The 481,498-nt window shown below is 38.9% G+C and overlaps 7 protein-coding genes, 1 long non-coding RNA gene and 1 other non-coding gene across 13 annotated transcripts; 7 read left to right on the plus strand and 2 right to left on the minus strand.

The window, feature by feature from the left end:
- Positions 1-7,882: 7,882 nt before the first annotated feature.
- On the plus strand, positions 7,883-7,999 carry LOC134492606 (small nucleolar RNA SNORA14). Its single transcript, XR_010067482.1, has one exon. It is a non-coding gene; the product is annotated as a small nucleolar RNA SNORA14 (small nucleolar RNA).
- A 42,075-nt stretch (positions 8,000-50,074) lies between these two features.
- On the plus strand, positions 50,075-123,387 carry PIP5K1B (phosphatidylinositol-4-phosphate 5-kinase type 1 beta). 2 transcript variants are annotated; one of them, XM_063295111.1, is made up of 16 exons: positions 50,075-50,217; positions 50,475-50,578; positions 70,931-71,012; positions 77,568-77,636; positions 84,954-85,084; positions 88,350-88,467; positions 91,195-91,347; positions 93,180-93,479; positions 104,290-104,501; positions 105,185-105,268; positions 105,384-105,432; positions 105,841-105,925; positions 107,837-107,992; positions 108,679-108,823; positions 117,899-118,016; positions 122,724-123,387. In XM_063295111.1, the coding sequence occupies exons 4-16, from the start codon at positions 77,568-77,570 to the stop codon at positions 122,724-122,726; spliced, it is 1,623 nt and encodes a 540-aa protein (XP_063151181.1). In that variant the 5' UTR covers positions 50,075-50,217; positions 50,475-50,578; positions 70,931-71,012; the 3' UTR covers positions 122,727-123,387. The 2 variants fall into 2 exon arrangements, with proteins under 2 accessions (XP_063151181.1, XP_063151183.1); XM_063295113.1 differs by lacking the exon at positions 50,475-50,578.
- A 5,866-nt stretch (positions 123,388-129,253) lies between these two features.
- Positions 129,254-136,687, plus strand: FXN (frataxin). The gene is made up of 5 exons (XM_063295118.1): positions 129,254-129,610; positions 132,700-132,797; positions 133,525-133,645; positions 134,923-135,020; positions 136,369-136,687. Exons 1-5 carry the CDS (start codon positions 129,281-129,283, stop codon positions 136,523-136,525), a joined length of 804 nt encoding a protein of 267 aa, XP_063151188.1. The 5' UTR covers positions 129,254-129,280; the 3' UTR covers positions 136,526-136,687.
- A 9,853-nt stretch (positions 136,688-146,540) lies between these two features.
- Positions 146,541-239,019, plus strand: TJP2 (tight junction protein 2). 3 transcript variants are annotated; one of them, XM_063295116.1, is made up of 24 exons: positions 146,541-146,941; positions 168,033-168,147; positions 202,391-202,444; positions 214,930-215,054; positions 215,937-216,039; positions 216,508-217,084; positions 218,457-218,560; positions 218,732-218,885; positions 220,359-220,470; positions 220,557-220,690; positions 222,015-222,081; positions 223,742-223,892; positions 224,496-224,604; positions 225,265-225,475; positions 226,480-226,667; positions 227,968-228,063; positions 228,771-228,850; positions 228,971-229,181; positions 231,284-231,384; positions 233,450-233,662; positions 233,925-234,035; positions 234,629-234,958; positions 235,545-235,630; positions 238,219-239,019. In XM_063295116.1, exons 3-24 carry the CDS (start codon positions 202,400-202,402, stop codon positions 238,382-238,384), a joined length of 3,474 nt encoding a protein of 1,157 aa, XP_063151186.1. In that variant the 5' UTR covers positions 146,541-146,941; positions 168,033-168,147; positions 202,391-202,399; the 3' UTR covers positions 238,385-239,019. The 3 variants fall into 3 exon arrangements, with proteins under 3 accessions (XP_063151186.1, XP_063151184.1, XP_063151185.1); XM_063295114.1 differs by lacking the exons at positions 146,541-146,941; positions 168,033-168,147 and adding an exon at positions 181,279-181,457; XM_063295115.1 differs by lacking the exons at positions 146,541-146,941; positions 168,033-168,147 and adding an exon at positions 181,559-181,990.
- A 10,575-nt stretch (positions 239,020-249,594) lies between these two features.
- Positions 249,595-286,848, plus strand: ENTREP1 (endosomal transmembrane epsin interactor 1). Its single transcript, XM_063295117.1, has 11 exons — positions 249,595-250,715; positions 256,177-256,233; positions 260,250-260,360; positions 263,489-263,617; positions 267,113-267,220; positions 267,335-267,465; positions 271,609-271,738; positions 274,643-274,721; positions 277,849-277,986; positions 283,495-283,784; positions 284,931-286,848. Exons 1-11 carry the CDS (start codon positions 250,320-250,322, stop codon positions 285,132-285,134), a joined length of 1,773 nt encoding a protein of 590 aa, XP_063151187.1. The 5' UTR covers positions 249,595-250,319; the 3' UTR covers positions 285,135-286,848.
- Positions 286,849-291,335: 4,487 nt separating this feature from the next.
- Positions 291,336-341,612, minus strand: APBA1 (amyloid beta precursor protein binding family A member 1). 2 transcript variants are annotated; one of them, XM_063295122.1, is made up of 12 exons: positions 340,421-341,612; positions 325,934-326,035; positions 315,569-315,608; positions 307,594-307,739; positions 300,233-300,265; positions 298,618-298,704; positions 297,899-298,084; positions 296,801-296,980; positions 295,904-296,116; positions 295,482-295,601; positions 294,904-295,044; positions 291,336-293,528 (listed from the first exon to the last, which is right to left on the minus strand). In XM_063295122.1, exons 1-12 carry the CDS (start codon positions 341,570-341,572, stop codon positions 293,457-293,459), a joined length of 2,472 nt encoding a protein of 823 aa, XP_063151192.1. In that variant the 5' UTR covers positions 341,573-341,612; the 3' UTR covers positions 291,336-293,456. The 2 variants fall into 2 exon arrangements, with proteins under 2 accessions (XP_063151192.1, XP_063151193.1); XM_063295123.1 differs by lacking the exon at positions 300,233-300,265.
- Positions 341,613-380,434: 38,822 nt separating this feature from the next.
- On the plus strand, positions 380,435-383,395 carry LOC134492548 (uncharacterized). The gene is made up of 2 exons (XR_010067463.1): positions 380,435-380,631; positions 382,769-383,395. It is a non-coding gene; the product is annotated as an uncharacterized LOC134492548 (long non-coding RNA).
- Positions 383,396-398,312: 14,917 nt separating this feature from the next.
- PTAR1 (protein prenyltransferase alpha subunit repeat containing 1) lies at positions 398,313-439,866 on the minus strand. The gene is made up of 7 exons (XM_063295119.1): positions 439,741-439,866; positions 428,852-429,021; positions 423,540-423,606; positions 415,402-415,506; positions 414,092-414,305; positions 407,192-407,508; positions 398,313-406,758 (listed from the first exon to the last, which is right to left on the minus strand). Exons 1-7 carry the CDS (start codon positions 439,824-439,826, stop codon positions 406,413-406,415), a joined length of 1,305 nt encoding a protein of 434 aa, XP_063151189.1. The 5' UTR covers positions 439,827-439,866; the 3' UTR covers positions 398,313-406,412.
- A 5,537-nt stretch (positions 439,867-445,403) lies between these two features.
- Positions 445,404-456,925, plus strand: CFAP95 (cilia and flagella associated protein 95). The gene is made up of 6 exons (XM_063295121.1): positions 445,404-446,133; positions 446,524-446,632; positions 447,525-447,646; positions 448,708-448,776; positions 451,442-451,499; positions 456,096-456,925. The coding sequence occupies exons 1-6, from the start codon at positions 446,036-446,038 to the stop codon at positions 456,291-456,293; spliced, it is 654 nt and encodes a 217-aa protein (XP_063151191.1). The 5' UTR covers positions 445,404-446,035; the 3' UTR covers positions 456,294-456,925.
- The last annotated feature ends 24,573 nt before the right edge of the window (positions 456,926-481,498 follow it).

Below are 481,498 nucleotides of genomic sequence, written 5' to 3' on the forward strand. Positions count from 1 at the left end.
GAACGCCGTTACCTTCCCGCCGAAGCGGTACCTATTGATCTATTCACATTTGCATGTTTTCGAACTGCTAGGTGAGCAGGAGCTGGGACTAGCAACGGGAGCTCACCCCGCTGCACGGTTTCGAACCGCCGACCTTCCGATCAGCAGCTCAGCGGTTTAACCCGCAGCGCCACCACGTCCCTATTATTATTATTATTATTATGATGATGATGATGATGATGATGATGATGATGATGATGATGATGTAATTAAGAACTCTTTACCAGGGTAACTAAATTCACATCTGAGTAACAGGTACAGGGAACAAATTACAGGGAGTGGTTTTTGCAATGCACTGATTGATTGATGTACTTTGTCCTCTAAGAAGGTCAAGGATTACATATAGCTCTTCACCCCATTTGAATCTCAAAACATACACACCTGGATTGGCTGAGTTCACATACGCATTTAAATCATTGTGTGATTTGTTTGGGTTGGCTTAGCCTGCTGTGTGAATCCAATTTTCTGCTTTATTCAGTAACCTGTGATCCAACCCAAAAGCCATCTCTCTACAGTACTCTCCTCTTTCAAAAAAAAAGTGTCAAAAGACTTTTTGTTCAAAGAAGGATTTGGATGGTTTGATGTCAAACCTTGTGGGCTTTATCTTGCTCAGTATTTCAACCAGCACGATGTATAACACCACAAAAAAGGGAGCAGTGGCCATTTCTTTCGGCTTTGCCATATGCAGTAAAACTGAAGTAATTCCTCTGAAGATATATTCAGTTGTTAATGTAAGAACCTGGTTTTCCTAATGAGGACATTGAACTCTTGCCAGGGACTGGCTGTTCTTCCATCAGGTAATGAAATTACTTGGAGATTAGTTTATGAGTGTTGCCTGACCAATGAGACACTTTGACAGTACTTTCCCCCTTATTAGTCAGCAGCAATATGGCTGGAACTATTACTGATGTCACTTGTTTTGGATTTTGGTATTTATACATTAACACAAGCCTGTGGTAGAGCTATACATGCTTGAGAAGTGATTCAGAAGTGCTTTGAGCCCCATGAAACTCTCCCTTTCATAAAAGCAGCCTGTCCTGCAAGGCTGAAAGGAAGATGCTGTATCCGAGCCTGGAAATGGCTGGGCTGTCTGCAGGGAGTGGTGATTCTTCCACCCAAGGCAAACCCTCTTCTTTTCATACGGTTTTAACATGCATTTCAGTCTTTTCTCCTAATACATGTATAATACCTGTTGTGTTGTTTCAGCAAGCCATCTGGAAGTCTGAAACATAGCAACTGAATAGTTGAACATAAATTAAATAGTTGCTAGAAGGTATGCAATCATTTAGGCCCAAAGAAGGAATTCAGCTTTAGCTGAATTTAAGCATCTTGGGAAAATTGAGGTCTTTGTTCTGGGTATAACAGCAGGAATCAAAGAATTTTATGAGTGGACATTAAAAGTCAAGGCAATTGCCGTTCTAAATACAATTCAGTTTTTAAAAGTTGCTAAAGGTGCACAGTCACATTTTTCATATGTTAATTTCTGCATATATATAAGTAAAAGGATGGTTTCACATCGGCACTTATACCCCTTCCCCAACATAGTATTGTTCTGAAACAATAATTCAATTTTGTTCCATACTCCTGCATTTTATAAAGCCTGCAGCAACAAAGTGAGCCATACCAACTGATCTCCAACACTGGAGCCATTTGGAGTTCTTCCCTTTGCAAATAAGAGCTGTACTTCCAATTCATGCCCATGCAAAACAGCAAATTCGAAGACGCTGGCAATACAGCATTTCTCCATACAGCCATGTAATAAATATTGCACAGCTTTCCCTCATTAAGGCCATCTCAAACTTTCCCTTTCCCTTATTTTGTCTTCCCCTGTTAGTTTTGCCCTTCCCAGCCTTTTGTACCATGCACATTTGCTGACAGAGATCCCTGGGTAAATGTGGACATTAGAGACTGTAATAAAGATTACCGCCAGATGATCTGCAGAGTTTATTGACCTCTACACACAAGACCTATAGCAATAATGGAGGTGCTGAGCACACCCTGCACTCATTGACATCGGGGGAAATATCACCATTGCACTTACTGACATCTTTTATTTGCCAGCAATAAGATCTTGCAGAAAACACAGCCCAATGGGCCATTTGGAGATTAGATAGAAATATAATCTGGTGACATGGAAGGCATCTAGGGTTGCATGGCAACCTGCTGAGTTCCATGTGAGTGTGATGGGGGTGTGATCTTTGAGGGTTAAGGTACAGTCCTTTAAAAAAAAGGTTGGTCCTTGTAGTGAACCGTCTAGCTAAAATAGATGCCAGTGCCGAATAGTAGTAATAGTTTCATAGGAAATGTCTAGCAAGCATCCTGTTATAAGAAATGACCCTATTTTGCTAGGGGTGGTGGTGGAAAGGGAATTGGTCCTATCAAAGCATAATCTAGTAGTTTCAAAACACAGGCATAATCAAAGTCAAACAAGAGAATCAAGAGGTTTGGTCATTATGCTAATTAAAATGCAGATTAGCTGCTGCTGGACATTAAAAGAGTAACGTAAGTATTTTATTGTGTTTTTAGTCAGCCCTTTTCTCAGAGGCTCAGGGTGGCCGACAATCCCCTTCCCCGTCTTCTCTCCAGCTCTGTCACTTGGATCATACTGAATACATATGATTGGTCTGCAGTTGAGCCTGGCAGTACAACTTTCCCTTCCCTGGTGCCTTTCCAGTGACTTGTATTGGTAAATTTAAGAAACTTAAAAATAATACTGTATTATTTTAAGAAACAGATACTGAACATAAAATTAGGTTGCAGAAATTTTGGGTGGGGGAGCTTTCTATTAGTGGGTGCTTTTAAACTCAATTGTATAATATTGAGTCAAATGGTCAGAGAAAGAAATTAATCAATGTTATATTGATTATATATATAATTATTTATAATTATATATAATTCTATATATAATGGCAAACCACTTCAAAAAAATCTTGCCAAGAAAACTGCATGGACTTGTCCAGGCAGTCTCTGAGAATTGGACACAATTGAATGGATACACACACACACACACACACACACACACACTGTATATACTATACACACACACACACATACAGTATATACACACATACACTATATATATATATATATATATATAATAAACCTTGTAAAAATGAAGATTATATCATAGTGATATATTTATTAAGAGGTATTCTAATATTAATATATTTAAGCTATTTTAACCAGATTGATAAGGTTTTGTTTTTAATGGGAAGGACAAACCCCTGGATTTTGATAATTTTGATTCTTATTTCCATGAAAAATGTACATGCTGGGATAATCCCAGTATGCAAATATTTATGAATGGAATCATGGAATTTAGATCATCTTTTTGCCAATCACGTTTTAAGCCTTTTGAGTTTTGCATAAAATGGTAGTATGAAATTGAATGTTTCAATTGAGATCTTTCAACGTTTCCTCTGTTTTTGATTTTTTTCTTTTTTCTCTTTCCTCTTTTTCTTTTCTTTATACATTAAAGCAACACAATTATTTTTTAAAAATAATTAAAAATAGTTTTACGAAAAATAAAAGAGAAAGCTGTATTCATACATAAAGATGATTTGCTTTCTGTTATTGCAAATAATAACAAAGAATGTCATTTCAGACTGATGTGGGTCTGCTCTTTCAAGTCCAGTCCCTGTTTCTTCTTCTTTGTTTCAGATTGTAACAAATACCACATACCTACTATCACAATAACTGATTGTTTCCTAGTTAGGGTTTTCTTGTAACTATGGCATTCTTGTAAATGTTTGAATGCATTCTTTCCCAATGACAATAATTTAAAAAAGCCAATACTTTCAGCATTACTTTAATACAAATGCAGATTCAGCATCCTGTTTGACCAGATGTCAGCTGGGTTTGAATGTTTAATGGCTGATTTTTACTTTGGATTACCTGCTACATAATTGTTTATTATTTATTTAAATCCATGCATTAATTGAGTAAATTTATTCAGAGGCAGACTTTGCTTTAACATTTACCTTAGAGATCTGAATAATCCAAAAAATGTTAACATGTTAAATGTAAATTTTAACATGCTGATTGAAGTAGCAATAAACGTTGTGTTTTAGACTACTGTAACACAAATGTAGCACTGTAGCGCTTCAGGTCTGAAGCCAGAAAGGGGTTTTGGAGCAGGGATGGGCTGTATATCACACCTGCTGGCAGCTCCTTGAAGAAGCTGGGTCTGTTCCCATAGTCACCCAGCACCTATGCTACCCCAGCAAAATATAGTTTTGAGTTAAGGAGCTGCCCACACCCATTCTGGAGCATTTTGTTGCCCCCCGTCAGCGACTCTTGACTCAAATGCATGTTTTCCTGGGATTGTGTGGCCGCTTTGCAAGCAAGGAAAAGATACCGTTTTTTTTCTGAGAAGCATGGACTAACAGCTGTAGCCTGTAGGACCACACATGCTCCAAAGCGCTTTTTCAACTTCTGATCTAACGGGCAGCCCATCCTTACTGAGGAGATGCTGCTTCTACATGATGACAATATTAGGCTATTTCACAGAAGTCAAAGCCCTTAAATGCTCAAGGTTCAGCCCTAACCATATTTTGCATTTCTAACATTATTTCTGCACTGTTTATATTATTATGCCATCTTTCCACCAGGGAGCTCAAAATGGTATGTATGTCCTGATACATTTCTCACAAAAATCCTGTTGGTCTTCAACCAAAGGATTTGTTCCTACATGGAGGATAAGATTAGCTCCACAGAAAATATATCTTTAAAACAAAGCTAAGAAATGAGTGTCAGGCCCATATCAGACTATATCAGGGTTAAAGTAGATCCTGAGCCTATAATGTTTGTAAGCTTCAATCTTCTGCTGTGTCCATATTTATTATTAATAAATATTATTAAAGCTAATATTAACATTTGAAGTATTAAACCCTCCAGGATACAGCAGTGCCTTCAAATCTCCCATTTACATCTGGTCTGAATTCCACAACAAGCGGAGCAGGGCCAGTGAGTTCCCTTTATGGAAGTTTTAATAAATGAAGTTCTAACTTGGCTGAAAGATAATCAGTTAGATGTTCTAGCTTTTTTTTTTTTTTTGTCCAGCTGGTAGGCCTTAGCTACTTTGCCAGGAAAAAATGATTTTTTTCAGACAATGCTTACATGAAGGAGGGAAAATATCAGTCCTGTATGATGTTCTTTCCAAATTACAGTAAGGAAGTCCCAAAAAATAAAAAGAGGAACTGCTTTTCTGAAGCAAGAAGCCCTGGGTCATGAGAGGAATCTTCAAAGTTTAACAGATTTCCTCCTATTTTTGTTATCGAGCCCACTGGTGATATCTGCATACCTGCCATGGAAATTTCTCTCACTCCTCTGAGGTTTATCACTAAAGATTCTCTGAAAGTTTGACAATCTTCCATATTTTGTGACTGCAGTTGGTTTCATCTGGAGGCTGCTAACGTCTTTCTCTCTAGATCCTAATTAAACATCTGCTTGTTTTACATATTTGGCCCTGAAATTACATTTTGTATTAATGAAAAGCTAAAATAGCTGTAATCTGTAGCCCTCTTTCAGTCATGTTCCTTGTGGGACAATAGTCTAGTCTGACTATTCCTTGCTCTTGCAAGGCCTTCACTACGTGATACTTAACATCAATGTGTTTAGTTCTCCCATTAATCTTTTCTGACTGTGAGAGTCTAATACAACTTTGGTTGTCTTCGTAGACCTGAATAGGGGTAGATTCCTCCATTCCCATGTCTTCAAGCAGTAGCTTGAGCCATGAAACCTCTTTGCATGCTTCTGCTGCTGACAAATACTCCGCCTCTGTGGAGGAATGTGCAACTGTAGCTTGCTTATGGCTTCCCCAGCTTACTGCTCCACCCCCATAGAGAAATACATACCCACTAGTGGATTTATGGTCAGTAATGTCTTCTGCCCAATATGCATCTGTAAATCCCACTAGTCTAGGATTATCAGTGGCTGGTAGCTTCAGTTTCAGGTATATAGTGCCCTTTAGGTACCTTCCTACCCGCTTAACACCAGTCCAGTCTCTCTGTGTGGGTGTGCTAGTTTTTCTGCATAGAACATTTACTGAGGCTGGTATGTCTGGCCTAGTGGTAGCGGCTAGATACAATAGCTTACCTATGGTACTTTTATAGCCATTGTTCCCAGGTAAAAGTTCACTAGGTTCCTGTTGCTTATGGAACCCTGTTTCCATTGGTGTTGGCATAGGATTGGCATTTTGCAGTTCTAAACTCTCCCAAAAGTTCTAGGATCTTTTGCCTCTGGATCAGAAGAAAGCTTCCATCTTCTTCTTTTCCAATCTGTATCCCTAAGTAGTAGCTGGCATTGCCCAGATGCTTGACTTCTACTCCTTTGTTCAGGTTGGACACGATTTCATCAAAGTCTCTTTTGTTATTGTGGCAAATCATCAAATCATCCACGTAACAAAGAATGTACACCTCTCTGCCATTTCTGTGTCTTGTGTAGAGACAGGGATCAGCTTTGCCTTGAACGAAACCTTGCTTAAGAAGTACTTGGGTCAACTTCTTATTCCATGCTCTTGCTGCTTGCTTCAGGCCAAAAATCCCCTTCTGAAGTTTGCAAACGAGTTGCTGTGTCTTGGGATTGGCGAAGCCTGGAGGTTGCACCATGTACAGTTCTTCCTCTATCTTCCCATGCAGAAATGCAGTCTTTACATCTAGGTGTTCAACCCTCATGTTCCTGGAAGCTGCTAGACTTAGGAGCGTTCTGATTGTGGTGTGTTTCATAACGGGAGCAAAACATTCAGCATAATCAAGGCCATACTTTTGTGAATAGCCTTTTGCAACTAGTCTAGCTTTGTACCTTTGTACTTCTCCATTTTCATCTTGTTCGGCTTTGAAAACCCATTTGCATCCTATGTGTCAGGCTCTGCCTGCTAACCAGTAAAGACACAGACGCTAGCGTAGGCTTAGGTTCTGGCTTTATTGAGAAAACAGAGTGCATGCCTTTAAAAAGCTGAGAGTGAGGGGAGCGCGCCAGAACGGGATTTAAATAGCCCGCGCCGGTCAGTGCTCCACCCCACCTTATTCCAGGTGCGTCCCACGAGTCCCACCGGTTTTGTCCTTGTCAGGTGAGAGGTCGTTCAGCCCTCCTGTGCCCCGGGCGTCACCTTGATCGCCTTCCTGAATGGTAATGATTCATTGCTGGGTGATCAGGCTCTTAATCCCTTTTGACAGCTTGGGCACGCCTCTCCTGTTGTCTTGTCAATTACCTTTTGGCGACTTTGTATCTTTGTCTTCCGTGCCGCCGGCTTTGGTTGTTACTTAGTTTCCAGCACCTGTTGCTTTCTTTTTGTTTCATGGTTGCCTTTTGCCTTAATCCGCCAGGGACCCATTTCCCTGTATTGTCATGCGAGCCGTTGCGATGTCACAAGCATCGCAACGGTGATCATGACACTATGGCTTTCTTGCCTTTTGGTAGTTTTGTCAAAGTCCATGTTTTGTTCTTGTGTAGCACCTCTAGCTCTTCTTGTGCTGCTTTCTTCCACTTGCTTGCTTCATCTGGTGGCATTTGCTGCACTTTGTTCCACGATGCAGGTTCTTTTTGGTAATGATGACCTTGCAAGGTAGGTGAGTCTCTTGGCTGGAACTCCTTTGTTGGGTCGTGATGAGTGTCTTGGAGCAGGTTGGCACTTGGCAGTTCAACCTCTTCTGCATCCTCAACCTCATCACCTGACTCTGGTGGAGTTTCTGCCTGGGCTTCTATCTCTCTCTGGCTCAGTGTGGTTGTGTCTTTGAACTTTGGGCTAAACGTCTCAAGCTGGTAACTGCCACTGTTGGTTTCTGTGCAGGCATCATCAGCATGACTATGGTAGCCTCTCTCTCGTTCATCAAAGTACACCACTCTGCATGTGCTTACTTTTCTTTTCTTTTCTTTTCATGATTGGGTATGCTCCAGGAAGCAAAGGATACAGAATCCTGAACCTGTCTTCAGGTTCAGGATTCTGTATCCTTTGCTTCCTGGAGCATACCCAATCATGATGCCTTCTTCAGCTCTGGGGTCTAGTTTGGATCTCTTCTCCTTATGTACATAAGCCTTGGATCCAAATACTCTCAGATGCTTTACACTTGGTTTGCGTTCATGCCATAGCTCAAAAGATGTTACCTTGTTGGCTTTGGTTGGCCATCTATTCTGTAAGTACATAGCTGTTAAAACAGCATCTGCCCAGTATTTGTCAGGAAGATCTGCTTCTAAAAGCATACATCTTACCATGTCCATTAGTGAGTGATTTTTCCTTTCTGCAACTCCATTTTGTTCAGGTGTGTATGGAGTGGTTAGTCTGTGTTCTATACCTAGTTATGTTAGGTATGTTTGCATGGTTTTCTAAATAAACTCTCCTCCGCAGTTGCTTTGGAGGGCTTGAGGGGTTCTGTTGAACTTGTGGGTTGGTCATCATGGCTACATATGCTTTCAGCATGTCCGCTGTTTGGGATTTCTCCTTCATTAGGTAGGTCACACAGTATCTGGAAAAATCATCTATAAAGCATAAAACATTTATTTCCACCTGCTGATGCTTGAAGAGGTCCACACAAATCAGCGTGGATAAGTTTGAATGGCTTGGTTGCCCGCCTTTCCCTTTGTTTGGGTATGGCTGGTCTTGTTGCTTTTCCTTTGATGCATATCACACATTTTGATTGGCATTTATCATGGTTGCTTATTTCAAAGTCTCTTACCATGCCTTCAGTTTTCATTCTAAAAATTGTGTTAAAATCACGATGCGCAAGACATCTGTGCCAGATGGCGGCGCTGTTGTCATCCTTTTGCTGCTGACAGGCGAGGCTGACATCTGGTGGCAGTTGTTCGCAGTGCACCTGGTAGACACCATCCTTTTGAAAGCCTGTAACATAAATCTTTTCTCCACTGGTGACTTTACATTCCCCATTAGCATTAAAAATCACATCAAAGCCTTTGTTATTCAATGTTGAGACACTTAGTAAATTAACTTCTAAGTTTGGCACACAGAAAACATCTTCTGCTATGAGATCTTTGTATTCACTTCCATTGATACATTGCAATGGCACCCTTCCTTTTCCTTGAATCAAAGTTGAATTGCCATCTGCTAGTGTAATGCTTCCTTCTGTGGTTTCACTTAGCTCACAAAAGTCATGTTTATTCCCACATAGATGCCTGCTGTCCCCCATATCGATTACCCATTGTCTAGGACATTTATTGGTATCAGCTCTATAAACTGTGTGTAAAGCCTTTTCACCTTTAAAAGATTTTTCCTTGGATTTATCCTTGGAAAAAACTTTCTTGTCCTTATTTTTGCAGAACTTTGCAATATGCCCTTGCTTTTTACATGAATTGCACACAATGGCTCTTTTTTCTGTTCCTCTGTTCTTCTGATGTGTCACTGATTGCGCTGGTTCACGTTTACCCTTCGTTGCTAGGTAACTTATGTCTTTGCCAGCCTCTCTATTGTTATGCATATTTTGTCTTCGAGATTCTGATCTTATCATTCCAAAAATTTCCCTTCCTTTATTCAGACAGCAACAAATGGAAAAAATGTATTGGTAAGATACTCAGCATGAAAGACATCTTAAGTTTTTCGTTCATGAGATTTTGGACTGTGCTCATCTGATCAAAGATTGCCTGTAGCCTGATCAGGTGGTCATTTACATTTCCATTGTCTTCCAAATTGCATGCATGCAGTTCTCGTAACAAAGAGATCACTTTCTGATCATCAGCTTCTGAGTATAGGGTGCATAAATTCTCAATCAATTCCTTAGCAATAGCAATATTTTTAATCTCTGTTAATCTGGACTCTGGGAGGGATCTGGCAATAAGAAGTTTAGCTCTCTTATCCTTTTTCTTCCATTGGTTTTTTGCTTCTTCCCCATCCTCTGGTTTAGGTTCAGGTAAATCCAGAGCATCTAAACAATCTTCAAAATCTAGCTGCATCCTCAATCTGAATAGCCATGCTGAGTAACTATACTCAGTCAATCCTGGTATGGGGGAACTCCCTTCTCTCTCTCCACTGTTCAAAGAGAAGAAAAACAAACTTTCTGAACTTTGCCTTTTTAAACATGCAAGAGGCTTTCTTTTTGGGTGTGAGGCGAAAGCCTTTTCAAATCAGTTCTTGGTCAGTATACTGGACTCTGCTGGGCTGCACTGGGCTGCACTGGGCCCATACCCTTGATGGAGTTTTTAAAGGTTAATAAAAGAACTCCAAGCAGCTAACAGCAATCTTGCAGAGTAGAAACGTGAACCAAAAAATAGAACTTGCACATTACACTTACTTACATTCATAAAAAAAAAAATCAGTCTTCACACAGTACTTAGATGAAGAAAAAAAGAAATAGCTTACTTTTATTCAATAGATCTGGATACAGGTAGGTTCATAGTAGAAAACACTTAATCATCACTGGTTCTTTGTAGACACTTTCTATGAGGAATAGAAAGTCTGGGTGCAAGCGAGATGTTAGAGGACAAGACCTGCATTATGCAGCCCTCCTGCTTGCATGTCTGCACATGAGGTAATAGAGATTGTTAATCCCCAAGCCCAAGAAGGAGGAGAAAGAGGAAATCAGGTGACCCATGTGACATCCCACAAGCACAATAGAGACAAGTCTACCAAAGAAACCCACTTACTATGCTTGTGAGACAATGCTGAGTTGACCCCTGATAATTCCAACACCTTTGTGGTTGTGACTTTTGTATTTAGTTTTTATTTTCACTTGGCTTCTGCAGAAGCATTTGCCTTTAGAATGGCTGGCCAATGTTTTCAAAAGTGTTGGGCACACATTATGTGGGCACACATTATTATATTTCTTATAACCCTGTTCTGAAAGCGCTCTAGGCCTATTTTTAAAGCAGGGGTTTAGCATACTTTTGAATGAGCGCTAGATTTGTGTTTGAAAATGCAACTAGCCTTTAAAATGCAACTCTTGGGAGAGTGCTTGTCCTGGGCTGCATGGAGTTGATTAAACCATAGAAGAACCATGTTCTTCCAGTTGTATGTTGTTGGTTCTGTCCTACATAAGTGCACTATAGGTTTTCCACTGCTGCTACCAGAGAGAGATTCCACATGGCTGTATTTTTAGATTTAAACAACTAAGTAATGTAATAATGTTTTTTTTAATTCATGAAACCTCTGTAAATATATATACTGATTCTAAATCTGTTAATAGTTTTCTGAATTTTATTGCATAGTTTCAGTTTCTCATCAACAGATGATGAGACAGATTATTTTTTACAACATGTAAAATTACAGCTATGTCAGGAAGAGTTTACTAACCTAATCTAATTACCTTTTTCTATTTAAGAAATTGTAGCTAAAATTAAATCTATGGAATTGGAACAAACTGTTGGTGGGAATAATAAATACTGTGGCTTCTTATCTCCAATTTTATTGGATATATATGATGAAGCTTTTTTAAAATACTGTTGAGTCTTATCCCCTATTTTCAATTAGTGTATATTATGGTCTTTCCTATGCTAGGCAATGATCCTATCACATTCTTCAATTACAGACCAATCTCCTTGATAAATGTAGGTACCAATAATTAAAAGCCTACTTTGGCCCATAGATTACAGCTTATATTTCTATTCATGGCACATTCAGCTCAAGTTGGATTTATATGAGACCATTAAGGTTCTAATAAGATTAGATTTCTAATTGATATAATAGCTTTAACTCAGAATAGGTGAAATCCAGCAGCCTAGATTACTGTGATGGAACGCCTAACAGACCTTGAGAACACAGAGGAGGCATCAAGACAGTTAGGATAAGAAACAGAAAAGATTTTTGAGTCCAGGGGTGGGGGAAAAGTATGAGGAACAGACTCAGAGTAACTCCACCTTAGTTACACTAGGTATAAGCTGTATGGGAAAATTACTTTGGTCAACTTTCAAGATTCTGTTATATTACCCTGCCAACAATAAGATCTTTCCAAGAATCCAAGTGGTTCTAGTTTCCTGTGCTTGGCAGCCTTTGCAAGCCCAACATTTACTTTGAGACTTATAATCCTTTTAATATGGTTTATTGGTGGTTTCTCAAGTGTTGTTATTGGTATAGCAGCAGCACTGAGACCATAGGGCTAAAGGCTAGAGGTCAGACCTCCTCTCTGAGAAGCACTCTGGGTTTACACACCCTTGTTCGAACTCCTGTCTCAGTGTAGTAACTGGCTCTCACTACTACTATTTATTTATTTATTTATTTATTTATTTATTTATTTATGTATTTATCAAATTTCTATCACCGCCCATCTCTCCCAAAAAGGGGACTCACTACCTATCCTGCAGGGAATGCATTAACTGGCATTCTCCCCTTTAACTCTGGCATGGGACAGAGAAAGGGTCTCCAGCTCCCACATTTGATGCTTTCTGGCAATTTATTTATTTATTTATTTATCTAATTTATCCCTGCCCATCTCCTCCCATCGGGGGACTCTGGGAGGTTTACAACAATCAATTAAAACCATAACCATAAATACAGAGAGTAAAATACAATAATAAATAATATAAAGAGAGGTAAAAATAAAGAGAGAGAGAAAGAGAGAGAGAAATAATGACATAAATTCTATAGTACCACCTCCTGGGCCTGTAACATTGAGGCATGAGACTAGGGAAATCAGCCTCTCTTCCTTTTTAATAGAAGAGAATATCTGCTGCTCAGGGTTGAACTGTGGAGTCCTTGGTGCTCCCTGAGCTTGGTTGTTTGTTTGCAGACATTTCATGACCCAACTAGGAAACATCAACAGTGTAAGATGATGATCAGATCACACTGATGATGTTACCTAGTTGGGTCATGAAATGTCTGCAAGCTCAGAGAGCACCAAGGACTCCACAGTCTCTTCCTTTTGTCCTTGGTGGGGAAGTAGACCAATCTCCCAAGGTATTAATAGAATCAAAGGTTATTAAAAAAGAAAACAAAAGGAAAAAACAGAGACTGTAAATATTCTTTTTCAGCTTTGTATAAAACATCTAGGGGCAAAGGAAGTAAAAATATAGAGCTACTCAAAATACAAACAGCATCTGAAAAGAAACTCGAATAAGAAAATATACAGGCCAGTGTAAGGCTTTGAGCAAATCAAACTCTGTGACAGATCGGCTATTGTCAGCCCTTCTAGGTAGGCCACATCAGGAAACAGATGCCACAGGAATTCCGGTGATGCTAGTTTATTGCTATAGGGCATAATAACAGAACCTTGAACGGCTCTCAGAGTTTCTTTCTGTCCCCTCTTATACCAAACAGACTCAATGTGGGGTTATTTTGAATTTCTTTCTCATAAACGTGGAAGTTTATTCAACTCATCAGGAATAATTTACTTGATTTTTGATAGATGCCTTAGAAGAATTAACTATAGTTCCTAAGCCAGTAATCTGTTTTTATAAGGAGCTGAAGTGAGTAAATGGCATTTATGTTAATTATTTATGTGATCTTTGGAATAATTAGTTTGAATGTCCTCTTCTTGCAAATCAGTGGAAGGCTACTTTAAAAATGGGAAACTAGTTTCTTTTGATCTTAAAATAAAGTTAATACAACAGGAATGACTGTTTCCTGTTTAGTGGCCACCTCAGAGAATGTTTAATAAGAGTTGGTTGCTGATGGTACAATTTAGGCATTGGAACATTAACTCATATTATATGGGTCCTATTAGTGCCAAACCATCATTTCAACTTTTGAATAATCATTGCTTTTTAGGAATGTATATGATTTTCTTGGGTCTGTATGAAGACCTTGGAATCTATCCAGAATGAAGAAATCTTTGTATTTGGGAGATGGCCAAAATGTTTGTTTGTTTATAAAGAAATGTTAGTGCCCCAATTGATCAACTCCGGGTGGCTAACAATAAAACATAAAAGAAATCTTACATGAAAACTCCACCTCCTCAAACCAGCATAACCTATTAAAAAAAAAAAGTTATCCATTCAACATCAACTCAAATCTTAAAACAGGGAGTATTCCAAAGCTTTCCAAAATTCCAAGAATAAATGGCCAGCCAATATTATACAACAGTGAAAGCAGGGACATCTGCAAGGATGACAAAAAAAATAAAGATGTTAGGTATGACCATGTGTCCAAAGCCACCATCTTGACTTTTTTTAACACTCCCTGCAGACACCCCTGAATGGAAGATCAAATCTATCCCTGATTTATAGTAGTAGGTTTTTGATTATATTAAATATCAAAAATTGAATGAGGTTTATTTGAGAGAAGCGGACATGAGGACTTCCAAGAAAATTTTTAGGGTGTTTTTTTTTAGTTATTTTGTATACAAAATTCAAGGTGCCCCCCCCCTTTTCTGTTTTTAGTTTTATACTGGTATCACTCTGACTCTAATGCAAATTTTAAAGGCTCTGAACTTCTTACAGCTAATCAAAGAACCCTAGAGCGGGAACTGCAAGAACAGCTGATTGGGGGTGAGCAAGAGGAAGAGTCGCTGGCGCCAATCAGTGCAGTGGAAGAAAAAGCACGCCCAGCAGAAAAGAAGCCGATTGGCTCTCAGGCCAAAACGGCAGGAAGAAAATAAAATAAAAGGGTGCGCCAGACAGGAACAGGTTGTCGGGGACAACCGTTCACTAGAATCCTCCATTCCTGTTCTTCTGCCCCAGCTAGCCACTGCCTTCTCCAGCCTGCTGCCGCCTTCGTTCCTGTCTTCCCGTCCCAGCTCGCCGCTGCCCTCAGTCCTCCTGCAATCTCTCCATCCAATGCCACCCCTGCACCAGCCTCTCCGGACCCAACTTATGCCGCACCCCCCCACACACACACACCTTCCCAGCAAGGACCAGCAAATGGATCTTAAAAACTCTTTAAAACTTTTATCGTCTTACTTTTTCATGAATACGGAATATTACATAATATTACATAAGTTTAACCCCATCCCATTTTGCCATCCCAATGGCCACTTTTTGTCTCAAGGAAATATGGTCAGCCTATGTAAAAGGACTCATTTTGTCATGAGTACTGATGGTGAGCAGGAGGGGGCCCCTATCCAGGGGGGAAAACGCATGCGTAGTACTGAGGAGTTAAGCAGCCATTCAAAGAGACACAGATCAGACCTGCCTTAACTTTTTGGGTTTATCTGTCTGGGTTTTTCCCACGCTTCTTCAGTTTGTTAGGATTTTCTGTCTAAGGTAGCAGTAATAAAACACTAGAGACCTATTCCTTGTCTCAGCATGGTTCCTGACTGTTAGGACATCAATCCTAACAAACTCTACTACTCCCATTGAAAGAGGGAGGAACAAAAAAAAAAAAAAAGGAAGAGACTTTTGGGAAAATGTCTTCAGAAAACCAGGAAATTTGGCAAGCCATCCAACAACTGGCAGAAGCATTGAAACAACATCAACAACAAGTAGATCTCCTCCAGATCAACACATTACAAGCAGCCATGCTACAGCAGTTACAACAACCAGCTCCGATTAACCCACAACGGGTGCCAGCAGCAGCAGCAGCAGCTCTGCCAGTAGTCTTGAGATCCCAGGGCAGTCTACCAGAGAAGTTTGGAGGAGAAGCAGGACAGTTGAGAACCTTTCTCACACAGTGCACAATGTTTTTCGACAGCAGACAGGCAGAGTTTCCCACAGACAGAACCAGAGTCACCTTCATTTTAAGTCTGCTAAAGGGCCCAGCAGCCAAATGGGCTATTTCCATGGTGGAGAACAACGACTCAATTCTCAACGACTACCAGAATTTTCTGGCAGGGTTCCGAGAATACTTTGACGACCCGATCAGAGAGGTCACTGCCAGCCGGGAAATTTGGAAGCTCAAGCAAGGCAACAAGAGGGTGGGAATTTACATTGCTGATTTCAAGCTGTTAGCAGGAGATCTGGACTGGAATGAGAGTGCCTTGAAAGACCAATTCAAACAGGGGCTGGATGAAGAAATTAAAAAATGAATTAGTGCGCCAGGGAACACCAGCTACCCTAGAAGGTTTATATCAACTGTCTGTGGTCATAGACGCCAGGCTAGAAGAGCTCAGACAGATGCAGCTGGGGAGAAACAGGGGCCTCAGGGCGCTTCCAGGATTTCCAGCTCTCTCCGCAGCCTCTCTTTACTCAGGACCAGAGGAGCCAATGCAGATTGGGGCGAGCAGGAGGCTTATTTCCGAGGCTGAGAGACAGAGAAGGAGAGAGAGAGCCCTCTGTTTCTACTGCAGAGTCCAGGGGCACATGGTGAGAGCTTGCCCAGCAAGAAGCCAAGCAAATTCCATAAGAGCCCCAGGGCAAGCAGCAGAACCAAGAGCCACCTCCACCTCGACTTCCAACCAGGGAAACTCCATCGGTCTCCCTCCACAGAGCTCAGCAGGGAGACCATCAATCAATTAAGAAGGGCTCACTCCGAGGATTCCAGGCAATCCTTTTACTACTTACCAGTCATAATGCATGTAAACCCAGAGCACCAGGTCAAGCTAGAGGCCCTCGTGGATTCCGGAGCTTCCACCAATTTTATTGATGTACAGACTGTACAAGACCTCAACATCCTGAGCATAGAATTGCCACGTCCCATAGAAGTTGAGACCATTGATGGCCAGCCCCTCAAGGCAGGGCCGATTAGAATTTTCACAGAACCTTTGCAACTAACAACAGGAGACCACACTGAGTAGATCCAACTTTATGTTACTGCATCACTTAATGTACCTATAATCCTGGGCACACCTTGGCTGAAGCTCCACAACCCATTGTTGGACTGGGCTATGGGAACAATCTCCTTCCCAGCTAAGGAATGCCAGCACCACAAGATTCAAGCCGCTCTTCTCTCTCCAGCAACCAACGCAGTCACGGAAGCAGGGAGGGTCCAGTTGCCAGCCAAGTATGCAGATTTCACAGATGTTTTCAGCGAACAAGAGGCCACAGCACTACCCCCCCATAGGGACTGTGATTGCACCATTGAGTTGATACCAGGAGCCAAGATTCCAGCAAGGAAACAATATCCCATGTCCCCCAAGGAACTAGCCACCTTAAAGGATTACTTGGATTCTAATCTCCAAAAGGGTTTCATCCAACCATCTACTTCCCCAGCGTCTGCTCCTACCTTCTTCGTACCAAAGAAGCCTGACCCATTGGTACTGGCAAACCAGGAGGCACCCATGAGAGTGGTGCATGATTTCAGTTCCCTCAATAAAGTCACGGTCAAGGAAAATTACCCACTCCCCCTAATATCTGATCTGCTGGATCGCTTACAGAAAGCACGCATTTTTACTAGGTTGGACGTCAGGAATGCGTACAATCTGATCCGGATGAAAGAGGGGCATGAATATCTGACTGCCTTCGATACCAGGTTTCGTAAATTTGAGTACCTTGTTTTGCCCTTTGGCTTGTCTAATGCAGGAGCCATATTTTCCCAATTTATGAATCAAATTTTCTCTGATTTACTAGATAAGTATCTGGTCATTTATCTAGATGACATATTAATATTCTCTGAGGATGCTACTACTCATGTAACCCATGTACGTAATGTCTTACAAAGACTGAGAGAGAACAAGCTGTTCACCAAGCTAGAGAAGTGTGCCTTCAATTTAACTGAATTACATTTCCTGGGCTATAAAATATCAACAGAAGGCATATCCATGGATCCTTCTAAGGTCCAGGCAATTCTCTCTTGGCAACCCCCCGAAATGTGAAAGAGGTACAAAAATTTCTAGGGTTCTGCAATTTTTACAGGAGATTCATAAATAAATTTAGTGACAGGGCTAAACCCCTCACACAGCTTTTGAAGAAAGAATCAAAATTCATTTGGGGGGAGAGGGAGCAAGCAGCCTTCCAAGAATTTAAGCAGCTCTTTGCATCCCAGCCGCTTTTGAAGCATCCTGATCCCACAAAGCAATTCATAATGCATTCAGATGCTTCAGATTTTGCTACCGCTGCTGCTTTATTGCAATATACTAACAAAACAGAGAATACATTGCTACCTTGTGCATTTTTCTCCTGCACGCTCTCACCAGCAGAGAGAAACTATGATGTTTTTAACAAGGAGTTGCTAGCAATTAAAGCAGCATTTCAAGAGTGGAGGCACTGGCTAGAAGGTGCAACCTTTCCTGTGAAAGTTTGCACCGATCACAAGAATTTACAGCTTCTACAAAACACCAGATCCCTCACTCCATGCCAAATCAGATGGAGCCAGTTTTTCTCCCGTTTTAATTTTGTTATTTCTTATGTTCCTGGGGTGCAGAACTGTTTGGCAGATGCCCTGTCTCGATCCATTCAGGCAACCCCCGCCACTCACCAGGAGGTACAGGCTACTATATTACAACCTCACAACTTTCAGCAGTCTATGAGGGGGAACCAGACAGAGATTTTAGCAGCAGGCAGACAAGCAGAGGACCTATTTACAAGAGTCAGAGCTCAGCAGCAACAGGACCCGTATGCCAGGGCCAGGATGGATGACCTCCAGAGGTGCCTGCAAGACACTGCCTCCCCATTAATGTGGAGACAGGAATCCTCTGGCATAGTGGGCGATTATACATTCCCCCCTCATTGAGGGAAGAAGTACTGAGACTTTGCCATGACCATCAAACAGCAGGCCACGGAGGTGTTTTCAAAACTCTCCATAGAGTGAGAGACTACTGGTGGCCTAAGATGACTGCAGACATAAAGGGTTACGTTGCTTCTTGTCATACCTGTAGATGAGCCAAGCCTCTCCCAGGGAAGCCCACAGGACTCTTGCAACCCCTACCCACCCCCAGTAGGCCTTGGGATACAATTTCATCACTGATTTACCCCCGGTCCAGGGGCTGACTTCCATACTAGTGGTGGTGGACCTTTTCACTAAAATGGCGCATTTTATTTCTTGCAAGGGCCTCCCATCTGCGCAAGCCACAGCGCAGTTGTTTATGGACCATGTTTTTAGGTATAGAGGCATGATAAATCACTTGGTGAGTGACAGAGGCCCTCAGTTCACTTCCAGATTCTGGAGGGCCCTTTTCCAGTCATTAGGGGTCCAGATACACCTATCATCATCACATCATCCAGCTAGTAATGGGCAAGCTGAGAAAATTAACCAATGGTTACAGCAGTATCTCAGGTGTTACACCACTTATCAGCAAGACAATTGGCCAGCCCTGCTCCCCATGGCAGAATTTACTTATAACAACTCTGTACAATCCTCTACCAAGATGTCTCCTTTCCAAGTACTCTATGGGGTTAACCCTCGGGTGTTGCCCACCTCCTCCCAGCAGGGAACTGTTCCAGCCGTGGCTGATTTTCTTAAAGAGCATCAAGCCGCATAGGAGTTGTTAAAGGAGCAGCTGAACAGGGCAAAGAGTGCTTACAAGAAAGCCGCAGATGCTCACAGACAAGAGGGGCCAGCGATTGCGGTAGGAGACAAAGTGTGGCTCTCTACCAAGTTTTTGACCTCTACCAGGCCCTCCAAGAAGTTGGACTCTAAGTTTGTGGGCCCTTTCACTGTGCTACAGCAGATAAATCCAGTGGCTTATCGCTTAAAACTGCCAGCATCCATGAAAATCCATCCAGTCTTTCACAGAGCCTTGCTAGCCAAAGACCCTCCCCCAAGTACCTTACAATCGCAAATGCCCCCCCGCACCTCCAGTAATTGTGGAGGGGGAGGAGGAATACAAAGTTGAGGAAATTCTGGATTCTAGGAGGAGGGGAAGGGGCATCCAATATTTAATACACTGGAAAGGGTACCCTGAGGAAGAGCACACATGGGAAAATGCCAGAGATGTGCATGGACCAATGCTAGTTCAATGATTCCATCAGCTTTTCCCTCACAAACCCAAGCCTCGCACTCTACCAGAGATTCCTCACTTGACTGAGCAAGCAGAGGAATCCCAAGCAGAGGAGTTCGTAAGTTGGCAACCTCCACCCCCGCCAGAGGCTCTGAGGTCAGAGAGAGAGGAGGAGGGGGAGCTGCAGCCCTCCACCTCCGGCTTGCATTTCCCAAGGGGGAGGGGGGAAGAATCTTCTAATTATCTAGCTATCTTCCAGCAGCAGCCACCTGGGCCAGAAGCGTTATCAGACCTGGAGAGCAGCACTGATTCGTCCTTGGAGGAGTTTTCCTTTGAAGAATTTCCATCGTTGCCCAGTTCCCATGGGAGCTTGGAGGGGGAGATGGACTCTCATGAGACCCTGGAGGGAGGAAGGAACTCTGGAAGGGAGGGGGCTGAAATGGAATGTGAATCTGGAGGGGAGGGTGATGTCATGAGTACTGATGGTGAGCAAGAGGGGGGCCCTATCCAGGGGGGAAAACGTATGCATAGTACTGAGGAGTTAAGCAGCCATTCAAAGAGACACAGATCAGACCCGCCTTAACTTTTTGGATTTATCTGTCTGGGTTTTTCCCATGCTTCTTCAGTTTGTTAGGATTTTCTGTCTAAGGTAGCAGTAATAAAACACTAGAGACCTATTCCTTGTCTCATCGTGGTTCCTGACTGTTAGGACATATTTATTTATAATATTTATAGCCGGTCTCTTGACTGGAAAGCTAATAAAGGTACAGTATAAGGTTCCTCTTCAAGTGCACAAAAATCAGATATTTAAATGGGCATTTACACAAATACATTAAAAGAGACTCAAACGTATTTTAAAGGCATCATAGTGAAGCACCTAAAGGCATTATCCATCTGTACTGTGGTTCCACCTGGTGTTTCAAATGCTGAATTTTCCTCCAACTTGGAGGAAGTTGGGGATTAACTTATGGAGTTATTCGAGTAGCTTTTCCAGACCTTGGATCTACTTTTAACATATTATCTTATACATGATATTTACTATATTAATATTGTTAACAGATTTGTCTCTTCTTCTTTTTTCTCTTTAGCCTTATCTCTCAACCATTCATTTGCTTTCAATCTCTCTCAAAATGATCAGTGGCATTTTGCAATCCAACATTGGCTTTAAGAGCAACGTGCTCTTAAATCTAATGGTTCTGGATTCAAGACTCATTCCCTATAGATTTAACTGAAAACGAGGCTAAACAAATGTTTAAAGGAAACATGAAAAGAAACAACACTTATTAGTATGATTATCTATTTTAAAACAGGTAGCTACCAAATCTACTAATGTACTGTAGTAATGAAATAGTGTTAATTCATAATGTGATTTGTTTGACTGTGGCTTAATGCATTGTATGAAATCAACCATAATTTGTTAAAAAGTTTATGGCTTAGCACTATGTGTAAACCCAGCCAACTGTGGCTTTTTCAACAAACATGGTTAAATAAACCATTTGGTATATGATCAAGGTGGCTGTGCTTTCGTGGAAGAGAAGCGCAAAGGATAAGCTCCCACTTAAAACTGTTGACCATCAGCCATCCAGACCACATGATGCAAAGGTATTTTTCAGCATGAGTGAGCAGATTGCATTCTCATGTTGAAAACCAGGAAAAGAATTATCCTTAATGAGAATCAAAGGGAGGAAATTGGTTAACTAATAATGAGTTACAGTTGCAGAATGGTCTTGCCAAGGAGATGCAACTATGTAAAAATTGCTTTAGAAAGCAATTCTTTCTCAGAAGCCCAGCTTGGAACAGCTAACATGTTGTTCTACTCCACTGGGTTTGACGTTCATAATAATTGTACAACTGCTGACGTACTCCAGGTTCAGTGAGTGAAAGGCACCCCTTTAAGTTCTGCCTGATCCCTTTGAAAAACAATCTTGTTTACCTCAAGGGGGGGCTAGCTGCCAGAACATAATTTTTAAAACTGTATCTCTAGCATGCCTGGAAATAACATCTACCACTATTAAAGGCCCTGCCTCTTATGGAAGAAGAATTATATTCCTGTGGGCAATAATTTGTTGGGACGCTCCCTTCTTATTCCTTCCACAGACAGCCAGGAGTAACAGACTGGCACAGCTCTGAGTCAGATAAAATTGAATCACAATGCTTACTCTACCCTAAGTCATTTGTCTTGATCTCCAAAATCTAGGTTTCCAAGATAAAACTGCTTTTTAAATCTCTCTCCTGCAGAATCAGAATCCAGTTTACAGTAGTCCGTAAGCAAACCATCAACAACTTAGTAACGCCTTATCTGTTTTGTTAAAATAACTTTCTTCTTGGGACTACAGCCACATTTTCATTCCCAATCCATTATAATTTGTTTGGGAAAAGCAATACACAGACTTCATGTAACTATAAGGGCCAGAAAAGAAGCAACTGGAAAGATAAGTTCTGATCCTAATTGTTTAAGGATTAAGGAAACAAGGTACTGTAGATAAGTTGGTTTCAATTGGTGTCAAGGTTTGGCCAGGATTTTGGCCTATATATCTGTTGGCAGACATGCCTAGATAGCACAAAAAGTTTCTGAGAAGTTCAGGAACTTCTTGTTAAATATTATAGAGTGGTTAAACTATTAAACTAGCCTTGTGTGTATCTTCGTTCTCAATAGGCAGGTCAGTTATGAACAGTGATAACAGCTGATTAATTGGTACAGAAAAGCAGTCATATTTTAGCTTCTGAAGATATTGTAACTAACAGTGAAATGGCCAATTACAATCATTTGTCATATCAAAGCTGCCATGTGGCAAATGAAAATCAAAGCTGCTTACTGGGTTTACAGGACACACAGAGCCACAGCTTGGCAGCCACATTTTAGCCTAGCATGCTGTAAAAATCAAGATTACATGAGGCTGTTTTTATGGTTGATGGGGATCTTTTTTGTCTTTAACTTGTTAGCCACCTAGAGTCACTTGGTGAGTGGGCAGCCATATAAATAGAGTCAATAATTAAATTTACAATGCAGTGTTGTGCATACCCAGAAACTGACTCTTCTAAGTTTAATCCCACAAGGTTAAGTTTTCCTAATGCAACATTTAAGAAGACCCAGTGCAACATTTGTCAAGAAGTGTTGGACTGCAAATTCTATCACATCCAGCCAACGTAACTGGGGATAATAGTGAGGCTGAGTTTACACATACTAAGCGGACTATGAAATGGTTTGATTTGGTATGTTATTGGAACCCAACCAATTGTGGTTTATTAAACAAACTGATTAAAAAATAATGGCTGAAGATGGTGCCCAAAACATGCCTGTATATGCTCAGTTAATTCTTTTTGACTGATATACTGTATGTCACTGCTAAACAACCAGTTGACATTTACAGATATTGGATTTATTGCTGAACACTGCTGAGCTCCCTTAGATTAAGTCTTGTCACCATCTGCTAACTTTTATTTCTTTTCATAGGCTAGCCAGAGAGATTCTACTATATTTATACTTTTGCCTCCTGAATTGACAAATGCACTTTATTTAGCAATGTGGCAAGATGTGGAAGCATACATAATTTATTTCAAATGGGTGCTAGAGATGCCCAAATGCTGTTCCTTACATTGAGAAATCATGAAAAAGGAGTTCTTGGTTTGCACTAGTAATTTTTTGTCTGAAATTTTCAAACTTCCTACATCAGGTAAATAGCTAACAGTAATATGGAATTACTGAGTGTCCCATTAGCTAAAAAAGGTTGAAGGCTGCTAAGAAAAATGTGGTAAGCTAAATGATCTGGAGGAATACTGTTAAAATAAATACAAATAAACTGTGTAGATACCTCACCCTGAAGACTTTGAACCCTTTCTTCTTGTTACTTTTCTGCAGTGACCAGTATCTGTATAGCAATAATACCATCTAGTGGCAGTTATGAGCTATATGATTTTTTTGTATATCTCCAAACTTTTGAGGCAATGAATTCTCCAACTCAGTTTGAAGTTACTAGGAACACTATTGAGTTTTAAACTATTACAATGGTTAATTGATAAGGTACTTGTAATCTGTTTCACATGTAATCCGATCTGCATAACCAACTTGTCTTCTGTGTTCCCCCTTTTCTCCCTGCCTCATCCCAGTTTAAATCCTACATCTGTCTAGTCCAGCTGGCTGGGGAATTCTGGGAGTTGAAGTCCACACATCTGCAAGTTGCCTAGGTTGAGAAACTCTGGTCTAGCCCTTCCATTGCATCTGATGAAGTGAGCTATAGCTCACAAAGCTTATGCCTTTAATAAAATGTGTTAGTCTGAAAGGGGCTTCCAGACTACAGTTTTTTAAAATGTATCAAGAGAATCACCTGAGAAATGCATTAATTTTAAAATTAACTCTCAGTTCAAAAGGCCAGGACAGTTATTACTTTTACAGTAGTCTCCATTCTTCTAAAGGCTTTGGATCCAGGTAGAGCAATCAAACAATAAGCTGTTCCTGCATGATCCTCCTTGTTTGCTAAGCTTTCATTGCTTTTTGATCTACAGCCACTATACAAGTCTTTAAAGTGTGATACATGGATCATGTGGTCTAAACACTCATTTAGGTTGTCTGTAAAAAGATGTGGAACATCTGAGAATTTCTGTACCCAGATCCTGAGATTTTCTCCCATCAGAGACTCACCTAACCCCTTCCTTCCATATTTTTTGTACATTAATGAGTCCTATTAAGAAAGAAGGTTTTCAGATTGAAATAATTATTATGGTCACCATACCACCACCAAATAATAGTTTCATTTTTATCAGCTCTAGCTAACAGATGACTATTATTTATATGAATTTATATGAATTGTTTTTTGAAGACACCATTTTAAAAACATGTGATGAACATGTATATATTTCAGAAATTTCTGACAGATCATAATAATACATGATCTTTTCACCCACAATGAAGGCAGCCAGGTGTTCTTCTCATCTGAGAAAGGTAATTCTTTATCTATTAGAACTCAAGCAACTGGACCATCAATCAACTTTCTTGCAGAAACATGGCTGCATAGCCTTGGATAAGGCAACACAAAACAGAAGTTCAGGAGGAAGATGGAGGGGGTTTGTAACTTGGTGATGGACTATATGATGGAATATAAACTTTGTATGGCCCAGATTTGACTCCCAACATTGCCCATTAAAAAATATAAGATAATGGGAGGGTTTGTGCCTGCAACAGTGAGGAGCTGCTGCTGATCAGAGAAGATAGTACTGAACCCTAAATAGACAGTCTGAATCAGTGGGGATACCTCTGCAAGGAAGATACTTTTATGAACAGGTACCATGGCCTCTTGGTTGAGTACTTGGCTGAGAAGGCAAAAAACAGGAAAAGGGACAAAAAAAACTAGCAATCCTTAGGTTATCCTATCCTATCCCATCCTATCCCTAACACCTTCCAGATGTGTTGTGACAACAATGCCCAGACTCAGAAAATTGCAAACTCAGCAAACGTAGTCTGGGGAGGAGGGGAGGCAAGTCTATTCCAGTCTACTACTGAGTACTCAGTTCTACAGATTATAACCTATTTTCTTAGAGCCTTTCCCCACTTGCATCCTACCCTGGCAACCTCTTGATTCTGCCATGTCCCCATGTGTCAGCCCAACAAGGTAGACCGGACTAAGAAACCAATGCCATATAGGTCAGGACTACTTTTATTGTAAGAACTATAGTAACAGACTTCAGCAAAGGATCGTTACCTTGTTGTGGTGCTGGAGCTTGAGCACCTCAATGATGCCATGAGCTAAACCGTGAAGGGCCACCCAAGACAGGAAGGACATGACAGAGAGGTCAGACTAAATGCAATCCCTGGGGGAGGTAATGGCAACCCACCCCAGTATTCTTGCCGTGAAAACTAAATGGATCGGTACAACCAGAGATATGTCGGTATACCATCGGAAGATGAGACCCCCAGGTCGGAAGATGGTCAAAATGCTACTGGGGAGGAACAGAGGATGAGTTCAACTAGCCCCAGACGTGATGACGCAGCTAGCTCAAAGCCGAAAGGACGGCTAGCGGCCGACGGTGCTGGTGGTGAACGGTGAATCTGATGTTCTAAGGATCAACACACCACTGGAACCTGGAATGTAAGATCTATGAGCCAGGGCAAATTGGATGTGGTTATTGGTGAGATGTCAAGATTAAAGATAGATATTTTGGGCGTCAGTGAACTGAAATGAACTGGAATGGGCCACTTCACATCAAAGGACCACCAGATCTACTACTGTGGACAAGAGGACCACAGAAGAAATGGAGTAGCCTTCATAATTAATAGTAAAGTGGCTAAAGCAGTGCTTGGATACAATCAAAAAAACGATAGAATGATCTCAATTCGAATTCAGGGCAAGCCATCTAACATCACAGTGATCCAAATATACGCCCCAACCACAGATGCTGAAGAAGCTGACGTAGAGCAGTTCTATGAGGATCTGCAGCACCTACTGGACAACACACCTAAAAGAGATGTTATTTTCATCACGGGAGACTGGAATGCTAAGGTGGGCAGTCAAATGACACCATGGCCTGGGAGAACAAAACGAAGCAGGACGTAGGCTGATAGAATTTTGCCAAGACAACTCACTCTGCATAACAAACACTCTCTTCCAACAACCTAAGAGACAGCTTTATACATGGACTTCACCAGATGGACAACACCGAAATGAGATTGACTACATCCTTTGCAGCCAAAGGTGGCGGACATCTATAGTCAGTAAAAACAAGACCTGGAGCTGACTGTAGTTCAGATCATGAACTTCTTATTGCACAATTTAGGATCAGACTAAAGAGATTAGGGAAGACCCACAGATCAGCTAGATATGAGCTCACTAATATCCCTAAGGAATATGCAGTGGAGGTGAAGAATAGATTTAAGGGACTGGACTTAGTAGATAGGGTCCCAGAAGAACTATGGACAGAAGTTCGCAACATTGTTCAGGAGGTGGCAACAAAATACATCCCGAAGAAAGAGAAAACCAAGAAGGCAAAATGGCTGTCTGCTGAGACACTAGAAGTAGCCCAAGAAAGAAGGAAAGCAAAAGGCAACAGCGATAGGGGGAGATATGCCCAATTAAATGCAAAATTCCAGAGGTTAGCCAGAAGAGATAAGGAATTATTTTTAAACAAGCAATGCGCGGAAGTGGAAGAAGACAATAGAATAGGAAGGACAAGAGACCTCTTCCAGAAAATTAGAACCAACAGAGGTAAATTCCAGGCCAAAATGGGTATGATCAAAAACAAAGATGGCAAGGACCTAACAGAAGAAGAAGAGATCAAGAAAAGGTGGCAAGAATATACGGAAGACCTGTATAGGAAGGATAACAATATCGGGGATAGCTTTGACGGTGTGGTCAGTGAGCTAGAGCCAGACATCCTGAAGAGTGAGGTTGAATGGGCCTTAAGAAGCATTGCTAATAACAAGGCAGCAGGAGATGACGGCATCCCAGCTGAACTGTTCAAAATCTTGCGAGATGATGCTGTCAAGGTAATGCATGCTATATGCCAGCAAATTTGGAAAACACAAGAATGGCCATCAGATTGGAAAAAATCAACTTATATCCCCATACCAAAAAAGGGAAACACTAAAGAATGTTCAAACTATCGAACAGTGGCACTCATTTCACATGCCAGTAAGGTAATGCTCAAGATCCTGCAAGGTAGGCTTCAGCAATTCATGGAGTGAGAATTGCCAGATGTACAAGCTGGGTTTAGAAAAGGCAGAGGAACTAGGGACCAAATGGCCAATATCCGCTGGATAATGGAAAAAGCCAGGGAGTTTCAGAAAAACATCTATTTCTGTTCTATTAACTATTCTAAAGCCTTTGACTGTGTGGACCATAACAAATTGTGGCAATTTCTTAGTGGTATGGGGATACCAAGTCATCTTGTATGCCTCCTGAAGAATCTGTATAATGACCAAGTAGCAACAGTAAGAACAGACCACGGAACAATGGACTGGTTTAAGATTGGGAAAGGAGTACGGCAGGGCTGTATACTCTCACCCTACCTATTCAACTTGTATGCAGAACACATCATGCGACATGCTGGGCTTGAGGAATCCAAGGCTGGAGTTAAAATCGCTGGAAGAAACATTAACAATCTCAGATATGCAGATGATACCACTTTGATGGCTGAAAGCAAAGAGGAACTGAGGAGCCTTATGATGAAGGTGAAAGAAGAAAGTGCAAAAGCTGGCTTGCAGCTAAACCTCAAAAAAACCAAGGTTATGGCAACTAGCTTGATTGATAACTGGCAAATAGAGGGAGAAAATGTAGAAGCAGTGAAAGACTTTGTATTTCTAGGTGTGAGGATTACTGCAGATGCTGACTGCAGTCAGGAAATCAGAAGACGCTTAATCCTTGGGAGAAGAGCAATGACAAATCTCGATAAAATAGTTACGAGCAGAGACATCACACTGACAACAAAGGTCCGCATAGTTAAAGCAATGGTGTTCCCCGTAGTAACATATGGCTGCGAGAGCTGGACCATAAGGAAGGCTGAGAGAAGGAAGATAGATGCTTTTGAACTGTGGTGTTGGAGGAAAATTCTGAGAGTGCCTTGGACTGCAAGAAGATCAAACCAGTCCATACTCCAGGAAATAAAGCCAGACTGCTCACTTGAGGGAATATTAAAGGCAAAACTGAAATACTTTGGCCACATAATGAGAAGACAGGACACCCTGGAGAAGATGCTGATGCTGGGGAGAGTGGAAGGCAAAAGGAAGAGGGGCCGACCAAGGGCAAGGTGGATGGATGATATTCTAGAGGTGACAGACTCGTCCCTGGGGGAGCTGGGGGTGTTGACGACCGACAGGAAGCTCTGGCATGGGCTGGTCCATGAAGTCATGAAGAGTCGGAAGCGACTAAATGAATAAACAACAACATAGTAACAGAATCTGGCAAGTCTGAATGTCTCAGACAAGCCCCTCCCTCATTTTATCTTCATGTGAAATCGGGAGGGGCTTGTCTGAGATCTCAAGTTACTTTCTTGGCTGGGGCTCAAGCCCCTCTTATATAATCCTTGCCTTGATAGCGGCTCTTCCTCCTGTCCTTCAAGGCCGTTCCCTATGCTCCCAATACCACAATATCACCTTCAGCTCATCCTCTGCCCAGGATTGAGAGAGGCTTTAATTATCTTTCTTGTTCCAGTCTTCCCCCTAAACCTTCAGCAATCCAGATCAGTTTCAAAGTGTGCAAAATTGGGGGCTTCACTGACTATTCTGTTGGTGATGTTGTCAGGGATTCAGGAGACGGTAGGAACAGCCATGTGCCCATTGACCACTTCTAGGCAGTGCAGTCCTCTGGTACTGGGCATGCTCCCCTGCAGCCATTTTTTTTTCTCCCCAGCAGGAAGTGCTAGACACAGCTGCTGGCCATCATTGCACCCAGCAGCAATCTGCAACCTACCAAACAGCTGTTTGGTAGACAGGGGAACTGTGCAGTAAAGCAGGAGAGCCAACTTTTTCAAAATCTGGGAAGACTCACAGCTGTTTGGTAGATTGTGGGAAGCTGCAAGCTTTTGACCATGGGCTTAGCACTCTTTCAAAACACCTCACCCCCAGAGGCAGGGTTTGAAAGAACAAGCCGTATCCCTACCACATCACAATAAAGTGGGAAGGCTGTCTGCGTCATACCCAGAGCTCTCAGAGCACAGCTGTAGATTTTTAAGAAACCCAGGTCTCCCACTTTACCACACAGCTGGATCCTTCCCCTCTGGAATAAGTTTATTGTTTAATGGTATTGAGAAGCTACAGGAACTCACTTACATGTGACATATCAAAGAAAAATAGCCCGCGTGGGCTATTTTTGGCGCCCCTAGAAGGGCGCACATAACATCTTTGCTACCTGAGCTGCATTGGATACCAGTTTGCTTCCGGGTCCAATTCAAGGTGTTGGTTATCACCTTTAAAGCCCTATATGGCATGGGGCCAGGTTACCTGAGGGACCGCCTCTTCCCCGTATCATCAGCCCGTTCCACCCGCTCATGCAGAGAGAGCATGCTGCAGACCCCGTCAATAAGAGAATTCCATCTGGTGGGGTTCAGGAGGCGGGCCTTCCCGGCAGTAGTGCCCATCCTTTGGAACATCTTACCCCCGGAGATTAGCCCCATCGCTCCTAGTTTTCCGGAGGAAGTTGAAGACCTGGCTCTGCCACCGGGCTTGGGGCAGGGAGGAGAATCGACATACTTGGGGTTGACTGGTGCCTTGAAGTGCCTCTCCTACATGATGGTTGAAGAGATCATAGCCATCTGGATTTTATGAACTGGGGTAGTTAAGAAATTGTTTTGGTTTTAATGGGATTTTATTGGAATTTTATTGTGTATTTATTTGAGTTTTTATTGTATATGTATTCTGTGTTGTAAACCGCTCAGAGTCCCTTTGGTCGGAGGAGATGGGTGGTGACAAATCTGATAATTAAATAAATAAATCCAAATGATCCTTTTCATTCAAAACAGATGCTGGTTGCAGTTTGAAATAAAAATGGCAAAGATGCTGAAGAAGTGCAAGGAAAAATGAGTTGTAATATTCAGCTGGTCTAATACCCTGCTGGTGCCTGGTGTTGGTATCTTCTAATGGAGGATTCCATGGAAATGTACTCTCTGAAAGGAACTCTGGGATCGCTTTAGAGTGGCTTGCAGCAGGCTTGGCTAAGTGACAGAGAATTTTAGGATTTAAATGGCTGTGGAGGGAATGCCTATGACTATTAACATGAATAGGGAAATCAATGCTATGCATGGGAAGATAAATCAAGGGCAATTATGCACAGCAACCTAAGCTGCTTCTCTCCAACACTGCTTCCAGTTGTTCCTGAAGCTGGCTTTAAAAAATCCAGTTCAGATTAACAGTCGGTTCATAACAGGGCTGTTTGATGCTCAGTCTGGACTGCAACCACCACAGATCCTGGTTGGTCATTCTCCGCTTATTGCCCTTCTCATCCACGCAGGCCAGGGCAGGCTTGCTGACTGGCCCCTATTCAGGTCTCCCAGTGCCTGCCTTCTCCTTTCAGGGATTGTTCCTTTCTCACTAGTTCCCATTCTTTTCCTTTGCTTTCCCAGATGTTTGTACACATGGATACCTTCATACTCTCTTCACACACTCTCTCCTTTGACATTAAATGCAGGCCCTTTCTTTTTCCCCTTATTGTACCACTGTTGCTCTGAAGCTACAATGATCAAAGCAAAGGGAACAGGATGTTCTTTCATCCCTATGTTCCACAGTAGATCCATAGAAAATTTGCAGTAAGATTAACTGATGGTTCAGCTTCATAGAAGCAAAGTACCATTCACTGATACTTTATAACTTCATTCCAACATGCTTATGCTGCAACTTAAGTATGGGGGAGGGGTGCGAAAAGCATTGCAATATTGTGGGCAAGGGGTGGGAAAGCAAGGGGAGTAGGCTTCACCTGGCCTAGGCAGAAACTAAAAGGATACCTACTGGGAGATGGAAGGGTTCAATGGAGCAATGAATTTCTAGAGGGAATGGGAATACTGTGTTGCTGCTGGGGCTGAGAATATGTTTATGCACAATCTCACATACTATGGGATATCAGTCACCCCCACCCTCTGGGAATCCCTTTTCCAAATATCCTGTGTTAGGTGTGGATTTGTTCTGGGAACATCTGTCCACATTTTATGACTTTAACCTGTCAGCAGGTCACACTCTGAGATGTCTTCCCACATTAACTGTTCTAACCTCTCAGTAGGTTATATTCTTGATTTACCTCTTGGGTTACTCGCATTTACTATTGATGTCTATCAGTAGATCACACTCTCAAGATCACCCTTTTAGGCTACTCATATTTAACAGCTGACTTCAGTCAATCCTCAATTCCAGGAATATCTCTTCCTTTCAGGTATATCACATTTATTTGGTATTTTTCTCACACAATCATCCATTTCATTTTCTCAAGCATGGCCATGCTACCAATATGCAAAACATACCCTTTTCCCCATCCTTTCATGTTCATTTGAGAAACCTGTGAGCATAAAACTTAAGAATCAGACCAAGTTAAACTGTTTTCCTTTTTTCCTTGGTTAATTAAAATATTACAATTAAGCATCAGAATCTGACTTCTGATTACAAAATTTATCCTAATCAAAAGCCGGGAAGGAAAGAAGAAGGCATGGATTAGGGAAAGTCCTTAGTGATCTTCCTAGGAGACTTTAGGTACAAGGATTGCTTATCTCTCACCATCTTTGATAGTCTTGATCTTTGTCTTCTTCAGGACATGCCTGGAACCAATGGGCTAACCAGGCTTCAAGAGGCTACCAACATTTTCCTGGGAATATATCTCCATAAAAGTTTAATAAATTATTATTATTATTATTATTATTATTATTATTATTATTTCTAAGATATGCTTCTGTCCTCATACCTGAGTCCATCCTTCTTATTTGCTCTTCACCACACATCCCCATACATTTTCTGTTGTTCTTCCTTTACCCTCTCCTTCAACTTTTCTTCTGGCTTACATATGTGATGCTTCTTTTCCCTACCAGCCACAATTTCCTCTTCAGCACTACTTCTCAAGTCTAATACAATCTTTCTACGTCTATTATCACTCGTCATTAGCTATCTACTTCCTGAACAACCTTATTTCTCCTGAAAATCTGAAAAAGGGTCATAGTAGAAATTACCTTCAAGGGGTGAAGAGATTTCTGCTCTCTGAGAAGGATCTTAAAACAGGATACTCAGTGGTTCATGGTCAAATGGAAAGCGTTAGCACAAGGAAAACTTTGGCATATTATAGGAAAACATGGGGTAAGGAAGGCTTATTGTGCTAATGGGCCATTGTTGTATCAATGGCAACAGGTGGCTGCTGCTGCTGATAATTGGCAGCTGCTGGTAAGTGGACAACAGTGGCTAGGCAGCCACTGCAGTGGCGGAGATGTGCCAGGCACTGCAGCCAGTCACAGCTGAGGCTGTCACTAGATTGGAAGCAAGCACTGCAGACCACCCACTCAAAAGGCATAAGATGTGTTAGGACAGAAAACATGGATGAGGAGTACATTTGTAATTGACTGAGAGTCATGGAGGACAACATCATCTGTTCCTGGAGTTAGGAAGTGGTGGATGATTTATATGGGCAACGAGGCAAGCAGAAAGTATGGATCTGCCCTAAGAGGGCTGAAATGAAATGCAGAATAAGACAAGGCACTTGGGGCAGAATAGTATAACTCACTCAAACTTCAGAACACGGTTATTGGATTCTACTGATACGATATCCCAGGCTGTGTTATGCTAGAAGTGGGCAGCAGCAGCAGCAACAAAAAACTGAAGTGTCCAGCTAAAAAAACGGATTAACTAATATAGATTAGGTTCAAGCACGTAAGTACTTTAGCTTTCATCAACTGAGTATCCTCCAGCTGCTGATGTGTAGAACTACAATTCTCATATTTCCGGCTTCTAGAGCTCTAATCCAACACACCAGGAAAGTGCCAGTTTGAAGAAGCTGTCTTCTGGCTAATAGTCAAGTGGATGAAACCAGCAATGGGTAGGAGTATCTGAGTCCTACGACATTGGAGTGATCCTGCTCTTGCATTTAGGGGATTAGGCTGTATTTTTCCTCTTCTGATTAGAAACAGCATCAACCAGTCAAGTTTATATCCCAAATTTTGGGTAGGACTTGTTTGGTCAAAACATAAGATAAGTGACTTGATTTTTTTTTTGACAGTTCTGTCTTAGCTTTACGGAGATCATAGGAGTCTCAGTGTGTTTTCTTGATAGAAGGTTTATGGGCACACACATACATATGTAAGTGGGACATAAAAGAGTTCAGTGCATCAGCATATCAACATCAGATTTCTAGAGTGATTTATATTGCCACAGGATTTCCTATAGACAGGATTTCCTATAATCAGGCGTGTCCTTCCACCAGGAAAGCTAATATTAATTGCTTTCCTTCCTGTGGGAGGATCTTCCTGGAGGGAGGGAGGGAGGGAGGCAGGTAGGTAGGTAGATATCGTAAGTATAAAAATACATCTATATTAAATTAAATGTATGTGTCATGAGCACTGATGGTGAACAGGAGGGGGCCCCTATCCAGGGGGGAAAACGCATGTGTAGTAGCGAGAATTTGAGCTGTCATTCAGAGAGACCCAGAACAGACCTGCCTTGACTTTGGGGGTTTATCTGTATGGGTTTTCTCACGCTTCTTCAGTTTGTTAGGAGTGATGTCCTGACAAGCAGGAACCACACCGAGATGAGGAATAAGTCTCTAGTGTTTTATTACTGCTACAATAGACAGAAAATCCTAACAAACTGAAGAAGCGTGAGAAAACCCAGACAGATAAACACCAAAAGTCAAGGTGGGTCTGTTCTGGGTCTCTTTGAATGACAGCTCAAAGTCTCGCTACTACGCATGTGTTTTCCCCCCTGGATAGGGGCCCCCTCCTGCTCACCATCAGTGCTCATGACAGTATGTATATAAAACTTTGGCCACATAATGAGAAGACAGGACACCCTGGAGAAGATGCTAATGCTAGGGAAAGTGGAAGGCAAAAGGAAGAGGGGCTGACCAAGGGCAAGGTGGATGGATGATATTCTAGAAGTGACGGACTCATCCCTGGGGGAGCTGGGGGTGTTGACAACTGACAGGAAGCTCTGGTGTGGGCTGGTCCATGAAGTCATGAAGAGTTGGAAGCAACTGAACGAATAAACAACAAAAACAACAACAGTATAAAACTAAAGGATAAAAATATGCATATATGCAGTCACATACAACAACTTCCTTTAAAATAAACATTCTTTTATTGTCAACCCTCTTGCATGCTGATAATTTCTAAATCTTTCCTTTAGTGTTAATGCTAAAATAGCACAGTGACTAAGAGCTTCACGCTGTAACTATGAGGTTGCTGGTTCATAAATCGGAAAAAAAGGGAATTGTCCAAGGGGAGAACATGGCAGCCTTCTGTCTGGACTTTGCCAGCTGTTGCCAAAGAGTCTCAGTCCAGAACAATTTCCTTAAACCAGCTAAGAATCAAGCTGTCACAGGAGCAGCTCCAATAGCAAGTGTGGATATGTCTTAAAATGGAGAACCCTGTCCTGTCTGTTCCATCTGAGAGATGACAGCAATCATTTTCCTTTATTTTTCTATTAAGTTCTGTCCCTGCCAGGAAATGTCTTTCTTCTGATTCATTGAGGTCAATCTTGTTTTTCTTTTTTGTATTTTTTTTCTTTTTATCAGGTTTGCCTTTCAGCTGTAGACATTTTGTGGGCAGGGCTGTATTAATTATTTAGCAGTCACATTGATTGTAAAGAGTTATGGTATACACCTATGTTCTATATATGATTGCTCACTATGGAGGGATTGTGATATCCTATTACCAAGGCTTAGTCATGCCTGGAATAGTGATGCTAATTAGGGTATCCACAATTCCCTTTGTATTGCTAAGCATCAGGAATCTGTTGGCAATCTTTTAAGCATTTCTTTTTGCCACTCAGTGCTACCCAAATCACTTAGACTGTACTCTAGCATTAAAATTTAGCTCAATGAATCCCAAAGGGTGACAGATACAGTATGTTTTAAATGCCAATGTAATTTGAAAGCCGAAGATGTGGAAAAGGCTATAGAATCCAGTTGATTATGGTAAAATTTATTATTTATAGCATCCTGGCTGGGAAATTCTGGGAGCTGAAGTCCACCCATCTTAAAATTGCCAAGGTTGAGAAACATTGATTTATAGAAATGCTCTTCTTTTTGTTCCTGACACCTCTAAAACAGAAGACATATGGACTCTGGAGCCTGGTGCCCACCCATTTCATTTTGTAGTGGAAATATGTTGATGTGATATTTCCTGCCCCCAATACTGCAGAGGTGTGATGGAGAAAGACACAGAATGTAAATGGCATCTCCTGCATTACCATTTCTAAACATTAAGGGGAAATGGATGTAGGGCTAATTGTTTTCAGCAGCTCCCATGTGGTTTGTGGTCTCAAAGTCTAGTCTATCATAGTGATCTGTCTCAATTACAGAATATCTCCTCAGGAAGTAGATCCTTGTTTTCTTATCAGACACAGTAAATAAAGACAACTTTATAATTTTTTTTGTTTTACTGAGTATACTCTTCTAAACTTCTTTTATTTCCAGAGTTGTTCAATAATGGGAGCAGGGATTTTACTTAAAGCTTGTGCCTCAACCTTTGGGTAATAATTCCTCAGGGCTGCAAGAAAGGTTTGGTACAGTATGATTTAGCAGAATAATCTCTACTCATAACTCTTTAGTCACCAGCCAGCTTTTCATAAATGTGATTTTTTTTCTTACTTGTGTATCAGGGAGCAACCCAGGGACAGCACTAAATCTCTCTCTAGAAACTCAACAGCTGGCAGCAGAGGAGTCGTGGACAAGGTTCTTAAAACTAAAATGGTTTTATTGCAGACGGGAAGCCCACAGAAGATCAGTTACTACAGAACCTAGCCATCCAGCTGGCTACGTATGTACCATGCCCAGGAATCAACTTTAATGTCTCTTTCTCAGCCTTACATGGTAAAGGATTTCTTGCTACTCACTTCTCAGCTTTGGAAGGGGAAGGCATCTGCACTATGTTTTGGTAAAGGTCCTGACACCCAACAAGTGTCAGACTGTTTGCTTCCAGCCTTGGCAGTTCAGCCCTCCCATCATGGTGAAGAAAACTTTTCTACTTATTGAAAACAAATATTGAGCTCATAGCCTCAGCCCATTGTGATTTTCCTAGGCAGTGCTTGTGCTGAAAGGGCCCTGCACACTGACACAGAAAAGGTAAATATCTGCATGACATACCTGTGAAGCCTGTGAAAGGGTGTGCTTGGACTGGAAGTTTTTGTTTCTTTTCATTTAAATGTTTCACTAGCACAGTGTGAGTAAGTTTACCATGGACAATGACAGTGTACGAGTAAACCAAAGCATTGTTCACCATTCACAGCCTTTGTGAAGATTTCCCCCATTTGTTCCTTTTTATTCCCCATGAAGATAATCAAGATGTAGAAGATGCATTTGATATATAAGAGGCATCCTATGTGCAAGTGCCAAGCATGAGACACAGAAGCTTTCCAGCTGGGACACAATTTCCCTCCCTGAATCAGAAAGAGTCTGTGGTCAAGTGGAGGCTGGTCTCCACTCAAGTATGGAGAAGCAAAGGGAACTGAGCAACTCAGCTGTGTTTTTCCTGGAGTCCTAGGCTGGAACAGCTTTTTCAAAGGTTTGGGCTTCAGAGCCAAAATAAAATAACGTTTTACACTAGTTAGCTTTCTTTCTCTCCCTCATTTTTTGGATGATGTTCTTCCTTTGAGCAAAGGGGAAGCTGCTTTCATAGCAGCAAATTCTCTTTCAGCCCAGGAGTGTCTATAGGAGAGGATCAAAGAAGTCAAGATGTTAGTCATGACTGCATGATAGAAGCCCTCATGCACAACACAGTTTAAAAGGGGGCAGGGCTTTTATCCTGTGGTTATGGCTGCCATTTTGACTCCTTTGACCTTCCTGCAAATGACCCTCTTTCAGCCTATTAACTCTCATCTATTATTTTACAATTAGAGCAGTGGAAATCATCAATAGTATGATTGCAATATTTTGTATTGTTAAAACCTATAATTGATAAAGGTAGTCATAGAATGCCTGTCAGTGCTCTGCCTTTCAGAGCCAGCAGGCCTTTATTTTTATTTTCATGGAACCCAGATATTATATATCTGCTATGCTGGGTGCTCAAATACTTTGAAGAGGCTCCTTTTAGTGATCAAACCTGAATGCTGCACAGCCCTAACTGCTACAGTTGATTGGGGTTCTCCTGCATACTACATTTCCTGGAGCTCTGCCCATCTTATGTTTTCTGATTGTGGGAATATGCCTAACTATTTACAAACACATCATCATGGGGAGTTGTAAGCTTACGATAAGGAGGAAGTTTGCTTTGCACGATACATGAAACAAGTTTTTTCCTCCTAATACTCTGCAAATTTCCTTCTGTTATGGAAGCATATAAATAAAATGTTAAACATGACATGGCCAACATACAGCAGAACATAATTTGTAAACATAATAGAGATGAATATGCATGGTCACAAGATGTACAGGTGTGACTGTGCCCAAAACATAATTTGAACTCTCTAATTATATGTCTGAAATGTATGTATGTATGCACATGCCAGTAATTATCTCTCTTGCAGTATTTATATCTGATCTTCTGCATAATAAGGAAGATAAATACATGTTTCTTACCCCACCTTTGGTTTTCTTCCTATTCATGGACAGCTTTAGGTTCTGAAGTCCTGAATTCAGGTTTCTAAACAAAGAGTTGATAAAAGCTTTCAGAAATAATGTAGTTCATCCTTCGGGTTAAAGAGAACAGCCCCATGAAACAGGTCACTCCTACTCAAATCAAGGAGAATTCTGAATTTGTAAGCTGTGTGGGTAAAATTCTCAAACAGATGGTGAAAGGAAATCCATCTGGCCTTTCTGGCTTTTTCTCATTGTAACTTTTCCCCTCCCCTCCCCTCCCCTCCCCTCCCCTCCCTCCCTAGGTTAATCTCACCTATTCTGATTTCCTTAATTGCTTATATATTTAGGTCAATGCTTGGGGTAGATGAGAAATAGAATCCAACATATCTGAAAAAAGGTATCTGATTAAAGAAGGATGCTGTTCCTCTTCTGTCATTCTAACTGCTTCTATTTATACATATGCAAAGTTAGTTGGTTTCCTTGAGTCTTAATCCTCTTTAATATGTTCAGAATGAATCCAGGATTCTATTCTGTGAATAAACTCATTTTTTTAACTTCATTGATTCTATCCTTTTTAATTCCTTGCATGGGAGTCCCACAAGATTAATTTTACTAATACTTTAGCAGCAAATGCCATTATTGTATTATACTGACACCAAGCGAAGCAACTACAGTCATGCACTGCAATACTTCGTTGTTGTTGCCATTGCTCCCCATTTCTACCAATATATTGGCTAAAGGGGCCTAGTATGGTGGCAGTGATAATATTTCCATTCTATCCAGTTATAAGCAATTATCTGTGCAATTCACAAAAGTAAAAACAGTACACTGAACATAAAATAGACATAAACACTTTAACTATTAAAACAATATCAGAATAAAAGCAACAAAAGACAATTGTCTAAAGAATGATACAAGCCTGGGGAAAGGATCATCTGATGTTAAACCACAGTCTAACACAGAGAGAAGTTGTACAAGCATGTTTTTAGGAGTAAACTTGATGTTAAATAGAAGAGGAAAGGTTCAGGTGCTACTGTATAACCTAACATAATTAAATGAATGTCCTACCCATCAATTATATAGCAAGGCAACTTTAGAAGCTTAACAGATTGAAAAAAAAAACACCACTATTTAGCCTCAAAAGCAAAGCATACTTGTTCCACAGCGTTTTTCCTTTGTTGTCAATGAATATTACTCTGTTAGATTACCACATTTAAAGCCTTGTCTTCCAGATACACAGATTTGCCTACATACTGCATTTTACCATTCTGATATTGTTTCAGATAATACAGTTTCTCTCCAATTTGTTTCCTCCAAAAAAATAAAGTGGCATATTACTCAGACACAATTCTGCTCTAAAGGTTGTAGGCCTTAGAAACTCAAAAAGGCAGCAACAGCCTACTTTAAATAAGAAACCTAGAATATGACTCTAAGGAGAAAATTTAGTTGTTATGCTCTGTTACAGGGAGAACATGATAAATGGGACAGCTCTTTGGAGCTAGAACTAAGAATTAAATTTTAGAGAAGAATATGACGCTAAAAGAAAATAAAGAGAGACTTTAGGGTGTACTCATAGAATGAGTCTAGAAATCTTGTATTTTTTTAAGAACCCCATTTTGATAGGAAGATCCATCTTTTTTCCCAAAGAAATTTGGCTTAGACTTGTTGGGGGCAACAAAAGAGATAATTAAATTTGCTATATGACGAAAGATAATTATAGGCCTGTTTTTTGTTGAAATGGCCTCTCTAATCAACTGGATTTCTGGAAGAAGAAAACAGTTATTCAACAAGAATGTCCAACATATAACCAAACAGGAGAAAGAAAAATGTTTCAATTACTAAGAAAACAAATTGAGTTTTTCTGTCAGATATGTATATATTTGTATGCCATGGTATCGTGTGTTTCCTCCCATAGATCCAGAGGCTTGTGAACTTGGTTGAGATGTGCCATTGAAGATGAAGTTCCATTCTTTTTCCAATGTTCTTCTCCCACAAAGACAATCACAATAATTGCACTAGAATATACTGGGTATGAGCAGAAGCTTAGCTTAAAAACAACGACCAACCCTGTGCTTTCTTCAGTTCCTGGAAACAGGCCTAGTAACAGTTTGTAGTTATTAAGCAAGCTATAGTTGGAACTAATGATGTCTCCTCAAAAGTGGTGTACTTAGCATAATTGATACCCAGAGTGGAATATTTTTTAATGTCCCTCCCCCACTTCATTGCTGAGAGCCAGTTTGGTGTAAGTGGTGATTAAGGCACCACGCTAGAAACCAGGAGACTGTGAGTTGTAGTCCTGCCTTATCTATAAAACCAGCTGGGTGTCTTTGAGCCAGTCATTCTCTCTCAGCCCTAGGAAGAAGGCAATATCAAACCACTTCTAAAAAATGCTGCCAAGAAAACTTCAGGAGGTAGTCACCAGGAGTCTCCCCATGTCTTCGGCACACACCCCTTATTGCTTGCACTTGGGATGGACCCACCCTCATCCCCCTGGTATGCCACTGCTCCTCAACCTGGGAGAGAAAATACTGGAACAAAGATTGAAATTATATTGCATGAAGGGCTTATCCACTCTACTCTGCTGTCCTATCACCAGAAGGTGCCAGCAACCATTTCTGAAATGTAGGAACAGATGATATCGCTCTGCATTCAGCTCCCTCCCATCAGAAATGTGACATAAGAGTGCATTTTCCTGCTACTGTTTTAAAGTTCTTTTTTCCCTCGTGTGTTACCTCAAGCTCTACAGTCCGTTTTGGCTGATGTGCTTTTCTTTATCTATAAGCGAACTCCAGCAGTTCACTGGGTAGTTCAGAGAGCACATCCTCTCAGTGTCCCCTCAGTTGAGTCACTGATTACTATGGTCTCCAATATCTTCTAAAACTATTTTTATCAGAAATGCTTTAATAGGGTAATGATTATAATACTTACTTTGTAAATAAAAGTTTGCCCATCTGAAATCCAGCAGAATTTTTTTTAATTATTACTTTTCTTTCTCTGACCTATGCACCGACAAGCTTGTATTTACAAAGCAAGTATTATAACCATTACAAAACAAAACAAAAGCTCAGGGAAACATAAACAGGTCAGGCAAAGAAATATAGCAATTTAAAAATCAATTCAAAAAATCAAAATCAAGCAAACACTCTTTCTATTTTCAAAGCAAGTGTTGTAACCATTATGCTATTATAGCATTACAAGAAACGGTAGCTCTAGAGATATTAGAGACAAGCCAGTAATGAAGGAATTTTTATTTTAAAGCTGCATGTTTTGCCCTTAGGTATGTGCATTTTGATGCTTTAGTTTGGTATATATAAAATCAATTTAACTTCGTATGCATTTGTAAATCTGTTTATGATGGATGTACCAAAAATCAGGCCCCATAGGCAAACACAATATGTTTAATTAATTAATTAATTTTGAGAGAAAATGTAACTGTATTTAGGAATGTTTAAAGGTCATTGTCAAATGAGTAACAAGTGTTTAGAAGAAAATGACGACCAATTCAAACATGTAATTTATATAATTACATGGCTATGGGGCCTGACTTTTGGTGCACCCTGAGTGTGTGTATGCGTGCACATATATGTATATGTGCATAAACATATAGAAGAATATATGTCCAGTAAGGCCACACATAGGAAGGAAATCAATTGCCAGTTGCTTTTCTGGAAGAGAATGGGTGGAAGGCTCAGTCGCAGGGGATATATCCAGTGGGAGGTCAGACTGAATACCTTTTGCAAACAGTTGCCAAAATGTCTCAGTCCAGATTTTTTTAAAGCTGACTTAGAGTCACATGGGCATGAACACACAATAGGAGCAATTTAAAGGTGCAGACAAAATGTGTTTCGGTTCAGTTTGATTAAGCATGCAGTATGTGAACCAAGTCCATGTAATTTATAAACTCTAGTGTATTGAGTACATTAGGTGAATCCACTCAGTTATAGTTCATCCAATAAACCATAGTTGAGCAAATCATAGCTTAGTGTGAACCAGGTCTGTGTTTAGAGAGGAAATTATTCCTTCTTACAATAGTCATCTTTTCTTACTATAATTTTCATTTTGGATTCACAACTCATTGATTTATATACTGAGTATATTCAGCCAAAACACTTGTCTACAGTAAACATAGTTTGCTGATTTTCTGAATTCATACAGCATTAAACTACAAGGGCTGAGTTTGCATATTAAAATGTACTTGGCTAGTATGGTTCAGTATATCATGCAAAAACAGCCCCTCTCAGGCAGGACAAAGCAAAACCTATTGGTGCCTTAGGTGAACTACAATATGCCACAGGGACAATTATAGAAGCCAGTTGGATTGGTACCTGAATTTTATTTCACCTTGGTGATAAAATAGCATTTTTAAAAAATGGTAAAATCACTTTTAAGGTGAAGTCTCTTTCAGATCAAGCTAGGCTCCTGGTGATTTCATGGATACCCCTATAGATTTCTTGGCAACATGCAAAAGGGGGTTATTACTGTGTTCCTATAGGATTTGGGGTTTTGTTTTTAACTTCCAAGCCTATCCTATTGCCCCGCGATTTCCAGATGGTCTCAACTAGGTCTACTCCTGCTTGATTTTTTGAGATCAGCCAAGATCAGCTAGATGCTGCTATTCAATTCACCCAATTTGATGCCTACCAACTTAATCTGTCCATTCGCTTAACATTGCTTGGCTCTTCAAAGAAGTTGGACATGAAGTGTTTTGCAGGCATCCCCTTTGTATTATTAAAATGTTTTGTGTTTCTACAAAGTTTGGAGCTGAACATACTCTTGCTCCTTTTTTGTGCAGATCAATTGGCACTGATCCCACTCTGGTTGCTATTAGATGAAATGATTCAAGGTGAAGAGCAACTGACCTCTGGAAAGGAGAACATAAAGGATCTTTTCCAATTAGCCTCCCTCTGCCCATCCTACAATGTCATGTTGTTCACTTAACTGAACTGCTGTGAATTAGTGCTAGAAGTACCTTCTTCACTGTGAATTTGTTTTATATAGTGTTATTTTACCATGGATATTTTATTGTATTCTATGTTGTTGAAAGCCACCATGACTCTTCCAGATTTGGCAACATGTATATTTAATAAACAAAAATAACCTGATCTAATAACCTGTTTCTAAGGTGTTTCCATAGCAGGTACTGTTGTCAGCCCTTCAAGATAGACCAGACTAGTAAACCAAATACCCTGGAGAAGATGCTGATGCTAGGGAGAGTGGAAGGCAAAAGGAAGAGGGGCTGACCAAGGACAAGATGGATGGATGATATTCTAGAGGTGACAGATTCGACCTTGGAGGAGCTGGGGATGGCGACAACCGACAGGAAGCTCTGGCGTGGGCTGATCCATGAAGTCACGAAGAGTTGGAAGCGACTGAACGAATAAACAAGTAAACCAAAGTCATGTAGTCCAGTACTACTTTTATTGTAAAGTTATAGTAACAGAACTTTGCAAGTCTTATATGACTCTCCCCTCCTTCCCCTTATTTTTGTGAGAACTACAGAGGGGTTTATCTAAGATGCTTGCATATGTTAGAGTTCTGCCCTGGACTGAAGTTTCTTTTATTTGACCACTGCCTTGGTCAATCTCTTCCTCCTGTCCCTCAAGGCCATTCCCTCTGTCTTCTACAGCTGTGATCTACAAAGGCAGTAGAATCAGTTCCAGAAAAGGGCAATTCAAACTCCTGAATAGACAGTAGCTGTCTAGATCAAGGTTAAGCAGCTTGATGCTGGTCAGATTTCACACCAGAGCTCAGCAATCAAGAGTTTCCAAACATCTTCAGGAATTTGTTTAGCTGGCAGAAGATTCTCAATTACATCTCAACTGATTAGGCTCTTTATTTCAGACAAGAATAAAGTCTTAGCACAGAGATTATTTGCTGTCTGCAGTGCTGTGAGTTTAAAGCCTTTATATAGATCTATGTTCCAGATTATAAACTCTGAGCTTTTTCTTACTTATTTATCTAATAAATTTATATGGCCACCATCTACCAGAAAGAGCTCTGGGAGACAAACAAGAATAAAAACATAATACAATTATTATTTCTTAAATGAAATTTAAAATGAAAAATAATGTTGGGCCTTGATAAAACTCTTATCCATAAATGTCACACCATGTGAATTCCATCAATATCTTGGCCCCGATGTCTCCACTGCTTTCCTGAAGGTCAGCAGGGTCAAGGCTATTTGTATCTCCAGATAGAGGCCATTCCATGAGACAGGCACCATGACAGAGAAGGCCTGAAGCCAAGTGACACTATTTCACCAAGGGGACCAGAGCATCCTCACCCTGCCTGATCTAGTGGGACAGGCAGAAGCCATTGGGGAATAGATGATTCTGGAAGTAACCTGGCTCCATGCTATGTAGGGCTTTAAAAGTGACAACCAGCACTTTGAATTGCATCCAGAAGCCTACTGGAATCCAGTGTAGCTCCTGCAGCAGTAGTGTTACATTGGTATGTTGCTCTAGCCTGGAAATCACTGTTTGCTGCCTTGCCAAATTCAGCCTTTGCAACATATTCTTCTCTAATTTTAACTTCTTCTGCCAAAGCTGGCAGTGTCTGGTTTTTCTTCCCCTTTCTCCTTCTGGTTGTGGCAGGGCTGCAATGGGGGGGGGGGACGACAAGTGGGGCATGTGCCCCGAGCGCTGCATGGGGGAGCGCCAAAATGAGTGCTGGGGGGTGCCAAAATGGGCCTGGAATCCATGTTTGCCCCAGGTGACACAGACCCTAGTTGCGGCCCTGGGTTGTGGGGGATCTGAAGGCAAGTGCCCCTCCATTTCCATTTCTTGGTCAGGTGGAGTTGATGACATCTCCCCAGCTTCAGGTCTCTCTGCTCCACTGTTTTCTAATCAGGGACAGCAGGAAGGGGGAGGGATTTTCATACTTCATCTGAAGCTTGTGAGATCTCTCCACTTTCAGGTTCTCTTAACTGTCCCTCCTTCTGACACTACAGGAAGAGGGGAGATATTTCCCTCTTCTACTTCTTTCTCAGGAAGTTTCCCCATCCCCAAACTCTCCTTCTTATTGTTGGGTGTTTTTTTATTTGCCATGTACATGTCTCCTTCAGAGTCAGAAGTGGGGCAAGTGCCAAGGCCTGGTTGCATTGCCAGTTTAGGCTTGTGAGGATACTGTATTGCCAGTGGAACTGTCAAAGGAAATGAGGTACATGGATGTCATCTGCCACCTCCCAAGAAAGGTCAATGTTCAGGTATCTCTTCCAATAAATCAATATTCCAGACTGCCCTCCTGCCCTGAGAGTGTAAATTATGTTCCAACTTAAATGCTTCCTCACTCTTTCCAGGTGAGATGTGGGGGTGATGGGAGCAGGAGTGCACAAAGAGAACCATTTCAGGAGAGAATGGTAGAAAATTAGATGTATTTGCATTGTGGCTACAACCTGCAGGTAAAAGGCAACAGATGATCTATGCAGTTACAGGGAAGGTCCAAAAAACCCGATCTCCAGCTTCTTAGTTTTGTGGAAGGATGCTTCCTGCTTTTGCTGAGCCTGGAACTGATCAGTTATGGAAGGACTTCTGGCCCATAGGGTATCAAGGGGAGCAAAGTTTTCTGGATGTAAAATAGAGGTTGGAGGAAGTTGCAGGGTAAGAAACAGTTTGGCTTATGTGATTAGGATCAACCTGCTTGATCTTGGAACTAGAATGCAAGAGATAACAACAGTTAATATGAGATAAACTGTTTCCTTTAAGTGGGATTCCAGTGCCAAAAACCCTTCTTTAATTGAAAAAGGCATTTACTTCAGCCCCTTCTCTGTCATTTTGATCCTACTGCCCCACTGTGTGCTGATGTTATCTTGAAAGCTGTGCTTTGACAATCTTCTCCAGAGCTTGAGGGCAGCCTCCTCTCCTGCTCTTTCCTTTTCAGGAAGCTGTTTCCAGCTGCAGGGAATTAGGATGTTTCTAGCAAAGAGCTTGTGGCCATTAAGGGAGCTTTTCAGCTTAAGCACCATCTCCTTGAACATGTAGAATACCCTACAAACATCTGAACTGACCATAAGAATTTGGAATACTTACAAATGTTTCACAAGGTCCAGAGTTTAAATTCTTTTTAAATTCCATCTATCCTAATTAATGGACACTTGGCATTTCACTTTGTGACCTTGGGTGGCTCAGATATGTTTATATAATGGTCCTTTCAAGCTTGGGAACCCTAGAGTGTCCTCCAGATATTTTTGCCTATAATCCTTAGATAAAGAGAACAACAGATTTGGAAAATATCACTCAGCTACACCTTCATGATGTAAATGTATAATTTCTGTAATTTATGTTCCATATTCTATTGATGTCTTTATGCTATTGAGAAATTAATTGCATTCATTAGTAAAAAAATTATCCAGTTGTTACTGTGGCAGCAATATTTAATATTGACTTAAAAGTAGAGGAGGATACTACTTTCTTTGTACTATACTTAGTAAGTCACATTGATGGTGAAAGGTCCCCTGTGCAAGCACCGAGTCATGTCTGACTCTTTGGGGGGATGCTGCTTTCGCGACGTTTTCTTGGCAGACTGTAGCGGGGTGGTTTGCCATTGCCTTACCCAGTCATCACCTTCCCCAGCAAGCTGGGTGCTCATTTTACTGACCTCAGAAGGATGGAAGGCTGAGTCGACTTGAGCCGGCTACCCGAGAATCCAGCTTCCACTGGGATAGGATCATTCAAATGTTCACTAGAGACATTATTTGGCTCCACACTGGGGCTGTGCTGACATAATACACTTACCCATACCTGAACTGTGGCTCACTCAACCCAATTTTCCAGCTTTATACAACACACAACACCATAATGGTAGCTTAAACTGTGATTGTTAGGTTAACATTAGGCCCAGAGGTAGGATATTGCTATTGTGTGAGCTCTGCATTATACATGATCACCTACCTTCTACACCGAAAAGTAAAATGATTTATCCAGTATAACAATCCAGCTATATCAGATTCTTCCCACTTGCCTTATTTTGGTGTTACAGTTTCCTCAGTTTGAATAATGCCTTTTTCATAGACTGGCTTTTTAAATCTGACCCTGTCAAGATGTGTTGGGACAACAGATGGAGGCATAGATTAGGGAAGACTGCTAATGTATTGACTGCATATTGTAAAAAGAATCTGCTGCAAGTTCTTTTCCTGGTTTACGTTATTATCCTCATGTGGTTCACCAAGGTAGCAAAACATTTATAACCAAAAGAAGAATAATGCCACTATGTTAATTTATTGAACACACCCATTCCATAAATGGCCACTACTCTCCTATCTACTATGTATCTTGGAGATATAAAAATGAGCTTCCTGGTTGAAAGTCCATTGATGCCAGGAATTGCTTTGATGAAATAAGCAAAAATATTGCAAACAGTATTTTGGCTCCAGTCCACAAATTGTTTCTTTCCAAAGTTGTCTCATCAAAACAAGTGGCTCTGCTTCAAAGAAGGAGTGTTATTGATCAAAGCTCTAGTTTTACAGGCTGCATTTTCAAATGCCTTTTGTAATCAACTGAACTAAGAAAAAATGTTGGAAAGATGCAGAGCACTTGTCTCAATCTTTTAAAAAAGGCTGTTGTCTTCCTAACAACTAATGTAACAAATGGCTATGGATGAAAGTGTATAGAACTGTGTCAAAAAGAGGGTTTATCTTCTACAATGGTATGTTTTGTCCGTAAAACTGTGTATTTATTTCTAAAAATGCATATACATAAGGCAAGGAGCTTCTTGGGGTCGAAGTGGGTAAAAGAAACTAAACTAAAAAGAACAATTTCTATTCTATCTAGAACTTCCCCTTGTACTTATCTTTAATTGCTTTGCCTCAGCTCTATGACAGCAAGAACAAAGTCCAATTATGATAAGAAGCACAAACATATTGAGTGAAGTTTATTAGAATTACTAGAGTCTGATCACTAGAAATAATTACTAAACAACAAATACCCTTGTGGAAGCAGTTTTAATGCAAGCTTCCAGAGGTATCTCAAGAAGCAGACATGGCATTTAAATCCAAACATGCACACTTATTTAGTACAAATCCACTACTGTTACTTCATAGATCTCAGGTTCTATTCTTCTGGTGCAGCAGAATCCACAAATGCTGCATAAAATGGCTCTATTTGTATTTTGTGCTAAAATCATGTTTCTTAATATTTTACTCCAAAGCAAGATCGGTAGGAGCAGGACTATCTGCATGTTTAGGGACAGCCCTTTGCCAATATTCTCTAAAAGGCCCGTCTTCTACTTTTCTGGGGCTACCTTATATATATGTTTACTTGGTACCAGGATTTCCCAGAATACTTTGGAATTATGCTATACTCCAGTCATTATGGTGAATTTTAAATGGCAGCTGGTATCTGGCTAGTAGCCAATGTACAGGGTTCATAGTAGACCCCAGCCCAAATTGCCACATGCAGAGGGGTACTGCACGAAACCTTACACAGCTCTTTACAATGCATTTATTGCTGCTTGGAATTGAAATTCAGAATAACCATCCATAAGTAAGGATCTCTCACTTTAACACAACCTATTCGGAAAGTATCACTTCTGAATATTTATAAAAATTGTTTTCAAAATGATTAAATACTGGAGATTCACAATCCAAACCATATAGATTATGCAAAAGGAAAAAAGGTACAAGTTTCAATCTCCTAGTATTTTACATTTTGGGGGGCTTTTGGGGGTGTTTAAGGTACCCATTTTGCATCTTTTGGCAGCAAAATTTCAACAGATTGCCACCAAATTTTTGCAGCAGAAACTGGGTGCTCTAAAGACTACAAAATAGGTCATGGGCTGTGGTTTACCTGTTCAGGTGCAAAACCAAAAACTAAACAAACCATATGACCAAGTTGGTACATCATACATCCTGTATTCTAGATTATAGTTGTGTCTTGTTTTTCACTACCGCCTTTAAGATAGTTATGACCTTATCCTTCCACTGCAATACCAAAATCCAAATTGCTCACAAGAAGTTTAAGTTGTGAGCAAGCCATCACTAAAACATTAAAAAAATGTTGCAGATAGAAATATATTACATAAAAGACCACAAACATTGTTTACCTTTTGGCATGGCTCTTTAAGATTTTCAAGATTTGATGTTGTTCACCTCCTCCAAATCCTAGCTGAAGTGTGGGGATGAAGAAAAACAACTATTTTCCATGGGCTCATGTCAGATCAAGGTTGCTTACTGCTTTTGAGAATTCATTTGAAGGTTTACAATGGCATCCTGCACCCCAAGGACCTCCATGCAGAGTACTAAAATGTCAGTCTCCTGGGTTATCTTAGGAGAAGTGGAATTGTGAAGAATAAACCCAAGTCGGTAAATTAAAAACTGCGCCAATTAAGCTGTTCTGATCCTCAAAAGGAAAGGTTATGAAAATGGCTGGGAAAGACCAAACTTGGCTGTAGATCAAGCCCTTGGAGGTTAGTACATGATTCTCTTTCTCTCTCACACACACACAGAAGAACAGATGTGTCAAAAGATACATTGGAGGAAGTGGACTAAAGGTTGTGGGATCATAAATTTTGCTTGGCTTCAAGATACCACTGGAGTCCTTGGTGGATTTTACAGGTAAGCAATAATCGGAGAGCGCATAGTCCACCTCGGAAACTGAGCGGCCTGGCCAGAAAGCAGAAATCAAGTTGGACACAACAATTTCCTTCACCCGCAGCCTAATCAAACCGACAAGCCACGGTTTGAGGACCCCGGTGGGACCTCCCAGGTAAACCCCCTGCGCCTCAGACAGCGGGGTCTGAGGGGGGCGCGCGAAAGAGGGGGAGCGACGGCGGGCAAGCCGAGAGAACGAGAACTGAAGGCGGCGTCCAGGCGACGCGAAGAAAGTGGGGGGAGGAACGGGGAAGAGCCTCGGTGCTGCTGCCGGGCGACGGGAGGGGCCTAAGCAGACCGCGCAGTTTTGGGTCGCTGGCTCTCTTGCTTTCCCTTTCTTCCTCCCCCCGCCCAGACCTGGAGCTGGAAGGAGGAAGAGAACACGAGGCCCGCAGAGGCTTTTGCGCTGAGCGTCGGGGCGGGTGGCTGGCTGGCTGGCAGGCAACTCTAGCCTCTACGAGGAGGAGATCTCTCTCCATAGCAGGGCCGGAGAAAAAAAAGGAAAGCCCAGCTTGGGACTTGGCGACAGGAGGAGAGGAGGAAGCGGCGAGTGCTGCAACCTGGCGACCAAACCGGTCGCGTGCCCGTCGGGAGGCGCTGCTGCCCTGCGGCGCAGAGGCGCAACTGGGGCAGGAGCGCGGACGCCCCGGGCTGAGCTGAGCTGAGCTGGAGAGCGCGAGGCAATTGGCCGCCGCCGTTCCCGGCCGCGCCGGCTTGCCTGGAGTTCGGCTTGGTTTCTGGAACCGCGTCGCCTGCGGCAAGCTCGGTCTTTCAATTGCTGGAGGTGGGTGTGCGGGAGAATCGGCGCGGCTGCCGCTGCTGCTGGAAGAGGCCTTTCTCTGCTCTGCCCACAAAACCTGAGACTGGCCTGCTGGGGAGCTGCGTGGTGAGGAGGGGGACGCGTTGGCGCCAAGGAGAAGCGGGGAGGCTCATTGGTGAAGGTGCAGGCTGCGTGGCGAAAGGGAGACATGGCTTCATTCGCGGCGTCCGGAAGGGCTGTAGTACCCTTCCCCGCCTCCACCCCTTGATCTTGCTTTTCAGAACGTACTGAACAGGTGGAGGGATGTTGTCGTCTTTAACCCACAGCGTCTCAATCTTTGCCAAATAATGCACCCCCCCTTCACGCAACTACCGTCCAATAAGAGGTAGGAAATGGGGTGGGGGGCGGTGATCGAGATTCTTCTCACTCACCGTTTCAGGATGGTGGGGCTGGTCGTCTTATCCATCGCCGCGCTTTTCAAAGTGGGCAGTTTGGGAGGTGCTGTTTCGGCTGCTGTCTGGCGTGGCCGAGGCGTTGATGATTCCACGGTTCGGGGAGGTTGTTGAGATGGGTGATTTTATATAAGAAAGTAAAAGAAATGTTCTGGAACAGTCGTTGCCCAGCTTATACACGTGCTACGATTTGTATTCCAGCACCCCTCCCCCCCCCAAAAAATCGAGAAAAAGTACTTCCTGCAAATTCTGTAGGTGTTCTTTACAGGGGAAGAACACGTCTTGACTGCCTGAAAGAATCAAAGCATTTCATGTCCTTTCACACCACACATCCAGTTTTGCCTTCTGGTAGTTAAGCATCCTGTTACGGAGAAGAGCAACAGTTAGATTTCTGTTAAGGCTAGGCCAGTGCCTTCTATTCATGAATTTGGTTCTTTCTGGTTTCTTCAGCTTGTAAGAAGGTCAGGAATCTTTCTAAAACATGTAAAGGGATTAATTACTCCACGTGTTTGTTCTATGTTCTAGTGGTAGAATGTGCTAGCTTAGAAGCAAACCCCACTGAGTTTTAAGGGAGTGCTCAAGATTGTGTGTTAGGATTTGGCTGTTAAATTTTATTAAATGCAGGGAGCAACTGCTTAAGGGCACCTATATCTAAATGGTTTAAAGTATATAAAAAATAACTGATAGAACTTTGCAGGCATTCATAAGACACTGCTTATAAAATATAATTGAAGCTGTTATCCTGATTGGGAAGAAAGATAGAAAGTATTCTACTATGTAAAGGAATTTAGGATAAAAGTATTCAGGCTTTTTTTCCCCCTGGACTAAAGGAGGGACATCAATTGCACAAGGTTGGGTTTAAATATACAGTAAAATAATGAAATGATAACATAAAAATACTTAGATATTATGCAAACATTCTGTTCTGTTCTTAAAGGAAGCTTTTTGCTCAATATATGAGGATTGTCTTGCATTATCACAAGATTGTTTACCTGAAATAGCGTTGCTTCCTGGAACCTATAGCTAGTGCGTAAATCTACGTAAGTACAGGAGAGTTTTTTGTTTTACTATATGCAAAACACACCTTTGTGTATGTGCTGTGCATATCTTTGTGTAATAAAATTTTCCCATTAAGAAGCAGAGTATGTTAGGTGAAAAAAATGACAAAGATAGATAATGTTCATTACCCCTCCCCCACTCCAACTTTTTTAGTTGTTGGATTAGATCACCTGCAGAAAATGTCTGTAGCTATGATATATTAAAATATGGAATGTTTAGAGATGAGAGATTTAATGGTTTTATCAAAGGTCCTCTGGCTACCAAGAGTGATTTGTTAGGCTAGTTCAGGTATAAGCCACAGGTTAGCATCATGAAAATGCATTTAACCTTCCCAGAACTCCAGCAATGCATAATTGTTAGCAATTCAGAGGTTTTCAGTTCTGTCTTAGGTTCACTATATTTTGGTCTTGGTATTGTTTCATGTCTCAACCTGGCCAAAAGCAAACTGATTTTAACAATGATTAGTGAAATAAACCAGCTTCAGATCATAGGAAAAACATCTTTTAGGGTTAACTTCCTACTTAAAATATATTGCTGATAGAGGCTTTTTTGGTGTCTACGGTCTAATGCTATTGTTAACAGGTGAAGGACCCTTTGTACATTGAGGCATTTTAAGAACTCTAAAGATTGACAGTGTTTGAATTTTCTTTTGTGCATATTATTTTATTGTTTCTGCTTTTTTCTTATTTATTTTGGACTGTTATGAGGGTTTCAGTCTATTCTAAGTTGGTTGACTATTAGTGCTGAATACAAATAGTAATGGATAACATGTTAAGGTATCGTTAATTTAGACTTGAAGCAAATGCATGGTTATGCACAAGCAAGGAGGGGAAATGTGTGAACCAAAGAGGACTAGACTCACTCTCATAATATAAAATCATAGCTTATATGATTATAGTTATATATAAGTTATAACCAATTACTTAAAGTGTACACAGTGAAACACAAAGTCTTCTGTAATTTCTATCCAGCTTTTTTTAAGTTATGGAAAACAAAAAACAAATACCAAAACAAAAACAAAAACAGAAGAACTGTTGACGAACTATGATGGAGGAAGCATACTCTAGATCAGTGTTTCTCAACCTTAGCAGCTTGAAGATGGGTGGATTTTAACTCCCAGAATTCTGGGAGTTGAAGTCCCCAGTGCTGGCTAGGGAACTCTGGGAGTTGAAGTCCACCCATCTTCAAGCTGCCAAGGTTGAGAAACACTGATCTAGATGGTTAGGACTTCAGTTCTCACTGTCCTAATCAGTTGCAACAGATTGTGAGAATCTAGTAGACACTCAATTCCTATATTAACTTAAGGATCTTAAGGATCTTATGCTTGCAAGACTTGTTTACCTAAGTTGGAATGTAAGATTTTTTGCAATGCATCATATGTCTGTGAATCCTTGCAGTCTGTTTTTTCTCATTAATGTTCAGTACTGAGGTTAGTGTAGTAGACTTCCCTCTTTGCGTTGCATAACTGGAAAAAAGAACCATGCCTGATTTTCTCTTGTGTAGGGATTTAACAAAAATATTAAAGGTCAGTGCAGCTATCTTTTAATCTTTTCACAAAATCAAAGTGATAGAGAGCTGTAATAAATTATTGGTACCCTCATTTCTAAGAAGTGGACAAAAATTAGCTTTTCAGTGGATTGCTTTCGTCATTTTTTTTTACTGATGTTTGAGAATGCACTTATTTCTCTACCGTTAGCAGTTCTTCCATAGATTCGGAAATTTCCTTCATGCATTCCAGTATAATCCTTTACATATTTACCCAGGAACAAGTTCCCTTAAGTGTGCATAGGATTAGAGCCTACAATTACTTCCCTACAATCACCAAAGATGTTATGAAAATACAAGCATTGCCAAAAACAATTGGTACATTTCTTCTTTGATACTCATTTTGTATCTGGTAAAGAAATGCTTTGCATTATCTATTGTGTGATGCAAATGCAAGTACTGTATAGACAATACTCATTTCAGTCAATAGCTGTGTAAAACCATTTACGTCTTGTAAAACAAAGTAGAAAAAGTATGCAGAGCATGAACTCTGGAATTCTTTCCAAACCCCTTTCTAGTGGCCATAGGAGGCACTGTATTTTATTCTGCATAATGAATAATGTGTTGCATTTCTGTATGTGTTTTTGTTTTTCCTTTGTGTTACATCTATGTGTGTACAGGGAAGCACAGCAGACTACTGTATGTGTGCTCCACTCTGGGTCACATGACCAGGAGAGTGCTTAGAATGAAGGCATCATCAACTTTCTGAGAAGCTACTCACTGCCTCTCCCAGAGGGATGTGCTGCTGGGATTTTTCAGGACTTTTTCTCTGCAGCTTCTACCAGGATCTCGTCCATTTTGAAACCTACATCTTCTTTTGGCAGCTTCTACCCCTACACCAGATTTGGTCCTGCTCTATTCAGTCTGTCTACCCATTTGTCTGTCTATCAGTATTATAACTTCTCAACCCCCTTTACATAACTCCTTTTCCATTTTGTTAGTTTGAAAGAATAATGAAGAGTTACTATATCCCCTGCAAGTTTTTAACTGGTGCAGTTTGTCAATTAAGCTTTAATAGTAGGGAATGTCAGTATAAAAAAAAATCTTCTGAGACTCAGGACTTTTGAAGGGCAATGTATGACTGCATAAGTAGTGCTACTGTCATGCTATTTGTCATATAATAAATCAGAAGATTAAAATATTTCTTTTTCTTTTCTTCTGTATTTTAAAAGTTTGGTGGGTGTTCTGGTTCTTGTAAACCAGAAATTGTCTTATCTAAAAACCTCAATATGTCATATTTTAGTACCTGAGTTGTATAAACTTAAACATGCTGAATAAGGAAATATGATGGGGTAGACTGGGACAAATCCCTAGTTGTCCAATTATGGATAGCCTTAATATGGAGCAGAATAACCGGTTCAGTTGTATAGAGCTGCTGAACTGCATCCTGTACCTGCATCACATTGGATTAATTTCCACTGCAATAATGCTGTGAATGTATTAGAGCCAAATCAGTAATACATCTTTTGGTACCTTAAAGATTAACATTTTCATTATGATACAAGATTCTACAACTAGACTGAATTACATCACCTATTTTGGGCTAAGCTAAGCCTCAAGTCATTTAGTCAGAGTACACTGTGGTGGCAATTGTGAGTTAGGGATCCTTGCCCAGAATCTGAGTGTGCTACTGTGGTAACCTGATTAAAAAAAAAAAAAAGCCTTGAAGTTACTTTATGTGGAAATGTACTCTCTTATTTTTCCCATATTATGTATCTTTTCTCTTTTTTCTGGTGTTTCTGCTGAATCTATTTTCATCTGGCTATCAAATGTGTCACTGTAGCTTGTGTGCTATGCAGCATAGCACACAAGCATGATCTCAGTGATTAACTTCTGCTTGGCTAGCTTTGAAGATAGACACAAAATCTGTTTCTGCTTTAGTCTATTAAATTGCATATGGTACAGGAAAATACTTGGTTTTTATAGATACGTTGAATTTTTGATATATGTAAGCCTTTAAATTTTGTTTATTTCCTTTAATTTATACTTTTATATTGCTCTGGCCAATAGAATAATTTTTTGTGTGTGTGTCAGAAGCACCTACCAAAGTGCTTCTGTATTGAAAGGATTTGCTGGTGAAGTCATGGTTGCCCAGGGGATGCCCGAAGGGGCTCCTTTCATGTCCCTGTTATTTTCCCACCGAAGTGGTACCTATTTATCTACTTGCATTTGCATGCTTTTGAAATGCTGGGTTAGCAGGAGCTGGGACAAGCTGACGTGGGCTCACTCCATCACGCAGCTCGCGCTCTAGGGTTTTGAACTGCCGAGCTGCTGACCTTAATGGTCCTTTGACTCAGCGTCTTAACAACTGAGCCACCGTGGCCCCTATAGAATAATGAAATAAGTATCAGAATAATGAAATAAAGCTACTGACATTTTATCATTACGAATCCAAAGGGATATTTCTAGAAGTTTTAAAGAAAGATATACACTCTAGTTATTTTATTTGCAACCTCATTTTCCAATGTTGTTAATAAAACTAGCAATTACTAAGTCTAATTAACTGATGTCTTCAATAGGATCAAAATTGATCAATTGATTATGTGCCCTCAAGTCGATGTTGACTCTTAGCGACCACATGGATATATTTTCTCCATGACAGTCTGTCCCTAATCTGGTCTTTCACGTCTTTCAATAGTGCACCCATTGCCACTGTAACTGAGTCCATCCACCTTGCTGCTGGTCATCCTGTTCTTCTCTTTCCACCTTTCCCAGCATTAGAGTCTTCCCCAGAGAGCTAGGCCTTTCCATAATGTGTTCCAAGTAGTATAATTTGAGCCTGTGGATCAAAATTAGAAGAGCTAAAACCCAAACTCTAGACAGTTAAAATGCCAGGTATGTTTATTCAGAAATAAGTCTAACTGGCTTTACTGGGACTTTTCTGAGTCAAAATGCCTGTGGCTGCAGATTGATTATATGCTGCATGCTTGAACAAATCTTTGCCCACGTCTTGAGACATCATTTTGAGTGAACATGTGTAGTTCCAGTTGCAATTGTATGTGTGCTTATTTGAGGATCAATCATATTAAACTCAGTTGCAATTATTTACATATATATGAGCATAAGATTAGAGGAAGGTTTATATTGTATATTGCTGTTGTGGGACATTTATTATTGAAGCCATTTTTTTTCTGCCATGTTGGGATAGAAATTGTCGCAGTTTTCACCATAGCTAATGAAGAGTTTGGCTTTTGTTTGTATTGGGGCTCAATTCTTTTTAATGTGTTTGAATGTATCTGTATTTTCTGAAATAATGAAGGAAAAGCAGAGGATACAAATCTTTGCAAAATCCACATTTATAGTACTTTGAAATGGCCATGAGGAATTCGTTCCAGCCTAATTTTGTACAGCTTCAAGCATCGTCTCTTTAAAAGTCAGATGTCCAGTCTTACTTTCTGGACAATAATTCTGGGAATCACATATTTTATCAATTTTGTGTGACAGAGGTAGAGAAGGGGTGGGATGCCAGAGAGAGTATGTAATCCCGTATGGCCATCAGCTCTGACTGCACCATCTACAGGTAATCCTCGAGTTACAACCATTCGTTCAGCATCTGTTCAAAGTTATGACGGCACTGAATGAATGGTAGTTACACTGGTTCCTGAAGTTGCGGCTGTTGCAGCGCCCTTGCGGTCATGTGATCAAAATTTGGGCCCTTGGCAGCCCACCTGCACTTACAACCGCAGGAGCACTTCAGCTTCCCCCCTCTGCCTATCTTCTCCCCATCTCTGCCCTTTTGGCTGCCCTGCGCTCGCTGGCCCTGCTGACCTTTGGAAGGCTTCTGAGGCTTCCAAAACCTCACAAGAAGGCTGCACGCGATTTGGACAAGGCTGTGTGTGGTTTGGACAAGGGGTGGGTGTGGCCTCAGGAAGTAGGCCTGGTGCAGCTAGCAGCTGCCTCACAAACGGCCAGGCAGGGTGTGCCTCGTCAGCAGCACTAGGAAGAAGACAGTGAAAGTCAGCTGGCGGTGACAAGTCCAGCAGGGCCAGCAAGTGCAGAGCGGCAAGGCTGGCACAAGTGGCAAGGCTGGCAGGGCAGCAGGGCCAGCGAGCACAGGGCGGCAAGACCAGCAAGGCAGGCAGGGTGACTGGAGTGCAAGGCAGCCAAAAGAGCAGAGGGGGGGGATAGGCGAGGGGGGAGTTGTAGAGGAGGTAGTCCCTTACCTTACCAAGGCTCGGGGCTGGGAGGGACCAAGCCGGGAGTGGCTTGGATTGGGGTAGGTCCCCGGCTAACGACTGGTGGGATTCGGTTAATGATGGCAACCGGGACTGCCAGGATTGCTGTCGCTAAGCGATGCAGTCATGTGACATTGAGCTTTACAGCTGCATCACTTAGCAATGGAAATTCCAGTCCTAATTATTGTTGTAACTTGATGTCTACCTGTATGGTTGACAGCTACTAATAGACGTTTTGCATAAACCAATGGCACTTCACAGGACATTTTTTTCTCTATCTCTGTTTTAAGTTTTGCTTAACTTTGTTCCCACGTATGGCAGCATCATTATTTGCCAAGGCTTGGAACCACCATATCAGCATTAGTTTTTTGTCCCTAAGATCTCCATTGTTAGCATTGGCTGTACGTATATATACCTGATCAGCTTGAGTTATATTGTGCGAATCTCATTTATTGAAGAGTAGGATAAATTCAAATAGAATGGAGGGAATGTTGTCTCCTTAAGTAATGTAGAAGTCTAATCAAACTTAGGATTCTAAGTTAAAAATAATTAAACATAGGATTCTAAGTTAAACATAATTAGGAAGAAAAATTTAAAAGGAAATGGAAAAAGGTAGCATAGCTTGCTGATTAACCCTAACTCAGCTACCATGTCACTTTTTCTTCTTTAATAAATAAAGGAAGTGTTGACTGGCCAGCCTCCAGAAAATAGAAATGATATTATTCAAAGAAGAGAGGAAATAGTGTGTCAGAAAGATGTCAAGAATGTGAAAATATACATGATCTGATGAGGTTAATGAAATGATGTCAATTTTGGCTTTAAAACCAGAATGAGCAACCCATAGTCATGGGCCCTGAGTTCTTCCAGTATGTACCAGCAACATTTAGCAAGAAAAATGATAAAGTATGATTTTTCTCAATGCTTTGCTAAAATAAGCGACAGATGGGTAAATTAAGGTTTAATGCACCTGTTCTTCTTCTGACTCTCCATGTTCTCCACCACTGCCACCCCAACAATTCGAGCTTGTCCATTCTGTGACCTCATTTTTTCACTAGCCATGAGCCTTGCTGCCCTTGGAGGCAGAAATATTTAAAAATGAAAGTGAAAAAATTGAAGCTTTAAGGATTGCCTGTCTCTTTCATAAAGCAAAAGGCCTTCTAGCTTCAAGTCTGTGTTAAATCATTGTTGTCAAATATCTGGTATGTAATTAGCAAAAGTGGAAGGATTATTGAAAGGAAACAACAGCTTTGAAAAGATGATAGGTTTCGTAAGCCAGCTGGGTGACCTTGGGCCAGTCACTCTCTCTAAGTCCTAGGAAGGAAGCAATGGCAAACCACTTCTGAAAAACCAGGCAGTCTCCGAGAATCAGACATGAATGAACGGTTAAAAAAAAAACTGTAACCAAGATACTGTAATGGATAAAACATCAGCAGTATTTGCATATCCCTGATACAGAATTGGCAATTTGACTGTAGGTAATGGTTTTTTATTCACACTTCATTAAAAAAAGTCATGACAAATAATGGTAATATTTTAAAAACCATGAGAAAAATCAGTAACATACACAATAACACACATAAAATTGTAGATAGATTATAAATATATCAGCTAAACCTAACCACTAGATGTGGCTCACTTCCCACATTGTGTTAAAACATGCTCCCACATTGTGGTTTGATTGACTTTGGCACATGTAGTCCTTGCTGGTTACCAGGTCATGAACCCTTACCAACCCTTGTTAATGAATTCTGCTTTGAGCAGTGTCAGCCAGCTGTAGAACAAGTGTAAATATCCACACTATGTTTCTGTTGACTAAATGAGTCAGGAGTCCAATCCAGCAGGGCACTGCTTATGTTCTTATTTTTGATGATATTTATTGTTTTCACACAGTAAGTTCTACACAGAGATTATCTTATGTCAGAAAATCTTCATGTGTGAAACAGCCTTGGGCCATGCTTAGACTTTTTTTTCTTATGTTAAACCTACTTTTTAAAAACAAACATACTTTGAATGATTGCTGTTTCTACAAAATAGTCCTGGGAGAAGGAAACAGGGAAGATGATTCTATTGCTGTTTAATTGTTTTATTAAAAAAAAAAAAATATATATATATATATATAACTAGGAAATAACTCGTTATGATACAGCAACTTCTACAGTGCTGTTCCTATGAAAAGAAGAACATGTAACATGTAATATATTTTTAATAAGTGCAATTCTGAGTTAAACCTAAGTCACTGACTATTGTGTGAAGCTGCTTGCTGCTAACCGCATCTCATTAGCTGCCATCTCTAGGCTAATGTTTGACATAGCTGGATTTGCTTTCTAAGACAAATGGCAGTACTCAGCAATGTTTGGGAAATCTCAAACATACTTGAGAGAATCTGTTTATTTCTTTTTAAGTAGGAGCTCCTATCTTTTGGAGGTTGATCCTGAAAAATTAATATCTCATTAATGTCATATTTCCCTCAAGATTGTAAGGAATATTCTCTCCTTAAAGCTTCCACTTGAAATGGGTGCAATTTGTTATTGTAAGTTACAAGTTTGCATTAATACCAGCTTCAGGTAAGTCCGTGTTGCTGGATATTTTTGAAAAGTTTTTGACCTGAACTTAATGGAAAATTGTATTTGTTTTGGTAGCCTGTTGGGATTTTTGTTAATGTTTTCCATAATGATACAGCTTTACTATTGTTATGGATACTTAAAGCTCTGAATATTTTTATGGGTCATTTGGACCAGTAACTTCCTGGTTATTACTCTATTTTCATTTAGGTTCTGCCTGCGAAACAGACTTAAAGGGAAATTTAAAGACAACCTTATATAAAAATGGATTTATTTCATAATTTCACAAGATGATTTCCAATGCTGTTTGTGATTCCATATTTATGAGGTTGACAGCATACAAGCACATGCTAAACTGTTATTTCAAAATAAAATTTCAGATTTTCATATTATGATTTTTTAAATTGTGTGTAAGATTGGTGCATGAGGGTGTTCCTAAGAATAGTACTTGGTGTTCATGGTATCAACTGTATGGAATTATCTACATTTTTAAACAAGTCATACTACAATCAGTATCAAATCGTATTTGAAATATCCATTCACTTCTACACTAGTCTGATTTCCTTATTTTTCTGTTAGTGTGTGTGTCAGGTGTTCAGTGTGTTCTAGGTCTAGGAGGAAAGACTTCACTGTTACACACTGCTAGAGAAGTAGAAATCTTCTACTGCCATTTTTTGAACTGCTTGAACTGAGACCTTTTCAAGTTACAATTTTCTAAAACATTGAATATATGTGGGAATAGAACAGTGTGTGCTGTCTATGTCTATTTTATAACTTGTTTCTGGCAAAGCTGTAACTAGCATTTCTAGATCCTGTTGCAGATACCAGCACAGTGAAATATGTAAATTTATTTTCTCTGTGGTTTTATGTGAACGCAGCTCATAAATATGTACTAATTGCTTTGATTTTCTTTATGTATTGCTCTAAACAAAAATAGTTTTTTATTCGTACTAACAGTTGAATAGTAACAACATGGATTGAATATGGCTTTCTGTTCTCTGAAATTACTTTTTTTTTTCCTCCCCCACATTTGAATGAGTAGTTTTCAAATGCTCAGTAAAAGGAGCAGGTCTGGTTTCAGAGTAAAAAATAGGCAACACATTTGGTTCATTGTTTTAAACTGATTATTGCTGAAGTTAGTGCAAAGCAAATAGCTGTCCATTATTATTCGAAGGATGGAAAACAAGATACATCAGTAAAATGTTAAATCCAAGGCAAAATTTTAATATCCCTATCTTTCCCTGTTGGCTTGCTGTTGAATTACCAGTCATTTAGCCTTTTCATCGGTTTGTTATTAAATTTTAACAATAGATGCACCAATTATCTGCACCCTGTATTTCACCAAGCCAGTTGTAACTTGTTTGCTTATGATTTAGTATCTTAGGTGATCATAACCAATGTTGTTTAATGCAGAGTGCACAAAATGTTGTGTAGCAGTAGGGTTGAGCCTATATGGTGAAGGTTTAAAGGTCTCAAACCCCCTGTCTGAGAAGTCCTCTGGGTCCATACACCCTAGCTCCCCCTCCTGCCTGGGTAGTTCTTGGTGCCACCATATGTCTTCTAGAAACCTCCTCACCACAACCCTGGCATGTGAGAGAGAGAGGACTCCCACAACCTGTGTGGTTCTTGCAAATTAAAAGGAAAAAAATTAACTAAATTCTATAGCATCACCTTCTGGACTTGTAGCATTGTGTTGTGTGGCTAGGAGACATCTCTTCCCTCCACTTTTGGAAGAGAGGCCAAATTTGGTGGGAAATATAAAATCAAACCTTTTTTGTTTGAAAAACAAGGAAAAAATGTGAAAATCCAATTTCAGCTTTAAGTAGTCACATATGAAAGAATACAGAGATTGCAACTCTCTGTAAAAAAAATTCCCAAGTAGTTCCATAGAAAAAAATGTAAAGGAAAGAATAATGTGAGTCTCTCAACAGATCACAATATATTAGCGTGCCAGTTACATAAAAGACACAGTTGTAGAGTTTATATGGAGAACATAAATACCAGAAACAATAAAACTTATGTAGCAATTCAAACAAGAATAAAAATTAACATTGGCTAGTGTTGTTTACTTATTGCTTAGAGCAAGTGAATTTCTGAAGCAGGTCTTCTGCTTCCCTGGACTTTTCCAGCGTCTTCTGGATACTAGCTTTTAATCCAGAGCTGAAAGATGACTATTACATTTGTCCTTTACCTGCTTCCAGTAAAGTAGTAGGTACTTTACCTAGTATTCAGCATCTCCACTTGATTCCAAAAAGGCAACATTTTTAGGAGAGGGGACCTTGGGGGGATTTACCATTTATACATGACAGAAGCAGCATTTTTCTTTGGGAATGTTGTGAATTTAAACCCAGATGCCGGTTGGCTATTTGCGAATGTGGGGTGAGGGCTTTGCAGCCCATTCAACCCTGCTGACAAATGGTAAAATAAAATAAAACTAAAGTGTATGAGAAGTAATATTAACTATATTTAATTTTTAATGTAATATAATTACATGCATTTAAATAAGGTTTTTCTCCTGGTACCCCACCCAAAGACCAGTAGTGCCCCTTGACCCTGTGCTCCACTGGCAACACAATGTGTGATACAAGACAAAATGTTAGGTTCAGCACTGCATTACTTAGTTCACTTCTTTTTATTGTTCAACCTGTTTGTGAACACTCTGCTATTTGAAGTTACGGCAAGAGGGTTAATTCTAGGCAAAATATTATTTTCAGGATCATTTCAAACATGTTATGGAAAAGATTGTGTCAACATAAATCTTTTATGGGCTCTATGTTTGTATATTTATAACTGCCCAGAGTCCCCCTTTTTGGAGGAGATGGGCAGTGATAGAAATTCGAAATATAAATAAATAAATATTTCTATCCTTATCGAAAAATTGAGTAATACAGTTTACAATGGCTTTATTTCTTATCTGTATTGAATTCATTATGTAACTCAGCTGTAAAGCAATATATCTTTCATGAAACAAGCTTGCATTTTCTCATATATGAATAGTAGTTCCTTTTGCATGCAAAGAGATTGTAATTGGAACATCTACTTCCTCTTTTGTCTAATTGAGTCTGTTTTCAGTGATGAGGGCAGGTCCAGGGTAAAAGCTTCTTATTCTCACCTTTTGTAAAAGAGAAACTAGATGGTCCCTCAGTGCATTGCCAGTCTATTATAATTAGCACAACTAATCTTTAACACAAAGAAGTGAATATTTTTTTAAAAGGTTATTCTTTCTTTACATGGCTGTACGTATTGTTTTCAGCATAGCTCAGATGTTTCTCTAACTATTTAATACCATTCTTTAAAATTACGTTATTTGAATTTTGTTCCCGAGAAAGTGCATGTAAATAGTAGCATAACCATAGGTAACATCGTAAAATAATACAATGCTGAAAAATTTGAAAAATATATTCTGACATAATCCAAGCCAAATAATGGCCAGTCATTTTGCATGATGTCCCATGGTCATATTTTATCAGTTTCAGTTATGTGTGTCCTGCCCTGTTGCAGTGCCCATAAATCCTATTAATATGGGCTAACCCTTTGCTCCTGAACCTTAGATTTATATTAGATCTCTTTTGAGCACAGGAACCTGCAGAGATTGGAAAGTGGTCTGAGCACTTTTGATGTCTATGGATTCTCTTGTGCCTGTCAATTCTCATGACAGTTCCTCTATCTAGATTAAGAAGTAACATCTATATGCCCTGATCAAAAGTGTGGAAAGTTCTTTGAAGCATCTGATAAATCTGTGAAACCCTTTTGATCATAGCAATAACATTACTAAAGATGGGCACCACAAGAAATCATAACATTAAACTCGGGAGCGGGAGGGAATGACTTGGGTCTCAAAAGCTTCCTCTTCGTACTTCTTCTGGGTGTCTCTGTTTTCCACAAAGTTGATTCTGGAAATTGTAAGGTGGGGGGAGGAGAACATGTGGAATGTGGTGCAGGCAAATATAACTGGAAGCGAGTTTGCATCCAACCCATTGCCTTATGTCATCAGGAGTGCTTCCAAGTAACATAATTACTGACATAATTTTATGGATACCATAACTTATTGGTAATCAGCCTATATTTTTCCATTTAATTCTTTTTTTCTAAATTCAAAATCATCCTCAAGTAGGAAGAAAAGATGTGGACAGAAAAATCTGGATTTCTGGCAGAGTAGGAAATATTGTTCTAAGAAAAAGAGGTGTGTGCTACTTAATGTTCTGCAAAGTCAGTTCCTTTCCATATCCTGAATTTACAAAGCGGAAGAGATTTTGTAGAACCCAGCAACATTTCCCTCTGAACCAAAATACAAAAGATCTGGTTGCAATCCTGTAGTTCCACTCTAATTATAGGAGGAAAATTTACTGAATTGTGCCCTTTTCTAGACTGATTGTGAAATTGATAAGCAAAATAAAGGGGCAGGTTATGAAATTTATTAGGAAAACAGTAAGTTTCTGATCACATTTGTGAAACTATCCTGAAAAACTTGGGATTTTTAGCCCCATGGTAATTATATATCCTCAGAAGTAAGGATGCAAGCCTTACAAACACATGTTCACAAAAGTGGATGTCCCAAGTGCTGGATGAGAATGTCAGGAGAAGGGCTATGCAATGATCTGGGGAAAATTCCATTCTCTGCTGGATCATAGCATATCTAAAAGCTCAAGCTGCCTGACTGCAGGACAGTCAATGGAAATTCCATTTGCAATAGAAGAGTGATGTTTGGAAATGCTTACTAGCCCTCCATCTGGAAGAACCAGCTCTTAAAAGATGCACACAGATACATTATCTATTCTACCTATTTGAGGCTGGTGAATTTTGCCCTAAAGGCCTAAAAGAATGACCTGTTCTTAGCAAAAGAACAGTTTTCATTCATTTAGTGTTTTCTTGTTTATTGAGATTTATGGAAAGCAAATAAGTCATTTCTTAGCTTATAATTGTACCATTGAATATTTTGCTTGTTTAATTTCATGGTGTACAAAATGCATACGATGGGGAAAAGATACTATCTGTAGCCAGTGTTTATATGTCTTGTGGTCTTGCACAGCTTTATTCATAAAGACAGATTCAGCTTATAACACCCTTCCCACCCACACACACCATTTTGTAAATATACTGGAAGAGCCAGTGTTTTTCTCAAAAGCTTCTGCATGTCAGATATATGTATAACACACATATTTTACTCAGACATAAGGTCCTTTCATTTAGCCAATAGAAATTAAGCACAGTCTCTGTGGAAATTAATTCCTTATGATTGTTTTGCGAGAATTGTCGGGCCTCTATTCAATAAGATGCATACGCTTTGCTTTTCTGAATTAAGGCTGCAAGATTGAACCGGCTTTAACTGGGCTTTCTTTGAATTAAAGCTGCAAGGCTGATAAGGTTTTAATTGATTTAAATGAAAACATGCATATTTCTAGGGCTGTATGGATTTTCATAAATATTTTCATTACAACAAGGATTGGGAGTGTGAGAGTCTGCTCCCCCAGTTTCTCTGTGAGCACAGATATTTCTCTATGTTTTGTTAAGGAGAATAACTGTTGCCTGTCATCTGTTACTGTTATTAAGCCATCTTGATATTGTGGGACAATTCTGTAGGCACAATAACCCTGACAGAGAAGCTGGAAGGAGCAGAAGCTGCTGGTAGTGTCTAGTTAAGCTGAGAGTATGATGGAAGTGAGAGCAGAAGGGGCTCCGCAGCATGTGGGAAGCAATCTACCTAGAAACTCCAAAGTAGAAAAAGGCAATGACAAACCACTTCTGTATTGTTGCCAAGCAAATTGTATGGAGAAGGCTAAAACATTTAGACAAGCTTGAATGTCAGTTGATGAGACTGCCTGAATCAAAAAGTACTTCACTAGTTACTGGGGGAGGGGGGATTGAACATTAATGAGTAGATCTGGAGCTGCTAACATGGCCAGGCCAAAGCTACAAAGAAGTCTGATATTCTTGGTGACAATATAGAAGGTAAAGGTTGCCATTTAGTCATGTCCAACACTAGGGGGCAGTGCTCATCTCTGTTTCATGACCGAAGATCCAGCGTTGTCCAAAGCCTTCCGCGGTCATGTAGCCAGCATGACAGTCACGGAACGCTGTTACCTTCCCACCAAAGCGGTACCTATTTATCTACTCGCATTTGCATGCTTTCGAATTGCTAGGTTGGCAAGAGCTGGGCAAGTGCGGGAGCTCACTCCATCACGTGGCGCTCAGGTCTCAAATAGCCGAACTTGCAACCTTCCGGTCGACAAGCCTGGCATCTTAACTGCTGAGCCACCACGCCCCCATAATACAGAAGGAGAAGCTCCTAATTTTACAAGGAGAAATGCAATTGGAACATGCAATATAAGAAATACAAACCAAGGAAAACTTGAGTCTCTCATAGCAGAAATGAACACTAAATTGGACGTTAGTGGACATAGGCAAATTGGAGTGGGTTCACCTAAGTACATAATAATAATATTCAGGCCATGAGAGTCTGCAAAATAATGGAGAGGAAAGAATATTTATGGAGGACATTGCTGACTACATGCTCAACTCCAGCCTGGGAAACAACAGGATCATATCTACAGTATTAGACTTAGTGGATATCCGGGGGGAGGGGGATTTGCATTTGATGGTAATTGGTTCTTCTTTGAATAGGACATTGATATTTAGTCTTTTCCTGTACATGGAAACTAAAATATCACTTTAATCATGTGCTGCAACATTCCATGCTGCATCATCAGGCATTTTCTCAACCTTTCCAGCCAGTTGGGGAAGGAGCATTTCCTTAATGACAGAGCACCTGTTTTGTGTTACAAAAATCCAGATTCAGTCTGAATTAGCTGTTGAATCCTTGAAGAACCATTGCTTTTTGGAACAAGTGATTTGGTTTGGACTAACAATAAGGTAGCTTTGTGAATTCACATATGTTCTAGATTGGAAGAAAGCCAGCTAAGGGAGGTGTCTGATTCCTATCTTAAAACACAGAGTGTTTTTGTGTTTAATCATATCCTATCTTGCAGTACTCAGTTTCAGTTGGTAATGCTGAGGTTAAAGCCCAAGGTTATTAGTTTTTATCTATCATTGTCTGTTGCCCTGTAGTCTTGGAGAAACACTCAGTTTTAGTACATAAAGTATAAGTATCTTTTGCATTTAATATCTTTACCCATCATAGAAATTGAGATCAGTAGGTTTACTTCCTGGCAAAAAAAGATTTTGCAGTACAGTGCTTTAGTGTTGTATGCTTGGGCGTGATTATGATTTATTTTATATAATTCTTTAAATTGTATTTTTATTCTGATATCCACTGCTATGAAATAAGCCACATAATATTAAGAGGAAAGGCGAAGTAAAATGCTGCTGTTAAAGAAGAAGCAAATCCTTATTTGTACACTGTTTATGTGAGACTTATGTTAAGTTTACAGATTTTGCACATTAAAGACTTTTTGTTGGCTGTACTCACCAATTATTCTTACTACAGATAATTATATAAAGACTTCCACTGGAAAAAAGTCTTGTTCATGAATAAACAAACAAGAATATCCTTTCTATATTTAGGTGTCATTCCTTTCTATTGGAACATGAGTTGGATTATTCATATGGATTCTTTAAACACAAAAGCTTTTTATTTATTTATTTATTTATTTTTATCTCGCCTTTATTATTTTTATAAATAACTCAAGGTGGCAAACATACCTAATGTCCTTCCTCCTCCTCCTATTTTCCCCACAACAACCCTGTGAGGTAGGTTCAGCTGAGAGAGAGCGACTGGCCCAAGGTCATCCAGCCAGCTTTTGTGCCTAAGGCAGGACTAGAACTCTCAGTCTCCTGGTTTCTAGGCCAGCACCTTAACCACTAGACCAAACTGGCTCTTTTAATGCTCTTAATAATTGCATGTGTGTAACCAAGAATGTTAGATGGCATTTAATAGGATCTCAATTTGCATGTTATTAAATGGGTATGTGTCTGAGCAATCTGGTTCATTCCTGCAATTTATGAAATGCAGAGGATACATCCGGAAGTTCTTAACATTAACAGCCTTTCTCTATAGTTCCATGCTTTTTAATAAATACTTGTCTGAATAATGTCTCAAGTAGATCTTCAATAAGTAGTTTGCCATATTCCATAACTATGAGAAATTCATTAGGGGTCTTAGTATTGCCCCCATAATATATTTTTCACAAGGTTTGTTTATGCTGAACGTTCTAAAAAGACTGGTTGGCATCATGCTCGGCAACTTAAATACTGTGGCATTCCAGGAATGTCCCTTTGCTATAATCAAAGAGGGCTGCACAAAAGTGACAAGAATTGGTGGACATGCATTCCAACAGAAAAATGTATTCTGAACATTTTTCCTGTTCTGATGAAAGTGACCCACTGTGCAGGAAAGTGACCCACTGTGCTGGAGAAGAAATTAAGGGATCAAATTTGGAGGAAATGCACAGTGAATAAATACAGAACTGCGTTGGTTTGAGGAGAGTCAGTGTATTCCATCTGTCTCAAATGATAATGAGACTTTTACACCCATTTGCTTAGAAGCACCTAGAAGTAAAATCCTTTTCAAGCGGAGCTTCATCTCTGGTGATATCCTGGACACAACCATGCTGGTTTCTTGGCAGTAGTATGCACATACTTCGCCACTTCCTCCTTGTAGTTCCTAGATTAGGCTGCAGCCTTGGTGTTTCTCCATGCTCAAATCCAAGTTCTGATCAAGCCCAATTTCGCTTAATTTTGAGCTCAGACAAGGTTTGCCAGAGTGCTGTCCCCTGCCCAGGGTAGGAATAGTACTTTTGTGTGTTATCTTTGGTTCCTGATTCTTCAGGAGATAATGGGAAGTGCAAACAACATTCATGAATACACAAGGGTTACATTAGGAAGCGCAGATGCACACACACACATGATTTTTAAAAATGGCAAGGGATGTTTCAAATCTGTCTTTTAGGCTCTCCAGTTTGATTTTCTGGGAATTGGGCATTGTCTGAGTGGTTGGGTTCACCATGGTAACCATTTTGTGATGTAAAAATCCATGACATGTTCTCAAAATTCCAAATGTGATGTTTGACCAAAAAGGTTGGAGGCCCCAGTTTCATTTAATTCAGTTTAACTTGCAAGCATAGTTGTTCTACTGAAGAAATCTCTGCCTTCTATACCATGGCAATATGACATCCACATTAAAAAAAATTGAATTTTATCCAAATAAATTGGGAACAAGCAAGCCTTTGTTACATTCCAAATATTCATGAATATTCTTGGAAGAAAATGGAAGAAAAGTTCAAGGCAATATTGTACTTGATTTGGTTTAGTTATTTCAGGACAACAGTAAATTATTTTTTCTGAAGAGGTTTCCTTTCAAGTTGGTATGCATAGGACTATGCTTTGACAACCAAGGGGAAAAATGACATATAAATTCAGCTCTATGTAGGCAGAGAGCAAGGATAGATGAGATAATCTACTTGTTGCATAAACATTCTGTCATGACGATACAAAGGCCCCCAAATATCATGCTGTCTAGAGTTTATGGAGACACAGCATGGAAAGGCTGCTTTACAGCGCTGGGGGAAGATCCATTGGAGTTTAGAAACAAGGCATTCCCTAAGTATTAGGAATTTACTAATGCTAATATTTCCCATCATGGGGTATTCTGTTGAAGAACATAGTGGCAGTGTGATGTGTTGAAAACTGCTATTCAGAATTTAACCCCCCCCCCAAGGATTTATTTAATATCCCGTGCAAATGGTTATATAAAAAGAATTTCAAGAAATCTTATAAATGCTTGGTCATAATATACTTGCTGGCTTTGCATTTAAAAATAGCTTTATTTTCTTGGGGGCAATTTCAGTAGTTAATTAATTGCCTATTACATATTCCTAATCTATTACAGTGAAAAGCAAACGGCACCATAAAGACTAGCAAGTATATTATAGTATATAAAAATTTATGTCCTAATTGGTTAAAGATACCATACAATTGTTTTGCATTGTACTAATTAAATATTAATGATCAGTATTGCATTCCAGGATTACGTAAATTAAATGTTATCATACTCAAAAATGTCCAGGTACAAGGTTATACGATAATGTGGGATAACAATTTTAAATGTTGTTAAATTTATGCTATTTATAAGGTTACCTTATAGGAAAAAAAATTGAAAATAGGATTTATTTTGGAGTAGCCCTGTAACTGAGTGCATAGTTTGTACAAAAGTTGCTTGCCACAATGAGATGCAGTTCTCAGTCATTAGATCTTTTGTTCTCATCCTGTCCATTTAGTGAGAGGTGGGTAGATTCAGAGACTGGAAGTAAGTTACTATGCCCACCCTCCTCTGGTTGAAGAAAGAGTAGTAAAACTGGCTGCATATGCGATATCCACTTCATTTTCCCAGTTAATGGAGGAGTGGATAGGAATTGAACTGTTTCTACTGTGTTTACATGCAATCCATTTTTCTGTTGGAAGCAAGATCTCAAAAGCTAGACAGGTAAAGCTAAGATTTGACAACTGATTAGAATCCTACCAGCCCCCTTTCAAAACATGCAAGTTTGTGCTGCTGTAATAATAGACTGTATGTGTGTATAGTGAGCCTTTGATATGAATGAGCTAACTAGCTTTATAGTTCCTTTCCATGTATCTTTCAGACAGCCTCACATGGGTCTACTGAAATAGATTCTCCTTCAGTATGTCTTAGTAATGTTCTGCAATGTAGCTGTGATGCATCTATTGCTTTCCATAATTGTGTTATAATTAGAATGATTGTAAATAATTTGTTAATGTTTTATTGTAAACCACCCAGGGTTGCTCTCTGAGTGAGATGGGTGGCGACTAAATGTAAAGTATAAAACAAACAAACAAACAGAATAATGTCAGAAAACAAAAATGACTATAGTTTTACACAAATGTAGGACCCTATTGATTGTTTCATTGTAATTCTGTGTAAATGTATTTTTTTTAAATAATCCTACTTAACAAAGTATTCTTTTTTTAACAGTGTCCTGGAAAACTTGACAGCATCAATGAAAGGGCTGACTCCCTCTCTCAACTGCAGACTGTTTGTAACATAGCTAAGAAAGGTATGTTCATTCTAATATTATTGGTAACAATCTGCTACTACTTGTTGCTATAATTAGGCATACAATAAGAGTGGAAAAATATATTAGTGATTACAGGTAGTCCTTGTTTAACGATGATAATTGGGACCAGAATTTGTATTGCTAAGCAATGTGGTCATGAAACGTGACATCATGTGACCTCATCTCTTAGCGATGGCAGACCCCATTGCCATCATTAAGCAAGGATCATGGGTCATTAAGTGAAGACCTCACCTGACCATGACTTGTGACGTCCTACCGGATTCCAACAAGCAAAGTCAATGGGGAGGTCGGCCGGAAGTTGCAAGTCCCACTCATGACAAGCCTTTCCATAGATGGCTTGCAAGCAGGCCAGTGGGCAGGTGGTGGGCACAGCAACACGGTGTGAGTGTGGGCAGGCAGGGGTGTGGGTGCTGTGGTATGTATGCAGGCGAGTGGGGGAGTGGGAGCCATGGTGTGAGGGCAGGCAAGGGAGTGGGAGCTGTGGAGTGGGTGTGAGCGCGGCTGGGCAGGTAGCTGCTGCCTGGGGCCCACACCTCCCCTGCCACCCGGGGGCTCCTCAGGAGAAAAAGTGGGAGCGGAAGTGATTTATGGGAGCGACTTGTGAGCTTCCCTGCCAGCTTTCCCATTGACTTTGCTTGTGGGAAGCCTGCAGGGAAGGTTGCAAATGGCAAAAGTGTGAGCCAGTTGCCAAGTGCTGAATTGCAATCACGTAACCATGGGCACACTGTGACAGCTGCAACTTCGTAAGTCCCCATCTTTCAGTGCTGTTGGTAACTTCGAAGGGTTGCTGAATGAGTGGTTGCTAAGTGAGGACTATCTGTATGCAGAGTCTGCAGTTTCTAAACAGCACCTGTGTTGTTTTAACATAGCTCTTCGGGTGACCAAAACAGTAGATCAGAAATCTAAATAAAAAGGACATGCATCTTGACTAATAACATGTTTAATGTATGTATCAATCTGTTAAGTAGCACATTTCAATTTCAAAGAAGAGTTTAGTATATCTGAATCCAAGATGGTGATTGGGAGTGGATGCTAGTCGCGGCTTTGGGGGGGGGGAAGATCCACGTCTTTGGGACCCTGCTCCCTAACCCCTTTTTTGTCAGACTGGGGGTTTGGGGAGAGTGCTGTGGGCCAATTTGGCCAGTTTCAGGGGGTTCCCCAGCCATGAATACCTCTTGCTGGTGGTGGAGACGGCTGGACCTCCCCCTGGGTGGAGCAGTGAAGCAATGGAGTGCGGCGGGCTCCGGCGGACCTCCCAAGGTTTGGGTGAGCTGGCGACCCTCTATTGCCCTCAACTGGCCCTGGTGGGACCCGGTGGACTTGGAAACACCGGCGGGCCGTCCGTGAGACAGTGAAGTGGGACAGGCCCTGCCGTGAGGCCCTGCGGAGTGTGGTGGAATGCAGCGAGGCCCAGTGGAGTGGAGCAGAGGCCCAGTGAGCGGAGTGCAGCAGGCTGAGGCGCTCAGCAGAGCGTGGCAAGCCGAGGCGCAGTAAGCCGAGGTGTAGCGAGTGGAGTGGTGGAGCTCGGAGGACTTCTGGCAGGCCTGATGGACTCGGTGGCTGGGGAAGAACCTGGAACACACACACACCCATGGTGAATTTGCCTTGCTGGAACCTCGCTGAGGCGGTGAATCCCAGTGGTGGGTCCCAGCCTTGAAGAGTAGAGCATGCTAGTGCAATGGACTTTTCAGGAAAGATCATAGTGGAGGACTGGTTGCTCCCCCAATTACTGTGGGGCGGCAGAGGGTTTTAGGATCCCCTCGATGTGAGTGGGGTGCTCCCTGTCGGGTGAGAGACATATGGGGAGCCCTTGTTTTTCATTTGTATAAGTGTATCCCCCCCAAGTGAGTGATAGAGGAGGGTAGGAATGGGTGGGATGCCCCCGTAATCAGTGAGAGAGATTGGTGGGGCGCAGTGAGTGTGTGCGTATGTGTATGGGTGGTGGCTAGGCCCAAACAGTGCCAAGAGCGAGAGCTGATTGTGTGTGGGAGGTTGGGTGTGTGGGGGAGGGGACCCTTGTTTCAATCCAGGGTTTCCAGAGGTCCGGGAGGCAACTGGGCTTGGAAACTCTGGGGGCTGTAGGGTGGGTCACTCTATTGAGGTGGTGATGGGCCAGGGATGCTATGGTGGGAACCGGAAGGTGGGCCATCTTTGGGGAAGATGCCCCCGGTATTTGTTACCGGTGACGTGTTCCAGCCCTCTGTGTTCAGACCCAGGCCCCAGTCAGCAGATAGTTGAGGCCCCTGGCTTCTGACTGCTGCTGCTTAACGCCAGGTAAGTTAACAACAAGGCCCCCCTCATATGTGATTTAATCATAGAGGAGGGGGCTGACCTGGCATGTATCACTGAGACCTGGCTGGGCCCAGAAGGGGGGGTAGCCCTTTCAGAAATGTGCCCAGCCGGGTTTCAGGTGTGGCATCAGCTGAGATGCTGGGGCAGGGGAGGAGGGGCAGCAGTTGTGTTCCGAGAGTCTCTAGTGGCCTTCAGGGCGCTGCTCCACAAGTGGCGGGTTGTGAGACCCTGTTCTTCAAGTTGGGTGCCCAAGAGCAGTTGGAAGTGTTGCTGCTGTACCAGCCTCCCTGCTGCGTGGCAACCTCCCTGCCTGAGCTGCTGGAGGCCATCTCGGGGCTGGCAGTGGAGTACCCCAGGCTTGTGGTTCTGGGGGACTTCAATCTGCCATCCCTGGGGCGTGCCTCGGAGGCAGCTTGGGCGTTCATAGCCACCATGGTGTCTGTGGGCCTGTCCCAGATTATTTGGGACCCGACTCAAGACAGTGGTATTCTTGTCAGAGCAGTGGCAATGTGATCTGAGGGGAGAGTTAGATCTGTCCCCATTGTCATGGTCAGATCACGCCCTGGTGGCCTTGAGATTCTCTGGTGCTGCCCCACTCCGCAGGCAGGCAGGACCCATTTGATTGTTCCACCACCAGCAACTGATGGACCTGGTAGGGTTTCAGAGGGAGCTGGGGGTTATACTCAAGGATCTACTGCACGGTCCAGCGGAGGCCCTAGCCACAGCCTGAAATAGGGAGGCGGCGGGGGCCTTGGACAGGATCGCGCCTGTGCGACTTCTCTTACCGCATCCGATCCGGCACTCCCCGTGGTTTACGGAGGAGCTGTGGGTTTTGAAGAGGATTAAGAGATGTCTAGAGTGCCGCTGGAGGAAGACAAGGACCAAATCTGACCAAACACAAGCTAGAGCTGCTATTAAGGCCTACCTTGTGGTGGTAAGAGTGGCGAAACGCCAATATTTCTCAGCTCTTATTGCATCCGCAGAATGCCGCCCAACGGCCCTGTTTAGGATTACCTGATCCCTCTTGGGTAAGGGGGATTGGTGATCCACTTACAGGGCCGTGCGGAGGAGTTTTCTGAGCATCTGCAGAATAAAACCGCTCAGATTCGTTCTAAGTTGGTCTCTAAGCATGAGGCACAGTCTGGGGAGATGCCAAGGGGTCATACTTACCCTCTTATCTGGGAACGGTTTGATCCTGTTGGGCCTGAGGAAGTGGACAGGATCCTCTGGACTGCAAATGCAACCACGTGCCATCTTGACCCTTGCCCCTCCTGGCTGGTAAAATCAGCCCGGGAGGTGACTTGTGGTTGGGTCCAGGCGATGGTTAATACATCCTTGAGGGAGGGGGAGTTTCTGGCTGCCTTCAAGGAGGTGCTGGTACACCCCCCCCCTCAAGAAGCCATCCCTGGACCCTACTATACTGGGCAATTTTCACCCTGTCTCCCACCTTCCCTTTTTGGGAAAGGTGGTTGAGAAAGTAGTTGCATTGCAGCTCCAGAGGATTCTGGAGGAAATGGATTATCTGGACCCCTTTCAGTCAGGTTTCAGGCCAGGATATGGGACAGAGACTACATTGGTCGCACTTATGGATGATCTCTGGCGAGAACGGGATGGAGGGAGTGCATCCATCCTGGCTCTTCTTGACCTCTCAGCGGCTTTCGATACCATTGACCATGGTATCCTTTTGGGTCAGTTCAGGGAGTTGGGGGCGGGTGGCGTAGTCTTGCGCTGGTCCACCTCCTTCCTCCAGGTCCCAGTCGGTGGTGATAGGAGAGGAGAGATCTGCCCCTCGACCCCTCCATTGCAGGGTGCCGCAGGGTTCGGTTCTCTGTCCTCTCCTATTCAACATCTACATGAAACCGCTGGGTGAGATCATCCATCACCACGGGATGATGCATCATCAATATGCCGATGATACCCAGTTATATATCTCCATCCTGGGTGAAGTAAGTGATGCGGTAGCTGCCCTCTCCAGGTGCCTGGGGGCTGTGGGGGTCTGGATGGGGAACAACAGGCTTCAACTGAACCTTGGTAAGACAGAGTGGCTGTGGGTTGATGGCTTCTCTGTATCCAGGAAGTTATCATCTTTAGTTCTGGATGGGGTTGCACTGCCCCATTCAGACCCAGTGCGTAACTTGGGGGTCCTCCTGGACTCACAACTCCTGCTCAATGAGCAGGTGGCAGTCGTGGCCAGAAGGGCCTTTGCGCAAGTTCATGTTGTGTGCCAGTTATGCCCTTTCCTGGATCGAGAGGCCCTCAAAACAGTCACTCATGCCCTGGTCATCTCCCATGTAGATTATTGCAATGCGGTCTACATGGGGCTACCCTCGAAGAATATCCAGGAGCTTCAACTGGTACAGAATGCGGCCGCGCGAGCAGTTATTGGTGCCCCAAGATCGGCACATGTGACACCACTGCTGCACGAGCTGCACTGGGTACCAGTTTGCTTCTGGGTCCAATTCAAGGTGTTGATTATCGCCTTTAAAGCCCTACATGGCATGGGACCAGGCTACCTGAGGGACCGCCTAAATAAATAAATAAATAACATAGTAAAGCGATATTTATAGCATGAACTTCCATCTTCTAGATGTTGCTTTGCAATCAGCTTGTAAAGCCAGATGAGCTATTTAATGATCCTTCTTAAATTAAAACGTTATCCGTGAGAGGATGTTATGTCCATTATATAGCAACTATATCAGCTTGCAGGACCAATCCAGCGTTTTGGAGACTGTTTTTAAAGAGCTAAACATCTTGAGTCCAAGATAAAGAAAATGCAGTCGTATTCCGTACTGGTTTATCTGTTCTCCAAGATATCCCAGAAGGCTTTTCCTTTTGTCTAGTGATGGTTGAGGCCTGGCTGGTTGGGACACTGGAGACAGACTTTTCTGTGGCCACTCTGGGATTTCACCCCCAGCACCCTACGCAGCTACAGAATGGGAATGATCCAGATATGTTTTAAGGATCACTGGGAATATTGCATACAATTTATGTATAAAAACTTATCGGATGCATAGTAGAAGCTAGATACCCATCTGTCTGGGATGGGTAGATACCCATCTGTCTGGGATGCTTTAATTTGGATTCCTGAAGAGATTGGATGGGGTGGATGCACAGAGACTGGGATGGGACTGGATGAGCTAAATGATACCCCCCACACCTCTATGATTCTGTAGTTGTCCTCTATTAGATTATAGGTAGAAACAGATAAATACACAGGTGTATGAATACTCATGTAAATTGTGAAGCCAACTGTGAAGCCAAATGGGCCTGAACCTATGATAGCCATATTGGATTAGGATTACAATTGATCCATGCAATCTAGGGGGTATTAGGGTAAGTATAGTGATCATAAATAAGGATGGCTATCAAGATAAGGTAGAGTCACTGCTATTAGTGAAAAATCTGTCAGTCCAGGTGGTGTTTGCTTTGTTTTGGGTGAGATCATGCTTCCCTGTAAACAAGTTTTTCCTATATACGAGCTAAAGGTAGCTCTTTATGTATTCCATATGGCTTCTGTTGCTGTGCAGTTGAACCCATTTGTTGGAGTGAGATGGCTTGACTGCTATTACCCATGCTTCAGTAATAACCAGATTAGGAATGCATTGTTTATAGGACTTCCCTTGAAAAGCATTTGTTCGACTCACCATACAGCAGCCACATTGTTTACTAGCATGGCTGTCCTGGGCATATTATCAGCCTGGTATTCAAAGAAGTACATTGGCTATTGATTTGTTTCTAACCTGGTTGAGGATTGATTTTAGTGTTTAAAGCCTTAAAGGGATTGGGTCTAATGGGTTTGAAGGATCACCTTTCACAACATGAATCTCCCAGCAATTAAGATCTTTATTACAGGCCCCTTTCTTGTTCCTTATTCTCTTAGTTACTATCTTTTAGGCATCAGATGAAGTCTTTCCAGGGTTGTTGTTATTGCTGTGTCTTTTGATAGCATTTAGAATATCCTGTGATGGATCCAGAGATAAAATTTGGCTTAGGAATTAAGGGCCCCAAAGACTATCCAGAGAATGGGGGAATAACAACAAAGTCAACTTGTGTCAATCCATAAAGCCCACTGTCTGAAATTTTTTAGCTGCACCACCACCTGATTATTGATTTTAAACTAGTTGTTGTTTGTACATTGATGTGTTATATTTTATGTTTTATTTAATTTGACTGTTATCTTTCTTGAAAAGGTGGGATAGAACACCACAAATAAAAGGCATTTATGTTTTTTAATCTTTTCAGATGCAGACTATAGCTGAAAATGGAGATCCCTCTTCTGGAAAACAAAATGAGGAGAAAACATATAAAAAGGTTTTTAAAGTTTCATATCACTTTAGAATTGTTCAGAATTGTTCATTTTCTAACAGCTTATATAGAGCGCTAGAATGGATACTGTTCTTTTTTGTGTTTTTGTGGTTCTTCGAACACAAGAAAATGTGTTTGGATAGATGGAAGACTAACACTATCCAGTTATAGGCAGCAATTTGCCAGCCACTACAGACAGGACCTTCTGGGGCACAAGCCTCAAATCAATGCCTTTACTCTTGTTTTCTGAAGAAAATTGATCACCACATGCTCACTTCTGAGGCTATGCCTTCTGCCTGTTGGAAAAAATTAAGGGTACTTCTGCCCTTTCTGGAACTAGCTGTTTGTGGTAGTTCTTTCTGATCCTGATTGCAGTAAAAAACAGTGCCAGACCTGAGAGACAGGACAAGGAAAGAAATAACCAAGGCAGAATTTTATTTATTTCTTATGGCCATGAAAACATTAAGGGTTCCTTATCAAAGAAATGTCTTTGTTGTAGTTTAGATCTGATCTCTGATCTAAAAAGGAACACTTATATTTGGTTTCTGGTCTCCCATCACATTCCCAAATTTGTTATGGGCCATCTGATCCAATACAGACCTTTAACTTACTACTGTAAATGTTTTGCTTAAGATATCAAGGCTATTTATTTGAAGCATTTCAGCCACTTTCTAGGGCTACACCCTCACAAAGCGATATAGAAGCAAGAGTAAGTGTACTTCAAGGAGCTATCTGCCATCTACTCTACAGAAAAATTGGCCACATGGCTGATTTTTTAGAAAGTTAAAATTTTTAAAATCACTATAGCAAACAATGGAAACAACAGTTAAATGCATTTTTGCAGCCTGCCTGGCAAAATAGCCACAGAATGAAGGCCAGCAAGAAAGAGTCAGCAAAGTTTAATTCTCTGCCTATTAGTGTGAACTTTCTTCTTAATGTTGTTCTGACAAGTGTCCAAGCAGTGATCAGGTGCTCAGACAATTGGTTCTTTTAGATCCAGAGACAGTAAGCACACCAGTGGAGAAAGAGATTTTAAGTGTTATTATTAACTTAAGCAAACAGATTTAAACAGAAACATAGTTTAGGCAGATTAAACAGAACCATAAAAAGCATAACATAAAGAAAAATCATAATATACCAAGGAAGTTGATACCCAATCTCCATAGGCTGTCAGGAGCCCCTTAACAAGGACAGTGGAGATACTCCAGGGCGGCTCCATTTCCACAGCACCCAGCGCTCAGGTCTGTGCAGAAGCTCCCCAACTCAAAAGGCAATCCTCAGGCTTTTATCAAAGTCTGGCCTTAAAGCCTTGTGACCCTGTTTCCATGGTACTGAGGCGCATGACCTGACCTTGACTAGGATGGTTCCCAGAGTCTGGAGCACCTGGGAGTTTCCAAGAGCCTGGGAGGCTACACAGATAAGCTAGTGCTTAACAAAAACAACCTTGGGGTTTTCTCTTCTCCCCCCCCCCCCACAATTCAAACATAAATAAAAAACAAGCCAGCTAAACATTAGTATAACTCAAAATAAACTCTAAGCTTCTTTGTGTAAAGGAGAAGAATCAAAATATGTCACTTAAACTCCTCGAAATAACAATGGTCTTCCACGTTGCCACTACAAATGTATACACTTTTTAATCGAGAGCCTGCCTGCAACATCAGCAAATAAAGTACTGTAAATGTTTCTGCATTTGGCAATCTGAAAGCTCAACAGCATAACACTGGTTTCTATAATGTAGTTTAAAGGTGTGCACTTTGCATACTTTTGCATTAAACAACTTGTCGGCATATGAAAACACAACACATGAGGGGTAACATTATGTTACAACCCATGTATAATGGTTCAGTTTAGCTTCTTTGTAGCAAAGGATTTAAAAACTACAGTAAACTTAACCTTGAAACAAACTGTAATAAGTGCTTAACTGGCCCTCAGTCATTCTCACTCATCTTATTATTTCAATTAAGTCCAGCCAGTCTCAGCAGGATTGGAGGACTCTTGTCTCTCTAATTTTATTAGCGAAAACACTCTCTATATCCCTGTGACATGGAATTTAAAAAAATAATAATAATCTTGGGATATTGGAATACTTGAAACAACATGGGATGAAATAATAATTTTATCCCAAGTTGAAGAATATTTTGTTGTAAGTTCAGATAACTTATAACAGTCTGTATTCCAAATCTAAAGTTCTGATCTTTTCCATAGATTTGTTCACATTTGTTCCAGATTAATAACCATTTAAAGTTCATTCTAAGCTTCTTGAATGTGTTGGCTCTCCTAATTCTATCATAGTCTTGTAGCAACAGCTCATTTCTAATGATGAACATTGTTGACCTACTGTTAATTTAATGGCTTGCCCTGAGAGCCTTTTCTAAGCTTCAGAGGATGATGTCTTCTTCTGAAGACAGCTCCCTTTTACCACTGCTAACCTTGCGCTGTTGCAGCATATCCCACATTTCAGCAAATATGATGTAATTGTGCACTCTTGTATAGAAGCTAATATTTGTTTAATCAAGTCTGTGTTTACTCTGTAAGTTTAATGTGGCAAAGGAAGAGGTAATTACTTGGAAGTTCCAGTTCTGTAAATTAAAAGTAACATACTGAGCCAGTTTGTAGATTATTTTCTTGAAAACCTGCAGGGGGGGAAAAACCGGAATAATAGGGAAAGAAACTGAATTTAATTTTTTGTTCCCTCCAGATTTTTTTCAATCTTCAAAAAGAATTTTTGGCCTAATTTTTCTGGGCTTCTGTCCCTAGAGTCATATTAATGAATATGCAGGCTTCTAAGCTTTGAAGTAAAATATGCATGAATCTGAATTTGCACTTTTAAAAATGGCTGACTAATTTTAAATGAGTTGGACAGTATTCAGAATATCAGCATGCAAACCTAAGAACAGTTGGTTCACACAAAATTCTGAGCACATGTAAATTTGTTACTTTTTCTTTTCTATGTTTTATGATTATTATAATGCTTACCATGAATTACTTGCTTACAATACACAAAATAAAAGACATTGAAGGATTAGGGTTGCTCAGTCCTCCTTTACAGAAACTAAAACATTTACCTCTATCTTAAGAATATTCCTTTTTCTTAAATGTTCCCTCCTCCAGCCTATAGCACTTCCTTGGCTGCTGCTTATGTTTTAGCATTGTTCTTTTTTATTTATATAAAATTTCTTGTTACTCATTCCATAGTTATACCACTGAGCAGTAACTGCATCATTTACAGAGGCTTTGTTCTATTTTGAGAATACTGTATGTATGAAAACGGAAAGGACTCATGGAAGCTTTTATTTTTTATTTGAAATTTAATTATCCATAAAATAAACCATAATTATACAAATATGCATGAGATTTATTAGCATTTTCCATGCACTGTACTTCAGGAACTAATAATAGCCACAGTTCATTGTGTTAAATCATGCAGTTCATTGATTTGGGCATGTAAATCCATCAAATACAAGATGGTAGTTTTAAATTAAAATTTTATTTATTTATTTGTTTGTTTGTTTAATTAAAACATTTGTATAGCTGCCTATCTTAAACCAAACTCTAGGTGGTTTACAACCCAGAATAAAATAACATATACACAACAAAATCCAGAAACAATAAACTCAGAAAAATAAACAATACAAATCAGCCTTAAACCATCTGATAAATTTAGATTGAAGATTTAAGAAAAATATCATTTGAAAATAAGTTTATCTAATGAGATATCTCAGCATTTAGAAAGCCGGCTGGGTGACCTTGGGCCGGTCGTTCTCTCTCAGCCCAGATCACCTCACAGGGTGGTGGTTGTGGGGAAAAGAGGAGGAGGAAGGAATGTTAGGTATGTTAGCCGCCTTGAGTTATTTATAAAAATAATAATGGTGGGATAGAAAATAAATAAAATAACAATTTAGGGGGAGGATCTCTCTAAAATATAAACTTAGTGTACAAGAAACTTTCTTGTCTTCTTAGGATTCTTTGTTGCCTTATGAATAATGAGAGATAAAATGTGCACTAACACTCATGACATGACTTCATATCATAAAATAATGCTTACCATCCTTGATAACCACATTGTGAAGCTCGTTAGATAAGCAATTTCATCATTGGGGCACTCCATTCTTATATATACTGGCATACAAACCCATCCATGGATAAGCTAACCCTTGAACTTTTAACCAAAATACCATGAAAAGTGTGCCACCTGTGGATAAGCTCACCTGCATTTTTCATGGTATTTTGGTTAAAAATTTGAGGGTCTGCTTATCTGTGGCTGGGCTTATACACGAGTATATGGGAAATACAGCTACTTTTAAAAAGTATTACATATATTGTCACAGATAAGACCATCCACAGATAAGCTGAACCTGGGTTTTTTTGGGTGGGTGCATTTTGGCACAAAAATTCTCGGCTTATCCATGGGTATATACGGTATTTCCAAACTGAATTAACTTCCCTGGTCTAGCACACCAAATTATGTATCTTTGGGTGAATAGTTTGCATGAAATTGTCATAATCATGAAGCCTAGTTTGCATGCATGTTTTGTTGCAGGTTGATGAAATTGCAAAGATTACTAATCTTTGGAAAACCAAGGAAGAGAGTGTGATCTGCCTATCTATATAAAGCAAATCTTTGAAGGCGAATTCTCTGCTACTACCACAGCACCATATTTTTGTGCAAATTAGAGATGCAGGGAATTCATGTAATTAGTTCAAGAGTTAATTTGTTTTGACTTCTCTTATTTGACTCTTAATTTCTTTCTTTGATTTGTAATGGGTTTCAGAGAAAGAAGCCTTAGACTCTAAGCCAGTCTGGAGTATGTGTGATGTTCAGTTTCAGTAAAGTAAGAAGAATGTGCTGACACATTTTGGCCTAGAATTTCAAGTGTTGACACACGTGTAGGTGTCATGAGTAAGGATGGCGAGCAGGGGGCTCCTTTCCAGACTGTTAAGCGCATGCGTAGCACTGAGGAATTGGTGAGCCATTCCAAGAGGCACAGATTGGGACCGTCTTGGTGAGCCATTCCAAGAGGCACAGATTGGGACCGCCTTAACCTGCGGGGTTTATATGGCTGGGTTTTTCCCACGCTTGTTCAGTTTGTTAGGATTACTGTTATGTATTAGCAATAAAACATTAGAGAACAGTTCCCTGTCTCAGAGTGTTTCCTGGAAGTCAGGACAGTAGGAAGTCCTTAACTGATATTATTTCAAAGGTCACACAATGGTTACTTATTATATTTAGGATGATAAGCAAGCATACATTTGAGGATTTATTCCTTACTTTATTTCCAGTTCTGTCTCTTCTATATTTTAAATAGAAATGGTTTGCATGTTCAGATTCTATATTCACTGACTTCTATAATTAAATGGGTAATTGCATAAAAAATCCTTTATTTCATGACAAGAAGGTGCCACTTAGTATAACTACTTTTTGTTGTACAGTAGATGAACAAAACTCTGTCCAGTTCATAAAGCAGACTACATTTTTCCACTCAGTGTGGTCTTCAGAATTTACTGTAAGAAAGAAGAGATACCTGCTTATTTCATGAAGAGTGGATCCTTTTTCTCCACTTAATACATCCATTAAATAAGAACATGTTTGAGTTGATACTGTGGTAGTTCTTACTCAAGCAGAGCAAAGCATGTTGATTTCAGCAAGATGAAGGAGCAGTATTGCATAGTCTATTTCACATAATATGCCATCCATATGCTGAGATCGTGCAATTTATAAGATTGGTTATTTGTAATTAATAACACAGTCATCTGTCAATATACAGTTTTTCAGTTTAAAATAAATTAAAATTAAGAGTATGCTCTTTTTTAAAAATAAAGCTACTACTCTGCCACTGAAACATTGAATCTCACCAGTTAAGTCTCTGCAACCAGGACATAATCAAAGCCTTAATATATTATCTTCTGTAAAGTTCCTTGAATGTGATTGTAGTTTCCCAAAAGCAGCAGCTGGTGGCTTGAAACTTCTGCCTTTTGTTTCTTATAAGAGTTCAATAAAATCAGACTAGACTATGAGAAAGAGAGACAGAGAAATGTCTGTCCTCTTAGTCCTTGCATTTGGGCTTCTGACTGTGTGTTTCTAGAGTTTTATGATGAGCTGCCAGAAGTCCTCTGCAATCTAATTAACTAAGTGTATAATTTTAATTTTGTTGGCTTTAAGTGAAGAAGACTTTGCCAGATGCTTGCCATGTTAGCTTCAAAAATTTAAAATAAAATCTGATTGACTCTGTATTAGTCTGAATAGTTAGGCTGCTAAAGAATGTATGTATTCATCTAGTAAAGAACATATTAGTTATCTGTGTCATTTAGAGCTTTCTGCAAACAGACATTTTTCAAAAGATTTGTAGGAATTCTGTCTTCTCTCTCTCTTTTAAAAAGCCATCATCACTGCATTCTTAAGTGCATCACATTATGAAAATCATCCAGACCTGAAAAGTCACCTTTTAAAAGAAAGCTGTGTATATTGATTTCCCTGCTTGACTCACAGAAACACAGTAACTGGCTGTTTTCCCTTGAGTGATTACTTGCTTGGCCAATTAACTGCATTGTTCATTGGGACCCTCAGCACAGCTTCACTGTAGCATTTTAGCCCAGGTGGTATTTACTTTCCTTGCAAGTTATCCAGCCACTATAGATGTGGTAATCATTGGCTTACACAGATGACAGTGATGCCCTGTCAGCTGATTGTTCCCACTAGAAGCTAGAGTTCATTCTTCTGCCTTGCCCATTCTTCTGTTGCCAGCATAACATTATGGCTGTGTGCATCTTCCTAAACTACAGGCTCTGAGCTCCAAGCAGTTGGTCAGGGAAGGGAAAAAGGCAGAAGAAAGGAAAGTAGAGGAAGTGGTTAGGAGTATATTCATTGGAAAAATAAGGGCCTCCTTTTTGCCTTTTTCATCACCTGCTAAAATTATATAAAGGTTTATGGGAGCTGTTAGGATTCCAGAGCACTCTGAAGATTTCCAGAGTTCTTCCTTTCTGTTATAGACCATCTGCTGTGAAAAGGGCGAGTGCAGGCAGAGGAATGCTCATTTTTTCCCCTCACTCCTAGGCAGCTTTTGAGGTATGAACTTTCTTTTTATAGAGTATGTGACCTAGTGGTTTCAAATAATGCTTTCTAATCTTTCTGGTAGACTTGTATGATGTCCTGAGACCATTTGTCTCAAGATCTGAGAAATGCTCTTGGATGAATCAACTTGTTTTATAGGTAGAGGAAGCCAGGACATTGAAATATTCTTAGAGATTATAAAAGGTGGTTTTATATTGCAAAACCATATATTGTAAGATGACAATTTTAAATATAACATATATTTGTTTTTGCAGACTGCATCCTCAGCTATCAAAGGTGCCATACAACTGGGAATAGGATACACAGTGGGTAACCTTACATCTAAACCAGACAGAGATGTACTTATGCAAGATTTCTATGTAGTCGAAAGTGTATTTCTTCCCAGGTAAGGGATGAGTTATTTTTTATTTCCCAGAATATTCTGTACCAGATTTGTTGATTAATTCCAGTGATAACCAGTCTTCCTTACAAACTGCTGAGGAGAATGGATATACATTTTTCTTGTGCCCACCTCACTTAAAAAAAAAATCAAAACAAAATCTGTGAGATTTGGCTTAAATTCCACTGATCTTTCTGGGCATGTATAGATTTTTGTGTTGTCCACTTGAACAACTTCGTTACTATTTTAGGTATTGCTCACTTCCAGAATAAATTAAAATTCATTCTTAAACATGGAATAATGTATTACATTACGCTATGTATTAATGCCAGACAAGACTGTTTTATGAATATGCCATTTATAATAATAGATGAAAGGAAGGATTTAAGTTCATGTACAATTAAAGTTTATTCTGAGAAATAAGGAGGTGGTATTTAGTTGACATGGTTATCACAGTGATGTTATATATATGCATGTAGAGTTTCATCCTTGTTTCTCTAAATAGTCAGAATCTGTTCCGAATAAGAAGAGTAACGGGGGTTATTAAATGAGAGCAGAGAATCAACAGTTTCAACGCTGCCTCATTGCATTTTAGGGAAATGACAGGATTTTTATGGTGGGAGGTACCTACATGACAAGATAGCAAAATGATCTTTTTCTTGATTAAGTCTATTTACAAAACCAAATTTGCAGTCAGTTCTTTATGCATTGAATGAAACTCTGCTCTCTGCATGTTTGTGGAGAGTATGTTATGTCACATTATTTATATTTTTGAATTAACATGTTAACCCTAGAGACTGTTGTTTAATTCCAAAGAACATATAATGTAGGTTTCAACTAAATGGCATATATAAGTGTAGATATTTAGCACATCAACTGGTGACAGAAGTGTAACTGAATAACTGCTTTGCTCTTGCTTGGTATCATGACGTTCCATCAGGGTGGTTTGTAAGTGATTGTTCTTCCTGGAGAAGTTCCATAGATTAATTTAAGAAATTCTCCTGATTGGAGAAAATAGGCAAAATCTAGCAACAGAAGAAATAAAATTAGGGATCATTGTAATAAAAGATGAAATTATACCTTGGGGGTTCAAACAACTGATACTGCATTCAGTGTTCCTCCTCCTGAAAGGCCTTTTCCAAGCAGATTTTGATAAATGTTTTTTTTTAATCAGTCACCTGCAGATATAAAAAAATTCAACAGCTCAAATGACTTAAAATAATGATTGATTAATTGGACTTGTAACTGTTGGGTTTACTGTTGAAAGGTGAGATTCCAAATGGTGTTTCTGATTGGAGTGCAAGAGCCTGCCAATACAGAGACATCTGGATTTCCTGCAGGAAAGTAACATTAAACTACAAGAGTTAATCATAAAAATATAATATGTTTCACATTTTGTCCTCTTGAGGGGATTATAGGTAGATGTTTCATTAGTCTCTTTATTTTGAAGTCAGTATGTTTTAAAACTGAACTCAGTGAATAGCTAAAAGATGCTTATTCTCTCAATCCTTTCTTCAAAGATTGCAGCCTTCCCTTTACAAATTTCTGTTGCTGGGTGAGACGATATAAGCACTGTTAACATTCTAGGAAGGTAGTATAATACAGTTCTGCAGAGTTCTTGATGCCAGAATTCAAATCTAAGTTGATCTTGTGGACTGACACTTGGATTTGCTTACTTTCTGGGTATAAGAGTTTATGATTCTAAGTGCAACTTTTGGGAAAAAAAGATAGGGTTTCAGAGCAGTTCAGGGAAGCAATTAAATCTTTTAAGGCAACTTTTAAGATGTCACATATCAAGCTAAACCAGAATGTGATTTGTTTGCTTTTGACTTTTTGGGATTTATGAGCCCATTTACTTAAAAAGAAAAATAACAAGAAGCCACACATAACATGGTGAAAGGTAAAAGGTCCCCTGTGCAAGCACCGAGTCATGTCTGACCCTTTGGGGGGATGCCGCTTTCACGACGTTTTCTTGGCAGACTGTAGCGGGGTGGTTTGCCATTGCCTTCCCCAGTCGTCACCTTCCCCAGCAAGCTGGGTGCTCATTTTACCAACCTCGGAAGGATGGAAGGCTGAGTCGACCTGAGCCGGCTACCTGAGAATCCAGCTTCCGCTGGGATCGAACTCGGGTCGTGGGGAGAGTTTCAGTTGCAATACTGCCGCCTGCCACTCTGCACCACACAGGGCTCACACATAACATAAAACAAAAATGGGACTGCATTAATAATGTAGTGTATGGAGTCTTTTGTAGAGTTTTTTTTAATGACATTTGTATCATTATGCAGATTAAATTTATGGGCTCTATTGCTAAGTTTTCCTATGAGATTTAAGCCATTAAATTATATTTGGAAAATTTGTATTGACAATCCTCGCTCAATTAAATAGTTCACACTTTCTTCAGTCAGTACAGTAAAAGCTAGAAATAGAAGTAAATAGTTTTATTCAGAAAAAATATGTTTTAAATAGAAACGTAAGAATTAGTGGGAATCAGAACTGCTGCTGCTGCATGAAGAATGGCTATGCTAGATTGCTTTGCTACCACTTGCTCAGGAGCAATACACATGACATTGAAAATTTGCCGTTTTAAAAAGTTAATTCCAACTTGGTGGCAACTTTTGGGGAGGTTTGGAAGCAACATTCCTGGCCTTGAGAGGTCATAGGTTGTGTTAGATAATACAAGCTGCAAAATCTCATCATGTTGTTCAGTTCTTTTCAGCGAGAACAGGAAAGGGAAGATAAGTTTTAAAATAAAAGACAATAATTAATCCTATTAAAAACATTCAGAAGCAATTAAAGAGAGTCAGAACCAGAACTAATGTAAAAACAGAATGAAGAATGAATTCAGCATGAATGTCAGCTTTCAAGACATTTTGATAGTTATACATAGTTGAAAAAGAGCTGATCCTCTTTTATTCTCCAAACCTCTAAACTGTATAGATTGTAATGAAGTTCAGAAAGTATTTCACTGAGAAATGTTAATGGGATGCTGATGTTAATAATCAGCATCTGATGATGATGTTAGTTGACTGGTATACAGTACAATCCTGTACATCTTAAAAGGCATTGGTTTTCTTCAAAAAGAATATTGGATGAAAATGATAAAAAAATATAATAAATCTTCATATTCTGTTCTGAAGAGTCTGAAAAAGCTCCAATTTTTAGTAAAATTAAAGTTAAAGTTATGTATATAATGTATGTGTACTGGATATGCATACAGTATGCATATGTATATGTATGATATTTTAAATTTTAAATTTCTCTTTCAACTCAGTGAAGGAAGCAATCTGACTCCTGCTCATCATTATCCAGACTTTAGATTTAAGACCTATGCTCCTCTAGCTTTCCGTTACTTCAGAGAACTTTTTGGTATTAAGCCTGATGACTACTTGGTAAGAATTTATTCCCTTTTTTCTCCCAAACTATAGAGAACGTAAGAGTTCTTTTTGCTTCTGAATCAGTGCCATCAATTACTTCGATTTGTGATTGGATTGAGCAATGTTCTTGGTGTGCACCTCACTTTACAGTGAAGGGAATTGTTTAGTATTATTTATTAGTTTTGGTTTGATTCACACACCTGTGTATCTGCTTTTTTATGGGGGTGGACAGCACTAAGAGTAATTCCTTAGTAAGTTTAGTCTATACTTACTTTCAGATTGGGTCAGGTGAAGATCCACACGTTATCAAGACTTTTTGAGGTCCATAAATTTTGTTCTTGGTTAACCATTTCCATTTTCAGCTTTTAATTGCTTGTCCTAAAATTTGATGTGTTAGTCGATAGTTCACCAGCTGAAGTGTGGCTGCTGCTCAAGTCATTATTTCTACTAGAAATACTGTAACTGAAGTTAAATACCCCTGTGGATTTTGCTAATTGAATTTTAGTAAAGAGACGTAATTCATTAGTTTCCTTATAACTGTCTAACTATGTGCTTCCTTATGGGGAAACATAACCTTCACCTAGAAAATTAAGCAACCCTCCAAACATGCATGGAGCAAGATGTAATGCAGGCTGAACCATGTGACATGCCCCCATAAGATCCCTATTGAGCAGCTTATTCTGAATAGCTACAAGAGCTGTAGTATATTTCAGTATTGCATTGTGCTTGCAGCTCAGCACTGTGTGCAGCTTTCCTCTTTTGTACTTAATATGGCACGTAATAAATAGTGTATTGCAAGATACAAAACCTGTCAAAATGATAAAAAAAAGATGTTTCATTGCCAGTGAAGTTACTGCTGGCAAAACCTCTGAATTTCATCTTTCCCAAGATATTTCATCTTTATTATATTCTTTTTATTAACATTCAAGGTTACAACAACAGAATAAAAAACAATGGAATAAAAATATGCATCACTAAGTAACAGAAATTTACTGTGTTAAGTGCATTGATAGGAAAAACAAACATCTGTTTGCAGTGCTAAAACATAATTTAATAGTATATGACAAACAGGAAAGAGGCTTCAAAGTGCTGACCTTGCATATTCCTCTCTTCCCTTTTTTCCTCCTATGTAACCAGTAGGAAGAATAAAATTGAATTAATTTTTAGCTTTACCATAGGCCTAATTTGTAATTACATGTAACTGAGAAAGTTTAGTTTAAAAGAAATTCTAGGCTGTTAAGCCAATTACAAAAGTTTATTCTTGACTTCTTTAGGAGCAGTTCGTGGTTTATTTTCCATCATGATTCTTGCTTCATATGTAATAAGAAGCTAGGAATCTGCCAAAATAAGATTCCGCTTAATTGATCTTTTAGTTGTGTAAGAGGAAGCAGTGCACCACCCTGCAATATCACATGTGCTCGTTTTGGTAGAGCACAGTGCCAAAAAAAAAGTAATATTTATTCAATCCAGAGCAATTAAAAATCAGGGCTTAAGCTACATTTGTGGCACATATTACCACATCTGAGCTGCTGTGATTCTGTTCTTAAGCAGAATTTCCCAAACCATTCAGTATGGCAGGTGCACTCTTTACATGTTGACTGTAGAATTTAATTTTTGATGACGCCTTTTGATTTTTCATTGTGCTTCCTTTTTTATCTGCTGCTTAAGAGTTCCCCTTCACTTTTCATAAAATGTGTACACCTGGAGAATATGCAGTTTATTCGAGAGAAATAATATTCATATAGAAACTTTATCTTGTGACGTTATCTTCATAGCTTCAGGGTCTATCAAACTCATACTATGAAATAAACAAATTGCTAGATAAAGGAACTATAATAACAGTTTTCAGATTTGAATACCTAAATGGCCATTTTGGCTACTGAGAACACACTTTAAAATATTTTTGGAAATATTCATAATTAGGAATACTGTTTTATTTCCAAGAATATAAATCAGCTAAAACTGAGCAAATTGGCAGTTTAGAAAGTGTTCTAACCATGATATACTCATTGTTTCTTTCTTTTATTGTTTCACATTAACCTGGATTCTTTATAATTATTTAATCTATTTATTCTTAAACTATGCCACCTCAAATATTTATATTGATTTAATCTGTGTTGAAGTATATTTATCTTTGTCTTTTACAAAACTGCAGTTGAGAAAAAATAGGATTAATCTGGGGTTTGTTTTGACCTGAGTTTTCACAGCATCACACACAGAGGATTGATTTTCTGTTCTTAACCGCAAATCAGTTTCAAAAAGGCAAACTTGAAATATAACTTAAGATAATAACCTATTTGCCCCCTAAGGTATTAGTTAACTCCAGTTTGTTTTATTGTTGGAGAGTATTTAATAGGCCAGCGCTGCATATATTCTACTGCAGAGAAAAGGAATTGTGCAAGAAAATATATATGCTCTTGCAAACTTTTTGTATATTTCAATAAATCATGCAAAAAGGTCCTAAAATAAAAAAGCCTGCTAGGGAAGCCTTTTTAGTCAGCACCAATAACACTTTAGAAGATATTTAAATGTCAGTTGTGGCAAAAGTAGCACACGAAGTCATGGAGAAGAATTTGTTACTGTTGTTTTTTTTTTAATTAGACCTTTTTTTCTGACACAGTTGAGTAGTCTGGAGTGTTTTGAAGACCTTGGTTCACAAAGGTCTCCTTGGCCTCTTTCCATAAAGTACTTTCTATATTTCTATCCCCCAGAATGGCATTAAATTTCTGTCTGTGTATTCAGTATTCAATTTGCAGTGAACCGCTAATAGAATTATCCAATCCTGGTGCCAGTGGATCCTTGTTCTTTGTCACTAGTGATGATGAATTCATAATCAAAACGGTTCAACACAAAGAAGCAGAATTCCTTCAGAAGCTGTTGCCTGGCTACTACATGGTAAATCTATTCAGGTCCTTTTTTAATTTGGTTTCTTTTTATGTATGCATTTGTGTATGTTTAATTACCTTGTTCAACTCTTGCTTGTGTTCTTTTAAAAATGGCTTTTTCTCTCTAAATTTGTGTTCCTGTCTTATTGCATATAAGAAATTGGTGAAATTAAAAAATAAAACCAGAAGTTAATAGGAAAACATTCTTTAATAAGTGGGATAATTGAACATGATACTGATAGATCACATGTTGTACAATACCCCATTGCATCTTGTTTCATTGTATTGCACTTGCATTGATAAAATACTTTGCATCATTTACTTCTAACAGAGCACATTATAAGTTTGCCTTATTAAATATAACTTTCATTTTCTCTGTTTCAAAGCTTAACACAGTTTCCTTGGTTGTTCAGTTTTTAAGTATGAAAAATCTTTTTAAATGATTTTAAAATTGATGCCACTGCAGATTGAAAGCTCAAAACTGGTCTACAGAAACCTGTGCAAAATTTGCTTAATGGCTGTCTTAGATATAGTTAAATATAACATGAACAGCTATATTAAATTGCATTCTTGTTAATTGAATTTGCCTTAAAATCAGGATTTGAAGCTAATTGGAAATTCCTGTATAAGAGGGGAGATCTGATAATTGTTCATTGTAGTTAATACAAGCAATACTTAGCCACATCTGAGATGGAATTTGTTCTTGTGAAGGGAATATATAATCCTCAGGCCCTTTCTATTCTCTTAGAATAGTCCAGTCTTCTTGGAACAGCCAAACCCTACGGAAGTAGAAACAGGTCCAACAGTCTTCAGCAGGGCATATTCCAAGGAAGAGGAGGAAACACAGGTTGTTTACTCCAGTTGTTAGTTTCTCAAGCTTTGAGAGTGTTGCCCTTGCAAATCCTTTCTGGACAGGCCTACCAATTTGATACAAGACTATGGAGACTTTTTTTTTAATGCATTTGATTTGTTTTTCAAAGAAGGAGTAATGAGGGCAGAAGGCTCCTGTGTAAAATTCTGACCTCTCTGCTCACTCTGCAGAGGGAATTAGATGGAGAGGAAGGGAGGAGAGCTACAAGGAGGAAATTATAAGATTGGGGAGAGGGATTTGCAGGCACTAGACAGGAAGGGAAAGAGAAGATGGACTGTGATTGTTATCTCAGGGTGGCTGCCTGAAGAAGGAGTGCCAGGACCAATTTACATCCAGTGTTTTGCAAGCTGTAGCATTTTAAAAGCAGTTTAAAAGAAGCTAATTTAAGGCAAAGAACTTCCTGTTTTCTTTTTTTCTCCCCCTCCCTGGGTGACTGAGAGTGGCTGTTTTCAGAATGAAACCCAGATTTCATGAATAAGCAAAAGTAAACAAGCTCATCATTCCAATTTAAAAAATAGTTTTAAATGTTATTGAGGGAGATTTTTCTGCTTATTTCCAATGGTGGTTTCATTTTATAAAGTTACAGGTTTCTATTATTGTTTGACCTGAGATAGATAGATAGATAGATAGATATGAAATTATTAAAAGGGGTATATTTATTTCTGATCTAACCCTTACGCACAATTAATCATTAATTTTATTTGAAGAGGTTGCACAAATTTAATTTATCACTTTAGTGGGGATGGTATTGCAAAGTTTGAGAAACCTGCCTTAGTTCTAAGAGTTGAAACCACCTGACTGAAGTTTAGAATGTTTGAATTAGCGTATGAAAACTTTTAAGTGGTGGGTCTAAACATAACCTGTTGAAATAGAACTGATTTGCCTGTCTATATTTACTTCCATGTAGTCTGATCTGGGATATACTGTACTGCAAATGTTCACTGATGCTTTTTGTGTTTGTTTCTTTTAAGAATCTCAACCAGAACCCAAGGACGCTGCTACCCAAATTTTATGGCCTCTATTGTGTTCAGTCGGGGGGTATTAATATCAGGATAGTTGTGATGAACAATGTTCTGCCTCGAGCACTGAAAATGCATTACAACTACGACTTGAAAGGCTCTACGTACAAAAGAAGAGCATCCAGAAAAGAACGAGAGAAGTCTAACCCCACATTTAAAGACTTGGATTTTTTACAAGATTTGCACGAAGGATTATACTTTGACTCAGAAACCTATAGCGCACTGATGAAAACACTACAAAGGGATTGTCGAGTAAGTGCAATGTTTTGAGTTCAACATCTATTACCAGGCCATAATTGTCTTGTTATCAGGGCATTATATAAACATTGCAAGAAGATGGATTGTCCTGTGGTTCGTAAAACCTGTGTTATTGAGTAACTTTTCTGCTGTTCTCAAAGTAGAATGCGCCTAGAGTGGCCTCCAAATTGAACTACAAGTTGCTGATTTTTAAGTATTTATTTTATTTGCTTCCTACACTGACGCTTTTTATTATTCTTTAAGGTTGTGCTTGGTTTGTCTTGTGCTGCAAATTAGTTCACACCAAACCAAGGTAAATCCCACTGAATTCAATAGAATGTATTTATGAGCAGAGACAGATAAAATGGCACTTCTATTTAATTTTTGGGTGTGAATTAAGATGCATGTACTAATAATTCTCAAGGTTTTAAAGCTCCATCATTTTTTTTTCCCGAGTCAATATTTTATTTTGCCAACTTTGCTATTTTTACTGAGCTATTTGGTTACTCTTTTGAGGCTAAATATTTTACAGACATTCTTTTTTGTTGTATTCCATTTTGTTATCCATTATAATACTATTTCTCTGTCTTGTCAAGATATAAAAATAATATGTCCTCACTGTATTCCTTTTGTCTTCCCCATCCCAGATGTTTCCATTAGGAATGTCCTGTTTCTTTCATCTGTCAGTCTCTTATTTCTTTTGAATCTTCTCATACCCTGCCACACTCTTCTTTGCCCCACATATAATGTCCCGTTATATTATCTTCTGCCTTAAGGCATTTATTTCCATTTTCCTGCACTCCTTTTTTTCCCCACATACAAAATTATTTCTGTTTTATATTTTGAGTACAGAATGAAAAATCAAAAGTGATATTAGTACTTAAAGCACAAGTGTTCATCTTGGGATAAAGCTGCTTATCCTGGACTTTATATAGTATTTATTGAAATCCTGCAGTGTGTGTGTGTATGTGTGTACGATAAATATTTTTATTAATATGTTTCACTATTAAAAATAATTGGGATTAATTTTAAATAAAATGATTTAAGAACTTAAGTAGAATAAATTAAACATAAAATGTGTGATGAAAGCAACAACAGTAGTTAAAAGTAAAAGAAAGATTATTTAAGAAAATTGGGGGGAAATGATCTTTGTTTAGTGACAAAAGATTAAAGCAAGACTGTTTCAAAGGCAGGATGCCACAGCTAAAAATAGAATTTTTCCTCATCTCTGAGATGGACTATGCAGAAAGATATCGCATATTATTTGGGGGCGGGGGGTGTTTGTTTTTGGAAGATAAAAACAGGCATAATTTTAAATATACAATAAACTGATCATATAAAGCATCTTTGAACAAAAAAATCTAAAGACAATTATTTTGAACCATATTTTTCATTTTTCTGTTGAACATTTCAAGTAAAATGGCAGTGTTCTATAAAAGATCTAGGTGCTTAAATATTCTCTCTCTTGCTTTTATAAATTTAGATTAGTCAGTACATTAGTGGCTATGAATTTTACTTACACTTTAGATTTTTTTTTCCAAGGGGAGAAAGAACCTGAAAAGTCTGCCAAAATATTTCGGTCTTGCCTTTCAAAGTTTGATCCATTGCTTGCCAAAAACAACTTTAGATTCACATACTACATTCTTTACAGAGAGAGCACTTCCCTAGGAATTAACATGAAGCCCATCACAACATGAATTAATTACAGATGTGTGTGTACCCATATATTTGTGTTTGTGTAGGAAACAGAAACTTGCTTATGAGTATTTGTACTTCAAAAGGAGAATGAAATTTGGCTGTGTGTGTATGCACTCACAGGTGTTATGTTTTGGATACGATTATGAATGCATGCCATACCTAAAAGCAATCTTTAGTAATGTGGAGTAATTTAAGGAAGTGATGATGGTGCACAAAGACATTTGCACTCTTGAATGTCCTCTTGTGAAACATGACAAACTTTTTGCATTTGTGATAAAATAAAAACAACATGATGGCAGCCCCTTGGATCTTAAAGAATTTAATATGGTTCTATTGGTTAAAAATGCTCTGAGAAAGTAACATGGTTGAAACGCAGTTATAGAAGCAAAAAGGCACCACTTCTGGCAAAGTTCCATGCTTACTGGCACACTGCAGTATTGTGTCAAGTCTTGTTAGTGAGCATGAAGCCACCTTTTGTTTGGAAATCAAGCGTGAAGTTGATGATCTAATAATCAGCTGCAAGCTCATCAGATGTTCTTCCTAACAAAGGACATTGTTTGTCACTGTAGTTTCTAGAAAGGAATATTCCATGAACGCAGGCAATTAGTGATTATGTGGAATGCATAGAAGTGTCTATTCTGGGAAGACATATGTCAGTACTCCCTTATAAATGTCAAAAGGTTAATTGTAGTAAAAATTATAGGAATGTTAAAAAATGCCCTACACCAGCCTTTCTAAACCTTTTGACTGTGGAGAAACCCTTGAAATATTTTTCAGGCTTCAGGGAACCCCTGCACATTCAGGCTCAAATATAAGCCAGAAGTTACAAAATTATAATATTTGTTTCATGTATAGGCCTGTATATATGCATGAACAGTGTTCTTAAACTAAAAATAAAGAATGAAACTTACCTCTTTAATGTGAAGTTGCCCGACTTTGAAATAATTTTTAAAATAAATCATGATCTCCCAGGGAACGCCTGGGGACCTCTCACGGAACCCTCATTGAGAAACGCTGCCCTACACTAAAAACAAAGTATTTTAAGTGATGTAAAATGTGAATTAAATGTGTAAAATATATTTACTCAAAAAGGGTGCACGTTACAAAATTTATTTCTAAGTGAGCTACCCATGCCTGTTAAACTGGGGTGGGATGTAAGTTATATGATGAACACTTACTCAAAATGTATTTTCTATTATCACTATTTGGATACTTTTGAGTCATTCTTCTTTAATTCCTAAAATGTTGCGAGGGTAAGCAAGTCTAATGTTTTCAAATGTAGGGGATGTGTTTTAATATATAAGTGCATCTAAGTGAGTTTAGACGCACATGCTATTGCACAGTACCTGATAGGATTTGTATCCTAAAATATATGTGGTAATGATTGTGGTAATAGTAATACATAAAGAACATTTCTTTTGTTCATTTACTCATTCATTCTTTAGTGGACCCAAAGAACTCTACTGTTCCATGTTGGAATTTAAATAGCAATAGATGGGTTTCTGGAGATGCTGCCTTAAATTAGAGGAAGTATTTATATTTTCCTGCCCAGTTCTGTTTAGGATAAAATTTGTGTAACAAAAAAGCATTGACTAATTATTTCTCTGGAGCCATAGAAATATACAAATATGGACTCAAGTATTTGCAAAGCATAATTTCCCTTTTATTAATGAGGTAATATTTGCAAATTGTAGAAATATTGACAAATCTAATTATTATTGTTGGAAATTCAGGTTGTTTGGTGAAGGGCCTTTCTAATTTTAGCTGACATCTTCTGTTGGTATTTACGATATGTTTTAGGATGGCCATGGCCATATATAAATCTACTGTATGTTTTCTGTTAATGATATTTTCCTAGCCGTCTCTTCTGCCTGCCTCTTGAAAATTCTCTCTGGACAGTTGGGATTGTTTCCAGTTAGAATGGACTACAGTATGATACTCAGAGGGCTGTGGAGAAAGCTTAAAGTAAGGTGTTATATAGCACCATGCAAAAACTGCCTTACAGATTAGTCCATAAAAGTTACTGTCTCTCAAACTTTTTGTTTGCTTGCCCACAAACACTGATTTTAATGATTTGTTTCCTAAAATAATTAAGAGCCATTTTTATAAATTGCTGATCACCAGGTAACAGTTCAGAAGAGCAGATTAAATGGCAGGATTGAAGACCACTTAAAAATGAAAATTGGCCTAGAACACAGCAGTCCACTGTTGGATTGGCATGTGTTGCCACAGTGATATTACACCACTATTGCAGGCCCTGCATTGGTGGCTGGATGCATTTCAAACTGCTGGTTTTAATTTACAAAGCTTTTTATGGCTTGGCATCTAGCGCCTTCAGGGCTGTTTTCTCCAACCAGAGTTGACCCATCCAATGCAACATTCCTGAGAGCAACTGCTAGTTGATGCCCCTATTTTCATGAGGTTGCTTTCCAGTAATAGCAGTAATGACTATAGTACTTTGGAATAGCCTCTTCTTAAGGCTAGATTATGCCCCTCTGTTGTAACCTTATGGAAGCTAGTTAACACTAAATCAGGCATCAATCTGATGGGTTCTAGGAAATTAATTGGGATGTTGTCATTGTGTGGGTGGTTTTACTTTTATTTTCTATTTTTGTATTGATTATTTACTGTGGATGTTCTTATGCTATAGACTTTATTATTCTGTTAAACCACTGGCAGTCCTTGTGATACAACAATATATCAGTCTGATAAATAGATACATAAATGAGAGAACAGATTACTTCCTCAGTGTTGTTGCTCACAATTCGGTGTTGTCATTGATAGATGTTTTTTTCTCTGTATATAGACTCTGACACAAAGAATTATGAATGTGTAGTCCAGCTCTCACATTATTGTTCCCCCTCCTCCTTCCTACCAAATTTCCAAATTTGCTCATTTCTCATTCATAACTTTTGAAAACAAAGCATTCTTTAGTTATGTCTTGTGCTTGAGATATGCAAATTGTGCAGAAAAAAAACAGGCACAGACTAGGATAGGCAGGAATGAAATTCCAGTGTTCAGATTCATTAGGAAATAGTGATAAAGTGATTATTATATAGAGTACAGAAAAAAAGTAAAGTATTATGAGGCTCCTCTTCAACCTACATTTTTCAAACCAGGACCTCCAACACTATCATCTTAGTCATTTTCCATGCTTTAAATTGGATTAAAATAATAGGAGATGCGTACATCACAAAAGAATATTACATTTATTTTCATGTGTTGCCTCTTTCATTCCACTTATATGTCATTTCTGATCCCACCCTATTGGAGAATGAGATCAAATTCTGTTTTTATTAATATTTTAAATATTAAGGGAAAGAGTAGAAGGAATTATGTATCAAACCCTGAAGCAATTATGTGTCAGCAGGAAACTCAAGTTTATGCAGATTATAGCTTCATAGCAGATTGATTGGATTATACCACCCGTCCCCCTCAAAAGAACATTGTTGAAGAAGAAATAAGATAGTGGTTCCTTTCCAAAAAAAATTCAGTTAATATCCAAACCAAATATTAATCTACATTGTAAAACAAAGTTTCTTCAGACTATTGAACTAGTATATTTATTCTGCTTTTGAAATTTAGGGGTGATTAAAAAAAAATTCCTGAAACTTAAGAGCTCAAAATATATTGCAAATAAGTATCTGAAAAAATATTGCATATATTTTCTCAGTTCCATAATAAAAACATGAAATACCTGTAACCTCCTTATAGTAAGATATTTTACAGTATAATTGTATTTATTACTGTATTATATGTTTTATATTGAATTTATGTATTTCAAATGGTGTTTGTAAATTTTACTTTCTATATATTTGCATTTTAAGTTTAAGCTTTTTTATGTTTGAACACTTGTGACATAGTTAATAAAATAAAGATCAGTTATAATCCTTTGACATGTGACCAAATGTCTTCAAGGATCATAGACTAAAAAATGATTGCTCAACTTCCTGATTCAGTATTTGCTTGAAGTAAGGAATAGTAATTGTTTTCATTTTAAAAATGTTTATGCTTGTTTGATTATAAGTATAGGATACAGGTAGTCCTCGACTTACGACAATTGGGAACGGAATTTGTTCAAATAAGCTGTTAGTCCTTTATGCTGAAATCATGTTTTGTTTCCACAGAAGGGAAAAAACAAACCGTCTGTTAATAATAAATTAGTAATAGCTCTGTCTGAAAATATAAACATGGTGTAAGTTGAAGGGAAGATGTGGGAAGATGGTTTTGGGTTGTTTTTGTTTTTGTTTCTGTTTTTGTTTTTTTTGGTAAAGAAAGAAAAATAATTTGTTTTAAGGTTGGCAGGCCATTTATACTATATCAATTTAAAAATAAATTTTCATTTTTTATGAAAATAATTCTAAAATGTGAAGATATATGGTTTGTGTCTCCTTTACCATAACATAATATCATAGTTTAGTTTGAAATTCTTTTAATCATTACATTAGGAAAATTGTTGTGTATAGAATTCTGTTCCAATCGGAGAACTATTCAATTGGAGCAACTACACATACGTAAATGGAGTTGTGGGTTCCATCATTGGGGGTTTTCAAAAAACGTTGGATAGCCATTTGTCTGGAATAGGATGAGGATTCCTGTTCTGGGCAGTGGGTTTGACTACTTTCTTCCAATTTTATGATTCTATTCTGTGGTTCTATATATCAGAACCACGCCATGAAACACAAGGTTTCTTTAGGACAATGATGGTATCATAGGTAGGCATACAGGGGCAATTGGGTGCGCCAAGGTTTTAAGCACACACAGTATTAATCTTATTCATATAATCAGTATGTAGACCAAGACATTGCTATTAAATCTTTAGAAAATCAGGAACTCTTGATGTAACTGACACATCCTTTCTCTGGAGTCAAGTTGACACAGCAAGTGAAAGAAGCAAATCAAATAACAACAGCAAAATTGTTACGTATGATGTTCATAAAATTGTAGGATCATAGAGTATAAGGATTAGAATGGGTTCTTGGAGAATACCAAGTCCAGCCCCCTGGCCAGTCCAGGAATCCAGTACAGCTTCTCAACAGATGTCATTCAGCCTCTGTTTAAACAAAGGAGAGTCTACCACCTCCCCAAGCAGTTGGGAGTTTAACCCATTGTTGAACAGCAGTTACCATTAGGAAATTCGTCCTGATGTCACACTGAAATCTACATCCTCTTAATTTAAGCCCATTATTCCTTATCCTGTCTTCTGAAACAACTCTAACAATTTTGCCCCATTTTCAACAGCTCTGTCATGTTTCTCTGCAGCATTCTCTTCCAGGCTAAACATACCCAACACATACAACAGTTCCTCTTAAGTTTTTCTTTATCCATTCCTTATCATTTTGGTTGCTCTAGACATGCTCCAGTTCATCATTGTCTTTTCTAAAATGTGACATTCAGAGCTGGATGCAGTATTCCATTCCAGGTTTGGCCCCACTATTGCAGAATGGAAAGAAACAATTACTTTTTTTCTGGACTCTATACTTGATGCAGGCCTAAAATTGCATTTTTTTCCCCACAGTTGCATCACACTGTGTCTTATGTTTAGTCTGTGATTCACTAAGACTGAATTTTCTTTCCACATACTATTGCCCAGTTCAGTTCCCCTTCTGATCCTGTACTTATTTGTCCTGGGTGAGATTTATCTTGTTGCTTCCAGCAAGCAATTCCAACTTGTCAAGATCCTCCTGAATCTTGATTGTGTCCTTTAATAATTGCTATCTTTCATTTTTTTAATATAATTTTTACTAAGGATTTTGATTACAATAGTAAAAACTAATACAAACTAAGAAAGAAAGAATAGTAAGAAAGAATAAAAAGTGCAAGAAAAAAGAGAAAGAAAAAAATATGATAAAAAGAAAGGAAATATATAAATAAGTGACTTCCAACCTTCATTACAACAAATACTGACCAATTTAGTGACTCTTCAACCCCTATAAGGTTTCAAACATGTCTCTTCATCCCATATCCCATCCCTTATCTATAAGCAAATCCATAAAACATCAACTTTTCAATCCTGGTGTCAGCAAAAAGTCTGTAAAGGGTTGCCAGAACTTTGCAAAAAAGTCTTATATTAACCTTGATAAAAAACCCAACTTAACATTCCTTCCTTTTACTAAAGTCTTACACTTTAGTTCATTCAAATGTTGTCATAGGACTTGATTTATCTTCAATTCTTCTTTATCCAATCACACAGATTCCTTCAAGGCTTTAACAAGCATCTTTTGTAGATCCAATAAGAAAACACTTTCCAGGTCATTCTCTTGGTTTATCATTTGTATTTCCCTTTTAATTCTTAAAACTTTGGCCCGTTTCTTTTGTAGATCCAATAAAGCGTTCTTTTCCAAATCATTATCTTGGCCTGTCGTTTGTAGTTCCACATTCTGTACTTTCTCTGTCTTGTCAGACAAAATTTGCTCCACATCTGTCATTCCCTCATTAGCAACTTTTGGACATAATCTATCCATAGAATCAGACATTATTACTGACACTCTTGGTATTGTAGCTACTAATCTCTGGCTCCATTCTTCAAAGATCTCCTTTAAGATGTCCCATGTTACGACATTTTGTGCAATTTTGTAAGCCCCAGTTTACCAACACCAAAAGCAGGCTTGTATTTTTTCGCCTTCTACTTAGAATCTTTAGTCCCCTCTAGTGTCCAGTTTCTAAAATCATAAAGTGACTTATCTTTGTTACGAGCCAAGAGAGCCAAATTAATTCTGGTTCCCATGAAAAGCAATTTTTTATAATTAATTCCAAAATCTTACAGTAAAAGTCAATTATTATTTCAAAATCTTTAAGTTCTTAAGCTTGTAATTAATTTTTCTTCAGAGTTGAAGCTAAGCTCACCCAGCAACTTTTCAAACTTGTCATTCTGAAGGTCTCTAATAGCTCTAAGATGGTTAATAGGCAATTTCCAAAATTGATTAGAAAGTGAGGCTTGTGAACTTAATGTCCTTTAAAAGGCTGCACGGTTGCGAGCAAGATGGCTAATTCCTTTATCTCCTGGCACTCAATCCCTGGAAGACTGCTGTCCTGCGGTCTCATTGCAAGGAGCAGCTGTCCAGAGCACATATGGGCAATCTCCTGTCCTCTTCTTATCCAGAGAGGACTCTGTACTCATCAGTTCTTCGGTCTTTGCTGCAGCCATTGGCTCCACTTTTGCAGAGACATCTTCAGTTTACCATGCCTCCCACGGAAGTCAGTATTTGCTATCTTTCCCATCTTTGTGTCATCTGTGAATTTGATCATCCTATTTTTTAACCACTTACCCAAGCCATTTTATGTTAAATAGCATAAAGCCTAGGATGGAGCCCTACAGTATGCCACTTGTCATCTACTTCCAGTTTGACACAAAGCTACTGATGTACACTTGTGAGTATGATTGTTCAGTCATCTCTGTATCTTTCTAATCTTAGTGTAGGGCACCCCACATCACCTTGCCATCTTTTCTATTAGGCCTTGTCAAAGCTGAGGTTTACAATGCACACTGTCTTTCCTGGTCAAGTGAACTGGCTCTCTATCCAAAAGGGAAATCAGGTTGACTTGTTCTTGATAAAATCATGCTGGGTCCTGCCGAGCACTACATTCTTTCCTAAGTACTAACAAACTGACCGTTTAATGATATGTTTTAGAGTTTTGCCCAGTATTAACATCAAGCTAACTAGTCTATAGTTTCCTCTCCCCCCCCCCACTATATGAAGACAGGATCAGCATATGCCAGTCTCCAATTCTCTGGTACTATGCCCATCCTCCATGATTTCTGAAAGATCACAGAAATGCTAGTTTAATCCTTTGCAAGACAATAAATACATATCTGTCACATTTGACATTACATCGTGTCCAATGCTGGCTTCTCCTTAGTATGAAGAGCTTCCATTTTATATTAGAAGAAAATTTTGGTAGTGAGCCCAGAGTTCCTTCACTGAGAATCCATCATAATGAAGTACTACCTCTCCATTGTTTTAGATTGTTAGGGAATTGCATTCCCCCTTTTCAGGTATTAAATATAGAATGAAGAATGAAATGTAATCTCAGCTGAAAATGGAAAATTACTGCTACTAATACAACTAATGCAGAGTATTTGTGATTGATTATGCAATTCAGTGAATTAAAGGAGATATGTAGATGCTTTTATACTAATGATATCTCAGTAGTTTTTTAGCAGGGTGTGAAAATGTTCAAAAGAGATGATTTACAAATATGCTAGTGTAAACAAAGCATATATCCTCAAAATATTAAAGCAGTCATGTCCTTCAAAAGGCTTGCATGGGTGCTTCTGCTAACACTACCAATATAGTGGGCGTACATGCACACGCAAGCCCAGATAGCCATGCCAAGCCTTCAAAATGATGCAGCTATTTGAATGCTTTGAATAGGGATGTTCTTTCAAATACTTTGCTTATGTCTACTTTTTAGTTTTTTAATCAAACTTTATCACTGCCCATCTCTCTCCCAAGGAGGGACTCTGGGCGATTTACAATAAAAACCAGGTATGAACCAGCTTAGACCGGGAATTCAGAGCTGAGCATAGAAAGAGGAGAAACATAGCACCCAGCAGTATTGTTCTTGTCTTTGGAGCCACAAAATGAAAAATTGGCTATTATAAGAATGAATCAATGTATTGTTTGCAATTTATTCATTAAATTCAGAACGTGTGGATTTTATTACCTAAAAGAATTTGCACTTTGCAGAGACTGTTTGGCACTTTTGATGATGAAGCAGATAGGAGGTCACAGATTAGATGTGAATATTCCAGCTGCCCAGAAAACATGATCTTCAGAATATTCATAGTCAAGTTCCTCTGGAAAAGGGAAAATTATCTTAGTGACCAAGAATAAAACCTGACTCTGACTTGTAGAGAACCTGCTACACCAGGCTCAGACCCAGGGACATGTCTGCTAAGGGTATACGAAAGCAATAAAGCTGTACTGTTCTTAGACATGGGGAAATCCTGTTTATTCTGGGCCTGGCAATTGAATGGTACTTAAATTTAGATTTGATTTTTTTTTAATTGGAATATCAAATTTCAGTAATTATTGTCTATCAATTCAATGTATTTACATTTGTCTTATAAACTCTTGTAGCATTTGCAGTGTAACAGCTTTCAATCTAAAACATCTGATCCTAGGTGCTGGAAAGCTTTAAAATCATGGATTATAGTTTGCTGCTTGGAATTCACATCTTGGACAGTGCAGCAAAAGAGAGAGAAGGCGAGTTTTCTCAAAACATGTCTGATTCTAAACGCCCAGGAGGACAAAGAGTGCTTTATTCCACTGCTATGGAGTCAATTCAAGGTCCAGGAAAATCAGTGGATTGTGTCATCACAGAAAATACCAATACGTAAGTCTCTAAAAACCTACACTTTGAAAACAAAAAGTTACTGGATGTTTTTACATTTTTCCTCTGTTCTGAATACTATATCTAAAATGGGTCAGTCTGTCCTTCAACTGATGAACAATGAAAGATAGGTTAAATTGATTTTTTTTTAAATGTTGCCTGTGAACTGCTACGAAATGCACTACAGATCAGATCACTTTCACCTCTGAAGATGCCAGGCACAATTGCTGGCGGAGTGTCAGGATACCAGATAGTTAGACCATGGCCTCTTAGCCCAGAAGCTCATCACCACTCAGTCCCTGAAAGGGTTCTGCCACAAAGCAATGGATTTATCCATGTGCTTTATATATACAAAAGCAAACAAATACATCCTTAAATCCCTAGTATTATTAGTGCTATGACACAGCTGTTTGGAAAAATATGTCAGAGAAATGCATAATCTTAATTGTCTGACATGGAGGGAAGTAAATAAAAGTGCAGGAGGGGAAGAGTCTGTTGCTTAAATCCATTTTCAACAATTGTATTGCCCCTACCATATGATACCAACCTTTTCACTGCAGATATCAAGAGGGGTTTTTTTTTAATTTAATGTGTTAAATTTAAATATGTTAACACTGTTTATTTCTATGGTTACTTTAGAAAGTAGGCCTTACAATGACTTACAATTATTTTGTTGTTTCTATCAGAATGGGAGGCATTCCAGCTAAAAGCTACAGAGGAGAAAAACTGCTGCTATTTATGGGCATTATTGATATTTTGCAGTCTTACAGGTAAATTTAAAATAATGTTTCTTGCTTTCTGTGCAGTGATTCAGTTAAAGTGATACTGTTCTAAGGTGAGTGATAATTGTTTACTAAACTCCTTTTTGTGGTATATCTTCATCAGGTTAATAAAGAAGTTGGAGCATTCTTGGAAAGCACTCGTTTATGATGGAGTAAGTCATCTTGATGGTTTTTAGAAATATGTCAGTGGTTCATGTGATGTGGAAAACTCCTCTCTTTCCCTCCTCTCTTCTGTTTAGCAATAAGATCTGCATCTATTTTGTGCTTAGGACTTTGCCATCTATTTAAACGACTATATATGGAATGTCTTTTCTTTATGGGTGTGTCAGGAACTGGAGAGTCACCTTAGTAACTCTCAAGTCATTGCTGAATATCCTTCAAAGTACTCTTGTAATTTTTTTTGATGGATGTGGTATTCCCTAAGTATTGGCATGCTGAGAATTTGCCAAGTAAAAGTCAACAGTGAAAAGAAAACAATTTTAGTTTCATGTTTGATCTGTACATTATAAATCCCCCCCCCATTTTTCTTACTGACAAAGCTTTTTTTTTTCCCCTTGTAGGACACAGTTTCAGTCCATCGACCAAGTTTTTATGCTGACAGATTTTTAAAGTTTATGAGTACCAGAGTATTCAAAAAAAATCAGAGTAGGTACCACCATATTATTAACAAACTTAAGCCACTCTTCTCATTACCTTTTTTCTAGAGGGATCACTTGAAAATAACCTCTGCATGATGACTTAATTTCTCAGGTTGGATTGTCAGTACAAAATAAAATATAATTGGTACATGCTGATGTTGTAAGCATGCTGCTAAGGCGGACAGCAAAAAGCCTCTGATGTTGGCTTCTTGGAAACTCCTAAACTGCCTGTTGCAAAACAAAATGGATCCTGGATTAGATGGAGTTTTGTTCTGATTAACAGGGGTTCATGTCTTATATACTTAAGCTCTAGACAATGGTGCTTTCTGTTGCTCAAGTTCCTAATTTCAAATTTGCAATGGAGTAGTCCTTGAGAGGACAGTTCTGGTCTATTAAAGTATTCAGGACCACTGGGTACCTCTAGGCTATGAATTTTCAGTGCTTGCAGAAAACCAGTAGCTAATTACAACTGGTCTTCTAGTCAATAGGTAAACAGAGATGTTTCAGTCAATCTTTGCCCAGCTATTGAACAGTAATACAGATCAAAGCAAAACTCAACTACTTCTGCAGTGATGCTTGATAGTTGCAAATGGAATTTCTTTATTGAAGGACATGTGACTGGAGCAAAAGGAAGCTGCACCCTGGCTTGATTGCATGCACCCAAACTGATGTCATTGACTGAATTATGTGTATATATGTTGCAGGGGAAGTCAGTTCACTCTGTGGAACAGATTGGAGCGTGGAATTCCCCCAAGGCACTGCAGATAAACGGTTTTCAATAGTTGGATTGTACACAGCCCTTTGTATCTTGATTCTAGTATTTTGTGGCTGTATTTTCTTTAGTATTCTGATTATACCATTTTGAAATTTTACGGCTAGAGCAATTAATAGTGTGTGATCTAAACACTTATTTACAAATCTAGATCTAAATGCTTATAAAATTCAGTGTAATGGGTATTATAAAACATGGAAAACATTATTGATGGGCTTTGAGATTGTTTACATACTACATTGCACACAAGACAGTATAGGAATTCCCTTTAAATTCTAACAGACCCCTGTTTTACTCCATAACTATGTGTGTGCCAGATATTATACTAGTCAGGCTGGTATGGAAAATAATCCTGTTCATGCCACCCATTTCTCTGTCCACTCTCTTTAAAGAAGAAGCATGCATTTGAACTTAGCATTTCTTGAATGAGCAGGAGATGCAGGCTGGATGGGGTATGGGAGAGCCTGGGTTCAATATCTTGTGCCCTGTGGCTATCACTTAACATTCATTGGAATGCTCTTTCTAGAGGAGCAGCACAATACAACCTTGTCACCTGGTACAGATCTTTAGATGCAGATAACATAAGTACAGATGACTATTTTATCTTATTACAAAATATGAATATTGTAGCTCATCACATTAAACTTCACACTGAAGTTCTTAAATCATTTTGGCTATCCAGAATAGTGCACTATAGTTTGAATTTTACTTTGGATCATACTTTGAATCTGTTTTGTTCCTTTATAACTTTATTTGCAAAGGAATTTTTGTCTGTAGAGCCATATAGTTATTTCTCTTGTAAAATACGTGCCAGATACAAAAATTGAACAAATGATATTCATTATTATAACCGCTACTTAGCCTCTTAGTAACTCCTTGCCATTTAAAAGTCAAGTTCAAGTTTTATTAACCAATAACTAAAAGTTATTTCTCAGATTTATTCTGGCATATATTGTGGATTTTTCTGAAGACGAATTATTGTGTCATATTTAAGAAAATGGCAGTTATTTGAGTAATCTGTTCAAGCCTCTTTGGGGACAGTCAGCAAAAGGAAGACCTATGTAAGGGTTTGCATCATAATGGAAAGTTGGCTATAAAAGCAGTCTATATTTACATTACTTTCATTATGTCTCTTTTAAAATCCAGCTTTGAAGTCTTCTCCTTCCAAGAAACGATGCAATTCCATTGCTGCTCTGAAAGCTACATCACAAGAATTTATGTCAGTAGTTAGCCAAGACTGGAAAGATGAAAAGCATGATTTACTCACGGAAGGACAAAGTTACTGTAGTCTTGATGAAGAAGGTAATTTTCAGTAGAACCTAAGATGTTCTAGATTCCATTCTTCTGCTTAAAGAAAAAAGTGATAGCTTTAGAACAGGACAGTCTGACATTCCAGAAGAACAGTGAATAATGAAGACCCCCAAACCCCTAAGTATACCCCTAAGAATCCCTTCAAACGTTGTCAAAGTAATTTTAATACTTCTGAAAAGTAATATTAATTGTATTGAATTATACGTACATTTAATCAAATTACCTTAAGTGTAGCTTTTATGCTAGACTTGCCTGCTTCTTTCAGATGAACCCCTTGCTACATCAGCCAAAGCTCAAATGCAATCCTTGACCTGAAATAGTTGTGTACCTCTCATTTAAAACAAGAGGAAAAACATTTTAAGCTCTTCTTGGAGAATAATGATAAAGAATAGCAGGTTACCTAAAAAAACCCTGAGTTAATATGCATTAAGTCTGAGTATTGTCTTAATGTACATCAAGATCTTTGTTTCAAAGGCAGAATGAAACAAGGGGTTAAAAAGAAGGAAGGCATACACAGCCACGATATTCATCCATAATTTTAAAAACCACCATTTAATGAAGCTACACAGCCTTTGTTTACCTTGTTTGTGTGTTTTCATTGCATGTAAGCCTGTAACTTTTACCTGTACTAATTTCTCCGCAGGAATGACATTTTTTCCCCCTTTTCTCCTGTACAGTATTAGCCTCCCGACATCATCCAGATTTAGTGCCAAGCACAGCATCTCTGTTTGAAGCAGCTTCTTTAGCGACCACGATTTCTTCTTCTTCTCTCTATTTAGATGACCATTATCAACATGATGGAACTAGGTTTTATTCTAACAGGTAATCTGAATATTCAGTTTGTACCATAGTATAGAAGGATGGATTAGTTTCTTCTCACCTTGCCAGGATCCCAAAATAATTAGCTGTCACACTTCCCTCCTAGCAACCTAGACTGGAAACAGTTAATCCAAAGAGTAAGTCTCTCAGAATCTGATTAGTAGTGTTTATTAAAGGCTACAATTACAGTGCGAATGTAACCAGTGAGCACTTCACTTTCAGATGAGAAACTTTTAACCAATCTATTGCTGCAAAACTGATCCGTTTTCATGTGGTTTTTAGGTGCAAATGAGATGAGACTTGTCTGTTTTGGGAAGGTGGTACAATAAGTATCTGCTTATAGTTTCGGTAAAAGCTGCTAGACTTCTTATTCTCACACTAGCTTTTTCGGCTCTGTAGCATCTCAATCAGTGCAGGGTCCTGCACTTGGGTCCTCACTAGGCTTCTGAACCTTAATGCCTTTATGTATCTGTCTATTCAAATTAAGCCCCACAGAGTTCAAGGTAATTCTTCCCAAGTAAGTGTACATATCATTGCAGCCTATGTTTTATTTTGCTCCCTGTATTGGTTAGTATCAAGTTCTCAGCTTTTTCCCCCTCCTCTAGCTATAGTACAAAGATGCTTCAGAAATCTCCTAAACTACAACTTAAATTTAGCTTTTATAGAACAGAAAATAAATTTTAAAAATAGAGTTTGTTATTTTTGTTTGTTTATTTTCTATCCCGGCTTTATTATTCTGCTTGGGAATTAAGAATATTATGCTCCATACTTTCCTGTCCTGTCATGTGGTTTGCTGGGAGTTTGAAATGTTTGAAAACCTTGGTATTTTCTCTTGAAGTAACTGAAGAATGGACTATCTCTTTTTTCCTTCTCTTCGATTTAGGTGAAGGTAATTGAAAAGTTTTGGGGTTTCATGTCAGGTTTGTCTTCAGTAACTTCAAACCTATTAAGGTGCTGGTATCCCTGTTAGGAGATGAGCTAACTTCATGTCAGTCTTTTTCTGCTTACATTAAAACTTGTTCTTCTAAATGCAGCAAGACTTTCTGGAAAGCTGCCTTTGAAAAGAGACTGCAGTGTTACTTTTGGATGAGGAAAAGTGGTCTAAATAAATGTTATATATCAAGCCTTATTTTTGCTTTTTAAAATGAAACTTTTCTATTACAGAATATATTACCAACATAAAATAAACTATATAGTTAAACGTTTCTGAAGCAGGATGAGCAAGGAGTAAAAACTATCTATTCTTCATATCTGTAACTATGTTATTGTTGTTGTTATTTTATCCCACCATATAAAAAAAAATTGGTCAATTCAAGGCAGCGAACATCACACAAACCTCTGTCTTCATTCTCCAAGTGGACTACTTGGTTGTTTCCACTATCAGAATTACCTTTCTTTTGTATAAAGAAGGTGGTGGTGGTGGTGGTGATAATAGCTATGACTTACATTCTGCCATCTGGGCAGAAACATGGAATGTAAATTGTAATAATTTTCATCTACAGTCTCTGTTAATTTGGAGCAACTGGCATTTTTAATTAAATATCCATAATTAAAATACAGAGTAGAATACATTGCTACATATAAAGAGAAAAGCCATTGTTTTGCAACTCCAGGGCTATTCTGACAATGAAAGCAAGAAAATAAATACATTAGCAGGAGGCAGGAGATGCTGGCTTGGAATTATAGGAGCTTTAGTTCCAGGCATCTGAAAAGCACCAGGATAGAGATGGCCAATATGCTAATGCAGTAATCTGGTAGATATCTACTAAAAGATTCTAACCTGTAATGAAGGAAGCATTTATGTTTGTAGTAACTACAGATACCCTATAGCAGGGGTTTCTAAACTTTTTGCTATCACACCTCCCTATAATGTAATCTTAAAGTACACACTCCCCTTAAAAATCCAAACACCAAAATGAAAACGAATGAACAATGAAAACAATACAGTGAAACTTTATTTTTAATAAAGGCATAAAAAATTAAAAATTAAAGTTTGTGCCTTCATCACCACCATGTTACTTACTTGAAACTAGTATTTTGGGAAAGGTGGATTTATTGTAACAATATACAACTAAAAGGTTCTTAACATCTCCCCTGGACCCTGTCTGCATCTCTCTAAGGGAGGTACCCCTCACAGTTTGGGAAACCCTGTCCTATAGGGTATAGGCATCAGAAGTTTATATCACTAGCCCTTTAACTTTGAAAGAGGGGCATAGATGAAATACAGCTGGATATTCACATTCCTTAAGATGGAATATTCTTCCTGACTCCACTGTCCATCAGTTTGTTGGATTACGTAGAGCATAGCTGATTCATACTGTACTTACCATAGTGGTTTTTCAGCTGTTCTGGAAAGAGCAATTGTGTTGGATAGGATAGGGCAACATACATTGTTGCATGTTACCATCATCATAGAGAAAGTAATGAGATTGCCCTGGGGAATCCCCACACCTCTTACTCCAACCTACATGACTACTTTTTACAAACATGATTGGGGGGTGGGGGTCAGCAGACATTTTATTTTATTATGATTCACTTTAATACCCAAATCATGATTACATGCAGTGTGTTTGATGAAATCTAATTGTTTAACAAGCTTTGAAATGAACATTAATACATTATAAGCATAACCTGTTTAAGCCGCTAAACAGGAAAAAGTCTAAGATTTGTTTTCTTGAACTGGTTGAGACAGAATCTCTGTAGCAGCTACTGTATGGGATTTCAGTGCTGAGAGCAGGCTGAAATGACAGCCAAGCATGATGCCCACAAAAAGAAGACACAGATTTCGGGGGGCTGGGTGCAACATTTCACCTTTGAGTGGGGCCTTGCTGCAATATCACAGTAGGTGGCAGTACCAAGTAATCTTACTTAATCTTGAAAAACTAAACAGAATTGGGCTTGTTTATTATTGGAATAGGAAGCCAACAGGAGATTCCCGGGCTGTAGACTACACTGGGAAATAAAAACAATTATTTTCATATTGTTGCCAAGAACACAACTTTGGTACATCCGTGTAATCACAAGAAGTCAAGAGTCAAGCTTGGTTTAAGGAATACTTTTTTGCATTCCAGAAAGCAAAAAAGTTCTCTTGGTGGTTAGAAAACCAGATACTAGCTTATTTCTAAGTTATCTAAGTTACAGATAATTTTTTAAAATAGGAAATTTTAGAAATTTTAGAAAATAGAATTACTAAATTTAAAAAATGAACAGCATAATGATCATATCAGAAAGTTCAAATGAAAGGATAATTACTGCAATCATTTGCTCATTCTAAATAGTTTTGTGGAGATTCTCAAAGTTGTCAACAGGGCATAAAGAGAATGCTTATGCTAACTTTCCTAGACCAGTTCTTGATACCAGGAATGCCAAAATAGCAGTGAAGAACGTGGTTCAGAGTATTATGAGCAACACAGAGAATATGGGAAGTATTCCATCTCTGGAATTCCTATGCATAAATTTACTGAACCATCATAATTAGATATATTCATTAATCAAAATAGCTGGTATGAGCTGAAAGCAAGTACTTACCAAAAAAAAAAAAAAAGCAACAAGATCAAGGTTCTTGAAATATATTTTTAAAATGTTTAAGCCATCAGAAAGATTTAAATGTAAATCAATTTGTTGATTAGGTTGAATGTTCCAACAAAAATCCCACCCTCAAAGTTTGGAACCAACTTGAAGATGGTTTTATGGTTTCTTGGAAGGGGGTGTAATTCTCTCAAATTTTCATTCTGTTCTCACTAACTAACAGCAGCTAAATACAGTGAGAGAATAAATAGATTAAGTTGTTGAACTTTAAAAAATAATATACCGTTTTTGAATAATATATTATACATGAAAGAAAATGCTATAACTTCTTTAGGTCTGTTTTCAACCTGTTGAAATACCCAGTTTTAGCATTCTGCATAGCAAATCAGAGCGGTTCAATGGCTTGTCTATACCACAGAATGCAAAACATATATAAATTATTAAATAAGCTAGGGTTTCTAAGTGAAATTTAGTTACGACACAGATCAAATGACTTAATTACTCTAATTGCCCAAGACCTGTGGACCTGGAAGCAATGTTTTTGGACACATTCTGTGAGGGAAATTTAACACATTTCCGCCCCGCCGCAATCAAAATGTTTCTTCATGGCTTATATGGAATATAAATAGAAAAAATTTAAAACATCAGTGGTCACACTTAAAACCCTACAGGAACGTAACAAATGACATCAGCAACAATCAGCCAGAAAGAACACAAAAATAAAAGTAAAAATGGCATCATATATATGCTCAGGGGAAAGCGCTCCAAAACAATTCTGTTTTCCACAATTTCTAAAAAATCAGGGAGGAGTATAGTTTGATCTCCACCAGCAGGGTGTTCCACAGTGTTTATGCTGCCACAGAAAAGCACTGCTTCCTTGGTTCAGCTCCCCGAGCCTCTTGAAAATGTGGGATTTGCAGCAGTTTCATCCCGTAGTTCTAACAGGTCAGGCTGCTGTTTGGAGTAGGCGGTATTCAGTGTCCCCCATAAATATCTATAATGTAGACATGCTTCTGCAATAAACCTAGATTTGGTAACACAAAAGAACCTCTAATTTCAATCAATTTTGCTCTAAGGCAGAAAATATATTAGAAGTATCCGTTCCACTTATTTTCTGGTAACAACTGCAGTGTTTTGCAGAAGAATGATTGTAATATAAATATAGGTTCATAGCCATAGGCTGTTCTAATGACATAGTAACCTTGTTCTGGTGATATGTTTGTGTGTAGAATTCCACATATGAGGACCCGCGATTGTATAATGCAGGATTCTGGCTCACATTTAAGCATTTGTTTCTATGTAACAGCTCCTACTGCAGACAGTTGCACTGTATTTATGAGTAGCTCACCTTTCATTGATGCCATCTGGATTTTATTTATATTTAGTAGCTTTGTTAAATTGTTTTATAGTGCATTTTATATTGGAATTTTATTATATATTTATTGTTTGTTTATTATTTTGTTGTAAACTGCCCTAAGTCCCTCCAGTGGGGGGAGATGGGCGGTGACAAATTTGATGGATGGATGGATGGATGGATGGATGGATGGATGGATGGATGGATGGATGGATGTCACAGCACAATTTTACATAGGACAGCAACTCTTCAACACTGCTTGCATGTTGAAATCTATACATAAAAGTATCAGCTTCTAGGACTTCTGTGTAGCTTTTTTGTAACTGACAATATGTCATGCTTACATAGGGATGGTTTTATCCAGTAAAGATACAGTATTCTTGTGTTAAGAAAAAACTTGTTAGACTTGAGACTTTAAGTGTTAGCAACAGTTAATCTTTCACCAGGTTATTCACAGCAACAGTTTAAGGGAAAATAGTAGTGTGTTGTATTTTGTATATACTATATGTAATCATGTATTTGAGATGGTTCTGAAAGTACATAATTGCAACAAAATATATTTCTGCATGATTTATAAATATGATTGTGGGCATAGATTATACCTGCATTTAGGTAACTTTTGCAGAAGAGCCATGGTGGATACACAAGAAGTTATTCTAAGGGGAATAGATAGATTTTTTTACCAGCTACACAACCACACTAAAATGGGTTTGCCTACAGAGCACCATCCATACTACAAAATTATATTAAGTTTATTGGAGTGCACCTTATTTTCTGCAAGAAAGCATAGGGTTATTTTCAGGGCAGTGTTATTCATCCAACTTTTTACTCTTTTATGGTTCATTCTTCTCCGCTCCTTCACTGTTGTAGCATCTGGTTTCTTTGTGGGCTCATCATGGGAACGATCAAAGCCACATGAGGGGAGAAATTAATAATATTTTGAACTTAGGTGCCAGCGTGATGCTGCCCCTGAGAACAAGTGAGATCAAAACAGGTGAATGGCTGTGCCAAAAAGTCATTTGAAAAGTGAGGTATTGTCAGCATTGTGAAAAATATTTCCAAAAAGCCTGAGTTTATTTCAGCAGAACACCAATTTTCTAAGTTCTCTGGGAAAAGAAATTATTATCAAGCTGTTCTAAGGAAGAAAAGTAAATATTCCTTTGAAATAATAACCTTGGAAGAACCGGTTGTCATTAGTACAGAGTTAGTATCTTGTCTCAACCATTTTCTGGAAATATACATGGGTATTTCATTGGTTAAACTGAACTGAATTGGATGGATTTGATAGTATTAAATGTTGTAGGAAACAGTAGTAATTCATGTCTTGTCATGATGGGCAAGATATATTTGCATGGTGTCATGGAATATACATATATTTACATGATGTAATGGTATCACATCATTTTACCATGCAAATTTAAATTCTGAAATTGATCTCTGTCAATATGTCTGCTGTAGGTAATGAAACCTAGATATTCTCCATTGGTATTTTATCTAAGCACCTACATAGGAACAAAAACATTATTTCTTGGAGATGTATTTCCAGACTTACTAAACATACTATTTAAAATAATTAACCAATAATAATTGAAATTCAAATTAAGAATAGGTATGGGTCATTTATATCTTTGACTATGTGTACTTCATGAAATAAACAAACTTGACTGTAAGAATTAGTTTTGATCAATGTATGCTCAGAAATAGTTTTTTATAGACCAGAAGGATACAGGTGCTTTAACCTTATAATACGTGTTCTCCAGCTACCTATTATAGATACCATCTACTCCTGCGCAATTGTTGCGCTCAGTGTACAGGTGAGCACAATGGAAACACTATTTTGTTGTTCACTTTCAGAATTTAAGTTATTATGGAAGACAGGTCTGATTGCTTTATTCTTATAGTTGTTGGCTAAACAAGTCACATTAAGGGGTAGCGTGTCTGTTCTCCTTTGCCTTCAAAAGACAAAGTTATTACTTTGAACAACTAAAGAAGTTGCTTGCTTTCATATATATATATATAGAGAGAGAGAGAGAGAGAGAGATAGCTTCTCATCTCCCTTAACTGTGAGATGGCTATTTAATTTATTTATAACATATTGAGCTTCTTAATGGGGCAATTTAGGAGGAAATTTACAAATGACTTTAGGATTCTTGAAATAGACATTCCTATAACAGGCAACAGAATCAAATCTGCATATCCAATTTGATCATCTAGAGAATACCTATTGAGAGTCCCCCATTCTCGTGAGGTACTTGGGATGTGTAGAAGATAAGAAATATGTGCAGCCCCCATTTGGGGTTTTACCTCAGTGGGATTTTGGCCACAACTCTTTTGATTGAAGGTATCTATCATAGTCTTTGGACTGGATTTTATTGTCAATATGATGTTTTTCTTTTTGCTTGTATTTGGTACTCCCCCATAGCCTTTGGGGATTGGGGCAAGTTATAACAACTATTAAAACAACATTTAAAAACAGGAGGTCCAGTACTCTGTAGTTCTTAAGAATTTGAATTAGAACTGTGAAGGTCTGGGTTCAAGTTCATATTCAGTGACCTAAGTGACTTTGGATGAGTCTCTAGCTCTCAGGCTAACCTATCTCAAATAAGTGTTGCATGGGAAAAATGTGGAGAAAGGAGTGCTGTGAGCTCTTTTGGGAAAAAGTGGGATACAGTTCTAACAAAGAAATGAATATAACTGCTTATGATGGTGCTATAATTAAGGTGGCACTGGTAACATTCTCCCCATCTTTTCTCAGACATGACTAAGGTGTTCGGAAGCAAACTGATAAATAACCTGAAATACAAAAAAAACAGTAATTCACAGTAAGCTTAGAAGTTAGGTCAACATTCATAGATGAGGCATCCAGTAGAGAGCAGCTCAAGAATCCACGGCTTCAGCAAACAAGGGCAAGTCAGAAACATGGGTGGTTGGAAGCCAGCAATATTTCCAGCAGTGTCTGTCCAGAAATAATGGCTTCTAAAGCCCTCTTGTGCCACAGTTGTTGGCTTTTAGCCCTGCAGAAATAAATGTTTCAGCCCTGCCCTGTATCTTTGGGCTTGAGCTTATGAACCCCTGCATTCTTAAAGCATGATGAAGCTGTGGCCTGCTCTGGTGAAGTGTCTCATACATGAATAGGAATCTTGCTCAAGCCATAGTAATTTATCTGTGAAACCAGACTAGTCTTGTGGATATAAAGATGCCTGAACTGCCTTCGTTCTCATTCAGATGTAATATGTTATAGGAGTACTTCCCTTCCTATTTTGATAGAAGGTGTCTACAGCCTTCAGCTTTTTATGGAAATGTTACTGTTTATTTTTATTTCTTTGAATTACTAATGGCTGTAAAATCTGTGTAAAACACATGAATAAACTCTTTAATGTTACAGATTATATAGTCACAGCTGTAATAATATATTTATAGCATGAGATGAATCAAACAGGAAAAGCCATGACATATCACTCACTCTGGACCCTGCCTCATTCTATGGGTGTATCAGGTTTTGCTTTTCCTGTTTCCAAATAACAATAACAACTTAACAGCTCCTAAGTTGTCTGTAGATGTCATGTGTATAAACAGACAAAGAATGCAGAAATGCCATTAGGCTGCTGACTTGGAAATCGTGATGTATAAGTACATTGAATTTATTTTTAAACAACTCTACAAACAGTAATTTATACCTGACCAGTTTTTCCCCCAAGTAATGTGGGGAGGTTGTTTGTGTAGCGTTGGAATCTAATGAAGATGTATAATTAGGCAGGGTTTTTTATTATACAAAAGAATACTCCTCTTGTTCCTGTTACATATTTTAATATAATGCATGCTAGAAATATATCATGAAATCAAAAGTCAGGAGATTGTGTTTATGGAGAAAAAGCTGGAGAACTGTTCCGCAGCACTCATATAAATCCTTCTTAATTGCCACAACTGTATTATGCTAATCTCCAAGCATTCTTCTGCCTAAACTTGTTATGATCTTTTGTCCAGGCCTCTCATAAGTTTTCTTCTGCTGCAAGTAGCAGCCAGAATACTGCAGCACTGAGGCCTGACAAGTTTCTGGATGCTGAAGGGGGCTTTGATTAAATAATCTTTTGGTACAGTTGCATGGCAACCCAGCATTAACCAGAGCTTGACAAATGTGAAGGCCAAAATGGTTCTTCATTTTATTAATGTTCATTGTATATTCTTTTTCTATCCAGTAAAGGATTGCCTTCAAGTTCAACATTCACTTTAGAAGACAGTGCGATCTGCTTGACTTCAGAACAGAGCACGGTGGAAACTGAGACTGATAATGCTTCTGTCCTGGATGTATATTTAGTAAGTTATCCAATAATGTTACTTGTATTTTTATTAATTTTTGAAGTGTTTATATTTCAACTTGACTTTGAATCATTGTGTGTTGTAATCTGCTCATGTATAGTGTAAGTATTTCATTCTTAAGTATACCTTTCCATAATATAGAAAATTTAAAGAATTTACCAATTTATCTCTTTCTATTTTTACAAAATTGATAATGCAGGATTGCTCTAATTCGGAGCACCTCCATATGTGGTGTTTACATCCTTGTTTGGTAGTGGATTTATTTTCGGTTCAGGTAAATGGTTTTCAATGGTTTGCAAAGCATGGGCAATTCTGTTCCCCCAAGTGGGAACTCTTGCTTCATCCCACCACCCAACTCTTGCCCCCCGAGCACTTCTTATTCCCTGTGCAGCTTAGGTTAGCATTAAGCTGCAGTAACAGCACCTTGCTGACTTGTCAACTCTCAGATGTTTTTAAGTGACGAGTCTTAAACATGGGGGGATGAACCACAGGTTGGAAGTCACTTTTGATGGTCTCCACTGATTGCATAATACACAGTCTTTGTGCTTCAAAGGTCCCAGCAATGAAGAAGGCCATGGGTCAGCTTGAAACTGTGTGACCATTTGGGGAGCAACATTTTCTCTTTGTAGCTTTCGTAGCTGTGATTGAATTAGCAAACTGGTTATTCTAACAGATTGTTCTGTTAGTTACCAAGACTCCTTCATTTTCATTCATATATTGATTAAAATAGATCATGTTTGGGAATACTATTATAAATAATCCTGTTTTAGGATTGTACCCAATAGTAAAATGTGTCTCGGTACTAAAGTTACTATATTTTAAGAAATAAAATACATCTTTAAAAAAAAATGGTGCAGATTCTATGCAGGGGGAACTGTTATGAATAATGTCAGAGCAGCTTCCAGCAACTGCCTATGTCAGCATTACCTCCATATTCAATATGGCAGATGTCAGGACATTTGAATCCATTTTTAATTTTTATTAACCTTAACAGTTTCCTGCAGGGGAACTGTAGAAAGATAGCATAGTACAGTGTTCTGCTCAGGAAGTACAGCTTTAATGTTCTAGATTTGGCTGATTTTAACTACAGTACTCAGAATAAATACAGCTTGTTACTTAACTGCAAATCTACTCTATCAGCTGCTTTAACTCTGGGCCTCTCTTACTGAACTTACATATATGTCTGTGTGTGTGTAGTAAAAGTGGGTAAATGCTTCTTCTGTAGCATTTCTTTTTTGTCATTTGGGGAGAGAGAGAGAAAGGTGTGGGGGGAGAGAGAGAGAGAGAGAAGGTCTAAGTATTAGTATATTTTTATGTCTGTTATGCACCACAAGCACTCTGTTGAACTTTAGTGATTCGTTTTGAGAAGTGAACTGTTTGTGAGTCTATTACTTTTGAGAATAAATACAGCAGCCTCTTCTTGAATCAATGTCTGTAGCAAAGCAACAAAAAGTGGAAATCACCAATAAACAGTCTTTGTTTTTGCTTTTTTGTCCAAGAGTTAGCATTCATATACACAGGCACCCTAGTTACTCTCAGTGAAAAGCTTGACCCAAGCAGCCAAGATTCTGTTAGAATCTCTGCTTTCATTTTAAAGTAAAACTTTATTCTAAGATGATTTAGTATCTTTTCGTTATGAGCATCTTTGTACATGAATGCAAGATAACCCACAATAAATTCAAAACATACAGGGAGGGGAAAAAAAGAACATGAAGTGAAAAGTTAAACAAAAATAAAATATTCAGTGCCATCAGATGTGGAATGCCAGAATATGGCCTAGCATAGAATCTCAGTGCCTTTTGATCACGTTCTGTGGTCACTGCCTGTGATATGTATCACTACTGGAGGTATTGATAGACTAAATAAGAATGAGCAGATTTTTAACAGAGCTTAATCCTGATGATTACTGGCTATATTCTGTGAACAGTTTCCCAGACCTGCTCCGTGTTGGGACTTCCCACACCTGATAAGGTCAAATCTTGCATGTGTTAAATCTAATAATTTTGTGCAGAGCATGGAATAATTCAATTATAATGTTACCATTAATATCTTACCAGTTATTTAGCATGATGGTATTAAAATCAGCATTGCAACTATTTTGTTACATGAATTAATGTTACTGCCAAAACTAGTATATTTAAGTCTTCAAAGAAACAGTAAACAAGTTTCATATTATCTTTTCAAAACACAATGCTGCCACCTATTGCTGATAAAATAGCATAGGAATCTTTTATTTGACTTGACTGGGCATTCATATACAGTATATGTATGTATGAAACTTCTAACTTTGTATTTGCCAGGGGAGTTCAGAACAATACAATAATGTACTGCCAATTATCACAACTATCAGCTACATAAGTTCAGTTTAAAAAATCTTTTTAGATTTGTAAATTTAACTGCACTATAGATCAACTGTGCCCATGAAGCTTTATAAACTTTTTAAATATAAAACATTTACAGTACCTGTTTTACATTTAAATGGGAAAAATTATGGGTCACAAAAATATGATTCCCAGTTTTAAAGCATGGGAATAAATCTAATACAAGAGATTCTGAAGAAAATCTTAATCACCAACATGATCTGTTAGCTATATAATAACCTACTAGCACAATTCCAGCTGTCTTTGCCTTCATGTAATTAATAGGTAATATAAAAGTGAGAATACCGGCTAATAAGGCCTTAGATTTGAACAGTAAACCCACATCTTTTTCTCTTGTATATGAAGATAGGGACAACAGATAATTCTCTCTTTGTCTAATTTCTTGCCTTGCTGAACAATATATACATTCTCACTTAGGATTTTCCAGGCTTCATCACTGCTTCCTTTACATAACACTTTAGCTTCACAATCTCCAGAAGATGCTGAGATAAAAATCTAGATTGACATGTGCTTTCTAATACGTATCTCAGCAGCCTCTCTGAAAGAGAAAGGATCTATCTCTGATATTGCACTGATTTAGAGACCTTTAAAATATTGCCATCCTACATGACTTCAGATATGTGAGTTTGGATATGTGAGTTTGGAAAAGTGTATTTTGCATTACTTGTAGGATACTGATAGCTTCTCCAATCTACTGAGTACTTCCATTGCAGATGGCTGTATAATTAACTGTATAATTAACACAATTCTACACTTTTATGGGCTTTACGCAGTGGCACAGTATCTTCAACCTTGCAGCCTCCACGTGTGTTAGGACTGCATTCCCTATGAACTGTAGTCCCAACATATCTGAAGGATGCCAGGCTGGGAAGGGTTGCTCTAATGAGTACCACAATACTGCTATTCATGTGCAGTTAGTAAATAATGTGTTGTGCACTCTCATCATCAGTATCATGTATTACCTAATTATGCTGCACAATATGTACTCTATGCCTCATGCCAGGAACCATGGATAGTTACCAACATTTTCAGTATAACTGAGTATAATCTATAGTTGCTGAGTACATTTTTTTAGCAGCATTAGGTTTTCAACATACTTCCCAACATTTATTTCTCTGTTAATATGGTTAGATTGATTATACCAGAGATATTAAGTTCATGTAAGCCTATAAAAATAGCCTGGAGGGTTGTTTCGTTTCGTTTTTGTTTTGTTTTTAGTTTATAAGATTTTTAGATAAAATGGTTTTGAGTAGCAGTTAGAATTTTTTTAAAAAACATTAGAAACCTGTGCAAAGTTTAATTTAAAACTGAATATGTTAATATAGTTCATACCAATATGACAAAATTAATGTGAAGTCATATAGTAAAACGTTTGGACCTCACAGAGTTTAAGTTTAGTATAATTTTTACAAGCTATTGTCTAAGCAGAAGAGAAACACTGATACTGCTAAAAATAGATGGAGAAGGAACAGCCTTTGAGACCAGACTTTCTAGCATCTTAATTCCGACTGTGCGTGTGATAGTATATTGTGGCTCCACAATCAGTCCTCCCATAAAATTCCCGGGGGGCGGGGGGGGCAGGACAGCCCTTCAACTCAAAGATGTTACCTTCCTGAAATACACAGACATGTTTTTCTAATAAAGTGTATCACATGAAGAGTGATACGTTATCAGTTTGATATTGAGCCACTTACGTTTTCTACCAGGAATATTCAGCAGGCATATACTGTAGGCAGCATGTTTCTTATCTTATTATTAGTTTACATTTCTGTTGCTAAAGATTGAAAATAGGGCAAGATCATTTATTTCAGGGAGCTTTTTTTTTTCAGCATCTATCCACCTGTGTACCAATTAACTTGCGATTGCAGTAGATTTGGTCATGTATAATTGAACTGGAATACCCACCTAAAAAGAGTGAGAGATAGGAAGAGAAAAGGAGAGGGGATATGGGCAGGCAAACATACATGTAACAGTTGGGAGCAGAACATAAAAATGTCCCAAATATTATTGTGCCACTGGAGATTCAGTTTTAACTGCCGAAGTATTATTCAAAAATGGGCTTCTAATGTACGATCTTGGGTTTTTAGAAGAAGAAAAATATATCACTGTAGCAGGTACAGTAGCTGTCATTAATGTATAATAAATAGGATTATTAGACCAAGGTTCTGGTTACTACAGAAAGGCTGACAGGTAACTATCCTAGGACAAAAAGCAGTATACAAAGGCAGCAAAACATTTCCAGCTTTACACATTTAAGTAAGAAAATGGACTACTGTACTAGGTTTTGTTCTTTGTAAAATGTTTTCATTTTTTTCTTTTACAGTAACAGAACATGAAAGAAAATGAGTATATTTTAACAAAAGCACTTTCTGCACTCCAGATTTATGAGGAAAATTTTGCTACGCCTGGTAAACAAAATCCTGATCAACAGAGCTCTCTAGAAATCATCAGGCAGTTCTTGAACTATAGACATAAAACCCTAGGCTCAGCAGATGAAATGGGAAACATTCCACAATTTATTATGGCGTGCTGTTGCCTGCTGAGCTGTGAAGCCTTGCATATTCCATCCTTTTAGCTGCTGCTTCGACTTTTCCTATTGTCTTTTCAGGACTCGAAGGTGATATTTTCATTTGCATGTATTCAGTGATCAAGGACAAAAATATCTAATCTGCCTTTCCTATTTAAAGAGCCATCTTCACAGTGGTGATTATTCTATAAATCAATTCTGCTTTTCTCCCCTTCCCCCAGAATTATGATTGCTCATCTGTTAATTTCATACAAGAGTTAGTATGTCTGCACATAACTTTATGGAAACTATCTTCTATAAAGAAATTTTCACTGTTTATTAGTGAATAAAAAAGCTATTTATAACAAAGCCTTATGTTGTGTACATATATTGTCTTTGAAATATTTGTGATTAGATATATTGCTTGTAAAGGATAAATTACATAATTTATTTAGTATATTCTACTGTAAACTATAGTTTTATTGACAAATAAAGTATTTTGTTCTCAAAATAAATATTGTTGGGAGTCTTTAAACTTAAATGGATGCATTATTCTGTATCAAATCCCATTTTCTAGAATGCTTGCTGTAGTACATTAGATAGGATGAGAAAGGGGAATTTCTGTAATCTGTTTTTTTACACAGAACATGATTGCAAAGCTGAATGCTAAAACCAAAATAAAACAGATTTCATGTTTTATTTCTCATGGAGAAGCAAGTGTGTAACTGACATTACATTTGAGGAAATAAAGAACTTTTGATTAATGTTAAAGAAACTAGCACAAGCTTCAGTTTTCTGAAAATGCCTTACGAATCTGGACAGTGAAATATATGGATTTTAAGAAGTTTAAAAACACCATTTCAAAATGTATGGAAACACGGAGGGTTGCTGTGTTTACAATGTGCATTCCAGAAATAGGTAGATTTTCCACAGTATGCAAACACTGCCTAGACAGGTTTTTCCTTGTAGCTACAGTATCTCAAAAGCAACATTTACAGAAGACCATTGGGAAGTATAAAATGTGAATCAGTAGAACAGATTGTGCATAACCCTTTCTCCATGGCACTTTGATCTAAGGTTTTATGACTTAGAAAATATTCTTTCATGTAAGAGGGAGAATTTCTGACTTTGCTCACTGAAATCTTGTCTTGCAGACCAGCTCTTACATTTGCTTATTTCTTCCAAACTGTATTCATGCGTAAATAAAAAGTCCATGTAAAATTCATTTAACAGTTTACAAATATTTAAGTATGTAAAGTGCTCAATTTTGCCTACTAGTCCATGTAATTTAAGTTTGTGCGTATGTATGTGCACACGCATGTATATAAAAAGTATCAGTGTAACCATACCTGATACTGCATTTCCTAAAACTGTTCTGATCTAAAAACCCTTTTGAAAAAGTATGATGGTGAGCCAGGGTATGGCACCTTTTCTGTATTTTATACTGTAGTTCTGCTTTTTCTTACAGGATTCTTACTGTAGATTGCAGAGGAATCGTAACCTGAAACTTTTTGGATTATATAACAGCTTTACTGTGGACAAAGCACTGTCACAGTTCTCTATTTTATCTCTCCAAACTTCCTCTGTCTGTCTGTACTGTCTCCTGGGATTTGTAGAACTATAGTACATCCCTCCCTTTGTTAGATAAAAACAAACAAATAGTAATAAACCAACTCTTCTAACATTATAGAATATTACCATTCCAAAGACAAAACAGACTAAACCATCTACAGAATACCTCACCTCAAACTACATACATCTGCCATGAAATCTGAATTCTGCCACTTCAGGTTCTCATCATCTGATTGAAATTCACATCAGGATTTCTGGCTTCCACTGAGCTGCTCTCTCTGATCCCAGGATCCTGAAATGCAGGAGGCTCCATGTCGGAAGGAGAAGGGATCACTACCTCACAGCATTCCAGCTGAGATAGAACTTTTCTCAAGTGCTTGTGATTAAAACGCTATCACCTTTGGCACGGTTAGTTGATTCAAAGGAAGACCTGTAACGTTTCTTGAAGACCAAAGTGCTCTTTGCTTTTGTGTTCTTTTATGGAATCTCTCAGAAACGGCTGTCAGTCTATCATAGAGATACCAACAGTGGCCACATAGACAACGACATCCATATACCAGATAGCACCCTGCAGAAGTCTGCACCCTTAGTGGCAACTAATTTAGCAAAAATCTCTGCACCTTGCATAGCATGCAAAATATTGGTCTATTGTTGGTACAGGTTGGCACTCCCTCACTGCAGTCTTTATTTACTATCCTCAGCTTGACAGACAGATTTCATTAATATCTTTATTTGGCACAATTAGTGTGTTGGCTATTCAATTTATATCTTTATCTACCTCTTCTATAACGCTATTCCAAATTTATCTAATTCAGCATCCACAGCTTTTATCATGGCATAAAGTATACATCTAAAGTTCTGTGCAAGAGGCATTATGGACTCATCCTCTCTGCCTCTGTAAGAATATTCAATATTGTCCAAGCCCATTAAAGAAGTGGTACTGTTTCACCAGCTGATGCATTTGACATTCAGAATGAGCAACTGCACCTCACAATCTCCTTTCTGAAAAAGGTAGTTTTTGCAGTGAAGAACTGGTTAAAACATGCCTGGCTAGTTTGCGGGTCAGTGCCTTGTATAAACTGAGGGATGGCAGTTTCTCTATGATTCAAAGCAACTGGCCTAATTCAGTAAACCACAGTTCAGCTTGCTATGGTTTTAGATGTTTTGTGAGCATGGGCTGTTGCAAAAACTAAGGATTGTTTTCATACTTGAACTGCGTGCATTTAGGTCAGAAGGTTGTGCAGTGCTGCAGACTTGGAAGTGAAAAAGGGGCTCCAGGGCATGCAAAGCCGCAGCAGCAGCACTTGTCTGCATTTCTGTACATCGTATATACAATATCTTTCCCTGGGATTGCACTGCAGCTGCACTCTGCTGCACGATGCCAAAAAAAAAAAATGCAGCTGCTTCAAGAAGTTGCTGACAAGAACTGTGGGAACATCCCACAGGCTCCAGAGAATTTTTTTGCCTCCCAGACTGAAGCTCTGCACTGCCCTACTTTGCTATCGTAGGCCTCTAATGCAGTCTTCATGCTTCCTGTTTTCAAATTAAGGCCAATTAGAATTAGAAAGGAGAAACTGGGTGGCTTTTCTTTTGCTCTTTTCACTCAGTGTCCCCCTCTACCCTCTTTGGTCTTCTTATCTGCTTCCCTCAAAGCACTGCCAGAACCCAAAATACAAAAACCAGGATCAGCCAACTGCTGAGTCACTTGTTCTCATAAATGCACATATTTTAACTGAGGGAAGAGAAGGATGCACCTGCTAAAAATATACAGGATAGCTGGATCCAGGAGCATAGCACCGAGGTGCGTAGAGAGGAACATGCTGTACATTTCTCTGAAACATTTCAGTGTAGAGAATGGAACATGGTGCTCTTATACTGTAACACTAGCAAATCCCACACAAAGTTGGAAATGCTTTTGCAGATGTGGAGAACAAAATAATATGTTCAGTTAAATCATAGAAATAGTTTGGTATGTGGAAACTTCCTATGTTCCTGTACCATTAGAATTCTCAACTGAACAAACCAACATGTTAATACTTTAATAGAGAGGCAGCCATTTACTGACATGTCTGTCAGCTATACAGAATTGGCAAGGACTGTCAAGATTTCGGGGGGAGGTAGGATATTAGCCCTTTGAGGTAGTCCACACAAGAAGCACAATAAATGAGTATTTAATTGTACTATCTTTATTGTAAGATTGTATGAACAGAATCTTGCAGGTGTATCTCCCCTCCTCTCCTTTTACTGGCTGGAAAACTTGGGAGGATCTCTTCTGAAATGCTTCCCATGCCTCCTTTCCTTCTGTGGGCTGAGAAATCTTTTACATTTATTTATTTTTCTATCCCACCTTTATTATTTTTATAAATAACTCAAGGTGGGGAGCATACGTAGTACTCCTTCCTCCTCCTATTTTCTCCACAACAACAACCCTGTGAGGTGAGCTGGGCTGAGAGAGCATGACTGGCCCAAGGTCACCCAGCCGGCTTTCATGCCTAAGGTGGGACTAGAACTCTCTGTCTCCTGGTTTCTAGCCTGTTGCCCTAACCACTAGACCAAACCGGTTGTCCAGTCTGCAGCTCTTCCTCCTGTCTTCCAAGGTCATTCCCACATACTGTTGGGAGGGGGGTGTCATCCTGGAGGAAAATCCCTCAGTGGAAAATTCCAGATTCCTGCCCATACACAGAGTCTGGCTGACAAAGAGCATGTGTGGAAGAGGAATGTGCAAAAGAGGACACTTTACAACTAGCTGAGTCCTAAGCTCTATTATAAATGGGTCATTATGAAAACATTATGAAAACACTGAAAGCCAGTTTGGTGTGGTGGTTAAGGCATCAGGCTGGAAACCGGGAGACCATGAGTTCTAGTCCTGCCTTGGGCACGAAGCCAGCTGGGTGACCTTGGGCCAGTCACTCTCTCTCAGCCCTAGGAGGCAGACAATGGCAAACCACTTCCAAAAGACCTTGCCAAGAAAACTGCAGGGATTTGTCCAGGCAGTCTCCAAGAATCATACACAACTGAATAGATTTAAAAAATGAACACACTATAAATACGATAAATTCAGGTGAGAACTGGGCAAGGTGCTATCTACTCACAATTTGGGAAAGTTGTGGAAAACAGGGGAAAACAGGTAGGAGTGGCCAGGAGGATATACTGAAGTACTGGTCTGGTACATGATTCTTTGGGAGACTCTGACAGGTACTTATGCCACTCAGAATATTTACATTATGACTCTTCAAAAAATAATAATCACTCATCATTTAAATTGGTTCCTCTGTACAATATTTTGTTTTAAAAAACCGATTAAAGGAGTGAAGAATTCTGCTTATCCAAAACAATATTTTATTTTTAAGACCTGTTTAAGTGCTGAATGGAAACTCTTCCTGCCCAACCCAGCATTTAAGGCTATGTAATTGGTTTGGCAGCATCTGGACAAATTTGGGTATAAAAGCAAACCAGTGTCAGGGCTGGTTAGTTTATGATTCGGAGACCACTGGGAGGTCTTAGGGCTACAGGTATGGACTCGATGGGAACGGAAAAAGCATTCTGGAAGAACAGCAAACCACTTCTGTTCTATTGATTGTAACCGTGTATTTATCAGGAGTTGAGGTTGCTCAGAGTCTTTAACTCTGCCTTTGTATGGTTCTCAGAACTTGTTCAACTTGATTTCTCCAAAGCCATAGCGCATTGTTTCTTCCAAGGTGATGTTTAAAGGGATATTTTCCATTAGGGTTGTGCAGATATCCAAAACTGGGCTTCTTTTGCTTTGACAGACGTTTGAATGAAACACCCTTGGGGCTCCTTCCCAGAGCAGGGTGACCCTCACTTCTGAGGGCTTTGCTTCACCCTCCTTTGCTCCTACAGCCTCCCTCTGCATTTGATTAGTCTGATGACCTACATATACACCCAGATCCTGAGCAAGGAGGTTTTCTGGCGTTTGCAACAACCAGAGGAGGCTAACAGGCAGCTGTGAAATGAGACAACTGCTAAGCTCTGAGTCTCCAACAAGGTAAATCACATTGCCTTTGCAGTGTGAAATGCCTCACTAAGCTACCTTTCAGAGGCCTAGTTTACTTTTCCAGTCCCTCTAAACTGAAGCAAAATCAACATGATGTAGAATGTTTATCAATGTCTGTAATTATTCTGGTCTGGCTACTTAGCATAGGAAGGCAAACAACCACCAAGCATAGCACAGGAGAAAAGAGCAGCAGCCTTCAGCCCTATTTGAACAGGATTTTTTCCTCTAGTTGAGGCTATAAGTTTAGCCACAGAACATGTAATTAAAAAGGTGGTTCTGCACTGCCACTTTTTGCACAATGCACAGAATGACAAATAAGCCAGCCACATTTTAGCCTAGCACGTTGAAAGAAGAAATGTTTACTTTATGGTTGAGTGTCTGGTGTGGACCCAGGCAACTGGGTTGAATAAACCATCAATCTATTCACCATGGGTAAACCTCTCATATAAACACAGTGACTATCTGCACATGATTAACTGCGCCACACTTAACTCAATAATCCATTTTGCTTCTGTGTTTGCACAACACAACCAAGGGTTATGCTTTCTACACCATGGCTTATAGCTTAATGTGTTTTGTAAACCCCACAAATTGTGGCTCATTCAATAAATATGGTAAACCAGTTAGACCAGGTAATCACACTCACTGAAATGGTAACTTTCTTTGTATTACGGGAAAGTTCTATTTCATGTATGTCAGCACATAGCAGTAAACGACACAGAGGCCGAGGGGGAAAAATGCGGCAGGAAGGCCCCAAAAAAGACGTCTGCCTGATTCCCAGCTGGAAATGTCAAACGCCAAAGCGCCGCGGATCCTTTTCCTGGGTGCGCTCTCGGGCACCGTAAGGGGGCAGCCGCGTGCCTTCGCGAGCTGCCAGCTACCCACCACCCTCGTTCTCGGTGGTTCGGAGGGGCCACCGCGGCAAGAAGCAAGGCCTCTTCCCGAGCGGCGGCCTTGCAACATGTGGAGCCGGGGAAGAGCCTGCGCCTTCTCCGCAGCGCTGCTCCTCGTGGCCCGCCGACTAAGCAAAGGCTTGGGCCGGCGGAAAGAGGCCGCGGCGTGGTCCTTCCAAAGAGTCGCGGCGGTGGCGGCGGCGGCTTTTCCTCTCAGCCAGCCGGTGAGTGCGCTTAGCTTGCGCGGACATGCAGAGGACGGCGAACGGAAGCCCACAGGGACTTGCCCGGACCATCTTTTTCGGGAAAAGGCGAGGGTACGTCTTGGCGTGGGCCTTAGCGGAGCATCTGAACGTATTTCTCGCCATTCTCGGCGAGACAGGCGGCGTCTCGGTCAGGAAGGGATTGCCCCTGATCTGCCCAGGAGACGGAGCGCGCTTCGCTTTACTCCTCGGCGTTTAGGGCGCGAGAGGCAAAACCCGCCCTCCTGGTTCAGGCGGCGCGGGACTTTGAGGGGCAGCTGGGGGCTCTGTAGTCTCGTCATACCTTCTCTGTGATACGGCTGGGGAATTAAGCCCTTCGCCGAGTCCAGTGCATAACTTAGAGTTTGTTGTCCGTAGATTGGTATGGAGGCCACTGATAGTCTGAAATAAAAAGACCATAATTGTTCACCTCCTTCGTCCATGCAATGCCGTGGATGGGAAGGAGGAAGAGGAAACGCAAGTTTCTCCACATGGGTGTTGAAGCTCTTGGAGGGCAAATCTGCCGCCTTTCTAAAGGCTGACGAATTCTCCTGTGCTCGAATGCTGAAACAGGTAAGGGAGGGCGTGGTTACCTAAGAGGCCAGAGGCACCCTTAAATGGATGCACAGCATCGGCTACTTGCATACAGTAATGATATGTTGCCAATCCAGTGGGTGGTTTTGAATGATGTGTGAATGCAACAGAATCATCAGATTCTGTTCTTCAAGAAATACTTTTGTATCCTGTGCAACATAGGCATTTTAATTGCTTGCACTCCATAATTTGTACTAGGAAAAAAAGTAAGCATAGTTTATTGATTTCTGTAACTTGTGCTTAAAGCCCAGATGGACATACTTAAGATTAAACTCCATTGCATAGAATGGGATTTACTCCTGAATAAATATACATAGGATTCGTTTGCTTTTATATTGGGTGAGGGGTTCTACCTTTTGCTTTTTCACTCTTAGGAATCCAAATCAGTTTCCCAGTTTGTATAAGTATTTAAATATTCATATTTAGATTTATATAAAAGAAAGTAGTTCAATAAATAACTTCCTATGCTTGGAACGTTTCCATAACCCTGGTATTTTAGTTTGTAGACAAAGCAGAATGATCTTCCTGCTGTTGTCCAAAATGCATTCACTCCCAGGAGTAGAAGCAGCAATCCCTTTAATCTATTACATGAGCACAGAGGTAGTATCTGTAATTGATGTAGGGTGTTTATGCTATAAGAAATAAAATGAGTTCCTGGATAATGAAGAGAGAACACTGATCTGAAGAGAGCCAGTGATGCATATGTAAGTAAAAGGGAAGCTTTTTATGTCCCAGAAAATGCTGAGTGTTTTAACAGCTACACAGTTTTTCAGTATGTCAGTGCCTTTATTCTGCTATTATTACTTTGTGTTCTGACTATTGTCATAGTCTCCCACAACTCAGGAAGGAAGATATCCCATAAGGCTCCAACTTCAGAGACCTCAACAACTTCTGCTTTGCCCCCCCCTCCTCTTCTGCTGTTAGAAGAATCAGCTGGCCCTAGAGAAAGTGAAGGAGGAAGGAAGGGATGGACTTGATAGACCCTCTCTCTCTGCTGCCTCTTGACTGCCCAGTTCTCTCTGTCCCTCTTCACCAGAGTGGTGACCTGGTCTAACTCAGCTTGGTCTGAATTCTGTTTGGATTTTGATAAGCAAATGGAAGAGTAGTTCTGGGACTGAATCAACTCCATGGGCTGTGATCTGTATTGTTACTGGGGGGAAAAATACTACCAGTACTTCTAGTGCAGGGTACTCATACCGTATATATCCAAAAGGTCATTCTCATGGCTTTGTAGGATAAAGACCTTTTTGTGGTCAAGATGGGGCAAGCCAAACTCAATCACATGGCTCTTTCTGCATGTACCTAAACAGGTCTTGTGGGAGATAGATCTCAATGATGTAACCAGCTTATTTTGTCCAGAGAGCACTAGTTTTACAAAATGCATTTAATGTGATTGAGATTCTTTAGGTTTCATTCAGGTGCTGTTCTGCCAACTTGCTGTACAGCACAAAAAATAACCTGTTGTCTTGTATTTTCACTTGTTATATTTTCTCTGGACACATCACTTGAGTGAAGCCCCACCCTCCCCCAAGATATTGACAGTTTGGTCTAGTAGCTAAGGCACCAGGCTAGAAACAGGAGACTGAGAGTTCTAGTCCCACCTTAGGCATGAAAGTCAGCTGGGTGACTTTGGGCCAGTCACTCTCTCAGCCCAATTCATCTCACAGGGTGGTGGTTGTGGGGAAAATAGGAGGAGGAAGGAGTACTAGGTATGTTCCCCACCTTGAGTTATTTATAAAAATAATAAAGGGGTAAAAATATTTTTTAAAAGTTAATACCTATACTTGTAAGGAATGATAAATAAGACTAAACAGACTGGTTGATGTATTTAAACAGCTGGAGATGGATTTAGAAAAACCAATTCAGATCAATTTAAAATTCCATAGACATTTAGGAGCTCAAATGAGTTTGCAAGCAGGATTAAAGAATAAAGAGCTGTCAGTATTGTTAATGATAGTAATACTTGGTATGACCATGAGGACTGAAGGATCACATCTCTAAGGTTCTGTTCATATGACAGGTAAGGAGCACATTCTGTCATTTCATATCCTTACATGCTGCAGTTTAGCCAAGCTTTTTGGTTTAACTATGGTATCTGAATCCAAAATCATTTGTTGAATTGATTATCAACAATAAATGTTTGGTGCAAATAGTCTGCATAATCCCTAAATTATGACTATTTAGGATCTGGATGACATGGTAAACTTTGAATCATGGTTAAAATGCAGTATCACCCACGGCATGAAATAGAGCCATGCTTATTTACCAAGCTGAGTTTTGTGTGTCACAAAATACAACCTTGAAATCATGGTATTTACTTCTAGCCTTCTTTAAAGCTCTAAATGTCTCAAGATACAACTCACAGAATTCTTTTTGGCCATGCTGCCTGAGAATTCTAGAAGTTGTAGCCCCAACTCATCTGCAGGTCACCCATTTGGCAAAAGCTGTAATTAAGTTGTTTGAAACTTCTTTCACAGGATGCTCATCTGCATTTTTTAGACCATGTTCTGACAAACAGAGTCAAGTGTATTCAGCTTATATTTGAAAGAAGCACAGGAACTCTCATAGACAAAAGGTATGTTGTATATACAATTGATAATGTATTGTGTGTTTTTTTTCAATGCTAAATTAGTGAACTGGGGAAAGTTGGTTCAAGGAATCCTTAAGTGAAACCACATGACCTCACTAATTTAGTATAAACTCTTACTGTATTGTAGCATTAATATTCTTAAGTGAGCTGCTCCTACCACTTAGCTGACAGGCAGGACCAAATAACCGTTTTTGTAGCCCCTAGATGGCAGAAGATAGCATCTTCCTAGTTTTCAGTCCTATGCTCTGGTCAGAAGGTTACTATAGGAGTTCCTGGCTAAAGTTTACCCTTTCCTTTCTTTTCTCTGTTCTGCTTCAGAGTAAGTCTATTATTCTGTTTTCCTACTGGTGCTGAAGGGTATACTTAACTGTTGCCCTGTTGTATATAATATTCCATTTCACCAGGAGTATCACCACCTTAGCAGCACCTCCATTAATGATCTATTGAGCAATATGTGGTCCTTTTTAAATTTTTTAATGAAACAATGCAGCTTAATTTACAAGTCTCAGCTAGAACTAAATCTCAGCTGATTTCATTCTTTATGGTCTATAAACTTTTCCCCAATCTTTATTAATGAAATATGAAATGTTTCTGGCACTAAGTAGTGACAAATATCTTCAGGTCTAGATTTTTCTCCTCTGTGTGTTCATATTCTCTTCCCCTTGTTCTCAACAAGTAAATTTGAGTGAATCTTTATTCATATGACTTACAGCTCATTAAATGAAACCACCTATGAAAAACTTGCTGAAGAAACACTGGAATCATTAACAGATTTCTTTGAGGATTTGGCAGACAAGCCGTTTACTTCTGAAGATTATGATGTCTCCTTTGGGGTATAATGTTATTATTGTTTTCTATGATATTTCTTTGTAAATTCTAACTTGTTTTCAGGTAGAACATTTAAAAACACCTTTATATGTTATTATTTATGACTGCAAATATTGGAGATTCTGCTACAGTTCCAGAATTCTAAAGCTATTATCAGAGGCAGTGTTTCTCAAGGGCAGTGAAATCACTGGTCAGCCTTTTTCAATGTGAAGCACTGCAGATATACTGCAGTCCAGTGTAATTCTGAAAACCATGCTTGCTTAGAATCAAGCAAGTTGAAGCCCAACGCATTAGTGGGCTTGAAGTTGAGAAAGGCTGCAGAAATGAACAAATGCACATCTTTAAAATTTGCTGCATCATTTGGAAACTTCACGCAGCATACTATGTAGGCAGGCATTGTCATTCCCTAATACTGTTTCTTTAACACCTCTCAGGCTCTTAGCATTAAACTTAAAAATTCAAGTTATTGCTTCATTTAGCTCCTCCTACATAACCTTCATGATTCTCTGTATCACAGAATTCCCCTGCAGAAATGTTTGTTCTTGTCACAGTTCAGGATTAGCGTTTTTCCCCCAGTTCAGTTGTTCAGTTATGGTTCTGGATTAAAGTTTTTTTGGAAAGTGTGACCAATAAGACATGTAACACTTTTGTGTGTGTGTGCACATTTCTTCTTCCCTTCCCTTCCCTGTCATACTGACTAGGTACCTCCAGATTAAAGTCTCAAACACATTATTTTATGGGGACTCCAGAAAATATTATTTTCCTTCTCCATACTTGCCTATTTTCCTATTATTTGTTCTTTTTTCTAACTGCAGAAAACCTGTTAAGGAGTGAAATGAAAAAATAATTGCACAGTGGTCATTAATAGGAGGATGTCATCTGGAAGCACCTATTTTTATCTTCTAATTTGATAATTATTTTTAGTTAATGGACTGGTTGTGTTGTGAGACCACAAGATGGCATACTTGGGAAAAATGTAACAAGTGAGATGCCATTTTATGTTTTGCAATTGGGCAAATATGAGTGCATTTACAATATGTGTGATTTGGAACTAGTGTGTATATTTTGCTAAAATTCCTGGAAGCTAATTGATACAGGCAAAGTTGATAAAAGTAGAAGAGGGAATTAAATGAAGCAAATAATTTAATTTGATTGAAGTATACCCATATAACAATGATATGAGTAATTCTTCTAATTACTAAAGTAGCCTCTACTTAATATCTGAAAAGCGCCTTGCGTAGTGAGATTGTTCAAAGGTTTTTTAAATTTTTTTATTCTGTAGAATGGAGTACTAACAATAAAACTGGGTGGAAACATGGGAACTTATGTGATCAATAAGCAGACACCAAATAAACAGATATGGCTCTCTTCTCCAATCAGGTGAGTTTAGTCTATAGGTTACAATGATTTGGAAATTTGAACTAAAACATCTTTATGCATGATATCATTCAATTTATTATATATCATTCTGAAATTTCTAAATCTAAATTGTCCAGGTTCTAGACTTTGCCATATTATAACATAAATTCCCTGCTTAGCACATAGCCTGGGATTTTCTGGTGTCTCTCATCCATATACCAACCTGAGCCTGCTTAGCTTCCAAGCCCAGGTGAAGTCAGCTAAATGCTACCACCTGCTAATGCTTTTGTTTTAGTTGAAAGGCTATTTATTGGGTGTTGTTTGATTATGGAAGAAGTAAACCATCCTTTGATTCTGTAATTTTCAGTAACAATTGTTTTTCCTGTTGTAGCCTTACAAATCAGTTAAGTAAATAAAATACTTATTAGGTATTTTAGGTAGCTAAATGTGTTATTTCTTCTGTAAGCACACAGTATCCAAATGATAAGAGAGTGTCAGAAGATAGTACTAGCTGTCAATTTCTATTCTCCTAGAACACCTTAGTTACATGTTTTTCATAGGGATGTCCTACTGGTATTAACAATGTATATTTATGCACCAATGGTTGTGGTAGTCATAAAGCATTTGTATGGATATAAAGCTGACAAACATTTTTACAAGGTAGTTACTCAGTTAAGTACATGTAAAAATAACCCAGCAAACAGATTCAATCCAGCCATACAATTAGATTACATACTAATTTTTGATACAAGGTGACTGAAAGAAATCTATCCTGTAGCTATCCTGATCTATGAAAGGAAAATTCAGCCATATTTTCTAGGGAGGGATAAACACAAGTGTTTTGCAAACTGCGCATGGACAATAATTTGTATTGAGCTAACTTTTTAAGTTCTTATTGTAGAATGAGTGAAAAAACTAAAACTTCACAATGATTTAAAAAACTATAGTAGTCTTGTTAACCAGATATTTGTTCAAACTTGGGTGCTGTTGCAGGTATTATTCAAACTGTAGATTGCCAGTTAGGACAAAATGGTAAATTTTAGTTTGATTATGCTAGAGAGATACACTAGTTGTAAAGCAAGGAAGGAAGAGGTGTGTGCCATGACTATAATACAATGGTGTAATTCCAGCGTATCCAAAGGAATGTGATGAACTTGAACTGTATAATCAAGAACTTGTCAAGTTTCCTTTCTTTTCCTTTCGGCTGTTCTACAGAATAGAGTAGTCTTCTCACGTTTTAATCAGGGTTAATGTGTGAGTTCTATGAGTTGTGTGGACCTATGCTTTTATTTTATGCATTGTTCCATCATATTTTGTAAATGTTTAAATTTTAGCTCTCTTCTAAGACTTATGTCTTAATTTTTCACAGTGGCCCAAAACGTTATGACTGGACTGGAAAAAAATGGGTTTATTCTCATGATGGCATTTCTCTTCATGATCTATTGTCAAAGGAACTTTCACTTGCATTACAAATTGAACTGGATTTATCAACTTTAACACATGCTGGAAGAGAACATAATTCTTGATATCTATCTATAAAAATCCAAAGACTTTGACCTGTTGCTTTCTTCCCCACCATATACTAGTTTTAATATGTTTGTCCAAATTTAAATTCTCAAAACATTTGTTGTTGAAACCAATTTTATTAAGCACCGATGGAAAAAATAATATATTTGTCTTTGACTTTACATGTTTTGGTTTCTTTCTCTTGTGGTGTCAACACAACAGTGCATCCTAACTCCTTAACCAGAGTTAAGAATGACACTGGAATTACTACTGAGAACTACTATTGAAGTATGCAACCATAAACCATGCTAGTTGGGATTGCTGGGACCTGTAGTCTTTAGCACATTTGGAAGATATTGCGATGGGAAAAGATGGATTAAATTATTTGGATACATTAATGCTACCAGCATTATGAAGATGGTGAAATGTTTCTGCAAGATGGTATCCAATTGTGATATTTGCATGAGGGTTGCCAGCCAAAGTGGATGCATTTGCTGCACTCCACTATCAATAACTTTTATAATAATGGAAATATTCAATGGGACTGGCATATTCAAGTGATACATCTAATATATCATATTATGCCCCAGCATAGAATGCCATTGTATACAACAATTTTTCAGTAGCCTTTTCATGAAGTTATCCAATAATTCTTATAAAAGTGAATCTAATTAGTGGGATATTTATTACTTTAAGAAACAGACTAATTGAAATAGTATGCCTGCCTATTTCATGTATAGAATTAGAAAACCTGAAGTTATTGAATTAATAGTGAGCTGCATAGAAAAACTATGGGATTAAGTGAAACATCTTCATTAATTCAATGCAAGTTTAGATTTTAAGATGGGTAAAGAAACTAGGACCTATGCAAAGCATTTGAAAGAAGTGTTTTGCAAAGCATGTTGCTGTGACCGGAAGACTTCTCAGAGTGTTAAAATAGCTATGTCCTTTGGAAGGCTGTCATGGCTGCTTCAAAAGCTATCCTCAATTCATTGTCCTAAATTACAGACTTAGAGAATATTTGTATAAGCTTTTATTCTCTAGCTCAGAGGTGAGGAACTTCAGGCTCAACCTTGGACTGACCTCCTATAATTTTCTGAGGACCAAATAATACAAAAAGCAGAGGCCAGGCTTTCTGAAACCTTATTTATATATGCTCTCAGAGAGAGACATTCTTCACACTTGGCCTTTCCTGCTGGGCAGCAGAGGAGCAAGACCTGCTTGCTTTGGGAAGCCTCCCCTTGGTGTGAGAGGCAGACACAGGCCTTGGACAAACAGCGAGGCTTTTGTGGGACCTTCTCAGGCTAGAGAAGGAAGCTTGCAAGCCAAATCCTGTCCACAGACTGGAGGCTGCTGTAGTTATGTTCAACCCAAGAATGAATGCAAATTTGAAACTGAACTCAGGCAAAACTGAAATAATGATGGTTAGCATTTGACACCTATATGAGGCTGAGATGGCTGACTTCCCAACATCCGGTTTTCTCTAATTAGTCTCAGCCTTGGTTTGCTCTCTGAGAATTGCTTCCAAGTTTTGGATAGAGCGAAGAAGATTCATGTGTTGTGAACTTTTTCTCTTAAACTCTGACCTAGTTTTTGTAGTTCCACTGTCCTTTAATCATAATGTCCTCTAACAATGAATTAGGGTGGTAGTGAGATATATAATAAGTCATTCTTCCATTAGTAGCATCATTATAATGGCTTTCCAAGTTAATACAGATTTATGCTATAGGGGTTGAAGCAAAGAGGAATTTGCGTCATCCCCCCTGAATCTAACAATTTTAATAAAAGTGAATAACTAAAAACTGTCTAAACGGGATGTCTTTTTTAATTGTTGTTATAACCCCCAGGTTTAGCTCTTTGACAAGTTTCTTCTTAAAAATATTTGCTGAAACTTGAATCATGTTCATGCTTGCCTGATATTTAAATCACTCTGAACAAGGCAAAGTTCAACAGGAGAAAGGTAAGTTGTTCCCCCTCAGCCTGCATTTTGTTGTAAAGAGTACATAGTTGAACAATGAGATAGGATCTACTGTTTCCTTGTTATAAAAATGCTGCAACGCATCTAACTTCTGGAGTTCTGCATTCTTTCAAATGTTAGAAATGTTAAATGTATCTTCTGACATAGAGCACTTTGGATTTTTATTAATAATATTTGTCAGATCTGAACATGGGTAACATGAGGGAAGTTGTAGGGAATTGGGGAGAGCCTCATGATTTGCAGAAAAAATAAAAAATGTAGATGGGAAAAAGCCTCCCAATATCCCCATTAAGAGTGTGATCATTCTCAGGGGCAGTGAATGCTGACTGACTGTCAAAGGAAAATAACCATAGCTCTATATCTCGGACTGGGAAGAAATATTTGTGTATTTATTTATTTGTTAAATGTATACACCACTTACCTCACTATAAAAGTGACTCTGGGCGACTTACAAATAAAAAGTCATTAAAAAAAACATAAAAATGAAGAAGATAAAAGAGGAAAACTAAAAGGCAGAGTGAGTGTCCTTAAGCCGCCAACCACCCCCAGGGCTGACTATCACTCTTGGATCCCCAAGTGTCATGTTCATCGTTGCAATGTTCAATGTACATCATAACGTTTTGCATGCCATGGTGCTGACGTGCGTTCCGGTTGGGAGGGAGCTGCTGGGAGACCTTGTACCAGGCTTTCTATCTCTCTTCATTGGGATGGAATGTGTTTGGGTTATTGTTTGTGTTCAAGGTCCTTTTTCCCCGTTGATTAGCAGAACTCGTTAGGAGCACCTGGGATGGTGAATTTGAAACAGTTGAACGAGGGGGAGGGATTTTATTCACGCCGAGGGTTTTTAGTTTCTATTTGGTGTGCTTTTGCTCATTCTCAGCTTTCTTTGTACTTGCATACTATTCTTAAATAAACCAGATTTTATTCAAGCTCCTGCTTGTGAGTCTGAGATTAATTTAGGACAGGCAACCCTTACATAAAGCTGAGAATCCTTTTTGTAATACCCGTTAACTCCTACCAAGTGCAATTCTTGTGAGGAAAAGAGTTAATGATGGCAGAGCTGAAACCAACGTCTGGGGTGCTGGAACCGCAAGCTGATCCAGCACCGCAGAGCCCCCTTCCCCCTGACCTTTCGTTCTATCCGAGGGGATCCAGCTCAAGCCCTGAGCTGGGGTGATCTAGTGATGAGGGAGAACCCAAGGCAGAGGCGGCCAGTACTTCCTGGAAGTACCGGTTCCCACTGACCCCAGAGGGGGAATCGACAAAAGTGGCACCAGAGAGACAGCCTGACGTCCGACGGAGGGAGGAATTGGTGACCCCAGAAAGGATGAGAAGATTGGAGGTGAGGATGGATTCGGTGGAGGACCTGTTGAGAACCCTGTCTGTCGCGATGGGGGACCAGGGAAACCGAGACGAGAGTCCTCGCTCTGCGCAACCCTCTCCCCTCCCTCCCAACGGACCACCGATAATCTGGGCCAGGAGGCGACACCAAGACTGAGCTTCACCCTGACGAGGGTCCTCTGAGGTGACCTGGGGACCTGCTGCTCAGCCCGCAGTTGATTCCCCTCCAGCAGGGAAGGTGGTGAAGGACTTTGTGGTCAAATTCGATGGGGACCCCACCAAACTATCCTTCCTAGCCAACGCAAAGACCTACATGAAACAATTCGGGTCGTATTTCACGTCAGAGGCGGCTAAGATATCGGCCATTACCCCTAAGCTGAAAGGCAGAGCAGCGGACTGGTATGTCCAACTGACGGAGGCTGGTGCTCCTGAACTCGGGTCGTTTGTCGACTTCATGTTCGCCTTGAAGCTGTTTTTTGACGAACCCCTGGCCAAGGCAAGGGCTAAGGAAGCACTCAAGGAACTTACCCAGGGACCCAGGTCAGTAGCCGACTATGCCCTAGAATTCAAAGCTTTGGCGCGCAAGGTTCCCAACTGATCCCAGTCAACGCTCATCGAGCAATTTAAGGAAGGATTTAACCGAGACGTCCTCAGATGGGCACTAGGCAGAGACGACCTGGAGTCGCTGTATGAGTGGATCTGCTTGGCCGGTAAGGCTGAGCATGCCCAGTGCACCTACATGCAGACCCGGCGAACTGAGAAACCAACAACCCTGATGCGGGGACCCCGGAGTGGAGCGACGGCTGCCTCACCAGGCTGCTGAGCAGGAGACGAGGAGAAGGATCGCCACTATGCGCATGGGCAGTGTCTCCGATGTGGAAAAGGAGGCCATCGAGCTGCAGATTGCCCGAAACTCAAGTCCGGAGATCGAGCGATGAAAGTCCCGGCCAAGTCGCCCCCGGCATCACGCCGAACAACTGCGGACAAGGGGGCTGCCGACGTCGAAGAAGACATATATCTCTTCGCAGAGGTCGAAGATACTGCAAAAGAACCGGCGGGAAACACCAGCCACCTGCCCTGAACTGTGCCCTGGGGCAGGTGAAGGAGGATGGGCGTGAGGACACTATGGTGAGTGCTGATTGCCCCACTCTAGCAGTGAAAGTGAAGCTGGGCTCCCGGACTAAAACCACGGAAGTTTGGGCACTAGTTGACTCTGGGTGTTTGAGGTGCCTCATCCACCCCAATCTAGTCACCACATTAGACCTGCCTAGTTTTCCTCTCCAGCAGCCCTTGATCTTCACCCAGCTAGACGGGTCAACGGTGGGGGGGGGGGGGTCCAGCAACTCATTTCACTGGAAATGTAGCGATGCAAATGGGCAGCCACAAAGAGGCTTTAAAATTTATCATTGCGCCTGTAGGCGATCCCATGGTAATTCTGGGAATCCCCTGGTTAACTTGGCAAAGCCCATATATAAATTGGGAGCACCGGACCCTTACATTTAGGGATGGGTTTTACCAAGCTCCTACAGTGGGGTGACCCTTGACTGGGGGGAGAGAGGGCTGCGATCGCCGTGCCGCGCCCCAGCTTGCCGCAGTTAGAAGGGCTGCCAGACCGTTATCAAGACTTTGCAGACGTCTTTGGGGAAATGGAGGTGGACCAACTGCCACCTCATCGCAAAACTGACTGTGCAATTGAGTTGCTTCCCAACGCGCAACTGCCCAAACCAAAAATTTACCCAATGTCTAAAAAAAGGGCTAGAGGCTTTGCGCGAGTTCATTGACAAAAACCTGTCACGGGGTTTCACTGAGACTGCCAATTCCCCAGTTGGAGCTCCTGTGCTCTTCTGGGAAAAGAAAGATGGGACACTCAGACTTTGTACAGACTATCGGGGGTTAAATTCAGTCTCCCTATGTAACAAATATCCTCTGCCTCTCATGAAAGACCTGTTAGCCCACCTATCAAAAGGGAAAATCTTCTCCAAGCTCGACCTTCGCGAAGCCTACTTTCGCATCCGCATACGAGCTGGAGATGAGTGGAAAACCACTTTCAATTGCCCATTAGGATCCTTCCAATACAAAGTCCTCCCGTTTGGCTTAGCAGGTGCGCCTGGAGTGTTCATGCAATTGATTAATGAAGTGTTGCATGATCACTTATTCAAAGGGGTTTTGGTCTACTTGGACGATGTTCTCATTTACTCTGAAAACAAGAAGGAGCATGAACACCTTCTTAAGCAGGTGTTGCAAAAACTTAGGAAGGCCAAGCTATATGCCAAGCTGTCCAAATGTGAATTCCACAAAACCCAGCTGGACTACTTGGGCTATCAGGTCTCCGACAAGGGAATTGAGATGGACCCTGAAAAGATTAGGGCCATCTTAAATTGGGAACGGCCCCGTACACAACGGCAACTGCAGTTTTCTGGGGTTCAGCAACTATTACCGCCAGTTCATCCAAGGGTTCGCTGAAATTGCCTTGCCCCTCACCGAATTGCTGTGCATGAAGGGGTTGGGGGAAACACGCAAGGTTAAAAATCCTGGAGCGGTGTTAGATTGGACGCCCGAATTCCAGGCTGCATTCGAGAAATTAAAGAGTCTGAGATTAATTTAGGATAGGCAACCCTTACACCAAGCTAGTTGGCAGAGCCAGGTCTTGATACTCTTCCTGAAGGCCTGAAGAGTGGAGGCCAACCTCACCTCAGGGGGCAAGATGTTCCACAGGGCGGGGGCAATGGCAGAAAAGGCTCTCGACCCCGTCAGTTGAAATTCTTTAGCTGATGGGGTCTGTAACATGCCCTTCCCGCTGGACTGGCTGTTCTCGGATCAAATGACTTTCTATTGGTGATGGTGGATACTTGTATTATAGATATCCCTAGTACCAAAATGTGAGCTCTGAGCAAGCACAATAAGAGGAAGTCTATCCAAAGGAAACTAATCTTACTAAAAACAAGCATAGGAAGGAGAAAACAATATCTTAAGGCACAGTGATTAACTGATATGACGGATACTATAGACCTGTGACAGTATCACAGTGTTCTTTGTTCCCCAATACATCCAGACATTCTAGGTGAGCGTGGAGAGATGCTCAACCATAAAGAAACAAACACACAAAGGTTTCTGTGTGTGATCTTTGTCTTACAAAATGGAAGACAGGAAGAGCATGGAGGAGATCTAATTTGTGTTAAAATATAAGCTTGTAGCTTCATGATCTAACAGTGTCAGCCCTTTGAGGTAGGCCAGGACGAGAAACACACGTGTCCTGGATTCCAGGAATGCTACTTTATTGTTGAAGGGTATGTTAACAATCTTGAAAGCCTTCCCAAGCCTTCACATTCCCCATTTTAAGATCAAGGCAGAGCTGTTCTGAGTCTCTGTCACACTTTCTACTTTCCCAGGACTGAGTAATTGTTTTACCCTTTGTAAGTACAGACTGGGAAAACAGAAGACCGCCTGTTATTCTGCATGAAGGAGGAGGTGATATGGTCAAGTCAGCCCTGGATTAACCATTAAGCAAAATAAGCATGCATTTGGGGGGGGCACCATAGTTTTTTTCCTTCTAGCTATCATTCCCTTGACTCTTTCACTGCCACACTCAACTTTAGTTTTCAGCACTTACTGAGCCTTAATGTCAGCTAAGCAATGGAAGGGCTGAGGGGCACCACTGTTGGGCTGTGCTTAGGGCATCAGTTGGCCTTAATCTGGCCCTGGTCATGGTTGATGATATGCTCAGCACCACTTGGTCTGGCAGGTCTGCTGCAGAATGGCCCTCTTGTGTTCAGTTGTTGGCCTCTGTACCTCTCCATTGCCCTTTTGGCAATGAAGGAGACCAGAAGCTGCTTCCACAGCCATTTTCAGAGAGGGATAGTTGCCTTTAAATTAGCCACTTGAGTTAAGGAGTGGGTGCTGCCATGACCAGGCACCTTCTGCAGAATAGCAGTCTGTTACATGTTCCAGTGTGTGTGGTGAGTGAGAGGGTGAAGTTGATGAGGCTCATTCACAGCATTGTTCTGGGAAGGAAGCTGACTGGCCTCATTGCCATGGCATGATTAAGGTAGACTGTGGGGCAACACTTCTCATACCAATATCCAGGGCTGCAACTAGGGGGGGCAAGTGGGGCATGTGCCCTGGGCACTGTGCTGGGGGGGTGCCAAAATGAGTGCTGGGGGGGCACCAAAATGGGTGCAGAATCTATGTTTGCCCTGGGTGACACAGACCCTAGTTGCAGCCCTGCCAATATCCTTCCCCCCATGGGAGGGGAAGGCAGATGGGAGGGGAGGAATGGGCTGTGGTGTTGCTATGTGGGTGAGCCCACGGGCAAATACGATATAAAGTTATCTTACTGTACCTGCCAAGCCCATCCAGATGATTTGGAAATTGGCTTTTTTAAAAAAAGGAATATTATATTGATTGCTTCTGATAGATCCTTAGCATCTTAAGAGGCTTGACATGATGCTAGAAATGGGCCTTGAGACCATCTATAAGCCTTAGTACCCTAGTCCATTGCTCATTTCCTCTTTGCAAGATCAAGAGAACCAGGTCAGTACCAACTACTAAGGGGAGAGTTTGTGCTGATAACACTGGCCAGTTAAATAGTTAATGAGGTAGATCCACCCAGATCATTGTGCTTCCTTCTTTAGCTTTATTCCCCTCATTGCAAGGTATCTTTGCAATGCACAGTTGCATACAGAGGCTTTGTATCAGTTGTGCTTAGCACCTGAGACATTTGGGACACCCTTGGATGTGATGCAGGTTCACTAGCAGTGTTAATGGAACTGTGAAATGTGCAAAAATGAGGAGGAGGAGGTCTGAACATTATTGGAGCTCTACAAATTAGAAACCCTCACTAAACAGGTTGAATCCTAAGGAATTCAGGTGGTTCCAATATTGCACAACTGTATGATTGTTTATGCAAGACTGTTATTAGCTGCTTGCATTTTGACTGATCTAAGAAAAGATGTGGGGCTATACTACCTAGGTGTGTCACCTAAACACGTCAAATTTAGACTCCATTAGGGGTCAAACCTGAATCTTCATGAATGTGACTGCATCAAGTAGATCAGTTAAATGGCATGAAATGGTGCCTTAAATGCCATCAGTTAAATGGCATGAAATGAAGTGCTCCTTACTCTCAGCAAAAGAAGACAAGCTACCACTGTTTATTTTGATATTTCTGTGAGGAATGACTTGGGATTAATAAAGGTCAAATTAATATCATCTTTGAAAGATTTGGGTATGATTAGAGCTATCAAGGGTAAACAATGATTCATACCATGTGCTGAACTGGATATTTTGCCTTAGTATATTATCTGAACTCAACCATTTATGTGTTGTCAACAGAAGCAGACCACTCCATCACTCAGACTGTATTCAAACACACTAAGTCAAAACATAATTTGCTTGTATCTGATGTGTCACAATGGACATCCAAATCTTTTGCCCACAAGGTTATGGAGGTATGAGATTACCCCAGATCTTCAGACACATTAGCTATGTTTGCTAGAACCACCATGTTATAAAGCAAAGTCAGCAAGTATGTGCATGGAAATCTGAAATGTGTGACACCCGGGAGATCCAAAATCCAGAGTTTGTTATCTACAAATGCATGCTCATTAACCTTACATTTTATTTAGCATGTTCTGCCTATACAGTCAGCTTACCACAAAAGTAATGGATAACTCAAGCTATTATTTGCTTTCTTGATGAGATTACACTGCAGTCACTCAACGTCAACCAAAACTTATATTTTTCTTTACTCTTTAGCTGCTATCCAGTAGTCACCTGGATTCTTGCAATCCAAATTCGGTTGCCTTCAGATAGCCATTTACAGGTTGAACCAGTCTTCGGAGTGAGTATCCAGTCTTGGAAGTCACACCTGTCCCACAAACTTGGCCAATCCTGTTCCCAATATAATTTCAACTGCGATCTGTGCTGAGCCAAGCGAAAGCTGCACAATGACGAAGCCCCGAGTGTTACCACTGACTGGACTTCCTTGCATCTTAGTTTTGCTTTGAACCGGTATTTCCTGTCCCAGAGTCAGGATCGCTGAATGGGAGAGAACCGGGGGGGGGGGCAGTGGGCTTACCGCCGGCCAGCTCGAAATGCTGGAAGCTCCTCCTTTGAAGGCTGGGGGATCAACAGACCGCGTTTTAGTTACATTTTCCCGTCACGGTTCAGAGGCTGTCTTTGCGCTACGTTGAACAGCGGGGCATTTGCTGGGACACACGCGGCTGCACTTCCGTGGGCCGTGCGAACTCAGAAAACTCGACCGAGAAGAGTATGGCTAAAACGCTCAGGGAAGCGAACAAAGCCAACGGCTAAAATAGGGTCAGCTAGTTTGTGGTTGTGTGTGTGTTGCAGGGTGGGTCGAAGTCTCTGAAAAGGCGACCAAGCAGGACTCAAGACGGTTAAGTTAGCACACCTGCTTGGCGGTGTAGTTAGGTAACCGTAGCCTCTGGGCTTTGTAGTCCTATTTCGACGCCTCCCCCTTGTAATACAAAACCCTTTGCTGGGGTTGAGGGTGCCTCCTGCGGATTTTGTTGCCGGAGCCCCAACTTCTACTCTGGAGTCCTGCTCGAACGGCGCCGCCTCAATATCCAATCATGTCCCTGGATCCGGGCAGTCCCCTCCTCTCCTCTCCTCTCCCTTTCCTTTTATTGTTTGGTTTGCCTTGATCTTCACTTGGAGATGGGAATGGCAATTGCGTTTGGGTCGTACAGCTGCGCGCGCGCCGGGAGGCAGCGGCGTTTCCTTCTCCAGGCAGGTGCCTCCCAGACAACTCCGGCTGGTGCCCGAGGCCTCATCCTTCCCTTTCGGGAGGGAGGCGAGCGGCGTAAGCGTGCTTACCTGCCTGCCGCAACTGAGCAGCCGCGCCCTGGAGAAAACACGCCTCCGAGGTTCGTTTCCCTTCCTCCTCTTGAAACAGGAAATCGCCTGACTCAGGAAAGGAAAGACTCCAGAATAGTGACTACCCTCCCTTCTCCCAGGCAGCTTCCACCTCAGACGAGAATTGAGAGGCGCGGTTTCTGCTTGGGTCGCTATTCTATCTCTCTTGGTGCGGTTACACGTTCCAGCGTCGCCTTCCAAGTGCCGGGCAATTTTCCAAACGAATAATTTTCCACTTCAGGTAACTATTTTTTCTCTTACCTGTCGGGACTGTGGGCGTATGCTCCGTTTTTTTAATTGCCATTTTCATCTCCACCGCCCGCTCCTCTTAATCAAATTTTTAGACTCGGCGAAGAGCGCGCGCGCGCGAGGTGCGAAAAATTCAGGGCTCGTATTCTAAGCTCTTTCTGCCGTCCAGGCGAGCGCGAGGGGGTCGAACTGCAGCGCAGTTACGTAATTTTAGAGTCCGGATTGACACGCCCAACGCGTCCCTCTCCCCCCGCGTAGTATTCCCGCACCTACTTCAAAAGGTGACAAGCAACTCTAGTGGGGGGAGGGTATGAATCGCTCCTATCCTCGAGGTCGGGACTCGCAACTCCCAACTGTGAGGGCTGATAAAGCGTGAATCCGGTTAGATGGAAGTTGGTCGTTTTTCTCGAGATGACCTTTCCGGGCTTGTTTGCGATGGGATGTTTTGTCTGTTTGCACCTGGAGTTCAGCCTTGAGGGGGAGCGGGGGACGAATCGGAGATAGAGTTCCGACTGAGATTTTTTTCGGCTTGGAAACGTCTGGTCCTGTAAATGCAAAATAACACTGTCCTGACTGTGATAAATCCTAGGAAGGAGTTAAATATGAATCCCGCGCTGGAATTTATACCCTCAGCGATCGATCTTTCTGCCGCTTTCCTCTGTTTGTGTTTGATTTGGGGATGGTGTTTTCCCTCCGCCTGTACTTTCAGGCTGGCTGGTTGGGGTGGTGGACTCGGTATCTTTCAGGCGGGAGGGGCGCTGTTTCCTCATTCACTACGGAGTCTTACCTAGGTAGGGAGAGAAAAGTTTCATTTGCAGATCCAGGTTTCTTTAACAGGTCTAGGGCCTGTATATTTCTGTTTCCAACTGAAGTGCTTTTAGGAAGGAAGGTGATACTCTGTAGGCGCTGGCGTTGGCTCTTTGGTGAATCACCGTTTGTTTGGAGGAGGGTTAAAGTTGAAGAGACTCATGGGAACTTTTGTTATCCTGAGGAAATTCTATGCAGGAAAAAAATATCTCTGAATTCCAGCCATGCTTGAAATGACACATCAATACCACAATCAGTACTTCAAAATTCCTGGGTTTGAGAGAGATCATTTCCTGTATTTCTTAGAGGCTGTTAGAATAAAGCTCCAGTATGTTTCACAAAGAAAATAAAACACCCTACTTGGTTGCAAGTTGGTATATTCATGTTGTTCTCTTGTATCATCTTTGCCTCACTGCCTCTACACTTCTTAAACATCCTAGTTTTTCCTTTTTTTTAAAGCAAATTTAGTCTGTATAAAGGGTAGGGCAAATTCTTTCCAGATATCATTAATTAAACTGGCAGTTTAAAAAAATGGCAACATTTTTGATACCTTGCTCTTCAAAAACTTTCTAGGGAAGCCTATGCAATCTAATATAGCAGTTATTGTGATAATAGTACTTTAAGCCTGAATAATGTAATCCAAAGGGTTCCAACATAAGGAACATGTTGTCAGACCTTAATAACATGACATGTGTCAAACCCCAAACAATACTTTATTAGAATACTGTAATGTAATTATTCCAGCAAATTGTATAGATGGCATTCAGGCTAAATTGGTTACTGGTCATTATGTTTCACTTCTATCCCATTAATCTGAATAGGACTTAATTATGATAATTAATTATTAATTATCATCTTATTGATTGGTGCTTCTCTGGAGAAACTTCATCTGAGTGCTACACTATAAGAACAAAAATAATAAATTCAGAATTTGGATAATAATGACATTGCAAACAATTTAAACAGATGGCAGTGTCATGAGTTCTCAGGATGGATCAAACAAGATACAGCACACAAAAGCTGCCTTGTGCACTAGGTCAATTTTTTTTCTTTTTTTGTAGCACCCAAAAACGTTTAGTTTCTCTGTAAGATTGACTCTTTCTGCCAGATAATTATGCAATCAGCCTTCAGCTAAGGCATACAAACAGAGCTTCCGCTCCCCCCCCCACTTGTATTTCAGAGCAATGTACAATAATGAATTGCTATAGGAACAGATAGTTAATCTTGGAATGCTAGAACAATCCTTTACCTACAATAGTATTGTTGGTGCTGATGTGACAATGCTTATCCTAAACTGTAGCTAGGAAAGTTGCTAGTGTATTACAAAGTTTGCAGTCAAAGACTTCAGTTAAAACCGGCATCGTCTCATGGCTTATGCGGTCTTGATCTTTTCTTTGGTGCCTTTGGATCTTCTGCATCTGCTGGGTAGACAGATTCCATATCATGCCATCCTCCTTGTGTAAGTGATTTCTATGCTGTATCCTGTTTAGTGATCTTGGATTACCCTGGAACTGCATTTCTTTAGCGACCCAAAACTGCTGAAATCCATATTTGCTTGCTACCCATTTTCCTTCTCCTCCTTCTCCCACTTTGAGTCCAACTTTTACTATGTCAATCCCACTAGGTAAACCAGACCAGGAAATCAACTCCACAGGTAAGCTAAAACTACTTGTATTCAGGTTGGCTATAATAACAGAATCTTGCAAATCTGATTGTTCTGGACCTCTTCCTCCTTTTTATAGTTCAGTGAATTATGTCTGCCTGAGCTGCTTCTGAATGTTATATCATTCTGGACTTAAAATATGCTTTAGCCCCTATTGCCTAGGCAACTGATCCTGCATATCTCCATCAAGGTCATCTCCCTTACTCTCTACACACTAATAACCTCCTGCCAGTTTCTTTCTTGTGTTCGTTGGACAGCCATATACATTTCTTAAATAAAATAAATAAAATAAAAATAAGATGGTAGATCTGACAGTGCAGTTTACATACATAGCGAGTAGAGAAGCCAATGCTCAAGGCCATTATCACTTTATTAATGGTCCTACCCTGTATCTTTTGTTTTGTTCTGATCTGGGAGAAAGCTTTGCAATAGAATACATTTAGTGGCTCTCATGTTACCCTTCATGTTGGTTAATTGTGTACAGACTTTGTAGTTAATTCCCAAATGTGCTGAACTTTACTGAACTTTCAGCTTTTTAAGGATAGTCAGAATAAGTACACAGGCAAAAGGATCTTAACAGGTCTTTTTCTCAGCCTTAAATGGGATGTGAGTTAAAAACTCAGAGCTGCCCTGTTACAGAATAGTATTAAAAAATATACTGCAAGACAGCATTTTATTTTGTTTGGTTTTAGGCATGGATCTTGTTCAGCTAGTTAATTTGGGGTTACATTTCTAATTTATTTTGAAGAATCCCATTTCATAGTATTTTCTCATAGTTTCTAACCCTGTCCTAATATCTCAACAGGGTTAGTGATGGAGTATACCTACTGTAATCAGAAATGGATTTGTTTCTACTTCCAACCTTCCAAGGATAGGGAGAATATATTAATCTTGTGTCTCTAAGACTATACTATGGTTTAATGCTACATATGGACATAGATCCAAATGACAATATTGGATTAGCCAGAAAAACTCGACAATTTTGGCTTGGAAGCTATTTATGAGGAGACCTACTATAACTCTGCAAGTGGAGGCAAAATAGAGTACAAATTTCACTGCTTCTGACACTTCTATGATTGCATCCTGCTAACCATGGAATATGATTATATGCTGTCTAAAAGGAGTCAGTGCAGTCTCTTATTGTGCAAAATTAGTTTGCTGTAAGCCCAAGAGGGATCAAGGAACACTGATGCTAAAGGTGGCTGTAGAACAAGGAGTAATTTTAATAAGATTAATGGGATTACATGCTTGTGCATGGGATTGTATTCAAGTAATCCATAATTCTTCAGAAGTTGAACCGCATGGATTGTTTCACACAAAGAATATTGTAAAATAAAATTAAAATAGTATTTTAGCTTTTTTTTTTTTTTGCTACATGGGTCTTTTTTTTCAGACCTTCTCTGGAGGTCTTCAGACAGAGCCTGGATGGTCAACCCTTAGAGATGCTCTCGCTCAGGGTTTGTCAAACTATGTTCTACAGAACTCTTGGGATCTGCAAGAAGTTTATGGGGTTCCACAAGAGACTAAGGGGGAAGGAGGAAATTCACTCAATGTGTAGCCAATTTTCTATCAGTAGATCTTTGCCTTTTGATGAGGGTTCAGGGATTTTTTTTTTAACTAACAGATTCTGCTGTCTGAAAAAGTTTGAAAACCCTTGCTCTACAAATCCTACACTGAGCAAAGGGTGGAACTAGACAGCCTCTAAGATCCCTTCCAATTCCATCATTCTACATCCATATCAAACTATGTGGAATATTATGTGAAGGTGAATTTCTCCTCAAGCCAAAACAGCAGTTCATTTTCTTCCAAAATAGTGATATATTAGATACTGCTAATCAGGAGAAAATATATCTCTATGGATTGGAGAAACTCACTGAAAAATTTTGGAAGATGCTACATATACAGAAAAGTGAAATTTGATCCATCCTGCATGTTTTTTCTAAACTTGTGAAGTAAACTTCAGGTTCATGTGCCTTTACCAGAAACAGAATTCATAATCTGAAGAGGAGAATATATACGAACTAAATGGTAGTCATGAAAGGATGCGCACAGATGGGACTTACTCATGAGAAAATGCATGTAAGAGCTCAATTTATACCAAGGTTCCCTTTACTCAAACCTTTGCCTCCAGGTCTGTATTCAAATCCATACAAAAACAGAGGCTTTTTTGTTCTAATGTGGTCAATGGACCTATGTGTGAACCCCACTGAAGTCCCAAAAATGTTGGTGGTATTGATTTCCAAATAACTGTTCTTGAGAGGTAACCGTGAAGGTTGTTGAGATTTCTGAGAGGTTAATCAATGATTTGTTTGGAAAAATAATACTGTGAATGCTTTTTCTGTTCAAAAGCCATATATGGGATTTCCTGAAGTTCTAATGGCTGAACTCTGATCAGACAAATGAAACCAGAACTAGAAATACCTGTCTGATCATCTGGGTTAACAACTTTTTTTATTAGAAGCTGTAAATTTTTTGCATGCTGTTTGGTACTATACTCTTGCCCCAAATCTGGGAGTGCTCATAGTAAAAGCAAAATAAATGAATAGGTTTAGAAAACTGATGAAACTTTCGTACTAGATGAGCAGTAGTTAAATGGACTGGAAAATGGGGGAAAGAGACACATTGAGATACAGTATAGAATACTGTAATGACTAGAGGCATCCTCCAAATATTTTGGATTGGAGCTCCAATAGTCTGTAGCTGTTAGTTATGCTGACTAGATGTGATGGAAATTGAAATCCGAAGCATCTAAAGGCAATCAATTTGCCTTCCCTTGAGTAAAATACAGGTAGTCCTTGACTTACAACCATTTGTTTAATGATGGTTCAAAGTTATGATGGCCTCGGGAAAAGGGCTTTACGACCTGTACTCACACTTACGACTGTAGTACCACCCCCATGGTCACGTGATTGCAATTTGGGTGCTTGGCAATTGGCTCACATTTGCGACAGTTTGCAGCGTCCTGCAGTCGTGTTCTGGCTAGACTCAGACAACCAGTAGAATTCAATTAAAAATCTTTATTTACAAGCAAACTATTTACAGTAGCAATGTCCTTTATTAAACGTTAGTTCAAACCCAAGCAGGCAGTGGTGGAGCACTGGGCAAAACGATGTTGCCAGGATCAGCTGGGAACTGCAGCAAGGCGACTGGACTGGACTTGGCCAACAATGGCAGCAAGGCTACTGGATAGGACTCGACTGGAGACAGTGGCAAGACAGCTGGAGATCGCAGCAAGACGGCAAGGCAAAACTCGGTTAAGGATTGCAATGAGGCGGCAAGACTTGGCTCGACTGGACTCCACGGCAGGGCAGCAAGACTCGGCTGGGCTTCTGGGGAAGGCAGCAAGACTCGGCTGGGCTGGGCTGGGCTCCTGGGCAAGGCGGCAGGACTCGACTCGGCTGGGCTCCTGGGCAAGGCGGTGAGACAGGACGCGATAGGGCTTCAATGCGAGGCAGCAAGGTAGAATTTGGAAGACTGGGAAGGCTCTGGTTCCGTAGTGGCTACAGGGCAAAGCTTGGAGGATGATTATGGCTTGTCTCCAAAAGAAGCTGTTAGCTCAGTGGAACATTTGTCTCCGGCAACCCGATCCACATGCTGACTCCTTTTTATCCGGTTCTTTTTGTGCCGTTCCCCTTCTGGAACCAATCGGGCTTCTTTCTGTTTGGTGCACTGTTCTGCTCGCCTTTCCCTCACGCTGATTGGTGGTTTTAAACTGGGCTCCTGTTTTCCTCCAATCAGCTGCTCGGGACTTTCCCACTCTGCTGATTCACCCTGAGTTTTGGTTTCCTCGTTTTGCTCAGCATAAGTTTCAGTTTCTCCCACCTCAACCTCAGAGTCAGACTCAAACCTTACAAGTCATGTGATTGCAATTTGCAACTTTTTTGCTGGTTTATGGCAAAAAGCATCCATTGGGGAAGCTGGATTCGCTTAACGATCATGGTGATTTGCTTAATGACTATCGTAAAATGGTCATAAAATCGGGTCTGGTCACGAGGTGACTCGACTTAGAACTGCAATGACTTATTGGAAATTCCAGTCCCAGTTGTGGTTGTAAGTCGAGGACTGCCTGTAGTATTGATAAAACTTGGTTGAGGTTCCCCACAGCCATGAAACTCTTATGCCTTATGTGGTCTCTGTACCCCTATCCTATTTCTCTGAAATCTTCTGAGAGTTAAATGTTATGAAAAGAACTGATCTGGTCTATGAAATAATAGCAGGTTAAACATTGAATAACTAGCTTATTCCTTAAAAAGAAAACCTATGCACAAATATCTTTATTGTGTTATCTATTGTACTTTTGTTTTTAATTTGCTAAATTGTTTTGCACAGATGTTTGAAAGTTATGTTTGTGAATTTAGATGGCACTTTCACTATTTCAGAACTGTTCCTCCCTTTCACTATGTGTACTTGCACAACATATTTATGTCCTGATATAATCACAGTGATACACTTCAGAGTTCAGAGAACTTCTGCTTCATTTTAATGGCCTCTCCTTGAAGCTTTCGGCTTTTGTAACGTATCACACACACACACACACAAATGTACCTCTCCCCAAACCCCCACCCTTCAGTTGCACTCATGAAAACACAGGTACCAATGGCTGCTGGTGCATAGTCACTTTTGCATTTCTTGTGGTTCTGTGAATAATGCTTTGTACCAAAAAGCTGCACTCTAAGCCCTTCAGAATTGTTAGGAGAGATTTAGCAGATGTCTAATGAGGATTTTAAACTGACGATGGAAGGTTGCTTCAAAATGCTTTGACTTTTGTTCATTCTTTAAGCCCCTGGCTGAGTAAATATAAGAGTAATTAATTCTACAGCAAACATAAATAACTTCAGCAGTAGAATACACAGTGAATACATAACCTATCATGTAGGACTGCTTGGAGATCGGCTTTTCCTTTTGTTAGGCTTCTAAAGATTTCTGTGGGCTATGCTGGTCATTTCTGGCCTGGCCTAAAACCAGGAGTTAATGGGGGGCAAGTGCAACTGTGCATGTGCCAAATGTTCTCCTTGATTTATAAACATTTTCCTGCCAAACCCACCATAGGCAATCTATTGCTGCAAAAGAGCATTTGCTGAGATAGCTTGCTTAGTTCTGAGCACATCTCTTTTGCTTACACATCTCTTCCATATTCATTACTGTAAATGTATATTTAATGTACCATTTCCTTCCTCCCTTAGCTTGGCTCATAAAGTACGGAATGTCATGGAAAGTGTAGTGAATGAATCTTCAGCAGCTCTTAACTTCATTTGAAAGATGAAATCACCTGCTTCTCCTTTAGTGCTTGGAAGATTATAAACCTTGGAGGTTTAGCTGAGGATTAGTAAATTGGAGAGTGTCTATTATCAGACCAGGCTTAGGACCATGATTGTCTCTTGCTTCATTTCCATTAGTGCTTTATTCAGAGATCACTGGGATTACATAACTGTGACGTTTTCAGAGAATCTGTCAGGAATGTTTTTACTCTTTTTCCAAATGTTGCTATGTCTCCGGCTTGAAACATGTGTAATCTATTTTGAAGAACATTGCTGTGGGTTAGTCAGTTTGCTTAGACAAGATGATTTCTGATGCAGCAGCCAAATACAGGTTGTAGCTTAATTCAACACTGCATTAAAAGAGACAGGATGAAGTATAAGAAGTACATAGCTATTCTTGAAGCTGCAGTCGGGATCACTCCTCTTAATAAGAGAGAACTGCTACCTGTGGTTCGACATGCAAACCTCTGGCAGCAACCCGGGTGAGTTCTAGGTTGGGTGAATGTGTCATTGCAAAGATAAATATTTACTCTGAATCTGTGTGCAGATTTGCACCATGCATTATGTGCAAATGGGGGAGAAATAATTTAAGTAGCTGCAGAAGCAAAATATATTTCCTCAATGGCATGTACGTAATGCTCTTGCCTGGCATATTGTTTGCTGAGATCAGCCAAGGCATGGTGGGTTATAGCATTTAAACCTCTGGATAAACGTGTGGGATGAAAATGATACAGTGAAACCATTGCAGACTCATTGGAGTGGCAAATCAAGAGGAGAATGCAATGGATTGTGCCTGGATGGCATTTCTGCTCTCATAAATTCAGGGATGGTATACACCCAGGCAGAACAGACACGCCAAATTTTCTTGGGGAAAAAAGTTTTTTATTGCAGAAGTGAATTGTGTTTATATTACGAAAGAAAAGTTAGCTATTCCTTTCTTATTTAAAATAAACCTCTATGGGATATCTTCTAAATCTGTTCTACTGTATATTCCTGATTTAGTTTTATGCTAGCCTCTGTTGCTATCCTTCTACTTTATGTTAATGTCTATTATCCTGTAGTTTTATCTAAGTTGTAAACGCTTGCATTTTGTTCTTACGTACATACTTCCTACTTTTAGCTTTCTAATATTCTTTCCTTAAGACTTGACTTTCTTTCAGCTATAATCTCTATACAGTAATCTATTCCAGAGTCTCAGCATTATTTGTTTATTCAATTTGTATAGCCGCCCATCTAAAACCAGTGACTCTGGGTGGCGAACAATTATTGATCCTGAACCTAGTCCCTGACATCACCAACCCCCTCTCCCTTGGTTACCTTGTGCTGAAGTTGGTCTCCGTTGCCAGCTAGTTCTGCTTGGCTGGACTATTTCTGGTGGGACTGTTTTGGATGTTGTGTCTTCTAGACCTTGCAAGGCCTTTTCCTTGACTCATTGCTCCTGCTAGGGGTTCAGTGATCCTCTGCCCAGGCTGCCACTTGCACCCTTTGACTGGCTTCTGTACCTCCTACCTGTCTCTTCTGAGGCTTCAGATAATCTGAAGCCCTTTTTTGCTGAATTGTTTTTCACTTGTGTTCGCTTGCCCTGCATTCCAGCTGTGTGGTCACTCTGGGCTCTGTTGTTGCATGCCGTTGACTCAAGCTACTCCCAGCTCTCCTGCCAATTCTTCCTTTTGGCCTGGCTGCTTATTCTACTTGCCAGCCCTGGGCTGCTCTACTACCTTAAGTGCCCTGCTTTCTAATGCTTTCCTTCTTCCAGAGCCATATTTACTTCTATCAGCTTAGTTGATGTTCCATTGGGCACCTTACAGCTTTGTGTCACCACCCCAGGCTCTTCACCTGTCACCACTGCTACCATAATCCTTGCCTTTACTGAAACCACCGTAGTTCTCCTGCTGGCTTCTCTCCTTCTGTGCTGTTGCTGTCATTTCGCCTTGGAACCCCTGGCACCATTCTTTTTGTTTTTGTTGTGGGCTTGGAGCATCCCGAGAGTGTTTCTAGATATCTTCTGACTTCTTAATTGTTTCTTCTTTCACTCTTGTCTTTCCTAATTATTTTTGAACTCCTTAGCTATCCTCTTTCTTCCTAACCCTTCTGGGACACAAGTTTCTCAAGCCTCTTCCATCCCACTGAGTTCACCAGCCCTCTTTTTAAAGGACTTGCTTTTTTGACTAGTAAGAACTTTTAACCAGTGAAACGTTTAACCTGCTCCTTGTGAGAAGAAGGATACAGTCATTTGCATTGACCTGAATCTGCCCACTCGTACTTCATACTGTATGTGAAAGGAGCCGCCCAGAGTTGTATGTGAGATGGGCAGTCTACACATTTATTAAATAAATAAATAAACTTCAGTTACTAAATTTTAAACAGATTTTCATGATGGTTCTGACCCTTCTGAAAAATCTTTCATTTTTTTAAGCTGACAAATGTTTTCTGTGAAAAGGGCTTAGAATAAAATGCTTACATGCTCTGGAATTATATCCAAATAGACATCCATGTGCACCAGAAGTTATGTATAGATTTACATCCAACACTCCCTCTAGAAGCTCTGGGCAGACTACATAATACTTCCTCCTCCAATTTTATTCCCATAGGGTATGAGGTAGGTTGAGGTGAGAATCAGGGACTAACTGAATGTGGCTTCATATCCACATGGAAAGCAAACAGTCCTTTGCTCAATTGGTAGATGCTGTCACTGGGGTGTTCTATTGTGCCAGGTCCCAACTGCCTCCTGTCACAAGAGTAAGGTTTTGTGCAAACAAACAAAAGATGTTATTGATTGATGCCATTAGGTAATGCCCACAGTGATTGGTCCAGAGTCACCCAGTTAGTTTTCATCCCTGAGCGTGCCCTTGAATCTGGAGCTCTGGTCTTAATCTGACACTCTAAATTGCTACACTGCCCTGGTGCATGTACAGGGGTCATGTATGTTTCTTTTAGCATTTCTCTGTCTACAGTGCAAGCAAAGAAAGTCCCATTGTTTCCCAGTCTTAAGTTACATGCAGTATAAAAGGGTTTTGCACTGAAGACAAAACAAATGCACATGTTCTCTAGTTGGCAGTTTAGTATCACTGTACTGGTAATGGATTGATGGTATGCTTCTGTCAACTGAGGAGAGAATGTAATCCACCATAAGAATCTTATAGCTTGAAGATGGGGTTTATCTTTCTTAAAATCCAGTATGTTGATCACTGCTGTGATCTGACAATCAGGCTGGTCAAACTACACCTTAGTATTGGCTATACTATTGATTGCCAAGAGAAAATGAAAATATGTGTCCTCGTGCTGCCTTGCATTGTAGAATTATTCAAACAGTGTGTGGTTCATTTACAAAATCCTTCAGAACACTGATGTATCAAAATAATGAAATTCACAGATTACGTTTTGCTACCATAAAGAGCATCACTGAAATGCAAATAGCTTGTTGATTCTGGAGAAAATCATGTGCATATTCAAACAGCTCAGTTCAGGTATGATGTGTATGGCTGCATCTCAATTTTGTTCCGTTAGATGGCAGCCTTCCGTTATGATGTAATTTGGTTTCCTCTAAAATGGGAAACTACACACCATATATTAATATGTAACAAAGTGGCACTTTAATCCTAGTAATTAAGTAATATTAACTGCAATACATAGTGTAGAAGTTAAATGAGGCAAAATCTAGTCCTGTGGTTTATAGGAAGGGAGGGTAGTCTTTCGTCTTCCTCAGGCTGTTGCACTTGAATTCCTGGATAATTAGTCATTGATTGATTTATTATGTGCCATCAAATCAGTGTCGTCTCTTAGTGACTACAGCGATAGATTTCTCCCAGAAAATCTGTCTCTAATTTGATCCTTTTGGTCTTCCAACAGTGCCACTTTGAGTCTATCCACTTTGCTGCTGGTCATCCTCTTTTTCTCTTTTCTTCTACCTTTTCGAGCATTAGAGTCTTCCCCAGAGAGCTAGGTCTTCATATAAGGTGTTTATAGTATGTTAATTTGAGCCTGGTTATCTGTGCTTTAAATGAGAGCTCTAGGCTGATTTATTTGATGCTCCATTTGTTTGTTTTCTTGGCTATCCATGGTATTCTGAGAAGTTTTCTCCAACATCCAAGTTCAAAAACATCAATACTCTTTCGATCTGGCTTTTTCAGAGTCCAATTTTTGCTTCCATAGAGTGTCACAAGGAATACCATCACTTGCACTATTCTAACCACGGTAGGTATAGATTCAACACAGCATCTGAATATCTTTTCCAGGTCCTTCATAGCTACTCTACTGAGTGCTAGTCTGAGGTGTATTTCTTGATTTCTTGTTCCTTTACTGTTGATGGTTGTTCCTAAAAGGAAGAAGCTATCTACCGCTTCAGTATCTTCATTGCCAATTCTAAGGCTGGTTGTTGTATTTGTTGTCATTAGTTGGTTGTCTTTATATTTAACTTTAGTCCCATTTTATATTTAACTTTAATCCCAAAAGCTCCTTATCTTTTATTGTTTGGTTTATAGGACTTGGAATCCAGCACAGTTTGCCATCTTGCCTATGGTCCACTCCTAGTTTGCCATCTACAAAATCACAACGTGACCCCATTTAATGCTTTCTTATCCTGATTTTTAATGACTTTATGTTAGCTGTCATTGCAGCTGAACTTGGGTAGTTTAGTTCAATTTAATCTCTTCAGATGTTGTTCAAGGCAAAATATAGATTAATTTCTGAAGCAGCTGTTGAGATGAAAAGACTATGGAAAACAAATCTTAGTCCATCTGGCCCAGACAGAGAATTTTGTTTTTAATCCGTTCAGTCATGTCTGATTCTCAGACACTGCCTGGACAAGTCCCTGCAGTTTTCTTGACAGAAAACTGACAGTTTTTCAGAGGTGGTTTGCCATTGCCTCCTTCCTAGGGCTGAGAGAAAGTGACTGGCCCAAGGTCACCCAGCTGGGTTTGTGCCTAAGGTGGGACTAGAACTCACGGTCTCCTGGTTTCTAGCCTGATGCCTTAACCACTACACCAAACTTCCTCTCAAACAGAGAATACAGTGGAGCTTAAAAGTTTGTGAACACTTTTGAATTTTCAATATTTCTAGCTAAATATGACCTAAAACACTATATGTTCTTCACACAAGTCCCAAAACTAGATAAAGAGAACCCAGTTAAACAAATGAGTCAAAAACATACTTCTTAATTTCTTTATTGAGGAAAATTATCCAAAGCATTATATTTCTGTGTGGCAAAGGTATGTGAACCTTTGCTTTCAGTAACTGGTATGCCTCCCTTGGATAGCAATAACTGAAACTAACTGTTTCCGATTACTGTTGATCAGTCCTGCACATTGGCTTGGAGGAATTTTAGCCCAGTCCTTCTTACAGAAGAGATGTAAGGGATGTTGGTGGGCTTCCTCCCACTTCAGGTCCTTCTACAACTTTTTTATAGGTCAGGACTTTGACTTGGCCATTCCAAAACATTAATTTTCTTGTGCTTTAACCATTCTTTGGTCAAACGACTTGTATGTTTTAGGTGGTCGTTTTGCTGCATGACCCACTCGTGAGCTTCAGTTCACAGAGAGATACCCTGACATTTTCCTGTAGTATTTCCTAGTGCAATTCAGGAGTCATAGTTCCATCAATGATGGCAAGCCATCCTGGTCCAGAGGCAGCAAATCAGGCCCAAACCGTGAGAGCCAGTTTGGTGCAGTGGTTAAGGTGCTGGCCTAGAAACCGGGAGAGTGTGAGTCCTAGAACTCCCTTCAGCATGAAAGCCAGCTGGGTGACCTTGGGCCAGTCATTCTCTCTCAGCCCAACCCATCTCATAGGATTGTTGTTGTGGGGAAAATAGGAGGGAGAAGGAGTATTAGGTATGATCACTGCTTGAGTTCTATTAAAAAAGGTGGGATAAAATTATAGTGGTAGTAGTAGTAATAATAATAATAGTGCCACCATTACATTTCACAGATGGGATAAGGTTCTTATGCTGGAATGCTGTGTTTGCCTTTTGCCAAACATCACACTTTTCATTCAAGCCAAAAAGTTCTAATTTGGTCTCATCCATACACAGAACATCCTTCCATGTGGATAAGCCTTCTGGCTTATCCACATGGACTTTTGCAAACTGTAGATGGGCAGCAATGTTCTTTTTGGACAGTAGTGGCTTTCTCCTTGCAACCTTGCCATGCACACCATTGTTGCTCAGTGTTCTCCTGTTGGTAGTCTTATGAATACTGACATTTTCCAATGCAAGAGAGGCATTTAGTTCTTTAGATGTTACCCAGGTGTGATCTTGGTTGGTCAACCATTCCTGGGGAGGGTAACAATGGTGTTGAATTCCCTCCATTTGTACATGATCTGCCTGACAGTGGACAGGTGGAGTTCAGACTTTTTGGAAATAGTTTTGTAACCTTTTCCAGCACTGTGAGCACCAACAACTGCTTTTCGAAGGTCCTCAGAAATCTTGTTCTAGTCATGACATACTTCTACATACATGTGTTGTAAAGATCAGACTTTGATATTGAATACCCAGAATTCTGTTCTTTAAATAAGGCAGGACTTCCTACACTCACACCTGATTATCATCCCATTGAGTGAAACACCTGACTCTAATTTCCCTTTCAAGTGAATTGATAATCCTAGAAGTTCACATACTTTTGCCACATACAAATATATAGCTTTGGATCATTTTCCTCAATAAATAAATTAAGAAGTACAGTATAATGTTTTTGACTCATTTGTTTAATTGGGTTCTCTTTTAGTTTAGGACTTGTGTGGGAAACAGATCATGTTTTAGGTCATATTTATGCAAAAATATTGAAAATCCAAAAGGGTTCACAAACTTTTAAGCTGTACATTGAAGTCAATGTCTGATATGTTTCACTGAGGCTTTCTAATATTTTCTCCAGGAAGTTTAGGCATAACATAGTTTTCCATAGTACTGTCAATTTTTAAATGTTTAATTTTCAAGTTACAAATTTAATTCAAAGCATTAGAATTACTTTAGAATGGAACAACTTTGTTTGATTCCTGTACTGTCTTAGAGACATTGTGATAATAATTTCAGATCAGCTAAATGTTTACCATGGGAATTATTGGCTTGCTCAGAGACCACAAATGCCTACGCCCATTTTGTTTATATGTTTCAGCTGCACACCCAGGATTTAAACATACCATGTGAGAAATAGTGCAGGAGTAATTAAACATGATCATTCTTCCATCATCTGGGAGGAAATATGAATGATAAAGACTGTTACTGAAACTTTGCTGCATTTTTAAAATTTATATTACACTATTCAGTGTACAGGTTTCTTTGCAGGTAATCCTCGTTTATATAAAAATGGCCCCAAGGGAAACGTGGAGCTACATTATATGTTAAATGAGAATTAAAATTCTGTGGCCAAGTATCTCAAATCCAATTAAGAATCTGCATTCTGAGACCTACTGTACATCACAAGCAGAAGTAATTACATACATTAACAAAGCTTTAGGAAAATACAGCAGTTAAAGATGTAAACATGCTGTTGAATTATATTCCTAAATTGTGGAGTTTAATAGGACATGAAGAACTGAGATTTGGCAAATGGAATTATTCTACACAAGGGGAAAGAAATGTTCATTCCTGATGTTAAAGTGGGGTGTTCTTTATTGATTTTTAAATGTTTTTATATTATAAAAATGAGACGAGAGAGCAACATGTTGCTATACAGTCTAGATTTTAGAATAAATTAAAGGATTGAGCAAGCTCTCTGTTAATATATGGATCCCTTTCTTTTCAGTTTTAATTCACTTATTAATTTATTTTCCCTATATATTCACTGTTTAAGTATTATATATCTGTTCATTATAATTTATTATATATCACGCATTCCCAAATTGAAAATGAATAGTTTTGTAACTTCTTTGTATAATTCTGCCGTTTCTATTTTTTTTTTCTCATGAGGAAAAAAAAAGAAATTATGCAGGTTCAAGAAAGCCCCTCTATTTTATTTATATATTTGTGTATTTATTAAAGTTATTGGCTGCACTACTCTGGGCTGTGTAAATTATAAAACAAAACAAAATAATAAATTTGTTTTCTGAAATACCTCCCCAAAAATCAGTAGCACTGCCCACTTCCAAACCCTTATTTGAAGCCATGAATTCTAGAAACTTGCTTTAAAATTAAAGAAAAGATCTACCAACATGTTTCTGTACTATACTTTAGTATAGATCTCTAGAATGGTATCTTTTTTCAGTTTAGGAGGAGGACTGTCATGAGCACCGATGGTGAGCAGGAGGGGGCCTCTATCCAGGGGGGAAAACGCATGCGTAGTAGTGAGGAGTTGAGCAGTCATTCAAAGAGACACAGAACAGACCCACCTTGACTTTTGGGGTTTATCTGTCTGGGTTTTCTCACGCTTCTTCAGTTTGTTAGGATTTTCTGTCTAACATAGCAGTAATAAAACACTAGAGACTTATTCCTCGTCTCAGCGTAGTTCCTGACTGTTAGGACAAGGACCATTATCAACACACTTTATTTTAATTACATTTTTATCTTGTTCTTACAAATTGCTAAGGGAGTGGGTATGGTTCTCACCCACCCTCTTCCCCCGGGAGATAGATTAGGATTAGATGGGTTCCAAGGCTGAATGGAGCTTGGTTTCTCCAGAACACTAACAAATATATTGCATCTCTTGCTCATTCAGTCCCAGTATAATACTATAATGCTCACTGGAATGTTCATGGTCTCTTTGTAATTCTTTTTTATCCCCTCTGTTATTAACTGTCATTGAGAAGCTGGCTGTTACTATATGCTGGTAGAAGTAAACGAACATGTCGTCTCATAAATATATTGATGTTTCAATCTATAAGTAAACTTTTAAAAGTTCAAAGCGGCAGCAGCTTGGAAAGAAGTTGTTGTAAAGGAATTAAATATTCGTGATAACTTAATCGGAATTAAGTCCTTTTGAGTTCAGCAGTGCTTACTCTCAAATAAGGTGGCAGAGCAGCTGTCCCTACCAACACACCTTTTACATGTATTAGACTAAAAAGTATTGTAATACCCAAACATAGGCCTTTAATTATGCTGGATGAGAGTTGTGGAAGTTGTGGAAAAACATCTCTGAAGGGCACCATATCAGAAATACAACTGCATTCTAAGTGTGTCTGGGATTGTGAGTTTACCTACTTATGTAGGAGTAAATCCCATTTAATTTAAACGTTTTTCTCTCAGGCAGACTTATCTAGGGTGGTATTGCGAATGAGTGTTAATTTTAATTCAATGTCAGCATTATCTTGGACTCCAGTAGCTGCAAGCATATAACTCAAATGCAAGTTGCCTTTATTCAAGAATCAGCAGCATAGGTTTGGAAGACACAAATAGGATAGAACCTAGGATAAACTGAAAGAAAAATGTATGGTGATGAATTACAGATAGTCCTCTTTTACCAACTGCCTTGTTTAGTGACCATTGGAAGTTACAACGGTGTAAAAAAAAAAAGCTTTGCGACCAGTCCTCGCATCTATGACCGTGCAGTGTCCCGTGGTCACGTGATCACCATTTTTGTGCTTCACAACCAGCTTCCAAGCAGAGTTAATGGAGAATGTGGAAGTAAAATCGCAAGTCGTGGTCATGTGATAACTCACTTAAAGACTGAATGGGAAGTGACATAGTAAGTCTGTTGCAGTTATGTGATTTTCTACTTAGTGACTGTGGCACTTAGCGATGGAGTTGCTAGTCCCAATTGTGGTCACTAAGTGAGGACAACCTGCACTGTGTTGTTTTACATCTCAAAATGACTTGCTAGATAATGCTTTTCTGTTTGAGATGAGGACATCTGTGCTGTGAGGGTGCTTGTAGCATGTTAAGGTCAGACTCCTGCACACACAGCACTTGGCTTCAGGGCAATTCTCTATATGTCTACTCCAAAATAAAGTAAAGTATCAGTATCAGTATCAAATGCAGTCTAACTTTCTTATTGGCTGCTTGTTATATAGAGGCAGGATTTCCACCCTGCACAATAAAACATATACTCATAAAGACTAATAGAACTTTAAAATAAAGTGGAGGTCCCTTTTCTTTTGAAATATCTCTGCTGATTAAATCTTCCTTTCCTTAACATGGAAGATCCTTGGATTGGGAAAGGCAACGGATTGGAAAAACATAGCCTGCCAAGACTGTTTGTATTTAACAACTTCAGAAGACAAAGACAAGCTGAATATTTTTGACTTCAGCTGTTATTGGGTATAGGTTTGATTTGTCTTGGCTTGCTTATCTCACTTCATTTAAAACATACTTTGCAGTCTCTCTTCTGCAGGCTGTTTTGAAAATGTGCCTATAATAGCTTCATATGGTTTTGAAACACAGAGCATGGAAAATTTCTGTGGCCTGTTTCTCTTTGACTCATATAAAACATTTATATCCTCCCTTTTCCCATCCTGGAGCTCAGAACAGCCTATTGGTTCCATAGAACAGTTACCCTGTCAGTTCTTAATTTCTGTGCTTTTAGTTGATATATAGTATGGCAAATTAATGGGGCTTAATCAGAAATTTAGTAGGTACTCTTTCTTTTTGAGATTCAGAGATAAAGTATCTTTATTAATTGACCTTCAGGCTGTCCTGTAGACTTCGTTGGGGGAAAATGTTGATCCATCCCTATTCTTTAGCTACATTGCTTCTTCCCAAACTATTCATAAAATAGGGATTTCGGAATAAACTATACAGGCAGAGTAAGGACATTAAAGCTTCATGTATTTGTATAGGTTAACTGGATATATATAATACTCAATACCCTTCCCCAACAGGTACCCTCCAAATGAGGGTTGGCAGTCCTTCTGAAAGATGTAGAGCAGGGTTAGATATCCTTTTTTTGGTGTAGGCCACAATTGTATTCTATTTTTTAATAAATGATTGCCCTTGGAGCAACACAGGTAGTGTGACTGGAACAGCACAAATATCAATATAGAAGGTATAGCTCTAAATTTAAGCTCTTTTTGGTGAATTGGGGGTTTGAAAGTTAATGGAGGGTAAGTTCATTAAGCCTGGGTGAAGCTGTTTGCAGTCTTCAAAAACAAAAGAAAGCCAAAAATTGCACTTCTGAAAATCAATATTTTGGTGCCCGGTTTTGCTGGTGTGGTCGTGGGCATTGAATGAATGCCAGACTTGGAGAGTCTGGTGTATAAATGTATAGAAGATGTATAGGATGTAATCTCTCTGGCATTGTTAGCTTACGGTGGGAAATGAATGCAGCCTAGTAAATAAAACAGAGACACACATGGTGAGAATATCAACATCTGATTTTATTATCTGATTCCTATAGCCCGCTTGTGAAATAGAGACTAAAATAAATAATTTATTATAGGGATGTATGTATGTATGCATACAGGGTTTTCATAGCTATGTAAAGGTGGAAAGTTCCTGGTTAACAAGTACAATCCAGTTCTGTTTAGGGTGTGGTGGGAAAGAATCAGAGTCATCCAGCTGGTTGTTCAGCACAAAGCTATGAATAAGTAAGGGTTCTAGAAGGTGAATTATCTTTTTAATGGCAGTATATGAAATGAGTATATGGATGGAGGAAAAACAGCGAGGGAGGGAGGGAGGCCTACATAGTAGGCTTGGAATTAATTAAAAGTTGGACTTAATTGACATCTCTCTACAGGAAACACCTGTAGGTGGGTGGCTGAGGAGAAGAGGTTAGTGGGTTTGGATCTGACTGTGAAATCATTATATGTGACCTAGCTGTATGAAGAAATTATGCTTAGAGTGCCTGCAAAGTGCCTGGCTGAACAAAAGGCTGGGGATTGCATGGCTGGGCTTGTTTTGAACAAAGTCTATTTCTAGAACTTGTTTTCAAGATGAAAATTGTTCCAGAGCATATGAAGTAGAAGCTCAAACATTCCTTTGTCTAGCCACTTGCACAGTGCTTTTCATTTGAATTTACAACTAGATTTAGGGAGGTGCTTGTTCCTCTTCTCCAAGGGTAAGCAACTTCTTCAAGTACTAGGTACAACTGTGATCTGTAAAAAAAAAAAATATCCGAAGTGTCACAAGACTTCAGCAATCTCACTTGCACAATTTCATGTAATAATGGCAAAACCTTGTTGTTACCACTGGCATTTTGCAGGATTTTGGCATTTCTCTGTAATCTTGCAAGTTCTCATATGTAAAATCTTGTGAAATGTGGTGGGCTTGTGATAGTTTGCTCATTAAAAGCATTAATTTACATCATTTTTAAGTTATTTGGCAATTCTGAAGATACTATCTAGATCTATAGATCTATTAACCTATGTTGCCATTCTCTGCTGTGCTCCATCTTCCATCATAGGCTGGCTACACGTGTGATGATACAGACAAAAATCCTCTAGTTGAAAGGTTGTATAAGCCAAGACTTAGCTTCAAGGCTGAGAACTATAAGAAAGATAGCATGGAAACCCTGAAGCTATCCATCAACAACTAGTACCTGGCAGCAGAATGACCAGGAGTCCAATGTATCTATTCAGATTTTTCTACTATTACAATATTTATAGTATAAATACTTTTTTTAATATGTAATCGTTTGGATCAATAAATAGAGATGAGCTTGTATAAATCTGTCTCCTCTTCCTGGTACTGCATTTCCTTTTTTCCTTTTCTTTCTTCTTTTGCATTGCAGAAGTGGCATAGTTCTGAATTTATTTGAATTCTAAAGCTAATGCATATGAATGTTCATGTGGATTCAAGTCCCATTCTTTCAGTATCCACAACAGGTGGTAATGATTTAAAAATACTTTGACTTCCTGTTGTTTACCATGCTGTGCTCCTTGACAAAATGGATTTGGTATTAACTAATCCTACCCCAGAACATTGCAAACATTGAATTTAGACATTGGCTGAATTCATACATTATATTGAGTTAGGATTTTTCAGCCTTGGTTTGCTGAATAATTCAGTGTTCTCTTTAGGGTATTTTAAAGCCAGGGTGCGATGAACAAACAATAAAGGCTTGATTCATAGTATTTGTTAAGCCACAATGGATGGATTCTCACATCATGCTGAGCTAAAAAAAAAATGAATTGTGGCCTAGCACAATATGTGAGCCTAGTGATTGTTTCACAGGAATTTGTAGATGCGAAGCCAGTGTGCCAGTAGTTTAAAAACATGGTTCTAACAGGCCCAAACTCTATTTATATTGATGTATTATATTTTTAGTTGTAGTATAAATGTGTAGCATTATCATGAATAGTATTAAGCTACAGAAGAGATCTGTCAAAAAGAGAAATGTTTTCTATAATCATTTGCTAGGCAGAGTGCAGAACTGTTGTCTTGCACTCAACATCAACTACAAATCTTCAACTGTTAGTATTTCAAGCTTGACCTTGATTAATTGCATTGACTTTATATTGTTCTTCTATTTATTATTATTATTATTATTTTAATTTAGGGAGCAGACACCAATATCCCCATCTCCTTGTGAATGGGAGTGTAGCTGTAACTTGACCCCAAGGCATCTTATAGGAAGTGCATTAAGAAGACTGAAGCCAGACCTTCTTCCCCAGGTACTTGTTAATAAATTCACAAGACTAGTTTCAATCAACAGCCTGAAACACTAAACAGGGTTGTAGCTAAACTTCTACAATTATTATTCCATGGTACTTGTTATTGTGAAAAGTGTTCTAGGGAATATACATTAGTATATCATGTAGTCCTGACAAACCAGATTATAAAACAGTACTCTGTGTATACATACTCAGTGAAGTGAATCCTTCAAAAGGTTTAAAAGAGAACATTATTTTTATCTTGTTTCTTGAAGGCAAGAAAGTGCAGGTTTAGAGGAGTCTTTTTTGGCAACAAAATCTAAAGGGTTGGGTCCAGTGCCAGAAGAAAGTTCTTCAGGACAGGTGTTCTCCAATTTAAAGAAAATAAAAGTATAACTGTTTCTGAAGTTCTTATCTAAGATATTTCTAAAGATCAGCTAGGTGTTCTAGACATTTTATTTTATATATTGAAAAACAAGGTGGAATGATATATGATGGCCTTGGCTATACTCTTGAATATGATTTGCAGTATAACTTTTCCTTTTTGCAGAAAAAAGAGCAGTTGGAGACAGCACTAGTTAACTAAGGTGAATATGGGAAAGTCTAAGAAGATGATTTGAAAATCCAAAAATGCTGTATATACTTATCTGTGTGGAAATCCGATTGAGCTCAGTGGGATTTGGTTCTTAGTGGGCATGTACAGGAATACGGCTCTGTGGAAAAAATGTGGGGAACCTGTGGTCTTTTAGAAGTTGCTGATTTATAAATCCTAGCAGCTGAGCCAGCGTGGCCTAGTGGCAAGGGGTTCTTAGCCATTCAGTGAAATCTGAAGGGCAACAGCTAACCCTAACCCTAACTCTCCCCCGGTATAAGGAGACAGATGTGCATTGCAAGCAGAAGTTTCAAAGAATGGAGAGAGACAAGAGTGTATTTGAGAAATGCAAGAAAAGGGAATATAGAGCTACCTTGAGGGGAATTCATCATGAATTCTGAGGCATTTATGATGTTTCACATGAAGGTTCTGCCAGGAGATAGTTTTCGCATGGTGTATCTTTCTCTACCATCCTGTTTGCAATTGCTCACATTATCATGGTTACTTTCATTTGCCTCTGTTATCTTTAACAAATATATTGAGGCAGAACTGAGCCTTTAACACTGATCATCCAGTACACATGGATACATTAAGTATTTCCAGTGGGAAAGAGGGATTGGTAGTAACGGATAAGTTGGCTTTTCTGAACTTTCTGCTATAGATGATTCTGCTAGCCACTGAAAGCAAAGAACATTTCTTTCTGTTGATTAATCTCTCTTTCTTGAAAGTAAAAATTTTGATCGTCATGTGGTGTCTCTTCTCCTTTGAAAACATCTTTGAGAATAGGACTTCGCTTTTTGGAAAATTTCTGCTTATTTTGTTTAACACAATAAAGTCCTGATTACTATGAAAGGAGAGTGGAGGATTTCATGAGAGCTTGACTCCTGGTGACAAAATGGCAAGGGCAGTTTTTAGCAGTCAAAGAACCAAATTTGTCCTAAGTATCACTAACAGTAAGAAGCTGTGAAGAAAAAATGCAGAAAATTATTCAAAGCAAGAAAGAAGTCATTTTGAAATAGATTTATACTCATGGATGCTATTTTGAATTAAGGTGATGCATATCCAAGGCCTGTGATTGAAGTAATGCAAAGTGTTATTTGTAAATTGAGAGCCAGCATTTGAAACAAGAATTGCTTTTCTCTTTTTAGGTTTAACTGTGGCCTGCATCTCCATTGATACTACATATGGCTAATGCTAGGCCAAAAACCCTTTAAACTGAGATTTGCAAACCTTGATTTCATGTTCTATTTAATATTGGAGATCATGGAGTTAGTACACAAGCTTTTGCTGCAGGTTTATTAATAACCAGGGCATCCCATTTCATCCAGTCTCCACTAAGCATGGTTTTTCACAAAAACAAGTTCAGAAACTTTTATATAAGAAAGAAAAAGAGAGAACATTTATAACACAAAGTTACAGTTGAGATGTGCTTCTGATTATTTGGACATGTTGAGACACTTTCCCTGGACATGTATTAGGAAACAGGGAAAAGCTAACTAAACTTTTCACCATACAGTGGATTTCAGGGGAGAAGATTTGGCTAATTCTCCTCCTCTTCCTCTTCTTCTCCCTCCTCCTTATTGCTTATTAATTTAATATAATTTATTGACCCTAATAAAATTATTTGTACATAGTTGTAAAATTTTGGTCATTGAAAAAATTATCTATTCCAGATCAGTGGAGTAAAACTTAAACTGAAGAGAAATGTAAAGAGGGGAGATCCTAAGACAATAAGTAGATGTGCTGAATCATTATATTATGTGGCCTTTATACTGATTGGTCATCCCCTAAAATGCAGAATTGTCTGTTCACTGTTTCAATGTGCACTGTACATCGTAATGTTTCACATGCCATGGTGCTGATGCGCGTTTCTGTTTGGGAGGGAGCTGCTGTGAAACCTTGTACCAAGCTCTGTATCTATGTTCATTACAATGGAATGTGTTTGGGTTATGTGCTCTGTTCAAGGACTTTTCCCGCAGACCATCAGAAGCCGTTAGGAACACCTGGGATTGTGAACTTGGGAAGATTCTACAGGGGGAGGGATCTCATTTGCACCAAGGGTTTTTAGTTTGCATTTGGCGTGCTTTTATCATTCTCAGCTTTCTTTGTGATCCTGCATACTATTCTTTAATAAATCAGATATCTTTGCATTCCTGCTCATGAGTCTGAGAGTGTTTTAGAATAGGCATTCATTACATAAAGCTGAGAATGCCCAAAGTTGTACCGTTAGCTCCTACCAAGATCAGTTTCTTGTGAGGGAAAATAGTTAACAATGGCCGAGTCCAAGCTTATGACCGGGGGACTTGAGCTGGCTAGCTTGATGCCCGAGTTGACGGTCAAGAGCGGAGAACTGAGCCTCACCCCAGAACCTTCAGATTTCTGGCAGGATTCGAGTTCCAGCCCTGAGGTGGAGGAATCTGACGATGGGGGAGAACCAGAGCAACCGGCACCCAGTGAATCGCCTGCAGAGTTGATCACCTGGGATGAAATGGGAGAACCCCAGCCAGGGACTCCCAGGCATCCTGGAAGTATCGGTTTCCACTGACCCCAGACGTAGAATCTACCACGGTATCAACGGAGAGACAGCCTAACACGCGAGGGGGGGGAGGAATCTCAAACCCCTGAAAGGCTAAGAGTGGTGGAGGCCAAAATAGAATCGATGGAGTACATGTTAAGAAACCTGTCTCTATCATTGGGGGGCAGGGGAGGCACGACGGAGGTCCCAGCTTCACGCAACCATCCCCCATCCTCCCACCTGGACCGCCAGCGGAGCGGGGCTGGAGACGGCTCTGGGATGAATCTCCACCCTGCAGAGCTTGACCACCAGTGTCCCCACCTCGAAGAGGGAGAACTACTGTAACCTGGGGCCCAACCACTCAAGCAGCCGCTGATTCTGCTCCAACAGGAGTGGGGGTGAGAGACTTTTCTGTCAAATTTGATGAGGATCCAACCAAGTTATCTTTCTTTCTAACCAATGCTAAAAGTTACATGAGGCAGTTTGGAGCATACTTCCCTTCCGAAGAGGCTAAGATAACTGCCATTGCCACCAAGTTGAAGGGTCGAGCGGCTGACTGGTATGTTCAATTAAGTGAGGCTGACTCCCCTGAACTTGAGTATTTCGAGGACTTCATGGGGGCGTTAAAGCTGCATTTTGAGGATCCTCTGGCCAAGGCAAGAGCTAAGAAGGTGCTGAAGGATCTTACCGAGGGCCAGCTGTCTGTAGCTGATTATGCCCTGGAGTTTAAGGCTTTAGCTGGGAAAATCCCTGACTGGTCTCAGTCAACCTTAATAGAATGGTTTAAAGAGGGACTCAGCCAGGACGTCCTACGGTGGGCGTTGTGTAGAGACGACCCAGAGTCATTGTACGAATGGATCTGTCTGGCCGTCAAGGCTGAGCATGCCCAGCATACCTTCATGCAAACCAGACGACCTGAAAAACCACCAGCCACCATGAGGGGACTCCAAAGTGCAGCAACTGCTGCCTGGCCAGGCTATAGAGCCTGGGAAGAGGAGAGAGACTGGCGCTATGCGAGAGGTCAGTTTCCGATGCGGAAAGGAAGGGCATCGAGCAGCTGATTGCCCAAAAGCCAAGGCTGGAGATTGAGTGGGCAAGCTGCCAGCCAAATCGCCCCCCCCTTGCGGCGGATGACAGCAGCCAAGGGCGCAGCCGACGCTGAGGAAGTGTTCTACTTCTCGGGAGAGGCTGAAGATGACTCTAAGGAGCCGGTGGGAAATGCCAGCCACATGCCATGAAGAGCTCCTGTGGGCAGGTGGAGGAGGATGGGCGCAAGGATGCTATGGTGAGTGCTGACTGTCCCACTTTAGCAGTAAAAGTGAAATTGGGCTCCCGCGCAAAGACTACAGAGGTCTGGGCTTTAGTTGACTCTGGGTGTTCCAGGTGTCTAATTCACCCTGATCTGGTTGCTGCTTTGGACCTGCCTACCTTCTCCCTCCAGCAGCCTTTTATCTTCACACAGTTGGATGGTTCAACGGCGGGTGGGGTGGGGGCGGCAACCCATTTCACTGGAACTGTCGCAATGCAAATGGGCAGCCACCGTGAGACTTTAAAATTCATAGTAGCACCTGTTGGCAATCCCTTGGTAATTCTGGGGATCCCCTGGTTGACCTATCGAAGCCCATATATAAACTGGGAACACAGAACTGTGACTTTTAAAGAGGGGTTTTACCAAGCTCCTACAGCGGAGAGAGCTTCATGCGCGGGGGTTGGAAGGGCTGCAATTGCCATGCTGCGCCCTAGCTTGGCACATTTAGAAGGCTTGCCCGATCAATACCAAGACTTTGCAGACGTTTTTGGGGAAATGGAAGCAGATCAGCTACCCCCCATCAAAAAACTGACTGTGCAATAGAGTTGGTTCCCAACGCTCAATTGCCCAAGCCAAAAATTTATCCAATGACTCAGAAGGAGCTTGAGGCATTATGGGACTTTATTGACAAAAATCTGTCAAGGGGGTTTATTGAACCTGCAAATTCCCCAGTTGGGGCCCCTGTGCTATTCCAGGAAAAGAAAGATGGCACACTTCGATTCTGTATGGACTATCGGGGGTTAAATTCCGTCTCAATTTGCAACAAGTACCCTCTTCCGCTCATGAAGGACATGTTAGCTCACTTGTCTAAGGGCAAGATTTTCTCCAAGCTCAATCTTCGTGAAGCCTATTTCCGCATTCACATAAAAGCCGAGGATGAATGGAAAACTGCTTTTAATTGCCCACTAGGATTGTTTCAGTATAAAGTCCTCCCTTTTGGGTTGGCAGGGACACATGGAGTCTTCATGAGATTGATTAATGAAGTATTACATGATCATTTGTTTAAAGGGGTCCTGGTTTATTTAGATGATGTTCTCATTTACACTGAAACCGAGGAGGAACACGAACGCCTCCTCAAACAGGTGTTAAGCAAGCTTAGAGATGCCAAACTTTATGCCATACTTTCCAAATGTGAGTTTCACAAAACCCAACTTGACTATCTGGGCTATAGGGTGTCTGACAAGGGCATTGAAATGGACCCTGCAAAAATTCAGGCGATTTTAAGTTGGGAACGTCCCCGCACCTGGAGGCAATTGCAAAGTTTCCTCGGCAATTACTATTGCCAATTTATCCAGGGGTTCACTGAGATTGCTTTGCCCCTCACTGATTTACTCCATACCAAGGGCTTGGGGGAGACACACAAAGTAAAAAACCCTGGGGCAGTGCTGAATTGGACGCCTGAATGCCAGGCAGCATTTGAGAAGTTAAAAACCCTCTTCACTGCTGAGCCTATTCTACAGCACCCCGATCTTGAACGCCCCTTTGTGGTCCAAGTTGATGCTTCTGATTCCTCAGTTGGGGCTATATTGTTACAGAGAGATTCTGAAAATCATTTAAAACCCTGTGCTTATCTGTTCAGAAAATTTTCTGAAACTGAACACCGGTGGCATGTTTGGGAACAGGAGGCTTTTGCTGTAAAAGCCGCTTTGGAAGCCTGGTGTCACCTCCTGGAAGGCGCTAAATGCCCTTTTGAGGTTTGGACCAATCACAGGAATTTGGAAGCCCTCCACACACCCCTGTGTCTCAGTCCTAAACAAATTTGCTGGGCTCAATTTTTCAGTCGCTTTAACTTCCAGTTAAAATTTATTCCGGGAAAGAAAAACTTTCTGGCCGATGCTTTGTCATGTTTACCTCAGGACCTTGACCACGTGGCAGATGTGGTTGGGACTGTTCTCACTGAACCACAACTAGGCTTAGTTGCTGTCACCCGGAGCCAGACCCGTGCGCAGGCATCCCCGCCCCCAGCCCAGTCTGGGAAGCGGAAAGTGCAAGTTCCTTGCCAGTTACAGAAAGACTTTCTCCAGGCGCTGAAATCTGACATTTGGTTGCTAGCTAATAAAGACACAGTTTCTTTTGAAAACAGTCTGGCATGGGTGCAACACCACCTTTATGTACCCAAAACTTTAAGACCTGACATTTTACAGCGTTCCCATGATGATAAACTTGCTGGGCATTTTGGTTTTGTTAAAACATTGCATTCGGTTCGTCGTCAATTCTGGTGGCCTACCTTGAGACGTGATGTAAAAGACTATGTGGCTTCCTGTCCTGTTTGTGCAATGTCAAAACGAAAAGGGGGGAAACCGCAGGGGCTTCTGCAGCCTGTGGCCAGCCCGTCCCGTCTCTGGGACGAGATTTCTATGGATTTTATTGTGGATCTTCCTCCCAGTCAGAAGAAAAGTGTCATTTGGGTTGTAAAAGATTTTTTTTCCAAACAGGCCCATTTCATTCCATGTGTATCCATCCCGTCGGCCCCACAATTGGCACGCCTATTTCTCATCCACATCTACCATCTCCACGGTAGCCCCTCCCATTTGGTCAGCGACCGCGGGACACAGTTTACTTCCCAGTTTTGGAAATCATTTTTAAAATTGATTGGTACCAAACAGGCGCTGTCCACCTCATCCCATCCTGAGACTGACGGATCTACTGAGATTTTAAACTCCACCCTTGAACAATTTCTTAGAGCATACATTAACTACCATCAGGACAATTGGGTGGAGTTACTGCCTTTTGCTGAAGTGGCTTACAACAATGCTGTCCATCAGAGTACCGGGCAAACCCCTTTTCGTGTGGTTTCTGGTCACAACTTTGTTTCCATCCCTGAACTGCCACAACCCCCCTCCCAAACATGTTCTGCCTCTGACTTGGCTGTTAAGCTTGCTGATTCCTGGCCGGTGATTCAACAGGCTTTGGCTGATGCCCAGGCTGCTTACAAGTTTCAAGCCAATAAGCATCGATCCTTGCAACATGACTTCAAGATTGGGGATCAGGTGTATCTACCAAATTCATCAAGTCACCACAACCCTCTAAAAAACTTGCTCCCAAGTTCATTGGTCCTTTCCCTATTGTTGGTCTTATCAATCCAGTTACTGTTAAGTTGGACCTGCCTCACAATTTGAAACGCTTGCACCCTGTTTTCCACTGCAGCTTGCTCAAGCCTGTCCACCACTCCTCCCGCTGGCATCCCCAACCTCCTCCTCCTGCTCCGATCATGATTGACGGCCAACAGCACTTTGAGGTCAAGGAGGCCGTTGATTCTCGCAAGCTTCGCAGCACCCTCCAGTATCTGGTCCGAGGGAAACACTTTCCTCATCCTGAATGGGTGTCTGCTCGCCACGTTAATGCTCCTGATTTAATTCGCCATTTCCACTTGGCTTACCCTTTGAAGCCTGCTGCTTAGTGTTTTCTTTCTTTTGGGGGGGGGCAGTATGTCATGTTCACTGTTTCAATGTGCACTGTACATCGTAACGTTTCTCAAGCCATGGTGCTGACGCGCGTTTCTGTTTGGGAGAGAGCTACTGTGAAACCTTGTACCAAGCTCTGTATCTATGTTCACTACAAGAATTCTCTGATGGGTTTTTAGAATGAATTGCAAAGTTCACATACCACTTTGTAATTCATTGATGCTGCTGTCTTCCTAAGTATATTGTAAGAATAGTTTGTTTGTAAGCTGCTTTAGGTACAAAATGTTTTTGAATGCAGTGAAACACAAAGTTGAGAAGATTGTGGGAGGCATTTCTCTCAAATCAAATCAACTGAGCTCCGTGCTAAAAATGCATAGTTGAAATATGCATGAATCTGTAGTTTCATCTGTTTCTTGTATGTTTATTAAAACAAATGTTTAAAATGAACTCTTTCTCTTCTGTCTGACCTGGGCCATCTTTATGTTCGAATCTTCAGAAACAAAGAAATTATTCTTTAAAAGGTGTATTATTATTCAGATAGCCAGCAACATTCAATTTTTCCTCAAAACAAAATGTAGAATATAAAACAGGCATTATATAAAATTTTAAAATTCTTTACTGTTTTTCAAAGAGCTAACTTTATGAAGTTAGCTTTAAATAAGTTAATATATTACAGTAGAATATTTGTTGGCATTTACCAATTTAGCTAAGATGTAACTTTGATTTCTTGATGTTTATTTAGTTATTTATTATTTACTATTTTTCTAGACAACTCATGGCAACTTGCAAATATATAAAAAGAACCTTTATGTAAGAGTACAGCCTTGGCATCAGAGCATTATAGCCAACATTAACTATCAAAGGCTCTACTAAAAATTACGGTCTGGATTGCTTTCTGAAATATGGTTAGGGAGAACATGATTTTGACCTCTAGGGACAAGGACCTCTATAATGGAGGGCATATCATGAAACATCTCCCTCTGGGATGCTCTCACTGGACCAGTTGATTCTTCCTGTACAGAGAGATTCTGCAGATTTATTTTATTTATTAAATTTTTACTACCGCCCATCTCCCCCCAAAGAGGGACTCTGAGCAGTACCTGGGTACCAAGTCTTATAGAGCTTTATGTATTAAAACCAGCACTTTGCCAATAGACTTCCAAATACAACTCAGTCAGTGGAGCATCCACAATGCCAGTATTACATTGGACTCAATAGCAGCAGTCAATCTAAGAGATAATAAGGAAATAACCATTGTCAGGGCATCAAGTTCCAGGAAAGACCACAGCACCAACCAAAGTTGAGCAGACCTCTCCCTCTCCCAAGCCTTTACCTGCCTTTCTAGCAATAGCCAGCTCATGAGTCTAAGAGGACCTCTAAGCCATGAATCTGCTTCTTCAGAGGAACTGCTTCCTGTTCAGAGCTAATACTGGAACAATCTGAGCATTCAGTTGTCTCTGGACAAACAGCACCTCCATTTTGTAATGATTCAATCTCAGCTTGATTCTTCCCATCAAACCCTTGTAACCTTAAGGCACCAAGTCAAGGTGTGGGGTACCAGTAAAGGTGGCTCAAGAGGTTCAAGTACTGACCAGGTGATGTATCTTCTTGAGACTAAATCTGGCATTATAGGATACAAAGGAGATGTGGATTGTCATCCAAACTAAGAGAGATACCCTTACCAGACCTGGAGAGAAATGAGGGGATGTTACTCTATGAACTATTAGAGAAAAAGGACCAGTCTTGCTCTAAAACAGATGATTAGGATAGAAATTAGGACTGATAACATATCAGAGCTTAGTGTCTCAGAAAAGTGATATTGCTGGATAGCACTGAAAAACAAAGCAATTGACCTAGGATTGAGCCTATGGACTCTCTACCAACAATGGTCAAAGACCTGGAGAGAAATTATCGACAGGAGCGATGGAAGGTCTTGGATCTTGCCCTTTGAGCAAGACTTTGTCAGTTATATCTCAGACAGGAGTGTCTAGGATGAGGAGGTTGTTCCCAGGAGCAATGTAATCAAAAGAAAAATATTGATGTTGGTACTGAGACAAAAGTAGGCCTGGTTCTGATGGCAGCATTGACATCCTGGGATAGACTTCATAGCCATCATTTATTTTACCAACCACATATATTTTGAAAATAAAAGGTTTATCAGTTTACAAGTTCTACGTTGTTATAATCGTAGCTTTTACTCAGAATCCAGGCTTATTTTTATGTTCTGCCCAATTCTTCTGGATATTGGTAGAACAAAACACCCTTAAAAGGAAGTTCTATTAGTTTTGATGGAATAAAGTTTGAAGAAAGCATGTTTTTAGAGTTCCTATCTTATCTTGGCTTAATTATGACAATAAAGTTTTCCCTTCAAGTGACTGCAGTGTGGTAATAATGGGGAGCTAGGTGTTTGGAATACTCTTCCCACCCCAGGCATCAATTTTGGATGACTCTGGTATAGGAAGCTCTAGAGGAGTTTCTGCTAGGGCTAATCATTCATACATGACATTCATACATGACATTCATATATAATTTTTTTAATGTTCAAAATGCTTTGAATACCTTTATCTTGCTGCAGTTCTCATAATAGCCCTGTAACTAAGGTATTATAATCTCTTCTATTGTAAATGGGACTGGAGCTGAGCGGCTTCCAAATAGTCAGACTGGATTGGGTTCATAGTAAAAAGAAATTGGGGACTTTCTGATTTGTAGCTTGGTCTCTGAGCTACTAAGCCAGGCTCTCAAGAGAGACAAAAATATGCAATCAACATGATTCCCAGTCACAAGCCCAGAAATTCATCTCTGTTGAAAGAGGTAGCACTGAGTACAAATAAGATTTGCTCAGAGTCTGACTTGCTCATTGTCTGGGTTCTTTGGAAAGAGAACTCATGAAGTAATTTTCAGAACAGCAATCCTAACTTTCCTTATCCCTTGCCAGCTCTTCTTCTTGCCTTAGACTTGCTGTTCCTGATTTAAACCAAGGTTCACTTATGCTAAGCCATATTTATTTTAATCATAGTTTATTGAACAAGCCTTGGCTTTACATTCTTCATCTCATTCTTCTCCTTGTTTCCCAGCTTGTCTCCTTCCCCAACCAACTGGACCAAACACAGATCCTACCCTTTCCCTTTACATGCATGTTGGAGAACACTACTGCCACCCAAACAGCAGCAAGAATCACTCCCCTCCTATGGAGAAAACCATAATCTCGAGGGTGTGTGGATTTGCTCAGAGATTACTATAGTAGAAAAATGTCCACTGAGAAAAGGGGAAGGAAAAAAAGCAGATGACATTGTTTCACTTCCTTCAAGAGGACTAAAGCTGAATTCAAAAGAATATGTGGTGTGATTCAAATAATCTCAAAAACCTTCTCTTTAGTTATGTTGCGACATTTTGTTTTAAGACTGAACTTAACTAAGCCTTTCCCAACCTGGAATTCCCATGGCCTTCAGCCTTGCTGGCTGACATTCTGAGCTACAATCTCACTGCATCAAGATGGTGCTAGTGTGAAAAAGGATGATTGAATGGATGTAAACTGAAGAATCTCCATCCTGTACTTTTAGCTGTTTATATAACCCACAATGGTTGAAGCAAACATTTTGCCTCTGCAACTAAAACAAAACTGAATTCTGATAAGCAGAGCAAAATGAACACTGTTAATGCATATATATAGGCCTACACTTGAAACGAATCTAATAATTTTGTAACTTCTGGCCTATATTTGAACCTGAATGTGCAGGGGGTCCCCAAGGACTGAAAAATATTTCAAGGAGTCCCGCAGGGTCAAAAAGTTGAGAAAGGCTGAACTAAAGCATTAGGCAGCTCACCATACTTTTCCTTGGGGATTATTTTGCACTTGTTCTATAAATTGTTGTTGAGTAGGTTTGCTCTATAGCCACACCAGTCTAGGAGTGCCCACTACTCCCCAAAAGGAGCTGTAGTCTGTACATGAGCTCAAATTGCTGTTTCCTGTGCTTAGGGCAGTGCTGCTGTTTAGTTTTTCTTCATATTTGTTGAAGTTTTTTTCTTTTTTGCTGTCCAGAGAGGTGGGGGAAATGATGTAGAGAAATCCAACATCTAACATTTTGTTTCTTGAGCTGCTTTTACTGCTGGAAGTACATGTTGTTGCTGCCACTCCCCCCCTCTTCTGGTTCATAGGACCCAAAATGTAGACAGCTTTAATTCTTGTTCATAACTCAGATTTCAGAAAACCTATATGGTATTTTATTGAGGGTTCAGTGCAGAAAAGAAATTTTAAAAAACTGCATCAGGTCCATATACAACAATATACAATAAATACAACAGTTCAGTATAATATGGCATGTGACCATATAAAAAAGAAAAAGAAAGATAATAAAATTGAGGCAAAAGAAGAGCAGGTTCTTTTTTTGCCCTAGATTGGTGTCTGAGTGGTGGCTCCCAACTTTTCAAGAGGGAAGGGGCTGATTTCCAAAATGTGCTGCTCAGATTCAGAAATTTCCATTTATGGCTTCTGGCATTTTACTTTTAAATACTGGTGATCTTTACACCACCTGTTTGGATTAATAGCATTCCTATCTTATGGAAAACGATGGGGTGGGGTTTAGTCACTGAAATAATAGAAAGGCTGTTCCCAGCCACACCAAGAATTTCTCTGTTCAGAACTTCAATTGTTTTTCCTCTAGTGTCTTGTCATCTCTGCCATTTTTCACCTGCTAAAATCTCAGATGTGTGGGTTGCTTTGTGTTTCCTACACCCAGTTTATCTGAGACTTGTGAAAGAATTATTCAACACAAGTCCCAGATTTGTGCGTGTGTGTGTGTGTATGCCTTCCAGTCCGTTTTGGAGTCCTGGTGACTGTCTGGACAAGTCCCTGCAGTTTTCTTGGCAGGTCCCAGGTTGAGACATTGTCAAAGCTGAAACTTTCAGGCAATTCCATAGGGAGCCTGCTTCTCAGACAATGGGTAGGGCTTTCCTTCCAGATGACTTGAGACACAAGATTGCAGTGTTAGTAGGCCTAAGAGGAAGTTAGCCCCACTGGAGTGAAGAAGATGAGGTTGGACGTGAAAGAATGTCCGGTCATGTCCAGCATCAATATACTGAATGTTAAAAGGCTTCTCGGGCATGAGACTTTGTTGTTCTGACCCACTTCTTCCTTTTGCTCTGAAACGTCCTCTTCTACGCTTCTTGGAGCTCATAGCCGAGGTCTGTTTTCCGCAGCAACTTAATTTCTTCGCAAAATTTCCTCGGGCGTGTGTGTACGTGTATGCGCGTACTTGCACGCTTTTCTCTTTTTCTGCTCTTTTTGTACTCCTCTCCCGCCCCCCTTTTGGAAACGGAAGCGTTGGTCAAGCTGAAACACTGAGTGGCTGCCTCAATTCCTCCCTCGCATCATGTGAGGCGTCAAGCGAACAATTAATGCCCTGCCGGCGCCCGCCCCTCAACTTCCAACAGGGAAGACCAACTGTTGCAATGGGAGCAGCGCAGGGTTCCATCGGGAGCGAACCAATTGGTCCTGAAGGGGGGAGGGAACAGGTCGGTACTAGCATCCATCACCGTTTCCTTTTCTCTGCTCTACCTTCGCTTCTGCTTTCGGTGTCGTTTAGCCTGTTTTGCTCGCCTGTTCTGAGTAGCGAACCGGGGCAAAGCACGTGCCTAAGGTGCATGCGAGTTTTTTTGTGGACCCCTCTCTTGGCTCGGAATGGTAGCGGCGTTATTAAGAGTGTTGCTTTGGTGTGGTAGTTGCGTTTAAGTGGAGGGAACGGCTGGATATTCCGGCCGGACGGCTTCTTGGATTTGTTGGGAGGATGGGATAAAGAACTCGAGACGCCAGAAGAGGAAGTCTTGGGTTCCCAAACACTTCGAAACTTTCTTCGGGGTTTGAGGCGGCCAAGAGTTGTTTAGGAATAGCAAGCCGCCTGCCGCTTTCTTAGTGTGAAGATCGGGGGAAGTGGGACAGCTGAAGTTTTTCCGGTGTCGGTTTCCTTCAAGGGACAGCCTTGGAGATGCCGGTGAGAAGGCGTGATCGCTATCTGCCTGCGCGGCCGATGTTTTCACCTTGGGTGAGGGTAAGTTTTTAAGCATCTTCTCCTTCCCCGTTTCCCTCCGATCTCCCATCCTCTCCCCGCCAGCCTCGAAAGTTGAACTTTCGAAGCCCGTCTGAATCCGTTTAAAATGGACCTGGGGCTTCCTTTACTGCAAATGGAATTTACCCTGTGTATTTTTGGCTAATGAAAGTGATGGACGTTGTCAGGTGGATGAGGCACGGCTTTTGATTGTACTGTATAACTTCCCGCATACAATGCGGGGTATATTATATCTGATAAGTCTACAGTGGAACAGGGATAGTTGAGCGTTTTGTGTTGTAGAGTGGAACCTTCATAGTTGATAATTCAGTTGATATTTCGCTGGTAGTGCAAGTATCCTTTTCTCTGGCCATTATTTATCTAATTCTTCTCAAGATAGATCAGGATGCTGTTTATCATCTTTACCCAAATGAGTCCCCTCAAGCTCCCATTGGCCCCAGCTATGATGATTCCGGAGGACATGTAGTTCAACACATCAGAAAAGCCCCAGGTGATGAAGGACTGGGGTAGATGGTGTTCCAGTCTTCTTCCTCTCTGTCTCCTGCACACACACACACACACAGGAGAATGGCTTGTTATGCTAAGTCTGGGTGCTTTAAACCATGATGCACTGAGCAAGCAATTGTCAAGCTTCACAAACAGGACAAAACCAAAAACAAAGCAACTGCACAGGTTAGTGCAATATGTTTACCTATTAATGCAAACCTGGGGGTGGGGGAGAGAATTTGGCTGAGACTTACATCACACAGGACGCTAAGCCAAAGCCAACTAAATTATTTTATGCCTTGCCACTTGTATGAACTCGTCTGTAGTCTATGGTTTATCATATTGTGCTAGCCTATCTAGTTTCGTTTTGTTTTTTTAATAAACTATGGTTGAACATACTATGGCCTAGTGTATTGTACAGACATGGCCACAGTAAGTTTAATGGTTGAGTAGACATTTGGACCCATGTGATCATTTTCTGTAAAACTACATAGGGAAGATGGGCACAGGAGTATTCAGATAAAATCTGAGGCATGGGTTAATGTTTCTTAGTTCTAGATGATCAGATTTTTGTAAGTTGTTTTATAACTTTTTCAGTATGAGAAGTGAACTGTGAATTTGTCCAGGTAGCCTATGTGGTGAACTAATAACTTCTGTGATATACAAATTAATACTACATTGGGTATTAAGGACAAACCTGAGACCATTTCTCAACCCCCTTAGAATATTTTTTATGACTCCAGTGTGTGCAAGCTTGCAGAGATTATTCTTTCAAAGAAAATCTTCAGGAATTGCTTTGGCTAATTTTTGCTATTTGAGGAAACGCTGATACTTTTTGAAAGAAGCAAAAGTAAGAGCCTGGTGTAGAAATACCATAATCTTGTTGTCATTTAAGGATAGGCTAACTAGGAAGCTAATATTTTAATAAGATGTATATGTTCTTATTTTTTTAGCAACTAGTTATCTTGTGGCATTTGATATTTGCCTAGAAAAGAGTTTGAACAATTCTTACGTTTGTACAATTTCTCACATATGCAATAATATATAAAAATAGAGTAATTGCAGCCCACCTGCTTAAAAGGCACAATAATACCAAAAGGTCAGGTCAGGTCAGATCAACTATGCATGAGACCCTTAATTATTTCTTGAAGGTCATGGTCAGCCTTCTACTTTTTTAATTTACCTTAGACGTAAACAGTAAAGAAACAGATACAGAAAACGTGCATTTTTATGAACTGGACTTTTGAACTTTATTTTAGTATGATTTGATCATCTTAAAAGATATATAAGTTCTTTGCTGCTAACCATCTATATAATAGCTTTTGGAAACTTTATATGCATCTATTAGTTTTAATTTAAATATTACTGCATATTGTTCTGAAATCAATGTTATTCAGTGCACTTGGTGAGAAGAAAGGTCCATAAATTATTGTTCTGATGACAGAAGTGAACTTGCAACTGCTCCTTGTCCCTGCTTCCCTAAAACATGTCTTTGCATACTCAGCATGAAAACTGAAAATATGTTTGGCAGGTGGTAGCATTTGAAATCCTGACTGCTGTTTGTTCATTTTCTCTCTCTCTCACTCTCTATATATATTTGGATAGAACTCTGTGTAGTTCATACTCTTAACTAACATTACACCAACAAAGGGAAGAACAGCTGGGATTTCAGATGGTTTCGTTTCATTTCATTCATTCATTCATTTATTTATTTATTTATTTCATTTATTATAATCTGCCCACTACTTGAAGTTACCCCTTTTCTGAGATGGCTGCATCTCAGAGGAGAGAATGTCTATGAATTATGTCAGTGTAAGACACGGTGAAGGAAAGGCAAATATTATATGTTGCTTCAGCACAGAATGGTTTGCAGCCTTATCAGGATTTGAAGGGTTTTAAAATGTGGGCTCTTTATAAACATATAACATTGATGAGAAAAGTTCAGGTACCATGTTTTTTATTGGTGGTTTAAAGATTACTGATGAAAACATACTGGCAAAATCTATGAAACATTGCTCTCCCCAAGAGTGTTAAAAACAACTTATAAGAACCACATACAGATTTTGTCCACTTGTCATCCGAAAGTTGCTGGATTGAAAGCAATTCCAGCTAGTTCAGAAGGGCAGTGGCCTGTGCCTTGTGACATGGAAGAGCATTGCAAAAAGAAGGGGGAAATTAGTTTCAAAGGATCTGGCATTTGGGGCAGCCACAGACTTCCTTCACTGAAGTAGGACAAGGTCTGAGAGAGTGGTACTATCAAGTTACTTTCCTGGCTTATTATCATAATAAGGCTGAGGAAGAGATAAGTTCAGTGGGAAAAGAAAAACCCAACAGTTAAATGAGGCCTTGGAGCAGTTCAATAGCTGTGCTTCTTTCCTGAATAATGCAAAATCTTGTTACATTTGCAAAAGCCTTTTTTTTTTTAATGTATCCAGCAAGTTATGACAGTGTCAGTAAACATCTGCCTCCTCTACTCAGAATTCACATTCTCGTGCCCCAACCTAACAATTGCAGGGCAAACAGATTACAGTGGACCATACAAGAGACAAAGAAGTCAGTGTCTGGGGGAAAAACTCAGAATTAAGCAAAGAGGCTTCTTGGGGAGGTTATCATTTTTCACTTTTCATTTAAATGGCTTAATCTAGTTCTTGTCCTTATTTTAATTCTGACTGTCAGATAATATAAATATAACTTGGACTAGTGCTGTTTTTTTCTCCCCTTTCTCTTCCAACCCCTCTCCCCTGTTAATAAGTGAATTCAGGTAGACATTATTCCTCCCTTTTCTACAAGCAGAATATACTGTGTTACTTTCTGGAGATGATTTCTGTAATAATAAAAATTATGGGTGAATTCAAATTGTGAGCGTAAGCATTGTGTATAAGGCACACTAGGAATATCATCTGCCAGATGGGAGGAAGAAATCTCTAAACCGGCAAACTTTATTAATATTTTTAAAAGTGGTACATTTCAGATATGAGTAAGATATAAGTTACTGTGGTGATTGTTATTTTATTAGTAAGATGAAATTGAAGAACATGCAGGAATGGAGACAAAGGAATGCATAAGAAGCATTATAAGAAGTTAGCACCTGGAAGATGCTCCTGTAAATTAAGAACTTTTTTACCATCTGTCTCTTGGAATATATTATTTATGTAAGAATATTGTTTTATTGTATTTTAACTACTATTTATTCTTGTTTTATTGTAAACTGCCCAGAGTCACTCTTTGAGGTCAGCAGTGACTAAATTTGAAATATATATGAATAAATAAATAAGAATTAATATGGATGATGGGAAGCATATGAAAATTCACCATGGTATGATTGTAGTGAACTTCGTTGCAGTTTGACTAGATAAATACCAACCTGATTGGATTTTATCCCAATAATGAGCTTGGTTTATTCAGTATCTTAGATGAAAGGAGAATTTTGGGGAAGAATTCCCCTCTTAGTATTGTATTGCAGAAAAATACCCTATATAATATTCTGGTTTCTGTAGCATTTTTACTGCTATATAAATAATCTTACAACTTTCACTCTTCCTCCTGATTGGTACCTGGAACAGTGTACAAAACAATAAACAAAAAGAATATGCATTAAAAAAATTAAAATACTACTTGTACTTGCATGATAATGAAAATCTGTGAACACTGAGAGCTTTGTGTGTATGTGTGCTTATATGCACACACTCACCTACACAGTAGTTATTTTCAATACTGTATGTTTTGCCTTAGCAACCTTTTAGATTGAACCTTGAGATAAAATGTCTCTTACAGGCTATATAATTAGTTTTAAGAGTAAGTCTTGGACATAGATATGCTAAAACTTTAATATTACAACTGTTCTTGTGAGTATTTGATATACTGATTGTTGTTGTTTTTTACTTTGCCATACTCTTAAGATAATCGCTTTTTATTGTAGTCACACAAATAATGGGAATGAAGATTGTGCCCAGATTTTTCAGGCATTTCCTGGCCTTGAGGCTGGAAGATTGTTTTTTTTTAAACAATTTAAAAAGCAATATTAACTCCTGTTTTCATGTGTTTCCTGTCTTAAAATGATTTTTGAGAGTTGTGGCTGGGAGCTTTCTCAAGAAAGCGGACTGTTTAACATGTTTTAGACTAGTTTTCTTCCATTTTTTTGGCATATGTTGTACCCATAACTGAACTAAAACTCTCTTTTAACATTTGCCGTACAAGTGCATTTTTAATCTTTGCTTCCATCATCTTGAAAAAAAAACAGTAGGTGTTGATTGTGTGTGTGTAATTTAGTCTAGCATGGCCCAGTGATATGGGTTATAATCTGGTGATGAAGAACTATTTTTGAAGACTGTATCCCAACCAGCCCAAGGAACACATCAGAGTAGAGAAAGCTGTTCCAGATCTTCACAGTGAACTTTTTAAAAAGGCATTTTATTTATATATTCCAGTATGGTATTGTACCAAGGGAAAAGTACATGGATTTTTAATGGATTTATTTAATATAGAGAAATAACAAGTGTGGTTGAGGTGCCAGGTTTTTCAGTTTTTGGTTTTTGTTGTATATATTGTTTATCTTGCTGGTTTGTAAGTCACCCAGAGTTTGGTTTTAACATGGGCGGCTATACAGATGTTTTAAATAAATCAATCAATAACAAAAAATCAAGACAGGAAAAATACAAATAGAAAAAATGAAAAGACAAAGACAAAAATCATTACACACACACACATACCCCTTGTAGGTATTGTAAGAGGAGAGCTATGTTAGTCTAGGATAGCAAAAACCAGAGGAGTACCTTCCCCAACTAACAGATTTTATTAAAAGGCTTAACTAGCTCACAAACGCTTATGTCTTTTAATAAAATCTGTTACTTGGAAAAGGTGCTGCAAGACTCCTTCTGATAGGCCTTGTACTTTGCTTAAATAAAATACACATGCTAAATAAAAATACTACTAAATCCTTGTAACAGGGATTTTCAAACTATATTCCAGAGAACTTGATGTCAATAAAAAAAAAAGTTCAGTTCATAGGCAATTTTCTGTCACTAGATCTTTGTCTCTTTATCAAGGGTTCCAGGAATGAATGAATGAATGAATGAATGAATGAATGAAACTAACAGGTTAAAAAAGTTTGAAAACTCCTATTCCGTATAGTAATAGCAATTAAACATTAAACCTTGAGCGCATGAACTATTATGATAGGTCTTTCCATTATGTCAGTAAATAATTGGTCATAAGCAAGAGTGAACACATACAATCAATCTAAGATTGTAAAGCCAGAGTGGCAGTATCTGTCTATCATAAAAGAGTAATTTGTTTTTGGCTATGTTCTATAAGTGCATAGTTATTCATATAAAGGTAATTTTTTGGTATATAATTCAGAATCACATTTCTTTAAACTACGTTACTCTTCCCAAAACCATTTTAACGAAACTTACAGATATTGAATCAAAACAGGACAATAGGGCGACAAGCCCATATGATAAATATAAGTGAGCCCTTAATCATTTTATACTCTCAGTATAATGAAGGTGACAGCTAACCCTTTTAAAACATTCTTTGAAGAATCCAGTACACTGCCACAAATTATTAAGAAATATTGTGACATAAAAATGTAATAAATAAACATGAAAATTATTTTACTGAATTAATTTCATCTTAAGATCAGAAGAAACATTTAATATTTTAAGAATTTTAACCATTGATTTGTTGTATATATGATATCTCAACTTTTGGTTCCAACTTTTTTTGCAAATAACTGATAACTTGCATCATTGTGATCCTTCAAGACAATCTTGACTCCTTGTGACTACATGGAGAGGTCCATGAAGTTTTCTTGGAAAAATTTTTGGAAGTGGTTTGCCAGTTTTTCAATGTCTCAGTCTAGGGCTGAGAGACAGTGCCTGGCCCAAAGTCATTCAGCTGTTTCCACATCTAAGGGAAGATAAGTATTGGGTCTCCATGCTCCTAGTCCAGCACCCTGAAGCACTACAACAAACTGGCTCAATTGATACCTATCTTAACAATATTCTGAAAATATAACCCATATATAACTGTGTCTGGACTAAGTGTAAAATCCAAAGATGTTGTAATTGAATATTCTGCCATTTCACAGTTTTGGACAATCCAAATTTTCCTGACAATAACCTGATCTAAAATACCCTTAAAGTACTAATTCCATTTTTTAAAATAGCAGGACAAACCAACCAACCAGTTTTTTCAGACTGGGTTTATCCCAAAGTTTTTAATGTGAATAAGAATATAATACTTATAAACATAATACTTCTTCCCCAGTATCTTCCAAATATGCCTTGCATAGTACTACATGGATTAGCTAAATCGTATGATGCCACCCCAGTGAAGAATATTTGTTGGGTGGTGACAGACATACAAGCAATTTTTTTTGTGAAAGTAGTACTTTACTTTTCATTGACAGAATTCATGTTCGTCTTTACTATATTGACGCTAACATCTTACAATACCTCTCTTAATCCAATACTAACTAATTAAAAATACAACATGTGTTGTGACAATACCACCAAGCAACTAATATGCTTAAATTATCAGCTGATGTCATTTTCAGTTAAATAAGAGCTTCAAGCAACAATCCTGTCTGCTCAATCTGCATTGATCAGTATTGTTCCTGAGAGCTGACCTCCTATTTTGATTCTTATTCTTGCTGCTGTATCTGCATAAATCTTCCCAGTTCAAGTAAACTTGAAAGTAAGTTTACCAACATTTAGCTGCCTTCAGGCATTTCTGAGATTGTCTTGCTCTGCTTAAAATGATCTGAGGCCTTTGGGGTTTCATTTTATGAAACATAACTATTTGATAATTACAGAAATAAACAAATTAATTATTGGGGTCACTTTCACAGTGGCACTTGTCCTCTACTGAGCTTTAAAGCCTCAAGAGTTTACAAACTCTCCTTAACTGTGCCAGAAGCAAAAGAAACAACAGTCCTTTTGCTTCTCTCATGTAATATTTATAGTAAACGTTCTTTCCCAGCTCCCATGCAGAGTTGTGATTGGACATTGTAAGAGCAGCTGGAAATACCTCATTAAAATGTATTGTTCAATATAATATTATTTTGTACATCACTGCTTTCTACTAGGGATTTATACTTGTGAAATTCTGGATTCCCATGCTATTGGATACATATTACAATCACCATATGAAGCTGCCCAGAGCCTTTTCTAATATCTGAGGCTTTATGGAAATGAAGTTGCAGAGCTGCTTTTAATTTTATCTTAAGTTTTAGAATAAAAAACTTCTGTTTTATTCTGATTTGCCCATTTTCTTAACTTTTTTTTTCCAATTCATTTTTATATCAGTTAATTGAAAATTGCCTTGAGACTTAACTGCTATATAGAATTAGAACTAAATACAATTAAATAAATGCCATGACTATGGATTCATAGTCCTAACCCATAGGGAAAAGAAGATCTATTTCTTTACCTGAGTTTCATTCTACTATATATGTTTGTACTCTGGCTCTGTAGTATTTTGAAACATAAATATGAATCAAAGTTTGGGAGTTTGATGCCTATAAGAAATGAAGCTTGTAAGACAGGAACAGTTGTTTCCAGGGGAGAGAGAACTATTGGGTTAACACTGATCAGGTGCCTCCTAATCTCAAAGCTAGGGTTGGCTAAATATCCATTGACTAAAAAAAAAAAAATGGGAAGAAGGGTCTAGAATTTGAACCCTGGAGCATAGGTCTTTATATTGACGTTGACTTTCATGACCTGCAGTAGGCATATCTTTTGTGTGTATGTGGTTCATTGCTGTCTGCAAAAAAGAAATTGATCTAGCTGAGTCATACCTGTGAATCTACTGCTGAGTAACTTGTTCTTGAATAAGGGGTTAGTGACTGGAGAACTGAGAGCTACCTGACTTTTTTTTCCTTTTGATTATAAAAAAATAATAGGAAGCTGGTATGTTGCATAATAGAGGAACAGCTTCTAGTATCTCTGGGCCCCATTTAGACTTCATCGCCATTTGTAGTAAATAAAAAGACTGAGTGACAGCTACCAGTGCTTTGTTTCGAAGTGCGCCCACTTGCCCCCCCCCCCCCAATGACAAAGATAAGCTGGAGTGAAAGAGTACATCTTAAGGGACTACTTGGTCTAGAACAGCCCCATGGCACTCATTTTGTGAGAGTATCTACATATCAAACAAGTTGTTTATCCCTGGAATAACACACACTTCATATAAATAAACACCAAGTGATTCTTTAAGAGGTGATAAAGAAAAGGAATTAGTAGTTAGATCAAAATGCTGTTGAATTTGCACTAGACTGGTAGGAATGTTTCTTATGAAGTAAATTCATAGTGTTCAGTGTGACCTACTTTCTAGTAAATATATTCATTCATTCTGTGCTGGATTAAACCAATAGCCAGTTTTAGCTATGATTTTGCTTTACAATCTAAATAGAGAGGTATATAGGAAATGCATTAACAGATATGAGTACAATAGAATATCCCATCTTTCCAGCAACTACTGTTTAACATAGAAGGAAGAAAGTGCAAGATCTTCCTTTCATTCCAGCCAAAACATCTATCTTTTATCCAATTTATTGCTAGACTTGCTGTTCTTTATACTGTTCCTTTATAATTGTGTGTGTGTGTGTGTGTGTGTACATCAATACATATCATGGAAGTAATTTGCATTACAGAACTGCTTCCTTTTTACCTTTAAACAGGTTCTTGTTGGTGTATGTTTAGGACTACAACATTAGCCTGCTGGGTTTTAGTTTTCATCATAGGCATTCCCTTACCATATGTGAGAAATTATTTTTGGTTCATTAAATTCCAACCAGGGTGAAGATTTTTTTTTTAATTCATTACTTTGTTAAAACATAGCCTTGAGCAACTAGTTTGGCTGTTGGTGGGCTTTTTGTTTTGTTTTATTTTGGGTTTTTTGTTTTGCTTTGCTAAATCAAAGTATATCCTCTGTGAAAATGCAGTTAATGCCGCTTATTCTCTAATGTATTCCTCTTGATGAGTTAGATTTGCTAGAGATGATGGGCTTCGGATAGTTGTCTAAGATACAGGTCGATTATATAGAAATGTATTTGGTTACTCAAAGCGTATCTTTCTAAGAGTGAGAATAAAATTGCAGGAGGCCAGAGAGGAGGAACCAGATAAGAGCAGGGAAGTTGGTAGTTATTCCTCATGAGACTGTTTTGACATTCAGTTTCTGTTTGGTGAAATATATAGGCCTGCAGTTTCTTAAATTACAGCTGTTCCTTCCTGAAGGTGTTAGCTGTTCTTGGCTGAGATACATTAATAGTTTAGATGAATTGTTCTTGGAGAATGGTGAAATTGTACTCTTGCATTATGAATAATCTAGTGCACTGAACATGAAGGATATGATTTATTTTGAGGCAAGACAAGGATTAATAATTTAGACAATAATGAATTGAAGGAGTGGAGAATTTAAGCAGCATTGTAGATTATGTTATACTTATCTGGGAATACTAAAAATACATTCCTGTGCATGACTACTCAGAATTATATTCTACTGAGGTCACTAAGACCTACTCTAAGCAAAGTTGCAGCCTTAATCACAAAGCTCCCAGTGATGTGTTTTTCAGAAAAATAATCCTGTGCACATTAGGCAGATGTTGATGAGTTAATCTACATAGAACAATTTTCAGTTTGCTCTGCGAAACTCACAAAGGAAATAGGAAGTTGCCATATATAAATTAGCCTATGCACATTAGTCCAATGTGCATATAAAATGACAAATTGGTGATGTGATGCTGGAAATTTTTCTTTGGAAAAATAAAGCAGTGGAAAATTTTCCAGCCACATCTTTGAAAAACATTTAAGTAAATATTTGTTACATAAGACCATAAGCAGTGGTTGGCTGGATTGGACCCCTGGCCCATCTCATCTAGCACTCTGTTCTTACAGTGGCCAACCAACTGCACAAGGAAGCCCACTGCAGTGGTTTCCCAGCAGGTGGTCTCCAGAGGCAGTTCCACTGCCATCAAAGCTAATAGCCACTGATCCCCATGATTTCCATGAATTGGTCCAACCGTTTTTTTAAGCCAACCAAGCTGGTAGCCAGCATCATATCTGGTTGCTTATTTTATGCTATTGGTACTTGGGAACAGATCTTCCGAGGAGTGTCTTCATTCCTGCCCAAATGCAAAGATCAGTGTTAGGAATTCTTTTTACTTGCACAGCATTACATCTTGAGCTGTTGAGTACAAGAAGATCCATTCTTCGTGGTGGCCCCAATACTGTGATCTTGCTTCTAAGACAAATTCACCTGACTCCTTGTGTAGGTAATTAATTGGCTACTAAATAACTTCAAAAACTTCCTTTGAGAGAATTTGCATTTGGTGTATCTGTTCTGTAAAGTTTTGCATGATGCTCTCAATGCTTGATAACATGGCTCTAAAAATGCAAATACTTGATGTTCACTAGCATTTGGCTTTTATAAAGTTTGTGGAAAGTATGAACTGAAATGCTTTTCTATTCCAGTTTACATGTAATTTCCAATATGTATGTTTAAAAAGAGAATGGCTTTTTTGCACTTTTTTTGCAATCACCTGATTCCCTGCATTGTGTGCAGAAGATTGGCAAATAGTTGCTTAATGCCACCCTCTAGTGGAAACTAATTTATAGATCTGCTGTTGTTTAATACCAAAGAGCACCTGTGACAATTCAGTTTCTGCTGACCAGTGATTTCATTCAAAAAATCATTGTCACTGGAGATATGGGCATTTGTGTACAATTCAACGGTAGATTAAAAGATTTATCTATCTCTGTCATATGTTAACCATTTTGTTTCAGATACATTTTTGTACATGCACAAGCTATTTAAATTAGGGAGACACTCAAATCCCATTTCCAAATACATATAAAAACACATGAGTGAAAAACGCAAAACCTGAAGACAAAAGGAAAATATGCTTGACACCATTCTGTAAAATGAAGCTTTGAAAACAGGAATTTTTTTAATTCAGAGGAAATAGTAAGAAATAAATTGAAGGGAAAAGAAAATATTTAAGAGGGAAATAACTGAGTGTCAAGTAACTTGCAGTTCTTGTATAAAAGTAGAAACTGGAAGAGAAGGTGAATGGTTTCAAAATACGTCATTTCCAATATTCATTTTGCTATGCTGATGAATATCTAAAGAATATAAGACAATCTCTAGGTTAAATTATTTTGATTATAATGCTGCATGCAAATGTATGGTCTTTATTTCTGTAAGGACTGATACTTCTATTTTTCTTGCTTTTCTGATGGATCCCAAAGCATTATTGTCTGCCTTCCTGTAGCATCCAAATATATGTCCCTGAAAAATACATTTCTTTTGTGGAAGTAGCTTTCACATTTAGGAGACATGGACGTGGGATAATTAAAACGGCTATCTTATTATATTTTAATAATAATGATATTTGTATCACACTTAAAAACCAGGAGCAGAACAGAAATACAGGGATGTCAATTGAATTTGAATATATGAAAATACAAAGTAGACACATTAAAGCCTAGGTAGTTCTAACATTAAAAGAATAATGGAGTACAAAACAGGTAAATACAAAACATTTTCATTTTACAATTAAAAATACCCAGATAAATCAGACCCTATAAATCCTATCAACAACATATAACTAAATAAGTGACTTCCAGTGGGAACATGGCTGACTGAGCAGCTGTGTCTGCGGGCTCTGCGGACAGAGCTGACAATGCGTGCTTTTTTGGGGGCTTGGGCTGGCTTTTTCCTGGAGCCCAGAGCTTTTTCATGAAAGAAAAAGTTTGGGATCACCCCATTTGCTCTCCTGAATGCCATCTTGCAACCAGAGAATTGCAGCATTCGCGACAATCCAGTAAGAAGATGGGAGATGGGGATACCATCATTTCCAAGCTGCGTTCGTAGCCTTAAAGGGACAGTAGGTCGAGCCACCCCATTTCTAAACCACCCAGTTTATATATTAATATATATATTATATATTAAGTCTTTTATGTACCCCAAGAGAGGCTCTCTTGGTGCTTATCATTATTTCTGGATTAAATTTTTAAATTTTTTTAAAGCTTTGGCTTGTTTTCCCGTTTAAAGATTAAGGACGACTGAAAATATGTAATTGTTTTCCTGTCATTATTGTTGTGCTGAGTTTGAAGGATTGAATATTTTCCTGCATGCTGGATTTGCTGTTTTGAATCTTCAGTTTTATGTTCACTTTCTCTGGGACCTGCTTGTTAGCACACTTTCTCTTGCCAATTTCATTTGGAAGCTTTTTATTACTTCATTAACTCCTATCTGTGTGAATTAAGTATCTAGGGGGTGCCATAATCAACTGCCTGAAACATGGAGGATTCCAAGGAGATTTTTTCAGAGCTTTGTTGTGAGCTTAAGGAGACCTTCAAAGAGACTCTCTCAGAGTACCATCAAACTATTCTGCAGAATATATGGGACATTGGAGAAGATACTATTTCTGAAGTGTGTCATCTGGCTGAAGATGATATGAAGGAAGATGGAGATTTTGGTAAAGATGGAGATGTTTCTATTGACAGTGAGATTGAAGTAATGCCAGGCGAAGACTTCATTTTGGTGCTGAAGTGGTTAAAGCAACAGTCTGAGCTGAAGACTACTAAGAAAGTTGTGGGGGGGCATTGTAATGGCTTTCTGAGGAAATGTTATGGGAGAGAAAAGAACTTGCTTTGTGGGAGTTTTTTTTGCTGTGAAGTCTGAGTTTTTAAGGGGGCAGTTGGGCTGTTTGATCTTTGTATGAAAAATACCTTGTATGTAAAATGGAGCTTTGTAAATGTCTTGGTATATTTCGAGGTGGGGTAAAAATTTAAGAATTCTTAATCAGATTGACAATGAGGTTTATGATTTTATGTCTTTTTAATGATTTGGATTAAGATTTACTGATTTCTTTTTAAGGTTTGTTTGCTTTTCAAGATTTATAAGGTATCTATAAGGTATAATAATAATTGCTTGGTTTTAGGTTTAATAGGGTTAAGATTGTTGTAGTATTAAGTATAAAAAAATTAATATTAAGAATGCTTAATCGGATTGACAATTATAATAATTGCTTGGCTTTAATAGGGTTAAGATTGTTGTAGTTTTATTAATGATAAAAGTAGATGATTTATATGTTTTTATAATTTTATTATAGTAGACAGAAATATATAGAATAGTGTTAGGAAGGAAATAATTGAATAAAGGTTATGTTTAGGGGAGAGAAGCTGGTTTAGACATATATATAGATATAGATATAGATATAGATATATAGATATTAATATAAGGGGAAGGAGCAAATATTTAGTGATTTCTATGTGTGCTGATGATTATTTCTATAAATCACCTATAAATAGGTGATTTATAGAAATAATGTGATCTTGGTTTGATATAGAGTAAGGGATTCATTATGGAAATTGCTGTATATTCTTGTTGAAAGTCAGAAGTCACTTCTTTATGTAATCTTTAAAATTCTTTTTCTTGTGTTTCTTACTTTTTTAGTTTTCTTTTTTTCTTTTTGTAGTTTTTTTCTTTTTTGTAGTTTTTATCTTTGCTTTAAACTTAATTAAAATTCTTATTTAAAAATAAGTAAAATTAAGCAACGTACAACATAAAATCTGTAGAGGCCTGATATTGCGAGAGTCAGTTAATCTTGGAATTTACTTTTGACTATATGCGCATAGGGTTGTGCTGTAAGTGTATAAACTGGCCCATTACTATTCTTTTCAGTTTCAAAAAACTTTTATCCCTGCCACCATTCTTTTGTAATTCTTTTCAACAAGCCTGTTTATAGTGCCATTTAGGTTTTTTATGTGTTCAATATAATGAAGGCCTTTTGAGTACAGTCTGCATTACGTTTTTATATCAGCTCTTTCTAATCCAGGCCCTGTGGAAGGAGAGGTTTGGACAGCATAACCATTGCACAAAGAAATACTTATTTTGCATTAAGAACTAATAATGAAATCTTATAGCACAACTCTGCTGTTTTATGTTGCATTCCGGCTCCAATTTTGACACTGCAAAGTACTGTACATGTAAAGTAATTTGCTTTAACTGTAGTAGAGAGCAGCCATTTGCCTGCCTCTCAAAGTATGAGTAAGCCACCTTTGTTGTTCTCAGTCCTGTCTTAAATGAAAAATGTAGGCTGAGGTGAAGCTCTTGGAAAATGAAAATTTAGTAATAGTATGATAAATATAATCTTTTGAGCGTGTCACTGTTCTTATGAGAAATGTAATGTTGAAGACATTTTTTGTGAGCAAAATGTGTTAGCAGAAACTGATTTGCAATCTTCTGCACCACTGAAATGAGTCAGCTAGTTACCTGATCAGATAATGCACCTAGGAACTAGTTTGGATAATGTATGATTTGACTTGGTCCTATCACCTTCCATATGTACATACCATCAACCATGGTATCCTTTTGGGGTGGCTCAGGGAGTTGGGGGTGGGCGGCGTGGTTTTGCACTGGTTCACCTCCTTCCTCCAGGGCTGGTCCCAATTGGTGGTGATCGGGAGCAAGAGATCCGACCCTCGGCCCCTCCTTTGTGGGGTGTTGCAGGGTTCGGTTCTCTCTCCACTCCTTTTTAACATCTACATGAAACCACTGGGAGAGATCATCCGTCACCATGGGATGAGGTATCATCAATATGCTGACGATACTCAATTGTACATCTCCATCCCAGGTGAGGTAAGTGATGCTATGACTGCCCTCTCTCGGTGCCTGGGGCTGTAGGGGTCTGGATGGGGAACAACAGGCTTCAGCTGAACTGTGGTAAGACGGAGTGGCTGTGGGTTAATGGCTCTTCTGTATCCAAGACATTGTCATCTTTGGTTCTGGATGGGGTTGCACTGCCCCAGACAGACCCAGTGTGGAATCTGGGGGTCCTCCTGGACTCATAGCTCCTGCTTGAAGAGCAAGTGGCAGTTGTAGCCTGGAGGGCCTTTGTGCAACTTCGTGTTGTGCGCCAGTTACACCCTTTCCTGGATCAGGAAGCCCTTCAAACAGTCACCCATGCCCTTGTTATCTCACATATAGACTATTGCAATGCACTCTACATGGCAATACCCCTGAAGAATATCCGGAAGCTACAGCTGGGACAGAATGCAGCTGCACGGGTTATTTTTGGTGACCCTAGATTGGCACATATAACACCCCTACTCCGTGAGCTGCATTGGGTACCAGTTTGCTTCTGGGTCCAATTCAAGGTGTTGGTTGTCACCTTTAAAGCCCTACATGGCATGGGGCCAGGTTACCTGAGGGACCGCCTCTTCCCCATCAGATCATCCCGTCCCACCCGATCATCCAGAGAGGGCATGTTGCGGACACCGTCTGTATGAGAATTTCTTTTGGCGGGGTCCAGGAAGCAGGCCTTCTCTGCAGTAGCTCCCGCCCTCTGGAACATCCTGCCCCCCTGGAGGTGAGGTTAGCCCTGTCGCTCCTGACCTTCTGGAGGAATCTGAAGACCTGGCTCTGCCACCTTGCTTGGTGTGGGGAAGGGGAGTAGTTACACTTGGGGTTGGCTAGTGCCTTAGAGGGCTCCTCACACACATGGACTGAAATTAGACTTTTCTGCCACTTGGATTTTATTCTTATTTTTATATTTATTGATAATTGTATTTATATTTTATATATTGTATTTATATTTTATGGTCATTGTTTTAATTGATTATTTTTATTGTAAACTGCCCGGAGTCCCTCTTGTGGGGGGAGATGGGCGGTGACAAAATTTTATAAATAAATGAATAAATAAATACTACATGTAAATACATGTAGGATGTTTTTCTCCATGTAACCTTTGAAAGAACTTTAAAAGGTGGGGCATTGAGCTTCTGATTTATACCTGTTTTGCGTACATATTGGGAGCTGATTGGTTGATTAACATGCCAAAAGAGAGTTTTTTCATTAGGAAAAAGCAAAGGAATTGAATTCAACATCACTGCTCGGTGAAAGAAAGAGTAATTGAAATAGGTTGCTATGGATGACCTAGGGTTTGCAAGAAGGTTAGAGGGAAGCAGTTATCTACATACAAATCTTTGTCCTCCCACCTTTCATAGCTTTATAGCAGCTTCCCTAGTCTTTGCCATCCAGAAGTCATTCATCTTAGCTTTCATATACCTAACACATTGCAAGGACACCAAATTGGAATTGGCTGCTTAAAAGCTATGCTTGGGGAAGCTGATGGAATTGCAGTGAGTTCTATAATCTGCATCCCAATACCCAAAGCTTGTGTCCTGCATGCTGCTCCAGATCTTGTACCCATATTTCCAGAACTGCACATTGCCTACACTATTTTGCTTTTCTTTGCAGAGGAAGAGCAGCCCCTATGTTGATGTTAGCTTAACACTCAGCCTGAAAGGTTATTTAATGAGAACTTTGAAATAGGCTGTGCTGGACTGCTTTCAACATTTTAAATGTGACATTGCTTTTGGAAGTAGTATTGTTCTTGTGTTTATGTATTTGGACTTCTGTATATTACCATGGGAAAGAGTGGCAGGATTGGCTGAGTATGTAGACTGCTATTATAGTAGAATTCCATAACCATTTTTGAATGATGAAAATTGATAAAAAGACTGGGAAGTTCACACACTCTTAACAGATCACAGCCTGCCACAACAAAGATAAAGCATAGTGAATGTGATTACATGCTGTGAAAAATTGAAGATCTTAAAAGGGCATGCAAGTTGATTTATTATTTTTCCCATTCCCTAGTACACGGAAAGGTTTTTAAATTTAAAATATGAATAAACTAGCTTGCATTGGAGGATATTTCTTGATCTTTATGCTTGTAAAGTGTTTATGGGGAGATTCAGAGAGTTCACTGTAAGAGATCCTATAAAAGCACTATTTAATTAGAACTGGGTAGGATGAAATCTGTGCATAATTCTCCCTGGGAAGATTGTTGAATTAAAGAATGGTACTTCATTAAGGTATTTGTCTCAATTTGCTGAAGAAGTAAGTTATTAGTAATTTTTTCAACTGTGTAATTGCATAAATAATGTAATAACTAATGTATTGTGATTATCTTTTTGCATTTTTCCAAGTGATACATTAATAACTTCTAATAAGTAGCTACTACTTGATTTAAGTCATCTCTTGATACATTTGCATCCTCCATGCATCCTTTGCCCTCGGTGTCTTGGCTCCTAATATAGTTAGAATTTTGAGAGAGAGAATTTAATCTGTCTTTCAGAGGGAGATTTATAAAATCTGTGGTCTTGCCCAACCCCCATGCTCATTTTGGTCCTTCCATTAATCTGTTGGCCTTGACAGTATTTTGCAAAGCAAACAGATGTAAATTTTATAACGTTAAAGAAGAGATTATGAGTTAGAGATTTAGAATAGTACAGATGGCTTTTATGCTTAGGGGACTCCCAAGGTGAGCTTGCAATACTTTGTAAATACTACATTCTGTTCTCTACAAAATGCAGCTCCTAGAGATAGTCACTTATTGTTTAATTAATCCATTCTTCAAAAGCAGGAAAAACATTTGATTTCATTTATAGCAATTTGATTATATGTAATTTCAAGGAACATTAATCTCTTCTGCTTTCTTCCCAGAAACAAATGCTATTCTAATTTATCTACTTATAGAGCAATTACTGTAGTAGTTTCATTCACAAATAAAATATTTTTAAGTACTTGAAATACTGAATGTGTATCCTTCACATTATGTGGATGCATGAAAATAAACACCCACATCGGTCAGTTTGCACACTGTACTTGTCTGTTTGCATGTGTCTCAGGAAACAAAAGCATTTTGATGTTAGAGGTCATCAAAGGGAATAATTGAAAAGTAATTTTGCTGGTACATGATTCAACAAGGAGATGCTCAATCCAGAGCATTTTGGGAGTGATTTTACAGTTATCATCTGTCCTGATTTTCACAGTCATGTTTCCTTTAAAAATCCTGTTGATTTTAAGCTCTTCTCAGTTTTTTTGATGGTCAATATGTCTAAAGATATCAGCATTAATAATCAAAAATTAATATTTGGGATGGTTTAAGTAGTTCCCTTAGGATGTATATAAAATAAAACATCTTAATTGCTCTCTTAATTTATGATGGGTATTTTATCCCAAGATGAGACATTGTATCAAATCACTTGCTAAGAATCTGATCCTGGTTTTAATTAGTTCCCCATGATTCATGAAACTGTACTGATTATCTTTGTGTTAGGAAAATAACGGTGGATCTGGTGCCACTTTGAAGTATCTAAAATAACTAGGGGCGTGTACCAAAAAAAAACCTGTTTTGTGACCTGGAAATTTGGCTACACTGTTTATGGGGGTGGTCATGATTGGCCTGAACTGAAAACTGGAGCATCTTTGTTGCTTCATGTTTTGGCCAAAATAGATTTGGAGGGGAACTTAATGGGGTGAATAACGCATTAAAAGTGCACCTCACCCCATATAACGCTATGAACAGACCACAAAATGGCTGGGATCTGCTACAAATGAAGAACTCACTGTCTAAATATTACAGATCACAAGGAGCAAGTACAAAATAATACAGATCACAGGAAGATGCTAAAGGAAAAGACTCAGCTACATGAATGTAACCTGACATATGTACAAAGGCTAATATCTAGTATTCAGTTTCATAACTTGTACATGGGAAACACAGAACATGGGACTTAGCACCACATCGCAAAAAGGAATAACAATTTCTGAAAATTTCTGGCTAAAAAATTTACCTATTTTTATAGAAATTGTTTTCTGAAGAAAATGTTCCTCCTAATCAGTTAGTTTGGACTTCCCAGATTTCCTGCAAGATTACAACTGTTAATTCAGAGATTGTTGGGGAGACAGAACCTTACTCTTAGCTGGGGTTCATGGACTTCTCCCTTTATTTTAAGAAGACTAAACCTTTTCAATATCTAGTAGGAGGGGGAGCTGGGTAATTTGATTTGAGAGCAAACATGACAGAGACCCACTTCTCAGTTGTTAGAATGTAGACTGGAAGTTTGTAGTGAGTCACGTGTAGCCTGACAAACAGACTACAATCACAGCAACAACAACATTGCCTTGATGGTTTGCTCAGCCCCCTACATCTGAGATATTTTGTTAGGTTGCAGTCTGTTTTATTTCACCAGGCCTTGAGCTTGGAATAGCCTTTTCTTGTTGTCTAGCTCCAGAGGGCTTCCTGACGTCATAACGCCTTCATTTCTTTCCATTCAGAGTTGTGGGAAGACACAGGAAAGGTTGCAAATGAAAAATGACATTGCTTGGACAGCTCTATAATATTGTGAACAAGACAGCAATTGTATGATAAGCCTTGTTTGGAAGCACCCTTAATGTTAATTGCATTACTCTGTTGTTCTATACTTTTAGCTTTATTTTTTATTTGAATTGGTGGTGGTTTAATTTTTAGTTAGATTTTTATTTTATAACGTGTTTTTGAAAGTCCAAGGGGAAGGAATTCATAAATAAATGTAATATATTCATCTAATTTGATTTGTCAATAGTTTCTTCAGGGTCTAAGGAGGGATCTTGTTCTCCACCATTAAAGTTGTTTGGGTCTGTTCAGGTTTATTTTTGTCAACCCTCGTAGTTTTCTGGCTAAGTCTGTGAAGAGGATAGAGAATCTATATATCATTGTTTTTATTGTATTATATCATTATGATTCGTTGGAGACAATGGCCCTATGTAGACATTTGCCTGCACCTGGATTAAAAAAAGAAGTAAATTTCTAAGATTTGGCTGCTTCCTTTACAACCTATTTTACAAACTTAAAATATGAAAATAGAGAAGCAGCCATGTGTATTTTCTGCTAACATTAGTTCAGAAAGTACCTGTTTTGTTTTTACTCAGAACTTTGCTCAGTAAGATTGGTTTTAAAAATATTGCTCTGATATAATTGTAAAAATATTTCTTCTCCCTGAAGCACTTTTGGAAAGAGTCCCTTTTTTCAGTTGATGTTGTTTTTCTCTATATAAATAGGGCCCAGGCATGGAAGAGATCATATGGGAACAGTATACAGTGACCTTACAAAAGGTAAGAAGTCATTTATGTTCTAATTTTCTAATTGCTTTTTTTTGCACTGAATATCTCATATCACTAAGACAAGACATGTCTCAATTTTTATGACAATTGCTTTTCAGTAACAAAATGATTTTAACCCTCTTAAGTATACTGCTTAAACATTTTTTTTAAAGAAAATCCTCACTTTATAACAATAATTTACTTTATAATGCTAGCAATTCATTTCTCTGGAGCTGTTAAAAATACCTAGAATTCAAAAAATAACAGCAACCTTTTTTGAAAGGTTCAGTTGTCTGTAACCCAAGAAAGGAGGACAGTTTAAAATGTCAGCACTAAAACTCTGGGCTTTTCCAGTGCTTGATTTTGATTATCAAGAAGGGAAATGTTTTGGAAGAAATTATATTCTTTGGAGTACATAGCAGTCCACGTTCTTTAATTTTTCTGTTGTAGCTGACAGCACATATTATGAATTGCATTGAAAAGCACTTGGTATTTAATTCCAATATTGAAATGGAACTTCTTGGAAATGCTACTGTTCCCCAAAGTCATCAAAGTTATCTTCATATGCTGCAAAAGGACAACAATCCCATTCATGGAATGCAAAAGAAGGATATGTGCCAGTGGTAGTGAGCAGAGAGCCGGTTTGGACTAGTGGTTGAGGCATCAGGCTAGAAACCGGGAGACCGTGAGTTCCATTCCCGCCTTAGGCACTGCCAGCTGGGTGACCTTGGGCCAGTCACTCTCTCTCAGCCCTAGGAAGAAGGCAAGGGCAAACCACTTACAAAAATCTTGCCAAGAAAACTTCAGGGACTAGTCCAGGCAGTCACCAGGAGTCAAGACGAAGGCACAAATAAAATTAAAAAATGGTCATGAGCAGCCCTTTCCTCCTATAAATTATACTGTGACATAAGCGAGGATACACTGTTAGTGGGCAGAGAGTGTCTGTCTCTTTGCATTTGGCTTTTGTGTGTACAGCTGTTGTCCATCTAGTGAGCAGCAGCACATGTAAAGGCCTCCAGTGTGCAGATAAAGCTGTTTGTGCAAACAATCTTCTTGTCACTGATTTCACAGTGTAGTTTATGGAAGGGAGGGGCTGCTCAGAGGCCTCAAAACTGAGCTGTGCACAGATTATCCAAGAAATGCTGAACAATTATCCACTTCTCTGCCATGAACATTACAGAATACTGAAATAATTATATTTCCACCTATTAGTTTTACTCTCTTGAATGAAAAGTATCCATCTGATCGTTCCAAAAACAGAAATGTTTGAAATGGGCCCTTGGTTAACGTATGACCCAGGTTTAAATTCCATAACTAAAAGAAGACTTTAAAAAATAATTACATCCAACATATCAGACTACAGTTTTCTCTTACTGATACCATTGTAAGATTGTCACAAGGAGGGTTAGAAGGAGGAACTTTTATTTATGCAGAGACTTGGGAAGGCAGAAACAGGTACAGGCTTACAACTTCTATTACCTTTCTGAACTAAAAGCGATTCCTTCCTCTTACCTTTGCTGCCGCTGTTGCGGTAGGACTAAAGAGCAGGGAACCAGGAAACAGGAAAGGAAACATATTCGGGCCGTTCCATAGCACACAGGGAACGCTTAGCCAATGAACAATGAAAACCACCAAGGATTACCATATATGGCAAACTTTATGTACTGATGAATATTAAGTGACCATGTGACCTATTGTCACGCGATTTGTAACTGAATAAAAGGGAGTCGTGGAGACCGTTAGGGCTGGCTAGCTCGCTCGCTCTCTCTTCGGGTTCTCTCTCTACTTCCCCCACCAAGAGAAACCATTTGTGTTTGTGCCATTCTTTGGGGGAAAAGAACCCGCCGGGTCAGTCAGACCTGGTGCATTCGTCCCAGTATTGTGGCGCTCACCTCTCATCCCAGACGGGACCAGCAGCCGACGGCCACAACTGGTGACCCCGACGTGATTCTCAAGGTGTGACCTTTGGCAAAAGGTACACCTCCTTCACTCCTGTACTACGCACCTGGAATAGGCACGCGCATCGTGAGTATGGGCTCCTCACTTTCCCAAGTTCAACTCAGGCATAGGGATGAACTTCTCGTTTTAGTGAAGAAGGCAAATTGTTTGCAGAGAGTTAATGGCACAAATGTGTACCCGCTTTCAAAGCGAGAAATAACCTCTTTTTTGAATTATTTAGAAAGACACTGCCCCGCATATCCAGCGGAGGGCACGTTCAAGCGCTCCACTTGGGAGCGTTTGGGAAAATGGATACATGAGTCCCCAAGGGCCCCGGCAAACATCATGTGTACGTGGCGTGCTCTAATGGCCGCCATTAATGTCTTGTATCCTTTTGACACTCCAACCACTGAGGTAGAAAAGAAAAAGGAAGAAAATAAAGATGAAGACTTGCTCTCACCTGCCTCATTAGATCAAAAGGAACCGTCTCCTAAGACACCAAAGAAAGATTCGTTATATCCTGTCATCCCCGAACCCGTTCCCTCAGCACCACCGCCTTATAACACGGCCCCAAAGAATTCTCAACAGCCCGTATTAAACGCCTTTCAGACGGCATTAGCTGCCGGAAAGATCTCTTCTGATGATCTTTCTTGTTTTCCCATGATTATGCACATTCCCACTGGCGCTGCGGCTGCAACCCCCCATTATATTCCGATAGAGTGGGAATTATTGAAAGAACTTAAGATAGCAGCCACCAAGTATGGTGTGACCTCCCCATATACGCGCCAGTTGTTGGATACCATTTCGGCCCACCACAACATACTGTTTTCTGAATGGAGAGGCATTGCTCAAATGCTTCTTACCCCGGCCCAATTGGCGGCATGGCACAATGATTACTATCTTTTTGTTGCGGCTTCGCAGGCCGCTGGCCTCCCCCAAGGGGTCACTATGGACCACCTTTTGTGCAAGGGCACTGTTCTTACCCCTCAGCAAGAAATTACTGTGGGACAAGGAGGATATGCGATCATGCGCCAAGCCGCTTTGACTGCCTTTAAACGCATTCCCGACCCTACTAAGCCCACTCACTCCTTTACTTCAATTTTGCAAGGGCCCACTGAGCCTTATGCCACTTTTATCGATCGGTTAACTGAAGCCATTAATAGGCAGATCGATAATTCCCAGGCACAGACAGAACTATTGCTACGCCTGGCAGTGGCTAATGCAAATATTGATTGCCAAAAAATATTAAAACCTCTTCAGGCGGTAACTCAACAAAACATTGCCGAATACATTCGCGCCTGTCAAGAGGTGGGAACTGAGTCCTATAAAACTGCCGCACTGGCCTTTGCTCTCAATTCTACTGCTGTGGTTTCTTCTGCACCCCGAAATGGCAACTGTTTTAACTGCGGCAAGCCCGGCCATTTTAGATCTCAATGTCGAGCTCCAGGGGGGGGGCGCTCAAAAAGGAGGGTTCAAAAACCAAAAAGAAGATGTCGCCCGAAAGCCAAAGACCGTTTGTCCTCGTTGTCGCAAGGGTTTTCATTGGGCAAGCCAGTGTCGATCCAATCCTCCCCCTCAATCACAGTCGGAAAACTAGAGGCGGGGCGTTCGGCCAGCCCCACGCCAAAGGCTGACGCCTTGCTGTTGAAAAGGGAGACTACGCCTTTAAAACTAGGCAGCCCCCCTCCAGCCTCACCACAGACTATCTCTACATCCTTTCCGGTTTATTTGTCCCAATCTATTGTTTATGATGAGCCTGGTTTAGTTTTCTCAATTCCTCTGGTGGTTGAACTTCCAGAGCCTTTACAACCTTATCGCCCACTCCTTATCATCCCGAACGCCTCCCTTATATTAGAAGGAGTGGTGGCGACACCCTTCTTATATGATCATGTCTCTTTACACGATCTCTCCATTGTGTGCATTGGAGATCGTTGTTTTTCCATGTCTAAAGGGACAATAGTGGCTACCCTTATTTTGTTACCAGCCTTAGCTGAAATAATGGCTCTAAGCCAAACAGTTGACCAACACAAGCCGATGTTGACTGTTCAATTAAACGGTCGTCCTTTTTTAGGCTTGATTGACACTGGTGCAGACGTGTCGGTTATTCGCTTGGACGATTGGCCCACCGATTGGCCCCTTTCAAAATCTCCATCCGTGCACGGCGTGGGAGGCACCCAGGTGGCGCAAATTAGTTCCGATTGGCTCCAGGCCTCAACGGCTGAATCATCTCGCCCTGCTCACATTCGCCCCGTTGTGCTCCCGCTTCCTTTTAATTTGTGGGGCCGAGACTTGTTGTCTCAATTTCATGCCTCTCTATATTTTCCATGATGACACAACACCAGTCCACGCCCCCATTGCTTCAATTGGCATTGAAGTCTCCCGTTCCCGTATGGATGGATCAATGGCCGCTCCCGTTGGAAAAATTAGGAGCCTTGTGGAAACTGGTAGACGACCAATTGGCCCTGTCTCATCTTGAGCCTTCAACCAGCCCATACAATACACCGATCTTTGTTATACGGAAAAAATCTGGAAAATGGCGACTGCTTCAAGACCTTCGGGCAGTCAATGCCATTCTTCAACCAATGGGCGCGCTGCAGTGTGGACTCCCTAATCCTAATTTTATTCCGAGCAGCTATGACCTCATAATAATTGATTTGAAAGATTGTTTTTTCTCTATCCCCCTTTGCCCTCAAGACCGCCTTTTATTCGCATTTACGGTGCCCGAATTAAACAACTCTAGGCCAACCCGCCGATACCAGTGGAAGGTCCTTCCACAAGGAATGGTCAACAGTCCCACCATGTGCCAAACCTTTGTCGCACATGTGTTAGAGCCGTTTCGCACGAGTCATCCTACCTTTTTGATTTATCACTATATGGATGATATTCTAGTGGCAGCCGATGGCCCAAGAGGCTCCGTGCAACAGACCCTTCCTGAGCTTATCCACATATTGGCACAAGGTGGACTCCACGTGGCCCCCGAAAAGGTTCAGTCTCAATATCCTTTTCAATATTTGGGTCACCGCCTCTTGCAGTCAGCCGCCAGCCCTTCTGTCCCTCACATTACTCTTCCTGTGGACCCCACTCTTGTTCAGTTACAACAATATTTGGGAACATTAAACTGGGTCCGCCCATATTTGGGCTTGTCGACACAAGAGCTAGCTCCTTTATTTCAAGCCTTGGCTGGCTCTAAGCTCCCCGCCCAAAAAATCACCTTGACACAACAACACCAGGCGGCCATACAACGAGTTAACCAGGCCCTAGGTCTTATATGGGTTGATCGCATGAAAGAAGACTTACCTATTTCATTAGCCATACTGCCTACTCCATCTTTGTTAACGGCTATTTTGCTTCAGGTCCCAGAGAAGCCAGAAAACAAAAAAGGGGTCATAATTCTAGAATGGCTCCATTTGTCTAACACCCCGCGCACTACGATAGTTACCAAGGCCTCCCAAATGGCATTGTTGTGTCAGAAGGGACGTGCCCGGCTGAAAAGCCTCGTGGGGTTAGAGCCCTTTGTCATTTTTATTCCCTTTAAATTAACCACCTGGGAACACCTATATCAAAATTCAGATGATATTCAGGCCGCGCTTGAGGGCTGGTGTGGCAGAGTTTCTTGTCATCTCCCGTCTGATCATCGATTACAACTGGTGAAAACTGTTCCTATCACCTTTCAAAACCCTTTGGTTTTATTCCCCATTGCCCAGGCCATTACAGTCTTTACAGATGGTACCAAGGCCGTTGGTGCCTGTGCTTGGCAAACTGATGATGGATGGCAAAAACGCTTAACACAACCCCAGCCATCCGCCCAAAAGGCAGAATTAGCTGCTGTGGTTTTGGCTCTCACTTTGTTTACAAGAGAACCGCTTAACATAATTACCGACAGTTTATATGTTGCTCATGTTACTTCGAACATTTTTGGTTCGTATCTTTCTCCGGCCATCGAAGAAGGGCTGCTGTCGTTAATTCTGTCGCTCCAGCGGGTGGTCACTGAGCGATCATCCCCCTTTTTTATCGCTCATATTCGGAGCCACCAAAACCTTCCAGGGTTTTTGTCTGAAGGAAACCAGCGCGCTGACTTGGCTTGTCGCGAGCTACTTCCTGTGACCATCATAACCCCCCGGCAAAAATTGCCGACGGCAACTGAAAGTCATCAATATTTTCATCAAAATAAAAAATGCTTGGCTAAGCAATTCGGCCTTTCCTTGGCTGAGGCCGGCGCTATCGTTCAACAATGCCCGACTTGCAGCCGACAAGCCCGAGCATATCCTCAGGGTGTTAACCCTAGAGGAACTAAAAGTTGTGAAACCTGGCAAATGGATGTTACCCAATATCTTCCATTTACCCCCTGGAAATACTTACATGTGTCCATTGACACTTATTCAGGGTTTATGATGGCCACCCCCCAGAGGGGTGAGACCACCAAACATGTCATAAATCATTGCATTCGGACCTTTACAGTGCTGGGATGCCCAACCACGTTAAAAACTGACAATGGCCCTGCATATACCAGTTCTGCCTTTGCCACTTTTTGTACACAGTGGACGATTTGTCATAAGTTTGGCATTCCATTTAATAGTCAGGGTCAGGCAGTTGTTGAACGCGCCAATTATACCTTAAAACAGGCGCTAGATCGCTATATAGGGGAAAAAGGGCCTGCCCCCCCCTGCCTCCCGGCACTGCAAGATGTTTTAAATCTTTGTTTATATACCCTCAATTTTCTTAACCTCACTGGAACCCCTCCTCTGACAGCAGCCTCTCGCCATTTTTCTTGCCCACCTGTTCCCACTTCTAGACCACTTGTTTATTACAGGCAACCCCCCGATCCAACGTGGAAAGGCCCGGCGGAGCTGATCACGTGGGGACGTGGCTACGCCGCGGTTCAACTAACAGATCGAGCCTTGTGGGTCCCGGCCCGCTGTGTTCGTCCTTGTCATTTCCAACCCCCGTCTGAATCACAGATTGATAAATCTCCAGACAATTTTTTGTCGAGTCTTTAAAATATGTTTTTCTGTATTTTGTGTTTTATCGGCCCTTATGGCTGTTTGGCTCTCCTTTTTACTCCTCGAGCCGCCTTTGTGCCGTATAATTTTTCTCTTGTTTTTTCTTTTTATGCTACTTATCAAAACCATTGTTCCTTTCAATTTTTGTTTAATGACCGCCCCCTTCCCCCTATTGAGAACGTGTGGATAGATTATTCCTACTCTCCCTGTCGCATGTTTCTCCATGTGCGAGAAACGCCACAAACAGTAGGGAAATATACCTGCGCTGGTGTTGCGCTCAACATTGATGGTACCATGACACAGGGAAACTGGGATGTCTATCTATTTTCCCCTCATTCGGTGACGCACCCCCCTTTCTCTCCATTTTTTCTGTATTGGTTAGGAATTTATCATTTATATCCTCACTGTTTTCCTCGCTTTTTTGGGCCCCCTACACCTGATTTTCAAAAACCCCCCGTGTCACGCATCCAGGATGCGAGCACAATTATTTTGCCTTGTCAACGGCACCGCCGCCCCCGCTCCTCTGCTGAGAGCTCCCACCGCCCAATTAATTACACCTGGACGGTGCGGGATTATCAGGGGGTTCCTCTTTACCAGGTTTCCAACCGTACGATATGGCCCTGGTATCCTGTTCTCCATTTTGATTTTGCCGAAATGGGCTCTGGCGCCACCGCCTTTCGGGATGGGTCCTCTTGCACCCCATCCCCACGAGGAGCCTCCAAATTATACTTGTATTTTTGTCCTGGCCATCCACCAACGCCGACTCGTTCCAACCTTTGCGGGGGGCCTGGCCATTATTTTTGTTCCAATTGGCAATGTGTGTCCACCGGAGACATTTACTGGACACCCCCTGTTACTTCAGATTATGTCAAGATAGTTCGTAGCCATGGACGTCCATCCTTGTCCTGTCCACGTGATTGGCATTGTTGTGGGCAGCGGAAAAACCCGATGAACATCACCTTTACTGCTGCGGGTGAGGCGCTTCCTATCGGCTCCTGGCTAACGGGTCAGCGGTGGGGGGGCCGCGAGTGGAGCACTCTCGGCGACGACGGCCAAGTCTTTTCCATTCAGCTTTCTGCAACCCCAGATCTGTCTCCACCGGTTGGCTTTAACCGCGTCCGACCCCCCAACCCGTTGATTAAACCTCAAGCTCCTCGTCACAACCCCCTTTTTCGACTGCTGGATGACTCTTATGCCATGCTTAATACTTCGCGCCCCAATCTCACCACTTCTTGCTGGCTGTGTCTGACCACCACCCCACCTTTCTATGAAGCTGCTGGATCAACTGAAAACATCACCAACAGCACGACCGACACCTCCTGTCGCTGGCGCAACACCTCACAGACCATTGCGGGACTTGTGGGTCAGGGCTGCTGTTTAGGTCTCATCCCCAGCAATCTTTCTCACCACTGTTCTTATGACCTTCTATGTAACATACGGGTTTCTCTTCAACCCCCAACCTATGGGTGGATGCTCCCGTGGAATCGTACCAACACTACAATAGACTTCTCCGACCTCTTTGTTAACCAATATTTTATTCCCGGAAATAATTCCATTTGGGCTTGTTCTTTTGGTCTTTCCGCCTGTGTGTATGGCCCCAGCCTTTTACAGTCTGATCATTATTGTATTCAGGTTTATTTGTTCCCGAAAGTTATATATCACTCTGACCCTGAGTTGCTTTCTCACTTCTCTTCTTCCCCTTTGTTGGTTAAAAGAGAGGTCGTGACAGCCCTTACCTTATCTGTGTTATTGGGCCTGGGAGTGGCCGGCGCGGCCACCGGTGTTGCCGGTATTGTTACCAGCAATAAAAATTTTCACTCGTTGCGGATAAGCATAGACGAAGACCTCGAAAAAATTGAACAATCTATTTCCCACCTTCAGGCCTCTCTCACATCTTTATCAGAGGTGGTATTACAAAACCGTCGGGGCTTAGACCTCCTTCTTCTTAAACAAGGAGGACTTTGTGTGGCCCTGCAAGAGGAATGTTGTTTTTATGCTGATCATTCAGGCATTGTTATTGATTCAATGAAAGAGCTACGAACCCGGCTTGCCGACCGCAAAAAAGATAGAGAAGTTCGGCAGTCCTGGTTCGAACATTGGTTTTCGACATCTCCTTGGTTCACCACTTTGCTTTCGGCAATTGCTGGACCAATAGTTATTATACTGCTAATATGTGCCATAGGTCCCTGTGTGTTTGGAAGACTCCTGTCGTTTCTAAAATTTCGTTTAAATTCAATTGATTCGGAAATTTCTAAAATTAACGTTCTGTTCCGCATGGGTTCCCCCTCTCCCCGGAACAACGAAAAACGCTCCCTGTTAACCCTTTCAGATTCTAGTGACTCTGACGAAGAGACCTTGATAGCTGACAGACTTCCTCGGGTTCTCTTGCACCAACAAGACCTAGACCTGGTGGGGTCCTGAGCCCTGGGTCACGCAAAGAGATAGAGGACGGTTTCAGCTAAAAAATAAAAACAGAGGAGATGTTGCGGTAGGACTAAAGAGCAGGGAACCAGGAAACAGGAAAGGAAACATATTCGGGCCGTTCCATAGCACACAGGGAACGCTTAGCCAATGAACAATGAAAACCACCAAGGATTACCATATATGGCAAACTTTATGTACTGATGAATATTAAGTGACCATGTGACCTATTGTCACGCGATTTGTAACTGAATAAAAGGGAGTCGTGGAGACCGTTAGGGCTGGCTAGCTCGCTCGCTCTCTCTTCGGGTTCTCTCTCTACTTCCCCCACCAAGAGAAACCATTTGTGTTTGTGCCATTCTTTGGGGGAAAAGAACCCGCTGGGTCAGTCAGACCTGGTGCATTCGTCCCAGTATTGTGGCGCTCACCTCTCATCCCAGACGGGACCAGCAGCCGACGGCCACATGCCGCCACCACACTTAGTCAAGTGTGGCATAACACAAATGGCCCACATCCCCTTCTTATCCCTTTTCCAATCATTTCAGCACCTTGCTTCCCTTCCCCTTTACTTGTTTGAATTCAAGCGCAGCATACCCCAATCAACCCACCTGCCCCATTGTCCTAGGGCCTGCCTTCCCCTTTTTTTCCCTTCACTGCCACCAACTTTGCCTTTTCACTGCCATCTCCCACCCTGGAACCTGGCCCTAGAAGATGCCAGTTCCAGGTTTATGCTGAGACCACATGCGAATGGTTCAAATCCAGTGGGAACATGTGTGTTTTGGTCCAGGCATGGGCCATTTGAATCTGGCTGTCCACTCATGCAATATTGTGCACATTCTATTTCACACAATTAAAAAGCAAAGAACCACATAAAACTTAATTAACAAATGTAACTCTAATGGTATTAATTATATTACTTAATGGGAGAATTTTAGCAGGCCCAGGATGTACCTATTTAGGATTTGCAGTTAACAATTTCTGCTTTATAGAAGTTTTTCAAGTGTCATGCATCAAACCAAGTATCTCCTTTAACCCACCTTGCTTCTATTACTGCTTGCCATTTATACGATAGTGTTTTGAAACTCTGTAAAGTACCAGTTATGAATACAGAGGCTGAAAAAAAAAAGAGTGGCAGGCCTAGATTTATCTTCTGAGTTTGTGGCAGATGGCTTCTTAATTTGTAGCTCAGTGCCTTAAATGCCACATTACTACAGCCCTCTTCTGTTGCTGTAGTTCCAAATCATTCTTAAATCAAGATTCTGTAACTGCTCATGTACACACTGTAAGAAACATTTTTCATTTGTCCTACAATTCCCTAATCTGTAGGGAAGCACAATATTTTTCAGGACATGCGTAAAATATGGTCCTAGGTTAGTATTATACCAATTTTGACTACTGTACTATGATTCCTCAAGGACTATCTAACAGGGAGCAGTATGCAATTGCAAAATTTTAACTAAAGAGAATTTTAAAAATACCCATCCCAGGATGATTATGAGTCTCAAAAATGTCTGCCACCTACAGTACACTTCCAAGTAAGAGGTTAGATTTTATCAAGAAACAACACAATGAAAACATGTCAATGGAAACTGGGAATAAGGCAGAATATAGTACCCATTCAGTGGAGAAATAGCATTTAAAATGATAAACAGTGTTGGGAAGAAAGCAATAAAGGCCTCTGTTAAACATTCAGAAAGCAGTGGGAAATGGTGATGAAGAGGAAAGCAGCAATCATTGAAGAAATGGCATTCAGTGAGGAAATAGAATTTCAGCAGTATTGAGGGAACAGCAGTGACTGATTTCTGGGGATCAGTGGTGAGACAGTAGGTAGAATGCAGTTTTTAGGAAAGAGAATAAGCCTCTCTCTTTGATGTAGAAACAGAGAGTTTGGGGTAAGCACCTTAGCTTTGGGAATCAGGAATGTAGTGGGAGAAGGAGGGAGAAAGAAAAGGGGGAATTGAAAAGCTGGCAAATATGTGAAAAACAGTGGTGGGGAGAAGAAAGGACAAGGTAGAAAAAGAGAAAGTGGCTGGAGAAGAAAGCCTGTAGGCAAAGGCAAATAATGGATAAGGTTGGGAAGGGAAGGATGACAAGTGTACCTTCATTCTACATGGTCCTGGTTCTTGAGGATTTATGGTACACAGAGCATCTATAAATTAATGGAAGGAGCACAGAGGTAGAGTGGAAGGAAAGTAGAAGACTCAAAGCTCTTTGCCAAGTCTTTGGGTGATCAGCAGTGCTCCTTGGCTTCCTGAAGTGATGGAGTGAAAGACTGAAAATGAATCTTTCCTTCTGTCTCTGGCAGGCCACAAAGTCAGGGATTCTATACTGTGCTGCCCAAGATAGTTATTCAGAGGGGCTCTTGAGTCATCCCTTCACCAAGGTCTTCCCAATTCTGATTCTCTTTAAACGTTTTTTAAAATATCGGCTTGCATACAGCGTGGTCAGCATAGATGAGATTTGTAAGACAATCAACCTTTCAGTAAGAAATCTACATGATTGCTCCATCACCCTGCAATGCAGGTTTTATCACTGTAGGCAGCATTGACATTAAACCTGAGCAAATATATAACAAGTCTTATTACACTGTACTTTTTATAGGGACTTACATGCTGTATTAATTGGTCCCCTCATTAAAAGGACTTCCAGGTAGAGATGCTGAATAATATATATATCTTTTCTTCTTGGAGCCCATAGGGATCTTGTTGTCTATGCTGTTGCCACGTTTTGCCTAGAAGCCATTGTCCAGCATGACCAAGCTCTTTTAAAATGTTTAATCTTCCTTATTTTTTTTTAAAGCTAATAGGTGAGGGGGTGCATTGCTTTTTTATTAGATCTTTTAGAGCAGTGTTTCTCAACCAAGGCTGGCTGGGGAATTCTGGGAGTTGAAAGTTGCCAAGGTTGAGAAACACTGTTTTAGAGAAACAGAGTAAACAAAGATAAAAGACAAGTAAAAAAGAACGAAAGAGTAAAATACTAACACAGTAAAATAAATAAACAAAGGATCTAAAATGTCATGGAGATTATCATTTTCTAATTTATCATTAATTACTTCCGAATTATAGAATATAATTGGGCAGGTTGCTACATGATTTTGGTTGTTTGCTGAACATGTAGTATGCTTTTTTTTAATTTCAGGACTCAAAGCGAGGATTTGGCATTGCAGTTTCTGGCGGCAGAGATAACCCTCATTTTGAAAATGGTGAAACATCCATAATTGTCTCTGATGTCCTTGCAGGTGGCCCAGCTGATGGATTACTTCAGTAAGTAAGCTTCTTTACCTTAATCCCTCTCTCTTGTGTTGCCTTGACAATTTATTTGCAAAAGCAAATATATTTCTAAACCTGGGCTTCCAAGTATTTGCCCAAACAAATGTAGCTATTTATTTTATTTCTGCTGTAATTATGATAAATCTGGTTACTGCCCAGTTCTCCTTACCTTTAGCAGAACTGTGCAATAGAGCATTTTAAACTTGGGAAGAAATACTGTTCAACCATTGGATGCAGTATACAGGAACATCTGTCTGTTTCTGATCCTCTTCAGAGAATAAATGTAATACAAAAATAAATAAAAATACTTTTGGGGATGATGATGATACAATTTTCCTCATTGTAACTGAGGAACAGAAATGGGAAAATGCCATTACTCTTGTGTTTGGCTTCATGATTGCCTCCAGAGTAATTTGGTTCATAGATTTTAAGCATGGTCCTCCAACACTGCTTACATCATTAAATATTATTTGTATTAAATTACATGCAGTAATCAATTGTGAGTCCTGCAATGAAGTAGGAAGTGTATATTTGTAAGCAGAACCCAATAGGCTCAGTGCAATTCTGCTGTAAGTCCAAGTGCCCTAATACAGAGGTCCAAGTCTCTTTTTCACTCCTTCTCAGTGCACAAGAATAGGTAGGCCAAGTAAAAGGAATGTGTGGCCTGTTCACACCTCCTCTACACTGTTTTTTGGGTATTGAAAGCCAAAGGGGACAATCTGGAGTAGTACAGGAGTAAACAACTGTATGGGGTCTTTTTCTACATGGACGCTGCACTTGTGGCAGGATTAGGCAGAGCCCAGTATTTTTAATCAGAATAAAATTAATGTTGGTGCTATTTTTTTAGAAAAAATTGATTATACACTTCTTTTCCAGAGAGAATGACAGAGTGATTATGGTTAATGGCACACCCATGGAAAATGTGGCCCATGCATTTGCTGTGCAGCAGCTAAGAAAAAGTGGGAAAGTGGCCGTCATTGTAAGTTAATTATTATTTATTTGTGTTAGAGAAGCCCACAGAGGTTGAGCAGTGTTGGGAGAGAGCATACAACTATGTGTTCATGGAGAAATATGAGTGTTTGGCAGAGCAAGTGCTTCCTAGGAGTATTAAAAAATCTCCTTTAGAGGGGCTTTTATTCTATTATTTAGGAATGATCCTGTTGTCCATAAAGCACTTGCAGGTATAGTTCATTCCATATATAAAAGGAAGTTATTGAACGTGCTGCCCATGCTCATAGTTTTATTGCATCGATGATCTGGGGACCTGCTGGTGGTGTTTTTAACGCTGTGTGTGAATGAGCCATATGCTAAGAAAATCCAATTTGGCCAAGTGCTATGCAACATTGCATCCAAATTTGGCTTAATTATGCTAGGTTTTTGAAAATGGACTATAAAATGGTTGACTCATTTTTAAAAAGGCAACCTTGTTCTTATATCCTGTAAATAGGTTGTGAAAAGACCACGTAAGATACAGGTCACTGCTGCTCAACGAAGCCCGTCCCTTGACTATGGCTATAAAGCTTTTGAAGCCGTGGATGATAATGCAGAGTTTGATGGTCGAAGCACTCGAAGTGGCTACAGTGAAAGGAGTTGGCATAGTGGAAATGCAGGCCGTAGCCAGAGCTGGGGAGACAATCTTGACAGGGGCTACCGAATGGCCCACAATAGGGGGCGCAACCACAGCAGAGAACGCAGCTTCAGCCGGGATCGAAGTCGGGGCCGGAGCATGGATAGAGAGAGAAGCTTGGACCGTGAATACCAACAACCCCGAAGTAGAGGGAGGAGCGTTGATAGATATGATGCATATGATTATGGGTATGATGGTGGTCGGAGTCCACCAAGAGATTATGATTGGCGATCTCGTCCTGACCCTCAGCGTGGGAGGGAAGCAAAAAGTGGTAGCAAAGATAGGCTGAGTACCCTCAGTCGCTCACCAGAATCGCAATGCCTATATGACTACAGAACACAGGAGAAGCCAACTGCACCCGTTAGTATTCTTCTCACAAAAAGCAAATCAAATGAAGGCAAGTTCTGAAATATAGGTTGGAGAAATGTGTGCCTTTGCTTTGTTTTCTTACCATTGCTGATTGCAAAAATCAGTTTTGTTGATATTTTACCATTTTTCCTTCTAAAAAAAGACAATCTATAGCTTACAGAAGGACAAATTAAATGAGATATTGCAAGTTGTAGTTTCATGCATCTAGATGGCACCATGTGGGAAAAGTCTGCTGTGTACCAGTAGCTATATCCTTTTATGTTATTAATAGGTTGAGATTCATTTCTTTAATATCTGTTTTTGGATACATCCTGCAGATATACCCACACATCTGCAAATTTAGTTCAAATTCTGAATGAAGCAAAATTGAATTTGGCATGCTATATTAAAAAATATAAACCATGAAAACCTATTTCCAAAAGCCCGGTTAGATGATTTTGGAAAAGCTCTTGTACTTCTTTTCAAGATTTTGCCAGTCATTGTTTATATATTTGGAACCCTGTTTAAACAGCTGAGAGTCAGAAAATTGTTTTAGTTTTAAATGACTTGATATACTACATGGCAAAGGTCAAGCCATTTTCTTAGTTTATATAGAATAAACAGTGTGTATGGAAAGGAGGGACTGTGCCTTAAGTAACCATCCAGTGATCTCTGGAATGTACCCAGAGGCACTAGGAAGCCAAAATCTTACGTGGAAAGGTTGAAAAAGCCTGAAGAAAAGGTAGTTTAAAGGCAATATTACAGTCATCATCAAGTACTTGAAAGAACTGTTATATAAATTTATTCTCTGTATCTTGGTGAGATTAAGAATTGACTTGTAGGTTCACATTTACAAGAAAAGGAATATAACTAACTGCGAGAAAAATGGTTTCTGATAATAGAAACTGATGATAATGGAATAAACAGCCTTAGTAGGCAAACTATCTTATGTTCATTGAAGACTTTTGAACAGAGATTGGATGGCATATACAGTACTTCCTGCATTAGGAGGTTGTATTAGATGGTCTTTGTGATACAATCCCACACTTAGATTCTGTCTGGATTTCAATATATACTAGATAACATTGCAGTGTTGGAAGTTCATAAGGTACTATGCAGTAGATTGGGCCTACACAAATCGTCTTTTGAGTATAATCTACCAGCCATGTGTGGTGCCTGTTTGAATTATGATAGTTAACCTGTTTGTGAATCCCAGAACAGCCAGATTTAACTGGTGGACTGTCTTTGATTTTATGGATCATAACTTACACCCTTGGACTGAAGCGTAGGGGTTGGAGGGACAGAAGGCCCCCAGCCAGAAAACTGAGAATTCCTTCTTAATAACAAAGTTTGGAAGCTGCTAGCATGCAACAGGTTCATTTGATAAACTGCAAAACTCTGTCTCCCTGTTACTTTTGCAGAATATGGCCTGCGACTTGGAAGTCAGATTTTTATCAAAGAAATGACTAGTACCGGCCTGGCAACAAAGGATGGCAATTTGCACGAAGGGGACATCATTCTCAAAGTATGTTATTGTACAAAGATACTTCAATTTCTTAATGGAGAAAATATATACATCCTCGCTGTTGTTTTTAAATTGCCTGTTTGCAAATATTGGGTGGAAACTCTTTGAACTGGTCTATCAGTGCCATTTATGCTCCAGATATAAATCAATCTGCTTGCTTTACACATTCAGATTAATGGTACAGTGACGGAGAATATGTCCTTATCAGATGCTAGAAAACTGATTGAGAAATCAAGAGGAAAACTCCAATTGGTTGTTATGAGAGACAGAAAACAAACTCTGATTAACATTCCTTCCATGCATGACAGCGACTCAGAAATAGAAGGTAAGAGGTTAAAAGCAAAGCTAAAAATGGTTTTTAAATTTTTAAAACTGTTTTAATGGTTTTCAAAAGAGCTATGAGCAGTACCTACAAATAGTACATTGCATCCTAAATAGATCTATAAACGTGTGCACATGTAAAATCTTTAATTTTGTTGTTGTAATAAAACAACAACAGACTCTTAACTGATCTGAAGCATGACCAGATTTTTGAGGCAAGAGCTGTGAGTTTTTGTCCCTCAAGCTAAGACAGTAATGAACCAGGAATCAACCACAGAACATGTATGCTTCATATCAAGTTCTTCCATGTTGTTCATCGCTTATAAAGTCCATCCCTGATACTGGCTGGAGAAGCAGATACCTCTAAATAAGTAGATCGGGTGTCCATCACATGCTGTTTCATAGGTGCCAGTTTTCCTCCATTTTCCCCATATACAGTAAATGCTCATAATTGTTGGCAGGAATTCATGGCTCAGGCAGAGAATATCAGGCGTAACTTCTCTAGTTTTCCTATGGCTGGAGTGTCCTAGAGTGGGTATCTCCTTTTCACTTGCTCTGAAGGCAGGGCTAGAAAGAGTCTGAGGTCGCTTCTAGTGAAAGGAGGTATTTTCTTCCCCAGTGCTGAGGTCACTCTTTTAATTTGCTTGGCCTCAGAGCACTTCAGAGAGAAAGATGACGGGTGACGTCATAATGTCTCCATAATGGATGGGATGTATCGTGTTTGGTTTGCTTTGGGTAGGCTTTAAGGCAAAAGGAACACCTTAAAGTTTAAAGGAAAATAAGTGCCTTAAGGTGCCAGGTGACTGCTATGAAGTTTAAAGTATAGATCTTGTTCCTTAATCCTCCAAAATCCTGATCTCTGGGCCAAAGCAGTGCTAGGGGCCACGTGTGACATTTATCCGTGGATTGTGCATACTTGAAAGAACCATACTTCCTTTGCCTGCCCTTGGATATGTGCCAGAACAGTCAAGAGATTGATATCTATTCTGGCCTAAGGGCTTCAAGAGCAAGAATGCTGCCTTGCTGCTGTAGTGACTTCCAAGATAACTGCACAATAAGAAGTGACAATCTGGATATTTCTATGTCTCTTTCCGTTCCCCTGGAAGCTACTACCACTTTCAAGTGACTGGTGGTAATTTTTATGCCAGCCCTAAGGATTGCCCCAAATTATCTGATGATGCCATTTTTTCAAAGGCTTGATCTGAACAAGGCTCGTTGAATGATATCCTTCAAAGAAAAGCTAAGAAATCAAGTATAGATCTGTTTGGTAAGCAAAATTGACGTATAATTTGCTGCCTGGAGGGTTTAGTTTCCTAGTAGGAGTGCCTTGTAGCATCAGCTTTGTTTGCTTTCAGGAAGCATTTTTGTTGTCAGTGTTTAAAAGAAGAAAGCCTTTTATTACGCATATATGTCAAGAGGCATTAAAATTACAGACGGTGGTAGCTTTTCTAGACTCTGCACTATGCTCTCCCAACAGATATTTCAGAAATAGAGTCAAACCGATCTTGCTCACCTCAGGATGATAGAAGACTGCATCACTCTGATGTAGAGTGCCATTCTTCAAATGAAAAGCTAAAGGAGAAATTGAGGTAAAATGTGTACTGTAGTGTTATTTATGTTTTGTTATGTCACCAAATCTTTGATCTTCTCCTAACTGTGTGGCTTTTGTATTAAGTGCAAAAGAAGACCCAGCTAGTAGACTTTCCAAAATGGGAGCAATGCCCACCCCTTTTAGATCAACTGTTGATTCCACAGCTGCTTTAATACCAGAGACAAACAGTCAAGTGACATACCAAGACGATCCTCCAGGTCAGTGCTATTCTCCTTTGAGACTCTTTGGATGCAGTAACAAGGCAGCCCAGTTTCCATTCATGTAGTTGCACAACGTAGTCAGTGATTCACAGGACTGAATAATGAGTCTACTTTTCTCCTGCTTCAGTCAATTTTTCAAGAGGGAACCATCTAAGCTACTCTCTCAAGTTGGATTCCTTCAACACAATAAACCACAACCAATCAGATCATTTTTATTGTATTTATTTCTATTGTTGTCATCATTGTTGTCATCATCTATGACTGCCCATTCCAAAAGGCACTGGGTGGCTTACAGCATCTAAATATACAATTAAACGGTTAAAAACACAAGAACCCAGAGTAAAAACAACCATAACAACAACAAACAACGGGGACTCTACAACACACTAACTCCAGGCCTAGGAACAGAGCCAAGTCTTAAGGGCTTTCTGGAACCCCAGGAGATTTGGTGCCCTACGTATCTCTGGGGCAATGAAAGAAAAGGCATGCTTCCTCAGTCCTGCAAGATGACAGTGTTTAATTGAGGGACCTGAAACACACCCACTCTGCTGGAATGTACTGAGTAGGCAGCAACAATTGGGGATAATTTAATAATTTAATATTGTATATAATTTATGGAGTAGCATGCTGAGTGCCCAGCCAAGGATGGTTTATCTAACAAAATAGGTTAATAAATTATGGTTTACCATATTTGGTGACACGTGCTGGAAATTTGTTGAAGAAACAGTGTGTAAATGGAGGAAAAGAGTTAGAATTAAAGCAAAAGAACTAATAAAATTAATATTGACTGGGTACACACAGTATGTTAAGCTAAAATATAGATATGGTTTGGTTTTGACTTAATACATTCCATAAATGCAGCCAGTTGTGTTTTTTCAATAAACTGTGGTTAATAAAAATACATTAGTTCAGTATGCAACCCAATTCATATAATGCTTTATTCTAGAACAGAATAGATTTTTTAAATTTCCTTTGAGATATTAAGGCATACCACGTTAGATGTTGTTGAACAGGAACATTGGATGGATACCAAAAGTTTTGTTTCTCTGGAAGTGCTACAGGATTCTGTTTTTGCTGCATCTTTGGAAGTTACTGCAAGTGGAGAAAGTATTCTATTTTGTAGCATTGTATGCTTGGCAAATAAAATTCTAGCCATAGTGTGTTATCTTGACATTCTACATTTACTAGGAGCAAAGACACAGATATTAATAAGAATTACTATAAGTAGAATGTACTGAATTTCTTATATAACACTTTTTATTATGGAGGAATAAAGAAGAAGCTAATTCTGAGTTAGTTTTTTGTTTATATATATATACAGTTGTACATCCAAAACCAGCATCAAGAATATTTCTTCAGCCAAGTCCTGAGGACCAAGCAATATATGGGTATGTTTTTTAAAACTTTTCTGAACATTGTTTTCATTTTTTTATAAACCATGCTGCTCTAAAGACTTATAATAATGGAGAAAAGTGTTTTATTAAAGGAAACACAAGCTTGTTTTGGCATTGCCAAAATGATATTTGTACAGAGGCAGGTGCAATAGTACTTTTCAATACATCTTGTCATATAGTGGTGTGCAAAATCAAATTTTAAAAAAATTGAGCTTGAAATGCTCTGTTTCAAGACTAAAATACCTGTCCAAATTTCACCAGAAGTGTTCTGACACTGTCCTGATAATACTGAGCTCAAACAGCTCTAAATGTCCTTAAAATGCTTCTGGTATGGGCAGGGCACTTCTAGCAAGATTGAAACAACTGATTCTACAATCAAAATAGGAGTTTCAAAGTGGAAAGAATATATATTCTTTAATTTTTGTATATAAAGTCATATCTTCCCTTTCTTTGGGAGATACTGCTTTAGTTTAGCTGAAGTTGTGTCCATTGCGCAACCTGTGACTTGACACAGTATATAGATGTCTCTGAAGGGAGAGGAGACTCACTGCTATTCTCACAGGTGTCTCTGTAACTTGGGCTATCAGCCACTGTCATGCTATGGGTTCCAACAAAATTTTCATTTACCCCTCCTGCTATTTAACATTGAGGGACTTCACTAAAATACAGATGATGCAGAGTTACCTTTTTCCCTTTTAAATTTAATTTTACAATTTAAATTTACAGCTGATTTGAGTTTAGCCTGTTGTATGGAAATTGCATTTCCCCTAAAACAGTATCTGGAAATTTCTGGCCATAGTTTTTGAATCCACCTTGCAATCTCTCATCTAGCAGTCACCCCTACCCCCCCCCCACCTTTAGTGGTTCCACAGTTTCCTTCAGCAGTTCTGCTTATCTTTCCAACTCTTTGTGTCTCTGTGCCTGAGGGCTGTTTTCACAGGGAGGCTGACATGGATTGTGTAGATAGATGGAAGGTTACAGATGGTATCATATGCCCTCAGAAGGTTTTATGCCGAATTAGATTTCATAGTTTAATTTTTGTGTCTTAATGCATTTCGTATGGTAAGCTAGGTTTAAGGTACTATATATATACCATTAATAATAGCCAAGATCAGCAAGGGTGGTGTACTCTAGAGTAATAGGGTAAGGGTAGCCTCTGACCTATGGGATTCCTTCCTGGTGATATTTAGCTGATACTTTCTGACTAGAAGGCTATAAAAACCCATTTATGGAGTCATGTTTCGTGCGATGGGCAGCTATATAAATATCTTCAATAAATTTATACGAATGGAAAGATTTGTATCTGCAATTGATGTGAGTTTTAAATGGACATTTTACTGGTACTAGGGTAATTTTACAATAATTTATACATTATTATTTTACTTATGTATTTAATTTTCTAAACTGCCTTGAGAAGTATATAATCTAACACAATTTAAATATTACAATAAGAATAAAGTGGAAATGTAGTCTGTTTCCCATGGGTTCTTTATTCACAAATCATAGGCTGCTTCAGTTATGTAAGTTTGAGATACTGATGCCTTGTCATACAAATATATTCTCTGCTCACTAGAAATTATTTATAGTCAGTGATATTTTAAGTTGAAATAAATAACACCTACAATGAATAACACTTACTGTCTTCTCTTTTAAGTCCTGATACAAAAATGGTGAAGTTCAAAAAAGGAGATAGCGTGGGTCTCCGGTTGGCTGGTGGGAATGATGTAGGAATATTTGTTGGTGGAATTCAAGAAGGGACTTCAGCAGAACAGGAAGGCCTACAGGAGGGAGATCAGATTCTTAAGGTTTGCATGCAGAATTATTTTCCATTTAAAATATGATTTTTTAGCAACTGAATTGAAAAAATGCTCCCCCCCCCTCCAATATTTATAAGAACAATTCTGAAATTATATTTTAGGGAAAATTGTTTGCTGGTATGGCTGAGATAAATATACATTTTGTCTCTTCTTCTATTTTTTTGTGAAAGAAAAAATCCCTTTGCCACAGGGTATGAAGTTTCTGTCTTCTCTATTATAATTAACAGATTAAAATCTGTCCATTAACACCAGTATTTCCTAATAGCCAGGCTTAAATGCAAGACTTTGTTTTTAAGGAAAGCATGGTGGCTAAAGTTGGTTGTAATTTCCAATATTGTAATGGATTATGTGGAATCACTCAAATCAAATCACTATTTTCCTATAGCCTTTCTCAGTCCTGTGTCCCCCAGATGCAAGTACTTAACTCCCATAACAGTAAGTCAAGATGTACCTGGTTAGTGAAAGCTGAAGTAATGTAAAGCATTAGCAACTAAAAAGTATCGTGTAGTTACCTAAAATTACAATATACAGAGTGACTTTAAAAAAAACTGAAAAGAAATCCTAAAGCTGAGTGTGGTTGATTTGCACCAGGTAAACAGTCAAGATTTCAGAGGTATCTTTCGAGAGGATGCTGTTCTGTACCTACTAGAAATTCCTAAAGGTGATATCGTGACAATTTTGGCTCAAAGCAGATATGATGGTATGTGTAAGACAATAGCATGTTTCTAATGTGCTGCTTTATTTAATGTATTTCCTTGTTTTATCTTTTGTTCTGTTTATATCAACTGAAGTTTATCATATTCTTAGAAAAGTATATTAGTTACAATAATGTAAATTTCTGATAAACGTCCAGGTTTTTAAGTTAGCAGCTAAGTAGATCGGTGGTTATTTGTTAATTTGCATAGTCATTGAAAGTTTTATTTACCTTGGTGGTTAATTTTCAAGCCATAAAAATGCCCAGTGATCAAAAACATTTTATTATTCCACCGTCAGAAGTTAGCAAATCCAACTTCTTTGTTTATACAATTACCGTTAGAAATTTATAGGAAACATCTGCTAATATATATGATTCCTTTTTAAATATGAGCCACTGGTAGTAGGATATAATATGTTGAGATTCAGAAATTGACTTCTGTGTAATATATGGAAAAAATAGCATCATGTCTGAAAAGTCATATAAAATCATTTTCTATTCTTTTATATCTACAGCTCTTAGAAGTTTATGTGATGGGAGCAAATAGAGATTAGTTAATTCAAAACAGCTACCTTCTGCTAGACTAGCAGCAATAAGAAGTGGTGATAAAACTCTCAACTGAAGAAAATAACTGGTGTCTTTCTCTCATTTCTCTCTCTCCCCCAGTGTATAGAGACATAATGGCTTGTGGTAGAGGGGATTCTTTCTTCATAAGGACCCACTTTGAATGTGAAAAGGAAACACCACAGAGCTTGGCTTTCACCAGAGGCGATGTCTTCCGAGTGGTTGATACACTGTATGATGGGAAGCTAGGCCATTGGCTGGCTGTGAGAATTGAGAGTGAATTAGAGAAAGGGTTAATTCCGAATAAAAGCAGGTATGTTACTCTCCTGTAAATTTAACACAGGACACCTTCCCTTTATTCCATCGCGCTATGATTATGTGTTATCAAATTGATGCTAATTCTTAGTGAACATATAGATAAATCTTCTCCAGGATGACTGTTCCAAGCCTGGTCCTTCAGGGCTGCCAATGGTGCACCCGTTGCTGCTTTAATTTGGTCCATTCCCCCTACTATTCAAGGGATCTGGGTCTTTACATGATGTGTCCAAAATATGATAATTAGAGCCTAGTCATTTGTTCCTTGAGTGGCAACCCTGGATTGATTTGCTCTATGATTCATTTGTTTGTTTTCTTGGCTGTTGTATTCTCAGGAGCCTTCTCCAACACCAAAAACCAAAGCATCAATACTTTTTAATCCTGCTTCTTCAAAGTCCAACTTTCTCATCCATGGATTTTCAGAGGAAAAAACAAAGATTCTGATCTTTGTAGATATAGACTGGCCATTGCATCATAATAACTTTTCCAAGACCTTCATTGCTACCTTATCAAGTGCTAGTCTGCAGCGTATTTCTTGATCATCCCACTGTAGCTTGATTTAAATCAGGTTGGATATGCAAATAGGTGTAGGTAGAACTAGGACCACCAGGGGCAAGGAATAATTCTAGCTCTTCCCAAGAAGTGCACACCTTTATTCCTGTTCAAATGAATTGCTAAGATGGATTAATGTGGATATATGGGCAGGGGAAGCTCCTGTGGACACTTACGAGTAGACCTCAGCTAAAGGGATTGGCATTACATGTCATCAGCATGCATATGAAGACTTACTTTAATCTCTGTTGAGGATTAAATATTAGAATCTTTTATAGGTGTGTTTGCCACCTTGAGTTATTTATAAAAATAATAAAGGCAGGAAAATAAATAAATAAATAAATAAATAAATGAGATTCTTTTTTAAAACCTGTACATTAGTTGTATTTGTTCTTAAGTGTATATCCTTCGCTGGCTTTTGAAAAATGGAGCAAATGTTGTCCCTTTCAGGGCTGAACAGTTGGCCAGTGTTCAAAATGCTCAGAGAGATGGTTCCACTGATAGGGCTGACTTCTGGCGGATGCGTGGCCAGCGGTCAGGAATGAAAAAGAATCTCAAGAAGAGCCGAGAAGATTTAACAGCGATTGCATCTGTTGGCACTAAATTTCCAGCCTATGAGAGAGTTATGCTCCGGGAAGGTGAGTGAGGACAGCATTTAAGAACTCTGAGCTGAAGTTATAAAGATAGATACTTTATTTGGGAGGGAGGAAATGTAAAAAAAATAATTATAATTCTTCAGTTTTGGCTCTAGGCTAACATTAGCCTAGTTATCCAGTTTTCCAATATCCAATTTTTAAAAATAAAAATACCTTGTGTGTATATTTGAATCACTGAATACTTTGTGCAAAAAGAAATGATTAACCAGTAATTTGTAATTTGTATGACTGCATGCTAATGTTCATCCCAATAAATATTGTAGGGTGGCATTTGCAATTGAGACTAGTATGTGGTTATAATTACAACCCTTCTTGACTACTGCAACATCCTTTATGTGGGGCTGGCCTTGGAAGTTACAGTTGGTGCAAAATGGAGTTGCCCGGCTGTTCACTGGTGCAAGATTCAGAGATCATTTGATGCCTTTTTGACAGATCTGCATCAGCTACAATTGTCTGCTGGCACAATTGAAGGTGCTATTGTTGACTTCTAAAGCCTAAAAGGCTTTTTTTATTGGTTATGTGCCATCAAGTCATTGTCGACTCTTAGGACCTTATTAACTATGGAAGCACCCCTCCTGATGAGAATCCTCCTAGTTATTGAGATCAGCTGGGTGGTGGTAGGGGTGGGGATACTGAAGAAACCACCCCTGCCAGAAGCTTCTCTGTTGGGTATATGGGAAAGGATAATTTCCTTGGTAGCTCGTAGGCATTGGGAAAGTGTCATTTCTCTCACCACTTCTTACAAACAAAAATGGTACGGTTAGAGTCAGTAACATCTCAGATGATTTCGTCAAGGACTCAGTTTGTGTTGAATGTGGTCTACAATTCTTGCTTTTTATTGCATGTCAGCTACTGCTTGTTAATTCCTTTTAATTCCTGTTGGAAGCTAGTCTTAATGATTGTAAACTTCTCCCTTGAAAGGAGAAATGTTTACATATAAATTACAGATAATGGGTATCCAATTTACAGACAATAGATGTTATCCAATTATGTTCCCCTGTTGAAATTACTTCCACCAAGAGAATTGAAGGAGGCAATTCTGCTTTCCTCTCCTGCCAGCATATACTCTGAAAATTGTTTCAGTCGTTCTGGGGAACCCTCCAGAACTGATAGGATGGGTATGAAATGAGTAGCAAGGCGAAAAGAGAAAGAAAATGTATCCTTATGTGAGCAGAAATTCACTGATGCAGCACTGGATTTTTCCCTCTAGTGATAATAAACATTAAATGATTGGCTTTGATCCTATAATCATGGAAACAAACTACATATGTTTTCTTTGCAGCTGGTTTTAGGAGGCCAGTGGTGATATTTGGTCCCATTGCAGACATAGCTATGGAGAAGTTGTGTAATGAGTTGCCAGAGCTATATCAAGCTGCCAGTAAGTAGTTAACAGCTGTGACTCCACAGTTGTTCCTTAGTTATTAATTTAACCATAATAATAATACTAATAATACATCAAAATGATCATGAAGTGATGGCAATTAAATAGATGAATAAGAAAAAATGTCTTAGTTCATCCTTCCCCAAAAGACTTTAAGAATTTACAGTCTCAAAGGATTTCTTTGAACTGGGCTAAGAGATTGGTATGAAACACAAAATCTCTAGGTTAGACTGGGAAGTTTAAAAAAATACCAGAAAAAGGGAATGGCCGACTGTTTCTTGGCCTTTCTTGACAGACTGATGTCAATAAAACTGCATGAGTGTGTCCAGGATAGTCAGCAGCTGAACTTGAACAAAAGTGAAGCATTGTAGAGCCCTAGTGAATGATCTTTGGAGAGGAGCAGAGTCACAACTGAGAAAAGTAATTCAAGAGCTTCTCAAGCTAAAGAAGTTTACCTTTGGGCACATGAGCAAGATCTCTGGCACAAATTTTATGGGTGGAGTGATACTAGTAAAGACATTCCTTAGGATATCCTGATGTTAAACTGTTAAGAGTCTTTAAGGTTAACATTAGAAGTTTCTGCAAAAAATGTATTACGTTCAGATTTTCCATCCAGGCACCCAAGTTGAAAACTCTGTTAGCGCTTCATGATCTCTCAAAACAAATCTTAAACATATGATAAAGCTAACATACTATTCTTGCAGAAACAGAACCAAGAGATGCAGGTTCGGAGAAGTCCACTGGTGTAGTGCGTTTGAATACTGTGAAGCAAATTATTGAGCAGGTACATTTTCCCTTTTGTTTCATTTCCATTAGAATAATAGTAGACTATATTAAAAGTACTGGTGTGTTTTGCTTCCCTTCCCTATGAGCATAAACTCAATATTGCCTTTTTCTTCAACAGAATAAACATGCTTTGTTGGATGTGACTCCCAAAGCTGTGGATCTGTTAAACTACACTCAGTGGTTTCCAATTGTAGTGTTTTTCAACCCAGACAGCAAACAAGGTGTGAAAATTATGAGGCAACGGCTAATTCCAACATCCAACAAGAGCACACGGAAGCTTTATGATCAAGCAAATAAGTTGAAGAAGACATGTTTCCATCTTTTTACAGGTGCATGAAACCATCGCTTGTTTTCTGTAAAAGCATCTATTGGTGTAGAGTAAATGTTATGTGACAGCCATTTAGGAAAGATTATAGTTTACTCAACAATCAGATTCCAGGTCTTATTGAATACATGAGTTTTGCATAGATTCCATTTCTATTGGAATTAGGTCAAAAAGCAACCTTTTTATACATGAGTAAGGTAATTTAAGTAGTTTTGAAAAAATATTCTAATTATAGGAAAGCAAAAATTTCTAATTATAGGAAAGGTTAAGCAGTGGAATAAGCTAACCAGAGTTCCTAGTCTTTTCCAGAAAGCCTGGTCCAAATAGTTTAAATGTAAATATATGGACTACAGTATCAGATGCATTATTAGATGTATTTGATAATATGAACACAACATGTTATTTGTAACTGTTATTTGTAAGCCAGGGGTCCCCAACCCCTGGGCCGCAGACCAGTACTGGCCTGTGGCCTGTTAGGAACCGGGCCGCACAGCAGGAGGTGAGCAGTGGGCGAACGAATGAATTTACAGCCTGAGTATTTACAGCTGCTCCCCATCGCTCGCATCACCACCTGAGCTCCGCCTCCTCTCAGAGAAAGCAAGCCCATTGGCTGCTATCTCCAAATGGCGCAAAGAAAAAAGAATAAAAGGTTGGGAAAAAGAGGAAGCACTTGAATCATCCCGAAACCACACACACACCCTGGTCCATGGAAAAATTGCCTTCCACGAAACTGGTCCCTGGTGCCAAAAAGGTTGGGAACTGCTGCTGTAAGCTATATTTAAAAGAGTTTAGTAGGAAGGCTCTGAAGAAAAGACTGGCTTCAGCATCTGTTAGGATTAGTTATAAACTAGAGTGTGAGAAGATGAAATCAGTAGGGAAGTAGAAAAAATTTCGAACATGACATGTTTCTTAAGTAGGACGAAAACTGTCATGAGCACCGTTGCGCTGATTGTGTCAGCACAACGGCACACACAACAATACAAGGAAACGGGGGCAAAGGATTAAAAAGATATGAAAGCAAAGACAAAGGCAAGCAACAGACACCGGCAACAAGGTAACGACTCCAGCCGGAAAAGCCATTCAGAAAGATACATTGTAGCAAAGGGTGAAACTGACAACGCCTGAGCACGAGGCACGCCTGGAGCTGTCAAAGAAGCACGAAAGATTATGGCCCGGCTCAAAGTCATCACCGGCCGGAGGAAGAGGATTAAGCAGACGCCCGGGGCAACAGCAGGGGCCCCGCGACCCCTCACCCACCGGCAACGGAACATTCGGGGCTTGGGGCTTACACAACCAAAGAGGGGGGAGCGCTGACTGGCGCGGGCTCCCTCCACTCTCAGCTTTTCACTAGGCATGCACTATACTTAAATAAAACCAGAACCTGATTTCTCCTAAATTAGCGTCTGTATTTTATTGGGTAGCAGGCAGAGCCTGACAAAAACACATAGGAAGGATGGTATAATAATTTAAGTATTATCCATGCCTGATTGTTAACATCGTCATCTTTACTTTTACACTGATGGAATGCTGTGCTGTTCTTGTTCTGTGTTTTTAAATATTAGGCATCCTTTTACAGACTGATAGTAATTACAGGTAGTCCTCACTTGATGACCATTTGCTTAGTGATGGCTCAGACTTATGATGATGCTGAAAAAACCAGCTTACAACTGGTGCTCACACTTAGGACTGTCACAGTGTTCCTGCGGTCAACCAGTTCGTATTTATGACCATTGCAGCATCCTTTGGTGATGTGATTGCCATTTTCAACCTTCCCGGCCAGCTTCCGGCAAGCAAAATCAATGGGGAACCGCATGATTTGCTTAATGACCATGTGGTTCACTTAACGGCTGTGTTGATTCACTTAATGACTGCTGCAAAAAAGGTTGTAAAATTGGGTTGGATTTGCTTAATGACCACTTTGCTTAGCAACTGAAATTTTAGTCTCAATTGTGGTTCTTAAGCGAGGACTACCTGCAGTGAGGTGTTCTAGCATTGTGAAGAAAAGCAGTGCTCTTGTTCAATTGAAAATCATTAAAGTAAGGTAATGAAATGTTTGGAAGTAATGGTTTGCAAATCCAATAATTCATTGTTTAAACATTTCTGCAGCTACCATTGATCTAAATTCAGCCAATGATGGATGGTATGGCAGTCTTAAAGATACTATTCAGCAACAACAAAATGAAGCAGTGTGGGTTTCAGAAGGAAAGGTATGTACTCAAGTACTTTCTGTCTACCCATGCATGTTAACCTGGAACATGAGCCAAGAGTCTTTAGGAGAGGAAAGACTTTATGTGTATAGGGAATTTCTTTTTTATATGAATAGAGAAGTCTTCAAGGTAAAGGTCCCTGAATTTCATGCAATAGTCATGGTTGACATACAACAATCTAGCTAAATATTGTTGGTTAAAAATTTGGCATTGCCACACTAAGGGGCACTTAGGCAGTCATGGAGACATATACATAGGTCTTTCTCTCTCCGTATATTCACAAATCATGCAGGATTGCTAAATTTCACTGACTTTCATTGTTCAGACTGAAAATGCTGAAATCGTGCAAGATGCAACTGTGTCATTGGATTTTAGCCATTTTTACATTTTGATTTTTAGGTAACATAATATTTTATTTATTTATTTATCATATTTTTATCACCACCCATCTCCCTCATACGGGGGGCTCTGGGCGGTTCACAATAAAACAGTTTAAAATTCAATAAAATCATAAATAATATCATTAATCCATAAATATCAATATCAATAAATAAATATAAAATGTAATGAGATCCAAGTAATGGCAGATCTAATACCACCCAAAGGGGAACAAGACCGGCCTCGGCAGGACTAGGGGGCCAACCAACCCCAAGAGTGGCTCTTCCTCTCCCCACTCAAACCATGGTGACAAAACCAGGTCTTCAGCCATTTCCTGAACTCCAAAAGAGAGGAGGCTAGCCTCACTTCCGGGGGAAGGGGTTCCAAAGGGAGGGAGCTGCTGCAGAGAAGGCCCGCCTCCTGGACCCTGCCAGATGGAGTTCCCGTGCAGACAGGGTCTGCAGCATGCCCTCTCTGCATGAGCTGGTGGGACAGGTTGATGTAACGGGGAAGAGGTAACCTGGACCCATGCCATGTAGGGCTTTAAAGGTAATAACCAACACCTTGAATTGGACCCAGAAGCAAACTGGCACCCAATGAAGTTCGCACAGCAATGGGGTAATATGTGCTGATCTTGAAGCACCCAAAATCGCCCATGCAGCTGCATTTTGGACCAGCTGTAGCTTCTGGATACTCTTCAAGGGTAGCCCCATGCAGAGCGGATTACAGTAGTCTATATGGGAGATGACCAGGGCAGGAGTGACCGTTCGAAGGGCCTCTCGCTCCAGGAAGGGGCATAATTGGCACACAACACGAAGTTGCACAAAGGCCCTTCTGGCCACGACTGCCACCTGCTCTTTGAGCAGGAGTCGTGAGTCCAAGAGGACCCAAGTTATGCACCGGGTCTGTCTGGAGCAGTGCAACCCCATCCAAGACTAAAGATGGCAAATTCCTAGGAGCAGAGGGGCTGTTAACCGGCAGCCACTCTGTCTTACCAGGGTTCAGCTGAAGCCTGTTGTTCCCCATCCAGGCCCGCACAGCCCCCAGGCACCTGGAGAGGGCAGTCACAGCATCACTTACTTCCCCCGGGATGGAGATGTATAACTGAGTATCATCAGCATATTGATGATACCTCACCCCATGGAGACGGATGATCTCACCCAGCGATTTCATGCAGATGTTAAAAAGGAGAGGAGAGAGTACCGACCCCTTCGGCACCCCACAAAGGAGGGGCTGTGAGGCCGATCTCTCCTCCCCTATTAACACCAACTGGGACCGGCCCTGGAGGAAGGAGGTGAACCAGCATAAGACTACGCCACCCACCCCCAACTCCCTGAGCCGACCCAAAAGGATGCCATGGTCGATGGTATAAAAAGCCACTGAGAGGTCAAGGAGAGCCAGGATGGATGCACTGCCTCCATCCCACTCCCGCCAGAGATCATCCATAAGTGTGACCAGTGCTGTTTCTGTCCCATATTGCATCAGATTGTGCCTGATGCCTGAAAAGTTTGCCAGCCTCTGGAGTAGTATATCGCTAATGAACACTGTAGAATTACTCTTTGTCGTAAAAGTGACCCTACTTAAATCTTTTTTATTCCATTTCTTGCTGTGTTAAGTGTAACAATTACCTAATATAAGTGTTGTTCTGACTCTCAAAAATCTCTTTTACAAAACCTTCTTTTTGCAGTTGGAGGGAATGGATGATGACATTGACGATCGTATGTCATACTTAACTGCTATGGGTGCTGACTATCTGAGCTGTGATAGTCGACTAATCAGTGATATGGAAGACACGGATGGGGAAGGTGGGGCTTATACAGATAATGAACTTGATGAGCCATACTATGAGCCAAGAGTCTCTTCTATTAGTCGGTCCTCTGAACCTGTGCAACAGGAGGAGGTAAGAGACTGAGATTTTTTTCCTTCTTTCAGAACATTACATTGTAAACACTGATGGAAAATACCCAATGAAATAGAAGTCTGGAAAATAACTAGTGTCATTTCAAGATACTGATGAATATTGTTTACACTTATGCTTGGGATGGAAGAACTGGTGTGTCATAATTACAATTTTGCTGTCTGTTGCAAAATTGTAATTATGCTTCATATGAGCCCAGAGCTATGTGAATATATGCATAATGGTCATTATTACTTGTTTGTAGAGTGTGAGGAAATTTAGCCCTGAACCAAAAACTCAGATGAGAAAAGCTGGTAGCAGGGAAGTTCTGCGGGATCCCAGTCCACCGCCAGCCTTCAAGCCTGAACCTCCAAAGGTAACATGAAAAGAAGTATTTCTATAGCTTACCAGAATTGTTACTATTTCTTCATTAATTATCAAAACACAGAAAAAAAACTAAAGGAAAAAATAAATGGGAATAAATATTCTAAACCCAGAGTTGGGCAATACTTTTTGAAGAGAACATCAAGTAAACTGCCCCAAAAGGGGATGCATGCTATTGAATTACCTGGAGGACTCAAAAGGTTGTAAATTTCTATGGAATCCAGTAGATCCTACTAAAGATCGCCCTCTATGGACTGTTGGTTCATTTACTGAGAGTGTTTTAATTACTTTTCAATATCTGCTGTTTAGTTTCTAGCTCCAAATTTTGATGCCAACATTAGGAAAAAATGTTCCTCTTGGGGGGAGATGGGTGGTAGCAAAAATTTGAGGAAAGAAAGAACGAAAGAAAGAAAGAAAGAAAGAAAGAAAGAAAGAAAGAAAGAAGCTCTGCATTAATCACTTGTGCTTCCTTAGCTAAAAATATCAGCTTTATAGGTTTTTCAGGTTCTTGAAACTGATCATTTCTAGACGGAATCTGTTGCTTTTATTTAAAAATCCACACTTGCATTTGTGTCATGTTTACAGGCTAAGCTGCAACACAAAGAAGATCCATATGATGTTCCTAAGAATTATGAACCCAGAACAAACATCCCTAATGCAGCTAGTACTGAAGTTTCTGGAATACCAGCTAAAGTAGCTCCTCCCCCTATAGCCATCAAACCGACCTTTGGGCGGCCTGTATTGAAGTCTTCTCAGCCAGTCATTCCACCTGCTGAAGTGGAGGAAAAAGTGGGAGAAGTTGTAGAAGAGAACACACCAAAATCTGTGCTGGGGAAAGTTAAAATTTTTGAGAAAATGGATCACAAAGCAAGACTGCTAAGAATGCAAGAACTGCAAGAAGCACAGAATGCCAGGGTATAAAAAGAATGATTCTGTTAGTCCTGTGTGAATGTTTTATTTACAATAAGAAGAAGACTAGCGGTACAGAATCAAATTAATAAAAATATAATTCAAACCGTAGTTTGGATTTTGCTAGCAGAATTCCTCTAAGACGGTGCTGGCTGGGGATGAAGTCCACCCATCTTAAGGTTGCCAAGGTTGAGAAACACTGCTCTAAGATACGGAGGATAGCATTTTTGAAAGCTTCTTCAGAACAGGTTGGAAGGTAGTGCTAGAGCTGTGGATGAAGAGAAATTGTAGAAAAATATCCTTCCTAGCACAACAGTCTCCATTAGTTTTCAGTTCATGCAGAGAGCCATTTTATGTCCAAGCTATAGGTCTTCTAGCTCCCAGGAAAAAATGTCTTGCTTATTCTCTGTTAAAATGTTGTCGTGCATTAAAAACTTTCATCTGTGATACTGTTTATATATTTTGTAAATAATCTGTCAGTCTGTGAAGTAAATAAATGAGTTGTCTTGCTGTTGGAAGCAAAATTGGCATCAGATAGTAATTTATAGTTTGAGGAAAACATGAAAATGTTCTGACTCTCTTTCTTTTTTAGGTGGAAATAGCACAAAAGCACCCAGACATTTATGCAGTCCCAATCAAAACACAGAAGCCAGAACAGAACTGGTCCCAGACTGCCAGGTAAAACTGAATTAATTTGCCCATACCCTTCTTTTATACTTCTGTGCCTTTGAATATGTGTAATAAGCTTATTCAGCATAAGAATTTGTTTAAAAGAGGTCCACAAGTAAGTTGGAAGGTCGTAGATCTCCAACTAGAGTAGTGGAGTTTATTATCTTTTTTCACGTTGTTTTACTTCCTTGCGCCTCCCATTCTGTTTGCATCCAGCATGAACTTCTTGAACTTCATGTGAAACCTGACTAAAACCTTGTCTCCTCACCCCTTTCAACTTGTTTCTTCTTATATCCTCTTCAAGAGGCCATCACCAAACCCACCAGTACTGGACAATATTTTTTTCAACTCTCCAACCTTTCCTTTCTGGGGAAGGTTGTTGAGAAGATGGTAGGCCTACAGCTTCAAAGGGCTCTGGAGGAAGCTGATTATCTGGATCCACCATGGTCAGGTTGGGATATAGTAGCAAGATGGCACTGATTGCACTTGTGAATGATCTCTGGTGGGCTTAGCATGGGGATAGTGTATCCATCCTTACTCTCCTTGATCTCTCAGTTCAGTGTCATTAAACATGGTATCCTTCTGGGCTAGCTGAGCAGGTTGGGAATCAGTGGCATGGTCCTTCAGTGGTTTTCCTCCTTCCTCTGAGGCTAGTTCCAAATGATGTTGCTGGGGGAGAGATCCAGTCCTAGACCTCTGCTTTTCAGGGTGCTTCAGTACATGAAACTGCTGGGTGAGGTCATCTACTGGCCTGGGGTGAAATATTAGCATGTTGATTATATTCAGTTATATCTCTGTCCAAGTGAGGTTGAGGTGTTTCCCACCACCTGGAAGCTGTATAGGTCTGGATGGGGAAGAACCAGCTTTGGCTCATCCTTGACTAGACTGAGTGGCTGTGGGTTTTAGGGCCTCCCATATCTAGTGATTTGCCATCTTTAATGCTGGCTGGGATTACACTCCCCAAGCAGAGTTGGTGGCATAGTCTGAGGGTCTTTCTAGACTCACAGCTCCCGACTGAGGAGCAAGTGGCTGCTGTGGCTAGGAGAACGTTTGTATAAATATATCTTGTGCACCAGTTGCACCTGTTCCTAGATTGGTAGGCACTGCTCATGGTCACTGATGCTGTGGTCACCTCTCAATTGAACTGCTGCAATGTGCTGTATGCAGGACTGCCCTTGAAGAGCATTCAGAAGCTTCAGCTAGTTCAAAATGCATCAGCACATGCAGTGTTGGGTGGACCATGATACACTCATGTAACACCACTGCTATGTGAGCAACACTGGCTCCCAGTAGACTTCCAGATGCAATTCAGGCTGCTGGTTGTCACCTTAAAACCTTATATGGCATGAGGCCAGGTTACTTGCAGAACCACCTATCCCCAGTGGTTTCTGTCCATCCACCAGATCTGGCAGGGGGCATGCTCCAGGTCTCTTTGGTGGGGCCTTCTCTGTCATGGCCTCCCCCAGAGGTATGGATGACTCCCACCCTACTGGTGTTCAGGAAGGTGGTGAAGATATGGCTTTGGGACTGGGCACTGGGACCAGGAAATTAATGGACCTCTGATGTGGTTGTGTGTGGTGTGAGATTTTTATTGGGGCCTCAACTTCGTCTTTTTTTTCCTTTCTTTAAATTGATAAAAATGGTATTGTTCTGATCCTTGTTTGTCATGCAGAGTTCTTCTGGTAAATGGACTGCCATATAAATTTATGTAATTAATAAGTAAGTATAGAGCTTGATCATTATCTTTTCCAACTCTGTTGACAACAAAAAAGCTTGTTCCTTTTTATATGTGGAAAGGCACTCCTGACCATTTGCTGGCCAATTTTCTTCTGTAAGATTCTTCCTTATAAGCCATCTTTTGTTCTCTTTTGCTTGCCCTCTACTAAAATGTTGGCCTAATTAAGTATGTGTCTTCTTTCCCACCTTCCTCCGAGAGCTTGTCTCTGTTACACTGTAATTGGGCCTTTCCTGGCTATTAAGTAACTCTGGAAGATTAACAGTATTAAACACTTTAAGATAGCATTGGGTAGAAAATCTCATTCTTCTCTGATTTTGAAGGTGTATCGTGTCCAACAGAATTCTGGCTTAATTCGTTTTAATTAATTATGGCAGTCTCATGGAGTGGAAGAAAGCTGTAGAACGTTGCTGAAAGGAACTTTTTTCTTTACCATTCTGTTGAGGTTTTCTTTTAATGAACTTTCTCAAAATGAGTTGTGAAAGAACATTGCCAGAGACCTAAATGATTAGGGTGCATAAGATGTTCACTTTATTGCTCCTAAAAGCATATCCCAATCAAGCAGTAAAAATTGGAAGCGTTTTGTAGTTTAGTTGCCCACGTTCTCGCAGGATATATTTTCCTATGTTAGCAGCCTAATTTCAGGCCAGCCCTACTAATGAGGAAGATGATGCAGCAGTATTTTGAAATGGCAGTGACTGGGCAGGCACTTAGCTCCAAACTTACTGTTGATAGCCTGACAACATTAATAAAAGCAAAAGTTTTTACTCTAAATAATATAAACTGGTAATAGTCTATTCCTGCTTGGAATATTCTCTAAGTGTTAGCTTGCTCAAAATAACTTCATATATTTTGATTTTAGTTCCAGACCTCCGGAGCCTCAGAAGCCGCCTAGTGGTTCTTACCTAGATAATCAAGGAATTTACAGCAGTGATGCAGAGGAGGAAGATTATCGGAGACAGCTATCTGATCAATCTAAGCGTGGATACTATGGACAGCCATCTCGATACAGAGATACAGAATTATAGAATTATTAGCAATTGTTCTGAGACACTTGCACAGCAAAAACCTTTGATTCTTTTTAACAAGTATATGTATATTTGGGGTTATCAATGAACTTGAGAGGTATCTGCTCACTGGAACGGCACAGTGTCACTTCATTTAAGTATGAATCATGGTTGCCTATTTTACAAAAGGACCAAAAAACATTCTTTTAAAGTTGGTATTAATCTAAATTTTTAACTTGCATTTCTTTTCCTCATTAAAATTGCCTTTTAAATATTCTTTTAACTGTTGGGCCTAATGGAAGCTTGATGAAAACTACAATGCTTTAATGCAAGAAAAATAAGTGCCTTTCAAATAAAAGTGTCTTCAGTTGTTCTCTTAACATCTGATAAGTGTGCAAAGCCATGAAATTTCTACTGCTTTTAACTTTTATATGTTTCTTAACTCCCATTCCCCTTGGATGTTATTTTTCTACTTTAAATAGATCTGTACACAATTTTCATAAGCAATTACTGTATATATGAAACTGTTTTGTAGACTGACTGCCATAAGGCAGGGAGTGCCAAGTTTAAGGAAATTATGTAGAAAACAAATGAGTCTTTGGATTTTAAAACTTTACATCAGTCATGAAATAAAAAAGATTATATTCTACAGATAATTATGATTCCACTTTGTCTTTATAACTTAACTTTTTAAAATTATGCCAAGTAATTAATTAATTTCTTTTTAGATTGTGGTATACTGTGCAATACTTTGCAGGACTATTATTTATTCAAAGGAGATACAGAATATTGCGGAAAATAGGTCTACTTGAGCACACTTACCCCACACAATGGAAATACAAGAGGCTGGACCATTGCAATAGACATTCCTGTGGTACACACACCCAGTGGTTCCCTTTTCAGGCCTGTATGTGAATTCCCTAATTCTGAATGTAACGTTTTTTGAACTATGGAGCCAACTCTGCATTTGGTTAGCAGTGTGAATATTTCCTGTATCTCCTTTTAGAGATCTTCTCTTCTTTTGCACATATAAATAGATATGTATTTAAAACTCACAGATATATAGATACATATTTAAAATTTTAAAACTCATTGGTGGAACATTTTTAATCTTGGTGCAATGGATGAATAATATGGATAATATAAAGCGTGCCTCAGAGGCGGCTTGGGAGTTTATGGCCACCATGGCCATGAGCCTGTCCCAGATTATTTGGGACCCGACTTGGGACAGTGGCTTTACACCAGACTTGGTTTTATTGTCAGAGCAGTGGCAATGTGATCTGAAGGGAGAGTTAAATCTGTCCCCTCTGTCATGGTCAGATCACACCCTGGTGGCCTTGAGATTCGCCTATGCTGCCCCCCTCCGCAGGGAGGCAGGACCTATTCGATTGATCCGCCCCTGGCGACTGATAGACCCAACGGGGTTACAAAGGGAGCTGGGGGCTATACCTGAGGATCTGCTGCATGGTCCAGTGGAGGTCCCAGCTGCCACCTGGAATAGGGAGGCGGCCTGGGCCTTGGACAAGATCACACCCGTGGTGTAATGGTTGCCTATTCTGACATACTCAGCCTTACAAGCAGGTTCTTAATGAAAACTGATTTATTGAAAGAATAGTGTGCAAATACAAAGAAAGCTGAGAATGACCAAAAGCGCGCCAAATACAAACTAAAAACCCTCGCTTCAAACCCGATCCCGCCCCTCGCCCCACCATAGCAACCACCCCCTCCCAGGTGTTGGTAACCGTTACACATCGGCCTGGGAAAGTAACCTTGAACACATGCCATAACCCAAACACACATTCCTCAGCAACATGAAGGAGAGTACAGCCCGGCACGGCTGAAATTCCTCACCCAGCAAATGAGAGACATGGATCAGGAAATTGACATGCGAAACGTTACAATGTATCCAGACCATTGGAACGATGAACATGACACGTGGTTTACCAACACTCCCCATGGTTTACGGAGGAGCTGAGGGTTCTGAAGAGGATTAAGAGACATCTAGAGCACCACTGGAGGAAGACAAGGACCGAACCTGACTGAACACAAGTTAGAGCCGCTATTAAGGCCTACCTTGTGGTGGTAAGAGCAGCAAAACATCGATACTTCTCCGCTCTTGTTGCATTCATAGAGTGCCACCCAGCGGCCCTGTCAAGATTACTTGATCCCTTTTGGGAAAGGTGGGCCCAGTGACTCACTTGCAGGCCCACACAGAGGAGATTTCCTGGCATCTGGAGGATAAAATATCTCAGATCCATTCCAAGTTGGATTCCAAGCATGTGGCATGGCATGTGGAAATGCCTGGGGAACGTGCTTACCCAGTTATCTGGGAACAGCTTGATCCTGTTAGGCTTGAGGAAGTGGTCAGGTGTAATAATTGCCTATCCTAAAACACCATCAGACTCATGAACAGGTTCATACAGATATCTGATTTATTAGAGAATAGTATGCAGGATCACAAAGAAAGCTGAGAATGGAAAAAGCGCGCCAAATGCAAACTAAAAACCCCTCGGTACAAACAAGATCCCTCCCCCTGTAGAATCTTCCCAGGCTCACAATCCCAGGTGCTCCTAACGGTCCACGGGAAAAGTCCTTGAGTAGACCACATAACCCAAGCACATTCCACAGATACAGAGCTTGGCACAAGGTTAGACACCAGCTCCCTCCCACCATAAACGCGCATCAGCATCATGGCATGTGAAAGGTTACAGTGTACATTGCACATTGAAACAGTGAACATGACATACCACCCCCCCCCAAAAGAAAGAAAAGTCTAAGTGGCAGGCTTCAAAGGGTAAGCTAAGTGGAAACGGTTAACTAAATCAGGAGAATTAACATGGCAAGCGGGCACCCATTCAGGATGAGGAAAGTGTTTCCAGTGAATCAGGTACTGGAGGGAGCCTCGAAGCTTGCAAGAATCAACGACCTCCTTGACTTCAAAGTGTTGTTGCCCGTCAATCATGATCGGAACAGGAGGAGGAGGTTGGGGATGCCATTGGGAAGATTGGTGGACAGGCTTGAGCAGGCTGCAATGGAAAACAGGGTGCAAATGTTTTAAATTGTGAGGCAAATCCAACTTCACAGTAACTGGATTGACAATGCCCACAACAGGGAAAGGACCAATGAATTTGGGAGCAAGCTTTTTTGATGGCTGTGGGGACTTTATGAATTTGGTAGAGAGATAAACCTGATCCCCAATTTTGAAATCGTGTTGCAGAGAACGGCGTTTATCAGCTTGGAATTTGTAAGCAGACTGGGCATCAGCCAAAGCCTGCTGAATCACCGGCCAGGAATCAGCCAGCTGAACAGCCCAGTCAGAGGCAGAACAGGACTGGGGAGGGGTTTGTGGCAGCTCAGGGATGGGAACAAAGTCATGACCAGAAACCACACGAAAAGGGGTATGCCCAGTGCTCTGATCAACAGCATTGTTGTAAGCTACCTCAGCAAAGGGCAACAAGTCAACCCAGTTGTCTTGATGGTAAATTATGTATGCCCTTAGGAATTGTTCAAGGGTAGAGTTCAAAACCTCCGTAGATCCGTCAGTCTCAGGATGCGACAATGTGGACAACACCTGTTTGGTGCCAATCTTAAAAATGATTTCCAAAACTGGGAAGTGAACTGTGTCCTGCGGTCACTGACCAAACGGGAGGGGCTACCGTGGAGACGGTAGATATGGATGAGAAAGAGGCGGGCCAATTGTGGGGCCGACAGGATGGATGCACATGGAATGCAATGGGCTTGTTTGGAGAAAAAATCCTTTACAACCCAGATGACAGTTTTTTTCTGACTGGGAGGCAGGTCCACAATAAAGTCCATAGAAATCTCCTCCCAGGGACGGGATGGGCTGGCTACTGGCTGCAGGAGCCCCTGTGGCTTACCCCCTTTCCGCTTTGACATGGCACAAACAGGACAGGAAGCAACATAGTCTTTTACATCACACCTTAGAGTTGGCCACCAACATTGACAGCGAACCAAATGCAAGGTTTTGACAAAACCAAAGTGTCCAGCAAGTTTGTCATCATGGGAACGCTGCAAGATATCAGCCCTCAAAGCTTCAGGCACATAAAGGCAGTGTTCCATCCACGCCAGAGCACTTTCAACGGAAACATTGTCTCTATTAGCTAGCAACCAAGTGTCAGATTTCAGTGCCTGGAGAAAGTCCTTTTGTAACTGACAAGGAACTTGCATTTTCCGCTTCGCAGACGGAGCTTGGGGTGGGGTTGCCTGCGCACGGGTCTGGCTCCAGGTGACAGCAACCAAGTTGTGGTTCAGTGAGAACAGTCCCAACTATATCTGCCACGTGGTCAGAGTCCTGAGGCAAACGTGACAAAGCATCGGCTAGAAAGTTTTTCTTTCCCGGAATAAATTTTAACTGGAAGTCAAAGCAACTGAAAAATTGAGCCCAGCGAATTTGTTTAGGACTAAGGCGCTGGGGGGTGCGGAGGGCTTCCAAATTCCTGTGACGGGTCCAAACCTCAAAAGGGCATTTAGCGCAATGCCTCAAGCTCTTTCTGAGTCATTGGATAAATTTTCGGCTTGGGCAATTGGGCGTTGGGAACCAACTCTATTGCACAGTTTTTCGATGGGGTGGTGGTGGTGGTAGCTGATCCGCTTCCATTTCCCCAAAGATGTCTGCAAAGCCTTGGTATCGATCTGGCAAGCCTTCTACATGTGTCAAGCTAGGGCGCGGCATGGCAATTGCAGCCCTTCCAACCCCCGCACGTGAACCTCTGTCCACTGTAGGGGCTTGGTAAAACCATCCTTAAAAGTCAGAGTTCTGTGTTCCCAGTTTATAAATGGGTTTTGATAGGTCAACCAGGGAATCCCTAGAATTACCAAGGGATTGCCAACAGGGGCCACTACATATTTTAAAGATTCACGGTGGCTGCCCATTTGCATCGTGACAGTTCCAGTGAAATGGGTTGCCGCCCCCCCCCCCCGCCGTTGAACCACCCAACTGTGTGAAGATCAAAGGCTGCTGGAGGGGAAAGCTAGGCAGGTCCAGAGCAGCAACCAGATCAGGGTGAATCAGACACCTGGAACACCCAGCGTCCACTAAAGCCCAGACTTCTGTAGTCTTAGTGCGGGAGCCCAATTTTACTTTTACTGCTAGAGTCGGACAGTCAGCACTCACCATAGCATCTTCGTGCCCATCCTCCTCCACCTGCCCGCAGGCGCTTTTCAAGGCAGGTGGCTGGCGTTTCCCACCAGTTCCTTGGAGTCATCTTCAACCTCTCCCGAGAAGTAGGGTACTTCTTCAGCATCGGCCACCCCCTTGGTTGCCGTCATCCTCCGCGATGAAGGCGGCGATTTGGCCAGCAGTTTGCCCGCTCGGTCTCCAGCCTTGACTTTTGGGCAATCAGCTGCTCAGTGTCCTTCCCTTCCGCAGCGGAGACACTGACCCCTCGCATAGCGCTTATCTTTCCCCTCTTCCCAGGCTCTGTAGCCTGGCCGGGCAGCAGTTGCGCCACTTCGGTGTCCCCTCATGGTAGCTGGAGGCTTTTCAGGTTGTTTGGTTTGCATGTAGGTATGCTGGGCATGCTCAGCCTTGCCAGCTAGACAGATCCATTCGTACAATGCCTCTGGGTCATCTCTGCACAACGCCCACCGCAGGACATCCCTATTGAGTCCCTCTTTAAATCGTTCTATTAAGGTAGACTGGGACCAGGTGGTAATTTTCCCCGCTAAAGCCTTAAACTCCAGGGCATAATCAGCTACAGACAGTTGGCCCTGGCTAAGATCCTTCAGTGCCCTTTTAGCTCTTGCTTTGGCTAGCGGATCTTCAAAGTGCAGCTTTAATGCCCATATAAATTCCTTGAAATCCTCAAGCTCAGGGGAACTAGCCTCGCTTAACTGAACATACCAATCAGCCGCTCGTCCCTTCAGCTTGGTGGCAATGGCAGCTATTTTAGCCTCTTCGGAAGGGAAATAGGATCCAAACTGTTTCATATAATTTTTTGCATTAGTGAAGAAGAAAGACAACTTAGTTGGATCCCTGTCAAACTTGACAGAAAAGTCTTTCACCCCCACTCCTGTTGGAGCTGAATTAGCGGCTGTTTGAGTGGTTGGACCCCAGGTTGCAGTAGCTCTCCTGTCTCGGGGTGGGGACACTGATGGACGGTCTCTACAGGGTGGAGATGCATCCCGGCTTCGTCTCCGGCCCCGCTCCACTGGTGGTCCGGGTGAGGGGTTGGCGGATGATTGCGCGGAGCTGTAATCTCCTTCACGCCTCGACTGCCCGCCCGTGACAAAGACAGGGCTTTTAGCATGAACTCCATCGATTCTAATTTGGCCTCTACCACTCTTAGCCTTTCAGGGGTTTGAGATACCTCCTTCCAGGATGCCTGAGACGTCCCTGGCTGGGGTTCTCCCATTTCATCCCAGGAGATTAACTCTGCGGCCGATTTGCGGGGTGCCAGTTGCTTTGGTGCTCTCCCCTCTTCGAATCCCTCTCCCTCTTAGCTGGAACTCAAATGCTGCCATGAAACTGAAGGCTCTGGGGTGAGGTTCCGTTCTTCGCTCCTGACCGTTGACTCGGGCATCAAGCTAGTTGGCTCCTCGAGTCTCCCGGTCTTGGATTTTGCTTTGGCCATCATTAACTGTTTTCCCTCACAAGAAACTAATCTTGGCAGGAGCTAACGGTAAAACTTTGGGGATTCTCAGCTTTATGTAATGATTGCCTATCCTAAAACACCATCAGACTCATGAACAGGTTCATACAGATATCTGATTTATTAGAGAATAGTATGCAGGATCACAAAGAAAGCTGAGAATGGAAAACGCGCGCCAAATGCAAACTAAAAACCCCTCAGTACAAACAAGATCCCTCCCCCTGTAGAATCTTCCCAGGCTCACAATCCCAGGTGCTCCTAACGGTCCGCGGGAAAAGTCCTTGGGTAGACCACATAACCCAAACACATTCCACAGATACAGAGCTTGGCACAAGGTTAGACACCAGCTCCCTCCCACCATAAACACGTGTCAGCATCATGGCATGTGAAAGGATACGATGTACATTGCACATTGAAACAGTGAACATGACAACAGGGTCCTCCTGACTTGCCACCACTTGTCAACTAGATCCATGCCCCGCCTGGCTGGTGAAGGCAGGTCGGGAGGTAATGTGTGGGTGGGTCCAGGCGATGGTGAATTCAGCCTTGAGGGAGGGAGTGTTCCCGGCTGCCTTTCAAGAGGTACTGGTGCACCTCCTGAAACCATCACTAGATCCCACAGTACTGGACAATTTTTGTCCAGTCTCTGTACTCCCCGTTTTAGGGAGGTAGTTGAGAAAGTGGTGGCATTGCAGCTCCAGAGGATCCTGGATGAAATGGATTATCTGAACCCTTTTCAGTCCGGTTTCAGGCCTGGATATGGGATGGAAATGACATGGGTTGCACTTATGGATGATCTCTCGTGGGAGTGGGATGGGGGCAGTGCATCCATCCTTGCTCTTCTTCACCTCTCAAGGGCTTTTGATACCATCAAGTATTCTTTTGGGTTGGCTTAGGGAGTTGGGGGTAGATGGCACAGTTTTGTGCTGGTTCACTTTCCAGGACCGGTCCCAATCAGTGTTTATAGGGAGCGAGAGATCCAGCCTGCGGCCCCTCCTTTGTGGGGTGCTGCAGGGCTCAGTACTCTTCCCACTCCTTTTTAACATTTACATGAAACCACTGGGTGAGATCATCCATCACCATGGGATGAGGTATCATCAATATGCAGATGATACCCAATTATACATCTCCATCCTGAGTGATTTAAGTGATACTGTGACCACCCTCTCTTGGGGCCTGGAGGCTGTAGCAGTCTGGATGGGGAATAACAGGCTTCAGCTGAACCCTGGTAAGACATGGTGGCTGTGGGTTGAGGGCTCCCTGACATCCAGGAATGTTTGGCTCTGGATGGGGTTGCATTGCCCCAGACAGATCCAGTGCGGAACCTGGGGGTTCTCCTGGACTCACAACTCCTGCTTGAAGGAGGGCCTTTGTGGTGCGCCAGTTACACCCTTTCCTGGATTAGGAAGCCCTCCAGTCACTCATGCCTTGATCATTTCCCATATAGACTGTTGCAATGCCTTCTAATGGGGCTACCCTTGAAGAGTATCTGGAAGCTACAGTTGGTTCAAAATGTGGCCACGCGAACAGCCTTGGGTGTCCCAAGGATGGCACATGTACCACCCTTGCTGTAGGAGCTGCATTGGGTGCCAGTTTGCTTCTAGGTCCAATTCAAGGTGTTGATCATCACCTTTAAAGCCCTACATGGCATGGGTACAGGTTACCTGAGGGACCATCTCACCCCCATTACATCAACCCATCCCACCGGGTCAGACATGTTAAAGGCCCCATCCATGAGAGACTGTCAATTGGCAGGGCCTAGGAAGAGAGCCTTCTCTGCTGTGGCACCCGCCCTTTTGAACACTCTTCCCCCAGAGGTGAGGCAGGCCCCCATTCTCCTGACCTTCTGAAAGGGGGTGAAAACCTGGCTCTGCCATCTCGCTTGGGGCGGGAGGAGGGCTAATCAATACTGGGGTGGTTAGTGCCTTGAAGACACCACCATGAATTACATGAATTTAATTAAGAACTTTTTAATATCTCCATCTTGGATTTTATATTTATATTATTGTTTAAGAATAATGTTTTTATTGTATTTTAACATGTATTTGTCTTACTTTTATTGTAAACCACACAGAGACGCTCTTTGAGTGAGATGGGCGGTGACATAATTTGAAACATAAATATGAGCATATATCAAGTTTATCTTATTTGATGGTGCTGCCTAGAGTGCAATAGCTTGTCGTGCTTATTTTTTCCCTGCTTGTAGCTTTCTTCATGCCAGGACATTATTAGTGACTTGGTGGGAGTCAGTCTAAGAAGAGATGCCCTCCTTTCAGGATGGAAGGCCAAACAGAAAAGACTGAATGGAACTTGTTCCCTCTTCTTTTCAAAAGCTCACCTGAGAGAGAGGGAAGACTTCCTGTCCTGATGGGTTGCTCAGGTTTCTTGGCCCTTGCTGGTCTTTGCTCACAATCTAGTTTTACAGGCTTAGATTTGATTTAACCTTCATATCTGAGCCTCTTGGGGTATTTTCCTCCCCTTTGCTACAAGGTCTGAATTAAAATATGTGGGTACTTTAATTATTTGGTAGCCTTCCCCCCCTTTAATTCACTGTAACCAAACTGTTAATAATTTGAAGCCAGGGATCATGTTACAGATAAAACAACCTCTTTGTGATAAAATGTATTTGAATCATACATTGTAGAACATTTTGTCAGGTCTTTTGACTGCTGCTAGCTCCTGGTGAGAAAGCCACACAACATAGGATCCACTGAATTTTGTACTGGATTGTGATTAGCCGGTAAGTGAAAGGGAAGATAAAGGTGTTCCCAAACTATAAATCTTAGGTCATCTGTATAAGTAAAAGCATAATGCTAGCTTGAGCTTCATTTGTGATAGCAAATTCTGTTTAATTGTACAGATTATTTAGATCATATTTTCCTAGTAACAATCTTATATAGCAACAATACTTTTTGCTAGCTATAGTAAAATCATGGTAAATTTCTTAATCTGAGGTGGTTGGGATTTTTTTAGCTGTTTCCTTGAATCACAGGATTTGCTGTGGTACTTCAATGGCCTACAGGACACACGTGTAACCAGAGGGGTAAAAACGCTTTCCCCCATACAAACACCTCACTGTGATTCTCAGAAGAAATTGTAGGAAAGATAGTATTTTGAGAATATTGAGTTTTAGGTCATGTGCAGTAACAGCTGTCATACCTAAGAACAATATACAAATGGAAGGATACACTATGCATCCTGATCCTTAAAATAAATGTTCCTGAATCCTGCAGTGATACACTGAGCATTTTGCCATTGCCTCCTTTCAAGACATTAAAAAAAACTTTCAGTCTAACTTGTAGCAGTGGGATTTCCATTTATTCATTTATCCATTTGTTTTAGTCAATGCTTTAAGAAAATATATAAACAAGTACAAAAAAGAGCATGAATAAACAAGAAATGTAAACATGTCATGGAGGTTATAACTTTCTAATATACCATAAATTAGTTGTAAATAGTTAAGTATATTGTGTATATTACATTAAAGAACTAAGAATCATTGTTAACCTAAAAATGAATATCAATAGTCACTGTTAATATAAAACAACATAAATCAGCAAAAAAGCATATAATAACTTCAATCCATATTCCTAAAAAACTATTCTGATATATTTTGAAAAATTGAAATATAAATTCAATGAATAGATGAAGCTAAATTTTGAGTGTGGTACCAAGCCATATATTACAGTATACTCTTAAGACTAGTTTCCATTTTGAGTTGAAATCTATGTCAGATTTATTTTTAAGGTATAAAGTTATTCTGGTCATCAATGCACACTCCCACAACTTGTTGAAGGGATCAGATGACCTGTGCAATAAAAACTATATACTGTAGTATCCTTGCAGCAGCTACCATGTATAAGGCTAATTCAAGATATTTTGAAGGGTTTGGTGAAGTTTAATAAGATATGGTAGGTTGAAGTGGGAATTCAGTTTTTAAAATTTGTTTCATTCTAATGAAATAAATTATTAAAAATAAAGGTCCTGTCCCCAGAAAAATGCTTGGTTTTGTTTGGCATGGTGGGACCCAGATTCTTTGATAGACTGAGTGGCAGGATTTGAATGAAAGCCTGAGAACCACTCAGTTCTTAGAAAATATATAGAAAACAACTGGCCGGTCCACCACTCCTGGAACCTGAAAAGGAATACTTCCCCAGACTGCGGCAGACATTTTAAAGTTTTAGAGTGACACATTGGTAACAGGAGGAGTGGGTGAGAAGGCAGGCGTATAGCAGAGAAAGCGCAAATCTTCAAACACACACAACTTAAGAGGAGCGAAGGTCACGCACTTGTTACAACAGGTTCATCCGGAACCACAGCGGAGAGAGTTCATCGTGATTGGTTAAGGATTTTCTTTCCTGCAAACGCATGTTTACAAAAGTTGAATCTGGCAAGAGTGGCTGTGGGCGAAAATAAGTCTGGTTTTCTTAAGATCAGTTTTGGCAGGAACGTCAATTGATACAAAATCTGTAAATGCGGGGAGGAGAGGGAAAGGACGGAGAGTTGGGGCTGCCTGGCTTTCAATTAAGTAGGGAGTAGTAAGGAGCTCAGGCTCCTCCGGGTTTTACGGCAGGGATCATTTGACAAGCGTTGGCCTCGTGTGGCTAAGGAAGCAGGGCAGGCATTTGGGTTCTTCGCTGCAACAGACGAGGAATCGTTATCAAGGGCGGAAGTGGACGATCCGGAGGTTTGACTTTCGGTGGAGTCCGGGAGAAGTTTGTGGGTCGTGAATTTCAGTAGGTGGGATGAGCACGGCGCAGCCTTGCGCGGGAGGAGTTAACCAGCCGGGGGATCAGTTCAAAAGTTTGGCAGCGAGTTGGGAATAGTTGAGGGAGGAGGGTTTCTGGGAAGCGGTTAAATTTGCCAGAGGAACGGATTTAGAGCAGCGGCAGGCCTGGGGGAAGCGGTCTCCCCCGGCGAATAGGCTGGCTGTTCTAAGGCTTCGGCGGATCGGAGGATGTGGCGACTGAGCGGAATGGGAGGCTCGGGTTGAGTGGGTCGGGGAGCCGGGCAGCTTGTTTCCTTCTCCTGCACGAGAAAGGCCGTGGGGACCAGCAGCGTGAGGTCTAAGGGATCCAAGCAAGGCAGTGGCCCGGCACCTAGAAATGCCAGGAGAGGCCTAGGGAGCGCGAGCCAAAAGGCGGGCGCCCAGGATTGCCTGCCTTCCGCGCGCGTGAGCGAAGGAGGGAATCAGCGGCCGGCAGGCAGGGAGGCTCTGGGGCGGCGCCGCAGCTTGTGGACGGGACCGGGGCTTGGCCAGCAGCCTCAGCCGGAGGAGGCCACAAGGGGCTTCATCCCCGCGCCGGGGGGGCGCTCGGAGTTGCCTCGCTTGCCCCCCCACCCCCATGTCTCTGCCTGTGGTGCTGCCGGGCTCCTGCTGTCCCATGGCCCGGCTCTCGGCGGTCTCCGAGGTGGCCAGATCTTGCTCAGCGGGAGCTGTTGCTGCCGTCGCCCCAAACCCGCCTCCGCCACCCTTGCCACCTCCTCGCCGGCCCCGCTGGTCCCACTCCGGGTTGCGGCAACACCGGCCTCGCCCAGCCGCGCTAACCCCCGCGGCTTCCCGTCGCAGCGGGGCTTCCTCCACTGCCGGCCAGGGCCTGCTGCCGGCCAGACCTCTGCTGTCCCTAGGGCTGCTGCAGTTGATTTTGGGGTGCTGCATGGTGGCCCTAAGCGTTGGGGCGCTCTCCCTCAGCAACTCCCCGCGGGTGAAGAATTCCTGTCCTTTCTGGGCTGGCTCCTCGGTAAGTGGCCCCAGGCTGGGCCAGGCCGTTTCTTTTATCTGTGGTTGTTTTTTAGTGTGGCAGCTATCTTGGGACACCTGCTGGATCCTCTTAGTTTCCGTCCTCCTTTCGCCTCCTCTTTTAAAACAGACGTTAGGGCTTGGCAGCGTCCCATCTGTATTAATGCTCACAACAATCCTGCAAGGATGGACGGTACAGAACGGGCGCCCCAGTTTTCCAGGGAAGATTCGAGAAAAGGAGATCTTGATTTAAACGGATTGACTAAAAATTGGATCTGGGGACGGAAAGCTGGAATGTCTTAGCCAGTGGATTGAGGTTAGGACTGCCATATATGGGCTACAAAAATTTGCGCGACTGCTAGATGGCAGTTTTCAGAAACTTTTTGCTTGCATCCAGTTGTGTTTTGGATTCTTGTAGCCCTAATTAAGATTGATTTTAATCTGTGGCATTTATTTTATGGCATTATATCCTTTGGGAAACTCCCATTAGTTTATTTAGTGTATGAATAAAGTAACTTTGAGAGGCAGGTGATTTTAAAATAATTTTGGAGGTATCATATTTGAAAAATATAAGAATTGGAATGGAATACTTCCTCTCCTTGCCTCTGAATGTTTTATATTGATAATGCAAATAATAAAAGCATTTAGAGCTTAGGCTTTGTTTCCTGCTGGAGGCCCCTCTTCACTTTGGAAAGCATGGTTGATGTGAAAGGGTAGAGCCAACTATAGTGGTGAACAAGGCACCAGATAATAATTGTGGTTTATTGTTCATCTTGATTGTGAAATTGCTGTTAAGGTATGTTATTGAACCTGATTTTTTTTCTAGTTGTTTAATATAGGATGTGTTGTATCTACTTTCATTCTTTAAGCCTCCCCTTGTGGTAGGGTGCTATCTTATTTAATAAAAGGCTTCCTCTTTATATGTATTTGCAAAGTCAGCTAAATGCATTCTAAAAGCAAGTCTCACTTGGTATGGATTTTGCTTCTATCCATAGATTAATCTTCTGCCTCAGTGCTGCATCTAAGTCTTCCTTTCTTAGAAGGTTACAGTTTTTCTGAGTTGAAGATAGTGTCCCAATCACTGACAGAGGAAGCAAAGCATTTAAAGCACTTTATATATGTATAAAAGTAACTATTGTATATCTCCTAAGTTTTTAAAGTTATGTATCTATATCGGTATAATATTAAAATTTGTAGCTTTGTGCCAGTTAATTGTGGGATTCCTAGGCAGTTGGAAGATGTCCTTTTCCCTGATAGAATTAGTGATAAATTACAGATTTTTCTTGTGAGAAGACTTCCAACCTTAAATGTGTTGCAGGCTTATACCACAGACATTGGAGAAATCAAGTCCTCCTGATTTTAATTTAAAGATGAGTGTATCTCATAGAACTTGGAGTCAGTAAATTATTTAATATTTGTGGACAGTAAAAATGATCTGTGTTATTAAAAACATCTTGAAAGTACACAGTGATTAAGCAGTATTGATATGATCATAGGCCAGAACTCATCTTTCTAAATATATTATAACTTGGACAATATTGCAAAGCATAATTTCAAGTTTTAGTTTAGTGGACATTAACAAGCAACAACTTTATATATTTTTATGGAGTTGTAGTAAATGCAGGAATCTGTTCCTATAGACATAAATGAGTACAATTGGAATCTTGTAATTTGCTTTCTAAACTCTTTATTTTCTCACATCATCCTTGCTTTGGATATATATTTGATGTTATCACTCCGGTGTAGCAGTGTTCTGCTGCATCTGTACTGGCAAGTCAGAGCCTTTGTAAATACTGTTACGTCTCCTTGGTTGATGCTATCTACCAGCTGAGATCTGTCATCCTAAATGGATTAACCGTTATTGTTCACATCCTTTAAACTGTCTTGATAGCTGCTTGTGAATGGCCACACAATGTAATCTTTGTATGTGTGGAAAATGGCATTTTTTTTACTTCAAACATCTTTTCTTGACTAATCACTACGGCGCGTAATTGTAGTGCCGTATTTATATCAGCACCTGTCCATTGAAAGTTTGACTTTTGAAAGTAATATAAAAATTAAACTATTAAAATTTTCCATTATTTGTATTACTCTGTTCACAGTAGTTTCATGATAAATGTAGGCACTTCCAGATATAGACCCATTTTCTAGTTAAAAAAAGCAAAATGCAAAAGAATATGCAAATTACCCAACCAAATTTTAAATTTTGCTTAAAATTTTAAGAAGAATAAACCCATATATGGAAAGAGAAATGCCATATGGTGAGACAGGCTTCATAACAAGCAGAAGGATATAGGGTCAAATAGTAGGCTTTGCATAGTTTGAAAATGATTCAGGAGATGTGCTTCAGGCTTTGTATAAGCACAGTGGGGTTTTCTTTCAGGTTTCCTCATGAATCTGAAGAAAAATGCTGCTGCTTTAACAGTTGCATTAAAAACGCTGCTTTAATAAAGTGATATGCTGAACCAGTGGCATTTTTTTCAGTTTCTTTGAAACTGCAGCATGGCTTTGGTCACTCAGTCCCACCACTGGGTGGAAGCTGTTGGAGTGACTCTGTGGATTGAGGCTGTGGAATGTCAGCAGGGAATATGGCAGTAGTGAAAAAGGATTGCTAATTGCTAATGCTGGGAGAGAGGGAAATACAAGTACTGGCCAAGTGAAAGGAGAGAGGAACCAGCCCAAATTAGCTGGTGCTGTTCCTTCTAATTTCCCTTCTAGGCCAGCCTAGTAGTTCCCTCCTTTCCATCTCACCCAGGTAGCGAAAGGCCTTTCAATTGGCATCCGTTTTAGGGGAAAAGCTGTTCATACCATAGATCCCTTGCAGTAACTCCAGGGCCTCCCAGGATTTTGTAGCCCATAGTATTGAAACTGCTGGAAGGCCTTCGTACCAGAAAACTGTTTACAAGGGTTGAACTTCGTAAACAGTCAGAACTGAATTTAGAGAGCGATTTAGAATAGGAAAGGGAATGAGATACTATAATAAAGACAACCAGCATGTTTAGTGAATTCAGAGTTTATAATGAAGGTGGTAGGTAGTTTTATTTTCTTAGGCTCAAATAGATGAACAGACTACTGGTGTCTGAAGAGGATAATAATCCTGAGAAAGAAGACAATGAGAAACTTAAGCATGAAAGATATTTCTATGACAACAAAGATGAGAATAGTTATTACAGTGAGAATATATGGCTTTGAAAGTTGGATACAAAAAAAAAAAATGGAAATGGTACTAAGAGTACCATGAACTGCAAGAAAAGTCATTCAGTTAGTCCTGGATGAAATAAAGACTGGCTGTTCCCTTGAGATGGTGATCAGCCAGTAGAAATTAATACGGTAATGTAAGCAGATAATGGACTAGAAAAAAATATCTGTTTTGCAAGGTTGAAAGAAGTAGAAGAGGGAAGAATAAGGTGGACAGAATCAAGAAGACGACTGGAATCTCTTGGGGGAGCTACGAATGGTTAATGGAGTCTAGTTGAGATGATGAGCATTTGTCTGTTTAGCTGTCAGGGATCAGGCCTGATTTGATGGCACTTAGCTTACATGTTTTTGAAAAACATCTTGATATTAAATGTGATAACCTTAGTCTTAGACTTCATAAAAAATACTGCCAGTAAAAGGATAAATAAAAATAACATATGATCACTGGCCACCTGCATTGCGCTAAACCATGGTATGTGTTTAATTTTAACTTAGTACAGGTAGTCCTCACTTAACAACCCTAATTGAGACAGGAATTTCCCATCCGCTAAGTGATATGGTCATTAGGCAAAACGTGACTGTACTGCTTAGCAACAGCAGTTTCAGTAGCCCTGGTTGTAGTCGTTAGGCCTGGATTGTGCCATTGTTAGGCCAGGATCTCATGCTTCTCCTGCCCTGCTGCGCTTGCCTCTGCTTCAATTCCCCTGCCTACCTCCCCCCATCTCTGTCCTTTTGGCCACCCTTCACTCCACTGCCCCTGCTGCCCCCAGCTGACCTTCACTGTCTTCTTCCTCTGGAAGACGATAGTGAAGGTCAGCAGAGGGCGATGGACAGAGGCAGGGGTGGTGGAGGGCAGGGCAGCCAAAAGGGCAGAGATGTGGGGAAGATAGATGGGTGGGGGGAGCTGAAGCACACCCTGCGGTCATAAATGTGGGTGAGCTGAAGAGCACCTGAATATTGATCACGTGACTGCAGGAGCGCTGCAATGGCTATAACTTTGAGGACTGATAGTAAATACCATTCATTTAGCCCCCTCAAAACTTTGAAAGGTTGCTGAACAAATGGCCGTTAAACAAGGACTACCTGTATAATGTGAGAAATGGGATCTGTAAAGTACAGTTGTTATGTGAACCAGCTCAATAAGCAACTTGGCTTTGGTGCAGTGTTTGAAAGTAGCCAATACTTTTACGTGTATGCCTTGTAAAAGCATTGTGCTGAACCAGCTAGAAGCATCTGCACGTTGAAGGAACATCTGTAGCCAAAGTAGTTGAATATTGTGCTTGCCTGCTAGTAGTTCTCTACGGTTTTAATCAAGAGCCCTTCTTATCTCTATCTGAATATGCACAGATTGTACCTTTTTCATCAAAATATTTGCTCCTGCATTTGGTTATAGCACTTTACTTTTTATATGTTGGATGAATGGAATTACATGGCTGATTCCATAATATATATGATGCCTTATGTGCAACGGATTGGTTCACTCCTTTAGGTAGTTAATAATGGGTTATCTGTTTGGGAAGGGTGTAAAGTAAGGGAGGGATCTGCAACCACTCTTTTCCACCTCAAGATGCAAAAATACCTTGGTTGTGTGTTTCTCACAAATAACTGTAGGACATCTATGCAGATATAGATGATAATATTAATTTCCTCTTAAAGTTAACTGCCAGTTAAGGTTTTTTTCAATCCTTTTTTCCCCTCTTTAGTAAGCTTCTAAAGTAAAAAGTATGGTATATAAATATATAATAGGTTTAACATTGCATCTTAAACAACATTATCTTAGTACAGTATGTTCTTAAATCCTTTTAAAACTTGTGGGCTTAGTTACTTCTCACCAGTCTCATTTCAGTTTTCTTTAAGTGAACTTTATATGAGGAAAAGAGTTAATTTGAAAAACCCTACTAACCTTCCAAAGGTTATTTTATTATCCAATTAAGTAATAATCCAACATCAGTTCTTAGTTATTGTTAAAAGTTAAACTGAATTTTAAACTGGACACTTCTGTGTATCCAAAAGTGATCAGTGAGAGCATCAAGAAGTCCTCTTGTACTATTTCAGAACTTGAATACCACAGCAGAATAGATCTTTTTACTAATATATTAAAGTGTTAAAGCCTATGTTTCATTTTATCTGTACATTAAGAGAAGTATTTGTTTATTACCTGCTTGAAGAATGGGGTTTTGCTGATTTACCCTTTATCCTTTAGCATGTAAAGTGATGAGTGATATGCTCTCAGTCCTTCATAACAGTTTGCTTTCTGATTGCAGGTAATTTTATCAGGAATTATAGGATTAACAATATGGAAGAGACCCATGATACTTTTGGTATGTGTTGGTTAATATAATGATTCTGATTGAAATATTAGAGAATATCACTTTTTTTTAAATGTAATTGCATGACTATTAAAAAGGAATCTTGCTTTCCTTATATAAATAGATGTATCTGAAGGCATTTTCTCATTTCTGTTGGAAGTATATTTAAACATTATAGTTCTGTGTAACTGATAATAATGCTATTTCCACATACATGTAGTTTGCCCCAGATTTAAAGAACTGATTCTGGAGAAGTCTCAATACATTTAAACTTCTAAGTTGGTATATTGTGTTTTTAAGCTTTGAAGTCAACAGCTGCTTTTTAAATGTTCTTTTTGTTGAAGTCTGAATTAATGGCTTTGTAGTAAGAGTTTAACAGTGAAATAGTGAATTATTTATTAATTATTAATTATGAAGCCCTTGATATTTCTTACCTACACAAATGTATCTAGAATCCCATCCACATAATTATGAAGAGTTTCTTTGTTTGGATTCTGTGAGGCAGCGATTGTAAGATGATGGTGATGATTTACTAAACTTGTATACCACCCATCTCTCTGGGTGGGTCACAGCAATCAAACAAATTACAATAAAATCAACTAAACATTAAAACATTAAAAATAAAGATAAAAGATGGCAAGTGTGATGAAGTGAGGAGTCTCCCTCTCCCTCACTGAAGGCTTGGGTGAAGAGCTAGATTTTCGCAGCTCATCTAAACAACAGCAGAGTGGGGGGCATCCAGACCTTAAAGGGAACCTTGTTCCAGACGGTCGGCATAGGTCCAGAGAAGGTGCGCTGTCAGGATCCTGACCACCTTCTCAAAACCTTCCTAAAAAAGGGAAGGTCGGAGACTGGTCGGTAGTTGTCAAAAACCATTGGGTTCAAGGACAGCCTTTTGAGGAGGGGGCACACCACTGCCTCTTCCAAGGCAGCAGGTATCATCCCCTCACTCAGAGAGTTGAATCCATGCCATACCACAGCATAGGTCACCCCTTTGGCCGCTTCTACAATCCTGGAGGGGCGTGGATCCAGCAAACAGCACAGCTGAGCTGACAGCCAGAGAACCTCAGGAGTCATTGGCTCAAACTCATCCTAGATCACACCCCCAGGATATGCCCCTAGTACCTCAGCCTGCTCTGCCCAGTCAGAGTCAAGCTGGAGTGAATCTAAGCACTTTTATCTATCAGATAGCCTGAACAATCCTCAGAGTGGCCCCGGTAGATGTTCCAAGGAGTCCTCCCTACCCAATAGGAATCGGGTTACCCTAAACAGAGCAGTGGATGTAATAAGGGTGGAGAAATAGTAATGGTTTGCTGCCTATATCGCCCCAAGATAATCCCTAATACGGATTTTTACCCGTGCCCAGTGAGACTCACTTCGAGTCTTCCTCCAGCAGCACTCCAGGCTGCTGGAGGAAGCCACTCTCTTCTGGCTGATGGTATGATGGTACAGATAATTTCTGTCATTATTCCAGAAAGGGTATTTTTATTCTGTATGTATACTTTACTGTTATACTTGTACAGTTCTACTTGGAATGTATGTACTATGAAGAAATGTTTTTCACAAAAAAGAAATATGTGCATTTTTATTTTAGAGAAATAGCAGTGTTAGATGTTTTGTAGCAAAATCATCAAAGTATCTGGAAAAATACTCTTACAATATCCTCTGGGGTTCCACATTTTAATATTTGACTTGTTCAGTGCTATACCTATGTCAGGATAACAAGAGAGAGTGCAAGAATTTTCCCTATTCTTTGTAAGGCAAAGTAGAAAATAAAGCAAAATCTAGATGGAATGGGAGGAGAATCATCTCTGATATTCAAGCGATGGGACCCACATTTAATTACAATCTTAAAATGGAATTTGGGAGTGGGCTGCAGGCATTCAATTAGGCTGTAGAAGATACTATGATGTTTTCAGAATATACCTAGTCCTCTCCGAAAGGCACTTGGAATAAAGAAATTATGTTTGTTATCCCATTTTTTGAAATATAAAACCTAGCTGTTACTTGAAATATTTATCAGAAGTAAGACCAGATTGTAATGCAGTAAAATCTAGTTGTTGCAGTGCCATAAAGTGAATATATCTCAGCAGGATTACCTGAATTTAAACAGCATCATACAATTAAAAAAAACCAAATAAATAATATATTACTTGAATCCTGTCTGAGATACCAACTTGCATTAATGAGGTAGGCAGTAAGCAATTATGAATGAATAAATAATTTTGCTATTGACGTGCTAAATACAAAAGAGCTTCCTCCATTGGAAACTTGTCAGGTTCTACTGCTGTAATTTTCAGTTTTGTAATTTTCATAAGCAATAAACATTTAAAAGGGGTTTTTAAAATAATTTTAGCCCTACAAGAAATATTATATTACTATAATATAGATTGCTGGTTTTCCTTTCCCATAATGCAGTACTTCCTTTATGTATGATATATATATAAATATATACTTTGCTTTGAAAATATTTTTTTTAACCATGATATGTATAAAGGCTTTTAAAAAATATAGGATGAATAAATATAGGATAAAATGAGCAGTAATAAAGAATTTGAAAATTCAAAATGTATAATGACAATTTTTTAAAAACTTCTTTAAAAGTTGAGAAAATATATGTGGTCTCAAATGAGTCTTGGAAGTAATAAAAGTACAGAACTTACATCTTGTTTACTCCCCACCATTTACATCTACTGCTTCTCATTTTTTTATCTGGGTTTTCTTTGTTTCCAGTCCTTAAACATTTATTTTCACATTCCCTGTATTAAATCTATCTATAGTTGGAATGACTGCACCTTGCTTTAAAAATAATTTAGAACAACTGTGATTAGATTCCATGGCAAAAAGAGGTAAGATCCACAGATCTTAAACTTAATTCTCTTTTCCAGATGTCTCGGCAGATTGCTGACTTTGTCTGATTTGGATGTTAAACAGTATTGTATTGAGTATGGTTAATACTTGGAATTGAGATTACCAAGGAATGCCAGGGCTATACACCTGACTTAGAAGTTGGAAAACATCCAGGAAAAAATTAGTGGAATACTTCAGCACTCTTTCCAAAAACTCTTTAAGGATGTGTCAGTGAAGACACCAGGAGTTGAGTTTGACTCAAAGGAGACTTTACCTTTCCATTTGCCAAATAATCTGGAGGTTGTGCTGGGACTCTTCATAAAGTTTATCTGACTGATCCCTTGCAGAACTTGAGTTCCCTTCTATTCCTTTTTGTTCTCAGAGATAACGAACCATTGTCACACATGTTTATGTCTTACCAAACACAGGGACAAACCAGAAAGTTTGTAAACTTGTATCTTGAAATGAAATAATTAGAAAAAACTTTGGTTTAATTCACTTTTGCCAGATCATAGCTCTACGTTTTAAAGAGTTCTAAATTTTAATAGTTCCAGTTAGAAAAACTGGGCATTATATGTCAGTTACTCAGTTTCACTCTGCATTTTCCCCACTGTGTCTCTTAGCAAAACAAACTGTTGTTATCTTACGTATATTTTATTTCCAGAAATAGAGGAAGAAATAAACAGTAATTTAAATTCTTCAAATACGGTTATGTCCTTAATAGAACAAAAAGAATGGTTTCTATCTTATTATTTGCATTGAGAAGCATCTTTGAGTATTTCATTCATTATAATATTGTTTAGATATTATTTTAGATAATTCAAAATACTAAATGCACTGAATAATGCAACAGTACCAGAGTTTAATCTTTATTTCACTCAATGTTTAAATGTTTCTATACTATTTAAGATCGGGGTACTTCATTGGTTGTTATAAATATATTGAAAGTGGAATTGGTGTACATTTTATCTTGTACATTTAAGTACAACATAGCCTACAGCCAGTTTTCTGTGGGAAGTAAACCTGTGCATGTACAGATCCATGGGCATTGGCTTCCATGCTGTATGTGTGAAGGTTTTCCTCAGGATAGAGATTATATATTAAGTAGTGAAAAAGCTAGCATGTTTGAATAAAATGAGAAGTCACTCACGGTGTTTTGCATTTTTTATTTGTTCTAGGTTAATTTGTTTGTTTTGCTTTCTGTTATTTGTGTTCTCTTGAACCTGGCGGGATTTATTCTTGGATGCCAAGGTGCTCAATTTGTGTCCAGTGTTCCTAGATGTGATTTGGTGAGGAGATACTTTATTTGATTATGTTCAAAGTATATATTCAAAGTTTAACAAATAGCAGTAATTGTAATGTCTGGTAGTTACTTAACTAATTATTAGTAAATTATTCTGCTGTATTAGTCCACATGGATCTACAGCATGGCATAAATAATATTTGTAACCCTAATATCAAGTATTCTATGATTTGTTGTTGTTTTATTTGTTTAGTCGCTTCCGACTCTTCGTGACTTCATGGACCAGCCCACACCAGAGCTTCCTGTTGGTCGTCAACACCCCCAGCTCCCCCAGGGACGAATCCATCACCTCTAGAGTATCATCTATCCATCTTGCCCTTGGTCGGCCCCTCTTCCTTTTGCCTTCCACTCTCCCTAGCATCAGCATCTTCTCCAGGGTGTCCTGTCTTCTCATTATGTGGCCAAAGTATTTCAGTTTGGCCTTTAATATCATTCCCTCAAGTGAGCAGTCTGGCTTTATTTCCTGGAGGATGGACTGGTTTGATCTTCTTGCAGTCCAAGGCACTCTCAGAATTTTCCTCCAATACCACAATTCCAAAACATCTATCTTCCTTCTCTCAGCCTTCCTTATGGTCCAGCTCTCTCAGCCATGTGTTACTACGGGGAACACCATTGCTTTAACTATGTGGACCTTTGTTGTCAGTGTGATGTCTCTGCTCTTAACTATTTTATTGAGATTTGTCATTGCTCTTCTCCCAAGGATTAAGCGTCTTCTGATTTCCTGACTGCAGTCAGCATCTGCAGTAATCTTAGCACCTAGAAATACAAAGTCTTTCACTGCTTCTACATTTTCTCCCTCTATTTGCCAGCTATCAATCAAGCTGGTTGCCATAATCTTGGTTTTTTTGAGGTTTAGCTGCAAGCCAGCTTTTGCACTTTTCTTCTTTCACGTTCATCATAAGGCTCCTCAGTTCCTCTTAGCTTTCAGCCATCAAAGTGGTATCATCTACATATCTGAGATTGTTAATGTTTCTTCCAGTGATTTTAACTCCAGCCTTGGATTCCTCAAGCCCAGCATGTCGCATGATGTGTTCTGTGTACAAGTTGAATAGGTAGGGTGAGAGTATACAGCCCTGCCGTACTCCTTTCCCAATCTTAAACCAGTCTGTTCAGTGGTCTGTTCTTACTGTTGCTAGTTGGTCGTTATACAGATTCTTCAGGAGGCATACAAGATGACTTGGCATCCCCATACCACTAAGAACTTGCCATGATTTGTTATGTCCACACAGTCAAAGGCTTTAGAATAGTCAATAAAACAGAAATAGACGTTTTTCTGAAACTCCCTGGCTTTTTCCATTATTCAGTGGATATTGGCAATTTGGTCCCTAGTTCCTCTGCCTTTTGTAAACCCAGCTTGTACATCTGGCAATTCTCGGTCCATGAATTGCTGAAGTCTGCCTTGCAGGATCTTGAGCATTACCTTCCTGGCATGTGAAATGAGTGCCACTGTTCAATAGTTTGAAAATTCTTTAGTGTTTCCCTTTTTTGGTATGGGGATATAAGTTGATTTTTTCCAATCTGATGGCCATTCTTGTGTTTCTAATTTTCTGGAAGAGGTCTCTTGTCCTTCCTATTCTATTGTCTTCTTCCACTTCTGCGCATTGCTTGTTTAAAAATAATTCCTTATCTCTTCTGGCTAACCTCTGGAATTTTGCGTTTAATTGGGCATATCTCCCCCTATCACTGTTGCCTTTTGCTTTCCTTCTTTCTTGGGCTACTTCTAGTGTCTCAGCAGACAGCCATTTTGCCTTCTTGGTTTTCTCTTTCTTTGGGATGTATTTTGTTGCCGCCTCCTGAACAATGTTGTGAACTTCTGTCCATAGTTCTTCCGGGACCCTATCTACTAAGTCCAGTCCCTTAAATCTATTCTTCACCTCCACTGCATATCCTTAGGAATATTAGTGAGCTCATATCTAGCTGATCTGTGGGTCTTCCCTAATCTCTTTAGTCTGACCCTAAATTGTGCAATAAGAAGTTCATGATCTGAACTACAGTCAGCTCCAGGTCTTGTTTTTACTGACTGTATAGATGTCCGCCACCTTTGGCTGCAAAGGATGTAGTCAATCAGATTTCAGTGTTGTCCATCTGGTGAAGTCCATGTATAAAGCCGTCTCTTAGGTTGTTGGAAGAGAGTGTTTGTTATGTAGAGTGAGTTGTCTTGGCAAAATTCTATCACCCTATGTCCTGCTTCATTTTGTTCTCCCAGGCCATGGTGTCATTTGACTGCCCACCTTAGCATTCCAGTCTCCTGTGATGAAAATAGTATCTCTTTTAGGTGTGTTGTCCAGTAGGTGCTGCAGATCCTCATAGAACTGCTCTACGTCAGCTTCTTCAGCATCTGTGGTTGGGGCGTATATTTGGATCACTGTGATGTTAGATGGCTTGCCCTGAATTCGAATTGAGATCATTCTATTGTTTTTTGGATTGTATCCAAGCACTGCTTTAGCCACTTTACTATTAATTATGAAGGCTACTCCATTTCTTCTGTGGTCCTCGTCCGCAGTAGTAGATCTGGTGGTCCTTTGATGTGAAGTGGCCCATTCCAGTCCATTTCAGTTCACTGACGCCCAAAATGTCTATCTTTAATCTTGACATCTCACCAATAACCACATCCAATTTGCCCTGGCTCATAGATCTTACCTTCCAGGTTCCACTGGTGTGTTGATCCTTAGAACATCAGATTCGCCGTTCACCACCAGCACCGTCGGCCGCTAGCCATCCTTTTGGCTTTGAGCTAGCTGCGTCATCACATCTGGGGCTAGTTGAACGCATCCTCTGTTCCTCCCCAGTAGCATTTTGACCATCTTCTGTTCAAATCAAATGCTATATTCTTATATATGTTTTTGAGAATCTAAGGCTTTAAATGGAAATCTATGGATGTTCTTTAATCTACATTAATGAACAGAAATAGATAAATCAATAAAATATGATACGTTTTATTGTTCCAGATAGCAGTTACTTAATGTCGTATGTGTCTTATCACAGTAACCTGCTTTTTGCTTTATGGGTCATTAATCTTTTGGTTTAATTTTGATAACATTTTGATATTGTTCTATAAAAACATTGCTTTCAAATGACTAATTCAAATACTCCCTACCTTTCTCAATATTAAAGGTTGATGTTGCTGAAAATAAAATTTGTTTCTGCTGTGAAGAATTTCTGCCAGCAAAATGCACCGAGAAAGAAAATGCTTTACAGTTGTATGCAATCCAGTCATGCAGTTCAGTTCACCTTCTACTCAAAGTAAGGTTACTAATACTCACTGTAGTAGTTGTAAAGAAATGGCTATAAATAGTAACATGATTAAGACTGATTTCTTTCCAATGCAAATCTTGCAGACTTTTTTGTTGTCTTTTTTATTCAAGACCCAAAGACCTGTAGGAGGAAAATACTAAGGAAAAAAAGACAACATATAACCTTGATTGATCGTGTTTGGTCAGATCAAGGACTATATGTGGAGCTTGTTGACTTTGTCAGTGCATATTGCGCAAAGAAGGGAAAGCTAGAGGTGAATAAAGAAAAAAGTGAGTGTGTTCTTTATAGAAATCACATGTTTTAAAAAAAACCATTCTACTCTTTTTTCCCTCTGGAATTAATATCTGCCCCTCCATCCTTTCACACTTTACAAAATGTGCCTGTATGTAAACTCAATCATATATTTGTATCTGAAAATATGACAATGTATGGTACAGTTGGAATGCATGAATTTGTCTCTTAAGACTGACGTTCATGTTACCATGAATGGTTTTCACTTGAGTGCAAGATTTATCTTCCTCAAATAGCCAGTAGAAATTAGGATCTGGATCACATCTTTGGTGTGGAGACAGAGAGCTTTAATTCACTATTATAGCATACCTGACATGTGGCCATCCAGCCTCTCTTTCAATGCCTTCAGCAAGAGTCAACCACTTCCCAAGGCAGTCTGTTCCATTGTTGAATGGCTCTTACCTTTAGGATCTTTTTTCTATGTCCAATGTAATTTTATTTCCTTGTAATTTAAACCTGTTCTTTCTCACTCTGGTTTCTGCAACAGTTTCAAATAGTTCTGCCCCATCTTCTACATGCCAACCATTGGACTACTTAAGGGCAGGTTACAGCTCCCCACAGTCTTTTCTTCTCCAAGATGAACATCCCCAGCATCTCTATCCATTTCTTGTAAGATTTCCTTCTAGGTCCCTTATCATCTTGGTTACTCTCCTATGAGTATGTTCTGGTTTCTCAGTGTCCTTCCTAAAATGCATTGCCCAGAATAGGGCACAATACCCTGTGTATGGTCTGATTAATCCAAAATAGAGAGGAACTTATTCTGGTCTTGATACTACACTATTTTTGATGCAGTCTAGGATTGCTTTTACTGTTTCTGCAGCTGAATCACACTGTTGGCTAATTTTCAGCTTCTGATCCACCAAGACACCCAGATCATTTTTACAGTATGGTTTCCTGCACCATATATCCTAACCCTACAAACTCATGCTTTGAGGTTTTTTCCTCCCTAAATATAGGATGTTGCATTTGTCCCTGCTGAAATATACCTCGCTAGTTTCTGCCCATTTTTCAGCTTATCAGGATCATTAGAGATCTTGATAATGTCCTCTTTCTGTCTTCTGAAAATTTGATAATCATACTTTCTAACCCTTCATTGAAATCATTTATAAATATATTGAATGGCACAGTGCATAGAACAGTCTCTCAGCACTTCCCTCCAGCTTGACATGGAGCCATTGATGTATACTTGTACCCTAGAATTTCATGCAAGTCTTATTGAATGTTTTCTTGTAGTTGAGATACATAATGTTCACTGCATTCCTTTAGTCAACTAAACTGTCCACTCTGTTAAAAGAAGTAGATCAGATTGGCTTGGCATAGTTTACTCCTGATAAACCTGTGCTGGTTCTTGCCAAGCAATGTATTCTTTCCTAAAATGTCACAAACCAACTGATCCATTCCTGTGCATGTCCTTTTTAAGTCTTATCTCAGTCAAATGTTTTCCTCATTTTTCTAATTGAAATTGTGCGCACTTGTACTTCCAGTATCTAATTTTTCAGAAATCCCAAACTTTCCTTTGTTCCCTTTGACTTGAAGATTTCTGTGTATAGGATCCTACCTCATACTTCTCTAATTTTGTTGAAATTTGTTCTCCTGAATCTTATGTGCATAGTCAGCTATGCCCCAATTTTTCTTGAGCCCCAAGATGACATGCTTGCCTCCAAGGTCCTCTCTGTTTTTGCCTCTTTCTAACCACCCTCTTCATTAGGATCAAATATAAGAGAGCTGATTTGGTCTAGGAGGACATTATCCCGACCTTCTTCCTGACTTAGTGATTGACAGTTCCTTGCTCCCCTCCAACAGTAATACCTTTATTTTCCCTTTCTTGAATTTTTATCCTTATGCTCTTGATTGGACTCTTGTGTTCAGATTCCTGGCTCTCAATATATATGTGCATTTCCTTCATGTGTAGGGCAATTCCCCCACTTTTATTTACAGGAGGCAAATGACAATGTGACTCATAACATTACAATGCATATTTAATTATTTTTTGTCATCTTGGTTTGTAACAGATACCTTTGAGTCTGGCCTGTTCCTTTTGAATAAGCGAATCTTTGTATTCCATTCATGAGCTTTGTCCTGTTTGCTTTCAGTAATGCTTACTAAATCATATTCTTGTATTAAGACTTCTAGTTCTTCCTGTTGTTCCCCATGCTCTGTACGTTGGTATAGAGACACAGGAGCCCTTGTGTCATGGACCTTGACCTAAACAGGAGCTTGATTCCATGTAAACAGGTGTTGTGGAGGTCCAGTTCTACATCTGGACTGCAGTGATAGGCTAAGATTTAATACCCCTTTACCTTGGTGTTAAATCTCCATCTGGATGGGCTCCTCAGCTGGCTACCTGTGTGAAAAGAAACATCTTGCATTCCAGGCCAAACTGAAAAACATGACTCGTAGCATTGCTCTAAAAAAAGGTTTAACTTGGTTCTCTCAGAAGCAGACAGAAGTTGTTTGGTAAGATTTACATAATAGCATGTTATCTGTAGAACCACACGAGAGGTATTGTAATATTCTAGCAAATCTGTAGAAATGATCATAATCTCTAACAAACATTGAAAACTTACGGAAATCTATTATCACTATTATATTTGCTTATATTTCTAAATCAACAAGAAATATCTATGTGGATTAAGTTCTCAGTAATTTGGATTTTTTTTTAATGTATAAACTGCATACTCTGGAGGGAAAGATATCAGAGAAGAATATTGTGGGAAGAGAGCTGTATTAGTCTATGGTGGCAGAAAATCAGGAGGAGTCTGGTAGTACTCTTTCCTGCTAACAAATTTCATTAAAGGACATAAGCTTTCCTGAGCCGCAGCTTACTTCCTCAGATGCATAGAGTGGCTGGACTGACATAGGATTTAAACTGGGGTGAGGTGGAGGGAGAGGGAGAGGGAAGAGACGTCAGTTATGCAGATGCAGTTTGCATGAATAGAATCCCAGGGAGGATGAGCAAAGGACAAGGTTGTATTTGCCAGAACGATACACAGTAACTTTCTGTAGCACAGTTGTCAGATTTGCATATAGTACAGTTTTTAGGCGAAAAAAGACATCTGGTTAAAAGATAACCAAATTTTGTTCTTGGAAATTTAAATAAATAATATGTGTGCGCTTTTAAAAATACGTCTGCTTAATCACGATTGTATGCAGTTGTTGCTTTTCTGATGTTCTTTATTTTTTGTCCTCCAGAAAGTTCTCTTTGCTCTCTGTGCTCTGAATGCCTTGACAACCACTGTTTGTTTAGTAGCTGCTGCCCTACGTTACCTGCAGATATTTGCAACACGAAGATCCTGCATAGTAAGTGAGTGCAGGGCACAGTTTCATTTTTAAAAAGCAGATGTAGAAAGAAGTCAGTCTTCCATATCTTCTGTTCATGCTGTAAGAGTGTTTTACAGAATGCTATCTTGTTAGGAAGAACCTCAAGTTCATACAGAGGAAGTTGAAGAAGATGGTCATGCTTCTGATCCTGATGATTTTGTGCCGCCAGCCCCACCTCCGTCATATTTTGATACATTCTATTCTTCTACACGAGGGAATCACAGGTAAAGTGGCTCTTGATATTCTGAGACTGACAACTGATTTAGCCAACCGTTCTTATTAGTCCTGCTCTAAAGTGTGACTCCTTCCCCCTCTCCTCATAGTAGAGATTAAGTGGTATCACTGTTTTTCCAGACTGACAGCTGGGTGTAATTTAATGATTTTCATCAAAAGGTTTTGTGGTGTTCGAGTCTGGATAATAAAAACATGGTACTTTGTTAAGGCAGGGTATAGTCTGTCGAGAAACTGAGTTCAATTACTTACCTTGCATGTGCACTTTGCAAACCTTTTTAAAAACCTCAGAACATGTTATCTGAATTTTAAATCAATTTTTGAGTTGTATTTCAGATAGCTTAAAATAAATGTGTGATAATTGCCTTCAGTAGGCGCTGAAATAATGATTACAGTTCTAAATTAAACAAATATACTGTATATACTGTTTTATATAATCAGTTTTTGCAAGGAAGGGAATAGTGCATAGGTAATATAATATGTTTTCATTACGTCTTCCTAACGAGGTGAACTAGGTTATAAAATAGCAGATGCTGCATTTTTCTTCTTGTACACATTCAAGGTTTGTTATAAGGCAGCTCTTCGAGGTGACGTATTTGCAAACTATGCTTAAACTTTTCCAGAAGAAATGGTGAGCGTTACTGAGCTAAAACTACTTTTCTGTTAGATGGCAAGTAAATGTTCCATGTTAAGCATTTTAAATCTCAGAATTTAGAACTGAGTAAATTAGATAGATCGATGGATAGATCAATCAGTAGATCAATAGATATAGTATAGTAATATATTGGAAAATTATTCTGTAAAATACCCCTGTACAAGAGCCTCTAATTCTGATCTTTGTTCTAGTAAATTCTCAGAGTTTTTATTCTGTTATGTGGCTCAGCATGTAAAAAAGGAGTTCCTAAAGGAGAAGAAAGGGAAAGCTACCTTTGCCACTGACATAGGAGTATATATAAAATGATTTCCATCATCCAGCAGAATGAGCACTCATTGCAACGGCCCCCGTATGTCTTTCCTTTCTGCTTTAAAGGATTAATAGTAGATTTGGGGAATAAGAAGGTAGGAGTGCTGCTGAAGGAGGAAGAGAAGAAAAAGTTCCAGGTATGGAACCTAAATCCATTGCTATCATATTACATATAATCCATAGAGATCAGATTAATGTTCTGAAGGCGTAATGTCCTGGTAAATTTTTGTGGCAGAAGGAAATAAAAGTAATGTAATATTGGGATTTAACCACATGTTTTGATACATTGTTAGTCTAGGGACTCTTTGCAGCAGCAGCAGCAGCATTACATTTTGTGTTTCTCTGGGGTCCCAGCTGTCAGTAAAACATTTTGGTGTAGAAATCTGCTGCCTGCATTTCCAGCTCCCATTTTGTCTCATCAGCGATGGAAAATAGGTGTCCTGTCCTCAAGAGAAATGGTGGGGGGGGGGGGAGGATACGGGGGGTGAAAGGCGGCTGGTCCCTGGCAACAGAAGACCCACGGGCGTCCTGCTGCCAGCTCTGATTGCACAGAGCTCTCCTGTTCAGTAAGAGATGTAATTTTCCTTAAAAACGTTGTTAGAGATTTGGTTCTTGTCAAACACTGAAGTAAGCAAGCTTTGTACAAACACCTTTAATTTTTTTATACACTGAGCATTTCGCTGCTACCTGCAATTTCATTGTTGTAATTGTAATGAAAATACTAATTAAGTAATTGTTAGGATTAACTAAGATTTGCTTTAGAGCTTCAATGTGGAGAATGAAGAGGATAAACAAAATGTGTATCTCATCAGAGTTGAGGGTGCATAATTTTATGATAAGTACAATTACAATTACCTGTTTGCCTGTGGATCTCATACTACAAAAGCAATGTTGCATCTGGTTCAAGGTCTTTTGGACCTCTATGACATCACAGTAGTTAAACCAATAATAGTACTAGATCTCCACATATATGAGGCAAATATGTGATTTGCCTTATAAATCCAAGGCCATGTAACTCATTTAGCATGAATCATGTGAGTCCACTATATATCAGAGGAGTCAGTAGCAGAAAGATGCAACTCATGTGGAGTATAGAGGAGAGTTGAGCAAGATGGTGGAGAGGCTGACCTTCAGAATAGAATGCCTGTTTGGAAATAAAGCATAGATTACTGTAGTGTTGGGCTTTTTCATCAGCTTTTATTCTGATGTGCTAATGATTGTGACAATGGCAGAGGTGGCTAAAAATTCATTATCCTCAATTAGCTGAACACATGGGATACTTAGATAAGGAGCATTTAGATGAATCCTGGTACATATTCAGTGAACATGCAGGAAAGATAAAGGGAAGACCATTGCTATCTATGTTGTCCCTGGACAACCATACATTTAACATTTGTGTAACAGATATCCTGTACCTCTACTTCTTTCCTATCCAATAGTGAAAACTGGCTAATCAGGGATCCTAGTTTAGTGGGAGAGCCATAAACAAGCACAGTCCTTTTCTTACTAATTCTGAACATGCAGAATCAGAGTTTACAATCCTTAATTTGTCCTATTTCTTCCTCCTTCAGAAGATGCATGGTAAGCAGGAGAATAATAGCTACAGTTTTCTTCATCTTTCTGCTAGGGAAAAAAAAGGCAATTGTTTTAAAAAAAGGCAGTCTTTAATCATAGCATAGAAAAAAAGATGGCCATTCTAATTCTGTGCATAAATGTTTCCTGTGTATCTTGATTTCTCTCTTTGCCTCTACCTGTATTGAAAGACACTGTAGATTCAGAAGGACCTTTGCTCACAATCCTGATCTCTGGGCCAGAGATGTCAGCATCTAGCCTCTCATCAAAGCCAGCTGTCAGCTCTTCTGCAGAGTAGATGAACACAACAGCGTCTGCAAAGAGTAACAGGGACTAGTTAGCCAGAGATTCCCCATCCTGAGCTGAAAATTAAAACTGAATTAAGATCACTTATACAAATGTTTGCAGAAGCAGTGTGTGATAATTATAATTGAACCTATCTAGCACAGAACTGTGCAGATATTTTTGTAACGAGTACAGCAATTTCTTTTCTTCTGCTTGCTGATTTTTAGATGTAATAGTATTGCTTTGTTCTACCGTTGGTTCAATTTAAGGATGAGTTTCATAAGCCTCTGTCACCAGGAGTAGTCCTACAATATCTCTTTCCCTTGCACAGAAGAACTGTCATCCTCTGACTGGCCTCCAACTAGATCCAGAGAGGGTAGCCAGTGAGCAGCAAGGGTAGTGGGGGTCTTTTCCTTCTGGAAGCTGACCTCTTGTCTGGAACACCAAGAGGAAGAAAATGGTTTAGAGCCGGATTCATTTCCGTAGTCCTCCAGTAGTGAATAAAGGTGATGTGATTGCTGTACTTTAGTACCCAATGACCTATCTTCCTATGGCTTTCAGAAGAATGTTGATTATTTTCTTCCTAACATGAATTCACTTTGTGTTACTTATCAGAAAGGAGTGGTGAGAGGGGAGGAGTGCCTAAAAGTTACTGTATATTTTCTCTCAGAATACTACTTTTTATGTGTTGTATTACTTTTTGAATCATATACTTCAGGCCATTTTCCCCTCCAGAATTTGCTGAACTTATGTATTAGTTTTAATGTAAACGTATTAATATAAATTTGATGAATATTTTATGACTGTTGTGTTAGTTTTGACACTATCTGATGGGAGTTAGGTATGAAGTAGTAACTCTACCATGAAAAATGATGAGGTGATGAGGAAGAAGAGGAGGAGGAGGATAAAACTGGAAGTCAGAGCTGGGTAGGAAGGACTGTTTTCTAGGATTATAGACTCCCTGTGATAGCCCTCTATCAGGTAATAACCCTGTACAAATTGCTTAGAAATCAAAATATTTCTGACTGTTGTTATTTTTCTGATGCCCATACAATAAAGTTTCTGACTTTGAGGATACCTTTAATAGAAGCAGTGTTAAATATTTGGACTGTTAATACTTTAATGGGATTCCGTATTTTAAAAGTTTTAGGCTTCTTTTTTTCACAGAAAAGAATCCCTGTTTAAATCCTTGTGAAGACTCTTAAAAAGCTATTCTCTCTATTGCTGTTTTTCCACCAAAGATTGAATTCCATTATGCTGGCTGCCATTAAAACACCAAGAGTATTCTGTAGTTGATGCAAACTATTTCTCCTAGGATGCTGGGTCCTGATGTCATTCCATTACCACACATTTACGGAGCCCGAATTAAAGATGTTGAGGTTTTCTGCCCTCTTGACCTCCCACCTCCTTATGAGGCTGTGGTGAGCCAGATGAGACGTGAGCAGGTATTGTCCATTGGATTCTTCCAGTTTTACATGCTTTCGCAGGGGACCTGGATAAATTGTCACATGCTTCAGATGGTTGAATGTGCACTTTTCTGCCACTGAGTAATGCCAGATATGTTGGATTTCAGTGGAAGCTGTTGAAACGAGTAGATACTTTATACTTGATCTAGGTTTTGGACTTCGTTGCTTTCCCGCTTCTGCCTTCCCTACTTTTTGTACCATCTAGTGTTAAATATGAATTCTGTAGAATTTAAATTATTACACACTCTTTTTGCATTTTGGTTGGTCCTGATAAGTGTATTAACCAACTGTGGATTTCAGAATCTGAGTATTTAAAAACAAGTCCTGAAAGATTATTCTGTTTTAGACATATAGGATGGTTATCTGAAGCTCTAAAACTGTAGGCTATATTTTTCTGCTCTGAGCATGTATTTATAACTCAAAGATGCAGTATTCTCAGTTATGGGATGCTTATTTTAACAAGTAATTGTAATGTCAAATATGACTTTCTTAAATCTTAGAACTAGATCCTTTCTGCCTACTTTTTAAACCCTAGTCAACATGCTGGAGGTTTTAAATATTTGTAAAGAATGGGAGGAAAACAAACTTTCAAACCAGAATGCACCTAACTGTCCTTCTTACTCATTTATGGTCCCACTTCTACAAGGCTGTAAGACCTTAGGAACTCAAAAATTAATGGGCCTTAAATGTTTTCAGAGGTTTCTGTTTTTTTTTCTCCAGTGACATGCGTGGTAATCCCACATAAGCCCAAATCACCCTGTGGAATAGAAAAGTCACCAAGGCCATTGTACAATTGTGCTCAATTCCCTACTCCTCCAGTTCACATGAACTTCTTGGTATATCTTGTAGCTGAAGGTAGTGAAATATAAATGGAGGAAGTCTCATGCTGAATCTGACTTATATGAGTGACTTTTGAAACTATTCTGTAGAAGTGACAAAGTCAGAGTTCTTTTCCACCTCTGCTGGATCTCCACGCTGATGTCCAGGGATTCACCTTTGATCTTTAAGGAAATCAGCTGTGTCTTCAATAGTTTGCTGTGACATATTTGCAGGACTGTTTAAAGATAAAAGCTGTGTGCATCTGGTATGACTTGGACTCTGTGGCTAGTGCAGCTAATTTAACAGATGTCCATGCAGTAATATTGTCTTGTACAATTACAGTAGATGAGTTTTGTTTTACCTGAGAATACAGACAAATTCCCTGGACAGGTTAAAAATACATTTTATGCCAGACTTGTTACATTTAATAAGGGGGAATTCTTTGAGTGATGGGACAATAACCCTCCTAGTTGAGATATAGAACAGTAGCCTATATTTGGAAATAATTTCACCTTTTGCGGATAAGGTACTTGGATAAAAGGTTGGTGACTAACTTCTGGATGGAGATTTTTAGATCCTTGGCAATCCAGCTGTATACTTGGCATTAGGATATGGAATGCCTTGCTGGCCTTGCAAATTAAACTTTAAGGTAGAACCAGAAGTGGAAATAATTTCTTTGGTTTTCTTGAACACAGAACCCATCAGTGGTATTATGCATGATATCCTCAGCTATCTGAATTGGAATGTGTTATACACTGGATCTCTTCCTACTTGTCTTCCTGTTTCTAACATTGCTATTGGAGGATTACGGTGCATCATGGTGTTGTGTCATGGCATTCTTGGCATCTCAGTTTTATCCTCCCATGTTATTTAACAACTACACAAAACTAGTTGGGGAGTTTATACAAGGATGTGAGCTGAGTTGTCATCAATAACACCCAGCTTTAGCTCTTCTTTACATATGCTGCAGGACAAGCAGTAGATATTCTGAAGCAGTGTCTGAGCATGACAGTGGACTGGATGATGGCCAATAAATCAAGCCCCAGTTTAGAAAAGATGGAGATGCTATGGTTAGATAAGCTGTCTGTCCTGCTGAACAGTATTTGACGTGTTCTGGAAAGGGCTGCACTTTCTCCTAAAGATAAAGTAACTTCAGCAAGCAGAATCATCTTCAGGCTGACATACCAGATGCAGCAGAGACAGCCTGGCATCAGTTACATATTCTTTGATAACCTTACAGTAGGATTACTGCAGTGTGTTGTACATGGGTTTGCTTTTGAAAACAATTTCAATAGACTCAAATAGAACTGCTGGATTGAGAACTGGGATTGATCAATGCTGGGACCGCACTTTGACAATTTCATTGGCTTCCAGTCTGCTTGTGGGTTCAATCCATGATGTTGATGCACACCTTTAAAACCCTGAATGGCTTGGGCCAGAGTACCTAAAGTGCTTACGAGAGGAAGCATACGTGTCCTCCCATATGTGTTTGCCTGGGCATTCATCTTCAGAAACAGTCTTCTTGCCAGTGAAGTTTGGCAAGTATGAGAGGGAGGTAAATGGAGAGGATTACCTTGATTTCCTTCTCAAGTACACAACACATCTTGTGCCTACAGTGTTGTCTTTTTAGGAAAAATTTCCAAGGCTGAAATGCCTTTCTTAGATTTTGAGAGTTTAGTTTTGATTTTAAATGCATAGTGGCTTTAGTGTATATGTGTGTGCATCTATTCATAAATGTATATTACTGATTTTTATTAATTTTTCTATATATTTATATAATTGTTCCCACTGCTGTTATTTTAATAACCTTGCAGTCTGCCCTGGAATACTAGTTATTAGGCAAATCAAATAAATAAATGTGTATTAACCCCTCAAAATATGGTCCAAGCTTGAATTGTTTGCTTTTTAATATGTCTTGGCCTTTTGATGAAATGTAGATGTCTAAATAGTCCTGTCTGTTGGGGCATTGGTGGTATTTCTTTTTGTAAATTCTATAGAGTCAGGAACTTGTTCCTATTTCCCATTAATTTACTTAGAAGATTACTCTGTTAATTCTCTATTTAGGAGGATGCAGTTTCAAATTCAGCTATTGCAGAAGCTGTAAATGACCCACCTGGCCAAAATGATACACAGGTATCACAAGGTAAAAAGTGTTTTTTGAAGTTGTGCTAAGATTAGCAATGAATTACAAAGAAATACAATAATGATTGTTTTCTTATTTAAACATCTTTACTGTATCTCCATAACAACTGTTTCCTGTTATAATTTATCACTTTGGAACATCCTTTTTCTTTCTTTCACTTAGACATTGTAGGAGGAGAGCCGTGTTAGTCTATGGTAGCAAAAAATCGGAAGGAGTCTGGTAGCACCTTTTTGATTAACGGAGTATATTAAAAAACAGAACCTGCAGCTCACTTCATTAGAGGCATAGACTAGCTAGATTGATGTAGGATTTAAATTAGGGTTAGGGGAAAGAGAGGGGAATAGAGGTCAGTTATGAAGATGTAGGGTACACATGAGACAGATTACCAGTACTTTATCAATTAACAATTGTAATGTGTTAAAAAAAGTAATGTTTGTTCTGACCCTCTGAGATTGCCTGCACCTTTAAAAAAAATTTTTTTTATTAAGAACATTATTCAATTTCAACATATATAGCTAACATATAGTATAAAAAATATAGAAAAACAAGAAAACATAGCCATAAAACTAAAGATGGTTTCCAACTTCTCCCATGCAGGCACAAAGACAATTTGAGATGTAATCTCCCACCTGCAGTTAGACCATATTAATATTGTTCCTTTCAAAGCAAGCCATTTAGTCACTAAAACCCACAATTAAAGCTTCATTTTCCCCCCCATCACACACAGGTAGTCTAAAAGTGGTTGCCAAGTGGCAGTGAATCCGGAGACAGTATTTTCTCTTATTAAAGCTGTTAGCTTTGCCATTTTGGCCAATTTCTTTGGTTTAGTAACCCAATCTTCCACTGTAGGTATATATAGCTCTTTCCATCGTTGTGCATATAGAAGTCTTGCAGCTGTGATCATACGTAAAAATAAATTTCTATGTTGCTTCTCTAACTCCTTCTCCATCAAACCCAAGAAAACCATTTATGGTGTTTTTTTTATATGTACGTGAGTTCAGCTCCCTTCACTCAGTGATGGAGTTAATGTCCTGCGGGCAAAGCCCCTCTGGATTCAGCATAGGACAAACAGGACAAACTTTACACAGAAGAATTAATAGACACAAATTTGACATCAGGACACAAAACAAGGACAAAATAGTATCAGCATTTTAGCCTTCCAGGACATTGTATAGTCCTTGAAGTGACAGTTTTGAAATAACAGGACTTTAACTCCACCATTGCTAAAGAAATTAACAAGTCATGCTGTTTGATTTTGGAAGCAGCTGAACGAAACTGAAAACCTTATTTGTTCTAAAGCCTATTTCATGTTAGTATCATTATTCAGGGAATAAATTTCACCTTTTCTTTTTGTCCACTATGCTTTCTGCTTCATGTTTGACAGATAAATAGAAACAGTGTTGTTGATGTTAGTTTAGAAAGGCTAAAGAAAACATTTTAATTACTTTGCTTGTGGACCCTCCCGTTTTAGCAGTGTGAATAGGCAAAATATAGAGACCCTAAAAACTAAGCTGGCTAAAGATAACACACAGTTGTCATTTTTTTGTGATCTTGTATTGATGGAGTTGTCAGGTTATTGAATTAGCTTTGGAAATAGTCCTGTTGGGCTAGATCATGAACAATAATTTTATGTATTTTATTATATACAATCTTCTAGGGCAAGTTCTCACAAAGTTGTTTACAATTTAAAAAGTAAAGAATAAATAATGTTAATAAAAACAGCATGTGCTTCAAAATGAGGGAGAATTGTTAAAAATCAATGAAAACACTGCCAGAATAAAATAATCCTTGGACCCTGTTAGGCCATCCAAGACAGAATGCATACAGTTCTTAGAGGATAATTCCACAAATGTGGGATCCGTGAATTCCACAAATTTCAAGCTATATTTTTTGATAGTTGAACTGAGTGTCGTGTGCACTTGCTCTTATCTGGATAAAGGCATCAACTGGGAGGGTACTGTGGGGAAATTAATCTGGAAATTGCCAGCAGTAATTTTCCAACAGCTTTGTTTAGATTTGTAAATCTAATACTGGAGATAGATACACTCCATCCTCTGTATGAATAGCTGATCCTGAATCTAATGATTTGATGGACAAGTGGAAAATACATTGTTTTAAGCTTGCCATGAAGTTTTGAGTCATTGTACCAATAACGTCTTACCTATCTTCGTTGATTAGTTTACCTTCTTTATCTTTCCTTTATCTAGGTTTGTTATTTTTCTAGGATAAATCTTGTTTATAACCAGCTTTGTGATCCCCTTCAAACTTGTATTAGAACTCAAATTATGGTTATCTCATTTGGATCAGAACTTGAGAGACCAAATAGTAGATGAGCCCACTTTTAATATTCAAGTATTTATGACCCACTTGGAAATTAGGAATTTGTCTTTCCTTTATTTTGAAACAAGAAACTTCTAAAGAGAGCTTTGGCACTGTTCCCCATTTAAAAAAAACACCCTTTGAATTAATTATTTTAAATCTCATATGGCCTGCCCCATATCCACATCCTTGTTTTTTTCTTGGCAATAACATAGAAGTGGTTTGTCATGAACCTTGGGAAGATTATTTTTTACATATTTTGAGGGCAATAGGAGCAAACATTTTTCATTTTTGCAAGTTATTTGTGGTGATACTGATAATTCCCAGTTGATTAAAGCAAACTCCATAGTTGGCAGTTTCCATGCCAAATGTCTTTTTATTTCCATGTTTCTATAACACTGCGCACCCAAGTTTAGATAAACTTGTGAACAAGAAGTTAAAACAACATCCCTGCCTTTTTGAGGTTTAAATTTTGCTTTCTTTGATCACTGAGCATAGTTTTCCAGATGTGATATAGTAAATCTGTTAGACACTTGTCGTTGGCATATTGCCAATACTTTTGATAATGAGTACATGTACACTATTATAAATGTATTTTATCATTAATAGAAAGCTTTATTATGATGAGTAATGGAAAGCTTTATAAGTATTGCTTGGTAACCATTATTTAACTTTAAATCACTGTAGAAATATGTTTAAAAGAACTATGTCTCCAGAATTTTTTCTCTCTCCCAGTAAGTGTGTGTGTGTGTGTGGAGAGTGACTTCATGCTGACTGAATTTCTTGTTCCTGTCTGTCTTCTTTGCAGGAGATGAAAGTTCTCTTAATTCTATGAGTAGAGAGACTGCCTTGCATCCAGATGCCAGCTTGGTACCTGTGGGCACCTTTCAGCTATTCAGAAAACGATCAAAAAGTTACCCTGTTCTGCAGGGCTTTCCATCCAGAGGTGATCTGACTTTTCTCCCCTTCCCAGAAAATGTTCTTTAACTTCTTTTTTTCTGAGACCACAAGATGAAGGAGATTTATTGGCATTCTTTTGTCTCAAGTAGTGTTGTTGCCTCGGAGATGCAAATTATTTAAGGAAAAATGATGGTGGTCTTGTTAGAATTAGGGGTATATGATACAGCGAGACCTTCACCTCAGCCAGCAGAGGAGGAGTTGCAGTGTTGCACCAGCTCCCCTCCCCACCAGTTCTCAAAGGTTGCGGCCAGCTTGGTGGAGGGGGCAGAGAGGGGCTGGCTGTAGCCATCATAACTGAGGCTTTTGCTTTGTAGACGTGATGAACTTGGAGAGCAGCTGTTTTCCGTATCTGCCTCATTCTCATTCTAAAAAAGGATCCCTCACTGAAATATTGCTGTTCAGCAGCCTTTGCAGAGCAAGTTATTGATAGCCAAGTTACTTACAATAGCTGTTAAAGGAAAGATCAGTAAAGAAACTTTGGGAAAGGAAAGGTGGCAGTAGCAGTGCATCATCCCACAGTGTGGAACATTTTGCACCAACACTAATGTGAATTCTTATCTGTCTTACCTTTTTTTACATTTTCTCAAATGTATTACTTTTATAAGTACAACCCCCCCCCAAAAAAACCCCAGGAGCAGATGGGGTTTGTAAAAAGGAGATTTACCAGCATTGGAAAATTAGCTAAAAAAAATCAGAAGGACATTAATATAAATCTGCCTGTTGAAATATCTTACATCAATTTGAAATTTTATCTCAGTACTAAATGATTCTGTATGAAAGACGGCTGGGTGACCTTGGGCTAGTCCCCCTCTCTCAGCCCAACTCAGTGCAATGTAGACTAGCCTCCTTGTGGTGCACCCCAGGCAACGTGACTTGTCACAGCTAAATAGTCTACACATCTGGCTGCTGGATCTCACAAGGATTTCCCAGCAAGAAAAGCAGCATGAACACTGAGCTGCTATGCCATACGATTAAAAAAAAATCCAGTAATTAACCAGTATAGCTCAAATTATAACTGAGATAAAGAAATTGCAATACTGCCTGATCTATTAGCAAATCATAAAATTAATGATCTGATGTCAAAAACTGCCCAAACTTTGGATGTGATATGAACCTGTTTGTAAGATTATAATCCAAAAATAGTTTCCACATTGTGTTAAATTCTGTGTTGGATTTGTTTTTCAGATATGAAGTTAAATATGTATTAAATAAGTTAGATATGAAGTCAAAGCATACTCTTATAACTTAGTTTGCCATTTTTTTTTGGATGGTTTGTAATTTCTAGTGAAAAGCATGAAGAATTCTTGCAGCAGTTACCATATACAAAGCCAGTTCACTACACTTTATAGGAGTATAGGTGTCCTAACAGCCAGGAACCACGCTGAGACAAGGAATAGGTCTCTAGTGTTTTATTACTGCTACATAACAGAGAATCCTAACAAACTGAAGAAGCGTGGGAAAAACCCAGACATATAAACCCCAAAGACTAAGGCGGGCCCGATCTGTGTCTCTTTGAATGGCCACCTAATTCCTCAGTACTACGCATGCGCTTTACAGCCTGGATGGGAGCCCCCTGCTCGCCATCCTCACTCATGACAATAGGGTTTAATAAAGTTAACTAAAAAATAGTCTGGAAGGAAAAATCTGTCTTTAAAATTTGTTTCATGCTCTTATAAATCATTTTCTAGAATTGTTAGGCTTTATTACCAAATATGAAAAAAAATGATCCAGCTATTAATTGTATTTTCAACCATTTTTAAAGAACTAATTATCTATTTTGACAATCAACGCTGAACTAATTTACTATCAGTAGCACATCTTACACCAATTTTCCCTAAATATAATATTGACCATAACATTGACCATAACTGCTATATACATTCCCTTATTAGTTCTAAAGAGTCCTTTGGGTGAGTAAGCTATAAGTAACTTCATCTGCATATAATTTTAATTTATGCTTTTGATTTGATAGATCGATTACTGAAATTTGATTAATTTGTTTTATCTTTGTAGTAGTTCCAATGCCAATATAAATACATTCCCTTCATTATACTACATTTGTGATTATCTTGGTTTGTTCTTTGTAGATATTCTGTATCCACATAAAAAAAATTATACCAGAGTCCATTTTGTTCAGAGTCATAAATACAAAAAGCCATTCCAAGTTATTAGAGGCTTTCTCTACATCTAAAAAAATCATGGCCGCTTTCTTTCTTTTCTGGTTTATACAATCAGTCACATTCAAAATGTATCTAACATCCCTCATGTACCTTTTCAGGACAAATCCAGTCTGATCAAGATTATCAATTCAGTCAGAAGGCCATTTAGTCTTTTAGCTAGTGTTGCAGTAAAGAGTTTATAATCTGCATAAAGTAATAAAATAGATCTATACAATTCTGGATGGGTTGGGCCATTACCCTCTTTATCAATTAAAGAAATTAAGTTTCCTTCCAATACAAGGAAGTACTTTGGCATTGTTGAAGCTCAGTCATTGCCTGAGTTAATTGGTTAATCAGAATTTCCTCTCTGGTCCTGGAAATCAGTTTTTATATTCCTCCTTTTGTTTACTCTTCAGTAATTTGTTTATTAAGTACTTCCTGTGAATTCTGTATTTTGAACCATATCTAGATATTCTTCAGTCTGATTTGAATTTAGTATCTGTCTTCTATATAATCTGAAATAATGTTTAACAAATTGATTTATTACCTCCATTGTCAAAACAAATCTGTTACCATCCCAACAGAAGTAATAACTCTTCTTGTTGATAAGATAGCAATTTATCTAGTTTATTGTCTTTTTCAAAATGTTTTTGTTTAGCAATGTTCATCCTCTTATAAGTGTCATTTATATCTAGTAAGTCCATTTTTATGTTTTGTTCTTAAATCCAGGAAGCAATTCTTCTTGCATCATAATACTAGTTGCTTCAGTTTGGTGATCAATAAGTCTGTTTTGTGTGGCTTTCTTTCTATTTGATGCTAAAGAAATGAACAGTCCTCTCATTCACTTTACTTGAATCTTACACTAAAAAAAAAAAACTCTCAGGAATTCGATTGGTTTAGAAGACGTTCTTAAATGTGTATTCACACTTCAGTTTAATATCCTCTTTTAGCAATAATAAACAGTTAAGTCTCCACCAATTTGGTCTAAATATATCTCTGGGTAATCTTAAAATTATTGGATTATAATCTGCATACATGAGAGATACAAATTCCACATCTAGTTTTGTTAGCAATCAGCTAGAAATATAGCACATGTTAATCCTTGGAATACAATTTATGAACAGAAGAGGAATAAGCGTATTCCTTTTGGAAAGGATATTTTTTTGCCTCCGTGCATTTGAGTAGGAAAGTAATGACATGTAATCTAAAACTTCTTTTGCTTTTTTTTTGGAAGTTTATCAGAAAGCCTTTTTGATAAACCAGATTTGTCTGAAGTCCAGGAGAAGACCCCAGGTATATTCCCAAGCATTAGAATATCTCCCTCTGCAATTTCAAGTTTTTTATTTTTTGTAAAATTTGGTTTTATTCTGTTTGTGAGAAATTAGTCTCTTGGCAAAGAAATTTCACTAATAAAAGCCTTTGAGTCTTTGGCCAACTCAAAATCTGATCCCTAGCTTTTGGGGCAGAAGCTAAAATGCAGGGTTCTCAAATATAGTACTAGGACACATTTCAAAGTCTTAAGTGCCTATATTAATTTTTTTCTATGCCTGACATATACTGATATATATATTTATATAAGTTTATATTGCAGCCATTATCACATTTTGAAGAAACCAGGCATATAGTAGTTGTAAACATAGGGACTAAGAGGATATTGTAATGTGGCCCTGCTGCCTTCATAACTTACTCATTTTTATTTAAAAGTGTAAAAGTGGAAATACGCTGCTCAGGTGTAGTTTACATTGTTGAAAAACCTGAACATGGTTATATTTGCCCTTCTGGTCTTGGCAAACATGGGAAGGTTGAGACTGAATGGATAGGGCAATAGGATTGGTGTTATCCTCCAGGCTTATTTCATTTTTAAATGAATTATATCCCACCTTTCTCCTCATAAAGTATGTAGATAATCACTCAGATTCAGGTTTCTGGTCCTCATTTCATATGTTTAGCAAACAACAAAAGGCTGATTCCACTAAATTAACAGTAATAAATTTAGGTTGGTAGTGTACAAATTTTAAAACGGGTAATAGAAATAGATCCATAGATTTCTAAACTAGATTTTTTTTAAGTATTAGAATTACCTTTTTGAGCAACTGATGTTACCTGTTTGTTTCAAAAAGTAGGTGATCTTTGCCAGAGAAGAACTTGTTTATAAATTCTGTACTGTTTCTATTTAATGGAAATATTTTAAAGTAAGTTGTTTGGCTTTAATCATCGTCTCTCCCTTTTTAATCCCAGATATTTGTCATCTCTGCATTTTGGTAATTGGTCTGCCTTCTAAATTTTAGTTTTGACTAATTATAAATATTTGACTGGTTAGATATATTGAAATTATCCCTCAGGTAAATCTATGTAAAGTTTCTGTATATAGTATGTAGTATAATTAGTTTCTGGCTAACAGCTTGGATAGGATGATTGAAATAAGCATCTTCCACATTAAAGGCAGATTATCATCACTACTTTTGTATGCTATTAGATCATTCTTTTTAGTTTCAAGAGTGGCAAAATTTTTCTTCACTCTTTTTCTAATCCTTCATTATTTATTTCCTCAGACATGCTCCTGCAATAGTATTTAAGAGCCAGTGTAGTGTAGTGTAGTGTAGTGTTAAAAACAGGTCAAGGTCTTCATCCGACCACAGAGTTTGCTGGGTGATTTTTGGCCAGTCACACACTCAGGGTTATTGTTGTAATGATCACATCACAATACTGTCCAGGTATCCTGCTGTGAACTCTGGGAATAACAGCAATACCAAAAAAAGCAGGGGGGGGGGATGTGCAAAAAAAAAATAAAACAGGGTAGTGAAGGGGTAGTAGTTCGGTAAATTATTTTACGGTCATGGAGTTTGTGTTCTGTTTGTAACACTAATTAACAGTGAAATCTCTGATTGGCTTATAGATTCACTGCTATGAGGATGGACATTCTGTAACGGAGCCCCTGATTTAAAATACCAGAAGTGCAGTTCATATATTTTTAGCTCTGTAATTAAAAATAGGGCTTCTTCAGTTTGGTTTGGCTTCTGAGTATTGTTATCATTGTTTCATTCAGGCAAGACTGTTTTATATTTATGGGGTTCAATGATTAATTTTAAATTATGGGATTTTTGCCAATTATAGAGGGATCCTCAGAATCCAACAGTTCCATCAGAATGTCAAAGCAAGTGTTACAACTTCATGATGCAAGCTCTGCTCCTAACCTACGTGCAACATTGCAATGCAAATAGAAGAAGGCAGGGTTTGCGTGGTGGTTTTGTGACTCTGGTCTGTGGATGTTTGTGACTGTCTCTCTGTGGGTAAACTGTCAAGGTGCATCCAGTGAGATTTTATTTTGTCTCCAGATCCAGTGCTAAGTTGCGAAGCTGCCACTCAAACAGACCGAAAACCACAGCTGGCTACTGTCATTTTGCGAAAAAGTCTGAGAGCAAAGGCTCTGCGCTCAAGGCCTCAGTCTTTGATAGACTACAAATCGTATATAGATACTAAGCTGCTTGTGGCAAAATTCTTGGAGCAATCCTCCTGCAACATGACTCCTGACATCCATGAACTTGTAGAAGACATAAAATCTGTTTTAAAATCAGATGAAGAGCACATGGAGGAAGCCATCACCAGTGCTGGTTTCCTTGAGCAGGTAGTATACAAACTCCTAAGCAGTTTGCAGCGATATTTGGGGTAGTAAAGCACTGTTCAAAATGTGACTTTGAGCTTATGTTGCTGTCCTGTGTTTTATATTTATATATTATATTTATATTTATTTATCCCCCCCCCCGGGGAAAGACAAGGTAATTTTTCATCACATCAAATAGTCTGTGGTTCCTTCTTCATTCTAGCAATACTGATGAAGGAAAAGTCTATGGGGGTTACAGATTTATTCTTTGATCACAGTTAATGATTCAGTTTCTTTGATCCAGGTAGTGAAGAAGGGCAAGAGATGGTGAACCTTTTGCCCTTATTTAATCACTTGTCACTTCTGTATTGATCTTCTAATTTTTTTTATTCTCTCTAAATTAGTGAAGCATATAGTAATTATTTAAGGAATAATTGTGATGTTATCATAAATTTGCATTATCTAGTTACATTGCAGTTCTTAAGGGTGAATTAGCATTTTATTTACTTAGTAAGTTGGAAGAAACGGTAATACTTGTGACTCAAGCTCTCCCCAAGTTTAACTGGTCACATAAAAAGATGGGTCAGGGTCAGCCTTTTTCAGTGCTGGATATGCTTGTCTGCAGAAGATGGATAATGGTAGAAGACTCTTGCCTGTGGAGTAGAGGAAATAGGGAGAACGTCCTTGCAGAATTAGATTATCCTGCCTACACTCACAAAGCTCAACATGAAAGGTACAATGTGAATAGTGAAGTGAGATACAGAACTACAGCCCAGAAATCTGATGTTCTGGAAGTCCATTATTTTGAAAAAAGCAATTTAAAATATTTATTGGAAGAAACTAAGGAAGTCAAGGAAAGTTACTGCTGATACTAAAGACAATGCCCACTCACTCATACATACACCGCCCCTCAAAATCCATAGGAGCAATGTTTCTAACTAAATGGCTTAATTCTCAATCAAAAGGAAAAATGGGCCAACAGGATGCTAAAAACATGTCCTGATGGCTAAAGGATTACAACTGGTTTTTTTTTTTAAAATAGCTAGGTATTGTATGACCTCAGTTATTGCTATTTTAAGGTGGTTAACATTTCCTTTATAATCAGTTTTCTCACATAAAACTAGATATGGCAACTGACAGTGTAATGTTCTAAAAATGTTCTTTCCAAAGATCATGACTCCTGCTCACCCATCTGGAGCTGAAGTGCACACACTGCCTTTCAGAAGGCATCCGGGACTTTTGCATTTGGCAAGCTGTGGAGATGTAAGTACTTTTACTGCCGCAAGGACCCGGGTGCTGGACCAGAGAACCCAAAGGATGGAACCTGAACGGCCTCATAGCCTCATTGGAGTCGTACGAGAAACGGTGCTCTGAACTCTTGCTTTGAGGTCCCCTGTGGGATTCAAGGACTGGAGCAGGAAAACAATCTGGTGGAGGAATCCTTAATCTGTGTTAGACGCTTACTGTACTGCTGCTTTTGAAAGAGCATTTGAGGAAAATTCTGGAGTAAATTACTTCTAAGAAAACCACGGTGCATTATAAATACAGCTCTGAATCAGAAAAAGGGATATTCAGGTATAGTTAGGATATTTGAGGAGCAGCTCTGTATCTTGGGATATAAGAAAGATGAGTATTGTTTTTGAAAGCATTTCATTGTTTCTACATAAACTTTGAGTGTTTTTGTCTCTAGTATGTGTGGGTTTCATTTTAATTTCTTTTATATCTCAAAGGGTATATAAGGTAGAGATAAATCTATATCAAACCTAGGTATGTACTGTCATTCATCCCTTTCCTTTTGGATAATGTTCTTTATCATGTTAAATGAAAGAAAAAGTATAGAGAAATCTTACAAAATGATCTTGAGCTGTGGGGTGCACAAAGCTATCACTTTACTTAAGGTGCGGCATGAACATTCAGCTCTTTTTGTATCACTTTAAGTGCAAAAGTGCTTAAGAGTAGTAGGTCAGTCAGGTGTTCTGCTGCTCCAAGCCCATAAACTACTTTATTAATCCCATTCTTTCAAGATTATAAATTCAGTGCAATGATACAATTTTTGCAAGGTAGCTTTATTGCAAACATGCAGTTTTTCACCTTCCTGCTTGATGACACTTTGATGAGGTGAGAATGAGCAGTCTTGTACCAATTTGGAGAGCCGTGCAGGCTTCAAAAATGATTCAGACTGCAAGGAAGTGGGAAAGCAGTACAGATGCTATTTATTTATGCAGCCTGAAAATAAAATGCCATTGCTTTAAAAAGTTGACTCATAATCATTAACCTATTAAAGAGGTGGCATCTTTTTTCAGGATCCCATAGAAGCCTGAAAAAAAATGGATCATTTTAATAAATATTTAAAGATGCTGTCCTTGGGCAAGGACTGAAGCCCTTCCTGTGAATCGTTTTCAAAGTGTGTGTTTGCTGTCTAAATGTTTTATGGGAATGATTTGGATTAATCTGTTTAAAACATACAGATTATAAATGTATTTCCAGTGATTTTTTGTTCATAATTTGGTTTCAATCATTATCAGCAATCCAGATGAGCAAAGAGAGGCTTTTCTCTCTCCCTAAACCTTCACTGACTTAAAATACATACTGTACATTTCAAAACACTTGTCTGTAATGGATGAAACTGATAGGTGGTAGAAGCTATGACACAAATTTTCAAGGTTTTTACTTTCAACTTCCTGAATAATAATAATCCAACTCTTCTCTTATTCAGAGTTTATGTCTTGGTTCAGAAAATTGCAGCCCAAGATTAATGAGCTGTATTTAATTTTGATTAAAAATATAAATGAAATAAAATTAGTTTTTTTTTCTTGGCACCATGTATTAACTATTCAAATTTGTTCCCTAAGTGTCATTCAGCAGCTAAAACCTTAACAAGTGGCCCAGACCTCTTTGAATTAGTCTCATTGAACTTGATATATCCATTTGAAGCATGATTTAGTAAAACAATGTTTTCCAGTTGGCTAACACAGGGAAACCATGGCTGTAATTTTTTGGTGAGGGTTGAATGAAAATTAATGCCTTGATTTCCATGATTTTAAATAGGGATACTTTAATAAATGAAACAGAAAAATAATCCTTGAAATTAGCTCTTTTGTTGCCAATATTTACTCCTGCACATAATCACCAGTATTTACAACACATTTCTGCCAATGATGGACAAGCTTCTTAAAGGTGTCACAAAAAAATCCACACTTTATCTCCTGATAGTCCTTTACACCTCTCTATTGGAGTCAAACAGATGCCCACACAGGTATTCCTTCAATTCTGGGGAAAGATGGAAGTCACATGGTACCATATCTGGATTTTATGGAAGGAGGAGGTGGTGGGATTCAACTTCACAATTGCCTTTTGGATGACTCATGAACTGATGTCTAGTGTCATTTTGCAGCAAAAGTTCTTACGCTTCTGAACTTTGCATAATCGTCATTTCAAAGTTTTGAGTGTTGTGATGTCAAGTTGATAGTGGTGCTGGGTTCAAGGAACTCCAGATGAATATCCATCTGCATTCCCCCAAAATTAGTTTTCTGGTGAAAGCTTGTGATATTCTATGGTCTGATGGTTTATTTCTGGGTCATAATGATGAGCCTGTATTTCACCGGTTGTCATGAAGCTGTGAAGAAATTCCTCACCTTCATTCTCTCTACTTAAAGTGTGCTAATGAGTATTCATGGCAGGGTTCCAGCTCATGCACAATAGTAATCCAACCTTTTTCACTAAAATGAAAGAATGGGTGCTAAAGAACATGACAGAGCTTGTAGTGCATCAGTATTGCCAACTGTTGGCAACTTAAAATATTGAAGACTTCCCTTTTCATTCAACCCTCATATTTTTACAAGAATAGATTGAAACAGAGAACCAAACTGTAAAGGATGAAGCATGCTAGATTTCATAGAAATTGGTACAGGAATTTTTTGGGTGGTATTCCCTTTTTTAAAGTGCCAGTACTGTTTTAAGATAGAATATGATAACATTAATAAGATTTTTCTGGTGAGCACATCCTTGCCAAATTGCAACTGGATACCTGGAGAGACTTAGGATTAAGAAAGTTTTGTATGGGATAACTCCTGTTCCTGAATGTGGTTTTAGAGACTTGTGATAGAAATACATTGAATGTACTTTCTGCTCTTTTCTAGTTGCTGCTTTATCATGTGAGTTAGCGAATGCAAATCAAATACAGTAAGCACAAGACGTGGTATGGAAACACCCCCCCCGCCCTAATATTGCCACCTTTCAGAGTCAATGGAGAGAGGCAGATTAATGATGGAGTACTGTAAACTAGCTAGAAGAGCTACCGCAGTTTTGAGAGCAGACCTATTAATCACTGAATCAAATACCTCCCTTCCCTCTTGTGGCTTTTTTTCTTTATTTTTGGTGTGGCTGCTTTAGTGCTATCATTTGCACCTCACTGGAGCTTTGGAAATAGATTGGAGTTTGAGTCCCAGATATGGAATAGAACAAGTTCAAATCTGTTTGCTCAGTCCTGGATATTATGCAGAAACCTTAAAATTATACTATCAATGTCAGCTTTACGCATATGAAGTTAATTTAGTGTGGAACTCCTATAAACAGCCACTGATAATGATCATACTACTGTAGCTGCAAATAATCTCAGCATTTTGTGCTAAACTGAACATAAACTTACAATTTTGTTTCTTCAGAAGTTTAAAAAAAAAATGCTGATGCTGTTATTGTATTATCATCTTGATTCAATTAAGCCTTGCGTAAAATTTGCTGAGATTGCTAGAGGAAATTGCTAAATTTAAGAAGTTCCTCAATATGGACGTAAATTTGTAATTCTGGAATTTGTGGAGATGGAACTCTGTTAACTGGTAGCTTAAGAGGCAGGACGGTTTCCTAAATCAAGTTAAAGTTTTGGTGGCATATGATGTCTTGGGGTGGGGGTGGGGTGGAATCAATCTTACAGATATTAGCACTCTTTTAAATAATGTTGCACATGTAAATACATCACAACAAAACCAAGGGGGCAGAAGCAATTTTTTTTAAATCCCCCAAATCACTGCAGTTGCATTTACAGAAAAAGGGAGCAAAACACCTGTGACAAAAATCCAAAAACTTCCAATCGATGGTACAGTATCGACATTCAAGGCCTACAGAAGTGTGTGTGTATGCTGTGCACTCTTTCTTGTTTACTTATGTGATTTATCCCCACCTCAGTCAGGAGGTCTTAGGCAATTTACAGATGATAAAACAACAATAGTAATTTACAGTAGTAATAATACATCAACTAAGCACTGAAGGCTCCACAACAAATCCCCAAGGCCTGACAGAAAAGCCAGGCTCTTACTTGGTTACAGAAAGCCACAAGAATGGAAGCCATCCTTACCTCAGGAGGCAGCCTGTTCTCCCCATAGGTGGGGAGCTCCCTGAGAGATTGCCTGAATCTGAGCCCTCTCCCACTGCCCCTCCTGGTCTCTGGCAACCCTCAACAAGGGCTCTTTGACTACCCAAGTCAAGTATTTTCTTAGATGCCCAATTCTCCAGCCAAATAGGTCTTTCAAGGTAGTGAGCAAGACCACTGAATTGTGTTCAAATACATGTCAGTAAGCAGTGCAGCTCCCATGGCAATTATGTAATGTGGCAGCATTGTGTCTACCTAGTAAGCATGCAGGCAGCTGCCTTCTGGATTGGCTTGAAGGTGATCATCCAGGACAGCCCCATGTAGAGCAAACTCCACTAATGTAACACAGAGAAGGGCCTGAGTTACCATCTTCATAGCATCCTATTCCAAGGAAGGTTGAACACTGGTGCACCAGCCAAAGCTGGGCAAAAGCCCTCCTGGCCATGCTTTCCACCTGCTCCTTGAGCAAGAAGAGCTGAGAGTCCAGGAGATTCCCCAATAGCACAACCCCAACAAAAGTTAAAGATGATACAGTCCTGGAATCAGTAAGCTTCTGAATTAATGGCCATTCCATGTTGTGTGGGTTAAGCTTGTTTTTTGTCATCTAAACCCCAAATGAATCAGGACTTCAACCACATGTCTCAGTTGGCTGAAGGTGGAATGTACAAGTGAGTATCAGCATATTTATATATATCACTTCAAAATGAGAGCTAACTCCCACAACTTCATCAAATGAAGCCATAGCCGCCCAGACTCGTCATATATGAGATGGGTGGCAGATAAATTTGAATGAATGAATGAATGTTAAATAGAGTAAGCTAGGAGAAAGGAACAACCCTTTGGCACCCCATAATTGAATGCCGGTGGGCTCAACCACTTCACCACTGCCACCACCAACTTAACTCACCCATTCACAAGCAGAACTACTGTAAAATGGTGCCAATTTCTAACCTCACAGGCGGTCCAGAAATTACAGACACATGCATGCATACTCTCGTGTTTAAACACATTGCTTTTATTCCTAGAATAAAAAATAAATTACTCTCTACCTTAAAATTAAATTATTCAGATGCACATAGGAAAAATGGTAAATTTAAGAGGCAACCTAAAATTTATTGTAAACCTGCTGGAATTAAAAGTTTGGTACTACATTTTCCTGGATTTGTGCAGACTAGAAATGATATAAAATAAATAGACCCTTTGATCCCACAGAGAATCTTCCCATATCAACTATTAAAAACATCAGTATTCAATGAATTCCTAACTTCCAGTCCACATTATTCTTAAAATATTCTTCCGAGGTTCTGGAATTTACAAAATGAAAGAGAAGAGAAAGAAACCCCTAACACTGCACTTTTTGAACTGGACTTTGTCTGGCTATCCTTGAAAAACATACTGGGAATTCAAGTTAAGGACATGTTGAAGCTTACACAAGCGTTTGTTTTACTTTTAAAAACACATCGATACTACTCATATCTTACTTTCTTAATATGTCTTATTGAGAAGGCTCTTGGATATACCTGAAATAGAATAAATCTACTCTAGGAGCCAATGTTGCTGAGAATTAGGATTTGAAGAAAATATTTTGGTTTTTTTAACCTAAGCTGGAGGTCAATGGATCCATTTTTCTTGATTGTAGGGATCAGGAAGAAAAGAAAGTATGCTCTTTCCCTAATGGAAAAAATAACCTTTAAGTTCTTCAAAACTTTTAAGTTGTAGATGGCAATGGTGTAATCTATGTTACTGTTCCTATGCTGATCACAATAATACGTGCTCACAGGCCTTACAAATAATTAAAACCTTTTGTAAAGCAGTTCACCATCAGAAAACATGTACTTGTTTGTTCTCTGAATGGAGGATGCCTCACACAAAGAGTCTACATAAATTATGATTCCACAGTTTGGAATGCCTGTTCCATAACAAGGTAATTCTACAGAATTATTCCAGTGAATACATTTTTACTTGGTCTTTATGTAGTACATGCCATTTTTTCTGCTAATCCATACAACTTTGTGTTTTTTTCCTGCTGTATCCCTCTATTTCAAAAGTGAAAAATTCACTCCTGCCCCATAGGTAGAAAAAAGCAAATCAAAAAGATGAAAAAATCCAGTTTTAGGCCAATTTAAAAATAAAAAATATATGCATTTTTTTTCACAGCTAAATAAATACAATAGGTAGAGAATTTAGTTAAATGTCGAAAGTCCAAAAGCTGAATTTAATATATTTTATTTTGCTTTGCTTTGAAAAGTTACAGCATTATGCATATATCTCGTACCTTTTATGCAGCACTTAGTGGTCTCACATCTAGTTTGTTGACCTGAGCTATAGCCATTTCCTTTCGGTAAAGCAATAGTATTAAGTAGCTCACTGACCCCAAATTTGCATCTCAGTCTTATGCACAGTTGGCCACTGATTTCAGTGAGTTGAAATGGACTTCAATAGATAGGACTGGATTGCAGACTTGGACTGGAAGAAATTAGGTCGTCTTTATTATTGTATATCTTTCCAGTAATACTCTATAGGCAATATAATGTGATGGCGTACAATTCTTTTGCAAATGAAGAAAGGGAATTAACATTCCAGTCTTGTAGTTACTCCTCTGCCAATGTGTGCGATTGGGGCATACAGAACTGTAATAACATTATGCCTCGTAGGCAATGGTTTTCTGTTAACTTGTTCAATGTTCTGTTATGCTGTCAAACGCTCAACTTCCCAGTGCTTTTATATTTCTGGAAGGGGTGGGATCTACATGCATTTACACTGAACACCCATGCAGGGCACTGAATCCTGAAGACCCTATCATTACAACTCTGTGCAACGTGTGTGCACAGTGTGCTTCCATGCAACATGCAAACACCCAGCTCCTTCCCTTGGCACACCTGTGCTGCTGCGGATGTGAAACTGGGCTGCCACCTTTCCCCTTTGTTACTCTATTTCCTATTTTCTTTCCTATATCCCACACAAATAGCAAACACAATTCAGAAAGATAAAACATGTTTGTCTGTCGTATCAAAGCAAACAATTTTAGGTCGTTTTAAAGATCAAGATACGTATTGTGAATAAACATTTATATGCACTACTCAAAAATACTGTGGTAAATTTATAATTGTGTAAGCTGCCACAGGACCTAAACTTTTGTGTTCTCACTCTATAGTTCACTACAGACATTACAGTCTACTGGCCTTGATTTTAACTATCGTAACCAAACTTTTTGCAATATTCTTTCATTTCACAAGTGTATACAGTAATTAACTGAACACAACCTTTTTTAGCATCACATGGGGTAGGAATAACTTTTCATCTATTTTTTTTTAATATATATATATGTATATGTATATGTATATAACAAAATAAATTAAGTTTTTTTCTTACATAATTATGGTTCAGAATTAAAGAGAAGTCATAAAAATAAATAAATACAAGATTTTTTTTACCAAGATATGTTAAAATTAAAACTGGCTCAGAACAAAATGAAGTAGTACTGTATGCACACTTGTTAAAACTCTTGTATCAAGCACACACACTTAAAATGTAACCCATGTATGTCCACAATGAAAAAAAACAAACAGAAAGTTAAGTCTGGCCAAACCCTTCCCCCATATACCCATACTGTTTTTATTGGATATTTAGAATTTTATTACTGAATCCTGGAAAGAAAGTAGGAATTAGAAAAGCCACTTTCAAAAAAATTGTGCTATATCTAAAAAATAAATGACTTTTCAGAAATAAGGGGAAGTTTTTGAACTAAGGAGCAAAATTGTAAAATAATATCTCCCATAGACAATACAGATTTTAGCCTAGAGGTTTATCAGCATAAGCTAAAGACCATCTTTTAGTAACAGTTTTCCATTATATAGATATTTAACTACATAAGGGAATCAGTGTTTACTTCAAACCATATTTAACTATTTACTTAGGGTAAAATTATAATGTTGCTTTCCTACCTTTGGCACAGCAACTTTATAGGAGAAATAGATCAACATCATGTCTTTTGCCATAAATGGAGAAGTCTAACCTGCAGTCTGTCTTATTTGGTGAAAAGAGCTTTCTACTTTATTTTTATTTAAGATAGTTGTGTTTTCTATTGTAAGAGCCACAAAACATAAATGACATAGCTTGAATAAGTGCATGCATGTGTATATTAGAGATTCTTAGTTACATAAAACTAGTTGTAAAAAGGTGCAACCAAAAATGCCATCTTATACCCAACAGAATGATAAAAGGTAAGAAAAGGGCAAGAGATATGCTGCTGCAGACATCAAAATGCAGCACAAGAAAACACCACCACTAATGAGAAGGAATATCCTCCATGCACACTGGAAGGGTCAGCTTTAGATGTAAACTGGTTGTTCCTGTGCAGTCAAGAGTCTGTACATGGCAGCTGGCATGGTCTTCATATGAATCTGGAAGAAAGAAAAGACTAATCAGTTGGTGTTCCATCCAGAATAATCAAAGGGGCTGGGCAATTTGGGTTGGGTCAGGAGTAGAATAGCTTAAGTATTCTCCATTCAAAAGAGTTTGAAAGAGGGAGCAAAACGAGTTTGCTATATTCAATAGCAATATATAATGTACAATATCATTTGTTAGCTAACATGGTAGTATAGGCCTATAAATAAAAGTTCCATTCAATATTTAGATTAATGCTAAATGTGTGAATATATGTTAAAATAGGATGCTAAACAGCAACTCACATTTTAGTCCAAAATACAGTTATATGTCCATTTCAGAAGTCAGCTTATTAAATCATTGGATGTAAAGTTAAATGAGAAAGTAAGTAATTGTAGCCAAGTGATATGCTATGGGTGGGCAGAGGGCTTCATCTTTCCTTCTATATAATGAAAGCTGTTATTACAATTTTAAGAACTCTCTCAAAGTCACTATGGCCTAATTGAAGCTACCACTGAATATTTGCAGGGATGGGGGAGAGGTGGGGGGAAGTCAGTATCTATTAATGCTCCCTCACCCATTGTCCCTATGGGAACTTCGGGGGAAGGAGGAATTGGAACCCATTTCTCCCAGCAGTATCTCCCATGAGTTCTATTCATAGGAATTCAGAATCCAATCTTTTATTTTCATCTACAAATGAAATGTTCAAAGAAGAAAAACCCAAGCAGATGTATATGAAAGAACAGTATTTTGTTTGAAAGTTCACAGAAGTGTACATGTTATGTTGTTGGTATAAATCACCACTAGGCTAAGTGGGTCTTTCTTCCAAATATGCTTACAAATGATAGGGTTGCCCACCTTTCATGCCCTTTTCTTCTAGTTCATAAACAACTGAAAGAGTAAATGGTGGCAATCGCACTAGTGTAACTCACTTTAAATTTGGGTGTAATCCAGATAGGCTGAAGACCTAGTGGTGTAGTGAAGGGCATATTAGACTAATTAGGTTCAAAGTCCTAGTCAGAATTTTCATTTGGTTACCTTATCACTCAGCTAGAATTACCATATATACTCACGGATAAGCCCATCCGTGGATAAGCTGAACTCAATTTTCTGCATTTTGGCACCTAAAATTCTTGGCTGATCCGCGAGTATATAGTATTTCATGATTCTGAGGTGTGTATAAGACCTAAACAGCTTGGAAGAAAGAGAGATAATCCTTGTTGGTACCCAGCAAACACAGCTGCAAAGAATACTATAGCCTCAGTAAAAACTATAATGCTACTGTCTGTATTAAGGAGTGTCCTGTCTATGTTGACCAGCGTTTTAATTTGTGGCAATAATAATTCAGCCAAGCCAAACTTTCATTGGAGACTTATGGATGCCAGCTCTTACCTCACCAACAGCATTTGAGAGAACGTGAACAATCTTTTCATGAGGTGTTGCTACAACACTTTGTCCATTTATTTCAATAATTCGGTGACCCACTCGGACTCCTCCTCGTTCTGCAATCCCTCCTCTCATAAGACTACAGATCTGGAAAGACACATGAAACTAACAGCAGGCAAGCATTGAGAATGTACCATGACAGATGCTCCAATAAGGCCAAGGATTAATTTGCACATGCACGATTGCCAATTTGGTGCAGTGGTTGAGGTGCTGGCCTAGAAACCAGGAGCCTGACTTCTAGCCCTGCTTAAAGGCATGAAAGCCGGCTGGGTGACTTTGGCCCGGTCCCTCCCTCTCAGCCCAAGCCACCTGGCAGGGTTGTTGGTGTGGTGAAAATAGGAAGCAGAAGTATTAGGTATGTTCCCTGTCTTGAGTTGAATTAATGAATAGATAAATAAAAAATATAATAATAATAATGTATCATACTTAGTATTCACTTGAGGATGTTTTAGTTGGAGGCATTTAAAATAAATATTTGCAAGAAGTAGGATAATGAATAAGGAAGGATGTTGAGTAGTACTTACAATGCCATTCTGGACACTGAAGCCTAGTTGGTATCTGAGGTCTGGTCTTCTAATAAGTACAGTAGTTACTGGAGGACATCTCACTATGTTCAGTTTAACCCTGGCTTGTGTCTTTAAACCCTTGAATACAATATATCAGAATTCGTGCATTATTTATTTGAAATCTGTATTGGATCTTAATATCCAATATTAACCTCCCAGAGTCCCTCTGTTGGACTTAAATTTTTTGAATAATAAATAAATAAAAATAAATATGGCAAGTATGCTTTAAAAGAGCATTTGGGTGACATTACATTTAATTTATTCTTAACCTAAAAGCAAGGTATACCTATTCAAGCATTAGCTTGCTAAACAGTGAAAAGTCCTGTTGGTTAGGTATGGTCAGGATCCTGCCTTAAATAAACAAAGTTCATTTTATGCACCTTTATGATACTCTGGCATGTAGAGAGTGGTAGACCAACTAAACTAGTCCCATTGATAGACATGATCTGGTCTCCAATGTTCAGTTTTCCAGATTTCTCTGCTGGTCCTCCATGCATCATATTGGCAATGATAACTGTAGGCAAGATGGATCCCCACCCGGATTCTACAATCACTACGCCCAGAATTTCACCCTTCTGCTTCTCAATGAAAACCTGAATAGAGAGAACAAAAATTAGAAATAATTCTCCTTTATGAAATGTAGAAATCCTGAAAAGTTGCCCAAATTGGCATCACGTTTGCCTTACCCTTACAACTGTAATATGAATACAAGCATTTCAAAAATTTACTTTAATAAAAAGTATATAAAGCAATTATGTGTGCAATCATTGAGTGGAGATAAAGCAAGTAAACATAGTAGGATTTTAACTGGGTATAAATATCTCCAAATTACAGATACACTGTGGCTATTCTTCTACATGTAGATTTAGAACTTTATCTATAAAACCACCTTTAGCTATACGGAATTGTTTAAATACGTTTTCTTACAAATACTGTATATCAACAGGAGAGAAATCACTGATTGCATTAGCTGGCTTTTTTCCCTACTGACACATTGCAGTGGTGTCCAGCATGCCAAATATTGGAAAGTTGTTTCTTCAACAGAGTGCATAGTGTGTTAATCAAAGGTAATGTATAACTTTAAAAAATGAAAAAAAGGAAGGGGAAAAATTACTGTTTTTGCAATTACGTGTGTTTTTGCAATCCCTAAAAGTAAATAGAATTGTGTATGGTATTGATGGAACTCACACACCAACAGAAGCTTTAAAGTAAGTTGTGAAAATTAGGTGAGGGGAGGGTTCTTAGCTCAACAGCATTACGAATAAAGGGGTGCATACATCTTTGCAGTTTTCAGACTTAGAGAAGTGGATCAGATCATCATTGTACATATCCTGGGTGTTGAGGAGGTCACTGTATTCCTTCTGACTCAAGTCTTCAGGATTTATTCCATTTGCCCTCAAGAATTCCTGGTATGCCACGCTAAATGCCTGGCCAATGGACTGTGCAATTAATTGTGCCTATAGCAGAAAACAAAAAACAAAACAAAATAACTAAGGATATCCAGTAGGATCAGCGTAGTTTTAAAAAGGGGTTTTCAAACCCACCATAAGCTGGGTGGTGAAATGTATAGCACCTGCAGTATATCAAACTGCTCCTTGCATGATCATCAGTGAGACTCAGTGCTCACAAATAGCCTGGGGGAGGGAGACAGAACCTTAAAATGTTATTTGAGCCCTCAGTTTGAAAAGCTGTTTCAGATTATCAGCCTCAATAACTTCATGGATGTAGCACTTTATGGAATAGTAAGCATGTGGAAATGATTTTATTGTTCAGAATCTCTATTAGCTCAAATAGTAAATGCTCTTTTTCACCCTCTTAAGATTTTTCCCCTAATATGATGAAACTTTACAGAAAGAGGCACACTCCTAAAATAGAGAGACAAAACTGTATCTGCAGAGCAGTTTTTCCCTTCTATGCAAGTTCTTGGCTTGGTCTACTCATGGCCAGGCCATAGTAATCTTGCAGCCATCATCCATGGTTTAGTGGATTAAAGAAAAACATGACAATGTACGTTTTTAATCATTTTCTCTCAGTATTGTGTGTTAAATCTTTATTCTTCTCTCAGCAAGTCTCAGGGTAGCACTCAGAATTAAGGAAGCACACTCCCATCTTGCTTGTTCTTTCTGTACCTGTTTCCCTGCAACAAACACTGTCTGTCTCTGGATTAATCTTGGTTGGTTTTAAAATCGAGCTGTCATAATGATTGGCAGACTAGAAAACTTACAACCCTCTCTCTTACTGATGGGTTCCTTTCTATCAGGATCGGCTGCATACGTTCATGCCCTACTGATTGCTATGAACAGCCTGATGGCTGCATTTCAGAAAGAGGAGAATTCTATGTTCATTTGTAATGCAGAAATAACAAAGCTCCTTACATCTTCAGATTCAAAAACATGGCAGATCATTTTATACTGCCTCTTCCCATCCTGAGACGGATGAGATGCCTCCACATTATCTTGAGAATTTGATCTTGGCATTCGCCTTCGGGCCATCAATACAACTATATTTCCGATATCTGCAATGTAGGAAATGGTCCTCAAAGGATGATCCATCATAGTTTCCTAAAAAAACAGAGCCTTGCATTAGTGTTCTTTATCACTAACACACTATCATTTAAGAACACTGGCATTCCATACAAACAAGGATGTTTTCCAAATTAAAGGAAATCTTCATCACCTCCTATAAAAATAAAGGAATTAGTTCCCACCTGCCAGATCTCAAGACTCTTTTGCACAAGTATTTATCAGGGCCATAACATGTACCTTATTTTGGGCAGGAATAACTTAAGTTACTATGGCTGATACCAATATAATATGCATGTTTAAACATTTAAAAATCTAGCATTGCATTTTTTTTTCTCCTTGAAACTGTTGCTTGCTGGCATTCTTGACCATGCCAATAAGAAGTTATTGCAAAAGAATGTTTAAAATAAGAAATGAGCTTTTTAACATAAACATATTTGGAAAGCAGTTAATTATTTCATCCTCTTACTAAAGTTCTAAAATATGTTCTCTTCATAGTAAGGCAAGAAACAAATAGAAATAAACAAGAGATGGCTCAATGATCTATTTCCAATTCTTAGAGTTTGCTGTACCTGAGTGTCTGCATTCAGGACTTTTATTCTCTGTGTTGAAATGAAAAGATCAACTTCAGTCATGGGCTGAGATTCACCTTCAGGAACCTGCAGTTGAAATCACTTTCAGTTAGGAAACATTTATTTATTTATTTGAGGAGAAGCCATAATTTTAAAAAGTTGTGCTAGATATAAATAACATATACCTTACAAAACTGTTAGACTGTGGAAGTTAATGATAAGCATATGTATTAGAAAATATGAGTTATGGGCAAAATTGTTAATTCCCTCCCAACTCTTGTCCATGTAATATTTTTTCTTGATATGAAAACACATTCTCCTCTGTTGTCTTTCCTGCAAGTACTGAAGCTTTCAGGGCTATCCCTGGGTTTTCTCTCACCATCCCTTGCTTTCATGAATTACTACTAATGGGCTCAGGGCACAGTTAGCAGACATGAAGATGTGGCATTGTCCTGTTTTTGCTACCCAAAAAGAAGAGGGAAGAAAGATGAGCCAATGCTCTACATATGTACTCCCTATTAATTCCCCTCTCTCACTAAAGCAAAAGCATGGTCATAAAAACAGGGTTTCATGGCATTTTGTCTTATGTTGTGTAATAATTCATGGCATTTTATGTTGCAGCATGACCAGTTTAAGAACAGTTAGTCATAAGAACTGCAAAAATAGTAAAATAATCCCATTCCCACTACAAATAATTTGGTTGCTGGGAGTGATGAAAAAATTAATACAGTTCTGGTGTAGAACTTGCTACAGCCAGACAAACAGAAGTATTATTATACTAACATGGGTTACTCATGACAGATGAACAATACATGCTGTATATCACACTCTTTGTTGTGGTCCCAAATGCCCTCCCATCAATTATTTTGCTACAAAATTCACCAGCTAATCACCAAATAATACTGGCATTATTTTCTATAACTAAGGGAGCAAAATAAATAAAATAGGTTCATTAAAACCTTGACTGGCCTAACACAGCTATATGATGAAAAAACAAATGATTGTAAATGCTGGAAATGCTGGTCCTGCACAATGCCCCAGAATATCATGTTCCTGCACTTTGCTGCCCACTGCTGAACTGTGTGTGCATTAATATTATGTTCCTAAAGAAGCTCCTGTAAATATTCCGGACTGATATACATTTATACATGAAATGATTACAGAATTTAAATTTTATATAAGAAAAGTAAGTCCTTTGTTGCATCCAGCAATTTTGATACATCCATTAACCAAGTGAAATGAAATTTAAATATAAAGTAAAATATAATTTGTCTTTTTTGGAAAGAAAGATTTAATTTATAAAATTAAAGCAAATACTCATCAGCCCTATATTTGGGATGTACTTCTGGCAATAGCGTGTTTTCATTTGGTTAATAATAATAATAATAATTAACTCATTATGGCATTAAAATGAAACGGCTAATAACAAGCAAAAAGATGAGCAAATTGGGCAACAGGTTATCTGAGATGTGTCAATTTACAAGTAGGTTCAAACATTTAATGAAAAATGCTTGCTGGATACAGATCTTTTAAAAAAATGTGACAGAGATGCAAAAAAGTAAAATGAAATAACAAAACCTAGACAACACATCAAGCTGATGAAATTGTACTGCACCTTCTTTCTGCTTTTGGCTAATTTCTGGGCCATCTGCTTAGCATGAAATAAACAGAGAAAGGAGAACGGTTAGCTAACAGCTTGCAGAGACTCTATGTCAACCAGGGATCTACAACAGTACAACTGTGACCATCACTTACAGTAGTTAAACTGTATATACAGAATATCAGAACAGCCTCTCCAACCCACAGTCTGCCAGATGTGTTACATTGCAACTTTTATACACTTCAGCCAGTATGGCTCTTGACCATATTGACTAGGAATTATGGTATTTTCAGTACAATACATCTATATCAGTGTTTTTTAACCCTGACAACTTTAAGATGTGTGGTTTTCAACTTCCCTAGTAAGGGAATTCTGTTGAAGGTGAAGTCCACACATCTTAAAGTTGTCAAGCTCGAGAAACAGTGATCAAGAGAAATCTAGGTAGGAGAAGAGTTGACTACAAAACAAGAACTGAATGCAAAACAAAGATTCTAGTGGATTAACAAATGTATTCTGGTTTGTTGTTGTTGTTTATTCGTTTAGTCGCTTCCGACTCTTCGTGACTTCATGGACCAGCCCACGCCAGAGCTTCCTGTCGGTCGTCAACACCCCCAGCTCCCCCAGGGACGAGTCCGTCACCTCTAGAATATCATCCATCCATCTTGCCCTTGGTCGGCCCCTCTTCCTTTTGCCCTCCACTCTCCCTAGCATCAGCATCTTCTCCAGGGTGTCCTGTCTTCTCATGATGTGGCCAAAGTATTTCAGTTTTGCCTTTAATATCATTCCCTCAAGTGAGCAGTCTGGCTTTATTTCCTGGAGGATGGACTGGTTGGATCTTCTTGCAGTCCAAGGCACTCTCAGAATTTTCCTCCAACACCACAGTTCAAAAGCATCGATCTTCCTTCGCTCAGCCTTCCTTATGGTCCAGCTCTCGCAGCCATATGTTACTACAGGGAACACCATTGCTTTAACTATGCGGGCCTTTGTTGTCAGTGTGATGTCTCTGCTCTTAACTATTTTATCGAGATTTGTCATTGCTCTTCTCCCCAGGATTAAGCGTCTTTTGATTTCCTGACTGCAGTCAGCATCTGCAGTAATCTTTGCACCTAGGAATACAAAGTCTTTCACTGCTTCTACATTTTCTCCCTCTATTTGCCAGTTATCAATCAAGCTGGTTGCCATAATCTTGGTTTTTTTGAGGTTTAGCTGCAAACCAGCTTTTGCACTTTCTTCTTTCACCTTCATCATAAGGCTCCTCAGTTCCTCTTCACTTTCAGCCATCAAAGTGGTATCATCTGCATATCTGAGATTGTTAATGTTTCTTCCAGAGATTTTAACTCCAGCCTTGGATTCCTCAAGGCCAGCTTGTCGCATGATGTGTTCTGCATACAAGTTGAATAGGTAGGGTGAGAGTATACAGCCCTGCCGTACTCCTTTCCCAATCTTAAACCAGTCTGTTGTTCCGTGGTCTGTTCTTACTGTTGCTACTTGGTCGTTATACAGATTCTTCAGGAGGCATACAAGATGACTTGGTATCCCCATACCGCTAAGAACTTGCCACAATTTGTTATGGTCCACACAGTCAAAGGCTTTAGAATAGTCAATAAAACAGAAATAGATGTTTTTCTGAAACTCCCTGGCTTTTTCCATTATCCAGCGGATATTGGCAATTTGGTCTCTAGTTCCTCTGCCTTTTCTAAACCCAGCTTGTACATCTGGCAATTCTCGCTCCATGAACTGCTGAATTCTACCTTGCAGGATTTTGAGCATTACCTTACTGGCATGTGAAATGAGTGCCACTGTTCGATAGTTTGAACATTCTTTAGTGTTTCCCTTTTTTGGTATGGGGATATAAGTTGATTTTTTCCAGTCTGATGGCCATTCTTGTGTTTTCCAAATTTGCTGGCATATAGCATGCATTACCTTGACAGCATCATCTTGCAAGATTTTGAACAGTTCAGCTGGGATGCCGTCGTCTCCTGTTGCCTTGTTATTAGCAATGCTTCTTAAAGCCCACTCAACCTCACTCTTCAGGATGTCTGGCTCTAGCTCACCGACCACACTGTCAAAGCTATCCCCGATATTGTTATCCTTCCTATACAGGTCTTCTGTATATTCTTGCCACCTTTTCTTGATCTCTTCTTCTTCTGTTAGGTCCTTGCCATCTTTGTTTTTGATCATACCCATTTTGGCCTGGAATTTACCTCCAATGTTTCTAATTTTCTGGAAGAGGTCTCTTGTCCTTCCTATTCTATTGTCTTCTTCCACTTCCGCGCATTGCTTGTTTAAAAATAATTCCTTATCTCTTCTGGCTAACCTCTGGAATTTTGCATTTAATTGGGCATATCTCCCCCTATCACTGTTGCCTTTTGCTTTCCTTCTTTCTTGGGCTACTTCTAGTGTCTCAGCAGACAGCCATTTTGCCTTCTTGTTTTTCTCTTTCTTTGGGATGTATTTTGTTGCCGCCTCCTGAACAATGCTGCCAACTTCTGTCCAGAGTTCTTCCGGGACCCTATCTACTAAGTCCAGTCCCTTAAATCTATTCTTCACCTCCACTGCATATTCCTTAGGAATATTAGTGAGCTCATATCTAGCTGATCTGTGGGTCTTCCCTAATCTCTTTAGTCTGATCCTAAATTGTGCAAGAAGAAGTTCGTGATCTGAACTACAGTCAGCTCCAGGCCTTGTTTTTACTGACTGTACAGATGTCCGCCACCTTTGGCTGCAAAGGATGTAGTCAATCTGATTTCGGTGTTGTCCATCTGGTGAAGTCCATGTATAAAGCCGTCTCTTAGGTTGTTGGAAGAGAGTGTTTGTTATGCAGAGTGAATTGTCTTGGCAAAATTCTATCAGCCTGTGTCCTGCTTCGTTTTGTTCTCCCAGGCCATACTTACCTGTAATTCGAGGTGTCATTTGACTGCCCACCTTAGCATTCCAGTCTCCTGTGATGAAAATAACATCTCTTTTAGGCGTGTTGTCCAGTAGGTGCTGCAGATCCTCATAGAACTGCTCTACTTCAGCTTCTTCAGCATTTGTGGTTGGGGCGTATATTTGGATCACTGTGATGTTAGATGGCTTGCCCTGAATTCGAATTGAGATCATTCTGTCGTTTTTTGGGTTGTATCCAAGCACTGCTTTAGCCACTTTACTATTAATTATGAAGGCTACTCCATTTCTTCTGTGGTCCTCTTGTCCGCAGTAGTAGATCTGGTGGTCATTTGATGTGAAGTGGCCCATTCCAGTCCATTTCAGTTCACTGACGCCCAGAATGTCTATCTTTAATCTTGTCATCTCACCAATAACCACATCCAATTTGCCCTGGCTCATAGATCTTACATTCCAGGTTCCGATGGTGTGTTGATCCTTAGAACATCGGATTCGCCGTTCACCACCAGCACCGTCGGCCGCTAGCCGTCCTTTCGGCTTTGAGCTAGCTGCGTCATCACGTCTGGGGCTAGTTGAGCTCATCCTCTGTTCCTCCCCAGTAGCATTTTGACCATCTTCCGACCTGGGGGTCTCATCTTCTGATGGTATACCGACATATCTCTGGTTGTACTGATCCATTTAGTTTTCACGGCAAGAATACTGAGGTGGGTTGCCATTACCTTCCCCAGGGATCGCATTTAGTCTGACCTCTCTGTCATGACCTTCCCGTCTTGGGTGGCCCTTCACGGTTTAGCTCATGGCATCATTGAGGTGCTCGATTCTGGAATTTTGTATTCCAGAAAACTTTATGCAAAAATAAATTTGTTAGACTTTAACCACAAAAGTCGGTCATCTTTTTACGTCAGACTAGCATGTTTAACCTATGGAAATAAAAAAATAAATTTGATTAAGTAAACCTCCACAGATACATAATTGGAGAAACAAAAACACTTTGCCCATTAATATTTTTTTTAAAATATTAGCTATCTTGGTGTAAAGAAGATACTGATGTCAAAATAATTATGCTAAAGGATGAATTTAGCCAGTGCTATACTGAAAATAAATGAAACATCATATGCAAAGTTAGTAGGAGGGAAAAAGCAATCTAGCCATATTGAAAGCATATCCTATTCTAAATATAACACAGTGCTAGGAAATAAGTCCAGCAAAAATCAATAGACTTTATTTCCCCCGAGGCTACCTGAAATAAACTCAGTTGGATAGTTTGCTATCTTGATCCCCTTCTCATTGCAAGGAGAATCTTATTAAACTTACTTCTTAGGGACTGTGGCCTCCTTATATAGTATAGTTCAGCAAATATCATCCATGAGACTATTTTCAAAATGAGGACATTGGTGCAAACCAAATCATTAAGCAAAGAAAACACCTTTGGTCATCTTTAGATATGTTGTCATGTCACAGTGTGAGATTAAGCAATTATTCTGAATAGTAAATTACATATTAAACAAAAAAATAAAGTTTATTTTGATAAAATTCTAGAGATGAGGATTTTAATGTTTCCTGAGTTTTAATAAAATAATTTATTTACCCTTATTTATTTGATTTATATCTTGCCTTGCAAGCTCAAGGAAGCACAGAGAGCTTCTTCTCTTTTTTCCCACCATAACAGCCTCTGAGATGGGTTGGGCTGAGAGAGAATGACTGACCTAAAGTCATCCACTGAGCTTCTGCTGTTAAGGGTAGACTAGAATCTGGGTCTCCTTGCTCCTTGTCCAACACCTTAACACACATCCTTGCAAATGCTATTACAGGTGACATACAGTATGTGTTTCTATAAATGCAGGCCAAAAATTTCATCTAGCACTGTTGCTCATCTTGCAATGAAATTCCAGATCCTGCTTATGCTAAATTTTTGATCACCATATCACCAGAAAACTTAATTAAGTAGCGAAAGGGGTTTAACTATTAAGTAAGGCTGCAGAATGTAAAAACAAAGCATAGCCTAAGCTGGCTGACTGTATGAAGTCTGCTGAGGAAGGAACATAAAGGTGTAGGTATGAATGGAAGTATTTTAGAGAGGGAGTTTTAATTTTCGATACACTGCTATCCCCTATTGTGCACAAGAGTTTATGCTCCCACATAAACAAGGAAATACACATTAAGAGGAAGCAGATCACATGAAAATATGAGTTGCTTTCTTAAATCCAAGAGAATGAGAATACTAGATTAGATTATCTTTTTCGTAACTCAATAAACTGATAATGCATCAAACATTAAGAAACAAATCATCTTGCAATTTAGCTCTAGTTTGAAGTCAATACACTATTTACTGTATAATGTCTCATCGGTTGTATGGTGGTTGATGAAGAACTTGCAGCAAAACCGTATGAACAAAGTTGATTTTTATTTCAAAAGAAGGAACCCCAAATATTTAGCAGTATTTCATCTTTTTGTCATAGAGAACATACAAGCCTAACAGAACCATGACAGACACTTGTCATACAAAATTGTGCAAAACAACGTATAACTTATATCTGTGTTAGTAACTATTTGAAGTAATTTCTATGAAATTTTAGCCTCATGCCGCTTTTGACAACATGACACAATTCAACTTACAAGTATGTACTGTTTTAACTTCCAACGTATTTCAGTATCTGTTGTATTACCCAAACTTCAACCAAAGTTAAGCACCCTTAACCTTCCATTCATTTTAAGCCTAAAAGAATCAATGAAATTTAAGGCAGTCTTGCCAGATTGAGCAATATCAACATTTGCTAACTTTACTTTAAAAAAAAATTACAGATTAATCTCCAAAACTACTTTTATACTTTTAAGATTCAAAGAACATTAATCTCACTAGAGTTAAACCACTAATTCTTTGATTGCTAATGAGCTTTGAATATATGACAGACAATTCAAAGCACAATATAAGATAAAATGGAATGGAATTTTGCATGCTCTTATTAATTCAACTTGCATTTTATAGGTTACTAATGGATGACCTGAAGAGCTCAAATTTCATGTCATGTTTAAAAACACTTTTATAGAAACCAAACAGTGCCTTTATCTGCATATATTTTATACATTTTTTATACTGCAGTAACAGAATACTTTGCTGATTTGGTGCACTAGTCTTTGTTGCATAATATTTTAATTAACATATTAACATGCTCAGTGCCATAATCTAAAGAGTTATCTAAAGACCCAGATGTATTATGTAAGAGGTCCTATTGAATGTAAGTTAATCTAATCTTATGAAACCTCTTCTGCACTGTAGCTTTTCTTTCCCTGTAATACATGGTTCTTCATGGTCTCTGTGATTCACATATATCGATTCTGCATTTGTATAATAATTTAGATTGGAATATTCTGAAGTGTGAAATTTTGGCAGCTCCCATCCTACTCCCACATGTTATGTGGGAAGGAAGCTGCTTCTTATCAGATGCCTCAGTTCTCTTTTAACTGCTGCATCAGTAATGTCATGGCTATTTGTAATCCTACTGTTTCTGAGAACTTGCTCAACAATTTTTAGGAATTTTGACCTAATGGGCCCAGCTGCTGTTAACAAGCTGACAACCGTAGAAACAAGATTCCTTTTCAGATGAGCACTCTACGTCTGGATAAAGGGCAACCATGGCGGCCTATCTTCATTGTCAGGCCTTAATTAGACAACACAAGCATGCACCTTCAGGCCTCTCTCTGGAACAAGCTCCATCTAAAACCTGTTTGCTGGTCTTTTTATAGCTACTCAGGCATGGCAAACAAACTCCAATTCCAGGAGTGCCACCAGCTCTTCAAGATGCCTCAGCCTACCAATTCCAAGCAAGTTGTTCAATGCTGATCCCAACAGACAGGACTGCTGCAACTGGTGCTGAGTTAGCCTTACAAACATTAAAAAGGCCCAGAGTCCAAAGATGAAAAAATTGCAAAAGCAAGAGGGACAAGTTGGGATTGGTCTGGTCCAGGAGGCCCTCCCTACCAGAATATAATTCATTGACTGCATCTTCAAGGGTAAGATTCCAAATTAACCCTTCTCATGATGTTCATCTTAACACTGCTCCTTTTCCAGGTCATTAATAAGTAGGAGCAGATCTTCAGCTGGTTCAGATTATTCCTTTTTTTTCCCCGTTTCTGATGTAACTCAAAAACATGTTTCTGAAAAGATCCAAAGTCACCTTGTTCTCTTAGAACACTGAAAATCCCAATGAATGAAGTGCTTAATAGAAGTGCAAAGATAATGAATTTTTCCCAGATAACTGTTTTATCCACAAATTTATTTATTCTAATTTATTAGCTGCTCGACTCCAATGGACTCAAGTATAACAAAGTTATACATGTTAATGTACAAAATATGAAAGCAGACTGTGCATAGGAGTAACAAACGTCAAATCAATCATAGGACTACTTCTGGAGTATGTTTCAATACAGAGATAAAAAATGGATCATTCATACTTGCATCTCTGAATCGAGAGAAAGAGATTGATTTTCACCTTGATTCGGCTCACTGCTTCCTGAGCCTGCATCATTCTCACATTCTTCGATGGAGTTTTGTCCGAAAGGAGTTGAGTAGAGCCAAGATAATTGGCAGCAAATATGATTCCATCAATTAAATCTTCAGGATCACAAGGTCCTGGAACTACAGTATATAAAAATTGAATTATTGGGCAAAATTATATTACTAACAGGAAAAGGATGGAATATATCATTATTGGTACCAGCATGTGAATGCAATTCTGGTGTGGCTGAAATTCATCATTCCAAAAAAGATCAGATACAATCAGAAAAGACACAGAAGGACTATCCTCTCTATCACAGAGACAGCACTCGATAATCTAATTTATTCTGACATTATTTGTTCTGTCAAGACAGGAGCGCCCCTTAAGCAAAACAAGCTGAATGGATTTTTTTTTCTCTTCCCATCTCAGAAAGGCACAGAGCACATTCATGCCTCTGCCCTAGCAATGCCCATTATTCTTTAGTCTTGGTTATCCAGCATTAACTTAAAAGGAAAGCAATGCCAGATGACATAAAGTTGTGGGCAAAAAGGACATTAAATAAATGTCCACATATCAGCTTCATGACATAGCCTGGTTTCAATATTCATATTAAACAATAACAACAATAAATGACTGCTAGCTGATGAGAAAAGGAAAAGATAACCTGTGGAGAATTATAGGTAGCTGGAAGTAGATACTGATGTTAGTTCTCTAGGCACTGAAGTCCTGGCTGTGTCCCTCAAATGTTTGGGCCAGAGGGTTAGGTGAGCTCCTGGTTAAATTTTTTTTTATTATAAATTAGGATTATTATTTTAACCTCAGACATTGTGGTTTAGATTGTGGGAGTTTTGCTGTTTTAATTGTGTACACCACCCAGAATCATTGCTGTGAGGTGGGGTACGGGAAGGACATATGAATAATTTAAATGAATAAAATAAATAAAATAATGTGTCAGTATCAGGTGGCTCTGACAAAACATCTATCCTAATCATGCATCTAACATAGTAATACAAATGTTTCTTTTGAAATGTGTGCAGAAACTTGAAAAGGCATTATGAAGACCCCTGAAACCTTGTGCCCTAACCAAGGAAAAGCCCCTCCTAGCTTTATAATGTATCCTTTCTCCAAATTTCCCACAGATTTTGAAACCTTCTTGGCCACAAGAAGGGCAAGATTTTGGATTTTCAAAACGCCAACAATTCACTCTGTGTGTGTGTGTATGTGTGTGTTTGTACACGTGTGCATTCAAGTCAGTGTTGACCAGGCCCGCAACTGGGGTCTTTGTCACCCGGGGCAAACAAGGATTCCATGCCCATTTTGGCGCCTCCCAGCGCTCACTTTGGTGTCCCCCCAGTGCGGTGCCCAGGTCACATGCCCCGCTTGCCTCCCCCCAGGTGCGGCCCTGGTGTTGACTCCTGGTGACTGGCCCCTGCAGTTTTCTTGGCAAGATTTTGGAAGTGGGTTGCCATTGTCTGCTTCCTAGGGCTGAGAGAAAGAGTGACTGGCACAAGGTCACCCAGCTGGCTTTGTGCCTAAGGCAGGACTAGAACTCAAGGCCTCCCGGATTCCAGCCTGGTGCCTTAACCACTACACCAAACTGGCTTTCCCAACAAATCACTTCTGCTTCTAAACAATGAAACTCACACATATACTTAGATGCAAACCTGGGGAAAAAAACTTACCTCGACCATTGTATAGAATCCATATATTTATAAAGCACTACATCCTAAATCATGTTTCAGTCCCAATGACATAAAAACGATGGTATTATTCTAAAATATTTTACCCACTAATAGGTAACTTATTTTGTCAATAAGTGAATTAACTGGCTTGCTAATATAATAAAATACAATGCACTTCTCTTTGGGAGAAACAGAATTTCAGTCCTACTGATATGAGAAAAGACATGAAGAAAAAAAAACCCTCTCTGGCTGATATAGCATATGGCTTCATTTGAGAAGTAATTTGACTTTTTATTGTCCTGTGCAGGGGTCGCAGATGAAAAGGTGACATTCTCAAATATGACTAGAGTGCAAAGAACATCTGTGTATGTGTGAAAGAACACCATGCAGTACTGGAATTCTGCATTAATTCTTTCCTCATCTTCAATTGAAAAAGTTGTTTGCTTTTTCAGCAGAAGAATTTGTGTTTGAGAAAACAGACTCTGGCAATTCATACAACTCTTCCACATGCATCTATGCCATAACCTTGTTTAATAAAATAACACTTTCTAAGAATATATGTCCAGTGAGTATCTTCAAAATTTACTGTACTTTTTGTGAACTTTAAAAAAAGGCAGGTACTGATTGCTAATAAAGTTCAGGATAGCAGATGTTGGGGTAAAAGTCATATAAAGATAGAATTAAAACATTTATAAATATGTTCATATTTTTAATTAGCTGTTGCTAGGATCATTAAGAAATGTAAATTGTTATTCTAAATATATTAAGTTTTTTGGATGATTAAAGCAAATTTACTCAGACGAATTAAAAGACCAAGCATATAATAATTAAATGATGGAACTGAGTCTTTTGGTTCAAATAAAAAATCACATGGCCCAAGATTAATTATGAAAATGTAATATAAAATTAATATTCAACCAAAATTGCAACTAAGTTAGAATCTAACTATAAATGTTAGCATAATTATCAAAAAGCCACTTGAAGCTTGCATCCATGTAATTAAAATGTAGCTGCCTAATAACTAGAAGAAACTGTTATGCATATTTTTTAAGAAGCAAATCCCAATATGTTGTATGTAATTAATTCTCCAAGAATACATAGGATTGCAACCTGCCTAATTTAGGGTTGACTTATAATATTTTAGATTGCAATACAAGTTAGATTTTATATTCAGACTCTAGAATATTCTGAAGAATGTTCAGAACAAGAGCTAGTGTGCTGCAGTAGTAAGGCTTCAGAGTAGGGCTACAAGATGCATGTTTACATCCTTACTCATTCTTACACTGTGTCATTATGCCTCAAGTACAATTATCTCAAGGGATTTTTCATGTTGAAAAAATAGGGAAAGCAGAGGCATCTGCTGAATCCAGAGCTTTGCACAAAAGGGGTGAAATTTGCATGGCAGTGTCACAACACACATTTTGTTACTCATCCCTCCATAGACATCCATGGCAGGAGGGTTGTTAAGGCATAAGGAGTAAAATAAAACCTCATCAATCCATCTAACGAAATCTACGAATGTATCAACCAAAGAAAAAATAAGCCAAACTATCATTTAAGCAACTCGCTATTTCAACTCAATTGCTGGTTATTCAATATCCAGGTGATGTTAGTCTGGGTTTCTTTAAAAAACACAAATGTCCATAGATAATATGTTTGAACATAATTTAGTGTATAACCAAAGGCATGCAAAATTATTACTCCGTACTGTTGCTTTCAAAGGCTAAGTATCAGCATGCACAAAAAACTGCTTTAAACTGTGTTTATTTTAAAGCTCAGTCCACTTCTGATCTATTGTAGAGACAAATTAGCCATACTGAATTACTGAATTACTGATACATGTATTTGCCCCAATATCTGACTGAAAAACACATGTATCATGTAACCATTTTTTTAAAAAAGAGTAGCATTTGCAAGTATGACATGAATGGCAGATAAATATGATTTGAATCTAAAAATCTACATGCCTTTTAAGTCACATTTAAACTGAAATGGTCATATGAGTTAATATAAAAAGGCTAGGTACCAATCCTTTAGTTGACAAAGACACTACCTTGCATGCCAATTTAAAGCCAACACAATGTCAACACATCTTGATTTCTCACTAGCCACTTACTACTAACACCACAGACCCTTTTGGATTAGTAATAGGAGCACCTGACTCAACAGATATGCACAAGAGAAAAAGATATAAATGTGATAGTGGTGGTGGGGTTTTCTTCTTGAGTCTGGCTGGGAAAATCATTATGTTCAGTCTTATCCTAGATACAGTGAGATAAGTTCACATACGCCAAAACAGGTGATATGAGATGTTGTGCTTCTTTTTTCTCTGTTAAATAGCAGATAAGGGGAAATTGGCGAAGGGATAGATACTACTTTTACCACCAACTCAGCCCCAAGCAGGATCCCCTAGAGTGGCTACCTGTATCAGGATAAATGATCTATTGACCCTAGGGGGATATTTTCTCTGGAGAAGCATCAGTGAGGAGACAAAGTAGAAGACTGAGGTAGGTTGTTGTTTTTTAATTTTTAAAAATTTTTCTAGATTTTTTTTTTTTGGCAAAAAAAAATGTGGCTGGACTAGAATCTACTTCCCATTATGGAAGAAGGTTTGAAAAAAATCAAGCACATAAACTTTTAACAGCAATTCTATTGTGTTAAATCAATAAACGATAGAACACAAAGTTATATAACATTATTAATAAATTGTGTCAATAAAACAGTAGTAACTTCAAACGTAATCCTCATTATCATCATAAAGGGGAGTAAAGAAAATGGAAATGAAGTTATAAACAACAATTCCAAAACAGTGACCATACTACTTGAAATTCTTCTTCCTTGGGCTTTTGTTGAATGAAACCCTAATTCAGAGCTTCCAGTGAGAATTAATGGTGGTCTAGTTGTCTCCAAAGAAGTGGAGATGGCATCGTAGTGGAGATCGGTGCCTAGAGGTACAATGCTAGACACCAAAATCTCTCCAAAGGACAGATCATGAAATAACCCACTTGCTCTCCGGACAGCCACTCCCCATAAGTAAACTGCAGGAATGGAAGTGTAATGATTGCCTATTCTAAAACACCATCAGACTCATAAGTAGGAATTCAAAGATATCTGATTTATTAAAGAACAGCATGCAGGATCACAGAGAAAGCTGAGAATGATGAAAGCGACAGGAAGTTTTTGCCATTCACTTGCGAGTTGAGCAGCTGGGAGGCATGGGATTCCATCCAAGTTCACAGCTGTGATGTAGCCATTATAGACAATAAGTTCAGCTGATCCTCATTTCTTAGCCACATTTGGAATTAATTATTCTACAGACTGAGAGAGATTTTCTTTTACAGCAGATAAGAACTTCTCTTGGTGAGTTTTTTTCTTTTGGATTATAAAATTAAAAGTAGATTTAAATATTTAAAGTATAAAGAATATTTTGGAAAAGTACCCGGACCAGATGGACTATCGGAGTCTTACTATAAATGTTTTGAGGATGAACTTTTATAACCTTTGTAAAATATGATAAACTCTATTTTACAGGGAGGAAAGATGTCAGAGACTTGGAAAGAGGCTAATATTGCACTAATACCTAAAAAGAGACAAAATTTGACTTCAACAAGAAATGATAGACCAATACCATTATTTAATAATGATTATATGTTGTTCGGAATGATCCTAGCTGATAGATTGAAAATAATTTTGCAAGAATGTATTCATGAAGATCTATGTGGGTTTTTACCTAAAAGACAGTTAAAAGACAATGTCAGAACTGTGCTGGATTTTCTAGAATATTTGGAACAGCATAATGAGAAACAATATTTTTAGATGCTGAGAAAGCTTTTGACAGTTTGAACTGGATTTTCTTATTTAAAGTTTTGGATGTTATGAATTTTAAAGAGAATTTTATAAAATGAGTAAAGTCAACTTATACTTCGCAGAAAGCACCAAATTATTGTTAAAGGAGATCTAACAAAACCATGTGAGATACAAAAAGGAACAAGACAGTGGTCTTCTCTTCTGTTTATTTTGGTCCTTGAAATTTTGAACAGAGACATAAGACAGGATGAGAGGATTGTGGGAGTAAATTTTTTTTAAAAGACTTATAAATCAAGAGCTTTTGTGGATGTTCTGGTGCTTGTTTTGGAAGATCCTTTAAAGGGAATGGAAATATTAATGGGAAAACTAAAAGAATTTGGTGCATTAGCATGTTTCAAGATTAACAAACAGAAGACAAAGATGTTAACAAAAAAATATGAAGATACAAGATAAAACAGAATTAATGAATAAAACCTGTTTTAAGATTAAGAAGGTAAAATATTTGGGTATTAATATGAGAAATATGAATTGTATGTTATTTCAAAATAATTATGTTAATACATGGAATGAAGATGTGTTAAGATGGGAAAAAACAAAACTGCATTGCTGGGGAGAATTTGTGTGATTGAGATGAATGTTTTGTCCAGAATATTATTTTTGGTTCAGACAATACCCATTTTGACAACTGATGTACCAATTAAACAATGGCAGAAAGATATATCTAAATTTGTGTGGCAGGGGAAAAAATCATGAGTTAAATATAAGGTGTTACAAGATGTAAAAGAAAGAGGAAGATTGGGGTTACCTGATTTGAAATTATATTTTGCAGCTTGCTGTTCAGTTTGGATGAAAGAGTGGATGCTGCTGAGAAACAGAAGCCTTAATGTAGATTTTAAAAATCATTTGGGTAGATGTGCCATACTGAGAATATGGAACAGATATGTACCCATGTTGTGTCTGAAAATACTTTTGTGGCTCTCAGCACAAGAACCATTTTATAGAAGAGAAATGGTAAGTAAACACAAATGGCTAACTTATACTGAGATATTAGAATTTTGTCAAGGAGAATGCAAAATAAAATCAAGAGAAGATCTGGCAACAGAAGGATACACTTGTTAATGGTTTTCTTATGTACAGTTACTAGAAAGATTTAAAGTAGATAAAAGAACTTTTGGGTTTGAGCATTGTAAGACTGAGTTTGAAACAGAACTATACAAATGATGAACATGTTATTGCTAAAATGTAAAAACTTCTATTGAAATTTGAAACAGAAGAAGAACAAGTGAAAGAATGTGTGATAAAAAGGGCTAAAATTTTGATTACAATATAAAAATGGAACAGTGGGGGAATATGTGGTTAAAAGGATTGAAAGTTACATTATATTATAATTTTAAAGATAAGTTTTATGAAATGATATATCACTGATATATGTCACCAGAAAAATTGTCTATAATGTATAAAGGTACTTCAAATTTATGTGGAAATATAAACAAGAGGAGACATTTTAACATGCTTGATGGACATGCAAAAAAGCTAGAAAATTTTGGACTCAATTACATATATTAATTAAGAAGAAGATTTTAAAGATTAATATACAATTGAAAGCAGAGGCTTTTCTTTTGGGACTGACTGATAAACAGTTGGAAAAAAGTCATGGAACTTCGTTTTTATATATGGTAACTGCAGCAAAATTATTATATGCACAAAGGCAGAAAGATTCGACATTACCCACAATGGAGGAATGGATGATGAAGATGATAGAACTTGCTGAGATGGCCAAATTGACAGCTTTGATCAGAGAAAAGACATCTAAGTTTAATGCTGATTGGAAACTTCTTATAGACTTCTTGCGTAAAACAGAAAAAATGAAATTGTGATATACAGTTTTGATGAGAAAAAAAATAGATTATAGAAAAAATGTAAGTCATGCTGTAACCATAGAGTAAGAGGTTAATTTACATCTATACTTATAACTGCTATAAAGAAAATTGGAAGCGACTTTTTTATATTTTCTCTTTTTTCCTGTACTTTTGTCTTTGTTTTTTTCTTTCTTTTCTTTGTTCTAAATAATAGTTCTTGTTAGTTTTTATCTTTCTTTTTAGAATTTTTAATAAAGTTATATGAATAAAACCCTAATTCAAATGCAGACAGACTAAACAGATGAACAATCCACTGTTCTAATCAGGTGTATCATTTTCCTTCCAGTGTACTTCTTTTAGCCAATTCCTATTCCTAAAAATCCACAATTCTTGAAAGTTGTTACTCCTTTAAATAGATGACTCATTCAGTGATGTCACCTCCTCTGCAATCTAAAGAGATACACTTCCTTCTTAGATGTTATTCTATTCTTTATGTGTAGATACAGATCTCAGAAAACATTCAGATGAATCTGAAAAATTTTAAGTCTAATAATGCACCCCACTTTATGTATCTCTATAAACCAATTTAAAACTTAAACAAAAGATAAGTTGACAGCTTACCTTCAACATAGGTTGGGAAAGAAGCCAATGTCTTCCTTGACTGTAATTAAGACAAACAGGGTATCAAGCCAAGCTAAGCATGCTGAGGTTTGCATTAAAAAGCCTTTCATGCAGACCTTGCAAAGTTACTCATCACACAATGACAGTTGTTACCCAATCTCTGTAGATAGCCTACTAAGACATATTTACACATGTTTCAAAGTATCAGTTCTTTATTAATAAGTTATTCTGGAATATATACCATTGGCATTAATTAGGACTTTTCAGATTGCGATGAGCACAAATAGTAGGTTTTATAAATGTTAGTATTTCTAACACACAAAGCATCATTAACAAAAATAATGCAAAGAACTCGAAGATTTAAATATCCAGCACTTCCAGGGAAAAAATGGTGAACTGAAGACGGTGCCGCTAAAAGCAGAGCTGACGACCACCGCAGAATGAATTGCCGGTGAGTAGACCCGTTCTTTGTAATTCCTCTCCAGACAAGGAGAGGACTTGAGACCACCCACAAGTGCTCCAGACAGTTGGTCCTTGCAAGGAGACCGCAAGACAGAAGTCTACGGCAGGCTTAGAGCTCTGGGAGACAAGGGATAGCCATCTTTGCTCAAACTACGGTCAGCACCTTTATGGACACTGGGTTCACATACTTCCTTTTCTAATCACTTTTGGAAATTGCTTATTAACTGCTTTTCAGCTATTAGGAACCTTTGGATTGACAAGTTTTAAGGCACCAGGTAAGTTTCCTTCAATCCTTAGCAAAAGAAGTTTTACATAAAAGTTTAAGGACTTAAAAAAAATATTTTCTTGGAATGAACAGCACAAGCGTGATTAGAATGTTGATTTTCGAAAGTTACAAACGGACTAAGGGTCCAGATGGATTTGAAATAAGGTTTTGGAATTAATTATAAGAATCCTTCCTGTGGAAAAATGCTTTTGTTTTTAATTCTTAAAAAAAAAATTATTTAAAAAAAAGTCTATAAGAGAATGACTTTGGCAGGGTCCAGGAAGCGGGCCTTCTCTGCTGTGGCTCCCGCCCTTTGGAACATTCTTCTCCCTGAGGTGAGGCAAGCCCCCTCCCTCCTGACCTTCCAGAAAAAGTTGAAGACCTGGCTCTGCCATCTTGCTTCAGGTGGGAAGAGGAGTACTCATTCTTGGGGATGGCTGGCGCCTTAAAGTGGTCCTCTTATATATATGAATTAAATTAGAACATTTAACTGCCATCTGGATGCTATTTTATACTCATATCTTGTATTTATGTTTTATGTATTATTTATGGTCTTATCGTTTTTTAAATGTTTTAGCTTATTGTAAACCGCCCAGAGTCCCTCTTTGGGGGGGAGATGGGCAGTGCCAAAATTTGATTGATAAATAGATAAATAAATAAAATAATAGGATGGGATTTTGAAAGTTGGACTCTAGAGTGAACCAGAAGGAACTAAAGATTACAATTAAAGGAGAAGAACCCTTTAATTTAATTTAGTAATACAGAATGGAGCAAAATACTTTAACACTGAGCATATTGAAGGATATTTGTGAACAGTGGACCCAGAAGTTAATTTTAAGAGCGTCTGCCATTATAGATAGACTGTGTTTAAAAAATGTTATGGAAGAGGATCAAGTTTTACCAAACAAGGCTGAAATTGATCTGAAAGCGGATTTTAAAATGACAGGCTACAAGAATGGTATGGAAAAAGATGCTACACTGGATACACATACAAAAGAAACCAGCTGATGTCTTAATAATTAAAAGGGATATACAAATAATAAACCAAAAGAGTGACCTGGATAATTTTCTGGTATTGGATTTACAAAAGAGACTTGTTAAAGTTTTGAAGAATTTTGTGAGAAGGGACAAAGAAAAAAATGAAAATAAATCAAGTTCTAGCACATTATTTGAAGGGATTAAAGATCAAGATTATTAAAAGTAAAAGGAAGGAATATAAAATTGGCTTACTTGATCAAGGTTAAAATAAATATGTTGTTATCTCTGGTAATACTTAATGGACTTTTGCTGACCAGGACTGAATGATGAGGCTTTGAGGATTTGTTTATAGATAAGAGATGAGATATGGGAAGAGAAGATCATTTGTTGTATTTTAAGAGAAAGTGGCAAGTTACTAAAATTGTTTATACTTGTTGTGATGAAGGGGGAAGTCATTTCTTTATATATTTCTTTTTTTTTCTTTGCTATATTCTTATTTTTCCTTTCTTTTCTATTTTTTCCTTTTCTGTGCTATTTTTTATTTTTATTCTTTTAGTTTTTAGTTTGTATTAGTTTTTATCTTTTTGATTGTAATGTTTAATATAATTACCATAAAAATAGGATTTAAATATCCAGAAGTGTGATAAAAGCTGTTAACTGGCCTTTAGTGGGTTAGGCTGCTCAACATATGAACACTGAATCCTAAAACATAACATAGTTTAGAATTTGCTTGGTTTAGCACAATATGTGAATCCATCCCAATTAAGAAACCATGATTTATCAATCATAGTGTAGGAGTTCAAACTTAATGCTAAACAAAAACAAACAAATTATGATTTAGTACTATGACTAAATCAGGCAGTCTGGAATTTAATTCTGAGAAACATATACAGTAAGATTGAACCATATGTACATGTAGTTCACCTCAGAATTTATTAGTGACAGAAAGCAGTAAGACAAATAAATCTGATCAGCTTTAAAAAAAACCCAGACCCATCTATATTTCACAATTATTTCTTCAAGACGTAGCCAAATAGCAACACATTTTTAGAGATATTAAAATATGTATTTACCACTAGCAGTTTGCACCTGAAACTACTTCTCAATGGGCTTTTACTTGTAGTTGGGAAAATGATTAGAAGTAATCTGGTATTAACTTTCAGCAGTAGTTTTACTTCTAAAGATCAAGCTACGGTTAATTCTTAATTTTGTAGTACAGAATCAGAGGAAAACATTTGCTAAAGAAGAGTTAGAAGAGTAAACTACTTCTAACTGAAAATGAAGGAAGAGGATCTGTATTACTGGCTTCCTTATCACAAGGATCTTATGAGCAAGTCAATCAAATTATGTGGTTTATTAGTTTTGTTGTTATTCCTTACATAACTCTTTGTGATGTGATAAAGGTTCATTTGAAAGTAAATAGGTTTGTCAATGCTGCAATAACTTGGAATAAGAAAACAGCAGATCCAAGTGAGAAAAAAGACCTCTTAACTACCAAATAACGTAAGATAGCTTGCTAACAAGGCAGTTTCTGAAAATTAAGCATTAGGTGAAATTGTGACATCTATTTTTACAGAAGAAGCTGCTACTGTGATCATCATCTGATCCATTACATGCCTCTATTTTTGATACTCCTGCACCGATAAACCTTTTAAATAATTCATCCAATTGCAACAAGCAGATCTGCTGCATTCAATAGACAAGATAATAAACCAGCATAATTAGAAATAGAGTTACTGAGAAAAGCTTGCTATGATAAACACAAACTTAAACTATCTGATATAAAAGGTTTGACTCATTCTCGCTACTGTTATTACTATAAATCTAGATTCCTTCTGAAATATAATGTGTATGGTGAAAGAAAGGGTGAAGTTTTTACTCTTTGCAACAAGTATGTTTGTGCAACATTGATTAATCTTACTTTAAGCATTTGGTTTTATACAAAAATAATTATATGGTGCTATTCCTCTCCCCACTACCCCAAACCATCAGTGCTGGCTGTGTAGGTTCTTACAGAACAGGATGAAAAAAAAAAAGAGAAAAGAGGGAGGATGTCTGAGATAAAATGTGTCTCAACTACCTTTTGGCTCTGACCTCACTCGTTGCTTGCTTTAACTTGCCCCCCAATGTGGCCCCTGGCAGATTTCTTTGAAGAAATGCAGCTATCAACAGAAAGGTTACCCAATCCCGCCCATAACCCAGCAGATTGACTGGGTAAAAAAGAACTCACGCATGAGATTCTGGGTGCTTCCTAACACATTGCTCCAACAGCTGCCAATTACTGTAAAGTTCCTGGGCAGCTATTATGTTTTTCTCCCTTTCACAATAAATATGGGAAAAAAGAAGTAAGAAATGGTGGTGATGAAGAATCAAATCAAATCAAATCAATTTTTATTCGGTCATAGACCAGCAAGTAAAACAGAAGATTCACATCTGCTTAGAATAAAAGATAAAACACTTAAAATTCTAAAAAATCTAAGAAAAATTATAGACCTGGATGTTTAGTAAAAAAATTGAGATAACAATTCCTGGCGAGCATCTGCAGAGAGGACAGTATAAAATGATATGTTCCATCGTTTCAATTACTCCTCTGCCACTTGGGCACAGTCTTTGATCAAAAGGGATATTTCGATATCTCCCTTCAATAACAGCTGTTGGAAGGGCACTGAATCTAGCCAAAGATAAGTCCCTTCTAAATTTTGGAATTGTTAGGCAGCTAAGATATTTGGCTGGTTGGAGATGTGCAGAATGGCCCCAAATTTTTTTAGGTAAAACTGGTAAATCTGATTGTAGCTCTAAATCGATGGCCCATTGTTTGAGATCAGCTAGTGCACGTTCATAGCCCAACAAGATGATGGCTGCCCCTGAAAAGCCATATAATTGCAGTTGGGCATTCATTCATTCATTCATTCATTCATTCATTCATTCATTTAATTTGTCCCAGCCCATCTCCTCCCATCGCAGAACTCTGGGTGGTTTATTGCCTGGCACCAAGAAGATTGAAAGCTATTGGTCATAATTAAAGGGGCCAAGCCAACTGGGAAGAAAGCAAGCCAAGCCAACTGGGAAGAAAGAAAGCGTAAGCCAGTAGGAAAACATGTAAATTCAAGCAGAAGCTTCTATTTTTAGTAGGCCAGCTTCACGGCGAAGTACCACATTGGGGACACAGCGAGGTACTTGAAAGACAGATCTTAGAAACTTGGATTGAACTCTTTCAAGAGAAAGGAATGACCTGTAGGGGCCCAACTGAGTTCCAACAAGGAGCTGAGCTCAGATCTTAGCTGAGAAAACTTTAATTGCTGCTGGTATATGTTGAGCTCATTTGGAGAAATAGAAAGATTTTAGTGCTGATGCTGATTTTTGTGCATTCAGGCTGACTTAGTCGGCATGGAATTTGCGGTTACCTGTGGCATGAAAAACAATCCCCAAATATTTAAAGGTCTTAACCTGCTCTATTAAATGATTGTTTAGCCGCCAGACATGTGCCTTAGGGTGCTTGGCAAAAACCGAAACGTTGGTTTTTAAGTAGTTTATTTCCAGCCATCCTTCTCAGCCGTCCTCAGCAAGCACACAGAATGCCTGCTTCAGGCCAATCTGTGTCCGAGAAAGCAACACAGCATCATCTGCATATAAAAGAACGGAGGAAAACTATTTCCCAGTTTTGAGGGATGAAGAGCTGGGCTATTCAGTTTGTCTATGAGAGAGTTAATATATAGATTAAAAAGAAGGGGAGCTAGAATACACCCTTGTCTCACTCCTCTCTTGACTGGGATTTCCTTGGTGCAATGTCCATATGTACAGTATTACATCGCACATTCCTCCGGGAATTTTCATAAAGCTTGTATATAAGAACAAGTAATCTATCAATTGAGGAAGAGTTCAATTTCTCCTATAGTTTGGCTCTAGTAATGAAATCAAAAGCATATCTAAGGTCAATAAGTGCTGCATAGAGTGCTGAGCGAGCTCTAGAGGAATATTTCTCAACTAGATTTCTCACCTGAAGAGTTAAAGTGTGGTCAAAGATTGAGTGGCCTTCTCTAAAGGCTGCCTGCTCATCAGCCAAGATATTCTCAGTTATAACCCAATCCAGAAGCTTGTTATATAGGTGTCTAGCGTATAATTTGCAAACCACCCTGAGGAGGCTAATGGGCCGATAATTGGCAGGTAAATCTCTGCCTTTTTTATAGATTGGAATCACCAAAGCTGGACCTCAATTATCAGGGACCTTAGCATAGTTGTCAATATAGGTGAACAGGGAAGCCAAAATGGGTGCTCACCAATCTAAGTTGTTGTGAATGACCTCTGTTGAAATGAAGTCATATCCTGGAGCTTTGTTCGACTTCAGCTGTTTAATCAGGTTTATAATCTCAGAGCCTGACACAGGGGGCAAGGAGGGGACCAAGTGAGCTTCATAGTCTAATCCCCTCTTCGGGTGAAATGATTCCTCCTGTGTATACAGTGATCTGAAGTGGTCTTCCCAGGCTGAAGCAGGAATAAGAGATGAGATTGGTTGAAAGAGCGCTGATTCCTATTTACACCGGCTGGGCAAGTGGAGAGGATTGGCTGAAGAAGCTGAACTAGTTGAGTATAAGATGGCAAAATTTGGTCGGAGGACCTGTCATCTAGAATAGCTGTACGAAGTTGGAGTGCCTCATCAGTAGAGAGCATTTGGATTAATTTATCCTTCACATTAGCTGTCCATTTCATTCGTATTTGACCCATGGGGGTATCTTCAGATGGAATAGGATGTATTTCCAAAAAGGGAACACCAAAGGGCTTCAAAAACAGCACGTTGGGACAGTGATCACTCTTGGGGCGGTTGTCAATCTGAAATCAAAGGACTGAGGAACATAGATTTCTTGATATGGCAGTGTAATCAATCAAAGAGGGCCTTGTACCAGTCCAATGTGAAAACTCTGCAGGATGGTCGGTAATGATGGTGCCGTTCATAATTTGGAGATCCAACTCGTACAATGTCTGCAACATATATAGGCCCCTAAAATCTCCAACGAGATCCTAAGGTTCTCTAATTAAGAGGGAAGAAACAGTCTGCAGGTTAGGTGGAGTTTGAAGGAATTTGGCAAACAACTGATTATCATTTGGGCCTAGTCTAGCATTAAAGTCCCCTGCTATAACAATATGGGCAGTCAGAAAGCGTAGTTGAATATTATTAATGTAAATTTCTGCTTTTGCCCAAACTTCTGCAATGCACAGTTGAGTGATGTTGGGTGATATATAAAAATTAATGAGGAGCAATTTCTCAGCAGAAAAGTTAAGAATGACTGTTTGTGTAAAATTCTCAAATGAGTCTATTGACATGATCTCAGTGTTAAGAGCAGCTGAAATATGGAGGCTCAAACCAGCACGATGCCTCCCTTGTCTGAAGGTGGGGGCTGCTGGGAGGGTTAAGGATTTATATCCCTCAATAAACAGATCATTAATTGACCATGTCTCTTGGAACATGAGAATGCTGAATTGGGAAATGTAACTTATGAAGGCAGGATCTCTATTTCTGACTTCCCATCCAGCAATGTTCCAAGAAAGCAGGGATAGTGATTCCTTTGAGAATTTAAGTCAACTGGATCTTCTTGGGGAGGACCTGGGGGGTAAAGGGAGGTCCCCTGTATCAGATTTTGGCCTTGGGATAGAAGGAGCTTTAGAAGCAACAGTTGTTTTGATAGCTGGACATCCATATAGTGGCTTACTGGAATCTAAAGGGCCCTCTTCAGCATCATTACAAGGGACTAGCAACTCAACCCTCTGGTCATCTGAAAATGTCTGATGTGTTTCGGCCATCTCCTCCTCATCCAATGAAATCTGCTGATGCAAAGTTTTAGGTGTTATGAGCTCAATAAGTGGCTCAGCAGTGGCAATGGTAGCCAGCAGAGTTTTCTAATGACTGTCCAGCCTTTGCAAAATAGCTTCTTGCTTGACCTTGGGCAAGACTCCAAAGGCACTGATAAGAGCAGCCTTGTCCATATCCAACTTAGCCTCATTTTGCATATTCATCTTATTCCCATGTCCTGGCTTAGCCAAGGACCAACTGGGGGTAGGGATACTGTTGTTAGTAACAGGCTTGATGTTTGGCAGTCTGTGTAAATCAAAAGCAGCTGAACTGAGCAAAGGAGTTACCCGTCCATCACGAAAAACTCTAATTGGGACAGTCCAATGGGTAGCAAGAAAGGATTTCATTTTAAGCAGCATGTGTGGTATAGTAGATTGCTTAAAGGTCAGTAAAACTCATTTACTGCCAGTAAGAATAAATAAATAAAAATAAAAAATGCTTGGAAGCCACTCAACTGTGCACAAATCTATTTGTTGGTGGTGGCAACAAAGAAGCTGTCCCAGAGAAGTTACGATTGCTCTTCTGGAAATTCAGCGACTGGAATTGAGACTATTCATGGATATACTGTATGAAGAGCAACCTGATTTAATTGCAAAGAGCAGATCAGCTTTGGTGGGGTGACTTCTTTGAGTACTTGCACACCTCCATCAGTAATCAGGTTGACACCTTTATTGGCTTGCAATTTATTATTCTCTTGCCCTGAGGGGGTGTTGTTTAGCTAGATTGTCTGTTTGAGTTTGGGCTTCAATAAAGGCTTTCTACGTGCTTTTGTGCAAAGACCTCAAAATCGCTTTTGAGCAGGTCCAAGTTGCTTTAATGGAGGCTAATTGCTCAAACACTGAAATAACAGTTTGCACTGCAAGCAAACATTGCTTTGCCATGAATTCAGTCACGCCATCTCATGCCAGCAGCTTTTCCCAGTCCTTGCCCTGTGCAATCTTGTTGTCATTTTCTTTAGAGGGAACTATAGAGCTAGTAAAATGAATGGAAGAGTGATGGGGGAGGGCTGACATAGAATCAGACCAGTCTATTAAATCATCTTTAAGAGATGTAGAAAGCTCCAATAGTTGCTGTTTTTCTATTTCTGTTTGCAAATCCCATTCGAGAGCCTCAAATTTATTGGAGGTGGGAATTGGGGAGAGTTTACTTACTGTCTCTTTTTGTAGAAAAAGTTCATCAATTTTCAGTTGTTTGGTTGTCTTGGAAGAGTGCTGTGAGCCCGGACTGGCTCCATGATGCTTCTTCCTCTTTCCCATTCGCTAAATCAGAAGACATTTCTCTTGTCTTTCTCCTTCCTTCTCGCTGTCTAAAATCTGTCTTTTCCTCCGAGGAAGTCACTATTGTGTAGGAGATGCCACTTGATTACTTTAATAGGTCCTAACCAGCTCTAAACTGGAGGCAGGAACATAAATCAAGAGCTCGCAAAAAAAAAAAAAAGTCCTCTCCCGTTAGGCAGCCATGAATGTCCCGATGAAGAAAAACTTGACCGGAAGCATCAGAGAACAGGTTCATCAATGTCAGAATGCATGTTAATGTACTAAGCCAGAGGAACTCCACAAGTAATTATGGGTTTTGCAGAATGATTTACAGACACGGTTGCTAGGTTTTGATATTGGGTAAAAAGCCATTTCCCCCACCAAACATTTAAGAATTTGGAGAAGCAAGTCTCCCATACTTTAGAAAACCAAACACTTTCTGCTAGACTTCAGTGCCATATTCAAAGCTTCCAATTGTTACTCTAGCAAGAAGTAATTTAATAACCTTTTTCCTAATAATATCCAACAAATATAATAGGAAATGTGTATATGCATACAGCCCTTATTAACAATATTGCTCCTATTGCAGCAGCATCGGTTTAAAGGCTCAATTATTGTGTTTGATTACATAGGGGTATTCGGATCAAACAGAAATCTTTTCTGCTTCTAGGGTACATATTTTGTAGCAGTATTCAACATTTAAGCAGGTGAAGTAGAAATGACTTAATGAATCTGGTTTCAGCTAGCTAGTTTTGTGCTTTCTCACACCTAGCACACTGACTGAATTCCAAATCAGAATCTCTGCTGCCTTTAAGGAACCTAGGAGAGGACTCATTTTTATTAGTTGTTTGGAGAAAATGTCTAACCTTTTCCATCACAACAAGTATTATAAATATTATAAAGAAAGCAACTGTTAATCTATACAAATAAAACTTCAGAAAAACAAAGCAATGGCTATGTTTTTTGCCAGTAGATTACAAAGCCACAAAAACATTGCTTTATGGGAAAAAAATTAGGAACTAGAGTTACATGAAAATATGATTTCCACTTGTTATTTATGGAAGATATTTTAAAAGAGAATAAATAAGTCTAACACCCTTTGAGGATTTAGTTAACTATTTTTTTAAAAATATACCGTGTAGTACATATACAGCTCTATACTCAAAATAAATAGCACCAATTATTCTACTCTGGTTTTCCAATGTCTTCCAGATGTGCCAAACATTAACTCTCAGAATTTAAAATATTTGGGCCATAGGAATATTATTATTATTATTATATTAATATAATATCAGTTGGGTACACAACAGAGCTTCAATCTATAAAACATGACTCCATTGAAGAATATAAATGCTGAGTTTATAAACCTGCCTGCTTATTGACACATATGAGATTTATTGGCATTGCAAGCTACTAATGAAATCTTTAAAGAAGCATTTTCAGAAGAGAAATACACATCTAAAATAGCCATATTTCCAGTTTATTTAATGCAAAACATAAAATTGAACCTGGAAAACATTTCTAGTAAATGCACTGCTTTTAAGAATATTGTACTCTACCTCCTTATTGGTGGGGGTTTCTGCTGTACCACAGACATCTTGATGATGTTGTATACTTGATGATTCAGCACCTTGAGGTGAAGATGGATCAGGAGATGGAGACTACAGGATATAGAAGAAAATAAAATCCTGATTAAGTAACATACAACATTTTACTATTTTGGTCTCAAGATTCAGATTTGGGTTGAGAGTTTTAAGAAAAATATTAAACTCTGTAAATTCTAACAGGCAGATCACAATTTTAATTGAATTTCACAAAATTATCTTCAGATTGATATTTACTTGAAAAGAAATAAAACTGAGAATCAGAAACTGTGATATTGGGCTTGAGCAGTGTTGGTATATTGTTTTCTGCTACAGAAATTAATGTTATTGAGTACTTCCTTAAGTATTGGCAGGGTGAAGAGGTCGAAGTTAATTGTCCTCAGTTTGGGTGTTAATAGCTGCATTGCCTGGGGGAGGGCAGCTTGTTAGTTGTTTAGTTTCGCTTTTGTTTTCCTTGCAGCACAGCCTCTCTTCCCGGTGCTCTCTGAGTGTGTGTGAATGCACAAGCCTGTAAATATGTTTTTGTGCTTTCTGTAAATAAATTTATTTTTATAGAAATGCCTGGTGTGTGATTTTTCTGATCTCTCGGGCCAAATGCTTTCCAGCACCTCTGCCAAGAGGTTATGGGCCCAGTAAGAAGCCCAGTAAACCCCAGAGAGAGCAGAGAGATCAGCTCCACACCTCATGCATATTTTTGAAGGCAGGTAGCAAAGACCTGTGAAGATTTTTCTTTGGAGCCCCCTGGAGATTTTCCAGCCACTGTCGGTCTGCAGGACAAAGAAGCCAGCTGAGGTGACTTGCAAAAGAAGGAAGAAGCCATGGCTACCTCCCAGCCCTCAGCAATGCCTCTTGAGCACCTATCAGAGACCAACTATTTGAATTGGGCCCTGAAGATGGAAATGTATCTTCGCAGAGAGAATCTTTGGCTGCCAATTGGTGAGCAAACCCCCCAAAATCCCAGTGCTGAATGGCTTAGACAGGATGAGCGGGCTAGAGCCACCATGATCCTGGGAGTTGAGGATAATCAGCTAGTGCACGTGCGAGGTATGCAGTCTGCAAAGCAGCTGTGGGATGCTTTGAGAGACTTGTATGTAAAGGCAACAGCAGGGAGTAAAGTTACCCTGACAAAAAAGCTGTACAAAGCCTACCTAGCAGAAGGAGATAGCCTTCTTGAGCACCTGCATTATATTCAGCAGCTGTTTGTTGAGTTGCAGGAGAGAGGAATGGAATTTACATCTCTCACAAAATCCTATATCCTCCTGTCCTCACTGAATGAAATGTGGGACATGCTGATTTTTACCCTGGAGGCTATGTCTGAAGCAGACCTCACCCCATCGTATGTTACACAGCACTTACTCACTGAATGGGAGAAGAGAGAGGAATGATTCCCCCCCCCATCTCTTCTGGAAAGCTGAAGCACCAGAAAACAAGAGAAAAGAAAGGAAAAGAAGCTGAGGCTACAGCGCTAGCCAGCCAGTGATGCTTCAATTGTGGTTCAGCTGGACATCTGCAGAAAGACTGTGCCTTGAGACCCAAGAGTAGAAAGAAATACAGAAGAAGGCTCTTCAGACAACCCAAATTGCACAGGTTGCTGAGAAGGGTAATTCTGATGTATAGGTGTTAGATTCTGGGGCCAATTGTCATTTATGTAATTGTAAAAGCTCTTTTGTGTCACTCTCTAAAACAGAAAGATGAAGTATATCTTTGGCTGATGGCTCTGTGACCAAAATTATGGGACAAGGTGACTTGTATTTATCCTGCTTGGGAGAAACTGTGAAAGGTGTGTTGTATGTGCCAAATTTACAGTCGAACCTTTTATCTATGGCACAATTAGCTGCAACAGGGTATATCATAACATTTAAGAAAAATGGTTGTGAGATACGTAAAAATGGGAAATTGTGTGCTACTGGTATGTTAAAAGACTCTTTGTACATTGTGCAAAATGCAAGGAAGCCAAGCTGCAAAGGTGCAGTTGGCAACACTCCATATCATGACCAATGTGTACACCTGATGCATAGGAGATTTGGTCATGATTAATTTCAAGCATATAGCACAAATGCCACAGCTGTGTGCTGACCTAATGATAAAACCCTGTGACAAATACTTAGATTGTGTAGTTTGCAAAGAGTGCAAAACACTAAAAGCTCCTGTGAGTAAGCACAGTGACAGAGTTACAACTAGACCTCTAGAAATTGTACACTCAGACATTATTGGTCCTTTTGCTCCAAGTCTTGGACAAGCAAGATATGCAATGACCATCACTGATGATTTCTCAAGATACACATTTATCTACATCTTAAAACACAAAGATGAGGCGTTTGAGAAATTTAAAAGTTTTGTGACATGGGCAAATGGAAAATTTCCATGGCCTGTATCTGCACTCCAATGTGATAGAGGAGGAGAGTACCTTTCTCACAAATTCAAAAGGTTCCTAGCTGAAAAGGGGATAGAACAAATTCTTTCTAACCCTTACACCCCTCAGCAAAATGGTGTTGCTGAAAGAAAGGGCAGAACTTTGCAAAATGCGATGGAATGCATGCTTAAAGATTCACATTTATCATTCAGACATTGGGCAGAATCAGTATCTACTGCCTGTTATGTGCAAAACAGATTGTATAACTCTGTGATTCAGGACACTCCATTCCATGTGTTTTATGGTGTGAAACCAAAGATAAACCATCTGAGAGTGTTTGGTAGCACTGCATGGGTTCATATTCCAAAACAGCAAAGAAGGAAAGGAGGCCCCACAACAAAGAAAGCCATCTTTGTTGGCTATGAACAAAGCCAAAGGAGCTACAGGTTCATAATGGGAGAGAAATTAATAATTAGCAAAAGCACTTCTTTTGCTGAACAAAACTTGGGGAAATTAAATTCTAGCTCTCCAGTTGATCTAACAACAGAACAGCAAGGACTTGCTGATAGTGATCTTTTGCCTGATGAGGACATTAAATCAGAAAAGCAAACTGAAGATCTGTCCGATGAGACAGATGCTTCTCAGGAAAGTGATAGGAGTCAAAATTTAAGCCCTGTATTACCTCGCAGATCTCAAAGGAGTAATAAAGGCATTCCTCCATCACGTTTTCAGGCTGAAACAGTAAAGGCTTTTCACATATTCACAGAACCTGTGTCCTTAGAACAAGTGAATGCTTCACCACCTGAGATTGCACAAAATTGGCATTCTGCCATGCAACAGGAGTTAGCATCCTTGAAAGAAAATAAAACATGGAAACTGGTAAATCTACCTCCCAATGAATGCTGTCTAGGTTGTAGATGGGTTTTCAAACTGAAAAGGGATGCTGATGGCAAAATCCAAAAATATAAAGCAAGGTTGGTTGCAAAAGGGTTCACTCAAAGGAAAGATTTAGACTTTGACAAGACTTTTGCATCAGTTACTAAAGATGAATCAATTAGATTACTGTTAAAAATTGCTGCACTCAAAGGAATGTCAGTTCACCACTATGACATTCAAACTGCATTTCTCTATGGTGATTTAGACCACAAATTATATATGCAGCAACCCCCTGGCTTTGAAAAAGGGGAGAATTTGGTCTGTGAACTGCAAAAGTCGATCTATGGATTAAAACAAGCTGCTAGATCCTGGAACCAAAAGTTAGATGAAAAACTGCAGAATTTTGGTTTTGAAAAAGGAAAAGCAGATCCATGTGTATATATGAAGCAAGACAAACAAGGCTGTATGTATCTCTGCATTTATGTTGATGATTTGCTGCTGTTCACATCAACAGAAAAACAAAGGCTTGATTTTGAAGCCTGCATGAAAAGCCATTTCACATTAAAAAGCCTTGGAATTATCTAGGCTTGGAAATACACAGAGAGAAGGATGGTAGCTTTCTGTTAAGTCAAAGTAGTAAAATTCAAAAGCTCCTAGAGGATTTTAACATGCAAGATTGTATACCAGTCTCTACTCCTATAACAGATTTTCAGAAAGATATAAGAGAAACTCAATTAACTAAGGCAGAGAAATACAGATCTGTAATTGGAAGTTTACTGTACATTGCAAATCACTCTCGCCCAGATATCTCAAATTCTGTGGCCATTTTAAGTAGACAGGTAGAGAAGCCTACATCTACTGGAAAAGCAGCATTGAAGAGGTTAATAAGATATTTGCAAGGAACAAAGAATTATTGCCTGAAGCTAAATGCCTGTGGAATAGAAAAGTTGCAGGCTTTTGCCGATTCTGACTGGGGAGCAGATGTCAGTGACAGGAAATCCACCTCTGGGATTTTAATTCAATTTGCTGGGTCAAGCTTAGGCTGGCATTCTAGAAAGCAAACACTTGTTGCTCTTTCCACTGCAGAAGCAGAGTTTTATTCTCTAGCACAAACCTGTAATGAGGTTGTATGGTTTAAACAGTTGTTAAAAAACATAGGCATGGAAGTGAACCAGCCCATAACTGTTTATGAGGATAATCAAGCTTGCATTGCAATGGCAAAATCTGAAGCCTGTAAGAATAGGACAAAACATATCGATATTAGATATCAATATATCAAAGACATGATAGCCAAAGGGGAAACAATTTTAAAATATTGTGAATCAAAAGACATGATTGCTTATATTTTAACCAAACCTCTTGCTCTACCAAGACACAAAGAGTTAACAAAGCAAATTGGTCTGCATCTCATTCCATAGCATAAAAAGGAGAGTATTGGTATATTTTCTGCTACAGAAATTAATGTTATTGAGTACTTCCTTAAGTATCGGCAGGGTGCGGAGGTCAAAGTTAATTGTCCTCAGTTTGGGTGTTAATAGCTGCATTGCCTGGGGGAGGGCAGCTTGCTTGTCACTTGTTTAGTTTCGCTTTTGTTTTCCTTGCAGCACAGCCTCTCTTCCAGGTGCTCTTAGAGCGTGCGTGAATGCACAAGCCTGTAAATATGTTTTTGTGCTTTCTGTAAATAAATTTATTTTTATAGAAATGCCTGGTGTGTGATTTTTCTGATCTCTCAGGCCAAATGCTTTCCAGCACTCTGCCAAGAAGCAGTACTTCAAATTTAAAGGAAAAAGGTGCTTCAAAGCATGCAGGGGTGCTGACATAGCACATTTTGGCAACTCTTAAAGAAGCTGCATCTTTTCCCTGAGGAATGCATGGTGGCCCTCCACATCTATAGTGCAATCAGCAACTGACAGGTGATAAGCAAAAGCCCAGGGGTACTCCAAAGTAACGCCTCCCAATTCATATGGCTCCCACCTTGATGATATTCCAAAAGACACTGAAAACCTGAATATTTTCCCAAGCCCCAGGGATAGTATGGTAATGTACCCTGTAAGACTTGGTTTTGTTTTGTATGGTTTTTTCCTGATGAACATCCCTTTGTTCTTTTATTGTTCTAGCTTTTTTATAATGTAAAGTGTCTAGAGTTGTTGGGAGTCAGGCATTCTTTAAATCTATGTAAGTAAGTAAATAACTTTTTGTCTTCAACAACTGGATTATTTATAAACTTAGGATTCAATCCTAGCAATGCTTACCCAAGATAGTTCTGGAAACCAATAGGTTTGTAAAATGCATAAAACATTAACACAAACAACCTACCCCATTATTCTTGCTTCATTCATCATAAAGAGCTCCAAATGGTGGGCAATTTTCAGATATATTTGGCAGTAAGGATGTAACTCCCATCTTCATTCTGCTCAGCTTCCCTGCTCCATGATGCATGCTTTTCTTATATACTATACTGTTCATGTACCAGAAGACTAAATAGTGGTCTGAATGCAATTCAGCTGCTGAAGCTCAGTGGCCAAGATCAGATCCATATAGGAAAGACAGGCAATTTTCTCTGAAGCATTAGCACCATTACATCAGACCAATAAGCAGTGGAAACTGTGTTCCTCTTGCAAGACCTTATGCTGTGATTGACATAATGTTTTCATCCAACAAAAAATGCCAGCACAAATGTTAACACTGCTTACAATATGCAATTCTTTTTTCAGAAGTTATATTTAAATTATAATGTCATATATTAGCAAAGCAAAGTTTCAGGATAAAATACCCAGTAAGATCACATATGCTTTTACTTTATGTCAAATAACAAACTCACTTTTACTATAATGCAATCTTCCTAACAATCTGGAATTGTGTTGATGAAATCCCTTCAATGGGTATTACATGTACCCACTAATGTGGGACTAAGCCTTAATTATATCAGCAGGATGTAGTCCTGAGTAAACATGCATAATGCAGCAGCATCTATCACTATTTGTTCTTTCTATAATTTACCTACCATGTTCCTACGATACTCAGTGCGGTACATCCAGAAATGCTCCATTTTGATGTTGCTGTTACGTTTCTTCAGCAAGAATAATCCACTAGCAGATGGCAGCAAATTACTTTTTCCAGTGGTATTATATGCTCAAGACTTGAAAATGAAGTCAGTAATAGGAGATGTTGCTGTGCTACCTATGTATATTAACCTTCTCTGTTATTTAATAGCTGTAAGAAGATCATTCTACTATAGCAAATAGCTCCTGCTCCATAAAAGACCATCAGTTGTCTATTCATGTTATTTATTGCTTTGCAGGAGCCTGTATGTATCAGAATTTAATCCTACCAGTAGCTTCCAAATAATAGAAAAACAGTAGCAAATACTATTATCAAAATGTGAAATAGAAAAAGCATTTAGATTAGTTTATTTTAAATTGATTATGTGACATCAGGTCATTGTCAACTTTTTGAGACCATATAGATTTTCCCCATGATTCTTTTAAAAACCAGTGGTGAATTTGGAAGCCATTCTACTAGATCTATATACTAAAATTCTCGTGTCTGTTTGTCACCTTCAATTGGGTGAAACAGTGCATCACGGGACAATTTTTGAACCAAGGTACCTCAAATAGGCTAACTTACAGAATGCATCCAAAATCTAGGACCCTTATTCCTGTGGGATTGAAATTTGGCAAAGTTGTGGCTGCTTTAGCACTGCTGTACTGCCACAATTAGCTACAGTCACATGATTGTCATGGGCATATCCCTCACATCTTTCCCACCTCCCTCTGGCCCCTGCGCCCAATTGGCTGATGGAAAGGCCCAACAGGCAAGTGATGATTGGCTGCTTTGGAACCAAGGCTGAAATCTCTTAAAGGCGGCAGGCAGTGAGTAAAGGACGAGGGAGTGACTTGAAAGCCTGCTGTTGAGGTAGTGCTGGCTGAATGGCATCAATGGTTGGCGGGTGAGTCCTCTTCCTCCCTGGAGGTGGCCCTTGGAGACATGCTGGAGTGGGGAGTGGGGGTACAATTTTCCTCATGGTCCGTGGCTTCCTTGGTTCCCCCTCCCCCTGGCAAAGTGGCAGGCAGTTCCATGGGTAGCCGAAGAGGAGGAGGAGGAGGAGGCGGCTTCCCTGAGGCTATACTGAGGGTCGTGACAGGAAGGGAAAGGGTGCCAGCCTATATTATATGTGGAAATAAGAATGCTCCTTGCCAGCTTCCCACAAGTCAATGGGGAAGCTGTCAAGAAGTGTGAACTCATCTGAGGTGGTGACAGCACCGTATATCGCAGGGACCAAAAACTTGTGACTGGAACCCAAAGTTGTGACCGGAACCCATTACTCCTATGGGATTGAAATTTGACAAACTCATTCCCAACGGTCCCTGCCACTTCCCACAAGGAAAGTCAAGGGGGAAGCTGCCAAGAAGTTGGAAGTCGCTACCACACCCACTGTTTTTTTGCCCGCTGAGAGAATGAGAGGTTCTGAATGTGAGACATACCACTTTTAGTGGTACTATATCAAGAATCAGTCCTGGAAAAAACAGACCAGAAACAAGAAGCAGAAAAAAAATGATATGAAAGTAGAATAAATGCAGGAAGAGAAAGTAATTCCTTTACAGGTAGTCCTTGTTTAACAATGGTAATTGGGACTGGATTTTCCATCGCTAAGAGATACAGTCATAAAACATGATGTCATGTGACCATGCCACTTAGCAATGGCAGTTCCAGCAGACCCCGGTTACCATAGTTAGTGAATCACCTGGGGTTATTAAGCAAGGACCTCACATGACAACTTCCAATTTCCTGCTGGCTTCCCCATTGACTTTGCTTGTGGGAAGCCAGCAGGAAAGGTCACAAATTGCAACCATGTGACTACAAGGTGCTGTGACAGTTGGGCCGGTTGTCAAGTGCCCAGATTGTGATCACGTGACCATGGGGGAACTGCAACGGCCAAGACTTTGAGGACCAGTTGTAAGTACCACTTGTATGAAAAAGTATAAAATAAAGTAATATCACAACAAAATCATTGGAAAGAAGATGTAAGGAAAAAAGATGTGAAAGCTGCTTGGAACAGAGCAAAAGTAATTTTATTACCAAGTATCACAGAAACACCAATGGGGAGAGGGACAAGAGACAAGACATACGTTGTTATGTCACAATGCAAATTTCACTCTTTACATACTTGGATGCAACACTGCAATCCAAGTACAAAAGGGTGTGAAGTTACACTGAAAAAGAATGCTTGATGGAATTATAAAATGACAAATACTGCTGGTGAGAATAAAACTTATTCCTGAAAAAAAAAATAGGAGAGAAAACAACTGTATAATGTGTATATAGAAAAATAGATAGTTCAAAAGCATGTAGTCAAAGAGAGCATGGAATGGTTAGAAGAAGAGAAAAAATGAGTAATTTTGATGGAACTTAAGGAGTGAATGCAATTAAAAATGAAAATGATGAAATTATTTAGATGAAACTGAAGTGAGTATGTGGGAAGGAGAAATGGGAATTACAATGTTATGTCAAAGAGTGGAAATGAAATTAATACTATAAACATTAATGTCCAAGGAAAAAAACTGATGATGGTTTGCAAGAATATAAAGATATGAAGACATATAGTACTGAATAACATTATGTAAACTAGATTTAACTGTATTTTCTTATCTCATGCCTTTTATTTCTTTGGCTTAGTATTTCTTATTCCTGTTCTGTACTCAGTGTAATGTTACTTACCTAAAATCTAAGAGTGTGATGGGTGTATATGTGTGAATGCAATGTATGACTTGAACATGCTCCTGAAACTCTACAAATATCTGCAAATCCAGTTTGAATACAGGATGACATACGTACTCTGCAAAGAACCCAACTCTGTAGAAAAGGTATAAACCATGGGTGTCCAACCTTTTGGCTTCCTGGGCTACACTGAGTGAAGAGGAATTGTCTTGGGCCACACAAAAAATATACAATAGTTAATGTATGTAAGTAATAAAACTTCATTTATTTTTTTATATTTTTTATTATAAATTTTAAAAAAAGAGGGCAACATAAAACAAGTGAGATATTTGACCTTGTTTTTGTGAAACTAATGCATCAATGTCTGGTTTGATGAAAATGGTTGCAATTCTCAGTGAGTTCTCAAGGTGCTGTCAGAAATTTTAATTCTAATTTTACTCTTCGTGTGCTTCATCCTTGAAAATAATTGCTCACAAATGTACGTGCTGCCAAAAATGTCATGTCATGAATGGGGCGTGATTGTGAAGCAAGGGATATTTTTCTCTGGGAAGGTAGGTCTTATAAAAGTCCAGTAGAGAGACATGATCAAATTTTTCTTTGAGTTGAATGTCTGATTGCAACTCTATGCATTCCATTTGAAAATTTGGAAGTAATGTAGTTACCTCGACTGAAAATGGAGTCGAAAATATACCAAAATATTGATGATTTTTCTGGAAATCTTGAAACCTGTTCTCAAATTCCTGTATCAAACTAAAAAGCAAGGCTGCATATTTCTCGCTGTTCACAGGACTGTGTTTAGACAACGTATTAAAATGTATAAAATTATTTTCCATAACTTGAGCTTGCCATACTTTAAGTTTCATTTCAAATGCCGTTATGGTTTGAAACATTGCAGTGATAAGTTGGTTTTCACTTTGAAGATGCATGTTTAACTCATTTAAATGAGCAGTCAAGTCCACCAAAAATGGTAAATCTGTGAGCCATTTTTCATCTTCAAGTTCTGGCACAAATTTTCTTTTCGATTCCATAAACAACTTGATTTCATTTTGCAAATCATAAAATCTTTTCAGCATTTTACCCCGACTTGGCCACTGTACTTCAGAAAAGTAAATGATGTCCCCATAATCAGCATCCATACTTTTAAGCAACTCCTGGAATTGGCAATGATTCAATCCTTCGGCCCTTATGAAATTCACTACTTTGATGACATCAAAGTCATCATGATGCATGACATTATCCATTTTTAAAGCTTTTGCACATAAATTTTCTTGATATAGAATGTTTCTTGATATAGAATGTAGCAGTGCTACTTCATCAAACGTGAGTTGCCGGCAGCACTTGCATCGTCTTCTGCCAATTTTCTAAGTCCCTCACTTTTACCAACTATCAGCGAGGCGCCATTAGTACATATACCAGATATGTTGACAATGGTTAGCAAATCGCTTTAATGTCATTTTTATTGCTTCGTACAAGTCAAGAGATTTAGTTGTGTCTTTTAATGGAACCAAAGAAACCATTTCTTCAGTGACATTATATTCGTTATCAATACCGCTAATAAAAATGGCAGGTTGAGCCATATCTGTATCATCAATACTTTCATCCATTGCCAAAGCATAAAAATTGAAATTAGTAGCTTTACTCTTCAAACCTCTTTCAAAAGATTTTCCTATTTCTTCAATTCACCTGGCTATAGTCTGGTGAGACAAACTGATTTTAGAAAAATCGCTTTTTTATCAGGACAAATTATATCTGCCATGCTTTCTATACATTGCTTAATAAACTCACCATCAGTAAATGGTTTTGATTTTTTTGCAATCAGATTTGCTACCAAATAACTAGCTTTTATAATAGAGTCCTTTTGAGCTGTGACTTTTAAAAAAAAAATTGTCGAGACAACAGATTTTTTTTTCAGTTCCGCTAATTTGTCTTTACAAATTCCTTGATACTCTTCGAATTTGGCATGTTTTTCCGTATAATGCCTTTTCAAATTGTAGTCTTTGAAAACTGACACATTTTCCCTACAAATTAAGCATAGTGCCTTAGCATTTGTCTCGACAAAAAAGTACTCATCTGTCCATTTTTCGCGGGATACTCTACCTTCATCCGCGATTTTTCTTTTTTTTTATTTTCTCTTTTGGGTTCTGTTTTCTGTTGAAACAATGTTGAAGCCATGCTGGAATAAATTTGTTTAGGAATAAATATATTTTTTAAGAAATAACACAACAAGCCCATCATAAATTGTTAGGTAGGCAAATAAACAAAGTTTAATAATCAAATAAGAAAACTTACACGTCTACTTAACAATAATAACAAGAAATGCCTGCCATCACAGAACACACGTAGGTAGGTTGAAATATATAAACACCAAGTCACCACAAGCTGACATGTGTAGTGGGCAGTGGCGGCATTAGCACTGCACTGGCCCCCTCCCCTACACAGCGTTTTGTTCTTTCTACCTACGCAGTCCACACTCGAGCACCATGCGGAGTCATGAAAAAAACTGCAAAATAATGTTAAAAGTTCACGATTTTGGGGGGCTGCATTACTAGCAGATCAGGGCCGCATGCTGCCCATGGGCCGCAGGTTGGACACGCCTGGTGTAAACTATGTAATAGAGATTGTAACTGTGATTCTCAAGATCTACACTAGCCCCCACAAAAGAGAGCAATGGACACATTCTAACATATAAAGATTGAAGAGTGCTGTTTATTTAAAAAGATATATTGCCTGCTTTGCTGCCAAGGCTCATGACATGTAACAAAAGGAGTAAATTGTTTTGGAAAACTTAATTTTGTCGTATCTACTAAAAAAAACCTTAATTAAAAAAGCCAAAAGTGATACAATATATATTACTGTCTCCTTGTAGCTGCTATAATTTTCAAACCAAAATGTTTGTTTATCTATTTTTTGTATTATTTACTTGTAAAATAATAGAAACTGAACCAAGACTTTCAAGGAAGCTTTGATAATTTTAGATTTGGGAGGAGGGGGCAGTTAGTATGTTAGCAAAGGTCTGGCTATTACACCATTTAAAGCGTGTGTTTTTTGGCTCATTGCATGATTTTAGGCATTAGCACAAAATAGAAGGCCCTCCCATCTGTGTTCTGAAGTGCAACTCCAAAACCTTTTTTTTTTTTTTTTAGTAAATGCTGAGTACTTCATCACATCCCTATTGCTGGTCACAATCCTTTAGACCCTTGCAGCACCTGAAACCTACTCAATTATTCAGTGCAACCTTCTCTATTCCCTTTATTAATAATAGATTGTCCCGACTGTAGGGGGAAAAAAACCAGAAGCTCTACAAAATAACTCTAGCATCAGATTAAGAACTAAGTTAAAAATAGAATGAGTATTACCTCAATGGAGAGGTAGAGAAACATGTTATCTTCAAAAATGTTAAAATTCCACTTCATCAAACCAGATTACCCATGTGTATAATTTTCAAAACATCATGAAAACAAATCTGTGCTGTCTGAGGCTTGCAAGCCAAGCAAAGGCTGTCACCCAACTGTTCTTCCACATGACTGAGAGGTATTCACTATATAAAGTTGTTGCTCCATTGGTCCCAAAGGAGAGGACATGCAAACTTAATGAGGAATATTTTTATTAAATAAATATATACTTGCATAAAATGCAAGTCTTTCATGATGTTAAGTTACTTCTATCTGAGCCTCATCAGTACATCTTTTAAAAAATGGTCTAAAACACAAAGAATAGCAACCTTGATCTATATTCTAAAATATTTTATGACATTCCGCAAATAATCCTAGCAGATTAATAGACAAATGAATACAGTCAACTCAGATAAGAAACCTAACAAATCTAAATCAATGATAATTTTTCCTGTCAGGCACTTGGCTGAGGCCTTGCCTGCAGCCTGGAATAGGCATGTGACTGAGGCCCTGGACCAGATTGCTCCTATGAGGCCTCTCTCTGTGCACTGATCTTGGAGTGCTCCTTGGTTTTCCAAAGAGCTCCAAGAGATAAAATGCCAGAAGCAATGACTAGAGTGCCATTGGAGAAGGACAAAGAACTAACCCAACTGAACATGAATAACAGCCCATATTTGGGTGTACACTGCGGTGATAAGGGGGCAAAACATCACTATTTCTGTACCCTTACTGCATCTGCTGATTCATCTTATGTACCAATTATTCCCTTTCCTTGATCAGGAGGCCCTTCAGACAGTCATTCATGTCCTGCTCACCTCACAATTGGATTATTGCAATGTACTCTACATGGGGCTGCCCTTGAAGACCACTTGGAAGCTACAGCTGGTTCAAAATGCAGTGGCGTGGGCAATAATGGGCACCTCTCAGTGTACCCATGTGTCACCACTGCTACACGAGTTGCATTGGTTGCTGGTTGGCTTCTGAGTCCAATTCAAGGTGTTGATTATTACCTATAAAGCCCTGTATGGCATACGGCCTGGATATCTGAGAGACCACTTGTCTCCAACTGTTTCTGCCTGTCCAGGAAATTCCAGCAGAATGGGTATGCTCCAGGTCCCCTCTATTAAACATTGCCATCTTGTGGGACCCAGAAAGCGTGCCATCTCTGTGTGGTCCCCACCCTCTAGAAAAGCATCCCTCAGAAATAAAGATGGCACCCTCTCTCCTGGGGTTCTGGAAAATTTTGTAAACCTGGCTTTGGTCCTAGGCCTGAGGTAGATGTTTATTATTTGTTCAATGACCCCTGTTTTGTTTTGTTTAGTTGTTTTTGCTGTGTATTAGATTAGTTTAGTCTGGGATGTCTGTTTGATACAATGTTTTTAGTTGTTTTTATGTTTTCCCTAGTTTTGTGTGCTGCCCAGAGTCCACTGGAGTTGGGCAGCCAATAAATTAAAATAAACAAATAAATAAATAAATTCTGCCAAAATTTATTATGCACACTTTTCTTGAATTAAATTCCTATAGAAATGCAGCCACTGGCACTTTGGCATGCCAAACATAAAAACACCACAATGGGAAATTAGGGATACTGTACTGAAAGCAAAAAATTTTTGTAAAAAATAAATATTGTCAAAGGAAGGTAGGGAACAATGTTACATGGATAATGGTAGGAAAGAAGATCTGCTATATGATTTAAAAGGTCACATATTTCAAAAGGGCTATCAATAGCTTAGTGTGATATTGTGTTTCTGCCCAGCAATACACTATTGCTGACAAAAACAAATTCATTAACACAAGCACTTACAAGTTTTGTCAGAAGCTTCATGTTTTATGCAAGCCAACTTTAAAAATGTTTTGTTTTTTTTCTTCCCTTTTGTCTGATACACAACAAAGATCAAAAGGTAGCCAAGAGGAAATTCCTATTTTAATAATTATAATTTTAAAGCACATTTAAAAAACAGCAGACATCTTTATTTTATGTAACATGACGTTTCCAAGCAATTAAAAACCTACAACCAACCCACCAAAGGTATAAAATAATAATTTAATGAAAGTTCTGACAGGTTTGTTATCAAAATGCAATTCAAAAGTTGGTATACTTACATCTCCCTCTAGTGGTCTTTGATCCTCACCATCCCTGGTTGGGCTGATGTCCTGTCTCATCACCCAGATGGGTTCTTTGGGTTCATCAGGAGTATATGGAGAACGAATAGTCCTTGTTTTCACTTCCTCAATAGCTTCCTTAATGTCTTTAATTGCCAGTGATATGGCATCCCTTTTTTCCTTGCTATATCTTTGCACTGATTCACCTGCATTAACAGGTACTCTAGAGCTGATTGAAACCTGATTGCTGCTTTCATGGCGCATGTTAGTAGGAATGTTAGTGTCCACATTTTGTTCTGCTTCTGGCATGTCTTCAGCAGCTTTGTCTAGGCTCTGAGAACTCATGCTTTGCTTGACTTCAGCTACAATTTGGTCTATATCTTCCTCTTGTTCATAACTGTCCATATGTGGATATGGGGCAAATTCTGCCTCCTTCTCAGGACTGTCAGACTCTCCATCAGAGCGCTCATCATAGTGGTGGAGGCGTGCACCCAAAGCTTCCTTTCGATAGTTGTCAGCTTCCTCTCTCTCTTGCTCATATAGTCTAAGACCTTCCCGAACATCAAGGTCAGGTGTGTCACCTATCTCTTCATACACATGTTCCTGCAGCCCATAATCAGCATAGGGCTCAGCATACTGCTCATCTTCCCCTCGATGGAAGAGCCTGTGAGTGTACACATACCCAGAATATGCTGCATTCATGGCTTCCTCATGCTCAATGGAATGAAAGTGCAAGTGGTTGGGAAGAGTTCTGTTACGAATTGTTTCATCATGCTCTGCCTCAGCATTTTCAGTGTACTCCTCTGCTTCAGGTCGGTACTGAACCGCATAGGCACTCTCATCCTCATTCTCTAGTACTCTGTCACCTTCATAGCTGTCCTCTGCTATGGCTATGACATCTCCTTCAGCAGTGTCAGTATGATAATGGAAGCCACTCTCAGTGCTAGCTGACCGTGCTAATGTGCTTTCTTCTTCCTGCCTAGAAGGTTGTTCATGACTGCCATTGGCACATCTTGGGTAATGAATGGCATACTGTTGCTGTTCCTCTTCTACTTCAGAATGTTCTAGGTCTGCCTCTACAGATTCATTCACTTCTCTACTTCCTAGTTCATCACTGACTTCTCCTTCAGGTGGTCCTTCAAAATGGTTCATGGCAGGTCCTACTAGGTATTTCACCTATTCTACTGACATTTTGAGTCTGTAAAGAAGTTACAAAAAGAACACCTTATTACATACAAAAAAGAAAAAGATATTTTAAAGCCCGTTTCAACAATTATAAAAAATATGCAGTTAGTTGGCATTTCCACTTCCACACAAAATGTCTCATAAATAAGAATTCTCTACAACTGGAATGACAAAAATCAATAGTTACCAGAAGTGTTACCATAAGCAAAAACCACTAACAACAATCTAGAGAATTAATGGGATAGGATGACTAAGTGACTAACAGAACAGAATAGGGAGATTGATTAGACAAACGGTATGAGAAATATTCAACAAAATAAATTTGCATCTAATAAAGTAGTATTGGAAATGGGAATGAAAGCGGAGACAACACAGAGAGCATAAATAACTATATGAAAAAAGAGAATATAAAATGTGTGCAGGTAAAAATAGAATATAAAATGTGTGCAGGTAAAATACTTATTTGTGCATGTATTTATATCCAATTAGATATTCCTGCCAGAAGCCCCAGTTCAAAAAAGAGGCAGGGACAAGACAAAAATGAATCAATATTCATTTAATTAATAATTACCGATTAAAATAAATTGTTTGTAAAATAAAGTAACCTATTCATAAAATTACTTAGCCCTGTATCTGCATGTACCAATAATTCTTTTTCACAAATGCAAACTACTACTACCCGCAGAATGTACAAGTGTGCACATCTAATTCCCCTCCCAAAAGAGTCAGAAAAAAAAATGAAGAAAAAATCCAGAATGGAGATAATCAGTGAGAAGGGAAGGGAAAGGAAAGGGGACAGAATAAAAATGGATAGAGATAAAGCAAGGAAAAGAAGTAACCAAGCAGGGAAGGGAAAATGGAGAGAAGTCTTGTTTAGCTATTAAAAAAAAAAAAAATTTAGCAGGCAAGCAACCCCTGCAAGTGATAGCAAAACTTCAACGATAACCATTTTTATCTATGCTTTTCAGTCTAACCTTAGCCTGTCCCCATTCCTTTGTTCTTAACAGCATCCTATATTCTTGTCAGCTGAATGTAACATGACCCCCCTCCCCAATTCACAGTTAACTTCAGGTGGGAGGGGTCACACCTGCTGTGTGATCCCAGGAAAAGACATCTGGTTTAAAGACCTGGAGACAGGTGTTATGAAAAGTGGTTGAAATGTGTTTTTCTTCTGCAAAGCTCAATGGAAGGTTTGAATGCAACATTATAAATAAGAACAGTTCTAGAGCATGAACCATAATCAAACCATTCACTCAAATAAAATATAAACTGTAGTCAAGGTTTACTGCAATTTCAAAAAAAGGTGTTCATCAAAGAGGGCTATTTATAGTTTGAAATGTGTCATGCCAATAAATATTTAACACATAGAACTGACGCAAAGCCACAAATCTCTGAATCTAACAATGAGTGGTATAAATTACATGTTATTATTTCCACTACAGGCAGTCCTTATTTAATGACTTGCAACCTACCACCTCTCCAAGATCCTCCTAGCAATCAATCTTCCATTCCTGCAAATATTAGCATGAAATTTATGGGTCAGCAAGCCATAAAAAAATTCAGATTGATGAGATTTTGACAATGGAGAAATGGGCGTCTAGACTATCATATGACGGTGCCTGGATTCTGAAAAAGTTGCAAATCCCTGGTCTATCAGTACATCCAAATTAGACAAGCATTCACTAGAGCTCCCTCCAAACCATGGTTAGCATGCTTGAAGGTAATTTTTGGTTAATTAAACTACAGTTTGCCCATTGTTGACATCATACCAAATTCTGATCCACATAAACCAAGAAAGCAGAAGGAAATCGACACAAGAGAGGAAAATGCAGAATCCACCGGACCACAGCATAGTCATGATTTCCAAACTACAGACTGGAGGTTTTGAAGAATGTTAAGCCAATGAATGAGGACAGAAAATGTATTTAAAAAGCTTGCTTTCCTGTATTCTAAAGAAATGGGTTGGAAAATCTAAACAATAAGGAGGGAAGAATCTGTAAGGAACAGCGGACACAGGTGGCTAGAAACTTTGGGTAGTAAAGTTCTTAATGTAAGGAGCTGTTTCATCCAATTGTGAATGAAGAAGCAATCTGAAGAAAATATGTGAGATTCCTAAATCTTTTACTAAAAGATAATCAATAGTTCAAACTAATAAAAGATATAATGTAAAACAAGTCTTAATGATATCCCAGAAGGGGATTGTTACTTTATTAGAACAAATAAAAATAGGATAAATCTCTTAGTCTTAGGCAGTAACAACAACAAAAGGAATTACATATGCATTTCATTGAAAAGTAACTGTCAGCAAAGAGGACTGATTTTTGTTTCTAGCATGCAACTTTATATTAGACAATAAACAAACTTGTATAGCTATTTAGGAAATAATAATAATAATAATCTGTCTTTATATATCAATGAAGTCTGAAATCAGTCTCTATTTATTCTGCTGGTAGAAACATGTAAATTCCCCAGGACATATCCACTATAGTACAATCTAATTAATAATAAATAAATAAATAATAAACAACTTGGCTATCCCCCTAACACATATGCACACAGACTGTCTCCACTTCTCACAAGTGTCCTCTAGATGTGTTCAGATTATATATCCCAGCCATGAGCGTTCTTATCACAAATTATAGCAAACATGTGCTTTGGCACTCACAGGACCAAGTTTCCCAAAGCAATTTTAACAGCAGTTAAATGCACTGAAGAAATATGTGCAGTTTTGTAGGGAAAAATATATCCTTTTGAGGTGGTATGTCCACCAAAATAAACAAAACAGGGCAACTCTGAAGATTTATGCACTATGAGAAATCTCAACAATGTGTTGGTGATTGAGTTTTACAAAAATTGACTTTCCATGAGCAACATTCCCATAGGAGCTATGTTATACAAGAACAGCATACCATGCAAGATCATGGCTTCTCCTCAGTGTATTGGGTACCAATTTGCAATTTTCCAGTTCATGGAATGAAAAGAGGAACCTTGACCAACTTGTTTACTCTGAGCTGAGTAAGCAGCTAGTGTCATTCTTTAAATTGACCTGACTGTCAGCATCTCTTCCTGAACAGAAAAGGAAATGTTCATCCATTACACTGTAAATTGATTAAGCACAATCCAGACAACTACATTATTTATTCTGGGGGAATTTTCAAGAAGTAGCCCTTTTCCCCTACTCTATTTCTTCTCCCTTGTTGTTCTATAACAACATGAAGCTGCTGAAGGGGCATGGAGAATGGTTTCATCAATATACTACATCAATTTGCACATCCATGCCCAGACAATATTTATGCTGGGACCACCAGTAAAGCAGCTGTACATATAGGTACATAGGCAGATAGGCAGAGACATCATTCCAAGAACTTTCCAAAGGACAAGTTTGATTTAACTCATCAAGGAGAGGTGTTTTGGTTGGTTGGTTGGTTATTTATTTATTATTAGTTGAATTTATATTACCGCCCATCTCCCCCAATGGGGGACTCTAATACTAATATGCTCTAATACTAATATGCTTTGAAAACTATCCTGTGGAAAACCATTGATAGAAGTGTTGCAGATGCTGGGAAAGCCTTTAGCCCAGGAGAGGTCAAAAAAGTCACACACCAAGCATTTCTATAAAAATAATTTATTTACAGAAAGCAAAAACAAAAGCAAAACATTTAAAGTACGTAGCTCCCTTTGGAGCAAGCCTTGCTGAGCTACATTTCCAGCAGAGGGAAAAAGAGGAAGTAAGAACAAGTCCGGGCAGCTCCTCCCCTCCCCCAGGCTATTTGCATGAAGCACGTGAGAGGAGACAATCTAATACAACCCCTTCACCTGGCCAAAATGATTTGATACAATAGCAGTCTTAATCTGTTAGTAGGAAAACCTCAACAAGAAGGTCTTACATATATCGAACTTACACACAAATATATTTTATATTTAGTATATTAAAAACATTTGCACTTTTATTATGGCTCTGAAACCATGTTTGATTTCCTTGAAGAGTTTTCTTGGCTTTCTTACTCTTCCTTTCTAACAGACCTTGATAGATAGCTATGCCCATAGAAAAATAAGGGTACATTCCAAAGGTAGCTTCTTCAGAGGAAAGGTATTGTTTAATAATGGTCAAGGAGCCCTAGCAGGGAAGGAAGGAAATTCCTAATATGGAATGAGATTAAGGTAGAGTATGGGTAACTGAGTAAGGGGTGGTATTCTAAAGGAGGAGTTGAATGGAATGTTTATAATATGCTATAAGGAGGGGGTCCTGCGCAGCTGCCCACCTAACAGCTTGCTGTCATTGCTTTTGCTCTTAGGTGAAAAATAAAGAACTTAATTTCATGCAACTGCCTGTTTCTTTGGTCCTGGCTCAGAAACGAACCTGGTAAGGAAATAAAAAATTCTAAAACCATAATGATAACAAAATAGAGCACTACTCCTGAGCATCTCCTTTAAAATCAGACTTTTCCGTCTTTAAACAGAAGTACTTTAGCACAAATGATGCAAAATCCAACCATGGAAAACAAAAGCAAGATAGAACAGCCAACATGACCACAATTTATTCAAAGTTGTGAAGCAGATAAGAATCAACTCTTTCCTTCCTTCTAATGAATTGAACTGAACTATGACCATACCAAATAGAGCTGCAAGTACTTCACAGTCCCTACTAAGAATATTTACTGCTCTGGGCACAAAGAATTCTCCCACATCTCCCTCCTGAGGAGTTTGTTGCAAGGCATATTGCATTAAACTATCTAAGAACTTCAGCCTGAAAACTCCCTGGAGCAGAGACACAAATGATCCAAGAGAGACAAATGGATCCATCATCCCCACAAACCTCTTTCAAATGGGCAATGCATACCTCCTAAGTAAAAGGATTTGTCCAGATATCAGACACTTATCAACATACCAGCAAAAGTAAACAATATCTGCATAACTAGAAAACTATATACTGGATTAATACATATTAAGGGTATACAGTATTAGCAAATCTGTATGAATATATTTTACATAGCAAAAGCCTTCTGGATATATGGTAGTTTGTCATGCCTGAAACTGCTTTTAATTAATCATTTAGACTTGCTGATTCACTGAATAATTAAAAATATATAATTAAATAATTAAAAACAATAACCATGACCACATGTGTGGTTTGTCGAAGAAAATTCCAGTTTTTTATTAAAATCCACCCAATTCTACACAAAGCAAATGTCCTTTTTGTAAACAGAATAATTACAGAAATTAAGAAGTTATACTGGAGCTGACTGTAGTTCAGATCATGAACTTCTTATTGCACAATTTAGGATCAGACTAAAGAGATTAGGGAAGACCCACAGATCAGCTAGATATGAGCTCACTAATATTCCTAAGGAATATGCAGTGGAGGTGAAGAAGAGATTTAAGGGACTGGACTTAGCAGATAGGGTCCCAGAAGAACTATGGACAGAAGTTCGCAACATTGTTCAGGAGGTGGCAACAAAATACATCCCGAAGAAAGAGAAAACCAAGAAGGCAAAATGGCTGTCTGCTGAGACACTAGAAGTAGCCCAAGAAAGAAGGAAAGCAAAAGGCAACAGTGATAGGGGGAAATATGCCCAATTAAACGCAAAATTCCAGAGGTTAGCCAGAAGATAAGGAATTATTTTTAAACAAGCAATGTGCAGAAGTGGAAGAAGACAATAGAATAGGAAGGACAAGAGACCTCTTCCAGAAAATTAGAAACATCGGAGGTAAATTCCAGGCCAAAATGGGTATGATCAAAAACAAAGATGGCAAGGACCTAACAGAAGAAGAGATCAAGAAAAGGTGGCAAGAATATACAGAAGACCTGTATAGGAAGGATAACAATATCGGGGATAGCTTTGATGGTGTGGTCAGTGAGCTAGAGCCAGACATCCTGAAGAGTGAGGTTGAATGGGCCTTAAGAAGCATTGCTAATAACAAGGCAGCAGGAGACGACGGCATCCCAGCTGAACTGTTCAAAATCTTGCAAGATGATGCTGTCAACGTAATGCATGCTATGTGCCAGCAGATTTGGAAAACACAAGAATGGCCATCAGATTGGAAAAAATCAGCTTATTTCCCCATACCAAAAAAGGGAAACACTAAAGAATGTTCAAACTATTGAACAGTGGCACTCATTTCACATGCCAGTAAGGTAATGCTCAAGATCCTGCAAGGTAGACTTCAGCAATTCATGGAGTGAGAATTGCCAGATGTACAAGCTGGGTTTAGAAAAGGCAGAGGAACTAGGGACCAAATTGCCAATATCTGCTGGATAATGGAAAAAGCCAGGGAGTTTCAGAAAAACATCTATTTCTGTTCTATTGACTATTCTAAAGCCTTTGACTGTGTGGACCATAACAAATTGTGGCAAGTTCTTAGTGGTATGGGGATACCAAGTCATCTTGTATGCCTCCTGAAGAATCTGTATAACGACCAAGTAGCAACAGTAAGAACAGACCACGGAACAACGGACTGGTTTAAGATTGGGAAAGAAGTACGGCAGGGTTGTATACTCTCACCCTACCTATTCAACTTGTACGCAGAACACATCATGCGACATGCTCGGCTTGAGGAATCCAAGGCTGGAGTTAAAATTGCTGGAAGAAACATTAACAATCTCAGATATGCAGATGATACCACTTTGATGGCTGAAAGTGAAGAGGAACTGAGGAGCCTTATGATGAAGGTGAAAGAAGAAAGTGCAAAAGCTGGCTTGCAGCTAAACTTCAAAAAAACCAAGGTTATGGCAACCAGCTTGATTGATAACTGGCAAATAGAGGGAGAAAATGTAGAAGCAGTGAAAGACTTTGTATTTCTAGGTGTGAAGATTACTGCAGATGCTGACTGCAGTCAGGAAATCAGAAGACGCTTAATCCTTGGGAGAAGAGCAATGACAAATCTCAATAAAATAGTTAAGAGCAGAGACATCACACTGACAACAAAGGTCTGCATAGTTAAAGCAATGGTGTTCCCCGTAGTAACATATGGCTGTGAGAGCTGGACCATAAGGAAGGCTGAGAGAAGGAAGATAGATGCTTTTGAACTGTGGTGTTGGAGGAAAATTCTGAGAGTGCCTTGGACTGCAAGAAGATCAAACCAGTCCATACTCCAGGAAATAAAGCCAGACTGCTCACTTGAGGGAATGATATTAAAGGCAAAACTGAAATACGTTGGCCACATAATGAGAAGACAGGACACCCTGGAGAAGATGCTGATGCTCGGGAGTGGAAGGCAAAAGGAAGAGGGGCCGACCAAGGGCAAGATGGATAGATGATATTCTAGAGGTGATGGATTCGTCCCTGGGGGAGCTGGGGGTGTTGATGACCGACAGGAAGCTCTGGCGTGGGCTGGTCCTTGAAGTCACGAAGAGTCGGAAGCGACTAAATGAATAAACAACAACAACATCTTGATACATAGATGTATCAGTCATGGTAAATGTCTTCCATTCCCAGTGTACGTTTGGGGACATACTTAGGCAAGATATCCATAGGAGTCTCTTTTTCTATGAAATGGTCCTCCTAGACCATCTGGCTTCTCAGAAGAATGCAAGACAAACTAAGGATGTTAGCCTATCATTTTTTGCCACTGTCACTGTTGGTTCTGAACTGGCAACAGCGAGAAATAGAGCAGTGTAGCTCTGGGACAGATAGCGATTCTCCCAGTGTGTCACAGACCTTGGCAGATGGCCAACAATTAGGCCATTACTGACACCTAATACTGGCTTTTGCCAACTGCAGCTACCTGCATTTTCAAAAACCTAAAATGGTTTGGAAAATGGAGGAGAGGAAACAAGAAGAGTTAGTCTGTAAGTAATAGGAGCCATAATGAAGCAGTAGATTTTCTGACCTTTCTTGACCTGTAGCCTTTATGACTAAAGAAATTCTCTGGATGCTGAATTTTATGCCTGCCCCAGCTTGCACCCATTACTTAATAAACCCATTACTTATCTTTCATTCTTGCCTAAAAGGCTGTACATCCTTAATACTATTATTTGATGAAACAGCAAGTAAATAGGCTAAGAATAAGCAAACGTGTATTCAGATTGACCTAGGCAATAAAATAAACTGCACTGCTGGATCTTAAAAAGCCAAGCAATATTTTCTTTATTCTATACTTTATAATTCTGTACTATATAACTAGGTTTTAGATGTTGTGTCTTGGAACTTAATTTTAGATAGGAGGCATTCTAAGCTGGCGACAAGTGAAATCAGGGAAAGGCTCTCCAAAAAGTTTAGTCTTTAGAATCTTGCAGAAAACCAGCAAGTACAGAGCCAGCCTGTTTGCCACAGGGAGGCTATTTGACAATATCAGTGCTACAATAGAAAAGCCCCCTGAACCTCCCCAAAGTGTGGAACTTGTAGCAGTTTCTCCCTGCTAGATCCCATCCGGCAGGCTGAAGTTGGCTGGAGAAGGCAAGTCCATGTGCCAAGCCCTGGAGGGCTTTATAGATCAAAACCAGAACCTTAAATCAAACCCAGAAACCAACTGGCAACCAATGCAGTATCCGCAATTGGTATGTGTCCCAAACATTGAGAGCCTGAAAGTACATGGGCAGCTGCATTTCGAACCAACTGCAGGAGAACATGTCACCATGATTATTTTCTTTTCCTGAAGTTGCAAGGAAACTGAGCATACTATGTTCAAGCTACCTTGTAATCTGGTGGCAAATATGTGCTTCTATGAACATTTCTCACTGAACAAGGTTTGAAATGGTTAATTCGATCCATCATGCCACATCAGATTTACCTTGAGGTCACCTTCCAATTTAATTCAAGCAGTGAGTGGTTTTCTGTTGGTTGAATTAACTGATCAGAGACAGCTGAGTACACAGTCTGCTTGTTTCCTAAATACAATTAAAACCTTAACAAAGAATGGCACTCTGGATTTACATCTCAAAACAGAAAGAATGATGAATTTCTAAATAGGCCATGACCAAACTGGGACAAGAGCTCCTATACAGAGACATGGTCATTTTCCCATTTCAAATATATATTGATGATACCCAGAGGGACGGAAGAGCAGTCAATGCAAATGGAAAGTTTTATTAGATGCTAACTAAATTAGCAACATAATAGACAATTAAAAGTAGCAGCCTAGGAAAAAGAATAAAACAAAAATACACTTAAAATATGTTTGTTTCTTTTCTCTCTAATCAAGAACAGGAATTTACTAGAATGCCTTTGAAAAAGATACTAGGAATTTATAAACAGCATTTTTTTTCATGAGCGAGATAAGGATGGAAGGAAAAGCAAGCCAATTCTTATGTTACCCCAGCAGTATGAAAATTATTTCTGTGGGTTCTTCTCATTTGTTGAGGCAGAAAAGTCTTTTATAAAATCCACAACCTACATACAACCTGTTGTTCCCAATGTAGACAAATCAGGCTTTCCTATCTCTCCTAAAAACAGTAGCAAAGGAAGCTATCAAAAAAATAAAGGGGCCTGATCCTCTCTATTGTTTTTATAATCTGACCACTGCTGTTACGAGATCTATTGTATGGTTTTGGAGTTATGGCATTAAACTGGATAGATCCTGGCCTCCACCTCCCCACAAAAGAAAAATTAATTGCTGAATATTACAAAGAAAAGAAATCCAAGATGCAAAGTGACCAAATTACCCCCATTTGGAATAACTAAGATGGCAGAACTTGATATTTACTTTTTGACAAATTTTAGTTTTCTTTAATGGACAATTGGATTCTAATTCTTTATGAACAACATAACATACAGAACAATTATATTAGCAGTGGGTAGAGGCAGGAAAAATAGCTCTGCAGTCAGGCAGGTTTCTGCTACTAGCTTTATTAAACTGTTCTATTAAATTAGCTTTATTAAACTCTTCATTTTCTAGCCTGATGCATTAGAAGGTATCAGGCTAGAAAATGGGAGACCATGAGTTCTAATCCCACCTTAGACATGAAGCCACCTGGGTGACTTTGGGCCAGTCCCTCTCTCTTAGCCCTCAGAAGGAGGCAATGGCAAACCACTTCTGAAATCTTGCCAAGAAAACTGCAGGGACTTGTCAGGCAGTCGCCAGGAATTAACACTGACTCAAAGGCACAAAAAAAGAAACCCCACGGGAGCCGTAGAAGCAGCTATGTATCCACCAAAACCACTGAATCCAGATCCCCTCCACTCCTACATTACGCTTCAGGTTCAGCCTCTCAACATCAACCTGGTGCTGATGTGCTAAAGTTCCTCTCCATGATTCCTCTCCCTGTTCTCTACAGGGAGTACAGAATGAAAGATCTGACAACTCCCAGCATGTGAAGGATTGGTTCAACTCACTCCATATATACTAGATATAAGTGTCTGAACATTTATTATGTTCAACTAAAAGAGGTTATTTAATAGGATTTCATAAAAGTTAGTCAAGAAGATATGGTAAGCCTATATAATGGGTGACTGGCGGCATTTTAAAATGTAACTGTTACTTTTCCAACTGAAAGATAGTTCTTACTTTTTTCCAGGCTGTAAATTTATATCCAGTGCTGAACACTTTAAATCTCTATTCTTCAGGTGTATTTCACTGACAAGAAGAGCCATTCTTTGCCTTTCTTCAAAGCTGAATCCATGCAAAGATACGTTTTCCTATAAATAACTCATGATAGCCCAAGGACAACTTCAGAAACTGCTTTGTAATCAGAATTGTTGGACAATAGATTTGGGGCAGGGAGAAACAAAATTGCATGTATTTATATTTTAAATTGTCTAATAAAATTAACAATCATGCTCTTCCATTTCAAAACTGTTTAAAATTCACAAGAGAGTCATTTAAGAGGGCTTTATGGAAACTGCCCTAGAAAACCTTATAATTTAACATAAAACTTTAATACTAACACTTGAAGCATATAATGGAAAATATACTGTAACTTGCAGCTAGCACAAAAGAATAGTTTCTTCTGCCTTGATTCAGAGCTATAAAGAGGGCATGGCCAATAACTATACAGGAATATGCCAGAAGGCTTAGACTTTACTCTGTCTTCCCAGGAAAAAATTATTAAAAAATAAGAATTGCTCATCTTTAGAGTTTAAAGAAAGGCTGCATCAGCTTTTTTCAGGCTGAAGGCTATTTAGTCTTTGCATGGTATGTTGGATGCCACATTGTATAAAGTGGTCAGGGCTAAACAAGAATTAAATCCAATTAAATAAAGCTTGTATAGTTATTTCTCATGTATTTAATAATCTTCCTTTTTATTAAATTAACAATTATAATCTGACAAATTTGGAGAGGGCACTGGTCCAGGTTGTGTGCCCTGGTTTAAGCTCATAAGAAGACTCTGCCAGGTCTAAGTAGAGAAAAGTAAAGTAAAGAAACCACTGTAATAGGCAGACCAGGGAAGAACATAAGAACAAGATAAAGAAAAATAATCAGCATGTATATTTGCTTGGGATGAAGCGGAGCAATGTAGCAAATTATTTTTATGATTTCCTAACCAATACCTTCCAGATGTTTTGGTATTATAACCAAAACATTTCCATCTAACATGATCTTTGGGAATCTGGAAAAACCTGACTAAAAACACCATTAAGTAGTTATTACTGTCACATCATTCTAATAGGCAAAACAAGCAAATATCATGCTGTCTAGGAATATACTTCACTCAGCCAGAGGCACCAAAGGCACTTAACATATTAATTTCTTGCCATTATTTCACTATAGCTTTCTGAGTTCCTTGCTTTCACAGAAATATGTTCAATTAACACTAATTTATCAGGCAAACTGTTCTAATAGGGGAAGTTCGTTAACTTTCACTCCCTCTGCTGGTTGCACACTGCAGCAAAAGCATTTATGTGTATCCCTAGCTATGTTCAGCCATCATGCAGTGGGTTTGTAGCCCAGTTATGCTGAGCTACCAAATTCCCCTCAGGTTTTACATCTACTATCCTCTTAGTTAAATGCAGAAGAAACAACTGATTTTTGTAGCCATCCTACTAAGGATTTAGGATTGAAATTCAACACAATAAATCAAATCAATTTATAATCCAGAGCTGCTCAGGAATCCTGTAAACTATTAACCTATATGTTTGTCTTTCAGAGAAATCAGACTAGCCACAAATTTTAGAGGAATTAAACCAAGAGTTGTGCCTGGATTTTCAATCTGTATCTTTTCCCTCAACCTCCTTTAAACTCAATATCAATCTGAAATGGTGTCAAGAGTGAACTATTCCTATTCCAGTGCATAATTATATCTGCCGCCCACTTATTGGGTTTTGTGAGCTGTGTGTACTAAAGCAAAGCCTGATCTTAGGCATATATAGCTGTAGTTATGCCGATTTTCAACTTGAGACCCATGCACACTGTTTGAAGAATATCAATACACATACACCCCACTCCTGCAGGCACAAATTATCTCTTCTATAACAATGCAGGATGCTGTCTTGTTATATTCTTTTTGAGAAAGGATGTGGGATGCAACAATATTCTTCTGTCATTAAGATCACACTCTATCACAATAGCTGGCAATGCAGAGCTTGTGGACCGCAAGGAGACTGGCAGATCCATAAGAGACACATCTAGGTCCCCAAAAGAAACTGATCTAAATATGGTGCTTGGGCCATCACAAAATTTCCAAATTTCCCTACTTTGGTAAATATACAGTAAATCTTTAAATGCCCAAGGAGAGATGATATTATGTTGAGCCAGAGCTGGGAACAATTCATTCCATATAAAAGAAAAGAAAGGTCCCTGAGTCATTTTCTGAAAAACCTTCAGTAAAAGAAAAACCACCTGTTTCCTTACGATACACAAACAATAAATAAAAGGCTGGCCAACATTTTCTGTATTCTGCACAATGGGCATTTCTGAACAAAACATGCTGCAGGCTAGAAAAGGCATTTTGGTTTGGAAAAAATATAGCAACACATAAGTTCTAATAGTATTAGCTCCCTCAGAAGATGTTTCTCCCACCACCAATACATAAAGCAGGGACATGTTTTCTTTGCTGGTTATTTCTGAAGTTGGGTGTCATTCAAGCAAGTTATACTGTATTATATTTCAGCACCAATGAAAGCTGCTATGAATAAAAAGCCATTTTAGTTAGAAAAATAAAAAATAAAAGGGGGGAATTAAACAATGTTTTATTGTCAAATGGAATTAAACTTAGCAGGAATTTGTAAAACACTTTTATTTAAGAATTGTTAGATCCAAAGTTTTTGTTGCATGACCAGAAGTTACCTTTAGAAACTTAAAAAGTTGGTAGAGAATGCTAATACAAGCTTAATTGCCATGGCTGTTTTATCACTGCATGAAATGTCTAGCAGGTAATAAGGCACCTATCATAGTAACTCTAGTTCTAGAGTTACTCGTTTCTTGCTCAGTACCAGACATTTCTAGCAAGTATTGGTGAAAATGTTTTTTTCTTCCCTGGTATTTTGTAATTACTTAGTGATCATATTTAATTTGCATTTACGGACAAGGAAACGAGTGTCAGGTTCAGTTTAAAAAGGATTAGATTTATATATCTATTTAAAAATTAATTATTTTATTCATTTAATTTTTATCCCACCTTTATTATTTTTATAAATAACTCAAGGAGAGGAACATACCTAATACTCCTTCCTCTTCCTATTTTCCCACAACAGCAACCCTGCGAGGTGAGTTGGGCTGAGAGGGAGTGACCAGCCCAAGGTCACCCAGCCAGCTTTCATGCCTAAGGCAGGACTAGAACTCACAGACTCCTGGTTTCTAGCCCAGCACCTTAACCACTAGACCAAACTGGCTCTCATATTCACATCAGAGTTAACTCTGCTTTGCTGGACTGAAGTTGACTTGGGCAACCAGGGGCACAATGGATCAGCATATTGAAGATAAGCTGCAGCCAAAAAGCCATGGGGCAGATAATCAGAAACAGAATGATCACCCACATGTTCGGACTGGACAGATCCAGGAGCCAGAGGAGCCAGAAACAAGCAGGGGACTAGGTACCTGGCAGTGCCAACTGCAGTGACCCTCTGCATCTAGCAGATTTTGTCATTTAAATCTGAAGTCTGCTAAAGTAAGGCCTGTGAAATCAAGGATGTACTGTATTTGTATTCAAAAAAGCCTGATCTGGACTATATGGGGTATCAAAAGTTAAAACCTCCTCTCTCCCTGCAAATCCCCCCAACTTCAACTGTATGTGAATGGTGCTATCTCTAGCTTGGCCCCAAAAGTATAAAAACGTACAGAGGAAAAATGGAAGTTTAAAACAAAACACTTTAACTGAGGAGACTGCTTCTGAAGTACAAAACAGTGACCAAAAGGTAAAGAGAAGGTTTTTAAGCAATCAATTGCTCATTAGAAGGGGAAGGAACAATAAATAGAAAAGAATCAAGTTTGAAAATATATAACCTATGGGAAGCTTTTTTATCCTGTTAAGATGCAGTTGCTTATGTCCTACAATTGCACTCTGAAGCCCCTTTTGGAGATTGAGTTGGAGCATCGCATAGCTGTAATGATTACAGCAATAAGAAATTTCATTCCTGCAGAGAACCTTCTGTGAGAATCTGCAGTAAAGTTTGAAAGGCAGATTCTATGAAAGAGGATATATCCCAGCCTTCCCCAGTCTGGTGCCCTCCAGAAGTGTACAAATTGTAATTCTCAGAATTCCCAGTCAGCACGGCCAACACATTGGGATGGCACCAGTTTGGGTAAGAAATATAAGATAGTTTGTTCCAAATACAGATTTTTTTTCACTACTTCTCAGAGTTCAAAAAAGGACACAATGTAGGGGTTTCATTTTAAATTCATTAAAAGTAAAATTAATTTATTTTAAAAATCATTTTAGAAAAACAATTCAATATAACTAAAAAAACTTACTGTAGATATCTGCAGCCCATGCCATATATTGGCTGGATTCACACAACATGCTAGGATAAATGGAAATCCACATGTTGTGATTAGTTTATATTTAACATGTTACATGAACCCAGAAAATTAAATTAATTGAGAAAACCATGGTTCAGTTAAAAGTTCAGTTCCAGGCAACCTAGCCATTCATACCCAACTCTACAGAAAGAAAGAAAAGATTATTGTTTCCTGTATATATTTTATATTAAAATTATATATACAATTTTATGACAGCGCATCCCTACTCACTATTGTATGAAAATGGTAATGTGGATAAAAAAAAATTGTAACAATTTGCTAGTCTCTCACAAATATTTCCAAGTATCTAGAATGCCAAGATTAAAAATATTCCAAGTATAAAAGCTCTACTAAATACAGAAATATGGCAATATGCATATATGTCTCCTATAAGCAGACTTGACTCTCAATGTTATCTTGGATTTTATCCAGTAACAATACAGCAGCAGCAAGTTTCAACTTCAGCTGAAGCTTCTGGTGATATCACTAGTGATATAAGAACCAAGAGTGTGGTAACATTTTAAATATTCACAAGTGTATTAAGCTTTTGTGGAATATACTCCATTTTATCAGATACATGAACATGAAGTGTCACTGTAAATTAGAAGCATTCAAACGCTCATAGTTTTGAAGGTAGGATAAGGAATTGCAATGCATAAAGTACAAGCAGTAACAATGATTTTATTAATAGTAATTGTTCATGAAACAGTTGTAGGCTTGTAATAGATAATCATGCTGATGAACTGATTAATATACTGAAACCAAACCATTTGGTCCTTTTCAGACACAGAATTAAAACTCTGTTAGTTTTCACATTGGAATCTATCTTTGAGTTCTTTTGTTCAAGAATTATATCTGAGCTGATGCTAGTAAGCAGTAATTGATAGTAAAGCAAGCCCTTGATTTAACTAATGGGGTGGCCATTAAACCAGAATGTCTGTTAAATCCAAATTGGATTTTATTTATTACTTATTTAATTCAATTTATAAAGCTGCCCATCTCACATAAGCAATTCTGGGTGGCAGACACAATTAAAAAATCATCAGTGTAATACTATAAAATAAAAATAAGAATACACTCAAGAAGAAACAAAAAATGGCAGCTGAAGGTAACTGTCAGCAATAACTAAACATATCTCAGTCTCACCTAACCTCCTGACCCTCATATCTAGGAGAAGTCAGGGGAGGGGGGAATGGTGTTTCAGTGGGCAGGCATAGTGGCAGAGAAGGAATACTTCCTTGATCCCACTAGATGACATTCTCTAATAGATGGGACCCAGAGCATGCCCCTCCTGCCAGATCTGATAGGGTGTGCTCTGTGGCACCCCACAGTATGGGCTTGACCCCTCCTGCCCATCAACACTGACTAAAAGCAATCCTGGAAAAAGGAGGAGAAACAGCACAAGACTGCACCCCCAACTTCCAATCCTCGGAGGCCGTCCAAAAGGATACCTTGATCAAGGGTATTGAAGGCCACCAAGAGATCAAGAACAGTAAACAAAGGATGCGCTATTTCTACCCTGCTCCCACCAGAGGTCATCCACAAATGTGATCTATAGCTAACCCACTGTCCCTACTCTGGGGTCTTGGCTGATACCATACCCCAAACTAAAAATGGGCAGATCTCAAAGAGGACAACCTCACCTCATGCCTATCCATATTTCAGTAATACATACCAGTTCAGCTTTCTCATCTGTGGTTACTTCACAGATGAGTGAGGCCTTATGAGGCTGACCTGTTGTTTAGTAGCAGCAGCCCAAAGCCCAGGCCTCTGAAGGTCTGATGACTAGGAATTGGGGTAGAACACAAGAGGCAGAACATGACACTGGTATCACATCCTGGGGCTGTGTTCCCCAAGAGCTACCTGCCCCTGCCTCTCACCCTATACCCTTTATCCATCACTGAATAGATATTCTTGCCTGCCCTCAACCTACACAATATCCTTTCTACCCCAACCATCTGCCAATCTTGTCCCTCAAGCAGAAGGTCCCCTCCTTACTATATTTGGTACACACTTACCAAGGGAAGAGGTGATCAAAACTAATGGGACACTTCTGTTCTAGGCACTCAGCACCCCAACCAATTAAACCACTTCTTGTATAAACCACCTCTTATTTTTACTTCTCTATATATTATTTTTTACTGTATTTTACTCTTTATATTTATGGTGATGGTTTTAATCGATTGTTGTAAACTGCCCAGAGTCCTCTGACGGGAGGAGATGGGCGGGGATAAATTAGATAAATAAATAAAATAAATAAACCCACATCCACCTACATGTATGCAATGCACTCTAATTCTCAGTCTGCTCCGACTTATCTACCAGCAGTGCAGACTTCCCACTATCTTAGAAGTGAAGGAAAGGGATGTTGCCCCCTCTTTCCCCAGCTCTTACCAAGGGGAGAAGCTCAAACAGCTCCACAGTTGGTCCCAATTACCTTACTCCATTCACCTCCCATTAACTGTAGATGGATTTTTAGGCACATATATTTAACATATTCTCCATATTTTATTCCTGCATAAAATGGCAATTAGGATATTATGCATGCGCAGAAGCATACAGTACTTGGACAAATTTTGTCTGCTGCATCTGAAGTCCACTAAAACAAGGTCTGTTAAACTGAAGATTTAATATATAGGATTTCTATATTTCATAATAGGATTTCTCCCTATTATGATCAGCTGAAACTTGTTGCCTTCTGTTCACCTGATATGCATACACAATTCGCCCAGAATATGGAATCATTCTCAGTAATGCATAGTTGTGCACAAATGTTAAATCCAGTGATTCTAAAATGTGAATTGAGCATGAGCAAGTAGCCATAGCATAATGGTTAACTGATTACTAGGATCACAAAATTTCTGATGAGTCTAATAAAGAATGAATGCCAATCTGTAAATTTTGTTTAAGAAGCATAAATTCAAATGAAAAATTGCTTGTCAAAAAAGGTTGTTGTCGGGAAAATAGGAGGTGAGAGTATTATGTACACCCCCATGAGTTGTACAAAATAAATTCAGGACATAAATCTAATAATAATATAAAAAGTCAAAGACAAAATGCACATGTGAAATACAAGTCAACCAGTTACATTTTTAAATGTAAGGAGGGAAATTAAAAGGGCATAGAGCCTAATTGATCAATAATGCATGCAGAAGACTGCTTACAGCAAATGGTCTTTGAAAATATGCATATAATGGCCGGTTTGCCTCTTAGCTATCAGCACCACGATTAAGATTTTTGACTTGTGAAATCTCCAAAGGCCCTAGAGGGTGTGTGCTGCACTCTTAATATATAATTGTCAAACCTTTTCTTCAATATATTTCCAAGAGACTGGAATTTTAACAAATTCAACCTTGAAACACTGTGGAATCTTGTTGATAGGAATTTATCCTTTTGTATTCTGACAAAACAGAGGGTTTTAAATTTTTAAAGCAATACTCCAAAGATAATATTAACAAAGTAAGTTGTGCTCAGAAATGGATATTGGTCTTGATCTAAAGCCTTCCAAATGAATGTGAAATATGAAGAGTAAATTTAATGCAATATATTTGTACACATGAATTTAGGAAATTATGTTTTTAATTATAATGTTGGCATATTAACCGATAAGCAGTAAATGTTAAAATTTATTAAGTTTGCAATGTTGGACTTAACTTGGAAAGGAAACATTTATCTGATTGTGTGATAACTGTGTCATCTTTCCCTTTTCTGCAGTCAGTTTCAGACCAATACTAACATAAGGCATATTGTTCATAGACTCCAGGACATTTTCATTAAATTAATTAGGTTAGTTAAGTGCAACCAAGCCAGGTCCAACTCCTGGCAACTGTGTGGTCAACAATCAGCACCACAACCTATTGCTAGTAAAAATCTGTAGGTCTTCCAAGAACATTTCTTTGATCCATCCACCTTATCCTTGTCTTTTCTTTTTACTTGCCAAGTAAAGCATGCCAAACCTAATCCTAACCATATCCAATAGTGACATTTTCAACAATAGCCACAATTTTTTAAAAACAAAAATGAGAACAAACTTGCTCTAAGATAGGACTTTATTCCAAAATTAAGTTGATCAGTTTGAGCAGCTTTTATTAGCCAAGTATAAGGGCTGAAGCTGGTGAGGCAAGAATCTATTATTCTCAGACCAGATAGAAATAAATCAGTTGGCTTGAAAGGGCAAGAGGGACACGCCTAGATCAGTGTTTTTTAACCTTGAAGATGTGTGGACTTCAACTCCCATAATTCCCCAGCCAGCATTCTCTGAGTTGAAGTCCACACATCTTAAAGTTGCCAAGATTGAAAAACACTGGCCTAGATTGATCAGTTTCACTCGGGCAGAGAGAGAGAAAAAGAGAGAGAGAAAGAGTGCTCAATTTTTGTGTTCTGTCTATAGGAGATCTTCTGCATGTATATGACTTCTTTGTTGTCTGCAACAAAGCAACTTACCTAGTAATGTCATATCTATTAAGCTTTTTCTGTCAGCAAATTCCTAAACTCTTAAGTTGACTCTTTGGACTGTTAACATTTATTGCCATACTTAGTGTGAAGTCTGACACCAGGATGGTCAAGCATCCAATAAATGAATGATAGCTTTTATCCTTCCAAGTAATTTGCCCACATCCTCAGACCAAACAAGATGAATCTCATCTATTACATTTGGATAAACAGACATCTCAGTCACTAGTATTCGTTCTTAATTTAGACAGCCTATGCAAATTAAAATCAGCCAAAATCAATGAAAAATACTTAAGCTTACATATAGTCAACACTGATTGCTTATTTACAACAGTATAAGATGCAACAATATAAGATGCAATGTATTAAAGAATGAAGTTCTTTTCTTCCTCCCAAAACACAGACATATAGGAATATTATTTATGCACAAAGTTGGACTGTTTTCTCTGAAAAGGGATTTAATAAAAGAGCTCTAGCTTGCAGGTTAGAGACAGATCATTACGGAGAAAATCTATCTATGTGGCTGCTAAGAGTTGACACCAACTTGATGGCCAGCTGCAGCTTCCAAATGCTCTTCAATTGCAATCCCATGTAGAGTACATTGCAATAGTCCAACTTGGAGGTAACTAAAGCATGAGTGACTGTGAGCAGACCCTCCAGTTACAGAAACTGATGCAACTGATGCTCAAGATGGATTTGTGCAAATGTCCTGCTGGCCACGGCTGCCACCCGATCCTCAGAAGAACCTCCAGATTGCACACCAACTCGGTCTGAAGAAGTGTTACCCCATCCAGAGTCACAGATGGAAAATATCCAGAATTAGGGGGCCCTAAAACCCACAGCCACTTGATCTTGCTAGGATTGAATTAGACCCTACTCATTCTCAGCCAGAGCCCCATAGTCTTCAAGGCACTGAGAAAGAACCCTGATTGCATCATTTGGGCAGCCTGAGGCAGAAATGTATAAGTATCATCAGCGTACTGATTGTACTTAGACCTTGCTGATGAGTGACTTCACCTAGCAACTTCAGGTAGATGTTAAATAAGAGTGGGGAAAAAGTCAAGTCCTGAGGCATCCCACAATGAAGGGGTCTAGGGCTGAATTTCTCCCCCTCTATCCACAGTGAGAGATCAAAGAGAACCAGGACGGATGCAATATCCCCATCCCAAGCCTGCCCAAGATCATCCACTAGCATGATCAGTGCCATCCCTATACCGTAACTTGGCCTGAAACCCAACCGAAAAGGATCTAAATATCTTCTTCCTCCAGGGACTTTTGGAACTGCACGCCTACTACTCTCTCAGCAATTTTTCCCAAAAAGGGAAGGCTGGAGACCAGATGAAAAATATCCAGGTCTGTTGAATAAACCAATGGCTTCTTGAGAAGCCAAAAATCAGGGGGCCCTCTGGGATCCATGCACAGAGTCCACTCAGGTGCAATGTGATCCAAGGCCTTTGCTACCTGCTCATTCCAAGCAACAATCAAGGCCTCACTCATACCATGCATCAGAGCTTCAGAAGCAATCACAAGTTCCCTCTGTAATCCAACTGGGTCTTTCAGCTACAAGGGGAGATCAAATAGGCCTTTCTTCCCTGTGGCAGGAACAGCTACAGAGAACTCCAGGTTAACAGGGTGTGATCTGTCCATGGCAAGGGATTGATGGTAACATCTCCCAACACCATATCATGTTGCTAATGCCCTAAGACAAAAAACAAATCTAGGGTGTGACTCTTCCAGTGAGTCGGGCCATCAATAGCTTGGATGAGGTCTGAAATGAAACAAAACAAAACAGAACAATTTTTGTGATGTTATTACTATATCCTATATACTTTGTCAGGGTTTTAAGGCAGATCCCCAACTTTTTATCTGGTGGATTCACTGGAAATTTTAAGAATATTTGTGGGTGCTCTTGTAAAATGGCTGCAAAAGAGAGCTTGACCATTCATAGATTTACCAGAATACTATTTGCTACATCTTCTATCCCCTTTCCTGAAAGATATTCCTTAATATTTCTGCTTATTTTGTCCTTCCACTGGACAAACTACGCATTGGACTGCAGAATTCATTGTTTTCACTTTTTATGAAAGGAAATATGCTTATCTCAATCTCAGAGGCATTCGTGGAAATAAAGCCGATTCAAGAATTTCACAGATGAAAATGTGGCATAATTTCTATTCCATTTCCAGATTTCTCTTACTGTATTGTAAGGAAAAAAACTGATTTTAACACATGCAAATCAACCTGAATGAGCAAGGATACAAAGAGGTAATTCATACAAAAACCTTTTTTAAAAATTTGGCATTATTTTAAATCATATTTTATATGAATGATGAAAAAATGCTTAAGTAACGATAGTGCAGCATCTTGGAAGATTAAAAAAGGCACACATAGATAAATGTTTCTGTTTAAAGTTTAAAACGCTTTAAATAATTTAATATTTCCAAAATATATATTATTTTATTTTCTAAAAATATGTATGCTTGCAATTTTTTAAAAAACGATGGAGAACATGAAACCTGACAGATTTGCCTAATCCTACACTAGATATGTATCGAGAGCCACTTTGGTGTGTAGCAGTTAAGGCACTGGGCTAGAAACCGGGAGACTGTGAGCTCTAGTCCCACCTTGGGCACGAAGCCAGCTGGGTGACCTTGGGCCAGTCACTTTCCCTCAGCCCTAGGAAGGAGGCAATGGCAAACCACTTCTGAAAAACCTTGTGAAGAAAACTGCAGGGACTTGTCCAGGCAGTGTCCAAGAATCAGACATGTCTGAACAGATTAAAAAAAAAGATACATGTAGATATTATACATTCATCTGGGTAGAGGTAGTTGTTGTTTATGACCACAATTGGGACCAGGAACTCGGTCATTAAGTACAGTGGTTTCTAAGTGAAATCGCGACTGCTCATATTTTTACTTCAGCTTTCCTTTCCTTTACAGACCTGTGAAGGTCATACATGCGAGGATTGGTCATAAAGTTACTTTTTCATCACTGCTGTAACTGCAAACGGTTGCTAAACGAGGCAGTTGCTAAACAAGGATTACCTGTAATGATCTGGTGTTCAGCACCCTTGTGCTTAGTTACCCTGAGGAAAAGGAGAGCCAGGTAAGGGAGCTAAAGTTGCAGTGGACTTGACTGTACTCAAGAAATTTCATTTTAAAGAACTGTAGTCTTTAAATGTTTCTTATCACCTTTTTAAGCATTAGCAGCTCAACAATAAAAATAGAAGTGTTTTTTGAAGTGAGAACTGCTAAAAAGGACAAGTTAACAATTAGCATTTAAAGTGGCAGATTGAATACTGTTTATGTAACCAATAATTTTAAACCCTTTATATATTTTTTTTGCTGGATATCCAAATGTATACATGTTTAACTTTACATTGCAAAAATGAAATACAATTCCAGAAAACTAAAGGGCACTCTGTGTTTCAGCTTTCCCAAAACTAGTGACCTCAAGTCATATTAAAATACACTCTCATTCTCCCCAGCCAATACTTAAAAACCTGCTGGTTTAGGATAATGGCATGTGTAACTCAATACTACTAGAAGGCACAGTTGGGGGAAGACTACTCTGTTTGGCTAGTATATACTGTCCTTTCCAATACTATTAAACTATCCCATCCAAAGTAGGCAGTATGATTTCCAACCATCTTTCTGACCTCTCCTTAAAGAAATTTGATTGACAACTTATTTATATGGCCTCTTTATATGGTTTCCTTCTAATACGTTGAATCTATCATTGCCCAAATGTTTTAAAAATGTAAAAGTAGAACAGTTTTATAAATACTGAAAGTCGTAATGAAATTGTGTACTATAATACACAAGACATGGCAAGTTATTTATTTGTTGAATAACCATAGACACAAAAAATTACATAAATTAAAATGGACTATATATAGTTTTTTTTTAAATAAAAGACATACAATCAAATTTCATAACCAATATACATATCAGAAAAGAGTTGAGACTATATATAAATCAGATGTAATATCTTCTAAAGTTGATTGCAATGATGCAAAAGTTCATAACATTCACAGAAATTACTGTATGCTAAACTGATTCCTAACAAGATGACACAGCTAAGTATTGCCACCTATTTTGTTGAAACCCCAAGGTTGGAAGACACTCCTTGGAATACTGGAGAAGAATACAAAACTTCCATGAGTAGTTGTGGAAGTGATGATGTGGCGAGACCAGAGCCAAAAGACAGTCTTGTCACTGATAATGCCAGTACTGTATTGAAAGATAAATTCCTTGCTTTACAAAGACAAACACAGAATCAGAACTGTGGGATGCAAGAAGCACAAACCAAGGAAAACTTGAAATTGTCAAAGTGGAAATGAAGTGTACCAAATTGGATGCTTCAATGGGTAATTTTAATAATTACATGAACATGGCATAATTCCATATGGAGGAATGGCATGGCAATGACACTCAAAAAGGAGTTTACTGAGCTTTATGCTCTTCTATAACCCAATAAATGACAAGGTCGTATCGGTTAGAATTAGTTGATATCTATTAAACATCAATATTACAAGTATATGTACTTCCCGCAGACACAATGGAGGAAGACACAGGAATCCTATTGCAGACTACGAGACTAAATGCAACATCAAAAAATATTGTAGCATCACTAATGGGTGATTAGTGCAAAGGATGCAATGGATGAAAGAATGGAGGAATTGGGAATCACAAGAAGATTTGAAGTAGATGAACATACTGTAAGCATACAGAAAAGTGTTTAATAAAGTTTTGTGAAGAAAACATTTTGTTCATTGCCAATGCCTGTTTCAAGCAGCAAGAATACAAATTCCATGTATGAACATCGCTGAACAGACATCAAAATCAAACAGACTACACAATGCAGATGGAGAAGAACAATTCAGTCAACAGGACACTTCCATGTGCATAAGGAAATAAACTTTAAATAATGATCAAAATATGCTAAGTTAAGCAATGGAGTTTTTTTAGTAGTAAGGTATGACTGTGAAAGCTGGACATTGAAAAAGAGCAAGAGAACAAGTCAGAGGTTTTTAAACGATAGATTCTGAAATGGTTACTAAGAGTATCACAGAGTGCAAGAAAAACTAATCAATCCTAAACAATCCTTTGAGGCAATACATAGAAGATCACATACTCTGGGCATGTGATGCAAGTGAATGGTGGACTACAACTTATGTTCAGCAATTTTGAAAGAAGAAGGCAAAGACAGCAGATGGAATTAAAGAAATTACTGGAATGTTACTTATTGGAAAGCATGAATAATGACTTCCATAGAAAATGCTAAATTAAGTTATGGGTATATGCATCAAAACCAACTTCATATTTAAAAAACAAATCTGATACAGAATTAATTCAACATGGACACCGTTTTTTGATTATAACTTTACAAACGGGTTTGCGCAACATCCAAAGTTTTGGTTTCTCCTAACATAAGATTATAATATTTACACTTTTCTTTTTTCTTTTTTTAAAGTTTGCCAAATTAAATCTGATTCTAATAGTGATTTTTAAAATATTGATTTACACTGTATAACACGCACACACACACACAGAGACATATATTTCAATTTTTTCCTTGTTATTTTACAGCCTTTGTAAGCCTCCTATTTATAACTTGTTTTTCTACATTTTTTCTTGCTTCTTTTTTCTGATTATAATAATAATACTAATAATAGAAATTACTAGAATGTCCTTGGAAGACCTACAGGTTATTACAGTTCTAAAATTAAGACAGATTGCCAAGAATTGTCCATAGTCCATACAGCTACCAGGAGTTAAACTCAATTCAGTGGCACCTATCCAATTAAATAGGCTAGACAAATCTTGATTAGTATATACTAGTGCATGAATCACTTTCAGCAGACAGTAAATCCTTGATTTAACAGACGAATGGAGAAAATGGTTACCTGATATAGCTGAATGTCCTTGAAGTGAATTTTTTGAGCCAAACAAAACACTCATACAACTCTCCTCCCCTCAAACCCCAAAAATTGAGGTGAAGCCAAGGAACAAGTGCAAGCAGTGGACATTTGATCGACTTTGGCAACTACAGGAATGGTGGACTGGCATGCCAAAAACAAGCCGCAGTTGAGATGAGGATAAGCACCAGAGCCTGGAGAACTACAGCCAGAACAATCACCCACTTGGACTGGGCTGATCCAAGAGCCAGAGGAGCTTCCAAAGGACTGGGAGCTGGGCAGCATCAACGGAACCCTCTGGATCTAGCAGAATTTGTCAGTTAAATCCAAATTCTGCTAAACCGAGATCCATTAAATTGAGAGTTTGCAAGATCCTAATAAGTACTATCTGTTGGGGAATGACAGCTCTAGAAGAAGGCTGACTCCACTTGTGAGCTTCTGAAATGTAGCTCTCGGGGCCACTATTTGGTGTTGGATTACATGGGCTCTTAGCCTAAAGCCTCTATATCCAAAGACAACCCCAGTCTCAGTAGGTGGCAGCATCTTTCTGACCTTGCCTTGGCTGGGAAAGAAAGCTGGTAGGTTCTTGAATGAGAGACCTTCAGGGATTACCAGACTACAAACTAAATTGGAAAGTTGAAAAAAAAATCCCAGAAGAAGCCAATACTAAGGACATCCATACTGCTGCCAAGAAAACTACACAGAAATCTCCATGAAGTCACTAGGACTCAAGATCAACTTGAAGAAGAGTTAACTTTATTAGTTACCATTGTTATTCTTTCAGTTTAGAATAGTCACCAACTATGTTTTTCAAAGTAGTCACATGTCAAAGCAAAGCGGAAATCAGGTCAGACCACTACGAAGCCTAAGATGAAAATGAATCCAAGATCCTGCATCTTATACACGATCCACTTCAGAATGCAAGCACAGGCTGCTTGCTGGAAACTCTGACAAATTAATAGTACGTATTAGGATTCTACATCTGGGATAAGAACAGGATAATCTCTACCTGCCTAAGTACCACAACTGTTCAGTTTTCAAAATATTTATATTTAGTTTTCTACTCATCAGTCAAATGTATAAACATTTACCTCCCCTCTTTAAGAAAAAAAAATATGCCCAAAATATATTCACTCCTACTTCTGTAAAATTCTTGTTGTTTATGTAAATGAAAAACATTCTTGTTTATGCAAGTGAAAAACACCTTGCTCTAAACACTTGGATAAGTGCATAAAGAAGTGGAGATACTAGCAAATATAAGTGGATTTGAAATAAAAGACAGCCCATATAGTACTTAATCCAATTGCCTACTTGCTACTTAAATGAAGCCTATAAAGAAAAACTGAAGGTTAAACAAATTGTTCAATTTTTCTATTATTTTCTACAGTATTCTATTTTAACATAATTCACAGTTTTAAGATATTAATGACTATACAACCTAGACTGTATATAGTTACATATCAATTGCATCACTTGGTATATCAAGCAGCTGTTACATATTTCTGCTCAAGGAATATCTGAAATAATGGGAGTAACCCTCAGTTTTACCTTCAATGTGTAATCAAACATCTGAAAAAACCCCACCCTGCTACCTTGCCTTCTTTACTACTCTACCAAAGCAAACTTTCTAGGCATATGAAAATGTGTAATGACAGCAAGAAGTGTTAAGCTAAGTATCATTTTCCCATGCTAGTTTTCTGCAATGAAAATCATTTTCCTAAATATGCATGTTTATATGTTTATAGCTCCAAGAAGGCTACACCACCTAACAATATTTCTAAATACTAAAACTAGAGATCATTTGCTCAGTTCTGTGTTTGTAATCTCTTGGCAGATGGTATCAGGAAGAGAACTGCATAAAACAAATTAATGCCCTTTCCTTTACCAGCTTCCACTTCAGTGACCTGGATGTCATTGCTTAAAAGCACCAGCTCAGCTGCTATTCAAAGGTTCTGTAATGCTTCTTACCGCCTGCCCATTCATTACCCTTGAAATGCTAATGCATTCTATGCTTGTGGGGCATCTCTCAGAAACTGCCTACAGAAAGCAATTTGTGAAAAGGTAAACAGAAACAAACTACATCAGCCACATACCCATTCCTAAACCAGAATATTTCAGTGCATAATGTCATGTGAAGTACAAGGTCTCCTCTTTGAAAGAGAACCAGTTGCCGTTTTCTTAGGCAAGTTGGAGTACCTCTATCTGTTGGAATTAAGATACTAAAAAGAGGCAAGAAGAGATGTAGCAAGTAGCAAACCTAGCCAAACTGAGCCAATCTCAGAAAGAGCTATGCTGGGCTGGACCTGTTAGTACTTGAAAAGGAAACCATCAGGAAATCCCAAGCTGTAGATTTGATCAAGAAGTTTTTTAAAAAATCCACAAAGTAACTATGCCTCCACTGTCTTTTGTTTGCCTTGGTACCAATTTAAAAAAAGTTGGATAGTAACACTTTTTACTCCTACCTAGTTAAGACTCATCCATGTTTTTATAACATGTCTTGAATGCTTCTGTACATTCTGCTACAAGACATCATCTATTTTATTATAGCTAATAATCTTTTTCTAATTTTATTTCCTCTGTATTATTTGTTTGTAGAAGAAAAGCTTCTACATGGAGAAAAATAATAAGGCTTGGTTATCTACTTTAGAGGTAAACTCAACAAAATATATCTTGAATTACTATCATCCTCCACATTTGCTCATGAAGGCTGTTCAGATTAGGAGAACATTGTTTTAAATGCAGGAGAAACATGTCATACAATAAAAGCTGAGAAAACAAAATAAACAAAATAGAAGCAGTTGGAAATAATCAGGTTAAAAAAAGTATTTTCCAGGGTGACCAAAAAAAGCAATATTAAAATATTCCATATTTGAAAAGCATCCATTCCCCAGAAAAGCTATGTGAGACCTCTGCATAAATGCTGCAGTTGCATGATGTGTTATCCCTTTTCATATGATGAACTAGCAGTCCACCCTCTTTTCCTATAAATATCCACAGATGCATCTGAATGAACTACATTCATCATATCCCGTGTTTTCATTTAAAAGCAAAAATTAGTTGTATAATGTTCTCCTTTAAAAGGACATGTAGAAAAACAAATGTATATGACATAATTTGCAATATATAACACTTGTATATTTTTATATTCTAATCTAGCAGTTATTTTCATGCTTTATTTTATTTTAGGAGACATCTTCATGTTCATTTTTTCTTCAAAATGTAATTGCATTTCCCAAACCTATGTCATATCTATGGATATCTATCTATCTATCTATCTATCATCTATCAATCAATTTTTATTAAAAATAAATAAAAACACTCAATAGCTGAAGCTCTCTGGGCAGTTTGCAATAAAAGACACCAAAAATACAATCTGAATACAAACATATACAATAAAATACAAAATAAAAACACCATATACACTAGGCAGCTGCAAGATGATCATTCAAAAACTAAAATTTCACAAATTATACTTAAATCTGTCAATTAATAAGAGAAATAACGGTAGAAGTTGGATGATCATACCTCATAGCATGAGCCACTTCATTATGTCCTTTATGGAACATGGCAACTAAACCTGGAAATGTACTATTAAGCCTAATTTCCTATTTCACCTAAAGCTGAGAATAATAATTATCAAATTCAGAATCACCCAGAATTTTTAAATCACCTTCAAATCCTGGATGAAGAGCAGAGAAGGAGCTGTACTCACAGACAAAAAAATACATGTATCTGATAATCCAATCAAGGCATAATATGTTCACTGTATTTTAAAATAATTCTGGAGAAGAGTTGAAGTTCCACTCCTGTCTAAAATAAATACTTGTTTTGTCCTATCTAAAATACAAAAATGTGTGTGCTGGCAATAAGACAGCCTAAAACATTATTCCGTACATAAACATACATACATACATACATACATACATACATACATACATTTGTAGAATCCATTGACAATATATAGTGCATAGGTTCCCCTCTTTTTCATCTGGTGGACATATTAGAAATTTTGAGAATGTGTTCTAGGCCAAAATTGCTGCTGAGGAAATCTTGAACATTCACAAAATAGTTGTGAGGATATAACAAAGCACCAATTTCCCAGAATACTGCCACTGCTTAACGACTATTTGAAGACTATAGATGTCCTTGTAAATAAAGATGATGGTACAGACTAGTGTTTTGTGTAGTGGTAAATAAAGATGATGGTACAGACTAGTGTTTTGTGTAGTGGTGACTCGGGGGGAGGAGGGGAATCCACATTGGGGATCCCAGACACCTGCCATTGAATGAAAGTATTTCTCTCCAATGGCAATTCAAAGGAAAATGCCTTTTGAACTTATTTGCTATCCATAACAACAAGATAAATCCATTTTTCATCACCACTATAAAATCTGTACAGGACGCGGTGGCGCTGCGGGTTAAACCGCTGAGCTGCCGATCGGAAGGTCGGCGGTTCGAAACCGCGCGGCGGGGTGAGCTCCCGCTGCTCGTCCCAGCTCCTGCACACCAAGCAGTTCGAAAACATGCAAACGTGAGTAGATTAATTGGTACCGCTTCGGCGGGAAGGTAACGGCGTTCCGTGAGTCATGCTGGCCACATGACCACGGATGGGTCCTTAGGGACAACGCCGGCTCCAAGGCTTAGAAACGGAGATGAGCACCGCCCCCTAGAGTCGGACACGACTGGACTTTACGTCAAGGGAAACCTTTACCTTTACTATAAAATCTGTATTCTGCTACTTTTAAATGTAAATGATTAGATTCACTTCCTAATCCTGGGAAGCATGAAATCTTCAGCTGCTGTACGGATACAATGCACAATGCATTTAAAAGAGCAGGGATGTTTTAGTATTTTCCTGCAAAGATGTAACATAATATAGGGAGGAAAGATTTCCAACTAATAAATAACTCCTGAAATCTACAACTCTTATCAAGTGCAAAATAGTGGTTGGGCACAGAATAAGATGCAAAATAACAGAACAGGATAAGAAAATAATTGCCTACTCAAAGATTCTAAAGCTAAAGATAACTAGCAAACCTGGACAAAGGTAGCATAACATTTCAATTGTAAAGGCTGAGAGATTACCATGACTAGCTTAAATCATTGCAGATCATGCTTTCATTTACTATGGCCAAATTGTTAGAAGTTAGAAAGCCTTGCTTATCCCTGACACATTTTATAATCCCTAATTTATTCATCTGCATAAGGAAACATTCCTTTATTTCTATGAATGGGCAACTGAGGCCAATAAAGAACTTGTCCATTATAGTTAAGTTACAATGTCAGTCAAGTTCTGTCCACCTATCTCGTTAAAACCCTAGAACATTGGGCCAGACTGCCACTAACAGAGATTCATTCTGCAGGTTTTCAGGTCATTCAGCAGCCTTGATGCCTGGGCCAAGGAAGGGTGGCTCTGATTGTTAAGAGATAACAGTAGTCAGGAATAGTGTGGGTGCCTTTATGTTAGACTTGCTACACTTGGGATTCTGCTAATGTACCAACCGCCCTGCTTCCTGGTAGGATCCCTTCTTCAGCCACTGAAGTTGTTTTCTGGAATTAATGGTGGAAAACCTCAACTTTTAGTACTAGGGGATTTTAATATGCCCACCTTGGAGGTCAGTTTTTGTTAAGCCCAGGAATTCATCCTCCATGGTGATCTTGGGCATGTTTAAAGTGATCTCAGGCCCAACCCATATTGGCAGTTAGACCTTGTCTTTGTCTCAGAGCTGTTATCTGTTGATTCAGAGAAGCAGGAAGTTTCTACCACCTTGTTGCCATGGCCAGATCATTCCTGATCTACCTACCAATCAGACACCAGTGACTTTCAGAAGTCTGCCCCAGATGCCTAATGGATCCACTTCTAATGAGTACTTGGAGAGTTTCCACATACTTACCAATTCCCAAACCCTGAGAATATTTAACACCATTCTATGGGCCTGTAAGCCTTTTGTGGTACACAAGGTCAAGAAACTGAAATAGAAAAAACAAAATGTTATGACTTGTATTCTGTTTGTGTATCTGTGCATAGACTGTGCACACACCCCTGTGTGTGTTTTGTGTGCTTATGCCTTTCACCCAATTTGAGCATAATGTGTGTGCCACTGCCCCTCTACATGAATGGAATACATGAGCAGTGTAGAGCAATCTACCTATGTTTAGGTGCCCAGGTGTTAGAGTGAATCGACATGAGTAGCTGAGCACCTCCATTGGATAATTCAATCTCAGGCAAGTTCTAATTGGTTCTTCGGCATGACCTGGCACATGCACACTCTCTTCTGTCTAGAGCAGTGGCAGTGTCAACTTGTGGTGTTGATTTTTCTGCTACATTGTGTTAGAGTTCTTCATATAGAGAGTACATTTGAACCATCTGGAAACAACGGCAGGGATTCTAGGAATGTTCTTTATTACTGTAGAGTAGCATAACAGAATCCTGAAAGCCCGTCAGTTTACCAAACAAAATCAAGGCAGGGTTATTCTGAGTTTCTTTCTCACATTTTCCACTTTCTCAGGACTGAGCAGTACTTTCTCAGTACTTTCTTTCATGGAGCCCTGCACTGGTTACCGATAAATTTCAGAGCACAATTTAAGGTGCTGGTATTGACCTTTAAGGCCCTTCATGACTTGGCACCTGGGTATCTACCAGACTGCCTAATTCCACTACACTGGCCCAAGCTATTAGATCTTAGGGGAACAGCTGCTAATGGTTCCACATTTCCAGGAAGTAAGAAGAGCCAAAGCTCGGCAGCACAGCTTCCCTGGACAGTAGTGGCATCTTTGCTGTGGAATGGCATCTCATTGGAAATCAGACTCACCTCCTCCCTACTGGCCTTTAGGAAGCTATTAAAAACTGAATTATTCCAGACAGCATTTTCATGATTTGTTGACTTAATTTATTGCACCACTTTTATTATTTCATTCTCTTTTATTTATTGTCATTTATGTTGGCATTTTATGTAGATGTTTAAATTGTCATTTTGCTATATTCATTGTAAGCTGCCAAGAGTTGATTGATTCTGGTGGGTATGAATCCAATAAGTAAATAAAGAATAAATAAAACAAACTTGACCTGGTTCCAAGAAAAAGCAACATACAGGTTGAAGACAGCTATAATGAATTTGCAAATTTTTCATAGTAGTATTTAAAATTGCTGATTTAGAAGTTCCCAACGAAAAAGTTACATTTCTGCCGAGGTCCATCTCAGGGAGGTTTTAAAAAAGCCAAACCAAACTAAAGCCAATTATTCAAAGGAGACAATATATTTTTCCACAGGGGAACTTATTATGTCCAGTGTTCACAAAGTAGAAAAGCTTCACTAAGGAAATGTAGGAAGCCACTAGCCACCTACTTCTCATAGGTATTTTTTTCTATTTATCTTAGTTGTTCCATAGGCAGAATCTTGAGCTAATAAGTCCATCTTACCTCTTAAATAGGTGTTTATTTCTCTTATTGTTTCATTAACAAAGCTAGGTAATGAAAGAATTTCTTTCGGACTGGTTCCCTGGAGCCCTTCATCATATATATTTCTCATATGATTTTTGCCTGTTATGGATGCTTATGCTTAGGGGTCTGTGCACCTACAGCCTAGAGAGATCAGAGTCAATAGACACTAAAGCCTGCAATGCAGCAATATCATTAACAGAAAAAAATGGGCAATATGATAGGCAATATGAAAAAAATGTCTCTGCTTCTCAAAGAAGCATTCTATTTCTTAGAGCTGCCTCCTCCTGGCAATCTTTCAGTTTATATCCAACCAGTCAACCTATGAATATGCTTCTTTCACTACTTCTCTAAAATGCTAGCTTCGCATCTGACAAAAGGCAAAACAACAGTCAAAAGACATTATTCTTAAATTAAGCCAAATCCATTAGGGCTAAACAAAAATGTAGCTGCAAGCTAGAATAGTATTATGCCTCTATGAATTATAGGACACATATGTAGCTCTACTATTCCTGCTTAGCAGTCATTTGAATTCCAGACTTTATGTCCCCTTTTAACTCAAATATTGCAACCTATATACAGCCATTTTATAGCCAACATAATAGTGATGTTTGAATAAGCCTTTCAACTTCAGTGTCTTTATCAATTTATAACTATAACGATTTGTAGCTATAAACATCATTTGCAGCACTTTACTTGAGACAGTGGGAATGTTAGTGCATAACAAAGACTTATGTGTAAAAAAAAATATGGTGGGTGCCATGGAAGTACCAGCCATGATTTTCCAGATTCCCTTTCTCCCCAGCTGGTACAGCAACCGTTTTTTTCAAGTGGCCATAGTTTTCTTCTTTTTAATAAGATGAAAAGAGAGGCATAGACTGACAGACTAACAGATCGGAGCTACTGCAGTTTATCTCTTTCCCAACTCCCAGAATCCACCCCACACACACGAAAGGAGAAGGGTTGGGATATTAAAAACTCAGAAGCACTAGAGATACTGTTAAAGGAGTAGATATGCCTCTCCAGCCACTCCTGCATCTCACTTCACTTTCTCACAGACTTACAATTGCTTAACTATGGGCTAGCTAGATTCACATGATGGTGATAATGCCATAACTGGACCAGATAAGCCCAAAACAAGCCAGGCTATAGACAGCCATAAATACAATCTCATCCATTATCTCAATTCCACTGACATCATAGTGCAATAACAATATGGCATAGTGTATCATGCAAACCAGATAAGCAATTTAAGCTGTTCACTGAGCAATTATTAATTGAAAGCTTGAATATCAAGTACATTTCTTATTATAATTCAACAAGAGATTTTTTTTTTCATATTTACTGGATACCTCAGGGTATGTTTAAAAATTAAAAAATTTAAAAAGAACAGTTTTCTTTGGGGATGGCTAGTGCCATAGAAGGGCCCTTTGTACTCACGGGTTGAGATGTAATCTTAGCCATTTGGATTTTATTACATTTTATATTTTCACTGTTTATTATATATTTATTGTATTTAATGGCACTGAATTTTAAACTTTGTTTTCATTGTAAACCACCCAGAGTCCCCCTTTTGGGGGGAGATGGGCAGTGATAAAATTTGATAAATAAATAAATAAAATAAATAATAAAACATCTGGTTATTAACTTTATTATATTAATGTGTGAAGCGATACTTTCTCATATTATATGGGCTTGTGCTACTGTTGCCTGAAGGCTACCAGGCTCTGTACGGGGCAAAATAAACTCAAATTAAACCCCTCCAAGACTGAGTTGCTGTACATCAGTAGGCATCTAAGAACTTCAGTGCTGGGGATCATGGTCCCCCTAAGAGTTGGTACATGATTTGGGGATCTTCCTAGACAGCCGCTACTGTTTAAAAAGCAGCAGAGGATCTTTTCTCAATTTTGGCTGGGGGACATTTCCTCAGTTGACTGGTATACCAATTATGACTATACCTGACCCAGGACACTTTAATATTGGATTATTGTAATGTGTTTTATATGGGGCATCCTTTCAAGACAATCTGGAAATGAAAACTAGTCCAGAATGCAGCAGTGAGATTGCTGGCTGGTCAATCCAGCCATTGCAGGGTAACACTTCTCCTGAAGTCAGTATAGTTATTAATAAACTTCCAGGTCAAATCTGAAGTGCTGGTAGCAATCTCTAAAGCTCTATATGGTGTAACACCATCTTAAACCAGGCATCACCTTGCCAGAACTAAATCTGCTCACCTGGTGAAAATATCTTGGCAAGACCTGTTAAGACTTCCATCCCCAGCTGAAGTGAGAACAATATGGACAGGATGACAGGTCTGCTCTGAGGTGGCCCCCATATCTTAGAACTCTTTATTCCCAGAGGTCCATAAAGCTCCCTCCCTCATACTTTCTAGAAGATCTTTAAAGGCAGTTTTATTTCAGTGAATTTATTATTTAATTTCTAACTAGTTGACTTGTTACTAGTTGTTGTATTAGCTGTTCTTATAATCTGATTTATGATTATTGCTGTTTTTTATCATTTTAATGTGTTGTAAAATGCTTAGGGTCTTTTGATTTGGACGGGCTTTAAAAACTGTTAAATAAATTAATAAAATATCGTCTGGCTTTGGTTTGATATAAATAAGTTTGTAAATATTGGGTTATTAAAATCAATACAATTTATTAAGATATGAACTTAACTTTGAATTATATACCAAAGATTTGGAATTTAACATTATATGAATAATGATGGACACTGAATATGGGAGGAGAGTAAAAAAAATCACTCTTTAATGTTGAAAAGAGCACAACTCCAAATTTACTATCTTGGATTACTAATAGGTGTTTGCTTTCTATTTATGAGTTGGCTCTCTATTGACATAATGGAAAGACTGATCAATATTATTTTGTGCAGTCAGCGTTTAATTATGTGTTTTAAAACTAGGTTAATGATTTCTCGTTTGCAAGACAATGTGTTCTTGTTGTTTCTTCTATTTTTTTCCTCTTTTCCATATATTTAAGAAACAAAATAATTTTTTTAAATTGTCTGTTTTCTCCTGGCAAAATTTCCAAATATTTTATGACTAAGTAATAAACAGAAACATAGTAGTGAAGCCATCTCAAACATGGCATTTTCATGAAGACTTTAATTTGCTGGATTTCTGCTAGTCACTCAGCTAGTGAAGGCAAGCTCAAGCAAGACAAAATAAACTATTAAGATTGCTACCTGCTTTCTCTTGCCTTCTTTAATTCTGTGACCTCTGGATTGGTCATAGAAGCTGGAGAATTATAGAATTTGTTCCAACATATCTGGAGAGCACCAGTTGAGGAATGCTGGTCTACTAATTCCAAAATATCTAAATCTTGATATGTGAAAGATAGATTGAATGAGATCGAAGCATGTGTAGATATGTACAAACAGAACTGTAAATATTATTGTACTGCATTCATTTTCAGGATACCATTGGCTGACAGCTCTTTTAAAACAGTTGTGATAAAGAGTTCTGATACACTAATAATAAAACCTAAAACATATCTTAAGATTGCAGCACAATCAAACCTTGATTAAGACTGCAGACCTCAAATAAGGTCAATCATAATGAAAGAAAATAATCCATAAATTCTGACTGGACTTTTATCCATATACACATTTATTCAAAAGTAAGTCCTTCTGCATTTACCAGAACTTACTGCAAGTAGATGTGCTTAGGACTGCAGCTATTCAGCACAAGTCTATACATCTTTATTCAAAAATAAGTCGTGCTGTGTTCAATGGGGCTTAGTCCCAGGAAAGTATGTGTAGTGTTTCAGCTCTATAATCCTATATGTATGAATGAAGAAGCAAGCATATCATACAAATCTGGATTGGTACTAAAAGGATAAAATCATACCGCTAAAATATATTTTAGTATCTTTTTTCTTATTTCTCAATTTCACATAAGTATGACAGTGGGCATATATGCCGTGAGCAGCAAAAGATGCAAACACTGAAAAAGGTTTCCAAATTTTGACAGCAGTGCAGTAGAATATTAAGGTACCATGAAAAAGACTGCATACAGTTGATGTTAAAGGAGTTTATGAAATATATAAACAAAGATATGTCCAAAAGCCTACACATATACTTTGAAGCATATCTCAATAATAAAGAGCATCCCTCAGGGTTAGAGATTTATGCCACTTATCTGATCTACTCAACATCTTTGTATTTATTGAACCCTTTCCTCTACTGATCTTCCAAATAAAATAAGCTTTTTGTTAATTCTTTGCAATATGTTGAAGCTCATACGCCTTCCAGGCACTTTAAAAATCTTAACTTTCACTGGATAAAGAGTGCTAAATTAATCTTCTCAATAAGCCTTCAAGAAAAATGGGAAAGCACTAAATGAGTCTTCCAGTTACATCACAAGTACTCAATTTATCACCTCAGCAGTAAAATAAATGGTCAAATACCCAGTCACAGCCACCTCTACGGTAAATAGGTAAAAAAACAAACTGTATCAGCATAACGTTTAATCAGTATTTGGCTGCACAACCATGTGTTTAGATGCTGTTTTTAAGAAACAGGGTAGGCCAAGGCACTTCTGTCCCCTGAAAGTGGCAAATAGCAGCAGCAGCAGGTACACACTCCCCAAGTCAGCATATCAATAGTGACTGATATAATATTATCAAGAACCCAAGCAGATGGCAAGAGGAGGAGGAAGGTGGTCCTCCAGGAAGCAGAAGATCAAGGAGAACCAGCAGCGCCCCCTTCAGAAAAAAAATACCCCTCAGGACCTCCTCCCCATTTGCCATGTGTACCCTGTTGCGATTTGCCACTCCCCACGTCTCTCACTAAATGTAGAAATCCAAGCAACCCCAGGCACCTTCCACCTATCGAACGAGCTTCGTCTCGATAACCTTTCCCAATAAACACGCGTCATTCATCGCCTCATTTCTCGACTGCAGGCAGGCGTCCAGCCTTGCACGAATTCGCCCCTTACCTTGCCTCGCATCGCCATCCGAGGCCCGTCTCTCCACAGCTTCTTCCCTCACCCCAATGCCTCACAACGCCCCCTCCAAGGGCCCCCCAACATGCCCGCCCCAATCCCGCCGCTGCCTCCCTCACAAGTTCCAAGCGTCCGCCCGGGACTGCCCGACTGTTGAATCTGGTGGCGGCCGCCCGTATCCCCCCTTCATTGTCTCATCAAGTTGGTAAGGAAGGGAAAAGCGAGCCTGTGGCTCCACAGGAGAAGGGGTGGGGGGAATTCTGTGAAAAGCTGCTCTACCCCGTTCACACAGGTTAGATGACACGCACAAGTCGTGGCGGATCTGGGCGAGCCTTTCGCCCTTCGAGCTCGGCCGCCTGCTTTAGGAAACCTTGCAGGGTGATTTTTCTGCCGCCTCCGCTCCCCCTTGGCATCAAAGAGCCCTCGGCATCCCACCGCATCCCCCACGGAGAGAGGAGCCGCCGCCTTTTCCCTACCTTCCTTTCCGCGCCTTTGCGCCAAAGCCACTCGCGACGCACAGCAGCCTCAGCAGGTCTGGCTCGGATGCGGATGGCGGGAGCGGCGACGGCAGCAGCGCAGTGGCAGGCAGGAAACCTGGGAAGCAGCTTTCCCTTCAGCCGCTAGTCCTGCCTCCCGCTCCACCATCTTCCTCCGCCTCTTTTCGCTCCTCCTCGGCTCAGCCCGGCAGCCATCCGCGGCAGTGCCTCTTTCGGCCCCCGCCTCCCGCGCCTCCTTCAACCCGCCTCCGAGGCTACCCCGTGACTTCTGTGTGGCGACGAGGCCCGGAGCTCCAGTGGCGGTCGCTTTTCTCAGACCGGCGCTGCGGAAACGGAGGACCGGCTCGAGCTGTCCCTCTCCTCAAGCTGCGAAGGTGGCATTTTTTCCTCTTCTGGCTGAGGCGACAGCATCCCCGGCCGTATCTGCAGAGCGAAGGGAGCCGTCGGAAGCAAAAGGGCCGGCCTCCTAATTTGAATATCAATGGGGCAAAGGCAGCTCCGACGCGCGGGTCTCTCCTCGGGCCTTGAAAGGGAAGCGGTTTTCTTAATTATGGTTAAAGTCGTTTCTTCGTTTGCTGTGTTGCAATTCTGGATAGATCTGAAATAACCAGTTTCTCTGAGAATGTACAGAGAGCACTTCCGGTATCCCTGAGCAAACCACCAACTACACTATGATTACGGGGTTGCTGTGCTGCCGTAGCTCAGCCTTGCAAAATATGCTTTGCACATGAGAGTAGCCTTGGTACTTACAGGTTTTCTGGCAGTTGAACAAGGAGCAGGCATCTGATCTTTCTGCTGCTGTTCTCAATGGAGGTTTATTTATGTTATAAAACTACTTTTATTTCCCAAGTAGTTCATGCAAATTTTCAATTCTAGTTGCTATCTTGATAGCCTTACACTACTTGGACCACATCCTAACAGGGTAAGTTATTCTGAGCCTCACTGGAATAAAGGTATGATATGAATCAGCAAAGATTTGTATCTAATTCAAGAAGTTATTTATAGAAAATAATGAGAAGCATTTGTAACACTAACACAAAGGGCCCAGGTCTTTCTCAGCTCAGAGGCACCAGGCCTATACAGTATCCTGATTCTCTTCCCCATTATTCTGCCTCCAGTCAGCAAGGCAAGGTGGCCTTGGATGTGCATTTTGTCACCAGAATGGATCCTTTCAAAATCAGGCTGTCCAGTCAAGCTGTTACCATAAAATAGAGTTCCTCACACTTTGCAGTACTGGGAGCCCCTTAAAATGATAAATTGAATGTGTGCAATAACCTCTTTTGCATAAAGCATTTCATTAGAGTTAGATTTGGGCAGGAAATAAAAATACTACTTACTCTAAATAACTAAATTTTAATTTATATATCAAAATAAAACCTGACAATTTAAAAGTGTTTTACTGTACTGGAAATAAGCAAAAACAATTCCAGTAAAATTTAAAGTCATTTTCTAAAGGGAAAGGATGAATTTGCATAATTCCTGAAATCTGGATTTCATTTTCATTCATCAAAATCAGGGGACAAAAGAAAATAAAAGGCTTTTCCTTGCCTAAACCAGCTTCTCTTAAATTGCTTTGGATTTGCTGCAGCTTGGAAAACACTGGCTGGCTAAGTTTTAGCTGCTTTTGACTGTCCCAATTCAGTCACAGTAAGACAACAAACAGCCCTTTTTTCTATTCCAGTCTGGTGCTGTTGTAAATCTCTCCCCTAGAAGAGAATATATGTAGCTCAGAATTGAACTGTGGAGTTCTTGGTACTCTCTGAGCTTGGTTGTTTGCTTGCAGATGTTTCATTACCCAAGCAGGTAACATCGTTAGTGAGTGTGGGGCTTGCTCCCTGCTTATATACAGAAGCTTGCCCTGCCAGTGTTGGTGGGGGTGTGGTTTTCTCCTTGGTACTTCCTTGATTAGGGTATTATTTTCTGCTTGATTGTTTGTCTTGATGTTTGATTGTTAGATGTTACCTCGATGGGTAATGAAATGTCTGCAAGCAAACAGCCAAGCTCAGAGAGCATCAAGGAGTCCACAATCTCTCCCCTCCCCCACCATCTTGTAGCCCATCCTCTTTTCTTTTTCTATCCTGGAAACAGGGTGGAGCAGGGTGGAAATAGCAGCAGGGTGGAGGAGCTTTGCATAGAAGCCTTGTGCCCTCCAGGCGTGATTAATCCTCCTTTGAAAGGCATACTCTGTTGTTCTTTTAAAAAACCAAAAATAACAGGCTTCATAGAGTGCTCAGGAACCCTTGGATTGCTTTGCATTCTGCATATTTTGTATCAGCTGGCAGGGAAAGTGTTAAAAAGTCATGTTGGCAGCTGTGGCTGGCCCATTGAAGCCCCATTCCATTTCATACATGGCACACATGATACATGGAAAAAGGGGTGGGGCTTTGAGCTGCCCCATTTTTAATACTCTCCCCCCCCCACCCTGCCCCAGTGACATCCCTGTAAACTGATAAACCTTAGGAAAAGGAAGGCACTTTCTGGCATCTGTCCAACCTTTGTCTTTGCAGCCCCCACATTGAGAAACCCTGCCATAAGGTTTTCCCACGTTTTCTCTGGGAATTTTGAGAACTCTAGCCCCAGCCCATCTAGAAGGCAGTAAGTAAGGGTGTAATGGATTTTACCAAGATGTGCAGTATATCCATTTCTTCCAACTGGAAAATGGCTTTCTTTGTCTTGTGAACAAAACCATTACTCTGATTAAATTCTGTAACATCAGGATAACATTTCTGTGGGAGATAGAATTAAACACTTCAGCTGAAGCTCCGGCTTGAATATATACCAACCCCTTCCCACTTTTCCAAATAGTGTGTGTTCAAAACCTGAAAGGGAATATACCTTGGCAAAGATCTAATTGAGGTCAATTGTTGTCATCTCTCTTCGGATTTCAAAGACCTGGTCTGAAAAACGATGTGACTAACAGTCTACCTAAAAGTGAATTCATATATCTGGCTTATAATGCTGCCACTTTTAATGTGAAGTTGATTGAGTGAATAAGGCAAACAATAAACAGTTAATAACACAAGACTTTTCTTGGTTCCTTGCTCCTTCAACAATTATAGCAGTGAAGTGTACAAGCCAGAAAAGCGCTTTTACTTTTCTTGCTTACTATCTGTGGAAACCACGGAAGGGGATGTTGAGACCACAGTGCAGCCTAGAAAGGGTAACTAGGTGCCTCTTTTGGCTCATTCTCTGCCTCCCCTTAGCAGTGCATATAGAAGATTGAAGGAGCAGCTACTTCATCTCATTTACTTACTTGCAGTCTCCCTTTGGACAGCAACAAGAATGAGGATTCCACCTAGTGCATAAAGTATTTCCTGCTGTACAGCTCAGAGAGGGTAAGAGGAAACAGCACATAGCAACATTCAGTCTGTCTCTCAAGCAAGGAGGGTGGGTTTAGGAGCAGTGGTGTTGCTAGGATCTCCCAGCACTGGGCCAGGACGTTGCAGCATGGAAAGCCCCAAATTCAGCTACCACATGGTTTTCCTTTAAAATGTCTTTGTTAAAGAGTTTATTTTCTGTGGGGAGTCAGATCGGTAGGGGGTTGAGAGAGCACATGCAGGAAAAAAGAGAACCAGGAAGGAGAAATGGAACCAGAGAGGCAGGGAAAAAAAACAATGTGCAGAGCATACAGCATCTTGACCCAAGGCCCCTCTGACCATGAAAATGCCATTGCTTAACAGGAAAAAGGAAAGAAAAGGACATGGGGGCCTGTTAGTTTACTTACTAATACGTACTGTATTATGTTTAATTATTAAAGCGATTGTATTACTTATTATTTTGTGTATTACCTGTAAAATGCCTTGAGTCCATTAGGATTGATGTAGTGGATAAATTGTACAAATAAATAAGTAAAATTCTCACTGAAGTCTATCTACAAGCCATTGTAGTAAATATTTAAGTGTATTTCAGATACTTAAGAGTTGTCTTTACCATTTTCAGACATAGGTGGATTTTCACAGGAGTATAATTAAAAATGTAGTTACATGTAATCCTCAGTTAACATTCATTCAGTGACCATTCAGAGTTATAACAGAACTGAATGAGGAGACTTATGGCCAGTCCTCGAAGTTGTGGCTGCAGCAGCATCCCCATGACCACATGATCGCAATTTGGGCTCTTGTCAACTGGTCTGCAATTACGATGGTTACACTGCCCCGCAGCCATGTGGTTGCCATTTGCGACCTTCGCTGCTGGCTTTTGACAAGCAAAGGCAATGGGGAAGCTGGCAGGAGGTCGCAAATGGGGATCATGTGATGTCACACCTGACAACCAGAACTAGAACTGCCGTTGTAAGTCGGTGCAGTCATGTAATGTCACATTTTACAACTGTGTCGCTTAGCAACAGAGATACCAGTCCCAATTACTGTTGTTAACTGAGGACTACCCATATATTATTATGAGTCCAGGCTCACAAACCAGTGCTTGTTCTAGCTGTCTCCAAGTTACATATTATCTGAAGTTTCTTTGAGCTTGTCTACAAGCACCCTCCCCTAGTGTATCAAGTAGTAAGTCAACAAAAATCCATTCATTTCCCTCTTCCCCACAAAATCAAAATGCTTACTAGTGTCCTCTCAGTGTCAGGATTTAGAGCGACAAACCACACTGAGACCAGAAGATTTAGCTCTAGTGTTTATTGTTCTACTCTACAAGACAAAACCCTGTTAAACTGGAAAGGCACCAGCAACCCCTACCAGAAAAGCCTGGAAAGCTAAGGCAGTTCTTTTCTGGACCTCTTGATTGGGAGGCAGAGAGATTCAGTGCTGCGCATGTGCTTTTCCCCCTGGAGGGGGCCCCCCTCTCCTTCACCAGCAGTCTCCATAACACTCAGCCCCATTTTCATTTATTTACAACATTTGCCTGCATGCAAGGCAGATTGATTCAGTTACAGTGGCGATGAGTGCATCATTGGAAGACCTGAAATACCAGGTCAGAAACAGAGCATCATGGAGAAAATCTGTCTATATGGTGAATTAGAGTTGACAGTGACTTGATGGCACATAACCAGCCAACCAGTCAATCAATTTGTACATACATGTTTCTTGTGCTTTGGCAAAAAAAATTTTTTGACCAACAGTGGTAAGGGAAGATCAATTGTAAAATATGAAAAAAAAGCCTCTTGAGATTGTAGCCTTGTGGTGATTCAGCAATAAAGCTGCATTTATAAGCCTTTCAAAGTGGAATGATAAAGGAAGATCAGTCATACTAAAAATATATATGCAAACACCAGGGTAGCTCCATGAATGAGCTGCTAGATCTTTATGGGGCTGGGATTGGAGAAGAATTCAGATCTGCATCTGCTTTCTTTTTAAAAGGAGCTGCGTATAGGTGCCAAAAAGGAGGGGTTGTGCGAAGAATTTTTCTGTGGAAAAAGGAGAACTTGAGTTTCTTAATAGAAAAGTGGCAATAATGTCATAGCTTTCAAATAAAAAAAGTATTTGATAATATGGAGAGAGAAGGCTAAAGAAATACTGGATTGGAAATGGACAGCTTTTACATTATAGATCAGTCAGTAAATGGGGCATTCTGCCAACAGGCTAAAAAAGATGTCTAGAAGGGCTCAATGTGTGGACAGAGGGAATGAGAAAAAAGGAGGCTACTCTTCAGAGGAAGAGGCACCAGCTCTGCCCAATTATCTTCTGTCATTGTGTGGCATGAATAATTGGGCTAATTGGATATAATACCCATCACCATACCACTCTTGAGAGTTCAGGGTATCAGGAGATTGCAGTGTCTGCTGGAGCTGGGTTACCCTTTTGGCAGCTTAATATTTTTGGGAGCCCAACAGCCACAGCGGATGATGCAGAATTGGTGGAACTAACTTTTCATTGGGGTTGAGGTGGATTTAGTTTTTAAAAAAAATATTGTACAAGATAAGTAATATCAGCAATAAAACAATATAATAATTTCCTAGTGCAATAATCAATATAAAACTTCTCCTGATATTGGCACAATGGTTTTATAAATCTATACTGAATAATGAGAAATAATTTCCTTCCAGCTTCATAAAGGGCCTGCAAAAAGAAGAGCTTTAAAGACCATTTTAAACTTCAAGAGATCGGACTTCAGATGTAACTCAAGGGGAAATCAGTTCTAAATGAGTAGGGGCTAAATGGGAAAAGACCTTCAAAACTGACGGGGGCATTTTAACATGAGGAAAAACTAACTGTCCTTGATTGCAGAGGAACATGAATTGCAATGATGTTATTCAAATAACCAAGTATTCCTGTATACACAGGTCAGAAAATCAGCACCAGCAATTTAAACTTACAGTGTTCACAAAGATCCAAAAAGTTTTAGGGACTGATGAAAATAAGAAATAGGGGTATATCTGCAGAGGTCTAGGACCACATGAACTGCATTTTCTGGGCACAAACCAGTAGGCAGAAAGCAGAGGCAGGAAGGCCTGCCTACAACTACAGTAATCCAGGCAGGATACCACCAAGGTATGAACTAGCTGCTTGTCCAGCTATTCAGAAGGTAAAAATTGCAAGTTCTTGTAATGAAAGGCTTTAAAGTAAGTGTTTCATCAGTAAAAATTAAAAATCCTGTATCACAGAAGACGCCTGCGAACAACAGTCCTGAGAAGCAAAAAGAACAAAAGGTAAGAGCAGAAGATGTTCAAGATGAAAAGCAGTAAGCATGGTCCTTTCCAGATTTAATTTAAGGCAGTGAGAACTCATTAAACCAGAGATCACAGGTAGTTACAGAAGAAAGACCACCCTACACCATCCAAGTCTGAGATAGAAGAATTAGCCTGAATATCATTGGTTTGGATATAATAGCTAAATGAAAGGGATAAATCAAAGAACCTAACAACAATGTCTACAAAGTCAACAAGAGTTGGCCTAAGACAACCTGAAGGTCTCCCACTGACAACTGGAATGGCTGAGAGTAAAGATCCTTCCACTTAACTAAAATGTATGCTGGGAAATAAAGAACTGAAACAAGAAACTGGATCATGGATGGCTGAACTCAGAGGAGATAATATAATACTGTATGATCAAGGGTGTCAAGTGTTGCAGATCACTCCAACAGCACTAATACTGGTGATGGATAATTTGTCTAAGCCACCAGCAATCTGTGGACAATTCAACCTGGTGCCAACTTGCTAGAATGGGCCATGCAAAACTCTAATTGAAATGTTCTGCCAAATTATTTGCTGACAAGGAAGGAGAACAACGTGATCAATAATCTTCAACAAAAACTAAAGAGAAGACATTGGACAATAACTAGAACAAGGCTCATTTGTCTAAAAAGAGGGTGAAGATAAGCATTCTTCAGAGATTCTGGAAAAATACTTGCCATTAAAGAACAATTAACCACCTTAGTCATGAATGTCAGAAAAGAAGGAAGAATATACCCATAAAGGAAGGAAGGGACTGAAGGACATTATATAGGGAGCTTCTATTTTAGCTACTGCTTTTTCAGAAATGAAAAAAAAGAAATAGAAGAAAAAGAAATTTCAGACTAAAAGGAATGGTACACAAGCCCTGCATAAGGAAAGAAGCCTGGACCGTTTCAATTCTGGCTTAAACATCTATTCTGCCCTACCTAATGGAGATGGGGAAACAAATGGGGAAAAGAAACGCCAATCCTCCAAACAGCATCTGAGTAAATGACTAAGAGAGTTGCTTTCTCAGACTTCCATTCTTCTCCGCTTCCCCTACAAAATGGCAGAACTTCAAGGAACTGATGCTTTTCCAGCTCTGCTGCAGAGGAGTGGAACAGGGAAAGAATGCTATTTACTGTTCCTTCTCGGTACTGGGCTGCTTATTCTCAACATAAATGTGGCAATGTTAAGCATTCCATTTCAAATGTATGTTTAATGATGCTTTGCATTTAAGTGCAATTAAATTTTTCCACATCAGGGCTTAAAACTTACTCCAGTCAGGAGACCTTCTTTCATTTAAATGAACAGTTCCTAAAACATATAGAAAGGTGCTTCTTTTTAATTCAGGACAACGATAGAATTATTATCGGCTACGAACAAGCACCACTTAAGGAAGAGGTCACAGATGAAAATAGTCCTCCAGAAGTATTTGCACATTACCAATTAACCCAGATTTCAGTTTATGACAAAGACTTAATAATACTTCAGAGAGCTACCACATTAGATCATCAGTGGCTTTAGCACAATACAGGGGCAGAGCAGATCTTTGAGAAATGGCCTAAGGTCTTAAGCAATTTTTGGTCTGTGGATGTATTGATTCATGTCCTGAATCAGAGCCAGTACACCCTGAACAGGGAGATCTAACAGTTGTTTGGCAGGGGAGTTTAAGAGTGTGAGATACTATGGGGAGATGTTCAGTTCATTTGAGATGAGAACATAGCCCAAATGTGGGGGCCACCATAGAATGGAAGTGTTTCAAAGAGTCTCCACCTTAATTGACTCACTATTAGTCTGCCTGGGAATTTACTCTTACAGCTTTTAAGATTATGCTGTTACCCCTGACTAGCATTAAAGTTGCCTTTCTGAAATGTGTGTGATTCTTGCTTCTTTGGTTTGCCTACTATGTGAGTCTTAACAAAGGGGGAGCCCCTACAAGATTTTCCTTCTATGTCAGCAGTGTGTACTTGGCTAAATTGAGAGCCTAAAAAGGGAACAAGAAGAAGTAAAAGTTTTCCACTTGATCTGTCTGAAGACAAAAGCTCAGATGAGCAGAGAGAACTCTACAATTGTGCTATGTTTATTTTTATAAAATACTTTTAAGTTCTGTGATTATTGCTCATATCTATTTAAATTGTTTTAATTATTTCTTAAACAGCTTTACTTTCTCTTCAAAAAACAAATTCTAAATGTCTTAACTTGCTTTGCTATGTAATATGTTGTATATAGGTGAGCCATTCCTGCTTGAATTTGGCTAGGCTTTTATTATAAATATATACAGTCAATTTTCCATTGCTGCATATTCTCCAATTTTTGTCTTCCAATCTTACATTGTTGAAAGGTTCTCTTTTCCAATGTTGTGCCATATTGGTTCTGGCTGCTGTCAGCATATATTTTAATAAGTTGTGATCCTTTTCATTTGTACTCTCTGAGATCATACCTAAGTTTCCATTCAAATTTTATTTTCAGAATTTACTTTGGTGTATTTCTTTCCAATACTTTTGAGTCTTTCTGCATGATCACATATGGTAAAAAATTACTTCTTTGTTATGGCATTTCCAACATTTACTGCTATATGATTTGTCCATGTTGGCAATTGTTGATAGAGTTATATACTATCTATAGAACATATCAACCCAGAGTTCTCACTCAAGGCACAAATGACCAAGCTCAAATTATCATACTTCAGACATAGTATGTGAAGACCTAGCTCTCTGGAGAAGGCTCTAATGCTGGGAAAGGTGGAAGGAAACAGAAGAAGAGGATGACCAGCAGCAAGATGTGTTGTCTCAATTACAGTGGCAATGGATGCACTGTTGGGAGACCTGAAGGACCAGGCTAGGGGCACATTGTCATTGAGAAAATCTATTTATGTGATCATTAAGACTTGACATTGACTTGGTGGCACATAATCAATAATCAATAAAAAAAATTATACCAATTTTCTCTCAGACTGTAGCTTGGTGTAAATATTACTGATTCCGCCCCCCCCCCCATAAATCTCATTGTTCCACTGTAATTACTTATTTAAAATTTTGCATCCATTTTATCATGCAATTTCTGATGTGTTCTGTTTCTGTTTTGTATTTCAATTAACAATTCATAAGATAGGTATGATCTTGGTTCTGTATAAGTGTTTCAAATTCTGTCATCTTTCTCAGGGTCCCTCTTCTCTGAGATTACTTTTTATTTTCCCAGTTATTTATGAATACATTAACTGTGGTAGTTTCCTACCTTCATTAAGCAATTCTTGTTTTGTCTTTAGTCTATTTCTTGAGTCTTGGCATACGTGATCAGATCTTTCTTAATATAATTGTCCTTGAACTAAAAAGCACCTGACAATGATGCTAGTGGCAAAATTGTTGGACTTATCCTTGCTTTCAAGGAATTCCAAATGTGTAACAAAATTTCTTTTATAATATACTTTTATAATATACTTTGGCCCTTCAGATTCTTGTCTTCTTTTGTTTCTCTATACCTTAGATATCTCTAAAGTCCATTGGCTAAACTTGTTCTTTCTATAGTTGATATTCTGCTGTTAGGACATTTATCCATTCTGTTATCCATAATAGACTATTTGCCCTATAATATAGTTTACAACTGGGAAAGCTAGTCCATCTTTCTCTCTTTTGAGTCTTGCAAAATTTTGAAACTTGCCCTTGGTTTTTCTCTGTTCTATATAAATCTGTTAATTGTTCTTTGCCAGTCCTTCAAATGTTTATCAAACCTCAGCGACTATGGTCTTAATTAACTGGAAGACGGGCAGCTGGCACAAAATGAGTTGAACCTGACAAGGGGTGGTAAAAATGAGTTAGGCTAAGTTTGGTGTTCTTGATCAAGTGGATTTCAAACTGAATATGTGAATGTTGGAGGGAAAAAAATCCCCAAATAAGAACCCTGAATAAAAATGTATGCACTGTAAGATGAACAAGGAGGGTTGTTGTAATGGGGCCTATTAAGCCACTCAGTGAAAAATTGGGAAAAACTTTTAACTCGTAAATTGGTAGCTTTCATTGTCTAAATAGTAATGCTTTAGTGTATAAGAAATAATATGAATTATTAGTATAGGAAGGCAAATAAGATTAAATAGGTATAACCTTTTAGAAATAACTCCCATTATTTGAATGTAGCAGTTTGTTCCAAAGGAAGAGAAGCAATAGAGCAGGAGGAAAAGTTGAACTATATATTAATAGTATCCACACTTCCTTAGAAATCCAGATGAAGGAACTTGGCTATATTGTACAGCAGTGGTTCCCAACCTTTTTGGCACCAGGGACCGGTTTCATGGAAGACAAGTTTTCCATGGACCGGGGGGGTGGGGAATGGTTTCAGGATGATTCAAGCGCTTCCTCTTTTTCCTGACCTTTTATTCTTTTTTCTTTGCACGGTTTGGAGATAGCAGCCAATGGGCTTGCTTTCTCTGACAGGAGGCGGAGCTCAGGTGGTAATGCGAGTGATGGGGAAAGGCTGTAAATACTCAGGCTGTAAATTCACTTGCTCGCCCACCGTTCACCTCCTGCTGTGCGGCCCGTTTCCTAACAGACCACAGACCGGTACAGACCCACAGCCCAGGGACCCCTGTTGTAGAGAACACCTGGGGCAAAATAAGTGTGTGGGGGTAAGAGGAAATAAAACCTTGATGTCTACTAATACCTGCACAATGAAATAGTGGATGATGGCTTTCACAAGCAAACTGAAGATCTTTCATCTTTCAGTGAAATGATAATGACCTATTTTAATTTACTTGACAGTTGTGGGAGATAAATTCTGCCAAGCAGTCAGGAAATTCCGGACTTGCCTTGCTGACAGATTTCTCTTTCAGTAGGTGGAAGAATGCACAAGATCAATTATCCTTGACTTCATGGCCTTCCAATCAATATATCCTTGTAGTCAGATGAGTTATCAGCATTCTTGGACACTTCATGCAACATTTTCATCTTGATAACTGAGTGTCAGTACTTTGCATATATCTCCCAGCTGATGAGATGCAAATAATAGTATGTTGGCTTGCAAAGTAGTCTCTAAATTAAAGATCCTAGCATGCATGGACAAGCATGAGATATTTGGAGCAATAACTAGGCTTTGCCTGTGTTTGTGGCATATTAACTAATATGGGCCAAAACTGGCTGAACTGATGTTCTCCTTATTGTTAGCTGGGAATGCTTCATATAGCCAGGTACAACTAAAATTGTTAATATAGGTTACACATTCTCTGTCATACTAAGAAGTGTTATATAAAAACCTTGATTGAACAAAGCCATGATAGATAATTTGCATGAACCCACCCAGTGATGACCATGGCATACAGGAGATTGGAATATAAGGGAAGTAAATGGTCAAAAAGATGAATGAACAAATGAAATGAATGAAAGAATATATATATATGTTGCATGTCTGTGAAACTAAGAGAAAGGGGAAAGATGTAATAGGTTAGTGATAGCTGGATGTTACACTCCAGTCAGTGGTAATCATGAAAAAACCAGATACGAGTCTTGAGAAAAATTTTCCAATATTCTGAACTAATGTAATTCAGGGGAAAAATTATTCTGTGAGATGAAATTAATGGAATGAGATGAGAGAGTAGATAAAAAGTAACTGGACATTCAGAGAGCCATGAATGGGAATAGTGATTGCTTTTTAGTATGGGTTAGAAAAATAACTATTTCTTTTCAATATGTGGTTTAAGCACAAGTCTATTCATGAGAAAAGCATTGTTGTTTTGGACGTTATGCTGAAAGCTTGGGAGAATTAGTAAAGGATACAAGAATGGTGAGAGGCTTTGAACGTGGGATAAATTTTTGGTACTGTCAGAAGTTGTTCGTAGGAAAAAAATAAACATGGAAGAAAAGGAAGAAATTAGAGTGAAAGTAGAACAACCTGCAGGAAGAGAGAGTGCAAGTCCTGTATTCTTTTAAAAAATATATACTTACAATAGAATGAATGGAAAACCAGCTGGAGTTGTTTTGGAGTAGTGGCCTGCACAAAATCGTAATAAAATAATAATAAATTAAAATAGACATGAAGAAAAGTGATGTAGGACTTGTTTGGAATAGCAAACATATACAGTATATGGAGTTATGCTAATGGGTAGTATGAAAATGGATGCTTGTGGAATGAAATGGGGGAAAAAAGCTGTGAATGAAAAAAATGCATGTAAGAGAATTATTGTTGCAAAGGAGTCTCCAGAATGAATGGAATTAGAAATAAAAGCAGTGAAATTATTTGGGATGAAAATCAGGGGATAGAGTGGTAGAAGTATTAAAATAATCCCAGTATGTTGAAGAGTGGAATTTAAAATATTATAAAGGTTAGTGTCCAAGAAAAAAATGCTGAGAACGAAGCATTCTCAAGTTTTGATTGGGTAATTATGATCATGAAAGAAGGTTTGATTTTGTAATTTTGATCATGGAAATAACTTGATTCCAGCAAAATATATGACAAAATATGCCATGACATCCTTATTAGGAAGCTATTTAAGAGATGATTAGCATGATAATGAAGCTGACAAAAAGGTCGATTTATTCATTTATTTATTGTATTTTTATACCACCCATCTCAAAATGACTCTGGGCGGTTTACAAAAGATTTAAAACTATAGCAGTTGAATAAATTAAAAAGATATGTTATAAAAATATAACTCTACAAATATAATAAAAACTGTAAAATATCAAATATCAAATATTTATTTATTTATTATTCAAGTTTCTATCACCGCCCATCTCCCCCCCCAACAGGGGGACTCTGAGTGGTTTATAATAAAATCAACCATTTAAAACCATCGACACATAATTTACAAAACAGACAACTGACATGATACAATAAATATGACTAAATATAAAATCCAAATGGCAAAGATGAGATTCAGTAGGGAGGTCTCTATGGCACCAGCCATCCCCAGGAAGAGCTATTGCCCTTCCCATCCCATAAATATTATATAAATATACAGTTTATAATATATAAACCCAAGATGGCAAATTTGCATTTTTCAATTTTTTTAAAAAAATTAAAATCAAAATTAACATTTTAAATTAAAATTTAAATTTAAATTAACATTTTAAATTTTTCAATTTTTTCAGTTTACAATTTATAATTGTATTCAGAATGTTATCCATAGGCCCTCATAAACTGATTTACCTAGGTTGCCATAAAATTTGGTCCTGTGTCCTATACTTCATTAATCTTTTTCATTAATGATTTGCACAAAGATATGGAAGAATGCTTGTTAGATTTGCAGATGGCAGAAAATTGGATGGCATAGCTAATACTCTAGAAGTCAAACATACATTCAAAAAGATAGATTAGAAAAACCGACTGAAAATAATGGAATAAAATTTAGCAAACAAATGTAAACCTTTTCACATAGGAAACAGTAATCAAACTACAGGTATAGGATGGGGTGGAACACTCAGCTTGCTAACATTACTTGGAGTAGCTTATTATGAACTGAATAATAATCAGCAAATGAATGTTCAAAAGGAACGTTAGACTTCATCAAAATTTTGTACTCCTTGGGACATAATAGTTCAATTTTATTTTGCATTGTCAGACTCCACCTGAGTATCACATCCAGTTCAGGGCACCACACTTTAAGAAGGGCTTCTGACTAGCTGGAGCAGATTCAGAGAGGGTCAACAAGGATGATCTATAATGATCTATGAAGAAAAATTAAAGGAACTGAAAAAGTTGTTCCTTTTGTCTGTATTGTTCGTCTCTTAGATGTATAGATAAAAAAACATGTTACAAGAAAGTGATGTTCACTGCAGTGTGAACATTTAAAGTTCTCACATATATTTATGTATTTTCTAAAGGAAAAGTATCTCTTCTGTTTTCGATGGCCAGCTAGATGTGGGGCAACTTTTTGACACATTAAAATTTCAGAGTTTAGGGACATATAGAGCCCACTCATTTTTTAAACTTCAAATTCTTCAATAATATAGAAATTTAATTATGATAAAATTATTATTGTAATGTGATTGTTAAGGGACCCAGGTGAGTAAAGGAGAAAGATTATTTCCTAATTTTCCATCCCATTTATAATTTATTTATATTTCATATTTTATCACCACCTATCTCCCTCAAAATTTTAAGCTTTCTCAACCTGTTGCCCTTAAAATATGATGGGATTATCAACTGCTGACCAACGCAGACTGGGAATTCTGGCACCTGGCAAGGCCATCATATCTGAAGGGCATCATATTAGGGAAGGAGGCTTTCATATATACAAATTGAGATTCATTTCATGATTTCACTTCTCCTTTTCAGCAGGCATTGAGAAGTTTCTATTATCTCCCTGTAACCATAAAAGGTGGTATAAAACCAACATAAAAACACCACCAACATGCTTAGGTCAAGTAATAGAGGATTTTGCATCCATACTGCTGACATACTATCAAAGACATAAAGGACATAAACAATTTGTTTTAATATGGTTTCATATTTTGCTTTGAATGCTAGGAAATTTTCTTTTTTCAACTTTTCTAATATTGATGATGGAAATACTTTAGGTCAGCGTCACTGCAGATGAATGAGTTTTGCTAACATGTTTTAATTTTTGTTCAAGTCAAACAGTACAAAATTGAAAAGGCTGCCTAAAGGACATGAGCTGGAACCAAGCAACGTGTCCTCCTTGGGCCTTGCCATAATTTCCAGTCACTTGAAGGAAAGGTGAATTAAATTATACTAAACTTTGCAAAAATCACTATTACGTTCTACATATGTGGAATGCCTCCTTCCCCCTCTCCCCAATATCTAGTTTGTATTCCCCCCCCCAAACATACTGTGCACACAGAAATCTGGACAGACTGTGCAGTGCTTTATTTTAGCAGTAAATTAGTTTAAAATAACTTAAATTCAGTTGAATGCATCTTAGACCCCACTATTGCTGGGGGAAAAAGTTGTTCACCGGGTAGTGCAGCAGTCATGCATGGTTGCGATGGTTTGGCTGCTGTTTGCCTTTTATTGGTACTCTATTTCCTATAGGTCATGGTGCAAATAAACTACTTAAATTTTAATTTTTAAAAAATTAGAAGCACTTGATTTTTTGCTTTTTAATCTGTTCTTTTTAGATAGAGTTCCATGCTCCAAGTGTGATAGTTTTTTTTAAGTTAGGAACAAGCACAATTTAGGCTTACAGGATCTACTTCATTTTTCTCTATGACACATTGACACCTACATGGAAATATACCTGTGTATGTAAATACACACACATACAGTATATGCATATCATTTAAAACACGAAATTCAAGATTTTTAGTACTGAAATTAAATGGAATTCACCATCCTGCTTGGAATTAACCTAGGCTGTCTTCATTTGACCAATATGATTTAGGGAGAGATGGAGGAATAACCATCTGTTATTAAATAACTGAGAATAGGAAATGCTTGGTGATCTTCTGCTGAGTATCCGATAACTTATGAGCAGGCCCATTTCTGCATATCGCCCACCTTTGATTTCAAGTTTACCTATATAGACCAGATACAGTATGTTCTGATTAATGAACAAATGCAAAAATTGTCATTTGCAAAAATCTTAAGATGAATAATTGGAACATCCAAGGCAATACTGTCAATTAAATGTTTTAAATATCAGGGAAAATATTCCATACCTTTAGAAAATTCCTGGCCATTCAGATACATTGCAGCCTGTTACAACCTAGTAACAAAATTTTGTACAGCAGTTTGTAGGGTGCACCAGCAGGTAACAAAACTGGTAATGTGGTTTTCTCAACAGCTATACCATTCTGTGTTGTTTATTGTCTATACTTGTAGGCTATTATATGTCGTTGGCCTTTTGCTATAATAAAACATTCATTCATATGATTAATTGAATGAAGTTCTCATGAACATCTATCTCACTGGCCAACTCATTACTAGTATACAATAAAGGAAAAAGAACATGTTACACCTACTGTACATATAGGAAATAATGCCTCATTAGTTTAATTAAAAAATCTATTCCTTACCTCATCACTCATTTTTGTTGTTCAAAATCCCACCAGCTGTTCTCTCTTTCACAGTAATTCCAGGTTTTTTTTGTTGACAAACATCCTTATGAAGCTATTCTTATATGGACATATTTGGAAGTCCTTCAGATTTCCCTGCTTTTTGAGCTGTGATATATTATGACAATGACAGGTGCTTCTTGATGCAATGGCTTGCCTTTTCATTCCATGACCCTCTTTGATGTCCCCTGAATGCCAGGAAAATACCTATTTTTAATTCCCCTGGGCCTTTTAAAATAATCATATGCTGTATTTTATTATATCCAAGAAAACAAATGGATTATAGAACAAATCAATCCAGAGTTCTCAACTGAGGTACAAATGACCAGGCTTACTTTATACTTTGGATACAATATGTGAAGACCTAGCTCTCTGAAGAAATTGAGAGTGCTGGGAAAGGTGGAACAAAAGAGAAGAAGAGATTGACCAAGGTGGATGGACTCAGTTACAGTGGTGATGGGGGAACTGTTGGAAGACTTGAAGTACCAGGCTGGGGACAGATTGTCCAGGAGAAAATCTATCTGTGTAGTGCTAAGAGTCAATACCAACTTGATGGCACATAGTCAATCAGTATTGTATTAAGTTTTGTTTTTATTCTGTCTACCTCATGTTGTTTATTGTTTCTGTTCTTACGAATTGCTAGACAGGATAGAAATATTAAGAGTTGCATTTGATTATTTAAAAAATTAATATGCAACTACTTGAATGTTAAAGAGGAAACGTAGTTCTGGGTGTGATATACAAGCAGAACATAGCTGGGAAAGGTTAAACACCTATCATAGGCTATTTATGATTGGTAAAAGCAACAAATACATTTGTCAAGAGCTTCACTGAGTACTCTTCTTATATCTGATATGATACAAGTATGCATCACTGACCAAGAAGAGGATTAGTGGTAATAAGTTTGTACACACAGCAGAGCTTCAAATCTCATGAGATGGCTTTTCAGGTGCACCCTGCAAACATAGAATAAAATATTGAATCGTATTGAGGATTGTCTAGTATATTCCTAAGTTCCTTATGTTTTTTTTTTTTAAATAAAACAGGAACTGCAAGCACAAATTAAAAATTAAGGCATGCTAGTAGGGAAATCATTGTAAGAAGTCCCAACCCTGTGTGATGCAGCAGGTAGGGATTGTTAAGTGAACAGTCCCTTTCTGTGTCTCCTCTCAAAAATAAGATCAGCATCCCTGTTATTTTTTAAAAGATCAGTGAAAACTTGATTATTTAAGCAAGCATTTGGGGGTCGATATAGGCAATGTATACACCTAATATGTAGATGGACACTGATCATGGTATTATGTTTTCTTTTTAATGATAATGTAATGTATTATATACCACTTTTGTAACACATTTAGATTCCCTTTCTGGCTGGAGGCATAAAAGTGCTTGTAATAAATATACTAGTAATGTCAAAATTATGGTAATTCCTATGCTATAAGAATTTCTCCTTAAAATGCATGGTTAAAAAATGACCTAATTTCTTGTCAATCATGCTGGCTCCCCTAGGCTACTTCCTGTCAGATTCTTAGGGCTAAGTGACATTTGAAATGGAATGGATTCAATAGCAATAATAACAACAATAGAGTGCTAAAGTGTCCAAATTCCTAACTGATATGACAGCTGCCAGAAGCATGAAGGCTTCAACACTGAAATCTCCTGGTACTTCAAAGTCTCTCAAGTGACAGCTGTTATTCAGGGGACTGGCATGTGGAATATAATACAATCCTGTGTACTCTGTAATATATGCAAGAGCAATGATAGCACTGTATCATATTGTTCATCTCTAAGGTTTTCACTCAAATAGATTCCTACAGGATTATACCTACAATATCATTCTTAATATCTAAGTAATAGAGTTGTCATTCCCATTAGCCAATGTTAAGTATTAGCAGTAAGTTTTAATATATAAAGATATGAACAGCAGGTGGGAATCTCAAATGATTTAAAGTAAATGGTTGTTTAGCATACAGAAAAATGAAAGAGGAAGACAGATTCTAGGATAAAAATTTATTTAAAAATTGCCTATATTTAACCAAAAAAGTACACTATTTTTCTTTTTATACACTAATACAATAACTTATCACTGTGCTTAGTACTAGAACATTCTATATAAACACATACAAAATCCCCATAAACACCCAAACATACTGATAAATAAGTGGAAAATTCACTTTGCTGCTCAATGCCTTTGTCACTACTGTGATTTTCCCTATTACATTTGGAAGACATCTGCTTAGGGATGGAAAGAACTCCAAGCGCCAGTCTGTAATGCAGCTTGATATAATCAGGAAAATTAAAAAAATTATTTTAACATACAGAAATCCAAACTCCTACATTGTGGGCACACGTGGGACACTGGTAGTTGTCATCCACTTTTACTATAACAACCAGCTAGCACAATCTTTTAAGCAGAATGAAGTTTCCACTCTTCTCCAGGTAAACACAGAAGTTAATAAAATCACAAAATTAAGCATCAGTTTGCAAACTAAAAGATGCCAAATCTATAAAGAAGCTGGGATAAAGTGATAATGAATAAGGAAAATACTAGGTGTTTCTAGGTAGTTACAGTACAGTAATTTAAATCTAAATTATAGCAGCAATAAAAACAATGAGAGCAGATATAAAAGTTTATTTTTATTGCACCAAAATATGTACCATGTAGTTTGAAAATGGCAAAATCAAAGAAATTGCACACTTGTGCAAAGTATCACAATGGCTTCTACTAAGCAATACTGTAGCATAAAAAGGGTTTATATTTGTACTGCATCATGTCATCATAGCATCACTGCATTTGATTTAATACTGATGCCAATAGTAATTTTAACCATATTTTTGCATCAGAAATTGATCCTTCTGTGAAGCAGTTTGGCATATTTGCCTATATTTTTCTGCAGTAAATAATGACAAAAACGTACAAGCTGGGACAAGATCAAAAAGCTGAATTCAAATTGCTTCTGTAGTTTGTTCAAACTGTTCAATCTATTTGTTTAGTGACTCATCCTAAAAAAAACTTCATTTTAAACTGTACTTTTAAAAAAAAGAAAATGCTTTTCAAGGTGTCTATTAGCATCCAAAACCCATGTCAGTATTTTAGGTAACAACTAGTGCTATTTAAAATATATATAAATATAGCTGATCAATAGTTAATGCAAATGAAGTGCAGCATAGAAAGAAGAGGCCATGCCTGACCTAGTACATTCTTCGTTGCCTCAAAACTACTATGACTACAAGGATTTGTTTGTCAAGTATATTATATATCTTCTATTTTTTCAAAATGTGGCTTAATCACTAGCTTGTGAAGATTGCAAGCTACTCTTAGTCAACTTAGTTAACTATTCAGACTGATCAAGTATTATAAAGCTATCACAATTATCAGCAGGAAACGCTGAGCAAGCATGCATATCTCAGCTGATCTAAACCTTAAAATGAGTTGTTGCAATTTTTTTTTACATGCTTCCTCTTGCTTTTTCTTCTGGATAGAAAACATAGTTTGTTTGAGGCTATCCAGAGAAATTCACAAGTAGTTGGCTGGATGGGTAACTATAACACAAATTAACGTTTTAGCTACCACTCTGCACTTCACTCACGGATATTGTCTTTCCTTAATTGCAGACCAGTGGAATTCCAGAATACATGGAATCTACAGCAGGGAAACAAACTAATTAATATTTACTTAATTTATTCTCTGTACTATCCAACAGTTTTAGGGCAGTATAACGTATTTTGAATTTTAACACAAAATTAAATGCATACACAAACCCACCGCCATCAGAATAAGAACGTAACTGTAAACAGTGACTCTAAGAGTGAATTGTAATTTTCACTTACATTTTTGCCAAATGTAAATTCGGCAATCTTAGAATCATGTAACAGCCATTCACAAATTTGTATCACTAAGAATATATGAACCACAGTTAAATCAATAACCTGCATTGATATAGCTTTACACTGTACTGGAATGGAAAGTTTATAAATTATTTATTAATTACTGATATAATGTAAACAAGTTCAGAGCATCAAACTGTAGTGTTTTAAACCAAATTGAAATTAACATGCTGCAAGTAATTTATTAACGATTTGTTACCACTTATTGCAATAAAATGCAGAAGCTAGAAGATCAATTCCTTCTTTACATCTCAACCACAGAACAATAAGTTAGCCGTTTAGACTTTTATTTTTGGTGCTATGCACTCAATTTCATTTGGTCACTTTTTTCCAGTGAATGAAAAATGTATTAGCGTATTTAGATGAAAGTGGCAGAATGCATTCCCACATCACTACTGAAGATTTAAAAAGCCTGATGCAGAAATGATTGGGAACAATGTATTTTATGAGACATCGAAAAGCACAGGAAGTCTTATGTCTGACTGCCTCCTAGCCTCTCACTGCCAGAGGAGGAGACTGGCACAACTGCAATGTGCTTAAATTGGAGTTAGTAAGAAGCCAGGATCAGAATAAACAAAACTGAACATTGTGGAGAACTGTGGTTTATTTGAAATAAAAAGAAAAAAATGTTCTAACCTCATAAAAGAATTCATGGCTCACCACACCTCAATTTACATAGCGGGAAACAATGGTTTCTTTTTATCTGGGCTTCAGTTTTGCTTTGTTCTGTCTGTGTAATATGAAGAGCTCTCCTATTAGTATTAATCTACTTGATTACTTTGGAGCAACAGAACCTATAAACTGAAAACAGTTTTGTTGGAAAATTAATGCTAAAATGACACTAAGACAGGAAACAGGGTCTTTCACAAAGTAAAAAAAATCCAACAAAATAATCCAGGAAAAAGCTTTTAAACTTTCGAAGAAATGAATGAAAGAACATTTAATCCACTAGTGTTTAATGTTACTTATGTAAGCTGCATTCAGTTTATACCTAGTGGAAATAAACATGCTTTTTAAAAGCACATAACCATATACTACTGTGTTTAATTCTGCACTTGTTTTAATTCCACATTTATATCTGAACATTTTCCACTCATTTCGAAATGTAAATCTAACCAATCTTTAAATGCAATACGGTACTATTCTATACTCACAGACAAGATAGTCTGGTAGAACTCAATGGGATTTATTTCTGAGTACGTGTGACTATTTAGCACTCTTAAAAGTCTTTCTTTCATAGAGTACAGTAATAAATGGGACTTATATGTACCCTAAGCTGCAATTCTATGTATATTTATTTGGGAGCAAACTCATTAAACATTGTGATTTACATCTGAGGAAATATTAATGATTGTATGATATGCTTAAATTTGACTGGATTATGCCCCATATTAAAAAATATGTTCCTAATAACTGGTTGTATTAAATACACACAAGTATCTACCTAGCAAGAAGAGTATAATATCTCCAGCCTCATAATATTGAATCTATATGAGATTCATATCCTTGGTATCAGAAGACATGCTCAGCTAAGATGTTATGTAGAGCAACAGAAGAAATTAATAATCTGTGCTATTAAGTAAGACATAATCCCAAGTCTTCCTTTGAGGAACCTTCTAGGATAAAGAGATCGATACTTAACCTATAATGGGGCCCACTGCTATTTTGACTTAATACACAAAATAAGTTGTGTCAAATGCAAAGTAAACTGTATGTATTCAGAACAAGAGCAACAAGTTTTTTTTTAAAAAGCCATTAACCAGCTACATTAGTTAGAAAGTTAGATTGATAAAATGCCATTTTTAGGCATTTAAGTATTTACAACAGTAGATCACATAATGGTAAAAAGTATCTAATGCACTAGTTAATCTATGCCCTGAGTAAAATAGCATTATGAACTAGAAATCACAGGGAAGAGTCCATTTTCACTACTGACTTTGCTATGTAATGAAAGGATTAATTGACCACATGTCCCCATTTCCTTCATTTGACAACAGCATAGTGCTCAGTTTATGGAAATGGAAAAATGAAGTCCAGGCACTAAAGCTTTTTGACTTATAAAACTATTTGAAACAAGGGTTTCCTAAGAGAAACCTTGGGCTTCCTATAGTTCCTGCTTTTTAAACCTCAAGGTTGAGGTTCTACATAAAAAGGAACTCATCTGAAGAGATGGCCTTATCCTTGTTTTTGGGAGGTAGTCAAGTGTTACCTATAAGAGACCACTTTCCCCACTGTAACACCACACTCTTCAAGAAGGAAACAATTTAGGACACAACATATTAAACACAGCAAGAGAGAAAAATGTCTCATCAACGTGTACTGGCTTTGTTTTCTAATAAAAGCTGCCTTTAAAACATTTCAGAGTACTGGGTCCCCCCACTTTTTATTAAAAAGTGTTTAAAATCCAACAGAAATGCTCTCATTTGAGGGAATGTGTCTAGGTGCTTGTATAAGTCACATCCATCTTTCACTTCAAACACCGAGAACAAATATAAGCTGACAGTCTAATTTTTGGCATTAGAAAGGTTGTAAAATTCAGGCTCACTTGTATGCTCTGCAAAAATGCATTATAGCTTGGAATGGAATTAAATACTTTTGTTCTTGTCATTATCTAAAAATGCTATTTTCAATGGAAACCACAAAGCACCTTTCAAAACCATCCTGTTAGATTTAACTGAACAGCTAACAACCAGTCATTTCCTAATACTGGCAGACAATTTTATTTACTTAGAACAGTTACAAACTACATTATTAAAAAGATAAACTAAGGAGAAACCAATCATATTATGCAAATAATGTTCTGTATAAGACAGAGAGAGAGAATGAACTGCAGGCTTAAAGCAGATGTTACGGTATAAGGCAAATTAACACTATCACAATATATAACTGTATTTCTTCTTATGTATAAACCTGCTACATAGAGCTAACAATACAGCTCATAATAACTTAAGCAGATTGTTTAAGTACTCCTTTAACTCTTCCATTAAAACAAAGCTGTATTTAAACACAAAGTATACACACACTGTCAGTTGTAACAAGCAGAGGAAAACAGATCAACAACTGCTACAAACATACAACTCAAAATCAATGGCTTCTATTGGTGTTGGCTACATTCACACAGTGAAACCATTCAATCCATACTTCTTTATTCATTAAGACAAGCATATTTATCCCTACTGAGAAACACTCATAGTAGGCATTCCCCACTGTTTTAAGAATAGAGAATTAAAAATAAAAGAAAAAAATCTTTAATAGCTTGTTACTATGATGCAAACATCATTAAGGCAGGGCTTAAATTTAAAAAAATGATACAAAAGGCTAGTAGAAGTTCAGGTATTTCATTAGTACCTGGGCTACAACTGCAATTATATCTAAGTAGGTATCTGAGATGAAGAGTTAATTTCTAGATCATTACATAAATAATGATGCATTCCGTACTTGATGGTTGTCTGCTTATGTTGATTTCCTAATTTCATATTCTTTAAAGGGATTTTAATTTTTGAAGTACACCATGATATCCACAAACATCTGCAGTTTATATTTAGCAAAAAGGTACCATAGCATCTTATCAGTTACATAAGGAAAAATAAAAATGTGGCTGTTCAAATGTGATGCAATACAGCAAACAGCAGATGAGCAGTCAATTACAGGTAAGCAAAACAGCCAACTGAGCTGAAAAGGGGCTGGTTTAACTGTGTGTATCCTAACATCTGCCATTGGGGGGGAGTGGGGAGAGGTGGTGACCTTTAAATATGTATATGAGACTTAGATTACTTGTATAGAGTTCCTACTGAACTCAGTCTATTGGTAATCAGTTGAGGCTGTACTCTGCCTTTGCCAGCACTGTGGATGACATGGAGTGAACATGGAACAACTTAACTTTACCTTTCTTCAGTTCATTGTAAGCAGAACTTAGACTATTACTCAGCTAGCATAACTACTTCGTTGGTTTGCTTGCAGAGGAACAAAACTTGGGATGTAAAATGAATAAAATAAAATATTTGTATCCTCCCAGTGGAGGCACTTTGTGCCTCATTCTCAGAACCTCCAATCAGCACATTTTCGAATTAGGATTGCATTGTAACACTTCCTGGAGCCTTAAGAACACCCATGAATTTTACAGCCTGATGCTTACACTGTGCTTGTATTAACAAATTTAACAAATTCTATGAAGAAATACTTGGCATTGGCTAAGGCGATCAGGTGTTTCCTCAGTAGTGTCCTGATTCAGTTAATAGGTCTGAGTATTTTGACTTCTGACATGCTAAATGCTTAATATATTGCTACTTAGTACTGCAGAGCTGTGCTAGGTGCTTTTAATGTATGGTAATAATCACTAGCGCCCAGAGGCATAGTTAAATAAATGTGACTCTTGTATGCATTTTTTTCCCATTCTGAGACTTCAAAGGAACCAGTGAAGTTAGTGTTCACAAAATGGATTCTCAATTAATACAACTTCACAAGTTTTCATCTATATTCTAAGTAAAGATCTTTTATAGCTTTTATAAATGCCTATCATTAATTTTAATATATTTGTTTCAATTTATGTTTCTAGGCAACCTCACATTTCAGAAGAGAGTTTTGCTATGAACCATGCTTTTATCTAACTTCCAGTTTGCTTGCAACAGGTCCCTAATACTATGCAATCACAGCTGTAAAAGGCAGGTTTTTGTTTGTTCTTCCATTTCTAATGGAACTGTTAATCCATTATTTCTCTGAATCATAAAATTATACTTTTCTACAGTCATTCCGGTTATGTTCCTGCAAACCCTGCATTTTGCAAGCTATAAGCAAAGGTTAAAATACAGAAGTTCTCTGCAATTTAATTCCAGATCTGGAATATGGTTTTATTGCATATAAAATCCCAAATGCTTTCCCTGGGAGGTACAAATGCAAATTTAAAGGTAGAATTTGACCTTACATCTATAACGGAAGGGCAACCAAATTAAATAACTAAATTTACCTCTATGTAACTGCAGTAAATCTAACTTGAATTTCAGTTTAAAAATTAAAAAAATAAAGCAAAAATGGATTTCAAGTCATATTTCACTAGGGTTTTTTTTTGTAAGCCTTCATAAAATCAGTCCAGCTCAAGTACAGAAGGAGTTACCTCCCCATCATGAACCTTTTTTTTCTTGCTTTCCAATTCTTTTCTCTCCTGTTTGCATTCACATGGAAAACCTGAAGAAAACTGAAACGAATCAAGCAAATCTTTTTTGTTCTGCATTGCACTTCCTCAAGTGATGTAAATGTGTCTTGCAAAGGAACATTACATGGTCCTATCGCAATAAATGGAAGATGAATCGGTCCCAGTGCATGGTAGATTGTGCATTAAGTGAAGCATCTTTACAAAGATAACATATACAGTCAGCATTGTCTATCACACCCTATACCTATCATATGTATCATCACATACAATAAAAGTCCAGGTGTGAAAATCTTCATGTGTTTTGGGAATGGAGCATCTGCATGTGCCAAGAAAATAACAGGCAGGAATAAGATTAGATACAGTTTTGTCCCTTGGTCATCTTCTTGTATTTCCATATCTTCCAACCTCCAAAAGCCTCCACATTCATGAAAACCCCTAAACACCACTGTTCTTATTTTGAGAGATTAGTTTTAGTTTAGTAGACTTTTTTATACAACTATCCAATTTCACATAGCCATATCCCACTTTCACTATAATAAAAAATAAAAAGTCATAGGACTGTAAGATTATTGGAGCAATTCAAATGTGAAATGAAAAGAGGTCAGAAGAGCAGTGATGCAATGCAATTGTAAAATGAAGGTTTGTACCCAAACCATTCTGACACTGTCACACTGAATGATTCTCCATTGTTTTCACTGACCAATGACTTTGATTAGGTGCATTTATTATGGACGAGGTATTTAGAAATGAAATCATTTTTCACCAGTAGATCTACCTTTCTGTTTTCCTATTACTCCAGTTATATTAGGTACTTTAACATTTGCATGTCATTTATATTAACATTAAACAGTTCTTTTTTATATGGGGTTATCCTACAAAGATGCATAAAAATTAACACAAGGCTGCTTTTAAAAATATAAATGAAACTAAACCCAACATCAGTAAATGAAGTTTAGCACTGACAACAAAGGGGTGAAAAGTGCCAGGGGCCATAAGTATACCTGTCAGAAAAGAGGATATTGCACTAAACAAAGACCCTAAAGAGTTTTAAAAGATCTTCACTGTCCTAGAAAAGAAACTAGCCATTTTCTGTATGAACCTGCAAACCTTGCCTGGTCCACCTCCTTACATGTTGACAAAACGTAACTGATGAACTTGTATTCTTCTTCCACGTTGATATAGTCCTGCATAGGAGCACGTTTCAGGCGTTTGGTTTCTTGGCTGTAGCCTTGTTTGTTGCATTCAGTTAAGCTGTCAACATCCATGGCTTGTGTAGTATGACCAGCTGTATCATTAGGATGTGAATTATTAACTGTTCCATCGCTACTGTTTGAAGTGGATGACCAAATGCTTGGAAGTGGACATTTCTTATTTAAGTGGTGTTGAAGGTAGAACACATGACGTCTTTAAAGGACAAAAAACATACGGAAATTAAACTTTTATGTCTTTTAACATGATCTGATCCTCTTCTAAATATTGAGTATAAAGGAAAGTTTGAAAGACTAAGCTCCAATTTAACATAACCTATGTTCTGCAAATGAAGTCTGAATACAATAGCTACGCATACTGTGAATTCCAGGAAAAGGCAATAAAACAATACTTGTATAATTCTGTCCATCTGTCAGCAGAATTTACCTTGCTGATGGATTAGATTCTCATTACCACTGTATCCATCATGCACCCCCACCAAACCTGTTCTAGAGGCCTGGGAATTTAGAGGGGGAACTCAGCTTATCACAAGATACCAGATAAGGGATGCTGACTTGAAAAAAAGCCATTAGATTTGAATGGGTTAATTGTCCCTTCCAACCCCATATTCTGAAATAAATTTTCTTACCTGTGATACCATAATGTTTCATGCCCTGGGTAAGTATTAATTAAATCAGTGCAGAGCTCTATCTCCTCTTTCAGATATAGCGGGTGATCTGGCTCTTGCTTTTCCACACAGAAAGCTTCTGCACCATCATCTGCTTCATCTTTTGGAAAACTGGATGTTTGCTGATTGGTTGGGTGATCACGTATCTTTATAATACAATCAGTCCCAGTTTTTACAATCAAAGATTTTAATAAAAACTGACGGTAGTGGAATCCACTATGGTCTGAAACATGCATGGAAACCCAGTGTTTAGTGGAAGAAAGTTCATCAAGAAGAATCTGAGAATTAAAAACACAATAAAATGAACCATTCAACATAAACACAATAGTCAGCTTCCACCTTCAAATTATCCTTTATGACAATGTCTCCCAAACCATGGATCTCTGGAGAGCTGTGGAGTTATTGCAAGGAGTCTATGATACATACCAAACATGGAAAACAAAACACATCAAAACATCTACTTACACAGATGCTAACCAAAACATACTTCACTGCCTGGGAAAGGAGAACAATGAGAAATCTAGCCATCCAACTACGAGGATGGCTAGAAGGAACAGCACCAATTGATTCTGGGTTGGTTCCTACTTCTTTCTTCCTGTCTCCTTGACCCAGAACTATCTAGCTACCCCATCAGGGCTCCCACTGCATCTCACCTGTTACAGCTGCACTTACATTTTCCTTCTTCCACAAAATTTTACACCCCTCCCACTCAAGCCCTGAGGCTGCACCAGCAGCTTACCTTGACCTTTTCTGGCACTAGTGGGTCTAAGTGATGAAGTTCACACTCAAGAAGTGGGAGGAGGCACTTGTACTTGTAACTTCAGCCAGCCACCAGTATCTCTATTACCATGCATATATACACTAGTGTTTAACTAAATGTTAGCCATGGAGGCCCTTCTAGGCTCCACAAGAGCCCTGACATCCCCTATTGTACTCCACCACCTCCTGGCAGCAAAACAGGAGAGGTGTGATGGCTCCTTATGGATGTACAAAGGGCTCCTTTGTCCAAACAAAGGTACAGGGGTGGGGTGAAAGGCTTGGTCTTTAAAAAACTTTCTAGTTAGTTTTTAGCTTATTTTACTTATTATTTTTTGAACAAGCATGGGGGTGGAGGAATTGAGTGGAAAGGAAAATATCACCACTTCAGACCACTTTAGTGGGTTGTCAAAGGGCTTCCTCCCTTGAACAGAAAAATAAGGATAACCTTTCTGTTGAACAAACATGCACACATATATGTAATTTTTGTGTGTGTGTATGTGTGCCTTTGAGTCAGTGTTGACTCCTGGTGACTGCCTGGACTAGTCCCTGCAGTTTTCTTGGCAAGGTTTTTTGGAAGTGGTTTGCCATTGCCTCCCTCCTAGGGCTGAGTGTGTGTGACTGGCCCAAGGTCACCCAGCTGGCTTTGTGCTTCAGGCAGGACTAGAATTCAGTCTCCTGGTTTCTCCTGATGCCTTAACCACTAGTCCAAACTGGCTCTCTCTATATGTACTACTATCTTTCAATTGTATGCACATGTTTTGTGATTATTAAAACACAATTTCATTACTGATGATTACTGAATTTATAGGAGTTTTTTGTCATTACGTTTTATTTCAGTCAACAGTAGTCTTAATTGGACTGCCATCATTAGGGTTCCTGCAAAATATTTTGATGTTAAAAAGGGACCTTTATACCTGAAAGGTTTAGGAACCACTGCTTTATGATGCTGCTGCACTCCACTGGAGAGAAATGATCAGGGGCTACATAGTGGCACTGGGCAGGGCCTCTCGTTTTTGTTCTCTCACATCTTTGTCCTGTATCACCCGCAGAGACTACTGCCCAGACCCTCGGGTTCTGCAAGTGGTCGCAAGGGGTTCCCTGGGAGATCACAATTTATTTATTTATTTATTTATTTAAATTTATTTTCTATCCCACCTTTATTATTTAAAAAAATTATTTCAAATGCAGGCAACTTCACATTAAAGAGGTAAATTTCATTCTTTATTTTTAGTTTAAGAACACTGTTAATGCATATATACCGCCTACATATGACACAAATATAATAGTTTTGTAACTTCTGGCCTATATTTGAGTTTGAATGTGCAGGGGTTCTCCAAGGCCTGAAAAATATTTCAAGGGTTCCTTCAGGGTCAAAAGGTTGAGAAAGGTTGGTCTAGACACTAGATATTGCACTCCATGAATGGTTTTTCAAGTTTGTTCCAGTCACTATCCCCTGTTCCCTCTCATTTTCCTCATAGCAACACTTGGTACGGAGAAGAGCATGAGAGAGACCAGGCAAACAAATCAATGGATACTATTTGCTTGCAACACAGAGGAAACAGGTAAATATGGGCCAAATCCCCTTCCCTATTTTATTGTAACCTTTATTGCTACTGAGCCAAGTTCTCCATGGCATTTCCATATCAAATACATAAATCATGCAAAAATAAAATGATCTAAAATCTGGTTTTCTAAGGCTAATATTTCCAGACATAAGCTTAGGAATCTACATCACTGAAAATGGATAAAAATAATGCTTAAAGCATACCACTGTGTTATTTGAATGCCAGGGAAAAAAGATTTGAATTTTTATAGTTCAGTCATACATACCTGCTTGCTTTACAGCCATGCTACAAACAATAACCTTTAAATTTTAAAAAAAATCACTAAATGTATTTTAAAATTTGGTATTTAATTGCAAGTACTGATTGTTACGCTTGTGTATAGATAGCCTCAGTTTATCAGCAACCAATCGTGGTGGTGTGAACTACACGAACCGAGTTCTTGCAATAGTGAAATGGGAGAGAAGGAAATAACTCTAAAAGATTGTGTAGCACCTCCAGCCCCAGAAACCAGGAGAGGAAAACAGGGAAAAAACAGTAAGCAACATACTGGCATATAAAAAGAATAACTATTTCCTCAAACAACTCACTGAAAAAAGGAAAAGTTTCTTTTGAGTCAAACTTGACTCCTGATAGCTTAATGACCTGTTCATTTATAACTTATAGAAAGTGGCTTCCCATTGCTTGGGCACAAGGGTTTAAATATGTAGCCAGATAGCACTGCAGGTAAAAAGAACTTGATGCCATTTCAAATTCAACAATTGACACATGATATTGTTTTACACTAGGGTTTTCTAGAAGTATGTGCAGTGAACCTCCTGTTCAGAAATTATATACAGTATGAATGTCCTGAGATATCGCAAAGTTATTATAATTTAAGCTACAACATTGTGACCTTGGTTAAAACCCAAGACGGTTGTATTAGGAGACTGTCTCACTCTTAGGTTTTGTGACATATTTTTCAGGTTATATTAAAATGTGCTTATGACACTACAAGATTCTCAGATAATAAAATGGAGACATTAGCAGGTGAAAGTGTATCCTAAATAATTTCCATATGAAGAACTGAATAGAGCTTTTGTATACTCAGCACCCTTCCCTTTGGAGTGCTCAAGGAGGATTGTGAATGATGGTGGAGATGAAAATGCAAAATCAAGCAGTTTTGTGGAGGTTCAGTGGGTCTGCATAAATAAAGCATGCAGAGTACGGCTTCTGGAATTCTTTTCAACCTCTTTATAGCAATTCTACTTTGGGGCATGTGACCAGAAGAGAGGAGCGTTTACAATGAAACAGTTAGCAACATTCTGATCTTTAGCCCAATTAATAGAGGTGCATTGGGGATTTTTTTTTCCATAGCATTTTTCTCCATAGCACCTGGCCAGAAGTAGCCCATTTCTAACTTGATCTTTCTCTTGTTGGCTTTTCCTTCCCTACCAAATTTCTTCCCATTCTGCCCTAACGTTGGAAAGTTGTCTTGTGGGTAGACAGAGCTCTTTACAAAATATCTTTCCAAAATTCTAACCCATCAAAACAGCTCCACAATATAAAATTAAAGATTCGAGAATGTCATCTATCAGGACCCCGTAGCAATGTCTGCTCTCTGGAATGAGGTTCCCCCTGAGATCCGGCTAGTTCCCACTCTGCTGCATGAAGATCTGGCTCTTCAAACGGGCCTTTGGTGAGGGACAGTGAGAACCCTCATTTCCTTACACCTGCTATCTGTTATCTTTATCTTTTACGTGTTATTGATTTTATTGTAATTTCTTTGATTGTTGTGAGCCACTCAGAGTTGTTGAGAGTCAGGCAGCATACAAATAATAACAACAACAACAACAACATAATACTGTCCTTTTAGATTTTGAGCTGGATGTGAGTTTCCAACTTGTTCACAGAATTCAATTTAGAGGATACTTCTTATCTCCCCTCTCAAAGGGGTGGAACCAGCTATAAATAGGCATCTTTTTGTCGATAACATTTTGAAAATTTGTGAGCAAGATTCCAGTTGTTTAATGTCATGAGAATCCATTAAACCAAGATAAGCTTACTGAAAGGCACTCATAAATAACACTATGGTGTTTCTAAATTGCACGTCTTTGAAACTACAGTCAGGACCAGAAATACTGGATAAAGGATAACTGTTTTGGCATTTGGCCTCGGTACACCACCACATTGAAGTTGAAAGGAAACACACCCAGATGGGAGTAAAGTCAGGACTTTCATCTGTAATGCACAGGGTTTGACAAAAGTGGGGCACTAACCATTCAGGAAGTACAGCCAGTGGCATACACACACCCCTATCATTGGTGGCTCATAAGTAATGGAACGGAATGGCTGACAAGCAGCTGCATGGCCAGGTGTGGCCTGTTTCCTGGGTACCCCATGACCAATCAAGCAGATAAAAGGCCTGGAGGTGGTTCTGAGTATATTTGCATTTGGTAGCTGTTCACTGAAACTCTCAACATGAAGTCCAAAGAGGTGTCCATGCGAGTGGAGGCCATCATTAGGCTGAGAAAACAAACCCATCAGAGAAATAGCAAAAACATTGGGAGTGGCCAATGCAACAGTTTGGAACATCCTGAAAAAGAAGGAATTAACTGGCAAGCTCAGCAACAGCAAAAGGCCTGGAAGACCATGGAAGACAACTAAAGTGGATGACCGTAGAATTCTGCTCATGGTAAAGAGGAACCCTTTCACAACATCTAGCCAGATCAAGAATGCTTTTGAGGAGGTAGGCATGTCACTGTCAACATCTACAGTCAAGAGACGGCTTTATGAATGTAAGTACAGAGACTTCACAACAAGGTGCAAACCACTGGCAACGCTCAAGAACAGAAAGGCCGGATTAGACTTTGCCAGCAAACACCTAAAAAAGCCTGCCCAGTTCTGGAATAAGATTCTTTGGACTGATGAAACCAAGATTAATTTGCACGAGAATGATGGGAAGAGAAAAGTATGGAGAAGGAAAGGAACAGCTCATGATCCAAAGCATACCACATCATCTGTCAAACATGGCAGAGACAGTGTTCTGGCATGAGCATGTATGGAACCAGGTCACTGGTGTTTATTGATGACCTGACTGCTGATAAAAGCAGCAGGATGAATTCTGAAGTGTATAGGGCTATACTTTCTGCTCAGATTCAGCCAAATGCTGCCAAACTGATAGGACGCCACTTCATATTGCAGATGGATAATGACCCAAAACATACAGCAAAAGCTACCCAAGAGTTTCTCAAGGCAAAGAAGTGGGATGTTCTTCAATGGCCAAGTCAGTCACCTGATCTCAACCCAACAGAGCATGCTTTTCACTTACTAAGACAAGACTGAAGATAGACTCACCAACAAGCAGCAGCTGAAGGCAGCTGCAGTAAAGGCCTGGCAAAGCATCTCAAGGGAGGAAACTCAGCATTTGGTCATGTCCATGGGTTCCAGACTCCAGGTAGTCATTGACTGCAAAGGATTTTCATCCAGGTATTAAAGGCGATCCTTATGTTTGTAATGATGTTGGTTTGTTCCATTACTTATGAGCCACCAACGATGGGGATGTGCGTATGACACTTGCTGTACTTCCTGAATGGTTAGTGCTCCACTTTTGTCAAACCCTTGGAATTACAGCTGAAAATCCTGACTTTGCTCCCATCTGGGTGTGTTTCCTTTCAATTTCAATGTGGTGGTATACAGAGGCCAAAGGCCAAATGCCAAAACAGTTATCCTTGTTCTAATATTTCTGGTCCTGACTGTATACTGTTACATAATTTGTATTTTTTACAATGCACATAGTTTTTAAATACCCTTTCCCCCACACCTTTTTGTGCCTTTGAGTCAGTGTTGACTCCTGGCAAATGCCTGGACTAGTCCCTGCAGTTTTCTTGGCAAGATTTTCAAAAGTGGTTTGAGAAAGAATGGCTACCCAAGGTCACCCAGCTGGCTAAGTGCCTAAGGTGGGACTAGAAGGCACAGACTTCTGGTTTCTAACCTGATGCCTTAGCTACTTCACCGAACTGGCTCTCATATTTAAATTTAATATCACAGACAGTAGAAATAAAAAGAAATGGCATTTAAATATCTGTTGAACAAAAAAAGGTAACGGTAATGATGCCCTCATGTTGAACTTGACTCCTAGTTATTTCACTGACATATCTATGTAATTTTGTGGACAAAATTACAGACGTAGTTTCTTCCAAGATGTTTTTCAACTTCCCAGTTTAGCCTAAAGTGCTGGAGTTCTCTAAGGGTCTGCCATCCTAGGACTAACCAGGCCCAGCCTTGCTTAAATACCAAGCTCAAACAAGAACGGTAAGGCCCTGCTGCCTCATGTCTATTCATCTTCGTCACCCTGCTTTTCTACTTATTTCTGTTAAGGGAGTTTAGTACTCCAGGTGACTTCAGCTTTAGTCTATTTTGTATGAATAAGCTCAATACAATTTTTAAAATTGTTTTCTTACCTCCCAAACACTTGCTAGTCACAATGAATAGAATTCAGTTCCAAATATTTTCAAGAAACGTTCCAACAAACAAATGCAGACTTTCGATTGCACCATACCTTTGTATTGAGCTTTGCCAAGTTCTGTAACACCCAGATACGATGGGACCAGGCATTATAATTACTTGGATATCGTCCAGCAGCATCACAGCAAACATCCATTTCTTCTTTCACTAGCCGCTGTATTTTTTCTGTGGGTAATGCTTCTAAGTTCCCTTTAGTCACAAGAATGGGCAAGGAGTTTTCCTGGATTAAATGTTGCAGTACCCATCGTCTGGTTATGTAATATAGAGAATTAAAAGTACAAAAGCCAATTTAAGAAAATGAAAACATTTTTTTATTCATTGTGTCATTAAATTAGTTCTCAATGCAGCATATAAGGATATTTGAAGAAAAGTTCAATTATACTCTAAAATACTACTTAAGATAGTGAAATATTTCTGCTAATTGTTTCAATCAATAGCTCCTGTTTTATGACAACAAACCTTTCAAAGAACCATTGTTCTTTATTAAAGGAATACAATCCTTTAAAAAACTAAACTGGAACACTGGCCATGCACATACTCAGTCTCTATCTTAGGATGTCATGATTTGAACAAGCCATGTACAGAAGTATAACTCCTTTGTTTCAAATTTACTTCATACAAGTAGCAAAGCAAATATTTATTTAAAAGTAAATACCAAATGCTGGCTTGTTCCTGGTTCAGCTATGATGATTAATTATGACTTCCTGATTTATTTCACTGCTCATATAAAAAGATTAACAAAGGAGCTGTTTACAAGTTAACAGTTCTTGTATATAATGGAAATAAACCAGAATCTAAATCTCTAGCCTAAGGTATATTTTCCATCCATTTTTTTTCACTCTATTAAACAAATTGATGTGAATTTATTATGTTCTTTCTTTAGTTAAATAAAAAAATAATCAAACTTGTTAGTCTTTTTTTGTACCATTTCAATATCCAGGGTATATTTTTTGAGATTGGCGATGAGAATTATATACTGTAATCTAAGTGTGGCCATTCCCTAGATTAACATAACAGCACTATGAAATTTTATGATCTTGTCTAACTACTTCCTTAATAATTTCCTGTCTTTAATTTGCTTCTTTGTTCCTATTTCAAAACCCAGAATTTGTTTTTGATAAGAGCTATGATTATAAGATTAGTTTACTGGGTATCTGCAGACAACTCAGAGATACATACATACTGGAAGTATGTGTATGCATGCACATGCACATACACCCCCACCCCCCAATACTCTACAGCAGAGCAAAGACCTGCCTGATACTTCCCTCAGATGACATCTCCCTCCAATCTCATAGAGATAACACAAATGTGTATTTCAGTAGAAGAAGTAAAACCACAAACCTATGAATCCATGTTTCTGGACTTTTTGGAAACTTGGTTAGTGCCAATTTTCCAAGATGTAAGTCTTTAATTGGATTTAAAGTGCCAGACAATATCAATTCTTTCCTGAAACAAAAATCAAGACATAGCTACTAAAGATAATCTGCAGAGTACTTGCTTCCTAATAAAATTAATATATGGTACCCACTGCATACATATTTAAACATTAATAAAAAGCATCCGATTTATAATATTAGAGCTGCAAAACTGAAAGTCCTGGCCTGGTCTCAAGAGCCTTTATCAGATGAGGAAGATGGTCAGGAGGACGCATCTCCAGAAGCAGACCCTGTGCTGCCAAGCCAGCAGCCAGGATCACTGTTCTGACCCTGGACTCAACAGATGCTGACCCGTGACAGGAGGCTCCTCTACCCAGCCCTCAAAAATGTGGGCATCCAAACAGAGAGTATCCAAAGAGGAAGAGGCGTAGATGTGCTCTGTTATGCCAAGAGACAGCTGAAGCAAGCAGGGCTACTCATGAATAACCTGCTAAAGAAAGAGAGGCTTGATCAGGGCCAGTTGTCCTTGGGCTGATGGTATTCAGGGTGCAACCTGGGCTTAATGAAGTTGTCAAACAATGCCCATCTGTTTTTGTGATTTCCCATTCACAGAAATCTTAGCTGAAAAACCTTATTGGATTGACTAGGCTCATTTCAGACTGTTCGCTATCTGTTCCTTTTGACACTGTACTCCATTGAGTCTGCTTGATATATGTATGGAACTTCAATAGAATGCATGACTTCATGCATTTGAGATGCCATTTATGCGGCCTTGATATTAAGCATTTTTGCTTTGAACTGGGCCAGATGTAGCCAAAGCACAGAATTCAATCATATAACAAGACTATTGCATTGTCTACACAACAAGAATTGCTACTAATATTGATACATACATTTTCATGCCGATTAGGCTTTCCTGCCCATACAACCAAAACACCTTTTCATGTGCTTTGTTAAAAGTTTTTTTTTTAATCCTTTCAATTGTGTCTGATTCTTGGAGACTGCCTGGACAAGTCCCTGCAGTTTTCTTGGTGAGGTTTTTTGGAAGTGGTTTGCCATTGCCTTCTTCCTAGGGCTGAGAGAGAGTGACTGGCCTAGGGTCACCCAGCAGGCTTTGTGCCTAAGGTGGGGCTAGAACTCACAGTCTCCTGGTTTCTAGCCCGATGCCTTTAACCACTACACCAAACTGGCTCTCCAACTTGTTAAAAGTTATGTATTTCTAAATAATAAGTATTTCTAAATATTGATTATATATATATATATATATATGGCAGATTTCAAAATGAAAATTGCAATTAATATGCAAGAAGTGCTTCACAACAATATAATAAAAATAAACAGCCAATTAACAACTGCTAGCAATGAAATGGATATCTGTGCTGGACAAGGGTCTCCCTCTATGGGAAAGGTACATCAAAATCTTTTTCAGTCTCTTACACCCAGAGCCAAAATGTGTACTTGATATAATATTTTATTCAGGGCTACAATGAAGATGTTTGACTACCACTAACTGTTGAGAACGCAAGTACGTAAGTGGGAACACACAAGAAGAAAGCCATCTCTTTCTTGTCCTTCTGTGGTTGATTTGGTTCCTGTTTCAGATGAATACTATTGTTCACTGACCAGGCTTTTTCCACCAGTAATGGAATTCATTTTTTTAGGATAGAGAAGTCCGACATGCCTCACTGAATGCCCCACAATGAATTCAGGGTCTATTTCTGACTGTTTCAGAACCTCTTTATTGGGCAAAGTAAGTGTCTACCTATTTAACTGCCCTTGAACTCACTGCCCCTTACCTTTAACCTTCCCTCCCTCACTCTTCCATTCCCTTTGACCCCTTTCATTTTCATCTTTGGCTTCCTGAATTTTCCTTTTTCATAATACTTTCTCCAGCCAACTGTTTCTTTCTATTCCCCTTTCTGCTTTCCTTCACCCATTTTTCAATCATTGAGACCATTTAAATAATCCACCTGGATCTCCTATCAATTCTCCCCCCCTCCCATCCAACCCCCCACCCGTCAAATCAGGCGCAGTTCCAATTCTTCCCAGATCTAGACCAACTGAAGTCCAAGGACCAGTTGATGTGCAGTCCCTTGCAATATGATTCACAGGTACTTGTGGTGAGGCTAACCAACCATACATCCAGGCAGTGACCCACAGAAGTCCACTAAAATAGCATAGGTTATGCTGTGCAGATAATGATCTTTTTGTTCTTGTTTTGGTTTTTTAAGAAAACAAGTGTTTGGCAAGGAAACTTGTTCCCAAAAGAAATACAAAAGACTACTGGAGATGTATAATGATAAATGTAATCCTGATCTCCTTTTCTTGTAGCAAAGTAAAATTGACAAGTTCTCCCCAGTTTTTGTAAACAAATTGCATCAAAGCTAGTCTTTTAGTACATAGGTCTTAACTTTGAGAAAAAGCACCAGGGGCTTCCAAATTTTCAAATATCTTGCAATTATTATTTGTCCATTATGCAGTATATAGGGGTTAAAGATGAATATATCTTCCATTTATAATCCTCTTTGGTTATTCAATTCTTTCCACAAAAAAGTGTTAAGGACTGTGAGCCTTCTATTGGGAATCATATATTGAGCAAAGTTATTTTTTGATCTGGTGAAGACATTTAGAATTTTGAAATTATATTGTGGTTGTTTTGTGGTAGAGTGTAGGAAACTTGCTGACAAAATAACTATTATGATTAGAGTGTTTGGTCATAATACATTCATTTCTCAGAAGTAAACCTGCAGTAGGACAGAGGTGGGGTCCAAGCTCCATTCTTCCAAAACAGTTTTCTGCTCCAAAACTCATTAATAAATTATTTTCGTTGTTGTTTCAGTTGGTAAACTGATGAGGCTCAGAGACAAATAAATAATAAACACTCATCACACCAACAATTCCTCTAAAATCCAGACGATATATATCCCATCCCTGCAACCACAAATACAAACCTACGTAAAGTACCTTGTACCAGGAACAGGGAATTTTCAGCCCATGGCCATGCCACCTCCTCAGCACTGCTAGCTGCACCCCAGGACTTTATCTCTATGTCATCCTTCCTCTTTGATGGGGAAAGGTAGCAAGTTCACCGACAGCTTCCCTGTAAGAACCCTAATCAGAAGAAGAATGGGATAACTCCTCCCCTCACTCCTCAGTTCTTTCTAATGTGATTTACCTGGAGAGAGATGCATACTGGGTAAAACACTCAGTGAAGGATGGGGCAGGGAATGATGTCTCTTACTTTGTCCTACATGCAACATTTTCACCGTTCGGGACAACGTGGTGCAACGGTTATCTGCATCCTCCTTTGTCAAGAAGCATAAGTGGGCTCAAATGTGGAAACGCTATCATTTGCTGTTGCAATATTGAACTCTGCCATCTGCCACAAGGATTTAAAGGGATGCCTTACTTTTACTAAGCCACAAAAATCAGACCAAACACCATGTTAAATCCAGGCAGGTAACAGAATCCCCCCAAAGGCAATACACACACAGCACAGACAACAAATCTTTTCCTACTCAGATGGCATTTCATTGTGCAGTATTACAATTAATTTAAAAAAATAAATGAAGTTACAAAACAAGAGCAGGTGGAAATACCGAGAGAGGTGCCTGCAAGTATGGTGGTACCTACTGTATAGCAAGACAACATCAAATCTAGATATAAGCTAATAGAATAAATTAAATTAATAGAAATCTTTTTCATTGAACTCCTAGGGTTCTCTTGTTTTCTTCACTAATCATTGCTCTCCTAATTAGAGCTGCTTCAGACATCATTATTTCTATACTATTCCATGCATAAAAATGAAGAAATTAATGGCCACAGGTCCAGGCAAAACAGGCAAGCTGCAGCCATTTTACTTCTACATGCATTAACTTCTACATTCCTTATGTATACACAGCAAGAAGGTGCATGGACACCTGACAACTGGCAGTGCTGTATTATAACCTCCTAAATGCTTTCCCAACTTAGAGATGAATTTCTGATGTGCCTTTATGCAAATCTTCTGCTAGTTGAAGAGTTCCTCTTAAATAATTTATTCCTTATACAAACAACATTAATCACTATTTGCAAATTATTTAAAAACTGGGACTCAAAGTTACAAAACTAAAATTAAACAAAGATGTAAAAAAATGGCATTTTTACAATATTCCACCAGTCCACTTCTCTAGAAAATGAAACTGAGGTATGATTTATAATATCTAAGTCTTTATTGATTTCCTCCATTTCTTAGTAAAAATGATTACCCCTTAAAACACTATTTTACTCTTGGATTAGTTATAATTTGCATATGAAAATAAAATATAATACAGCAAGAAAAGAATATTAATAACCTTTGAAAGGTGAAAGGAAAATGCAGGATGTGTCTCCACAGTGACAATCAGAATTTAAAGCAGAGATCACAGATCAAAACCTGAAGACTCAATGAGAAAGCATTTATTTAATCCTTTATTGAGTTATTTGATTACAAGTACCTTAGCAAAAGTCAGTGTTGCAGGACTCAGATTCAATCTTTTCATTCATTTATTTACATATTTATTCATAAGTATTTTTACACTGCCCAGCAAAATAGGAGTCCTGATGGTTTTATTGGCAGGGGAGATATCTTGATCACAAATAGTACTGCCATGTAGAAGGATACTAGGGAGGGTGCCAGGTGCACCTCTGGGGGCAATGTGCTCCAATTATCTTCCGCCTTCATGCCCATGTTCATCTTGCACAAAGGCAGGTTACTCAGCATCCTCTCCCAACCTTTTGTCCTGATCAGACTATGAGGCAGATGTAATATCAAAATATACTCTTTATTAAACAACTATTTACAATAATTAAGTCCTTAGAATCAAGAAGTAAATTGGTTTCGATCAAGAACAACTGGGCAGCAACAAGGAAACTGGCAAGGTTGCAGGGGGAGGCTGTAGCAAAACGGCAGAGCAGGATTCTCTGTCGGAGGCTGGAAGGCTGGGAGAAGCTAGGGCACGTGGCACTACTGGAACTGGAATTGAATGATCACAAGCTGGAACACCACTCGAACTAGGCTGGCACAGGAACGCTGGGCGAGGCTGAACGGAGCCCTCTGGACAATTCTTGGTTCTAACGACTGGACTGGACTCAGTGACTCAGACTGGACTGGAGACTCGGAAATGGAGACTCAGAACAAGGCTGAGAACTTGGAGCAAGAATAGACTCGGCTGGAGGCACTGGGCTGGGCTGAATACTCTGGACTAGGAACTCGGAGCAAGGCTGAGAACTTGAAGCAAGACTGGACTCGGCTGGAGGCATGGACTGGGCTGGACACTCTGGACTATAGACTTGAAACAAGGCTGAGGACTCGGAGCAAGGCTGGACTCGGCTGAAGATTCCTGGCGAGGCTGGAAGCTAGGCACAAGACAAGACTGGACTGGAAGTTCTGGACTAGGCAAGGGACTTGAGTCATGGCAGGACTGGACCATGGGTTCCACAGGAGGTTGCAAACCTGATTCACAGTGAGATAGGTATGAAACTCCTGAGCAATGTCATGCAACCAAGGCGCGGCTAGGCTGGGCTGAAGTTCCAAGGCAAGGTTGGAGATCGAAGGCACAACGAAGCTGTACTGGAGACTTTGGAGTAGGCTGGGAGCTAGAAGCGTGGCAAGGCTGAACTGAAGACTCAGGGCAAGGCTGTGGACTTGAAGCACAATGAGACTGGACTGGCGACTCTGGACACGGCTGGAAACTCGAAGCAAGACTGGAAGCGCACCTGGAACGTGTGCAAGGTGAATGCAGAGGACCGAAGCTGGATGCAAGACTGAGGTTGCTGTGTCCGGTGAGGAGAAGATCCTTGGTAGCAGCAGAAGCAGGATTCAAGTCCTCTTCAATGGACAACGCTGGCAGATTCCTCTCCAGTTAACAGACGCTGTTTTCGACGCGGGTAAGGACTTTTCTATGGGAGCTGCAAGCGCGAAGGATCGGTTGTCTCCGGCAGCTTGCTCTTCATGCGTCTGCCTTTTATGCTGATGCTTTGCGTGCCTATTCCCTTCTGCAGCCAATTGGGCTGCCTTCTCCTTCACGTGCTTTTCTGCCCATCGTTGGCGTGCACTGATTGGAGGATTCAAATCCTCCTCTGAAGACTGGCCAATCAGCGTCTGTGACTCTTCCCACATTGCTGACTCACCTCTGGATTTCGCTTTCCCGGTTTCATCCCAGTAAGTTTCTAATTACCCCCGACTCAAAAAAAGTTTTGTTTTCTGAGTTGGAGGCTGGCTGGAATCCCACACCTTTAACATATCTCTATCAAAAGCTCAAGAATATTTTTAAAGTGGACATTTCTGGGATACTTCAAACATGGACTAAAGAACTGGGATTTCCAATAGAGCCCCATCAATGGCTTCATGTCCTTAAAAATGTTAAAATGGTATCTACAGATTTGAGATTAAGGTTGATTCATCAAAAATTATATTTAGGGTGTACTGGACTGACCAAAGTATGTATTTGAAAAGATAGATATCAATCTTTTATGCTGGAGATGTATAAAGTCTGAGGGCTCACTGACCCATAATTTTAAATGTTAAGGATGTTAATGTAATGTTGAATTATATACCAAAGCTTTGGAATTTGTTTCAGGAATTACAGCATGGGGGGTGGGGGTGGCTGAAAGAATTCTATTAAGAAACTGGAAAAGTGATATTATTTCAGATGTCAAGGAACAGTTTATCAAATTTGTCGTCATCATCATCATCATAATGGTTGTTGGAAATGTGTGATCTATCTGTTTTGGAAAAGGCAACATTTTCAACTAATCAAAGGATGCAGCAGATTCTATGATGTCTTACAATAATATCTTCTATTGTTCATATTATAGTAGTGAATTCATTGGTAAACCATTATTTATTTATAAGCATAAAATATGAGATTTATTTTCTTTTCCTTCTTAGTTTGTATTTTTAGTTTGCACTTTTAATTTTTTACATTTTCTTTTTCTTTAACATTATGTCTGTATGTGGTGTATATATGTGTGAGTGTATGTTTGTGTGCATGTGTGTGTGCATAATTAGCCTTGGAAAGCTATTGACAATAAGTGCAGTTACCTGAAAACAGGTATATTACTATAGCAGCTCTCAGCAAACAGCAACTTGGCTGCTGCATTTTGTACTATCTGTAGCTTCCAAAATCATTTTCAAAAGCAGCCCCATGTAGAACATGCTAATGATAATCTAATCTTGTGGTCATAAGGACAAAAATCACTGACCCCAAGACACCCTGGTCCAAAATGGGCAACAACTGGCACACCAGCCTCAGTTGGACCAAGGCTTCCATGTCACAGCTTCAACCTGCTACTGTAGGAGGCAGGAGTCCAAGAGAACCCCTAGGTTATAGACCTGCTCTTGCAGAGGGACAGCAATCCCAATGCCAGCACCATCCCAGAACCAGAAAATTTCTGAACAAACAGTAACTCCAACTAACTAGGATTAAGTCTGAGCTTGTTTCTACTCATCCAGACCTTTAGCCCGAGGACTATTACTTCCAAAGCATTTCCAGTTTGACCTGGGATGTCAATGTACAGTTGAGTATCATCAGCTTTACATAACAGTTTCTAAAAAGGATGAGCATCTACATATTTGTATATGTATGAGAACAATGAGGTAACATTTGGAAGTGGCTCAGGTAAACAGCTCTCAAATTCACTGAAGTGTAAGGAGGAGAAGGTACAGCACAATCAGACTTGCAAGATTCTGTTATTATAACCAATCTCAGTAAAAGTACTTTTAGCCTTCAAGTGAAGTTGATTTCCTGGTCTGGTCTATCCAGCAGGGCTGACAATCTGTTTTGCATATTGCTTTGAGAGTTTTATGTTGAAAAGACACTTTAAAAATGTTTGACAAATAAAATATAATGCTGCACAACTAGCCATATATGCATTCATATTTTAATATATCCAGTTGAACAGGTACACTACTTTATTTAAAAATCATTATATGTGAAACAAGATGCTCTGTAATATATAATATGTATGGTTACTCATAAGTAGCCTTGTGTGAACTTGGAGAAGAAAGGAGTCCATAAAATCATAGCCTAAAACATTTAAGCTATCAGCATAAATCTTTATATCTGTATTTGCTAACCTTACCTTACATTCCATGCAGTGGTAAAATCTGGGTTCAGCAACAGCAAGGTACAGGTGATATCTATCAACTCTAAATGGAGAGAAAGAGGAACAAACGTTTTATCAAAAGGCATGTATACAATTTATGATGGGTTTTTTGGCATTATACTTAATGTGTGACACTTGTTCTGTTATTTGTGTTTGTGCAATGTTGATGAAATTCTTATCCCTTCTTCCAAACTCTGTGAAATTGTGTGATATGTGAAAAATTTATGCAAAATTATGTATCAGCAAATGGCTAATGATACTGGAGTTAGAGTTTGGCAATATTTGAAGGATTAAAGGTTCTACATTCTGGATGTAGGCAAAACTTCTGATATTATGTCAGCTAATAAATACTGCAATTAGTGAATCTGTTTCAACGAAAGAGGCCTAAAGTCCATCAAACACACATTAAAAAGGGGAGAAGGAAAATGTTCTTCTTGTCCAGTCGAAACTTAAAACTCCTCCTCACCACGTGAACAGCTTTTCCTGTATTATATAACTGAATGTCTTTGGGGTGCAAGTGCACTATGGAAACAAAAAATGAAAAAACAATCTAAAAAGAAAGAAAGAAAGGAGCAAAGAGGAGAAAAAAGAAAAAGCAGCATGGGAAACAGATGACACTGCATGGAGACCTTTGGAAACAGTAAGAGAGAGACCAGAATGCAGGCCACAGAAACAGAGGAGGATGCTGTGGGGTACAGAAAGTGACAAAAGAAAAAATAAATGAACAGAATGCAGTTTAGAGGTTACACGTTATGGAGAAATACAGGGTGTGTTATGGGATGCAATGGCAAAAACAGAGAGAAATGTGTTAAAAAGAAAGGTTTTTATTTTATAATGGAAAAAAGACTATTCTGCATGTAGCACACTGACACTGCCCTCTTGAGTTAATAAGAATGTAAAAAATGGCCTTTGGAGTAATTTCAAATATAACTATGGCTTCATTACAATTCGCAGTATGAAAACTACCTATAAATCTGAAATGAAATTGTAGCAGATGATTTCAAATAAATGACTTTTCTTGTCAGAAGATATGCAGCAAAAGGAAATTTACACAAAATAAATAAATTTCTATAGATTAATTCTTCAATAAAGCATTTCCATTCCATTCCATCTTCCCAAGAGTCAGTCAATCAGACTTCGAAGTATAACCTTCACTGGTCTATTTTTGGTTCACTCTTAGATTTTTAAAGAAAGTTAGACAGATGTGTCCCTGCAGTCATACAAGGTATGAGCTCAACTGGAGGGAGTCTTTATGTTTTTAACTTGGATTTTATTACATGGCAACAAGCAATTTTATTGTAGCGGGAGAAATATAGCATCCATTTTCATTTTATTATATTAGTGTATGCAATTTGTACAATGATTATTTGGTGCAATAAATATATACAGTATCTTAGCAATAAATATACAGGGTGTACCAAAAGTCAGGCCCCATAGAGAATTTATTATATAAATTATATTGAATGTTTGAAATGGTTGCTATTTTCTTCTAAACAGTTCCTTACTCATTTGACGCGTGATCTTTGAACATTCCTAAGTACAGTAATAATTTCTTTGAAAAAAAAATAAAACATATTTTGACTGGCATATGGGGCCTGAATTTTGGTACACCCTGTATATCACAGCAGTAACAGCATGTTACCTTTCAATACTACAAGGTGTGATACATATATCACACTTTCAATTTAATCAGTATGATCAAGATAACACACAAAAAGCAGCAAAAACGACACACATACACACAATTTAATTACCATGATTCCTATTTAGATTAAAATCAATATAAAATAAGATTAAATCTATTTAAACTATTAAATGTTATTAAAAGCCAGGCTGAAAGGACAAGTCTTGATTTCCCCCATTTGCATTAAAGAGGAAGAAATGTTCTTTCCTCTCTGTAGCTCTGTTCCCCATTAAATTTGGGGGTGGCTCTGTGAAGGGGAAGAGGGAATTTAGGAGAGCAAGTATCTATCATTTGGGTGATTTCTTTATTCTTTATTAGCCAAGGCTTCTACAGTCTTGGGACAACAAATGTTTTTGAGCAACACATTAGGCATTAAAAAGCAAGCCCCTTGGACATCATCATCACTTTCCTGCTGACAGTAGAAACAAAAACGAGAGATGGATAGTCAGCGGCTTATTTTCTTTTCCTTGAAATGGGCAGATTGGAGTTTCTGATTTCATCTTCCCCTGCTAGTAGTGGTCATTCTCAAACTGTTTCTATTCTCTAGGATTGCCATATTTCAACTTGGTAGAAAAAGACACTTGAGAGAAGGTTGTTGTTTACGTAAAGTATAATACCCTGTTCGGTGTGCAAAATATGTTAATCTGTTTTTGCTCCTCTGCTGCTATGAATGGTTCATAAAATGACTTGAGGTTCTTTTGGCAAGCACCCACTCACTTCCAACTCTCTCCCTCTCTAGGTCTTCCTCATCTCAAGGAAGGAAGCTTCCCTTTCACTTTGGACTGGCCTAGAAACTGTATCATTAGTATTATCTTGTGCTCTTGAAAAATGGCTCGAATGAAGAACTGTTAAAGCAAAGGACTGTTATTTTATTTTGGCCAAGTAAAAAACAGAGTATATCTAATACATGTTGACATGAAATAATAAAAGGAACTAGAATTCCAACAAATGTTTTATCCATCTCTTGAAAAGGCTAGTCAAATACACAAGCCCCATTAAAATAGGAAGACATGGATGATTCTGGCTGTCCAGGAAGTGATTTGTGGCCTATAGTGGTGTTTGCTTTCTACAGGAGGCGTAGTCCCATCAGCCATGAAGGAGGGTGCAGTGCAGCCTCTCAAGAGACTATTGCTGGACCCAATCATTCCACACAATTTCCACCCAGTCTCCAACCTTTCCTTTCTAGGGAAGGTGGTGGAGAGGGTAGTTAGGCTTCAACTTCAGAAGACCCTGGAGGAAGCAGATTATTTAGCCCCTTTTCATTCAGAGTTCAGGCTGGAGTTTAGTACAGAGATGCTGTGGTGATTGATGACTGTGGCAGAGCTGGGATAGTGCAGTGTGTTCATCCTAATGCTCCTTGATTTCTCAGAGGCTTTTGATACTGTGGATCACAGTATCCTATTGGGAGTTGAGAGACATCACAGTACTGATGACTCCCAACTCCCAATAGGTACTCCCAGTCCTGTGGATCATGGTATCCTTCAGGAGTTGGAAGCGGGAGGCACTATTTTGCAGTGGTTCTCCTCCTTTTGCTGTTGCCGGTTTCGATCAGTGCTGACAGAGTGAGAGATCGCGCCCTTGGCCCATTACTTGTGGGATGCTGCAGGGCTCAATTCTCTCTCCCCTTTTGTTTAACACCAATATCAAACCACTAGGTGAGGTCATCCATCAGTTTCATTAATATGGTATCACTAATATGCTGATGATACCCAATTATACAACTTGCCCCCACGCCAACCAAGTGACATGAATACATGTTTTCAGAAATATTGTCAAATATCTTTTACAAAAAACTCAAGAGGTTGACTGCATCTTCACCACATTTAGCAGAACTAAATGCCAGTGGATGTTATTTTCAAATAAAGGTATTTAAAATTATCTATAAATAGCTAGTCCACAGTAAATGCTTTGGGTTCCTCCCCCCACAATTTTCTAAACTTTTTTTTAATGTTAAAATTCTAGATGTCTTACAAGATCATTACTGTTATTTCTTCAAATGCAGCAGTTTCCAGCAATCACCTACACAAGGTATGACCTGGAGTACTGATGAGCCAATCAAATGCTAAAGGTCTCCAGATTTTTCCAATGACTCATTTCAGTGTATAAAAAGGGTTTAACTGTGTGCAACATTAATCATGTATTCATGTTTATTATTGCAAATTTGTTTTTTTTAATCAAATGCCAGTAGAGCCACCTTAATGTGGAATGGGATCTAGATGGGGAGGGCGGAGGATCTGAGCCCTTCACCTACAACAGGACCCATTTCCCATATCTGCACTGTCAAAATAAGATCCTATGGAAATGAATGTAAATATAAACTGTATGCAAACACATCTATGCATCGATACCTCATATAGCGTACTGCATACACTGCAGAATTAGAAAGGCAATGCATGCTAATGGAGTGAAAGCTACTTATTTTGCTAGTTGTGGCTATCTCCAAATCAGGGGGTAGCATGCTGCTTATCTGTGAAAAACAAGCTTGTACTGAAAGACAGATCTACATGACTTTTAAATTTCACCCTAGAGAAGCACATCTCCTCTCTATCTCCAAAATATTTTATTGTCTGCTACATTGAAGCAAAAATAAGAATTCCATTTTTATAGAGGGAGAGGTGCCTGAGCAAGCAGCAATACCTGGATGACACAGGATGATCTTGAAAGCTAAGGAAGATAGAAGTCCTGGTCAGTATTTTAGTGGGAGACCATATGGGAATTCCGAGGATGTTGACTAAATTGAAAAAATAAAATAAAAAATCCCCAAACATCCAGGAAGAACATTGTCAGGAAAACTGCATAGATTTAATCACCAGGGGTGGAATGTGACTTGACAGCATCTTTATTTTTAGATATCCACATTTCTACATTTAGTCATCACTTCATTTTTAACAGCAGTTTAATTTAAATACATCTTGAATTGGTCCCTTAGCCTTTAAAAACTCCTCAGTACTTTAAGATGTTTTACTGCACAATAATACAGAAGTAGAAGTTGTTTTCTTGTTTAAAAGAGATGCAAATGTCAGGGTATTCCAAGGTGGATATACTTACGAAAGCAAGGCAAAGCATAAAGGTAATTATTTTGTAAAGACTTTTAACTTATAATTCTAAACATTGAGTATATATGAACCTCAGCAAATAGGCATGTTATGCTCAAGATGCACATCCAGTCACATCCAGTTTTATGCTCCACGTGTGCTAGATTTCTGTGTAGTGAGTAGATTAATTATTGTCTCCACATCATCCCTACTTTTTCTGATACTACTGATCCGGCATTATAGAAGTAATCAAGACACACAACAGGGTCATATACCACAACAACCCAAGATAAATATGTCACAACTCGAATGGCAAAAGCTGCTCATACTCATTTTAATGAAGCTAGATCAATCTACTTGCTGGATTCATACATTATCTAACTTGAAGTAATTTAGTAGTACATCTTCACCCATTTGGGGTATCTTGAGGGGAAGATAGCTCAGAAAGATTCCTCTGAATATGTGGGAAAGATTAGTTTATCTTTACAGAATTTATGGGTGATAGAACATATATGACCTGGAAAAAGCTTTTACGACAGCAATACTTTGTACTTTATGGAGTAACTTACCTTCTTTGTTGAGCCATTGCTTCCTTTGTTTGTAGTGAAGGAGCTTGTTATGGACATATGGCAAAAGAAATTTGACACACCAGCTTTCCACCCCAAGTTTGTTTTCAACCAGAACTATCGGACTTCGATTATATCTGGCTTCAGGGCAGGGGATTAATCCAATTTCATCTCTTAAAATAATAATAATAAAAAATTAGATAACTATATTGTCCTTTCATCAGATGCTAAGTCTGCCATTTTCTCCATTAACCAAACTTTTTCATTCTCTACCCCATCCATGAATCTACCCACTTCATTCTGCCTGTCTAGTTTCTGTTTTATTTCCAATAAAGTAACCAATTAAAAAAATGTAATTAACAGCACAATCCTATATATGTGGATTTTACAAGGCACTTATGTGGCAAGTGTTCTGAGAATCATAAAGCTGTAATTTTATACAAATTAAAGGGAAACTCTATAATACTGTAAATACATTAAATAAAAAAAACTTCATAATGTTCTAATTATGCATGGGAAAAAAGGAATAGGAGGTACTAGAAAAGCAAATAAAAATTTCCCCAGAACTGCATACAATTTGCAGGTTAGAAATGAATGCAGACCAACCTGTCACTAACCCATTTTTGTAAATCTCAGGCATTTCTGTTTTCAAATATTTTCACTGAATATATAGGATTTACTTCAGCAAAGGATCGTTAGCTTGTCGTGGTGCTGGAGCTTGAGCACCTCAACGATGCCATGAGCTAAACCGTGAAGGGCCACCCAAGACGGGAAGGTCATGACAGAGAGGTCAGACTAAATGCGATCCCTGGGGAAGGTAATGGCAACCCACCCCAGTATTCTTGCTGTGAAAACTAAATGGATCGGTACAACTAGAGATATGTCGGTATACCATCGGAAGATGAGACCCCCAGGTCGGAAGATGGTCAAAATGCTACTGGGGAGGAACAGAGGATGCGTTCAACTAGCCCCAGACGTGATGACGCAGCTAGCTCAAAGCCGAAAGGACGGCTAGCGGCCAACGGTGCTGGTGGTGAACGGCAAATCTGATGTTCTAAGGATCAACACACCATTGGAACCTGGAATGTAAGATCTATGAGCCAGGGCAAATTGGATGTGGTTATTGGCGAGATGTCAAGATTAAAGATAGACATTTTGGGCATCAGTGAACTGAAATGGACTGGAATGGGCCACTTCACATCAAATGACCACCAGATCTACTACTGTGGAAAAGAGGACCACAGAAGAAATGGAGTAGCCTTCATAATTAATAGTAAAGTGGCGAAAGCAGTGCTTGGATACAATCCAAAAAACGACAGAATCTCAATTCGAATTCAGGGCAAGCCATCTAACATCACAGTGATCCAAATATACACCCCAACCACAGATGCTGAAGAAGCTGAAGTAGAGCAGTTCTATGAGGATCTGTAGCACCTACTGGACAACACGCCTAAAAGAGACGTTATTTTCATCACAGGAGACTGGAATGCTACGGTGGGCAGTCAAATGATACCTGGAATTACAGGTAAGCATGGCCTGGGAGAACAAAACAAAGCAGGACATAGGCTGATAGAATTTTGCCAAGACGACTCACTCTGCATAACACACACACTCTTCCAACAACCTAAGAGATGGCTTTATACATGGACTTCACCAGATGGACAACACCGAAATCAGTTTGACTACATCCTTTGCAGCCAAAGGTGGCGGACATCTATACAGTTGGTAAAAACAAGACCTGGAGCTGACTGTAGTTCAGATCACGAACTTATTGCACAATTTAGGATCAGACTAAAGAGATTAGGGAAGACCCATAGATCAGCTAGATATGAGTTCACTAATATTCCTAAGGAATATGCAGTGGAGGTGAAGAAGAGATTTAAGGGACTGGACTTAGTAGATAGGGCCCCGGAAGAACTATGGACAGAAGTTCACAACATTGTCCAGGGGGCAGCAACAAAATACATCCCAAAGAAAGAGAAAGCCAAGAAGGCAAAATGGCTGTCTGCTGAGACACTAGAAGTAGCCCAAGAAAGAAGGAAAGCAAAAGGCAACAGTGATAGGGGGAGATATGCCCAATTAAACGCAAAATTCCAGAGGTTAACCAGAAGATAAGGAATTATTTGTAAATAAGCAATGCGTGGAAGTGGAAGAAGACAATAGAATAGGAAGGACAAGAGACCTCTTCCAGAAAATTAGAAACATTGGAGGTAAATTCCAGGCCAAAATGGGTATGATCAAAAACAAAGATGGCAAGGACCTAACAGAAGAAGAAAAGATCAAGAAAAGGTGGCAAGAATATACAGAAGACCTGTACAGCAAGGATAACAATATCATGGATAGCTTTGACGGTGTGGTCAGTGAGCTAGAGCCAGACATCCTGAAGAGTGAGGTTGAATGGGCCTTAAGAAGCATTGCTAATAACAAGGCAGCAGGAGACGACGGCATCCCAGCTGAACTGTTCAAAATCTTGCAAGATGATGTTGTCAAAGTAATGCATGCTATATGCCAGCAAATTTAGAAAACACAAGAATGGCCATCAGATTGGAAAAAATCAACTTATATCCCCATGCCAAAAAAGGGAAACACTAAAGAATGTTCAAACTATCGAACAGTGGCACTCATTTCACATGCCAGTAAGGTAATGCTCAAGATCCTGCAATTCATGGAGCGAGAATTGCCAGATGTGCAAGCTGGGTTTAGAAAAGGCAGAGGAACTAGGGACCAAATTGCCAATATCCGCTGGATAATGGAAAAAGCCAGGGAGTTTCAGGAAAACATCTATTTCTGTTCTATTGACTATTCTAAAGCCTTTGACTGTGTGGACCATAACAAATTGTGGCAAGTTCTTAGTGGTATGGGGATACCAAGTCATCTTGTATGCCTCCTGAGAAATCTGTATAACGACCAAGCAGCAACAGTAAGAACAGACCAAGGAACAACAGACTGGTTTAAGATTGGGAAAGGAATACGGCAGGGCTGTATACTCTCACCCTACCTATTCAACTTGTACGCAGAACACATCATGCAACAAGCTGGGCTTGAGGAATCCAAGGCTGGAGTTAAAATTGCTGGAAGAAACATTAACTATCTCAGATATGCAGATGATACCACTTTGATGGCTGAAAGCGAAGAGGAACTGAGGAGTCTTATGATGAAGGTGAAAGAAGAAAGCGCAAAAGTTTTTTTGCAGCTAAACCTCAAAAAAACCAAGATTATGGCAACCAGCTTGATTGATAACTGGCAAATAGAGGGAGAAAATGTAGAAGCAGTGAAAGACTTTGTATTTCTAGGTGCGAAGATTATTGCAGATGCTGACTGCAGTCTGGAAATCAGAAGACGCTTAATCCTTGGGAGAAGAGCAATGACAAATCTCGATAAAATAGTTAAGAGCAGAGACATCACACTGACAACAAAGGTCCGCATAGTTAAAGCAATGGTGTTCCCCGTAGTAACATATGGCTGCGAGAGCTGGACCATAAGGAAGGCTGAGAGAAGGAAGATCGATGCTTTTGAACTGTGGTGTTGGAGGAAAATTCTGAGAGTGCCTTGGACTGCAAGAAGATCAAACCAGTCCATACTCCAGGAAATAAAGCCAGACTGCTCACTTGAGGGAATGATATTAAAGGCAAAACTGAAATCCTTTGGCCAGAGAATGAGAAGACAGGACACCCTGGAGAAGATGCTGATGCTAGGGAGAGTGGAGGGCAAAAGGAAGAGGGGCCGACCAAGGGCAAGGTGGATGGATGATATTCTAGAGGTGATGGACTCGTCCCTGGGGCAGGTGGGGTTGTTGACGACCGACAGGAAGCTCTGGCGTGGACTGGTCCATGAAGTCACGAAGAGTCGGAAGCGACTAAACGAATAAACAACAAAAACATATAGGATTTATGTCCTGATAATGTAAGTGATCCTATTTATTTCAGTGTTTTATGCAGTATTATGACATAGCCCACCATCCAGTTTATTACTCATGAAAACGTCTCAGACTATATGCAGTTTTTATTGTCATTTTTTGATTCCACTGATTACTTTATTTATTTGAAAGGAAAAATGACAATTTTAATCATGCCAGAATTAAAAAATTCTGCTTACGAATAAACAAAATCTTAAACCACAGGACAGTTATTTTTATTCTAACCTTTCAAAAATAACCTGGCATATATAATTTATAACTCACTTTATCCTCAGATTCTCCTTATGATAAAGAGACAGATATTTGCTGAGACTCAGTAAACTGACAACAGGGAATCTGAATTTTTATTTACCCTATATCCTTGTGGATGAGAATTTTAGGTGCCAAAATATACCCCCAAAATTGGGTTTGACTTATCCATGGATGAGCTTATCTGTGAGTATATACAGCAGGTTTTTCCCTCAGCTTTTTTTTAAAGTACCCATATATCCTGTATACACTTGCGTATAACCCCATCTGTGGACAAGATCACCCACAATTTTTTAACCAAACTACCATGAAAAATGTACCACACACGGATAAGCTAATTCTGAAAATTAAAACACAAAAATTTAAAGGGTCGGTTTATCTGTGGGCAGCATATTTTTCATGGTATTTTGGTTAAAAATTGGAGGGTCGGCTTATCCATGAGTATATGTGGTATTTATTATTTCAATTTATATAGCTGCCCTTCTCAAATATGTGATTCCGGGCAGCTCACAGCAACTAAAAAACAGTAACAAAAAACAAAACAATACAAAAAATTGTAAGTATAAAAACAATATAAAACAATATAAAAAAACATACAACACCACAATCCATAGCTCAGGTCTACAGAAACCCATCAACGATAATCAACACAGCCCGTTCAGGCTCTACCACACATCCAGGTCCTGATGCCTGATGGCAAAACCAAGTCTTTAAAGCCTTATGTAAAGCCAGTAGTGTCAAGGCCAATCTGATCTCCAGGGAGATGATGTTCCAAAGGCAGGATTTTTTCCTACTTTCCTAGCTACTATACTATACTAGCACAACAGAGGATTAATTGTAAAACAAATTAGAAGAGCAGAAGAACTTACTACTGTGGTCTGAAGTAATATTGTTGCAAGATTGTTGGTACAATCTTTTATTGTAAACCGCCCAGAGTCCCTTTTGGGAGATGGGCGGTGATAAATTTAATAAATAAATAAACAAACATATTCCATTTAAGTTAATGATGACCCTCTCCCCAAAATACACTTAAAACTTATCAGCTTCATCATATTGAGAATAATGGTGATGTGGAGGAAAGTACTAAGTCTATGAATGAGTGGCAAGGCCACAAATGGTTTGCCATTTGGAGACAGTTACCACAAGGAGCCACTCAAACATCTTCCAAATGGCAGCAACTCAAGTGCACAAAAAGTACTTTCCACTCATAAATGTATTAATGACTGGAAATGGATTTCAGAAGAAATGCAAACAAATTAATTTGGGCTCTTTTTCTAAATGGAAAATCCATAAAATAAAACTGAAATGATAGCAGTTATGTCATTAAGCATTTATACTCACACCACACACAGAATACTATTAACTGATATTACCATGTAGAGAATTGAGATTCAGCCTCACCAAAGATCATATTTCGAAATAGCAGAACACAATTTAAAAAGGGCGGATAGGGAGAGATTAAATAACACACTATGCCAGAGAAGTAAGGGGACAATGCTGATGGGAAGTATATGAAGAAATGCTTGCTGCAAAATAATGTTGAAAGTTACTATATAATGTGCATATTAAAAAAAGATAGTTACTAAGAATGTAGTCAAAGAGAGTAAGCAACAGTTAAAAGAGGCAGTAAAAATGCAAAGCAATTTTGTTTTGAGGGTGGGTGAAATGGGCTAAACAAGGCACTGCCAGCAGAGAGAATGGAATAAAATAAAAAATAAAATAATAAAAGAGATGAAATGATTTGGGATGAAATTAAAGTGAGGAAATGCCAGAAGTAGTATTGTAGATATTTCTACAGGAATGACAGTGATATGTCTAAGAGTATAACGGAAGCAAATGCTAGAAATGTGAGGATGAAAGAAAAAAAATGCTGAAAACTCGTAAGTATGAGAACACTGCACAACTGTAAGGCTGCAAGTATATATAACACAAACGAAGAAAGGTGGATATGGTTTGGTTACAGAAGGAGGGAATTTTTGTACTTTGGTAGAAAGTCTACTAAAGAATGCATGTTGAAACAAGTGAAAATCATTGTATGCTTCAGCCTACTTAAATGAGGAAAAGGATTACCTATATCAGAAGAAACATAAAAGACAAATAAATGCAGAAGGAATAGGCTACTGAAGAAGCCGGAAGAGACTGGGTGAAAGATGAATAGATGCTGTATGAATATGAACTGAATACAATACTGAGTAACCAGTATGAAAAGAAATATGTTGAGATGGTTTCGTCATACAGAGCACATAAATAAGGAATGAATATACGAATATATTAAGGAAGACTGAATATGTTAAGAGGAAGGGGAAGACTAACAAAATTATGGCTAAGTGAATTTGATGAAAAAGAGAGAGGTATTCTTTAAAGTTTAAAGTACAAAAGGTAATGTGCAAATGTGCCAGAAGCAAGGATGATTTGCCAGGATAGAAAAGTATGGAGAGGGTGGTGTAAACTAAATTATGTTTCTTTTTCTTATCTCATGCCTTTAATTTCTCTGTTATGCTATTTCTTACTCTGTTTCTCTACTCTGCTTAACATAACATATTCTGATTGGGAACAGTGTGATGGGCATGTATGTAAAAAGTTCCATATACACTAAGATATATTCCACCCAATGAAGCTTATTTAGCTCTCTTAACACAAGAATTAATATAGTTCCACAAAAGCAATTAACGAACATGTAGCGCAGTGACTGAACAGGTAAGTATTTTCCAATGCTTCAAGTATTGGAAACATAATTTGTTTTTCTTTCCAATTAGAAACTCTACTGGATATGTTTTATTTAAATATATGTACTTAATTATTATGTATATAGCAACCTCATAGCTCTATAACATATTTTATGAAAAGGATTCAAAATATCTGTGATAGGCTTAGGGGCAATAAACGTAATATAGCAAGCCAAGGTAATTTTATTATATTTTAGTCAGAAATGGAACTATGAATTCCTGATAACGTCACCCATGCTAGTAATGTTGAAAGGAGAAAGATGAAGCTAAGGTAATCCACATTGGGGGTGAAGGCCAGTGGGACTGCAGGCATAAGGGGAGCCAACTCATTTAGAAGAAGGAATTCTAAAATCAAAAAGAAAGAGGCAATAACAAACCAGCTCTCTACTATTGTATAGAAAATAAAAATACTGATATGGCTGAAACTAGTGGACAGTCAGAATAAGCTCAATGTGAGGAACATATTCAATATGCTTCCCTTATGTGAAAGAGAATCTGAACAGCTATAGGGAAGGTATTAGACACTGTGAAAACTGAAGCAGGAGAAACTCACAAAATAATTATAACAATGGCCAGATGGAGAATGATAGCTTTGGAAAACAAGACTGTATAATGACTGAAGACAGACTTTCAGCATCAAGCAGGAAGGGAAGGTATTCCAATCAAGAATTACAACAAATAGAGGAAAATAAGATTAGAAAAACCACAGGAAATGGACAGTTAAGGTAGAATACTCAAGAGTAAATATGGAGGAGATCTAATAGAGACAAACAAGGTTAAAAGAATAATGAAAGACTATACCAAAATCCTGTACAAACAACATTGTAGAGTGATAAAAATATTTGTAAAAAGAGAATATGTTCAGGAGTCAACTCCTTTAGAAAAAGCACACAACATACCAGTTGTTAAACAGAAAAGCACTTGACTGGAGATGAAATTCCTGTTAATTGTTTTAGGTTGCAAGTAAAGAGGCAATTACAATGTCTATGTCAACAAATATAGAATAAAACTATGTGAGCTCAGAGACTGGGAAAAAAAAGGGTTTATAAACCTATATTGAAGAAATGGGATGCAGAAGAACACACTAATTACCAAAATATTGCATTAATTTCTCATGCAAACAAAGACTGGTTAAGAACTTTTAAAGAAGAATATACAACAGCTGTGCATGCAGAGAAATGCCAAATGAACAGAAAGGTTTCAGAAAAGGCAGAGGGAAAACAAAAGACTACAATTGTATAACTTTCTTATTATAGAGAGGTATATAAGTATACAGATCTGACTGAAGTGGCATATAAGCTCTAATAAACAAACCATGGTTATGGAGAGGGCAAAATAATTTAAGGAGATTCACCTTGGCTTCACTGACTACAGCAAGGCCTTTGATGTCCAGATCATGCTAGAAAATGAATGTGTTAAGGCTAATGAAAGTGCCAGAACACATTATTCTTCAGAAATATATTTATAACAAACAAGATGCTACAGTACTGTTAAAGCAAGTCTGGAGAAACAGTGGTTTTTCACCATTTAACAACACAAAATATGCAGGTAATGTTAGCTGAAAGTAAAGAAGAGCTATGGGAAACAGCTTAGAGTAGCACATTGTGAAACAAAAATGGAAACTGAAAAATCTGTGTTAATATTAAAAAGCCAAAGGTAATGTCAACTACCACAATTAGTGAACTCAGTTGACACTGAAGAAGTGAAGACAATAGATGGTTTTGTTTTCTTCATTCCAGAAGAGATAAAATTGAATAGTGTCCTGGAGAAGAGAGTAATTCTAGAGAAGAAGGCAATGGTAAACTTAGACAAGTGCATAAAGATAAGGATATTCCTGTCATAACAAATATCAGAGTAGTTAAAGAGGCAGCTTGTCTAGTGGTAAAAAATAGCTGTGAAAACTGAAGATGAGGAACCAGAAAAAAAAACACGTACTTCTCTGAATTATGATTTGGAGAATATTACTACAACTGCCATGGATTGTAAGAGGGATCGATAAATTGATCCTGGCCCAAATAAGGGCTGACTACTCCCACAAATGGATGATCAGAAAACAGAAATTCACATACTTTGGACATGTGCTGCAAGTGGATAATGGACTAGAACATCTACTATGTTTGTCAACACTAAGGGATGTAGAAGAAAGGGAAGGCAAAGTATAACTGGGATGGATGGCATCAAGATCACCAGAACATCAGTTGAAGAGCTACAAATTATTACATGGGACAAATCAAGATGGTAAGCATTAGTTCACACAGTTAATAGGCATAGGGCCTGACCTGGTGGCAACTATCAAAAATTTCCATAAAACAGAAAATAAAACCAAAATGTCCACATAGTAAATATTCAGTATTTTTTTCTTAATGTTTACAGAGATGGAAACAAGAAATATATGCTTTATCCGATAGGCCAGCCAAGCTCTATGAGGTTTAGCACCTACTTTAAATCATGCAGCTCCCTTCTTGCCATACAGACACATGGACATACAGTTGAACAACCCACAGGGTCATCTATTTTAATGGATGATAGACTTTGGTAGCCTTTAAATAAGTCTTTAAGTAAAGAAAATATGTTTGATTCTTTTTAACAGCATCCTGATTTGAGAATTTTTTAAATATAAAGATATACTTTTATAGGTTACCTAAATTAAGTGAGAGAGATCCATCCCAGGGCTAGAAACCAAGAGATCACGAGTTCTAGTTCTACTCTAGGTACAAAGCCAACTAGGTGATTTTGGGCCAGTCATTCTCTCAGCCCTAGGAAGCAGACAATGGCAAACCACTTCCAAAAAATGTTGCTAGAAAACTGCTAGTCCAGGCAGTTGCCAGGAGTCAAGACCAACTCAAAGGCAGCAGAAAGAGGGGAAAATATGAATACAATCTTTTAATATTTTGATCTGTGAGCTAGCATACATGTCAACAAGATATTTTCACTAATACTACATTATTTTAAGCATATGCAAAACAGAGCTCTTTGTTACCCAAATAGAGAATTTTTCCCCTGGAACAGGTCAATCTGAGTATTTCAGAGGCAGTAGGTGCATTTCTAGTTACGTAAGTCCTGAAACAGGATGATGGTCTTATCGTTATGGCCACAAATCACATCCTGTTCTGGAAGACATGTTCCCAGAAATGCATGAACCACCCACAGACCTCGAACATTTTGGAACATCTCACTCTTGGGGAAATTCTGAACACAGCTTCATCATCTTCATCTTCATCATAATCTCTCTTAATTTCTTCAATTTTGTGACAGAGAGATTACATTAAAGTACTGATTAAATATCAACTCCAATTTAGAATGGGCTGTTGCAAAACTAGGCTGACCCATCAATGTCAAAAATAGATATTATAGTGACTGTTAACCTATGGAGATACTGTAATAAACAAGGATTGATCTTTTAAATTCCGCTGAGGACATTATGTTCAGAGGAAGGGCTTGCAATGGAAAGCTTACCATCCACTCTTAAAATCAAAAAGTTTGTATCTTCCCCCACTGCACACACGCAAACTTTGAAAGTTAGCCAGTAACAAATTCACAACGTGTAACTCTCTTCAGCAGACCTGACGCTTCCACGTCGTTCTGTTACAACTCCTGCCATAATACATCACCTTATCTAACCAACTGCAAAACAACGGGTTCTATTCCGCAAATGGATAGAATTCTGAGTTCTCCCCTCCGGCCTTACTTTGAAGTTACTCTCTCGTCCAGTGGCGAAAGTTCAACACGGACCTCTCTCTGAGGTCCCTGACCTGCTGCCTCTCGAAGAGAGAAAGAAGAGAGGAAAAGGGCGGGTGGGAGAGTACCGGCATCATCTCCTTCTTACAGGAGACTCCGTAACTTTGCTGCCCTCCAGACAACTCAGTCGAGCGCCGCTGGCCCTCCTGCCTAGCAAAGGAAGGTCGGCTACCGCCTTCTCCAACAAGGCGAAGCAAAGCGAAGAAAACCCCGGGCAATATCGCGCCGCTCCCCGTTCCTGGAGCGCACGCCCATCCACTCACATGTGAGGGTTGCGCTTGAAGGCGCTGTTAATGTCCTTCACTACCCGCTGCACCAGCACGGCCACCTCCTCCGGGGACTCAGCCATCTTCCGGCTGCTGCTACCGCAGCTTACGACCAGTAGCGCCGCCGCCCCGCATAGGAAGGCCAAGGAAAGCAAAGCGCATCCGGGTCAGAGGCCTCCGCAAGGCGGAGCACGGAGAAGCGAGTAAACTATCCAGGAAGGACCGCCTCCTCCTTTCGCTTGACCCGGCCCCGGAGGAGCAGGAGACACAGGAGGGAAAATGCTGGGGAAAGAAAGCTCTGAAGGGTAGATTGCTAGAGTGTAGGAAATCCCTGGAAACACATTTAAGTTACTTATTCTTGTGTTAAGTCATCGAGGGCGGCTTCATAGAGTATAAAACGATATAATTATAGAGCCCTGACCGTAGGGTCTTGTCCTGAGCGGCTTTCTTTGAAAGTAAATTGAAAGGATAAGGGAATTGGACTGCAATCACTGGGAAGTTTCACTCAGTAGTTAGTATCAATGCTTACGGTATTGGCTTGGAAACAAATCCCACTGAGTGTAGTGAGGCTTACTTTCTAAGTATGCATAGAAATGGCGCTTTTTTTTTTTTTTAGTAAGCAGGCACAGTACTGTATTAAGATGCGTGTGTAGTTTAGATTGTAGTCTTGGAGATGACGTCCATTGAAATAAGGTCTGCAAGGAAAAAAGTAAAAGTTGGCTCTCATGATCATCCTATGCAATGCACCAGCAACTGTTATAAAATCTTAGAGAATATCTTCCTCCGAGACTGAATTAAGGAAGTATGAAGCAAACTTTGGATCTGAGATACGGTTCTGCACATCATAATATTCTTTATGTAGAATCCAACTGAAATTATAAATCATGCCATTAATAACATTCCATGCCATAAAAATAATGGGTCTCATGTATCATGGAGGCATCATGAAATAAAATCATAGATCCTGGACACACATGTTGCAAAGCATGTCTGCATCTATTGGATTTCACAGTAAAAATAATAAATGTATTGTTTAATGGCATCATCATGGAACAAAAATGTATGTACAAGATATAAGCCCTTATGGATGCTCTGGATTTGTTCAAATAACCTCCCCTGAAGGCAACATCTATACCCATAAAATTCATAGATTCAAGAAGATTGGCTTGCTCCAATGGAAAGATCCTAGAGTACCTTATTTAAAATACTGGATTAAAGACATATCCATGCTTTCTACATATGAATGGACTTCTTATCAATGTCCTGGAAAATCTGATCATTATGATGTGGTCAAGACTTAATTTGTTCAAGACCTGGACTATCATACATACAGTAGATTTATTATAACATGTATCATTCTCTTTTATTTTGTTTTAGTTTCACTTCTTACTGTTTGTAATTTAATTTATTTTTGGTTTTGGTTATTTAGATTAAATCAATAAAAAGAAAAACACAGATTTTGTGCTTTACCATACTGCTGTGGTGCAGAGCATATCTGAGACATAGAACTTCATAAAATTGAATGAAATATGATATACTCAAAATGATGCTCAAATAACAATATATTTATACCTATAGATAAACAATAAAATTACAATCTTCTACTTAGGGACTTTTGAGTTACAAACTTTCACCAATATGAATAAACCTGTCTGCAACTCTAACCTAGAAGGTCCCAGAAGGTGGGAGAAGGTGGGAAAGGGTTAGTTTACAGCGTGCTGCATACGTACGCTTGGTTGGACTTACGAACAGCCTCTTGAAACATAACCTGTTCGTAAGTAGAGGACTGTCTGTATATAATCTGTATTATGCCATCCTGTAGTATCATCCTGGATACTCAGATTTCAGAATGAAAGAAACATATCTTGCATTGCCTTAGTAAGAAACAGATGCCAGTTCCAAGGAATACATACGATTTTTACCTCAAAGTATAAGAAACTACAGCTACACTGTGACCCAAGTCCCAGCCAAGAGAGAGGCTATATTAAGTAGAATAGAAAGCTATCTAATCAAAACCAGAGAAAGCAACTAGTGCAAATTCTGAGTACCTTTTCCACAGATCTTCAGTTACATTATTTGATCCATGACTGTTCTAATAGAATATGAAAAATAAAATGTACAACCCAGTCATATGACTAAAATATCTCTGAGTCTTAATTCTTGAAATCTACTGCTTGTTGCTGAGTTGGCAGCAGATGGCTATGTAACAAGCTGTGGATCTAACGTACAGTATATGCTGGGACTAAAACTTCTAAATTCATAACAAATCCAGCTAATGGCTTTCTGCAGGTACATAGCCAGATACTAATTGGGGCAGGTCCATAGTCATACTGCAGAGCCACTCTTGACTTGGCAACCACAGCATGGATGCTGAAGTTCCCCAGATAGTTCCTTGATTATGATATTGTTTCTTCCTCGGTTGATTCCTGAAATAGCACCAAGAACACTCCAAGAAATAACACCAAATAACCAACAAAGAAACAGTTCCTAATCAAGGAACCATCAAGGAAGAAACCCATATCCCAACCAAGCCTCACAGGGCAAGTTACTATATATAAACAGCCAGTAAACTCCATTCTCCCATGCACTGATGATGTTGCCTACTATGGTAATGAAATATGATCACACAATTTCCCTGCCTTCCAGACAAATCTATTATACTAACAGTACACAAATATCAATCACCCATACCCAGCTGAGGAACAAAACTACTCTCAGTCTGTTAAGGCACACAGATGGGGAAAAAAGGGTTAAACCTTGCAGTTGCTATACAGTACTGTATATATACCTTGAGGCTGTTGATGCTTTTCTGCTCTTTTACAGCTTTTCTAGTATTTGTAATAATAAGCATATTTTGGCTGCCTCCTTGACTTTTTTTTTTTTTTATTAAAATTTATATCACCTTTTTTGCCTGCTAGCCTTCAAGAGATTGAGTTAAATGTGGCTGAAGCCTGACTCAGAGTAACTTAGTGGACAGAACAGGGAGAGATTAACTCCCCCCTCTTCTCTCAGTTCTCAAAAATGTGTGCCAAATCCATGCTTTCATCCAGGATTAAGTTCTGGATAATAGATAATATCACCAACTGATCTGGCATTTAAAAGCAAGATCTTAAAATTGGGGGGCCTGGCTTCACTGTTGTCTTGACTTTTTTTGTTAAAGAGTGTAGCCTGAAAAGAAGGGAGACCAACCTTTCCTTACAGTGGCCACATTGTAGCCTCCCACTGTATCTCCCCTGCCAGTTAATTTAAGATAGATTTTTGTTTTTCTTGTCATTCATTTTTACACATGTGATTTGAACAGGACCAGTTTAGCAATTCAACAATGGGATGAGCCTTTATTTATTTGTATGATTTATATGGCCACCCATCTCACAGCAGTGACTCTAAGAGTCTAAACCACAATGCCCAGGGTCAAAACAGTAATCCCAATTTATAAAAACAGCAGTAACTATCACAGCTCACCTAACTTCCTAGCCTAAACGCCTGGGGGAACAGCCAGGTCTTCAGTGCCTTACAAAAGCCTAACAGGGTTGGGACCGCCCAGATTTCCAGGGGACAGGGCAGGTTCCTGTGGAAGAGAGTTTTTTTACTATCTTTCTGTTAGTGTTAAGATATCTGATGGGGCAATACATTAATCCAGACTATTTTAAAAGTTAAACTAAAACTGAAACCAGATACTTTTCTTTTGGGACTAATGGACAGGTAATTAGAAAAAAGTCATGGAACTTTGTTTTTATACATGACAACTGCTGCAAGATTGTTATATGGTCAAAAATGGAAAGGTCTGCCACTACCCACAATGGAGGGTTAGCTGGGGAAGATGGCTAGATTAACTTCTTTGATTAGAGAGAAAACAGCATCTACATTTCTGGCTGACTGGAAACTCTTTATAGACTTTTTGCATGAAACAAAAAAAATGCACTTAGGATTTGTGGTTTTGATGATTAGAAAAACAACTGGATAATAGAAAAAGGAGAAGTTATTTTTGTAATCATAGAGCAAGAGTTAATTTTGTAATTGCATTTATATCTGCTGCAGAAGAAATTAGAAGCTTCTTCTATTTCTTTTTCTCTCTTTCTGCACTTTTTCTTTCTTTGCTCCTTTTACCCTTTATTAGTTTGTGTTAGTTTTTATGTTCTTTGTAAAACTTTTAATAAAATTAAGTGCAATCCTTTAACAGTTTTGGTTTCTTAAAGGGAAGTAGAAATAGTGGATTAAAATGCAGCAAGTCATTGTACATGGAGAAAGCTTTATGACAGGTAAGTGTTTCTTGGTAGTGTCCATGTGATGGTTACATTGTGTGAAATGAGTCTGAGACAAAGGCTGTCTTCTATCATGATACTGTGAAACTAATTACACCTTGAGGAATTACATTGCATTACTCCCATACAGTGTTCCCTGACATATCCTTATAAAGACTGGATAGGTGAGAATATATTGTTGCTTACCGGATGAACAGGAGATCTTAGTGTGAAGAAATGTCCTAAATTTCACTAGAAATGTGGTGTTCCTATGTGCCTTTCTTGTCTGTTCCATATGCTTGTCCTGATGTTCCTAAATATAAGCCAGGTGTAATGATTGCCTATTCTAAAACATTATCAGACTCATGAGCAGGAATTCAAAGATATCTGATTTATTAAAGAATAGTATGCAGGATCACAAAGAAAGCTGAGAATGATAAAAGCGCGCCAAATGCAAACTAAAAACCCTCGGTGCAAATGAGATCCCTCCCCCCGTAGAATCTTCCCAAGTTCACAATCCCAGGTGCTCCTAACGGCTTCTGATGGTCTGTGGGAAAAGTCCTTGAACAGAGCACATAACCCAAACACATTCCATTGTAATGAACATAGATACAGAGCTTGGTACAAGGTTTCACAGCAGCTCCCACCCAACAGAAACGCGCATCAGCACGATGGTATGTGAAACGTTACGATGTACAGTGTACATTGAAACAGTGAACATGACACCAGGGAGCTCTTATGTACTCAGTATAGAGTTGATTATAATGTATCAGAGGAAAGATATTGCATCTCATTTCCAGACCTAATACAGATTAGCAATAAATACAAACCAAACATGTCCTTTTTGGTCTATTTTCCACTGAGTTGAGTAAGAGAGATTTCAATAAGCAAGTGAATAACTGTAGCAAATACAACTTCAGGCTCAATGCCTTTTTATCACTTACAGAGCCTTTTTTCATCCATGAGGCTATCACATGAATCCTTTCTAATCTGCTAGTATCTGTTTTTATTCAGTGTTTCTTTTCTATAGTAAACCAAAGTAAATCATTTACAATATATATAAAGGCAGAAAATTATCTCTGGAGCTGCCACGCCTAGAAAAGAAGCTAATGGCTGCACAGGCTCTGTTGGGCCACAGCTTTTTTTCATTTAATAAAAATTAAGTTTTTCCTTTTAAGATAACAATATATGTAAGCACATTCAGTGTGAACTCTGTTTGCCAAGGAGTATTACTATCGTGGTGGTTAGCTTCTAAAATAGGGCTGCAAAACTTTAGATGACCATTAGATAGCAGCAAAACGATACAGAAAGTCCTATGATTAAAGTCCTATGATTTGCTTTTCCCTAGTGGTCCTCTGGATTTTTGCAGTCCAGATTTGGGAGCCCTAAATTTTAAAGCTGTGAGTTTGCTTTTCAGGCAAAAGAGAATTCTAGTGCTTTTCATTTTAAAAATTAAGTTCTGCAAGAGACATACAGTACTTTGATTATTTACAGAAGAAAGAGTTGAATTCAACATGACCAACATGGGCAGTAATGGGCATGATATGGTATATGCTATTTTTCACAATTCCAGCTCAATAAGGCTTCATTGCAAGCTTGGTGGTTATATCTCACATTTTGGAAATTTTCATAGGATTACATTGTGGGAATTATTTTTATCTTGCCCCTTCACTTACAATGAATAGACCAAAAAGTAGTTCCAGCCTCTTGGTGGAATGATTTTGAGGTTTGTTATCTTCCTCTATAGCATCAGTGGTCACCATGGAGACTAATATGGCCAGCAGAGAATGAAGGCTCTGAAAGCTGCTTGCCTGCTGCTCATTTCTTTTGTTGACTGAGAGAATAAGCTGGTGAAACCTTGGAGCTCTGAGAAGTAGTACAGAGGGAATGTAGTGCTGGTCTCAGGATTAAGCTGTTGTTAGTAATTATACACTAATCTGGAGTGAGTGTGAATATTCTGCTGTGAACTATCCTGCAGTAGGAGAAATAATACTCAGTAATTTCAGTACAGTGGCCCTGTAAAAGCAGTGAAAATCCAAAATCATCTGAAGATGGAATTAGGCCCTCCAGATGTAATGGAACGCAAAGGAGCGCTGACTTTGCGCTCCAATTCAGCATATTATGGGAGACCCACTCTTGTGTATCGCTGGTAAGAAAAAAGTATTGTTTACTGGTCTGCTGTGATTTAAGACCATTCTCTTCTTTTATAACCACCAGATGCAGCTAAGCCACAGAACTCAAGTCATTTATTTTGGCTGTTTTCAATCTGAAGCTTAACTGTTCTGTAGTAATAATATTTGAAGTTGACTCTCTTCCAAATTTTTGTTTTTATTTTCTTTCTGATTTCAGATTCATTTAGAAGCTTTAAAACTTTTTGAGAAGTTCTCTTGTATGGAACTTGCTTGAAATAGAAATGTGATCAGCTCTGCACATACACATATCATTCGGGTTTGACTGTTGTATATTATCTCATTAGTAGTGTACATATTAGTAACTTTTAAAACATGTTTTATTATTATTTATTTCTTATGATTTAAAGGTTTTACAAGAGAGAGACTGAACCCAAGGATTATGATATACATGAAATTAATTTGGGTTCTAAAAACTTATGCCGGTCTACTTACTGGAGACTTGGAACCATGGATCAAGTAAGATAGCTACTTGTCTGTAATTTTCACCCAGCATATTTGCTTGATATTTTGATATGTAATATTCATATTTATTTATTTACTTCATCAATATACCGCCACACAGCACAGGGATTCATGGAAGACACCCATATATTGTTATTAATTTAATTTACTTTTAATTTATTTTCTATCCCGCCTTTATTATTTTTATAAATAACTCAAGGTGATGAACATACCAAATACTCCTTACTCCTCCTATTTTCCCCACAACAACAACCCTGTGAGGTGGGTTGGGCTGAGAGAGAGGGACTGGTCCAAGGTCACCCAGCCAGCTTTCAGGCCTAAGGAGGGACTAGAACTCAGTCTCCTGGTTTCTAGCCCAGCACCTTAACCATTAGACCAAACTGGCTCTCTTTTATTAAGTTAATAAATATTGCATAAAGATTTTAGAGAACTCAAGATATTGGTATTAAAATCACCTACATTAATATCAACCAGCACCAATGATTTCAAGAGTATCTCAAAAACTTGGATTGTGTGATTTGGTAGATATTTTATTATAGTTTAGTTGCAATGTTTATTTTCAGCCATGAAGAGATAGCTCTGGGATGTTTTATTTATGAAGAGAAAATAATCGACTCCTTTTATATATTATTTGATTTACTACTGGGCAGCCAAAAATGTGATGTTATAACAGAAAGAATAGAGCATATAATGTATTTTTGTGATACACACTAATTGGTTTAAAAAATGTTGATTGGACTGGAAGTGTATAAATTATAAGAGTAAAGACATACATCCAGGGTTCCAACAGAAATGAAGTGGTGGTTATTAAAGTACTTTTTAAATTTTTATTTTTGCACTGCACTGGAACTCTTTAATGATTCCTTGCTCTTACATTTACTTTTAGAAATGGATAACAACGTATCAAGATCATCTGTCTTCTCCCTGTACCAAAAAAGAATATAGGGAACTAGAGATTTGGAAACCTATGCTGGATGAAGATGGTTTTCACACAATTGTTGTTGATAGGTATCTATATACTACTAAAACTCTTGTGTCTGTTTGATACTTTGTAACCTTTAACTGGGCAAAACAGTGCATCATAGGGCAACAATTTTTGGACCAAGGTACCTCAAGTGGGCTAACTTACAGAATGTGTTCAAAATCCAGGATCCATGATTCCTGTGGAATAGAAATTTGGCAAATTTTATAAAACATTTTATGACATAAAAATTATCATAAAACACTTTATGATGTAATACAAAATGTCATAAAACATTTCCTATGGTCAACTCCTGATATTTGTCTGTGCTATACAGTTCAACACTGGCTACTTTCAAGGCAGATACATCTCTCCCTGAATTTTTAAGAACTTTTCCAGTACATTAGAAGCTCTGCCATTGTTGAAGGCATTGAGAAATCTGATAAGGAAATATCTCTGAAATGATGATCCAATGGGTCACGGGTTGTCTAGTTTCTGATATTTCTGCATCTATAATCATAATTCAGATAATACTGAATATCATATAAAATACATCATGAATATATTTTTCTCCCCTTATTTCTTTCTACCTTCTATCCTTATTTCTTTCTACCTTCTGTTTGTTTTCAAAAACATTGAGAGCAATTAATCCTGTATTTTAAGAATTACTCCATCTAATCTCTGATATATCTTACAGTTAATAAAAGTTCACAAAGCATTAAATAAAAAGGGAAAACAATAACTGACATTAGTCATTATATTTATCCTGAAAACAACTACAAAGTTAATGTAATAATGATTTTTTTACTATGCTTGAAACAGTTTGGCACATTTCATCCAGTAGAGGACAGTACAGCAATGCAGTGTAAAGAAATGAAAAACTTCCGTATGTTATAAAAAAAATGATCTACATAAAAGACATAATAGTATTCTCTATTTCTCTAAAACTAATAGTTTTCCCATACACTTTTTCCTTTGTAAATCCCAATGAACTAATTTAGACTTATATCTATCTGTCTATCTTGCATTGCCACTTGGATCTAAAATAAAGCTTGCATTTTCTTTTAATTTTTCTTTCAGTCTGAAAGCTGTCTCTTTTTTCCCTCAGGGAGACAGGACTACCTGAAACAGGTTTTGGTGCTGTATTGCCATGTCACCCTCCAGAGAAGTTTAAAATGTTTGTATATACATATATGATAATTAGTTAAGTTTTACTATGAAGTTCAGATACTTGTTGTGACCTGTAACATGATCAAAGTTCCTATACAGTATTTGTATCTGATAACACTACCTTGGTACTTAAAAGTATCTGATTATTTTATTCTTGACACTTAAACTTCAGTTTCAATTGTTTTAGTGTTTTTCTTTTGTACTGGAAAATTGATAATATGTCCCTTATTTTCAATCAAATTAAAGTAAGGAGGATATTTTCATGCAGACTTCATGACTTCTCATGTACCTCTTTCTCTTGCTACTAATAATTAAACACAATGCCTGGAAATGTTCTTAGACAATTGGGAGATTCTGTTCTTAGGGAGCTTTGCTCACAACAGCCCACTGGATTTGAACTGCATAGCCACTGTGCTGTAAACTCAAGTTTCACATGTCTCTGGTTGAACTTGCAAGCGCATTCAACGTTTTGGAGAAAGATGGGAGGGATCAGAAAGAAATATCAGAAATAAAGACAACGTTCTGTGTGCTGATTTTCCCCCCAGCTCTCTGGGGAGGTTTTTATTTGCTGGGCTGCTCGCTTGCAGCTGCTCCACTCAACAAAAAACCACTACTGGGATGTTTGGCTTTTTACACTGAGCTACCTCTACTTTGCAGTTGGTGTTGCGGGAATGCTGGAGGCACATTCTTCTGCAAACTCAAGGTTTCCTTTGATTTGGTCGAAGGGACCTCTTTTTCTGTGTTACTAAATTAAGTGAAAACAAAAATTTATAATCAGTGCACACCTCTAGTTGTCAAGGTATTTTTTGTTTGCACATTTGTTTCAACACAAAGAAGGTGTTGAAAGCTACTGATTATCAACAGCATAATGACTAATTTACTACTGCATTATATAACATGAGAAACTAAATAAGCAGTATAAGAACCCTTGAAACAATTCTAAGGAACCAAGTACTTCTCCATTTTTTTATACCAGTTCTGAAAATAAGAGTAGAACCCTTGATATTATACTAATCCACAAAGATGCTACAGAAATACATATATCATGTGTTATAGTATTAAAGGTCACTGCTAACAGGGGAATTAATAGGATTGCATTTCTCTGTCCTGCTGTTAGAAATAATAAGCTAGGCTTGAAGCCAGGATGGCTTCTAAGGGTGCCTAAAGTTGGTCAGCCTGACTTTTTGGAGTATGGTACATTGCCTGCAAAAATAGAGCTACCAGAACTTGGATGCAAAAATCTAGATAACCACCAGATGGCAGCAATCTTTATTGTGATCAAGTAGTTGTCTGGATTTTTGAAGTCCAGATCTCCTAGCAGAAGAAAAAACAATTTTCTGAAGCCATGAAGTATATTTCTGAAGCCATGGCAGGCTGCTGGGGCACAGAATGCATCCCCACCTTTTTCAACATCACTGACATTCTTCTTCGCAGTAACTGGGTAATGTTTGTAAATTGGGCTAGAATTGTTGACCGGTTCTGTTTCCATAGAAATATGATACAGTTGTATTTGCTCTAGGAATAATAATAAACAGATCAGAGGAAGAAAAAGAATATAAAGCTGAGGCAAGTCCAGCTGCCATAAGTTCCCTTCCCAGTTCCTGAAAACTAAGTTTTATTATGCTTGCAAGAGATGGATCATCTGCCTTGATTGAACTTGTTTCAAAAACTTTGTCACTGGCTTGGAACTGAAATTTAAGTGAGGTAATATTTCAAAGAAAAGGCGGTACAAAATGATCTTATTACAAGATGATAAGGGTATGTTTTGTTTTATGTATTGGCATGGTCTCTTGCAAAACATGTACTAGTAACCACCAAAGGTTTTATCATAGGGCCTAACTAGAAGTGATACGAGAAGCCACATTTATTGTACTCATGTTTCCTTCTTTCATATATCAGGTAAAGTACTAAATGAGGTCTAATTCCTATATCAAAATGAGTATTTGATCAAAGAAGACAAACTCTTCAGTATTTTACTTTCTTATGCTTTGTAACATTGCACATCTTTCCCTAGCCATTCTCTAATACTAGAATTGAACTGAGTGTGTGTGAAGGAAGAGAGTAGAGAGAGATTAGATGAAAATTTGTCTGCCACATATTCTTTTGGTACTCAGAGCTATGAAAACTTTAAACATATCTCAAATCCAACTTCATAAATCCTTGTACTGTGGTGATTGTCCTATAGATCTGAAGAACTGGGCGTAATTTTAATTTTGTCTAATGGCTAGGGCAGTAGAACATTTATTCTGTCTGCTTATAAACCCTAGTGAGAACTTCAGGGTGTAGAAATATTTAATTCAATGTAAACAGTGGGACTTCTCATATGTATGTAATTCTCCTATTCAGAAACATTCGCAACCATCTAGGAATACTCCAATCTGTCATTGTATGTTATTTTAATTAATCAGATAGATGTTTGAAAACATGTATGTTTTATACATTCAATCGTATAGCATGTTTTCTCTAAATAAAAATAAGAAAAGCTGACCTATACAGAAATAATTTATAACAGGGAGATATAACAGTGGCCAGAGTATATTTTAATTGCTTTGGATACACTTGCGGAAAATCACTTTGGTTTTGATTTCTAAGAAACAGATTACCTGTATTTTCAATTGTAGTAAAAAAAAATAGTGTAGAACTAGTCTTACTACATGGTTTATGTTTTACAGGTTTCTGGATACAACATACCGAATAGACTATGTTCCACCATATGACTTTGCACCATATGTAAGTATATGGGAATAGAAAGAATATGGCATGTCATGCAAAACATGGTTTTAATAAGGAACTTCTACTGGGCGATTATTATGGCAATTGACACTGAGATGTTAGTTGGAGCTCTATAATTGAGCAGATTTTATGTTGAAAACAGTTAAGCAATGTTCAAAATCTGTAGTACAATATTTGAGTTTGGCTTATCTTATGGGCATGTTAGCAGTGTTGCCCTGCTACGTATTTCAGTATTGTACAAAAGATGGATATACACGTTTGCTGTTTTCTTAAAAAATAAAAAGGGATAAATTTGCATTATTGTCTTCACAACCGAAGTGTGATTGTGGAAGGAAAAATGCGCCATGGCCAGAATGTCTGCACCTCTCCTTCCCTTGCTCTCTTTAAGGGCCTTGCCTTTCCATTTTGAAAGAGGGCTGAGGTGCAACAAAAGGCATGGCAGTATTTGGAGAAAGAGCAAAAAAATCTGGAAAAGAAATGGTGAAAGAAGAATAAAGAACCAAATGGAAAGCGTGGAGTGTGGAGGAGAGCCTTGGTAATGGAAATGAGGCAGCTGTGGGAAGAACAACAGCTGCAGCATCGCACCCTGAAGAGGGATTGAGAAACCCAGGTGCTGGAGACTCGGAGGCCTGGGGCCAGCAGACAGAGTGCCCTAAAACATGGGAAACAGCAGAGTAGCGTCAGCAGCGTCCCCACCATCCCCAACCCTTAAATATCCAGAGGGGACCAGCCTTCATGATCAAGACAGCTTCAGGGAGGGAATCTGAGGGAGTCTGAAATAGCCCCAGTCCTCCTAGCACCTAACAAGCCATACAGGTGACTATGGAACAGGGAAACTGGGGAGGGCCAGGGATAGGCCTGAAGACCCAGAAGAACAAAAGAGTTACATTGAGGAGAAATCAAAGTACAAATAAAGCAGAATAGAACTATACAAACTTAAAGCTATAAGACATAGAACTATGGACTGTACTAGAAACCACAGATAAGCTATATATGACTATAAATGATGAATAAGGTAGAACATAAAATGAGATAGAATATAAGGTAGAAGATGGAAATTAGAAAGCAAAATAGTAAAATAGAAATAAAAGAATAATGGAAAGCTTTTGCTGTTAAAAATCTTTGGTTTGTATTATTTTTCTAGTACCATTTGTAGAAGAATGTATTTCCTTGTCTCTGTCTGGTGTATCTCAAAATCAAACCTATGGCAGTGATTCTTATTTGGATTACAAAATTGTTTTATTGTTTATTGGCATCTACTTTTATGATTCTGAAAAATGTTAATTATATAATAAAACTCATACAATTAAAAACACCAGGAGAATGTTGTGTTTCTCTGTGTTTATGTATGATCTTTTAAAGAAGTGAACATTTCCTACTATACAAAGGCAGTAAATGAGGAAGGAAGCATATTGTTGTGTAATGATTCAGTCTGGATTCCTTGTTTATAAATTAGGGGTCTAATAGGGTGATAATTGTGGCCATTATTTTTGTAACCATGGCAACCCAAAAAGAAAAATATAACTGCACTGACAAAACTTTAGCTATTCTGATGGAAGATCTCTTTCTCTCACACATGGTCATCCTTGGAACATTTTGTTCTTATTAAAGAATTGGAACATTTTGTTCTTATTACAGGAACATTAGCTTCCCCCATCTGTAAATGTATTTTTTTAAGTTAATGTAGAAAAGGTATTTCCCATTTCCCAGTCCCTCCCTGTTTTTTCCAGCCCTACCTAATTCACTATTTCACAATTTCTGTCCCCACACATCCTTATTTCTTAATCCACTGGTGGTATTTTTCATTTTTCTTTAACTACCTGCCTCCTGAGTCTCCTGGGAATTAGATACCTTGCTTGCTTGAACTTAATGCCTCCTGGATATACTTCCATGTCACCTCCCAGCCCTCAGCCTCTCTGCTCTTTCATTACCCAAGCCTTTCTACCATCTATTCTAGACAAAGAAAAAAGATCCATCTATCCCTAAGCCCTTTACAATTCTTTTTGAAAAACCTGCTTTTCTCATGAATGGTGAACATTACAGCTTACTCTTCCTGCTTTGTACTGGGTCTGGTTTTATTTATTTATTTAATGGGGTTTAGAAGGCTGGTCAACTCCAAGATGAGTCTGGGCAACTTCCATGGTTTTAGAAAAAAGAAACCAACAAACTGTTGGAAGTCCTGGCAAATCCAGCATGCCTCATTTGCATGTGAATTAGCATGTAAACTGAGTTGTCCCACAATGCAACTCTGAGGAAGCTGTTTGTTGCCACTCCCACTTCCTCTTTCTCTCTCCCCCCTTCTTCCACCAATCAAGCAGGCAGCATGGATGCTGCTCTCCATTCATCAGGGCTATGTGCTCGGGCCTTGATGAAGGATTCTGCCCCTTTCTTCCATACAGCTCTTAGCAGCTATAAGGCTAAGAGTTTAGGGCAAACTATGTATTTAGAAAGAAAAGAAGAACAAAGGAATTTCATCTTTTCAACCAAGATGGATGTAACAGAACAACAAAGAATAAAGTCAGTAAGACTCTTTTTTTTCTTATCTTAACCTAATCTGTCTAAGCATGTGATTCTTTATGCTTGGGGGGGCTGAATGTGTAAGATCAATAACCTGTTTTTCTCTGGCATGCTCACTGAAGCTATCTAAGATAATTTTCTTTTTCTGTGTCAGCTTCTCAGCTGCGTTATAAGCTCTGCTCCATTTCAGTGGTTCTAGCAGGCCATTAAATTGGCTTCACAAACAATAAAAAGAAACAGTAAAGAGAGAAAACAACACATACACTCAGACAAAATCACCCCCCTCCCAGTTCCCCCTTGCATAGTGGGAGACTCACAAGAGGGCAGGCCCTGTGACAGAGAAGCGGTGCTTCGAGTCCCACCAGATGACATTATTTAATTCATTCACTTATATCAGGTTTGATTCCTCTTTCCATTAGAACTAAATCTAAATAGCAGAAACCATGTTGCTAGTACTTAGAATTCCCATTTACTATTTTAAATGGGAGACATAAACACTTATAGAAAAATAAAGCTTTCAAAAAGGCCACTGTTTGCTATGAAATAATAATTATCTTACATAATTTATAAGAGGTGCAAATTTTTTGAATATTTTTTCCAATAATTGTGGCATTTTTGTGGGGGTGCTGTCTGTGCATCCCTTAAGTCTTACGCAAGAATAATTTATTTATGTTCTATAAAAATTCTTCTCTTAATTTACTGGTCAAACATAGGCAATACCAGATCACTCTCCCAAAACAAGTAACTTGTAATGAAAGTATAAACTGAAACTGAACTGGGAAGTTCTGTTCCTAGCATGCTTACCTGACAGTTAAGAGCACCAGAATGACATGGGCTTCAATCACTGATGAAAGGAAGCAGTGCAGATAGAGTGCACAGCACTGTTTGGGCCAGCAGAAGCCCATAAGCCCCAGTCTTGAAGCAGAACAAGGAAGTAAAGTTTTCCTTCGCCATGGGCTGTGGGTGTCTGACGATGACATTCAGGTCCTTGAGGAATATTAGGGGGCTGTTTTCATGCTGAGGCAAGCGGGTCATGCAGATTACCCTCAGGATGGGACTGATCAAGTGAAAGATAATACTGATTTTTCTTTCAGAAATTTACATGCACACTAAAAACTTTTTGCCATTGAAAAAAAACCTTTCATTTTCTTCTACAGCCGTTTCATTACCTGACAGGTAACATCATCCGTGCTGATGAGTGTGGGATTTGCTCCCTGTTTATATCCCTAGCGTTTTTGGATTTAGCTTGGTCTAGGATGCTCACAGTTTCCCAGTTGAAACTATAGTTGAGTTTGTCCATGTGTTGTGAGATTAAGGAGTTTTCATTGTGTCTTGAATGTTGTAGATGACTCCTGTTTTTTCTTTTTGGGCTACTGGGTCTTTAGCATATTATATATATAATATTTACATAATATATCTTAATGACAGATCAGGGTTTCTCAACCAGGGTTCTGTGGAATCCTAGGGTTCTGTGAGAGGTCACTAGGGGTTCCCTGGGAGATCACAATTTATTTTAAAAATTATTTCAGTTTCGGGCAACTTCTCATTTAAAGAGGTAAGTTTCATTCTTTATGTTTAGTTTAAAAGCACTGTTAATGCATATATACAGGCCTACACATGAAACAAATATAATAATTTTGTAACTTCTGGCCTATACTTGAACCTGAACATGTCGGGTTCCCTGGGGCCTGAAAAATATTTCACGGGTTCCTCCAGGGTCAAAAAGTTGAGAAAGGCTGTGATAGAGGCCATGTATTTTTCATAGGTAGCAGAGATTATGCTGATTTTGCAAACAGGATTGTACTATGTAATATTATAATTGGTTCTTTTAGACACTGAAAATCATATACATCAGATCTGCTGTTCTGGGAAAATCTGTTTAAAAATGTTGCCACACACATTGCTTTTCCCATGCACATTTCTTAATTTGAGCCAAGTGATTTAATAATCAAAATGTTACTGGAAGAGAGATGTATCAACTGATTAAATTTATTTTTGGTATACAGTACTGCCTTTGTTAAAGTTTGCTCCTCAGAACTTTCTTGAGTAATAGCATACATTAATATCTTTGTTTAGGTTGTACCTGATATAGGTGGATACTCTGTAGTACACAGAAAATGTCATTCGCAGTTTACTGATACAGCAGATTACAGAAGACATGGGATCAACACGTGGCAAGATGAAAGTGGAGTATATGCTAATGAAGATCTAAAGCAGAAAGTATTTCCTGTTACTAATCCTATACCAATAAATGTGGAAGAAGCTAATTCTTAAGCATTAGTAGTGACTCTACAAAATTAAAGTGTATTCATATATATTAATTTTTGTTAACAGAATTAATCGTTTAAATAGCACTGCAGCTTTTATAATATTTAGTCTGAGCACCAATCTGTAAGTTTGTACAGAGGAATCTTAAATTGGAACTGTATTACTTTTCCCTGCTACTTGATTTTAAAAATACTCCAAATACCAACAACTGAACACTTCTCTATAACTGGTACCAAGGATGAGATATGGGACTTTTCAGCGTATGTCTCAGAGCAATAGTTCTTTCCTATTTTCTTTGCAAGGATATAAACAGTTTTATTTTCAGCATAAGTATTTGCAGTCTTCTCTGACAGCTGCTCTGACATTACAGTAATTACACAGTTGAAAAAGTTGCATCAATTATTTGCAAAAGTGAGCCTGGGAATGCACAGGCTTACTTTTCAGGCTTGCAGTGCCTGAAAGAGCCTAAGTACTAATCAGCTGACTCAGAAATAAAAGCTTAAGCAAAGACTATATTACAACGGATCTCAAGAAAGCATTGTAATTCCTTCTGAAAGATTCCTTTTGAAGTTGATCCAAAGTCTATTAATGAAACATTTAATTGTTTTAGCCTTCTTAAATAAATTAATGTGATGCTACTGGAGTGTATGAAATCTTTTTTACAAAACAAAAATATAGCCAACATACTTCTCTAATGAAAGGTCACTGCTAATTTATCTTAACCAGCTGAAGAATACTTTATAATAATCTCAAATGTAGGTAAAATTATACTGTATTTTATACTGTATTTTAAAAGAGATTTATAGTGTTTTTTCCCATTAATTCCAAGTGCTGATTTTAGTCATCCAAAAATGGCCAGTAGATGCTGGACAGATTCCAGCCCCCAATTGTTTCATTTCTGTGGTCATCATCGAAGCACCACAATTTATGTATATAGCAAGTCTTGTGTTGGGAGGAAACGGAAAGCACCAGCTGCAACCTAAGTTCAATGATCTCAGTTATGGGTGTGGGTAAGATGAAGGCTGCGTCAGGAGGCCAAGTCTTTAAAGGACGCTTAGTAACACATCTTCAAGGTAGACTTAGGGGAACATGCAGTTGTGTTCAGAATAAGTTCAGTAACTTCAAAAGTATTGTTACTGAAGATAATTAAGTCAGAAAACAAATCTTCAATGCCTGAGAACAAATTTTATATGAATGTTCAGTTAGAGAAAAGTGAGAGAAAATGCTCCGTATTTTAAAGTCACTATTGCTTTAGTTTCTTGCCACCTCAGTAATGTACATGATATGTGGCAAATTCTAATCACAGATCTAGCTCAGATTACTGCTGCTTGTTCACATCTGTCTATTGGTGCTAATATAGGAAAGAACACTTGGTATCTTCTGATTAAAATTTTATAAATTACCAAGGCAGTACATCACTGAAGTTTGACAAAGCAATTTCTTCAGTCATAAATAGGCTTGGGCCAAAGGATTATAGCTTCACACACACAGTGTACATAAATAAACATTATGATAAAGTGTTATGCTAAAAATCTTTTGTATGTGTTTCTAGCCAAAATGATGATGATAAATATGTTAAGTGTGGAACAAACTATTCTTAAATGTTGTTTGTGCCTGTTTTCATAGCAACCATCCCTTCTGATCTTTGCATTTGCATTATGAGGTATTACTGTGTTTATTATAGTTCTGACAGTATAACTGAAGAGCAGTATACAGTGGAATTGAAGTATGATGCTTTCTGCCCAACACTTTTACTCTCAAATTCAACTCTTTCTAGCAGATAGGCTAGGTTTATATACTGTGCTCAACACAAAAGATATTAAATATAAATAGCAGCCAAGAGATTTTAAAATCCGTCAGTGTCAACACAACCATGAAATGGGGCCCTTTGCACACTTGGGACCCCCGGCCCAGGCCTGTTGCCAGGTCTTCAAGGCCTTCCGAAAAGCCAAAAGTGTCAGGGCCATCCTAATCTCAGGAGGGAGGATGTTCCAGAGGGCAGGCGCCACGGCAGAAAAAGCATGTCTCCTGGTCCCCACCAGCTGACATTCCTTGGCTGACGGGACCTGGACCACGCCCAACCTGCCAGACTGGATTGGATGGGTAGAGACAACTGGGAAAAGATGGTCCCTCAGGTAACCCGGTCCCAAGCCATGAAGGGCTTTAAAGATGGCAACCAGCACCTTGAATTACACCTGGAAACACACCGGCAACCAATGCAGCTCCCGAAGCAGTGGTGTTACATGTGCTGAGTAACTGACACTATTTACAACCCAGGCAGCTGCATTCTGTACCAGCTGAAGCTTCCGAATGCTCTTCAAGGGCAGCCCCATGTAGAGTGCCTTGCAGTAGTCCAAATGGTAGGTTATGAGGGTATGAGTGACAGTGAGTAGAGCCTCCCAGTCCAGGAATGGGCGCAACTGGTGCACAACCTGAAGATGTGTAAAGGCCCTTTTAGCCATGGCTGCCACCTGTTCTTCCAGCAGGAGCTGTGAGTCCAAGAGGACCTCCAGATTGTCCACCGGGTCTGTCTGGGGCAGTGCCACCCCATCCAGGACCAAATATGGAAAAACCTTGGTATTGGAAGGCCCAAACACCCAAAGCTACTCAATCTTGTCTGGGTTGAGCCAAAGCCCATTGCACCCCATGCAGACCCCTACAGTCTCCAGGCACTGAGATAGAACATCCACGGCATCATTTAGACAGCCCGGGATGAAGATATAAAGCTAGGTATCATTGGCGTACTGATGATACCTCACCCCAAACTGTTGGATCACTTTACCCAGTGGCTTCATGTAGATGTTAAATAAGAGGGGCAAGAGAACCAAGCCCTGTGGCACCCCACAAAGTAGGAGCCATGGGCTGGACCTCTCCCCTCCTATCAACACCAACTGGAACTGTCCAGAGGAAGGAAGAGACCCAGCGCAACACTGTGCTGCCCACCCCCAACTCCCGAAGCCGGTTCAGAAGGATACCATGATCAATGGTATTGAAGGCTGCCGAGAGGTCAAGAAAACAAGGATGGATGCACTGCCCCCATCCCGCTCCCGCCAGAGGTCATCCAAGAGCATGATCAATGCTGTCTCAGTGCCATATCCCAGCCTGAATCCTGACTTAAAGGAGTCTAGATAATCCACTTCATCCAGAGCCCTCTGAAGCTGCCGTGTAACCACTTTCTCAACAACCTTCCCTAAAAAGGGGAGGTTGCAGACTGGACGGAAACTATTCAGATTAGTTGGGTCGAGTGATGGCCCCTTCAGGAGGCGGTGCACCACTGCCTGCTTAAGACCTGGCAGGACCACCCCCTCCCTCAAAAAGGAATTAACCACACCCAGACCCAATCACATGTCCTCTCCCAGGCAGCCTTGACCAGCCAGGACGTCTAACACAGAAGTAGCCGAACTAACAGCTACAAGAGCCCTGACCACTTCCTCAGGTTCAACATGCTTGAATTCCTCCCAGATAACCATGCAAAACTCAGACCCCATAGCCTCCACTGGCCTCGCATCAAGGCTGGAATTCAATGCAGAGTGGAGGTGAGTGACTTTACCTGCCAGATGCTCCGCATATTCCTCACAACGGCCCTGAAGGTAAACCCCCGAATTACTCCCTCTGAGGAGGGTCCAGGTCACCTGAAACAGAGCTGCTGGGCAGCTATCTGCAGATGCAATAAGGGTGGAGAAATAACTACGTTTTGCCACCCTTACCGCCACGAGGTAGGCTGTAATCATGGCTCTAGCTCAGGATCATGATATGATGATAAATGTTCCCCATCAACCTGCATATTTCTGTAACTACTACCAGGCATAAAAACAGAATGGAAAATTCACAGCTTGATGGCATCAGTCTGGGAAATAAGTTATCCAGAACTGGGAGCAGTATTTGTTACCATAGCAAGGCCTATTACCATTAATTTGATCAATTTCAAACCCTTCTCAGTTTCCTTGCTTCTACCTTGTGTGCAATCCTTATTTAGAACAGAACAGAACAGAACAGAACAGAACAGAACAGAACAGAACAGAACAAGCTTTTATTGTCATTCCACTATACACCAACGTGCACATCAAAATGAAATTCCATTGCAATTGGCTCACAAAAAAATACTATAATATATAACATATATATTCACCATTCCATTCCCCTAATCATTATCCCTAATAAATATCACGGTCCTACATACAACATGTGCCACAATGAAATGAGAGGGGATTATTAAGAGTTCAGGAGTTTAATATACCAGGGGACAAAACTATTACCTAGTCTAGCTGTTCTACATTGAATGCAGCGGAACCTTTTCCCAGAGGGTAGCAAGGAAAACAAGCCATGAGTGTGGGAGGGGTCACTGAGAATACTTCAGGCTGTAGACAAACATCATGTATACGCTATATCCTGAATAGGAGGAAGTGAAATCCCAATTATCCTCTCTGCCACCCTCACCACCCTCCATTTCTCTTTGCATTGTCAGTTGGAAATAAAATATTTTTCATTATTGTGAAAATAATATGGGAGGAAAGAAGAAGAAAAGTCCCTGAGTCATTTACTGACTCCTTGGGGGATGCCGCTTTTGTGATGTTTTTTGCTGTTGCCTTTCCCAGTCATAAATACCTTTCCCCCAGCGAGCTGGGTACTCATTTTAGCGACCTTGGAAGGATGGAAGTCTGAGTCAACCTGAGCCAGCTACCATACGGGAAGGCCACCCTGAATTGCATCTTTCCCTTCAAGGTATAATGGCCTGAAACCCACATGAACTTGCCTTCTCCAAACAGGCTTGTCACTTTTTTGGACAGATGGTTAAAGAAAAAAAGGCCAGCTTTATGACAACCGCATTTGCTCCACTAGGCCATTTGTTATTAAGGAGGAGAATGGAAAAATGTTACATATAAATGTTTTGCTATTCACAGCACTGGGCTCAAAAATAAATGCTAAAGAAAAGCCAAGTGTTTTGTTTAAGTACAGCAGGATGACATTTGGAATCTGCCACTGTTGCATATATTTCTGGTCTGCATAAGGAAGTGATACTGAGAGCTGAGTTAGTCAAAACATTGCTAATGGAACCCACAATGTTATTCAGAATTTATTTAAAATCCTCAGGAATTCCAAGACAACATACACTGATGTCATTTTCACAATTACTTAACTGCTTGTGACATTTTCATTTAAATAAGGATTCAGTTAATATGGTTCACTTAAAAATATATATACAAATTGCTGTTGTATACTCAGCAGTATAGACTTTACTCTTTGATAGGGTTGCTTCCTTTTAACCAGTGGCATGCTACTTTAATGTTGCAACCCTAAGTGCAATGACCTGAGAGCAGTCCCTCCATGGAGTTTACTTTCAATTAGTTATGTATAGGATAAACAGACTTAACACTGTGGTCTCTTATGTAGTCACACTGTTGTGCCTATGGACAGACTCCCAAACATCTTAATTGGGAGGCTTCCAGATGAAGCAACAGTCTATAGGGAGGTGGGGTGGGGAGGCAGCACGGAACAAGGAATTGCCTGTGCACTGTGTCTTGCCTTTGGAGGCTGGGTGGGAAGGGAGACAAACTTTAATTGGCTTTATTTTGGAATGTGTTTTGCTGATTGGCCATGGCCATGGTCACATGATCAAATTAGCTGTCACACCAATTAACTGATTCATCCCCATGTACCAGCAGCACATGACTGCTGATGACCCAGTCAACCAGGGAGCAGCCATGATCCTGGTCCCTCTAGTGCTCTGAAGGAGGCTGGGCATGTCCTGCCTCCCCCCCAGCCCAATCAAGGTTTATAGGTTTATACCACTGTCTACAAAGCCAATGGGACCTCTTTTTTTTTCCCTTTCTCCATCCCCTTCTTCTCCATTTTTACTCCCAGGTAACCATGAGGAGATAAAAAACACCCACCAATCACTCCTTGGTGTGGGATAGGTCTGGAGCTTGATAGGAAGGAGGCAAGTTTTGACAGATGGCTAAACTGGCAATTTTAGCCATCTGTCAAAGTTCAATCTGGTTTTCTACGAGTGTTTTACATAGGTGTATTCAAAGGGAGCCTGATATCAGTTGATATCAGCTAATAGTTGGGCAGGGTTCAGTGTCCTTCCATTCAGACTAATTTTAAACATGGGTTTAACATTATTCTAGAAGAACACTAAATCCATGTCCAAATATATCTCAACAACAGCTGATAGATGAAGGGAGGGTTGCATCATGAAGTGGCAGAGAAACAGCCCTCTTTCTCTTGCTTCCCTCCTGCTACTGTTGGTCAGCTGCTAGTCAGCTAATTCAAGCTGGGGATCAGCTTATAGACTTATTAGTTATATAGGGAGAGCTCACCCTGAAAAAACCAGACTGTTCTGCTCCCCAAACCAAAACAGCCTGGGAGGATAGTTTTTTATTTATTTTATTTTATTTATTTATAATATTTTTATCACCACCCATCTCCCCCACATGGAGGACCCATAGTTCCCCCAGGCTGGGCAGTTGATGCTCACACCAGCTTAAAGTAGCCAACAGAACCTGCCTGAGCTGATCTTAACCCCCTAGGAATCCCCCAAGTCAACAACAGCATGGATAAGGAAGCATGGGCATTGTATCCAAGGCAAAAATTGTGTCAGTAAAGGAGAACAAGGACAACATTTCTTTTAAACCAGAACAGCAAAGGATGAATTAAGACTGCCTCTGATATGGGCTAGGGACCTTCAGGCTGTCTCCTCACTGATGTGATGAAACTTTACCTGTCCCCAGCCACATTGTTTCCCACTGGCTCCTGATAAGGTCAGTGACTTTATTTCTTTTTCTTTTGGACTTGTTCCACTTTTAAGCTTTACTTTCTTTGAAATCTTCAGCTAATTGGTCACTTGGGGCACATTCATGGTTGATTGCTACTTTCTTCTACCTCTTTTCAATTTTCTCTCCAACCAGCTCTAGCTGATTTGTAGCATCACTGTGAGACCCAACTGTTTAACTGACTCATTACTCAGCCATTTTATTGGCCATTAAGTCCACTGAGAGGCCACTGCCTACAACATCATGTTTCTGGGATATTGGCTGAAACTGACAATTTCTTCATCCTCTGGATATGCATACATAACTGAGTGCAAAAACTGAGTGCTAGTATATTCTGCTCTCAATTCTCTTTCAGTGGATACTAAAAACAGACATTGGAGGGTTTGCATACCATACAAGACTAAAAATTGTTGATTAATTTGTAGCACAAGATATGGTGTGCTAATCTAGCCAGTGTGATAGGTTAATGTTTCAGTATGCTTGAATCCAAACAATTGAGTGAATTCAGTCAATTAAAGTTCAGTACACCATGGGTTAGCAGATTGTACAAACACAGCCATTTTTTCCCTACATAGCTGACATTGCCTCTTAGGAATAATAATAATAATAATAATAATAATAATAATAATAATAATAATAATAAAATTTAAATATTATTTAAATATTATTATTATTTAAAGAACCCTTTACAGTACTATGATGCCAACATTAAATCTATAATGTTAAACAACACTGATAGTGCTGCTAAACCCCCTTATTAAAATGACTTCTTGCTAACAGCAGTAAGGAACGGATAGGTACATAGCAGCACAGCAGAGATAGTTCCTTTTAAAGAAATGTCCCCTTCTCAGCCTTGTTTAAGTAGGATTGCTCCACTTAGAAGAGGGGAAAGATCCACGGTAAACCAGAATGGGTGGAGGGAACTAAACATCCTTTTGTTCCAGGACTTCTCATCTTCCTTACTACAAGCCATTTGCTCCCAGCCTGGATATCAACTTTCAGTAAATGCAGCCTAGTGGCAACCCAGTTCAGCCCCACTAATAGCCTTGTTGCAGCAGAGTGCAAGAACTCTGTTGGAGGGGAGGTTGGCAGCTTCCTCAGCTTCTCAACTGTCTTTTTTTTTTCTCACTTGAACATCAGCTCATTTAAGCTGCTACTGCTCATGGCAGCTTGCTTCTAAACTGGCTTAAGAAAAACCTGTGTGGACCGAGAAGCTTTGATAACAGCCGGCAAAGTATTCTGCCCGGACCGTAGGCTACCATGTCAACAATTCACCTGATACTGTGTCCTTCCACCTTTCTGTCTCAGGAACGTAATGGCCAATCGCTTTCCTTCCTACGGGATGGGTCTTTCTGGATGTATATCCTTTAGTATGTTATATATTTTCCTCAGAAACAGTGCATTTTGCTAATATGCCATTGATAGTTTTCATCTAAGAATTCACTTGATGTGAAAAAAAAAATCACTACAATGCCATTTGTGTCAGCACAGTCAATTTGCGCCAAAGGTCTGGAAACATGCCAAGATTTCTTCCTGCCAAAACTACTTGAATGTTTTCCCACCAAAATCCCTTTCTGTTCTCATTCAGGCATTTATTATCATGTTGTGCAGTTGTTCTAGTTGTGCATCTTGCCTCCCGCTTACTTCTGTTACTATGAGGTCAAAATGGCCATCTACATCCTGTCCAACCTCCTTACCCAATATGAAGAGGAAAAGGACCTCTCTAACACTATTTTATTTATTTATTTTATTTGTGTATTCATTTATTTATACAATTTATGTAACTGTCGATCTCACAAGAGTGATTTTGGGAAGTGCACAGAGGATTAGAAACAAAACATAATACAAAAATAGAATCAAAATAAATAATAATACATAATTTCTTACATTAATTCAGAAAATGATTCAAATAGGAAAATATAAACCTGACATCCTCTTTGATAACTGAACTAGATGAGAAAGGGGACAATTTAGAGAAGTGGAACTCTTCTCCCCTCAGATACCATGATGTTCTCCCATTTTTAAATACTCTCATAATTTAATTGTGCAGAATTAATAGTAACCCAAGTTATTTGCTCTTTTTGAAAAGGAAATAATTTGTCAAAGCAGAAAAATCTTCTCAAACAAGCACCAGTTTTTTCTCACCTCAAAGACCCATTGAACAATTGAAGAACTATTGCCTCTGATTCTTATTCTGAAAATAAGTACATAGAAAACTTTTCAAACTTCATTTTTGGTGTTTTTAAAATTAGTATCTCTGGACATTTGCAGGATCTGAAGGGAGTACATCTGGTACACCACCATCAAAATCCTTTTATCTTAAACCATTCCTTGTTCAAATGTCAGCCCATGAAATATCAAGTTGGGCCTTAATTTTATATGCATTTATTTTGGTTTTACAGTTACAAAAGTTTTTTAAAGGTATTATTTGTTTATGTTGTAACCTTAGAGAGAGAGGGTAAAATATAAATGTACTTGTAACTGCTGTAAAGAAGATGAGAAGCCTTTTATTTTATTTTCTTTCTTTGTACTTTTTTCATTTACTTATTACTTTTCTTTTTTTCTCTTTCAAAATTTATATTGTTTTTATTGTTTAATTTTGTTTAAATAAAAATTATATATATATTGAAAAGGTATTATTTGTGTATACATATGTATATATGTGTGTTTATGTGCATAAAATTTGCTTTTAGTTTGGCCATGCTGAAATAAAGAGAAAGCTGGTTTGAAATAGGATTAGAAGTATTTACCTCAGCGATTACTTTGAGCATTTAGCACATTTTTTGGACTTTGTAATGACTTCCTGATGATATATTTTACCACATAACAGCTTACTGTCTGTACATATCAGAATAATTTCCAAGAAACCATATCTCATAAACCATCCTTTTGTTCTCCCTGAAAAAAATAGGAAGCTGGGAAAATATCTGTCATGGCATCTGAATTCTTTGGTGAGCTAACACCAGAGACAGAAATGTCCTGAAAAACAGCTGTTTCACATAGGGAATACGTTGTTATGGCTAGGCCTGTAGGACTACGGGTGCCTGGGATGAATATGCTTTAAACCAGAAGATAACAAGAAAACTGGAGAGATCTTAGGAAGCAAGTTATTGAAGAAAATAGTCAGCTTAACCAACCCTTATTTATTGAAATCATCCTCCCTCTCGGGTTGTTAAATTTCAACTTTTAATTTTCAATCAGCATGACACTTTTGGAGGGAAGTGGTGGAGGAAAGCTGTACAATACTATTTTATGGATTTGTTAATGTGTTTTATCTTTATCTTTGCTCATCACAGAAGAATCAGTATTCACAGCATCCACTTACTAGTGGTATAGTTAGCCTAGCACTTGTTATTCCTGAGAATTCCTTACAAAATCCCATGTCTCATCATCATATTAATAGGAGTTGCTTCTATCCATAGGGACAGCTGCTATCTGTATTGAAAGTCTGTACTCCACCAAGCACTATGTGTTTTGTAACTACAAATATGAATAGAGGCCATACAGGCACAACAATCTCCGAACTGTTGGAGGGAATTTGAAGTCCAAGATATTTAGGGGCAACAGATGGGGGAAGGCTATACTATCTCGGTTCAGATTATATACAATACTCTATGGAAGTTTTGAATGAGGATGTTAGCAAATGCTTTATTTAGGAAATAACTGATTGTTTAGAATAACATAGATTGAATCAATTGAAATACACAGAAGCCATAAAATAAGACACTAATCAGGACAGACATGGGATTAGGAAAGTATATTAACACAAGTACTCTGGTACAAAAACATACTTTTTGGCAGATACAGTATTAGTTTCACTGTTACATTGTGTGCTCTTTTGCTGTTTTATAATCTGGTAAAGTTAAAAGTAAAATGATGAATCTGGATGTCCTTTGCATAAATATTTAACATCTGTTTGATTTAATCTACTTATTTTCTGGCAGAATTTAGACTTTGTGGTACTTCTTTTCCTGGTGCTTATGAAACAATCCACAGTGGTGTGCAGATGCTCCCTAATGAAAATACAAAACATTACAGTAGTGATAGTTTGGAAAATCCACAAAGCCTCTAATGCTGAATCCAGATAGAAATTCTGCCCATGATCTAAATATAAATACATTTGATAGCTGCCATGGAAAGGACAACACATTGCTTTATAAAAAGAGATTCTAGCTGTAGAACAGGGCATGTCTCAACCTCTTGGTGGTAGGGAACAATGGCACCTAACACTGGGGGCACTACAGGTAGCAAATTCTCTTTTATCAAACTGAATGAGAACTGACAGGAAAAAATGCAGGACAAATTCTCTGCCTAACGCTAGTATACAGTAAAATCAGGTAGATTTAGTAGCAAAAATAGGGCAGAAAATAGAATTTATATTTCCTGTAAATAAAATACTCTTCTGAAATGAAATATCTTCACCAAATGATGAAAAGCTATTAAAGGAAGTTCCAACCTATCCATAAGTTTCATAATTTAGATGTGACCCTTGAGAAGAACCTATCAAGGTAAACCTCTCACAACTATAGCCTAGAAGAAGACCTCTCAATTACATCTTAGGACATGGAAAGGTTGATGTGAGAGGAAGTCGTACTGCCAAAAATGTATTCTATGAAAACAATGTTCTGCAGTAACATTTTGTTTTAGTCAGGCCCTATGTATATGTTTTCCTTCCCACAGAATTTATTTATTTATTTATCTGTTCAGCTTCTAGCACCACCCAGCTGCAAAGTGATTCAAGGTACTATACAAAGATGTATGAAAACACATCACAATTACAAAAACAAAAAAATCTGTATACAGGAAGACACAATTTCAATACATTATATTCCAATGGGTTCACAAATCAGTTGTGCAGTGTTGCTCAGATACTCACACCTAGTTAAAGTACCTATTAGCCTCTTTCATCAAACGAGATCCAGAGTTTAAAGCCCCATTTTTATGCTGCTTGGTCCAATCTGCCTTGTTCCTCATATATGACATACAGTACATCTGACTTCATGTATCTCTCCTGGAGTTTACACCTAACTAATATAATCTGCATTTGCAACATGGAGATTTGGATGAAACTGGGTTTCCTGGTTTTATGTGAACAAGACCACTGTGAGCAGGAGAGCACTACCTGTATGTACAAAAATTCCACAAATCAGGGCTGTCATATTTCTCAGAAAGAGGGGAAAAATGATGAAAGCAGTAACACACTATTGTAACATAAGCCCCACCTCTTTTGAAGTTTAAAAATATAAAGATAAAAAATACAAACTAAGAAAAATATAAAAAGAAAAAAAGAACTACAGAAAGGACAAGGAAAAAAAAGAAAAAAGTATTGTAAAGGAGAAAGAAAAAAATATGTATAAAGAAATGACTTCCCCTTCATCAAAATACAAACAATTTCAGTAACTTTCTTCTTTCCCATATCTCATCTCTTATCTATAAACAAATTCTTAAAACCTCATCATTCAGTCCTAATCAGCAAAAGTCCATTAAGAGTTACCAGAAATAACAATACATATATTTTAACCTTAATCAAATAAACCAACTCTGTATTCCTTCCCTTTACTTTTAACAGTCTTGCTCTTTAATCCCTTCAAGTAGTGTCCCAAAGCTTGATTTCTTTTCATTTTCTCTTTGTCTCTTCTCAGAAACTGCTTCATAACTTTAACATCTCTTTTGTAAATCCAAAGTAAGAAAGTTATCCAAGTCACTCTTCTGGTTTGTTATTTGTACATCCCTTTTAATTATTAAGACATCAGCCAGTTTCATTTGTAAATCCAATGTAACATCTTTCTCCATATCATTCTTGTAACCTGTCATTTTTAAATCCACTGTCTTACAGTCTCTTTGCAGGGAGCTACTGTCTGGAGCACATGTGGGTAATCCTGAGTCCTCTCCTTGTCTGGAAAGGAATTCTAAGAAGATGATCCATTTGCTGGCTCCTCATTCTGCCATGGTTTTGACTCCGCTGTCTTCAATTTGTCATTGCTTCCCTGGAAATTAAGCCCCACCTCTTTTGTATGTACATCGTGGCATCATATGCATGCATGTGTGAAAGGGGTAGAATTTGCATTATAGCAGCACAACATTGTTTTAGTCATTCTGTAAAAACAGGAAGCTCCTGCAGGCACCCATGCTCAAAAGTGCGATACAGGATGGTTTTCTTCATCTGATGTCTAACCAGACTTTAAATTCAGATAGATCCCCATGGCAATTTAAATAATATTGTAAAATTTGGTTACATTAGGACACAAAGCAATAGCATTCTCTTTGCAGACTCTTAATCCTCTATAGAACATTAAGTCTGTTCCTACTGGCATTCATTGCATTGCATTGCATTGCATCCCATCTTATCACATCTCAGCTTTTCCAACAGCTGACAATAGGGTGGTTTGGTTAAAGGCCCATCTTTCACCAAGGATGGAGATTTCTTTGCTCAACGGCAGAGAAAAAGAAGCCAGATGCACACCTGTGCCTTAGAGAGATATGTGTTATTTGATATGCATCAATTAAACTAAATATATAGTCTTCCAAAAAGTTACGAGCTGGAAAATTCAGTCTAAGTCAATCAGTATAAAATGCAGGATGCAAAAATATTTATCTAAAAGAGGAAAGACATTTGCAAGCTTTGTACACAGCAATGCATTTTGCAAGAGAAATTAGCCGATGCCACAGACAAGTTCCTTCCTTTCCATAAAAATGGCTACAAATGTTTATTTTGCGTGGCTGATAGTAGAAACCTGTTCATTTTCTCAAGAGAGCATTGGCAAGTTACCGAAAGTACACATGGTGCCCCATATTCTACACTGACAGTCAAAATTCCATTCCACTGAAGTCCTATTTCAGTGAAGTGTTATCCACCTTATCTACAGCTGAGTCCATGGTCCTCATCTTGACCCCATGAGTGTTTTTGCTAAATTGCAAATGGAAGAAAGGGATTTTTGTTTTGTTTTTGTTTGAGCTTCATGGAGTTTTAGGGTGTATTAGGGAAGATATAGCACAGATCTATTAGTGTAACACAGCATGTAATCAGTTCCCATTTGGCTTCTTCTGTAAATCACAGGAAGGCAGAAGCAACTGGGAATTTTTCTCCTGTTTTATGTTGTTAATGCTCTGCTTGAGTTGGATGCTTTTAATAACAAGAGTGGATTGGCTTGTAAGCAATACCCAAGGAACCATTTCCTGTACTGATGTTTCTTTAAAAAGATGATAATTCAGTACATATGCTTTGAAGCATAAAAATTCTATGTACGTGAATTTCAAGACCTCCTGCTTCAATGTTCTCCTTCCTGTTATTGAGTCCTAACCACTCCAGACCAATGATAGGTAGGCCTTTGATGTGAGCTATGCACCAGAAAGCTGGTTTCTTTCTTAGCTTTTATTCCCCCAGTTTCACTCACACATACAAACTTGGTTAATGATCATGTTGACACTCAATCTAATTTCAAGAATCCAGTGGATCAACGGGTTGGGAGAAACTGAAAAGACAGCATGGCTCAGAGGTTAGAAAGACAGCATGGGGAAACAATGATTTAAATCCCAGCTTTAACACAGAGAGCCAGTTTGGTGTAGTGGTTAAGGCACTGGGCTAGAATCCAGGAGACCATGAGTTCTAAACCTGCCTTGGGCACGAAGCCAGCTAGGTGACCTTGGGCCAGTCACTTTCTCTCAGTCCTAGGAAGGAAGCAATGGCAAACCACTTCTGAAAAAACCTTGCCAAGAAAACTGCTGGGACTTATCCAGGCAGTCTGCAAGAACTGGATACGACTGAATGGATTAAAAATTTTTTTTATACAATTGTTGCATGGAGGGTAAGCATTTGTCACTTCTGTCTACTGATCACCGATGAAAAAGTAGGTGCTAAAAAGGAGTATCCTGTACATCTCTGATGAGGACATCCTTTTTGTTTTCTTAAACCATCCTTTTACATTGTCAGTGAAGTTCCATGTTACTTCTGTATCAAGATAGAAAGTATTTAGTCAGCTAAAAATCTCCCAAATGAAGAGAATCCTGATGGGAGACATCCAGGAGGCTAGAACAGGAGCAGAAATATAGCTTTTAACAGGGTTTGACCAGTGGGAATGGGAGTCTTGTGGCACACATTTGTTCTTCCTAGGGGTGAGCTGTGAAATCTGACTTGAGGGGGAAAGATAGCAAGCGTATTTAGCTTGGGAAGAATCTCTGGCTTGACCCTAGCATTAACCAAAGGGAGGCAGCACTACAAACAGCAGAATTTCTTACAATTATATTTTTACTGTCTACGATGAGAGAGGTTTGGTTGAATTTTCCTCCTCCCCAAAAGATAAGAATAAAAAACAGCTGGTCTTGGGAATTAGGCTTTTTCACTTGAAGTGGCTGTGTGTATGTGGACAATTGTTTGCTACCGGTGTATGTGTGTGTGTGTGTGGTCTTTCGTGCTTATGTATTATGGATTGGAAATAAGATGTACATTTACGCAACCACATATTTCTGCTTAAAAAGTATTGCTGTATTCCCTTAGATAAATAATTTCCATACTAAATATTTGTTTAGCTTATAAACTTGTCCCTTGTGCCTTCAGTACCATGCATGCCCTAGCAACAACACTGCATCTTCAGGCTGAGGAATTATGTGCTCCAATTGCTGATTCATGCTGGTTACTCTGTAGTTATTCTCTCACTGCTTCCTACAGACTGTTCATTTACAAGTCCAAGATCTATCTCACGTTGTATTCCTTTTACATCCTGAGGGAAGGTACTGTGAGACTATGGGGCTAGTGCCAGGAAGAACATAAGACAAACATGCTATCTTTTTAATCCCACCTTTATTATTTTTATAAATAACTCAAGAGAGCCAGTTTGGGGTAGTGGTTAAGGCACTGGGCTAGAAACCAGGAGACTAGGAGTTCTAGTCCCACCTGAAGCACAAAGGCAGCTGGGTGACCTTGGGCCAGTCACTTTCTCTCAGCCCTAGGAAGGAGGCCATGACAAACCACTTCTGAAAAACCCTGCCAAGAAAATTCCAAAAATCGGCATGATTGAATGGATAAAAAAAATAACTGTAACTCAAGGTGAGGAACATACCTAATACTCCTTCCTCCTCCTATTTTCCCCACAACAACAGCCCTGTGAGGTGGGTTGGGCTGAGAGAAAATGACTACTGGCCCAAAGTCACCCAGCTGGCTTTCATATCTAAGGCAGGACTAGAACTCACAGTCTTCTGGTTTCTAGCCTAGTGCCTTAACCACTACACCAAACTGCCTTTCTTTTGAGCCACTGTCCAAGACACAAGGCCTTGCTTGAGTACCAGGATAGCAACCCTACAGGATTCTTTCATTTCAGGATCTCCTTCATGTCAGATATCCTTGAATCGAAGTTAAACTTTATCATTCATTCATTTATATACCATGGATGATGATGATGATGATGATCATCATCTATTAAATTTGTATGCCACCTGACTCCCAACACCTTGGGTAGCTCACAACAATCAAACAAAGACTTGACTGAATTAATCCATTCTCTAGTTCACAAAATACATCCAGCCATAAACTAGCCACAGGGACTGGGTTGGCACAATATGCTGAACCAGCAAAAATCTAATCATAGATTTACTCTAGCTGAATTTAGTATGTTGTACAGCTGCAACTGCTAAGGCTACCACCCTGGGGCAAAGTATTGGGTGATGACACCTAATTTTGTTTGTTGGTAGGAAATGGTAGAGTCTGGGGCCCCTTTCCCAAACTCTAGAATGAGCTGGCTTCAGCTGACCTCAGAATAGAATTTAACTGGGGACAGGATTGCTGAGCTAATTTATAGTGATACCTCCACTGACTATTATTTTGAACTCTCTGTAGAGGGAGATGTCAGATCTCTCAGGGTATACTAGTGGAATGGGTACTCTCATATGAGGAAAAACAGAGTAATAGAGTAGAAGAGTGAGTCTGCTGAGTTGGACAGCTATTTGGCATGGTTGAGCAACTGGGCAAAATAAGAAAGGTGATGGGTTGATAGGAGGAGGGGTGGGTAGGAGCCAGGTAATTGGTCCATGCAATTGATTTGTTGGCTCAACTTTAAGTAAAGGTAAAGGTTTCCCTTGACATGAAGTCCAGTCGTGTCCAACTCTAGGGGGCGGTGCTCATCTCTGTTTCAAAGCCGAAGAGTCGGCGTTTGTCCGTAGACACTTCCGTGGTCATGTGGCCGGCATGACTAAACGGAACGCCGTTACCTGCCTGCCGAAGCGGTACATATTAATCTACTCACATTGGCATGTTTACGAACTGCTAGGTTGGCAGGAGCTGGGACTAGCAATGGGAGCTCACCCCGTCACGCGGATTCGAACCGCCGACCTTCCGATCGGCAAGTTAGGTTCCCCCCTCCCCCACCCCAGCCAGTGTGCTCTTGCCATCTATAACTGAATCTCAGGGCTAAGAAGCATATTGTGTGCTATTGCTGGCTGTACAGGGAATTATACACTGCTGTAATTATGTTTATCTGCACAACAAGAACTTCCTGTTTGTTTGCTTATTTGATCTCACACCAGGCATACAGAAGCAGTTGCAAACCATGAAATATTCAGGGTAGGAGAAGAGACTTGTTATATGGTTCCCAACTGAAACAACAATATATGTAGCCATCTAGGACTCCCTCTACCTATGCAGGCACACACACATATTACACATTCAAATCCAGGGTCTAAAATTGACACCACTGCCCATCCAGCCTCTGATTGAATATCTCCAACATAAAAGAAGTCCTTGTCTCCCATAACTAATTTCATTAGCAGCCTCCTCTGACCAGGAAGAGGTTTTTCTTAATTCAGTTGAAATCTACCCTATTACATCATAAATAGTGATGGTGAGTTGGGTCACTGTTTATCCTTGGACGTTGATTGGTTATATCTGGAGGGTTTCTGTGTTTTAATCCTGTAAACAGCCCAGAGTCACTAGTGTGAGATGGGTGGCCATATAAATCATATAAATAAATGAATTCATGATGTTTTCATTACTGTCACAGCAGTAGGCTATGTAACACGTCACCCCAAGACCTGCATTTGGCTCTCACTCTCTTAGGATTTAGGAAATCGGTAAAAAATGCATCCCTTTCCCCAGGCTTTTAATAGGGTCGAGAGTTAATTTTTCATTTAATGGTTAATAGTTTATTTTTGATGTTAATTGATTTTAGAATTTGTTTTATTTATAATCTTTTGAAATGTGTTTTTAAATTTTGTTTTGAGCACCTGTCTGAGCAGAAAGGGAAGTTATTGAATAAATAAATAACCAGCAGCCTCAAAGGAGGAACACAGCAATGTGAGCCTTGCTTGTTTGCAAGGTTGTGTTGATTTCCAATTTTCCTTATCACTTTCTGTAATACTGGTGATCTTGCATTTTTTTCCCCAAATAGGGAGTAAAAAACTTGTTATTTCTACTCAGCTGGAGACTTCAAATGCTTCCAGTGCTGAAATTCAGAAAGCACATAAAACTCAAAGCCAAGAAAAATGTTTGTGGAAATCCTTAGAAAGAGAAAATGCCTAGCCTCCTGCGAAGTATTTTTTTTTAAATCTAAGATTGTATTTCATTTAAACATAGGCTTATTATTCATTCAGTTAGAAGCAGAAATGGAAGAGCATGAGGAGAAAGGGAAGATGAAAGGGATTGAGAGAGAAAACATACTCCCTGGTGGGAATTATAGTTGTTTTGCAAACAGTGGAAGACAAAGTTCTCAACTACCCAGGAAAAAAATTGGCTTGGTTATCGATTTTGGGTGGTTGTTGTTGTCCAGCTGCTAACAAAACCACTTGTTGGACATTCTTACCTACCCTCATTACAACTATTTTTAAAATGGTTGATTACTTTAGCAGGTAGATAAGACTTTTTTTTTTTAATGGCTGCAAGCTAGATTTAAGAAATCTTTGGACTTTTTCCCCCCCCAAAATCAGGGAGTACTAGGCTGTAATGGTAGCTTCACTTCTAGATGTTGGTCTTTATCCAGGTACGTGAATTTTTAGTCTCCAGAAAATTACGGGCATCTTACAATATGAGCCCTTTCTTTATTAAATTGGTGAATCTTTCCTGTTTTGCTGATCTTGCATTGTGTATAATCATCATGAGCAACAGCAGCAGCATCTCAAAACTATCCACTGCAGGATGAAGGCCACTTAAATGAAGGTTATAGATCATAATCTACCATACTGGTCCAATGTGTGTTGGTAGATGGATGTTTTTCAACTTCTTAGTCTATGGCTAAGATAGAACAACTGGCCCAAAGTCACCTAGCTGGCTTCTGTATGTAATGGAGGACTAGAACCTGAGGTTGCGTGCTCCTAGTCTAGCACCTTAGCCACTACATCACACTGGCTCTCAAATACTTTTATATTAGGGAATAAGAGGACACTTTTCCATATGTTCCCATGAATTATGAACAAAACTGAAACATTATTTAATTTAGACATCAAATATCATTAAATCCATGTCTTTGTGGTTTATGTCCCATAGGGATCATGGAAAACTGGTACAAAGTAAATAAATACAGAATAGGAATTCAATCTGATGCTGTTTACTCCTGGATGGAGACACCCCTTCTTCCTCTGAGCCAATAACAATACTGCTTGCCATCCTCTTATCTGATTCACAGATATGCCAAACTATGACAGCAAAGTCCAAAAGTCTGTTGTCTTTTCTCTTGAAAAATTATTGCTATTCCCTCACCCCATTCTGGCTGAAGAATGTAGGGCCAAGTTTATATTACTGAATTCTTAAAAGTGCAGATACTTGCCCATTCATATCATGGAATAAGAATGTAACAACAAAAATTACACTGTAAGATTCAATAATTCATGTTACTAATAGAAGGCCTGTCCTAATTTTATTATGTTAACACTAGAGATTATTAAAATAATATCCCCCCCACTCTCCATTAATTCAGCTACTGTTTAGGATTGACCTCATGAAATGAGAAAAAGATGGTTAATGAAGAAAAAATGTATTTCCTGTCTACTAAGGCCAACTAAAACCACACTGAAATATATACTGACATGTTGATGGAGCTTTGCTGACTCCATCAATTCCTTTAATGTGGTTGTCTTTTACATTTGTTGCCTTAGAAGATCAATCTTTTCCTCTTCAGAACCTTATCATTGGTGCCTGCCACACTTGACCATTCCTCCCTTTTTTTCCTATTTCAAGCCATCAGGGAAGTGACAGTCATTTTCCAGAAAACTTCTATTAGTTTCTTATGTATCAGAAGGAAAACATACATTTAAAAAAGTAACCCCCAAATTCTGGGGGACAGCTGTTTAAAGGGCTAAAATTAAGATCGGCTTTGCATTACCCAGAGGATGGACAGGCCATAATTTTCAAGCATCATGGAAGTGAGTTGACTTAGTAAACCACAGATGAAAATATAGTGTTGATTTTAGTCTAAATAAAAGTAGCTAGAGGAAACAAGTTGTTCTTGTGGCTACCCATTATAAGAAACAGGAATAAATATACCCTAATAATGATTTCTTTGTGTTGAGTTTTCATTCTAACCATATTAAGACTTGACATCTCTAGCCTTGTATCTATGTATATGAACAGAAAATGATATGGAGGAGATTCTAAGGGTCAAAATACACATTTGCACTGCAAGGTCCTATAGCATAGCTATATCCTGATCATCTAGTCTTTGCTGCAAAAACCTTTAAAATGGAGGAGTAGAAATGTAGTCTTTCCTCTAACAGACAGAAAATTCCAGCCACTCTGGACTTCACCATGATATGGCTTGTGGATAAAATCTAGCACATTTCAATTGCAATCAGATACAAATTCATGTTGGGAATAGAAATTATTGAACTCAGTAGGAGTGACTGAGGGTTGATGTGTGATACAGTGTCTTGCAATCATTTGGTTGAAAATAATTATCACTGATTACAATAGTTGTTTCTTTTAAATGTATGTGCACATTATCAGGCATAATTCGCTTGGGGCGGGGAGTAATTATTTTTGGGGATGGCTGGCACCTTAGAGTGCTCCCCACATACATACAGACTAAATTAGATATTTTATCACCATCTGGATTTTTTCATTTTTGTATTTTATATTTATATTTTATATACTATTTATGGTTATTGTTTTTAACTTGTTAGCTTTGTTGTAAACCTCTCAGAGTCCCTCTTCTGGGGGGAGATGGGCCGTGGCAAATTTTGAAAAACAAACAAACAAACAAACAAATTCTGTTCACTTGAAAACCAGAACAATATTTCTAAGTTCTCCCTTGTTTTGGGGGGAAGAATTTATTTTTCTGCTATGTTTGGCTAGTGCCTCCTCTAGAAATCAACGCTGTTTCATGACCATTAACGATAGCTTAAACACTAGCTGAACATTTTTGCTTTAGATGAGTTAGTGTTTTTGCCAATGAAGTAGGTAACACATATCAGCACATCTAATCCATAATCAGATTATTGCCAAACATCAAACTCCTTGTGAAGGTGCCATAGTTAGAGCAATCTTGTCGTTCTATTGACCATTAGGTATAAACTATGTGCCTCAAAGGTGTAACATGGTAAGTGGGAAATCTATAGTTGGCTGATATGGGTTGGTTTTGTACTTCCCTGTCAAAAACAGAAATGTTGAAGCACATTGTACGGAAATTTCTCAGTGCCAAATATTCTCATCAGGCACAGAAACAGTTCGCATAAGCCCACTTTGGCAAATGTATGTCAGTGACTTTCCAGAGAATATGATCATTGTGACATCTGACAGAATTAATTTTCTTCTTCTAAGAGTAGCATATATTTTTGCCATGACGATTGGGTAATCACTGTGTTCATTTATTATTACACGAGGACAAACAATCTCATTCTGCTATATGAAGCAAGCATAATGATGACACTTGAGTCATTATGCCAAATGCACATACTCAGCTGCTAGGGGACAAGTCAGGATTCTCTGATTTTTGGTAGGGATTATTTTGCTGGGAAAACAGAATGGTTGAAGAAAGTTCTGTAACGTTATTACGTAAATGGGTTCATTTTTTACAAACTTCCTGGAATGTTCTGGATTTTATAGGATTTATTGGAATCTTCTGAACTTTTCTCAGACGTATTGTTTCCTCAAGACCTCTAGAATGGTCTTCACCAATAGCGTCCCAACATTTGGGCAGATTCAGAATTTTGAGAGCATATTAAAGGTCTCCAAGCAGGGAGACTTACTCAGTCAGAAAACTGGATAGCATGGTAGCATCATGAGCCACAAAACCAACCCAACCTGAACCTAGTGTGGCATGGATCCTAGAAGGAGTTGCCAGGGGAAACACTGGTTTCTCTAGGCATCTTGTTTTGAGTTCCAATATTCACATATGCTTTATTGTGCAATTCTGAAAGCATGCATGAGAGGACGGAGTATACTGAAGATATCTGTTACAACGGTTATCTTTTGGTGTTGGATTTTCTCTACTAGTTTAGTGGTGGAAAAATAGAAGCTTTATGATATAATTGTTGACATTAGGATTAAAAACAGACCAGAAAAAAATAACTTGGACTGATGAGTTTGTACATAATAGAGAGACAATTATTTAGCCTCTTCAGGTTTCCACATCAAGTCCATACTAAAGTTTGCTATAAAGTTGTCAAACTTGGAAAGCCACAATATATAGCTACAGGTAGTCCTCACTTAACAACCATTCATTTAGTGATGGTTCAGACTTACAACAGTGCTGAAAAAAACAACTTACAACCGGTCCTCACACTTATGACTGTTGCAGCATCCCCATGATCACAAGATCATGATTTGGGTGCTTGGCAACCGGTTCACATTTATGACTGTCACAGCATCCTGTGGTCATGTGATTGCCATTTTCTACCTTCCTGGCTGGCTTCTGGCAAGCAAAATCAATGGAGACCCATGTGATTCACTTAACAACCATGTGGTCTACTTAACACCCAGTGATTCACTTAATGACCAACACAAAAAGGTCACAAAATTGGGTCAGATTCACTTAATGACCACTTTGCTTAGGAACTGAAGTTCTGGGCCCAATTGTGGCAGTTGAGTGAAGACCTGTACTGTGCTTAGCGACCACATATTGTGCAAGTCTGAAAGCATGTCAAGGGGGGCTTTCTGCCTCTCCTCCTTTACTGGGAAACCCTCATTCATGCAACAGATCAGGTCCAATCCACAGATTATCTCTTGCTTGAATTTGTTGTACCTCCGCCACCTACTTATCGTTCAGTGAATTAAGGTGGTATCTGAGTTGTTTCCAAATGTTATCTGGTTGCTCTGGACTTAAAAATGCTTTAGCCCCTTTTGCCTAGGCCACAGCTTCTGCACATCTCTGTCAAGGTCATCTTCCTTACTTTCTACACTTGCATTCTTTCTCATTTGCACAGTCTTTCACTCTCTCATTCCCTCTTGTACTCTTGCTTGCTTCCTTGTTGTCCTCCCTTGCTCATTTTTTCGCTCCATGTCTCTTGCTCTGTCTCACAAGCTCTCTCTTGCTCACTTTCACTCACCTCTGTCCCATTCTCTCTCACTATGTCATTTGTTCTGTTGCTCTCTTGCACACCTTCTCATTCACTTGGTCTTTTTCTCTCCACAGTCTTGCATCCTCTTGCTCTGCTCACCTGTTCTCACTCATTCTCTGTCTAAAAATAGTTCAGAGGGGGCTATTAAGAGATACTGGTAGGCGGACTCCAAGTTGCTCCTGCCAGGTCCCAGCTGTGATACTATAGCTCATGCTTACAGCTGCTCCTGCTGCCAGAATAACAAGCAAAGGCTGCAGCACAGTTCCACTGCAAACAGAAGCAAACGGGAAGGGTTGCGTTACTCCAGCCACATAAGTGCAGTCTATAAATAGCAAACATTTTGTTGGAATTATTTAACAAATAAGGAAAGGAAGTGTAATTTTACACAGGAAGCCCTTCCTCTCTTCCAAAAATTAAACTCAACAGGTAGGTGCCAGGTTGAAAATTATGGGAGACTACACTGCAGCTGAAAGCAGCCAATAGGAGCTGGGCAACCACAAACCCTCACTGTGTCATTACTATGATGATCACTGAAGCACCACAAATCATGGATGGAGATAGAACACACAACTTTAACATTAGGGAGCTTCTGCTATGGGCTGAGGATGAGATGAAGGTAGGGTTATGAAAGCATGTCCTTAAGAAATGAGAGCCAGTTTGGTGTAGTAGTTAAGGCTAGAGACCATGAGTGCTAGTCCTGCCTTAAGCACAAAGCCAGTTGGGTGACCTTGGGCCAGTCCCTTTCTCTCAGCCCTAGGAAGGAGGCACTGGCAAGCCATTTCTGAAAAACCTTGCCAAAAAAATTGGACTGTGTACAGTGGCGTTTCTTTTCCTCTTTACCTGCCAAGGCAAAGACACCATCAATTGATGTGCGTTTATATTTGTTTATGTCTGCCATTAGAACAAATTGTAAAAATCTCATGGCTCCTAATGAGGTTCATAATCACTGCTGATTAACAGTGTTGGACCAAATATTTGTAACAGTGGATACTCCCCAGTATGGATTATCTCATAACTTTGACTCTAGAAGTCCTGAAACTTACTGTCTCTGATAAAAAGTGTTCATGTTCTCCTGTTAGTTCTCTCTGCGCTCTTCCTCTTACGCTGTGCAGGAATTAGATCCACCCTAGTTCTAGTCCCACATTAGGCACAAAGCCAGCTGGGTGATCTTGGGCCAGTCACTCTCTCTCAGCCCTAGGAAGAAGGCAAGGGCAAACTACCTCTGAAAAACCTTGCCAAGAAAGCTGCAGGGACTAGTCCAGGCAGCTTCCAGGAGTCAAAATTGACTTGAAGGCACCAAAAAAACAAAAAAACAGAAAATGATTGGCAAAGCATCTTCAAGGTACAGCTAAAGAGATGCATGGATGTGAAGTATAGGCAGCACAATTTATTAAGCTGATATAGGAAATACAATTTTTCTTATTTATTTAGTTCCAACATATCTGATTATGCATTATTGAAAATACACTGGAGTCTCCTTAGGTAACCCTAAGTAAGTTTAAAAATAGTATGCTTAAGCAGTATTTACTCATTAACTGGGGAATAAAATTATAGTTTGAGAAGGTGGATCTGCAACTACAGGGACAGATTATCTAGATCAGTCACTCTCAACCTTCTGACCCTGGAGGAACCCTTGAAATATTTTTCAGGCCTCAGGGAACCCCTGCACATTCAAGCTCAAATACAGGCCAGCAGTTACACAAAATTATTATATTTGTTTCATGGGTAGGCCTGTATATATGCATTAAGCGTTCTTAAACTAAACATAAAGAATGAAACTTACCTCTTTAATGTGAAGTTGCCCGATGTCCTAACAGTGAGACACACGCTGAGATGAGGAGCAGTTCTCTAATGTTTATTACTGCTACATAAACAGAATCCTAACAAACTGAATAAGCGTGGGAAAAACCCAGACATATAAACCCCAAAGGCTAAGGCGGGCCTGATCTGTGTCTCTTTGAATGG

This window comes from Candoia aspera, chromosome 2 (genome assembly GCF_035149785.1).
Source record: "Candoia aspera isolate rCanAsp1 chromosome 2, rCanAsp1.hap2, whole genome shotgun sequence".
Classification (NCBI taxonomy): Eukaryota; Metazoa; Chordata; class Lepidosauria; order Squamata; family Boidae; genus Candoia; species Candoia aspera.

Coding starts and splice junctions, on each gene's coding strand:
- FXN (XM_063295118.1), top strand. CDS start 129,281: ATGTCAAACGCCAAAGCGCCGCGGATCCTTTTCCTGGGTGCGCTCTCG. Junction 129,611..132,699: donor CTTTTCCTCTCAGCCAGCCG/GTGAGTGCGCTT, acceptor CTTCTTTCACAG/GATGCTCATCTGCATTTTTT. Junction 132,798..133,524: donor GGAACTCTCATAGACAAAAG/GTATGTTGTATA, acceptor TATGACTTACAG/CTCATTAAATGAAACCACCT.
- APBA1 (XM_063295122.1), bottom strand. CDS start 341,572: ATGAACCATTTTGAAGGACCACCTGAAGGAGAAGTCAGTGATGAACTA. Junction 296,981..297,898: donor ATGTTTTTGAATCTGAAGAT/GTAAGGAGCTTT, acceptor TTTCTGCTATAG/GCACAATTAATTGCACAGTC. Junction 296,117..296,800: donor AGTCTGAAAACTGCAAAGAT/GTATGCACCCCT, acceptor CTCTCTATTCAG/GTTTTCATTGAGAAGCAGAA.
- PTAR1 (XM_063295119.1), bottom strand. CDS start 439,826: ATGGCTGAGTCCCCGGAGGAGGTGGCCGTGCTGGTGCAGCGGGTAGTG. Junction 415,507..423,539: donor ACCACTGCATGGAATGTAAG/GTAAGGTTAGCA, acceptor TTTTTGTTTCAG/GAAAGAATTGATATTGTCTG. Junction 407,509..414,091: donor TGGCAAAGCTCAATACAAAG/GTATGGTGCAAT, acceptor TTTAATTCTCAG/ATTCTTCTTGATGAACTTTC.
- TJP2 (XM_063295114.1), top strand. CDS start 181,341: ATGCCCTGCCGGCGCCCGCCCCTCAACTTCCAACAGGGAAGACCAACT. Junction 218,561..218,731: donor AAGGGGACATCATTCTCAAA/GTATGTTATTGT, acceptor TTACACATTCAG/ATTAATGGTACAGTGACGGA. Junction 234,959..235,544: donor AAGAAGCACAGAATGCCAGG/GTATAAAAAGAA, acceptor TTTCTTTTTTAG/GTGGAAATAGCACAAAAGCA.
- CFAP95 (XM_063295121.1), top strand. CDS start 446,036: ATGGAATTAGGCCCTCCAGATGTAATGGAACGCAAAGGAGCGCTGACT. Junction 446,633..447,524: donor GACTTGGAACCATGGATCAA/GTAAGATAGCTA, acceptor ATTTACTTTTAG/AAATGGATAACAACGTATCA. Junction 451,500..456,095: donor CATATGACTTTGCACCATAT/GTAAGTATATGG, acceptor ATCTTTGTTTAG/GTTGTACCTGATATAGGTGG.
- PIP5K1B (XM_063295111.1), top strand. CDS start 77,568: ATGCAGACTATAGCTGAAAATGGAGATCCCTCTTCTGGAAAACAAAAT. Junction 88,468..91,194: donor TTAAGCCTGATGACTACTTG/GTAAGAATTTAT, acceptor CTGTGTATTCAG/TATTCAATTTGCAGTGAACC. Junction 91,348..93,179: donor TGTTGCCTGGCTACTACATG/GTAAATCTATTC, acceptor GTTTCTTTTAAG/AATCTCAACCAGAACCCAAG.
- ENTREP1 (XM_063295117.1), top strand. CDS start 250,320: ATGTCTCTGCCTGTGGTGCTGCCGGGCTCCTGCTGTCCCATGGCCCGG. Junction 267,221..267,334: donor CAACACGAAGATCCTGCATA/GTAAGTGAGTGC, acceptor CTATCTTGTTAG/GAAGAACCTCAAGTTCATAC. Junction 274,722..277,848: donor TGATACACAGGTATCACAAG/GTAAAAAGTGTT, acceptor TCTTCTTTGCAG/GAGATGAAAGTTCTCTTAAT.